We start from the raw sequence: 576716 nt of genomic DNA on the forward strand, positions 1-576716 counted from the left end.
GAGTCAGACACGACTGAGTGACTGAACTGAACTGAACTGAGTATATCAAGAGAAACCCTGGGCTGGAAGAAGCACAAGCTGGAATCAAGATTGCCAGGAGAAATATCAATAACCTCAGATATGCAGATGACACCACACTTATGGCAGAAAGTGAAGAGGAGCTAAAAAGCCTCTTGATGAAAGTGAAAGAGGAGAGTGAAAAAGTTGGCTTATAGGTCACCATTCAGAAAAGTAAGATCATGGCATCTGGTCCCATCACTTCATGGGAAATAGATGGGGAAACAATGGAAACAGTGTCAGACTTTATTTTTAGGGGGGCTCCAAAATCACTGTAGATGGTGTCTGCAGCCATGGCATTAAAAGACGCTTACTCCTGGGAAGAAAAGTTATGACCAACCTAGATAGCATATTCAAAAGCAGAGACATTTCTTTGCCAACAAAGGTCCGTCTGGTTAAGGCTATAGTTTTTCCAGTGGTCATGTATGGATGTGAGAGTTGGACTGTGAAGAAAGCTGAGCACTGAAGAACTGATGCATTTGAACTGTGGTATTGGAGAAGACTCTTGAGAGTCCCTTGGACTGCAAGGAGATCCAGCCAGTCCATTCTAAAGGAGATCAGCCCTGGGATTTCTTTGGAAGGAATGATGCTAAAGCTGAAAGTCCAATACTTTGGCCACCTCATGCGAAGAGCTGACTCATTGGAAAAGACCCTGATGCTGGGAGGTATTGAGGGAAGGAGGAGAAGGGAACGACAGAGGATGAGATGGCTGGATGGCATCACTGACTCGATGGACATGAGTCTGAGTGAACTCCGGGAGTTGATGGACAGGGAGGCCTGGTGTGCTGCGATTCATGGGGTCGCAAAGAGTCGGACACGACTGAGCGACTGAACTGAACTGAACCCATGAAGAAAGCCTATTTTTTTTCTTAACATTTAAAGTTATTTGAAACTCATCTTAGTATTATACATCATTTCATTAAAGGTGATGATAAATATTTAAATAATTTTTGAGTTTGTTGATGAAGTAATGCCATAGTAATGTATGTAATGGAGAAGGAAATGGAAACCCATTCCAGTATTCTTGCCTGGAAAATCGCATGGATGAAGGAGCCTGGTGGGCTACCACCCACTGAGTCACAAAGAGTCAATTATAATTGAAGTGACTTCATTTCATTTATATATATATATAGGTGGAGTGTAATTTCCTCAGTTCTGTCTCATTGCAACAAAAATTTGAAGCGACCGACAGACCAGTTTTACAGCTCTGTTACAGTTCAGTTTTATTTAGAAAGCAAGGGAAAATACATCTTTGAGACAGGAGGGTGGGCTGACCCAAAAGACACAAAAGAGAAGAGAATCCCCCAGCCCAATTTTGGCTCCTCCCCCTGCACCTGCCCTATGTAAATCAAGCTGGCCAGGAGCGCTGTTTGTTCTATCTGAGGTCCTCACTCCGGTACTTGGACCTTCCTTTTTTCTATTTTCATGGGTTTTTCCCTTCTTTGTCTTTTAGCCACCTCCATTGTGAACTCCTTTTTCCTATTCTAACTACCTAACATATGTATACACATAATATACATATAGTACTTTCAGTCTTTCAATTATATTTTTATTATGGTGGTGGGATTTCAAAAACATCTGGAGACTCCTGGACCAGAGAGTTCAAGCCGACAGGGAGATTTTAGGAGGCATACTAGAAAATGAGTTAGACAGCGTATTTTGCAAATGGGCTTCCCTCATAGCTCAGTTGGTAAAGAATCTGCCTACAGTGCGGCAGACCTGGGTCCAATCCCTGGGTTGGGAAGATCCACTGGAGAAGGAAAAGGCCACCCACTCCAGTATTCTGGCCTGAAGAATTCCATGGACTATAGTCTATGGGGTTGCAAAGAGTTGGACACAACTGAGTGACTTTCACTTCACTTCACTTCAAGCAACATAAATCTGAAAGGTATCTCATTCTAATTGAGATAGTGGGATACACCAGTTGATTGAAGCAATGGAGTCAGTTCAACTAGAATATATTTAAAAAGATAAAGTTTAAGTGCTACTCTTCGAACTTAATCTTTTTAAATGTATATTTGATAATGAAAATTTCCAGTCTTCAACTGAAGGATGGGTAAACAGCCGTGTAAGAAAAGAAACAAGTCAGCAGTTTCTCAAGACAGAATGTGATACATGTGTCATACAAGACAATTTTTTGGCAGTATGGACGGAATCCTTTATCTAGAATGTAGAACCGTCTAGGCAGACACCAGGGATACAGTCTGTAGTAAGAGAAGTCATTTTTTACGTACCTCCTTAAAAACATTTTTTTTTATATTGGGATATAGTTGATTTCCAGTGTCATGTTAGTTTCAGGTGTACAGCAAGGTGAATCAGTTATACATACACATGTATCCTTTTTAAATAGACCAGAAGTAAATATTAATGGAAGAGCTACCAAAGGAGAGGCAGACAAAAGGATTCAGTGCTAGGAATTGCAGGTGTCAACTTTAAAAAGCCTCAAAGATGTCACGAGCCTACTAATATTAAAGGATGACTATATGAAAAGAGAATCACAGTCTGCACGATCCCAAGGCTGTCCTGTGCCATTCAACTCCACAGCCCAGCAGCTGCTTCCACCACGCCACGCTCTGTGAGCTGGCTACAGTCCGGGTTGACACCTGGGACCTGGTGGCCTTTACACCCCACAGGTGGACCTGCCCTTGAGGACGCACCCCTCTATTTTCAGATTCAAATGTAGGGATTGGAATCTGACTGCCCAGGGGACCATCTGAGGGCCAAGCACGGCAACCTGAGGATAGAGGAGAGTTAGGATAGGTCATCCTTGACCTATAAAAAGGTGGTCTGAGGAAGTCTGGCAGATAACTTCCCTTCCTCTATCGCCTGTGTGACCCATTCACTTTGAGTGGAGGTGTAACTCTGCTGTATCTCCGTCTGGCTCCCTGTAAAGTGGCAGCCGACGCATTCCACCTGTGCCTGCTTCACATCCTCTTTCATGTCCTGTGGGCTTGTGAAAGTGAAGTCGTTCAGTCGTGTCCAACTCTCTGCAGCCCCGTGGACTGTAGCTCACCAGGCTCCTCTGTCCATGGGATTTTCCAGGCAAGAGTACTGGAAAGGGTTGCCATTTGCTTCTCTGGGCTTGTACCCTCTAAATATATTACCTCCACTTTTTCCTTGACTCAAGCTTTCATTTTTAGAGGATCTACACAAAGACAACCAGTTCCTAGCATGTTAACTCGCAATGGGATGATAATCAACATAGACAAAGACTTAGTGGTCAAGTATATTTGGGGAACTTTGCGTTAAATAAAAATAGATTCACTTACTACAAAACTTCTTTAATGAGGTGGATATTATGCAGGCCTTTTTTTTCATATTTCTTGGAAATCTCTTTCCAGAGAGCACATGTAATGTCAGCATAATATAGAAAGAATTTGGGGAGTGCTGTTTTAGTTGGCAAAGCAAGGAGCTATTTTCTAGCTCAACTTCAGGCACAGAGTTGTCTTATTGTCAAAGACAAAGAATTGTTCAAAGGTAGAATCAAGGAGCCTTGGAAGATTGTTAGTTCTGATTGTTATATTCCCTGTCTGCACAGGGAATACCGGGATGGTAAAGAGATGAAGAGGCATCAACTAGTCAGATGATCTCTGAGGTTCATTCTAGTATTCCGAGCCTACTGCTTTACTTTATTATCTGGCATTTTTAGTTTAAAGATAGGAATGTCTTTGCCATTATTTATAGTAGATCATATGGATCCATTTACAATTAGTATTTGGGTGTTTCTCTGAAAGAGTTGTTCACCTCCTCCACCTGAGCTTGCCCACCTCAGTAAACTGCATAGCAGTCACACACCAAAAGCAGCTAGAACAATTTTTCATACATAACTGGTGTCAAATAAATCAGAGTTTTCATATTTTTCATGAGAAGGAAATTTGACCATATTTGGTAAATAATTCAAAATCCTTTAGAGCTGCTGCTGTTTAGTCGCTAAGCTGTGTCTGATTTTTTGTAACCCCATGGACTGTAGCCCACCAGGTACTTCTGTCCATGGGATTGCCCAGGCAAGAATACTGGAGTGGGTTTCTATTTCTTTCTCCAGGGGATCCTCCTGACCCAGGAATCAAACCCATGTCTCCTGTTTGGCAGGCAGCTGGGGAAGCCCAAAATCCTTTAGCGAGGATCAGCTAAATAAATGTCAAAGATTTAATGCTTGGTGACCAGGGCCTTTCTCTTCACACTTGGAAATATTGAGTTGTTTATAATTCGTGTCATGTTCATTCTCTACGGTAGGTCCAGTCTCTTCTCTCTGTAATCTCTCGACCTGCCATACTGTCTAGGAATAACTTCGTATCTTTTAGGTATCAATGCAAAATACACTTCTCTAACCTCCCCAGACAGAACTAGCAGCCTTCTCTTATGCTTCCAAAACAAGGCAGGGTCTTGGCAGAAAGCCCTCCAGCTGGTTCAAATAAACTATTTACAAAGGACCAAGCCAATGCATTCCGAGACTAGAAATGAAAATTCATTACCAACTCTAGAGATGAAAGAGTAAGGGGAGAAAGGAGGGTTACTAGACCAGTGAGAGTGGAGCTCTGGAGGAGGAGCACTTCCATTCTGGAGGAGCTCTGCTATATATTGCCAAGGATGTGCACCTTAGCAGCTTCTCACTGGCCAGAATAAATTGCAAGTCAGGTGGCAAGAGAATCTGAAGGATGGATTTTCAGAGGTATGCCCATCCACTGTGGTATAGGGAGAAGGATGGATATAGGAGAAAGGGGGGGATAAGTGGAGAATAACCTTTCTGACATTTTAGCCAACTCATCAATTAGATTTACTTTGTTCATGTGTCTATCTTTCCTTTACAAAGAGACAAGTATGCTTTCTTTTGTTGTGTTGTATTGTGTACATATCCTTAGTAGGCAATAGTGCAGCGGTAAATGTAAGTTGGAAGAAAGGAAGAGAGGGAGGGAGAGAGAAAGAGAGGAAGGGAAGAGTGATTTGTGCTTATATTAAGCATGTTTAATACAAAGCAGCAGTTCAATCCCAGTGAGACATTCTAAGAGGCAGCAGGAATGGAAAGTCTAGAAGCAAGTGGCTCCAAGCAGTGACTCAGAAAACAAATGGTGCATCACTTGCGCTGTGTGCTCCCAGATTAGCAGACTTCCTTTTGGCTTTGCACCACCCTGGATTTGAACTTTGTGTGTTAGCTTTAAATCTTAAGTGGTAATGGTCCTTCACACAGGTCATTTATATTAGAGGTACCACAACTTTATCGTCATATCACAATACATTAGAGGTATTTTTGAACTGAGATTGCTTATTACTTTATACTGATTTTACTATCTCAATATCCTGATTTAGTCATTTTAAACATTTTAAAGCATTTGCTTTTCTGTTCATTATCAAATTCTCCTACTTCTTGGTGACCAGTTACTATTAAAAAGTTTTTTTTTTTTTACCAGATCTAAAGATGGAGATAAGCCTTCTGGAAATATCAATATTTGTTATTGTTCAGTTGCTCAGTCAAGTCCAACTCTTCACGACCCCATGCATGGACTGCAGCACACCAGGCCTCCCTGTCCATCACCAGCTTTCAGAGCTTGCTCAAATTCATGTCCATTGAGTCAGTGATGCCATCCAAACATTTCCTCCTCTGTTTTCCCCCTCTCCTCCTGCCTTCAGTCTTTCCCAGTATCAGGGTCTTTTCCAGTGAGTCTGCTCTTTGCATCAGATGACCAAAGTATGGAGTTTCAACTTCAGCCTCAGTCCTTTCAATGAATATTCGGGACTGATTTCCTTTAGGATGGACTGGTTGGGTCTCCTTGCAGTCCGAGAGACTCTCAAGAGTCTTCTCCAGCTCCACAGTTCAAAAGCACCAATTCTTTGGCACTCAGCCTTTTTCATTGTTCAGCTCTCACATTCATACATGACAACTGGAAAAATCATAGCTTCCACTAGACGGACTTTTGTTGGCAAAATAATTTCTTTGCTTTTTAATATGCTGTCTAGGTTGGTCATAGCTTCTCTTCCAAGGAGCAAACGTCATTTAGTTTCATGACTGCAGTCACCATCTGCAAAGATTTTGGAGCCCAAGAAAATAAAGTCTTTCACTGTTTCCAGGACCAGATGCCATGGTCTTCATTTTTTGAATGTCGAGTTTTAAGCCAGCTTTTTCACTCTCCTCTTTTACCTTCATCAAGAGGCTCTTTAATTCCTCTTTGCTTGAGGGTGTGTCATTTGCATATCTGAGGTTATTGATATTTCTCCCTGCAGTCTTGATTCCAACTTGTTCTTCATCCAGCCTGGCATTTCAAATGATGTATTCTGCATACAAGTTAAATTTCAGGGTGACAATATACAGCCTGGACATGATCCTTTCCCCATGTTGAATCAGTCCATTTTCCAATGTCCGGTTGCTTCTTGACCTGTATACAGGTTTTGCATATGACGGTGGCTAAATATTGTGTTCCTGAAAGAGTTGCAGTATTCAGTGCAAATACTGAACATTTACGTAAGTGGTTTAAAAATAGCTTTCAGTGTTTAGAAAATACCCTTAAGCTATAAGGAGGGGAAGGAGGATGGAGAAGAAGGGGAGATAGATGGATGGGGTAAGTATAGATTCTAAAGTATGTGTTTATTTTGTACTTTGCCTCAAGTGTTTCTGAAATATTGAAATTATGAGAAATTTTTAAGATAATCAAATTTGTAGCTTTTGAAAGGAAAATATGCAAACTTGTTTTATGAAATTTGATCTTCTTTATTTGGTAATATTCAATTACTAGGCATTCATTCTGATTTAAGGGTAAATGCTCTTAGTAACTTTCCATTTCTAACCTGACACTTTCCCTGGGGCTTCCCAGGTGGCACAGTTGGTAAAGAATCCACCTGCCAATGCAGGAGACACGAGAGACGCAGGTTCGATCTCTGGTCAGCAAGATCCCCTGGAGGAGGAAATGGCAACCCGCTCCAGTATTCTTGCCTGGAGGATTCCATGGGCAGAGAAGCCTGGCGAGCTATGTATGGTCCACGGGGTTGCAAAGAGTCGGACACGACTGAGCAACTAACACACACACACTCTCCCTATTACTTATTCTTGGTTCCTACCACTAATATCTTCTTACCACCATCTCTGAATGTCTTACATATATTATTTGGCCTCATAAATATTTATCAGCTTATGTAGTGGGTGGGATGTACCAATATAAATATGAACAATAAGGCCCTGCAATGTAAGAGTGCCTACTCTTTCTTACTTGTGGAAAGGACATGGCAATAAATAACTACTGTATATCCCTGTGAGCAGTAAGTGGAGCTATTTACAAAATGCTAGGTGAGCAGCAGAAGATGGTAGTATTGATATTAGTTGTGAAAAATAAAAACCAACTTGTTGCAGCTGAGTCTTGAAGAATTAAATAAATCATTGCCAAAAGTATTACCAGGAGGTGGGAACAAAAATATACCAGAGTCACTGGTACAATTAATAATCCTAAAAAGAGTTTTCCATAATGTTTTATGATGCCCAAGTTGCCACACCACTGAGGCCCACTCTACAGTAATTTCTCAGGGGAACTTTCTATGACACAAAAGGGAGAAATAGTGACTTAGACACCCAGTGACTTAGACACCCAGTGACTTAGACAACTTCTAAAGTCCCCACGTACTAGCTATAAAAGCTTGTAAAAATATTTCATAAACTTTTCCCAAATAATCACTTACTTTCTAAAGGAAATGAGTATCATCATGTAGGTATAGCCATCGCTTCAATTTTTCAGAAAGCTAGGAAAGAGTATTTTCTTCCCAGGAAGGAAAAAAAATAAATATGTTAAGGCAAAAGTCAAACAATAGACATTTAAAATTAATGTATTTAAAGTGTTAGCATTGAGATAATTTGATTTCTTTATTGGAAAGAGCAAACATTAATTTAATTTAATCTACATAATTAGTATTATGTAGTTAACACTGGGGTAACAAAGACCAGATTTGCCATACTGACTCATACAACTGAAAAACAGGCAAAATATAACAATGGTTTTAAGATACTGGATATCATAACTGGATAACCAAGGGCAGCACTCCTGATGAGAAACAGAAGTAAGCCCTATAATTGTCCTGACTGGTTGCCTTGAGAGAGCTTCCAGGCCACCGTAGTGCCTGCATGCTAAGTCGCTTCTGCTGCTGCTGCCGCTAAGTCACTTCAGTCGTGTCTGGCTCTGTGTGACCCCATAGACAGCAGCCCACCAGGCTCCCCCATCCCTGGGATTCTCCAGGCAAGAACACTAGAGTGGGTTGCCATTTCCTTCTCCAATGCATGAAAGTGAAAAGTCAAAGGGAAGTCGCTCAGTCGTGTCCGACCCTCAGCGTCCCCGACCCTCAGCGTCCCCATGGACCGCAGCCCACCAGACTCCTCTGTCCATGGGATTTTCCAGGCAAGAGTACTGGAGTGGGGTGCCATCGCCTTCTCCGTAAGTCGCTTCAGTCATGTCCAACTCTGTGACCCTATGGGCTGTAGCCTGCCATGCTTCTCTGACCATGGGATTCTCCAGGCAAGAATGTTGGAGTGGGTTGGTGTGCACTCCTTAAGGGGATCTTCTTGACCCAGGGGTCGAATCCAAGTCTCTTACATCTCCTGCATTGGTAGGCGAGTTCTTTACCACTAGGGACACTTGGGAAGCCCAGTACAGGGAAAGGAAATCCAAGCAAAATGTACAGGTTCTTTGAATTGAGGAGACAGAATTGAGATTCTGAAGAGACCAACACAGCCAGCATTTTCAAGATAGAGAACCACGGCGGAAGGAAGGAACTGCACACAGAGAGAGCTCCAGGGACCTGCAGAAACTCCCTCTCAAGTACTCAGCTGAGTACTGATCAGCACATCCCTGTGAGAAAACTCACTACTCAGAGTGGGGAAAAAACCACTCGAATGCCTGAGAGGCAACAGTGCAAGGAGCTCACACAGGCTGAGGAACAGAGCTTATTCCCGAGTCGGAGTAGAAAAACTTCTAATTCACAGGTCAGAGACTAGGATTCCAATAACCCTAGACTAAAAGCTGCCTTGGTTCCAATCTAATAAATCTTAAAAACAAGACCCAGCATAATCATACTGTTTCCAAGTAGCTCCACCTGTTCCAGAATGCAACTCGAGTATATTTGTAGCAATATATAAATATCCAACAAGACATCCAATAAAAAAATTACCAGACATGCAAAGTAGCAGGAAAATACAATCCATAATGAGGAAAAAATCAGTCAAAATTGACTGACACAGATGTTAGAATTGGCAGACAAATTATAACAGCATTCCATATTTTCAAAATTTAGAGGTACGATCAGACATGTTAAGCCAAGACATGGAAGATATAAAAAGGACCCAAATCCTTCTTCTACCAATTAAAACTATAATGTGTGAGATGATAAAATAAATTTCAAAGCAAATATAAAAGACTGGATCAGATACTTGTTGAAGAAAAGATTAATGAACTTGAAGACAACAGTGGAAATTACTCAAAACACAGAGAAAAAAAGAAGCTAAAATAAATGAATATAGCATCAGGAAGCTTTGGAAAATTTCAAACAGCCTAACAATAAGCCTATTGTTTATTAAGGAATGTCTAAGGGAGGGGCAGAGTAAAGAGCTCAAGAAATAAGAGTCAAATTATTGCAAACTGGATGACATTGTAAACCTACAGATCTAAGAAGCTCAACAACTTGAGCTCAAGAAGTGAAGAAAGCTATACTACAGACCATCATAATCAAATTGCTTCAAACCACTAAAGAAAAGTCTTAAAAAGAGTCAGGGGGAAAATTGGATAATAGCAGAGCTCTCTTTGGAAAGAAGGCAGGTGAGGAGACAATGGCTGCCATCTTTAGCAAAGAAAAAGAAAAAAATTTAACCTGTCAACTTAAATTTTCTAGCCAGTGAAAATGTCTTCCTCAGTGAAGACAAAATAAAGACTTTCAGACATGCAAATACTAAACGGATCCATCCCCAGCATACCTATTCTGTGAATAGTGTTAAAGGAAAGCATTTAGGCAGATTGAAAATGGTACCGGAAGCAAACGTGGCCATACACAAGGAGGGGAAAGTATGGGAAACGGCGGCTATACTGGGTTAATACACAAGATTATTTTCTTTGTTTCAAACCTCTTAAAAAAAAAAGTTGGCTGAATAAAAATAAAAAGTGTAGGAAGAGGCTTATAGTACATGGACAGCTAAAATCTGTGATAACAATAACACAAAGACCAGAAAGGAAGAAATAGAAGCACACTGTTGCAAGGCTATTATGCTGTAAGTGAAGCATTATTTACTTGCAGATGGAGTGATATGGTAAAGATGTAGGCTGAAACCCTAAAACCACCACTCAAGCAGCAAAAGAGAGTTAGAGCTATATATTAAACCAACAAAAGAGTTAAAGTGGAATCATAAAAATACCCAATCTAAAATTAATGTATTTTATAAGACAATAACATTTTTATTACCCCATATGAAAGCAAAAGGCTTCATATACATTGCAGAAATATTTTCACCAAGGGAAATTAATGTCATTTATGTTGTTTCCCTCTGGTGTCTTAACTCGATAAAGGTATAGATATAGACTGAGAGAATAACACAGTAAATATATTTTCTATGCCAGAAATCCTTTACCACTTTTTGCCACAATGCACAGAAAGGATGTTTTTAACAAGGGTGATGCATTTCCATTGCCAGAGAAATGCATGTATTCAGTTCAGTTCAGTTCAGTTGCTCAGTCATGTCTGACTCTTTGCGACCCCATGAATCGCAGCATGCCAGGACTCCCTGTCCATCACCAACTCCTAGAGTTCACTCAGATTCATGTCTATCGAGTCAGTGATGCTATCCAGCCATCTCATCCTCTGTCGTCCCCTTCTCCTCCTGCCCCCAATCCCTCCCAGCATCCGAGTCTTTTCCAATGAGTCAACTCTTCGCGTGAGGTGGCCAAAGTACTGGAGTTTCAGCTTTAGCATCATTCCTTCCAAAGAAATCCCAGAGTTGATCTCCTTCAGAATGGACTGGTTGGATCTCCTTGCAGTCCAAGGGACTCTCAAGAGTCTTCTCCAACACCACAGTTCAAAAGCATTAATTCTTCGGCACTCAGCCTTCTTCACAGTCCAACTCTCACATCCATACATGACTACTGGAAAAACCATAGCCTTGACTAGACGGACCTTAGTTGGCAAAGTAATGTCTCTGCTTTTGAGTATGCTATCTAGGTTGGTCATAACTTTTCTTCCAAGGAGTAAGCGTCTTTTAATTTCATGGCTGCAGTCACCATCTGCAGTGATTTTGGAGCCCCAAAAAATAAAGTTTGACACTGTTTCCAGTTTCCCCATCTATTTCCCATAGATGTGTTGCTAAAACACCTGTCCTTTCTCTACCATATAAGAAAGAATTTAAAAACATGTGTGAGTGAGAACTACAATATTGACCTCCAGTCTTCTTTAGTTCATATCAAAATTATATTCACATATTCCAGTTATTTCTTACTAGTAGTAAATGACCAATGATACATCTCACAGCCTACGTAGAACCCAGTCTGTCTATCTATAGTTAAGAATAGCTGTCTTGAACCTAATTCCCAAACTGAAACCCAACTCTGGCAAGCACACTCTTACTACAAAATGGTTGCTTCCCCTCAGCCCCATCCTCAGTAACTTGATTACTTCTCTCCTGTTCCCTCTTTTGCCTAAATCATTGTGTCCATGTAAAAATTTGCAAAGTTGGCAAGTTTATAGAATAATTCAAGTTAGAAAACATTGCCTTAGGCACTGTTTTTCAAATATAATTTTTTAGCTATCTTTTCAATGGGAATGGATGGCAGCCAGGACAAGATGTAATTTACTAATGAGATTAAATTTCAGGTCAGTTCAGTTCAGTCTCTCAGTTGTGTCTGACTCTTTGCGACCCCACGGACTGCAGCATGCCAGGCCTCCATGTCCATCACCAACTCCTGGAGCTTACTCAAACTCATCTCCATTGAGTTGGTGATGCCATCCAACCATCTCATCCTCTGTCATCCCTTTCTCCTCCTGCCTTTAATCTTTCCCAGTATCAGGGTATTTTCAAATGAGTCCTCTCTTCACATCAGGTGGCCAAAGTATTGGAGCTTCTGCTTCAGCATCAGTCCCTCCAGTGAATATACAGGACTGATCTCCTTCAGAATGGACTGGTTGGATCTCCTTGCAGTCCAAAGGACTCTCAAGAGTCTTCTCCAACACCACAGTTCAAAAGCACCAATTCTTCAGCACTCAGCTTTCTTTACAGTCCAACTCTCACATCCACACATGACCACTGGGAAAAACAGCGAAGTACAGGCATGTCGTGTTCTTGATTGAGAAGAGATCAACCTTTCAGGTTCTCAACAGTCCAGTACCAGTGAAAGACTGACTTTATGTGAAGGGGTGTAAATTCCATGAAGATATTGAATGACTGCTCTTACCACACACTGGGCTCAACCCTGGTGAGCTAGACAAACAGCAGACTCTTACACAGCACTGTCTGTCACACAAGTGCTCTATGTACTGCGCTCAGTTGTTCAGTCATGTCTGACTTTGCAGCCCCATGCACTCCAGGCTCCTCTGTCCATGGGATTCTCCAGGCGAGAATGCTGGAGTGGCAAGAATGCCTCCAGGCAAGAATGCCATTTCCTCCTCTAGGGGATCTTCTTGACTCAGGGATTGCATCTGCAGCTCCTGCAGCGCCTGCATTGGCAGGTGGATTCTTTATCACTGAGCCACCCAGGGAACCCCCCAGCAAGCGCTGGTTGAGGTGAAATCCTAGCAGGGAAAGACACCACTGAGCAAATGTGTGTGTTAAAAAGTCATGTTGTGGGAATCTCTGGAAGTAGCTGGGGAAGAGAATACACGAAAGTGAAAGAAAGTGAAGTCGCTCAGTTGTGTCCGACTCTTTGGGACCCCGTGGACTGTAGCCCACCAGGCTCCTCCATCCATGAGATTCTCCAGGCAAGAAAACTGGAGTGGGTTGCCATTTCCTTCTCCAAGGGATCTTCGTGACCCAGGGATCGAACCCAGATCTCCTGCACTGCAGGCAGAAGCTTTAACCTCTGAGCCACCAGGGAATCCCTAAACGTTGACTTCCCGTAGTCGGCAGGATTCGAAACTGCGCAGGGAGACCCCAGTGGATTTCTAGTCCATCTCCTTAACCACTTGGCCATGACTACTGCTGGTGCATAAACATTCCATTTCACACTATTCTAAGTTTTGAATTTTAAGTCCGTGAATTACTGTTGTAACAAAAACTGTGTATTTTGAAATTACTATTTTTGTCTCTCTTCTTTTTGTTGCACTGCTTGTGTTACTCTGATATTTGGTAATTGCTACTTTATTTCTAATTTTAGGAAGTTGGTATTTGAAAGAGCTTTTCTGAAAGGGTAAATTTTTTTCCCCCCCAAAATAAGAAATACTTTGGGAATATGGAAATGGCAACCCACTCCAGTAATTTTCTTGCCTGGAAAATTATGTAGACAGAGGTGCCTGGTGTGTTGAATGAGGACCCAGCAGTCCATGGGGTTGCAAAGAGTTAGATGTGCCTGAGGGACTAACACACACAATTGTTTTTTTACTCAAAATAAGAAAGACTTCGGGGATATACTCAATAACTGTGTCATATCTTTGTATTGTGACATAATGTAACTAAACTTATCCTGATCATTTAAAAATGTCTAGAAGTATAAAATCATTATGTTTTGTAACAGGAACTAACATAGTGGTATAGATCAATTATACTTCAGAAAGTGAAAAAAAAAACAGATAAACTCATGGAGAAAAAAACTAGACTTGTATATAAGAGCAGTGGGAGACAAAGAACAGAGAAAGTGATGAAGGAGGTCAAATAGTAAAAACTGCCAGATATAAGACAGGTCAGTCCATGGGGTGTAGTGGACAACATGATAAATGTGATTACTACTGCTGGATGCTTTCTCTGACAGTGTTAGTAAATCCTGTTCCTGGAAAAGAAAAAAAAAGTTGAGTTCTTTAATTTTGTATTAATATCTCTATGAGATAATAGACATTTACTAAACGTATTGTGATAATCATTGAATGTTGTATGAAACTCAAACCACTGTACTGTATACCTTAAACTTATACAGCGTGTATGTCAAATATATCTCAATAAAACTGGAAGAAAAATCCTGTGTATGTGTTGTGTGCGTGTGTGCACATAATGGTGTGTGCGCATGTCTGTGTGTGTGTGTGTTAGTGTATGTTGATAGCAGAAGAGATGAAATTGTCATACTGTGTATACTCTGTAGCCTCAATAGAATTAAACTGGTGCTTACATCTAAGGGGCAGTGATAGGGGTGGTTCTTTAATATCATTTACTGTTTGTTTGTTTGTTTTTTCCAAAGCTGCTGCCCTTCAGTTGGATGCTTAGGGCAAACCGCTGATTTTATGCAGCTCACTGTTTCATGTTTAGAACTAGGCCTCCAAACTCAGAAAGACTGGCTGAAGGCCAGCTGACAGGTGGAGCCCACCATGTACTCGTGGCAGCCAGACCCTGAGCCTGGCCTGTCACCTGCCAGGTGGAATCTGCTGATGAATTTGGGGTCTTTTTACCAGCACACCCCACTTTGTCAGCCAGCCAGCCAGCCTCACAACCTTCTGTGTGACTCCAAAGTGCTGTGGAATAAGCCATTTCTAAAGGTTCCCCCTGAAAGCAATGCAGTTCTCAGAAACACCACCCACAAGCTAGTAAAAGAACAGCCATAACTTCATTTGTACTTCCTAACTCCAGACTTCCTCTCCTGAATGACAGATCACCTTTCCTGGAGTGGAGCAGTGTAAAGAGAGTGACAGTGACAGCTGACAGGTGAGGTGGGTCCTTTTGCAAGGCAAGCAAGCATTCTGATCTTGGGCCAGTGGGGCTCACCTGTCAGCAACTGCTGACAGTTCAGGGCTCCCTGCCAAGAGCAGGAGCCCTGTGATTTTGACATGGCAGATGGGAGTCAAATATAATAGCTGACAAGTGAGATGGGCAACCCAGGGATTGTTCTCCTGCATGTTCCAGGGTCAGAGTCTATGCAAAAGATCTGTGGTGTTGCCCAGCTTGCTCAGTGGCTAGACCACCTTCTGTAGCCCACCGAAAGGGCAGGAACAGAACCTCTCAAGTAATAATAAGAAGGTAGTGCCTATTGTGTTGCTGCTGCTGCTGCTGCTAAGTCGCTTCAGTCGTGTCCAACTCTGTGCAATGCCATAGACAGCAGCCCACCAGGCTCCCTTGTCCCTGGGATTCTCCAGGCAAGAACACTGGAGTGGGTTGCCATTTCCTTCTCCAATGCATGAAAGTGAAAAGTGAAAGTGAAGTCGCTCAGTCGTGTCCGACCCTCAGCATCCCCATGGACTGCAGCCCACCAGGCTCCTCTGTCCATGGGACTTTCCAGGCAAGAGTACTGGAGTGGGGTACCATCTATTTACAAATATTTTCTGTCTCCAGAACAACCGTCCAAGGGGATGGTCACTGTGTTACAGATGAGAAACCAAAAATCAGTTGAATGAGCATCTCATGGCCACACAACTTGGTGTGAGAAGAGCTGGGATCAGAGAGAGATGAGCCTAGTTTCCACGCTGGGCCATTTCCAAAATTCTGTTGCTGGTTTCCCAGCAATTTCCTGTTTCTGTAGCCCAGTCAGACATTTCTATTTCACTTTTGTACTGAAAAGGAGGAATGAATATTAATAGGAAGAAAGTATAAGTGAAAAAACATTAGCAAGAATACAATACATTCATTTTACTGTGGACAACGATTGGCTTATTACAAAGTTAAATGTTTTTTCTAAACCTAACACATCCCAGGAAACTGGCACAGTGCTTGCAAATACCAGACCTGAACATGAACAGGAATAAGTTTAGGAATCCCCTTAGAAGTATATGTACTTCATAAGCAATAGGAATATAGTTATAACAAAGGACAGTGCAGAATTTTTTACATTCACAGGACTGGCAGAATTTATTCTGGGATGAAAATCTGCTCTTTTGTTTAGTAAAGCATCTTATTAGAACTTTTGAATATACCATGATACTGTATGGAATGAGGAAGTAAATTTTGTGATTTAAAAAGATAGGCTCCTCGAGGCTGTGGAAGGTATGAGGTGAAGGGCTGGGCAGGGAGCAGAGAGGACTGAGGAATGGAGATAAGGTTTTGGAGCAACTGGTAGAGAGCAGTATCTGTTACCCTTGCTCAGGAGGGAGGAAAGTTCCAGAAGACTCAGATGATGTCCTTTGGAAGTGATGATAGTGGACATTGATTTTTGTTTCCTTTTTCTGTAACATAATTTCCTAACGATGAGTGCTGGTGTTTGACAATCCTCTTAACATGCAACCACAGTGTGTTACCAGGGCCTTTGACTCAAATTAGGAAGGAAGGAGGTTGTATTCATGCTCAGAAAAAGCCAGTAAATGGAGGGCCAACACAATTCACACTCTGAGACTAACATGATGCCAGTGGCTTCTGTGCAAGAAAATCCTGGAATCCTTTGTGAGTTTCAGGAAGTGACCGGTTGTGAGGATCACCACCCTCCAGAGTGGAGCTGAGATCGAAGTTACTGCCGTGAAGCAAGACATCCTGTGATTACATCATCTCTTCTGTACATAAATTACTCCCCTGGTGATCTCATCCTGTCTCATGACTTTAAATGTCATCCTCATACTGATGATACTTAAAGCTAATGTTTATCTCCAACCTCTCCCCCACCCACCTAACCTCCAACATCTCAAACTTGATGTGTCCAGTGCTCACCTCTGATTTACTACTTCTGCCCCAGCCCATCTCTCTCTCAATGTCCCTCATCCCAGTGAATGATACCACCACTCATCCTCAAGCCAACCGAAACACCCTATTTTCATCCTCAACTCCTTGTTAGAATATGGACCCCACTTCTGTCTCAAATGTGACTACTTCTCATAATCTTACAAATAATGCTCTAGCCAAGTGACTGACCTAACCCCTGGCACAGTGGACGCTGAGAGAGTCTCTGACCTCATTCTTGCCCCCTGTCCTGGCCATCTGTCCTCTGAGTCTATTCTTCACACAGCAGAGAATGAGCCCGTTACAGTGTGACTCAGAGCACTTCTCCTGTACTCGTTGCCCTTTGATAACCTTCTTGAGCGGATACATTCAGCTCTTGTCTTGTGTCTCAGTGGCTAATACAGTGCCTGGCACAGAGTGCTTAAGAACGCCAGTTTCTTCACAGACTAGAGAAATACAGAGTGCTTCTACCCAAATAGGAAAGCAGTGGGGATTGGGGAGGTGTGTACTACTGAAAAAGGTGCTATGTACTCTTCAGCAGCTTTCTTTTCAAGGCTAATTTCACAGCAAACATGGGATTATGTTTTAACAGTTTCTGAGAAATGATAGCAAATGGCAGGAAATCTGTACATTAGCAACATAGACAACTTCATGGCTCAGAAAATGAGAAAATGCAAAATTGTGATAGCATAAATAGGGGGTTTTCTGTATATATAGCTTCCTCTTAGCCCAATCTTGTGTTTATTGAATATTCATTGGGGTATGTTAGAACAGTGAACAATATTTTATGAGCTTGGCAAAAGGATAAATTGCTGAATGGCTTACATTTTTTTTGCTACCAAGAAAGCCCCACAGAATCTGCCCAAAGTGGATTTTTACCAGTCAAAGGTAACTGAAAAGTAAATTTATTTAATTGCTCCCATCAGTTCAGCCTTCTGTATTTGCTGAATCCTCTTATTTTATACTCCTCAATGACTATCAACATCACTTTTATAAAAAGGTTTGTCCCTTTATATATGTCTTCAATCTCTTTCTTTACATAGGCACCCTGATCTCTTCTAATAATCGCATTTCCCTCCACAGCCTATGTTTTCAACGATTTCAATAGTCTCATTTATTTCAGAACACTATGGAAAAAGTCTAAATCTCTTTATTGTTGTACAAAATCTTGAGCGGTGTTCTCCTGATGTTCTTATGCTTCATTCTGAATTAAGACCTAAGGGACTTTTCTTGATATCCTTAATCTAGTGGAATTTATTTGTTGTACTAAAAGAAAAGTGAATGGTTACTATTTCTATCTGTTAACAATTTGTTGAAGGATTTTTAAAGATATGATAACAGCCCCTGTGAGAACAGTGAAGCAAAGTTTCTAGCACATAGTAGGCACATAAAAATTTTCTTTAGAATGAACAAAATGACTGTGAGTGAAGAAGTGATTAAGTATGTTATTTAGTAGCATTTAGACTTCATATACTAGTTCATAGGCAGATGTGAAATTTGAATGCAATTTGAATATGATGTTTAAAGTAGCCAATAATTTTAATATTGTAATACATTTTAGAATGGTTTATGATGCAGGCTATAATACTGTTATAAAACATATGATCATCACCTAATATAGTGTTTGAAATCTTGCCAGCCAAAATTATCAATAAATAATTTTTATCCTAATTAAAAGCTAACTTTATTTTTATAACCATTGTATCATAATTGCTTAAAGAGATGTTAATAGATTTAGTCATTTATCTAAAAATATTATCCTACATTTCTGAATGGAATAAAATTCAGGAGAGAAATCTTTTAAATTTGCAAACATGTATTTTTTTCTCAGTTAATTGAATAGCTGAATGTCATGATCAAACCAGAGACATTACTTTGCTGACAAAAGTCCATCTAGTCAAAGCTATGGTTTTTCCAGTAGTATGGACATGAGAGTTGTATGTATGGATGTGAGAGTCGGACCATAAAGAAAGCTAAGCACCGAAGAACTGATGCTTTTGAACTGTGCTGTTGGAGAAGGCTCTTGAGAGTCCCTTGGACTGCAAGGAGATCCAACCAGTCCATCCTAGAGGAGATCAGTCCTTACTATTCATTGGAAGGACTGATGCTGAAGCTGAAATTCCAATACTTTGGCCACCTGATGTGAAGAACTGACTCATTGGAAAAGACCCTGATGCTGGGAAAGATTGAAGGTGGGAGGAGAAGGGAATGACAGACGATGAGATGGTTGGGTGGCATCACTGACTCAATGGAAATGAGTTTGAGTAAACTCCTGGAGTTGGTGATGGACAGGGAGGCCTGGTGTGCTGTGGTCCATGGGATCGCAAAGAGTCAGACACGACTGAGAAACTGAACTGCACTCAATTGATGTCATGATCAACGTATGCTCAAATTAGTTCGGGAAGAATTTTCTTGTTTTCTCTTTCTCCTCTCTCAGTCCTCACCCCTGGCTGTTAAAACTTCTTTCCCAAAGACTTTCACTTTTGTTTCCTCATCTATTACTTTATTTCATATCTTTCATTTTCCTTTAATAAAGTCTGCTGTTTAGTCAGTATATCACTCCTGTTACCATGTTTTTCTTCTTTTTAATAATAACTGTGGGCCACATGGTGCCTTAAAAGACATGATATAAATGTGCATAGCTCCCTGTGGCAGATTTCGTTACTGGTCCAGATGCTTCACTCCTCCCTGTACCCACCTCCGGGACCTCAGGCAAATTGAAGTGTGTAGCTCCTTGTTAAAAAGTGATTTAAATTTTCAAGATAGCAACAGCAAAGCATTAAACTAACCATGGATCCTTAGAAGCTTGTGGCTCTGTCTGTACAAATAACATGAAGGCAGTCCTGTTCCAGCCTTTGCCAGGTGACCTTGCAGTTTCTTCCCCTAAAGTCACTGTGTCTCCATCCTATGATTATTGGGTGCAGTGGTCTGAAGTCTGTGTCCCCCCAAAAAGTTCATATGCTGATATCTTAGCCTCCAAGATAGTGGTATTAGGAGGCGAGGGCTTCGGAAAGTGAGGGATCATGAGGATGTATCCCACATGGATGGGATTAGTGCCCTTATAAAGTGAAAGTCACTCAGTTGTGTCTGACTCTGCAACCCCATGGACTGGGGCCCTCCAGGCTCCTCTGTCCATAGAGTTCTCCAGGCAAAAATGCTGGAGTAGGTAGCTGTCCCCTTTAGCAGAGAATCTTGTCTTTACTGCCTGAGCTACCAGGGAAACCCTTCTAAAAGAGGTTCGCAAAACATCTCTGTGCCTTCTTCCATGTGAGGTCATAGTGGGAAAATGGTTTTCAACGAGGAAGCAGACTCTCATCAAATCTGAAATCTGGCGGTGCCATCACCTTGCACTTCTCAACCTTTAGAACTCTGAGGAATACTCTTTTGTTGCTTATAAGCCACCTGGCTCGTTGTATTTTTGTGACAGCAGCCCGAGTGGGCTAAGACGCTGGGCTTGGCCAGGCGCTCTGCTTCGGCCAGTAGAATGTGGGCAGGAAAAACGCGCACCAGGTCTGCCTTGGCCCTTGGAAGGCATCAGGCGTCTCTGCTTGCCCCTCTGTTTTTTGGTGATAGCCACACGAGGGGTATGTCTCAACCAACCCATCAGGATATGAGAGACTCAACCCACCTCACAAAGTTAAGCCCATCTGAGCCCAGCCTCTTTCAGTTAACTTCAGCCAACTTTCAGGCCCATCAGTGAGAATAAATGATAAGCAGTTTGATTTCGTGAATCTTGGAGTAATTTGTTACACAGCAGAAACCAACTAATGCACTAAACAAAACCAGTTCATCTAAGAGGCCCTAGCGGGCAAACTGGGTTTAGTTGTTGATCCTGACTCCTCTCTAACACCTCACTGGCCCAGCTCAGACTGTGACCCAGTTGGTTGCCATATCAAGACCCTGATTGTGCTTTTCCCTCCAAACCAACCCCTTTAACTGCACTCAAAACTCTACACAAACTGCCTCCCCAGCTCCACACTTGGCTCTGACAGGGCTTAGCACCCCCTCCTGCTAGGGATGCCACATCACACATACAAAAAGCACCGTTAACTCAAGGAATTTGTTGTGATTGTGCCTTTTATCTGATCTCCCTACTTTCCCTTTCAGTGGTTTTTGAACTATTTTCCATCCTGCGGTCACAGTGACCTTTGGAAAGCAAAAATCAGTGCACACCATCCCATGCTGACACCTTCTCTGGCAACATTTGATATTGGAGTAAAATCTAAACTTTTTATACTGCCTACATACTTGATTTCACTTCCCGCCATTCCTCCAACCACAATAGCTTTCCTGAAAACCGCCATACCTGTTTCCATCTCAGAACCTTTAGTCATTCTAATAAAACCCCTCTTGCTACCTCATCTTAAAGTCCTCCCTAAGTGCAGATTGCTCCTACCAGTGGAGTATCATTACTGTCCTATAACATTCTGGAAGATGTTTGTCTGGGAGGATACTGAAAATCAGGTGAAAAGGGAATAGAATGATGCACAACTTACAAAAAATAATAATATCAGAGAAAAGAGATCCATGACCAGATTAGGGGTCATTATATGCTCTGAGCTTTGAACCAAGGAAACAAGGTTCCTTCCTACACACTCTCAAATAGAAGAATCCTAAGAAGGACTTCCATTGTTTCCTGCACTTTTTAATGAGATCAAACATGAGATGTCTATTAACAAGTTTTTTTATATTCCTGCCACCTTATATTTGTATTTGATGAAATATTCCTGAACTCCACATATCTTGATTTGGGATAATAGTACTAATTATAAAAAAAAATTCTATCTCCACATATTTTAAAGGCAATTTTAGGAAGACTTTATCAAAAGCTATTAAGTAGATACTTTTAAACTGGAATTTAACTGCATTCTTTGTCATTTCATTGACTTTATCTTTCCAAAATTGACCTCATGTCTCCATTTTTCATTCACAAGTCAGCATGCATGAAGATAAATTCTTATAAAAATTTCTGTTAGATTTTTTTATATTCTTCACCAAGGAAGAATAATTATGAACCTTAATTGTCATTTGAAAGGGAACAACCAATAATACCATTGCTTATAGCATTTCCCTGGTCGCTCAGATAGCAAAGACTCTGCCTTCAGTGGGCGAGACCTGGGTTTGATCCTTGGGTCAGGAAGATCTCCTAGGGAAGGGAATGGCTCACTCCAGTATTCTTGCCTGGAGAATTCCATGGACAGAGGAACCTGGCAGGCTTACAATTCATGGGGTCACAAAGAGTCAGACACAACTGAGCAACTAATACTTTCAGTGTTAATATGAAAAATGTAAGAATATGTAAAGGATAAAGAAATATTATCCAAAACAATGATCATGAGAGACTTATGTGCAAAGCATATGAGCCACAACAAGGTCAACAGGAATAATGATTAGAGCTGTGAGTTTGACCAAAGCAAGGGACTGCTATGTGAAAATGCAATAAAGCTTTGTTAAGCTTAGGGAAGATTATAATAGAGAAGGTAAACAGAGTGAAGTGGAAATGGGTCCCATCCATTGATGGCCGAGGATGAGACTGAAAGATTCCACGTACAATTATAAGCAGTTGGGAAGAATTGAACTGCACATTCATCATATGATATATTAGGAAAGAATGATGTCCTCCAATGAGTGGGGAAGTAGAAGCTTGACAGAAGCTGTGTCTGAGTAGGATTAGAGCACTGAAAATATTCCCAGTAAAAAAAGAACAAGTCAGAAAACACAGGAGAGGAAATGAACATTGTATTAATAACTTGAGAGTATATTGTTACCCAGAAGATGCTGGGATATAGCTGGGGAGCAATGCTACTTTCACGGATAAATGTGGAATACATTGTTTGCTGTGGCTTATATACATTTAGAGAGTACACTTTATTAACCCTAATAAAAGATATTAACATTCAATACAAAAACATATAAATTAATAATAAATTTTTCCATTTATAATTTTATTAATTTGGCTCTCTGACATGAAGAGTTGACTCACTGGAAAACACCCTGATACTGGTAAAGACTGAAGGTAAAAAGAGAAGGGAGTGGCAGAAGACGAGATAGTTAGATAGGTGGTTAGATAGCATCCATCACGTGGCTGGATAGTCCATCCATGACTGAATGGACATGAATTTGAGCAAACTTCAGGAGGTAGTGCAGGACAAGGAAGCCTCAGGTGCTGTAGTGCATGGGGTGGTGAAGACTCAGACAGGACTTAGTGACTGAACAACGTAAAATTATTATGCTATGCATGACAACCCACTCCAGTATCCTTGCTTGGAGAACCTCATGGACAGAGGAGCCTGGCAGGCTACAGTCCATAATGTTGCAAAACGTTGGACTCAACTACAGCAACTGAGCACACCTGCATTAATGCCTGCACGTGCATTTTGTCTAAATGGGTGAAATATTCTTCTTGGAAAAAATTTGGGAAATGGAAGGAAAGAAGAGAAAAAAAAGATGATGCTTGTGCTTCCCCCAAACTGAGTTTGTATGTATAACTCTTGTTTGTGTACTCTGAAATTTTGAGTTGGTCATTGGTTAATTTTCAGTTCAGCCGCTCAGTCGTGTCTGACTCTGAGACCCCATGGACTGCAGCACACCAGGTTTCCCTGTCCATCACCAACTCATGGAGCTTGCTCAAACTGAAGTCCATCGAGTTGGATGAAGTCCATCCAACTATCTCATCCTCCATTGTTCTCTTCTTCTCCTACCTTAAATCTTTCCCAGCATCAGGGTCTTTTCCAATGAGTCCTCTCTTCACATCAGGTGGCCAAAGTATCAGAGCTTCAGCTTCAGCATCGGTCCCTCCAGTGAATATACAGGACTGATTTCCTTTAGGATGGACTGGTTTGATCTCCTTGCCGTCCAAGGGACTCTCAAGAGTCTTCTCCAACATCACAGTTCAAAAGAATTTTACTATAAATTGTATCTTATCTAACAAGATTTTCTCATTAATGACTCTGCCTTGTGTTTTATAATCACATTAATCATAAATTTTATGTATAAAATAGCATATTTTAAAACTTATCACTTTTCTTCTTAAGTAAATCAACCTTATTTTTGAATTCTATACTTCTGTTCATTTTTTGATTACATCAATAACATATTTGAGAATTTTTTTTCAGGGAACTATTTTTAGTAATAAACTTTGTAAATCATTAATTATTTGAGATTATCTCTCATGACAACTTGGATGGATATAAAATTCTTCATTACATCTTTTGCCTTTAAGTACTCTAAAAGGATTGTTTCAAACTTTAAAAATCATGGAGAAATTGGAAATTTGTCTGATGTCTTCCTTTTGCTTGTGACCTATTTTTTTCATGGATACTTGCAGAAGTATTTATTCTTAAAAATTATTTCTCATCAGGAAATAACTTGATCTTATCTCTTCACATTAACCTATCTGTATACATGCTAACTGTCCTTGGGGTTCTCCAGGCAAGCATACTGGAGTGAACTGGCATTTCCTTTTTCAGTTACCACTCTGGTGGCAGAAAATAAAGAGGAACTAAAGAGCCTCTTGATGAAGGCCAAAGAGGAGAGTGAAAAAGCTGAAATTAAAAGACTCTTTCTCCTTGGGAGGAAAGCTATGACAAACCTAGACAACATATTGAAAAGCAGACACATCACTATGATGACAAAGGTCCATACAGTCACAGCTATAGTTTTTCCTGTAGGCATGTATGGATGTAAGAGTTGGACCATAAAGAAGGCCGAGCGCTGAAAAAACTGATGCTTTCAAATTGTGGTGCTGGGGAAAACTCTGTGAGTCCCTTGGACTGCAAGGAGATCAAACCATTCCATCCTAAAGGAAGTCAACTCTGAATATTCATTGGAAGGACTGAAGTTGAAGCTGAAGCTCCATTCTTTGGCCACTTGATGTGAAGAGCTGACTTATTGGAAAAGAACTTGATGCTGAGAAAGACTGAAGGCAAAAGAAAAGGGTGGCAGAGGATGAAAAGGTTAGATAGCATCACTGACTCAGTGGGCATGAATTTGAGCAAACTCCAGGAGGTGGTGGAGAACAGAGGAACCTGGCATGCTACAGACCTTGGGGGCACAAAGAGGGAGACGCAGCTTAGTGACTGAACAATAACAATACATGTGAACCTAGTTAATTAAAGCCTGCTTTTAAATCTGTTGCTTTTAAGACTAAGTTGCCATATGTTTAACTCTATGGAATATTTCTTTCTCAGGAAAATTAGTATATTTGACATATTAAGCCATTTTATCTGTCATAAGAATATGAGAGACTCAAACTAGTCCCGATATCCTCTGCTTGTTGTTGCTAATGTTGATTGCCAACCCCATGGACTGCAGCATGCCAGGCTTCCCTGTCCTTTACTATCTCCTGGAATTTGCTCAAACTCAAACGCATTGAGTTGATGATAGCATCCAACAATCTCATCCTCTGTCATCCCCTGTTCCTCATGCCCTGTATCGTTCCCAGTACCAGGGTCTTTTCTAATGAGCCAACTCTTCACATCAAGTGGCCAATGAATTGGAGCTTCAGCTTCACCATCAGTTCTTCCAGTGAATATTTAAGGTTGATTTCCTTTCAGTTCAGCTCAGTTCAGTTGCTCAGTCATGTCCAACTCTTTGTGACTCCATGAATCACAGCACGCCAGGCCTCCCTGTCCATCACCAACTCCCGGAGTTCACTCAGACTCATGTCCATCGAGTCAGTGATGCCATCCAGCCATCTCATCCTTGGTCGTCCCCTTCTCCTCCTGCCCCCAATCCCTCCCAGCATCAGAGTCTTTTCCAATGAGTCAACTCTTCGCATGAGGTGGCCGAAGTCCTGGAGTTTCAGCTTTAGCATCATTCCTTCCAAAGAACACCCAGGACTGATCACCTTAGTAATCATAAATTATGATTCTGTAATAGAGATCAATTTTCTGTACTTTTCATTTTTAACTACAATCTTAAACTTAATTAGACATAAAATGCACATGAAATACTGATAAAAATGACTCAGGGATGAAAGCCCAAATTTGAACTCCCTTAAGATTTTGATACCAAGTAACCAATAATACAATTAATAGAAGCTAGAGGAAAGCTTTAAATCACAATTAGATCTGTAAATTTATATTTAAATATAAAAGCTATTAATGGGCTTTAAAAATATATTTTGGAAGGGTATCCTGTATTTGGATTGATGCAATTGCTCTTAATTTATACATGGAAAGACATGACAGCAAAAGAAAATTAGCCATCTAAGTTGCCTCTATACACAATGAATCAGACACTGTGACAGGGACAGCATTCAGTGCAAAAAAAGCTTCTTATGAAACTGGTTTACGTAAAGTAATTATTTTTCAATTTCAAAATGTGATCAGCTGTATGTACTTTTGCTGCTTCAGTCGTGTCCAACTCTGTGCGACCCCATAGACCGCAGCCCACCAGGCTCCCCCATTCCTGGGGTTCTCCAGGCAAGAACGCTGGAGTGGGTTGCCATTTCCTTTAAATTTATCTAAATAATATAAGTATATAATACTTTACCTCATAAATTTACTTAATACATGCACAATATAAGTAATGTATTATTTCTGCTAACAAAATAACAACTTCTTGTGGAAAGTTTCAACACAGAAAATACAAGAAGAAATCAATGTGACTCATTATCCCATTTCCCCTTAGATAACAACTGTTGACATTTTTTATGATGTCTTCATTCATTAAACACCTAGCATTCAGTGGCGGATGCGAGCACAAGTCATTAGTAATGTAGCTGGACAGTTTGATTACTACACTGACTACTATCCATGAATAAAAGAAAAGTTTAATTTACACAATTTTTTTTCAGTCCGTTTCTTCTGAGTGTTCTCTGTATTTGAAATATAGTAAGTAGTATTATGGATATAATTTACAAAGATTCTACAAAGTATAAGGAGTAAAGAAAAAAATAAATTAGAAGAAAAAAAAAAGCCAGTAAAGAATCCATATTATTTTTGAAAGCTTCTGAATAACAGTAGGAAAAAAAATGAATATGCTACACATTTGGGCCAATACAGGAATTCCCACATTTCTTACTTGAGACAATTCATTATATGGGCCTCTAAGGAGCCTTAGTATAAAAACAAAGATCTAATTGTTTGCCTTAAAAACTGGTTACATAGTTTACCTAGCTTAATAATCTTGAACAACAAAGGAAGAATTTTTCAGGGTGAATGAGGCCTGGGGTTTGGTTGACCATCCATGGCTTGAGGCATGGGAAAGAAGGGTTCAGTTAGGAAGGACTGCGCTTATGGTGGGAGTAGGTTACTAAGTGGGTAATTGATGGAGGCACAGACGGGAGATAGTCCTTTCCTCCTTGAGCTCAGGCTCACACCGAGGCTATAGCCCTGAGCAAGGTTGTTGGCTTTCAAGATCATTCTTTCTGAAACTTTTGGTCTTTCCGGGGTTTATTGAGCTGCTCTCTAAGGTTCAACAGGGGTCAAAACAGAAGACATCTTCTCCAAGGCATTAAACCGACATTAAAAGAACAAAGTCTGAAGAGTTTTCACAGGATCTTCTTCAAAGGTTTAATGTACAAAGGAGCTTTTTCTCCCGGACATAAGACATTTACTTAATGACCTTAGGAGTCTTAATTTATATCTTTATCCCTTTCAGTAAAAGTTTAAAACTGATCAAATTTAAGCACATAAATTAACAGTGTAGATAACTCTAAAGACTAAATCAAAAGTTTGAAGCTAGGAGATTGAGATAGATTTCTGTCTTGATTCCCCTCACATATTGGAATATTTTGGATGTATTAATATTATTAAACACTGTATAAACATACATAAGGGTATATATATATATATATATATATAATATGATTTTCCAAATTTGAATGACCTATGCATTACATACATACACAAACTTGTAAATGTTATTTTTAGATTATTTAAAATATCATAATTTTAGTACATCATTTTGTGTGTACAGGCAGCAAAAAACAAAAGACACATGAATTATCAAAGCTTTTTTATTGATGTCATTGCCATAAATAAATAAAGCCAATAAAGAGCAGGTAACATTAACAATAAGTGTATATTGATAAATATCTATCAATCATCATGGTACGGTCTTATAGCTACACATATCACAGGAATAAAAACAGCCTTGAAACCATTTGAGCGCCACCAGGTCTTGTGTTTTTGAATTATAATGTAAATAATGACAGAAGAATACCTTTTTGAGTGTCCTATTTTTACTGCACGTGTGTGTATGTTCACCCATGCACATAGATCATGTGTCTTCATTTAAAAGATGTGGCGTCTATAAAATTTAATTACATTTCCCTGCAGCTTTAAATTGTGAGTGGCTTTAAATCAAATGTGTCTTCAAACCAGAGGTAACTTCTATTAAATTTAATTATGTTTCCCTGCATACTGTACAGTGGAGGTGCTGCAGCTAAATGAGGGCACCGTCTATTAAAACGGCACAGGGAAGATGTAGGAGCAAGTGGGATGGCCCTAATATCTTTTTGAAATGAATACAAATCCTGTTGTCTTGCCATAGTCAAAACTCTCTGGGACCAGCTTTGGTAATATAAAACAAAGCCAAGAAGATTGAATTTTTCATGCTATTTTCACGTGTGAAAATATACATTTTTGGAAATGTTCCATTTATGCTAATTTTTCAATACGTTAACTTTGAATTTAAATGATTGAAATGTAAAAAGTCTTTTGCATTATATTTGAATTTCAAAACCATATGCATCACTAATTTCCAGTCATAGAAAGGGACTAAAGAAGCAAAGCAACCTTGAAGGCAAAGAAATTATGCTTTCTTTTGTTAAAAAATAAACCAAAAGGAATACTAGGGATGCTCTTCTGTTATCTCCAAAGATGAAAACATTTTTCTTTTCAAAATTAAAAAAAAATCATGATCTGATAGCTCTTAATAGTTGCTCAAGTATATGACTAATTCATATGAGGGTCAGTATTTGATTATACATATATTAAATATTAAAAAACTAGTAAAAACAGAGAACTCATGAATAGTTCATCTGCAAAATGATATTGACTCAGAGTACCTGCTTTATTAGGTACTTATTGGTTGATACTATAAATCAGGGTTATATACATTGTAAACATAAAGTCTCCACAGGTGCAAGCAAAGTAAAATGGGTAACTACTTCTATATGTCTCACAATATTTAATAATATATTTTTATATAATTTATTATGCTACTATTATTATTGTAAAATTGCTTCTGGGAGGGTGGCAAGAAGTCGATTGTCTCAATATTCCTCTCCATCAAGGACGTAGGTTTTTAAAATGGGTTTCCATTTCAGGGGTGTGATACTTAGAGAAGGAGATCTAATTAAACCAAGTATTATAGTAGGTCATATTCCGAAACTCAATATAACGCTCTTCCTTTTTTTTTTTTTTTTGCTTTTCCTTCTTCCATAAACCAGGATCTTTTCCTAGAATGGAAGCAGAAATAGCCTTTTATTCTTAAGCAAAGGAAAATCATGGCAAAACGTTTTCCTAACTTGTCTAGAAATAAAATTAACACACCCAGCTGGCATTTCTTTTGACTTGTAGACCTCTGTGCTGTTATGATCTGGTCCTGAGGATAGCTATAGACTGGAGCAGTTATTTTTACATATGAAAAAGCACAACCTGTGATAATAGAGGAAGTACTATTGTAACCCGCTTATTGTCTAAACTGCCTGGAGATGTATTGGAGCCAAACACTACAGGTGCTGCTGCTCCTGATAAGTCGCTTCAGTCGTGTCTGACTCTGTGCGACCCCATAGACGGCAGCCCACCAGGCTATGCCGTCCCTGGGATTCTCCAGGCAAGAACACTGGAGTGGGTTGCCATTTCCTTCTCCAATGCATGAAAGTGAAAAGTGAAAGTGAAGTCGCTCAGTCGTGTCGGACTCTTCGCGACCCCATGGACTGCAGCCCACCAGGCTCCTCCGTCCATGGGATTTTCCTGGCAAGAGTACTGGGGTGGGATGCCATTACCGTAAAGTTGTGCATGTAACGTTCTAACTCAGTTTAAAAGAATAAATGTAGAAATCTTCCCAGGTATTGAAGGTATGCCTGTGCTGTGCTGCGCTTAGTCGCATAGTTGTGTCCGACTCTTTGCAACTCCAGGCACCTCTGTCCATGGGATTCTCCAGGCAAGAATACTGGCGTGGGCTGCCATGCCCTCCTCAGGGGATTGTCCCAACCCAGGGATCAAACCCACGTCTCCCATACCACCCGCAAATTGTTTACCATTCAAGCCACCAGGGAAGTCCCTCTAACCATATAGAAGTGAAATTTGAAATGCTCATCTTCTAATTTAGGTGGAAATGTCAAAAAGTAAGGGAGAATTTCTATAAAGGCCAAATTTTTATTTTAGCCCATCTCCAGATGCTGAAAAGAAGAATGTTTCCAACACTAGAGATTCTATTTCCCACTTTAGCTCAGGTTGAGAATTCTCTGAAAATTATTTAATCAGTTGATTTTGTATTATTCAGGATGCATTGTTTATTAGGGCCCCTCACATGCCTTTATATTTTCTGTTAAATTTATCTATACACCACAACCTAATAGGCATAGCCTGTAAAAATGATTTGTAGATTATTTGTTTAAATGATGGTCATTGAGCTGATTGCCTGGCTGTTCTAGAATAAATGTGCCCCAATAAATTACAAACTGAGATGTTCATTAGTAGATTGGGGGCGTGAGCATAGAAGAAGTAAAATCAGCTGGGTGCAAAGAGCTTAGCTGAGTTTGACTGTACTCAGGCACCAACATCTGTTACCTACTCACCAGTGTTTACTGAGCATCCCTTTTCACGATATCTCAGTAGAAAAAGTTCTATTTTTATGGCATGTAAGTGTATGCTATGTACATAATGCTATATATGTGCATTAAATTGCAAAGCTTTTCCCATTCCATTTCCACTATTTCTAAATACTGTATAAAATAAAATGATTAAAATGTCACTGGATCCACAGGCATTCCATTTTTGCAATAAGCATTCTGTGCTACAAAAGAGAAATGCTGTTTAATTTCAATATGATTGTGAATTTTGTAAAATGAGGATGTAATAGCATTTTACTTAAACTTATAGCATCTTCTACTCATATTGTGTTTCAGAATAGTTCCTTCATAATTAAAGTGTCAAAAAACACATTTGTAACAAGAATGATGAAATTCATTCTGAATAATCTGTCAGCAAATAATAACCTGCATTTCCTGCTCTCAAACAGAATCATTTAATACCTTTCAATCATTGGGTTCTTCCCTGTTTTTCTTTCTTTTTTCTTGTTACTCTTAGAAAATAACTTCCTATAACAGCTTAAAAACTATTTTATGGGCTTAATGGAGGTTTTTCTTTAGCGGGAATGTTATATGGTTAGCAAATGTTTCCATAAATATGTAAAATGCTTCCCCCCTTCCCCAGTTCCCACTGGATGCCACCCAACTAGAGCATTTCCAAAACAATAAACAAGGCAAACAACGAATGCTTTAAAATAACCGTAACTTATTTCCTCCCAAACATTGTCCATTTATTTTTCACTTTATTGATAAAAACAGAAATCATACTAGGTGGAGAATTCCCTCTTATCCAAAGATGAAGTCAGATTGATATTTAGGTGCTTCAGCGTATTATGTTTCTGGAATATTGAAGGGTCAGTTCAGATTATTCAAGCAGACTTTCTCCATCCAAATCTTTAAAAATGGTGCTGTCTTTAAAAAAGTGGCATTCATTTTACAGCTACAACTTTTAAAAGTTTAAATTAAAAAATGTATTATTTACATATGTGTACTTACCAGGGATTGTAATCAAATGCAACTATAAATAAGCAACTAACATCTATGTAAATAAATTAGCTTATATCATGAGGATCAACATTTTGTTTGGCGTAATATTTTAATGCTTAAGATCCCATACCTAATATTTTCATGGTCTTCCTTACTGTTTCCTTACTATCCATGGTTAAAACTTAGCTTTGGGAGAACTGTTGGATTAGACAGGATGGTACACATATTTATATAGTCCAACATGCTGAGTTTTCCCATTTCTCTCTTTTGTGTGAAGTTTAGGACAATATTCAGACTGTGGAGAGCATGGAACTGGAACTATAAATTATTTTAAAGCATATCTTATGATTTGAGCCCAACACAGGTCAAGCATAATTGTAAGAGGGAAAAAGAAAATCTCTTTAAATAATTTATTCTTTTAAAAATGCTTGTACTGTCCACTGCAGCTGCAGAACCATAATGCTTTCATTAAGGATCACATCTGGGCTGAATTAAAACAGGAGCCTTTCCCAGCCCTGGAGTGCTTGTCAGGTTGAAAGTTTTTCTCATAGCTCCTGAAGCTTTTCCAAAAATCTAGGGCTAAGACAGAGAACAGACCTTGTCACGAGCTGGTACCAGGCTTTAAGTACATTCCTGTTCTGTTATTCACCGTCTGGCTCTCATTTGGAGGTACATCTCCCTTGTGTTCACTTTATTAACTTACATATGACTAGCTCTTTTGTTTAATATGGAAATAAAGAAAACAGGGTTTGTTGAAGAATAGTGCTATACATTGAGGCTTATTTTTCCACAAGCTGGTTTTTTCCCCCCATATTTGCTCTTTAAGGCAATTTCCCCATATGTTTAAATATACTTGCATAATAAAAAAAAAGGTAGACAATATAGGGAATTCATAATAGACTTTGTTTTCTCCTTCACTTTATGAAAAAGGAAGGGGGAAATATTACATAGGCTTAAATACGCTGTTTTTTTTCCATGCTAACCATAAATTTTATGTTAGAACTACAAGGAAAACAAATTCTATCAGTGTTACCCACAGATGCAATGATATTGATCTCCAGTGGCCTCGATCTGCAATAGCTTGGAACATGGCTTGGGTTCCTAGCCAGAGACTGGGCTGGGTCATGGAGATGAAAGCCCCAGATCCGAGCCACCAGGTCAGTGGTCAGTGACAAGGGTCCTGGCTGGCCCTTCGGCTTTGCAGAAAGGAATTCCCGTAAAGACAAGAAGTAGTGAAACAAGTCAAGCAATAATTAGGAGGAAAGAGTACAGTCCTTGTGGATAGACACATAGGTGGACTCAGGGAGAGAGAGAGTTGATGAGTCGCAGCCTCGTGGCAGTTTGGATTCCTTTTTCAGAGTATTTCTTTCTGGTTTCCTTTGGCCAATCATTTTGACTTACCTGGTTCACAGTTCAAATTTGGTGTATCTCAGGATCCTCCTATGTGTGCGCATGCATCTCTTGGCCAAGATAGATTTTACCAAAAAGGCATCTGGGTAAAGCATCTCTTGACATTGCTCCCCTTTGGCCTGAAAAGAGCCTTTTCGGTGCATGTGTGGTCAGGGAGGTCTCCTGGTTTCAAGCACGAGAAATATGTGGTTTGGACAGGGCCCAGCTTCCTTGCCTTAGTTGTCCTGCTATTCTCCTCTTGGAGTTTCGATCAGCAGGGAATAAATCTCTAATTGCTTTACCCTAGGGGGAACCATATGCCTCCTGTCTCAATCTGAAAGTAAAATTATGTAAATTTTGGAGAAATTATTTCAATAATAGATTGCAAAGTCGAATAGAATGTCAGCTAAATGTTGAGATGTCATGACATTAAATAAAGATTAGAAATATTTTCAAAACTTTCAAAAAGTCCTAAGCCATATTAGGATGAAATAAACCACCAACCAAAGAGAAAGGGAGCTTTTAAAAATTATTGGAAATGTTTTTCTGATGACTGGAATATGTTATCAACTTTACAGCATATACATGCTTACTAAAATTCCAAATCTTGGGGCAAAAGAAAACACAAACTCTGGAAAGTTTAATATATCAAAAAGGAGATAGGTGAAGAAATAATTATAATACGATATGACATATATTGGTATACAGGTAAATGCATAGCAGTGGAAGTGATTAACTATGCCTGAGGAGGCAGCTTTGAGCTGGTCTTTGAAGGATGAATAGAAGTCTACCAGACCTTCGAATACAGATTTTAGCAAATTTTTAACATTCAATCTTTACCTCAAATTGTCAACTGATATTCTTTCTGAGATAAAAAAAAATGCACCTATCACATAAATATATTTCTATATTTATTATTATTCCAAAACTAACATTATCATGACAGATCTTTTTTTCAAAGTGCTTTAATAGTACTACAAGTTTTAAATGTGCTTTTTGTCTCCCTGTTTAAGTAGAGCTTACTTTTAGCACATACAACAGGAAAATAAACTACAAGAGTGAAGTTGATCCAGAAGATATATGAAAATGACTATTTAACTTATTTGAACCTTACCTTTCTCATTACAAAAAGATGTGACTAATACCTGTCTTATGAAATTGTAAGGATATAATGAGATGATGCATTTTGTGAACTTTGACAGCAGCTAGGTCATGTAAACTAACAATAAGTAAATGGTAATTCTCTTCCCTAGCTTTTATCTCTAAATAAGATAAACATGCCTTGGCTCAAACTTGGTCTTTATTCTAGTTTGCTAATGCCATATGATGAACATTAATGTTCACATTCTTGTACAAATGAATGAAAATTGTTTGACAATTAGCTTGGTATAAAGTAGATTAATGGAAGAACACAAAATATAAAGCCTTCTCTAATTTCACTACCTATGTATTTAGAGCTAATTTCTTGATGGGCAAAACAATTTGTACATTTTTATGATATAGTCCATTTAGTGAAAAATCTTTCCCAAGAACAAATACGAAGGTTATCTCTTCCATTGTTTCCACAGACCCTCTCTTACTGCCTATTAAAATATTTCATCCAAGCCTCCAAATTCAATAGGCGTTTGCTGTTTTACTGCCTCTTGTTCTTAAAACTTAGACTCATGATTTCCCAGAGAGCTAATTAGTAGTTTAGTCCAGTATGAAAGATGAGACCAGAGATTCTAAGTCAGGCCAAGTCACCTATGTCTACATGTAAAAACAATATGGCTTATAAAATGTTCAACCAATAAACAAAAATTTTCAAACTGAAAGAAAATTAAAGGCTATAGTACCACTGAGTACTATACGAAATGATATGGTTGATCTCCTAGCCATACGAAATATAAACATTTAAGAGGACGTAGGGCTTCCCTGGTGGCTCAGATGGTAAAGAATCTGCCTGCAATGCAGACTCAAGTTCAGTCCCTGGGCTGGGATGAGCCCCTGGAGAAGGGAATGTTAATCCACTCCAGTATTCTTACCTGGAGAATTCTATGGACAGAGGAGCCTGGTGGGCTACAGTCCATAGGGTTGCAAAGAGTCAGACACGAATGAGCAACTAACGCACGCAGGTTGGAAAACAGATTCCTTCCTATTCACTGATTTTTACTTGTAGCATTAGACTGTGAAGGTAAATGAACCTATTTTACTTAACAAAACTGGCTAGCTATTTTTATGGGAATTCTTTTTCAGTTTGTAACTCATGTTAATGTCAATGTCAAAGTAACAACAGCACCACTGGGATGAAATGGATAAAAGACTACTTGGTCAGATGAAGTTCTCTTTCCATTAAGATTTAACCTTCACATTTTCCATTAAGCCATGTTGTCAGCTCAGCTTCTTTCTTCTTTGAGAATGGGCTGCTGATGGATGTTTATGTATAGTGTAGCTCTAGACAGAAACATGCTTTTATTTCTATTTTTAAAAAAATGCTTTAAAAATCTTTGTATGAAAAACAAAATTTGGCTATTTCTAAGTGAAATTGTTTTACATGTAAATTGTGAAATATTTAGAGCTAATTTACATTATTTACATTAGTTGTAACTTTTGATGCTATATGTGTGTGTATGCACACCCACAAGAACATTTTAATCTTTCTAATATTTTACCTTGTTCTTTTTAAATTTGATATTTCATTCAAGTTTATCTTGTGTGAAGTGTTTGGTATATACAACTGGACACATTTCATCAACTTATAAAACCAGGTTTAGAAAGTACACTTTTAAGGTGGAATTTGGAAACTAAAGCTACAAGCCCAGAATTTAGCACAATTTATTCACATGTATACTTCAAAGTTGTTTCCAGCCTGTGATTGTTACTTAAAATGAACTACTAAAAATGATTAAATGTCGTGTTCTTGAAAATTAATTTACCTTTGGTGTGAGGGCAGTGGCCCTGCAGTTCCTCTCATCCTCATTACTAATAATCAAGTTTAGAACTCGGCTTCTAGAAATAAAATTTTAGTATAATTGAAATTATAAGAAAAATTTTATTTCATTTCATAGCCAAGCATTAGATTTTTCCTTTTAAAAAGGAAAATCTTAAATACTCTCTCTGGTTGTGCTTGATAGGTTTTTGGCCTCAAAAATTTGTCAAATGTTGTTTAAATGATTTTCTGTGGACAGGTTTGAGATATATATCATCAGGAGTTCCTATATTTAAGAATTAAGAAATATCGTAATCACATACTGGTTTTTTTGCTATATGTGTGCTATATGGTAGATTCACAAGTGTTAAATCCACCTGTGAAATCATCTCCACGCACTTAAAGTCAAGGAGGCATGTTTCCTACCTTCAATATTTTAGAAGAAGTTACCAAGAAAATATTATTTTGTCCTTTCTTTCTTTCTCTCTTTTTTCCTTTCTTCTACCCTCTCTCCCTCCCTCTCTTCCTTCTTTCTTTCTTCTTTAAATTATCTCTAGGATAAATGACATCCTTAGAATGAAGCATGTGTGTGTGTGTGCTCAGCCACTTAAGTTGGGTCTGACTCTTTGCGACCCCATGGACTGTAGCCCGCCAGGCTCCTCTATGGGATTCTCCAGGCAAGAATACTGGAGTGGGTCGCCATGCCCTCCTCCAGGGGGTCTTCCTGACTCAGGCATTGAACCCATGACGCTTGCATCTTCTGCACTGGCAGGCGGGTTCTTTATGACCAGTGCCAACTGGGAAGCCCTAGAATGAAGTATGCCGTTGCTGCTAAGTCGCTTCAGTCGTGTCCGACTCTGTGCGACCCCATGGACAGCAGCCCACCAGGCTCCTCCATCCCTGGGATTCTCCAGGCAAGAGTACTGGAGTGGGTTGCCATTTCCTTCTCCCAGAATGAAGTATACTTAACCCTAAAAAGAAGACAATTAAAGAAAGGAGCGCATCGAATTAAGGAATATGCGGGCAGGTCAAGGAGAATGTTGTAGCAAATTTGTCGTGACAAAGTGGCAGTTGGAAAAAGAGAGAGGCCTATCTAAGAAATATATTGAAGTAAAGAAATCAGTGAATTTTGTGATGGACTGGATTTGAGGAGCCAAAGGATCAGTGTAAAGCAATACATGAAGCACGGGGTGCTTGGGAAACACTATTACTGAGGGCGTATTCACTGCATGGGTATTAGGCAGCAATAATGTAATTTCTCCACGTTTAGTCAGCCACCAAGCCAGGCTAATTTAAATACCAGCATAGTTCTCAAATCTGTCCCTAACTTCCTACACTTACAAGCACCACCGGAAATGGCCTTTGAAACAATCTCCCCACTTCTAGACTGGCCCAAGGTTAAATAACCACACTATTGGAGATATTCCAATTTAGAAAATACAGACATATCAAGTAATTTCAATAGCTTCCCATGACTATCGGGACAGAATCAATCTCTTTTCCCTGACCAATATATAGATTTTAATACATGTGTATCTCCTCCAGGGTCTCTACTTCTGATTTCATTCCTCTTTCCCTTTTCACATGCTGCTACCCCTTAACACTCCCACTTGCATTCAAGCCTCACCTTTTCTGGGAGTCCTTCCTAGGGCTGATTTAGATACACTCCTCTCTGCTTCTGTGTATATTACCACTGACACTGCATTGAATGCAGACAAAGAGTCTAAGGATTTTTAAGACAATGAGTTTCTTGGAAGGAAGAAACTATCTTTTGCATTTTGTAAACTCATGCAGGACCAGTCCCAAGATTTTGCCAATAATGAGTGTTCAAAATACTTATTTAATTAATGAATGAGTGAATTCATAATTAATTATAAAAAGTATAAATCAGGGTTTATGCTTTTGATTTTCTTCATGAGGCCTGTAGGCAGTATTAAAAAAACAACAGTGTTCAGTATTCAATTCCATTGATAGGATGTGTATTTTGGAGGCACGAGTTAGGTCTACCTATGTGGCATTTTCATTTTGAAAGTTTAGATTCGTCTAAGAAAAAAGACATTGTCCATTTGTGCTGTGACTAGCTCTTTCATTTATTATGTTACTATGAGAAGGCTACTTAATCTGACTTTTTATTTTCCTTCTTGAAAAAGTGTATTATTAATTCCAGATCTCTACTTCCTTAAAAAAGAGGTCAACAAATTATGCAGTCTGGATTTCTGGGAAAAAAAGAAAGAAAGCATGTATATATGTGTGGTCTGTATATATCTGGGGGCTTCCCAAATGGCTCAGTGGTAAAGAATCCGCCTGCAAGCAAGAGATGTGGGTTTGATCCTGGGGTTGAGATGATCTCTTGGAGAAGGGAACAGCAATCCACTCCAGTATTCTTGCCTGGAGAATCCCATGGACAGAGGAGCTTGATGGGTTACAGTCCATAGAGTCACAAAAAACTGGACGTGACTGAAGCGACTTAGCATGCATGTATATCCACATATATCTAAATATATACATATATACATTTGTTGTTTTAGTCACTAAGTCATGTGCAATTCTGTGACCCCATGGACTATAGCCCACCAGGCTCCTCTGTCCATGGGATTCTCCAGACGAGAATATTGGAGTGGGTTGCCATTTCCTTCTCCAGGGGATCTTCCCAACCCAAGGATCGAACCTGCATCTCTTATGTCTCCTGCACTGGCAGGTGGGTTCTTTACCAGTAGCACCACCTGGGAAGCCATATGTATATATGCTACAGAATTTCAATCAATCTTTATTTCTTTCCAATTACTTTTTCTTTTGGCCATGCTGCATGGGGTGTGTCTGACCAGAGATTGAACTTCTGCCCCCTGAGTTGGAAGTGCAGAGACTTAACCATTGAACTGCCAGGGAAGTCCCTCTAGCCCAGTAAAAAGCACCCCACCAAGTTGGGGAAAAAAAAAAAAAACAGGATTCTTATTCCTCTTTCTTCATCATGTTATATTTATTTGCTGTTTCATATCCTAAACCATGCCTATTCCTAACTTGCTAGCCCAGGCCACCACTGGTTCTCAGCTGGACTGTTGCAGTAGCTTTCTCTCATGCACCCAAGTCTTGCTTTTTCTAAAATATTCTTGAAACTGTAGTCAGAATGATATCCCAATGCTCGCATCTTATGTTACTCTTCTACAAAGTTTCAATGAGATCAGCGGCTTCTGATTTCTATGTAGATAACTCTCTAGCTTTCCAGGGTTTGGGCAGCTTTTGATTCTTTATCCTAATGCTGTCTTCCCCGGTCTCTCTATTAAGCTAAATTTCATTCATCCCTTAGTTAGGAATTTTAATTTTAATTCTTCCATGAGGTCTACCTGATTCCTGGACTTTTAGACACCCAATCTCAGGAAACATCATACTCTCGTTTTTAACAGCATAGCACACTTTGTCATTATTTCTTGCTTGATGTCTCTTTCTAGACAGACAAAATGGTCCGTGAGAACAATACTCTTTGCCTTTTTCCTGGCAAAATGCCTGACACACAGGTTGTACCCAGTAACTATTTGTAGAATATAGTAAATTAACTACATATATACATGACATTCTTTCCTTGTATTTAATGTCACTCTAAGCAAATTTTTAGATATTACTTGAAGTATAAGGAAAATAAAACAATTAAATCTCTGAAAAAGTTGTTGCTGCTTAGGATTTTTTTCCAAAAAATGGTATTTAAGGAAACTAAAAATCAAGCTACAAATACTGCTTCATTTGAAAGTAACCCAGCCCTCCTTAAATTTAGCAGATCAACATGTCATATATAAAATCATTTATCCCTTTCATCTTAAGAGTAGCCTGTATTTTCTTACTGACTTTTACATCTCAGTACAGTGAGCTTGTTTAATTTCTCTAACTTAAGGCTGCTTAGGTGAACTAAAATATCAGATTATGGTATGATGCTTGACTACTTTCCAGTAGTCTCCTTAAAATCCCTTCTTACTTGGTTTCAATCTTGTTGCCATCCCTTTGACTGGAGTGACTGCAAATTACAGTTTGAAAATGACCGACCACTTCCTCTTTGCTAATATTGTTAGAATGAAGCTACAATGGCACCTATCAGGATAACCAAATTAGAGCAGTTCACATAAGGCAGACACGCATACAAATGTACTTATGTACCAGATATACCCCTCAACAGGAAAATGACAGCCATTCAGATAAAATGCTCTTATTATTTACTTTCAACAAGTATCTATAGCTGTGGCATGACTATTGTCAAATCATTTCAATAATCTTGTTATAGGGTTGGTAATAAAAGAAAAAAGCACTTCAGCAGAGAGAAATGACCTGCCTCCTGACATCTTCAGAGGTACCGGATGACAGTGATAGGTAGATTACTTTTCTGTTCAAACACACAAGAGCATTGCCAGACCTTTTTTAGCCTAGTTTATTTCCTCAAAGCACTGATGGAGGTTTGACAGGAAAGATGCGTGGCGACCCCTGCAATTTCACCATTGCCAGTAGGTGTAGCAGTTGGTGTAGTTTGGCAAGTGAAGCAGAAGATGGAGGCATCCTTGGAAAAAGTTGTATCGTTACCAGAAGATGTAATGACTTCTGCAAAAACTGTAACTTTGACACATAAGCAAGCACTGAATGAATAGCGATACTGGGAAACATTAAGGAATTTTGACCTTATTAAGCAGGGGCAGATATCTCACAATTTTTATGTATGCTTTGCCTTTCAAAGCCATATATGTAGGTAATAAATACATAAGTATTTTGTCCTAAAGAAGTAGTACCTAGAACACAGATATTTCTTTGAAATTAATATATATTCATACACAGCTAGGAAGTTTGAAGAAAATTAGCGAAATTTGACCTTTACAAATTGTACTGTGTTCCTTCCTTTCCATTGGATTCGTACTTTATCCAATAATTTTGATATCATGAAAAGGAGAGAAGCATTTCATCACCTTTTTGTCTCATCTTTTTCCAGTAATATCACACTTTCCTACTTGACACATGAAATATTATCACATTGAAAAAATTAGAGTCAAGAACCAGCAAAAATAAAAGCAGTATATCAGGGGAAAAAAAAATCAGTGATTTTAAGCTTGTATGAAAATGTGGTTTATCTGTTCATCTTTAAAACATTATGATTACCAACTTAACACCAATATCTCAAATCTAAAATTTCCAATTGAATTGGCCCTTTGATCATGTATACTGCACAACAGGCTCTATTCCCCTTTCAGTGCCCAAGAAGAAAGAAATGAATAGTTGGCAAATTAACGGAAGTCTTCCAAGGCCCTTTGCCACTGAATGTATGTCTGACTGCATTCAGGCATACATTCAGTCTATGTCTGTTATTATAATGCATTAGGATTTTGGGATGAATATAATTTAATTCTATCTAGTAAATCAATAACTCCTAAGACGATCTATTTCTCCAGATATGAAAATTTGAGAAATGTTATTAGGCCTTAAGAGACTAGATTACAGGATCACCATACTTTGTCAGAAGACTTGGGTTCAGTTCCAAAACATGCTGTTAACTGACTACATGATTTTAGGCAGGTTCTTCAGGTTCTCTGGGCCTCATTATTTTTCAATGGTAAGATGAAGAAAACAGTATTTTATGAGGATTAAGTGCTATTATTAAGTCAGTCGTAGCCTAAGTTTATGCAGAAGGTGCTTTTTATTGTTCTTACCAAAGTAACGGTGGGAATTTTAATACTAACTATTGATAAGGCTTCCCTGGTAGCTCAGCTGGTAAAGAATCTGCCTGCAATGTAGGAGACCCTGATTCGACTCCTGGGTCGGGAAGATCTGGTGGAGAAGGGGTAGGCTACCCACTCTAGTATTCTTGGGCTTCCCTGGTGGCTCAGCTGGTGAAGAATCTGTCTGCAATGTGGGAGACCTGGGTTGGATCCCTGGGTTGGGAATATCCCTGGAGGAGGGCATGGCAACCCACTCCAGTATTCTGGCCTGGAGAATTCCATGGACTGTATAGCCCATGGGGTCACAAAGAGTTGGACACACTTGAGTGACTTTCACTGTCATTGATAAAGCTGCTGCTAACCATCTCCCTCAATGATACTTGCTTTTTAAATTTATTTATTTACTTTAAATGAAGCAAAGATGAATATTTTTTAATAATAAAAAATACAATTCACAAAGAAGATAGACACCATAAACCATTAGACACCTTAACAACAAAGAAACAAAGATACATAAAGCAAAAATCAGAAGAAATATAAAGGGAAAGAAAAAATATATAATCATAGTGAGACATACTAACATTTTTCTGAGACTATTTTATCAAGTGAAGAAAAAATAAGAATAGGAGCATCTTGAATGATGTCATTAATAATTTAAATAATTTGATTTATATTTAATTAATTTATATTAATCATATCCTACACAAATATTTTTAAAATTTTGTATCTCATACATTGTTATTAGATGTCCATAGGACATTTAGAAAAACTGGCAAAAAGAGAAACATTACTAAATTTCAAAAAATGTGATTCTTTATTTTTGGTGTGTGATTCAGTTACACATGTACAAATATTTTATTTTTGAAATTACTTTCCATTATAGGTTATTACGAGATAGTGACTATAATTCCATGTGCAATCCAGTAAACCTTTGTTGCAAATCTATTTTTTAAAATTAGAAATCTGGCATTCTATCCATACTAGTCAAACAAGTGGAATCAAAATGTCATAAATTTTTTAGTTAAGCAAAAATTCATTAGTTTTCTAAAATATATATATTATATATTGTTTATATACATGTACACAAAACTCTTCTACTACGCTTGATAAAGGCTTGAGAGAGAACATCGAAAAAACAAACAGAAGAGATGGAAAATTGGAAAACATAAACTAAATGAAACTGGAGCACTGAATATGAGATGGAAAGAATGAAACAAACTAGACAAAAATAAAAGATCCTCATATAATCTAGTTGTTATAAACATGGCTACTCATTAGAAACATATCTAGAGCTCTGGCAAAAAAAAAAAAAAAGGAATACCTATGCATTTATAGTTTTCAAAAAATTCCAAGATAATTATGATGCATCTGGATTTTAAAGAGTGATTACAGGATTTTCTATTAATGGTAGTTTTGGTGATATATAATTTTTTTTTCTGTTGCTCAATCATGATACAATGGTATTAAGTAAGTAATAGGTACAGAATCATAATAGTAAAAGATATTTATCAGTTTTCACAAGCAACAGCCGCAAAAAATGAAAGATAATCACTATTGCAAGCCATAATGCGGACATGATTAACCTAACAATATAAAATAATTACACACAATCTGGGGGTGGTGGGGTCAAGCAGAGTGACATGTTAAGTGGAAATGCACACACTCACATGTTTTCATCTGCTCAGCTAGACTATGTCTTTTGGTTGGTGCATTTAATCCATTTACATTTAAGGAAACTGTTGATATGTATGATCCTAGCTTCCCTCATAGCTCAGCTGGTAAAGAATCTGCCTGCAATGCAGGAGACCTGGGTTCGATTCCTGGGTCAGGAAGATCCCCTGGAGAAGAAACTGGCAACCCACTCCAGCATTCTTGCCTAGAGAATCCCCATGGACAGAGGAGGCTGGCAGGCTACAGCCCATGGGGTTGCAAGAGTCAGACACGACTTAGCAACTAAACCAGCACCACCTACATCAAGGTGACATCAAGATGAACTGAATTGCCTATCTGAATTTCAAAACCCTGGCATAACTGGTGTCTGGGAGTGAACATGATGATCCTATAACAGTTTTCTTGATTGTTTTGGGTTTATTTTCTGTAGGTAGGTCTTTTCCTCCTCTTTTTCTGCCTAGAGAAGTTCCTTTAGCATTTGTTGTAAAGCTGGTTTGATGGTGCTGAATTCTCTTAACTTATGCTTGTCTGGAAAGCTTTCAATTTCTCCATCAAATCTGAAGGCGAGTCTTGCTGGGTAGAGTATTCTTGGTTGTAGTTTCTTCCCTTTCATCACTTTAAGTATGTGTCCGACTTTTTGCGACCCCCATGGACACCAGGCTCCTCCACCCATGGGATTTTCTAGGCAAGAGTACTGGAGTGGGTTGCCATTTCCTTCTCCAGGGAATCTTCCCAACCCAGGGATCGAACCCAGGTCTCCTGCATTGCAGACAGACGCTTTACTGTCTGAGCCACCAGGGAAGTCCTTTTAAGTATGTCACATTATTCCATTCTGGCTTGTAGAGTTTCTGCTGAGAAACCAGCTGCTAGTCTAATGGGAATTCCCTTGTATGTTATTTGTCATTTTTCCCTTGTTGCTTTTAATATTTTATCTCTGTCTAGTTTTTGCCAGCTTGATTACTATGTGTCTTGGTGTGTTTCTCCTTGGGTTTATCCTGCTTGGGACTCTCTGTGCATCCTGAACCTGGTTGATTATTTTCTTTCCTACTTAGGGAAATTTTCAGCTATTATCTCTTCAAATATTTTCTCAGGTTCTTTCTCTCTCTAATCTGTTTCTGGGATCCTATAATGTGATTTTTGATGCATTTAGTGTTATCCCAGATGTCTCTTACGCTGTCTTCATTTCTTTTCATCCTTTTTTCTATTTTCTGTTGTGTGGCAGTGATTTCCACCATTCTGTCCTGCAGGTCATTGATCTGTTGATGGGTGGGGATGCCCTCCCTCCGTGGAAGCTTTCTACCCTGATCCAACCCAATCCTGGGGCCTAAGGGTGCTATGGTTGGGATAATGGCAGCCTCCAAGACGGTTTACACCAAGAGGGACCTTCCCAAACAGCTGCTGCCAGTCCCCTGTCCCTGTGGTGAGTCTCTGCCAATGCATGACTCCACCAGAGAGCCCCCAACACTAGCAGGCAGCTTTGGCTCAGTCTCCTGTGGGGTCCCTGCTCCTTCCTCTGAGTCTTGCTGCATGCATGGTTTTATTTGTGCCCTCAGAGACTGGAGTCTCTGTTTTCCCCAGTCCTGTGGGAGTCTTGGTAATCAAACCCCACTGGCCTTCAAAGTCAGATTCCCTGGGGAGTCCCAGTGCCTTTGTCGGGTCCCCAGGCTTGGAAGCCTAACCTTCACAACCTTGGGAGAATTTCTTTGGTATTATTCTCCCATTTGTTGGCCACACACCCAGCAGATATGGGATTTGATTTCATCATGAGTGTGCCTCTCCTACCATCTCACGGTGGCTTCTTATTTGTTTCTGGACATGGGATATCTTTCTTTGATAGGTTCCAGAGACCTCCTCTCCATGGTTGTTCAACAGCTGGTTGCGATTATGATGCTCTCACGGGAGGAGATGAGCCTCCTTCTACCCTGCCTTCTTGAACCCGAAGTACTCCCTCTGTAGTGCTCGTGATTCCAGGAACAAGGAGAAGAGATTAAGGGTTTCTGAGTGTCTCCTTGTTACACAGAACTGCTGCTTTAGTTCCCCCGTCTTTCTCACAATGCCTGCCTGAGGTATATTTCTTTATCTTGTATTTATAGGAGAGACCAAGACCTGGAGTGTTCAGTTGCTTTCCAGTCATTGAGTGTCTGGCAGAGTCAAATTTAGGCCTCTTCCAAGCTAGCTATCTTTATTGTACTAATCTACTTAGTTAGTTAGTTCAGTCACTCAGTCGTGTCCGACTCTTTGTGACCCCGTGAATTGCAGCACGCCAGGCCTCCCTGTCCATCACCAACATCACCCGGAGTTCACTCAGACTCACGTCCATCGAGTCCGTGATGCCATCCAGCCATCTCATCTTCTGTCGTCCCCTTCTCCTCCTGCCCCCAATCCCTCCCAGCAACAGAGTCTTTTCCAATGACTCAACTCTTCGCATGAGGTGGCCAAAGTACTGGAGTTCAGCTCTAGCATCATTCCTTCCAAAGAAATCCCAGGGTTGAGCTCCTTCAGAATGGACTGGTTGGATATCCTTGCAGTCCAAGGGACTCTCAAGAGTCTTTTCCAACAGCACAGTTCAAAAGCATCAATTCTTCGGAGCTCAGCCTTCTTCACAGTCCCACTCTCACATCCATACATGACTACTGGAAAAACCATAGCCTTGACTAGACGGACCTTAGTTGGCAAAGTAATGTCTCTGCTTTTGAATATGCTATCTAGGTTGGTCACAACTTGTCTTCCAAGGAGTAAGCGTCTTTTAATTTCATGGCTGCAGTCACCATCTGCAGTGATTTGGGGGCCCAAAAAAATCTACATAAGAGCTATTCAAATCGTTGGTATAAAGTAACATGAACTAACATGGGCTTAAGTAGAAGAGGCATGTGGATGGTCTTTATTGTGGTAGCAACAAACCCACCAAAAGATGTACCAGATCTTTGACAAATCTAATACACAGTGGAGAGTTCATAGCCTAACACTATGTTCTAAAATATGGTATTACATAAAATTGGCTAGCTTATATATAAGCTATTTTGTAGTATGAAATAGAACATTTTGCCTCAATTATATTAACATATATTTATATATCCAAAGGGCTTTCCCAGTGGCTCAGTGGTGAAGAATCTGCCTGCCAATGCAGGAGACACAAGTTTGATCCCTGGGTTAGAAGATCCCCTGGAGAAGGAAATGGCAACCCACTCCAGTATTCTTGCCTGGGAAATCCCATGGACAGAGGAGCCTGGCAGGCTACGCAGTCCATGGGGTCACAAGATTCAGACACAACTGAGTGACTAACCAACAACATAAAACCAAAATGTTCAACACGTCTAAGATAGTTTATTATTTATACATGCTCCTGATAGGTGTTAGCACAGTTTATTGCCGTTGAGTTATATTAAAATTAAGACGAGATGTTTGACATTTCTTTCAGTTATCTTTCAAGCCTTGAAATGACCTCATGGTGAAGCTGAACAATATGCATGGAGAACAAACAATCTTATTTGATTTGAAACTTACTGAAGAATGATCTGTGAAGGAACTGGAGCTCTAAGAATATTGTGAGACTCATGGCAATTTTCTTAGAAGGTGTTGTGGTCTTTCAATTGAACAGCAAGAAAATTGATCAAATTCATATCCTGACCTCATTAGTCTTTCCCTAGGGAGATGACATCTCATAGGAACTGTAGCAGACAGCACTCTCATCTCCACAGAGTAAACAGAATTACAGCATTAAGGCTTATAATTATCCAGGCAGCTTCCAGGAGTTGGAGGATCAAAAGGCAAAAGGCCTTTCCCCAGTGGCCAGTCGTTATGGCTTGAGGCACTGTGTGTTGAGTCAAAACTCTCTAAACCTAGGGCTGGAGCTCTATCAGTGATGTTGCCATTTGAAAGTTGTCCATGCCATCCCATGTTGAGGTTTCGGAGTCTTTCTTAACTCACTCTCCTCTATGACCATGACTAAACCCTGACTTTTTAGATATACCTGGATTTAATATTTGAATTGTCCAACTTTGGCTTAGTGGCCAGATTCTGGAACAAAATAATGACCTCCCAGACTCAACCCCTGGCACCCACACTCACTGCATGCTTATACTTGACCTTGTTTCTGAACTGTTTTTTCTTGAATCAGGCATCCACTCCAGACTTATAGAACAGGTAGTTCTGTCTCTACTAGGGTTACTGCTTAGTAATTTCTCACCTGGTCCCATCAGGTAAAAAATGAGATGATATAGAAAGAGCATTAGAATGCCAATTACCACACTATACGTCTTCCTTCACAAGAGCCAAGCCTTGATAATTATATTTTATATTAGCACTTATGTGCATGTAATTAACATGTTTCGGCCACTGTGTTGAGTGGCTTATCTACATCAATTTATTTAATCCTTCTTATAGTCCTATGATATGAGTTTTATTATTAGAAAAAATATTAAATAGCTGATGTTTGATATTTTATTTTAAAAATTGACATTTTCCATATGTTTCATGCAAATGATATTAACCCCATTTGACAGATGAGAAATCTGAGGCATGAAGACATTAACTTTCTGTAGGTCACAGTTGGAACTGTGAGAAATAAAATGAAGTATAAATGGCTGTAGCCTCTTCTTTCCTGTCCAGTCCACGGTTTTGCCATACGTTGGTCTCTCAGTCTTATGAAGGATTCCATACATCCTTACCCAATTTGAAATTACTGTTTTGATCAACTGCCTAGAGCCAACAGCCAGCTGTCAAACACATAATTCCAAACTTTCACATTGATTAGAATAACTTATGTGAGAAAGAACCATGTAGGATGTCGAGTGGGGCAGTTTAATCAGCTCCACTATAAACAAGCCAGAGTGCTGTATATGTCAATTTAAACTATTTCAAATATTCAACACATGGGCCATAAATATAGCACTTATCCAAAAATAAGGAAAAGGATCTATATAAACACACTATAGATTAGCTAAGTTAGACCATCCCTAATGAGCGGAATGAAAGAACTCTCAGCTATTCTTACATGTTTACAGCAGACTGGAAGGTAATTTCCTCTTTGTTGAGAAGTTTGAGCACACATTTTCCTGTCAGACTTCCTGACTGTACAGGTTGGAAGCGGAGTCCGACTGAGAATTCTGCAGGTGATGTAATTAGTGTGGGGGCACTGTGGAATCCTTGCAGAACCACCAATCAGCATTTTAAAAAACACGATTCACTTCAATACAAAGAAAAAGGGATAGATAATAAATTTGGCAAATCTGTTTTTACATTTGAGAATCTCACAGTTTCAGGACAAATGATATTTTCAGTTTCTCAGTGCTGGTCCTGCTAAGTTGTTAATTCAGTCAAGTCTAGATGTACCTTTGGATGGAACTCATTTGATGCAAGGTGTGCTTTTGTTTGAGGATTATTTTCAAATTTACCTGGGCTATCATTTTTACCCTTTATACACTTATGAAGTAGAGCCTGTAATCACTTAGGAAAGTCACAGCTATATCTTTTGATATAAAAATAAACAATTCTAGTCCCTTTATTACACTTTATCTTTCAGCTGCAAAATACTTTACTTCTTCCCAAGAAAGCCCGAGCCATTCATGCTCTTAAAAATCTGATCTCCATGATAAACCTAAATATAAAAACAAGGCTATCATCATTCTTCACTCACCTGGAAATCCAGTGACTGAAGTATAGATCTAAAAGTCAGATTATGTGGACTGGATCATCATTTGCTGTCATTTCATTCTTTAGAAAGGATTCGGAATCTTTCATGTAAGAATCGGGCTCTGACCTCTCCTCTTCTTCAGTCGCTCAGTTGTGTCCAGCTCTTTGCGACCCCAGGACTTGGACCGCAGCGTGGACTGCTGCGTGCCAGGCTTCCCTGTCTTTCACTGTCTCCTGGAGCTTGCTCAGACTCATGTCCATTGAGTCAGTGATGCCATCCAATCATCTTGTCCTCTGTGGTCCCCTTCTCTCCTGCCTATAGTCTTTCCCAGCCTCAGGATCTTTTGCAGTGAGTCACTTCTTTGCATCATGTGGCCAAAGTATTGGTGCTTCAGCTTCCACATCAGTCCAATTCAGGGTTGATTTCTTTTACGATCGACTGGTTTGATCTCCTTGTTGTCCAAGGGACTCTCCAGCACTATAGTTTGAAACCATCAATTCTTCGGTGCTCAGCCTTATTGTCCAGCTCTCACATCTATACATGTCTACCAGAACAAAGCATAGTTTTGACTAAATGTACCTTTGTTGGCAAAGTGTAGTCCCTGCAATTTAATATGCTGATTACGTTTGTCATATCTTTTCTTTCAAGGAGCAAGTGTCTTTTAATGTCACGGCTGCAGTCAATGTCCACAGTCACTTTCTGCCATTAGGGTGGTGTCATCTGCATATCTGAGATTATTGATATTTCTCCTGGCAATCTTAATTCCTGCTTATGCTTCGTCTAGCCCAGTATTTTGCATGATGTACTCTGCATATGAGTTAAATAAGCAGGGTGACAATATACAGCCTTGACATACTCCTTTCCCAAGTTGAAACCAGTTCATTGTTTCATGTCTGGTTCTAACTTTTGCTTCTTGATCTGCAACAGATTTCTCAGGAGGCAGGTCAGGTCGTCTGGTGTTTTCCATCTCTGTAAGAATTTTCCACAGTTTGTTGTGATCCAGACAATCAAAGGCTTTAGCATAGTCAGTGAAGCAGAAGTAGATGTTTTTCTGGGATTTACTTGCTTTTTCTATGATCCAGCGGATGGCACAGAGAAGGCAATGGCAACCCACTCCAGTACTCTTGTCTGGAAAATCCCATGGATGGAAGAGCCTCATGGGCTGCAGCCTATGGGGTTGCTACAAGTCGGGCACGACTAAGCGACTTCACTTTCACTTTTGACTTTCCTGCATTGGAGAAGGAAATGGCAACCCACTCCAGTGTTCTTGCCTGGAGAATCCCAGGGACCGGGACCATCATCACTCATTATCAGAGCACTGTTTATAATAGCCAGGACATGGAAGCAACCTAGATGTCTATCAGCAGATGAATGGATAAGAAAGCTGTGGTACATATACACAATGGAGTATTACTCAGCCATTAAAAAGAATACATTTGAATCAGTTCTAATGAGGTGTATGAAACTGGAGCCTATTATACAGAGTGAAGTAAGCCAGAAAGAAAAACACCAATACAGTATACTAACACATATATATGGAATTTAGAAAGATGGTAATGATATGCAAGAAGCAAAAGAGACAGCAAAAGAGACACAGATGTATAGAACAGTCTTTTGGACTCTGTGGGAGAGGGAGAGGGTGGGATGATTGGGGACAATGGCATTGAAACATGTATCATATCATATAAGAAACAAATCGCCAGTCTAGGTTCGATGCAGGATACAGGATGCTTGGGGCTGGTGCCCTGGGATGACCCAGAGAGATGGTATGGGGAGGGAGGTGGGTTCAGGATTGGAAACAGGTGTACACCCGTGGCGGATTCATGTTGATGTATGGCAAAACCAATAAAGTATTGCAAAGTAAAATAAATAAATAAATAAATAATAATTTTAAAAATCACAAAAAAAAGAAAAAGAATAAAGTTATGTATTTTAAAAAAATACCAAAGAATTGCCTTGAAATGTGAATACTACTAATATATTCTTGGAAGTGAGAAGCTCTGCCTGAAAGACTGATACATCCCAAGATGCTGATTCAAAATTTGCATCCCAAAAGTTTGACAAAGAAAGCCAATTAGAATTATATCAAATGAAGCCTAATATATGTTAAATGTCAGGGTACAGGCCAGCCCTTTAGGATAGTTATCTGTATTTCTGATAGATAACATATCTTTCTTTGGATGAAGCCAAGTGTTTCTGAAATCTATTGTAGTTCATTGTGTAGACAAGAAACCTAAGGAATCTAGAGAACTGGACTTCTAATCAAGTGACTACTTTAACAAACCAAACTGCTACGGTCTGAACATTTGTGCTTCCACAAAATCCATATGTTGAAACCTAACCTCTAAGGTGATTAGGAGGTGAGATGTTTGAGAGGTGACTATGTCATGAGCAGAAAGCCCTCATAAGTGGAATTAGTGCTTCTGTAAATGGGACCTGAGAAAATTCCCTTCCCCTTCTGCCAGGTGAAGACATGGCAAAAAAGACAGGCATGAACCAGCAAGCTCTCATTGGGCACTGAATTTGCCACCGTCATGAACTTGGACTTGCAGCCTTCAGAATGAAATACGTTTTCACTATTTATAAGCCACCTTTTCTGTGGTATTTTTTCTATTGCAGCTCAAAAGAACTAAGACACAAACCACTCTTTTTTTTTTTTCAATCCTTTAAATTTGACTCAATATCTACTTCAAAAATGTAGCATGTAATTTATACTAGCCAATAGCAATGCCTGTTACCGTATAGTCCAATTTTCTTCAAACCCTACCAAGCAATGAGAAATATTTTTCCTGCTAGATATTGAAGCAAGCATTTTATTTACATATGTCCTCTTATGTTGGAGAGATATCACATTAGTCACATTGTAAAGATGAGGAAGTGAGTGAAAAAACACACAGGTGACCAGTGGTCAAGCTTCAGGCTGAAAGTGCCTTCCCCAGCCCCACACTCATCTCTTCTACTGCACTGCCCTCCCTCCTCGATTGCTCTGGAAGTTTGTCCAGAACTAAGCAAAGCCTTGGCACCGTCCAGTTCCTATCAACACGCTGCTCGTTGGGCCTGGATCCTACCACCTTTTTCCACAGTCCTGGACTACGAGTGGTAAAGCAGAGGAAAACTTATGACACAGACGGGAAAATCCTCAACTAGGAGTCAGAAATATTTGAGTTTGAATCTTGTGTTTGCCACTTTTTATCTGTTTGATCTCAGACAATCTACATAATCTCTATTATTTCAGATTTTTCACGTGTAAAATGGAAAAAAATAAAGCCTGTTTGGTAGATTGGTGGTAGTTCAAAACCTTGCAAACTGAGTTTCCAGTTATTACTCTCTTCTATTAATATCTGTAATTAGCAAATCACAAGTAAGGGACATGACCTTGGGCAAACTCCGGGAGATGGTGAGGGACAGCGAAGCCTGGTGTGCTGCAGTCGGACATGACTTGGCGATTGAACAGTAACAATCACAATCAATACTCGTGACCACTGACACTAGTTTTTTTTTCCTCTTTCTGCCGCCTGAATTACTGCTACCATTTCCTCCTCATTATTTTTAGCTACCTCAAATATTGGTGCTTGCCTGGGTCACACTCGGTTTGCTGTTTCTCTCTGTACAGAATACCTACTCTCCTGTAGCTGCTGTAACAAATTACCACAATCTGGGTGGCTTAACAAAACAGAAGCATACTCTGTCATAGTCCTGGAGGCCATAAGGCTCAAATCGAGGTATTGGCAGGGCTGCAGCGTCCCCAGAGACTCTGAAGGAGAGTGGGCTCCTTGCCTTTTCTCATTTCCGACAGTTGCCTGGCATTTTAGTTGGTTTGTGGTTATATCATTCCAGACTCTGCCTCTGTGGTCATATTGCCTCCTTCTCCTTTGTGAGAGTCTCAGTACCCCCTCTGCCTCACTCTAAAGACACAGATGATTGTATTTAGGGTATATGGGATAATCCAGAATAAGCCCCTTCTGATCTTAATCACATATTTTGCCATATAAGGTAATATTCACTCTTGCTGTATAGGGTAATATTCACAGGTTCTGGTGATTAGGAAACTGATATATTTCAGGGAAGCCACTGTTGAACCCACTACGGTCAGGCTTAGAAAGTTAAAAAAAAAAAAAATCCAAATACCCACAATTCAGTTGGATAAATAGTTACGGACCAGCTCCTAAGCACTATCACACACAGCACATAAATTCCCTCATGTACCCAAATAAGAGAATTCAAAACACACACATTCACATTTGTATTCATTTCTCACAACCACATGGGACAGTGTATTAGAAGTAAAGGGGAGTCTGTCACAGATTGAGAGAGACACACAGAGAGAGGGGGAGAGACAAAGGGAGAGAAGCAAAACCTGTTCTGTGCCCTTAGACTGACGCTCATTTATTACCAGCACTGGGCACATATCATCTCAGTTATCAGAGTGATGCATACTTGAGAACCGTTTTGGTTTAAAAAATGGACACTCTATTAATCCATGTGGACAGCATATGTACACATGGGAAGCCCGTGGATTTGGGAATAGAACCCCCTTAACACATTGAATAGTGTAGCCCTGATCATTCATTAAGTACGCTTTTGACAACTGATTGTAAATCAAAGCAAGGACCATGAATTATAAATGTGGAAGTTGATGCTGTATCAGAAGGCTCTGGCAAGTGAAAAAAAAAAAAAGGTTTATTCATTCTGCCTATGAGAATTATGTAAAGAAAAAAACAAAGCTCCCCCCCACCCCCACCCCGCATCCCCAGAAGAGAGAGCAGAGAGAACTGGCAAAGAAACAGCAGTGTGATGGAGGCGATTTCCAGGCCGCCCAGCTGCCTAATCACTGGCAGCCTCTCTGGATTTTACAGCTTGCCTCTTGCACCACCACCCTTTGAAAAGCGATAATCCACCATTGTCACAAAAACAAATAAAAAATATATACGCCGACGCAAAAAAAGCAGCCCTAAACCTTCTAAGGAGAATAATTCAGCAAAGGATTTCATGTCATGAAAGGCAAAGCAAAAGAATAAATAATTACTTTGCAAGTTTCCCCTCTAGTGTTTTGAAAAGCCTATCCCATGTGTTGAGTTGAAACATCACTTTTAAAATTTTAAACTTATTACAATTTAACCCAGCAAAATGAAACATCAAATTTCTTTGGACATTTTATCTAGAAGGACAACAGTGGTGATATTGACACTGTTTCATGCAAAGCGGGAAAGAGCGCACAGTGAGAAGCCAGCCGTCTCACACAGCCTGGCACATAGGATGTTTATGCAGAACTACTATGAAATTATCTAGCAATTCCCTTAAGTGTTTTCAATAATCTCTTATAACGGATTCTTTAGCAATATTATTCAAATTTGAGAGGAAGTATATGGGCTTAGCTGTGTCCCGGTGGGAGCGTCTCTGAAAAGACGAAACAATGGCATATGCAGCTTAGGGATAGGTAGGGTGCTTTAGGCTGACTTCTTCCAATTTGCAGAGCCTGCTGTTTATTGGAGAGTGATGCTCTTCAATGGGGCTTATACACTAGTGAATATGCAACTAGTGAAACAGATGTGTTCCATTAAGAAAGCATCTTTCAAAAATGTTTTTAGAATTGCTGGATGCGGTCTTATCTCTTCTTTGGAGGTTAACAATCCTTGGTCTGTTGATTGGAGGAAATACTGATTCATGAGTTCATTTAAGCACTCATCAGGTATTTGTGTTCCTTCCGCAGCAGACCCTGTGAAGATGCTGGAGACAAAGGTAAGTCTCCTTTATGCTTCCTGTCCCCGAGGAGCCCACAGCCCAGAGAAAATGACAAATATAAAAGCAAGTTATTACTACCCAGTGTGCCCAATGTGATCAGTGCTCTAAGAGCAGTAGGAAAAAGGTGCTCAGGAGGCACTGAAAAGAAACTGATCTATTTCCAGGAGAGTGAGAAGAAAGTTTGAAAGAGTTTGGGAAAATCTACAGGTAAGTTTGTCTTAGTCTGTTTAGGCTTCTATAACAAATTACCACAGATTGGGTGGCTTAAACAACAAAAATTTATTTCTTCCCATTCTGGAGTCTAGGAAGTTCAAGTACATGATGCTAACAAGTTCAGTGCCTGATAAGAACTCACTTCCTGGTTCATAGATAGCCATCTTCTCCTGCGTCCTCACATGGCAGAAGGGGTTAGAAAGCTTTCTTTTATAATTGCATTAATCCTGTTCATGAGGGCTCCATCCTCATCACTTAATCACCTCTCAAAGATTTGCGTCCTAATACCATGACGCTGGGGGCTGGGATTTCTACATGTAAATTTGGAGAGCACAAGAATATTCAGTCCACATCAAAGTTGTTCTAGACAAAAGGAAAATGTCTTTTCTTTGGTAACATATCATATTTAGTTACAACTAGGCAAGCATAAGGGACTTCCCTGATGGCTCAGATGGTAAAGAATCTGCCTGCAATTCAGGACACCCAGGTTTGATCCCTGGGTTGGGAAGATCCCCTGAAGAAGGAAATGGCAACCCACTCCAGTACTCTTGCCTGGAAAATCTCATGGACAAAGGATCCTGGAGTGCTACAGTCCATGGGGTTGCAAAGAGTGGGACATGACAGAGTAACTAACGTATCTTCTCTTCTGTGCAAACATAGCAAGAAGTTATCTTTTGTATTGCTTTGTAGCATCAAATCTTTTACTTATCGTCATTGAAAAGATAAACAACTCAAAGACTAATTTTAGATCCCACATACAGTATGATACTGAATATGCAATCTGAGAAAAAGAGGCATAAATGATGTTGTTTCCTTAGGATAAGCATGTTGTTTAAAGACAAGGACTCAAAGAAGACTGCCTGGGTTTGAATACTTACTAGTTTTGTGCTTTTGTGGAAGCTACTTTACTTCTCTGTGTCTTTGTTTTCTTTAATCTATAAAATAGTGTGATAATTATATTTACCCTGATAGAGGTATTATGACTAATTTCTTGCCAGACACATAACATGTTTTTAATTAGTGGTAGCTCTTAAATGACAAACCTAGACAGAGTGTTAAAAAGCAGAGACATTACTCTGCCAACAAAGATCCATAGAGCCGAGGCTATGGTCTTCCCAGTGGTCACAGACAGTTGTGAGAGTTGGACTGTAAAGAAGGCAGGACACTGAAGAATTAATGCCTTTGAACTATGGGGCTTCAGAAAACTCCTGAGAGTCCCTTGGACAGCAAGGAGATCAAAGCAGTCAATTTTAAGGGAAATCAACCCTAAATAAACTCAGAATGACTGATGCTGAAGCTGAAACTCCAGTATTTTGGTCATTGATGTGAACAGTTGACTTGTTGGAAAAGTCCCTGAGGCTGGGAAAGATTGAGGGCAGAAGGAGAAGAGGGTGTCAGAGGATGAGATGGCTGGGATCACCAACGCAATGGACATGAGCTTGGACAAACTTCAGTAGATAACAAGGGACAGAAAGGCCTGCTGTGCTGCAGTCCATGGGGTCACAAAGATTCGGACACAACGGGCCACTGAACAACAACAAGCTCTTAAATATTATGAAATCTTTTTCTATCTTCCCAATTATTCACTGGGACTATGACCAGCACACAGCTAGTAAGTATCAAACCAAGGCAGTCTTCTTTGAGTCCTTGTCTTTAAACAACATGCTTATCCTAAGGAAACTACATCATTTATGCCTCTTTTTCTCAGACTGCATATTCAGTGTCATACTGTATGTGGGATCTAAAATTAGTCTTTGATAGGACTGGATACCATGATCTTAGTTTTTTGAAGCTAAGAGAAAATTCTGAAGTGAGAAGTCAAATAGGCCTTAGAAAGCATTACTATGAACAAAGCTAGTGGAGGTGATGGAATTCCAGCTGAGCTATTTCAAATTCTAAAATACGATGCTGTTAAAGTGCTGCACTCAATATGCCAGCAAATTTGGAAAACTCAGCAGTGGCCACAGGACTGGAGAAAGTCAATTTCATTCCAATACCAAAGAAGAGCAATGCCAATGAATGTTCAAACTCCTGCACAATTGCATTCATTTCACATGCTAGCAAGGTAATGCTCAAAATCCTTCTGGCTAGGATTCAATAATAGATGAACTGAGAAATTCCAGATATACAAGCTGGGTTTAGAAAAGGCAGAGGAACCAGAGATCAAATTGCCAACATTCTTTGGATCAGGGAAAAAGCAAGAGAATTCCAGAAAAAGATCTACTTCTGCTTCATTGACTACACTAAAGCCTTTGACTATCTGGATCATAACAAACTGGAAAATTCTTTAAAAAATGAAAATATCAGACCACCTTACCTGCCTCCTGAGAAACCATATGCAGGTCAAGAAGCAACAATTAGAAGCAGCCATTGAACAATAGACTGTTTCAAAGTTGGGAAAGGCAAAAAAAAAAAAAAAAGAAAAAGAAAAATTGGGAAAGAACTATGTCAGGGCTGTATATTGTCACCCTACTTATTTAACTTCTATGCAGAGTACGCCAAGTGAAATTCCAGGCTGGATGAAGCTCAAGCTGGATTCAAGATTGCCAGGAGAAATATCAATAACCTCAGGTATGCAGATAACACCACCCTAATGGCAGAAAGTGAAGAGGAACTAAAGAGCCTGTTGATAAAGGTGAAACAGGAGAGAGAAAAAGCTGGCTTAAAACTCAACCTTCAAAAAACTAAGATCATGGCATCCAGTCCTATCATTTCATGCCATGTAGATGGGGAAACAATGGAAACAGTGACAGACTTTATTTTCTTGGGCTCCAAAATCGCTGCAGATGGTGACCACAGCCATGAAATTAAAGACATTTGCTCCTTTGAAGAAAAGCTATGGGAAATCTAGACAGCATATTAAAAAGCAGAAACATCACTTTGCCGACAAATGTCCGTGTAGTCAAAGCTATGGCTTTTCCATGTATGGATGTGACAGTTGGGCCATAAAGAAGGCTGAGCACCAAAAAATGGATGCTTTTGAACTGTGGTGCTGGAGAAGACTCTCATTGAGAGTCTTTTGGACAACAGGGAGATCAAAGCAGTCAATCCTACAAGAAATAAAGCCTGAATATTTATTGGAAGGACTGTTTCTGAATTGAAGCTCTAATTCTTTGGCCACTTAATGCAAAGAGCCAACTCATCAAGGTCCGTTGGAAAAGATCCTGATGCTGGTAAAGCCTGAGGGCAGGAGAAGAAGAGGGCAACAGAGGATCACATGGTTGGATGGGCTCACTGACTCAATGGACACGAGTCTGAGCAAACTCCAAGAGATAGTGAAGGACCGCAAATCATGTCGTGCTGCAGTCCATGGGATCACAAACAGACAGACATGACTGAGCAACTAAACCGCCACCACCACCTCCACCACCATAAGATAATTGATACTAACTTACACTAATAGATTTTCTATAGATTATTTAACTCTGAAAAAGTTTCATGCCTTAGTTCACTGGTCTACAAACTATAGCCTTTGGACACAATCAGATCTACAGCCTGTCCTTGTAAATAAAGTTTGATTGAAACACAGTCTCACTCATTTTTTTATATATTGCCTGTGGCTGCTTTTACACTACAAAGGCAGAGTCAAGTAGTTGAGAAAGAAATCTTATGGCCCACAAAGCTTACCATTTTTTATTAACTGGACTTTTACTAAAAGTTTCCTTATCTCGTCAAAAGTTCTAGAGCTGATCTTTGAAAGGAAACAAATGATGAATTGGACATTGACTTTCCTATCTATCCTTAAAAGATTTCTCTTTCCTTATACTTGTATGTGCGCAAACACACACACACCTGTTTTACCTGATCATAAACTATAAATCTTGGGCTTAACTAAAGAGTTGTTATCAACCAACTAGCCAACTGAATATCCTTGATAATCACCTCATTTATTGTTATAAAATATACTACAAATGCACTGATCCCATTTTGACTTTCTATTTTAGCACAAAATTAGTCTTATCTTTTATATTTTACATTAATTCTGTATTCTTTAGTCTGTGATCCCTCTAGGATGTGTAGGGACCATTTTGTCTTCATCTTTCAATGTAGAGCTCCCAAAAGGTAGTAACAGAAGAGATGTAATAAGAAAATGTATGAAATAAAAACTAAGCATAATCTTTATCATATTATCCAACTTCTTCAAAAATTTCTGAAAGTGGGAAAACACTAAATGCAGATAAAGATGTGAACCAAATGTGACCCTCTTTCACTATTGCTGTGAAAGTCGCTTCAGTCGTGTCCGACTCTTTGTGACCCTATGAACTGTAGCCCACCAAGTTCCTCTGCCCATGGGATTCTCCGGGCAAGAATACTGGAGTGGGTTGCCATGCTCTTCTCCAGGGGATCTTCCCGACCTGGGATTGAACCCGGGTCTCTTGCACCTCCTGCATTGGCAGGTGGCTCCTTTACCACCAGTGCCACCTGGGAATGGTGTTGGAGTATATTCTGTGATGCAGACTTCAGGCATAATCTAGTATATTGAAGTTACATATACCACATGCCTCAGGAATTGTAGTCCTAAATATGTGCCATAAAAGGAAGAATATGTGTCCATGTGCACCAGGAACCACAAACAGAAATATTCATCATTTTAGAAATTAATAGCCAAAAAAATTAGAAAAAAATGTTCATAAAGGGTAGAACAGGTATACAAATTATGTCATATTCCCAAGTGTTTGTGATATGACTTGTTTTGCTTTTATTATTTCTTCACTTATCTACTATAAGTAGATAAATCTATAGAATTTTACCACTTTATGATGACATTAATGGCTGAGTATAACGGTTTAAAAGCTTGGATTTTTGTGATAACTACAGACGTTCTCTCCGGTCTGAATAGAGTCAGTTTTCATATGATCTGGAAAGATTCAGCTTCCCTTGAAAATTTGAAAAGTATAATTTTATAATGTCTGCTTTTTGAAGGAAACTATTAAAACAATTAAAGGACAACTAACAGATTGGTACAAAATGTTTATAAACCACATATTTGACAAAAGACTGATATCTAACATATATAAAGAGCTCTACAATTCAATAGTAAGAAAATACCCAGTTTTTTAAAAATGGGCAAAATATATGAACATATAATTTACCAAAGATGCTATGTTTATGGCAAATAAACACATAAAATAGTGTTCAACATTATTAGTCACTAGAAAAAAGAAAGAAAGAAAGTGAAGTTACTCAGTCATGTCCAATTCTTTGCAACCCTGTGAACTGTAGCCTGCCAGGCTCCTTCATCTGTGGGATTTTCCAGGCAAGGATACTGGAGTGGGTTGCCATTTCCTTCTCCAGGGGATCTTCCTGACCCAGGGATGGAACTCCTGCACTGCAGGCAGACTCTTTACCATCTGAGCCACCAGGGAAGTGCAAACTAAGACAAAAATGATATGCCAGTACATTACCTATTAGAATCACTAAAATGAAAAAGAGTGAACATACCAAGAGCTGGCAAGGATAGTAACTGGGATTCTCATACGTTGCTAGTGGGAATGTAAAATAGAACAAATTCTTTAGAAGAAAAATAGAGAGTTTCTCAAAAATTAGCATACATCCAGTCATTTGTTCCTGTGCAATGACCCAAGTCAAATGAAAACATATGTTCACATAAAGGCTGGACATGAAGTTCACAGTCATTTAGTCGTCTGTAATAGTTCCAAACTGGAGGCAGCACAAATGTCCATCAACAAGTGAATGAGAGGTTAAAGCCTCTGCCTGCAATGCAGGAGACCTGGGTTCAATCCCTGGGTCAGGAAGATCCCCTGGAGAATAAAATGGCACCCCACTCCAGTATTCTTGCCTGGAGAATCCTATGGACGTAGGAGCCTGGCGGGCTACAGTCCACGGGGTCACAAAGAGTCGGACACGACTGAGCGACTTCACCTTCACTCAGCAACAAAACAGAAAGAACAACTGATACAAACTAAAACATGGACGAATTTCAAAACAACTATGCTGAGCAACAGAAGCTGAAGAACGAATAGAACGTATTGTATGATTTCATCTACTGAAGTTTCTAGAAAATGTAAACTAATTATTAACAGAAAGCAGACCAGCAGTAGCCTGGCAATGGACGGGGGTGACTGGAGAAGGGAAGAGAACGAGAAATTATAAAATGCCCACTGCCTTGATGTGATGGATTCACAGTGTGTTCATATGTCAAATTTACCAAATTTAATACTTTGAATATATGTTGTTTATTATATGATAATTGTATGTCAATTAAGTTACTACATAAATATAAAAAATAAAAGTGCTTACTTGAAATGGGTTGAACTTTAATATTAATAGCCTGAAAATCAATACATAACATACACATAGATATACTTACTTTAGCACATTTTCTGCCAAAAATGGACTCTTGCTGGCATCGCTGGAAACAGAGTAGATTGAGGGAATAAATTTACCTTGCGATCCTGACACATTTCCTTAAAATATTTATCTGCAACTTAAAAATAGCTGTAGGATCAGATGATATGGTAGTTGCTATGGAAACTGCGCATTTGTGGTAAAATCACAGCATGTGGAAGTTGTAAGCTATAAACACCTTACGGTACCTGCTGCCCTGTAGTTCTTGTCACCCATCCTCCTGCTTTGGAGAGAAAAAATAATTGAACTTAATGAAATTTATAATCTTTTAGAATTTTTTTTTCCAAAACATTCTCGTCTACTGTGTCCATTACTTAACACCCCTGTGGTTCATAAATAAAAGTTGACATTTCAAGTGACAGAGAATGAAGAGTTTGCCATCAAGAATCACTGACAAGGAACTAGTGTGGAAAACTGCAGGCAACCTGACCAACAAGTAAAAGATGATTTATATGAGAGATCAGTTTACACTAGTGAATAAGAAGGCAATGGGAAAGAGTTTGAGGGCTTCCATAGTTTTCCTGTTAAATTTAATACTGGACTCAATTATTTTCAACACATGTTTAAGAACTAGTTTTCCTCTGGACAAATGTAGGAGAGTACATAGGTTTGAAGAAAAGTTATGACCAACCTAGACAGCATATTAAAAAGCAGAGACATTACTTTGCCAACAAGTCATGTATGGATGTGAGAGTTGGACTATAAAGAAAGCTGAGTGGCGAAGAATTGATGCTTTTGAACTGTGGTGTTAGAGAAGACTCGTGAGAGTCCCTTGGACTGCAAGGAGATCCAACCAATCTATCCTAAAGGAAATCAGTCCTGAATATTCATTTGAAGGACTAATGCTGAAGCTGAAACTCCAGTACTTTGACCACTTGATGCGAAGAGCTATCTCATTTGAAAAGACCCTGATGCTGGGAAAGATTGAAGATGGGAGGAGAAGGGGATGACAGAGGATGGGATGGTTGGATGGCATCACCGACTCAATGGACATGGGTTTGAGTGGACTTCGGGAGTTGGTGATGGACAGGGAGGCCTGGTGTGCTGCAGTCCATGGGGACACAAAGAGTCAGACACAACTGAGTGACTGAACTGACTGGCTGACATAGGTTTGAACTACCTAAGGAGCCAGTGAAAAACCTGCTTGTATTCTTAGCCCTTTATAGGTGATGACTTTCTGGCCCACAAGAAGCAGTCATTATATTTCTGCTCTATCCACAATGCAACTGATATATTTCTTTCAGACTCTAGAATCGCAGAATCTGTAGTCTTTCTGGCTGAACATCAAACGTAGCCTCCATCAAAGATATTTTTACCACTTGGTTTACTTGCTTTAATTATACCAGGTGTCTGGGATATTTTATTTTATTGAATCAACTAGATTTTCTGAAACCCACATAAAAAGACTATAAAATTGAGCTTAAACGTGAGCTCATTTCTAATTTTAACGGTTTGAAATTGTCTCTGTTTTGCTAGTTAGTTTTGTTTCATTTTTAGGGGGCAATTAAACTAGAATTGTGTTTAGAGTACTCTGTCTTTAAGTTATTGCTCATGGTTAAGGCAACACGAATTAATATCTTTATCTTTCCTCTAAGGAAATTTCATCCTTATACTTTCAGTGTTCAAGTCACCCTTTGGGAAAAAAAATTCAGGCTAGGAAGAGTGTATATTCTTTCTCAGACCACACCCTGTCTAAAAGACTATAATTTAGCAGAGCTACTTCAAACTCCCTTCTGGCTTCCCCATCCCTGATAGGATAAAGTCCAAACAGATGCAGCCTTCCGTGACCCCTGTAACCACTGTCTACTTTTCCAGGGTCACCAATAGCCAGATCCTTCACGGCCCTCTTTCCCAAAGAAAAATAGATTGCTTCTATTTCTCAAAACCCATCTTGCTGTTTAAACTTTCTGTGATTTGCCCATGATTTCTCTAACACTTGACCCCCCTTTTTTTTTAGATCTAAACAACTCCTGTTTCTTCCTCTAAAGCTTCTTCTGACTTCATCAAGGAGAGCTGACCATTCCTTCTTACCTCTCTGTCTATGCAAGTGTCTCTATAAAATCATTCTCTATAGTGTGTTGCATACAACCACCCACCTTATGAGATTGCTCACCCTCTTAAGAGCAGGGTTGTCCGACTTACTTTTGTATTCTTTCTATTTATTTATTTAAATTGGATGATGATTGCTTATCATCACTTTTGCATTCTTTACATATAAAATAACACCCAACCCGAGGTCATCTGCAAGTCTGAGTCGGGAGCCCCTGGTGGACATTGTTGTGTATTCAAAATATAATTGTTATTTTTCTACTTTATGACAGAGTTTCAGTCAAAATCGTGGGAATGCTAGACTCTTGTCATATTGATTTCCCAAGTCATTCTGGATGATGCAGAAAAAGGTGCAGAACATGAATCAGAGAACCTCAATTGTTATGCATGTACCTTATTCTCAAAACAGGAATTCTGGTTCTCAGCTACTTGGAATGCATGGTTTATATTCAAAGTCTGAGTGAGATCTTCTTTCATTCCGTCTATTCAGTTGGAGGAAGACAATTTCAGAGAGTGGATGCTGAAAATTCAGAGCATGTCTCCTCATCTAATTTTATGAAATGACTGAGAGCCCTACAGAGTAAATGTGGTTTAGTCATACACAGAGTTTGACCAATCAGGTCTTTCCTTGCAAAATATAGAAGGGTCTAAGCAGGTAAAGCACTAAAGAGGCTTGTAAAACTGATTCCCCTAACTCTTTGTGCCTTATAAGGTGGCTGATGTCAGCAATAACTTCTAGCTACCAGTAGTCATGTATGGATGTGAGAGTTGGACTAAAAAGAAAGCTGAGTGCTGAAGAATTGATGCTTTCGAACTGTGGTGTTGGAGAAGACTCTTGAGAGTCCCTTGGACCGCAAGGAGATCCAACTAGTCCATCCCAAAAGAGATCAGTCCTGGGTGTTCATTGGAAGAACTGATGTTGAAGCTGAAACTCCAATACTTTGGCCACCCGATGTGAAGAGCTGACTCATTTGAAAAGACCCTGATGCTGGGAGGGGTTGGGGACAGGAGGAGAAGGGGGCGACAGAGGATGAGATGGTTGGATGGCATCACCAACTCAATAGACATGAGTTTGACTAAACTCCCTGAGTTGGTGATGGACAGGGAGGCCTGGTGTGCTATGGTTCATGGGGTTGCAGAGTCGGACACGACTGAGCGACTGAACTTAACTGAGAGCACACTGTCTTCCCCGGCCACGTGATTCCAATGCTCTGCATTAAAGTTGTTTATGATGAATTTGTTGCTTAATAGGGACAGCAAAAACACTATGCAAGTAATTTTCAGCTGGAAATAATAGCTAATATTTGTTCAGCCCTTCTTACATGTCAGACACTAATTTTGTACACTTCATAAAGATTAGCTCATTTAATTCTCTCAATAATTTCATAAACACAGTTATACATAATCTTGATACCAAGATGTTCAATAGTTTGTGCAAAGTTGCATAGAACTAGGACTTTAATCCAGGCAATTTGCTTTGGCATCTTAGCCTCTAACCACTGTACTACCTTATGCCTATTAGAACAGCTTCTATGTACCAGCTACTGCGTCAGGTTGAGGAGACAGAATGGGAAGCAGTATTGATATAGCACTTCCTTTCATAAATCCCACGGTCTAATGAAAGGCAGGCATTGTGATACAGTGTGATGGCAGTACCTGGGAGGATTCCAAAACCGTACATGGTGGCCATTGATTGCAAAAACTGATAAACCCCTTTTATGATTGTGGTTATGTAACTAGTGCTCACTTAATACCATTATATCATGATTGGACAACAGAAAAATTGTAGAATTCTATGTCACCAACACTGTCATTTAATAGACAAACCTGTAATCACTTTTTATGGATGTGAATCCATATGCATATCAGAATTATCTTGGATTTTTTTGAAAAATATAAATGCCCAGGTGATTGAGTGTTTTTTTTTTCTTTCTTTCTTTCTTTTTTTTTTTTTGCAGGGCTCTAGTTATGTTTCTAATGAGCAGCCATATTTAAAAAAATCTGGGCTATATGAGGATCTTTTACTTTTATCTGGCTTGTTTTACTTTTTTTATTTCATATTCAGGGCTCCGGTTTCATTTAGTTTCTGCTTTCCAATTTCTCCTTCTCTTCTTTTTTTTTTGTTTTTTGGATGTTCTTTCTCAAGCATAGTAGAAAAGCTTTTGTATGCATAGATATAATATGCATAATATATATATTTTTGAAAACATGAATTTTTGCCTAACTAAAAGATTTATGACATTTTGATTCTACTAGTTGGACTTAGTATGAATTGAATGCTAGATTTGTAATTTTAAAAAATAGATACACTACATGCAACAAGGGTTTATTGTATAGCACAGGGAACTATAATCAATAGCTTGTAATAACATATACTGGAAAATAATTTCAAAAATAACATATATGTACATGTATAGCTGAGTCATATGAAAAAAAAGAATTCTATTTTTTGAAGTTTAGTTGCATTTATCTTTTTGTCAAGTTTTCTGAATGTCCTATGGACATCTAATAACAAGGTATGGGATATAAGATTTTAAGCATGTTTGTGTAGGATATCAGAGAAGGCAATGGCACCCCACTCCAGTACTCCTGCCTGGAAAATCTTATGGATAGAGGAGGCTGGTAGGCTGCAGTCCATGGGGTTGCTAAGAGTCGGACACGACTGAGTGACTTCACTTTCACTTTTCTCTTTCCTGCATTGAAGAAGGAAATGGCAACCTACTCCAGTGTTCTTTCCTGGAGAATCCCAGGGACAGGGTCACACAGAGTCGGACACAACTGAAGTGACTTAGCAGCAGCAGCAGTGTAGGATATGGTTAATATAAATTAAATATAAATATATTTAAATTATTAATTACATCATTCCATTCAAGATGTTTCTATTCTTATCTTTTCTACACTCCATAAAATATTCTGAGAAATGTTAATATGTGTCAATATGATTATATATTTTTTCTTTTCCCTTTTATTTTTTCTGAGTTTTGCTTTATATATCTTTTTCTTTGTTGTTAACGTGACTGATGGCTTATGATGTCTATCTTCTTTGTGAATTGTAGATTTTATCATTAAAATATTCATCTTTGTTTCATTTAAAATAAATAAATAAATAGGACAAGCTCAAAAAAAAAAGAGAAATATCTGTCATATATGGTCAGCATTTGTACCGCAGATTCATACCAATCTTCTATATATTCTAGTGGACATAACCATACAATAGTAGTTAATGTTGATGATATCCCTATGTCAAGAAAAGAAGCAAAGACTTTAAAAAGAACAAAAGTAAAATATACCCATTAGTGGAGTTAAGAATTATATTTCAGTCTATTTTTCAGATGATAATTTTGTATGTAATAGTTGAGTCAATTAACTGACGTCGCATAAAACAGAATATTTAATTTCCTATCCTTTCTTAAGGAATGAGAATTTATTCATACATAAGATTTCATATTTTGAGAAATTGCCAATAGTAAATTTTAGTCAACATAATATAGTTTTGATATATATGTGACTTGAGAAATTTCAATGTGTAAGAAGAATCCAACTTATATACATCTCAAATTTAAATTGGGAGATTTTAACATTTTATTTACACAGTGTGGTTTTTATTAGAAACTTTTGATGATCTTTATAAATATAATGGAATCATATTTATTTATAATGATGGTCAATTGCTATTGTTGCTGATGTTTAGTCTCTAAGTATGTCTGACTCTTTGAGACCCCCTGGATTGCAGCTTGCTAAACCTCCCTGTCCCTCACTATCTCCCTGAGTTTGCCCAAGTTCATGTCCATTGAGTTGGTGATGTCATCCAACCATCTCATCCTCTGCCACCATATCCTCCTTTTACTGTCAATCGTTTCCAGCATTAGGGTGTTTTCCAGTGAATTGGCTCAGGTGGCTCAAGTTTTAGAGCTTCAGTGTCATCCTTCCAGTGAGTATTAAGGGTTCGTTTGCTTTATGACTGATTGGTTTGATCTTCTCTCTGTCCAAGGGACTCTCAAGAGTCTTCTCTAGTACCACAATTCACAAGCATCAATTCTTCAGTTCTCAGCCTTCTCTATGGTCCAACTCTCGCATGAGTACATGACTGCTGGAAAGACCATAGCTTTGACTATATGGACCTTTGTTGGGAAAGTGCTGTCTCTGCTTTTTAATATGCTGTCTAGGTTTGTCATAGCTTTTCTTCCAAGGAAACAAGTGTCTTCTATTTCATGGCTGCAATCACCACCCACAGTGATTTAAGCTCCCAAGAAGAGAAAATGTCTCACTGCTTCCACTTTTTCCCCTTCTATCTGCCACGATAGTAGTGATGGGACCAGATGCCATGATCTTCATTTTTTTGAAAGTTGACTTTTAAGCCAGCTTTTTCACTCTCCTCCTTCACCTTAATAAAGAGGCTCTTTAGTTCCCCTTTATGTTTTGCCATTCAGTTCAGTTCAGTTCAGTCACTCAGTCATGTCCAACTCTTTGCGACCCCATGAGTTGCAGCACTCCAGGTCTCCCTGTCCAACTCCCAGAGTTCACTCAGACTCACGTCCATCTAGTCAGTGATGCCATCCAGCCATCTCATCCTCTGTCATCCCCTTCTCCTCCTGCCCCCAATCCCTCCCAGCAGCAGAGTCTTTTCCAATGAGTCAACTCTTCATGTGAGGTGGCCAAAGTACTGGAGTTTCAGCTTTAGCATCAGTCCTTCCAAAGAACGCCCAGGATTGATCTCCTTTAGAATGGACTGATGGGATCTCCTTGCAGTCCAAGGGACTCTCAAGAGTCTTCTCCAACACCACAGTTCAAAGGCATCAATTTTTCAGTGCTCAGCCTTCTTCACAGTTCAACTCTCACATCCATACATGACAGGTGGAAAAACCATAGCCTTGACTAGATGGACTGCCATTAGAATGATATTACATGCATAATGTGAGGTTGTTGATATATCTTCTGGCAATCTTGATTCCAGTTTGTAACTCAACCTGCTCAGCATTTTGCATGATGTATGCTGCATATAAGTTAAATAAATAAGGTTATAGTATATAGTCTTGTCATACTTCTTTCCCTATTTTTAACCAGTCAGTTGTTCCATGTATGATTCTAACTGTTGCTTCTTGACTTGCATACAGGTTTCTCAAGAGACAGTTAAGATGGTCTGGTATTCCCATTTCTTTGAGAATCCTCCACAGTTCATTGTGATCCACACAGTCAAAGTATTCTTGCTTGGAGAATCCCATGGAGAGAGGAGCGTGGGGGGCTACAGTCCATGGGGTCTCAAAGAGTTGTACACGACTGAGTAGCTGACACTTTCACATAGTCAAAAGCTTTCGTATAGTCAATAAAACAGAAGTAGATGTTTTTTTCTGGAATCCTGTTCCTTTCTCTATGATCCAACAAATGTTGGCAACTTGATCTCTGGTTCCTCTGCTTTTTCAAAACCCCAAAAATGCTTGTACATCTGGAAGTTCTCAATTCAAGTACTGCTAAAGCCTAGCTTGAAGGGTTTTGAGCATACATTACTATCATGGGAAGTGAGCGCAATTGTCTGGAAGTTTGAACATTCTTTAGCAGTGCCCTTCTTTAGAATTGGTGTGAAAGCTGATCTTTTCCAGTCCTCTGGCCACTGCTGGGTTTTCCAAATTTGCTGATATATTGAGTGTAGCACTTTAACAGAATCATCTTTTAGTATTTTAAATGATGGTCAAGTGGGTAATTTACTTAATAGAGTTTCTATGACTTCAAAATGAGCTTTATTTTTTTGTCATTTTACCCACATATTGCAATTTCATTCATTTATGTTTTACTCTATCTCTTTTAAAATTAAAAAGAATTAAAAATCAAAGATATGGTTCTACAATTTTTGAGGATATTATTTTATCACTTATGAAACTAGGAAATTGCATTTCAGGCAACTATCTGTTTATTGGAAATTATCCAATAGAAACAATAGCTCTGATTTGAATGCTCACACATTGTGTTGTCTAGTATGATGATATGCTTGTAATTACACTGAGTCAGTTTATGATTTTCTGGATCACAGAATAACTTGTAAAATTTTACCAACTAATTAGCTATATTTTTTAATAGAATATTTTGATCATATATAGGGAATGTTGATTTTTAGAGAACAAAAGTAGCTAAAGCAAAAAGAGAAATTTATTGGAACATTACAGGGGTTCTAAGGAAGTATTATAGCAAATATTCACTGAGTACATGCTGTGTGCCAAGAGCTATTCTAAACATTCCCCTAATTAAAGTATTTCCATAATAGCCAGTTTTTGCCAAGTTCTGCTCTGGTAACAAATAACTCCAAATCTAAGTAGCTTACAACACCAAAGATTTACTTTTTGCTCCATTACATGTTGGATATGTCTTTTTATTTAGGGGCCCAACTCTGTTTTAGATTCAAGGCAGAGAAATAAAGAGAAACGCCAAACCATGCAAGAGCTCCTACAACTTCCATGAGGCCACAGTAGTGAACAGGACAGATACCATGGCCAAGTTTAGCAGTCAGTGGGGTGGGGAAATAAGCTCTTCCCATAGATGGCACTGTAATCAGATGTCAACAAATGAGGATGCATGAGAGGGCAGAAACTATGTGAAAACAATTACAATCATCCTCTGCCCTTTATCATAACGTCCACTTCTCTGCATTCTGGTATTCTTCTCACATCATTTCATACAATATTGCATGCCTTGAATCAGAAATATTTTTTCTCTTAATCACACACAATCTGAGTATGTCAGGCTTTTGTAGTAAGTCGCAGCTTTAGTTAGACTTTTATCCTGAGGTTTTTTTTTTTTTTTTTTTAATTTACTGAGTTTCACCTTGGAAAATTCAGAAATTCCAACCAAAGGTTGGTTAACCGGGACAATATTTTATTTCTTGCCAAGGATTGTCTTAAACTCTGTCATTGAGAATGTTATATAGTGTTATCTTTTATCTAAGTATTTCCATTTGCAAGGCCACAAATTCTGGAATTTCTGAACTTTCTGTATTCTTCAATTCCACTTTGAAAACTGATATTATATTTTGGAGCCTTTGCAGTTGCAATACTTTTTGAGCTTAAGCATTTCTATTCTTATATTGTCCAAAGCATCCCAAAATATCTGATTGACACTATCAACATTCTAATGTTTCATGTTTTTATCTAAAGGCAAAGTTCCTGTTATATTATCTGTCTTTCAAATTATACAGGCAATATTTCTACCAAATATATTAAATGTTTACCAGTGGTCACAGGGCTGGAAAAGGTCAGTTTTCATTCCTATCTCAAAGAAGGGCAATGCCAATGTTCAAACTACCATACCATTGCACTCATTTCACAGGCTAGTGAGACAATGCTCAAAACCCTTCAATCTAGGCTTCAACAGTATGTGAACCATAATGTTCAGATATACAAGTTGGGTTTAGAAAAGGCAGAAGAACCAGAGATCAAATTGCTAACATTCCTTGGGTCATAGGGACTTCCCTGGTGACTCAGATGGTAAAGAGTCTGCCCACAATGCAGGAGATCTGGGTTCTACCCTTGAGCTGGGAAGATCCCCTAGAGAAGGAAATGGCAAAATCCCATGGATGGAGAAGTCTGGAGGGATACAGTTCATGGGGTCACAAAGAGTTGGTCATGACTGAGTGACTAACACTTTCACTTTTCACTTCGATCATAGAGAAAGCAAGAGAATTTAAGAAAAACATCTACTTCAGTTTCATTGAGTATGATAAGGCCTTCGACTGTGTGGATCACACCAAACTGCGGAAAATTCTTAGAGATGGGAGTATCAGACCACCTGACCTGTCTTCTGAGAAACATGTATACAGGTCAAGAATCAAGAATTAGAACAGGGAACTCAACAACTGACTGGTCAAAAATTGGGAAAGGAGTAGCAAAAGGCTGTGAATTGTCACCCTGGTTATTTGGCATAGAAGTTGGCCATAGAAGTTAAATAACCAGGGTGACAACATGCAGCCTTGACCTACTCCGTTCCCAATTTTTGACCATCAGTTGTTCCATTTCCAGTTCTAACTCTTGCTTCGTGACCTGCATGCAGGTTTCTCAGAAGACAGGTAAGGCTGTCTGGTACTCCCATCTCTTTAAGAATTTTCCAGTTTTTTGTGACCCACACAGTTCAAGGTTTACCATAGTCAATAAGGCAGAAGTAGATATTTTTCTGGAATTCCCTTGCTTTCTCTATGAACCAAAAAAGAGTACATCATGTGAAATATCAGTCTGATGAATCACAAGTTGAAATCAAGACTGCCAGAAGAAATATCAACAACAGATATACAGATGATATCACTCTAATGGAGGAAAGTGAAGAGGAACTAAAGAACCTCTTGATGAGGGTGAAGGAGAAGAGTGAGGCAGCTGGCTTGAAACTCAGCATTCAAAAGATGAAGATCATGGCATCCGGGCCCATCAGTTCAGTTCAGTCGCTCACTTGTGTCTGACTCTTTGTGACCCCCATGAACTGCAGCATACCAGGCCTCCCTGTCCATCACCAACTCCCGGAGTAACTCATGTCCATTGAGTAGGTGATACCATCCAACCATCTCATCCTCAGTCATCTCCTTCTCCTCCCACCTTCAATCTTTCCCAGCATCAAGGTCTTTTCTAATAAGTCAGTTCTTCATATCAGGTGGCCAAAGTATTGGAATTTCAGCTTCAGTATGAGTCCCTCCAGTGAATATTCAGGACTAATTTCCTTTAGGATGGACTGGTTGGATCTCCTTGCAGTCCAAGGGACTCTCAAGAGTCTTCTCCAACACCACAGTTCAAAAGCATCGATTCTTCAGTGCTTAGCTTTCTTCATAGTCCAGTTCTCACATCCATACATGACTACTGGAAAAACCATAGCCTTGACTAGATGTACCTTTGTTGGCAAAGTCATATCTCTGTTTTCTAATATGCTGTCTAGGTTGGTCATAACTTTTCTTCCAAGGAGTAAGCATCTTTTAATTTCATGGCTGCAGTCACCATCTGCGGTCATTTTGGAGCCCAGAAAAATAAAGTCTGACACTGTTTCTGGTCCCATCACTTCATGGCAAACAGAAGGGGAAAAAGTGGAAAGAGTGACAGATTTTCCCTTCTTGGGCTCCAAAATCACTGTGGTTGTTGACTGCAGCCACGAAATTAGAAGACACTCGCTTCTTGGAAGGAAGGCTATGACAAACCTAGACAGTGTATTAAAAAGCAGAGACATCACTTTGCTGACAAAAGTCCATATAGTCAAACCTAGAGTTTTTCCAGCAGTCACGTATGGATGTTAGATTCGGACCATAAAGAAGGCTGAGTGCTGAAGAACTGATGCTTCAAATTGTGATGTTAGTCAAGTCCTTTGGACTGAAAGGAGATCAAATCAGTCAACCCTAAAGGAAGTCAACCCTGAATATTCACTAAGAAAACATGCTGAAGTTGAAGCTCCAATACTTTGGCCATCTGTTGGAAAGACCTGACTTGTAGGGAAAGACCCTGATGCTGGGAAAGATTGAGGCAGGAGGAGAAGGGGATGACAGAGGATGAGATGGGGGGATGACATCACTGACTCAATGACCATGAATTTGAGGAAGCTCCTGGAAGCAGTTGAGGACAGAGGAGCTTAAAGTCCTGCGATCCATGGGGTTGCAAAGAGTCAGCCACCACTTAGGCACTGAACAGCAGCAACCACTGCATACAAGAGTCATTATTTTTCTAGCCATTACCATTTCCAGCCAATATCCATTTCCTTTCCCCTTACTAGCTAGCCCTGAAGCTAACACCACATTGTTTAGAGTTTGTTTATAGTATGTTCCTACCACCAGTTTCTATATGCTTCACCCTTGCTAAACTTTTCTGTGGTACCAAACAATTACTAATTTTTAGTAATCGATGTGATTTATCACATCAATTTTTTTTTTCTGTTTTTCTTGCTTATGTTACATGTCAACTGAGGTCAGCACAGATTCTGCTCTGTTCTTTGATCAAAATGTCCTGTTTATTTGAGGATTCAGGTTTCCAGGGCAGGGAGATTAAAGGCAATGATTAAGCAATATTTCTTAGACCTGCTCAGCTGTGTCATTTGTTCATCTTGCTCATATTCCACTGGTCAGAGCAAGTCAGGAGACTAGGTTTGACTGTCAGTGCAAGAGTGCACTACTGGCCACCCATCAGTGAGCAACAATGTGTCATTCTCTTGCTGGGAAGGCAGCAAAAAACTGGAAACAAACAAACAGTCTAGTACACTCACAATAGCCTCATTTTACACATGAGAAAACTGGAGCAAGTTAGCTTAAATAGCCTGGGAGATCACATTGCTGGTGAGATGAAGATTTTAAGTCTGATTTAAGGGCTAACTATTTTAACCACAAAAAATGATGTAAATACAGCTGGGCCTCGGAGAGACTTTGTAAGTCATCAGGCACTACTTCTTTCAGTGAGCAAATAGTCTCTTATCACTAAAGTACGCTCACGTCTTCTGTAGACATAGAGGAAAATGAATTCGTGAATATCTACCCTTACCCTTCATAAACCCACGATCTCAGCACTCAACTTTAACTTTTGCAGGGTCTTTCTTTTCTAGTTTCAAATTTCCAAGGGGGGAAAAAAATGATGTCAGTATTTTAGTTATGGGGATATGTTTAATGAGTTCCAGCTGTGGATTCAGTTTTTTGTTTGTTTGTTTGCTTTTTCTGGCCTTGAGAAAGTGTCTTTAACTTTGCTACAGAATGAAACTCGCAGAACTCAAGCTAAGCTACAGAAGCCTGAGAGGATGGGCCCTTGGCATTTTGAGTGTGTAGACCACCTTCATGACTATGACCCTTTCGGGCTTGGCAGCTCAGTGTAGGTGGTGGTGTCCCTCCCAGATCATATCCTCCCAGAACGCTTTCAGCACCCTGGGGATCTCCTTGTAGATGAGACCAAGTTTTATTTTTATAATGAGTTACAGGTAAAAGAGACTCATCTGCTTTACTTGGAAATATGAATTGTGTGAATTATGAACTGATCTAGTCATATTCATATTTTCTCTTTCAGAAATGACTTTTGGCAAGAATGAAAAGCTCAGTTTCTAGTTAGGTTTATAAAATGAAGTAATAAATAAATAATCAGTAATAAATCTTCAATTATTAATACATGTACTTGCAGTTAAATAAGCAAATGGTGGTGAAAGGATGGAATAAAAAAGATCAGTACCTATTACATTCATAAGAATGGCAAATTGGAGACCCTGGTGACTGAAAATGACTCATTCATTTCTGAAAGGGAATCCACAATCTTGTTGGAAGGTAAAGAGCTTTCAGGACTTCCCTGACAGCTCAGGTGGTAAAGAATCTGCCTGCAATTCAGGAGACCCCCAGTTTAATCCCTGGGTCAGGAAGATGCCCTGGAGAAGGGATAGGCTACCAACTCCAATATTCTTGGACTTCTCAGGGGGCTCAGATGGTAAAGAATTCACCTGCAATGCGGGAGGTGTGGGTTCAGTCCCTGGGTTGGGAAGTTCTCCTGGAGGAGGCCATGGCAACCCACTCCAGCATTCTTGCCTGGAGAATCCCCATGGACAGAGGAGCCTGGTGGGCTACAGTCCATGGTGTCGTGAAGAGTTGGACACAACTGAGTGAATAAGCACAGCACAGCAAAGACCTTTCAGAGGCCACACCAAAAGGTAAATTAAAATGGCAACCTGACTTGATAAGTAGCCCCATATCCTGAAGGTGCTGCCAAATGAAATCCAGTTTTCACAGCTTCTTAGCGGCTGTTCTGGGGAGGGGCAGAAGAAAGAGCCCAGCCTCACCTGGAGTGTGGGGGCCATAGGAGAGCTCAGCACATGGAGTTACACTTTCAAAGCTGAGATGAACTAAGCTAAACTGCCCTTCTCTCTGCACCTGCACAGTGAAGAGGAGAGCTGCATGTTTTGAAATTTCTCTCAGTGGAGAACAAATATTCCCTGAGATCTGGTGCCACAAACCAACTTTCATTGTTTGTAGTTAGAATCGGCAGCGACCAGGCTGACTGAAGACTTCTTGGTTTTCATGTTCCAATCCACTCTGTTTTGTTCTGGGACTTGTTTTCAGTACTCTCCCCACAGCTCCTGGGTCTTAGGTCTCACAGCTTCATCTTTCTTGGATGACTTCTTTTTCATGTGTCCTAATAATTTTCTACAAGAGTGGGTAGTTTAAGTATATTTTGGAGACTGTATATTTGGATATACATATGCTGTATATTTTTATATTATACATACATATATAGGTATATATTACATATATACACACACGTGTTAGCATTCTATCTTATTTTAGCAAGTTATATTACCCCAACAGATTACCTAATGGAGTACATTTTGTGTGTTTACAATTACCTTTATTTCACCTTCATACTTAAGTAATACTGTATATAGAATTTTAGGTTAACAACAATTTTTTTTTTTTTCCCATAGAATGAAAACAATTGTCTTCTATGATCCATGTTGCTGTTGAGGATCTGATGTTCCTCTAGGAAAGTTCTTTATTTTCCTTGGAAGTTTTTCTTTTTAGTCCCTGCATTCTGAAATTTCAAGATTGTTTTTGGGTCCATAAGCTCAATCTGGGCACTAAATGAACATGTTCAACCTGAGCATTTATGTCTTTTACTTTTAAAATTATTATTTTTATTTTCTATGTGATAATTCTCTCCTCTTTATTTTTTCTGATCTTCCTTCTAAACGTATTATTAGAAACATGCTGGAAAATTATTATTACCTTTTCTTTTATATTTTTCATATATTTTATCTTTTTGATCTATGTGCTGGAGATTTCTTTGATTTTTATTCAAATATTATTTTAACCATCTCAAAATTCTGTAATTTTTAAAAAGTCACTAGTTTTCCCTATTCCTGTTTCAAAGCATCCTTTTCTGTTGTGTCTCCTCTTATTGTCCTTAAAGGTTAATTCCATTTTAAATACATGTACTGTTCTTTCAGTTCAATTTTTATAGAGAGAAGAATTAAATGCATAATCAATATGAAATTTTGGATAATGGAGTCTTTATAAGCAAAGTTTAAGGTAAAATACAACTAGAAATGATTTGTAGCTGAAGCTTAGTGACAGGTAATGTTTACATCTAGGTAATTTCAGTATTTATATTGCTTAGTGCCATTCAGCCATACAGCTCTGTGGGTATGGGAAGAGCTGCAGGAAAGATTGGAAAATTTCTCTTTGTGTGAGGTAGGACATCTGGTCTCACACTCTAGCATATTAGACATTTTCAAATAACATATATCAAGTCAAGAGAAGTAAGTTTCAGTGTACTCTAGCATTTCAAAATACAGGCTTCAAAGTTGTGAGGAGTTTAATTCAAACCCTGTTCCACTTTGATTATGTTTCTTGATTTCTCTAAGCTACTCAATTCTCATCTGTAAAATGGGGATTAATTATTATCCCTCCTTCATAGGCCTGTTGTGAGGATTAATTGAGATAATGTAGGCAATTTGTTTAGCACAGCATCAGGTATAGGAGGTACTGAATGAGTGACAGCTGTTATTATTTTAATGGCACATAATTACATGTTAACAAAAGCTGTAACACTCCACATATGGGGATTGCTAGAATGAATGAAGGCAGACACATACTCCTGAAATGAAGAAACATAATAAGTATATAAAATATTACTAGCTTACAATGAGTATTTAATTTGTAGAGAAAGAATTCATCAGGAAAAAAAAAAAACATTGAAAGATTTATTCAAATTTATAGTTGTGCCAAAGGTCCTGGAGAGAAGTCGAAAGGCCCTTTATTGATATATATAATTTATATCCTATAAAGGCTTAAACCTATTGTAAATAAATAACAAGTTTTGGTAAATCATTTTCCTTTGATTTCTTCTTATTTTAATTTCTCTTAAGCCTAGTTTCTTTGTTTATTCACAAAAGGAAATATTTTCCTCTAATTTAGATTCTTTAAAAACAAAGGTTACATACGAATGTAGCTTTAATCTATTATAAAATAAAAGGTAATTTATCATATTAACTTTCTCAGTATACAAAAATAGAAAATTTAATAAATTATAATTATGCTTTAATAACTTTCTTCCTCACTTTAATGTCACATTAAAATAAATGAAACATGTTCAAACCACTGTCTTAACCATTAAGAAGAGAAAATGTAGAATTTATTTTATTATACCAAGTCTGCTGCTGCTGCTGCTAAGTCGCTTCAGTCGTGTCCGACTCTGTGTGACCCCATAGACGGCAGCGCATCAGACTCCCCCGTCCCTGGGATTCTCTAGGCAAGAACACTGGAGTGGGTTGCCATTTCCTTCTCCAATGCATGAAAGTGAAAAGTGAAAAGTGAAAGTGAAGTTGCTCAGTCATGTCTGACTCTTCGTGACCCCATGGACTGCAGGCTACCAGGCTCCTCCATCCATGGGATTTTCCAGGCAAGAGTACTGGAGTGGGGTGCCATTGCCTTCTCCAATACCAAGTCTATGTTCCCACTATTGAGACCATCACAGGGGTGAATCTTTTTAAATATTTTTTCTAGAATGTGGATAAACTATTTAGGAAACTTGAGAGCTGTGTTGATATCCAGACAATATAAAAAAATACAGCAGGTTAAACCATGTTTATATATGTGTAAGAATGTATTATACATAGGATATTTATCCTTGTAACTCCTGAGTAATAACTCATTGTCAGAATCGAACATATCTTGTTATCTTTTCACCGATTGACAGACATTTGTATTGTTTTCAGTCTTAATGTATTATGAATGTTGACTGTAGACATTCACATGTAATTCTTCATGTAGAAGTATGTTTTTCACTTCCGTAGGGTAAATGAATAGAAGTGTAACTGCTGTATCTTACAATTGGTGTGTATTTAACTTGATAAGAAACCATCAAACTGTTTGCCTACATTGCTCTTCTAGTTACACTCCTACAGGAATGTATGGGAATTACAGGTCTGCCACATCCTCCTTAGCACTGGGTGTTGTCAGTATTTTTTATTTTAGGCATTCTGGTGAACGAGAAATAGAAACTTATTTTGGTTATAGTTGAGGAATTTCCACCATAACTGATTATACTGAGCACCTTTTCATTTGTTCATTAACCATTTATATATATTCAACTTTATACCAATTCTTCTTGCCATTTTATAGTGGTCATTTGCATTTTTCTTATTGATTTAAGAATTCTTATATTTAAAGTATGAGTAAACATGATAAATATAAAATGTAAGTAAAAATACAATACAATATGTATATGATTTGAAAATATTTTATCCTTGTCTATATATGGTTTGCTACTTTTTTTACTCATTGGGTGACATAGCTGAAATTTTAATTATGTTAATGTATAATTTATATATTTTTATTTTAAGTTATTACTTTATGTGTCTTAAGAAATCTTTAGCAAATTCAAGATTATTAAATTATTCTCACATTTTCTTCTAGAAGTTTAAAATTTTCACTCTTGTTTTTAGGTCTCTGGTCCATTTCAAGGTAGTATTTGTTTACGATGCCATATAAGGGACTGAGGTTCATTTCTGTGTATGTGTGATATGGCTTCACTAGCGGCTCAATTAAGGAAATCGCCTGCAATGCAGGAGAGCTGTTTTCCATCCCTGGGTTGGGAAGATCCCATAGAGAAGGAAATGGCAATCCCCTCCAGTGTTCCTGCCTGGGGAACTCCATGGAGAGAGGAGCCTGGCTGGTTACAGTCCATAGAGTCACAAAGAGTTGGACACAACTGAGCAACTAACAATATGACTATCCAGTTATTTTAGTAACATTTATTGAAACAGCTCTCCTTTCCCCATTGAATTTAACTTACACCTCTGTCAAAATTTAGTTGACCATGTATATTCAGGCCTATTCCATTTATTTGTCTATACTTATGTCATTACCATATTATTTTCATTACAATAAGTATAAAAGTAACTGGAAAATCAGGAATTGTATGTCTTCTGAGTTGTTCATTTTCAAGATTGTTATGATTATTTGCTTTATAATGGAAATTTTATAATTACTTGGTCAATAATCTACCAAAGAATATTTCCATTGCTATTTTGATTGAGATCATATTGAATGTATAGAACAATTTAGGAAAAACTGATGTGTTAACTCCATTGAATCTTTCAATTCTTGAACATAATCTGATTTTATTATTTAGGTCTCCTTTAATTTCTCTCAGCAAGGAGAGAAATTCTACATCTTTCTCAGCATTTTATGGGTTTTGATGCTATTGTAAGTAAATTTTTTCAATAAATTTTTTTGCATCTTTTCTATTTATGTATAAAAGTTACTTTTTATCCTGATGTATTATTAAATTTATTTATTAGCTCTTCTCAGTAGGTGAGTTGAGAATTCTTCAGGATAGTCCATAGTCTGTGAATAGAAGCAATTTACTTCTTTCTTATAATTCTTTACACCTTATTTTGCTTTTTCTTGCCTTAATTTCACTGTCTAGGACATCAGTGGTAAGAGCAGACCGTGTCATTCTCATGCTCAAAGAATGTATTTAATGAGAATGAGATTAATGTTTGATTATGGAAAAAAATAAAAAAAATATACTGAAGCAGACAAAAAGCAAACTGAACTTCCACTTACTCTCGTGAAAATGATCAACTAATTACAAACTAATGACCAGTCTTGCTTCATCTGTTTCTACTCATTCTTCCCTATTTGAAGAAAATTCTAAATATCATTGTCATTTTATTCAAAAACATTTCAGTACCTTTTTCTGTAATATGCAAACTGTTTTTTTAAAAATACACACTATTATCATCACATCTGAACAAAAACATTAATAAGTCATATATCCAATTAGTGTTCAAAATTTTAACTGTCTTCCAAATGCTCCAAATGTTCTTTGTTTTTGTTTATTTTCACCTTGCGTTTATTTGAAATGGGAATCAACTAAGTTTAAACATTACATCGGTGGTAAATGTCTCTTACTTTCTTTGAATCTACTATCTTTCCCTTCATCTCTTTTTTCCAGTCTGGATTTTGCTGACATGATGTTATGGCATTCTCATAATGTAGTTTAACAGAGAGGTCTCCAATCCTCCAGCCACAGACCAGTGGTGGTCTGTGGCCTGTTAGGAATGAGACCACACAGCAGGAGGTGAGCCGACAAGCAAGCAAAGCTTCATCTGTATTTATAGCCATAGCTGTTCCCCATCACTCACGTTACTACCTGAGCTCTGCCTCCTGTTAAATCAGTGGTGGCATTAGATTCTCATAGGAGTACAAACCCCACTGTATGCCTACTGGGCATGCAAGGGATCTACATTGCTTACTCCTTATGAAGATCATCCCTAAATCATCCCCCTATCCCCACCTCAATCCATGGAAAATTTGTCTTCCATGAAACCAGTCCCTGCTGCTAAGAAAAAGGTTGGGAACCACTGTTCTAACACATTTCTCTATAGCAGAATCCTTTCTGAGAATAGTCCAGGAATATGTGTATTCTTCTAAGGTACTCAGGTGAGTCTGAGCACAGTCAGGCATGGAAAGCCTGGAAAATATCCATGTAATGTATCCAGATTTCTTTCAATTTCTTTTTCTTAAAGTTTTTGTTGGAGTATAGTTGACTTAGCAGTTTTTGTTAGCTTCAGCTGTACAGCAAACTGTGTAAGTTATAGATATTCACACATCCAAACTTTAGATTATTTTCCCATAGAGGTTATTACAGAGTATGATGTACTTGTCTATCTACCCTGAGTAGACTTACCTGTGCTATTCAGTAGGGTATGGTGGTTGGTGTCAAGTTCATGGTCTCCGAAGGAGAAAATTTCACTCTGGGACCACAGACGTGGTCTCTGTCACTCAAAGTTTTGTGCAGCAAAGCTTTTATTAAAGTGAAAGGATAGGGAAAGCTTCTGACACAGACATCGTAAGCAGGTAGAAAGAGCACCCCCTTTGCTAATTTGGGTAGGGCATTATATACTCTTATGCTGCTGCTGCTGCTGCTGCTAAGTTGCTTCAGTCGTGTCCGACTCTGTTCGACCCCATAGACGGAAGCCCACCAGGCTACCCCGTCCCTGGGATTCTCCAGGCAAGAACACTGCAGTGGGTTGCCATTTCCTTCTCCAATGCATGAAAGTGAAAAGTGAAAGTGAGGTCGCTCCGTTGTGTCCAACTCTTAGCAACCTCGTGGACTGCAGCCTACCAGGCTCCTCCGTCCATGGGATTTTCCAGGCAAGAGTAATACTCTTATGCTAGCTGCTGAAAATACATAAAAAGAATGCCTCAAGGTTGTGAAAGTTTTACCCAGACTCTCTCACACAACATACATTCTGAGATAATATTGGCCCAAGATAGGGAGAATGGGTTCTGGCAGCATGTCCCTGGACAAGCTCTATTGTTTTGTTGCATAATCAGGGGTATAAGTCTTGAAGAAGAATAGGTTCCCAAGCAAGATATATTGTTACAATTATAATTGTTGACATAGGGCCTAAAGAAAAGCATTTCCATGAGCAAGATATATTGTTTTGCTGTGTAATCATTAGCTCCAGGCTTAAAGAAATCTAGTTTTCAGGTGAACCAGATTGTTATAGCAACACAGGGTTTAAGAGAAACATGTCCTATGTGACCAAGGCAAAATAATTAAAAAAGAGATGTTTGCCTCTTCCTCCCCTATGGTGCTTGGACTCCCTATCAACCTGCCTAAGCTTCAACTCTCAGTCCTTATTAGTTATCTATTTTATATACAGCAGTGTGTATATGCAAAGAGATCCAACCAGTCCATTCTAAAGGAGACCAGTCCTGGGATTTCTTTGGAAGGAATGATGCTAAAGCTGAAACTCCAGTACTTTGGCCACCTCATGCGAAGAGTTGACTCATTGGAAAAGACCCTGATGCTGGGAGGGATTGGGGACAGGAGGAGAAGGGGACGACCCAGGATGAGATGGCTGGATGGCATCACCGACTCAATGGACATGAGTCTGAGTGAGCTCCGGGAGTTGGTGATGGACAAGGAGGCCTGGCATGCTGCGATTCATGGGGTCGCAAAGAGTCAGACACGACTGAGCGACTGAACTGCACTGAAGTGTGTATATATCAGTCCTCATCTCCCAGTTTATCCTTCCCCCTGCCCTGTCTCCCCCTTTGGTAACAGTAAGTTTGTTTTCTACACCAGTGACTTTATTTCTGCTTTGTAAATAAATTCATTTGTACCATGTAAAAGAGATTCAACATGTAAATGGTATTACGCTACATTTGTCTTTTTCTGTCGGAATTGCTTCACTCAGTATGACAATCGCTAGGTCTATCCATGTTGCTGCACATGTATCATTTTGTTCTTTTTGATTACTGAGTAATATCTCCTTGTATATATGTACCAAATCTTCTTTATCTATTCCTATGTTGATGGGCATTTTTATTGCTTCCCCATGTTCTAACCATTGGAAATAGTGCTGTAATCAACATGGGGGTGTATGTATCTGATCAAATTATCCTTTTCTCCAGATATATACCCAGGAGTGGGACTGCTGTATCATACGGTAGCTTTATTTGCAGTTTTTTAAGGAACCTCCATACTGTTCTCCATAGTGACTGCACCAATCCACACGCCCACTAACAGTGTAGGCGTGTTCCCTTTATTCCGTACTCTCTCCAGGATTTACCATTTGTAGATTTTTTTGATGATGGCCATCCTGTCCAGTGCGAAGGGATATTTCGTTGTATCTTTATATTGCATTTCTCTAATAATCAGTGATATTTAGCATCCTCTCATGTGCTTTATGGACATCTGTATGTCTTCTTCAGAAAAAAGTATGTTTAGATATTCTGCTCATTTTTTGATTCGGTTGTTTGTTGTTTTTATATTAAGCTGCAAGGGCTGTTTGTGTATTTTGGAGATTAATCCCTTGTCGGTTGCTTCATTTGCAAATATTTCCTCCCATTGTGAATATTGCCTTTTTGTTTTGTTTATGGTTTCCTTTGCTGTCCAAAAGCTTTTAAGTTTAATTAGATCTCATTTGTTTATTTTGTTTTAATTTCCATCACTCTAGGAGGTGGGTCAAAAGAGATCTTGTGGCAATTTATGTCAGAGAGTGTTCTGCCTATATTTTCCTCTAAAAGTTTAATAGTACCAGGCCTTACATTTAGGTCTTGATCCGTTTTGAGCTTGTTTTGGGGTATGGTGTTAGAATGTGCTCTAATATTATTCTTCTACATGTAACTGAACATTCTTCACAGCACTACTTATTATATAATCTTGCCTCCTTTGTCATAGATTAAGTGACCATAGGTAACATGATTTTAGAAAGTCTCTGGACTTAGCATCCTGTTCCATTCATCTCTACATATTGCTTTGATAACTGTAACTTTGTGGTATAGTATGAAGTCAGAAAGGTTGATTCCTCAAGGTCCATTTTTCTTTCTCAAGATTGCTTTGGCTACTTGGGGATCTTTTGTGTTTCCACACAAATTGTAAGACTTTTGTTCTAATTCTGCGAAAAATGCTACTGGTAATTTGATAGGGATTGCATAGAATATGTTTTGGTTCTATAGACATCTTCACAGTATTGATTCGTCCAATCCAAGAATGTGGTATCTGTTTGCGTCATTTTTTACTTCTTTCATCAGCATCTTATAGTTTTCTTAGCACAAGTCTTTTCTTCCCTATGTGGGTTTATTCCCAGGTATTTTATTCTTTTTGATGCAATGGGAAATTGGAATTTTTTAAAAATTTCTCTTTATGATACTTCATTGCTAGTGTATCAGTTCAGTTCAGTTGCTCAGATGTGTCCAACTCTTTGAGACGCCATGAATCGCAGCACGCCAGGCCTCCTTGTTCATCACCATCTCCCGGAGTTCACTCAGACTCACGTCCATCGAGTTGGTGATGCCATCCAGCCATCTTATCCTGGGTCGTCCCCTCCTCCTCCTGCCCCCAATCCCTCCCAGCATCAGAGTCTTTTCCAATGAGTCAACTCTTCGCACGAGGTGGCCAAAGTACTGGAGTTTCAGCTTTAGCATCATTTCCTGCAAAGAAATCCCAGGGCTGATCTCCTTCAGAATGGACTGGTTGGATCTCCTTGCAGTCCAAGGGACTCTCAAGAGTCTTCTCCAACACCACAGTTCAAAAGCATCAATTCTTCGGCACTCAGCCTTCTTTACTGTCCAACTCTCACATTCATACATGACTACTGGAAAAACCATAGCCTTGACTAGACGGACCTTAGTCAGCAAAGTAATGTCTCTGCTTTTGAATATGCTATCTAGGTTGGTCATAACTTTTCTTCCAAGGAGTAAGCGTCTTTTAATTTCATGGCTGCAGTCACCATCTGCAGTCATTTTGGAGCCCAAAAAACAAAGTCTGACACTGTTTCTACTGTTCCCCTTCTATTTCCCATGAAGTGATGGGACTGGATGCCATGATCGTCTTCTGAATGTTGAGCTTTAAGCCAACTTTTTCACTCTCCTCTTTCACTTTCATGCAAGAGATTTCTTTGTATTAATTTTGTATCCTGCAATTTTACCAAATTCACTGATGAGCTGCTCTGTTGGTTTCCTGGTAACAGTGTTGGTATTTCCTATATGGAGTATCATATCATCTGCCAACATTGGCAGCTTTACTTCTTTTACAATTTGAATTCATCTTTTTTTCTTCTCTGATTACTGTGGCTAGGGCTTCTGAAACTATGTTGAATAAAAGTGGAACGAGTGGATATTCTCATCTTATTCCTGACCTTAGAAGAAATGCTTTCAGTTTTTCACTGTTTAGAGTGATGTTTGGCATGGATTTGTCATACATGGCCTTGATTGTGTGGAGGTAGGTTCCCTTTATGCCCACACTCTGGAAAGTTTTCCTCATAAATGTGTGTTGAACTTTGTGAAAAGCTTTTTCTGCCTCTACTGAGATGATCATACGGCTTTTATTCTTCAGTTTACTAACATGGTGTATGTATCACATTGATTGATTTGTGTGTATTGAAGATTCCTTGCATCCCTGGGGTAAATCACACTTGATCATGGTTTATGATCCTCTTCATGTGTTGTTGGACTCAATTTGCTAGTATTTTGTTGAGGATTTTTACCTCTATGTTCATCAGTGACATTGGCCTATAATTTTTGTGTGTGTGTGATAGCTCTGGTTTTGGTGTCAGAGTGAATGTGGGCTTGTAGAATGAGCTTATGAGTGTTTCTGAGCAATTTTTTGGAAGACTTTCAGAAGGACAGGTGTTAATACTTCTCTAAATTTTTGGTAGAATTCATCCATGAAACCATCTGGTCCTAGACTTCTGTTTTTTTGGAAATTTTTAAATCACAGTTTCAATTTCATTGCTTCTGATTGGTCTCTATATTTTCTGTTTCTCCCTGGTTCAGTCTTGGAAGGTTGTGCCTTTCTAAGAGTTTGTCCACTTTTTAGGCTGTCCATTTTATAGGCATATAGTTTCTGGAGTTGTCTCTTATGATCCTTTGTATTTCTGTGGTGTCTGTCGAAGTGTCTTTTTTCACTTCCAATTTTATTGATTTGAGTCCTCTGCCTTTTTTTCTTGATGACTCTGGTTAAGGTATATTAAATATTTTTTTTTATCTTCTCAAAGAACCATTGGTTTAGTTTCATTGATATTTGCCATTGTTCCCTTCATCTCTACTTCATTTATTTCTCCTCTGACCTTTATGATTTCTTTCATTCTTCTTTTCTATCATTCAGCTTTGGGTTTTGCTTGTTTTTCCTTCTCTGGTTGTTTAGGTGTAGGTTAGGTTGGTTGGTTGAGATTTTTCTTGTTTGCAGAAAAGTTGGTGAAGAATGTGAGTAAGAGACAGTTTATAAAATAGGAAACCTGAATGTCAGGGTGATCTGACTGCAGTTTCTGGGGAGCAGGGAGGCCACATCTCAGCACTGAAGCAGGACATCAGAGGTGCTGGCAGTCAGCAGAGGCCACCCCTTTGGGGCAGCAATGCTCAGATTTCAGAGTAGTTGAATCGAGGAGAAGCAGAGGCAGAAAGAGAGGGACTCAAGCAAAGTGACAGTGGGGTGGTCCTGTGGCCACGTGACTGGGCACTCTTTGGGCTCTACCACCTTCCTCAGAGTAAAGCTGGTAGCAGTGTTTGATCTGTTGCTTAACAGTCACTCAGACAAGCTTCACACATGGGATTTCACATTATCCTCAAAGCCTATTTTGTCCCAAGTCAACAAGACACTAGCCGCTGATGTCCAGACATACTGTTACTCCTAAACTGGGCTCACCCAATGGTGGGTGTGGAGACAGAAGACACAGCGGGTCAGAGCTCTGGAGCAGGAAGGATGTGCTGCTCACAGGAAGATGGAGAACACAGGGGTCTTTTGTGGAGCAATTACTCCCCAACAGCAAATGGGAAGTTTTAAGCTAAGGGTTCAAGGGTCCTCCTGCAAAGGCTGGAACAGAGGAGGATCAGCATAGGCCTGGGGCCAAGGTCCAGAGCCCAGGCTTGGGTTAATTGAAGTCCGAGGGTCAGAAAAGGTCAACACTATCATCCCTTGCTGCTGCTGCTGCTGCTAAGTCGCTTCAGTCATGTCCGACTCTGTGCGACCCCATAGATGGCAGCCCAGCAGGCTCCCTTGTCCCTGGGATTCTCTAGGCAAGAACACTGGAGTGGGTTGCCATTTCCTTCTCCAATGCATGAAAGTGAAAAGTTAAAGTGAAGTCACTCAGTCATGTCTGACTCTTCGGGACCCCATGGACTGCAGCCTGCCAGGCTCCTCCATCCACAGGGGTTTCCAGGCAAGAGTACTGGAGTGGGGTGCTGTTGCCTTCTCTGCTATCATCCCTTAGGTTCCCTGTAACCTGTTGGGAGGATTAAAGACCCCCTCAGTTCAGTTCAGTTCAGTCGCTCAGTCGTGTCCGACTCTTTGCGACCCCATGAATCGCAGCACACCAGGCCTCCCTGTCCATCACCATCTCCCGGAGTTCACTCAGACTCACGTCCATTGAGTCCATGATGCCATCCAGCCATCTCATCCTGGGTCGTTCCCTTCTCCTCCTGCCCCCAATCCCTCCCAGCATCAGAATCTTTTCCAATGAGTCAACTCTTCGCATGAGGTGGCCAAAGTACTGGAGCTTCAGCTTTAACATCATTCCTTCCAAAGTAATCCCAGGGTTGAGCTCCTTCGGAATGGACTGGTTGGATCTCCTTGCAGTCCAAGGGACTCTCAAGAGTCTTCTCCAACACTACAGTTCAAAGGCATCAATTCTTTGGCACTCAGGAGTCTGAATTCTGAAACACTTCAAGAAGGTGCTTCAGGCTGACCTTTGACTTTTGGACTCTGTGAGAGAGGGAGAGGGTGGGATGATTTAGGAGAACGGCATTGAAACATGTATACTATCATGTAAGAAACGAATCACCAGTCTAGCTTCAATAGAAGATACAGGATGCTTGGGGCTGGTGCACTGGGATGACCCAGAGAGATGATATGGGGAGGGTGGTGGGAGGGGGGTTCAGGGGTAAAAAAAAAAAAAAAGGAAAAAAAAGACCTTTGCTTCTGAAACAGAAGTGGGAGTCTTCACTCACTTATTTCTGTATAGTTCAGTTATAGCCCTGGCCTGGTCACAGCTGTGTGTTTTGACATTCTTTTGTTCCCTTAAAATCTGTAACTGGGCTTTGCTGGTGGCTCAGTAGTAAAGAATCTACCTGCCAATTCAAAGTCTTGGGTTCAATCCCTGGGGTTGGAAAAATCCCCTGGAGAAGGAAATGGCAATCTACTCCAGTATTTTTGCCTGGAAAATTCCATGGACATAGAAGCCTGGTGGACATCACTTAGTGACTAAACCACTACAACTTATTTCTTGAGGTAAGACTGTATTGTAATAAACTTCTCTCTTAGAACAGCTTTTACTGTGTCCCATAGGTTTTGGATAATTGTGTTTCCATTGCCATTTGCCTCTAGGTGTTTTTTGATTCCTCTTTGATTTCTTCAAGGATCCGTTGATCATTTAGTAACATATAGTTTAGCACAAAAGCCTGATTGTGCTTTTTGCAATGTTTTCCTATAATTAATTTCTAATCTCATAGCATTGTGATCGGAAAGGATGATTAATATGATTTCAATTTTCTTAGACTCATCAAGGCTTGATTTGTGGTCTCTGATGTGATCGATCCTGAAGAATGTTCCATGTGCCCTAGAGAAGTGTATTCTGCTGGTTTCAGCCGAAATGTCCTATGAATATCAGTTGCATCTATCTGGTCTAATGGGTCATTTAAGGCTTGCGTTGCCTTATTTACGTTCTGTTTGGATGATCTATCCATTGGTGTAAGTGTGGTGTTAAAGTCCCCCAGCATGGTCGTGTTACGGCTGACCTCCCCTTTCGTGGCCACTAGGATTGCCTTATATATTGAGGTGTTCCTATATTGGGTGCATATATCTTTACAATTGTTTATATTTCTTTGATTTATCTCTTGATTATTATGTAGCATCTTTCTTTGTCTCTTGTAATAGTCTTTATTTTAAAGACTTCTGTCTTATATGAGTGTTGATACTCCCTCTTTCGATTTTCATTTGTATGGAATATCTTATTTTCCATCTCCTAACTTTCAGTCTGTATCTATCCCTAGATCTGAAGTGGGACTATTGTAGGCAGCCTATGTGTCGGTCTTGCTTTTGTATCCAATCTATGTCTTTGAAGTTTTTTTTTTTTTTCCATTTTCTTTTTTTTATTTTTTTTTATTTTTTTTAAATTTTAAAATCATTTATATTTAAGGTAATTATTGATGTATATGTTCCTATTGCTATTTTCTCAATTGTTGTTTTTTTTTCTAGGTCTTTTTTTATCCCCTTCTTTTGTTCTCTTTTGTTGTAGTTTAATGATCATTTTTAGTGTTTTGTTTGAATTTCTCTCTCTTTTTTGCATGTTTCTACTGTAGCTTTTTGGTTTGCATTTCCCATCAGGTTTTGATGTAGCAGTCTGTATGTATGCAAGGTTGCCTTAAGTTGCTGCTACTGCTGCTGCTAAGTCACTTCAGTCGTGTCTGACTCTGTGCGACCCCATAGATGGCAGCCCACCAGGCTCCCCCGTCCCTGGGATTCTCCAGGCAAGAATACTGGAGTGGGTTGCCATTTCCTTCTCCAATGCATGAAAGTGAAAAGTGAAAGTGAAGTCGCTCAGTCGTGTCTGACTCTTAGCAACCCCATGGACTGCAGCCCACCAGGCTCCTCCGTCCGTGGGATTTTCCAGGCAAGAGTACTGGGGTGGGGAGCCATTGTTTTAAGTTGCTGGTCTCTTAGTTTCAAGCGCAGTTCCCATTCCCTGACTTTCTATTCTTCTCTTCTCATGGTTGCTGGTTTTAATATCGTATTTGTGCTTGGATAGTTTCCTAAAATTATGGATTAATTCCTAAAATTTTGTTGACCTTTTCCAGTAACCTTTTCCATTTGTGATTTTCTTATTTCTAGTTGTGGCTTCTTTTATTTATTTTTTCTGCCTGTAAAAGTTCATTTAGCATTTCATTCAAAGTTGTTTGGGTGGTGCTGAATTCTGTTATCTTTTGCTTGTCTGTAAAGCTTTAAATTTCTCCACTGTAGCTAAAAGAGAGCATTGCTGTATAGACTATTCTTGGTTGTATATATATATATATGTGTGTGTGTGTGTGTGTGTGTGTGTGTGTGTGTGTGTGTGTCCTTCATCACTTTAAATACATCAATGCACTCCCTTCTGGCCTGCTGAGTTTCTGTTGAAAAATCAACTGCTAACCTTATGGTGATTCCCTTGTATGTTATTTCTGGTTTTTACTTTGTTGTTTTAAATATTTTTATTTAATTTTTTTTCATTTCTTTACTATTTGTCTTGACATGTTTCTTCTTGGGTTTGTCCTGTTTGGGACACTCCACGTTTTCTGCACTTGGGTGACCATTTCTTTTCACATGTTAGTGAAATTTTTTTTACTATAATCTCTTCAAATGTTTTCTCAGACCCTTTCTCTTTCTCTTATTTTTCTGGGGTCCTTGTAATTCTAATCTTGGCACCGTTAATGTTGTTATAGAGGTTTCTGAGACTGTCCTCATTTCTTTTTCTTTTTTTTCTTTTTTCTGTTCTTTGGCAGTAATTTCCACTACACTGTCTTCCAACTCACATATTCGTATTTCTCCTTAATTATTCTGCTCTTGATTCCTTCTAGTGCATTCTTCATTTCCATTATTGTATTGTCCATCTCTGTGTGTTTGTTCTTTAAATCTTCTATCTCTGTTAAACATTTATTGTGTCTTCTTGGTCTGTGCCTCCATTCTTTTCCCAAGGTTTTGGATTATCTTTACTATCATTACTCTGAAACCATTTTTCAGGTAGGTTGTCTATCTCCTCTTTATTAGTTGCTCTTATGGGTTTTACCTGGTTCCCTCATCTGCAACCTACTTCTCTATCATCTCATTTTTTTTTTTTTTTTGATTCACTGTGCTCACGTTCTCCTTTCTGCAGGACAGGATCCACTCCCTAGCTGTTGGAGTAGAAGCCCAGTGTCTGTTTCTTAGCTGTGTTTCTGATCTTTGGGGTTCCTCATACTCTCTCAGCTCCTCAGAGATACTCAGATATGCTTTATCTGGTCAGCCCATGTCACGTAATACTCACTGCTTTTTTTTTTTACCAAACCTAGTACCTGGCTTGTTTTCAACAGAACATGTGTCTGAATTTGTGATTATAAATATATTTACTTTTGCATGTAATTGTTACACTAAACAAATAGAAATCATTTTTTGTCTCACGCTGTCCCTTTGGGTTCCTCATTTTGTTAGTTATTTCCTTATCACTGGGAGAAAAATTTGAGGGCAACCATAGCCATCTCATGGAGAAGGCAATGGCACCCCACTCCAGCACTCTTGCCTGGAAAATCCCATGAATGGAGGAGCCTGGTGGGCGGCAGTCCATGGGGTCACTAAGGGTCGGACATGACTGAGTGACTTCACTTTCACTTTTCACTTTTCACTTTCATGCATTGGAGAAGGAAATGGCAACCCACTCCAGTGTTCTTGCCTGGAGAATCCCAGGGAAGGGGGAGCCTCATGGGCTGCCGTCTATGGGGTCACACAGAGTCGGACATGACTGAAGCGACTTAGCAGCAGCAGCATAACCATCTCAAACATCAAAAGGACCTAGGATTACACTAAGACATAAAAATACAGCACTCACTCATCTCCACGTACCAGCTGTAGTTTCTGACCCCAACAGCAAAGGGTGATGACGGTTGTATTGGGAAAGGAAGGGGGATGAAACAAGGGAGCGGCCCAGTCTTAGCTTCTGGTACTAGAGTATGAGAGTATCAGTCTTTCTGGTCTGGCTGATGTTTAAAGTGGATTCTTTCATGAGTATCTTTCTGAGTCTTCAGAAGCTCTCCGTGAGAATATTTCTGCAAAGTCAGGTTTAGATTGAGGCCAAAGAGTCAGGGAATATATAAGCGCAGGGTTGAATGTTTTCCACTTTAAACAATGTTTGACTTTTTTTTTTTTCTATCATGGATTCTTTTGCATTAATTCTGGCATTTTAAAAATATTGCATTAAATATTTGTTTAGATTACTGCCTTTTTGCTTTTTTGGCACTCCCTTAAATTATACGCCTAAGATAGCTACTTTATTTGTATTACCTTGTCTTAACCCTGATTCTCTCCGTCTTGTGACATAGGAAATGCATTTTTTCCTTTCTGGTTGTGTACTCTTTATCACCTTTCTTTTTTCCTTTTTGGTTTATGTCACATAAAATTCATCTTTGGGGTCCTGTCACCCTCCAATATTTCCCTCCAAGGTGGAATTTAGTACAGTTTCAGGCCAGCTTTTCTCCTCTGGCCCATATCTGAAGAACAGAAAAGTCTTTTATTTCCTTTACAGAACAAATTCTGGGCAAGGATGCCAGTCCCAATAGAGTACCAATTCTTTGTTCTGTTACAGAACCAGCTGGCCAGCATGTTTCTACAATGTGACTTTCTAGGTTGCAGTTAGACATCAGTCCATTGCGCCTGAAGGCTTGAAGTAAGGGGCAGGGACACTGAACATGCCCCCCTTCTGTGCCTGGGAGACTAATAGCACAATCTATTTCATAGAAACCTTTACAGAAAATCTTTCCTCAGTCTCAAACTCTGTGGCTTCCATTGTAAAGGAAGGGTTTTAAGAGTGAGAGAGCTTTAGCTAAATCATGTATTAATTCAGCCTGTAGTTGAATACATGGGTATTATGGTTGAAACCCCCAGTCAGCTACCCAGTCCTTCTCTTTCTCCCATGTGAACTGTAAACTTCATGAAGGCAGGAATCATTTCTGCTTTGATCACTCTTAATATCCTTGGCATCCAGCAGAGTGTCTGGGAAATTCCCAATGCTCCATAAAATTATGCTGATGTATATAATGAATGAATTCTTTTTCCGGTGTCATTGTAAACCACAGGTAAAAGTAACAAGCTTCTTGGTATATTTTATTACTTGTCAGTAACAATGTGCATTCTTACTTTGCAACACTGATGAAGAGCTACAGATGCAGAGTTGAGGGTGAAAGATGTAAAAAAGTGAGATGAAATGAGATTCAGCAAAGCTTAGTAAGAAAGTTTAATAAGTAAGTTAAGGTTTGCTTATATTTTCAGAATCAGAATAAGAGATTCTTTAGAAAACAGCATGAACGTGGCTAGTGGCAGATTTTCACTGTGCCCTGTAATAGCCTCTACACCTCTCTATCCTGAAACGATAAACCTTATTCTTTGTGGATTTACCTGGATGAAAACCAATCAGGCAACTGTACAAATACTACAAACACCTGCACACTGGAAAAATTTAACAGTACCAGCACCAAAGAGTTCTTTTAGTTTATCTCAAAGAATGTTCCTGGCTAATCCTCTCTTGGGGACATAGATAAACACTCTGAAGCTAATACAGTCTTAACATAAATTAAAAATAAAGCAGAAAAGACATTTTAGAGCTTATAATATTTTGTTACCTTTGGATTTCTATTCCCATTTTGTAAGTCTCATTGTTGAAAAGAAAACATGCTCATGTTATTGTTCTGAAGAGACCAGTAACCTCAGCACTGCACACTGGTAGAATTTTTCCTTTTCCTCCCTTGGTAACAACTTAGAAAACCCAGATGCTAAGCTATGGAAGAGGTTCCCACAAAGCACCTGGCTTCTTGGCACATATCTTAGGTAGCTGGGCTGGTAGCTGCTTTTCCATCTGAAATTTTCAAAGTTGGTTTTAGATCCAAGATTTACTTCTAAATTTAAACAACCTAGATTCTTGTCATATTGTCATTTTAAAACATTGAAATTATAAATGAAAATATAATAAAACTTTATCCAAGTAAAAGTTTTATATTATAAATTATGTGATTTTATAATATATCATGTAAATTATAAGGTATAATATAGATAGTTATTGGATTTTAATATTTTATTTCTTAATATAATTAAATATAATTAAATATAATTTATTTTTATGTATTTTAATGATAAATATTCCATAATTATACTTCCAGTAGATCTTTTTCCTCCTAATATATGTATGCACCCTTATCTAACAGTTATCCTTTGTTTCTAAAACTGATCTAATCCATAAAGCATCATTGTAGGAGACCACTTGTTTCAAAATATATCTTAATTAGCTCTTTGTTATATACTACCTTGTCTAGAAATGATTTGAGATAAGATACAGTTTACAAATTTCTTTTGTGTGGATATATATCTCCCAATGTGAGAACAATTTTGTTTATCTTTTCCATGTTTTCTAAAATCCTTTTTCATTTCTAAAATTCTGTACCAAAGCTACTTGAAAGGCTTGTTATTAATAATTCCATTTATCTCTAGAACATCAATATCTTGACATTTTCATCATTTTTACAATAACTCTGCCAATGTTCCCTTTATATCTCAGCTATCTAAATTTTGATTTTATTTTTTGCTCTATGATTTCATATGAACTATATTCTTCTATTTCTTGGTTCATATCTATTCAGTAAAACTATGCTCCAAAACCAACCTTAATTTTCTGTGTTTAGGTCTATGCTATATATTAGTAAAGCAATATATATATAGCAAATAAAAATTGCTATAAGCTTTTCATAGCCTAAATGGTGTATTCCTAACATGTTTCTGTAGTTTCGCATTTCAGATGGGGTAATTCAAGAGGGCCTCAGTAATATAAACAAATTTGGTTAGAGGCAATAAAGATATGCTGTCTAAGCGCAACAAACTGAAATCTTACAATCTATAAAGTAAGAAAGAATTAAGTTGTATGGCTATATAACTTCAATATTATGTTTCTTCTGCTGTTTGTTATTTGTTATCTAAATATTCGTCACATCTGGGAGCAGTGAATCCCAAGAGTAAAAAAAAAAGCAAGCAAACAAACAAAAAACAGTGTAAGACCAAAAGACTGTGTTCATTCTACATGTGAAAACTTCCCCAAATGAAGCTCTTGGGTCATGTAACCACTATCCCCATCAACATCAGCATATGGAACACTCAAGACGTTTCAAATTAGGACAAACCATTTTTGGCTGATTTGTTACTGTTATTAAATGCTCGTTTAATTGTACTTTAAATACTCAGTCTCTTTTATTTTCTTGCCTAAACTGCATCCTGAAGCTGCAAAGACTGAAGAGTGACTACAATTTTAAAGTTTCACCTTGGGCAACAGAAACTCTGAGCTGCCATTTGGTGTCTTTGATTCAGATTGAATTGGGTGGACTTCTCTGTGTGCTTTCTCTGAATGCACTTCAGCTTTTATTGGTCACATAAAAACTTTGTGTAGTTTATAAACTATCAAGTCAACCCAAAGGTTAAGCTTTTGTTTGACAGATATGGAAGTTGTGTGTGATATGAGCGTGCAAATTCAACAAAAGTGACGGGGAATACATAATATAGATCGATTCTTATTCCAGAATTTATGGGCATTCTAAGGCTACCTGAAGCTGATCATACGAGTGGACTGTCTGTAACGCCACTTTTTGCTTTTAGACATTAGTATGTATACTTGTGATATGACATGTTGTAATCAGGTATATATAGAGCATCTGCATTGATTCTTAAAGGACCTCATTTGTTCTAGAGAATTTCCACAGACAAACATGAGAATCTTGAATAAAAGTTTAAAAAAGTAAATCAATTCAGCTCAGTTCAGTTGCTCAGTCTTGTCTGACTCTTTGCTACCCCATGAACCACAGTACACCAGGCCTCCCTGTCCATCATCAACTCCCCGAGTTTCCCCAAACCCATGTCCATTGAGTCGGTCTTGCCATCCAACCATCTCATTCTCTGTCATCCCCCAACACGAATAAACAAATCTAAACTTTGGGAATATATGTAAATTAGCTACCTTTTCTCAAGAAGTCTGAGCTAGGTTGTGTGGGTTCTGTGAATCTATATACACATAATATGACTGGGTGATTGAAGATGTAATTTACATTTGTTTCAAAAATATTTTGTGAATATGAACATGAATGATTCTTTCAGAGAAAAAGATATATCAATAAAAGAAACTGAGAAGCCATACCACCATACTTCAGCTTGGAAGGCAGTGTTGTCTTACCCGGCCATCTAACTATAACAAGGACAGAAGCTTGAGTCCTAAGGTAGAACTCATTATTTCCCTTCTAAACCTTTTTCCAATTTTATTTCATTTCTTCCTTCTTTTCGGCTTCCCTGGTGGCTCAGATGGTAAAGCGTCTGCCTGCACGTCGGGAGACCTGGGTTCTATCCCTGGGTCAGGAAGATGCCTTGGAGAAGGAAATGGCAACCCACTCCAGTACTCTTGCCTGGAAAATTTCATGGATGGAGGAGTCTGGTGGGCTACAGTCCATGGGGCCACAAAGAGTCGGACACTATATATATATTGCTATATATATATATATATATATAAAACTATAACTATGTATCTAACTATAACAACGACAGAAGCTTGAGTCCTAAGGTAGGACTCATTATTTTCCTTCTAGACCTTGTTCCAATTTTATTTCATTTTTTCCTTCCTTTCAAATTCCTTCATTTCCTTGCTGGTACTTAACTGCTGTCCCTTCATTATATCTCTATGATCTTCTGTTTTCTCTTTGCCTTCCTTAGACTCAAAGGGAGCTCATATCTTTCCATGAATCTTATTTCCATTGCACTAATGATAAAAATGACTCAGTTCAGTTTACTTAAATCTAAATGCTATTATAATTCATTTTAAATTATTCATATAATTTCAGTTAAAAATTCCAATTGATTAACACTGTTTAATGATGAATAGATATTCTCTTTGCCTCCAATATCCTTCATAATGTTTGCCTCTTTCTTAAGCATCGCTGCCAGATTTTCAACTTTACAATTTTTTTACAATTTTATTACGATACATTCCATAAAATTCACCAACTTAGAGTATACAGTTCAATGACTTTTTTTATTATATTCAGACTTGTGTAAATAGCACCATAATCTAATTTTAGAATAGGTCTAAATCCCAAAGAAAGACAATATCCATTTGCCATCATTCCTCATAGCTGCTCACTGCCCTACCCTTAGGCCAAGGCAGCTCCTAATCTTTCTGTCTCTTTAGGTTTGCCTATTTTAAACATATTTCATGAATGAAATCATTCTACATGTGATGTTTTATGACTGCCTTCTTTCACTTAGCATAATATTTTCAGTTTTCATCATGTTATAATATATATCAGTACTTCAAACCTTTCATAGCAATAGTAATAAATTAACACTTTAAAAATGTATGGTTTCTTTTATAACAATGCTATTCTACATCAATTTTGTCTCAAGCACATAAAAAAATTCAACATGATTTAAGTAATGTCTTCAGTTTTAATAATGAAACAAAGTACATTAGTGTGTTTTTCCTAATTCTAAATGTTGTCTTACTATCTCAATGGACAACTGTAAGAGAATAGTGTTTCTTTCCACCAACTAACAGTTTTCTGATTTTCATCTGCTAAGTTTCCTTAACTAACATTGTCTTCAATCTCATCATATTAGTGAGCCTTCTCAGATAAGATAGATTTTTCTGAAAATAATATATGATATACTTTTTTTCCCCACTGTTTTTGTCCATAACAAAAATTAGTCTGTTGGTAGGGAGAAACAGAAATGCATACATAATCTATTCCTGTTGGGATAATTTAGAAGGCAGAAAGATTTCTGCTATTAATTTGTTGTAGCACATAATTGAAATATCAATTGATTAAACCCAGCATTCAGTTACTCAATGAGCATTTATCCATCCTGATGCTCTCATGGAATTAGTTTTATATGAAATTAACTTTGTGTTGGATGATAAAATGCAAGCTTAAAAATAAACTGTAACAAAGACTTGTTATAAAATACCAGATGCTCTTTTCAATTTTGGTTCTGAAATGAATACATGTCAGTCAAGGCCAAGAGAAAAATTTTCTCCAGCTATATCAGATCTGTTCAGCTGTATCCCAATAAATGCTTCTTCCATAATATTATTTTCCCATTTGTATACAATATTTTTCTAGCTTGTCTCTACAAGTGGAATTGTAAAGAGGTATCAGACGTGTTATCTTTCCCAGGTTTAATAGGTTTCCCAAGTGTGCTTGCCAATCAGTGTGTTAACAACAGTACCAGCTCTGAAACCTAGATAACACTCTAAACATAGGAAAAAATGTATAAATGTTTTCTATAGAGTAGAAGGCTGCATTAATGACCAAATTTAGCACATCTTTCTGGAGCCACATCCATTGCCATTAACTGTTGTGTCTCCTCACTCTGCCTTTGGACTTGACCATGTGACTTGGCTTGGCCAATGGGATGTGACCCAAGAAGAGTCTAGAAAAAGCACCAAAGCACCTCTGCTCATTCTTCCCTGTGCCATCACCATGGGAAACGGCTATGTGACCAGGCAGATTTCTGGGTGTGAGAGACAGCTGGGAAATCCAAGTAACTACAATTCACCCAGCTAAGACTGCACATAACTGCTCACCACTACTTATGAGTGAACTGATTTAATATTAGAAGTTCCCAGTCAAACTCAAGCTAAATTTCTGACCCACAGACCCAAAATAAATATTTAATCTTATTTGATATTTGATGTGATCATTTTTAATGTAGCATGGTTGTGGCAATGATAATTGATATCATAAATGGGTTCTCAAAAAATGATCGGTTCAATTCAGTCATATCTGACTCTTTGTGACGCCATGGACTGCAGCATGCCGGGATTCCCTGTCCTTCACCAACTGCTGGAGCTTGCTCAAACTCATGTCCATCAAATCGGTGATGCCATCCAACAATCTCATCCTCTGTTGTCCCCTTCTCCTTCCCACTTTCAATCTTTCCCGGAATTGGGATCTTTTCCAAGGAGTCAGTTCTTCGCATCAGGTGGCCAAAGTATTGGAGTTTCAGCTTCAACATCAGTGCTTTGAATGAATATTCAGGACTTATTTCCTTTAGGATGGACTGGTTGGATCTCCTTGCAGTCCAAGGGACTTTCAAGAGTCTTCTCCAACACCACAGTTCAAAAGCATCAATTCTTCGGCGCTCAGCCTTCTTCACAGTCCAACTCTCACATCCATACATGACTACTGGAAAAACCATAGCCTTGACTAGATGGAGCTTATGGCAGAAAGTGGAGAGGAATTAAAAAGCCTCTTGGTGAAAGTGAAAGAGGAGAGTGAAAAAGTTGGCTTAAACCTCAACATTCAGAAAATGAAGATCATGGTATCTGGTCCCATCATTTCATGGGAAATAGATGGGGAAACAGTGGAAACAGTCAGGCTTTGTTTTCTTGGGCTCCAAAATCACTGCAGATGGTGACTGCAGCCATCAAATTAAAAGACGCTTACTCCTTGGAAGAAAAGTTATGACCAACCTAGATAGCATATTCAAAAGCAGAGACATTACTTTGCTGACTAAGGTCCATCTAGTCAGTTCAGTTCAGTTCAGTTCAGTCACTCAGTCTTGTCCGACTCTTTGCAACCCCATGGTTTATAGTTTCTCATCTTACATTTAGATCTTTAATCCATTTTGAGTTTATTTTTCTGTATGGTGTTAGAAAGTGTTCTAGTTTCATTCTTTTACAGGTGGGTAACCAGTTTTCCCAGCACCACTTGTTAAAGAGATTGCATTTTCTCCACTGTGTATTCTTGCCTACTTTTTCAAAGAAAAGGTGTCCATAGGTGCATGGATATATCTCTGGACTTTCTATTTTGTTCCATTCATCTATGATCTTGAGTTTCAAGCCAACTTTTTCATTCTCCTGTTACACTTTCATTAAGAGGCTCTTTAATTCTTCTTTGTTTTCTGCTGTAAAGGTGGTGTCATCTGTGTATCTGAAGTTATTGATATTTCTCCCACCAATCTTGATTCCAACTTGTGCTTTATTCAGCCTGGCATTTCACATGATGTACTCTGCATATAAGTTAAATATGCAAGGCGACAATATACAGCCTTGATGTACTCCTTTCCCGATTTGGAACCAGTCTTTTATTCCATGTCCAGTTCTAACTGTTGCTTTTTGACCTGTATACAGATTTCTCAGGAGGCAGGATAGGTGGCGTGGTATTCCCATATCTTTCAGAATTTTCCACAGTTTACTGTGATCCACACAGTCAAAGTCTTTGGCATAGTCAATAAAGCAGAAGTAGATGTTTTTCTGGAACTCTCTTGCTTTTTCAATGATCCAACAGATGTTGGCAACTTGATCTCTGGTTCCTCTGCCTTTTCTAAAACCAGCTTGAACACCTGGAAGTTCACGGTGCACATATTGCTAAAGCCTGGCTTGGAGAATTTTGAGCATTACTTTACTAGCATGTGAGATGAGTGCAGTTATGTGGTACTTTGACATTCTTTGGCATTGCCTTTCTTTGGGATTGGAATGAAAACTGACCTTTTCCAGTCCTGTGGTCACTGCTGAGTTTTCCAAATTTGCTGAAATATTGAGTGCAGCACTTGAACAGCATCACCTTTTAGGATTTGAAGTAGCTGAACTGTAAATCCATCACTTCCACTAGCTTTGTTCATAGTGATGCTTCCTAAGGCCCACTTACTTTGCATTCCAAGACATCTGGCTCTAGGTAGGTGATCTCACCATTTTGGTTATCTGGGTCATGAAGGTCTTTTTTGTGAAGTTCTTCCATGTATTCTTTCCACTTCTTCTTAATAGCTTCTACTTCTGTTAGGTCCCTACCATTTCTGTCTTTATTGTGCCCATCTTTACGTGAAATGTTTCCTTGGTATCTCTAATTTTCTTGAAGAGATCTCTAGTCTTTCCCATTCTACTGTTTTCTTCTATTTCTTTGCATTGATCCTTGAGGAAGTCTTTAATATCTATTCTTGCTATTCTTTCAAATGGATATATTTTCCTTTTCTCCTTTGTTTTTCACTTCTCTTCTTTTCTCAGTTATTTGTAAGGCCTCCTCAGACAACCGTAGTACCTTTTTGCATTTCTTTTTCTTCGGAATAGTCTTAATCATTGCCTCCTGTACAAAGTCACGAAGGTCCATTCTTTGTTCTTCAGGCACTCTGTCTATCAGATCTAATCCCTTTGTCACTTCCACTGTATAATCATAAGGGATTTGATTTAGGTCATACCTGAATGGTCTAGTGGTTTTTCCTACTTTCTTCAATTTAAGTCTGATTTTGGCAGTAAGGAGTTCATGATCTGAGCCACAGTCAGCTCCTGGTCTTGTTTTTGCTGACTGTATAGAGCTTCTCCATCTTTGGCTGCAAAGAATATAATCAATCAGATTTCGGTGTTGACCATCTGGTGATATCCATATGTAGAGTCTTCTCTTGTGTTGTAAGAGCGTGTTTGCTATGACCTGTGTGTTCTCTTGGAAAAACCCTATTAACCTTTGCCCTGCTTCATTCTGTATTCCAAGGGCAAATTTGCCTGGTACTCCAGGTATTTCTTGACTTCCTACTTTTGCATTCCAGTCCCGTATAATGAAATGGACATCTTTTTGGGTGTCAGTTCTAGAAGGTCTTGTAGGTCTTCATAGAACCATTCAACTTCAGCTTCTTCAGCATTATTGGTCAGGGCATAGACTTGGATTGCTGTGATATTGAATGGTTTGCCTTGGAAACGATCAGAGATCATTCTGTCATTTTTGAGATTTCACTCAAGAATTGCATTTTGGACTCTTTTGTTGACTATGAGGGCTACTCCATTGCTTCTAAGGGATTTTTGCCCACAGTAGTAGATATAATGGTCATCTGAGTTTAATTCACCCATTTCAACCCATTTTAGTTCACTGATTCCTAAAATGTCGATGTTCACTCTTGCCATCTCCTGTGTGATCACTTCCAATTTACCTTGATTCATGGACCTAACATTCCAGCTTCCTATGCAATATTGTTCTTTACAGCATTGGACTTTACTTCCATCACCAGTCGCATCAACAACTGGGCATTGTTTTGCTTTGGGTCTGTCTCTTCATTCTTTTTGGTGTTATTTCTCCACTATTCTCCAGTATCATATTGGACACCTACCGACCTGGAGAGTGAATCTTTTAGTGTCCTAACTTTTTGCCTTTTCATACTATTCATGGGGTTCTCACGGCAAGAATACTGAAGTGGTTTGCCATTCCCTTGCTTAGAGCACCACTTTTTGTCAGAACTCTGATGATCAGTCATACTTATTTATAATACTGTCACTAGAATATCAACTAATCTATTAAAATTTTGTGTTGTTTAGTCGCTTTGCAGCCCCATAGACTATAGACTGCTAGGCTCCTCTGTCCATGGGATTTTCCAGTTAAAACTACTGGAGTGGGTTGCCATTTCCTTCTCCAGGGGCTCTTCATGACTCAGGGATGGAACCAGCATCTCCTGCTTGGCAGGCAAATTCTTTACCACTGAGTTACCTGGGAAGCCCAGTTGAAACTTATCACTTAAAAAAGAAAAATGTGTTTATTAGCTTAACTACTTAATAAACTTTTATGCAATATCTGGGATCCAAAATTCATATGATGAAACCTAATCCCCAGTGTGATGGTATTTGAAATAGGACACTCGAGATGATTAGGTCATGAGGGTGAGTCCTCGTGGATGGGATTAGAGAGCTGGGCTGTGAAGAAAGCTGAGCACCGAAGAACTGATGCTTTTGAACTCTTGTGTTGGAGAAGACTCTTGAGAGTCCCTTGGACTGCAAGGAGATCCAACAAGTCCATCCTAAAGAGATCAGTCCTGGGTGTTCATTGGAAGGACTGATGCTAAAGCTGAAACTCCATACTTTGGCCACCTCATGCGAAGAGTTGACTCATTGGAAAAGACCCTGATGCTGGGAGGGATTAGGGGCGGGAGGAGAAAGGGATGACAGAGGATGAGATGTCTGGATGGCATCACCGACTTGATGGACATGTGTTTTAATGAACTCTGGGAGTTGATGATGGACAGGGAGGCCTGGTGTGCTGTGATTCATGGAGTTGCCAAGAGTCGGACACGACTGAACGACTGAAATGAACTGAACTGAACTGAAGTGACATCTATTGAGAGCCCCTTGCCCCTTCTGTTATGTGAGGATACAGTGCAAAGATGGCCGTCTATGAACCAGGAAGCAATCTCAGCAGATACCAAACCCACTGATACCAAAGTCTTGGGCTTTCCAGCCTCCAGTACTATAACTGTTAATACAAGTCATGTAGTTTATTAAAGCAGCCCGGACTGAGATAGAAGTCTTTCCAAAATAAGCAGGCAAAGTCTTAAAGATGTGCTTATCACTTGAGCCAGCATTGCTCTCTTCTAGTGCTTTATACTAAGTGTTTATTTTCATACAGTATACTGAGAAAATAATCATGAATATAAAGTGAAAGTTTCATTTTCAAGGGTATTTATTAAATAATGTTAATAATAATAATAACTGAAAAAGTTAGGCTAAATAAATCATGGTGAGCCTATTTAGTGAAATACCATAGTTATTAATATTAAAAATACAGAAAAAAAGTTGCAAGGGAAAATTAGGAGTGCATTAATTGAAAAAATGTGTTAAAAGATGATGTATAATGTATATATAGAGATATACTACATATATAGCATGATACCAATATTATTTTTATAAATTTGCATTCAGTTGCCTAAAAAGAGTGAGAGACTTATAGTATACTATAAACAGTATTCTGTATGATGGGATTATGGTTATTTATAAAGTCTTTGTTGCCCTTTCTAAGCTTTCTACTTACATGACTTAAGAGCAAATGGGTGTTGAATGAGGGTTTAGGGTACTCACCTAAGAATAAAGTGCATGAGTTCTATTGCATGAATTTTATGCCATATATTTAGGTATGTATTGAGGTTGACAGATAAATTACTACTGAATAGCTCTACTATTACTCTTGGGTGATTGTACACTGAGAAGCTCTTTTGATATTTTCCATTGCTCCTCTGTATTTCAATAGATATGTCAGTTAAAATATGAGCTTCATTACTATTCATCATTTTATAAGCTGAATATTTGAGATATGAAATTTATTAAGAGTCTCAAATTTAACATCCTCAGGGGCCAAGGAGGTTATGCAAAATAAGTAAAGCAGATTAACCAACAGACAGGTGCAAAGGGAACAGGTACTTACCATCCACTGATTACTGGCAAAAAGCAATGTGTGCCTTGTGGTGCCAGCTCTGATTTTCAAGAAAAACTAGATATCCAATTTTTAAAGCTATCTCTCTAATTTTATATTATCCTGGCTATTAATTCAAACATTTAAAAAGTTTACAGGCTACAGAAGCATGGCTGAAAGTTGCTTTTGTTCTATAAACAGTCAGTTTGTGATTTCAGAAATGTCAACATGCTAAATACGAGGTACCTACAAGTAAAATATTCTAATATAAAGACCAATAATTTTGCCCTGAATAACCAATTCATTTATTAAATGTGGAAATCTAGTCATGTGACTGCAAATGGTCAAGGTAAATGAGCTGACAAATAAGAAAGCCAACACTTTTCAGTTTTAATCCCAGGATCTTTAAGTGTATCATTTTAGTTTGTATAAGATCAAGGTCAAAATTTATAAACCTCAATGTGTATCATTTTCTACTTCCAAAATAAATGAGCATTCTAAAGGACTCTGCAAAAGGAAACGTCACAAAAATAAGAGAAAAGTACAGCCTGATAAGATCGCTAGGTGTGAGGCTGTGAAATGTGAATTTGTGTTCCCAAACAGGGATATTTGTCCCCCATGACCTCTAAGGTAGAGAGGATGTGTGACAGGGATGTACAAAGTACGTGAATGGCAGAAAGTCGAAGTTACTGGTTATTTATGGACATTGTCTAATAATAGAAAATAACCAATACTTCAGATATTTGAAGCTTCTGAGAAATTACAGCTCCTTGCGTAAGGAGAAAGAACCCGCAGAACCTGCGGAAAGCTGAATTTGGATGCTACCTCTGCATTGGAGTGGACGAGGTTGGGGACCAATCTCATTATATTCCCCTGCAAGAGGGGGCTTGATTTGAATAGTCAAGCAGCTCAGTCAGAGATTCCAGGGTCACTTAGGAACGGTTCTCAGTACATCACATTCAGACACCTCTTTGCAGCTGCAGTAGGACTAGAAGCTATTACAACTTGAGGAAAATGAAATGCGAACCGTCACTGAGCGTGGATAGCGTTTCTGTCACGCAATTTCAGCCCGCGCTCAGATGATTCAACTACTGGAAGGGGTCCACAGGCCATGCTTTGAGAAACCCTATTGTATGTGTGTATATATGTGTGAGTGTAACATATATAGGTACTGACATACGTGCGTGGGCTTCCCAGGTAGCGCTAGTGGTAAAGAACCCTCCTGTCAATGCAGGAGACGTGAGACTGGGGCCTGATTCCTGGAAAAGATCCCCTGGAGGAGGGAGGAGCCTGGTGGGCTACAGTCCATAGAGTCACAAAGAGTCGGGCACAGCTGAAGCGACTAAGCACGCAGGCACACGTTGACATATATATATATATATATATATATATATATATATATATACACACACACACACATTCAACAGACTGGCATTCAGTGGAGTCAAGCATCTCTATCTACATACTCATCTCTGCCTACCTGTGATTGTATTTTCCCAAGAAGCCATAATAATGCCACATACTGTCCTAGAACCTTGCCATTTTCTTAGAAAATTGTAGAGCCTAATTCCCCTCTTGATTCTGAGTGGGATTTTAACTTGCTAATAACCAATAGAATGTGGTGGAAGTGTCTATGACTTCTGATGCTTGGTAATAAAAAGTGATATGGCTTTGGCCTTGGAGCCTGAACCCCGGGGCTCGTGCACAAATCTTCAGGTAGACAGTGGAACCTCCCTAAGGCTGTTGCCCTGTGAAAGTTCAAATGCGTTCGTGTGGAAAGACCACATGGAGAATCTCTGGGACTAAATGAAGAGAGAAGCTTTGCCAGCCCCTAGCTGCTCCAGCTCCAGCTCCCATCTGACCACACCTGCGTGAGCCCCTCTTCTAGGAAGAATGAGCCAAACAAGTCCTTTCCAAATTTCTGACCCAGAGAAACTCAGAGAAAATAAACTTCTTACTGTTTGAGCAAGTCACTACATTGTGGAATGATTTGCTGTGCAATGATAAAACAGAAATCATTTTATCTTTTCTTCAAAGAGAATCTTTAAAATGAGAGAAGCTCTAATTTAAATGAGATGGTGGTTTCAGGACCATCTGCTCATCCCCTCTGTTGTACCCAAGGTATTTCATAAACCGTGAAGACTATGTGGAGTGGTCAGAATGACCACTCGCTTGTTTTTGAAGGCAAGCGAGGAAAAATCTTGACTCTCTACCATCCATAAACAGGTCCCCAAAAGAGAAGAAGCAGGAAATATGAAAACGTGGGCTTGACTATGTGCTCATTTGGCAGGGTGAAAAGCAATTGATTTTACTCCTTGAATAACACAGAGTGACTACATCTGCCAGAAGTGCTGATATGAAAACCTAACAAATATAGACTAATCCACCATGGTTCGGATAGTAAGAGTTAGGAGCAAGCTCTCGTCCTTGCTGGCTATGGCCTTCCCAGTACTTGAAAGGCATTTCAGTTCATGGGGAAACTAAATCACACAGATAAATTAAAAAGATGTTTGGGGGGAAATAAAATTTTGGAGAGCTTACTGCCATGAGTCACAAAAATTTATATTATCACATGCACTGCCTTAACATTTAGAAGTATATTTCTAGAGTTCAGATGAAAAAGTTGAAGCACCACCAGATTAAATATTTGTAGCGCCACCCTGATAATTAGGAGCAGATGTTTGAACTCAGGTTCGCCTCCTACCAGAGTCTGGGTGTCCTTCACATTATTGTTCTCCATAACATGCCCCAGGGCCTGCAAGGAACTTAGGAAAGAACCAAGAGAGATTCCTCTGGTTCTGCCATTCATTACAATGAATAATGTGTGATTGTTAAGTAACAGTTTTCTCCAGTCCATGAGACAGGGCACATTTATTTCTGCACCTTAAATCTCAATGACAAATCTTTCCTTTCAGACTCCCTGGGCCTGAAAGCTAAGTGCAGCTCAGCTGAGAGAACAGCACTGCCCTACGCTCCCAGCAGCTGAGATGAATATCCTGCCAGTGATGCCATGATCTTTTTGTTACCGCACTCCCCAAATCCATCACAGTTCCATTTCATTAGAGACAAAACGTGGTCCGCATCCCAGTCCCCTTCCTCCCAAGGAGTTCTCAGTTTGGAAAGTGGGAACGAGATAATCAACAAGAGAGACACTCTGAAATCCCTCTGTTTGGATTGAAAGGTCTCCTTACATTCTGGTCACGTGATCTTGGATGTTTTTTAATGAAGTTCCCCGTTGAGTATGGTTAGCCAAAATGTGTCAGTTCCAGAACTCTGAGAAGCAGATGCAAGACAGATTTAGATGTGCAAGAATTAGAGAGACGCATCTATAAAAGCAGAAAAGGGAAAGAGAACAAGAACAGTCATGGAGAACCTCCCTACCATAGGGCAGGAATCACATCCATGAAAGGAGAGTGGGAGAAAGACTCCTGCAGGAAGAGTCTCACACTGCAGAGCAGTTCTGAGAAAGTCTTGGTCAGGCTGATAGGGAGCCCCAAGTAAACATCTTCCATTAAAAGAATACGACATTGAACACAGGTGCCTCGGCGTTAGTACCCGTACTGTGCTTGGTCATTGGCTGGGGGCAGACCGGAAACAGAGTGGTCGTGGAGTGAAAGCTGGGACAGACTCCCTAATACAGGCAGCTGGAGACTCTTTGCTAATGATAACTATGGCTCCCCGCAGCCCATTCTCTCTCGAAGGGAGAGCTGGGAAGGGAGATCAAGAGCAGGGAACTCTGCTCTACCAAGTACTGAAGTACCGTGTAACAGGGCTATTGTGATGCTGAAACGGTTTAATCAATGGAAGTGCTTAAAACTCTGTTCCACACATAAAGGTGCTCAAAATAGTATAATAGTTACAGTGTGATAGGAGGAACAAGGATGCATTTAAATGCCTGGCTTACGTGTGTTATTCAACTGAATGGTGTCACTTCAAATCCAGATTTCCAAACAGACACCTGGAAGGCGGATTGGGTCCTGAATTCATGAGTTAAAATTCTGCGAAGTGTCTGTGTTTCATGCTGGGTATTGGAATTACACAGTTTTCAAATCAGTAAAATTATGAATGAAATTATATTCTATGAGCACTATTTCAAAGCACAACTTCCTAAAATGACAACATCTATGATTCCTTTGCTGGAGTCTTTATTTCCTCTGTCCATCTCTCTCCTTCTTTCTCAGTCTTTCTCTGTCTCTCTCTCCCTCCCTTTCTCTCACCGTCTCCTTCAGTCTTGGGTGTCACTGTTGCAATAACTCGTTTGGTGGAAACGTTTATATGCTTAAAATCAGCATCTTTCATTTTAACGTGGCTTAGCAATCTTTCAACATCTGATCTGGAGGAATTCAAAATTCAGTCAGGTATATTCTCAGCAAGTGACCCATATTCCTTTCTGTCATATTTTTACTCTTTTCCCTGTCTTTACTTCACCTTCATCTAGAACTGGTCCTCTAAGAACTTTGCCTCTTGGCAACATTATGGTGAAACTATCCGTTTCTTTCGTCTATCATTTTATTTGCCACCAGCTAAACAAAGAGTTTACTCAAACTGCTCTTGATAGTAATCTACCTGAGGGCAGATGTGAGATGATGGAAACTTAGGAAGCAGTCTAATTAATTTACAGTCTTTCAGGCTTGAAGGCAATATATTTCAGACCTGAATTACTATATTTGATATAAGTATCATTGTGCCCAGCAAAGTGGCCTGCTCAGGATGGCGTACAATAAGTGTGTATTTAAATGAATGAAAAGAAACATTTTAAATCATGTTTACCTAAATGACAGTGTTACATGTGCTTTTTGTTTGAGAAGTCACTGTCAACCCTAGGGAGCTTTTAGAGCACATTCCATATCAGTTAAATCAAAATTTTTGTTGGTATAGCCTATACATGGGTACTTTAAAAAAGCATTCTGATAATACTAATATGTGGGCAGATTTGGGAACCACTGGTTGCTAGAGGAAGTTATTAGAGGTATGTAAAAATGGGAAAGGAGTATGTCAAGACTGTATATTGTCACCCTGCTTATTTAACTTATATGCAGAGTCAGTCAGTTCAGTTCAGTCGCTCAGTTGTGTCCGACTCTTTGCAACCCCATGAATCGCAGCTCGCCAGGCCTCCCTGTCCATCACCAACTCCCAGAGTTCACTCAGACTGATGTCCATCTAGTCCGTGATGCCATCCAGCCATCTCATCCTCTGTTGTCCCCTTCTCCTCCTGCCCCCAATCCCTCCCAGCATCAGAGTCTTTTCTAATGAGTCAACTCTTCGCATGAGGCGGCCAAAGTACTGGAGTTTCAGCTTTAGCATCATTCCTTCCAAAGAAATCCCAGGGCTGATCTCCTTCAGAATGGACTGGTTGGATCTCCTTGCAGTCCAAGGGACTCTCAAGAGTCTTCTCCAACACCACAGTTCAAAAGCATCAATTTTTCGGCACTCAGCCTTCTTCTATGCAGAGTACATCACGCGAAATGCCTTGCTGGATGAATCCCAAACTGGAATCAAGATTGCTTGGAGAAATAACAACCTCAGATATGCAGATAATACCACAGTAATGGCAGAAAAAGAAGGGGAACTAAAGAGCCTCTTGATGAAGGTGAAAGAGGAGAATGAAAAAGCTGGCTTAAAATTCAACACTCAAAAAACTAAGATCATGGCATCTCGTCCCATCACTTCATGGCAAATAGTTGGGGGAAACAATGGAAATAGTGAGAGATTTTATTTTCTTGGGCTCCAAAATCACTGCAGATGGTGATTGCAACAACAAAATTAAAAGATGCTTGCTCCTTGGAAGAAAAGTTGTGACAAACCTAGACAGCGTGTTAAAAAGCAGAGACATTACTTTGCTGACAAAGGTCCATATAGTCAAAGCTATGATTTTTCCAGTCGTTACATATGGATGTGAGTGTTGGACCATAAAGAAGGCAGAGCACTGAGGAACTTATGCTTTCAAACTGTGGTGCTGGAGATGATTCTTGAGAGTCCTTGGACTGCAAGGAAATCAAACCAGTCAATCTTAAAGGAAATCAACCCTGAATATTCATTGGAAGGACTGATGCTGAAGCTGAAGCTCTAATACTTTGGCCACCTGATGTGAAGAGCCAACTCATTGGAAAAGATCCTGATGCTGGGAAAGATTGAAGGTGGGAGGAGACGAGGGCAACAGAGAATAATATGGTTGGACGGCATAACTGACTCAATGGACTTGAGTCTGACCAAACTCAGGGGGATAGTGAAAGACAGGGAAACCTTGTGTGCTGTAGTTCATGGGGTCGCAAAGAGCCGGACACGACTTAGCAACTGAAAATCAACAGAGCCCCGTGTGGTATTCACAGTTTGCTTTCCCTCACTGGGCTACTCCTATGACAAGTCACAACACACTGGCAATTACTTGAATTCTTACATTTTTAAAATTTAAAATGAATGTCCTCATAGCTTTCTACTACATAAGAGATCCTGACTGGTTTAATATAAATTTTTTTTTTTTCGCACAAAGCAGTCTTTAAGTAAGGGAGCCATGATAACTCCAAGGCTTCTTGCCACCCCCAACCCCCGCCCAGAACACCACCAGTGCCCCTGTCTGCACAGCTCTAGTCCTGGGTTCAAGAAGTCAGATATGGATGTCATATACACTCTGGTTTGGAGTCTGTCTCTTACACTTATATTTGCATAACCTAAGCAAACCTCTTCACCTCCTCAAGCCTTAGTCTTCTCATCTATCAAAAGGGGTTTTTGTGGAGATTAAAATGAAGGGCTTAGACAACAGATCTTTGTAAACAAGGTTTCCACTGTGTTTGTGTTACTAGGTTTTGATGTACAAGCAAGTCCTTTTATGCTGTGTTGTTGCTGGGCAGAACTGGTGTCACAACACACTTAGTTTCATGAAGAGACAAAAGAATGGAAAAGAGTAGTCCCTGGAGGCTCAAGGAAGGTACAGAGAATGCAGCCACGCCTGGAGGAAAGAGGAAAGCAAGCTCTTGTTCGTTTCTTCCATACTCTTGAGTGCAAAGCTGCACGGTCTATCCTGGGAGGCAGGGCTGGAGTGAGAAAGGATTTGATCATGTCTTCAGTCCTGCCATCTCAGGAAGCTTCCCTGAGGTGAGGCTTAACTTCCTCCAACGACTCTCAGCCAAGGGGATTTTTCACTGAGGTTTAAACTCTGAACAGATTCCAAGATGCTAGACCTACCTGAATGCAAATGAGGCCAGTGGTCACTTAGAATCAAAATGTGCTGATTTAGGATTATGAAGCTCCAGTCAGTTGACCTGGCAGCTTCAGTGTGAGATGAGGTGAAACCTAAATGTGCAAAGTGGTCATTTTCCCGGCATCTGCCGTTTGGAGTCAGACTTTCCTGATGAGGAGTCTTGCTCACCCATTTTCTGTTGACAAAAGTGTTTGGGCCATGACTGCAGTATGGAAGGATGATAACGCTTGTGAAAAGTCACCTTACATTTGTGTCTCATGCCACACTGAACAACACAGTGCCATGTCCATTATCACATTTGATCCTTGAAGCAATTCAGTGAACTAGAAAAATTACTGCAGCCTGGGATTAGGCATATTCTTAAAGGACTCACGGTTGCTAGCATTGAGTGTATTCCTAAGCTTGCATATACAATGATTGCCCTTCTGTTTGCATAGTATATGCATTTTTGCTTTTTTATAATCCATTTCCCTTTAAAATCTCCATCTCTTCTGACCCTTTACATCTTGTTCTAATGTCTCTCTAGCATTAGTAAAAATAATTACTGAGAAGAAATGCATATTTGAGATGAACTTGGCTGAATTTCTGCTAGAAATGCTCCCTGTGAGAGGAGTCAAATGTGTTTGCTTGTTCTTCATCCTTCCTCCTACCTTCCTTCCTTCCTCACTCCATCCTTTTTATGTTGTTGTTGTTGCTGCTTAAAAAATAAAAGTGTGTGTGTGTGCGTGTGTGTGTGTGTGTGTGTGTGTGTGGCCTGGAGAAAGCCAGAAGATGATAAGTTGAATTGATCAAAGTGAAGAGCATCATAAAGTTTCAAAAGAGATCCTTTGGAGGTTAAAGGCAGTTATCTACATAGATATGAATTTATAGTAAGTCTGATTTTGTGGGATGTATTTCTTTTGATGGGAAAATGTTCTTAGGCTCAGCTTGTGCTACTTACACTATTTCATGGTATAGAGTGACACCTAAAATCAGAGATAAATAATTTTTTCAGTAATTTTATACTTTTATGTTTAGGAAATGTATTCTATCCCTAGTTTTATTTGTTTATCAGTTGAGTTAATGTTCTTAAACATATGCATAATAAATATTGCAGTGCAATTTCATAATCTTTTTCCTAAATGGCCCTGCATTGTATTTCAAGATCTTTATTATGCAGATGGTATTGAGGTCACTAATACAGCAATCAGGACTTCCCATATATGCAGAAATGTAACCATCAGACACAGGTATTAACAGAGAATTATATGTTTTATACTTGAGAATTTTAGGATTCTTATTGAGACATATATGTTTTATATATTATAGGATATGAATGTCTTTTAAACAACTAAACATCTACATACATGCCTATTCCAAATTATTAACATAATAATAATAATAATAATAATGATAGTTTAATAGACATGAAATTTTTGGAGTAATACCTAACATAAGGCAGAAACATAAACCTATTTTTCTGACACTTTTTAAATTTGATCTACTGAATTCACCAAATATTTTGATAGAGAAGAGGCTGTTTAATATTGTGCTTAGAATGGAGTTGATAGAGCTAGATTTGACTCTTGATTCTGGTGCTTACTAGCTAAATTTTCCAGACTCAGTTTTCTCATCTGTACAATGGGAACCAAATTAGTAACTAAAAGGGTTTCTAAAATTATAAAATAAGATGAAGAATGTGAACTGCTTAGCACAGGGCTTATTATAAAGTCAATGCTCAGTAAATAGTGCTACTTGTATGTGGTTACTTACTAACAGTTATTAATTCAGTTGTGTAAGTGAATATTTGGCATATCTTATATCAATTCTGGAGAAGGAAATGGCAACCACTCCAGTGTTCTTGCCTGAAAAACCCCATGCACAGAGGAGCTTGGCAAGCTACAGTCCATGGGGTTGTAAAGAGTCGGACGTGACTGAGACTTCACTTTTTATCAGTTCGGTTCAGTTGCTCAGTCGTGTCTGACTCTTTGCAACCCCATGGACTGCAGCATGCCAGGCTTCCCTGTCCATCACCAACTCCCGGAGTTTATTCAAACTTGTGTCCATTGAGTCAGTGATGCCATCCAACTATCTCATCCTCCGTTGTCCCCTTCTCCTCCCACCTTCAATCTTTCCCAGCATCAGGGTCTTTTCCAATGAGGCAGTTCTTTGCAGCAGGTGGCCAAAGTATTGGTGTTTCAGCTTCAGCATCAATCCTTCCAATGAATATTCAGGACTGATTTCCTTGAGGATGGACTGGTTGGATCTCCTTGCAGTCCAAGGGACTCTCAAGAGTCTTCTCCAACATCACAGATTAAAAGCATCAATTCTTTTGCACTAAGCTTTCTTTATAGTCCAACTCTCACATCCATACATGACTACTGGAAAAACCATAGCTTTGACTAGATGGACCTTTGTTGGCAAAGTCATGTCTCTGCTTTTTAATATGCTGTCTAGGTTGGTCATAGCTTTTCTTATATATTATAGATCATATATTCTGTATTATAGATCATATATTCTGTATTATATATTATATATCTTATGTATTCTGTTATATATTCTGTATTATATAGTCTTATATTTCTGTCATATATGATTTTTTTCTCTCATACTATCCAAAAGCAGACTTCAGTGTTTATAAATATATTTATAAATTAGCTACTTATTTAATGACTGCTATGTGCTGTATACCTTGCTAGAAGCCAGGTTTAGAACAGTAAGCTAAACAAGATCTCCTTCTTACATAGATATTTTAGTCAGTATGAGAAATAATCAGTAAATAAGCAAACTGAAAAATCCACATTTATTTGTTTATTTAGCAGCACAGTGCTAATCAGGGATTCCTGCTTAAGTCCACTGGGAGCCAGGCTCAGAGCAATTGTCCTGGGCCATTATCAGTGGGGAATTATCAGTAGGCATGATTCTAGAAATTTCCCTGTTTCACTTGGGAACCCTGGATTCTAAGGTAATTCACTGGACGCGTGCAACTTCTGTCTTTTCCACCATTCCACAAAGCAGAATGGATGTGTGCATTTCCTTCAAATCATCTCATCAGTGCCCAGCAAATAACATAAAATGAAATAAATAGGTTAAGGGCCTTTCTTTATAAAGTCCCATCGGTCAAGATGCTCAGCATCTCCAAGGCATGCTGAATGCAGACGGGGCTAATGAAAGTCTGTTTCCCCACCTTTATTTATTCCCTGATAAACAAGATACACTGCCCACCTTCCTTAGTGTTCAAAGTCTTAATGAAAACAAGACAGAATTCTTAAAAGATAGACTGCTGGAGTATTGGTGCATGAATGGTAGAGGACTCTGGGTTCTGATGATGCAGGCTTCTGTAGTAGACACACAAGGGCCATGAATCTGGGTATGATATCCATGGAGGCTTCTTCCCAGAGTTCTTGGCTCCTGAGCTACAGTCAAGCCTCTTCCATGCCTTGGGTGGTCACTTCAAAAGACCCCCAATGAAAGCATTCAGAAGGAAGGAAAAAGTTTCCTCCTGGCTCTCCATCGTGAATTACAAACTGGCATTATCTCTTCCCATTCTTAAAACTCGAAGGGTGGTATAGGCAGCGATGCTGACAGTGTGCATTCACAGATGCCACCATATGGGTCTCGAAAAACTAGTTGCACTGATGATTCCCTGCACATGTAGGAGACAGTTTGCATTGTTGGCACCGTCCCTGCACAGAAACAAGCACAGCTTAGCAAGGCTGAGCAGATGGCACTGGATCTGGTGCCAGGGAAGCAGTGAATTAAAGGTTATACCCACCAGGTTTGATGCGGTGCCAGTTTGAATTGGTACAGAAGCTTCAGCCCACCTGCTTATTGGCCTCATGACATCTGGCATCTTTTTATTTTATTTTTTTTCTAAAATTTGGACTGAATTGAAGGCAGCAAGGAAAAATGTCATTTTAAAAGCCAGTTACAAGTCAATAGATTTAAACTCTTAACCAAAAAAAAGGCCTACAGGCCCTCTACATTAATGTTTTATATTAATGATTTTTAGAAAACCTTTGGGGAAGTCACACACGGATGTGCTGAATTGTGCTGCAATTTATAGCGTCATATAATGGAAGGGGGTGGATTGCTAAAACCTGGCCCAAAGTTGCTAAATAGTGACAACAGGAAAAGGCTACTATCTGTAGCCTGTATATGGTAAGGAGGAATCGGAGAGGAAAATAAGCTTGCTTCTATTTATTCTAACTATTTTCACTTTGTAATGAAAAGAAAACATGGTGGCCTTTCGTACAGAAGCACAGTCTAGAAGGTGCTTCTCACCTTTGGTTTGTCTCATACGGTTTTTCTATGGCTGCGTGTTTAGTGATGCTGTACTTCAGCTGTAATCCCCACTTGCTCTGCACACATTCACACACTGTGTACACAAATACGCAACACACCCAGCCCCAGGGTAGCAGAGTGTGCATACTGAGACCTGTTTGTATATCTCCTCCATTTGGGATTCTCATGTCTGCTCCCTGGGTGTGAAATGAAAGCCTGCCGTGGAGCTGCACTCGGAGGTGATTAGCTTGGTAACCAAGCCTTTTGATTCAAAGTGTATATAAGGCCTGGCTTAGAGTATCACCATTTATTGATTTTGAATTAACTTTTAATGATACTGTATCAAGCCCAGTGTCAGCATTCTAGAAGTGAAAGAAATCATTGTTAAGACGGTGGATTAAATGTCTAAAGTGGCGTCAACTTTTCATCCCACAAATCTGGCTTGTATCGTGGTCATACTGACTTTTTTCCCCATTGAAATTGGCTGTTTTTTTTTTTTTTTTTTTAATAGACTGTAACAACTTAGAAGTCTTGTGGCAGTATAGTCTTTTCTTTTCAGAAAAATACCCAGAGAAGAGACATTGATAAGGAAAAAAAAGTAGGGAGTGCTTTCAAATTCTGCTCAAAAGAACTTGGAGGGAGAACGAAGAAAAACTAGCGGCATACCTCTAGTTATGAACAGAAACAATAGCCTGGAAATGCAATAGTTTACTCTTGTTTTGAACTCTGTAGACAGTCAACAGACAGAGACTGTCTGTTGCAGCCAGCCATACCAGTACCATCCTCAGAATATGCAAGAGAAAGGTTTGTTGTTTGATTGGGAAGGCAATCCAAATTCCATTAGTTCTGGGTATACTCTGGAAGTCAGCTGTCTGTTTTGAAGCCTTTAATTAAATATCATAATGACTTCTTAATATTAAAGGTATTATTAAGTATTAATCTTAAAGTCTTAAACACATTAAAATAATTTTACATTATTAAAATGTTATTAATTATTGATATTAAATATTAATTAACTTCCAATTCTGAATTGCATGAGCCACAGCTATATTTTTCTCAGCGGTAAATCCAGGTTAAAAAAAAAGAGAAAAAGTGTATCCCAAAATCATGAAACTACTAAGGGAAAAATAAAGTTCAAAAAAATGTAAGCAGCAACACTAGAAATGATGGAGTTTATGGACCTATTTGTTGTTATCAAAATCCTTAGATTCATCTAAGTTTATGGATGGAAAAAATAATCAAACTTTACTAATGTAAAGTGCAAAAGAAATACTAATTTCCTTTCAGCATTTCAATAACAGAGTGAAGATGGGAAAGAATAAAACACCCACAAAACAGGGCCTCTCTAACATTGGAGCCACTTAGAACTTCCTTCTATTCAGGTAACTAACTCATGATACTGTTAGAATGACATTTCTTTCACAAGCTTCTAAGGTGTTCTATAATAATGCGCCATCATCTTTGCTATCCAAAGACATCTTACTGTTTTCACAGTCAAAACTTATACATTATTCAATGTTGTTATAAATAATTCTTGTTATAGACCACGTACTAAATTGCTACTTCATATTCATTGTGGCAAGATAATCTGTTTCAAATTTCTCCAGATAAACAGGTAACTCAATATATTCCAAGGAAATAAAATGAGTATGTTCTGCTCCTTCAACTGAGCAGTTTTAGCGAGGCAATGGTTAAAAAAAAAATCCCCAATGAGAGATAGCACTGAAAGTTGTAATCACAAGGAGAGGGTATCCAAGCATAATTTTATTTACAATGCATATGATAACATTGCCTTCTGGGCTATCTACAATATATTGCTGAGTACTCTCTTCTCAATACACTTAAAATCTACTATTTATTGTTAATAGACACAAGAGTTGGTAAAAATGGGTCTGAAAAGTAAGTGAAGAGCTCTATGGATTGACTGGAAGGCAAGAGCCTAGCAACTTTTCTTACAGCAAAACAGATTGTGGATTTTATATTTATCTTTTTTCAGTACTAATTTTGAATATTTATGACCAAAAATTCAAAATGGGTGCTTTAAAAATACATCCAGACACAAGGAACTCAAACCGGAGCTCTGCAACAACCTAGAGGGGTGGAATGGGAGGGAGACAGGAGGGAGGCTTCTGAGGGTGGGGACACACCGATGGCTGATTCATGCTGATGCTTGGTAGAAACCAGCAAAATTCCGTAAAGCAATTATCCTTCAATTAAAAAAGTTTTAAAAATATATCCAAAAAAAGCAGTAATTTGCCCTCAAGTTAATGAAATATAAGATAGTTCCTCAAGATTGCATTTCCATGGATTCTGAAACTGAAAAAAATGGTCTCATGGATTTAGCTCAGCCAAATCCTGTTCTCCAGCTAGTATCATCATTAATGTGCATTTTTGCTTTGCTTAAGATATGATCATTTTGCAGACTAAGATAGAACATGGTTCTTGGCACAAAGTAGGAGCTCAAAATATTTGTTTAATAGGACTGATGCACCAGGTAAACCTTCCCTGATAGCTCAACGGGAAGAATTTGTCTGCAATGCAGGAGACATGGGTTTGAAGCCTGAGTCGGGAAGATCCCCTGGAGAAGGGAATGGAAAGCCACTCCAGTGATCCTTGCCTGGGAAATCCCATGGAAGGAGGAGCCTGAGGGATATAGTATGCGAGGCAGCAAAAGAGTTGGACACGACCTATCGACTAAACAACAGCAACAATGAACCAGGTAGTGAATCATCCAATCACGCTTTCTTTCATTCTGTATTATTGATGGAGCATGAGTTATGGAAGTGGCTAAGAACTCAGATTCTGGAGGGAGATTTCCTGGGTTCAGACTGGTTCTGCCTCTTGACAGCTGTGTGATATGAGACACATTTAACATTTCAGTGTCTCAGTGTCCTCCTCGATAAAATGAAGCAGCAATAAATACTAATAAAGTTTTATGAGGAATGTACTATATTTATGACAGATTTAGAGCAATGTTGGGTACTTTGTGTCTTGTAAATATCTGATCAATAGGTAGATACATAAAGATATGTAGATGATAAATTTCCCAGCGCAAAGAACAGAATGAAGCAATATCTCAGTTCCCAATGTGCTCAAAACACTCAGATATTCTTCTAGCCGAGCAATGCCTAACATTCAGAAAATAAGCTTTTAATTTAAATGAGACTTTAGGTTACAGGCTCAGAAACATGAAATTTACCACAAGGTCATGTGATGATCAAGATCCCTTTAAGTAAATATGCCTTCTCTTTATTCTTACAGACAAAATGATGAAGTCATTAAGATTCATGTTCATCATTCCCATAATCTTCCTCCTTTGTAATGGCCCTTCTCATTTAAAGAAGAAATAATCTAATATCAGCTTACTACACTTTTTGGTTCATACTTTAAATAACTTTGTATGTTTGTAAATACTTTCTACTGTGTCTCTTCAATCATACATGTAAAGATTTTTAAGACTTTTTCCATAATGATAAAATGAAAGCATTCTTCCCTTTAAAAAATGTTTAGTTAGGGCTTGACCAATAGAAGATTTAAGGGAGGGACAAAGGGACCCCAGAAGAGTTACTATACTATAAACTACGTGCTCCTCATTTTATCAGTCTCAAACATCTATTGACTCCACATCATTTTTTTGTCTATCCCCAGGACCACTGCTATAGTTCAGGTTTTCATCCTTTACCACCAAAACTACTGAAGTCTCCTTCTTTGCTTCCCAGCTTGTCCCTTCTTCCCCTGTATCCCATTATCTGCATTGCAACTTTCCAGATGAGAGCTCTGATAATGGTACTCTCAGGCTCAAAAATCTAACAGGATAGCATGCCTCAGTGGAGGTTCCAAACTTCGTTGCCTGTAAGACTCATCCAGCTGAGCTCCTTGTCTCCGAGGTTGTTGGCTCAGTTTGCTTTTGATGGCCCCAAGGTTTAGCCCCAGGGATTTTGAGGAAGCCTCTCCATAGCCAGTGTTTGAGAGCCACCAGCTAAGAGTCAGACACGACTGAGCGACTTCACTTTCACTTTTCACTTTTATGCATTGGAGAAGGAAATGGCAACCCACTCCAGTGTTCTTGCCTGGAGAATCCCAGGGATGGAGGAGGCTGGTGGGCTGCCGTCTATGGGGTCACACAGAGTCGGACATGACTAAAGCGACTTAGCAGCGGAAGGAAAAGTCAAGGTACACCAGCCCTTCCAGGATTAGTCCTTGCCTGTCTCTCTCCACTCCCACATACCCATGCCCCTCTAGTTGGAGTTCCTACGTCCACACCTTGTAGCTGCTTCACTCTTGGCCCAGTAGTCATCTCCCCTTTGTGATTCGTAGTAGCTGCTCTGCAAAAGTTGGTAGCTCTGTTTCTAGCATTTTCCAAAACACTCTGCCTAAACTACATTAAACCTTTCCTTACTTTTATGAGAATTTATGCTGCATGTAGTGCTGGAATAATGGCATTAAAAATGCATAGTACATTTGGACAAAAAAAGAAAGTTCATTTTTTCATTTATATCTGTTGGTAACATTAAAGACAGCTGCAATACATAGCACCCCTCCTCCCAATTCTTTCTCTCCCATTTTCTCACACCCACCTACCATAGTTCCTTTCTCTTCCAAACTCCCTGGAGATTCTCCCACACATCCAGCCTCACTTGATCTTTATCCTTCTCATCCATCTTCTTTCCTCCTGATTTTGCAATTTGAAAATCCCAAAGGAAAAAATAACACTTGTTTAGAAGACTGGAAATGTCAAGGAGACACAGCTCCTTTAGTGCCTAGAAGTTGCTCCTAGTCATAAGGGAGAATCATGCAGAATCCTGCCTCTCCCATTTCGGCTTGAGCTCCTTCAGAGCAATGATGTCTTACTGATTTTGATTTCTCTGTACAAACCCAGATCTCAAAATATATGAATATTAGAATCTGAGGTGACAGGTGTGTCTTTTGCCATGTATTGTATCTATCTACTGATCGGAATTGCCTTAAGGAAAATCTAACTTATTTGCTTTAGAGTAATATACAATCAATAATGTTGGAGGATAATTTCATCGTAATTTCCTCTTTTGCTGCCACCATGTGAAGAAACAGTCTCCTGATTCTGTGCATTCCAATCACCATACTTATGTAACAAATTGTTCCAAACTTAGTGATATAAAAAACTTCTTTTTGCATGCAGATTTCTTAGGATGGTTATTCAGGGAGGACTTGACAGGGTAGTCCTCCCTGGGGTTATGTGGGCAAAGTCAGAGGGCTGCTGTCACCTGCAGGCTTGACTGGGGCTGAGGATCCACGTTCCTGGGGCTCTTGGGTGAATGTGTGATGCATATTCATAGTGTTGCTAGGGTGGCTTCGCAAAATGGCATTTGGCTTCCTCCAAAGCATGTGTCCAGGAAGCTGAAGTGTGCACTGCAGTGCCTTTTTCAGCCTTAGAATCACAGCCTGTCCACTCTGCTTTGTCCTATCGGTCTCTTAGAGCCAGTGCTGATTAGCTTTGAGAGAGGACTACACAGGTAATGGCAGTGGAGGTGTGCATCATTGGGTAGCATCCTGGAGGCTGGTTACCCTCCGAACGTCCACACTTTCCTAAAAGATAAATTGTGGACTACTTCAGTTGCTGTAACTGCTGTAAGGAACAGAGAGCACGAGGTCTTACAAACGTAACATTTTATAGCTGGAAAGATCAAGTGTGTGTGTGTGTGAAAGTCACTCAGCTGTGTCCGACTGTTTGTGACCCCATCAACAGTAGCCTGCCAGTCTCCTTCATGAAACTCTCCAGGGCAGAGTACTGGACTGGGTAGCCGTTTTCTTCTTCAGGGGATCTTCACAACCCTGCAGTCAAACCCAGGTCTCCCACATTGCAGGCAGATTCTTTACAGTGTAAGCCATCAGGGAAGCTTGGAAAGATCAAGAGATCATATCTAATTTAAGTGATCTTAAGTCATAGATCTAAAAGTAGCTTTGTGCGTGCTAAGTCACTTCAGTCATGTCTGACTCTTTTCAACCCCATGTACTATAGCCCACGAGGCTCTTCTGCCCATGGGTTTCTCCAAGCAAGAGGTGGCTTTAGGGATTAGCTAATTCAACCACTTAATTCACAGATAAGAAAAGAGAGGATCACTGATACCATTTTTCTAGAATCCATATATGTGCATTAATATAAGACATTTGTTTTTCTCTTTCTGAATTACTTCACTCTGTATAATGGGTAGAAGTTTCATCCACTTCACTAGAACTGACTTGAATTCATTCTTTTTTATGGCTGAGTAATATCTCATCCTGTATTTGTACCACATCTGTATCCATTCATCTGTCGACATCTACACGGCTTCCGTGTCCTAGCTAGGGAAGGAATGGAAATGCAAATAGAGACTGGACTTCTGGACACAGTGGGGGAAGGAAAGAGAAGAAGGGAGACAGTAGCATTGACATATTTACACTAACGTGTGTAAAATAGGTAACTGGTGAGAAAGGAAGGTGCTCTACAACACGGGGAGCCCCGCTCCCTGTTCTGTGATGACCTAGAGGGGAGGGATAGGAGGAGGGGAAGAAGCTCAAGAGGGACGTGAAATATGTATAATTTTGGCTGGTTTGTGTTGTTGTGCAGCAGACATTATCAAAAGATTGTAAAGCAATTTTTATCCAATTAAAAAATAAAAAAAGAAAAGAGAAGCTGAGAAAGAACATTTGTGGCAGAGCTGAGTCAAGAGGTCAGAACTACTGTATCCCAGGCCAATAAACAATCAAAGGAAGCAAACACAAACAAAACTCTCTGGGGAAATCTGAGAAGAAAAAGTGCAAATGTGCTCTGTGATATGTAAAATAATTGGAATTTGAGAAAACATTATAAATTGCATACTATTTATGACTAAGTATCATGCAGTATAGCTGTGGTTTTCTTTGTTGGTTAAATGTGCTGCACACTAATTCGCGTGGGTTTTATTTGCTCACAACACTGTATTCTATTGACACGTTCCTAATTGTGTTAATTTACTTATTATACAGTGTAGTCAGTTGCTCAGATATTAAAATTAAATGGAGCATTTTCCACTCATTTATCTCTTAACAATTATAGAAATATTAAAAGAGAACTTTAAAATAAGATATTGAGTAATGAAGATTTTTAAAATTAATTGCATGAGTTAATCTTTGACTTTAAAATCTTAGAAAACACTTAATTAGAAGGCAATTTGTGCAAAATAGAATGTCTTGAATTCTGCTTTTCACTGCTTAGAAATTAAGGCCAGATAAATTTCACGAATAATTTCTTTCAATGTTGTTGTTCGGTTATAAGTTGTGTCTGACTCTTTGTGACGCCATGGACTGCAGCACACCAGACTGCTCTGGCCTCTAGTAACTCCCGGAGTTTTCTCAAATTCATGTCCATTGAGTTGGCAATACTATTTAACCACCTCATCTTCTGCCATCCCTTTCTCTTTTCCCTTCTGTTCTTACCAACATCAAGGTCTTTTCCAATGAGTTACCTCTTCCCATCAACTGGCCCAAAGTACTGAAGCTTCAGCTTTAGCATCAGAACTTCCAATGAATATTCAAGGTTGATTTCCTTTAGAACGGAGTAGTTTGATCTCCTTGAAGTCCAAGGAACTCTCAAGAGTCTTCTCTGGCACCAAAATTTAACAGCATCAAATCTTCAGTTTTCAGCCTTCTTCCTTTTTTTTTTTTTTTTCATGGGCCAACTCTCACATTCTACATGACTACTGGGAAAAAACATAGCCTTGAGTATACAGGCCATGGTCAGCAAAGTGATGTCTTTATTTTTTAATATGCTGTCTAGGTTTGTTATAGCTTGCCTTCAAAGGAATAATTGCCTTTTAATTTCAAGGCTGCAGTCTCTGTTGCAGTGATTTTGGAGTCCAAGGAAAAAAAAATCTGTCATTACTCTACTTTTTCCCCTTAATTTTCCATGAAGTGATGGGACAAGATGCCATGACCTTAGTTTTTTGAATGTTGAGTTTCAAGTCAGTTTTTTCACTCCTCTTTCACCTTTATCAAGAGTAATATCATCTGCATATCTGAAGCAACTGATATTTATCCTGGCAATCTTGATTCCAAGCCTGTAATTTATTCAGCTTGGCATTTTGCATGATGTACTCTGTGTATGCTATGACAAACCTAGACAAGCATATTAAAAAGCAGAGACATTACTTTGCTGACAAAGGTCTGTCTAGTCAAAGCTATGGTTTTCCCAGTAGTCATGTATGGATGTGAGAGTTGGATCATAAGGAAAGCTGACCCCTGAAGAACTGATGCTTTTGAACAGTTGTGTTGTAGAAGACTCTTGAGAGTCCCCTGGATTGCAAGGAGATCCAACCAGTTCATCCTAAAGGAAATCAGTCCTGATATTCACTGGAAGAACTGGTGCTGAAGCTGAAACTCCAATACCTGGGCCACCTGATGTGAAGAACTGACTCATTGGAAAAGACCCTGATGCTGGTAAAGATTGAAGGCAGGAAGACAAAGGGAAAATAGAGGATGAGATGGTTGGATGGCGTCACTTTCTCAATGGACATGAGTTTGAGTAAGCTCTGGGAGTTGGTGATGGACAGTGAAGCCTGGTGTGCTGCGTGCAAGGGGTCACAAAGATTCAGACATGACTGAGCAACTGAACTGAACTTTGCATATAAGTTAAATAGGCAGGGTGATGGTATACAGCCTTGTTATACTTCTTACCCAATTTGAACCAGTCTGTTGTTCCATGTCCGTTCTAACTATTGCTTCTTGACCTGCATACAGGTTTCTCAGGAGCCAGATAAGGTTATCTGGTATTTCCATCTCTTTAAGAACTTTGCAATTTCTTGTGATCTACAGTCAAAGGCTGTAGCGTAGTCAATGGAACAGCGTAGATTTTTCCTGGAATTTTCTTGCTTTTTCTATGATCCAACAGATGTTGATAATTTGATCTCTGGTTCCTCTGCCTTTTCTAAATCCAGCTTGAAAATCTGGAAGTTCTCAGTTCATGTACTATTGAAGACTAGCTTGAAGGATTTTGAACATAACCTGGTAGCATGTGAAATAAGCACAGCTGTATGGTAGTTTGACCTTTTCTAAGTTTTCCAAATTTGCTGACACATTGAATGCATTTGACAGCATTATCTTTTAGTATTTTAAGTAGCTCAGCTGAAATTCTGTCTCCTCCACTACATTTGTTAGTAATGATGATTCCTAAGGCCCATATGACCTCACACCCCAGAATGTCTGGCTCTAGGTGAGTGACCACACCATCATGGTTATCCAGGTCATTAAGACCTTTTCTTGTTTAGTTCTTCTGAGTCTTCTTGCCACTTCTTCTTAGTCTCTTCTGCTTCTGTTAAGTCTTTATCATTTCTGTCCTTTATTGTGTCCATCTTTTCATGAAATGTTCCCTTGGTATCTCCAATTTTCTTGAAAAGATCTCTAGTCTTTCTCATTCTATTGTTTTCCTCTATTTCTTTGCACCGTTCTTTTAAGAATTCTTCTTCGAACACTGTTCTTATCTGTCCTTGCTGTTCTCTGAAACTCTACACTCAGTTGGCTGTATCTTTCCCTTTCTCTTTTGCCTTTCACTTTGTTTCTTTCCTCAGCTATTGTAAAGCCTCCTCAGACAACCACTTTGCTTTCTTGCATTTCTCTTTCTTTGGGATGATTATGCTCAGTGCCTCCAGTAAAGTTATGTAGTTCCATCCATAGTTTTCTGGCACTCTATCCACCAGATCTAATCCCTCGGAACTATTTGTCACCTCCACTATATAATCATAAGAGATTTGCTTTAGGTCATACCTGAATGGCCTAGCAGTTTTCCCTACTTTCTTCAACTGAAGCCTGAATTTTGCAATAAAGAGCTCATGATCTGAGACAGTCATCTCTAGGTTTTGTTTTTACTGACTGTATTGAGCTTCTCCATCTTTGACTGCAAATATCACAATCAATCTGATTTCAGTATTGAAAATCTGGTGATGTCCTTGTGTAGAGTCATCTCAAGTTTTTGCAGAAGGGTCTTTGTTATGACCAGTCTCTTATCAAAATCCTGTTAACTTTGCTCTGCTTCATTTTCTGCTCCAAGAACAAACTTGCCTGTTATTCTGGGTATGTCTATTTTAAATAAATTTATTTATTTGTAATTGAAGGATAATTGCTTTACAGAATTGTGTCGATTTCTGCCAAACATCTCCTATGATGAAAAGGACACGTTTTTTGGTGTTAATTCTAGAAGGTGTTGTAGGTCTTCACAGAACACGTCAACTTCAACTTCTTCGGCATTAATGTTAGGGACATAGACTTGGATTACTGTGATGTTGAATAGTTTACCTTAGAAATGAACTGAGATGATTCTTTTTTTTTTTTTTTTTTGAGATTGCACTGAAGTATTGTGTTTCAGACTTTTGTGAATTATGAGGGCCACTCCATTTCTGCTAAGGGATTCTTGTGCATAGTAGTAAAAATAGTGGTCATTTGAATTAAATTTGCCCATTCCCGTCCATTTTAGTTCACTGATTCCTAAGATGTCAGTGTTCAGTCTTGCCATCTCCTGCTTGACCACTGTGAGTCATGGACCTAACATTCCAGTTTCCTATGTAATATTGTTCTTTAGGTATCAGAGTTTTCTTTCACCATCAGACACATCCACAACTGAGCATCATTTCCACTTTGGCCCAGCCGCTTCATTCTTTCTGGAGCTGTGAGTAATTGCCCTCCACTGCTTTTCCCCAGTAGCATGTTGGACACTTTCTGACCGGGTGGGCTCATCTTCCGGTGTCATACCTTTTTGCTTTTTCACACTGTCCATGGAGTTGCCAGGGGCTTCCCTAGTGGGTCAGTGGTAAAGGACTCGCCTGCAGTGGAAGAGCCAGAGGAGAGGTGGGTTCGATTCCTGGGCTGGAAAGATCATCTGGAGAAGGAAGTGACAACCCACTCCAGTGTTCTTGCTTGGAGGATCCCATGGACAGAGGAGCCTGGCAGGTTACAGTCCATGGGGTCACAGAGCCGGACATGACTTAGTGACTAAACCACCACCTCCTCCACCACCACCATGGGGTTCTCATGGCAAGAATCCTGAAGTGGGCTGCCATTTCCTCCTCCAGTGGGCCCCGTTTGGTCTGAACTCTTCAGTGTGACCCATCCGTCTTGGGTAGCCCTGCATGGCATGGCCCATAGCTTTACTGAATTCCCCAAGCCCCTTTGCAACGACAAAGTTGTGATCCATGAATATGTAATCCATATTTCTTTCAATATGAAGTTCTTTTACCTACTCTAATTAAGGTCACAGACTATCTATTTTTAAGCTACAGCTGTTATTTCATTATTTTGACAACTTGAATTGAATATCCAAGTTACAGAGTGCAACTATTTTATAGACTTTCTTTGTAATTGGAATATAAGGCAAATAAACGTAAAATGTTCATTTGATTTTGAAAGTTTTACTGTTGTGGTTACAGATTGACATACATAGGGATAAAAATACTGGCCTTGCATTAGTTCTTCCATATATTTTGCTTTGGTTTCTTAAGGGAACAGGATATGACAGGGGAGAAATACACATTCTCTTTTCTTTCTTTTTTTTTGGGGGGGGGGGCGGAAATACACCTTATTTCTATGACCTAGGATAACACTACACTGGGTAAGGGTGATGTGTTAATGTGAACATGTTGGGATTAACCCAGGTCAGAGGAGTCTAATAGTTTATTTACATTTTATCTACATTACCAAGTATTTCTTCACGAGGTCTTCATTTTTAATTTTTGAAACTAAAATAGTTTTAATTTGCTAATTATGTAATCTACTTCCCCTCCATTTAACATATACAAAGGTGATTTTAAATATTATTTTCCTGTAGTTGCAGCCCTAATAATTAGCTATTGTTACTAGGTATTCAGCTAAATGTTAAATGCAGCAGGAACTACGCAGAGTCCAAATGCAAATCATCACTTAATTCTAGATTATTTACTATCCTTGTATTTTAAAATCATCTTACATAAACTGTTAAAATTATACTTTACATATCTATTATTTAGTGACCCACACTGCTATAGCCTAGTCTCCTGTTATTATATAAGCAAACCACCCACCGAGTTTTCTTTGAGTAGCTGAAGGCCCACAGCAGGCTCCTGAGACATAACTATTGACAAATATGAATCTTTTCAGGGCAAAGGAAATGACAGTGAGGAGAGCTAGCAGTTTTAACTTAAACTGCATTTTTGTTGAGGTCTGTACTTAAGGTTTTAGAATTGATACTGTGTGATGGTCATAATGAACAAGGATTGAAACAATCATTAATAGACTGGTAACATTATAGGTAAAATAGCTAATGAAAAAATATATCTCTAACAGAAAACCCCAAATTGTATTATATTTGTAATTTAAATGTAGAGTTTATTTCTTACCTCTAATTTATTGGCCTTTATTTATTCTTGCTTTATTATTTTGCTATTGTGAACTGCTTTGCATCAATTCGATACCAGTTTGAAAAACTGTTGTAGTAAATTATGTATTAGTGGTACCAATTTTGTAAAATCTACAAACGCCCTCTCTACCACTCTTGATTGTGCTTTCTTTCTTTTCTTCCATGTTTGCTTGGGCTTACAAACCAGTGCTTGCCCAACGAGTTAGCTGAAATGGCAACATTAATTTTCATGCATGGAAGCACATCAACTGTACCAAGAGAGAAGAGGGTGGCAAGCAGGGAAGAGTCAGGTAGCATGTATATTGCACCAAGCTGTACTGTTACAGGAAAATGCTCTGCAGTCATAAAGAAACACAAGCTTTTCGCCAAAAATGATGCCAGTGAATGAAGGGTCATAATAACCTCCATGAAAACCTTTCTTTCGGCTTGAAACCTTCTTACCATTTGACTATTTCGGATATTTACCTATGTGTTCCTCATTTTAAAAGTTCCATTATCAAGATATGATGGAGGGGCATTTAATAAACAGACAACAAAAATAAAACAGACAAAATTAAAGTTGCAAGACTACCCTATAGCACCTTTAAGATCTTTACAGTTTCTGGGAGACAAAGGAAACTTGGCCCTTTCCACAGCTATCCATGGGACATGCTCTTTGAGAAGCGTTGTGGGTCCCATCTTCTGCTGGCTGGCATTCCATTATGGTGAGACACCCAGAGAGCTTGATGGGTAAATAAAATTGGATCCTGGAGAGTACATTCTTTGGAGCTAGATCTTGGGTGTAAGCCTGGACTTCAAAAGTTACTGGATGTGAGAATATGAACAAATCTCTTAATCAGTTTGACTGTAATTTTTGGCGTATAAGTCACACTTTTAATCATAAAGTTACCTTTCCAACTTCCTAATTTATAGGATTTTAAAGGCTATCAGTAATAATAATAATAATAGTGTGTTCGCCAAGGCATTTTTATAATCTGAATGCGCTGGCGAGAACAAGCATGATTCTTTGAATTTGTTGTTGTTCAGTCTCTCAATGCGTCCAACTCAGTGTGACCCCAGGGACTGCAGCACGCCAGGCTCCCTGTCCTTCACCATCTCCCAGAGCTCGCTCAAACTCATGTCCATTCAGTCGGTAATGCCATCCAACCATCTCATCTGCTGTCCCCTTCTCCTGCCTTCAATCTTTCCCAGCATCAGGCTTTTCTAATGTGTCAGTTCATCACATCAGGTGGCCGAGATATTGGCACTTCAGCTCCAACATCAGTCCTTCCAGTGAACACCCAGGACTGATCTCCTTTAGGATGGACTGGTTGGATCTCCTTGCAGTCCAAGGGACCCTCAAGGGTCTTCTTTAGCACCACAGGTAAAAGCATCAATTCTTTGGCTCTCAGCCTTCTTTGTGGTCCAACTCTCACATCCATACATGACTACTGAAAAACCATAGCTTTAACTATACAGATCTTTGTTGGCAAAGTTTATGTCTCTGCTTTTAAATATGCTTTCTAGGTTTGTCATAGCTCTTCTTCCAAGGAGCAAGCATCTTTTAATTTCATGGCTGCAGTTACCATTAGTTTGTTGGAGCCCCAAAAACAGTCTGTTACTGTTTCCATGGTTTCCCCATTTATTTGCCATGAAGTGATGGAACTAGATGCCATGATCTTAGTTTTTTGAATGTTGAGTTTTAAGCTAGCTTTTTCACTCTCCTCTTTCACTTTCATCAACAGGCTTTTAGTTCCTCTTCACTTTCTACCATAAGGGTGGTATCATCTGCCTATCTGAGGTTACTGATATTTCTCCCTTCAATCTTGATTCCAGCTTGTGCTTCATCCAGCCCAGCATTTCCCATGATGTACTCTGCATGTAAGTTAAATAAGCAGGGTGATAACATACAGCCTTGATTTACTCCTTTCCAAATCTGGAACCAGTCTGCTGTTCCAGGTCCAGTTCTAACTGTTACGTCTAGACCTGCATACAGGTTTCTCAGGAGGCAGGTAAGGCAGTCTGGTATTCTCATCTCTTTAAGAATTTTCCAGTTTGTTGTGATCCACACAGTCAAAGGCATTAGCATAGTCAATGAAGCAGAAGTAGATGTTTTCTTTGGAATTTCTTGCTCGTTCTATGATCCAACAGATGCTGGCAATTTGATCTCTGGTTTCTCTGCCTTTTCTAAATCCAGCCTGAACATCTGGAAGTTCTCATTTCATGTAGTGATGAAGTCTAGCTTGGAAATTTTTGAGCCTTATTTTGCTAGCATATGAAATGAGTGAAATGTGCTGATGGACAGAAAGGCCTGGAGTGCTGTGATTCATGGGGTCATAAAGAGTTGGACACAACTGAGCGACTGAACTGAACTGTGCAATAATTTGCACATTCTTTGGCATTGCCTTTCTTTGGGATTGAAATGAAAAGTGACCTTTTCCAGTCCTGTGGCCACTGCTGAGTTTTCCAAATTTGCTGGCATATTGAGTGCAGCACTTTCACAGCGTCATCTTTTAGGATTTGAAATAGCTCAGCTGGAATTCTATCACCTCTACTAGCTTTGTTTTTAGTGATGCTTCCTAAGGCCCACTTGACTTCTCATTGCAGGATGTCTGGCTCTGGGTGAGACAATAGACATCTTTGCGTTACTGTAGCCAATAGTGCCCACTGTCTCCATGGTTTCACATATAGAATTAGGAATACGTCTACTAGAATAACAGCTCCTCTAAAGAGGGTAACGTATTTTATGAATCCTTGGTTCTAATTAGTGCCTGATCGTCTAATTATCAGGCACTAATAAATGATCAGTAATGTCTGCTTAATAGACAGCTAAACAAATATGGTAGGCAAGCTTCTGAAAGGCAAAATAGTTTTGCATTTTATAATCTCCAGAGGTAAAATTAGTTTATTGATGGGTTGCTATAGGAAGACTGATCTAAGAAGGGTAAAAATTAAACCCCAAAATAGAATAGGATTTCTTAATATTTTTCTTAGCAGAAGTTATTGCATTTATCAGGAAAAATGAGCTAATGCTGCAATAACAATACCAAAGTTCACAGGCTCTGAACAATGCCATTCATGCTCTATATCCATTAAGGATTAGCACAGTTACTTTGACCGTTTGAATCACCCTGGCTGATGGAACAGCCACCATCCTGAATGTTGCTAATCCTCCTAGTTGAGGGAGAAGGAATGTCCTGTGGAGGTTTCTGGATGGATAATTAAATGCTGCAGCCTTTGAGCTTTTCCACTCACATCTCATTGGCCAGCACTAGATATTTGGCCCTAAACGAAAGGAGACCAGGAAACTAAACTGGACCCAGAAGATAATATCAGTGACCACTACACCTGATCACATACTAGAATGTTATAAACAGAATTAAATAGAAGTACCACAAGGGAGATTGGATTCTGAGAGGTCAATCTGTAATTGGACAATTCTGCAAACGCATTTATTTTCCCAACCTGTATGCAGTGCCTACAAACTTTATTTTCATTTTGCAAATTTAGCATTCATTGCTCTTATACTATGACTTCTTCTAGGCTGCTAAATACACTTATGTTTAATGTTTTTTTTTAAATAATTGTTAGCTCTGTTTTAATTGACTTGTATTCGTGTCTGTCACTCTTTTCTGGGCGTGTCTGTTTAGTTGCTCGGTTACGTCTGACTCTTTGTGGCACTACCAGCAAAGAACCCACCTGTCAATGCAGGAGGCCTAAGAGGTGTGGGCTTAATCCGTGGGTTGGGAAGATCCCCTGAAGGAGGGCATGGCAACCCACTCCAGGATTCTTGCCTGGAGAATTCCACGGACAGAGGAGCCTGGCCGGCTATAGTCCATGATGTCCCAAAGAGTCAGATACAGCTGAAGCAACTTAGCACTCGCAAACATCTGACTCCTTGTGATCCTTTGAACTGTATCCTGCCAGGCTCCTCTGACCATGAGATTTCTCAGGAAAGAATACTGGAGTTGGTTGCCATTTCCTTCTCCAGGGGATCTTTCCAACCCAGGAACTGGACCTGCGTCTCCTGCATTGCAGGCGGATTCCTTACATACTGAGCTATCAGGGAAGCACCTCTTTCTCCGTGGCTTGCTGTAATTGTTATATTCTGCCATGTTTGGCTCAGATGGTAAAGCGTCTGTCTACAGTGCGAGAGACCCGGGTTCAATCGCTGGGTTCGGAAGATCCCCTGGAGAAGGAAATGGCAATCCACTCCAGTATATTGCCTGGAAAATCCCATGGACAGAGGAGCCTGGAAGGCTACAGCCCATGGGGTCGCAAAGAGTCGGACACGACTGAGCGACTTCACTTCACTTCACTTCACCATGTTTGCACAGCTTTCAGTATATAAATGTGCACCATTTCCTCCAAAATTAATTTTCTCTTTCAGGTCATAACGAGGTTTTTTTTTTTTTTTTTTTTTTTTTTAAACTAAAGCATACTTTGAAGAAGGGTTCACATTACAGGTATACTGACTGAATGAAAACTGAAATTCCAGGCAGCATGATGGGAAAGTGCAGGCTTATTCTAAGATGGTAACCTAGGGGGCCATTCTCCTGACAGATTGCTGTTTGTGTGCATTCTGACTTTCTATCATACCTTGCATGAGAATGGGTCTGTCTTTACATGCTGAACGGACACAGATTTCTGTGGATTGAAAGTTGTTTTACAAAGGCTGCAAAGCTAAAGGGAAGCAAAGTACTGCCTCACATAGAGTAGAAACCCCGTGATGAATGCTTAGAATCCAGTATTCTTGTAAATGCTTAGTTCTTCCTCTGCATGGTTTTGCTTGATGTGTGTGTGTGTTTTGGCAGTGAATTGATTATGAAAAACCCATAACTAAATCAACTTTCAAATTCTTCTTTCTCCAATACTGTTAGACATTATAGTGTTTTAAGGAAAAAACAGTGGCAAATGCGTTTTATAAGAATCTTTACAAACAACAAATTTGGTCACAGTAGCAGTTAAATAGCTCCTCCAAAGTGTATCTCAGCATGTGGTGACTCTCCCCTTGGGTTCCTTTGTCTCTAATGCTGCCTGGCCTGCTACAGTCTATAGGATGTCAAAGAATTGAACGCGACTGAGCGACTGAATTGAACTGAAAGTTGTGGTTATCTGGGCTTATGACACTGGAGTAGTTACATGACCTATCCCATTTTTTGTCCACTGGCCTTTAGTGAGAAAGCTTCACAGCCATTTGTCTAGGCCACTCTAAATGAGAAGCAATTCCTCTCCTCTGCTTTGCTGAATGTTAATGAGGTGATGAGTGTGCTCCCCTTGGAAAGAGGTGTGGACCTGATGTTGGAAGTTTGATGTGCTTAACAGTCACCATCATGAGACTGTGGAGGAACTAGGGTAAGGCAAAATCTATGGGTGACTAGAAATACACAAATCTAAGGATGTACGGTGGAATGTGGATGGTTCTCTCAAGTGACTGTCATGCGAGGAGGGGATGTGATAGAAGTGCCAGCTCATCCTCCGCGAGGTATGTCACAGCTGAGAGGTAAGAGCATCACTGTTTAACGACTCTGGTTTAAAAAGAGAAGCATATTTTGAATTTTCAAAATGGGAAAAAAATGGCTTAGTTTGAAACTAGTCCCTCTCAGGGGTCATACCCATCAGCCCGAGAAAATAGAATTCTTATTTGAAGTTTATCTTTGATGCAAATGAGACTCAAAAGAAACAAATGTGAAGTCCTTAATAGCTCAATTTGTTCATTGTGAATTCTTACCCTTGATGTGTGACTTCATTTTGCCAAATTGTGTGGTTTGGGAATTAGAATATAATTGATAAATTCAGGCCAATAGTAGCTGAGGAGAGAGCAGGATTGGCGGTAAAACTAGTCACAAATACTCAATTCAGAATGTGGAGAGCCAGATAGAAATGCCTAGCTGTGCAGTTTGACATACTTTATAGTCCCACACAAATAACTTTGAAGGCTATGCTTTCATTTCATTTTATTTTTTTAAAGTCCCACACATCCATTAAAACTGTTACTATAAAGATCATGTAAGTTATATAGTGTAAGTATATCCATGTGCACTTAGCTCATGATATAAAATGTGAGGATTCTGAGTAACTAAAAAGTGCCATGCTTACTTTTTCACATTTTATTTGATATTTTTACCTTCTGCCTTATTTGTTGGTTTCCCCACCAAAGCCCCAAAGGTCCTAAAACATATTTGGAATTGTCTTGGGTTTATGTACTGAATTAATCCTTTGATAACTGTGAAGATATAAAATTAACACAAGAGACTATGTTTTCACAGTGAACTTTCAGAAAGTAGACTTTGAACCTGGAAGACAGTACTACTGGCAGAGGAATAGGTCTTCTTAGAATTCAAATCCCTCTTAGCCCAAGAATTATTGACCCACAAGATGCAGAATGGTTCCCTAGCTTATTATATCCAGTCCATGGCAGCTCAGGCATGCTTAGCCTTTGTGTGTTGCAGAGTTCAATAAAGAACACTGATGAAAGCCCGCTACAAAGCGAAATGCAATCTTTAGGTCACAACTCTTGTTTCTCTATCTCCCCAGCACTTTTCAGAGTATCTTATAAGAATCCACACTGCACATACACATAAGTGAATTCAGCTCACAATTCAAGTCAACTTCTTTGGAATGCTAACTCACAGGCATCACTCAGCAGGAGAGTATCCTGTACAGAGGATAGAGCGATTCCACAGTTCAGCCCAAGTGACATACAGTGTTTCTGAATACCAATAGTATTTGCTAGTGAAAGACCTTCTTCAGATGGAAGCCCAACTTTTCAGATATAAGAATCATTACAATAAAACCAGAGGCTCGGAACTACAAATATGCTAATATACAATTAGTTCTAGTGTCATATAGTTAATAAATAAGATTTCTTTATGGTTCAGCAACATAGTCACATGTGGGGCATTGCCTGTAAATCACAGGCACTTCTTGTTCTTGCTAATTGATGAACTGATCTATTACCAAGTCTCTTAAATGTTATATGATCTAGATTTGTTAGCAGAGGTATCAGTTATATTTAGGAGCTCCTGAAATTTGTACCACTTGCATTAAAAGAACAGAGCAAAATATCTGCCTGGATGTTGCTGTGCTGTATCATGTTTCAAAGGAGAAGGAGGCATTTGCTTCAGTAATCTCTAGTTCCCACCCATAACTGTAAAAGCCTTGAATTGTATAGGCTACAGGGTGTCATACTAAAATGTCATCAACATTAAACAAAAATCTTTAGCATAATAATTTAGAGCAACTGATACAGCAATAAATAGAGTTTAAACAACAGCTCTTGAGTTGAGCAGGGCCTTCTGAAATACATATTTTGAAATAAAAAAGGTTCAACTTTGTGAAATTTGAATACAAGGTCTTTAAATGAATGTTATATGAATTTGAGAGACAAAGAAATAGAACATTTGAGAAGACTGATTAATTAAACTGCTTTACGTCATGTGGGCAACCAGTTTTGGAAATATGTATCAATATGCTTTTTAGTCACACAAAATGGACACCATCTAATCCAAAGAAGAGAATCAGGAATGCACAAAGGCACCACTGAATGTCTTCTGACGATGGTTTGGTGAGTGAAATGTAAAGCCAGGATTTACAAATATTACACAAGAGAACACTGTTATTGCACTCAGGCTGAAAAATCCTGTTCAAATCCAATAAGTGGTTTAAGATGTGCAAATAGAGGCTTCTGCAGGGAGTCAGGCATTAGAAGCCACCTGGAGCATGTGCTAGAGATTGTATCCATCAATACGGCAGCTGGGCTGAAATTATAAAGAGAGCCGCTTTTCATCACGCTTGTTTTAATGCATACATTTCTCCTGTCACTGGCACCCCAGGAAAACTACTAAGCACAAAAATGAATGGTGCCCATTACCTGATATTCATACTTGTGACAACAGAGGAAAGAATCACAACACAACAGTAAGCAAAAAAAATTGATATCCAAATTATTTTTAAGTTGCTGCAGGAGGGAAAAATCTTGAAAACCAATTGGCAATATTTTAATATGAGAAGTGGGGAGGGAGGTAGGGTCATTTCGTATCTGATTACAAATTTCCTTTTCCTGATATGATATGGACAGAATCTATGATTATTTCAAAAGTAGGATCACATTTTAAAATACATTTTGTAACTAAAAGATAAAAAGCTATCTTCTCTAATAGGAGACCATGTAAAATGCTGGTTAGGGGAAAATGAAGATCCTGTTATTGGAGCCAACTCATTCCCATGTTAGAGACAGAGGCCACATTCCCTGTGACAACTCTGTAACTGGGCTGACTAACTGACGTTCAGACACTTTTGGCATTTTATGTGGCTCATCCCTGAATGGCAAATGCCCCTATTGCCTAATTGTGATTTCATGATGATGGTATAGTCCATGTAACATACTATTATACTGGTGCCTTTAGAACAACATAAAAGCAGTCTCAATAAGAACTAAGTATTAAAAAGGTTAAAAAAAAGAGAGAGAGAGAAAATTTTTGGTAACAAAAAGGAGGTCAGTGTTTGCTTAAGATCTGGGATGAGGATGAATTTACCTGAAAAGAGGCATGGAGGTAATGGAAATGGGCTCTATCTTCATTGTGAGAGTGGTTACACAAGTGTACACTTTTACCAAATCTCACTGGATTGTGCAATTAAAATGGATGTGTTTCATAGTATGCAAATTATACCTCAATAAAGGTGATTAAAAAAAAACAAACCTAAGCATAAGAAATATCATGTATATTGATATTTCATGATGATAGTATTTTGTTGTTTGAAAATAGAAGTGATATTTTACATAAGTAACCTGAGTTTTCTCCCTTCACTTTAATTTGTTGAATATTTGCAAAATCACATTTCGCTATATAAGAGGAGTTCTCAAATTTGTTAAGGTTGTTGGGTTGTACTCAGGAGTGAATTTTCTCTTTGGAGGGAAACTTTCCATATGTTAAATGTGTTGAGGTGAGTTAATCAAGAAAACAGGTCTTGACTTGATACTTAAGACTCTAGGCTAAATTGATATAGTCTTTTTTTCCCAGCACAAAGTAATATATGGTTCACATAGAAGGCTGGTATGGTATTTCATAGAGAAGCATGTCTTTAAATGCAATGGAAAGAATACTGTGGTCTAAATGCAATGGAAACAATTAAGAGGCCTAAAAATTTTCCTAAACCACTTCTATTAATCTTCAACCCTGGATCACTTAGCCTTTCAAAGCCTCAATGTCTTCGCCTATAACTTAAAAAAAAAACTGTGGCCAACCTGTGGTTCTCATACTAGTTTCATTTTAACAACAATATTTTAAACAATATATTTTACAGAAATATATAAATAAGTAAACCATAGATTAAAAAATAGATGAGTAGAGTTATTTTAGGTGAATTGGGAGTGTGGGAGCCTGCAACTTTGCACATTACCGTAACACTACACTGAAAACCGTATCCATAGAGCTTTCTACCTATGCATCCATGCGTGCTGAGTCAAGTCACTTCAGTCATGTCTGACTCTTTGCAGTTCTGTGGACTGTAGCCCACCAGGCTCCACTGTCCGTGGGATTCTCCGGGCAAGAATGCTGGAGTGAGTTGCCATGCCCTCCTCCAGGGAATCTTCCTTACCCAGGGACTGAACCCATGTCTCTTACATCTGCTGCATTGGCGGGCAGGTTCTTTACCACTAGTGCCACCTGGGAAGCCAAAAAATTATATTTTACCAAGTTGCTTTCCAAAAAGCCCTACCCATTCGTTCTCACCACCAATAGGTAACGTTCTTTAGGTCGCTAAGTAGTGAACAGGTATGCTACATATTTTGGTCATGCCTAGCTTTAGGTCTGGAGAAGGCAATGGCACCCCACTCCAGCACTCTTGCCTGGAAAATCCCATGGACGGAAAAGCCTGGTAGGCTACAGTCCATGGGGTCACGAAGAGTCGGACACGACTGAGCGACTTCACTTTCACTTTTCATTTTCATGCATTGGAGAAGGAAATGGCAACCCACTCCAGTGTTCTTGCCTGGAGAATTCCAGGGATGGCAGAGCCTGGTGGCCTGCCATATGGGGTCGCACAGAGTCAGACACGACTGAAGCAACTTAGCAGCAGCAGCAGCAGCAGCAGCCTTAGGTCATCTTTGAATCTTATATTTTTGAAATTGGATTTCATTTTAGAAATATCTGAGATGATTCATTCTTCCTACATGAAGATCAAATACTTCCAAGGCAAAAAGATCTTGGGATACACCTTCAATGAAAACAATGTACCCTGGAAATTTTCCCATTCATTCATATATTTATTTAGAATCAACTATGTGCCATGCAGTTGCATTAGGTTGAAAAAGTGAAAGTGTTAGTCACTCAGTTGTATCCAACTCTTTGCAATCCCGTGGACTGTAGCCCATCGGGATCCTCTGGCCAGGGGATTCTTCAGGCAACAATACCGGAGTGGGTCATCATTTCCTTCTTCAGGGGATAATCCTGGCCCAGGGATCAAACCCAGGTCTCTTGCATTGCAGGTGGATTCTTTACCATCTGAACCACCAGGATTATGAATATACAAATTTAGGTTCAACTTGGTTCACTGACATTAAAAATTTCATAGTTTAATGGTAGGGTCAAAAAGACACATTCTTTTAAGATTTGTCTTGGTAGCTCAGATGAGAATCCAGCAAACAGTCCTAACCTAAGGCAGCCTGGAGTCACCTTTGTGCAGAAAGTAACAGTTGGTTTGTGGTTTAACATTTAACCAGATGGAGTCTGGAGAGACGAATTGTGTATGGTGAGCATAGTATTCCGTTAGAAGCGCTAGCATGTATGGAAAGGTCAGAAGTCATGAAAGTTCACAGTGTGGGTGAATATGGGTGCTAACCTTCTGAGGTTCAAGTATGTGGCCTCTCTGTCCTAGTAATGAATCAGGGATTTTTTCCTGGGATTTGCCCTAAAAATTTTGAAACTCCTTTCACATCAAAAATGAAAAAAAGAATATATAAATCTTATATCTTTTAGTCTTCCTAAACTATACTTTAAGTCTTTTGAAACACTTTCAGAAAATATATAACATTTTATGCTCTATTTAATCCTATGTATAGATCATTTTAAGAATCACTTTAATCAAATTTTTATGAAAATTCAAAATGTTAATATAAATTAAATATGTTAAAAGTGTTAAATATTTAGAGACAGACTATTTGAGAAGCCTTTGTCTGATCCTTATGGTTTGAATTGATATTTGACTTTAAATAATATGATTGGATGTTCAGCTTCTATAAATCAAAGACCCTAGAGTGTTTGTAGATTTGTCTCGTCAACACCAAGCTAGACATAGACAGAGGTACAACCCAGGCTTAGAGAGAGCAAAGCTAAAATTTGGGACTTACCTTGGGACTGAGTGAATTTTAAAAATCTGTTTCCTTGAAACTTAACCATTCCATAATGAAAATCTTTCATATATGATTGGCCTTTAAGGTTTATTTAAGCCTTCTAATACGAGTGATAGAGAAAGTAAATTCTACTATGCCCACAACACACAAATTAAAAAATCACAAATTCCTTCAAATCATGGATTTCCTAACTCCTTGCCCACCTCTGCAAGGCTAGCTATGAATTAAATTCACAGTGAGCAAATTCCAGCATGTGAATTTCAGCTGCCATATTTCAGAAAGTGGACTGCAGAAGCAGGAATTAAGCGTAAAGTTCCAGGGACTCACCCTTTTGATTTAACAGTGGAGGAGTCTGAGCACAGCTTAAGCGAAAGGAACAGTTGATCCCCCTTAAGTCTTTCCCCATTGTTAGGTGAAGGAGAGCAATTCCAATCATTTATTCAAAGGAAGCCCTGCAAAAGGCTTAATGTTTGCTGACTAAAAATCATCAGATTTAAGAGAGGAAAAGTATTGTACCCCCACCTATAGTGACTGTTCACTGCAAAATTCTATTACTCTTAAAGAGAAAAACTGAAGAGAATTGTCATCTTTCTTGCTTCCGTTTTGTCTTGACTTGTCCCCTGTGAGCTTCTTATTCTGTGTTATTTTTAGTTAGCAGTTAATAATGCAGTTTCCCCAACTAGAAAAATTCAGCTTTTTTTTTTTTTTCCCTTAGAAGGACAGACTTTAAAATAAACAAATTATCTAAATACCTACTTGGTTAAAAAAAAAAAAAAAAGGCTTCTCTGTGGAACAGTTTCTGTACACTTTGGTTCAGAATTTAATTTATATTTTTAAACAATCATGCTGAACTTCTGTAGTGGAAATTTGCCATTTGGTTTCTTAAATCAGTTACAGTTTAAGCCATTGATTCATGAATCATTCAAAAAAGTAAGCCTGAGTTACCAGCATATGACAGCAAGAGCTGAATTCTCAGAGGAAATGGAACCATGGCTTGTTTATCTTGGAGAGCATTCTTGTCATAATTTTTACTGTGCACATATATTTTGTTGGCAATTTTGTCTGTTTTTCCTATTCTCAAGCAGAATAAACTAAAAAAAAAACAAAAAAAAAACCTAAAGAGCAAAAGAGAAAAGTACTACTCACCGGTTCTGGGAAAGTTATTAAAGGATTGAAAACCTCTCCAGTGAAGGAGCAGACTCTTTCCTTCAGTGCAAGGGAGGGGGTGGTATATGATGAATTCCTGGGCAGGAAGCAGGGAAAAGCACTCACAGTCACGTTATACCACCACCCACCGAGTGCCCTAAACCCGCAAGGGCTTTTCCGATCGAATGTGTGAGTGGCTGGCGGAGCCTGCTTGCAGAAGACGCTGAGGAGAGTAACCACACCAGCCTGGGCAACTGGACATCGCATGGGAGCCCGAGAAGACACGTATACACACAGGCCCGTCTCTCTTAGGTCCAGCTTCAAAGACGGAAGCCGCTGGAGCGGGGCGAGTCAGAGCAAGTGGCACCTCAATCCACCACTCGAGTGCAAGGGATCAGAGAAAGCCTACACGCTCAGAAAGTGGTAAAAGATAGCTATCCATGGATGCAATCAGGAATCTGAAAGTCTGGTTTCCGAGATCATTAAAGCTAGGATTGCTGATAGAATGGTTTAGGGGGATTGGAAGGGGACTACGAACAGTCATTCGAATCCCTTTGCTTTCATGACTGTGGGCTGCTTCCCATACGTGAGAGGGAGACGCTCAAGCGAAGGTAAAGTGGCTGCTGTCTCACTTGAGAGAGGGTGAAATAGATCCCAGGCAGGGGAAAGACAGAGGTTAGGCTTAAAAACTGAGAGGTGGAAAAATATTCTAGCTTACTGTGTGAGGAGCAAGGTTCAGACCTCATTTTGGTATTAGGAGGGTGATTGAATCTTTCCGAGTTGGTGAAATGGGGGCATATAACACCGTCTTCTTCAGAACACTAGAGCTGTGTGATAAATAGTGTGAGTGAATATGCTTTACGAAGTTAATTGAAACATCATTACAAAGGGCACGCTCCAAGTCTGCACACACGAGTTTGAGTTATTTCTGGAGACACTGGCCTCTCACGTCTGTCGTTTAATGTTTAGGCAAATTAATCAAAGAACTTATACATTTCTTGAGTTCTTATTCATCCTTCTCAGACTTATTCTATTTATGTTTAATTAGACCTTACCTGTTAATTCCTTAAAATTTTTGGAAAACTTTCTAAAAACTTCAACATTCAACAAACTCCTATTGTGTGCAAGAACCTATGTCAGGTGCAGTGAATTTTTAAAATTATTTTGAAATTGTCCATCTTCTGTCAAAATACTTCAGTGTTTTCTGTATTTTGGCGGGGGCGGGAGGCAAACAATACATATTTAAAGGCTGCTACAAATTTCTTTCTTTTTTGGAAACAAACCATTGAAGCACAATTTGATAAACAAAAACAGAAGACAAAATTCTATTACAATCTAATTAATTTGACCAAAAAATTTTTTTAAATGTTTTTCATGATTACTGCTGCCAAGAGTTTTATACATCAGGGACCTCATTTATAAATGCATTATTTACTTTGTCTTTCTACTCACTTATACAGATAGAATCAATACAGAATTTACTTACTGCAAGCTGTGTAAGGTTCCAACAAGACTTAATTCCTATATGGATTTTTCTTCATCACTAGATGTATTCTCATTTTCAAAAGGTTTACCACAACAAAACAAAGAAGCTACAAAATACTTTCATGGGTCGATGCTATTTTCTAATTTTAAATCAATTGCTCCTGTTTTTCTTTATTTCAAGCTTACACACAGGTAAGTATTTTCCTATTCAATTGAAATAAAGAGTAGCTGTCACCTCGATTTAAGACCAGTTGAAATCACCCACCCATTCTTGATCAGTGTCCACAATCTGGGGGAGAATGACAAACCCTCAATCTCAGTTTTACTTGCCGAATATGAAGTTTCAACAAGTACTACTAAGAAAACACTGTGACTCCATTGCATGTCTGCATCTCACATTTCTAGGAAAGGTCAGACATTTTTTGTCTAAGTGGAAAACAGGGTGACATTACAATAATTAGAGTGAGTAATCCAAAAGGCAGCAAAGCAGTGAGTCCACGCCTGGCTCCAAAGTCAGTTTCATAGATGTGAGTACTGGTTCCAGTGATTCCAAGACTCACTAGTCATGGGACTTTGCCAAGTCAATGACCTCCCCGTCCCATAACTGTGCTTTGGTTTCCCTCTCTGTGAAATGCCGATAATTATTCTTTCTTCCTCATACAGATGGATGTGTAAGGATTACGTGAGACAAAGAATATAAACTCGTCAAAGGACATATGACTAGTAGGCACTCAATAAACATGAGCTGTTATCATCATCAGTTGAGACTAACCTCTGATAGTCCAGTCTGTTTTTGATCCTCTCTCTGGTAATTGCATCATACCTTTCATACACAAGTTCAGGAAGCTGGATATGTGAGTCTATCAAGTATGTAACACATTTCTGCTTTTCTCCCTCAAAGTGATTAGAAAATTCCTGCATTGTATCATGACCAACAGCAACACGTGTGCATTTTGCAAACAAATTAATGTCAACCAAACTGTGTCCAACAAATATCTTCTTTAACTGTGGGTTTTTTTTTTTTTTTTGAAGGCATAGAAAGGAAAAGCAGAGATGAAGGAACAGCCTAGTCACTTGACAAACCCAAACAGATGTTGTGGAACCAGAGCTAAAGCCCTTTTATATCTTGAGCAAGGCTTTTTCTCTTAGACAGCAACCTCAATGCAGTGGTTTCTGCTCCTTGGGCTTTATACTGAATAGGCTTAGCTACACCTGCCAAGATTATTCTCCTGGACCATCGTTTATCAGACTTGGCACTACTAACATTTTGGTCTGGATAATTCTTTGTTACCTGTGACGTTCTATGCATTGTAGAATGCTCAGCAGCATCCCTGACCCCTACCCATGAGATTCCAGTAGCATCTCTCTGTGCCTCTAGATTGAGAAAACCAAAATTGTCTCTACAAATTGCCAAAAGTTTCCTAAAGGGTGCAGTCACTCCTAGTTGAAAACTGCTACTATGGAACACACGGACTGGGAATTGGGCGATGTTCACTCACTAATACTTCAGCTCACGAGTTCACTAGGATAGTAATCCATCATTAAGTTTACTCATCAGCAAGCCATTTTCACTCCCAATTCACTCTCGTTATCTGTCCTTCCTTAATTTAGGCATTCGGTCATTATTTTTCACCTAAAAAATTTATTGTGGACCTACACTGAGCCACTATCTTAGTTCGGGCCCTGTAATTCTTGCCTGTACTTCCTAAATCATTTCCTCACTGACACCATTTGTTTTTTCTGCTGCAATGTAAGTTACTAGCAAAATCTGCTCATCTTTATAGTTTTATTAGCAAACAGAACCTGGTTCAAAATTAGTATATAAAATAAAGAATGATTAAATCAAATTAAAAAGAACAATTGGGAAACCCACTCAAATTAGTGTCCCCCTATTGTATTGTCTCGCTTGTTGATTTCATATCACTTACCATTATGTTAAACTACATTCTGTTTTTGTTTATTCATTCATCTATTATCTACCTTCCCCCTCCACCATCACTTGTTTTTTGTTGCTTTTTAGTCGCTAAGTGTCAGACTTTATTTTTGAGGGGCTCCAAAATCGCTGCAGATGGTGATTGCAGCCATGAAATTAAAAGACGCTTACTCCTTGGAAGAAAAGTTATGATCAACCTAGATAACATATTCAAAAGCAGAGACATTACTTTGCCAACAAAGATCCGTCTTGTCAAGGCTATGGTTTTTCCAGTAGTCATATATGGATGTGAGAGTTGGACTGTGAAGAAAGCTGAACGCCGAAGAATTGATGCTTTTGATCTGTGGTGTTGGAGAAAGCTCTTGAGAGTCCCTGGGACTGCAAGGAGATCCAACCAGTCTATTCTGAAGGAGATCAGCCCTGGGATTTCTTTGGAAGGAATGATGCTAAAGCTGAAACTCCAGTATTTTGGCCACCTCATGCAAAGAGTTGACTCATTGGAAAAGACTCTGTTGCTGGGAGGGATTGGGGGCAGGAGGAGAAGGGGACGACAGAGGATGAGATGGCTGGATGGCATCACTGACTCGATGGACGTGAGTCTGAGTGAACTCTGGGAGTTGGTGATAGACAGGGAGGCCTGGCGTGCTGCGATTCATGGGGTCATAAAGAGTCGGACACGACTGAGTGACTGAACTGAACTGAGTCGCTAAGTTATATCTGAGTTTTTTGTGACCTCATCGTTTAGCCCCCTAGGTTGCTCTGTCCATGGGATTTCCTAGGCAAGAATACTAGAGTGGGTTGTCGTTTCTTTCTCCGGGGGATCTTCCTGACCTGGGGATCGAATCTGAGTCTCCTGCATTGGCAGGCAGATTCTTTACCACTGAGCCCCTGGGGAAGCCCCACCACCAACAACAGACTATAAATTATACGAGGGTAATGAGCATTTTCTATGTTGTTGATGCTGTTTACCAGCATGTACAACGTGTGCTGGGAACATAGTAAAAGCTAAAAAAAAAAAAAAAAAAAAAACAATAAATAAATAAATAAGGTGGGCTGAAAAGCAGAAGCTAGTTAATAGAACCAAGAATGACTGGCCACAGATGTAGGAAGGGAAGTGAGAGAATATATCCAAATAAATAAAATATTTAATTAATGTGTCACACTTTATTTGAAAAATAAATACACATATTTTGAGAAAGCACGCAGCAACAATAAACTCAACCCTAGATGGAAGAAGCAGAAATGGCTTTCAGTTTTTTCTGCTACCTATAGGAAACAGATTTGGCAGCTGCTGTTACAAATGAAAGGAAAAATTTTCATGCACAAGGTTCGTATTCTCGTGATTGATGGAGATTTCCTTTGGAAAGTATGCCTATTTATAATCACAAATAAAATTCCTGTTGTCTCATGAACAACAGACCATGAGTCTTATGGATTTGCTTCCCAGAGTTAAATAACCTCCTAATTCCACTTGACAGTAAGGATAAAGCTACTGTTCTGTTGTGATAGATAATCCCCTGCATGGGGTGGTGGGACTGAAGGAGCAACAAGGAGGCAGGGGAGAGGGGACATCCATCTTGCTAAGCAATTTATGAATTGAACCCTAAGTCCTTAATGTACTAGACGGTGAGTCAGTGTGCTAATGCATACTTGATTGAATCTGGTTTAAAATGCTAAGTTAAAGTGTGCAGGTGTCTTGAGCAGGTGCGCGATATTCTGCTAATAAACAGAAGACGTTCAACCTGAGGCAAGGCTTATTTTGCTGCATTATAGAAATTTCACAGATCTACAGAAAATACATGAAATATTGCTTTAGGGAGGGCTATTCATTCAGTATCTCTTCAAATGCTGGAAATCAAGAAAACAACGTGCTGGTTCAAATTTGTTCCATGAGATTTTTTTTAAAAAAATACATTTAAAATGAAATATAATGATAATTTCGCTCTATTAGAGTATCATTGTATTTACATAAGTGAGTCTCAGAAATGCTGTATTTGAAGCATATATATGTATGAAAATCATATCATGCTGTATTTTCTCTGAAACACTTATGAACACAGTCAGAGTCCCAGTGTCATACTGAAAAATTGCTGTTAATTTTCAGCTTATGGATGTGAAGAGCTGGGAACTCGGGCTGCACGGGGAATTCATTTGTTCAAGCTACAGAGATCCACTATTTAGGGTCTGATAAGATGTGAAGTAGCCTTGCCATTCCAGAAACAGGACCAACTGGCAAGGGAGTGTTTTACTCGGGGAGTGGCAGTTTCCTATGGGAAATGATCCCATATGAGAGACGCGTGTGAAGAAATCTGGCATATTTTCCATCTTGCCCCAAACAGGTTTAAATAAAATGTCATTCAATAACTTTTTCACACAAAATTCTTTAGTTTGGACGTCTGCCCTTATGGTGTTTATTAAACTATCACTACAGGAGCAACAGCAAGTTTCATTATTTACTGTCCAACAGGGAGCTAATTCATTGCCTTGAGTTAGCTATAATTTAAATAGTGATACTGTTTATTATTATAGGCTGATTTCTTTGGTTCCTGTAGTTCATGTCATAATCTTTTGCATGTAGATTAGAACATGCAATAACCTACTATGTGTTCTATGTTAAATATTAATATTTTACATTTATCTAATACATTTCTCTGAAGACTGATCACATGAAGTGGAAAATTTCCCATTCACCATATAGAGGTGATTTTCCTGTTTATAGATTAAATAAAAATCTCCTCTTTTAACCTTGGATGTGCCGATGTGCCACAGCTACGTTGGAAAACAATTTAGCTGCAACCTAAGCAAGGTTGATGAGCAAGATTTATAAAGCCACCTACGCTGTGCTTTCAAGACTGAAACAAAATTTTACTCTATTCTTTTCTTATCCCTCTGACATAGCCCTAGATGAAAAAACCCAGGGTTGGTCCCACACTTTGCAAAAAATGCAAAATGAATGCCAAGTTCTAAGGTATTGTTAATGATAATTACCTTCCTCTACATTAGATCCAGAGATTTAATCATCTTACAGCTGGAAATTTGTACCCTTTGACCAACATCTTTCCATTTCCCTACCCTACCTCCGGCCATCACCATTCTCCTCTCTGCTTCTGCGAGCTCTGTCTTTATGTTGTTCAGTCGTTCAGTTGCTCAGTCATGACCGACTCTTTGTGACCCCATGGACTGCAGCACACCAGCCTTCCCTGTCCTTCACCATCTCCCAGAGCTTGCTCAAACTCATGTCCATTGAGTGGGGGATGCCATCCAACCTTCTCATCCTCTGTCATCCCCTTCTCCTCCTCCTGGCTTCAATCTTTCCCAGCATCAATGTCTTTTCCAGTGAGTCAGCTCTTTGCATCAGGTGGCCAAAGTATTGAAGCTTCAACTTCAGCATCAGTCCTTCCAATGAATATTCAGGGTTGATTTCTTTTATGATTGACTTGTTTGATCTCCTTGCAGTCCAAGGGACTCTCAAGAGTCTTCTCCAGCACCACATTTCAAAAGTGTCAATTGTTTGGCACTCAACCTTTTTCACGGCCCAACTCACATCCATACGAAACTACTGGAAAAACCATAGCTTCCATCATACCGATAGACCTTGGTCAGCAAAGTAATGTCTCTGCTTTTAATACTCTGTCTAGGTTTGTCATAGCTTTTCCTCGAAGGAGCAAGTGTCTTTTAATTTCATGGCTGCAGTCACTGTCCTTAGTGATTTTGGAGCCCCAAATTAAGGCTGTCACTGTTTCCATTGTTTCCCCACCTATTTGCCATGAAGTGTCGGGACCGGATGCCATGATCTTAGGTTTTTGTCTTTATATTTTCAGTATATTGGTGAAAATATGCAGTATTTCTCTTTCTCTTTCTGACTTATTTCACTTAGTATAATGACCTTATTCTCTACCGTATTGATATCCAGTTCTTCCAACATTATCTTTCATAGAAACTATCCAGTGAGTACCCAATGAATATTCTTGACTCTTTGATAAATATTAGCTGATTGCATACTTCTGGGCTGCTGATTCTGTTCCATTCATCTTGTGTATCTGTTTTGATGCCAGTACAAAATATTTTGATAATTAAAGCTTTGTAATAAAGTTTGAAATCAGGAATTGTGATGCCTCCAACTTGGTTGTTCTCTCAGGGTTTTTTGTGGTTCCATACAAATTGTAAACTGTTTTTTATATTTTTGTGGGAGATATTATTGAAAGTTTTCTAGGGCTTATATTGAATCTATAGATGTCTTGGGTTGTGTGGATTTTCTAAGAATATTAATTCTTCTAATTTGTGAGTTCAGAATATGTTTCAATTTATTTCTGCCTTCTTCAATTTCTTTTCTTAATGTGTTTTCAGTGTATTGATCTTTTATCTCTTTGTAAATACATTCCTATTATTTTTTATGTTCTTGGATTGGGATTATGTACTCTTTATCTTTTTGATACTTTATTGCTAGTGTATAGAAATGTAACCGATTTTTATATGCTAATTTTGTATCCTGCAATTTCACTGAATTGGTTGATTAATTCTAATAGCATTTGATGGAGTTCCTCACCTAGTGAATACAGAGTTAAGTAGGAATAGTTGATTGCCAAATTTCTAGCTTATCTTTCTGGCTGGGGCATTATTTAGGAGGATTCCTTGGGGCTTTAAGTGACAATCTTGGATCTATTTGAGGGGAGGAGGCAGGTTATTTCTTTCATCTAACCTGATCTCTCATGCTACATCTTGGAGCTCTTGTTCATCTTGTTTTTGAGAATGGAGGAAGGGACAGAGAACACTCTATATCAAAGATCCTGATGGACTTGGAATTTGTTAAAAATGTTAGAAGATGCTCAGGGCCAGAATTTTGTGTTTTGCTTTCTTTTTAATTCCTTTGGTGCTTTAATTCATGTAGTGCATTTTAGTGATTTAAAATAGGATTAGCCTAGAGTGACTTTTTACCTGGGAAATCCCATGGACAGAGGAGCCTGGTAGGCTGCAGTCCATGGGATCACAAAGAGTCGGACATGACTTCACTTTCACTTTTCACTTTCATGCATTGGAGAAGGAAATGGCAACCCACTCCAGTGTTCTTGCCTGGAGAATCCCAGGGATGGGGGAGCCTGGTGGGCTGCCATCTATGGGGTCTCATAGAGTCGGACACGACTGAAGCGACTTAGCAGCAGCAGAGTGATTTCGCACTAAAAGAGTTACCAACCTGTCAGAAGCCTACTCATTTTACCTGCATTTATTTTTCTCCAACGGAAAATCATCTAGTAAACTGTAGGATTTTTTTGTTGTTATTTACTTTTCACTCTTTGCTTTTAGTAACTAAACTCACTATAATGTGCATAACTCAAAGGTCTTTGTTCGTTACTTTTTCAACATTTACTGATTGTCCTGCAGCAAATCATGTAGAGCATGCAGGCTCAGAATCACTTAAAGACATTTAAATGCAATATTTGATCAGTTGAGGTCTGGTGCCATTTTTTTTTTCCCCCAAACATTAGTTCATAGCGGAGGTCAGTATGCAAAAACAGAATTAGTTATGTTTATCAAGGAATCAGCAATCTATAAAACTCTTCAAAATTTACAGGTGATATTTTTCAAATGCATATAATTTTGAGATAATCCTTACCTAGTTCAGTTTTATTCTATTGCGTGTTTCTTAAACTTCAACAAGCATCAGAATCACTTAAGGCATTTACTAATACAGATTACAGTGTCTCACACAAGAGTTTCTGTTTTAGTAGGTCTGACATGATGTGTTGGTATTTTTAAGTTTTAACAAGTTTCCAGAAGATGTTAATGCAATCCCAGCCCAGGATTGCCCTCTGAAAACCAAGGTACAGCATTACTCTAATAAAGTGATGTGAAGGGTTAATGCAACAATCAAAAGTGTTTCCTCAAGAAAGAATTCTTTGATTATTCCAAGAAAACCCTGCCGCCTCTCCCATTAGTTCTGGAGTCAGCACTTACACAGAGCTTTGCAAATTTTTATTTGCTTGTCTGTTTTCCTAACTTGACTTATATTCCTTAAGGACAAGAACTGTGTTTTATTCATGATAATATTTTTAGGATACATTGAATTTCAACACAACATAATGTATAACACATTTATTGATCTATAAAGGAACACAAAATAAGGGCAGATTTTTTTCTAACACTTTGTTTCAGTTCAGTCAGTTCAGTTCAGTGGCTTAGTCGTGTCCGACTCTTTGCGATCCCAAGAATTGCAGGATGCCAGGCCTCCCTGTCTATCATCAACTCCTGGAGTTCACTCAGACTCATGTCCATCGAGTCAGTGATGCCATCCAGCCATCTCATCCTCTGTCATCCCCTTCTCCTCCTGCCCCCAGTCCCTCCCAGCATCAGAGTCTTTTCCAATGAGTCAACTCTTCGCATGAGGTGGCCAAAGTACTGGAGTTTCAGCTTTAGCATCATTCCTTCCAAAAAAATCCCAGGGCTGATCTCCTTCAGAATGGACTTGTTGGATCTCCTTGCAGGCCAAGGGACTCTCAAGAGTCTTCTCCAACACCACAGTTCAAAAGCATCAATTCTTCGGCGGTCAGCTTTCTTCACAGTCCAACTCTCACATCCATACATGACCACTGGAAAAACCATAGCTTTGACTAGACGGACCTTAGTCAGCAAAGTAATGTCTCTGCTGTTGAATATACTATCTAGGTTGATCATAACTTTTCTTCCAAGGAGTAAGCGTTTTTTAATTTCATGGCTGCAATCACCATCTGCAGTGATTTTGGAGCCTCCAAAAATAAAGTCTGACACTGTTTCTACTGTTTCCCAATCTATTTTCCATGAAGTAATGGGACCGGATGCCATGATCTTAGTTTTCTGAATGTTGAGCTCTAAGCCAAATTTTTCACTCTCCTCTTTCACTTTCATCAAGAGGCTTTTTAGTTCCTCTTCACTTTCTGCCATAAGGGTGGTATCTGCATATCTGAAATTATTGATATTTCTCCTAGCAGTCTTGATTCCAGCTTGTGCTTCTTCCAGTCCAGCGTTTCTCATGATGTACTCTGCATAGAAGTTAAATAAGCAGGATGACAATATACAGCCTTGACATACTCCTTTTCCTATTTGGAACCAGTCTGTTGTTCCATGTCCAGTTCTAACTGTTGCTTCCTGACCTGCATATAGGTTTCTCAAGAGGCAGGTCAGGTGGTCTGGTATTCCCATCTCCTTCAGAATTTTCCACAGTTTATTGTTATCCACACAGTCAAAGGTTTTGGCATAGTCAGTAAAGCAGAAATAGATATTTTTCTGGAACTCTCTTGCTTTTTCCATGATCCAGTGGATGTTGGCAATTTGATCTCTGGTTCCTCTGCCTTTTCTAAACCAACTTGGACATCTGGAGGTTTATGGTTCATGTATTGCTGAAGTCTGGCTTGGAGAAATTTGAGCATTACTTTACTAGTGTGTGAGATGAGTGTAACTGTGCGGTAGTTTGAGTGTTCTTTGGCATTGCCTTTCTTTGGGATTGCAAAGAAAACGGACCTTTTCCAGTCCTGTGGCCACTGCTGAGTTTTTCAAATTTGCTGGCATATTGAGTGCAGCACTTTCACAGCATCATCTTTCAGGATTTGAAAGAGCTCAACTGGAATTCCATCACCTCCACTAGCTTTGTTCATAGTGATGCTTTCTAAGGCCCACTTGACTTCACATTCTAGGATGTCTGGCTCTAGATGAGTGATCACACCATCGTGATTATCTGGGTCATGAAGATCTTTTTTGTACAGTTCTTCTGTATATTCTTGCCACCTCTTCTTAATATCTTCTGTTTCTGTTAGGTCCATACCATTTCTGTCCTTTATTGAACCCATCTTTGCATGAAATGTTCCCTTGGTATCTCTAATTTTCTTGAAGAGATCTCTAGCCTTCCCCATTCTGATGTTTTCCTCTATTTCTTTGCATTGATCGCTGAGGAAGGTTTTCTTATCTCTTCTTGCTACTCTTTGGAACTCTGCTTTGAGATGCTTATTATCTTTCCTTTTCTCCTTTGCTTTTCGCCTCTCTTCTTTTCACAGCTATTTGTAAGGCTTCCCCACACAGCCATTTTGCTTTTTTGCATTTCTTTTCCATGGGGATGGTCTTGATCCCTGTCTCCTGTACAATGTCACAAACCTCCGTCCATAGTTCATCAGGCACTCTATCTATCAAATCTAGCCCTTAAATCTATTTCACACTTCCACTGTATAATCATAAGGGATTTGATTTAGGTCATACCTGAATAGTCTAGTGGTTTTCCCTACTTTCTTCAATTTCAGTCTGAATTTGGCAATAAGTTCATGATCTGAGCCACAGTTAGCTCCTGGTCTTGTTTTTGTTGACTGTATAGAGCTTCTCCATCTTTGGCTGCAAAAGATATAATCAGTCTAATTTCGGTGTTGACCATCTGGTGATGTCCATGTGTAGAGTCTTCTCTTGTGTTGTTGGAAGAGGGTGTTTGCTGTGACCAGTGCATTCTCTTGGCAAAACTCTATTAGTCTTTGCCCTGCTTCATTCCGTATTCCAAGGCCAAATTTGCCTGTTACTCCAGGTGTTTCTTGACTTCCTACTTTTGCATTCCAGTCCCTTATAATGAAAAGGACATCTTTTTTAGGTGTTAGTTGTCAAAGGTCTTGTAGGTCTTCATAGAACCATTCAACTTCAGCTTCTTCAGCATTACTGGTTGGGGCATAGACTTGGATTACTGTGATATTGAATGATTTGCCTTGGAAGCAAACAGATAATTCTGTCGTTTTTGAGATTGCATCCAAGTATTTTTGTTGACCATGATGGATACTCTATTTCTTCTGAGGGATTCCTGCCCGCAGTAGTAGATATAATGGTCATCTGAGTTAAATTTACCCATTCCAGTCTATTTTAGTTCTCTGATTCCTAGAATGTCTAAGCCACTAGCGAAGCCCCAAACAATATGTACTCGTTCTTTTAAAAAGAGCTACTATTATATTGCATCCCTTTCAGATGCATCCTTATTTTCCACCTCATAAAATACAGAACAAAATGCCTCATTTTCAGGATCTTTCATAATCCATCCCAACCACACATACGCCTCCTCCCACATTCCATAAAATGTCACAGGAGACTTGTGTGAACTTTCTCACTTTTCCAAGGGCACACGTTTATTTCCTCATCTGTGTCTATGCTTCTTTTGCTCTCCCAGCTCAGAATCCCCTTACCTACTATCTTGGTTTATTTTAATCTCATGGTATTCTGATGTTCTTTTTTGAAAATTTCCCTAATTCCCTGGCTCTCACTGAATTCCTCCTTGTCTGTTGCAGTTTAGAATATTTATCTCTATGCCACATGTTTAGAGATAAATATTCTATAATGTGGAGCTTCCCAGGTGGCACTTATGGTAAAGAACCTGCCTGTCAATGCTGGAGACATAAGTGATGAGGTTCTATCCTTGTCGGGAAGATCCTCTGGAGAAGGAAATGGCAACCCACTCCAGTATTCTTGCCTGGAAAATCCCATGACGGAGGAGCCTGGTGGACTATAATCCATGGGGTTGCAAAGAGTCAGATATGACTGAAGCGACTTACCACACGACACATGTTTAAGCACTGAAGTGTATTTTTAAAATATTGTACCACTACACATAAATTACAGTGATATAATATTTACCAAAAATATTTATTAATCCCTCTAACACCTTTGTTTGCCTCCATTCCAAACAGACATACAAATGGACACACACACTCTCGAAAATTAGACCTTGGACTTTAGAGTCATAGAGAAGTGAGGTGCAGCCAAATACAAGTGAAAACAAATAAAGTACATTTTTATCTTTCTAAGAGAGAAAGTCTACCTTGCCTGGTAAAGCGTAGATTTGGGGAAAAGCCTTTTATAATTTATTTTTCCTATGGCACAGAGCAGAAAAGAAGCAAAACTAAATGCTATTCCCACTGGACTTGGAGAGGAGAGAGAGTCAGAGAGCAGAAGGAGAGAAGCACAGCTTAGAAGGCAAAGCTGAAAGACAGTGTCTGGGGCCTGAGAACCATGGCTCAAAGGACAGAGTGTGGGTGTCACCGAGAGGACAGGCTTGTAGAGGGCAGCCCTAGCACCAGAATCCAGCTCTAGGGGAAGGCTATACCCAAGGATCTCAGTGGACCCAAGTCTATGATCCCCCTGCTCTAAACTCCACAATGTTGTGTAAAGAGTTGCTAAGTATTATATTCATGTCAATGTATGGCAAAAATCACCATTATATTATAAAATAATTATCCTCCAATTAAAATAAATAAATTTTTGAAAGTTGGAAAGTATTTTAAGGTTATCTTAAGGAAAATATTATAAAATATCATAAAGTAAAAATAGCATAAATAAATTCTAACAGCTACTGATGAAGGGTTTATATGAGGGGAAATCCTTATGTAACTTAAAATAATAAGGAAACTTGAAATTAGCTACATTAAGCTTTCAGGAGTAAGATGCAAGGCAGAGTTATAGGAAGTACAGAGTACACATCATTGCACCCCTGAGACAGTACGTTGAAAATCCACCTTGTCTCTGTAGTGATATCTTGAGTAGCCTGATACATGATGGCAAGTCCCCACTACCTTTGTTGCCAAATGTTCTCCAGCTATTTCTGAGAGTGCCCCAGGGTTCTTCTACTTGTATGATGGGTGAAGTCTGCTTCTTTCTGCCTGCTGCCTCCCCAGCTAGTTCTCTCTACAGCTAATGACCTTCCCGATGAGTGTAATTATTCTTTGCTGATGATAGCAGCTGTTGGGGAAGGGACACATCCTCCTCCATCACAGACTCAATGAGGTCTACCTCTGATTCTCTCACAGCGCTGCTGACTTAAGAGGACTTTATTGATATTTAAAGATGGCAGAAAAGAAATAGAGTTCACAATATTGCTGGTCTAACACTCGGTTTCCTTGTTACTCTCCACCCTCTACCCTCCTCCACATGATGCCCACTATCCAAAAATGACTTCTCTCAAGTCGCAGGTGGTTTCTGGCAGATCCTGGAGATGTGTGCTTTCTGATTCATACCTAATAAAAACAGATACCTTCTCTTTCTCAAAACACCACAGTCCTTTGCATTTCTATGATTAGATTTACTCAGATTGTATGTCCTTCTCTGAGCCAAACTCTACAACCCGGAGATTATCATTGATTGATTTAGGCCAGACTTAGAAGCCCATTCCTAAATCAAGAACTTTGACAAAGGGAGGCCACCTTCAGCGTTAAGTCCAATCAGGTCTCATGCCGAGAGGTAGGGAATGATCAAATCCCTTTCATCTACAAGGATGGAGAGAGAATAAAATGGAAGGCAATTTCCCTTACCCCCGCACTTGTCCTGGTGTCTCATTACTGCAAGCCAGCCGATGTCTGGCTCCCTGCCAGCCCCAGACCAGCCTCCGCATTGCCAAAGAGTCACTTCACACTGTCACCACCAAGGCCCAAGCAGTTCATTCTATTTATGGAGTTTAGGCTAATCTGTACTGCTAGCTCCCTGTCTCAGAGAAAAGGAAGATTGTTTAAATGTCAATATAAGGTACTATAAAGTTTTCCAAAGCTTCATGTGAACTTCATGTGTTATTGGAGATATCTCATGTTTTTGGAAGACACTTTATGCACTCTGACAGACTGGTCTCACGATATATCAGAGGTCAATTTATAAAATATGGAGAAGTCACACTATATATCTAGTTGTTTCATTTACATTCAGCTCTATTTTTAGGCTTCTTAGGAGCAAAGTCTCCATCTTACTTTTTTTGTCATGATTAGAGTTTCATGCGGTGGGCTGCCCATCTATGGGGTCGCACAGGGTCGGACACAACTGAAGCAACTTAGCAGCAGCAGCAGCAGAGTTTCATGAAGTTCAACCTAATGTATTTCTTTGTACTAAGCAATAAATATTTGCAAAACATCATGAGCTCTTTGAGGGTAGAAACTATGGGAAACATATATTGGTATTTACAAGGCCAAGAGCAATCCTAGTGAGGTTCCTGGTAGCTGAGATGGTAAAGAATCTGCCTGCAATGCAGGAGACATAGGTTCGATCCCTGACTCAGAAAGATCCCCTGGAGAAGGGAATGGCTACCCAATCCAGTACTCTTGCTTGGAGAATTCCATGGACAGAGGAGCCTGGCAGGCTACAGTCCAATGTGGCTGACTGGAGAAGGGAATGGCAAACCACTTCAGCATTCTAGCCTTGAGAACCCCATGGACAGTATGAAAAGGCAAAACGTATGACACTGAAAGATGAACTTCCGGTCGGTAAGTGCCCAAGATGCTGCTGGAGAAGAGTGGAGAAATAGCTCCAGAAGGAATGAAGAGGCAAGCCAAAGCAGAAAGGACACCCAACTGTGTACATGTCTGGTGGTGAAAGTTAAGTCTGATGCTAATAAAGAACGATATTGCATAGGAACCTGGAATGTTAGATCCATGAATCAAGGCAAATTGGAAGTGGTCAAACAGGAGATGGCAAGAGTGAACATCAACATTCTAAGAATCAGTGAACTAACATGTACCAGAATGGGTGAATTTAATTCAGATAGCCATTATATCTACTACTGTGGGCAAGAATCCCTTAGAAGAACTGAAGTAGCCCTCATAGTCAACAAAAGAGCCCGAAATGCAGCACTTGGGTGCAATCTCAAAAACAACAGAATGATCTCTGTTCCTTTCCAAGGCAAATCATTCAGTATTACAGTAATCCAAATCTATACCCCAACCATTAATGCTGAAGAAGCTGAAGTTGAGTGGTTCTATGAAGACCCACATACCTTCTAGAACTAACACCAAAAACACCCATAAGGGACTGAAACGCAAAAGTAAGAAGTCAAGAGATACCTGGAGTAACAGACAAGTTTGGCCTTGGAGTACAAAAGGAAGCAGGGAAAAGGCTAACAGAGTTTTGCCAAGAGAACACACTGGTCATAGCAAACACCCTCTTCCAACAACACAAGAGAAGAGTCTACGCATGGACATTACCAGATGGTCAATACCAAAATCAGATTATATTCTTTGCAGCCAAAGATGAAGAAGCTCTCTATAGTCAGCAAAAAAAAAAAAAAAAAAAGACTGGAAGCTGACTGTGGCTCAGATTATGAACTCCTTTTGCCAAATTCAAACTTAAATCAAAGAAAGCAGGGGAAACCACTAGGCCATTCTGGTATGACCTAAATCAAATCCCTTATGATTATACAGTGGAAATGACAAATAAATTAAAAGGATTAGATCTGATAAAGTGCCTGAAGAACTATGGGTGGAGGTTCATAACATTTATAGAAGGCAGTGATCAAAAGCACATCTAAGGAAAAAAAAGGCAAAATGGTTGTCAAAGGAGGCCTTAAAAACAGCTGAGAAAGAAGAGAAGCAAAGGCAAAGGGGGAAAGGAAAGATATACCATCTGAATATAGAGTTCCAAAGAATAGCAAGGAGATATAAGAAAGCCTTTTTAAGTGAACAGTGCAAAGAAATAGAGAAAAACAATATAATGGGAAAGACTTGAGGTCTCAAGAAAATTAGACAGTGTATTAAAAAAGCAGAGGCATTCTTCGGCCAACAAAGGTCCATATAATCAAAGCTATGGTTTTTCCAGTAGTCATGTATGGAAGTGAGAGTTGGACCATAAAGAAGGCTGAGCACTGAAGAATTGATGCTTCTGAACTGTGGTGTTGGAGAGACTCTTGAGAGTCTCTTGGACTGCAAGGAGATCCAACCAGTCAGTCCTAAAGGAAATCAAGCCTGAATATTTATTGGAAGGACACGCTGAAGATGAAGCTAAAACTCCAATATTTTGGCCACATGAGCCAATTCATGTGAAAAGACCCTGATGCTGGGAAAGATCGAAGGCAGGAAGACAGGGAATGACAGAGAGGGAAATGGTTGGATGGCATCACTGACTCAAGGGGCAGTAGTTTGAGCTAGTTTGGGGAGATGTTGGATAGGAATGCCTGATGTGCTGCAGTCCATCGGTCACAAAGATTCAGACACGACCGAGTGCTTGAACAAAAGCAACAAGGAAGAGAATATCTGGAAGAGAACCCGCAGTCACACAATGACTGAGTGAGTAAGTGGATGGAAGCCAAGGATAATCACAGATGCCGTATCTTAAATCATTCTAAATAAATGGATATGTTTGATGTATCAAAGTGATTGTGTACAGTTTTCTAGGAGCATATGAAGAGGCCTCATTCCTGCCATTGAGATATTATGAAATAAACCACTGTTTAGGGAATAATACTTCATTAAATCTGCTGCCTGGAAAACTTTAGATGGTTTGGGGGCAGTGTTTATATACATTAGCTATATACATTAGCTCATTCAGTATAGATTTATCTTTGAATATATATTGACTCTTTGAATATATATTTATTCTCTATACTCAGTGTCTCTTCTTTGAAAGAATCATTCCCATTTGGATCAATCATCTTCTGACTGATAGGTATTTCAATAATGTGTCTCTGACAGGCACAATCATTGCCTTTTCTCTTCTCTACTAGATTTATTATATTTCAAGGAAAAGTTGTTTTTTTTTTAACTTAAAATCTTTAATTCTTACATGCGTTCCCAAACATGACCCCCCTCCCACCTCCCTCCCAACAACATCTCTCTGGGTCATCCCCATGCACCAGCCCCAAGCATGCTGCACCCTACGTCAGACATGGACTGGCGATTCAATTCTTACATGATAGTATACATGTTAGAATTCCCATTCTCCCAAATCATCCCACCCTCTCCTCTCCCTCTGAGTCCAAAAGTCCGTTATACACATCTGTGTCTTTTCCTGTCTTGCATACAGGGTTGTCATTGCCATCTTCCTAAATTCCATATATATGTGTTAGTATACTGTATTGGTGTTTTTCTTTCTGGCTTACTTCACTCTGTATAATTGGCTCCAGTTTCATCCATCTCATCAGAACTGATTCAAATGAATTCTTTTAACGGCTGAGTAATACTCCATTGTGTATATGTACCACAGCTTTCTTATCCATTCATCTGCTGATGGACATCTAGGTTGTTTCCATGTCCTGGCTATTATACTCTCAGAAATAAATCACAGCAGGATCCTCTATGATCCACCTCCCAGAATTCTGGAAATAAATGCTATTGTTTTTTAACACACACATCCTCCTCCAAACTGAAAGATTGATCTAAAATTTTATAATGATTGCTAAATAGCTTAAAAGTTATTTCTTTGTGAACGCCAATTAGTCACATGAAATGAATATGCTATTCAAAAAATTTTTTTTAATTTTTATTTTTACTTTATTTTACTTTACAATAGCAAAAATGTCTTATATGTTTATTTATAAAATACTTTGAAATTTATAGAACTCTCACACATATGTTATTTCTTTTAAATATTTTAAAGATTTGCTTATAACAAATCTATTAAAGATTTAAAATATGTTAAAGGTTTCCTTGCAAAAGGTCTCATTTGTCAGAGGATGAAGATCTAACTCATGTGATTCATTTGTCCTACCAGAACACTTATAATTCAGTATTCTCAAAGTCTAGAATATTTTCTAGCATAGACTAAATGGACAATCAGTAAATATTTTAAAAAACGAATTACCAAATTTTACTCACCTAGAATCAGAAGTTATACCCAAACCTGTAAATCTGATATGCATGGTACTGTATCAAACTCACTTCATCGCTCTTGCTTTTTTTAACTTTAGGAGAGGTACATATTCAAAAACGTCTGCTTATGATTAATCATCATTCTAGCTCATTCACTATCTGAACACAGAGTGGAAACATTGATGTGAGGTAAAATAAATTCAGTTCGCTTCAACAGTGTTGAGTGTCTACTATATAAAGGTAATATATTAAGGGCTGAAAAGATAATCATGAGTGGAATGTCTCTGTCCTCAGGAAAATTATAGACTAATAGGGGAGAGAGAAAATGTAAATATAGCTTAGGTAGTAAGTATTATGATCAAAGTGTGTTGAGGGAGCTAAGTTAACAAGTATAGTGAATGGAACCATGTTAATAATGTGACGTGAACAATGATAGGGTGGACTAGATTTCCAATAACAAACAGCACCAAAATCTCAGTGTTTTGCAACAGCAAGCTTTATTTCTTGCTCATGCTGCATGATCAACACAGAAATTGTGAATTCTTCACATCGCTTTCCCTTCAAACTGATGCATCATCCACCACCTTGAACATTATTGGTTGCCTAGGCAGGGAGGGAGTTCTGGAAGCTCTCACACCAGATGTAAATGTAATTTCTGCTCATGAATCTTTGGTCCTGGTCACATGGGCACATCTAAGCACAAGAGGCCAGAACATACAATCCTCTCTTTTGCATGGAAAGCAGAGAACTCTAACCAACCATGCTAATGACTACTTCAAATGCCAAACTAGGGATCAGTGCATTCTAAGTAGTGTTTAATGCCATGAGACGCATGTTCTAATCTTGCATATGACTCAAATAGTTAAATTAGATATACTTTTAAAATATGCTCCTTACTTTTAGCCCCTTAAATTATACCCTCTCTCCCATGTTATATTGACAATAAGAGAAATTTGCAAGCTCTGAGTGATGATAGAGGCCTGAATACGGGAACTGAAGAAACTAGAGATCCCTAATCAGGTACTTCCCCTGACAGGACCGCTGAGTTTACGGTGCCAGCTTCTTGTAGTTGAAAATCCTTTCTACCCACTGCACTAAAGCACTCCAGTTGGTTTTCTGTTCCAAAGCAGCAATAAACAAACAGTGGAGTCCAGTTGTTATTTAGAGCTGCCAGTTTTTATAGCCTGAAAGTTATAGTCAGTAATCAGATAATCTCCAAGGAAATAAGTAGCCAAAGTTTGGAGAATAGTGAATGAGAAAGGGCTATCATGATAGTACAGAGCAGAGAGAATGTGATCTCCTGTGATACTGTTGGAGAGTAACACTGGATGATTTTTTTGCAGATAATTATCAGAAGGAGAGGAGCTTGTAGAGTTTGCATATGACTCAGACTCTCCAAGCTATAGGATCTGTATTCTGAGAAAAATAAATCTCAGATACTTCTTTTGAATGGTATTGTAGTCCAATACACCATAGATCTAATTGTGGTTGAATTATCATCTTTATTTTTCAAAAGCTGGTAACTTTTTTGGTTGGTGAAAATATTCTGGACCGCTAAAGAAATAAAACTGTAAAAAGAGAAATTCATACATGATGGCTTTATTTATTATAAAGTTCATTAGATGTCTATAAATCAAGAAAGACTTTTTTCCTTTCACCTAAAAATCTCCTTTTCTCAACTAAGGGAATAACATCAGTCTGATTCTTACACCAATAATTTTTCTAGACTTTAAATTTCTCCATGTGTTCCCAGCAGAAGAAGGAAGACAAGACCACTGGACTCAGCAATGTATATGGGCCCTGATTGCTCATTTTAGTTCAATATGATACAGAAGGGTACAAGACTCTGACAGCTCTAAAATTCTGCAGTCTCCAGCATGTTGATTTTGCTGCTCTATATATTTAATTTTCTTTTAAAAACATATCGTGTTTCTCTGAGCACTCATTTGCTTTTCAAATTATGGCTGCCTAGCTAAGGCTTGTGTACCAGGTGCCATGTAAAAGCATGTTAAAAGTAGATAAAAGCAATTTACCCTGCCCTCTAATTAGAGATGTCTCATCTTTAGCACTGACAATAGCAGTATGCAGCTGTGGCAGTGGAGAGATAATGGGAGCTGGAGCAGAGAGAAATTAAAGAGATGCTGGCTGGTGCAGAGTGTCACCCTTCCATTGCTCAGCTTGGGTGGGCTTCAAAATGAATGCAAATTTTTCATATTTCCTCTACCTTGACTCTGTTAATTTATCTCACATTAATAATTAAGCTTTAAAAAGTGGCGATATGTTGCAGGGAAGGCAGAAGTTATAGGCAGAAAGGCTGTGTCTTTCTTAATGACTTACCATGTGAAATATATTATTGCCTAGTTCTGTAATGGACCAATTGTCTAACACCTATTGGGTACACTTCACTGTAGTAGATATAATGAAGTTTGGAAAGCATGAAAAAGACATACTCCTTGTCCCTTGAAGTTTGGAATCTAGAAGGATTATTCTTTGTAAAGATCCTATCTGATACGTTGTAATCATTTGACATGCTAAAGACAGGGGATGGTCATCTTAAAACATAATTTTCCAGAATAGGGTGCTTGGGATAAATAAATGTTGAGAAAATCTTTAGTGAAGTGGTCACTGTGAGTAAGAAACATGGAAGGAGGAAGGATCACCGCGGGGAATATACCATGACTAGAGGCAGTAGGCAGTGGATGTGTGCAAGAACTCTGGAGAATAGTTCTCCTGCTGAGAAAGAGGAGTTGTGGACAAAAGATCTGAACGTGTTTACAGGAGGCCAACACAGCAACATGGCAACGGAAATTTAACACCGGGTCCCAGAGAGTAGTGTGACTAAAACTGCACTGGAGAAAATACATACAGGTAAGCGTATGCCACTTAGAGAGGAGTGGGAAGACGCTGGAGGTAAGTATGTATTAAATCAAAGTTGAACAGCAATGTTTGAATACAGGTTAGTGTGAGGAATGATGCTCCAGATGAAGAAGATACAAAGACTGAAGTGTAAGTGATTAAGGACCAGATTTGGTGAAACGGAGAGGGAGGAAACTTAAGTGGTGTGTTAAATCGTTAAAGGAACAGTCCATAGATTTGATCAATTAGATATAACAAGGACATTGTGAATAAACTTATCAGACAAGAACAGTGACAAGAAATAAGTAAGAAAATATAGATTTGTGTGAGGGAAGAAGGAGTTCCGTGTTTTGATACATGGAGTGGCAGAATCTAATAAGTTGAGATGTGGCGTTGAAATCATGGTGCGTTGTTGTGACTGGGGTTACAGACGGGAATTGCCTTCCTGGAGGTGGTGGTTGGACCAAAACACATGGGTGAGTTATTTATGAGCAAGAATAGAAGTAGGAGAATGTGAGCGAATGCGAGCACAGGAAGTGGGAGGAGAAAACGTGGGATGGTCAAACATTCAGCACCGGAAATCAAGGAAGGGGTAACCCCCACTGCCAACTGCTAGAGAAACTGCAGTTCCAAAAAGAAAGGGATTGTCCTACAGACAAAAAAGCAAAAACAATTTTTGTAGAATAGAACTCGTAAATCCCTTCTGCAGAGTGATAGCAATAGAAGCCAAGTCAAGAGGATTAGAAGGACAGACTGGTGAGGAAAAGTGGCAGCTAAGTGAGCAGTCATTAAATGCAAGGAGAAAACAGACTGGTTGTAGTAGTGAGTGTTAGCATCACCAAGTTAGTAATTTAAATTAAGCTTAGAGAAATCGGAACATTTTTACATTTTTTAGCAGGAATTATATACAGAGTACATCATGGGAAATGCCAGGCTGGAAGACTCACAGGCTGGAATCAAGATTACTGGGAAAAATAACAACCTCAGATATGCAGATAATACCACTCTGATGGCAGAAAGCAAAGAGGAACTAAAGAGCCTCTTGATGAGGGTGAAAGAGGAGAGTGAAAAATCTGGCTTAAAACTCAACATTCAAAAAGCTAAGATCATGGCATCTGGTCCCATCACTCCATGGCAAGTAGACAGGAAAAAATGGAAACGGTGACAGATTGTTATTTTCTTGGGCTCCAAAATCACTGCAGATAGTGACTGCACCTCTGAAGTTAAAAGACACTTGCTCCTTGGAAGGAAACCTATGACAAACATAGCCAGTGTATTAAAAAGCAGAGACATGACGTTGCCAACAAAAGTCCATATGGTAAAAGCTATGGTTTTTCCAGTAGTTATGTATGGATATGAGAGCTGGACCACACAGCAGGCTGAGTGCCAAAGAATTGATGCTTTTAAATTGTGGTATTGAACAACACTCTTGAGAGTCCCTTGGACAGCAACGAGATCCAACCAGTCCATCCCAAAGGAGATCGGTCCTGAATATTCATTGGCAGGACTGATGTTGAAGGTGAAACTCCAATACTTTGGCCACCTGATGCAAAAAACTGACTTATTAGAAAAGACTCTGATGCTGGGAAAGATTAAAAGTGGGAGGAAAAGGGAGCAAGAGGAAATAAGTTGGTTGGATGGCATCACTGATTCAATGGCCATGAATTTGAGCAAACTCCAGGATATAGTGAAGGACAGGGAAACCTGGGTGCTGCAGTCCTTGGAGTCACAAAGAGTTGGAGATGACAACTCAGTGGCTGAACAACAAGTATAAAGGGATAACATGCTGAAGAGTGGAGCGAGAATTTGATGAAAAGTGAAATATATATGTGTAGATATCTTGTTTATATGCACGCGCAACCTTGGATAATGCACTTCTAATGTGAAGATAAAAACCAGTTAGTTTAAAGATGGCATCAGAATTATTTTAGAAAAATATCATTTTATTTTGTTTCTCAAAATAACATATGGGTCTACACTCTTTCTGCAGTGATATTCCTCAGAACATTGATAGAATTCAGTAAGAGTTATACAAATGAGGCAAAATCTCTTGGCAGCAGTGATTTTCCATTTACAGCGCTAGCCAAGAGAAAGTGGAGAAGGGACCCAGAAATGAAGAAAGGCTGGCCTTTGGGGATGGATTCAGGGATGCTTCATAATGTGGAGTTCTCAAGGATGCCAAAGAACGGGCCGATGGGAGAGTCCCATCGTGAGAATGGAAGTTGGGATGTCTAATATTCACCAGGAAAATGCTCAAAATGCACGCATCACTTAGATGAAAGCTTCAGACTTTCTCTGCATGTAGATTCACAATTCTCTCTGTGGTATATGAAAGTAATCAAGTGAAGGGATTTTGTTTTATAACTGGGTTACCCAGGGGAAAAAGACCAGAGTAGCTGAAAGCTGTAAGACATGAAAGCAATTAAAGATTTAGGAGAAATGCAGTATAGCAGTGTCTAGGTAAAATGCAGTATGATCAACCCCCACACTATGAATCTCAGCAGATATTAGGAGCAGGATTTTGAGACAAAATTTTACTTAAGTCTCAATGGGTGAGGCAACTCAAAATATTGAATGCCTTATGTCAGCCAGAAGCTAATATTTCAGATTATATATGGCAGAGATTATTGTTGTTTATTTGCCAAGTCCTGCCCTTGTACACCCCCATGGACTGTAGCCTTTCAGGCTCCTCTATCCATGGGTTTTCCAGCTAAGAATACTGGAGTGGGTTGCCACATCCTTCTCCAGGGGATGGTCCTGACCCAGAAATTAAAACCGGGTCTCCTACATTGCTGGCAAATTCTTTACCTCTGAGCCACCAGGGAAATCCATGGCAAAGATACATAGAAAATAACTTATCAATGAAAATAATGAAATATTCTATGGGTTGAATATTTGCTGCTGTGTTTATATTACAATCCTAGGAGTTTGACATTCAGAGTTAACTTCTGATCTTACACATTTTAAATCATTTGCTACATTTTCTTTCCTGCATAAATACATATCTGAAACAAAATACTGATTTTTCCAGAATCTCATGACCATGTGTAAAATGTCAGAAATTATTGATTGAAAATATGCTCCTGAATTTATTACCTATTTCAATTAGATTAATTTTGCATTAACAGTCAGTGAGAAGTTACAACTGTTTCTTGCAATAAAACATAAAGATGAATCATTCTTTGACAGAAAATAAGTCAAAATCCAAATGATTAAAAGTGCATATATATAAAGTATATACATGTCTATGCAGATTTAACTAATAGATCTATCCCGATTGGGCATTGCCCAGAACAGGTAGAAGGAGCTATGTGGAACTTCTTTCAGCTGAAAGTCATTTTTGGCTACTTTTCTCTAAGGATAGGACTAGCTCTGTTTCAGCTTTCCTTTAGAATTCTACTTGCTTTTAGGAACAAGGACCTTCTTGGAAACGGTCATTTATAACCTCACTGGATTTCCTAGGGCTTGACTGCACCTAGGTGGCATCGGTGTTAAAAAAACCCGCCTGGCCATTCAGATTAAGAGATGCGGGTTCCATCCCTGGATTGCGAAGATCCCTGGAGAAGGGAATGGCAACCCACTCCAGTATTCTTGCCTGGAGAATCCAAGGACAGAGGAGCCTGGTGGGTTGCCGACCATATTGTTGCACGAAGTTGGACACAACTGAAGTGACTTAGAACACAGCACAGCACACATTTTATGGTAACTTATCAAAGTGAGAAAACTTACATTTTGGTTTTCTTTCTTCCACCTTCAGATCTTCACTGGGACTAATTCATGTGACAAAAGCAGCTTTTTCTTCTTTCGTTTCACCTGGACCACCTGTTTTTAAAAGCCCACTTCATATCATGCAAGAAACAAATGTTCCTTGAACGATTTACTCCAAGACACCCGAGAATACCACAGGGCAGATTTTTCTTCCTGGAGCTTAATGTGGGAATGGTTTTAAATGTACCTTTTCTCAGTTAACCATAATACATAACAGAAGGGAAATTAACAACCAATTGAACTCAGTCTGGTCAACCTGACACCCCTACATGTTCATAAGTGCATTGAATTATATGATTCCTTCTTTATGTTCAGTTCAGTTCAGTTCAGTCGCTCAGTTGTGTCCGACTCTTTGCGACCCCATGAATCACAGCACGCCAGGCCTCCCTGTCCATCACCATCTCCCGGAGTTCACTCAGACTCACGTCCATCGAGTCAGTGATGCCATCCAGCCATCTCATCCTTGGTTGTCCCCTTCTCCTCCTGCCCCCAATCCCTCCCAGCATCAGAGTCTTTTCCAATGAGTCAACTCTTCGCATGAGGTGGCCAAAGTACTGGAGTTTCAGCTTTAGCATCATTCCTTCCAAAAATATCCCAGGGCTAATCTCTTTCAGAATGGACTGGTTGGATCTCCTTGTAGTCCAAGGGACTCTCAAGAGTCTTCTCCAACACCACATTCAAAAGCATCAATTCTTCATTGCTCAGCTTTCTTCACTCAAAGTATTATTATGTAATCATTGAAAGTAAATTTTAATTTTAACTGTTAATGGGCATATATAGAGGTGATTTAAGTTAGTCACATTTATTTGTTTATACCAAATATCCCTTCTTTCCACCAGTGAACTGCAATCCAAAGATTATGGCCTATTAAATTGAAAGGGAAAAAATAATGACTACCAATTTTCAGATAGAAAACAAATTAATTCACTGCTCTAGGTGACAGGACAGAATGAGAGGCAACATCAAAACCAAGAGTTTTGAAACACAACTTTTTCTGTGTTCTACATTATGTCATGAATAAAAAAGAAAATAATAATAGCTAAAAGAGAGCTAGAAAGAAAAAAATACAATGCAAATGTAAGTTGAGGAAAGTGGAGGTGATTTCAAAACACTAGGTGAAACTAGGGCCATGGACAACAATTGCAGAACTCACGGAGCCCTTGCATCTCCAAAGCAGATGCAGCAATCACATTAACAATACGCGTAGTGAAAGTCAAAGTGAGAGTCGCTCAGTTGTGTCCGACTCTTTGTGACCCCATGAACTATACAGTCCATGGAATTCTCCAGGCCAGAATACTGGACTGGGTAGCCTTTCCCTTCTCCAGGGGATCTTCCCAAGCTAGGGTTCGAACCCAGGTCTCCTGCATTGCAGGTGGATTCTTTACCAGCTGAGCCACAAGGGAAGCCCAACAATACGCATAGTCAAATAGAAAATGTATAGATTAAAGCCATCCTTCCAGAAACAAGCAGACACACTGGTGGATATTGTGTTAAGAGTAAGCGTAGGAAAAACAGTTTTCCATAATGTTGAGGAATAGAGTTTGATCTTAGATTTTTATTACAAGATTCAAAAAATGACCTGTTTCCATCATTGGGAAGGTATTGTGAATGAAATGAATAAGTTTAAATAATCCTATCCTTGATCAAACTGGAGTTGTGTTCTCTGATGGATTCACATACAAAATGGTTTGCAACTCACCCACCTAGCCTGGTGCCTGAGATTCCCACCAGTCACTCTGCCTTAAGCAGTATGCCTCAGAATGCCTTGGAGGAGTAATATATGAATACCAATTTGCGTGTCAGCGTGGGTTTTTGAAATTCAAATCAGCTGTCACCTTGTTGTAGTGAAAGGAACTCAGCCTCCATAACTGGACAGAACTGGATTTAAAACTTTTCTACTTCTTAACTGTTAGTATCCTCCGGAGTAAGGTATTCAACATCTCCCAGCTAATATATGTGCAAAAAATATATGCAAAATGCCTGGTGAACATCTCATGTATGCAGGTTCCCAAGAGATGGTCATTTTATTTTACTTCCTTGGAAGTTCAAAAGATAGTTCTGAAGTAAACTTCAATTTGAGTAGAGTAAGCAGGCAGATACTACCTAGCAAGGCAAAAATACTACCTTTCATTTAAAAAAATATCTAAAGATCTGAATAAGAACCACATCCTCCTTCTGTTGAAGCTGAATAGACAAATTATTGAATTGCTATTGCTATTTTTTCCCTATCTCCATACTGCTCAAGTACATCTGAATATCTTACTGGCCCCACAGATTCAGTGTGTTCAGTATGAAATGTAGTCTTTTCCAACACGACTTTTTTTTTTCATAAATTCTCCATGACCCTTCATGACACCAATAGTCCGAGTTCTCTAAATATTCAAATATTACTCCAAATATTCCTTAAAATAGACTCACAATGGTTATTATGTGTGGACTGGTGAATGGGGGTGTCCCAGAGATCCTAATCCTCTAAATTTGGAAAAGGAGAGGCTTTAGGATTGTCACAATGACTGGAAGATGTTCTCAAATTTAGTGGGTGGGAGACAGATGCAGAAATATCTCGATGCTGGGAGATTGCTAATCTTTCACACTGAAAAACTATGGAGCCCAAATGTCAGTGGAGGCCCCATAATACTGCATGCTATATTTTTTCTGTATTTCTATTTCTGTTGTACTTGTCCAGGCTCTATACTGCCTTGAATTGTAGAATGTTTGTTTCTTGGAAGAAACTTGAAGGTCATGTAGGTCAGGAAACTAAGGCCAACAAGGTTAATTTTCTGGCCCAAGTTACATAACTACTTGCTTGCAAAGCCCAAGTTGACCTGAGATCTGATTGTTGCCCCATTAGACCTGATTGAGGTTGCAATACTATCTTACTGATTTCCACATTTAAATTAAATCCTCCATTGAACAGAGATGAACTAAATCTTCAAGAACCCCGCTTTCCAATCCCAAATGATCCTCAGTGTTTTCCCCTTTGCCTATTATGTACATCCCTCATCCTGGTCTCTGGACTGTCCATGATCTGGCCAACCAGGCCAGGTGATATTATTTCACCCTGCTTTCCTGCTATTTTCAAGGGACAAACTGAGCTCTTGATGACTCTCAACCACATATTGGGCATTTATATCTCCCCTCAAACTGTTCCCTTTACCTAAAACATTCTCCGCCTGCTCTCTCTGTCGAATCTCCACTGACATTGAAGTTTCTCCTTCATGAAGCTTTATAAAGTAAAGCTTTCCCCATCAAGATATGCGCTTTCTTTATCACACCTGATAGGTGTTATTGGAATTACTGTGATTTGGCAGGTGTTATAGCTATCTGTCTTTTTTTCTAAGAACAGAGGCTAATGTGTAAAACTTTATTTCTATAATATTTTACACATGGAAGTTAGTAAAAATTTTGGAGGTAGATACACAAAAGACCTAGCAGCAAATCTAAGGGGAAAAAAATCAAAAGAGAAAAATCTTTCCATTCTTAACTATTCACCTTAAAAAAAGCTTTAAAGGACTACTCACCCCTACTTCAGAACTCCTGTTAACATTATAATTGGAATTCACAGGAAATGTGTGTCAGTTTCAAAGGAAACAGAAGGGAATGACATCATTCCTATTCTTTCTGCTGCCTTCAGTGAAAGTTTCATTTATCTTTGTCATCTCATCTTTGTTGTCAGCGGTAAGGATGGAAGACTCATTAATAAAAATCAGAGACGATCTTCCACCTTGTACATGAAAACTCCTAAGGTATCCTCAAGACAATTGTACTGCGTATTACAACTTAGAGAACTGATAATTCTGAACTGGCATCAGCAGTTGATTTAGAACTTGGTTATCACCATAATTGTGGAAGGACAAATCTTTGTAAAATTTCTCTAACTATTCATCACTGTATAACCTGATGCTTAGTTAAAAGTAACCTATAAGGCAGAGCTGGGATTTAGAGTCTAACTGACTACTCACTTCCAAATTAAAGTCTTGGTATATGAAAGTCTGTGTGTGTGTATGTGTGTGTGTGTGTGTGTGTAATAAATCTGAACATATCCTACATGTAATTATGCTTTCTTAATGTGTCTTACATGAAAACAAAATTATCACATGATCAATTAGTATCAATGGACCAGTATAAATGAGCTGAAAATATATGGTTGTAATATTCAGGTATGAGAAGAGAATTCCTCCCCCCAAAATATTTAGAGTATATAATCCAATTTAGAGGAACAGAATTTTAATCACAATCATGAGCTATTTAGTCCAGAATTTTATGTTAACCTTTTAAGGGTGGAAATCAAGCTTCGGTATCATATCTAAGTTTATATATAGTTATTAGAGTCTTTGTACAATGATGAAACCTTTGATAGTACTGGGCATTATCTCATTTTTATGCACTTGGTTAGATTTTATTTTTTTACATTAAATAACTCTTTTCCCTAAATTTAGAACAGAATAATTGTTGTAAGGATTGGATAAAAGGTAATCATTATGTATGCTATACTTTAATCTCTTCTACAAAAATGTATATATCTTCTTTTAAAAGGTTATTTCACAAAACTTAAGAGCTGTGTTCTTTCAATGTGCAATTAATATTAATTTACCTTCCAAGGCTTGCTCTTTGAACTTGATCAATATAAATGATTATTCATATTCATGCCATTTTACATGTTATATCATAAACTATTAGATTGCCTCATCGCATTATATTTAAAGAGTTCTACAGTAAATAGGTGATTTGAAAAATTGTTCAGTACTTCACTAATAGCCTATATTATTTCCTGAAAATTTTCTTTTTGTAGAAAAGAGCATGCCACTTCTCTGCTGGATGCTCCATCAAGTTCTTGTTTATTGTAACCAGGAGATGAAATTTCCAAACAAACACTGGTGTTTAGAGCACTTGGAGAGGCGTGTGGCCTGCCATTCCAGTCTCTGTCAAGCATGTGCCCCACCTGCTTTTTGGCTTTGGCTTGGACAAGTTGCTTGGGCCATAACACAAGTGTGAGAACACGAGAATGTGAGATGCCACAGGCCAGGTGACATGCCAGTGCTGAAAAGCTGGTACATGGCAGGGCACCACTGTGTACATAAAAAGGCCACATGCCACACCAAAACGTGGCAGCACGGCTCCCAAATTAGATGAATAATTTCCTTTCCATTATGTTCTCACAAACATGTTGTAAAACAATAAACCTTGAGCTATACCAAGTCCAAAAGTTCAGGGTTTCAGAAGACTGACAAGTGAATATTTATATTTATTTCTGAGTTGATTGACACATAGAACTTTTTTTAAACCATGCTTTTTTATGACTTGAGAAATACTTTTTTTAAGGCAACAGAAATCATTCTCATAGGTATGGGCTTCTGACACAGCCAAATTCTGCAGATCAGCAAATTATATATATATATATATTTGTCTAATAAAGCAGGAGAGGATTTAATAGAAGAAACGTTGTAGAATATCATACAATTCCTCTGCTTTTCTTGAATTTCATACTTCTGAATGCTCTCCCCAGGTCCACACTGCTAATGGAATTGCAGTTGAATTCATTTCAAGTGTTGGCAGAAAAGGATAAGGAAAAAATAATTACACTTTAAAAATTCTGTTGAGTCTAGTGTAAGTTACAGAATTAAAAAATGTGCCATGTCAGGTAAACCAAGGTGTTTTCTTAGCTCTGACTGTACTGCTGAATAAGTGTGTGAACATAAAAGATGAACAAAATTTCTATATTTTTTATTCATCTTAACAATGGAAGGCTCAATCCAAGGCTAAACTACTTTTGAGAGTTTTAAAGACTTAGTATTGAGGATTTCTTTCTCTTTCTTGGCCACTTTATAACTTTTTAAATTGAAGGATAATTGCTGTACAGAATTTTGTGCTTTTTGTCATGCATCAACAAGAATCAGCCATAGGTACAACCAGGTCCTTTCCGTCCCAAACCTCCCTTCCATCTCCCTCCCCATCTCACCCTTCTAGATTGCTACAGAGCCCCTGTTTGTGTTCCCTGAGTCATATAGCAAATCCCCATTGACTATCTCTTTTACATGTGATAGGTAAATTCCCATGTTACTCTCTCCATACATCTCACCCTCTCCTTCCTCCCCTGCCCCCATGTACATAGGTCTGTTCTTTATGTCTGTTTCTCCATTGCTGCCCTGGAAATAAATTCATCAGCACTATCTTTCTAGATTCCATATATATGCATCCATATACAATGTATTTCTCTTTCTAACTTACTTCACTCTATATAATAGGCTCTCATTAAAACTGACTCAAATGCATTCCTCTTTATGGCTGAGCAATATTCCATTGTGTATATCTACCACAGCTTCTTTATCCTTTCATCTGTTGATGGACATCTAGGTTGCTTCCATGTTCTGTCTATTGTAAATAGTGCTGCAGTGAACATTGGTATATATGTGTCTTTTTCAATTTTGGTTTCTTCAGGGTATATGCCTAAGAGTGGGATTGCTGGGTTATGTGGTGGTTTTATTCCTAGTTTTGTAAGGAATCTCCATACCATCTTACATAGTGGCTGTATCAATATACCTTCCTACCAGCAATGCAAGAGGCTTCCCTTTTCTTGACACCCTCTCCAGCATTTATTGTTTGTAGACTTTTTGTTGATGGCCATTCTGACTGGTGTGAGGTAGTTTTGATTTGCATTTCTCTAATAATGAGTGATGTTGAACTTTGCATGTGTTTGTTAGCCATAAAGATGTCTTCTTTGGAGAAATGTTTGCTTAGGTCTTATTCCCACTTTTTTATTGGATTGTATGTTTTTCTGGTTTTGAGTTGTATGAGCTGCTTGTGTATCTTGGAAATTAAATCTTTGTCAGTTGTTTCCTTTGCTATATTTTCTCACATTCTGAGGGTTGGCTTTTCATCCTGTTTGTAGCTTCATTTGCTGTGCAAAAGCTTTTAAGTTTAATCAGGTCCCACTTGTTTATTTTGTTTTTATTTCCGTTACTCTAGTAGGTGAGTCATAGAAGATCCTACGTTGATTTATGTCATCAAGTGTTCTGCTTATGTTTTACTCTAAGAGTCTTATAGTTTCTGGTCTTACATTTAGGCCTTTAATCCATTTTGAATTTATCTTTTTGTATGTTCTAATTTCATTCTTTTGCATGTAGATGTCTGGTTTTCTCAGCACCACTTATTGAAGAGGCTATCTTTGCCTCTTTGTATAGTCTTCCCTCCTTTGTAAAAAATAAGGTACCCAAAAGTTTGTGGGCTTATTTCTGGGCTCTCTATCTTCTTCCAGTGGTCTATACTTCTGTTTTTGCGCCAGTACCATAATGTTTGATGACTGCAGCTTTGTAGTGCAGTCTGAAGTCAGGAAGATTGATTCCTCCAGCTCCGTTCTCCTTTCTCAACACTGCTTTGTATATTCAGGGTGTTTTGTGTTTCCATATGAATTGTGACTTTTTGTTCTAGTTCTGTAAAAAAAAAAAATGCCATTTGTGATTTGATAGAGATCACATTGAATCTGTAGATTGCATTTGGTAGTATAGTCATTTCAAAATATTGATTCTTCCTACCAGGGAACATAGGATATCTCTCCATCTGTTTATATCATCTTTGATTTATTTCATCAGTATCTTATAATTTTCCATATACAGTTCTTTTGTCTCCCTAGGTAGGTTTGTTCCTAGTTTATTCTTTTTGTTGCAATAGCGAATGGGATTAATTCCTTACTTTCTCTTTCTGACTTTTTATTGTTAGTATGTAAGAATGCAAGTGATTTCTGTCTATTGACCTTGTATCCCGTGACTTTGCTGAATTCACTGATTAGCTCTATCAATTTTCTGATAGTTTCTTTTGGGCTTTCTATGTAGAGTATAATGTCATCTGCAAACAGTGAGAATATTGCTTCTTCTTTTCTAATCTGGATTGCTTTTATTTCTTTTTCTTCTCTAATATCCACAACTAGGACTTCCAAAACTGTGTTGAATGATAGTGGTGAGAGCAGACACCCTTGTTTTGTTCCTAATCTTAGAAGTAATGCTTTTAATTTTTCACCATTGAGCATAATGTTTGCTATGGGTGCATCCTCTATGGCCTTTAATATGTTGAGGTAGGTTCCTTCTATGCCCATTTTTTAATGTGTTTTTATTATATATTGGTGCTGAACTTTGTCAAAGGCTTTTTCTGCATCTATTGAGATGATCATATAGCTTTTACCTTTCATTTTGTTAATATGGTGTATCACATTAATTGATTTGTATACTTTGAAGAATCCTCACATCTCTGGAATAAACCCGACATGGTCATGGTGTATAAGTTTTTAAATGTGTTTCTTAATTCTGTTTGCTAGAATTTTGTTGAGGACTTTTGCATCTATATTCATCAGTGATATTAGCCTGTAATTTTCTTCTTTTGTATGTGTCGTCTTTGCTGGTTTTGGTATCAGGGTAATTGAGGCCTCATAAAATGAGTTTGGAAGTGTTCCTCTGCAGGTTTTTGGAAGAGTTTCATAAAACTAGGCATTAACTTGGCTCTAAATGTTTGATAGAATTCCCCTGTGACATCTGGCCCTAGGCGTTGGGTTTTGGGGAGATTTTTGATCAGAGTTTCAATTTCAGTGTTTATAATTGGCTCGCTCATAATTTCTATTTCTTCTTGGTTCAGTCTTGGGAGGTTGAACTTTTCTAAGAATCTGTCCATTTCCTTTAGGTTGTCCATTTTATTAGCATATAGTTGCTCATACTATCCTCTTATGATCCTTTGTATTTCTGTGTTGTCTGTTGTAACCTCTCCTTTATCATTTATAATTTTGTTGATTTGATTTTTCCCTTTTTTTCTTGATGAGTCTGGCTAGCAATTTGTCCATTTTGTTTATCTTCTCAAAGAATCAGCTTTAAATTTTATTAATCTTTGCTATCATTTCTTTCATTTCTTTTTCATTTATTTCTTCTCTAATCTCTATGACTTCTTTCCTTCTGCTGACTTTGGGGTTTTTTTGTTCTTTTTCCAGCTGTTCTAGATGTAGAATTAAGTTGTCTATTTGATGCTTTTCCTGTTCCTTGATGTACAATTGTTTAGTCAATCAAGACCTAGAAGGACAGAGTCCCTTAAAGAGTAAACCCAAAGAGAAACACCTTGAGACACATATTAATTAGGGTAACAGAGATTAAGCACAAAGAAAGAATATTAAAAGCAACAAGGGAAAAGCAACAAGTAACATAACAAGGAAAAATCCATATGATTAACAGCAAGTTTTTCAGTAAAAACTCTGCAGGCCAGAGGGAATGGCAGGATATATTTAAAGTACTGAAAGAGCAAAATCTACAACCAAGATTACTAGATCTGGCAACAATATCATTTAAAATTGATGGAGAAATAAAAAGCTTCATAGACAAGCAAAAGTTGAAAGAATTTAGCACCACTAAACCAGCCTTACAACAAATACCTAAGGGACTTACATAGCCAATAAACACAAGAGAAAGGAAACACCTACAAAAACAAACCCAAAACCATCAAGAAAATGCCAATAGGAACACATGTATCAATAATTGCCTTAAATGTTGATGGATTAAATGCACCAACCAAAAGATACAGACTGACTGAATGGATATAAAAATAAGACCCATATATATGCCACCTACAAGAGACCCACTTCAGACCTAGAGACACATACAAACTGAAAGTAAAAGGATGGAAAAAGATACTCCATGAAAATGGAAACCAAAAGAAAGCCAGAGTGGCAATCTTTATTTCAGAAAAAAACAGACTTTAAAAATAAAAAATATTATAAGAGAGGATATTACAAGAAGAAGAATATTGCAAGATGTTACAAGAATATTATAAGAAGGATACTACATAATGATCAATAGATCAATCCAAGAAGAAGATATAACAATTGTAAATATTTATGCACTCAACATAGGAGCACCTCAGTACATAAGGCAAACTCTAACAGACATATGAGGGGAATGACAGTAACACAATAATAGTAGGGCAGTTTAACACCTAACTTATTCCCATGGTCAGGTCATCAAAACAAAGAATCAATAAGGAAACACAAACCTTAAATGAAGCATTAAACTAAATGGGCTAATTGATATCTTCAGGACTTTCCATCCAAATGCAGAAGAATACACTTTCTTCTCAAGAGCACATGGAACATTTTCCAGGATAGTCCCCACCCTGGGCCACAAATCAAGCCTCAGTAAACTTAAGAAAATTTAAATCATATTAGGTACCTTCTCTAACTGCAATGCTATGAGACAGATATCAACTACAGGGGGAAAAAAAAAACTGCAGAAAACACAAACTTATGGAGATTAAACAATACATTACTAAACAATGAAGAGGTTACTGAAGAAATAGGAAGGGAAACCAAAAGATTCCTAGAAACAAATTACAATGAAAACACAATGACCCAAAACCTAAGGAATTCAGCAAAAGCAGTTCTAAGAGGATTTCTTTCTTGATGAGAAGACATCAGCAGAAGTCTTGAAATACTCTAAGGAGCTTTAGTCTCTGCCGTCCAAATTATAAACAAAGAAATAATTGTGGAATTGGGACTATTGGAATTTTTTCCACCATAGTTGTTATTTTTGTTCAGCTGCCTAGTGCCATCCAACTCTTTTGCGACCCCATGGACTGCAGTACCCCAGGCCTCTCTGTCCCTCGCCATCTCCCAAGTTTGCCCAAGTTCACATGCATTGTATCAGTGATGCCATCCAGACATCTCATCCTCTGATGCCCTCTTCTTCTGCCTCAATCTCTCCCTGGGTCAGAGACTTTTCCAGTGAGTCAACTGTTTACATCAGATGACTAAAATACTGGAGTTTCAACTTCAGCATCAGTCCTTCCAAAGAGCATTCTTCTAGCATAATAAAACTTATTTCTAGCATAAAAATGTACAGTTTTTTTAAAGTATCCTTACTTTTCCATCTGTTTAACCACAAACCATGAACTTTCAAGAAGCAGAATATGTCTAGCTGTATCTTTTGTCATAGATTTCACATGATGTTAGAAGTGAATCAGTCTTCCCTGGTGGCTCATATAGTAAAGAATAAGCCTGCAATTCAGGAGACCCAGGCTTGATCCCTGGGTTGGGAATATCCTCTAGAGAAGTGAATGGCAACCCACTCCACTATTCCTGCCTGTAAATTTCCGTGGACAGAGGAGCCTGGCCAGCTAGTCCACAGGGTTGCAAAGAATCAGACACGACTGAATGACTAACACTAGAAGTAAATCAGGGAGGATTTAAAACACCAGAAATTGTATTAATATGTGGAGAGCTGTACAATGTCAGTAATTTCGATTTACATGCTTTAGTTCTTGACTTTTACAACTCTCCCCTAAATTTCCTAAAATAATTACCATCCTTCAGTGTGGGATTAAGAGCATCATGCCAGATCCAGTCTGATTTTAGACGAATGAACTCATTGTATTACTTCCTGAAAAATAGAGCTATTGATGCTGTGCTATGCTTATAATCTCATGTTGCCCAGTAAAGATATTTGGGGGAGTTTATTTACTCCCTTTCTGTGTGCTGACTAAATTATTGCCTGTAAAAGAGTATGCTTCTCCAGAGAGCATTAGAAATAAAGTATTGGTTCTTTTTACTTGATGTCTGGTTGATTTTCAGCATCTTTTAAGCCCAGACTCTGAATGAGAATGTCATCTATTTGAAATAGTATGCTGAAATACAGATTTAAAACTTTGATACTGCCTCTTGGTAGATACACAAACTGAGAAGAAAGTGAGGGGAATCTTGAGACCATGTGGAAACTGTGCCATATTAGAGCACAAGTATTAGTATTCAATGAATGGGGGCGGGGGGGGGGGGGGCTTTGAAGACCAAGCATGACTTTGAATACTAAATTTCCAAGCAGAATATTCAGATATGGCTTCTGTATTCCATGTTTTAAAAATAAGTCCAACACTGGCAAAGCTGTTACATGTTGTACTATGAATCTACAGAAAGAAGTACCTTATTCTTACTTTAAAGTTTGAAGCACACTGACTCCATAAGAATTACTTATCACCCTGACTCTCTATGTGAATTCTATAATTTCCAGAATTACAACTCTAAAATATTTTACTACTGTTATGAAAATAAAAATTGTAAATCAGATAAAAATACACAGATAAATCAAATATTTTCCTGACATTTTCTTTCTCCTCTCCTTTTGATCTCCAGTCTCTTATTTCTCATTTACATTTTTATATCCTTGCATGCAACAATAATCCCCTTCTCCCACAGACCATACACACTTTCAGCATATTATAAAGATGTCTTTCCATTGTCTATCAAATTTCTTTTTTTTTTTTTTTCCTTTGACTTTGTTCACTGAGACACAGAGAGATAAACTGGAGAAAATACTTGGGAAACGTTTGTGATTGAAAAGTAAAGTGAGATTAAATGATTGTTCTCTGTTTCACAACTACTTAAAGTGAAAGCAATGTTGATCCCATTCACTTAAATCTGAATTGGTGATTTAGTGCCAAACATATCATTTTAACAATGGTACCTAAATTAGAGTAGGATAGCAGAGTAGCCTACCATCAATGTCTATATCACATACATGCATTCATGACAAATTGCTTCAGTCATGTCTGACTTTTTGTGACCCTATGGATTGTGGCTTGCCAGGCTCTTCTGTCCATGGGATTCTCCAGGCAAGAATACTGTAGTAGGTTCCCATGCCCTCCTCCAGGAGATGACACATAGTAGGTTGCTAATAAGTATTTATTCAAGTTGAATAGGAGAAATGTCACATGTAATGTCAACTTGGAATTATTGGCCTAGGAGTATGGCAAGATGAAATAAGCAGAATGAGAATCAGTTCTGTCCTGGGAGCTGAAAATTATGACCAAAAAAAGAGTTTAGGAAAATAGATAGGCAAAAAAAGAAGATCTAATATTTTGAGTTAGTAAGGATATTCCCTGGTAACCGACAGTAAAGAATCTGTCTGCAATGCAGAAGACCCATGTTCAATCCCTGGGTTGAAAAGCCCCCTTGGAGAAGGGAATGGCAATTCCCTCCAGTATTCTTGCCTGGAGAATTCCATGGACAGAGGAGCTTGGCAGGCTACAGTCCATGGGGTCATAAAGAGTAAGACACAACTGAGCGACTAACACTTTCTTTTATTTTCAAGGATATACTGTTCAACATAAAGGACAAACCTTCAGTCAGTTCAGTTCAGTCGCTCAGTCGTTTCCGACTCTCTGCGACCCCATGAATCGCAGCATGCCAGGCCTCCCTGTCCATCACCAACTCCCGGAGTTCACTCAGACTCACGTCCATCGAGTCAGTGATGCCATCCAGCCATCTTATCCTCTGTCGTCCCCTTCTCCTCCTGCCCCCAAATCCCTCCCAGCATGAGTCTTTTCCAATGAGTCAATTCTTCACATGAGGTGGCCAAAGTACTGGAGTTTCAGCTTTAGCATCATTCCTTCCAAAGAAATCCCAGGGCTGATCTGTTTCAGAACAAACTGGTTGGATCTCCTTGCAGTCCAAGGGACTCTCAAGAGTCTTTTCCAACACCACAGTTCAAAAGCATCAATTCTTCGACGCTCAGCCTTCTGTCTTTTCAAATTAATGTTTTAATTTTCTGAAGATGAATATCCAAGAGTGGAAATGCTGAATCATTTTGCAGTTCTATTTTTAATTTTTTGAGGCTTCTCCATACTGTTTTCCATAGTGATTGCATAAATCTACATTCCCACCAACAGTACACGAGGGTTCTCTTTTCTCCATATCCTCACCAAAACTTGTTGTTTTTTGTCCTTTTGATAATAGCCATTTGGATGGGTGTGAGGTGATATCTTACTGTGGTTTGATTTGCATTTCCCTGAAGATGAGTGATGTTGAACATCTTTTTATGTGCTTATTACCATCTGTATTGGAGCTCCATCCATATCTGAGCTGAAGCTCCAATACTTTGACTACCTGATGTGAAGAGCTGATTCACTGGAAAGGACCCTGATGCTGGGAAAGACTGAGGACAAGAGGAGAAGGTAGCAGCAGGGGATGAGATAGTTGGATGGCATCACTGACTCAACGAACATGAGTTTGAGCAAACTACTTGAGATAGTGAAGGACAGGGAAGCCTGGCATGGTACAGTCCATGGTCTCAGAGTCAGACACAACTTAGCGACTGAACAATTACCACCTGTATGTTTTCTTTGGAATCAGGCCTATTTAGGCCATTATTTCCAATAATCAAGATAGAGAAGCAATCTGTGTCCAAGGACAGATGAATAATTAAAGAAGATGTAAGATATGTAGGTATATATATCTACACATATTTCAAGGGGCTCCAACTGTCATTCTCTATAGAAGCTACAAGGCTAGCGTTTTATGTTTGCTTTATAAATTAAGATATACACACACACACACACGCACACACATTCAGCATTCAGCCATTGGGCTTCCCATGTGGTGCTGGTGGTAAAGAACCCGCCTGTCAATACAGGAGACATAAGAGAAGTGGGTTCTATTCCTGGGTCAGGAAGATCCCCTGGAGGAGGAAATGGCAACCTACTCAGTATTCTTGCCTGGAGAATCCCATGGACAGAAGAGCCTGGAGGGCTACAGACCATAGGATTTCAGGGAGTCAGACTTGACTGAAGTGCCTTAGCACACAAGCACGCACATCAGCCAGTAAAGAACACATTTCTGCCATTTACAACAACATGAATGGATCTGGAGGGTATTATGCTAAGTGACATATGTCAGACAGAGAAAGGCGAATACTGGGCCTTTTCACTAATATGCGGAATCTAAAAAAATAAGTAAGTGAACAAGTACAACAAAATAGAAAACAGATTCATAGATAAAACAAACTAGTGGTTGACAGAGGATACAGGGTTGGGGGATGGGCAAAATAGGTGAAGAGGATTAAGAGGTACAAACTACTGAATATAAATTAAGTAAGTTACAGGGATATTATGTTCAACACAGGGAATATAAGCAACAGTATTATAATAACTTTGATGTATGTATTAAATTCCTATGTTGTATGCCTAAAACCAATACAATATTATAAGTCAACTATATTTTAATTTAAAAAGCAAGCATAAAATGCCAGCCTTGTAGCACCTAGAGAGAATGAGAGTTGGAGCCACTTGAAAAATTGAGAAGGGTTATGTTCATATTATAACCTTGTAAAATAATTATTTGTTGGACCTTAAATTCAATTTTATATATTTAAAAAAATGCAAAGGAATGTATAGAGGAAAACATAAATTTGTCATTTTGAAATTTTCCTCACTATAATTTTTCAGTTTCATGATAAATCTAAAACAAAGAATGAAACCTATAAGAAAATGAAAATGTTTTTAGATTTTCTTAAGTCTGCCAAAATAGACAAGCATAGTCACCACCCAGTGCCGTGTTTGGGTTTTCAGGAGAAAATGTTTTTGTAATGTCCTAAGATACTCTTTAAAATGTATTGAACTTGACAAAGTGTGGATGAAGATGAATCAAAAGGGCATTTTGTTTGAGAAATAAAGTTTGATAATATTTTGCTAAGGAAAAATCAAGAGTGATATATGATTAGAAAGGAAAGTGATACCAACATGAAACACACAAATTTCTGAATTGAATCATTCCATCAAAAATTCTGACTTTAGTATATGCTTAACAGTTACTTTAATTTCTGATTCTCGAAGTTTAAAAAAATATGGTTGCATAATGTTCAAAATACATGTAAATAACTCTTGGAAGACATTGATAAAGCATCAAATACATCAGTAAATTTCATCAGAAGATTCTTTTTATCCATTTCACTGGGCAGCAAGATTGGTAATATATATATATATATATCATTTTGCATGAATATATTCTTGCATTAACTATAAAATTTGCCAAACCACACATGGAAATTCAAAAAGAGAAAGATATTTCTTCTTGACCTGAAAGGAGGACCACACATATACTTCAGTGAATTGAAACAGCTGTGCACAATCTTTGGCACAGGCAATGTTTTTGAAAGATTACATCTGCATGGTCAGTTTAGGTTTTGATAAAATCGCTGTTAATGTATAAATATAAAAATATGTCGAAATGCTTAAAAACATTTTTAAAAGTTGAGCAATTCACTCCTTGAATTCAGTGTCCTCTTTTTTCTCCTTTTTTTCTTGCAACTCTTCAGGGTAAACAATATGAATAAGACCATTCAAATGCAGACATTAAACTTGAAGCAGTAATAAAATTATTGTAAACATTCAGCTCAGTTTAGTCATGTCCAACTCTGTGTGACCCCATGAACCACAGCACACCAGGCCTCCCTGTCCATCACCAACTTCTGGAGTCCACCCAAACCCATGTCCATCGAGTTGGTGATGCCATCCAACCATCTCATCCTCTGTCGTCCCCTTCTCCTCCTGCCCTCAATCTTTCCCAGCATCAGGGTCTTTTCAAATGAGTCAGCTTTTCACATCAGGTGGCCAAAGTATTTGAGTTTCAGCTTCAACATCAGTCCCTCCAATGAACACCCAGGACTGATCTTCTTTAGGATGGACTGGTTGGATCTCCTTGTAGTCCAAGGGACCCTCAAGAGTCTTCTCCAACACCACAATTCAAAAGCATCAATTCTTTGGTGCTCAGCTTTCAATTAGGAAATCTTTATTCTATCCTTGGCTGTTGAATTTACTAAATAATACATTGTAAATTATTTAATCCTTATATAACTCAGTTTCCTTGTATAGCAAGATTAATAAATTTTTATCTACTGGAACTTTTAAAGACGATATAAAACCAACTGAAATCTTCAGACTATTTTTTTTTCCTTAAGTTACTAAGTTATGTATGACTCCTGTGACCCCATGAACTGTAGCCCGCCAGGCTTCTCTGTCCATGGGATTTCCCAGGCAAGAATGCTGGAGTGGATTGTCATTTCCTTCTCCAGGGGATCTTCCCAACCCAGGGATTGAACCCAAGTCTCCCGCATTGCAGGCCAATTCTTTACCAGCTGAGCCAGCAAGGAAGCCCTGCTGTTTATATATTACCTATAATTAGAGTCAGTATTTTCTCTTTCGCCAATTTTCAGAACATGCAGTTTTCTTGCTTTTTTTATAATACAAATAACTATCAAAATAATTTATTTTATTTTTGTAGCATGAACTATAGTTAAGTAGGCACTGAAATGAACAGGTATAAAAGAGATGAATTCATCATATCAGAGGATTTCATTTGTTACTCTTATTTGCATAGTGCCCTGTCAAGCAGCAACTCAAGTCAGCATGTGGTGATTCTGATTTCAATGTGATAGTCATAAAAAATGTATTTGTGAGACTCATTTCAGACATATTCTGTGAATCTAACCCTAAACTGCAAAGCAGTAACCTGGGAATAGTTATGAATATCTAAAGATGCAGGAGTAACTTTCAAGTGATTTCCTGCTCTGCCTTTTTCCCTTAGAAAGAACTAAAAAGGACTAAAGATATCAATTCAATACATGTATTTTTCACAAGCATCCATTTTCTTGATAAAGCTGAGAAGTTAGAAAAATAATTTACTTGCCCATAGATATTTGCTATAAGAACTTGCACCATGTTGCAAAGTGAATGGAAAGGTTAAATAGAAGGTGTGCATCATCGCTGTAATTTGTACACTGATGTGATAACCTCGTGTTTAATATTTTATGGAGTAGAAGGTGAATGCTAGAGGGAGAAATGTCACATGGAGATAAGGGAAATCATATGCTAAGAATATGTACAAATGTGACTGAGAATTAACTTGAGTGTTTCTTTATTAATTGATAGGCTGGTGTAACATGGCAATGAAATAATGATGGTATCCTAGCAACCATATTTTCCTAACAACTATGGCCTGTAAGACTGTGATGACTGTCAGCCATATTTTATTAATTCAGGAGGGTGAGCAAGAATAACTTTAATTAATAAAACTTCTCTGCAAACAACATATATTGTAGATTTGATCACACCCAAGACCAAATTTTTTAATTTATAAAACAACAATATACCAAGATGAATAACTTATTTTAGGTGGTTGATAATATTCCAATTCTGGGTGGCAGTTAAGCGTTCTCTCATTTGTTTCGTTGGTATACAATTTGGAAAAAATCTTTGAAAAATTCCACCAAGACATGTCAACATTAGCAAATCTACATTTAATATAAAATATCAAGACATGAAAAGGAGTTTAACTGTAAGCCGATGGCATTTCTCTTTTTATCAACTTTTATTATTTCAACAATAATCAAAATGAATATATGTCCTTGTTTTGATAGTCTTAAAAACAGCTTTGTGGGCCCTTTCTTTCCCACATTTGAGTTTATTCAAAAAATATTTGTTTAGTGAGTTGAAATTGATTCAAGGAGTGCTTAGTGTGTACTACTTCTTGCCTAAATGAAAGATCAGCATAACATCAATATAACACGGTCCGAAAAATACTTCTAAAAAAATTTAGGGCTATTACAGTTTTCAATTTCCATTTCCTCTGATAGGGATAATTTCTGTCCAGACTCTGTCAGGAAAACAGAAACTTCTCTGTCTACTTGACTTAAATAGAAAAGGATTTGATACTGCACATTAATATTTATCAAACTATTGCAAAGGGTGAGAAACAGATAAGGAACAGCTACCACTAAGTCTCAGTACCACCCCAAGAATGCAAGACGGTACCAGACACTGCCAGAAACTTACAGCAGTGATCCCCATCCCCTTCAGCAATGAAGCTTTGATTCTAAAGAAAATACATGGAAGCTGCAGCAAATATGCCACCTGCCCAAACCCGCATAGAGTCCCATGGTAGCCAGAATGATAACATGGCGTCTACCTCTTTTTCGCCTTTCTAGCTTCATCCACTGCCTCTCCCCACTCATTAGAACAATCATACCTAGAACTCTTTGACAACAAATCTGAGAAAGCTAGTTTTCAAGCTTCCACGCTGTGAAACACAAGGAAGAGCTAAGATGAAGAGAAAAAGCATTGACTTCTCAACGGACAATATGGCACTAATATTAAGTTAGAGAATTTTCCTCTGGAGAGTGTATGGCAATTCCAAATACAACAGAGAAACTGTGGGAGAGATCTCTAGCTTGAAATGGTCTCTGATAGTTTAGTAACTATAATTAAAAAAACAAATATAAGATGTTGGATGTGATATTTGGAAATCTGGAATCACTGGATTGGATTTAACTGTCTAACTGGATTTGTTATTAACATATAAGCAGAATAGGTTATGAATACTGGAGATTTTTAAAATGCAGTCACAAAAGGGAAGACAGCACCAGCTAACTGGCAGAATTAATGTTTAGCAATTACAGCTCTCATAATACAGTCTTAGGTGTCGATGTCAGGGGATCTTACTGTTTTCCATGTTTCCCCTCAACAACTATGGAACAATTGATGAGTTGCATAAATGAAAGAATTACAGCTTTTGGAGGCACATTTGGTTGTGATGATGCAAATAGATCTCTCTAGACAGAGAGGTGTCTGTCTTTTTTACCATTTCATGCCAACACTTAGCATGATGCCTGGTACATCTAAGAAATCCAGTAAATAACTGCTGAATAATACATGACTAGTATTTAATTTGTTATATTTAACTCCCATATCATTTTAGAAATTGTGAGTATTTTTTCCTTGGAGAAATACATTGTCATAGAGGAAGAGATATCAAAGCACGCCATATTGAAATCTTTAATAATTGTTGACTCTGGATGGTAGTGTAAAGAGGTTCATTGTATTTTTCTATTTTTGAGTATGTTTAAAATCTTTCTATGTAAGTTTTGTTTTAAAACATTATCCTAGGGGATATGATGCTAACAATCACAGCAACCATTCTATTGAGTCAGTGGATTGCTTCCATGTGTACAGTTCTCAATCATAGAGTCTAATACTGACCTGATACCCAAGTTCTACTCAATGGCCATGTAACTGCCTTGGAGGCATATTTTTTGACTTATCTTTACTTTCCTGTCATATATGATATGTCAATAATAATATCTCTGAATAGGGCTCTCTTTGTATTATTCAGAATAATACAATAATATATCAGCTAACATTTATTTATTTTATGTGGCAGAAATCATGCTTTAAATATTTTACTTCACTTAGTATTCAAAATAATCTTATGAGGTAGGTTCAAATGCTATCCACAGTTTACAGAGAGGAACTAGAGGCTTGGAGATATGGAATCAATTGCCCAACATCACACAGTTATTATATTACAGAGCTATGATTTAAACCCAGGGCCAAATTTTTCCAATCAACAAAAACAATAGTTGCAATGAAAAAAGCTTGGTGAATTGCACTACACTAAACCCCAAGAAGAGGCTTCCCTGGTGGTTCAGAAGTAAAGAATCTGCCTGTAATGCAGGAGACAATTGCCTATAAAGCAGGAGATGTGGGTTCGATCCCTGGGTAGGGAAGAGTCCCTGGAGAAGGAAATGGCAACCCACTCCAGTATTCCTGCCTGAAATGCCATGGGCAGAAGAGCCTGGCAGACTACAGTCCATGAGGTTGAAAAGAGTTGGACACAACTGGCCATCTAAATGACAACAACAAAAAAGCAAGAAAGCGTTGTTAAGAAGGAACTGAATGATTAAATGGTAGATCATTTAATACCAGTAAAAGTAGCAGATATATAGTCAAGCTTTAAAATATATAGATTGGCATAAAACTCTTGAATATTAGAGTGTTGCCATAGTTCTTTGATTCCATGTGCATGGCTAGGAATATGATACAAGAAGAGTTTTGAACAAAAAGTTAAGAATGTTTGTGTCTGTGTTTGATATTAAGAAAATGAGAAAAACATTTCTCCAACCAGATTTTTTTTAACTAACTTTTCCTCTTTATTTTTTTTCTCATTTTTAAATTATTTTTGATTTTCAAATCTAGAGTTTTTGACAGCAGAACTTGGGAATATTCTGAATTTTTTTTGTTGTTTCCTCTGACCGGAATCTTCAAGTTACTTTTTAGATTTCTGAAAATGTCTGACAAATTTGAGACAATGTATGGCAGTAGTTCAAGTGTAATTTTCTTTTGAATGCTCATGAGAAATGATTTTAAATTCTAGCCTTGCTACTTATTGTTTAGATACTTATATCCTGATTCAAAACAAGGTCAGTATGTGTAAACTATATCCACACACAATTTTTATAAATCATTTTAGGCCACAATTCATCTTCCCCTCCCAATACTTCTAGAATTAAAGTTAATACCATGTGATACATGGTTTGTGTTGTCTTCTCCTACCTATTCAACATAATTTGGAAAAGGTAGTGAACAGAATCAATACCCAGAAGAGAAGTCACAGAACAGAGCAGAGAAAAGAACAGTCTGAGTGGTCTATAACCTGTGTTAACAGTCCCATTTATTTAGAAGCTCTTTGTTGCCTCATTAAAAAATGAGTAGGGCAAAAATATTTTCAATATTAAATTTAAAAAATTAAACTTTTCTGAGTTAATGTTACAGCTTCTGAGAGCAACTTCTGAAATGCTTCTTATCTAATAATAGCAAAATAGCTATTTAGAAAGTAGACACAGAATATTTCCCAAATGAAAACAAATGCCCAGCAATTAAGTTATCTGTTCCTTCCACCTGATTTGGGCTAACACTATCACTCCAGTCACCCTTCAGATCCATCAGGAACTTTGACCTGATGGCCCACAGCTGTCCAATGACCCTCCCGTCAAGCTTAGATCACAAGGTCTGAGCACCATGACCTCTTATCTGCAAACGAAGCTAAGCTTGCTCTTCCCTTGTTCTTTAGTAACCTGCTGGTAAAACCACAATACTCATCTTTCTATCATTGTATGCTTGGTGGCTGAAAGTTTCTGAAGAAAACCTCACAGCCACAGGATCAATCATCCTTTAGTAGAATGAATGACAAAGTATCAAACAAGCCCTGAAGGTTATCCCAAATTCCACAGTAGATATTTTCCCTTACTTTTTTTACAGCACCTTCACATTTTTGTCTTTTTTCAAACTTTTTTGATAAAACTCAGCTGATGACTTCACATTTGCTTAGTAAAAGATGAGACTCAGCTCAGTGTGTACCCACCAACTGGTTTGTTGGGTACTATCTTGTCCTGTTGCTCACCTTCATAAGGACTTAATTCTCGCAGTTATGCCTTCTCTTTCCTGCATCATTAGTCTTCCCCTTGGAAATGGGTCATTCTTAGAAGCAAAACAGAGTATCTCTCATTCTAAAGAGAGGTCCATGAAATTCCCCCTTGGTCTCTTTCAGCCACTGTCCCTTCTCTCTGCTCACTTTCACAGCAAAACTCTTTAAAAGACTTGGCTATGTTCTCTATGTTCCCACCCCCATTCTCCCTTCAGCTGACTCAGAATTAGCTTCTATTCCCTTCTGAAAAAAGTACCAGTTTGTGTCTACCACAACTTCCACTCAGTCTGGTCATGCTAGATACTTGAAATAAATTCTACCATAGGCACTGTTAATATGTGTTCTGCAGATAAGGAAACAGGCTTAGAGAATTCGCCCAAAGTGGCACACCTTGTGAGTGATAGATTCAGAACTCCAACCCAGGGAGTCTGACTTCAAGCTCTGCAGTTTCAGCTACAGCAGTACAGATGCTTCCTGACATCTTCATCCTCCCTGGCCAGCCTACCGCTACCCTGCTGCTACTCCTGTGCAGTAGATTGAGATTCCTTGTTACAGGCTATTGTATAACTCAGTATGTCTTTTTCATGCATATATATCACAGTTTGTGATTATTATACACACTTATTTTTTCTGTATTTTAACATCTGCTTTTCCTACAACTTTGGAAGACTGTGAAGGCAAAAAGAAGATATTACCTCTCCTTGGGTTATTGTTATCCCTAGTATAAGACAAAACAGATTTTGAATGAATGAATGAATGTGCTAAAATGAATTTAATTGATCTTTGTAGGACAAATTCTAACACAAATAATGTATATGCCATATGTCCCAATATTATAGATCAGTTAGAGTTTAGACAAGCATATAGACACCCATGTGTGGATCATCCTCTGCATGAGTGCATGCTAAGTCACTTCAGTCATGTCCAACTCTTTGCAACCCTACAGACAGTCACCCGTCAGGCTCCTCTGTCCATGGGGATCTCCAGGCAAGAATACTGGAACGGGTTGCCATTTCCTCCTCCAGCAGATCTTCCCGACCCAGGGATCTGAACCCACCTTTCTTGTCTCTTCTGCATTAGCAGGTGGGTTCTTCGCCACTAGGACCACTTGGGAAGCCTACTCATCATCCCATTTGAGGTAAAAATAGTCCTTTTACCCTAGTAAGTCCCTTCACACTCATTCTGCAGTCACTGATCTGAACTGCTTTACTATCACTTAGTTTTGCCATTTAGAAATTCATGCAAATGAAATCATATCCTTTGTCTTAGACATTTTCTATGTAACACTGAAGATACATATGACACTTACGTGTAAGATACTTCATGCTTTTAAAAATATCGATAGCTTGTTTGTTCTATTTCTAGGTGGTATACCATTGTATAAATACATGACAATTTGTGTATGTGTTCATCAGCTGATGGATTTTTGAGTTGTTTCCAGTTTGTGAAATATAACTGGTATATTGTGAGTATAGTATGAATATAACTGATATGAATGTATCAGTACTTTTGTGTGCATGCACCTTCATTTCTCTTGGGAAGACGGTTGGTAGTGGAATTACTGAGATATATCATCTGTGTATATAACGTCATAAGATACTGCCAAACTCTTTACCCGGGATGTGTGAGAGTTACAACTAATCCATATTATTTTTATGAACAATTTTTGTGTTGCCAGTCTTTGATTTTAGCCTTCTAGTTGGGTATGGAGTGGTATCTCATTGTGGTTTTTAATGTGCATTTCCTGATAGTTAATGCTATTAAATAACTTTTCCTGTGCTTACTGGGATTTGGGATGTATTTTCTCAGTACTCCATAAGATTTCATGAAATCATCTATGCTTTAAATGAGAACAGAGAAGAGGTCTCAGGATGGAACCTTGGAACATTCCAACTTAAGAGTAAAATGTGAGTCTATGTGTTTGGTTTAAGATAATTTAATAATAGGAAAAGTCTGTGAAAGTTTTTTTTAAATTTCTTTACTGTTTTATATAAATCCTGTGTGACTTTAATAAAAGTGACCTCAGATGCTTGCAGTATTTTCTTGTGTTCCTCTATGCTCAGTAGAACATTTATGGATTTCTATGATTAGCTTGCTATGCCTTGCTTCATTGCTGATACACTGTGCCTCTCCTCAGATATATTACCCCATGGTTAAATATGGAAAGCAAGATTTTCTACAAGTATAACCCCAGGAAAATGCTTAATCAAACATAAAATATATAACTGTAAAGAAAAGAATATTTTCCTTCTTTCTCCCCTTCACCTAAGCTGATAATATTTAACAATCAGAAGCATTGGTTTATAAAATAATGCATAAAAATAAAATCACACTACTTAAAGCAATTGAAAGTGGAAAGTGAAGTCACTCAGTCATGTCCAACTCTTTGTGACCCCATGGACTGTAGCCTACCAGGTTCCTTCGTCCAAGGGATTTTCCAGGCAAGAGTACTGGAGTGGGTTGCCATTTCCTTCTCCAGGAGATCTTCCCGACCGAGGGATAGAACCTGGGTCTCCCACATTGTAGGCAGACGCTTTACTGTTTGAGCCACTAGGGAAGTCTGGTGGCTTAAAGCAATTGGTCATTAATAATTTGTACAATATTAGTGAATTAAAGCTATAACTATCCAGAGATTAGCTTTCCAGAACTCTCAAGATCCAAGAACAATTCTCTTTCTAATAGTAGCTAGATAAACCACAACAAAGCAAAAAGCCTCTGTGGTGATAAAGAAATAAATAGGATCAATGAACAAAGAGCCAGAAAAAGCCCAACCCTTCTTTTACCAGTTCAAATGGTTATGTAAAAAATATTGCAATATCTTGCAGTGGCTGAGCAGTGCCTCAGCTTTTTTCACATGGTTCACATCGGCAATAATACATAAGATACCTGAAGGCCCATTGGGGTGCTTAGCACCTCATTAAGTGTCAAGCATCATACTAAGAGTTGTCTGGAAATTAACTCACTTGATCTTCTTGACATCCTAAGATTTTTATGAACTTTGTTCATAGGGAACAAGGGAAGTTATATTATTTTCCCAAGGCTACAAAAGTAGTTAATGATGGAGTTAGGTCTCAAAACCATGTCTAGATCATTCCAAAGATCAACCACAAGGTTGAAACAATTTGGTGAGGTAATAATAATTATTTATTAGCTTTGTCATAGCAGAGAAAGTACCTTGGCTGACCTAATCAACTATCTGCCTGAATCTCACAGCTTTAGTCTCTTAGAATAAAAAAATGTAGTTTTCACTGTGTGGAGTGAAACAGGAGAAGAAAATGATTAGAAAATAGTACCAATATTATGCTTATTTTGTCTGTGAACATTGGACGGCTACTGTAGATTAGAGCCACAGTGACTCTTCTGTATAAAGTTGAATACATGGCCCCCAATCCCAATGAATATTTGTAAACTATGATGCCATTGAAGATACCACAAACCACTATTGTCTGACTATTTGAGCTTTGATTCATTTTACCAGTCTCGTGTAATTACAAAATAAGACAGAAGAAAGGAAAATAGAGAAACCTATGCAATGTCAAGTACAAATACAGTGCATCAGAAGACATTCCAGAATTCACTATTACACAAATATTTTTGTGCTTATTATATATCAACATTCCATTAAGCTGTAGACATAATTCTCTCAAATAATAAAGGAAAGAAGCCTTGCAAATTATGATAACCTTAAAAGAAGAAACAGGCGTTCACATACAGGAAGACTTGTATAACATGTTGATGGATCAATGCAATAATGTCTAATTTTCCCTGTATTATATCAGAGTCACTGAGTACTGTTGCCTAATTCTTTGGTAGATGTCAAGTTATACAAAGCTATAGTCTAACACCATGTATTCTGTTCTAGTCTGCTTGAGTTGCTGTAGCAAAAGACCATATTCTGGAGAGCTTAATAAATCAATCATTTCTCATAGTTCAGGAGGCAGTGAAGTCCAGACTTGAGATGACACAGATTCAGTGTCTGGTGAAAGTCTGCTTCCTGGTTTATAGCTGACCATCTTTTCACTGTGTTCTCACAAGGCAGAAGAGGTGAAGAATCCCTCCGGGGTCTCTTTTTATAAGGGGATTAATCTCATTCAAGAGATGTCTGCCCTCATGATGTAATCATTTCCCATAAGCCCGCCCTCAATGGGGATTAGGCTTCAACATAGGAATTTTGGGGGAACATAAAATTCTGTCACATATTCTATGCACCAAATTAGACTATGTAATTCTCTTTTTGTTTTAAGTAGTCTTTGGTCAAATGATCCAAGAATTGTCTATCTCTGCTACAATCTTCACCCAAAAGATTAATAATTGTGGAATAGTCATTGTAGTCAAAGAAGCAGTAGTGACAATTACTATTATTTTTTGAAGTATTCCCTCTGTTCAGAGAACAGTATCAAATACTTTGCACCTATGTACACTTACAGAATAAACTTTGTAAATTTTAACCGATCTCTAAGCATGGTCTATATTCTGAAAAATGCTAGATGGATAAAACCTGGTCTGTTTTGGAGATGAGTGCTACATTCTGGCTGGAACTTAGTGAGTTAACCCCAAGCCATCTGGAACATTCAGCTGTTCAGAATAACTCATTTCCAGGGAGTTCTGTATAGCCGATGACTTATTGGATGAGTTTTCACATAATGTGAATAGAAATGTGAATATCTGTAACATTTAAACACTCAAAATTTCCATAAATGAAAGAAAGTTCAGTGTAAGATTTATCATGACTCAGTTTTTTCTCCCTTCTCAGAATGGTACTTGAATATTTTGGGGAGCTTTTGAATAGGTACCGCTGTGAAATGCAGTAGGTGACAGTTAAACATACGCTTCAGCATTTGCAGAGGATGAATCATGCTCTTTCTCAGTCATTTGGCTTTTCAAGATCTCTATTAAAGAAGAGATGCAAAAACCCTCTCATGACTGTTTTATCTGTCATCAAACTTGTGGCTTTTAGAACACATTGGTTTTGAGTAGCTTTTCATGAAGCACCTTGAAACAGCTTGCCATGGAAATGGAAAAAGGAAGGCAGATGCCTGGAAAAGAAAATTTTTCTTTTAGTTAACATATCACAGAATAGGCCCTGTGCCCAAACTTGAGAATTCAGAATTCTCATTACATCAAAAGAAGTTTTCTTTTCTTTTTTTTTCATAAAGCTGTGGATTAGTCCTTAGATTTTAATAAAAATTTCACTCTTGTTCTTGGTATTTCTCATTTTTTGCAGCTTTGTTTTGTAGGCATTTTTTTTTTTTTGGGGTAAAATCTTATATCTCTTTTCACAGTGAATAATGTCTCTCTGGATGTTTCCAGAAAGGTTAGACCTAATGGGTTCCTAAGAAAACACATGCAATGGTAACTTTCTTATCAGAGGTAAAGTGGTAGAAGACAGAGTTAGGCCTGTCTTTCATCAAGGTAATATTTATAGCTAAGCAAATCAACATTTCAGCTCTGCAAATCCTAAATTTGTTGCCAGACAGTATCTGGAGATTGTTTTGTATGTTTTGATTAAATACAGATTCCTTGAACTTTTTTAGAACAAAACCAGAACCCTGTGTTAGTTCTTATTCTTTGTTTTTCCTAGTTAAATCTTGTGATAAATGAGATGTTTAATTAATGACTCATTGCACAGAGTCTGAAGAGTCTCTTTCTTCATAATAATAGTCACCTAAATTAACTTTTTCTGCAATTTGTAGTTGGACACACAGTAATGATATTTGAAATTCTAAATTATTAGAAAATAGATTTGAATGCATATAACTTTTATAATCAATTGATAAAATTCATAAAAAATTTCTTGATAGAAACAAAGATAGGAAAATAAGCAGTCTTTTTTAAGTCTTTAAATTGTTTCCAAAATCATGCTTTTCTGCATGTACACTGAAAAGGATATTCTTTGTATGATGAACTAACATTGAGTTCAACCTATATTCCAAGCACTATGATAGATGCTAGCAAGAGCAAACACAGATTGTTAAAGTCACTCATCACTGAAAATGTGAGCCCACTCATACTTATAAGTCATCATGACCTGAAGGAATACACAATCTAAAAATCACACACAAAGTGAAAACAAGAGGTCTTGGGAGTGGACAGTTAATTGGAGACAGGATTATAGTTGACCATGAAGAAAATTCTTAATTTTATCTATCATTTTGGAAAATTTTGTCTGAAAAAATTTGAATTTTTAAAAGATAATCATGACAGCAGTATAGGGAATGAGTAGAGTGGAGAAGAAAGCCAAATTTGACATTAGCTTCTTAAGAGATGGAAGACTAGAAGGTATAGTGTGTGGGGGCAATGACAAGCCTCAAAATAGGGCAGTGGATATGAAAATGAAATAAGGGCTGATTAGGGATATGAATTAAAAGGATGTAGATTGACTGAAGGTGCTTAGAAGGAGATAGCAGAGGAAAAGTATTTTTAAAATGTACATAATTTCCAGGTTATAGCTTGGGTACTAAGTGGGTGGCAATGCCAGTTATTAAACATTGATTATAAGTAAAGGAAACACTTGGATGAATGGGATAAGATTGCTCAGGACTTGAGTTTTAGAGATAAACGGGTATATAAATGCTGACCTAGATTTTAGGCTGTAAGTTGAAATGGAAAATATACAATTGTTGCTCCTGTACTCTTGCATTTTGCATAAAGTTATTCCAGTTAAGCTACAATACTATTAATTATGCCATATTTGGATCCCTGGTCAAATAACTTAGTACTTAGGAGAGAATGTTCATAGGGAGACAAATCATGGAAGAATCTATTTGGACTACTTATTTTTTTGATCACTGTGGATTTAAATATGTGAAAGATTTAGAAGCACATAGTTTAAAGGGAAATGACTTCTAATGTGGTCTTGGTTGTTTGAAACAAAAATATTTGTATCTTATCTTACTTGACATTATATTACCACAAGCCAAGACACATTTATTCCAAGAATTGTGGAATTGGTATGCCTGGTACAGTCTGTTACAAAACTCTGGAGTTAGGTTTTACAAATTTAACCATACTTGGCTTTAAAATGAAATGTTTATCAGGAAATTATGATGGTTAAGAGCAATTTTTATCCCAGATCTCATTCTTAGTTGCTATATAACCTTTGTAAATTTAATGGAATTTTTGGATTTTAATCTCATTATATGCAAAATCAAGTTGGTAATAGTATCTAACTCATGATGGTGTGTAAGAGATGGATTATGAAACAGGCTAAGCATAGTCCCTCCCATATTAATAGACATCAAAAATGTTATCTATAATTAATATAGAACTTCAATAATAAAGTAAAAATAGTAAGAAATACTGTGAGAGGAAAGGTTAAGATGAAAACATGTAAGGAACAACTGAAATATGGTTACTAATGGAGAGTAAATGTCTTGAAGTCAGAAACTGACTTATTTTTGTTTGTTTGTTTATTATCTGAGCACATAGTAACATTCTAAGAAAAGATTAAAAACTGTATCTAAAACATAGGAAGCTTAAAATTTACTTAAAGTAAATTTTAAAATAATACAAAAGTATACAAGAGTATGTTTGAGTGTTAATGAAAGCAGAAGAAATTCAAGAAGAAAAGAAGACAAGTATAAGAAAATAAAATTAAGTAAGCTTAATCAATAGGGTCACAGAGAATTGGACATAAAGGAAGCAACTTAGCACAGCACAGCACTCATGCACACACAATCTTCAGAAAAATTGTGATGCTAAAGATACTAGACTAAGAAAATCAAATTTAAAACATGAGTTAAAAATAAATAACAGACATATTTCAATAAATTGTACAAAATTTCAAAATACAAGTAAAATAAACATGCTAATTATGGAGATTTTCAACAAAATCTAACAAATGTTCATAATAAAAATATCAACAAATGAAGAATAAAAATGAGTTTCCTCATTTCAATAAAGGGCATCTACTCAAAACCCATAGCTGGTTTTATGTTTAATGGTAAAGACTGAATGTTTTCTCGCAAAGATAAGGAATAAGACCCATTTGCTTTTACCACTTCTGTTCAACATTATATCAGTAGTCTTAAAGTTAGGTAAGAAAAAAGAAATGAAAGACCTCTAGATGGGAAAAAAAGATGGAAATTGTTTCTACTTGCAGAATAGACATGATTTTTTAGACAGAAAATCCCAAGGAATTCATATACAAATACATACATGTATATATGCAAGCATCACAAAATTATTAAAACTAATAAAATAGTTGTGCAAGGCTAAAGGGATGTAACCAATAAATTAAAATCAATTTCTATGCACTAGAAATGGACAGTTGGAAAATAAAATGTAAAAAAATAATTTATAATTGCTTGAAAAGGAATATATTTAACAAAGAAGTACAAGACTTGTATATCTCAAGAAAGTAAGAAAATAGTCCAAACATGGGAGATAGTATTTGAAAGTCATAAATCTGACATAAGTATCAAAACAATAAACACATTAAAAGAAGCTTAATATCATTAGTCAAAAAGGAACTGCATATCAAAACCACAATGCAATGCCACTTCATAGTTAATACAATGGCTGTAATCAAAATAACAGAAAACAGGAAGTGTTAGTGAGGATGTAGAGAAATGGGAATCCTCACACGCTGTTGATGGGAGTATAAAATGCTGCATCTGCTTAAGAAAAGAGTTTGGCAGTTTCTTGAAAAGTTAAACATAGACTTACTGTATGGTCTAGAAATTCTACTCCTAGTATACACTCAAGAAAATTGAAAACATATGTTCATAGAAAAATTTGTACACAAGTATTCATAACAGTGTAATACATTATAGGCAAAGAGTAGAAAACAGCAGAAATGTCTATGAACTGATAAACAAATAAACAAAACGTTGCCTATCTACATGGTAGAATATTATTCAGTCATAAGAAAGAATGAAGTACTGATAATGCATCAACATGATTGACCCTTGAAAACACTGTGCAAAGTCAAAGAAGCCAGACACAAAAGGCCCCATATGTATGATACGTAGAATTGATAAATACAATTGTAGAATCGATAAATACATAGAGACAGAAAGCAGGTTAGAAGCTGTGATGGTTAATTATAAGTGTCAACTTGACTGGGCCAAAGGTTGCCCAGATACTTGTTAGCAGCTATCTCTGAAAGTGTCTTTGAGCATTTAAATGATTAAATTTAAATGAGTACATTGAGCTCATCAATGCTAGTGGGTATCATCCAATCTGTCGAAGGCCTGAATAGAACAAAAATTTCTATTTTTTGGAGGAAAGGTAGATTTTCTCTCTGCTTGACCTGAAACATCTATATTCTCCTACCATCATACATCAGCATTCCTTGTTCTTGGCTCGTCACATTCAGAATAGGACTTATACCATGAGCCTTCCAGTTCTCAGCCATCAGATTTGAACCAGAACAATACCACCAGCTTTCTCCTGGACCCTCACCTTGTAGATGGCAAATTTGGGACTTACTGGTCTCCATGATCACTTGAGCTAACTTATCATAATAAATTTCTTTCTATATATCTATCTGTATCGAGAAGACTCTTGAGAGCCTCTTGGACTGTGAGGAGATCCAACCAGTCCATCCTAAAGGAAATCAGTCTTGGGTGTTCATTGGAAGGACTGATGTTGAAGCTGAAACTCCAATACTTTGGCCACCTGATGCCAAGAGCTGACTCATTTGAAAAGACCCTGATGTTGGGAAAGATTGAAGGCAGGAGGAGAAGGGGACAACAAAGGATGAGATGGTTGGATGGCATCACTGACTCAATGGACATGAGTTTGGGTAAACTCCAGGAGTTGGCGATGGACAAGGAGGCCTGGCATGCTGTGGTTCATTGGGTCACAAAGAGTTGGACGTGACTGAGCTGAACTGAACTGAACTGATCTATATCTTGTTGGTTCTGTTCATCTGGAGAACATGACTAACGCAGTAATTGATAGGAATTGGTGGGAAGGCGAGTGCTAATAGGTATAAGGCTTCTTTTAGGGGTGATAAAAATGTTCTGGAATTAGATAGTCAGGCTGCACAGCCTTGTAAAATCCACTGAACATTATACTTAAAATGTGGGATTTTATGGCATATGAATTTATCTCAATATTTTTTTAAAAAATATGTATTAAGTAAAGATCTTAAAGTAGGACATGTGGCCAAGATGGAGGAGTAGAAAGACCCTGGGCTCTCTTCCTTCAATGGGTATACCAAAACTACAATAATTTACAGAGCATCTATTTATGAGACTGACCTGCAGACAAACTGAAAATACTTTCCACAATTAAAGATCTAATGAAGAAACCACGGGGAGATGAGAAGGAGGGCAGAGATGTAATACAGTCAGGACTTGCATTCCCGGGTAGGTGATCCAGAAACTAGGGGGATAAACATAATTTCAGAGTTTCTCTCCAAAGAGTGATGGGTACAGGTCTCATATCAGGCTCCCCAAGCCAGGAGTCCTGCACCAAGGAGACAAGAAGTCCCCAGAACATCTGGTTCTGAAGGCCAACAGAGCTTGCATACAGGAGAGCGATAGGAGCACAGGAAACAGATACTTCGCTCTTAAAGGGCACATGCAAAATCTCACAAGTTCCAAGTCTCAGCACAAAGACCGTGATTTGAAAGAAGTCTAGGTCAGACACAATTGCTGATCTCTTCAAGAGAGGCAGAAGGCACTTGGAACTCTGACTGGGCACATAGATACTAGGGGCAGCCAACTGAGGGAGCTCTTTCTACCATAAGGACAATTATGTCAGCAAGCACAATTTTGGAGTCTCCCCTTTAGACCCCACACCCACCAGCAAGTCAGCACTAGTCCTGGAACCCCAAGAGCTGAGCAGCCAGTTGCACCAGAATCAGGCCTAGCAACCATTAGCATGGCACCAGCCCTGGGATCTCGAAGGCTGCAGCCAGCCCTACCAGAGCCTGACCCAATGCACCAGCAGACCCGCAGCAACCCCACGAAGCAGGGCCTGGCAGCAGACTGGTCCAGCTGCCAGTCTGGCATGCCAGCACTCTCACAGCAGTCAGTCCAAACACAGCAGCAGAGTCCACTTGGCCCACATACGGTTCTGATGACCAGATTATTTAAGAAAAATAATAAAGAAACACAGCTGAAGAATATGATAACTGAAGTAACAAATACAGTAGGAGAAATCAATAGTAGAGTAGATGATACAGAGCAATGGATCAGTGATCTGAGTAGTGGTAATATGCCAAGCCTAAGAGAAAAAATAATAATTTTTAAAACTGAGAATAGTTTAGGACATCTCTAGGACAACATCAAGTGAATGAATATTCACACTTATAGATGAAGAGAGAAAGGGGAGAAGAGAGAAGAAGAAAAGAGAAAGTGGGAGAAAATTTATTCAAAGAAATAGTACCTGAAAATGTCCCTAAAATGTGAAAGTATAGATGCTAGGAGTATAAAGAGTCAAAAACAAAATGAACCCTAAGAGAAGTCAACACCAAGATACCTTAATATTAAATATGAAAATTAACTAGAGAACCTTAAAAGCAATAAGACGAAAGCAAGTAGTCATGTAAGAGGGAACCCCCATAAGACCATCAACTGACTTTTCAGCAGAAACACTGCAGGTCAAAAGGGAATGGCACAAAGTATTCAAAATAATAAAAGAAAACAGCAGCAAAAACAACTACATCCATAAACACTCTACTCAGTACCGTCTTACATTAGGTCTTTAATCCATTCTGAGCTTAGTTTTGTGTATGTCAGAAATCATTCTTTAACAGACATGTCCAGTTTTCAGGGTACCATTTATTGAAGAGACTGTCTTTTCTCCATAGTACAGTCTTTCTTCCTTTATTGTAGATTAGTTGAACATAGTTGTATGAGTTTATTTCTGAGCTTTATATCCTGTTCCATTGATCAATATTTCTGTTTTTTCGGTCAGTACCATACTGTTTTGAAGACTATAGCTTTGTAGGATAGTCTGAAGTCAGGGCGCTTGATTCCTTCAGCTGCATTTTTCCTTTTCAAGATCACTTTGTCTATTTGGGGTCCTTTGTGTCTCTATACAAATTTAATTTTTTTTTGGTCTAGTTCTGTGCAAAATCCCTTTGGTAACTTGACTAGGACTGCACTGAATCTGTAGATTGTTTTGCATAGTATAGTCTTTTTGATTATACTGATACTTCCAATCCAATAAAAGAATATGGTATATCTATCTGTTGTTTTCTCTTTGATTTCTTTCATGAGCATCATACTTTTCAGGGTATAGGTATTTTGCCTCCTTAGGTAAGTCCCTTCTTAGGCATTTTTTTCTTTTCAATGTGATGGTAAGTAGCATTTTAAAAAAATTTTTCTGTTTTATCTTTTATTGTCAGTGTATAGAAATGCAACATATTTCTATGAATTAATTTGGATCCTTCAAAATTTCCAAATTCATTGATAAGCCCTAGTAGTTTTCTGGTAGCCTCTTTAGGATTTTTTTTATATATAAATACTATCATTTCATCTTCAAACAATGACAGTTTTACTTCTTCATTTAAACCTGGAATCTTTTTATTACTGTTTATTCTCTGATTGCTGTGGCTAGGGCTTCCAAAACTACATTGAATACAAGTGGCAACAGTAGACATCCTTGTCTTGTTCCTAATCTGGAAGAAGACCTTTCATTTTTCACTGTTGAATATGATGTTGGCTGTAGGATGGTCATTCTATTCGGTTCAGTTGTTCAGTCATGTCTGACTTTCTGCAACCCCATGGACTGCAGCAGGCCAGGCTTTCCTGAGCTTCACCAACTCCCAGAGCTTGATCAAACTCATGTTCATTGAGTCGGTGATGCCATCCAACCATCTCATCCTCTGTCTTCCCTTCTCCTCCTGCCTTCAACCTTTTCCATCATCAGGGTCTTTATAATTAGTTGGTTCTTCACAACAGGTGGCCATTGGAGCTTTAGCTTCAGCATCAGTCTTTCCAATGAATGTTCAGGATTGATTTTCTTTAGGACTGATTGGTTTGATCTCCTTGCTGTCCAAGGGACTCTCAAGAGTCTCTTCCAACACCAGTTTGAGGGCATCAATATTTTGGTGCTCACCTATCTTTATGGTCCAACTCTTACATCCATATATAACTATTGGGAAAAAAACATAGCTTTGACTATATGGATCGTTGTCTGCAAAGTAATGTCTCTGCTTTTTAATATGCTATCTAGGATTTTCATAGTTTTCTTTCCCAAGGAGCAAGCATCCTTTAATTTCATGGCTGCAGTCACCATCCACAGTGATTTTGGAGCCCCAGAAAATAAACTCTTCCAATGTTTCTATTGTTTCCCCACATGCCATGAAGTGATAGGACCAGATGCCATGACTTTTTAAAAGTTGAGTTTTAAGCCAGCTTCAACACTCTCCTCTTACCTTCATCAAGAGGCTCTTTAGTTCCTTTTTGCTTTCTGCCATAAGGGTGATGTCATCTGTATATATGAGGTCAATGATATTTCTCTCAGCAATCTTGATTCCAGCTGTGCTTCATCCATTTCTCATGATGTACTCTGCATATAAGTTAAATAAACAGGGTGACAAAATACAGCCTTGACGTAATCCTTTTCCTGTTTGGAACCAGTCTGTTGTTCCATGTCCAGTTCTAACTGTTGCTTCCTGACCTGCATACAGATTTCTCAAGAGGCAGGTCAGGTGGTCTGGTATTCCCATCTCTAGAAGAATTTTCCAGTTTGTTTTGATCCAGATAGCCAAAGGCTTTTGCATAGTCAATAAAGCAGAAGTAGATGTTTATCTGGAGTTCTCTTGCTTTTCCAATGATCCAGTTTATGTTGACAATTTGCTGTGATTCCTCTGCCTTTTCTAAATCCAGCTTGAACATCTGGAAGTTCTTGGTTCATGTACTGTTGAAGCCTGGCTTAGAAAATTTTGAGCATTACTTTGCTAGTGTGTGAGATGAGTGCAAGTGTGTGGTAGTTTGAACACTCTTTGGCATTGCCTTTCTTTGGGATTAAAATAAAAACTGACCTTTTTAAGTCCTGTGGCCACTGCTGAGTTTTCCAAATTTGCTGGCATATTGAGTACAGCATTTGCACAGCCTCATCATTCAGGATTTGAAATAGCTCAACTGGAATGCCATCACCTCCAGTAGCTTTGTTTGTAGTGATGCTTCCTAAGGCCCACTTGACTTCCCATTCCAGGATGTCTAGCTCTAGGTGATCACACCACTGAGGTTATCTGGGTTGTGAAGATCTTTTTTTATATAGTTCTTCTGTGTATTCTTGCCGCCTCTTCTTAATATCTTCTGCTTGTCATATTTGGCCTTTATTATGTTGAGGTATAGTCTCTCTATGCCCACTTTCTGGAGAATTTTCATTATAAATTTGCATTCAATTCTGAGAGTAGCTTTTTCTGCATCTATTGAGAAGATCAGATGGTTTACACTCTCCAATTTTTTAATGTGGTATATCACACTGATTTATTTGTGGATATTAAAAAATCTTTGAATCCCTGAGATGAATCCCGCTTGATCATGGTGTATAATCCTTTTAATATATAATTGGGTTTGGTTTGCTAGTATTTTGTTGAGATGTTTTAAGTCTATATTCACCAATGATATTTTTGTGCTATTTTTTTTCTGTTTCTGATAAGGTGATGGTGGACTCATAGAATGAGTTTTGGAATGTTCCTTCCTCCTTCTTCTGAAACATTTTGGAAGAGTTTCAGAAAGATAAGTATGATACACACACACACACACACACATATACATATATATAACATAATAAGTAATATTTCATTATATATACTGTAATATTACACAGCCATGAAAAGAATGAAATAATGCCATTTGCAGCAACATGGTTTATCACACTAAGTGAAGTAAGTCAGAAAGAGAAAGATGAACATCATGTGATATCTTTCATATGAGAGCTCTAAAAAAAGACAAATGATCTTATTTATAAAGCAGAAACAGAAGCACAGATTTACAAAACTATCTTCTGGTGACCAAAAGGGAAAGGAAGGGTGGGAGGGACAAATTGGGGGTTTGGGATTGACATATACACACTACTTTATTCAAAATAGATAACTAACTTGTACATACTTGATAACACAGGAAACTCTGTCCAATTTTCTGTAATAACCTAACTGGGAAAATAATTTGAAAAAAATAAATATATAATATATATATAATATTTTATATATTTTATAAAATATAATATATATATATAACTGAATCACTTTGCTATACATCCGAAACTAGCACTACATTGTAAATTAACTATAGTCCAATATAAAATAAAAATTAGTAAACAATTTAAAGTAACAATAAAATCATTTTCCTATAATCAACAATTTTTTCCAGCCATCATCACCAACAACACAAATACTCTACTTCAGAATGCTATCACTCATCTTTGAAGGAAAGACCAAGAGTTTTGGGGACACGCAAAAGCTAGAAATGTTCAGCACCACTATAGACTTTATCAGAAATGTTAAAGGAACTTCTCTAAGTGAAAAATTAAAGACCACTGTCAGAAATATAAAAATTACACAGGAAAAAGCATCTTTGGTTTCAACAAATGCACAGTAAATATAATAGGTCAACCACCTTTAACAACAGTAAGAAGGTTAAAAGAAAAGCAGTGAAGTCATTTATATTTATAATAAGTAATCCAGGGATACACAAATCAAAAAAGTTATTATAATGTCAAAACCATTAAATCTTACATGGAGTGAAAGTGCAGGGTCTTTAGAACCCATTCAAACTAAAAAACATCATTGATTAAAATAATCACATATACGTTTATTATATTTATGTACAGTTATATGAGTCACATTGTAATCACAAACCAAAAACCTAAAATAGATACACAAATACAAAAAGAGAAAGGAATCCAAACACAGTCTCAAATATAGTCATCAAATCTGAAAGAAAAGGAATGGAAAGCAGAAAGAGACACAAAAACTGTAAAACAATCCCTAACAGTTAACAAAGTGGCAATAAGCACATACTTATCAATAATTACTTTAAATTTAAAAGGACTAAATGCTTCAACCAAAAGATATAGAGTAGCTGAATGGATACAAAAACATGAAGACTTTATATATATATATGCTGCCTACAAGAGATGCATTTCAGATCTGAATACATACACAGACTGAAAGTAAGGGGATGGAAAATGTATTCCATGCAAAAGGCAATTTAAAAAAAACTGGGGATAGCAATACTTACATCAGACATAATAGGCTTTAAAACGAAGACTGCAACAAGTTGTAAGTAAGGATATTGCGTAATCATAGATGACTCCAGCAAGAAGATATAGACATTATATTCATTTATGCATCTGAGGTAAGAGCATCTGAATACACAAAGCAAAATTAACAAATGCAAAGGAAAAAACAGAAAATAATAGTCACAGTACGGGAACTTAACACCCCACTTACATCAATAAACTGGTCATTCAAATGTAGAATGTCAGTAGGGAAATATAGCTTGAAGGACACATTAGATCATATAAACTTAATAGAACATTTCTTCCAAAAGCAGAAGAATACACATTCTTTTCAAGTGCACATGAAGCATTCTCCAGTATAGATCACTTGTCCAGCCATAAAAAAGACTCAGTAAACGGAAGAAGACTGAAATGCACAAAGCATCTTTTCTGACCACAACACTGACTGTGTGTGCTCAGTTGCTTCAGTTGTATCTGACTCTTTGTGACGCTATGGACTATAGCCCTCCAGGCTTTGGGGGCTTCTTTAGGCAAGAAAGCTGGAGTGTGTTGCCCTGCCCTCCCTTGGGGGATCTTCCAAACTCAGGGAGCAAACCCACATATCCTTCATCTCCTGCATTTCAGGTAGATTCTTCACCCACGTAGCTGCCTTGGGAGCCTGAGCATAACACTATGAGACTGTAAATCAACTACAAGTAAAATTGCAAAAAAGATAAACAGGTGAGGATAAACAGTCAATGGTTCACTCACTAAAAAATCATAGAGAAATTTTTACAAATGCTTACAGACAAATGAATATGGAAACACAATGATAAAAAGTCCATGGGATGCAGCGAAAGCAGTTTTCAGAGGAAATTAAATAGTAATAAAAGTCAACCTCAGGAAAGAAGAAAAATCTCAAATGAACAACCTAACTTTATACCTAAGGGAAGTAGAAAAGCAAGAACAAAAAAATCCAAATTTAGCAGAGAAAAGAAATTATGAAGATCAGAGCAGAAATAAGTAAAATAGAAAATAGAAAAACAGAAAAAAGTCAATGATGTTAAAAGTTGGTTTATGAAAAGATTTTAAAAAATGATAAACTTTTAGCCAGACTCATCAAGAAAGAGGGCCAAATAAATAAAAATCAGAAATAAAAGAGAAGTTACAAGTGACACCACAAAAATATAAAGAATCATGAGAGATTACTATGAATGATAAAATGAACAAAGTAAAAGAAATGGATAAAGTTCTAGAAATGTACTATCTCCCGAGATTCAATCAACAAGAAGTAGAAACGATGAACAGACAAATTACCAGTAATAAAATTGGATCAATAATTTAAAAAAAAAAAAAAACCTTCCATCCAAAATCCGAGACTGATGGTTTCACAGGTTTATTCTACCAAACATTTAAAGAAGAATTTACACCTATCAGACTATTACCCCTATTCAGACTTTTCCAAAAAAATGAGGATAACTCTTCTGAACTCATTCCATGAAGCCAGCATCACCCTAACACCAAAACTAGACCAAGACACCTCATACACACAAACAAAAATTGCAGGCCAATGTCACTGGTGAACATATTTTAAACAAAATATTAGCAAATTGAATTTAAGGGTTGAAAGGATTATATACCATGATCAAGTAGAATTTATCCCAGGGATGCAAAGGTGGTTCAATTTTTGTGACTCAATCCATGTGAAACATAACACCATAACACATAACACCAAAACACAATAACAAATTGAAGAATAAAAATCACATGATCATCTCAATAGATGCAGAGAAGCTTTTGATAAAATTTAATATTCATTTATGATTTAAAAAAAAAACTATCCAGAAAGTGGGTATAGAGGGAACATATCAAAACATAATGAAAGTCATATATGACAAACCTACAGTGAAAATCATATTCAACTATGAAAAGTTGGAAGCATTTCTACTCTAAGAACAGGAATAAGACAAGGATGCCCCCCTCACTACTTTTATTAAACATAGTATTTGAAGTCCTAGCCGTACCTATTACACAAGAAAAATAACTCAAATTGGAAAGAAGGGAACATATTCTTTGTTTGCAGATTACATGATATTGTTTACAAAAAATCCTAGAGATGCCACCAAGAAACTCTTAGAATTCATTAAGTAAAAGTTGCAGGATATGAATTAATATACACAATTCTATTACACTAACAACAAACTAAGAAAACAATCTCATTTACAGTGGCATCAAAAAGAATAATATGCCTAGGAATAAATCTAACCAAGGATGAAAAGAACTATATTCAGAAAGCTGTAAGACATTGATGGTAGAAACTGAAAATGCCACACAGAGTGGAAATGAATACTCCACTCAGAGAGCAGAAGAATTAGCATTGTTACAGGGATTCCTTGAGACAATCTACAGATTCAATGGTATCAAAACATCAGTGCCACTTTTCACAGAGCTAGAACAAATAATTCTAAAATCTGTAAGGACCATCAATAGCCAAAATAATCTAGAGCAAGAACAAAGCTGAAGGTACCATGCTTCCTGATTTCAAACTAAACTGTGAAACTACTGTAATCAAAGCAGCATAGTACTGGCACAAAAATGACATACAGACCAATGGAACAGAATAAAGAGCCCAGAAATGAATCCACCCCCATACGGACAATTCATATTCAACAGAGGAGACAAAAATATAAAATGCGGAAAAAAGAGTCTTTTCAATAAATTATCCTGGGAAAACTATGGCCTCATGCAAAAGGATCACACCGGACAACTTCCTCATACCATACACAGAAATAAATTGAAAATGGAGTTAAGCCCTAAATATAAGACTTGAAACCATAAATCTCCTATTAGAAAACAGTCAGTATGCTCTTTGACATGGGTTTTAGCAATGCTTTTTTTGCTATTATATTTTCAGGCTTGGGAAAGAAAAGCAAAAACAAACAAATGAGACTCAGTCAGTTCAGTTCAGTTCAGTCGCTCAGTAGTGTCCGACTCTGCGACGCCATGAATCGCAGCACACCAGGCCTCCTTGTCCATCATCAGCTCCCGGAGTTCACTCAGACTCATGTCCATCGAGTCAGTGATGCCATCCAGCCTTCTCATCCTCTGTCGTCCCCTTCTCCTCCTGCCCCCAATCCCTCCCAGCATCAGGGTCTTTTCCAGTGAGCCAACTCTTCGCATGAGGTGAACAAAGTAAATGAGACTACACTAAACTAAAAAACTGCTGGACAATGAAGGAAACTGTCCGTAAAACAATAAAGCAACCTACTGAATGGGGAAAAATATTTGCAAATAATTTATGAAACAATGGGTTAATATCCAGAATACACAAAGAACTCATACCACTCAACATAAAAAAAAAAAAAAATTTAAAAAAACCAACTGAAAATTGGCAGAAGACCTGAATGGACATTTTCTTCTCAAGAAGACATGCAGATGGCCAACAGACACATGGAAAGATGCTCAGCATCACTAACTTTCAGTGAAATACAAATCAAAATCACCATGAATATTCCCTCACGTGTATGAGAATGGCTATTATCAAAAGATATCAAGTAAGTGTTGCTGAGGATGTGGAGAATGGGAATGCCCATACACCGTTGGTGGGAATGTAAACTCGTACAGTCACTCAGAAACAGTACAAAAGTTCCTTAGAAAATTAAAAGCAGAACTACCCTATGATCTAGTGATTACACTTTTTTTGAATATTTAAGGGAAATAAAAACACTAACTTGAAAAAATATGTGCACCTCAATGGTTATTGCAGCATTATTCATGATAGCCCAGATATGGAAGCAACCTACATGAGTGGATAAAGAAGCTGTGTAGTGTGCATATATATATACACAATGGAATATTACCCAGACAGGAAAAGAATGAAATCTTGCCATTTGCAACAAAACAGATAGACCTTATAAGGTATTATACTAAGTAAAAAACATCAGAGAAAGGCAAATACAGTATGATTTCTGAAATGAATGCAAACGAAAGAAATGAAACAAAGCAGAAACAGACTCACAGACATAGAAAAGAAACTGGCAGTTGCTAGAGGGGAAAGGTCTAGAAGTCTGAGTGAAACAGGTATTGAATAGGCAGGTTGTACACCTGGAACTAAAGCAATATTGTAAGTCAATTATACTTCAACTAAAAAAAAAAAAACGTAAAATGTCATTTGCCCCCAGATCTGGATTTTGCATCAAAGTAATTAGACATCAGCACACCTCACTTTCATGGGCCCTCTCAGGCCCTATGACCTATGAAGGGATGCTGTTCAAGGAGTTATCAATTTTTGCAAAGTTTATAAATGTAAGAAATTTAATTGTGATTGGTTAGGAATGGCTCCTTTCTGCTACAGTGCCCTCTTCAACTCCTTTCCTTTGTGTTGGGTGGCATTAGCACAGCTGTAGGGATCTGGGAGAGGAGGCTAAAAGGAAGCTTATTTTATAAATGTTACTGCCTTATGTAGAGGCTACAATCAGCCAGAGCCGACTCATTGGAAAAGACCCTGATGCTGGGAAAGATTGAAGGCAGGAAGAGAAGGGGACAACAGAAGATGAGATGGTTGGATAGCATCACAGACTCAATTCACTTGAGTTTGAGCAAACTCCGGGAGATGGCGAAAGACAGGGAAGTCTGCAGTCCAGGGGGTCGCAAAGAGTCAGACACGACTGAGCAGCTGAACAACAATGAGCCAGAGATTCAGAGAAGAATCTTACTGTCACGTAAGTTCTAAGTTAGATACTCCATGACTTCCTGGTGTGTGAGCGGCTTCCCAGAATACTCCTGTTGCGAATGCCTAATTTCCTCTGGGTCGTGACCCAGAGTCAAAGATGAGTTGCAAAATGGGCGAGTCCTGTGATAGCAGCACCGAGGAGGAAGAGGGTAACAGAGGAAGAACAACTTGTACAGAGCAGAAAGGTCACATATAGAACATCCTTACAAATCTCACGGCTCCTATGTGAACGAAAATGGATAGGGCTTTTCCGTTGGCCTTACATCATCTTCTTATAATGATATGAGAAAAAGATAAAAGAAAATGTTCTAAACTATCAGCAACACGAAGACAGTAAAAAGAAAAATTCAATCAACTTGCTGGAAGAAAACCAGAATTCTATTTCTATTCTCTCTACAGAAAATGATTGCACATTTGTCCTATGAAGAGATACTTCAAAATTTGTACTTCCGTGTGATTTCTTTTCCCTATGGAAATTAAAAATTAACTTTACTTAGTAATTTTGTAATCTTTTTATTAAGGAAGTAAACCCCCAATAGTGTAGCTTTAAATCCCACACAACCTGGGTCTGTTCCTACCTGACTCTTAGCAAATATTAAGGATTGTATTAAAAAAAAAAAAAAAGGTTTTAGCTTTTTCTTGCTCTGTCTTTTCCTGTGAGAAAAGTGTCTGACAGGACAGTGAATATCATGGCTCAGGTCACGGGGTCTGAATGACTGATATCCTGCACAGGTACCGTGTTTGCCTCTCAAAACCTGACTTAGTTAAGTAAGTACTTTCAAAATATCAGCAGACTAGAATATCCTCTTATTTTTTTTTCTGAGAGTTGAAGACCAGATTACTGTATCATCTTTACCCAAACCTAAAGAATTCCTCCTGGGCTGTTCTTATTCTTACCTTGCATAGATTCTGGACATTTCATTAAGAATTTTGAATTTCCAATCTCTCTCTTAAAGTATACATTTAGTGCCTAAAATAATCTTGTCATCACAAATATTTTCAGCACTATCCAAAATAACCTTTTCAATGCATCACTGTCTTTATTATACTTGTCAAAAGCTTTGAGGTTGTCACATATTTAATAACCTGAATTAAGAAAGTACAGATGAATGTAGGAGGTAAACACCCCCAGGTTTACCTTGGATATGGATGCCCAAACTGTCAGAGGAAAGGAAAAGGGGATCAACATATGATCCTACATGAACATTTTCAGATTATTACAGATGGTTCCCCAAAAAAAGTTTTGCTGCCGAAGTTATATTTACATATGAGAGAACTATTTAAGTGATGTTTGACAAGGTAGGAAAAGCAACATTTTTATATTGTTCATTGCTTTGGGTCTTTAGGTTAGTGAGAAATCCTTTAGAATATATAATTCTCAGAGCAGGAACTCAATGCAGATAACAGTGTGTGAGAAGCAAGTCCAAATGTTGAGAATATAAAGGACTGAAGCTTTCAAACAGCCAGCGGTGTTTCATCCAGCAGGTAAGGGCTAGATGACAGATCTTCTAAGGCCAACAGTAGTCAGGGATACCTACTATCAGCTCAAGCTGAGAAACTACAAAAGTCAAAAGGGAATCGTCTGTGCTTATTTCCCTGAGTATTCAAGCTGCACTTAAAAGCTTCAACCTTCCTAACGAAAAAGTTAGGGTGGGTTACAGTGGAGAAGGCAGGGAATGGAGGCAAATGTTGTTGTAATGATATTCATAAAGAGAAGATTCTTTCTCTCCTGCTTGCTCGCATTTGTACAAGAAAAGTTCAAAAGGAAGAATATTGGGGGTTTTGAATTTTGGATGTCTCAGTGACATGTTACACTATTTGCTGGCTTATGACACAACATTAAACCTCCAAGTATCTACTTCCATGCTTATAACTTTAGAATGTGAATTTCTTCTGCCTCTCCTAGGTGTCATATTCAGAACTGGAGTTGAAAAGAAAAGGGGAACTTTTCACATAAAGATATAGGCAAGGAAACAGCCATTACCCCTAGAGGATGGGGGAACGTATCTTCATATGTGTCAGTTAATAAGAGAAGGACACGTGGAGAGAATACTTTCAATTTCAAGTTTTTCAAAACCCTTTGTACTTTCTCTGAATATTAAAAACAAGCAAGGCTTTTGGCACATGGATGTCACTCAGGACTTCTTAAACCAAATCTTTGCAGCAAAATCTAAGGATTTGAGTTATTCTTACACAGACAGGAAAGAAATCTGATAGCTTTATTCTGTGAATCTAAGCCTTTAAAAGTCAGTAATATTCTTGGTTTCATGTTGAATGCAAAATAAACCACTTTTCTTATTGTAAAATATGCAAAATCCTCTCCCTTTTTGTTACATTAAACGCAATGATGTCATTTCACTTCAGAAACAGCTATCATGATGGTGGTCAAAAGGTATAAACTTCCAGACATGAGATAAAAAAAGTACTAGGGATGAAATGTACAACAGGGCTACTGTAGTTAGCGCTGCTGTACATTATATTTGAATGTTGTTAAAAGAGTAAATTAAGAATTCTCATTGTAAGGAAAAAAACAAACATTTTTTAGTCCTATGTGGTGATGGGTGTTAAGTCATGTATTATACGACTTAAACACATATAGCATTATATGTTGATTGTATCCATAGAACTGGGGAAAAAATGACTAGCGTATACCAAGAGATTCTTAGGCAAGCCAGAGGTAGGGATGGGAAAGTAGACTTTGTAATGCCCTTTGTTACTTCTCTCTTTGGAATAATCACTGTGACCTCATTTTCCCAATTTAGAAAAAAATGAACTGTACTTTGACTTGCTTCTATTTTTAAAGCTACACATCCCATCATTTGAAACATGTTTTAATCAAATCAAGCAAAGATGTCTGGGGTGATTAGCCTAGGATTTTCATTCCTTGAATTCTCTTGGCTTTGGATACCCAACTCCTCCTCTTTTACATTCCCCAGATACTGTTGATTTTTTCCAGTTGTAAGCCTTACCTCGTTCATGTTTATTTTAGCTTGTTTGTGTGAAAGTTGACACCATACAGTGATGAGAATCACGTTCTCAGCTTAAAGGCTCAACATTTAACAGAGATTTTTAACTGAGACCCAGTGCCAACTGTAGTTACCTGCCATTCCTAGATGATCTGCTTTGTTTTATTAAAGGTCAAAAAAGCCAAAATTAAGTTTTTTAAAAGATGTCTTCCCAGAGCACAGTTGTCAGAGAAGACAACAGAAAATTTTTAAGAATCTGATTTTAGTAGAAAAAGAAGAAGCATTGTTAAATTACTGTACATCTCATATCTGTCATTATTTATTAACTTGCTATTCTGCCCTCATTCTAGGTGGACAGGAAAGATGTGAAACCGTTAATGACAGCTTATAGACAGATATGGAAGGGAGCATTTCTGATGTAAAATTGTTAATACAGAAAATGTGGGCTTAGAACATTAAAGATTGTCTTTTCTTAGGTGAATTTAATGTTTTTCTACCAGAGGTGATTGATTTAATTGTGGAAGCAAGGTTAAACATAAAACACAAGGTGAATAATCAGTGAGTCCAATACATTCTGGAACATAGAGAGCAAATGTGTAATGTTTGTTTATCAAATAATTCCCTTTGCATAATGATTCCAAAACTATCCAGGCAGCTCAGTTCTCGAACCAGACTTGCACTGCGGGACTACTGGAGTCAAAGAAGCTTTTATTGGATTTCTCTCTAAAATCTGAGGAAGGTAATAATCTCCTCCCCATGCATATTTTTATTCAGTGTCCTATACCCCAAGTACATGTTTCACAGTAACCTCATAATACAAACCAAGCCTCCTGATGGTCTTCAAGTACACACTAATTCACATGGAAACAAACACTACAGCTTACTACTGCTAGGTTTCTTTGCAATGAACAGCATATTTTGCTCACTGGGGGAAAAGGCAGGAGGAAGCCTATTGTATTGTTAACAGTTATCTCTGAGTGAATAGAAGGAATTGCTTCCAAATGCAATAACAGAATTACGGTAGATTAGTGTACTGTTTGAGCTTGAGTGCTGAGGTAAAATTGTTTTCTCTATTGCATGACCATGATCTTGAAAGTTTTCATTTTATTCCCATAATGGAGATGCTTGATCACATACTGAGTCAGGTAAATCAAAAAGCCTACCCTTGAGCAGTCCTGGGCAGGCCATAACTAATGCCGTAGCTGAGGACTATGTTAACCACCACTTGGAGGAATAAAATCCAACAGAAGCTCATTTGATCTGGCTTCAGTGCAAGTAGAGACTTTATGCAGAAATACAGTAACGCAGCAACAACAAATGCTCCACATTGTGAAAAAGAAGCCCAGGAACGAGTCATTGCAGCTTGCAGTCTTTCATTACTAGGGACAGCACGCCCAGCTCATAAACACTGGGCATCAGTGAAAGAAATAGAAACTTGGGAGCCCAGGGGAATGTTTATATACATTTGAGGATGAAAGAGCCGAGAGAGAGCAGCGCTATAGGATCAATTACAATGGCGAACATGTGGTCGCTCACAGTTTTAACTTGGAGCATGAAAAGGGACTGTGGCTTGGTACAGTACACGGATAGCCTATAGCTGCAGCTTTGAAGTGAATGGCCCACTTTTCTCTCGAGTAGCCGCTAAAATTAGGTAGCACCTTGCTTGAAACATGACCAATTTGAAATCAGTTCAAGCATTATATATAAGGATGAACAGAGACTATAATTTTGCCCTTTGAACACAGATTGGGAAAGAATGATCACCTTAGGTTAGGCGCACCTACTTAGAGAGAGCTAGCTGTATCCTCATGAGTTAACAGGAGATAGACATGAAATGCTGCTAAGAAACAACCTCTATAGACATGAGCAGAAAACAAACGAGAAACAAATATGAGCATGGGATTTCTTTAAAACTACCGCAAAAATTCCAGGAAACTTAAGAAAAGGTTTTAAATTATTATTATTATCAGGCTTCCCTGGTGGCTCAGCTGGTAAAGAATCCGCCTGCAATGTCGGAGACCTGGGTTTGATCCCTGGGTTGGGAAGATCCCCTGGAGAAGGGAAAGGCTACCCACTCCAGTATTCTGGCCTGGAGCATTCCATGGACCGTATAGTCCATGGGGTCGCAAAGAGTCAGACAGGACTGAGTGACTTTCACTTCACTTTGTTATTATCAACCCCATCCCAATCTCTATCCCATCTACTCATTCCACACTGAAAAGTTCTGTGGTAAGGGGGCTTACAGGTTAAAGCAACTTAACGCCCAAGGTAAGTCAGAGAACAGAGGATTTTTTTCTGAACTTTATTCATCTACTTACTTTTGGTTGTGCTAGGTCTTCATTGTTGCACTCAGTGAGCAAGGACTTGCTTCTCTTGTTGCGGTGTGCAGAGACTCCAAGATGTTGGCTTCAGGAGTTTCCCTGCGGCATGTGGGATCTTCCTGGACCAGGGATTGAACCCCTGTCCCCTGCATTGGCAGGTGGATTCTTATCCACTGGAACACCAGGAAAGTCTTAAGGTGCTAATCTCAATATGTAAAATATGGTTTCCCTATTCTGCTGTTAGGGCTCAGGGTTCATTTTGATGGTATTTGAAGATACTAGAATCAACCGACTTAGACTTTCCAGCTTCTATTTCAGGCTCCCACCTCTTTTTCCATGTGAGGTTCCCAAGAAACCATGTACCCAGAGGTGACAACAAATGCTAAATTTAACCATGCCTTAGTCCCTGTCAGTTGGCCCCCAGGGTCCTATCACAAAGCTCTCTGAACATCTGGGTTGAGCGCTTGGGTGCATCTGAAGACCCAAGAGGAGTCTCTGGGTCCATGTGTCTCCATCTTAGCAGCAGCGGCCTGCCAGGACCAGAACTGGTTCTTACAGTGAAGGAGGGGTTGGTGGACATGGCTGGCAAGTGTCCCCATTAACAAGGGAGTGATGCATTTAGTTCTATCAGTGCTTCCCTCTGACCAACTGAATTAACTCCACCTTCTCTCTGAACCGAGAATGGGGGCTGGGGAAAACAAGAAAGGGGGTGAAAGGAAAGAGCCTTCACTGGAAATGGAGTGGTGCTTAGCTCACTCCTTTCTGGAGACTGACAGCATCCCAGAGAATACATGCTTAATTCAGTTTCATAAGCAGCTATGTTCTGGGAGAATTGGAATAGGGGTAGGGTAGAAGTAAGGCACCAGTTCTTATTCTCGAAAGAACTCTGGTCTAACAGGAAAATAAGCTCTCATGTTGCTGTTCAGTCCCTCGGTCGTGTCTAACTCTTTGAGACCCCATGGACTGCAGCATTCCAGGCTTCCCTGTCCTTCACTATCTCCCGGGGTTTACTAAAACTCATGTCCATTGAGTGGGGGATGTTATCCAACCATCTCATCCTCCGTCGTCCCCTTCGCCTCCTTCCCTCAATCTTCCCCAGCATCAGGGTCTTTTCCAATGAGTCAGCACTTTACCAAAGTATGGATGCTTCAGCTTCAGCATCAGTACTGCCAATGAATATTCAGGATTTATTTCCTTCAGGGTTGACTAATTTGATCTCCTTGCTGTCCAAGGGACTCTCAAGAGTCTTCTCCAGCACCAGAGTTCAAAAGTATTAATTCTTTGATGGTCAGCTGTAGGCAACCCACTCCAGTACTCTTGCCTGGAAAATCCCATAGATGGAGGAGCCTGGTAAGCTACAGTCCATAGGGTTGCAATGAGTCAGACATGACCGAGCGACTTCACATCTGTGCATGACTACTTGAAAATAATACTATGTAGAAAGTGATTTCTGTGTTTTTAAACCAACTTACATATGAAATTCAAGGAGAGAGTCATTGTTTCTGCTATGAATGTGAGGATACTCAGAAATGGCTAAAGCAGAAATATCTGAGCAAAAGTACTGAAGGACCAAAAGTGACTGTCGCAGATTAGTAGATGGACAAAACATGTCAGTGAAAGAGAACAGAGAGAAGGCAGAGATTGCAACAAGAGTTAGGGTAAGGTGATGTAAACCTACACGGCAAGTGTGATGAGTCCTCTAGCAAGAGCTCTGAAGGGCTGGGAGAGACAGGAGTGAAATATCTAGAAATTATTTAAGAAAGTATGTTTTTGCCAAATTTAGGAAGGACTTGGAGTTATTTTGTTAAAAAAAAAAAAAACAAGAATTTTATCTTTTATATTGATGGTAACCTTGGAAGGGAAATGACATATTATTAGATCTGTGTTTACCAGAGATTATTCTGGCAACACTGTGAAGATGCATTTAAAGTGATAAAGGTAGAAAAACCAGCTAGGAGACTAGTGCAGGTCTTGAGGATGCAAACTGGGAAAATGGGAGGGATATTGGGTCTAACAGTTCTAATTTACTCAGTAGACGGTGAGGCCGAAAAATAGGGCCACCAAAACTATTTTTGGATTAGTTTAGGTTGGGAAGATGTAGGGTTTTACAGACTGTTGGGGATCAGTCAGTTGTTCAGAATAGTGCTGGTCACAGTTTCCTAGTCATTTTTTATTATGAGAAGCATGTGTTTTTTGTAAATTTTCTAGCTATGATTCACTATATAGTTTGAGCCATAGAAAAGAGCTTGACCAATTAACCATAAAAGGGCTCAAATCACATGTACCAGGCATGTAGCAGTTATTCAGCAGATATTTGTTGAACCGAAATTTGTGAGATGAGGACGATGCTTGTCTCACATACCACTCTCTTGAACTGAGTTCAAGCTGTGAAGTAAGCTTGGTTTTTCTCTCTTCTAAGCTTCAGCTCTCCTTTTCAAATTCTCACTAGGATGCTATGAAAATAAATGGGGCAACAAGTGTATTTTTTCCACCACAATAAGTATTGCAATATGCTTGTCATTTTAGTTTTCTTGTAGAACCTGAAGATTCATTAGCAGAATGTTCAAACATACCTCCAGCTGATTTGATTGATTTTTAAAATGTATGCAAACATCATTGACATTCATTCAGTTTCATTGATCCTGATGAAATTCTATGTATGTATTTAAAAATAGGACACTTTAATGAGTTATACAAATGATAGTAATAATACATGCATATATGTTTTGACAACTTCTGTGATAAGCACTTTACATACTGATAATTCTCCATTTTACTCTGAAATGGGCATTTTTACTAGACTTAGACATGTAAAACTTGGGCACGGAAAAGGTAAATAGCATACCCAATGTCATACAGCAGGTCATTGGAGAAGCTGATAGTTGAACCAGCCAGTAGGATTCCCAATCCCATGCTTTTAACCCATGAAAATGCCCTGTACAATTTCATACCTTTTTTTTTTTTTTTTTTTTGCCATAGGTAGGATTCCTTTTACTAGCAAGAACAGATTAAATGAAAGTCCAACAACATTTGGATTTTTCCCATAAGGAAAACATTCATGATATTTTTTTGAACTCTATGATGTCAAATTGTTCCAAAAGTGTTTTTGGTTCCCCTAGTTTTCAGTCTCTCTGTCTAGTGAGTAATCAACATTTTTCAATCCAGCACCCCTCTCACTCCCTCAGCTGATATCCCCAACAGCTGCACGAGCCCCCTAACTGGGTTTTCTGTCTTTGTCACTGCTGTTCCATTCTTCACAGTGTTGCCAGGATAACCCTGGTAAGCACTGACCTGGCATGTCGTTTCTTGCAAAACCTTCCGCGGTTTCCATTATCATCAAAACTTCTTGTCCTTTTCTTTGGCCACAAGGGAAATTCTCAGAAAGTAACCTTTTTGGAGTCCTTTCATCAATTGAAATGTCCATAAAACAATAAAATGACCATAAAACAACAAAATCACATACATAAACAAAAAATAATTTATCTTCTGTAAATTTTAAGATGTCTTAAGATTTCAGTTTTACTAGGAATTAAAGAGTTTTACCCGTCATGGCACCCACATTTGGCCATGCAAGAGAGAAGTGTTGTTTCTGACGAAGAACAGAAACTATTGAGAATGACCATTTGTAAAATATTTTGATAATATATTAATAATAAAAAGCTTATTATTATCAGAGCTTATCAGAGCTAGCATATATGCTATAAAGGAAAATAATAAAAAGATCTCTTAGAAACTGAGACTCTCCTAACTGAAAAAAAATTTTTTTAAGCACTTCTGTATTATTAAAACAGACACCAAACAGAAGGAAACAATTCAGATGATACCATATTCTCTGTTTACAGTACAGTTAAATTTTAAATAAAAAGAAATAATTTAAAAAGACTCACATTTGAGAAGTCTAAAACTTCTAAATACCTCATAGATCAAATAAGAAATTATAATGGAACTTAGAAAATATGTAGAATTAATGATAAAGAAAATATTGCATATCAAAATTCGGAAGACAAAATCAAACTGGGTCTTAGAAGTAAATAGTGAGCATTTTTTTGCAATTGCTTAAAGCAAATTTGGAAACAAATAAATTAAACAGTTAATGAAGCTATAAAAATAATGTAAGATAAAGATGATATAAGTAGATATATAATAAAAAATAAAAATTGATGATATAGACTGTAAAGGAACAAAGATGTGAAATAGAAAAAATATATGATATTACAGATAAAATGATAACCTGTATTATTTATTACGGGTTAATAAAATTCACAAACCTCTAACAAGGCTAATCATGTAAAAACAGAGATAACACTAATTAATCATATCAACAAAAAATAAGAAAACTACAAATAAGGTAATTTTTTTAAAATCATAATTTCTTATACAATTTTGTGCCAATAAATTTGAACATTTCAATGAGGGACAATTTTCTTGAAAAATAAAACCCTAAAAAGAAATGATTATCTGAGTAAACCCATCTTTTTCTTTAAAATAGTTAGATAGATAAATATTCCTATAAAAATAAATTTGCAGAAGTTTTAGAAGTGCATTTAGCACACGTATTTGAAAAACATATAATTCTAATCTTACATTGATTGTTCCTTGTGGAAGAGTCTGCTAATTATCCCCAATGTCCATCATCCGCCTCAAATTTCACCTGACTGTGGACACCCAACTAGAGATCACATTTTCCAGTGACCTTTGCAGCCTGTGTGGCTCTATGAGTAAATTATGGATAATGAGATCTGAACAGAAGTGATGTGTGCGATTTCCAGGTCACATCCTTTCAGGATGATATAATCTGCCATCAGTTTCCTCTATTTTCCCATCCCTATGAGCTGAAATATCCACTCCAGTTGTGGGTGAAATCAGCTTTCATCTTTTAGATGGTGACAAAAACTTAGAAGATGGGCATGCCACAAAAGAGAAGAAAGAACCTCGGTCCTTGGATAATCTTGTGAAGCCCAGAAGCTTGCTAACTGCCACACTGATTTTGTGCCACTGGGGTTTTTAATCTTATTTTTAGAACATCTTGTTCTGCATTCTTATTAGTACACCTAGTAACTTATTTATCCCACTTGGACTTCCCTGGTGGCTCAGACGGTAAAGCGTCTGTCTACAATGGGGGAGACCTGGGTTCGATCCCTGGGTCAGGAAGATCCGCTGGAGAAGGAAATGGCAATCCACTCCAGTGCTATTGCCTGGAAAATCCCATGGACAGAGGAGCCTGATAGGTTACAGTCCATGGGGTCGCAAAGAGTCAGACACGACTGACCGACTTCACTTTCACTTTCAGTAACTCATTTAATGAAGCTGGAATAACCTTCATTCCAAAATCAAAAGAATAAAAGAAAGAAAACTTCTAGACTTTTCTGACTTACTATAGGGCTTCCCTGATAGCTTACTTACTATAGCTTACTATAGGGCTTCCCTGATGGCTGACTTACTATTTGCCTGCAATGCAGGGGACCCCAGTTCGATTCCTGGGTTGGGAAGATTCCCTGGAGAAAGGATAAGCTACTCACTCCAGTATTCTTGGGCTTCCCTTGTGGCTCAGCTGGTAAAGAATCAGGCTGCAGTGTGGGAGACCTGGGTTCGATCATCCCTGAGTTGGGAAGATCCCCTGGAAAAGGGAAAGGCTACCCATTCCAGTATTTTGGCCTAGAGAATTCCACAGACTGTGTAGTCCAAGGGATTGTGAACAGTAGGACACTACTGAGCGACTTTCATTGAAAGACTCTAAAGTCCTGGATTAAACATGCACTATCTGGGCCCAGTAATATTTTTTTAAATATTGATCTATTCATTCATAAGGACTCTGTGATGTCTGCTTTGAGAATACAGGGATAATTTAAAATTAGAAAATGTATTGAAAGAATTCATTACATGACAGATTAAAGGGGGAAAATGTGTAAAATCATCTCAATAGATATAGAAATGCTATCATTTAACAATATTTAGCATCACTATTAAGAAAATTATAATCAAACTGGAATAAATGGGAAAGTTTTAACCTGATAAAGGATATAGATCAAAATTGTACAGTAAATGACATATTTTTCTGTAAAATATTATAAACCATTTCCTCTAACATAAGAAACAAGATAAAGATGCCCACTATTTATTTTTCTACCCAACAGTGAATAAATAAGCCTTCAATGCATGCTCAAGAAAAAGAAACGCATGCTATAAGAAACACAAATAAATTTAAAACTGTTATTATTTACATTTAATATGAATACTTATTACATACATCAATTTTTGTGGATTGAGAGGCATATACAAACTGAAATATACTCACTGAAACGAGACATATACAAACATCAATATCTATATATCTACAATCTAAATCTTAATAATATATACATGTAAAACTGTTAAGATTTAACATAGTTCAGGAAAAATGCATTGATTATCAATATTTTTATTTTTTAAAACTTATGGTTGGTTAAAATATATCACTGTAAATGTATAGAAAAAACAACCAAAGACTGACGTCCTGATTGTGCTTCTCAGAACACACTGTCAAGAAGGCAATGCTACCTTGGGGCACCCATCAACACCCAGCCAACCTGCGAGACACTAGCTTCCTCCTGCCCTGTGCTTGATCTGTTTTTCAGATTTAAGATATGGGGCTTCCACATTGAACCCTGAAATTTTCCTCTATGCCTGAAGCATTAGAATGTAGTGCTTAAATGTTTAAAAGTGGCCAGATGTTGGGATTTAAATAGCAGCTCCATCACTTCCTAGCTACATAATTTATTTGAAACTGCATTAAATTAAACTCTCTGGGCTTCGGCGTTTTTTCTCTGAAAGTGTGGATAAATGTAACACCTGTGTCACAGGGTTTCTAACGTTTATTGAGTGCTTTCTCTATGCTTGGTACTACAGAATGCTTTTTCTTTTAAAATTTAGTTGTGCCATGTCTTCATTGCAGCACACAGGACCTTTGTTGCTACATGTGGGACCTTTGCTGTGACAGGTAAGATCTAGCTTCCGGCCATGGATGGAACCCAGGCCCCCTGCATTTGGAGCAAACTCTTAACCACTGGACCACCAAGGAATTCCCTGTAATGCATTTTTATTATTAATATAGGTTAGGACTGTGCCTGGTACATAGTAACTGCTCTATGGTGGTTGGCTATGATCTTTAAATGATGAATAGCATGGTAGTTAAGGCTATAACAGTTAGGTTGAGATCTTGACTTTGTCTCTCCCTAACTTTGTGAACTAAGAGAAAGCAATGGCACCCCACTCCAGTACTCTTGCCTGGAAAATCCCATGGGCGGAGGAGCCTGGTAGGCTGCAGTCCATGGGGTCGCAAAGAGTTGGAGTTGGATATGACTGAGAGACTTCACTTTCACTTTTCACTTTCATGCATTGGAGAAGGAAATGGCAACCCACTCCAGTGTTCTTGCCTGGAGAATCCCAGGGATGGGGGAGCCTGGTGGGCTGCCGTCTCTGGGGTCGCACAGAGTCAGACACGACTGAAGCAACTTAGCAGCAGCAGCAGCAGCAACTTTGTGAACTAGGGCAAGCTATTATACTTACCTCTCTGGGTTCCCAATTTTCTCATCTATAATTGGGAGATTGTAACTGCTTCCTTAAGGTTGTTCTTTGACTAAATGTACTAGTGTATGTAAAGCTATACAGTGAGGGTATAGGGTTACATAGGGTTAATTTCATTTATTATTATTTTTACACACACTCATATCTCATGTATATACATGCACACATACTTTCTAAGTAACTCATATTAGCAACTTAGCAGGAAGCTAGAATTTCACTTCATGATGGTCTGTGTCCACCACCAGTATACTCATTATCGCCTTTCTGAGTTAATTTATTCCAAAGGTTAATGTTCTTGCTTTCCACTCTATGGGCCCTCTGGTTAAACTGACTAGTCTGCTAGCCCTTAGGGCTTCCCTGGTGGCTCAGAGGTTAAAGCGTCTGCCTCCAATGTGGGAGATGCGGGTTTGATCCCTGGGTTGGAAAGATCCCCTGGAGAAGAATGGCAACCCACTCCAGTATTCTTGCCTGGAGAATCCCATGGATGGAGGAGCCTGGTAGGCCACAGTCCATGGGGTCACAAAGAGTCGGACACGACTCTGGTTAAATTCACTAGTCTGCTAGCCCTTGGCCAGGGCTGAGAAAATTTAATACCTAGCATTGAATTGCTTGTCATGAACTGGTACATCAGTTTGTGACCACAGCTTTCCGTCACGTGACAAGATTTCTAGGACCTGAGAGAGGTTTATTTGTCAAAATCCCATGAAACTATCTGAGTAATTGGACTCATCTGTGTTTAGTGCAGGCCCCATCACTCATGATGTCTGCCACATTCAGCCAGTCAGTCAGTTCAGCCGCTCAGTTGTGTCTGACTCTGCGACCCCATGGACTGCAGCATGCCAGGCCTCCCTGTCCATTGCCAACTCCCAGAGTTTACTCAGACTCCTGTCCATTGAGTCAGTGATGCCACATGGTTCATTGAGTCATTCTGCCATATTGCCTGCATCCAATCTTGTCTCTCCACGATGACAGTGAAACTCAGATGAGTTTCTGGTCCTCTTGGTACCTCAGTTTGTTCATTGATAAGTGGCAAAATTGTGGCACATTGGTGTGTTGCGAAGATTAAGTAGAGTCTACCATAAAGAAAACAAGAGTTACTACTATATCTCCTATTAATACTACTATTAATCTACTCATATAATAAATTCATTCATCTTGTCCTTGGCACTAGGGTAGTTGCAAGAATGCAACATTAAGAAGATACATCCATGCTTATATGGAGCCAAATTGTAGCTGTATGCAGTGGGATAGAAGAGATGCAGCATTGGGATAAACATCCATCTTTGGCAATTCACAGCCAGAGGGAGCGGTATACTTTTCTCTCTGGGAGAGAAGTATGACCACTGAAGATTTCACAGAGAGGTTGACCTTTGTGTCAGTATCTGGCATAAACCTTCAAGAGGAGAATCTCTAGGTACAGGCTTGAAGGTGGAGAATGAAGTTGCCTCCTAAATTTCCAAGGTGCTACCTAAGATTTGCAGTCTGGCCCACCCTAGGAACTTCCAAACACCCCAGACTTCCCCATGATCCAGGAGCTAAAGTGTTGGAACTTCATGACTAATACCTGTGCCTCTTCTGATTGACCAGTATTATCCTATGGTTAATAGCTTGTTGTATCCTACAGATTGCTGACTAGTTAAATATTATCCCCGAGTACAGGTTGCAAAAATGTGCTATTTTACTTTATCACTTCTAATATTTGACATGTGAATTAGCATCATATATAAACTCAAATTTACCCTTTAATTCTTCATTTGAATGACTACTTTTTAAAAATTGAAATATACTTGATTTACAATGCTGTGTTAGATTCTGCTGTATAGCAAAATGATTGTTATACATATATCCATATATCACTGACTTGATAGACGTGAGTTTGAGTGAACTCTGGGAGTTAGTGATGGACAGGGAGGCCTGGCGAGCTGCAATTCATGGGGTCGCAAAGAGTCGGACATGACTGAGTGACTGAACTGAACTGAACTGAATACTATTTTTCATATTCATTTCCATTATAGTTTATTATACAATACTGAGTATAGTTCCCTGTGCTATGCAGAAGGATCTTTTTGTTTATCTCTTATATTTTTTAAGCATTTTGTTCTGTATTGGAATACAGCCAATTAACAATGTTGTTATAGTTTTGGGTGAACAACAAAGGGATTCCAGCATACATACACATATATCCATTCTCTTTCAAACTCCCTTCCCATCCAGGTTACCATATAGCACTGGACAGAGTTTCCTGTTCTTATATAGTATATCTTTGTTGATTATCCATTTTAAACATAGCAGGGTGTGCGTGTCCATTCCAAATGCCCAAATGCCCAAATGCCAACTATCCTGTCCCCTCATCCATCTCCTTGGCAACCACCAAGGCAGCCAACAAATCATGTTTGTTCTCTCAGTCTGTGAGTCTGTTGCTATTTTGTAAATAAGTTCACTTGTATCATTTCCTTTTGGATTCCACATATAAGGGATGCCATACAATATTTTGCCTTCTCTGCATGACTTACTTCACTCAGCACGATAATTGCTAGATCCATCCATATTGCTGGAGATGCCATTATTTCATACTTTTGAATGGTTGAGTAATATTCCATTATATCAGTGTACCACATCTTCTTCATCCATTCCCCTGTCGATGAATATTTAGGCTGGTTCCCTGTCTTGGCTATTGTAAACAGTGCTGCAATAAAGATTGGGGTGCATGTATCCTTTCCAACCATATTTTTCTGTCGATATATGCCCAGGAGTGGGATTGTAGGGTCATATGGAAGCTCTATTTTTTGTTTTTTAAGGAACCTCCATACTGTTCTTCATGGTGATTGTACCAGTTTACTTTCCCATCTGTTGTTTCTGGATAGTTTGATGATGGCCATTCTGACTGGTGTGAGGTGGTATCTCATTATAGTTTTGATTTGCGTTTCTCTAATAATTAGGGATATTGAGCATATGATCTTCTGCCTTTTGGTCCTCTATGTGTCTTCTTTGGGGAAATGTCTATTTAGGAACTCTGCCCATTTTTTAAAAAAACTTTCTATTTTATATTGGGGTAGAGCCAATTAACAGTGTTGTGATAGTTTCAGTTGAATAGCAATATGACCTAGTCATACATATACTTGTTTCCTTTCTCCCCTGAACTTATGTTCTATCCAGGCTGCCAAGTTAAAATTGAGCAGAGTTCCATGTACTATATAGTTGTTCCTTGTTCGTTATCCGTTTCACATATAGCAGTGTGTATATGTCCATACCGAACTCTAACTATCGATTCACCCCATCCTTCCCCACCCCCGACAACCATCAGTTTGTTTTCTAAGTCTGTGAGTCTGTGCAAAACCTTTTGAGTTTAAATAGGCCTCATTTGTTCATGTTTTCTTTTATTTCCATTATTCTGGGAGACAGATCAAAAAATACATTGCTGTGAATTTTGTCAGAATGTTCTGCTTATGTTTTCTTCTAGGATACTCACATTTAGCTGTGAATTTTTCAGAATGTTCTGAGTCTCTCTTCATTTTATCAGCATAGACTGGTTCAATTCATGATCGTATTTAGAATGTCATTCTCCCAAATCATCCATTTTGAGTCTTTATACATCTGTGAATATAGTCGTCATTGCCATCTTCCTAAATATATATGGCTGTAATTTAATTTCATTTTTCTACATGTAATGTCCAGCTTTCCCAGCACAATTTACAAAGAGAGTGTCTTTCCAATATTGTGTAGTCTTGCCTCCTTTGTCACTGATTAGTTGACCATAGGTGCATGGGTTTATTTCTTGGTTTTCTATCCTGTTTCTCTGACCTATATTTCTATTTTTGTGTAGTTCCATACTTTTTGTGACTGTAGCTTTGTGGTATAGTCTGAAGTCAGGGAGTTTGATTTCTCCAGCTGTTTTTCTTTCTCAAGATTGTTTTAGCTATTCAGGGTCTTTTGTGTCACCATACAAATTTTAAGATTTTGGGGCCCTAATTCTGAGAAAAATGTCACTGGTAACTTAGAAGGAATTCCATTGAATCTATAGGTTGCCTTGGATAGTACAGTCATTTTGACAATATTGATTCTTCTATCCATGAACATGGCATATTTTTCCATCCGCTTGTGTCTACTTCATTGTCTTTCATTGATTTCTTATAGTTACTGGAATATAGGTCTTTTGCCTCCTTAGGTACATTTATTCCTAAGTATTTCATTCTTTTTGATGTGATGATAAATGGAATTGTGTCTTGAAATCCTCTTTCTGATCTTTTGTTGTGAGTGTATAGAAATGCAACAGATTTCTGTGTATTAATTTTGTAAGCTACAATTTTACCAAATTCATGGATGAGCTCTAGCAGTTTTCTGGCAGTGTCTTTAGGACTCCCTATGTGTAGTATCATGTCATCTGCAAACACGGACAGTTTAACTACTTCTTTTCCAGTTTGGATTCCCTTTATTGCATTTTCTTCCCTGATTGCTGTAGCTAAGACTTCTAAATCTATGTTGAGCAACAGTGCTGAGAGTTGACATCCTTGTCTTTTTCCCCATCTTAGATGTTGAAGTGTGTTCTCTATGACCACTTTATGGAGAATTTTTATCAAAAATAAGTGCAAAATTTTGTGAATAGCTTTTTCTTCCTCTATTGAGATGATGGGATGGTTTTCATTCTTCAGTTTTTGATGTCCTGTATCATATTTATTGATTTGCAGATGCTGGGAAATCCTTGCATCCCTCAGATGGATCCCACTTGATCATGGTACATGACCTTTTTTAGTGTACTGTTGCATTCGGATTGCTGGCATTTTGCTGATGATTTTTGAATTTATATCCATTAGTCATACTGGCCCATACTGTTCCTTTTTGTGCTATCTTTGTCTGATTTTGGTATCAGGGTGATTAGTGACCTCACGGAATGAGATAGGAAGATTTCCTTTCTCTACAGTTTGTTGAACCAGTTTCAACAAGATTGTTGTTCAGTTGCTCAGTCATGTCCGACTCTTTGCAACCCCATGGACTGCAGCATGCCAGGCTTCCCTGTGCTTCACCATCTCCTGCAGTTTGAACAAACTCATGTCCATTGAGTCAGTGATGCCATCCAACCATCTCATCCTCTGTTGTCCCCTTCTCCTCCTGCCTTCAAACATTCCCAGCATCAGGGTTTTTGCAATGACTTGACTCTTCACATCAGGGGGCCAAAGTATTGGAGCTTCAGCTTCAGCATCAGTCCTTCCAATGAATATTCAGGGTTGAGTTCCTTCAGGATTGACTGGTCCAATCTCTTTGCAGTCCATGGGACTCTCAAGAGTCTTCTCCAGCACCACAGTTAGAAGGCATCAATTCTTCGGCACTCAGCCTTCTGTGTGGTCCAGCTCTCACATCTGTACACGACTATTGGGAAAACCATAGTTTTGGATATATGGACCGCCGGAAGCAAAGTAATGACTCTGCTTTTTAATATGCTGCCTATGTTGGTCATAACTTTTCTTCCAAAGAGCAAGTGTCTTAATCTCATGGCTGCAGTCACCTTCCCCAGTGATTCTGGAATGCAAGAAAATAAAGGAACTTGTTTTGTTGTGTTCTTTTAATACTTATCTTTCTGTATTTCTAAGTCTAAGACCTGATGGCTTCACAGGAAATTCTGTCAAACATTTAAGGAAGAGCTGGTACATATCCTTTGAAAGTGTTCCAAAGTTCATTTTTCATATATACTGTTATTTTGTATCTGCTAATCCCAAACTCCTTTATCATCTCTCCTGCCCTATGGTAACCTTCATCAAGATGCTCAGTAGTTCCCCTTCACTTTCTACCGTAAGAGTGTTGTCATCTGCATATCTGAGATTATTGATATTTCACCTGGAACTTGTTTGTTGTGTTCTTTTAATACTTATCTTTCTGTATTTAAAAAAAAGCAAAAGAAAATAAGTCTAAGACCTGATGGCTTCACAGGAAAATTCTGTCAAACATTTAAGGAAGAGCTGGTACATATCCTTCTGAAAGTGTTCCAAAAAAGTTCAGAGGAAGGAAAACTATCTCTTTCATATATACTGTTATTTGTATCTGCTAATCCCAAACTCCTAAATTATCCCATCTCTCCCCTGCTCTATGGTAACCATAAGCTTATTTTCATGTCTGTAAGTCTGTTTTGTAAATAAGTTTACTTATATCATCATTTAGATTTCATGTGTTAAGTAACATCAGATGTTTTTCTTTCTGTTTCTGACTTTAACTTCACCTAGTATGATCATCTTTAAGTCCGTTCATGTTGCTGCAAATGGAATATTTCATTGTTTTATGGTTGAGGTAGAATTCCTTTGTATATATGCACTGCAGTTTCTTTATCCATTTATCTGTCGATGGACATTTAGGTTGCTTCTATGCCTTGCCTATTGTAAGTAATGCTGCTATGAACATTGAGGTCCTTTTCAAATTTCAAATATATACCCTAGAGTGGGATTGTAGGATCATATGGCCACTCTATTTTTAGCTTTGGAAGGGACTTCCATACTCTTCTCTATAATGGCTGTACCAATTTACATTCCCACCAACAATGTAAAAGTGTTCTTTTTCTCTACACCTTTTCCAGCATTGTTGTTTGTAACCTTTTTAATGATGTCCTTTTTGACCAGTGTGAAGTCATACTTCATTGTAGCTTTGATTTGTGTCTCTCTAATAATTCACGAAGTTGAATATCTTTTCATGTGTTTTTTGATCATCTTTATGTTTTTGGAGAAATGTGAATGACTACTTTTTAGTTTTAATAAACAGGTGATTCTTTTAGTTTACTTTTAATATTAATTTCTAGAATTTAAAATGCAAGGAGAAGCCACAGCAGAACTTGGAAAACACAGAAGTAACTTTTCTATTATTTTAGTCAATAAATACATGATCATTGTAAAAATACTATAAAATACTTAAAATAATTCCAGAATTAACCACTGCTAACATTGTTAAGGAATCCTTCCAGGTAATTTTGAATATCACTAGTGGTATATTGTATGTGTGCATGTGTGTGTGTGTGTATGTGTGTACATAAATATTTACATGATCTATATTTATTGTACACATGAATTATTTTCCTTATTCTGCTCCATAAATCTGCAATTTTTCCAGTTAATATATCTGGGACATTTTATACATATATATATACTCTATTTAAAAGAAAAAACCACTGTTTAGGATTCTGCCTAGAATGTGTAACATAACTTATAATGGATATTTAAGCAACCTCCAGACTTTCATTATTGTTAACTGTGTTACAGTTAATATCCCTGAACATATATCTTCACACCATTATAAAGGTTTTTCTATGAAATTGATTCTTTGAACATACAAGTAACTCGTGCTAATTGTTTTCAAATATAAATTGTCTTTAATGTGTAAAAAATGCAACTTTAATTATCTGAATCATTAAAATCCTTCTCTGAAAGCTTTATATATCCTCAAGCAGAAATAATAAGTAGATGATATAATTGTCCTCTGTCTAGGCTGAGGCAATGATGGTGACATTTGTTCTCAATTATTAATTAAATACATATGACCCCTTTAGATGAACAGGTGACACGGTTATTATTAGATGTGTTGCTTGTTTACAACAAGGGCATATTTAGAGGCTGAGATCAAAGTTCTAAAGCTGATTTCAAAATAGTAGCATTAATTGTGCTAAAGCCTAGGACTCATGAAGCAACTTGGGGAGAATTAAAGTGACCTAAATTACAAGAAAGTCACATGATTCCACCATTTCTATAAATCTACCACTTCAGACCATTGCCTTGATATTGGAGGGAGTTAAAAAAAATTAAACAACAAAAATTCTATGCTATTCTATGCATGGGAATGGCTTAAACATCATTTATCCATCAATTCTGCTATTCAAACAAACAAACATTCACCACCTACTATGTGCCAACCTGAGTGTTAAGCATGAGCGTATAGCATTGAACAAAATGAATATAATCGCACAGTGCTCTTCTTGGACCTGCCATTTAGTTACCATAGTAATTTTTTGGAATGATTTTGTATATACTCATTCCCAACTATCTGCCCCAAATTAATATTTCACTCCTAAGCTATTATATTTTTATAATTGTTCATGCTGCTCCCAGTCCTAATTGCTGAAAGTATCTCCTAACACATCATTCTCATCAATTGTGCCAATTAAAAAAACAGTCTCTGTGTTGTTTATAATGTCCAAAATGTATACATTACAGCACTTCCATATTTTCCAAATCCATCCATCCAACCTGCTAGCAGATGCCTCTTGAGCCTCACACCCCAACATCACACACACACACACCCCAAAGCTTCTAACTCTAGGAAATACTGGGACTTTCTTTGTATAAATCTTGATTCAGTCTTATTTCCACTAGATTCCTTCCTTTCTTGCAATTGTTCATACACAGCTCATTATTTAAGACTCAAGTTAAGCCCTAACCTAACAAAATTAGTTGTCCTTGTGCTTTTGTGTGACAAACAGTGAGCTAAGTACTGGAGATAAAAAATAAAAATATGATGTATAGTGCTTTTCACTAATTGAGAGATATAACAGATAATTACAACATATAATGACGTTATCTAGTGAATACAAATAGAGGATACTGTGAAAGTAGAGACAAGATTACCCAATGCAACAAGGAGTATGAGTCGAGTTCAACAAAGGCTTCTTGAAAGAGGTTATACTCTAGAAGAGTCTTAAAGGAAGAGTTAAACAAGGTGAAGGAAACGGGGACATTCTAAAAGGAGGGGTGAGACTGAAGAGACACTGGCAGCATAGACAGTACAGCATATTGATTAAAATTGCAAAAAAAGTCAGTATCGTGGGAGAGTAAGCTTGAAGCAGGAGGTCATATAAGATTACAACAAAGAAATAAATCAAGTAATAAAAAAGTTTTGTTCAGTACAGTTCAGTTCAGTCTCTCAGTCATGTCTGACTAATTGAGACCCCATGGACTACAGCACACCAGGCCTCCCTGTCCATCACCAACTCCTGGAGTTTACCCAAACTCATGTCCATTGAGTCGGTAATGCCATCCAACCATCTCATCCTCTGTCGTCCCCTTCTCCTCTTGCCTTCAGTCTTTCCCAGCATCAGGGGCTTTTAAAATGAGTCAGCTCTTCATATCTGGTGGCCAAAGTATTGGAGTTTCAGCTTCAGCATTAGACCTTCCAATGAACATCCAGGACTGATTTCATTTAGGATGGACTGGTTGGATCTCCTTGCAGTCCAAGGGACTCTCAGGAGTCTTCTCCAACACCGCAGTTCAAAAGCATCAATTCTTCAGCACTCAGCTTTCTTTGTAGTCCAACTCTCACATCCATACACGACTACTGGAAAAACCAAAGCCTTGACTAGACAGACCTTTGTTGGCAAAGTAATATAAGTGTCTTTTAATTTCATGGCTGCAGTCACCATCTGCAGTGATTTTGAAGCCCCCTAAAATAAAGTCTGTCACTGTTTCCATTGTTTCCCATCTATCTGCCATGAAGTGATGGGACCAGATGCCATGATCTTAGTTTTCTGAATGCTGAGCTTTAAGCCAACATTTTCACTCATATAAGGCCTTTACATACTCCTTTTCCTATTTGAACAAGTCTGTTTTTCCATGTCCAGTTCTAATTGTTGCTTCTTGACCTGCATACAGATTTCTCAAGAGGCAGATTAGGTATTCTGATATATCCATCTTTTTAAGAATTTTCCATAGTTTATTGTGATTCACACAGTCAAATGCTTTGGAGTAGTCAATAAAGCAAAAATAGATGTTTTTTTTTCTGGAACTCTCTTGCTTTTTCAATGATCCATTGGATGTTGGGAATTTGATTTCTGGTTCCTCTGCCTTTTCTAAAACCAGCTTGAACATCTGGAAGTTCACGGTTCATCTATTGTTGAAGACTGGCTTGAAGAATTTTGAGCATTACTTTACTAGCATCTGAGATGAGTGCAATTGTACAGTAGTTAGAGCATTCTTTGACATTGCCTTTCTTTGGGACTGGAATGAAAACTGACCTTTTCCAGCCTTGTGGCCACTGCTGAGTTTTCCAAATTTGCTGGCATATTGAGTGCACCATTTTCAAGCATCATCTTTTAGGATTTGAAGTAGCTCAACTGGAATTCCATCACCTCCACTAGCTTTGTTCGTACTGATGCTTCCTAAGGCCCACTTGACTTTGCATTTCAGGATATCTGGCTCTAGGTGAGTGATCACACCATCGTGGTTATCTGGGTCATGAAGATCTTTTTTGTATAGTTCTTCTGTTTTCTTTACACCTCTTCTTAATATCTTCTCCTGTTATGTCCATATCATTTCTGTCCTTTATTGAGCCCATCTTTGCATGAAATGTTCCCTTGGCATCTCTAATTCTCTTAAAGAGATGTCTAGTCTTTCCCATTCTGTTGTTATCCTCTATTTCTTTGCACTGATCACTGAGGAAGGCCTTCTTATCGCTGCTTGCTATTCTTTGGAACTCTGCATGCAAATAAGTATATCTTTCCTTTTCTCCTTTGCTTTGCTATTGTTAGTAACCAACTGAAAAACTATATAAGGCCTTGATAAGAGCATTGCGTGGGTCCCTCTCTGCCCTCTTTTGATGTTGACATCAGAAGCTTTCTCTGTCCCTTTTTCACTGTAATAAATCTTTGCCACAGGAAGCTCTGAGTGACTGAAGCTGTGTCTTTGGTCCCAAAATGGAATTCTTTCCTTCAGAGATCACAAATCCGACACCATTCATCATAAGCTAGCAGGTCTTTAACTCACTTTGGGTTTATTTTTGTGCATGGCATTAAAAAATGATCTGATTCCATTTTGCTACATGTAGCTGCCCAGTTTTCCAGCACCGATTGTTAAAGAGATCATCCTTTCAGCATTGAGTAGCCTTGTCTCCTTTGCTGTAGATTAATTGACCATAGGTGCATGGGGTTATTTCTGGGGCTTCTAGCCTCTTCCACTGATCTATATTTCTATTCTTGTGCTAGTACCAAACTGTTTTGGTGACTGTAGCTTTATAGCATAGTCTGAATTCAAAGAGTCTGATTCCTCTAGCTCCAATTTTCCTTCTCAAGATTGTTTTGTCTATTTTGGGTCTTTTTTGTCACCAAACAAATTTTAGGATTTTTTTTTCTAATTCCGAGAAAAATGCCATTGGTAACTTAGATGGATTGCATTGAATCTATAGTTTTCTTTGGACAGTACAGTCATTTTGACAATGTTGATTACGCTAATGATCATGGTGTATCTTTCTTTCTGTTTATATCATTTTTTATTTCCTTCATCAGCATCTTATAGTTTTCTAGGTACAGATATTTTGTGGCCTTCAGTTCAGTTCAGTTCGGTTCAGTTGCTCAGTCATGTCTGACTCTAGGTATGTTAATTCCTAGGTATTTTATTCTTATTGATGTGGGGATAAATGGAATAATTTATTGAATTTCTCTTTCTGATATTTCATTGTTGGTGTATATAAATGCACCAGATTTCTGTGTATTAATTTTTTAATAAAATTAATTGATGTAATCAAATTGATCTGGTAATTTTCTGGTAACATCTTTAGGATCTTCTATGTATAGTATTATGTAATATGAAAACAGTGACAGTTTAACTTCTTTTCTGACTTGGATTCCCTTTATTTCTTTTTCTCCTCTGATTGTGTTAGCTAGGACTTTTAAAACTGTGTTGAGTAGCACTGGCAAGAGTGGACCCCTTGTCTTGTTCCTCAGCTGAAAGGAAATGCTTTCTTCAGCTTTTTATCCTTGAGTATGATGTTACCTGTGGGTTTCTTGTATATGGCATTAGTTATGTTGACCTATGTTCCCTCTATGCCTACTTTCTGGAGAATTTTTATCATAAGTAGGTACTGAATTATGTCAAATACTTTTTCTGCATCTCTTGAGATGATCAGTTTTTTATGTGATATATCACATTGACTGATTTGCAGATATTGAAATATCCTTGCATTCCTAGGATAAATCCCAATGGTTCATAGTGAATGACCCTATTAATATATTGTTGGACTTAAATTGCTAGTATTTCCTGAGGATTTTTTGCGTGTATATTCATCAGTAGTTTTCTTTTTTTGTGATATATTCGTTTGGTTTTGTTATCAAGGTGATGGCAGCCTGGTAGAATGAGTTTGGGAATATTTCATCCTCTGCAATTTTTGAAAGAATTTTAGAAGGATAGATGTTAGCTCTTCTATAAATGTTAGATAGAATTCACCTGTGAATCCATCAGGTTCTAGACTTTTGTTTGTTGGGAGTTTCTTAATCATAGTTTCAATTTCAGTGCTTGTAGTTGGTTTGTTCATAAATTTTATTTCTTCCTGATTCAGTTCAGTTCATTTCAGTAACTCAGTGGTGTTAAATTCTTTGTGACCCCAAGAACAACAGCACACTAGGCCTGCCTGTCCATCACCAACTCCCGGAGTCCACCCAAACTCATGTCCATCGAGTTGATGATGCCATCCAACCATCTCATTCTCTGTTGTCCCCTTCTCCTCCTGCCCTCAATCTTTCCCAGCATCAGGGTCTTTTCCAATGAGTCACCTGTTTGCATCAGGTGGCCAAAGTATTGGAGTTTCAGCTTCAGTATCAGTCCTTCCAATGAACACTCAGACTGATCTCCTTTAGGATGGACTGGCTGGATCTCCTTGCAGTCCAAGGGACTCTCAGGAGTCTTCTCCAATACCACAGTTCAAAAGCATTCATTCTTCAGTGCTCAGCTTTCTTTATAGTCCAACTCTCACATCCATACATGACCACTGGAAAAACCATAGCCTTGACTAGACAGACCTTTTTTGGCAAAGTAATGTCTCTGCTTTTTAATATGCTGTCTAGGTTGGTCATAACTTTCCTTCCAAAGAGTAAGCGTTTTTTAATTTCATTGCTGCAATCACCATCTGCAGTGATTTTGGAGACCAGTAAAATAGTCAGCCACTGTTTCCCCATCTATCTGTCATGAAGTGATGGGACCGGATACCATGATCTTAGTTTTCTGAATGTTGAGCTTTAAACCAACTTTTCCACTCTCCTCTTTCACTTTCATCAAGAAGCTCTTTAGTTCTTATTCACTTTCTGCCATAAGGGAGTTGTCATCTGCATATCTGAGGTTATTGATATTTCTCCCAGCAATCTTAATTCCAGCTTGTGCTTCCTCCAGCCCAGAATTTCTCATGATGTACTCTGCATATGAGTTAAATAAGCAGGGTGACAATATACAGCCTTGACGTACTCCTTTCAGTCTTGGTAAATTATAACTTTCTACTAATTTGTCCATTTCTTCCATGTTGTACATTTTACTGGCATATAGTTGCTCAGAGTAGTCCTTAATGATCCTTTGTATGTCTATGGTGTCTTTTGTAACATCTTTTTTCATTCTTAATTTTATTAGCTTGAGTCCTCTCCTTTTTTTCTTGATGAATCTGGCTGAAAGTTTATCAGTTTTGTTTATCTTTTCAAATAATCAGCTTTTAATTTCATTGATCTTTGCAATTATTTTCTTTGTCTCTATTTCATTTATTGCTGCTCTGCTGTTTATGATTTCCTTCCATCTACTAACTGTAGGTTTTTTAAATCATTTTTCTCTAGTTATATTAGGTACAATGTTAGGTTGTTTATTTGAATTTTTTTTTTTGTTTTATGAGGCAAGATTGTATTGCTATAAACTTCCCTCTTAGAACTGCTTTTCCTGCATTCCATAGATTTTGGATCATTGTGCTTTTTCCCCATTGGTCTTGGTATTTTTTATTCCCACTTTGATTTCTTCAGTGATCCATTGGTTGTTTAGTAGCATACTGTTTAGCTGCCACGTGTTTGGTATTTTTTATTTTTTTGTAGTTTATTTCTCATCTCATAGCGCTGTGATCGGGAAGTACACTTGATATGATTTTTATTTTCTTAAGTTTCCAAAGGCTCACCTTGTGGCCTAGCATGTGATCAATCCTGGAGAATGTTCTGTGTGCTCTTGAAAAGAATGTGAGGTCTACTGCTTTTGGATGGAATGCTCTATAAATATGAATCAGTTCCATCTGATCTACTTTGTCATTTAAAGCCTTTGCTTTCTTCTTAATTTTCTGTCATCATCGGTCCATTGATGAAAGTTGGGTGTTAAATTCCCCCACAATGATTGTGTTACTGTTGATTTCTCCCTTTGTGGTTGTTAGTATTCACCTTACACATTGAGTTGCTTCTATGATAGGTGCATATATATTTATAATTGCTATATGTTCTTCTTGGATTGAAAGTTGATAATTATGTGGTGTCCTTCTTTGTCTTGTATAACAGTTTTTGTTTTAAAGTCTATTTTGTCTGATATGAGTATTGGTACTCCAGCTTTCTTTTGATTTCCATTTACATGGAATACATTTTCCTATCCTTTTACTTTCAGACTGTAAATGTCCATAGATCTGAAGTTGGTCTCTTTCAGACAGCATATTTATGAGTCTTGTATTTCTTCCACCCAACCAGTCTACATCTCTTGGTTGATGCATTTGATCCATACCCATTTAAGATAATTATTGATATATATGATTCTAATATCATTTTCTTCATTGCTTTGGGTGGGTTTGGTTTTTGTAGGTATTTCTCTTCTCTATTTTTCTGCTGGAGAAGTTACTTTAGCATTTGTTGTAATGCTGATTTGGTGGTGCTGAACTCTCTTAAATTTTGTTTGTGTGTAAAACTTTTGATTTCTTCATTGTATTTGAATGAGAGCCTCACTGGGTAGAGTATTCTTGGTTAGAAGTCCTTCCCTTTCATTACTAAATATGTTGTGCCATTCCCTTCTGGCTTGCAGAGTTTCCACTGAGAAATCATGTTAACCTTACAGAGGCTCCCTGGTATGCTATGTGTCATTTTCCCTTTGTTCAATATTTTATTTATGTCTTTAATGATTGCTATGTGTCTCAGTATATTCCTCCTTGAGTTTATCCTGCCTGGGACTCTGTACTTCCTGGACTTTGTTGACTGTTTCTTTTCCCATGCTTGGGAAATTTTCAACTACTAGCTCCTCAAATATTTTCTTAAGTCCTCTCTCTCTTCTCTTCTGGACCCTTATAATGCAAATATTGGTGCATTTCGTGTTGCCGCAGAGATCTGTTAGACTGTCTTCATTTCTTTTTATCCTTTTCTTTTTTTTCTTTTTTCTGTTTTGTGGCAGTGGTTTCCATCATTCTGTCTTCTCAGTTACTTACCCATTTTCTGCTTCAGTTATTCTGCTATTGATTCTTTCCAGTGTATTTTTCAATTCAGTTACTGTATTGTTCTCTCCATTTGCTTGTTCTTTAAGCCTTCTAGGTCTTTATTAACCATTTCTTGCATCTTTTCAATCTTTGCCTCTGTTCTTTTTCCAAGATCCTAAGTCTCCTTCACTGTCATTATTATTATTATTATTATTATTATTTTTCTTGAACGTTGCCTGTCTATACTTCATGGCCTTGTTTTTCCTTGGTCTTAACATGTTCCTTTTTCTGGAACATAATCTTTCACCTTTTCATATTGTTTAGCTTTCTGCAATTGTGGTTTTAGTTTTGGGGGCTGCATGATTGTTCTTGCTTCTGCTTTCTACCCTCTGGTGGATGAGGCTATCTAAAAGGTCTGTGAAAGCTTCCTGATGGGAGGGACTAGTGGTGGGTAGAACTGGGTTTTGCTCTAGTGGGCAAGGCCATGTTCAGTAAAACTTTAATCCACTAGCTTGCTGGTGGGTAGGGTTGTGCTCCCTCCTGTTAATTTTTTTACCTTAGGTAACCTAGTCCTAGAGCCTATAGGCTCTATGGTAGGACTAAAGGTGACCTCCAGGAGGGTTTACACCAAGAGACAACTCGCAGTACTGCTGTTCCCAGTGCGATTGTCCCTGCAGCGAGTCACAGCTGCCCCACATGTCTGCAGGAGACTCTCCAACACTATCAGGCAGGATTTGATGCAGTGTCCTGTGAGGTCATTGCTCCTTTCTCCTAGGTCCTGAGGCATGTAAGATTTTGTGTGTGTCCTCCAAGAGTGGAGGTTCTGTTCACCCAGGTCTTGTGGAAGTCCTACAGTCAAATCCTGCTGACCTTCAAAGTCAGATCCCCTGGGAATACCTGATCTCTCTCTCCCTCTCTCTGCTGGATCCCCAGGCTGAAAAGCCTGACATGGGGCTCAGAACTTTCACAAGAGTGGGAGCACTTCTGTGCTATAATTGTTCTCCAGTTTGTTGGCTGCCCACCCATTGGGTATGAGATTTGATTTTATCGTGATTGCACTCCTCCTCCCATCTTGTTGTGACTTCTTCTTTGTCCCTGGACGTGGAGTATCTTTTTTGATGGGTTCAGATATCTATGGTACTTCAATAGTTAGTTGTGATTTCAGTGCTTTCACAGGAGGAGGTGAGTGCGCATACTTCCCCTCTACCATCTTGAACCAATCTTCTTCGGCAATGCTTTTCAATGACTTCTTTAAAATGCTCTAGACTGCCTCTTATTTCTACATACGCAAACACATACACATGAGTTTAATCAAAATGTTAACTTCCTTGAAAAATTAATTTGAGTGCACATTGGCCAGCGCATACATATAAAGTGGGCTCATGCTATGACTGAAAAATAAAAACAGACTCAAAAGTAAACTCAAGCACTCTACAATATTGCATAACAATATACAAGGTTACAAGAAAAATTAAAGTAAATTAAAAGAATAAATAATGGAAAGAAACAAAGAATCACTCCTGTTTTCAGGAATAGACCTAAGTGATTGTAGAGGCTTTTAATTCTTTGATATTTTCCAGTATTAACTAAAAGAAAAAAGAAGGAGAAAAGAGGGAAAAGAAAGATGCCAATTTTGAAAAGTAAATATACTTTTTGAATCCTCTATGACATCCACCAGGGTTCTTGGGATATGACAGGCATCAGTAAATATATATTAATGGGTGGATGTAAACACTGATTCAGTTCAGTTCAGTTGCTCAGTAAGGAGTCATATATGTGATACACAGAGAAACATGCAGTTCCATCACAATAGCATCATAATAAGAAAGAACCTCTGAGAATTAGAAATGATTAAAATAAGAACAGGAGCAGCACTCTAGGAACATTGCGTACCCATGTGAAAGGCCACAGCTCTTTCCTGACCCTGAGGTCGCTAGGCATTTTGACAGACTTTGCAACTGTGTCCGCAAGTGCTTTTCTGTGAATACAAGCCTCTGCCTGCTCTCAGAGCCCACTCAGTGATTCAGAGACCCATGGGGAACACAGCCAGGCCAGTTTGGGTTCATTCAGTTTCCACTGCTATAGATAGCCATAAAACTCAAATAGAATCAAGGAAGTGAGCTAGTTTGTAAACAGGAAGCCAGCATTACCATTTGTCCTGGTTTTTCCCCAACAATACTCTTGAGAGTCCCTTGGACTGCAGGGAGATCCAACCAGTCCATTCTAAAGGAGATCAGTCCTGGGTGTTCTTTGGAAGGACTGATGTTGAAGCTGAAACTGCAATACTTTGGCCACTTGATATGAAGAGCTGACTCATTTGAAAAGATCCCAATGCTGGGAAAGATTGAGGGCAGGAGGAGAAGGGGGTGACAGAGGATGAGATGGTTGAATGGCATCACCGACTCGATGGACATGGATTTGGGTGGACTCTGGGAGTTGGTGATGAACAGGCAGGCCTGGTGTGCTGCAGTTCACGGGGTCTCAAAGAGTCGAATACGACTGAATGACTGACCTGAACTGAACTGAAGGAACAGATAGAGCGAACATTTTGCATTGAAACAAAATCTTCCCCTAAAAGCTCCATTCCTCCTCTTCAAAGGTCTGTCTGGAGTCTGGCTGGGAAGGTGCAACTTGGCTAAAGCAGTCTTTGCTTTCTCTTTCCCTCGGCATTCTGTTTAAGGGACTGAGAAATATTAACTTAAAAGCTCAGGCAAAAGCTTGCTCCTCATTCCATTCTGCTCACTAAAGCTGTAATAAGATATTCTACAATTCAGTTCTGTATCATATAATTCAATGTTGCTAAAAGACTAGATTGTAAATGTTCTTGCCATAAAAAAAAATTATATGACATGATAGAGATGTTGGCGGCTTCCCAGATGACTCAGTTGTAAAGAATATGCCTGCCAATGCAGGAGACAAAAGAGACATGGGTTTGATCCTTGAGTCGAGAAGATCCCTGAACCAGGAAATTGCTGCCCACTCCAGCAATCTTACCTGTAAAATCCCCTGGACAGAGGATCCTTGCAGGTTACAATCTATGGGATCACAAAGAGTCAGACATGACTGAGTGACTGAGCATGATAGAGATATCAGCGGGCACTACGATGGTGAACATATTATAATATGTAAATGTATCAAAGCAAGACCTTAAACTTACATTGCACACCTTAAGCCTTACATCATGTTATGTGTCAAATATATCTCAATAAAATACACAAACAACCCCCAAAAGTGGTTTGCCAGAATTGCAGTTACATGAAGTCAGTTCAAAGAGCTTCAGACACCTCTCAGTCCATCAAACTATGGTGGGTTCCTGGTTAAGTCCTTTTCTGTAGCTGCCAAGTCCACAGGCATGGCTTTCGCCCAGATGACTGATTCGTTCTCCATTTCTCTGCTGGGACTGTTCTTTGTGCTCTGATTACTGACTCACTATTAGCTTCCTTTGTCCTTCCCAACCTCTCCTCTCCACAGCTCCACCCCTGCCAGTACTTGTTCAAACACTGTTATAGGGGGAAGGACTACTGAAGACATTTCCACTTAGACATCTTCATACTAGGAAGAAGGAATGTTAGAAAATGTATTTAACAATTGTTTCGCACCTGCTGAAACTGTAAGAAATGTTTGATGGGTTAAAAAAAAATAGAAATTCTGTTTGTAAAAGAACAATTCTCCCTTTGCATATAAACATAATTAAATTAACATGTAAAGAAAGTGGTCAAGGGAAAAAAAAGTACAAGAGGGTGAAGCACAGTGTCATAGTTGTCCTCATCAGAAAAACTCAAAACAACATTTTGCAATTCTAGAAGCTTGCACTTCTAGAAGTTGAGTCTACTGGAATAAAAACATAATGATATAAGAATATTTATCACAGCAGAATTTGTCACAGCGAACCACTGAAAATAATCTTGGTACCAATCAATGGAAAGTGGTTGAATAAAATACATATCCATCCATATCATGGAATATTACATAGATATTTACAAAGCCTGGAAAGCTATTCAAGATATGATCTTTAAAAAAAAAGGCAGCTGAGTAATAGCAACTGTAATGTAATTCTATTTTTCCTCAAAAAAAGGTGATTTTTGTATATATTGCTGTTGGTGCGTCTATGGTTTTGCTTGCACTGGATAAATTATAGAACAGTTACCAAATTATTCACATTGGTTATGTCAGGAAGTTAACACATCTGAATTGTTGATGTTTTTTAAACTTGCATTGCATTTATAACTTTAAAAGTAAAGCACCTAAAGTTTTCAAGATACTTTAACTCATCTAGACTTTTGATATCCCAGTAAATTATATGAGGAAGCTGAAAAATAAATAAAATACATGATTTTGTGGCAGGAAATAGTTATAAACCCATTTAACCACTTCAAGCTCTTGGAAACAAGATATGTAATTTTGTTCTCTTTACAAAGATACTTGTTCACTTTATCTCTTATTATCACATTAGGAGATCTTAGCAGTCTTGATCCATTTTGAAGAGTCACACAAATTTTAAAAAAGAAATAGGATGTCTACTTTCATCCCTTCTGATCACTGTCCTTAGCTAAATTGTAAATCAAGTGGGTTGTTTTTTTTTTTTCCCCCCCTAGGAGGATCTGCAGGCTCATTTTTAAGGTGGAATAGGGGTTCAGTTCAGTTCAGTCGCTCAGTTGTGTCCAACTCTTTGTGAACCCACGGACTGCAGCACAGCATGCTTCCCTCTTCATTACCAGCTCCTGGAGCTTGCTCAAATTCATGTCCATCGAGTTGGCAATGCCATCCAACCATCTCATCCTCTGTCTTGAACACGGAAAATATAGGAATGTTCTTGCCTACTGGCCACCTGGCATGTGCTAAATTCAAGCATGCTATCCTGACATGCACAAAAATAAGGCCATTCTTCTGCCCACTGATGATTTGTGAAATCTGAATCTTCTCTGTGTATCAACTATTTCATTTCAAAATTTTTAACTGGGACAAAGACACGGAGACATTGAAAATGATAGACTGCTTTTAGGCATTAAAATAATTCTTCATGATTTTCACTCTGTTATTTTCATGGTTGACCTGTCATTCTCATGAAAGGGCAGGGCTGTTCACAGATTGACTGACACGGTTGGCATCTCACAGGATGATTTAAACTAGCTTAATATAAACTGCTGTGCTGTGCTTAGTCCTGTCCGACTCTGCAACTCCACAGAGAGTAGCCCTCCAGGCTCCTCTGTCCCTGGGGATTCTCCAGGCAAGAATACTGGAGTGGGTAGCCATACCCTCCTCCAGAGAATCTTCCCAACCCAGGTATCGAACACAGGTCTCCCGGATTGCAGGCAGATTCTTTACCAGCTGAGTTACCTGGGAAGCCCCAAGAGATATTTACTAAGATACTGGGATCTAGAGCTGTAGAGGTTGAAGAGTTTTAAAAATCTTAATTTCTATATATACAGTTCAGCGCTACTTCCAAGTAGGTTACATACATACACATGTATGTACTTTATTGTGGTTAAATATTGTGATCTGGCAGCTTATTATCATTGTAACATCATTTTCTAAAATTGTATTCTGTTAAACACACACTCAGGAACCTACTTTGTGCTCCAGTAAGTTAATTCTTCATCACAATATTGTGTACATAAAAAGTGTTCAATAAATATGTATTGAATGGATAACAGAATTTAGCTATACAGTTCTATAAAACTTGTTATGACTTGGGCATGGTATTTTTCTATTCAACTCAATGCAAGTGCAAGGCTAATGAATGATAGAACCACGTTCTGAAACTAGGTAAATGATCTTGATCCTTAAAAATCTGATGTACGTGTGCACACACACACACCCCATCTGTATAAAACTTTGTACATAAAACAATCCTCTAGGAACAAAAAGGAAATTATACACAATTTAACATTTTCAGAAATATCTTTCTATTTTTGTCCTCTCTTTGTTTTTCTCTTTTACCCATTCATTTTTTTTCTTTTCTGTCACTGTATATCTAATCATAAATAACCCTTTTCTCCACTGCTAGAAACATCTCTTTTTGGCTCTTCTCTCTGGCCCTGATGTGAGGAGCTACCTATTTTTCTCAGAGACCAGAGCATGGAATGATAAGTAAATCCAAGTTCTGCAAGCACCTACTCATGTCTGTGATTCTGAATTCATAATGTCTTTCATCCTTAGCTGTGAAATTGAGAAAAAGTAGTTTCTATGTTTTTGAATCAGGTTGCATTGCTTACATGAATCTAGAACCTCTTTCAATTTTTCCTATTTGACACTCGCTTGCCTTCTCTAGCAGAATAGAATTTTCCTACTTTTTTCAAGAAATTTGTCAAAGTCTCTGAAAATATACCTTCACCAAAAAATGACAATAAAAAACAGCCTGATCAGTTAATGGTAAATGACTCAGAAACATACGGATTAAATTCCCCTTAAAAACACAAGGATTTAAAAATTAAGCACAAAATTACTGAATAAAATATCTTTTTGCCAAATCCCAAATGTTTGAAAAATAGTTCAAGATGTTTGTTGAACCTGAAGTGGGCATGAGTTACCCATCCATATTTAATTTGGGTGAGATTAATTCTTACCAGCTGAATGCGCTACTTAGTAGACTTGGTAAGCAAAAGAAAACAACAACATAAAAGTAACTTTTTACTTAAAATTTTAATATAAAATTCATTCAGCTTTATAGAGGTATAATTTACACGTCAGTTCAGTTCAGTTCAGTCACTCAGTCATGTCCGACTCTTCACAACCCCATGGATCACAGCACGCCAGGCCTCCCTGTCCATCACCATCTCCCTGAGTTTACCCAAACTCATGTCTACTGAGTCAGTGATGCCATCCAACCGTCTCATCCTCTGTCATTCCCTTCTCCTCCTGCCCTCAGGGTCTTTTTAAATGAGTCAGTTCTTCCTATCAGGTGGCTAAAGTATTGAAGTTTCAGCTTCAACATCAGTCCTTCCAAAGAACACTCAGGACTGATCTCCTTTAGGATGGACTGGTTGGATCTCCTTGCAGTCCAAGGGACTTTCAAGAGTCTTCTCCAACACCACAGTTCAAAGGCATCAATTCTTCAGCATTCAGCTTTCTTTGTAGTCCAACTCTCACACCCGTACATGACCACTGGAAAACCATAGCCTTGATTAGACGGACTTTGATAGGCAAAGCAATGTCTCTGCTTTTACTGTGCTGTCTAGGTTGGTCATAACTTTCCTTCCAAGGAGTGCCTTTTAATTTACATACAGTATTGTATAAATTTAAGTTATACAATGTGTTGATTTCACACACTTATGTATTGAAAACTGATTGTCACAATAGCATTTGTTAGCACCCACACACATCACAAAACTGCCATTTCATTTGTGTGTGTGTGTGAATATCTGTACTTTGTAGAATATAATCACTCACATCAAAAGTAAATTACTTTTGCTGACAACTTTCTAGACACATGTGATGTTGTCATTACAGCTTTTCCATGCCATCCAAGTCATCAGTTCAGTTGATCAGTCCTGTTCACTCTTTGTGACCCCAAAGACTGCAGTATGCCAGGCCTCCCTGTCCATCACCAACCCCTGGGGTTTACTCAAACTCATGTCCATTGAGTCGGTGATGCCATCCAAGTATTTCATCCTCTGCCGTCCCCTTCTCCTCCTGCCCTCAATCTTTCCCAGCATCAGGGTCTTTTCCAATGAGTCAGCTCTTCGCATCAGGTAGCCGAAGTACTGGAGTCTCAGCTTCAGCATCAGTCCTTCCAATGAATATTCAGGGCTGATTTCCTTTAGGATGGACTGATTTGGTCTCCTTGCACTTTGCTATCTAAGTCATACCACAAACTATATTTTGATAAACTATTCATAAAACCTACTGTCTACTGTCTAATGCCTATGTCTTCCAATGATTTCAGTTTAGATATTTTCTTTGGTAATATGGCCAACAAATATTGTGGGATGATGAGAACGGCTGTGCTGAAAGGAAGCGTGTTACTGAAAGAAAAACTTCTTCCCAGGGTAATTTTGGCCTTTACTGATAATAAAGATTTCTATTTAGTTGCTTCATCACTTGGCCTTGTAAGTATTGCTCCCATCAGTCTTGATGAAAGATTCATCCCATCCTAACAGATGGGTCTAAGACTAGGTAACCAATAAATAAGTGTGGTTATTGAAAATTTAAAATTGATAGTAAAGAATTGATGTATACAATATAATTTTATCCAAAGAAATACTGTTTCTAAGTACAGAAGTCTGATAAAGTCCAGTGGATAGAGATGATAAAAAAAGAGAAATTGTTGAAGAGGGAAATAAAAGAGAGAGGGGTCTCTTAAACACCCTCTGTCAAAGTTCTGATTTGGGGCCAGTTCAGTTGCAGCAGCATCCATTTTAATGGGAAGAAAGTTGACTTTTTAGGCTAGAGTAGATTCCTCATTTTCCAGCTTGCAGATATTTCAGTCAATAGAGTTAGTTGAGGAAAGTATATGACAATAAAGGCAGTTTGTTGATTTTCTACTACTGCCATACCAAATTATTTAAGCCAAATAGTGGCTTAAAACAATACATATTTATTATTTTACCGTTAGGCAGGTAAGAAGTTGGGCACCTGTTTTGTTAGGCTCAAAATAAGGTGTCAGCATATCTCTATTTCCTTTGGAGGCTTTAAGGGACAAACCATTTCTTTGCTTTTTCTAGTTTTTAAGGTTACTCACGTTCTTTGGCTCATGGCCTTATTCCCCCTTCTTCAAAGCCAGCAGTGCTCCATTGTTTTGACCTAATGTTTTATCTCTTCCTTTCTCCTCCCTCCCTCTATCCATTTATAAGGATTCTTGTGAATAATTGGACCCACCCAGCTAATCCAAGATAATCTTTCTATTACAAGGTTATAATAAAAATTCCATCTGTTTTCTTAATATCCTTTTACCATGAAACATAACATATTCATAGCTTCCAGGGGTTATTACATAGACATTTTAGGACATAGAATGTGGGCATTGTTTTATCTATTGCACATTATAATCTTATTTCTAGATGGAAGTCCTAAGGGAGTGAGGGATGGGCTACTGCCTTTATGGCAAACTTTTTTTTTCTCTCCAGGGAGTGGAATAATACAATAATAATCTGCCACCTGTAATACTTTTGCTCAATGATTTCCAAAACTAGAGACATGCGTTATTTTCTGCTTCAGTCCAAACGTTGATTTACTATGATCAGGTCAATGCATGGGTTAAAAGAATCAATGAATCCTAAACTATCGAGTTGCTACTGTGTGCTTAGAAGTGGACTCCTGACTAACATTTGTGCTATATTTGGACGATTTGAAAACCAAGATCCTGAGCATTCAAAAGTGGATCTACATTATAACTGAGTTAAAGGCATTATCTCTAAATGGTTCTGAACATAAACTTAGAACTTTTTTGGCAATGAGAATAAAGAAATACACCAGAAAATAAACTTTTAAATAAAAATGGCAAAAGCATTGGCCTTTATGTGAGAGTTATAAAAACTAAGCATTTCGGTAAATTCTAATCTCCTGAATTCAGAAATATAAACTTAGGAAAGAAAACAAAATATTTAATGAGGTTTTGGAGACACAGATAGAACTTAAAAAAGGCATATGGCAGAATTTTCCCATTAAATGCACAACAAGAATGATAAAATTTTCAATTAATTGTCAGAAGTCAACCAAAACATGTATGTGTTTGATTTTCTCATATTTATTAATATAATCTTATTTTATTTCCCTTGTCTTATTTTTTGTACTGTTCCCTATATTAAGAAGTGCCTTTTCTCCAAAGAAGACCTTACAAGGCCAATAAACACATGAAAAAATGCTCTACATAGTTCATTATAAGAGAAATGCACATTAAAACTACAATGAGGTATCACCTCATATCAATTAGAATGACCCTCATCAAAAAAGTCTACAAACCATAAGTGCTGGAGAGGATGTGGAGAGAAAGGAACCATCTTACAATGTTGGTGGGAATGTAAATTAATAGAGCTACTATGAAGAATAGTATGGAGATTCCTTAAAAAAAAATTAGGAACAAAAATACCATGTGAACTATCTGACTACTGGGCATATACCAAAACCACAATTCGAAAAGACACATGTACTCCAGTGTTTACTACAACAATATGTACAATAGCCAGGATATGGAAGCAACCAGGATGTCCATCAGCAGGTGAATGGATAAAGATGAGGTACATGTATGCGATGGAATATTACTCAGCCATAAAAGAGAATGAGTCAGCTGTAGTGAGGTGGATGGACCTAGAGCTTGTTATACCAAGTGAAGTCAGTCAGAAAGAGAAAAACAAATATTGTGTATTAATGCATATATATGGAATCTGGAAAAATAGTACTGATGAACTGACTTGTGGACACAGAGGGGCACGGAGAGGGTAGGACAAATTGAAAAAGTTACACTATGTGTGTAAAAGAGATAGGTAGTGGGAAGCTGCTATATAATGCAGGGAGCCCAGCCTGGCCCTCTGATGACCTACAGTGGGGGAATGGGAGGTGAAAGGAGGTCCAGAAAGAGGGGATATATGAGTAATTACGGCTGATTCACATTGCTGTTGGACAAACAGAAACCAATACAACATTGTAAAGCAAATATACTACAATAAAAAAATAAAATAAAAAAAAAAATAAGTGCTTAACACAAAGAGTACCAGCTCATTAGTCATTTATTCTTCCTTTACTGGAAGAAAAAATAACATATAAAAATTAAATGTATTTATAGCTTATGAAGGATGGCATATATAATACACAAAAATTAAAAAGAAATTAATAAATGAATATTTGTAAGAAAACACTAGCTTTGAGTAGATATTTACTTCAATGCTCACTAAACCATACTTCAAAAGTCCTAAAAAAGAATGCCAAACTAAAATCAATACCTAGCTATCCAAAGATTTTTTAAAATCCTGTTTGGCCATAGATGGTAACACATTGTGATTTCCAGTTTTCTCTAAGTCCTGGGTGGGAACGTCTAGTTGGTCAGAGGGAGGGGAGACAGTGTATTAATGTAAGCTTTCATAGCAGGAAGAACAGCCACTAAGTATGGCCCAGTATCTCAATTATTTTAGGACTCTCCTCAAGCTATAAAGAATTTATATGCTAGGCAATCAAAATATCACTGAATTATGAGGGTAGATTACACTGAAGCAGCTATTTATTAATATTAGTTATAGGAATGTCTATTAGTTTATTGAGAACAAATGTCCAGCTGATATTTTAAGCCCATTATTTATACATTATTTAATTTTTTTTCTTAAAAGTACAAGGATATAGGTGTCATGATGTGAACTTCACAGCTGAGGTTTAAAGAAATGGGTAACTAGCCTGCCGAGGCTCTTACAACTGACTACAAACAACGTGCCCTTCTGCTAGCCTCTAACTCTAATCCTAACTACATTAAAACCAATAAGCTGTCTTCCTTTTAAAATACTAAACACATAAAATCCTTTTGATAGGTTTCAACAAAGCCCAAGGGAGTGTTGCATCTTCCCCTGTTTTGTTATAAAAATAGAAACCCTTCACACACTGAGTGCAGTTCAAAAGATTCATTCCCCTAGCCCACCTCCCTCACATGATGCAGAATCCTACCAAAATTCTGATTTCAGTACTGAACACCAACTTTACAATTATACTTGGAAAGTGACAAAGATGGCATTTAGATCCCTTACTATGCAAAAGAGAAGATGGGGTAAAAACTGAATACTGAAGTGCATAATAAAGAAAATGAACTTAAACAGCTACCTTCTCCTTTGATCTACCAAAGGGCGGTAATTAGTTTCAAAAATCACTGGGCTTAGTTTCTAAAATACTGTGAGCTTTCGGTTCCCTCTCTAGTATTTTAAATCCAGTGATAGTGTTCCAGACACTATCTGAGTTCCAGACACTCAGTTGTGTCTGACTCTTTGCAACCCCGTGGACTATAGTTCGCCATGCTCCTCGTGGAATTCTCCAGGCAAGAATACTGGAGTGTGTTGGCATTTCCTCCTCCAGGGGATATTCCTGACCCAGGAATCGAACTTGAGTCTCCTGCACCGGAGGCAGATTCTTTACTGTCTGAGCCATGAAGAGAGCCCTTAAATCCAATAGTATTCTAAAATTATTAAGGATCAATTTCACCTGAGGCATGGCCTGAAACTTTACCCTCAGAGATTATTTTTCCTAATTTGATTTGTTCCTGAGTGCACAAACAGGAGAACATAAGGAAGAAATTAACCCTAAATTTGAGAAATCAGAATTTTGTTGTTCACTCAGGCATGTTCAACTCTCTTCAACCCCATGGACTGCAGTACGCCAGGCTTCCCTGTCCTTCACCATCCCTGGAACTTGCTCAAATTCATGTCCACTGAGTATGTGATGCCATCCAACTATCTCGTCTTCTGTCATCCCCTTCTCCTCCAGCCTTCTCTCTTTCCCAGCATCAGGGTCTTTTCCAATGACTTGGCTCTTGCATCAAAGTATTGGAGCTTCAGCTTCAGCATCATTCCTTCCAATTAATGTTCAAGACTGATTTCCTTTAGAATGGACTGGTTGGATCTCCTTGCAGTCCAAGGGACTCTCAAGAGTCTCCTCCAACATCACAGTTCAAAAGCATCAATTCTTTTGTGCTCAGCCTTCTTCATGGTCCAACACGCACATCTGAACATGACTACTGGGAAAACCACAGGTTAGACTATATGGACTTTTGTTGGCAAAGTAATGTCTCTGTTTTTAATACACTGCCTAGACTTGTCATAACTTTTCTTCCAAAGAGTAAGTATCTTTTAATAGCTGCAGCCATCGTCCGCAGTGATTTTGGAGCTCAAGAAAATAAAGTCTGTCACTATTTAATTGTTTCCCCATCTATTTGCCATGAAGTGATGGGCCTGGATTCCATGACTTTAGTTTTTTGAACTTTGAGTTTTAAGCCAGCTTTAATACTTTCCTCTTTCATCTTCATCAAGAGGCTCTTTAGTTCCCCTGCCGTGAGTGTGGTGTCATCTGCATATCTGAGGTTACTGATATTTCTCCCAGCAATCTTGATTCCAACCTATGCTTCATCCAGCTCAGCATTTCACATGATGTGCTCTGCATATAAGTTAAATAAACAGGGTGACAATATACAGCCTTGGCATACTCCTTTCCCAATTCGGAACCAGTCCATTGTTCCATGTCTGGTTCTGACTGTTGCTTCTTGACCTGCTTAGGTGTTTCTCAGGAGGCAGTTGAAATATTCTGGTATTATCATCTTTTTAAGAATTTTCCATAGCTTGTTGTAATCTACAGAGTCAAATGCTTTAGCACAATCAATGAAGCAATCCAGCAATTTTCTGGAATTTTCTTGCTTTTTCCATGATCCAATAGATGTTGACAGTTTGATCTCTGGTTCCTCTGCCTTTTCTAAATCCAGCTGGTACATCTGGAAGTTCTTGGTTCACTTACTATTGAAGCCTAGCTTGGAGGATTTTGAGCATCACCTTACTGGCATGGGAAATGAGTTCAATTGTGTGGTAGTTTGAATATTCTTTGACATCGCCTTTCTTTGGGACTGGGCTTCCCTTGTGGCTCAGCTGGTAGAGAATCCACCCGCAATGCAGGAAACCTGGGTTGGATCCCTGGGTTGAGAAGATCCCTGAAGAAGGGAAAGGCTACCCACTCCAGTGTTCTGGCCTGGAGAATTCCATGGACTCTATAGTCCATGGGGTCGCAAAGAGCCAGGCACAACTGAGCGACTTTCACTTCTTTGGGATTTGAATGAAAACTGAACTTTTCCAGTCCTGCGGCTACTACTGAGTTTTCCAGATTTGCTGGCATATTGGTGTGCAGCACTTCCACAGCACCATCTTTTAGAATTTGAAGTAGTTCAGTTGGAATTCCGTCACCTCCACTATCTTTGTTCGTAGTGATGCTTCCCAAGGCCCACTTGGCTTTGCACTCCAGAATGTCTGGCTCTAGGTAACTGACCACACCATAGTGGTTATTCAGGTTATTAAGAATTTTTTTGATAGTTCTTCTGTGTATTCTTGCAACCTCTTCTTAATATCTTATGTTTCTGTTAGGTCCATACCGTTTCTGTCCTTTACTGAGCCCATCTTTGCATGAAATGTTCCCTTGGTATCTCTGATTTTCTTGAAGAGATCTCTAGTCTTTCCCATTCTATTGTTTTTCTCTATTTCTTTGCACTGATCGCTGAAGAAGTCTTTCTTATCTCTCTTTGCTATTCTTTGGAACTCTGCATTCAAATGGGTATGTTTTTCCTTCTCTCCGTTGCCTTTCACTTCTCTTCTTTTCTCAGTTATTTGTAAGGCCTCCTCAGGCAGCCATTTTTCCTTTTTTTCATTTCTTTTTCTTGGGGATGGTTTTGATCACCACCTCTTGTACAATGTTATGAACCTCTGTCCATAGTTCTTCAGCACCCTGTCTATCATATCTAATCCCTTGAATCTATTTGTCACTCCCACTATATAATCATAAAGGATTTGATTTAGGTCATAAGTGAATAGCATAGTGGTTTTCCCTACTTTCTTCAATTTAAGTCTGGATTTTGCAATAAGGAGTTCTTGATCTGAGCCTCAGTCAGCTCCCGGTCTTGTTTTTCCTGACTGTATGGAACTTCTCCATCTTTGAAGCAAAGAATATAATCAATCTGAATACAATTAGTCAGATATAAGGTATCATTTTTTCAGCAAGGCTTTATTGGAGCTCCTGCTGCAGCAAAGGGGAGTCAGAATGAATAACAGCGTCCTTTCTAGCTTGCTCCCCAAGGAATGGGTGAGCTTTTTTCCTTATCCATTGAATGAGGGTAGGGGCATATCCAGAAGTCGGGCTGGAAGGATAGCTCAGGTTCTTTGTCCACGCCTCTCATCATGCTGACCTCAGGGGGCGTGCTCTGTACCCTACTTTTGCTTTCCACACCCATTCCTGGCTCTTTAGAAGTGGCATTAGGGGTTTCTTGGTCTTTTTGTTCATAATTTTCTCCAACTGCACATGCGCCCAGTTACTTTTAATCCTATATCGTTTCTTTGCATTTTTTTGTTTGGAGAGAGGTCTGTCCAGGTGCAAGCATAGAAGCATGGCAGTAAAGGGTCCCAGGTGTTAGCCTGCCTCATTCTGAGAGACTTTGCATCCTTATTCTTGAGGGATAAGGGGGCCAAGTTCTCTTCTTCTGAAACATTTCTGCTGGACAGGGGCTGCAGACCCTAGCTTACCCTAGAGGTATAGAAGTCCCCCACTTATTGTCCCAAGGACCTGTAGGGACCTAGGCCTCTTTCCTCTGGAATGGACATTTTGGTCCAATAAGGAGATCTGGGACCAACAGGTCCAGACCTTCCATTCCAAAGGTAGAGAAACATGTTAAAATTTAACCCCGAGATTAACAAAAATATAGACTGGCTTTTTGGCGGAGGTGACAGCCCCTCCCCTGTCTGGTCAACAGCTAAGAAAACCCTCCAAAATTAACCTGGTTCCCTCCCTTTCTAGACTCTTTAATAATTTATTGTTGTTCTGCTTTTTAGCCCTTGTTTGTTTAACCTTTTAGTTAAGTTTGTGTCTTTTAGGATCCAACAGTTTGAAGTAAGGCTCATTGGTGGCTCAGGAATTCAGCTTGTATAAGGTATTATTTTTGTCATCAACTTTTTCCCCAATAATTTCACCAGGAAAGATTTTTCAATGGAATTATATAATCTTAGCAATATTTTTGCTCTTCCTAATATCTAGCTCACTATCTCACAACCGCAAAAGCATTTTGGTGAGTGTTTATGTTATTACAGTTATAATTGTATAGACTTTTATTGTGTATAGTTTAAGGGTTTGGTCCAAATTCCCTAATAATCATATCGTGCTTCTCTTTTACACTCTTTTTCTAATTCTTTCATTTGATCTTCAAGGAGTCCCCCGGTATAGGCAGGACCTTCTGCTCCTCCAGTGCAACAAGCTCTCCCCAAAGGGCATATTAACAGTCAAGATTCTAACAGCCTAATGCCCTCCTTCCTTTTGCATGCTGCTTGCTGATGGCATCTTAATCTCTCTCTTCGGCCCAGAAACCTCCTCTGAGTTTCTGATGCATACATCCGGTTTTTGGTTGGCATCTCTGCCTGGATAGCCTACATGAACCTAAAGCTCAACACACCAGAACACTGGTCCCCTTCCTCCTCACACCAGCTTTGCTGCCGTCCTTCTTGAATCAGCTTTCAGTGAGTCCTCCACCTTGTATTCTTGACTCTTCTGTATTTTTGCAGATTTCACTTCCCAAGTATGTCTTGACTATTCTCAAAACTCTTTCCTCCCAATTCATCAAGAGACTTTGAACAGCATCCTTTAAGCATCCTTCATAGAGTCACCCAAGTGAATTACTTCAAACCCAAAGAGGACCATAGTATCTTCCACAAGATTCTCCACTGTCTGCAGAATTAAGTCCAAGTTCACTAGTAAGTGGTATAAGACCCCTCGTGAGCCACCTTCTACCTTCTTCGCATTTTGTTTCCCGCTCAGGTTATCCAGGGTTGAAGCTGGTCTGCATTGTTTTGTCTCATCGCTTGACAGATTTTGTGCTCTGGATACATGGCATCGCTTGAGCCCTTTAAGAAAGCTCGATTTCCTTATGTTCCTTTTCCCCTTGAACTGCCTCAACTCTCTTACAAAAAGATTCTCAGTCCTAGTTAACGTGTCAGCTCTTCCCAGAAACTTTCCCTAAGCCCCTTCCTATATTCACATCCACATACGATGAGTCCTTTTCTGTACCCACAAACTTGTACGTTCTTCATTACAAATGGGTACAAGGTCATATTGAGCTTGAACATTTCTTAAGGATAATACTTGTAAATACCTGGGATCCTCTCATTTCAGTGTCTGCAATTTTTTATACAGGAATACAGGTATTTAAACTGGTTTTTTTTGTGTGTGTGTACATGTGTAGTTATACCATGACGTCTCTAACACCAATTTTATCTACTTCAAAACCCAAATAAGTACTAGCATTTTGGTAAGACAGAAAAATCACTAGTTTGAAATGTTACATTTTCATAGTTTGATACCATACACAATAAGTAGAATTTTAAATGAAAATTGATTGATCTGATAAAATGTTCATATTCTGCCCACTATTTTCACAGTTCTGGGTCCAAAATCATTATAATAAAGTTTCTACTTTAGCATTCATCAAAACTGTGAAAGAAATGTTGCCATTCATAGATGTATTAGTGCAAAAGGGCCCAATGCTGCTTTCAAAGACTATTTTCTTATACAGAGACATTTCATAGTCTGGCAATCATCTTGTTAAACATTTCCTGTAAAATTTTAAAAAATCATTACCTGGGAGTCTATCACTGTGGCACTAATCACACCTCTACAATTAAGCTTATTTCAACCCTTTCACTGTAATCCTTTTTCTTTAATCAGGGGTTTATTATTGGGCTGCTAATGTGAAAGTTGAAATAAAAATCTCAGCCCAGGAATGAATTCAAATAGCAGTTATAGAAAACCCTGAGAAATTCTAATATTTTTCTGTGAGATTTATATTGGGATCTAGGTGTAATTCGCTCCCTCCTCTACACCCCCAGCCTTTTTTTCTGTAGAATGATTTGCCTTACTTAAGGGAGATGGAAGTTCTCCTCATGCCTTTAAGGGTATCCTTTATGTATTGCGTTTGGGTTTCCCTGGTATGAACACAGAAGCATAATTTTTTTTTTTTATTAAGCTGAAGGGAGCAGATACAATGGTCCAAGGATGTTTTCTGTCTTTTCTATATCACTAAATAGAAGTTCAGTTTCAACTTAGGTAATTCTAGAATGCCAAATGAGTCACCCAGGTTTTATGTCTCCCAAGAGGTTTACTAATGGAGAGGAGTTTTAAGTTCAAGGACAACATGTATCTTAATAACAAATTGTAAAATTCTGACTTTAAAATGAGTTAATTTGGTATAAAACTTTATAGTTTCACAGTGAATTCACACATGTGTTTGCATTAGCAACACAAAAATTCTGTGAATAACCAAAGCCATCCTAAAGTTCCTGACTACATCCTGAGTCCCCCTTCTCCCCACCCCCATCTCAGTTCAGTTCAGAGCTCAACCGTCTCTCACCTTGATATCGTCTCCTGTCCCATCTAGTCATTTTTTCCCATGACAGCTGCAGACATGTTTTTAAATGATGCTGCATTTAAAATTAGAACCCTTACTGGCTTCCCTCATTTTTTTTTAAGATAAAAAAGAAAACCTTTGCATGGATGGCAGGTATTATTGTTTACCACCCTTATATCAGTCCCCATGTCAGTTTTCCCTAACCTATCTCTTCCAGAAAGCTGAAAGAACTAAATATTCACCTTAGCCTTCCATGTGCTTACAGTTAGAGGCTGGCATGTGACAGTTTTCTGACCAGTGACGTATAACTGGAAATCTGATGACCACTGAGAAGAGTTGCTTTTGCTTTTTGAGACAGATGTAACTGGTGTTGCTACCTTTCCTTCATGTCTTCCTGTTTTGAATATGGTTGTGATAACCGGTACTTCAGCAGCCATCTTATGACCATGAGACATCACGTGTGAGGATGAAGGACAATACACTAATCATGGATGCTGGAAAAACAACTATTCTGGGTCTTCAGTGATATCAGTGGAAGGCTAAACTGATGCTAACAATTGCCTACCCTTAAAACTTTTGTTACTGAACCCACATGTTTTGACTACCTGTAGGATCTGCTATTACTTGAAACTGAGTACCCCTAATAGAAATACATGGCTTACAAAGCCTTCCATAATTCTCCCACCTTTCAGAGATACTGGTTTTCTCTGAGTTCCTAAAATGTTCCCCTCTGCCTCGATAATTTTCCTATCACATGATCAAATTGCCCACACTGTAGATTTCATCTAATTAACTCCTACTCAGTCTTCATATCTCAATTAAAATGTACCTTTCTCCCAAAGACTTTCTCTGATCCCTAAATTAGGTCATCTCCAGTTATATATTCATATAGCTTTCAGTGATCATCTTTCTTGGCACATATTATATATTGTGAGTGCATATATATTCATATGAGTATTTAATAATGTTATGTTTTCCGTGAGATTACAAGATCTATTAGAGTAGAAACTGTGTTGCTCACTACTGTCTGTTCAATTGTTAGCAAATGCATACTACTGAACAAACATTCAATCACTTCAAGGAAGGAAAGAATAAGAGAAGGAAGGAAGGAAAATAGCAATGTTGGGAGGGAGGAAAGAAAAGTAAAAAAGCTTATGAGAACTGAAATCTCAAATTTAAACTTAAATTTTCAACTTTCCTTTGACTCTGTAGCTTTCTATTTCATACGTAAAAAAGAAGAAGCCTAGAGCAAGTGGTCCGTGTTTTTTGAAACCCAATATAAAAGCATGGTACTGCACTTGTTGCAAAAAAAAAAAAAAATAGTTGAGAAACCTATTTATTTAGTTATTTATTTTTAAAGTTCAGCCTGAATTTTCAAAAATTGTACTGCAGTATAATAGACAAAATTATATTAGTTTCAGGTGTATAACACAATGATTTGACATTTGTATACATTGCCAAAATAATCGGCACCATCAGTCTAGTTACCATCTGTCACCGCACAGAGTTACAATTTTCTGTGTGTATGTGATGAGAACTTTTAAGATTCACCCTCTTTGCAGCTTTCAACTATGTAGTTCAATGTTACTGACTATAGTCACCATACTGTAAACTAATCATATCCTCATGGCTTATTTATTTTATATCTGGAAATTTGTACCTCTTGATTCCCTTCATGCATTTCACTTATCCAACCCCTCTGAAAAGCATTTAGTATTTTTTTCATTATTTTGGTGTCCTCTTAGCTAATTTAGTCTTCTTTGGAAAAAAAAACAAAGTAGATTTGTGTTTTATTCTCAACACAGCATTGTTAAGAGCGAGGAATGGAAAGAGTGATCAGTCTTGACAATGGATTTCATAACTTGCTTAGGCTCAGTAGACTCCCAGTAATTCATGCATGGTCATAAGGGACCATGGAATTCTCTGTAATTTTATACCAAATTTTGTACACACATGTATTTTTGTGGATAGGGAATTAAGAGCTTTAATCAAATTTTCAGTAAGATTTCAATTCTAAAGTAGGTTAAGAAGCATTGGGTTAAGAAACTAAATATAATGGCGATATTAGATATCAGAAATTATTACCTCTTAAGAAAAGATTAACTTATAGGTATTTACTAGATGTACGTTTTGGAGAGGTATGGAAGTGAAAGTCACTCAGTTGTGACTGACTCTTTGCAACCCGGTGGACTATACAGTCCATGGAATTCTCCAGGCCAGAATATTGGAGTGGGTAGCCTTTCCCTTCTCCAGGGGATCTTCCCAGCCCAGGGATTGAACCCAGGTCTCCGACATTGCAGATGGATTCTTTACCAGCTGAGCCACAAGGGAAGCCCAAGAATGCAGGAGTGGGTAACCTATCCCTTCTCCAAAGGATCTTCCTGACCCAGGAATCAAACTGCGGTGTCCTGCGTTGCAGGCAGATTCTTTGCCAACTGAGCTATCAGGGAAGCCCTTGGAGAGGTATACTTGTAGTATAAATAAATCTATGTCATGATCAGCGCTGTTTTATGTGGTTTCTAAAACTTTGACTAAATATTTGCTAACCTGCCTTTTGCAATAGGCTGAGTAACACTATATATGCCAGGCACTGTGTTAAAGTCATTAATTGTACTATCTCATTTAATTTTTCTAGAAAATCTATGAAACTACTATTATTATTTCCCTTTTCCAGATGAGGAAACCCTGTTTCTAAGATTTCTAATAACATATTCACTGTGAAAACTGAATGCAGGTGCAGTGAGAAAGTAAAGAAAAATATATTTTCAAATATCAAGAAAATCAAGACTTGTGTAAATGAGAAAAAGTGATCATTTAAAAGCAATGTGTGATAATGGCCAAAGATATAGTAATAATAATAATAATGAGCATATTAGAATGTAAAAGAGATCCTTTGAGATTCTATTTAATCATGATCACTGGTTAAAAGCTGAGTCAAAGAGAAAGAAAAGATTCTAATCAGCAGGAATTATATTAGCAAGATCAGGAGGGAACAAGGTGAGTTTAAGGAGCTAAGAACTGTGTCTGGACTAGGAGATATATTCCCCTTGGGAACAATGAGAGATAAGACTGGGAAGGATGCTTGCATGCAGTTCGATGGTCTCATGTGTTAAACTAAAATGCTTGACCTTTACCCTTAGATAATGAGAACCACTTGAAGAGTGTTTTGAACTGGGAGATGACATCATGCAAACGGTTTTTAGTTAGATTAATTTGGCACCAGTGCCCTGACTGGAACAGAACAAGGTGGTCTAGCCAGGAAAGCGTAGAAATTTGAGGGGAAGTGCGATGTGGATAGAGGCAGAAATGTGAAGAAGGGGAGAGTCTAAAAAGGCATGCCCATGAACTTATTACGTTTAGTGTAAACTTGCCTATCTAAAAACAAACTCTCCATGTAGAGGAGAGGCCACTGAGGAAGTCCTACGTTTGTGAGGTTCCACTCTGAAGGAAGCTTCAGCTGTGTGTACCTCATTTTCAACCATTTCATTTCTATTTTTTGTGTGCTCTGACTTACTATCTCTTTTCCCTTTTCATTCCTTCATTTATATATACATACATATATGTATATGTATATGTATATGTATATGTATATATATATATATATATATATATAGTGTCCTGCATATAGCACATAGCTAGTGCAGTGGCCCCAAGACAGAAATGAACTTGGCTTGTTCCAGGAACAAAAAAAGAGCCAGTTAGGCTTGAATGTGGCAAGCCACAGAGGGAGTGGAAGGAAGGTAGGTAGAAATGGATGAATGAAGGTTGTTTAGGTCATTATAATAAGTTAGGGTGTTGCCATTGTTATGAATTAGGGTGCATATTTGGGAAAGGAGACAATTGGAAAGTTTTTAAGATGAATGTGAGATGAGACTTCATTTCCATTTTGAAAAGATAACTCTGCCTGCTTACTGGACAATTAATCATAAGGGCAGGAGGAGAGGCAGGGAGATCTTGGAGTTTACTGCTGTTATCCAAGTAAGAGATACTCTGGTGGCTCAGACAGTATAGACTCTACCTGCCATGAAGGAGATGAGGCTCAGTCCCTGGGTCGGGAAGATCCCTGGAGAAGGGCATGGCCACCCACTGCAGTATTCTTGCCTGGAGACTCCCTTGGACAGAGGAGCCTGGCGGGCTTCAGTCCATGGGATCACCAAGAGTCTGACATGACGGAGTGACTGACACTTTCCCTCTCAAGTAAGAGATTGTGATGGGGGACTTGGCTAGGAGTGCAACAGTGAGCAGTAAGACATATTGGGACCTGGGCTATGTTTTGAAGGCAGAGTCGGTAGCATTTACTGATGGATTGGATATGGAGAAAGAAGAGTCGAATCCTGAATAATTTCTAGATTTTTTTTTTTTACTTCAGCATGAATGATGGAGCTAAGAATATCTAAAACACTTAGACCAAAGGGAGGGAGGGTGAAAGCATCCTCTTGGTGTGGTAAGTTCATCTGTTCTGCTCCGTCTCTTAGATTTTAGCCGAACTTGGCCCTCTTTGCATAGAAAACTGATAACCTAATAATACCACCACACCTTTGGCATATTTCCCCAGGTGGCCAGCTCCTCTGTATTAGACTCTGGGAAGCCTTGCCTGTGTGAGTTGACTTCGCAGACAGTGCTTGGAGTCCAGAGGGCATTAGTGAGGCAAGGTAGCATGGGCATTAGTGACATTAAGAGCTCCAAGATGTTATAATTTGGGGATCTTTAGATTTAGATTTGGAGAATGAAGGTGTAACCTAGAATGAAGACTAAACTAGACAGCATATTAAAAAGCAGAGACATTACTTGGCCAACAAAGGTCCATCTAGTCAAAGATATGGTTTTTCCAATAGTCATGTATGGATGTGAGGGTTGGGCTATAAAGAAAGCTGAGTGCCAAAGAATTGAACTGTGGTATTGGAGAAGACTCTTGAGAGTCCCTTGGACTGCAAGGAGATCCAACCAGTCCATCCTAAAGGAGGTCAGTCCTGAATATTCATTGGAAGGACTGATGTTGAAGCTGAAACTCCAATACTTCGGCCACCTGATGCGAAGAACTGACTTATTTGAAAAGACGCTGATTCTGGGAAAGATTGAAGGCAGGAGGCGAAGGGGACCACAGAGGATGAAATGGTTGGATGGTGTCATTGACTCACTGGACATGAGTTTGAGTATACTTCAGGAGTTGGTGATGGACAGAGAGGCCTGGTGTGCTGCAGCCCATGAGGCCACAGAGTCAGACACGACTGAGTGACTGAACTGAACTGAACTCAATGAAGATGTAATTGACAGACCTGTAGACACTGAGAAAAGTGGCTAGTTTTCACAAAAAATGTGAAAGATCAAGGCAGAAAATTTCCATGATAATACTCCACATGAGTTAGAGACATATCAATATGTAGAATACTTTATTCCTGGCTTTACGAAAAAACCATATTGTGGAGGGTCAGCCTGGCTACTAAAGTCACTGATAATGAAATTCACACAAGAATTTGAACTTTTTAAAACTAAATAACTTTCAACAGTTTATAAAAAGTCCATTTTAAAATTCAAAATTACTTTCTTCATTGCATAAAGGAAAGTCAAGAAGTTGAGAAAATTTATCATTGTTGAAATTTACTTCATTTTCTTTACAGATTATTTTTGAATCTGGTTTAAGAAATTCATGTGTCCTCTCTAAACATATTATGGAAATGGTTCATTGAGTGTTGAGAAAAGTTTAGTCTCATTTTCTAGGCAGACTTTTTAACCTGACAATGCTAAATGGGGAGGAATTCTTCAGGATTATGTGTGTTTTGATAAAGATCCTGAAACAGCTGGTTATTTTCAGTCATTTCCTCATTGGGGAAAGACACTGCTGCTGTTTGGGTAAGGGAAATAGAATCTTGTTATCCATGCAAGATTAGGAAAAAAAAAACAAAACACCAAAAATTTCAGGAGAAGGATTCCATTTTATTTTTTAAACACACACATTTTACTACTCTGTTCATAAAATATATATTTCAAAATGTGTGTTCATGTGACAAAAATAATGAACCTACCAGTACTGTCAGATCCTGAAGATCAAGGGAAAATCACTTTAAGGTCTGTGAATAGGTGATTTGTAGCCTTCCAATCTTTCTCATGACAGAGAAGCTAGGTATTTAAAAGAACTTGAACCCACCTTTTCTAAATAAATTGGGCCTTGGACTACTTGATGACTCTGATTCAAAACTCTCATCATTTCACGGGGAGGTTCCTGTGAATTCATTGTGTGGTTTGCTCTGAGGCCTTGGGGATCCCATCTCTCAGGTACTGTCTGACTGCACACAGGTAGCCGGCTGATAGACCGTTAGTCCACAGTTCTGGTTTAGATTTGAGGAATTACTCTACAAGAACAAGGCAGGTTCTATTTTTGACATTTCAGCAATGAGACCACTTGTATATTATGGCCTGATTTGATTTACTGTACGAAAATAAAGAGTTCTGTAATTTGTAAAAGACATTTATTACATGAGTCCAAAAATTAGAAAGAAAAAAAAAAAAACATGCTTAGTGTCTCTGTCCATCCCATCTGGTTTTATTTTAATCTCCCTCTAGTCACATATGAAATTTTGCTTAGCTGTCTTCATTTTCTTAGTCAATCTTGATTAATGGCCTTCAAAGTAAAAATAATTGGCCTGCATCAGTGTTGTTTTATAACTCTTGTTCACAAAGAATGTGAAAGGCTGGAAAATGAGCCTAAACAGGAGGAATGCATTACGCTCGTCTTTGAGAAAGTGCAGTCCTTCACTTGTGTTTCACTGTGTATTTTTATAACAGGCGCCTCCTTGACCGTCCACGATATTGCAGATCCGTGGTGCCAAAAGCTTATGTATACTTCGTCAAACTGACCACAGCAGCTCGACATCTCCAAGCAGCCAACACATGTGAAGGCGGGACCCAGCCAGGCCCGCAGAACAGGCCTGAGAATTTCACAAGTAAATTATCAGCAAAGCCGAGGCAATGAAACTCAGAAGTTAAAAATGGGCAGGGGGGCTAATTGTCTCTGAAGTTTAAATGGCTTTATTTATAAAAGGCTTCACCAGCATTTGTATTTTTTTCCCCCCTTTCTTGAAAAGCATGTTCAACTTGAAAGGAATCGGGGGAAATGCAGGCGCCGGGGGACCACTGTGGATTTGGAATTGAGCTCTGTTTCCCTTCAAGGCCCCCATTTCTGGGTGAGCTCGTCAGTTCAAGGGGGTCAGAAACACATTTGAGTTCAAAAAAAAGAAAACAACACCCTTAGAAGATAATTTCTTTCTTAACGTAGACTTTTTTGTAAATGGATATATGATGTCTCCCCCCAAAAGCTAGCCATTTTATGATTGTGCTGATTAGAAAATTAACATCAGGAATTTTCCAGCTTTTCTGTAATCTCAATGCTAGACTCAATTACTCCGTAATGTTTTTAGGAATTTCAGATGTCTTTATATTTGCTATCTTAGAAACAATTAAAATCCCCTCTAACATTCATTTTGAATGTAACTCCAGACACCAATAGACCAATGGTCCCACATTAAGCGCGTTCAGCCAGTACCCCTAGAGGGACCCATATTTTCTATTTTACACAATCCCAGGAGATGGGCTGTGACCTCATGGAGATAAACCAAAAGGTGGAAGGTGTATGGGACAGTTCCCTGAAGTGAAGAAAAATTCTTGCAGAGATTACTGTAACCACAGTAGAGCCTTGAGTGAAGACCTATTGTATCCCAAGTATTTTCATAAAAGGAAAATGAGTTCTTTTTCAGTTGGAAAGATGAGATCCTTCTGACATCAAGGTTGTAGCCAGAGATAAAATTGGTTTGAGAATTCCAACCCAGCCCCCTCCCCGTTTCCCCATGTGTGTGATTCCTCGCAGGCTCACTCAGATTCCTCAGTCCCCGTCCCTTTCACTTTGGGTCCCCAGAGCCTTCTATATCCTTGTCCTCAGAGCTCAAGGCTCACTCAAGAGATGTGACTGGGATTTGGCTGGTGAATCCACCTCCCTTTTTCTACTCATCATAGCTTCATCTTCAGAACAACGGGGCAATCACAGATAATTTCCCAGTCTAATTAACCACCCATCCACCCACCGCAACACACACACACACACACACACACACACACACACACACACACACACACACTAGTCTGAATGCTATATATTTGCAGCAGTTTGGTTACTTATTTAGAAATGTTTCACAATAGTTCAGACATTTCTCTGTTATTTTCTGAGGGTGAGTCATTGAACCAAGCACTTTATAGAATACCTCTACCACCTGACTTATGCTAAAGTAAAAACAAATATTTGAATATATTACCTCATTTAATCCTTATAACAGAACTAAGAAATGCATATTTTTATCCTCATTTTACAGGTGCGTGAACTTACCTTTGGTTAGGTAAACTCTTCTTGTAACCATTTTAAGCCAGTTCAGTTCAAGTTCAGTTGCTCAGTCATGTCTGACTCTTTGTGACCCCATGGACTGCAGCATGCCAGGTTTCCCTGTCCATCACCAACTCCTGGAGTCCACCTAAACTCATGTCCATTCATTCGGTGATCCATCCAACCATCTCATCCTCTCTCGTCCCTTTCTCCTGCCTTCAGTCGTTCCCAGCATCAGGGTCTTTTCAAATGAGTCAGTTCTTCCCATCAGGTGGCCAAAGTATTGGAGTTTCAGCTTCAACATGAGTCCTTCCAATGAATATTCAGGACTGATTTCCTTTAGGATGGACTGGTTGGATCTCCTTGCAGTCCAAGGGACTCTCAAGAGTCTTCTCCAACACCATAGTTCAAAAGCATTCTTTTGAATGCTTCGGTGCTCAGCTTTCTTTATAGTCCAACTCTCACATCCATACATGACTACTGGAAAAACCATAGCCTTGACTAGATGGACCTTTGTTGGCAGAGTAATGTCTCTGCTTTTTAATATGCTGTGTAGGTTGGTCATAACTTTTCTTCCAAGGAGCAAGCGTCTTTTAATTTCATGGCTGCAGTCACCATCTGCAGTGATTTTGGAGCTCTTCTTTATTAACCTCTGAGCTTCCCTGGTGGCTCAGGCAGTAAAGAATCTGCCTGCAATGCGGGAGACCTGTGTTTGATTCCTGGGTCAGGAAGATCCCCTGGAGAAGGAAATGGCAACCCACTCCAGTACTCCTGCCTGGAAAATTCCAGGGACTGAGGAGCCTGGTAGGCTACAGTCCATGGGGTTGCAAAGAGTAGGACATGACTGAGCACTTTCACTCATTTTCTTTAACCTCTACATCTGGGTTTTTAAGTTTAGCACTACTGACATTTGAGCCTGGATAACCATTTGCTCTGGGCGCCTGTCCTGTGCACTGTAGAATGTTCAGCAGAATCTTCAACTGCTCCCTACTATATACCAGTGTCACTCTCCCTGCCCCATTCCCAAGATGAGTATCCACCAAAAAGTTCTCCATACATTGCCAGATGCCCCTTAATTGAGAAAACCACTGCTCTTTTGCTGCCCAGAGATTTTCTCAGCTTTTGATGTAATTTAATCGATCCAAGCAAAGGTCTATTGGGTCACCAAGGCTCGCTGGGGATTGATACAATCTTAATCATGATCTAGGAAGAGGCAGCAAAGCCTTCTCAGAGAGGTTCTGTGGAGAAGTCCAGAAATGTGAGTGATTAATACCCTCCCCAGGAGGCTTGTCAGAAGCCAGATAAGATTACCGAAAATGAAACTAATGGTGACGATATGTTATGACATATTCAAGTTTATGAACCCAGGGAAGAGATGAAACATGTAACTTAACTTTTGGATCTCGGATAGAGTGTAGATAAGACACTGTTCTCAACTGCTCCAAGTCTGAGGCATTAACCCTTAAGATTTCTAAGTCTTTCTTTATCAACCCAGAAGAATGAGACACCAAACTAACATTTTTGCCAACCTTTGAAACCCTGCTTTTGTGGATTATTTTTCGCCTCAATCTACATGATTCGGAATCATGGAACATCTTTTCCATGATACTCTCAAAGGCACGTATCCCAGCCCATTAACTAAATCCCATAGTCACAGGGTAGAAAGAATATCACACTTGCTACTGTGACATACGAAATGGTGCTGGAACTCGGGCTTGATCTGAATCTGCCACTTGACCCCGAGTTTAAAGCTGGGGAGAGTTCCAGGAAGAACGTAGATCTTGGCAGTGGCCTGATGGATGACTTGTTGTATGGACTGACTCGCATCCCCTCAAACTCACATGTTGAAGCCATAACCCCTCAATGCAATTGTATTTGGACACAGGGTCTTCATGGAGGTCCAACGTTAAAAATGGCCCTAAGGCAGAGCCCTGATCTGATAGAACTAGTGTTCTTCTAAGAAGAGAAGGAGACACCAGAGAGACCTCCATGACCACATGTGCACAGAGGAAAACCAACAACAAGATGCCCGTCTGTAAGCCAGGAAGAGCGGCCTTGCCCGAAGCAGACCCTGATGGCACCTTGATCTTAAATTTCCAGCCTTCAGAATCGTGAGAAAATACATTTCTGTCTAAGCTCCCCAGTGTGTGGTATTTTGGTACGGTAGCCCTGGCAGGCTAATATAACTGGAAATGAGCCAAAGTGGAAGACGGAAGTTTCAGGGTGGCGGTGGCAGGGAGGGACATGGGCAGAACAAGCACCAAGGAGTGAGGAAGAAGACATGTCCTCTCTCAGCGAAGACGGCAAACGCTGTCTGGCATGCCACGTTAGTGCCACACCATACTGACTTCTCAGGTCTTACCACCTTTAACCTGACGTCTGAATAGAAATGGTCTTCTCTTAGATCAAAGCAGAAAGTTTGATGTATGTGGTGAACATCTGAAACTCTTCAGGGCAATCATAGTGTAGCCTCCAGCCCCAGCAGTACACTGCGCATGATAACTAAGGTTGAATAACACATTTAAAAACGAAAAAGGCTTCACCAAGTCCTTAGTACAGGGTGAGGTGAGCAAATGAAAAACACTGCCTAATTTATTTATTCTGAAGTCTTGTAAATCAGATTCTAATGCTAATGAATTTTAAATGTACAGAAATCAAATCTTCAAGCTGTTTGAGCTCTTATCAGTTTAACTTTGTGTCAAATGGCATATTCCCTTACAAGACTTAAAAAAAAAAAATTGACAGCATTAGTTTAAACAAAGAATAACTACTATAACTGTCTTCTTGTTTCAGAGTTAGCAGCCTACCTGCTCCAGAAAAGAGAAAATAATAGAAGTAAAAGAAGACCACCATCCTTGTTTTAAATATTTGCAGTCCTGTATCTTCATAGGTAAAATAAAATAAATGGTTGATAGTTCCAATAATGTTTGCAGTTACAGAATATGAAAAAGAATAACAGGACTGAAAATTTACTTCTTCAGGTGAGTTTTGCTTGCTCTTAGGGTTGTCAGTAAATTAGACATTGTAATAGGCCCTTTCTTTCCTTGTGCCCATTCTCCCTATACCATTTTCCAAACCAGGGTGAAGAAATCTGCCTTGGTCTTTTCATACAATATGCAGCTATATGCACTTTCTTTCATAAACATTTGCAATTCACCAAGGAGAATGTGAGATGCATCTTGCATGCTTATCAAGCGCCACAAGAACTTTACAGATTACTGCCTGCCTCAGGATTCCAGTTCCCTGGTGCTTATGCATAAGCAATGGATTTATGCAAACACTGTAACATTTTCAGACTGTGACATGAGTGGTTCCTAGTTCATATAAGGTTCAGATATGCAGCCTATTTTCTGCTAGTACTAGATCATTCATCTCATTGAGTTTAAAATATATCATCTCAGCTTATGATGTTGTCAATATAAAATGTCATAATGTGGTACTCAGTTTGAACAGCAAGATGGATATTAATCTCGAAGGTTCTGTGCATTGCTGGGTGGAATTGCAGACGTGCAGCAGCATTAGTCTGTTTGTTTGGTAGTCTTTGTATCACGCACCATATGCATAGGTGGTAAACATTTTGTTACATTATATACAGTCTACTAATTCTCCTTGATCTAGAGTGTTTGTATAGCCCCAGTGGTGTAATATGCATTATAACTTAAATTGGATAATATATTTAGAAAGAAAAAAAAGCCTTTACAAAGAACAGCCTCATTGAAGTATAATGATAACATGCCTATTTACATAATGATAATGCATATATTTACTGCCAAGCATGTTTGTTTTGCATTAGTGTTTGTGGCAAGGCATTGAGAATTAAAGAATTACAAAAGGGAGTTTTTCTAGTCTCCATTACTGTAGTAGGGTGGCTCCTGGCAGTGAGCAAAGAAATGGAAACACTCATATTTGAAGTAGTGAAAAAAAATGAACAAGGCTAGTTGTTAAGTTCACATTGTTTATGAGCACAAACAGGCATGTGTCCAAACTCCACTTTTTTCCTAATTCTGAGACATGGCTTCTAAAGCAACTAAAAACTCTAGCATGGGTTTTTGATTTTTTTTTTTTTTTGGCAGCATGCATCAAAAATTAAATACATAAAAAACATCTCTGTTGGTTGTATGCATTCTTAACAAGCACGTGTTTAAGGAAAACCACCGTTGGACTCATCTACTCCAAGATGTGAAAATCTGCATTTTTGCTCTTGCATCCAAAACTGTGAAATTTATTTATATGTCGATGAAAGCCTGGACCTTGCACTTCAGAAAGAAAAAAAAAAAAAAGTTGGGAGATGTTGTTTTGTGAGCTGTCATATGTTTTCTGAACTTTTTATAATAGAAAGGAGTCTCCGAAGAGCCCTTTTCTTCACTCCTTTAACAAAGGCATGTCCCAGTTTATTAAAAAATCATACACAACAATACAGCTTGCCAGGTTTTACAGTCCTAATGAAAATTTGGTCCAGAGCACAAAAATTATCTGGAAAAGTGCCTGAAATTTCCCTGTCGCAGATGTTTCAACAGAAGGTGCTTGCATGCCATTCGTTAATACGGCGCCATACGGGACTCAGTGTGACCACCGCAATATAACCAGTAAGTAACACACGCAGCGTGCGCCGGGCGCGCCAAATCCTCCGTCTGTTGTGTGGGACTCGTATCCCGTGGATTGAGACGTACCTTGATGAAACTGCATTGTCATGGAATGATAATATTTGTGGATCACCATGCGCAGAAAACATCCTATTCTGAATGTGGGAGGTCCGCTGAGAAATGCGGAGTGTTTCTCGGCATTGCGGTTGGTTAGAATGGATGTGAATGTCAGCGTGGAAAAAGTTCTTGTTCCCATCATGCGCCAACTTATAGGAGTAACTTAATGGAGGGAAAATTGCTTTTTCAAAGAATGTTAGTTTGGGATAACAACATTAAAAGCCTATGTGGAAGTTGTTTCATCTGTGTAGATATGGAAACGAATGTACAGGCTGCCTTAGTTTATTCGTTGCTTTAAAATACGTATGAGGGAGGTGACTCAGTGCACACTCTCCTTTGAAATTAAAGGACTATAGGCATCCTTGCAGAGGCTGATAAAAATAGAGACATGTCTATAAGCGACTCACATATATTGAATTTTTATACTGAACCCAGATCCTTCTCGCTTGTAAAGACTATCTGGAGCAACACTGTTATCCATTCTAAAGATCAGATTTGCAGCTGCCCAGTACATACTCCACACTCAAAAACAGCTGCTATGTCTTGAGAATAATGCGCTTGACTCTGGGTTACTACAGGCTGGGGAGACAGTTGGAAAAGGGCAGAAAAATAATTTACCCTGTACCTCTTGTTCATCAAGGGTGCTGAAGAGATGTAAACTCTCAGTCACTGTCCTTTTTGTGGTTCTTAAAGTATTACTTGGCTAAATATAAAGAGCTAAAATATATTGCAATTTTTGTAACCCTGTTATGATCCTCATATTCTCTTAATATATCAGAAAGCCTCATCATCAGAGTGACTCAGGCTCTCAAACACTGAGAAGCTCTATGCTTAAGTTGCATTGTCTTTCAAAACAATTGTTAATGTATTTGATTATGCCACTTCATTCACATCTTAGGATTCTTTTGTGGGAAAGATGTTTACCTCCTCTTTTTGAAAATACTGTTTATCTCTTTTGTGGCAATAAAAAGAATAAATTTTGTGTATTTTACCACCTGAACCAATGTAATATCTCAAAGGGAAAAAATGTTTATAGTCTGAAAAAAGTTTTCAAAATTTTTCTTAGACTCTTTCTTCTCTGTACAAAGATTTGACATCAGTACTAAGCATTTTTGCAATAGAGTAGAAGGTGGAGAGATTCTTTTGACCACTTTCCTTAAATAAAGTAAGTTATTGTTTGTTGTTAGAAACTAAAATAGTTATTTTATGTGTGTTCCCATGTTATATACATACTTTTAATGCATGTTTTCTGTTTTGATCTTTGCATTAACCTATTGAATATCCCTGGTTATTGATAAGGAAACTGAGGCAGTATTATTAAGAGGCTTGTCTGCAACTATACATTCTATTATTGGTGTTTCTAGGTCATGGACATAGAGCTTCTAACTCCAAATTCTGGGCTTTTTTTTATCAGATTATAAAATCATTCAACATATTAATTCATTCTTTAAGCCATGATGTCAGTTCCTATCAATAGTTCATGACTATTCCACACAGTCAATGGACAACTCAGCCACAAAACCAAGATTTTCTGCAAGTCCATTCAGAATGGTATTATTATAACTGAAAGCTGTTGTCTACATTGATAAGTTAGAATATAATTGTCTAAACTTCTATTTCTTACATTTTATTTATAAATCGTTGATAATACGTTGAGAAACACTATTCTTCAAAAACTTCACCAAGTGTATATATATATATATTTTTAGGTATGCACATAATTTACTGAACTGTTTTTAAGAGAAAGTGATACATGTGATCTACAAATCATTTTACTTCACAGAGGATGCCCACAACCCAGGGTAGTTTTGAGGGCTGCTTGGCCAAACAAAAGTCAGTACAGACCCAACTAAGACATTAATTTGTAGCTACAAAATTCTGCCTGAATATAAGCTCATATCACCTGGTTGTCTTTTTCATAAGGAGGAAAACTTTCTTTAATCCCATATAGATTAATTTTTATTTGAAAGTGCTTATCTTCAAATCATCAATTCTGCATTCCAATACAGAAAAGAACAAAGTTTCTCTGTAATGACTTTTCAATTAGAAATACTATGTATTGTGCCCCAATAAGACATTCCTCTGTTATAACATTGCTAGAAACTACTGGTTGGGAATAACCGATTATTCACCGATGATCCTTATTAAAACCAACTAGAAAATCCTTCTCCCTACATAGTGCTTCACTGGGAGGAAGGGGGAAGTTTCTCTGTTTGCAAGTGAAACTCAACCAAGTGATAATACGCTGTTGGATAATATGCCCTTCCAGACACTGATAAATTAACTTTTTTCTCAATGCAAAATGGTGTGTTCTTTGAAGCTATGCTGCTATCACTCGATATTAATTTTAATGTGTATTTACTAATCTCCAAAATTCAGCTCAATCTCTGTTGGTTTTCTTTACCTTCAGGTAGATTAAAATATTCCTGAATGTTGCCTCCTCTGAAGATTCCTAAAGTATTCTAAGCCTTCCCAGAAGCCACTGATCAGTGTTAAACAATCCTGAGAATTCTAAAGTAATTCCACACAGTGAGGCCCACTGGCTAAGCCCCGCAGTGAGAGAGGCTACCAGCTGTGTTGTTGATGGATGAGAGCTGTTTCATGATTTTATTCCTAAATGGAGGTGTTTTTTTTTTTTTTTTTGACATTTTAACAGCATTCATGGTGATGTCATTTATTTTATTTTCTCTCTTCAATCTGCTGCTTCGTTCTTCCCCTCACCCTCCCCTGTCACTGGCAGTCATCATGGTCAGTCTCTACGCATTCATCTGGGTTGGTTTGCCTAATCAGTCAACTTCAGAATATCAGGCAGCTCTCAAAACACTTCTTTTGCTACCAGAGAGTGGCTCAGTCATCATCCTCTCAATTTGAAACAAGGTGAGATTTGAGTCCCTGGTGTTGATAAATAGCATATCAGTGCCCAGGAGAAAAGAGAAATTGAGTAAGAAATACAAAGGTAACCTAGGAAAGGAAATGTGACTCAAGTTGTTGGCCCAAACCAGAGATAAAAATAGTTACTGAGCCTTCTCATAATTTGACTCCTTGGTGATATGGCATGCCCTGCACTTAGAGAGCATTTTGGCTATCCCCCCTCTCTTTCTCCACCTTTTAGTGCCTGTCCTTCTCCTGCGTCCACAACCCCAGATCTTTATTCTTATTCCATTGCTGCAAACTACCGAGGCAGAGACGAGGATGGACTTGCTAATGGTACCACATCAATGAATGGCCATCAAATATGGTATTCTGTCTCGAAATGCATTTGTGCCGTGCTGTGCTTATTCACTCAGTCATGTCCAACTCTTGCGACCCCATGGACTGTAGCCCACCAGGCTCCTCTGTCCATGGGGATTTTCCAGGCAAGAATACTGGAGAGGATTGCCATGCCCTTCTCCAGGGGACCTTCCCAACTCAGGGATCGAACCCAGGCCTCCCACATTGCAGGCAGACTCTTGACCATCTGAGCCACCAGGGAAGAGAAATACACCTGGTCCTATAAAATAAGGACCCCACTCTCTTGTACAAAGCACATGTCATATTCAAGTGCCTTCAGATACTTCATCTCATGCCAGTAGAGTCCTTTCTCAGGACTACAAGGCCTTTCAAATGTTCTGTGGCCTCTCTAGCACATACCAGAGAGTGCATGTGCTTACTGAAGATTCTAGAACACTTTGAGCAGATCAGGCGATGTGGACTAGGAAAGTGAAAACAGAGAGGACGCTGGAGGATTCTAAGAGAAAGAAAGAACAATGAACTCATGAAATGTTGGTTAAGGCATTAAATGGATATCGAAGAGGATAGAAAGAGAGGCCCTTGGAAGAATAATCGGCAGGGTTGAGAATGGACGTTTGTTCCTGGAAGGAGCAAAGTGAAGGGGAAAGAACTGTAGGTTGTATTTTGAGCTCCTAGGATCCTGTTATAATGTGAGAATTTCTTCATTGACACAAATGTTCTCTTGGTAATGACCTTGTTCCTAACAGTGGCAAATGAATGGCTTTCCTTTCTTGCTTGTGTTTTGTTGAGTGTGTCAATGATATTTTGGTTCAGGTACTGGACACCATAAAAGACATTTATGATGATAAGCCTCAGCATCTAATGTGAAGAGCTAACTCATTGAAAAAGACCCTGATGCTAGAAAAGATTGATGGAAACAGGAAAAGAGGGTGGCAGAGGATGAGATGGCTAGGTAGCATCACCAACTCAATGGACATGAACTTGAGCAAACTATGGGAGATAGTGGAGGACAGAGGAGCCTGGTGTGCCACAGTCCATGGAGTTGCAAATAGTCAGATTCAACTTAGAGACTGAACACCAGCAACGACAAAGTATAATGTGAACATGTAGATCTCCCATTTCTTTGTGTGTGTGTGTCCAAATAATATTTAAAGAAATATATTGACTGCACAATCCTCTAAGTATGTCATTAGCCATATGTCTTTACAAATGCTGCCCCCAGCAAGGAAGGACTGACTGATCAGCAGATTCAGGCTGTGACTGACATGAACACAGATTTCTCCCTGAGCTAAAAAGGTTTCTTTTTTCCAGTGGAATCTCATGTGCTCCTTTTTTTTCTCATTGGAGCACGGCATGTTGTCTTTCCCCATTAGGCTACACAGTATCTGATTATAATTATGAAAAGCAGTACATAAAATACTTTAGTATTTCAAAACAGGAGATATTGAGAAATTCCCATGTTAACAAGCAGGGAAAATAATACCTTATATTTGAAAGCTTTGGAAACAAGTGGGAAGGCAAAATTTTTGACTTTAATAATTGATTTAAAGTCACATTTTGAAGATTAGAGACATTTCTAGTCCTTTGACGGCAGTTTCCCTTTAGGAAAGTTTAAGTCTAATTGCTCTGCAGATGTTTAAGAACGACTATCTATTGATAAGTTGCTATCTTCGGTGAAAAAAATAGTGTAGGATTAGTAGTGTGATGGCCCTGGATTAGCTTTCTTAATACTGATTTTTAATATGATTTTTAGAACCATATTTTTGGTTTCCTTCACGCTCTTCAAAATACACAGCTCATTAGAATCACCACATGTTGTCTTTCCAGAGATTGCTTTAGCAAGGGTGACTTAGTTCATTAACCCTTTGATTCCGATCACATCAGTAATAAGAGGGACTAGTCACATAAATGTTAATGAATGCATACTCATGGCAGAGAACTAGGGACCTGATACCAATGGCACTTGAATGTAAGAATCAGCTTTCAGTTACCAGACTGATGCAAGATAAGGTCATTTTTTAGGGACTACAGAAATGACGAAAGGTTTGCCCTTTTCGTTTTGTGTTTTTGCGTTTGTCTTTGTTTTCCCCCATAAGTAAGGATGGTGATTCACCTACTTAGAGGCCCTCAGCATTTTCTCCTGATTGTACATATAATAAAGGGAATGCATTTCACAGTCATGCAGACTTTGGCACAAACCCCAGCTCTGCCATCCATAACTTAAACATGCTAGTGGAACTCTATGTGCTCGGTTTTCTCATCTATAACAAAGCAATAAGAAACTATGTATATGGATGTTGTACATACAATATTAAACAATATAAAATGAAGAGTACAGCTAGGACCACAAGGAACATTATTTCCTGCTATCATTACTTTGCTGTCTTACATATTCTTCTGCCTCTTGGTGAGAGAGTAGCTTATCTGGTTGAAAGGATGTAGAAAAGTGCCAGGGACAGAGCATCAGCCTGAAACACCTAGAACAGTGTCACACAGCATTCAATAAAACTTTGGTAAATTAAGCAGTTGACAAGCAAACCAACAGAAACATCTTATTCTCCTTACCTGTATACCTTATCATTAATATCAATAATAAAAACTTCGTTTATTTTGTGACAAGTACTTTATTCTTTTTGTTACAGTAGTTCCTTCAAAAAAAAACCCTGAGAGCATGTGTAGTCCCATTTTAAAGATGAGGAAACTGAGAGTTAGCAAAAGTTTCCCAGGGCACAGAGTTAGTAAGGAGAAGAACTAATAATTATTTCAGCTGTGCGTGCTTCAGGGCACAAGTTCATAAACACTATACTCTGAATCTGCTTTTTGATTAAATAGCTGCTTTCCAGTCAGCTATTCTGGCCACATTCCCCCTTGGGATGCTTCCCTAATCCTCAGCAGGAATCTGGCCAGTTTGAGATACAATGCCTCAGGGGTTCCAATTTAAATGTCACAAACGTCAGAGCCTTCCACCCTGGCCCACAGGTAATTGCGCTTTGGAGGTGTTTAAAGATAATCAAAAGATCCATACCACTCCAAACTTTATTATCTAATTTCCTCACCTTTTACCATTTCTAGTGTAGCCAACAGAACATACTCTGCTTTCTTAAAAGCTTGCCTGATTCACCTAATCATGCAAAAAAGCATTACTTTTCTTCTAACAGGTGGCTGATCACAAACCCTGCTTTAGCCAATCAAAACATTAGATGATTGTTATTCTTGGCAAACCATGCTAACGTCCAGACCTGTAATTGCCTGCCAGGTAGCATGGCATAGTAAAAATAACAGAACAGTGTGCTTGCCTTGTTAAAGCATCCCTTGTATGCTGGATCAGAATCCACTGGTCTTGGTGCTGGTGAAGTATATAGCAGCAATAAAACGCAAGCAATACCAATTATTGTGAAATGGAGTCAGCAGGCTGAACACCAAGAGAACTTTCTAATTGGGTATTAATGATGTCATCATGAGTGCAAGCCCAAGATATTAGACACGTGAATATGACCCTTTTCCTTTTTTTGGCTTAGGCATTTTCCATTCCATCTGAGCAGCAAAGGTCTTAATTATATTTACAGCTTTTTCCTGGGCTTCACATCATTCCCTAAAATCAGATTCACTGGGTATTTTATCTTTAAAAGCATAGTCAAGGAGATACTCAATTCCTTGTCAGAAATGGGCTAATACGGCTTAAATTCAAATCAATCCTAAAAGAACATGTATTCATGTGTTGCTTTTTTATTACGTGATTTTACAGAACAAACTGAAAGTAATTTCAAACATAAATGCAATGTAGACAAATATGTTGTTCAGGTGTAAACAAAGAAAATAAATGCATTCGAAATATTCTCAATATCATGAGCCTTAGCTCAGTGAAGGTGTAGAAGCTCTTAGAAGATTTGAGGCCAGGTAATGCCTTTGAGCTAGGGTTTGGGGGTAAAATACCAGATTCTGTATTTTATCAGATGAACAAAAAATATTTTTAGTAAAAGTATGACCCACATGTTGCACAGGATATACTTATCCCAAAAATTATTCATTGTCTATCTGGTATTGTAGTCAAACTGGGCACCCCATATTTTTATTATCTAAGCTTGACACACCTACTCTGAGTTTAAGTGTATTTTCATTGGCAAAATAAAGTAATAATACCCAGCTATCTCATCTGACTGTTAAGATACTCAAACGGGGAATAGTGATAGCATGTAATAAATCTTTTTTGACTCACACTTATTCAGCTCTATGCCTGTCCCCTGAAATCCCCAAAAAAGAGAGAGTCAAGAGTCAGAGAGAGAGAAATAAACAGAGGCTGAGACATGCAGCAGGAGACGTGAAATAGCGGGGGCTGTTCGCCCGACCCTCCAGTGCCTGCGAGCGTGCCCTGGGCTGAAGGTGGCAGGGGAGGTGGTTTCTGCTCTGGCCTCTCTCTCCCTGAGGCCACTTCCCATAATGTGAGCACTTGATGGTGCAGAAGTATGATTCCAGTGTTTAAAGATACTTATTTTTTGTGCAACATGGTCCCTAAATGCAAGCCAACTGCTTCATCTGGAGCTCAACCAAAAAAACTGCTATCTGTTCCAATGACAGAAGAAAAATAAATCTTTGGACTTACTGAGAAACGGTGTATTGATATCAAATGTGGCACTTCCCAAGAAATTTTTAAAGGTAATTTAACTATAGACGATTTTCATCTCACATGTTGGTTTGAAATCTCAGTCTCTGTGAAAGATGAAATTTCACTGCAATTGACGTGAAAAGTGTTTTGCACTTGATAATGTAGTAAACTGATATAAGGCATCAATATTTTTATATTGTTCTTTAACTTATTTTTTTCCTTTTTCATTATCACCAAAGAAAGTGATATTTAAGGTTTTGAGAGTTTGCCACAGAATTTGAAATAAATGGGAGGCAATTTGAAGACTAAAAAAAAAATAGATTCAAAAATAGCTATGATTCGGCTACTTAGGACTATGTCTTAGAACAATAAAGGAATAAATGCATGTGGTATAACATCTTAAAGGAAGAAACTCAGAAGCAATGAGACAACTAACTATAAGTACTAGATGTAATTACTGCACAATGAGGATGCTTCTTTATAATGAAATTATGGGGTATGAGGGTTTGTTGAAATGATTGGAGAAAAAGTAAATCTCAGAGAAAAAGACTTTCCTGGAACTTCTATCCTGTACATTGTAGAACAATCTTTTATGAGATGTGATAAGAATCAAAGAGCTTCAGTCGTTTAAAAAGAAACTAATTAAGCCATTAAGAATATGCTGTAGAGAATCACCCTGCCCTTGAAGGATGAAAGGTCAGCAAATCTAAATAATCTTGTTTTGCCTAATTTTTTATGAGTTTTTACTACGTATCTGCTAATGTATATCAACTGAATAATTCATTCAGATTGGAACAGTGCTGGACAGGATGGTAACCACTTGTGATATGACAGTGATGAGGATGATGATACTTCCACAGCTTATTATAGTTATTTGAATAATTTTGAATATACAATATATGCAGTTAACTATAAGCTCCTTGATTGCGGGATCATTCACCTCTTTATATGCTTCCCAGTATCCAGCTGAGTGTTTTCATCCTCTCTCCTATGGGGCAGTATTATTTTTATCTCCATTTCTAGAACTGGGGAAACTGAGGCATTAAAAGGTTAAGTCACTCATCATGGTCTCACAGCCGGGATGTGATGCAGACAGTACAGCTTCAGAAACCAAGGGGTTCGCCTCTTGTGCTATCCACCTTCTCCGTGCTCACAAAGAACGTGCTCAGGTTCTTGGACAGGGGGATGATAAACGTACAACAGGGAGGATTGAGCAAGACAGCTAAGATAAAGAGTCGAAGTATGAGTCACACGGTAGAGATAGAATTCCTTGGACAGGGTAGGAAGGTTATTCAAAGAAAAAGAAATATAGGTAAAGAGGAATAAGGCAAATGGGCTCACAGAGCTGAAGGCTGTGAGAACAAAGTACTGTTGGAACAAAGGGCCTGGGATGATTTTCTGGGATTATTTGATCAGGAGCTGTGAGAGCATCAGGTACACAGGGTACGTTGAAGAGATAAGAGGATCCAGTGGTGAACAGGGGAACAAGAATGACTGGGATGGTGGGGATGTGGGCTGGTGGAGACGAAGAGGTCAGAGAAGGAACAGTAGAGAGGAGGGTGGAGGTTAAGGCTCTAGAAGCATCCTTTCTCCTTCTACCACATTTTAGAACATACCAAGTTGAATTTTCCGAGATGTCTTCTTAGGGGAGTGTGTGTGTGTGTGTGTGTGTGTGTGTGTGTGTGTGTGAAAAGTGAAAGTGTTAGTCATTCAGTCATATCTCAGTTGTTAGGACCTTTTCTGAAAGGCACGCTGCCCATCAGCATCAGGGAGAATGGAAAACAACGCCAGGTACCTCTGTTTAGAGCCCCTCTATTTAGATATCCCACTTACTGTGTTGTTTGTTGTTCAGTCATTACGTTGTGTCTGACTCTTTTGTAACCCCATGGACTGCAGCGCCCCAGACTCCTCTGTCCATGGAATTCTCCAGGCAAGAATACAGGAGTGGGTAGCCATTCCCTTCTCCAGGAGATCTTCCCCACCCAGGGATCAAACCCAGGTCTCCCAAATTGCAGGCAGACTCTTTACCAATGAGCCACTGTTGTTTTTCAGCTGCCAAGTCCTGTCCAGTTGTTTGCAACCCCATGGACTGCAGCATGCCAGGCTTCTCTGTCCTTCTCTGTCCTTCTCTATTTTCTGAGGTTTGCTCAAATTCATGTCCTTTGAGTCGAACATGCTATCTAACCATCTCAACCTCTGCCACCCTCTTCTCCTTTACCTTCAATCTTTCCCAGCATCAGGGTCTTTTCCAAGGTGTCAGCTCTACCCATCAGGTGGCCAAAGTATTGGAGCTTCAGCTTCAGCAGCAGTCCTTCCAATGAGTATTCAGGGTTGATTTCCTTTAGGATTCACTGGTTTAATACTCTTACAGTCCAACGGACTCTCAAGAGTTTTCTCCGATTTGAAAGTATCAATTCTTTGGCACCGAGTCGTCTTTATGGTCCAACTCTCACATCCATATATGACTACTGGAAAAACTATAGTTTTGACTATGTGAACTTTTGTGGGCAAAATGATGTCTCTGGTTTTTAACACACTGTCTAGGTTTGTCATAGCTTCCCTTCCAAGGAGCAAGTGTCTTTTAATCTCATGGTTGCAATCACCGTCCACAGTGATTTTGGAGTCCAAGAAAATAAAATCTGTCACTGCTTCCACTTTTTCCCCATCTATTTTCCATGAAATGATGAGACTGGATGCCATGATCTTAGTTTTTTGAATGCTGAATTTTAAGTCAGCTTTTTCACTCTCCTCTTTCACCCTCTTCAGGAGGCTCTTTTGTTCCTCTTTACTTTCCTCCATTAGAATGGTATCATCTGCATATCTGAGGTTGTTGATATTTCTCCTGACAATCTTGATTCCAACTTGTGATTCATTCAGCCTGGTATTTTTCACAATGTACTCTGCATATAAGTTAGATTAACAGGGTGATCATATACAGCCTTGATATGCTCCTTTCCCAATTTTGAACCAGTCAGTTGTTCCACGTAAGATTCTAATTGTTGCTTCTTGACCCACTTACAAATTTCTCAGTAGGCAAGTAAGGTGGTCTGGTATTCCCATATCTTTAAGAATTTTCCATAGTTTGTTATGATCCACACAGTTAAAGGCTTTCATGTAGTCAATGAAGCAAAAGTAGATAATATTATATATGTGTGTGTGTGTATATATATAGGAATGCAGGTCTCATACCCAGAGAAATACTCTTGACTGTGGAAGCATATTTTCCAGTCGTCCAAAAGTAGAAGGCTCAGGAGAATGTATGTATAGTTGCCTTAGAAGAGAAAGACTGTGAGAGGGAGAAAGAACTGAAAGACACTGGATTAGGCCTACATTTGAAGTGTGGGAATAGTAAAGACAGTGAGTGGTTAGGAAAGTGGCAAGTATCTAGAAGGTTCAAGAAAATTCTTCTATTTTACATAAGTAAAAATGACTGGTTAGGAAATGGTCACTTAAAAAAAAATGATGTTCCCTTCTCTCCCATTCCTCTACCTAAAGACATGGGTACACACACACACACACACACACACACACACACACACACACACACCACCTTTGTTAAAGGCATTCTATTCTTCCTTCTATTTGGGAAATAAATACTTCGAAGAGCTATATAGAAAGACTCTTAGGAATGAAAAACCAAGATTGATTTCAAGAGCACATTTGGTCCACCTCCTTGCCAGTAGGGGCATTTCCTAAATCATCCAAAGAAGAAAATTCTCAATTCTATTTTTAAAATATCTCCACAGATGGCAATTCCATAAGCTTTCCTGCTAATTTGCTCCAGTGTTTAATCAGCCTAACACACAAAGTTCTTCTTTACATCTAACTCAATGCTTTCTTGCTATAATGTAGAAGCTATTTCCTCCTCCTAGGTGGGATTGTGAAAGAATCTAATAAATCAGAGAATCCACAAGTCAAATGTTCTCAAACTTAATAGCTATTAAGATGCGTGTGATTGTTTGTATCTCTTGTCAAATAGCATGTGATTTAGTCCCAACTGCAAATGAAGACATCTACTGTTAAATTTACTACTAGTAAGAACTGATAGGGGCTTCCCAGCTGGCGCTAGTGATAAAGAACCTGCCTGTTGATGCAGGAGACATAAGATTTGCAGGTTTGATCCCTGAGTCGGGAAGATCCCCTGGAGGAGGGCATGGCAACTCATTCCAGTATTCTTGCCTGGAGAATCCCATGGACAGGGGGAGCCTGGTGGGCTACACTCCATAGTGTTGTAAAGAGTCAAACAGGACTGAAGCAGCTGAGCACCCACGCACACAGGTACTGATTAAATAAATATTTAAAAGTCCTTTTGCTCTGAGTAGAAATAATATGTGGAGAAAACCTCTTTAGAGTTAACTGAACCAAAGTTTTTCCTAAGAAAAATCTCCTTCTGAGAATTTTAATGAGTCTTTTAGGGGAACCTCTGTAAGCCTTTTATCTATGATGTGTGTGATAAAGTGCAAAATCCTCAAATGCCTATAGGTTGTTTATAATATTATGAACATTATTCTTCAATTATTCGCCTTCCTACATAATGTCATTGAATCACTTGCTTATTCTTCAAGCCAGAAATCTACATAAGAGTGAATGTAAACTTTCTAGAATGATACCCTCAGGCAGTGAGGAAAGAGATCTGATGATAAAGCCAAAAAAGAGCAACAAGAGAAAACCTTATTATTTTATTTTATTTTTGGTTTTGAGCCAACCATGTGTGTCCAATACTATTAATGCTATATAAACCACAGAGATATGGCTAAGAAGGGAACAAACATTCTCATTACAGATGGAGATACAACAAAGTTAGACAGCAGAGTTTTAAAAGCCTTCCCAGCCCTTTCCGTTGCTCTGGTAAACACCCTCAGCGATTTCCTGGGACTTGCACCACGCTGGGCCCCCAGGATCACAGGTGCCAAAGGCGAGATGGCCACATCAAAAATTAGAGACACATGGTCAAGGAATAGTGCCAAGATCTTCTCTCATAGATGGACGTCAACCAAAGAGGATAAATACAAGGAAGTACAACATTAGCTCAAAGGTATTTGGAGATCAGCTCCCCAGTATTTTGTAAAAGAGCCATGAAAAGCAATACTTCAGTGAATATTGAGAAATATTCTCAGTTCTCATGAAACTAGAAAAAAAAAATCTGTCCTTTCACTTTCACGAAGGATGCACAGCTAGCTGTGCTACAGTCTTCTTCATGCACAGGTGTCACCTCCAGAAAACATGCTCTTGCATCTGCCTGGAAGTTTTTCTCCCCATTCTCAGTTTTCTGTTCCCTTTCTTAATGCTTTAGTTTTTCAAGACTTGCCTTAGAAGACATCAGGCTTCCCTGGTCGCTCAAACGGTAAAGAATCCACCTGCAATGCGGGAGACCTTAGTTTGATCCCTGGGTTGGGAAGATCTCCTGGAGAAGGGAATGACTACCCACTCCAGTATTCTTGCCTGGAGAATTCCATGGACAGAGGAGCCTGGCAGGCTACAGTCTGTGGGGTTGCAAAGAGTCAGATACAACTGAGCAACTTTCATTTCTACACTTCTAGAAGACATAAACTCAGAGGATGCTGTCCATCTATGAGAGAAGATCTTGGCACTATTCCTTGACCATGTATCTCTGATTTTGATGTGGCCATCTCGCCTTTGGCACCTGTGATCCTGGGGGCCCAGCATGGTGCAAGTCCCAGGAAATTGCTGAGGGTGCTTACCAGAGCAACGGAAAGGGCTAGGAAGGCTTTTAAAACTCTGCTGTCTAACTTTGTTGTATCTCCATCTGTAATGAGAATGTTTGTTGCTTTCTTAGCCATATCTCTGTGGTTTATATAGCATTAATAGTATTGGACACACATGGTTGGCTCAAAACCAAAAATAAAATAATAAGGTTTTTAACAGAGTGAGATGATTGTGCTCTTTATTCTCCAGCAACTCCCCATGATTAACCCATCCTGAGATAAATTATATTTTAATTGTTCCATTCCCTGTTCATCTCTCCTACCTTATTATGTTAAGGGCAGAAGCGAACCGTCCTCTTAATCAAACATACTTATCCAATGGCTAGGACAATGCATTGATAACGGCATGTCAAATATGTGAAAATCAAATAAATGCATATCTTGCTGCCAGTATGTCCCCACTACTCTGTTAATATCTTTCAACCAGGTCCGTGCTCTGAACTGGCGCCCCCCCCCCCAAAATTTTTTTATGTATTGAAGCTTCAACCCTCAGTACCTTAGAATGTGACTGGATTTGAAGTCATAATCTTTAAACAGGCACCTAAGTTACAATGAGACCATTAGGGTGGGTTCTAATTCAATCTGACTGATACCCTCATGAGGAGAACCAGGGAGACGTGCACCGAGACATAAGCAAGTGAGGACACTGCAAGAAAGCAGCCAACTGCAAGCCAAGGAGAGGGGCCTCAGAGCAAACACCTTGGTCTTGAACGTCTAGCTTCCAGAATTATGCTAAAATAAAGTTCTGCTGTTTAGGCCACCCCATCTGTGCCACTTTGTTATGGCAGCTGTGCGAACTCATATCCAACCAGCATATCCTCCTGCTTCATCCAGAGTAGCCCACACTTTCCCATTTGTTCTGCTAAGGGGAGAGAGTTGGATCCTAACTCCCTTCTCCACTTGGGTCCCCGTGAGGGAAACAGAAGCCATTTTAGGTCTTTCAAAGAGACAAAATTTAATACACAGCTTTGGTCACACAGATTATGAAAGGGCGGAGAAGTTAAAAGGGAGGTTGTGAACCGAGAATTAGAAGCCACTCCCACTCGGGGGCGGAGGGAGGTAGGAAGAAGTAGTTTCACCAGCACCCGGAAACAAGGCGTGTGTGGCAGGGCGTAGGGCTGTGACTAACTAGGGGGGCAGTCCACAGGAAAGGACGTCCTCAAACAAGGAGAATAAAAAGAAGCAAGGCTGCCAGCATCATCCTTCGAAATTTAGCCAGCGCCTTCTCTCGGAAGAAGCGGTCAAAAGTTGTCTGATGCTCACTCAAAGGGTACAATCCGAAGAGTCTAACCCCGCCCCCGCTTTGCCTTCCAGCCTCCTGAGAAGCAGAGAAAGGGTATGGAATGAACGTGGAAGTAAAGAATTAAATGATAGCCACAGTCCACAAGAAGATATGTCATGTGAGGGCTGGAAATAGGTCTGTCTGGTTCCTGCTTTATCTCCAGTCCAGCACCTGGCAAACTCTGTAACAACATACATCAGGTATTTTACAAGGACGTGTTAAATCGGTCTTACCTGGATGAATGTCGTGTTTCTCATTTCTCTAGTATAATTAGTATAATGCATATCTGTAAATCCCTACTACAGTTTAAAATTCAAGGCAGAAATCTCATTAGGTGTTTTGTTCACTGATGAATCGCTGGCACTTAGAACACACCTGACCAGTAGTAGGTACTCTGTATATATGATGTGTGCTAAGTCCCTTCAGTCGCCTCTGACTCTTTGTGACCCCGTGGACTGTAGCCCGCCAGGCTCCTCTGTCCATGGGATTCTCTAAGCAAGAGCGCTGGAGCGGGTTGTCGTGTCCTCCTCCAGGAGATCTTCCTGATCCAGGGATCAAGCCTGCATCTCTTCTGTCTCCTGCACTGGCAGGCTGGTTTTTACCGCTGAGCCATGAGGGAAGCCTCCTTACACATTAGTTGGACCAATAAGTAAAAGTTGCATACAGTGGAAAACACAGCTTACCGTCTTCTTAATTAGAGTGTGATGCATCAGATCCTGGACCAGGTGCCTCTCAAAGCTAAGGAAGAATTGGGCCTGACTGCCAACCAGGTAGGTTTCAGAGACCTTCCTGTTTGCTGTGATCTTAACAAATGAAATGTAGGGGTTTATCTTAATAGACCAGAAACATGAAATTTTATAACAGCTACAAAGAATTATGAAGAATGCAGATTAGATACATGATTCTTCTAATATATATGTTATATATATGTAATATATACCCTATATATGTAATATACCCTTTATTTGTAATATATATATATATGCACCAATGTGATATAGGGTATATACTATGTAACATATATGTACTATATACCCTATATATGTAATATACCCTATATTTGTAATATATATATGTTATATATATATGCACCAATGTGATATAGGATATATACTATGTAACATATACAAGCTGACTTACATTTAAACCTAAAAGGACACACATGAGAAGTTTTGTACGATTTGAGGGGGCAGGAATCTAATTAGCAAGATGCAAACCCAGAGAAGAGACATCAGAATGAAGTCATAGGAGGTGAAAGGCTTAGAGACAGGAAGATTATTTAGACAACAGAGAAGCCTGGGAAGAGAAAGGGAGAAAGTGCCTATATTTAAAAAGTATTTCAAAGCATGAATATACAAAAAGAAGATGCTGTAAACCTCTGCCCTATCATTCATCTGTCATACGGCCTCAACTGTATTCTTTGTACCTATTCAATTTTTTTTTTGTAGCCGTATTCAATTTTCCCATCTGGAAATGGAAACGGGAATGACATCCACCCCATAGTGCATTTATGAGGCTCAGACCTCAAAGGTCCATGTGAGAGGTCTAGGACCACATTGCTCGCGGTAAGCAACATTCAGGGAGGTTTGCAGTGCGTGCAGGCCGTATCTCTGACTGAAGCTGGCAGGGAGAGAAATAAACACATCATGAAAGTGTTAGACCAGGTGTCGGAATCCCTCAAGGCCAGGTTTGCATAAAAGATTTACGTAGAGTACATGTGACATACCCTTGCAAGCTGGGGTTGTTCCAGTGCGTTTTACTTGAAGGCAAGAAGGTAGACTAATTCTCCCCACACCACTCCCCCGCCAAATGACCTTTCAAGTTCTCCTCCTGCCTTTAGTTCCATAAAACATATAATTGCCCTTTCTGGCAGTTCCTCGAAAAGTGCTTTTCCCAACCCTTCTGGGCTGCCTTGGATGGAAAGTGCCCCGGGTTCTCAGAGACTTAACACCCCGCCTTGTGAACATGAGCGAGATTATTGTCTCCCAGCAGCTCTTTTCACATGTGATAAGCTTGGCAAGCTGCCCTGCTAAGTGTCAAGCCCTGAATGTTTTTGTTTTTGCCCTGGTGGTCCTGAGGAGTTACTGGAATCCTTCTGGGGATCTGTTTTGTATCAAACTGTTGGCCGATGGTGACGTTGAGAAGAAGCAGGTAGAGACAGAGGGAGCTCTGGACTGCGTCGCGTTTCTTTCTGATAGCAGACTCCCTGTCTGCCCTCGCTGCCTCCAGGCTGCCTGCAGTCTCTGCTTCCTTCACTCTGTGCCTCTCAGTGTTACAGGGCAATCTTTTGTGTGCATGTCTCCCCCCTGTTGCCCTTTCCCTCCTCAGAGAGGCTTGTCAGAATGCCTTATCTGCTGACGAACGAAAGGAATTTCTCCTGCGCGGGCGGGACCCCACTAATGCAGCTCTGGCCAGCACGCCGGGTCACCAAGTGAAGGGAGCCCCAAAAGACAAAGTGCACGGAAAATATCAGGACGGCTGTGGTGCCAGGAAGTGCCGTCAGCTGGCATTTTCCTGTAAGCAGAGCAGGAGGCGAGGCTGAGAGAATCAGTCGTGGGTGAGTTTACTCTGATGGGAGATGCCACACCAGCTAACATTGACTTTGGCAGTCTCAGCATTCATTCCACATGGAGCTTTGAAAGCATGTGTTTAGGAGCCTGGCGGCATTTTAGAGCCAAATGAGAATCACTGCTGCTGCTTCTTCATGTAGGATTTTTTTTTCATTATTTGAACTGAGATTCATTTTCTTAATCTCCTCCAAACCTCAACCATCTGAAAAAGAAAAAAAAAAAAAGTGAAAGTCCCTCAGTCATGTCCACCTGTTTGCGACCCCATCGACTAAACAGACCTTGAAATTCTCCAGGCTAGAACACTGGAGTGGGTAGCCATTCCCATCTCCAGGGGATCTTCCCAACCCAGGGATCGAACCCAGGTCTCCTACACGGCAGGTGGATTCCTTACCAGCTGAGCCACCAGGGAAGCCCCAACCATCTGAAACTTTTTCCAATTACAAAAAACAAAGGAGATGAGGCTGTTATATCCATTAACATAAACACTTCCATGATGCCCAGTTACGAACCTCTCATAAGGGCCTGTAAGGAGTGAGGACTCATTTAATACACAGCGAGTGACTGGATCCTCCTTCTTCTGGGGCGCTCTGGTGTAAATGGCACCATCGCTAACACGAATCTTGCAAAGCAGACTCTGGAGGGAGGGAGGAAAGAAGGAAAGAGTCACATAATGTTTATGCTGAATGTGAAGTCGGGGTTGGAGAGGGGAGATGTAAGCACCGAGGTCTGGGATGGGTGGTCATCTAGTAATTCTGCTGAGATGTCCATTATGTCTGTGACCTTCCAGTGACTACTGAAACCACACAAGTTAAGGATGTGCAAGAACAGATCCTTCTAAACACACTGCAGTCTTGGAGAAGGCTGCTAGATGTATAGTATTAGGGCATAGGGCCTAAAGTCAAGAGATTTAGGTTTAAGTTACAGCTCAGTTTCTTGCTGTGTGACCAGCTTCACTTAATCATTTGAACCTCCATATCCGCATCTGCAAAATGTATCTAGGAATAATAGCTAATTTACTTTGTAAAGAGGGGCTATACAACTTTTTTTTTTTTTAAACTTTAAAGCTGTTCAATCCAATCTCTCATTTTACGGAAGGACTTTAGCACACACATTCTTGACTCAAAAAAGTTTATTAATTTCTTTGAAAAGGGCCATTTAATAAATCAAACTTCTGGAAGACATAATCCTTACCAATTTTCATTTTAGGAAATAGAAAATTCTTTGCAAAAATGTTACTTGTTTAGAAAGAGTTGCTGTTCTAAAGCCAGTCATTTTTAGTCTCTTGATATGTTGTCAGCCAAACAGAGTGGAGGAAATATAATTATATTTGAATGGCATAATAGTCTCATTGTGTGCTTAGGAATTTAGTAAGTGAGAGGCAGTCTAACAGGTATCTTAGCCTAAATTAAAGTCCATCTATCTCTGCTCATTACACTCAGAATAGTACCCTTTTGGGGAGTGGGGTGAGGGGGAGTGACAAAAAGACAGGATTCTAGGCATGTGGTCCCTTCCATGTCCCATAGGTTTAAATCTGACTCTGCATTCATTAGCAGACTTTGGAGTCACCGGTTTCTTTGTCTCCCTAATTCTAAACTCACAGTCGCAGGATACATCTTACTTAAGAAAGAAAGCATCTTTCTGATGACCAAGTTTTAAATTTCTTCTTGCTCCTTTCTGTCAGCTCTCTCCCTGAAGTCCTGATGCTGGCCCCGGCCCTTTGATTATTATCTTCTGAGATGCCATAAAGACGTTTCATCTTGGATCTTTGCCTGTAACGATCTATTTCAATTTAACTTTTAGCAGCTTTGGGGGCTTTTTCTGCTTCTTAGTCTCCTAACCATGCCTGCTTCACTGAGACAAATGCAGCTGTGATGCCGGAACTGGCCAGCTCTGCTTTCTCATGGTTCACTCTTACAATTAATGTGCTGATAGCCAAAATGCTCCAGACATTACACGTGACAATGGTAGTCTACTCAATGGTAAATAATCCATAGTCAGTGGAGGTATACCGAAGAAGACAGATTTTCTCAGAATTATAGAGTCGCATAATGTTTATGCTGAAGCCGATCTTACAGATCTCTTCCAAACATCTCATTTTACAGACAAGGAAACTGAACTCTAAAGAGAGGAAGAGTCTGGCAGAGGTTGTAGATAAGAGTTATTTATGCCCTTTGAAAGTAAATTTGGTGCTTAAGCCACTAATTTGAGAAAAAACAGATTTTTTACAGGGAAATGAACAGAGGGGAATAAAAAATTGGAACCCATATGGCTGAGAAGGAAGTGGAAAATCTTTGTGTGTGTGGTGGGAGGAAAGCACAGGAATGTTTAAAAAGGAAATTCATCAGAAAACTGTTAAGAAGGTAAGAATGAAAGCTAAGGGGTTTTTTAGATTAACTGGGGCAGGAACAATTTTAGAAATTGTGTTGGCTGAACACCTTGTAAAGCCAACGATGAAAAGGATATTTTTAGGGATAAGGAAAAGAATGATCTAGAGAAAAGCTCAGGGTGTTAAGGATGGCTTAAAAGAATAATTTGGGTGAAATCTTGGAAATGGCTGCTCTTTCCTTAAGGGAATTAGAGGTATCAGAGACACAGCTTAGCTTGGTGCAGAAACAGTGTGGGAATAGGCTGTAATCAGACTTCTTTAAACAAGACAGAGATAACCAGGCGTGGTTTGCAGACCTGTAACAATGTGAAACCCAAGCTTCCACATTCTCAGATTAAGGCAAATCTGACATCCTAAATGACTGGCTGAGTGTGAGATTTTGATGACCACACTTTTTTGTGTGTGTAGACTGTGTTTTTTCACTCTTTGAAGTTGTTGGAGTTTGTTGTTCAGTCACTTGTTAAGTCTTGTCCGACTCTTTACCACTCATGGCCTGTTAGCATGCCAGGCTCCCCTGTCTTCCAGTGTCTCCTGGAGTTTGCTCAAATTCATGTCCATTAAGTCAGTGATGCTAGCAGACCATCTCATCCTCTGCTGCCCTCTTCTCCTTTTGCTTTGAATCTTTCCCAGCATTAGGGTCTCTTCCGGTGAGTCAGCTCTTTGCCTCAGATGGCCAAAGTATTGGAGCTTAGACTTCAACATCAGTCCTTCCAATGATTAATCAGACATGACTTCCTTTAGGGTTGGCTGATTTGATGATTGGATCTCCTTGCAGTCCAAGGGACTCTCAAGAGTCTTCTCCAACAACACAGTTCAAAAGCATCAATTCTTCGGCCCTTAGCCTTCCTTATGGTCCAATTCTCACATCCATACATGACTTTTGGAAAAACCATAGCTTTGACTATAGGCACCTTTTTTGGCAAAGTGATGTCTCTGCTTTTTAATATGCTGCCTAGGTTGGTCATAGTTTTCCTTCCAAGGAGCAAGCATCTTTTAACATTATGGCTACAGTCACCAAACACAGTGATTTTGGAGCCCAAGAAAATAAAATCTGTCACGCTTCTACTTTTTCCCCTTCTATTTGCCGTGAAGTGATGGGACCAGATGCCATGGTCTTAGTTTTTTGAATGTTTATTTTTAAGGCAGCTTTTTCAGTCTCCTCTTTTACCCTCATTAAGAGGCACTTAGTTTCTCTCCACTTTCTGCCATTAGAGTTGTATCATCTGCATATCTGACATTGTTGATGTTTCTCCTGGTAATCTTGATTTCAGCTTGTGATTTACCCAGCCCAGTACTTCACATGATGTGATCTGCATGTAAGTTAAATAAGCAAGGTTGTTGGAGTTTACTCAGTAGCAAATATGACAACAATAAAGAATCATTTGAGTGTTTAAGTGAAAACAACATCAACAATTGGGGGTCTAAATTTGCCTTTAATAATGCCAGAACCAAGGAACCATGGTAGGCAACTTCAAGGTTATGTTGACAAAGCTGATGCCTCACCTGCTTCAGAGGATGTATGTACTTTGGGGGAAAGAATGTACAGGAATCACCTATGCTCCTTAGTAAACATAGGAGACCACAGAGTGTCCAAATATTAGTAAGTAAAATTGGGTGAGTTTACTGCTGCCTCTAAGTACCAAATAGCAGCTGAGAATGCAGAGCTGCCCTCTACCTCAACATGGCAACTCTGGGGACTTTGGATAAAGCAAGATCATCATGCAGGTGAGGCTGCTAATTTAGTCCTTAGGCATCATTTGTTTAAAAAAAATTTAAAAATCTAATAGGTAAGATCATATCACAACAAATTATAGACATAAGGAGCAATTTTTAGAAAGAGGAATTTCATCCATAATAACTATGTTAAAATCTCCACAAAACAGTCGACAAAACAAGGGAAAAGATAGGCTAGAGATATGAAGATGAATTATTCAGATTTACCAAGTGTCACTCAAGCTGTTTTGAAGATTCTCTCATTAATTTATTCACTTAGTTAATCATTAAATATCTACAAGCTCTTTGACAGGACAAAATAGCAGGACAATGTGTTTAACCTCAAGAAAACTAAAACTCTGGCAGCAAAAACTGTTTCCACTTAAATATCTATGGTGTAATACATGTTGTGGTGAGGTTGTAATTGACATAGAGAAGAGGAAGTAAAGTGAGGGCCATCCCTCAAGGAGGTGACTTTTAAAGTAGGACTTAATGGAGAGAGGAATATTTGCAAGTCAAGTGAGGAAAGACATCCCAAATAGGTGATAGCACATACAAACTCCTAAAGATACGAGTGTATAGCCAACTCACATATACATGAGAACATAAGACAGCAGAGATGCCAAGAGAAATTGATGGGGATAGTGTTAATACATGCTGTTAAGAAATGGAATATCCCTATGGAAAAAAATAAAACTTAACCCCTACGCACTATACACAAGAAAGTAAATTTCTGATGGATAAAAGTTGAAAAGTTTAGAAGAAAGTACTTTAAAATATATGTACAACTTGAGGTAGAGTAAAATATTAATGGACACATGATTGAAGAAAGCATAAAGCTGATTACATTCAAATTTTAAACCAGTGTTACACAAAAAGCACCGTAAACACTGTGTCTCCACAGGTACTCCATGGTGGGAGAAAGCTTTTGCAAATGATGTAACAAAACAAATTGCTATCACAAAATTTTAAAGATACTTACAAATGAGAAAACCACACACACACACACACACACACACACACACACACACACACATACAAACACACACACACACCCCTCAGTGGAAAAATAAGTAGCAGGTATAAGTAAGTAATTCACAGAAAAGGGAAAACAAAATGTCCTATAAACATATGACAGTCTGCCTAGCCTCCCTCATAATCTGGGAAAACCATAATTAGATATAGTTTCGGACTTGTTTGGAAAAGCATGAAAGGTTTGATAGCAGATGTGAGCACAAGCACAGAACAGTGGAATTCTCACACACTGGGACGGAGTTAAAAATTATTTGGGGAACAACCTGGCAACTTATACCAAAACTGAAGATATGCATCTCCTTTGCCTCATTGGCTTCACCCCGCACAGCAAGTGCTAGTGGCTATGCCCGAGGAGATGTGCAAAGATGCAGACCACAGCCTTTTTGGTTCAAGTGAAAAGCTAAGACAAACAAACAAAAAGTAAAACATAAGTGTTCATTAACAGCAAGAGTAGGCCATCCTCAATTATTCATATGAAACTCGAATCATCCAAATGGAAAGTTTCTCAAAAACCATGATGTTTGCAACAGTTCCATAATCGGTAGAGAGCATTACCCTGCCTACCACAGTGACTGGGTTCCAAAGAAGAGCTCCTTGAGAGAGTCAGGTAGATTCTGCAGTACCTTTTACAACAGCCTCAAAAAGCATGGAGCATAGCTTCCCCCACACCGCTGTTTTATCTGTGCAGTCAAAATGCCCATGTAGCTTTAAGAGGAGGGAAAATAGACTCCGTATCTTGATGAGGGCATGCAAGATTCTGGAATCAGATTTGGGAACAGAAATACTGCTTTGAACACTTGCGTAAAATGCAGCCTTCCACAAATGGTGTCGTAGATGGAAACGCTGCCTCTAGTGTCTGAATGCCTGTGGCAAAATCCTGGCTTCTGGTCAGGAGGAACGTAGTGTGTCCTTAAAAAACATCTACTTTGCCAATACCAAGTTTTTTCCACTAGTAAAAAGAGAGCAGCAGTTGTACACTCCCAGAGGGTAGTTTTTGGGGAATTAAACAACCTATGATAGATAGCCTGTGCAGAATACTTAGCATGCTGCCTAGCTCATATAAGACCTCAAAAAATGTTCCTGCCAACCAGCTGTATGAATTTAGATAAGTTTCTCAACCACTTAGAAACTCAGTTTCTTCCTATGCAAAACAGTGATGAGAGTACTTACTTCTCAGGATTGTTCTGAAGATTAAGTAAGTTTAAGTATGGTTAATAGATAGTAAGAAATATTACACATATATCATAATTATATACACTTAGAATTACATATATAACTATGTGTTAGTCACTCAGTCATGTCTGTCCCTTTGTGACCCTGTGGACTGTAGCCCACCAGGCTCCTCTGTCCATGGAATTATCCAGGCAAGAATACTGGAGTAAGTAGCCATTCCCTTCTCCAGGGGAACTTCCTGACCCTGGGATCCAACCTGGGTCTCCTGCATTGGAGGTGGATACTTTACCATCTGAGTCACCAGGGAAGTCATATAACCGTACAAATAATTATAATTGAATAGAATAGATTATAACTAATCAGTCCCCTGAGAAAGCAACCTCACACTACAAAAAAAAAAAAAAGGGGGGGGGGGAATTGAGACTAATAGACCGTGTGTGTGGAGCAATGAAGAACTTCAAAATGATTAAATTTAAGTGTTTAGTTAGGTTTTTCCAATATGCACCGCAATGGAAGTGATCAACTAAAATAATATTGCAATGTAGCAGAATAAACAAATGTGTGCTATGATTCCTTATAAAGGACACTGGGCGCAGCTGGATGTGGTCTGAGCAGCAATACTGGTAAAGCAACGGAGCCACAAAAAAAAGAAGAAAAATGGTCACTCTGAGGCTTTGATGATCTTTAATCCAGTCCAGGCTGTAAAGAACTCCGAGAAAGGTATCTGTCCAAACTCGCTGAACCCAGCCAAGACTGCTTGGAGCAATGCCTTAATTACATTTTGATTGGAATGACACTGCCTAGAAACAGACTCCAAATTAAGTGATTTTTGTTCTTCTGCAAGGCCTTCTAATACAGCTATCTATGATGCATATAAGCACATGAAATCAAAGAGGCACTGCCTTTAAAATTTCTAAAATGCCATGTCAGGGCACGGTGATGGCACCGGCAAATCTGCTTCCCATCAGGTCAGCTTCACGGGCGTGTAACTGTGGTTACAGAAGGACGGGGCTGGGGACCTATGTTCAACAGTCACTGCCTTGGAATTATTGAGAGTTTCATCTTTGAGTTTGTAGGTGGAGTCTGATGGGACTGTGACACCTGGGGTGCGGCCATGTGCTGAGCGCCTCAGCTATCATGTGGTGCAGCCTCCTGGAGCCTCTCCATCTCCCAGGTAGATTGGCAGCCCAATCCCCACTCTCTGGGCCCTGAGTCCACCACACATCACCCTCCTGCCCTGCTACCTTCACCACCTTCAACCAGTGGCAGGGTCGAGTACGTGGAGGAAAGCCTAAGCTCGATCAGTGCCCTCCACCCCTGGCAGGGCCCGGGTCGTGACCATGGGGAAGTCTGGGATTAGGCGTGCCTGCAGCTCGTTAGCCTGAGTGCGGGGTGTCATGGCGGCTGTCCTCATTCAGGCGTATCAGCACCACAAGGGCATTTGACAAGTGACCGCTCGCAGGGGTTGGGGCTCTCTTATCCACTCCTGGTCAATGTACCCACCGTGTCCTGTGGAGGTTGGAGTCCCTCAGGGTCACCTGTCTCTCGTGGCTGGGGAGCTATCAGGAAAGAGGGAGACTGATAAACTGGTCAGGTGGCTCAGACTGAGACCTCAGCTGCCTGGGAAGGTCTGCACTGACCCTGTTTCGTTCAACTGCCTGAGGGAATTTAACTCAACATTAAAATTTAGTGAAAACACCGTCAAGACAGTGATCTTGGTAGAAAAGAAAGAAAAAAAAAATACTTCTAGCAGCACTTTTTTTCCTAAATTTTGAACAAGAAGCCCCAAACTTCTGTCTTGCATTGGGCCCTGCAAACTCTTTAGCCATTTCTACTTCCGGTAGATGACAGACTTTCCTGAGCAATGGTGGGAGTGAAGAACGCCACGCGGGAGGCTTGCTCTCCCTGCCTTAGAGGACGCGTTTCACTGGTCTGAATGGTAACAATTTCTGAGGTAAATCAAATATGACTTCAGTACTGATCTCCATCAGCTTTCTCAAAAGAGTCCTTTCGATGGCTGTTGGTCAGCGGTTTTCAATTAAATTTCCATTCTGATTCATTTCTGTGATTGGTTCTTTGAAAGCACTTTGAAAGTTAAAGCAGACTTGTAATTAGTTATAACTCTATTGTGATTTTTTGGATTTTTAAGAGTAGTGCTTACTTTTGACTGTTTCTCTTTACCTTTTTCCTCTTTGGTACCTCTTGTTTATCTTGTTGCAGCAGTGATAATGAGTCCATCTCATAGGTAGGTGAAGCAGTTAAATTTGTAGAATTCCACAAAGTAACCCAACATCTGCCCTCCCAAATATTCTACTATTCCTCCATTAACGGCCTGATTCTTTGATTACAGAGTAGTCCCTGGTTATCATAAATGGTCTCCTCCTCTATGACTTCGAAGGATAGAGTGTCACATGAGTTGCTTTCTACAGAATTTTCATCTCAAAAACCTATGACTCAGCTGAGTTATAATGAAATTCCCCTAAAAGGAATTTTCTCCCAAATGTATTTTTTTCCCCTCAGATTGAATTTCTGCCGTTAATAAATATCATGAGATTTGAAATACCCATGATATTAAATACCTTCCACTTGTATTTCTGGTTCTTAAAAAATCCTAGCAAGGTTTGCTTATTAAAGTACATTTGTTTTTGTCTTCTCCCTTTCTTCACCATATTAGCCATAGGCTTTAATGAAGGGGTTCCCGGGGAATCATATATTTGAACTAAACATGCTGGAAAACTTTATTATTAAACTGCAGATTTTATTTTCTTTAACCAGTCAGTGGTTGCAATGGAAAAGTTAGTAGCCTGCTGAAATAGAAGAGGAAGAGCAAGCTGACGGGATTTGCTGATAGATTAAACATGAGGGATAAGAGAAACACAGGGATATAAGGAAGATTCATAGGTATTAGGCCTGAGTAGCTTGAGCTGATAATGGTCCCATTCATATGGGTGGAGAAAACTGGTAGGAGCTGGTTTGGTGTAGGGCTCTGCTTCAGACTTGATGAGCTTGAGATGTCCTTTAATACTAAGTGGAGAAGTCAAAGATGCAAGTCTGAATCAAAGTGAAGATCACATATAATACATAAATATGGAGCTAATAGCATTTAGGTTTTATGTAAAGTCCTGAATGCTGATGGGATTACCCGAAGTCCTTGCTCTTGAAGAAAACAGAAGGTCTGGGCTTGTGTTCTAAGGCATCTTAAAATCTCATAGGAGAATGAGCAAAGGTGACTACAAAGAGTTCTCTGAGAAGCTGGATGAAAACAAAGAGTCTGTTGGGTCACCTGAGCCAACAGAAGAGGGTGTATCAATTTGTCAAATCTGAAGAGGAGCCAAGAAAGCTGAGGGAAGAAATGGCACCATGGGATGAACTGTATGGCAGTCAGGTGGCTCAGATGGTAAAGTACTGGCCTGCAATGCGGGCGACCTGGGTTCGATCCCTGGGTCAGGAAGACCCTCTGGAGAAGGGCATGGCCACCCACTGCAGTATTCTTTCCTGGAGAATCCCATGGACAGAGGAGCCTGGTGGGCTACCATCCATGGGATCACAAAGAATCGGACACAACTGAGTGACTAACAATTTACTTTTTTCAGAAAAGAAACTTAAGTTGGGAAGAAAATATACATAACTCTTTCAAAATAGTTTTTCTGTTAAGGGAACAAGAAAGGTAATGCTAACTGGCATTGAGTTCAGTTGCGTTAGCTATTACACACACACACACACACACAAATAAACGTAGGCTTTACGGACTGGATTGTGTTCCCCCAGATTCATATGTTGAAGTCCTAAGCCCCAGTATGACTGTATTTGGAAAGAGGGTATTCTAAGGAGGTAATTCAGATTAAATGAGGTCATGAGAGCAAAATTCTTGTTCTATAAGAATGGTGTCCTTGTCCTTGAGAGTTCTTGCCCTACGTGTACACTAGCAAGACAGGCTGTGAGCACACAGTGGGAGAAGGAAAGAATTCTGCAAGGCAAGAAGAGGGAGTTCATCAGAACTCAACCCTGATGGCACTTTGGACTTGCACTTCTAGCTTCCAGAACTGTAAGAAAAAGAATGTCTGTTGTTTACTCCCCGCAGTCTGCGGTATCTTACTATGGCAGCGCAAACTGACTGATATAGTAGCTTACACAATATACTTTTAAAACCTTGTTCAAAATTACTGGTTTCAGAGCTGAAAGAGGCCATTTAGTCAGGGCAATGTCAGAATCTTGGTGTAGTTCTACCTTCTAAATGTATTCTAAATCTGCTTTTCTACTGCTTTTAATTAGTGCATAGTCTGTTCTCCTGTAGGAACCCAAAAATATGGTCTAACATTTAAGCACAAAAATCTCTCATAGAGTAAGGGCTAATATCAGCAATACCACAACCTAGTACAAGATATGCATATGAGGAGGAATAAGGATTGTGTTAGGTAACGCCGTCTACCACACACTCCGATCCATTTTCCTGGCTTGCTTTCTTTCGCTCACTTGACTTCAAGACTCACATCTGCCAATCAAGCTACCATCTCAAGGCCTTTGAACTTGTGCTTCCTTCCGCTTGGGATACTCTTTGTGTAGATTATTATATGACTTTTGCAGTTTTAGCTTCCCAGGTGGCGCTAGTGGTAAAGAATCCACCTGCCATTGCAGGAGATGCAAGAGACACAGGCTCAATCCCTAGGTTTGGAAGATCCCCTGGAGAAGAGAATGGCAACCCACTCCAGTATTCTTTCCTGGGAAATTCCATAGACAGAGGAGTCTGGTGGGCTATAGTCCATGGGGCCGCAAAGAGTCAGTCATGACTCAGTGAGATCTTAAGTTTATTCTTATAATTCACATCTCTGCTAAAATATAATACTCTCAAAGTTTCCCATGGCTGGGAGTTAGCAAATTATGACCCAATTGTTGCCCACTGTTTCTTTTTATAATTAAGTTTTACTAGAACACAGTCATGCCCAATCATTGATTTATTATCAATGACTGGTTACACACCAGAATAGCACAGTTCAGTAGTTAGTTGTTTCAGAAACTATGCTAGAAATCTTAAAAATACTTACTATCTGGCTTTTTCTAGAAAAAGCTTGCCAAATCCTTGCTCTATCCCATTGGCTTGCTTTATTTTTCTTCTTGTTGATTATTATATATGTATGTACTATATATGTATGTATAAATATATGTATTTATTTACCTGTTTTTGATTGAGCTCCGTCACTAGCCTATAAGCTTTGCTGGGAAGAATTTTGTCATATTTACCGCTGTATTGATAGTTCTAGAATTATACCACATACTAAGACCCATATTCTCATCTCCCTTAAGTCTTTGTGTTAATGCACTTCCCAGAAAGGTCTCTCCTGAGAATCACAGCACCCCAGGCCCTCTTCCTCTGCCCTATACAATGTCTTTATTTTATAGAACTCATTACTTTCTTATATATTGCCTAACTTTACTGCTAATGTCTGACTCCTCAGGAAATTGTAAACTTCCTAGGGGTAGAAATCTGTATCTGAAATACTTCCTTGATTCAAAGCCAGGCATATAAGAACTGCTCAACCCATATCTGTTGAATAATTGAGCAAATGAAGATAACTTCCTAGGGATCAACTTAAAATTTTTAAATTTTAGGGAATAAAATGGTAGGAGAATAAAACAGTAATTTTCTTCAGAGTGTAGGAGGATTCTTGAGCAAAACCTCTAAATGAGATTCAAAGAAGTCCTCCAGCCCTCCCGTGTAATGAGGCTTCTTTCTCAGAGAACATATGAGCCTAACGGCATGTGGATCTGGCTTATTTAAGTTGTTAGGGCCTTTTCTGAAAGGCATACTGCCCATCACCATCAGGGAGAATGGAAAACGACACCAAATAGCTATGTTTCAAGCCCTGTTGAGAAACCTATATGCAGGTCAGGAAGCAACAGTTAGAACTGGACATGGAACAACAGACTGGTTCCAAATAGGAAAAGAACTACATCAAGGCTGTATATTGTCACCCTGCTTATTTAACTTCTATGCAGAGTACACCATGAGAAACGCTGGGCTGGAAGAAGCACAAGCTGGAATCAAGATTTCCGGGAGAAATATCAATCAAATGCAGATGACACCACCCTTATGGCAGAAAGTGAGGAGGAGCTAAAAAGCCTCTTGATGAAAGTGAAAGAGGAGAGTGAAAAAGTTGGCTTAAAGCTCAGCATTCAGAAACTAAGATCATGGCATCTGGCCCCATCACTTCATGGGAAATAGATGGGAAACAGTGGAAACAGTGTCAGACTTTATTTTTTTGGGCTCCAAAATCACTGCAGATGGTGATTGCAGCCATGAAATTAAAAGAAACTTATTCCTTGGAAGGAAAGTTATGACCAACCTAGATAGCATATTCAAAAGCAGAGACATTACTTTGCCAACAAAGGTCCGTCTAGTCAAGGCTATGGTTTTCTCAGTAGCCATAGTCATGTTATGGATGTGAGAGTTGGACTGTGAAGAAAGCTGAGTGCCGAAGAGTTGATACTTTTGAACTGTGGTGTTGGAGAAGACTCTTGAGAGTCCCTTGGACTGCAAGGAGATCCAACCAGCCCATTCTAAAGAAGATCAGCCCTGGGATTTCTTTGGAAGGAATGATGCTAGAGCTGAAACTCCAGTACTTTGGCCACCTCATGCAAATAGTTGACTCATTGGAAAAGACTCTGATGCTGGGAGGGGTTGGGGGCAGGAGGAGAAGGGGACGACAGAGGATGAGATGGCTGGATGGCATCACCGACTCGATGGACGTGAGTTTAGGTAAACTCAAGGAGTTGGTGATGAACAGGGAGGCCTGGCGTGCTGTGGTTCCTGGGGTCACAAAGAGTCAGACATGACTGAGAGACTGAACTGAAAGCCCCTCTATTTAGATAACCTGCTTACTTTGCTGTTTAGTCAGTAAGTTGTGTCCAACTCTTTTGTGACCCCATGGATTGTACCCTGCCAGGCTCTCAGTCCCTGGGATTTCCCAGGCAAGAATACTGGAGTGGATTGCCATTTCCTTCTCCAGGGGATCTTCCCGACCCAGGGGTCAAACCCATGTCTCCTGCATTGGCAGGTGTATTCTTTATCACTGAGCCAGGAGGGGAGCCCATCCTGCTTACTAGCTCTCCTTAGTGGGCGTATTTCAGAGAAGAAGAAGAAACTTCCTTTTGTACTTCAAGGCAGAGGAAAACTGTAACAGAATTTCACCCAAGATTTATGTCTTCAGGGAAATAACAAAAACTGGGGGAGGTCAGAACACTCCTCTGCCCTGGTTAAAATGTTAGACAGTCATGAGAACAACTTTTCTGCATTTTCTGTGGTCTCATTCCTCATTCCTAGAGTGAGCAAAGCCAGCTGTGGAGTGAGAATCATTCAGAAAATAAAGAAAAAAATTTTTGCCTTCAGGAGAATGGAAGCAATTCAGGTAATACCTCCGTGTACAGAAATGAGTTGGAGTGAAAGGAGGGTTGTCATTCATTTGCAGAGGCTTCAGTGGGGGGAGTATCCAGGAGTAGCTGCCTTGTGTCTGGATGCCCAGTAGATTCGGCCCATTTCCCAAAGGTGAGAGAAAGAGGAGGAGGTGGAAAGGCTTAGGTCACTCAGTCTGGTGGAGTAAATAGCCACTTGGTGGGGATATTTTGACAGTATTTTTATGATTCCTGCTTTAGCGGATGCGTCCCATACTCTGCCGTATCCACTTGCCCTTAATGCTTAGAGGTGCAGCAACACAATTTCCGATTGCAGGACCTGATCTTCTTTGCCTGACATGTTTCTCCTGCTATAAGAATCTGCTTGGCCACTGGCACAGACCAGAAGTGCATGGGAATTAAATCCGCAGGAGCAGCCCTTAACCAATGACTGACAAGAGCTGGTTCCGAAATACCCTAACTCCCTCACCTCCCCACCCCCATCCCAGTAGGTTAACACCAGGGCTGTGTATTTAGCAAGGACCTCCAGAGTTTTCCCAGTGAAATCAAGCCACAGTCCCTGCTTTGGTGACATTTATTGGCTGTCTTTACTTCCCTGTCTTACCTCATCAGCACCCACCCACTCAGGGCCCAGATAAACTGCTTGTTCTCAAGTTATGGTGTCAAGGTCTGCTTCTGGGAAAAACCTCAACTCAGAAACACACGTTTCCAATTCATGCTTAATTCCCTAGCCAGACTTAAATGTGATCATCTTTTATTTCAGATATGGGGGGAACGTGTTCACCTTAAAAGCCACATGTTATCCTTCAGTAGTAAACCTTTAGGAAAATTCAGTATTAATCTTTTAGTAGCTTTCTTATTATTGTTACCAGTGAACATGCTATGGCAACCTGAAAGAACTAACAAAATATTTATAAGTACATTGATATTTAGATTTTTATATAATAAAATATTTTGAGATCTGATAGTCCTTTTATAAAACCCAAGGCCTTTGTTTCATACATGGAAACATCTTAGGTGGCACAAAGTTTGCGAAGAGACTTACCAAAGGTCTCACTGCTACTTGGCTTTACAGGTGAAACCACAGGTTAAATTCAGATCTTCCTATAGAATTAATTACTTAATGCCTAGCCAAGTGCTCCGTGTTCATCCTTCTCTTCTAGGTTTTTCCACTTGTGCCTGTTTTGACTCTCTTGTAAAGTATGTATTTTTGCTCAGTTTGGGAGAAGGAAGTCTGTCTTGATTTCTGTCCTCCTTACAAACAGTCGAGTAGGCTTGTATTTTACAATTTCTGTTTACCTGAATACCCAGGGTTATTCCTTTCAGGAAAGAGGAGATGTCCTTACTTTCTCTCTCTGCCAATTTCTGCAGCCACCAGCTGCAGAAGCAGTCATCCTCGTGTTGTAGCAGAATTAATAATTTGCCTCTTGGGACTTGTGAGAGACTCTTGCCACCTAGATCAGTGCATTTGGCTGATGCGCTTGTATAGGTTTGCTCCATCCTTGCATTAGGCTCAGTTTTTAGACCTCCCCAGAGAAAATAAAGCCCACCTGTCCTATGGGCCTGGACCCTGTGGCCACTCTCATCCACAAGTATGGGTGTAGATGGGTGTAGATGTGTCCATGTGCTGCAAACGGAAGGCCCAGGCAGCTGGGCCTCATCTAGTAGAACCCCAGGCTGCCCTGGCCTCCTGTATTGGCCGGGGTCAGACTTCATCCAGCTAGGCCTGGCCAACATCATGCCTGCCTCAATGGGAGACTCAGGGACTTTCACATGACAGTCTGCCCTACTGAGTTCACAGGGATTCTGGCTTCCCAGAGGGCTGGTTAACCCAAAAAGTACTACTCCCATGAGTTTTGAGTAAAAAGAGTTTTTTGGGGGGCAGTCCTTTGAATGAGGCATTGAGCACAAGCATTCTGCTCATTCTAGAGACAGGGCATCAAAGCAGAGAAAGTTTAATGATGGTCCTAGAATTGATCATGTTACCGTGAGTAGATTTGAAAACTATAAAATCTAACCTCTTAATTTCATTTTACCTGGAAGGTTTTTTTTTGTTTGTTTGTTTTTACTACTATGTCCTTTTTTTTTTTTTTTTTAACCTGAGGTTATTTGTAGGGAGATGTATAATGGTTAATTTCTTCCTAAAGAATAATTCATTCAGGGCAGTAGATGCTGCATACATCTGCGAAGCTTTTAAGTATCTCATGCATTATGTGGCCCAAATGGCTACATTAGAAAAAAAATCCCAATTAGTGAAATTTAAATATGGAATTTCTTTGAATTGCATTTCTCCTTTCATATGTTACAACATTCTGATCAATGGCACCAAAAAAGCAAGAGGTTTCTCTTATTGCTATATATTTTTATTTTCCTCCAAATATCAATGCCACATCAACTGTTAATCTGAAAAACCTCATTTAATGTCAGCTTGCTCACAGTTATGAAAATTCAGGTAATGTATTCCTGTTACTAATTGTATTTGAGAAAGTGTTATTAATTTCATATATCAAGTTCGTAGTGGCCATCTGTTCCCTCCGAACTGCTGCGTCTCCCTCCATCTGCCCTGTTTTTCTTCTGCTAATCGGGTGGCAAGGGCTCAGATGATCGGGAAGTTTCTCTCTGACTTTTGATTTGTCACTCATCACCAAGCCAGCTGTGCATTTGTAACAGACTCCTCCGACGGGTGGTGGTGAATTTAAATCTGTCTGGTTTTCTTTCTTTTTTTTTTTTTTAATAAAACTTTTTTTGTCAAAAAATGTTTAAAGGAAGCCAGATTGTATTTTCTACACTGTAAAATGTGCTTTGCTGCCACTAATTTGGCTGCATCTGCACCCTCATGAATATAGATGAAGGTACATGGCCAGGATATTATTAGGGACTGCAGCAAGCAGGGAAGAATTTTAAATGCAGCAAGATACCATAGTTTAGATTTCTGAGAACATTAGGACAAACTAACACGAAACTGCTGACATTTGCTAGCTTTAAGTTCAAGATGAGTTTTTGAATCTTAAACACAAAGATTCTTCTTTGAATATGTTTGCTGGTCTATGACTGGCCCAGGGAAAGAAAGAGGTTATGAGGAAGATTCTAGGAGGATATTTAAAACTAGAAAGTTTTCATTTCAAATTTCTTCACCTTCTCTCCCATAAGTCATGTACTAGAGTCAGTGTGCAAATGACTTTGTTTGAGGTGTCTCATAGCTGAGCAGGACATTAGCTAACATCATGACTTTTAAGTACCTTGGACATTCTGTGGGAAAGATATTAAGCTTCTAGACTTGGGGATGTGAAGATTAACTTAAAATACCAATTATTTATTGTTTGTGATTATTTATTGTATTTTTAGTGCTCATGACAGGTTATTTATAATAAATGTTTATGAAAATCTCTTTCAACTCTTCTGATAACCACTTTTACCAAAGTCCAATAGATAACGGCATTACTCAGATGTTAATGGCGACTGAAGTGTTATTTTGCCTTCAAAATGATTGAGGATAACTTGATATAAAAAATATTCAACTTGTATTCAATAAACATGTACCAAGAATGCATATTTAGGAACAGAAAGGGAATCAAACTATGGGACAGTAACTGTCCTCAAGAAACCTATATGGTATATAAAGCACTCTATTATATTTCCAGGTATAGTTAGTAGTAAATAGTAAAGGACCAACTGCCAAATAAAAACACATACAAATCTTAAGAATAAATACTTTTAATTTCATTAGCTCTAAAACAAAGCAAAGGCTTCTAATATCGATTGCATGTTTAGTTAATATTTCTACATTAAAAACAAAACTTCTTCAATTATTTTCCCTCTTCAAAGCACTTCAGTTTCAAAAAGGATTGTCACCCTTCAGTTCAGTCACTCAGTCTTGTCTGATTCTTTGTGACCCCATGGACTGCAGCATGCCAGGCTTCCCTGTCCATCACCAACTCTTGGAGCCTGCTCAAACTCATGTCCATTGAGTCAGTGATGCCATCCAACCATCATATCCTCTGTCGTCCCCTTCTCCTCCTGCCTTCAATCTTTCCCAGCATCAGGGTCTTTTCCAATGAGTCAATTTTTCCCATCAAGTGGCCGAAGTATTGAAGCTTCAGCTTCAGCATCAGTCCTTCCAATGAACACCCAGGACTAGTCTCCTTTAGGATGGACTGGTTGGATCTCCTTCCAGTCCAAGGGACTCTCAAGAGTCTTCTCCAACACCACAGTTCAAAAGCATCAGTTCTTTGACACTCAGCTTTCTTTATAGTCCAACTCTCATATCCATACTTGACTACTGGAAGAACCATGGCTTTGACTAGATGAACCTTTGTCAGCAAAGTAATGTCTCTGCTTTTTAATATGCTATCTAGGTTGGTCATAGCTTTTCTTCCAAGAAGCAAGAGTCTTTTAATTTCATGGCTTCAGTCAGCATCTGCGACAATTTTGGAACCCAAGAAAATAAAGTCTGTCACTGTTTCCATTGTTTCCCCATCTATTTGCCATGAAGTGATGGGACTGGATGCCATGATCTTAGTTTTTTGAATGTTGAGTTTTAAGCCAACTTTTTCACTCTCTTTTACTTTCATAAAGAGGCTCTTGCTTTTATTTTTTTTTAAGGAAACTGCTCAAAATATTACAGTTAAGAGAAAACTAGGAATTTACATTGTAAAGGGCAAGGAGTCTATACCATAAAGCTTCTTATGGGAATTTTGTCCCTGAAAAAGATATGTTGAGTCCTAATCCCCATATCTTCGAATGTGGTCTTATTTGGAAATAGGGTCTTTTGCATATGTAATCAAGTTAAAGCCGAGTTAGGCTGGGCGCTAATCCAGTGTACCTGGGGTCTTTACAAGAAGAGAAGAGACACAGAGAGAGAACACAGCGTGACAATGAAGTCAGAGACTGGATGGCGTATCTGAGCCGAGGACACCCAGGACGGCCAGCAGCCGCCAGAAGCTAGGGAGGCAGAGGAGGCTGCTCTGGACCCTGGCAGTCTTCTAGTTCCCCAGACTCTGAAAGGGTCCATTTCTGTTGTTGCAAGCCACCAAGTTTAGGGCAATTTGTTACCACAGTTTGAGGAAACAAATGCAATATCATATTCAAATTTAAAAAAGCAAAACCAAACACGACCGGTTTCTTTTTTTTTTTTAATTTTCAAAACTCATGTTTAATTTTAACATAGAGAGTCGAAATCTTTATGTTTCTCAGCATTGTGAAGCAGCGCACCCACAGACATTGTAAAATTTTCAAAATCATTCTCCTCTGAAAATATTATTATCACAATAAAATAATTGTAAAATTGTCAAGAAATTTCAATTTCATGTCACTTCATGAGAGAGTAAATTACTTCAAGAGGCAACAAGAAACTAATTTTTTTGCATTACCATAACTTATTTAACCTCTTCTGTTGGACAAATGATTTTTTTTTTCTTTTCTCCCACATATTTTACTAGGGATGCTGCTACCAATCCAGAATCTAGTTCTAATTTTTTTTTCACACATCTTTTGATATCCTTTATGAAAAACCACTTTGCATCTCTGTTTCTCTACTTTAAAAAGAAATGAGATGTCAATATACACCTCCTCAAAAGAACTGATTGTTTCCAGACCTGCCCAAATCTTTAAGAACAACAACAACAACAACAAAAAAAAAAAAAAACACAAAGAAAAAACTTAATCTAAACATCTTCCTTGCCTCTTGTTAGATCTGTTCCCAGATCTTTCTCTTTATGCCCATCAGAAAGTCCCCAGAGACCCTGTGATAGCCTCTCCACTTATTATCACCTAGGTCTGGATGTTTTCCAATTTATTCAGATCAGTTTTTTAAACTATTTTTTAATTGAAGTACAGTTAATTTACAATTACAATTTATAATTACAATTACAATTAACTGTATTAGTTTCAAGTGAAGAGCAAAGTGATGGTTTTATATTCAGGTTTAGAACATAATTATATATTCTTTTTCAGACTCTTTCCTAACATAGGTTATTACATGGTATTTAATATAGTTCCCTGTGCTACACAATAGGTCCTTGTTGTTTATCTGTTTTATGTATAGTAGTGTCTGTATGTTAATCTCAAACTGTTGACATCAGTCCTTAGGAGTTCTATAGAGATGTGCTCCTCAACACTGTCTAAATGTTGCTCTTTCTTTACCACGTTGCTAATTAAAGTGTGGTCATGGGACCGGAAGCATCAACATCACACAGAAACCTGTTAGAAATGACTAGCAGGCCAGGGTCTCAGACCCCAGAATCAGAACAGCGTTTCTGACAGGTTCTCCACGTGAGTCCAACATACCTTACAGTTTGCGAAACAGTGCTACTCAACACTTATTGCTTTTCCCTGTAAATCTCCAAAGCAGTATCTTACACAACCTCTTCCTAGTTTGGTAACAGTTTTCTTCCCTTTTAATTACGTAAACCAAAATCTTGCAATATTTGGAGAATCAGTGTGTGAACAAAAAGTATGGAAAAAGACCCCAAATCATAGGTACATGCTACAGCATTTTACCATTGATGTTTTCCTAGCATACCGTGTTGATACAAGACCTTGGAATATCCTTCATGATAATAATAGAATATGTATTTACACAGAAGGGAAGACCAGATCCCTTTAAATGATACTTCTGTTTCCTTTCCCTGGGTAGATAATGAAGTAGATTCACTTTTCCCATGACACTGGGCTGCCTGATATTTTGCTGTGTTACATGACGTGCTTCAGGATGACGAATACATCCCAGCTGGTCTCAACAGCAGGAAAATGTGTCGTGGGGGGCGGTGGGGGGGGTGGTGGAGGTGGCATGGTTAGGAAGCTACACATGTGCAGGCAGAAGACGCGCTGTTGTGTCTGTGATTAGAGTTGGGGGTGGGATGGGAAGAAAGAATGAATGAAAAGGGGGAAAATGAGGAAATCCCAGGAGTTCTGTAGACTTGGAATATTTCAAGCTGTCATTTACCTTTGCAAAGTTGTGGTGGGTGACTGTTTACAGGCTGTGGGTCTGTAAACAGCACATGTGCAAACCGTTAGCTATTGTTTTGAAAATGACAGTATGGCCAATAATTTCAATTTCAGTGTTTGAGCGTGAACCAGATGACGCTATGTTTTATTTAAAACTGGGCCTGTATCATGGAGGGTGGAAACACGTACCTCTTAAACACTTTTATATTGTGTAGTGTGCCATATGGTGCCTGCTTTCAAGTTTTTAAAGTGATGCCTACTGCCTAAAGGTAGCTTGTTTCAGGATTATAATCCGCATCTTGCTTGAGGGCAGAAATGAACCCATTAGTTTAACAGCACACTAATGGGATTGGTATAAAGGTGTTAATTCTATGCAGTCTTCCTTAAGGCTTAGGTTGAATGGTAGTTTGGCAAGAGAGAAAGAAAAGGAGAGAATCACCATGAGAGGTATGAGGCCATAAAAAATATGTGGTCAATATATATTTTAAGTGGTTTCCTTCCCACCAAAAAAAAAAAAAAAAAAAAAAAGCCAATCTTGATAGCTAGATGAAGTCTAGCTTTTTTTTAAAAAAAATCATACATTATAAAATAAACCTCCCTTATTATGCAATTTCAGATAGAAACAATTTTCTTGCTACCGATGTATCTTCAGCAAAGGCAAGTATGCATGATAATATTCATACTTTTCTTTACTGAAGATATAGCAGTAGCAAGAAAATTGGGTGTATGGGCTTCCCCTGTGGTTCAGTGGTAAATAATCCACCTGCAGTGCAGGAACCAGAAGAAACACAGGTTCGATCCATGGTTGGAAAGATTCCCCTGGAGGAGGGCATGGCAACCCACTCCAGTATTCTTGCCTGGAGAATCCCCATGGACAGAGGAAACCTAGAGGGCTACAGTCCATTGGGTCACAAAGAGTCGGACACAACTGAAGCAAGTTAGCACGCAGGCACATCCAGGGTGTATATTCAAGAAAGAGGTTGGACGCATATTCTAGCTGTGTATTTAACTCTTGGTGAGATCTGGGCTAGCCGTAAAAGATCCTTGCCATCTCAGAACACTTTTAGAAATGCTTATCCGATGTCAGCTGAGCAAGAACGGCACCAACTCTGAAATGACATCCCCTGACTGAAGGCTGTTCCAATGTGTGGCCCTTGACCCTTTAGGAATCTGAGGCCACGTTCGTGCAGTGAAGATCTGGGCAGCGGGACAGAAGCCTGAGTGGGTGAAGCCTGCCCCGTGACTTGATAAAGGTCATACAACGTTCTGGTTTTTACTTAGAGAAATGTTTCTCTAATTTTCAAGACTCCAAGGCCTGAAGTCCTAGATAATTGTTGATCCTGGTCTGATTTCCCAAGTACTTCACCCCTGAGGTCCTGTTCTGTCTCCCTCAGAGGAGGCAGACGTTAAGCCCCTTATGATCGTTCCACCTTGCTAAACAATCATCCAAGTACTATTAGCACTTAATTCACTTAATATTAGTGTCCATGTTAAACGGATATCTTCCTTTTTTCAAAAAAAAAAAAAAAGAATGGACAGTTTGTAACAGGATTTCTTATCTGGTAATAACTATCTAGGTTTATTTGAAAAGCCCTTTCTTGTTAGCTTAAGAAATAAAACCCAGCAGTGAGAGATGATTAGGCATCCCCCTAGGCGGGGTTCAGGCAGTTTCTTTTTTGTGTTTGCCTGTCTTCTTTTGTAAGATGTGACCAGCAGCCTGTCTTGGGAGGCCTGTAGGGGGGAGAGATTAAGTTCTCCTCAGCTGGCGGTCCGAGGGTGTGGCTTTTCACCATTTTGGCTAACAGATGGTGACAAGCCAACAGGTGCGCCCAGATCAGTGCACCAAGCTTTTTACGTCTGCCTGGTACACAAACAGTGTGCTCACTGCCACGCCCCCCACGCCAGCTGGGGCCTTGGCTGCCACCAAGCCCGGCCCAGGCAAGGTGCAGAGAGATGGAGGCCCATGACCTTCAACCGTTAACCTACAGATATTCTGTGCTTTAGAGGGTAAGCAGGGCGATAATGCTTTGATCTGAATGGTATGCAGTGAAAACAGAAACCAAGGGTGTGGATCCTGAGGTGACGCGAGGTAGCAGGCAGGTTTGCTCACGAAACCCTCTTTTCAGGATATGACAGCTTCTCTCATCAGGGCCAGAGGTCTCACTTGTCACAAGGACACTGGCCGGTGTTTATTGCCACTCTGGGAAATTGTTGTTAGAGGGCTAAAAATTCTTGAATAGGAACAACCCAGGGAATCGCTGAATTATCTCAGATAATTCTGTTTGCAGAAACTACACTTAAGTGCACTTGCTGTGTGCAGTGTTCTGCCTGCATTATCTCACGGCATCCTTCTAACAGCCCTGAAGGGTGGGCACTGTTTCTAGTCCCATTTTACAGTGCAGAAACCAAAGCACAGAGAGGCCAAGTGATTTACAACTGGAGAACAGAGTCAGGACTTCCAGACTCAATATTATTTAAATATCTGTTCATTCACTCTAGTATGTGGCAGCAAGGCCTGTGAGCAGCTCTCCAACCCAAGCTGGCCTGACCCCAAAGCCCTTGCATTTAACATTTGTGTGGGGCACTCAAGGATCAATTGGCTTTAGAGCGCTATCTACTTGAAGGTAGATAGAAAGGAAAAAAAAAAAAAAAATACTTGGGGTAAATACAAGTCCCCATGTCGCACGTTAAATCCATCTTGAAAGGACTGGTTTTTGTTTCGTTTAGCTTTGGTTTTGGTCTGATTACCGAGGTCCTTATGTCAAATAAAAAAAGGTCATGTCCCCATGATGTTTTACTAATCCTCATCATTAACCTTATTTAAAGCCAAGGAACTCTCTCTTCTCACCTTTTTTTTTTTTAAACAGAGGCGGGAAATTACTCACACAACTATCTCCTGGGTCACACCATTCTTTACTATCAAACAGGAACTGAAACTCCAATTTCTTGATTTCTTACCTTGATTCAAAATTATTTTTCCACACTGGATTGTTTCATTTCCATTTATTTGCTCGCTTTGCTAAAGGATTTGTGGCAGTGATTGTAGCAGGCTAGCTGCCACCTCTAGCTTCAGCTGTCAGTGCAAACTCGAGCCTCCTGAGTGAGGAGAAAACACAGTAGGGCCACATTTAATCATCCTGGTTTCTACCCGTCATCATGTAATGAAACACACACAAAGAGCAGATTGCCTGATTTAAAAGTCTGGAAGAGCAAATGAACTGAAGAACACCATCTTTCACACAAGGCTTCATGAGAGTCCCCAGCACGCCTCTGGACACGTGACACATGACGTTACAAGGTTTAGAAAGGGAAAATCTGTCCCATATTTTATTGTCAATTAGTGGTCACATGCAGAATGCTATAGTGAGTGTTGAAAACAAGAAGTTTTCATTACCTACATGTCAGTCACTGAAGTGCTTTATATGCATGTTATCATTTCATCTCCCTAAAAACACTATAATGTTGGCACTAAAACTGACTCATTTTACAGATGAGGAAATAAAGCTTTACTCTGCTTGAGTAACTGGTATAAGGTCTCACAACTGGTAATTATATCTTTGTATGATTTTGGTTATTGGGCAATCATCCCTTTGGACTGTAAGTTGTATAAAGACAGAGATTGTGTCTTTTGATGTTTCTATTCAACAAATCTAGACGGCATGTTAAAAAGCAAAGACTTCACTTGGCCGACAAAAGTCCGCATAGTCAAAGCTATAGTTTTTCCAGTAGTCATGTACAGTTGTGAGAATTGGACCATAAAGAAGGCTGAGCACCGAAGAATTGATGCTTTCAAATGGTGGTGCTGGAGAAGACTCTCAAGAGTCCCTTGGACTGCAAGGGAATCAAACCAGTCAATCCTAATGGAAGTCGACTCTGAATATTCATAAGAAGGACTGATGCTGAAGCTGAAGCTCCACCTGATGTAAAGAGCCGACTCATTGGAAAAGAGCCTGATGCTGGAAAAGATTGAAGGCCAGAGGAGAAGGGGACAACAGAGGATGAGATGGTTGGATGGCATCACTGACTCGATGGACATGAGTTTGAGTATACTCCAGGAGTGGGTGATGGACAGGGAAGCCTGGCGTGCTGTAGTCCATGGGGTGGCAAAGAGTCAGATACGATTTAGCAACTGAACAACAACAAATTCACCCCAGACTGCTTAAACTATTTAACAGGGTCTTTATACATATATGTTTAATAAATATTTGTTCAACCACTGAATAAAAGAATGAATGAATGAAGTTGGAGAGCTGGAATTCAAACCCATTCCTGTCTGCCTCCAGAGTCTGTCTTTTTAACTACTGTGTGCATGACCCCACGTTGCTCAGCTAGGTTCTGTTTATTTGTTAGGTACTGTTATAGACTGAATTGTATCTCCCCAAAATTCAAATGTTACAGCACCAACCCCGAATTTGACTATATTTGGAGATAGGGTTTTAAGAAGGTTAAATGAGGTCGTATGGTTCAGGCCCTAATCCAGCAGCACTACGGTCATTATTAAAAGAGGAAAACTCACCAGAGCTTTCTGGTGCTTGGTTAGAGAAGCTGTGTGAGGAAATAGCACGAAGGTAGCCATCTGCAACCAGGGAGGGAGGCCTCGCCGGAAACCAATGCTGACAGAACTTTAATGCTGAAATTCTGGCCTCCAAAGCGAAGAGAAAATACATTTCTGTCCTTTTAACTCATCTAGTCTGATTTTTTGTTATAGCAGCCTGAGAAAATGAATACAGACCATGACTTTCCTCTGCTTTCATTCCGTATTTCTCTTACCCTTTAGCTTTCTTCCACCTCATCTCCCACCAGGTCTGGATGGCAGAAATAGTGTATCATGGCTGGCATAGATCAGCGCCCAAGAAAGAAAAGAAAGAAGTTGAGAGCTGACAATCAGACCAAAGCTTAGGACAGAACTGTGGGCTGGGGAGTCTGTCCCAGTTTTCAAGTCTGACTTTTTAGTGGTCACGCAACCAGAGTCTGGAACAACTTAAGTCATTATTCACCTTGTAGTTCATACCAGGGTTTGAAATTTGGAGGCTCCTAATCAACAGATATTCCAGTTGTTGGGATGGTGGCAAGGATCTATGCCTTTAAAGGGATAGAGTTACTAACCTGAGTAGCCTAGCAGATCTGAACTAAGGAGGAAGGCCAATGAAACAACAGTTAGGGTTGACATGAGAAGAGGAAGAGGGGTCTGAAGGGTTAACTCAGGAGTTGGTGATGGACAGGGAGGCCTGGCATGCTGCAGTCCATGGGGTCGCAAAGCGTCAGACACAACTGAGCGACTGAACTGAACTGAACTCAGGAACCTAGGAGTTACTTGTAAAAATGTCTATACTCTGGGTCTCACTGGCAACAATAAGCCAGAAAGGACCAAGGTCAAAGTCTATGAAAATAAAGGAAGTACCACAATCTCCAAAAACAATTCCATCCATAGCAAGAAGAATACTGAAAACAGTGTTGTACACTAGCCTCAGACGTAATCACGTACTCCTGACATGATCATCACCGCTGAGGAATTGCGAAAGGTGTGAGTCAGGGGGCCGGAATGGGAGCTGTGATGCTCGGAGGACTTGGGCAGCAGGAAGCCAGGGAAAGCTGAAGCCTGTAGCCTGCATGGTCCCAGCCCCTCTACAGTCACACCCTGGAGCAAACACCTGAAGATACGAATTAGAAGCCTGAGTTTGGAGTCCTTGTCGATAGTGTTCTGTACTTATTCCTATAAAACTATCCGAGTTCTCCACACAAAATGAAGGCACCATATAGGCACTAAATAAATAAAGGAATAATATAATGCAGCAAGGAATGCAAATCTTTCAGCTCCAAACATCTAAGTGCTATAGTGTTTTCAACAGTGACCATGGTTACAAGCTGATTAAAGTTTACAGCATCAATATCTGCTGCTCAGGAATCACCAAAAGTGTGACTCTTCTTGAATACGCAAGTGTATTCAAGAAACCAGTGCTGGTAAAAACCATGGCCCCTTCAGTAAGAAAATGTTTCTAGAATAAAATCTGATTGCTTTTAATTTTGATGCTTTCATTTGCAAGGATCAAGTAATTAGAATCATTCAAGTGATTTATAAAATGAAGTTTGAGGCTAAGAAAGAAAAGCTAGATTGAACCACATATGCTGAATTTCTTGATTATTCCTTTATCATTGGCTAGATATTAGGAAGAATATCCTTGTACTTTCTTTTTTTGAATTTTTAATAAAATTTTAAAGGCTAATTTCTATTTATAGTTATTACAAAATATGAGCTGTATTCCTGGTAGTGTACAGTATACCCTTGAGCCTATCTTGGTGGTTTAGTTGCTAAGTAGGGTCACTGCAGCCATGAAATTAAAAGACGCTTACTCCTTGGAAGGAAAGTTATGACCAACCTAGATAGCATATTCAAAAGCAGAGATATTACTTTGCCAACAAAGGTCCGTCTAGTCAAGGCTATGGTTTTTCCAGTGGTCATGTATGGATGTGAGAGCTGGACTGTGAAGAAAGCTGAGCGCCAAAGAATTGATGATTTTGAACTGTGGTGTTGGAGAAGACTCTTGAGACTCCCTTGGACTGCAAGGAAATCCAACCAGTCTATCCTAAAGGAGACCAGTCCTGGTTGCTCATTGGAAGGACTGATACTGAGGCTGAAACTCCAACACTTTGGTTACCTCATGCAAAGAGTTGACTCGCTGGAAAAGATTGTGATGCTGGGAGGGATTGGGGGCAGGAGAAGGGGATGACAGAGGGTGAGATGGCTGGATGGCATCACCAGCTCGATGGACATGAGTTTAGGTGAACTCCGGGAGTTGGTGATGGACAGGGAGGCCTGGTGTGCTGCGACTCACGGGATCGCAAAGAGTCGGCCATAACTGAGGGACTGAACTGAACTGAGGGTCCAACTCTTGTGACCCCATGGACTATAGCTCACCAGGCTCCTCTGTCCATGGGATTCTCCAGGCAAGAATATTGGAGTGGGTGGCCATTTCCTTGCACCCTTGTGTCTCTCTCACCCATCTGTATATTTTCCTGCCCCCCTGATAACCACTAGTTAACGTTTGTGATCACAATTTCCTTTTCTATGAACACACACACACATACACACACACACACACACACACACACACACACACACGGTGATGCAAGTGATTGCTCCCATCAGAGACCACACTGGTATCTGGCATCCCCCCCCCATTCCTGGGGTCCTTGAGCTGAGACGACTGCACGGGGCACACCGCTGTCCCCCACAAGCTCGGCGATGCAATGGGGTTTGCGCTCACTCACGGCTGCTGCTCTTGCAACCTGGTGGGTTTTTGAAGCATAGCGAAATGGAAAACTCGGTTCCTCTTAACGCACACTGAATAGTTATCTATCACACTGCCAGTCCCTCTCCGCTCTGCGGGCGGATTTAAAATTAGGACGAGCACAGCCGTGGCTGTCTCGGTGAAGGCAGCCACTCGCCTTGGGCCATGCGGAGCAGCCAGGCTCGCTGCCGGCTGCTCCAGGCCGCGGGCTCCAGGCACCTCCTTGTGAGTTAGATGGATCTCTGAGCCGCGCTCGTCTGCAGAAACTGCAGCAAGATGCCCCGCTAGAGTGTAAACCCCATGGCTAAGATTAGCTGAGAATGTCTTTCCATCATCGCCGTCATAATCTGCTCCCGAGGTGAACGCCGTGCAGCGAATGCCAGGTCACTGGGAGAACAGGTGTACTAGCCTCCACCTGGGACCTGGAGAAGGGAAGCAATGAGCTAAGGACGGTGGAATCAGAAGTTCCTAAGTAAGCGAGCTCTTAAACAAGTGTGCCCGGACTTACGGAGCTTGAAAATGCCCTCTCTGGCACGCTGCCTATGGTGCAGCTTCACATAAATAAGCGCTTCATAAAGTTGTTTCCTGGAACACCGTGCTGCAAGATGCCGGAGGCAGAAGTCTCATCCCTTATCCCATTCCAGCGCGAGAGCCTGTGAAAGGCGCAGAAGCATCCTGTAGTAAAACACTCCGTTTAGCACAAACTCTCACTTATTTGACCATAACACCCTTTTTATGCAATTACCTTTTAACATCTTTCGAAGTAGTTTTCACTTGTACGTCCTTTACAAAACACTGATCTGAAAGACTATTCAAATATATCCGGTATGTGTCAGACATTAAAAGCGGCATTTCTGAGACTTCCAAAGGTTTATTTAAACAGAGGTTCTGGCCTCCCCTGGGGCAGTGAGTAGAATTTGATATCCCTCCTTCCCCTCTTATTGTCCTTCATATCCGAGGCATTGCTTTTGTTGATATTACGTAAATCAATTGTGGTTCTTACCCATTTTACTGAGATCACTGTAATAAAAATATCTTTATTGAAGCGCTTGAATTTCTACTTCCTTAAACCTCAAGAGAATGCACAGATCTACCCAGTAAAATGCTATAGCCAAGTTGTGTAAGAACTTGGAATAAGGCATTAAAGAGTATTCTGGCTTAAGAAAGTTATCACTGGACCCAGCTTCTCATGAAGATGCTGACCTGAGCAGGAGATGTTCCCTGCCAAGGGAACATCCTTTCACTTGCTGCTTTGCAACCCAGGTGTTCTGCTTCATGTGGCCCAACTGCAGGGCTGGCTTTGTGGATGTGCCGCCTGACCAGGCCCTAAGGACCCAGCACCTAGAAAAACTCTTGTGCTTAACGATCTGCTGTTACCCTACTGAAATTCTTAATAATTTTTTAACAAGTATCTTACATTTATTTTTGCAAATTAAATAGCTGGTTCCACCCACCGGGGGCAGATGAGTCTATCTTTCTGTTCCGCTCTTCAGAAGGGCTACTTCCTTGGCCTGTCCTAGTATATGAACTATCATTGTCACTTCCACTGACCATGTCGATACCTTTTTGTAGTAAAATCTGAAGCTATCTGAAGATGTTGTAGTCACACATTCTGGGAAACAGACTCACTCAGAAGGACGATGAAGATAGTGGAGTGCAGTTTATTACACCGGCGGACCCAAGGCATAGTCTCTTCTTAGCCAAGGACCCCAACCAGTTTTTGTGAAAACCTTATATATCCTAAGTGTACCTGCACAAACCCACCTCCCCAGATTCCCTGAAACTAATCTGAACAAAGGAGAAAGAAAGATACAATCAAAGTTAACCCATAATTCATATGCCTTAAGCCTAGGTAGTTAACGGTGGACGATTATCAATAGGCCTGTGGTCATACCCCAAGCATAATAGAATGTCTGATTCTATTCGGTTACACAGATAATTAGGGTATTCTTTTAGGCAATGGAGAGCCTTGGGGCTCTTCCTTCCAGGCCAGTTTTCCAGTTGGTGTGTAGTTTCCATAGATACTGGGCATATAGCTCAAAGTCCACAGTCCAGTCCAAGATGGAGTCCTGCTTTCAAAACAGAGCCTGTTCTGTTTCCTCCTTCAATGTCATCATGCAGTAGTGAAAATACAGAATTCAGATTCAGGGAAAAGTGTGTTCAGACCACAGCATTCACATTTCCGAAGGTTTGGACCTGAACCTGGTTGCTTTGGGGCCGGCATGGGCATCTGTGCGGCCCCTGCTGTGCATGAGGTCCAAATGTAGATGCAGCTAGGGGACAAAGAGGGGCTGCTCTTGCTAAGCCATCTGTCCTGGCACACACACCTCATTTGCACAGAGGCACTGCATAGGCTAGTGATGGCCTGCCCAGCTTTCTCCTTTTGGAACATGGGAACCACGCTTGGGGGCTACAAAGACTGAGATAACCCATGAAGTACCTGGTACAGAAGTTGCTCTATACCTGTTAAATCCCTTTCCTAAAAATAAGTGTTTGCACTCAGAACTTTGAAAAGACAACCACAAGGTTAGACAACCATGAAGTGACTTCACATCACAGTATGTTCAGTGTTAATCAACTAGTTAAGCATACGTGTGTCTGTTTATACTTATTTACTCAGGAAACACACACACACATTAGAAATAATAATGCAGCTGAAGTGCTTTCTGGTGCTAAATTGCAATTTCTCTTGACTAACAAACTTGTGGAAACCTTGCGGTCATTACATTTTTTTGTTTGTTTGTTTTATGATTCTTGCTCTGCATTAAAGTCTCCTCCACAGGTCTCGCTGGGACCAGCATGCATCAGAAGGATTATTTCCTTTGTAGAGCTTCTGTGATAATTTCACTGAATACTCAGATCTCTTATCTGTATTCATCTATAGTCCAGGTTTTAAGCAGTTTTCGTTCGATGTAGTATTTCAGTCAAAGTGTGATCTCCTAAGAGCCAGGTTTGAGTTTCGACTTTTATTAGTTTCCCAGAGCTGCCATAACAAATTGCCACAAACCAGGTGGCTTTAAACAACAGAAACTTGTTCTCTCCCAGTTTTGCAGGCCAGCGTGTCAGCAGGGTTGGTTCCTTCTGGAGGCTCTGAGGGTAAGTTCTTTCCATTCCTCTCTCCTAGTTTCTGGCAGCTGCCAGCAAACCTTGGCATTGCTTGGCTTGCGTGAGATGCATTGCTCCAATTTCTTACTCCATCTTCCCATCACCTCTTCCTCTGTGTCTGTAACTCAAATCTTCCTCTCCCTTTCTGTTATAAGGATACCTGCCAGGGACATTAGAGATGCTAACTGCACGATTGATCTCATCTTTAGATGTGGAACTTAATTAAATAGGCAAAAGCCCTTTTTCCAAATAAAGTCGTGCTCACAGGTTTTAGGACTTAGAACATGGACACATCTTTTTGGGGCTACCACTCAATTCACTACTGCCCGTGTGGTCTTAAGAAATCACTTCACATTGGTCAACCTCAGTTTGTTTTCACTGACTGCAGAAAGGAGATTAAAGTACCTATTGTTGAGCTGTTATGAGGATTAGAAAACCTCAGGTAAAACCCACAATGCCTGCCACGCCATAGATCTGAAGTGCATGATAGTGGGTACTATTATGATGTAGGTTTTTAGTCTTTTTTCTTTTAGTGACTATTGCACAGATTCATACTTACATTAATGAAGTAATTAAACATAGTCTTTTCTGATATATATTCACTGTTGGCAGCTTCAGCTAAGGAGGATATCATCCCTTCCCAGATGGATGGGGCAGAGTTTTATAGACCATTTTGACTCCAGAAAGGAAAAGAAAAAACGATTTTGAGGCTGAGAACTACTTCAAAATGTGTATCCCCAATACTGTAAAATCACTGTTGACAGCCACTTTCCATGCTACTTTCACAACATAAAGGAACCGTGTAACACGTGTGTGTGTGTGTGTGCGTGCGTGTTATGTCACTTCTAGTCTGTAGCCCTCCAAGCTCCTCTGTCCATGGGTTTCTCCAGGCAAGTGTACTGGAGTGGGTGGCCATGCCGTCCTCCAGGGGACCTTCCCGACCCACGGATGAAACCCCATCTCTCGTGTCTCTTGCATTAGCAGGCGAGGACTTTACCACCACTGCTAGCCCCTCCTGGGAAGCCCTGTAATGACATGCAGTGAATGCTAATTCAACAACGCTTTATCTGCCTGTTTGAACAAAGAACCAACTGTAAAATCATGACTTTTTGGAGAGCAGGAAAGCAATCACAGCAAGGAAGTCTATCAGCTTGGGATTTGTAGCCTGTAAGTGAAGTGAAAGTCACTCAGTCATGTCTGACTCTTTGCGACCCCATGGACTGCAGCCTGCCATGCTCTCTGTCTGTGGGATTTCTTAGGCAAGAACACTGGAGTGGGCTGCCATTTCCTTCTTTAGGGAATCTTCCCGACCCAGGAGTTGAACCCAGGTCTCCTGCCTCAGAGGCAGATTCTTTACCTTCTGATCCACCAGGGAAGCCCCCAACACATTAGCGTGTGTGCATGCTAAGTCACTTCAGTCGTGTCTGACTCTATGTGGCTCTATGGACGGCAGCCCACCAGGCTTCTCCACCCATGGAATTTCCCAGGCAAGAACACTGGAGTGGTTGCCATGCCCTCCTCCAGGGGATCTCCCCAACCCAGGAATCAAACACATGCCTCTTAGTCTCTCCTGCCTTGGCAGGCAGGTTCTTTACCACTAGCATCACCCGAACAAAACTCAATTCCTATCAGCTTAAACAGTAGAGTATTTATACACTAATGTAACTGGAAAATATGGAGATAAGGTGAACCTCAGCCCTGAATGATTCAGCAAGTCAAAGATATCATAAGGGATCTGGGTGTTTTCATTCTATCTGCTCAGTCTTCCATGGTGAGGTAGTCATGCTCTTTTGATGGCAGGAAAGTGGCTAAAGCAATTTAGACTTTACCCCTGCCATTCATATCATCCACATGGAGAGGGAGAAGATGAGAGTGAGGTCCTAGTTGCTCTATGAAATGAGTGAGAAATCACATCTATCTCTCCTGATATCTAATCCACTTTCATTGGATTTCAGGCCCATCTCTGAACCAGCCTTATTAGGTGATTTCCACATTGTGTGACTTTGGCCTGATTTACCTAAACTGGTCCAACTTAGAAAGAGAAAGCTGAAGCCTCTGCAACTGGTGTGAGTCAGCACTGCCGGATACTAGTTCGACTTTTTTTTTTTTTTTTTCTGAAATTAAAGTCAGCATAGTGGCATGTTAGTCTTCAGCAATAGTCAGCAAGTGTTACCAAGGTTGATACTTGGCCTGATGGAAAAAGAAGAGAAAAGGAGTTAGCAGTGTTGGCAAGGAGAGGAGTACAAGACAGACCTTGGACTCTTAGTTGAATAAGGAGAAAGGGACAATATGACATACGGAAGATGGTGATGAGATAGCCATCTTTATGAGTTGAAAGTCTCAGTGACGCAAAGAACTGTTTAAGACCGAGCGGGCATGAAGATGGAGCTCAAAGACTAGGATGCATACAGATGAGATTTCAGTGTCAGCGTGGCTATTAGTGATGACCAGATCTAGTGGCTGAGGTTCAGGAAAGATCCCTGGATTTGAGTGGGTCACATGGTGGATGATCTAGGTTTGATTGCTCAGCTCCATATGGTTCTCAGTGAGGGGAAGGGGCAGTCTCACCTGAAGCTCAAGAAATTGAGATGGTCTCTTCTCTCCCCTCCTTCCCCACGGTGTAGTACGCGGGAGCAGAGAAGCTTGAGATTATCTATTTGTGTCTACTTCCCCAGGAGTGTGACCTACAAAACGTGGTGGCTTTTCCCGAGTTCATGCCAAGTGTGTTCAGTCAGAACACGGCATAGCTTAAATGGTTAGGTGGTTAGGTCATGATGTTTCAGCAATTCCAGAGTGTATGTGCATATATATATATATATATATATATATATATTCTTTGTTTCCTAGATGCTTATGTCTGGTGGATGACTGATTAGAGAGTTAAATATAAAGAGGTACTATGATTGACAACTCATAAATACCAGGGATTGTTGGAAGCACTGAAATCTTCTTGGTGGATTCTGCATATTTTATTTCTGGTAGAGAAAGGAGTGGGGGAGAGCAGGCAAGGAGAGAGACAGAGGGGGAGGGAGACATTCAGAGAAAATGAAGACAACATTTCCATCTGGGGTTTGTGCTTTTCCGAGTGCCTACTCATTTTGATAGATTATTAGAAAACTCATATTTGCTCATAAATGTGAAAAAATAGCAAATGTAAAATTTGCAAATTTATTCCTAAATGTAGTTAAATTCATAAATATTTAGACATTTTCTGTAAAGCTTCTAATTTATAACCTTTACATGAATCTATAATTTGGTATAAAAGCTTCTAAATGCAGTAGTAATGTCACAAATGTCTATAAATATTCACATCTCATTTACAAGTGTTCTACACACCATGAGATGAAGAAATTGTGGATGCAAACCATTTTTCAGGTGGATTTTTGCCGAGGTAAGTCAGAAGGATGAACAATGAAAACCTTCAAGAGAGCATTTGACGACCGTGGTTTTAGTCTATTGCTCATATAATCTAGAAATTCTTCATTACGAATAATTAGAAAAGGTTACAGAAGCAACTAAGAATGAATGAGCAGGTTCAAATATTATAACTGAAAAACAAGATCTGAGAAGTTGGAATAAGCCTTCTAGAGACCAGACAGTGCCATGTAGAATAGTGAGACCTTGAATAAATCTTTCTAAGGCTCAGTTTTTTCATCCGTAAAATGGTAATAATGCATTCTTTACAATGTTTATTTATTTCTTTTAGTGGTAAGGACTATGAAAGTAGCGTGTGTTCAGTCACCCAGTCATAGCTGATTCTGTGCAACTCCATGAGCTATAGCCCACCAGGCTCCTCTGTCCTTGGAATTTTCAAGGCAAGAATACTGGAGCAGGTTGTCATTTCCTTCTCCAGGGGAGCTTCCCAACATAGGGGGCAAACCCAGTCTCCTGAGTTTCCTGCATTGGCACTCAGATTCTTTACCCGTAGCACCACTTGGGAAGCCCTATGCAAGTAACAGTCAACTGAAAAGTGGTTAAGAAAGCTGAAACAAAAATTCGACATTCCAGGCCTGTCTGGATGCAAGGGTGGCAATCGGGACTCAGTCTTTTTCCCTGTCTCACCGTCTGTCTCTCTGTTACACACACACACACAGCTCTCACTTTGATCTCTTCCATCGTGTTTTCTTGACCAGCCTGCAGCTCTGCTTTTCCAGGCTCGTATCACCTCTACACATGCTGACCACAACAGAATGAGAGCCTCTGTTACCCAATTCTTCTACCAAAGCTCCCCTGACAAATTATCGTGAGATTGCCCTGGGACATTTGCCTGCCCTTGAACCTGTTGCTGTGCTCAGAAGATTGAGATCGCACCTAGCTGTCTCTAGGACTCATTCTCACTCTTGAAGCCAGGGGCACTTGTGGTCCTGTGAATAGAGTGGTCGGTCATCAAAGAAGAGGGGGCTGCATGCTGAACAAACAAGGCCAAAAAGTCTCTTTACATGTAGACAGTGGATAAAAAGAAGCAATGTATGAAAGGTCTTAGCCTAGTGTTTGGCACATAATAGACCATCAGTTATTTCCTCCATTAGCCGCTCCTTACCGCTGTTACAGTACAGAAAAGAAGGAAAGGATTAGAGTAAGAAATAGAGAAATTCTGTCTAGGACAAATGTTCCTGCTCAAAACTATGTTCAGAGAGTCTCAGGAAGCCAGATTCTTCCTGCTAATAGTATCCACTGTGATTACTCAAGACCTTTCCTATCAACACAGATCCACGGGGTCCCCAGCCATATCCGTGGTGCAGGGAGTCCAGGGAAGTCATCCTCAGCGTGGTGAACACTGTCAGTATTATCAACATACAACCACAGAGCAAAGTCTTCATCTCTGTAGTGTGTCTGTATTATAAATCCCCCTTTATGGGATCAAGTTCCGTATTTCTTGGGTTTGGTGATGCTGTCACAGCTAGGTGGCAGGAAATTTTGATGGTTTATGAGGTCAACTGAAGCAAATTATAGAAATATTCCTATACATTCTTCAAAATGTGCTCAGCTGGATGCTAGATCATTCTGCCAAACCCTGTGGAACTCATTTGCTTTTTCTTTGATGTGCTCCAATAATGGCTTCCCAGGTCGCGCAGTAGTAGAGAATCCTCCTGCCAACGCAGGAAACGCAGGAGATGTGGATTTGATCCCTGGGTCGAGAAGATCCCCTGAAGTAGGAAATGGCAACCCACTCCAGTATTCTTGCTTGGAAAATTCCACGGACAGAGGAGCCTGGTGGGATGCATTAGTCCAGGGGGTCGCAAAGAGTCAGACACGGCTGAGCACAATAATGGCATCTTATGTTTATTTATTGGATATATTAGCACCACAAGTGCTTCCAGATTTTTATACATATACTATTTTTTTTTTTTTAACAAACATCAAAAAGGGTCTTCTACAGCCAATACTTCAGAATTTGGTAAATTTGCTACCCATTGATTCCATATTCTCCATTTCTATCATTTTTTCAAACATCCCTGCTTTGCCTTTAGCTTGCCACACTGAAAGTCTATAATCTCTTTAGTCTATTTCCATAAGAAAGCTTCCAGTCCTTTAATCATTTTAGCCGTCCTTCCCTGAACTCTTTGCTGCTGGTGGTCCGTTTTTATTAAGTGTGGTGAATAGCCTACATGCAAGTACTAGTATTGCTTTTATCACTGGAATTATTCACCCGAAGTCATGCTGGAGGTTTACCTGTTCACCCCAAAACCAAAAGTGCCTTCAATACTCTAAGCTCAACTGCTATTTCTAGTATATCTCTTTCTTTTTTGTTCTCGATGCTCCCACTATTTCTTTGGAAAATAGCGCTATATTTAGTACCTACCATACAGGGTCATGCGGAGAAAGTCTCACACAACATGTAGAGAATGTTGAACATTTTTGGCACATAGGAAGCCCTCAATAAACGTTCACTAACATTATAATTTTGACTATTCTTATCATAATACTTCAGCTGAAGTTTGAGAACCCTCTAATGAAATCAGTGTCTGACTTGGACACTGGCCCTTTACTTGAGCGGTTCTTTCTTAGATTATAACCTTAAAATATGGAAGATTTTGATGTACGAAGCATCTGCCTATAAAACTAGTAAGGAGTTTTTAGCAGCCTTTGGTTTGGCTAAAAAAAGTGGCACGCTTTTATAATAAGAATAAAGAATTGCATTTACTGATGCCTAAGGAGGAGGTAATTCAAAGAAAATAAATATGGAAGCAACAAGTTAAAGGTCAGTCAAATAGTCGGCATAGACTACGAAGTGTTGGTCTTGCCTTCAGGTTTTCCGTTTCTTTCATAACATAAAAGTTGTCGTTTAGTCACGGTGTAATCTTTCTTGGAATCCTTATTCTAACTCTGTTAACATTTATATTCCAGGAGTAACAGCAAATCTGCTGATTACTTATGAAAGCAAGGGGAAAAACATTTGCAATTACAGTCAAAATTAAAGTTATTTTCTAATCTTCTCGTCCTTTTTAAGGAATGAGAAACTTTAAATATGGTCAACGTAGCACATTTTAAGTGTCAAACTTGGTGAATTTTGCTATGCCAATTGAATAATAATCTTCTGTGAAAACAGTGAGCATTCCATGGAATTTTTATCATTTGACCCGTTTAATATAAGTTGAAAAATTCCCCTTGTGTAACTGCGATTGCATAATGCTGTATGCTGAGCTATTAAGATATATTTAGTAATTCCATTAGAACTGCACCATCGAGCAGGGCAGAGCATATGGAAAGAAGTTGGTGAAAACCTGATTAAACATTTATATCAAGTACATTTTGATTTAACTCACATAAATAATTCATTTTTATGTTTTCTTTCTTTCAAAATAAACCTTTTTGACACCTGCTGTGCTAAAAATAATGCTAGCATGGCTGTAATAAAGAAACTCTTAAAGCTCACAGCAATGACATCATCTGGTGCTCATGCAGATACTAAATTGTCAGCACACAAGTGTAGTAAAGTCAGGCTTGGCATTATTTATTATTTATTTAGTGCCTCAAAAATACACCGTGCTTAGTGGCAAGTAAAACACCTGGCTGAATTTGAAGCTAGAGTTTGGCTCAAGAAATCTAAAAATTAAAAGGCTTACAGAGACACACAAAAAAAGGTGTGAGACAGTCATTAAGGAACTGAATCCCATTCCTTTCCTTGAGCATGAGAACAAAGCTGAGAGATAACAGTGAATGAGCTCAAGCAAAAACCCTGAGACATGTTAGAGTCTCTTTACACTGGGAAGGCAGAGATACAGACAAGGTGACAGTGACTACATACGGTCACAGCAGCATCATTCTAGAATAGTAATTCCTAAAGTAGGAGACTAATACCATTGGAAGCACAAAGGATACCGTTGGGTTGTCCACAGGCATCGTACTGAAGAACATTGAATCATATCATCAAAAATGATTCCCTTTTAATCCTCTTTCAATATTTTAGGGTAAGTTTAGGAAATACTCTTAGAGCTATTCTGCCCCTAACATTCCTATACACTATTCAATCTCTCTTTTTTTTTTTTTTTTTCTTTAAAAGACAAAGAGACAAGGGCTAACACTTGGAGCATTTCTGGGCAGTGTTGTAGTGAATAAAATCACCTAACCAAACTCTGGTACGATGCCTTTATTCTAATTCTATCTACACCTAGAAAATGGCATGGTTTCCATATACAACATGGTATTAAGATAGCATTGAAACATTTTGGCAAAAACACAAATCGGTTTAACAAAAATTGTCATGTAAGCAAGAGTAAATCACAGAAGCAGTCCAGAAAGATATTTTTAGGCAAAATTATAACAGCAGTTGCAAATACAGCCTGAACAACTGGCTGATACTGGCAGGTTCTACCAAAATGAGAGTTTAAGAGCAAGCATGAGAGGCACTTCTCTGCTTTTGCCTCAGTGTAGACTAAGACAGTAAGAGGATGCAATGGGTAGCCTGGCAGACTCCCCTTAAGCCAATCCATCTCATACATGCCCCCCAAATGCATAACTTATTGCCTATTAGTGAGACTCTACTAAAGGAATGCATGTATTCTGGGAGAAAGCACATCAAAACACCATAATTGATGTTGGAGAACATCCATTTGACACTTGCAAGTTTAGATAGTATCTGCATAGTCAAATATTTGTAGGAATTAATTTTGTCATGTGAGTTTCACTTAGAGAATGATTTTTCTTCAGAATGCACTCTTTCAAAACTTGAAAAATAAAATTCTGTGTAATTATTATCACGTCTATTATAATATGCTATTGGCACGCATTTCGATGGACTACAAAAATTCAGTTGGAAAGAAGACTCCCAGGCTTAGGGCCACAGAAGAATTGCTGATATTTTCCTTTGGTGTGTGAGAGCACCTAGCAGACATGACCATCAGGAAAAGTATGGGAATATCATATTTTAAGCACTGCAGGACTTTGAAAATAAAAATGTTGCTACATTTATTAAAATAAATGTCCATGATTAAAAAGTTAATGTAATTTTGTTTTTAAAAACTTGTGAACTATAAAATAGCCGAGAAAGTAAATGAAATATAATCTTACTATTCAGAAATAAACACTGATAATGTTCTGTTATATATATATTTTTTTCCCCAAATTTTAAACCTTTTATTTTGTATTGGGGTGTAACCGATTAACAATGTTGTGGTTGTTTTAGGTGAACTGTGAAGGGACTCTGTCATACATATACATATACCCATTTTCCTTCAACTCTGCCCTTCCATCCAGGCTGGCACATAACACTGAGCTGAGTTCCATGTGCTGTACGGTAGATTCTTATTGATTATCCATTTTAAATGTAGCATTGTGTTCATGGCATTCCCAAAGTCTCTAACTATCCATTTCCACCCCCGCTACCCCCACGCTCTGGTAACTATAAGGGTTCCCTTCTCTCCACACCGTCTTTGGTTTCTTTACTGATCCAACGGTGGTTTAGCTGCCATGTGTTTGTGTTTTTTAGAGGGTTTTTTTTGTGTGTGTGTGTGTTTTTTTTTTTTTTTTAGTTTATTTCTAATTTCATGGAGTTGTGATCAGAAAAGAGGTTTGAGATTATTTTAATTTTCTTATATTGACCAAGGCGTATCTTATGGCCCAGCATGTGGTCAATCTCAGAGAATATCCCATGTGCACTTGAAGTCTTCAGCTCTTGAATGCAATGCTCTGTAAATATCAATTAAGTCCAACTTGTCTAAAGTGTCATTTAAGGCCTGTGTTACTAATTTTCTGTCCAGGCAATTTGTCCATTAACGAAAGCAGGGTATTAAAGTCCCCCACTATTACTGTGTTGCTAGTGATTTCTCCCTTTATGTTTATATTTGTCTTACATATTGAGATGCTCCTGTGTTGGGTGCATATATATTTATAACTGTTATATCTTCTTGGATCGAACCCTTGATCATTACATAATACCCTTCTTTGTTGTAAAGTCTATTTTGTCTGATATGCTACTACAGCTTTGTTATGATTTCCCTTTGCTTGAAATACCTTCTTCCATCCCCTTACTTTCCATCTTTGTTTCCCTAGGTCTGAAGTGGGTCTCTTGTAGAAACCTTATATATGAATCTTAGGTTCATACAGATTCATACATATGAACCTAAGACATACACCTAAGACAGTGTATGTCTTAGGTTGGTGTATTTAATCCATTTACATTCAAGGTAATTATTGAGATGTTGACTCTGTTACTATTTTGCCAGTTTTTTAGAGTTTTTGTACATCTTTTCCTTCTCTTGTGTCTCTTGTCTGCCTAGAGAAGTTCCTTTAACATTTGTTGTAAAACTTGTTTAGTGGTGCTGAATTCTCTTAACTGTTGGCTGTCTGGAAAGTTTTTGATTTCTGTGTAATCCAATCAAGAGTCTTGCTGGGTAGAGTATTTTTGATTGCAAATTCTTCCTTTTCATCACTTACATCATGCCATTCCCTTCTGGCTTGTAGAGTTTTTGTTGATAAATCAGCTAATAATCTTATGGGATTTCCCTTTTGTGTTGTCCTTTTTCCCTTGTTGTTTTTAATATTTGATCTTTGTCCTTAATTTTTGTCAGTTTGATTACTATGTGTTTGGGTTTATCCTGCCTAGAACTCTCTGTGCTTCCTGGACTTGATTGACTCCAGTAGTCATGTATGGATGTGAGAGTTGGACTGTGAAGAAGGCTGAGCGCCGAAGAATTGATGCTTTTGAACTGTGGTGTTGGAGAAGACTCCTGAGAGTCCTTTGGACTGCAAGGAGATCCAACCAGTCCATTCTAAAGGAGATCAGCCCTGGGTGTTCTTTGGAAGGAATGATGCTAAGGCTGAAACTCTGGTACTTTGGCCACCTCATGCGAAGAGTTGACTCATTGGAAAAGACCCTGATGCTGGGAGGGATTGAGAGCAGGAGGAAAAGGGGACGACAGAGGATGAGATGGCTGGATGGCATCACCAACTCGATGGACGTGAGTCTGAGTGAACTCCGGGAGTTGGTGATGGACAGGGAGGCCTGGCATGCTGCGATTCATGGGGTCGCAAAGAGTCGGACACGACTGAGCGACTAAACTGAACTGAACTGATGTTACAGAAGTTTGTGGCCATTATATTTTCAAATATTTTCTTGAGTCCTTTCTACCTTCTTCTTATGGGACCCATATAATGTGAATGTTAGTGCATTTATTGTTGTCCCAGAGGTCTCTTAGGTTGTCCTCATTTCTTTTTATCCTTTTTTCTGTATTCTGTTTTGTGGCAATGATTTCCGTCATTCTGTCTTGCCAGTCATTATCCATTCTTCTTGCTCAGTTATTCTGCTGTTGATTCTTTCTAGGGTGTTGTTCATCTCTGTTTGCTCTTTAGTTCCTCTAGGGCTTTAGTAAACATTTTTTTCATCTTCTCCATTCTTTCCTTGAGCTCTTGGATGATCTTCACTATCGTTATTTTGAACTATTTTTCTGAAAGGTTGCCCACCTCTGCTTCGTTTAGCTGTTTTCTGGGGTTTTATTTTGTCCCTTCATCCGGTACATAATCCTATTTGTTTTCATTTTGGTTAGCTCTCTGTGATAGTGGTTTTCATTCTGGGAGATGCAGAATTGTAGTTCTTGTTTCTTAGGTATGCCCTCTGGTGGATGAGGATAAGAGGCTTGTGCAAGCTTCCTGATGGAGGTACTGCCTGTGGGGAAAACTGAATCTTGCTCTGCTGGGCAGGGCCATGCTCAGATTAAATTTTAATCCAATTGTCCGCTGATGTGTGGGGCTCTGCTCCTTCCCTGTTAGTTGTTTGGCCTGAGGTAACTCCCAGTCCTGGAGTCTACAGGATTTATGGTAGGGCTAATGGCACCCTCCCTGCCACCAGGGAATGGGACTACCCTGGTGGCTCAGATGGTTACCCAGTCTGTCTACAATGTGGGAGACCAGGGTCAGGAAGGTCCCTGAAGAAGGAAATGGCAATCCACTCCAGTACTATTGCCTGGAAAATCCCATGGACAGAGGAGCCTTATAGGCTATAGTCCATGGGGTTGCAAAGAGTCAGACTGAGCGATCTTCTTCAGTGGCACCCTCCAAGAGGACTTATGCCAAGATGCATCTCCCAGAACTGCCTTCAATCTTCTCCAGCATCAGGGTGCTTTCCTGCCAGTTTCCCCATCCCCATGGTAGGCTACTGCCCACCCACACCTCCGCAGGAAACCTTCAAATACTCACAGGTAGGTCTGACTCGGTCTCCTGTGAGTCCACTGCTCCTTTCTCCCGGATCCTGGTGTGCATAAGGTTTTCTTTGTGTTCTCCAAGAGTGGAGTGGAGTGTTTCCTCCAGTCCAATGGAAGTCCTGTAATCAAATCCTGCTGGTCTTCAAAGTCAGATTCCCTGGAGATTCCCGGTCCCTTTGCAGGATCACCAGTCTGGGAAGATTTTGGTCCTCTCGCAGGAGAAGATGAACACATGTCTTTCTACTCTGCCATCTGGAACCAATCTCTTCTTATTATATATTTTTAAGATGAGATTGTCTTCCCATAATTCCTTAGGATTTTATAACAGTTTATTTATTTATTTTTAAATTTCACATCAATTAATCTTCTTCATAAGCAGTAGTTAGTGAACTGTCAGCTGTGTTTAGGCTGTGGATGTTGATGACACCAAGTTCCCTGGGTCATTGTAATCAAGGAAGTTTAGCTCCCATTTTCTCTAAATATTAGGATTTCACATAAAATTTCATTTGTTTTAAAGCAAGAGAAAATGTTTCCTTTGATCATGGGTTTCATGACTTCATAATTTCCATAATTTAATCAATTTTAAATTTTTCAAATTGTGTTTGTCCCCAAATTTTTACAATTTTACAACTTTGATAAACATTTTATCTACAAATATTTAGGAATATAAACACTATATTAAAGCAAAATTTCTTGGTTAAAAGTATGAACATATTAAGATACATTTTCTTAGAAGTGAAATATCAATTTTCTTTTCTACCAGTGGTATTTGAGCGCATGTTTACTACAGCTTTATCCCTATTAAGTACTATTTCTCTGTTAAATTTTCATTTACATGTTAAATAAGTGTTCTATTTATTTAAAGTGTTCACATGTGAATAACATTATTCAGCAAATACCTTTAAAGGAGCTTGATATTATTCACTAATTAATGCTTAAATTTGAATGAGATTTGGAGGGCAAAGTTACAATGATGGAGAAATTGTGATTTGCTATTTATTACTTCTATCACCCTATGCATGGTTGTTTATATAATGCTATCCTCTTCTAGAATATAAAGTAGAAGTCCAGGTTGGCTTTCCATTCTCTGATGTATACATAAAAAGTAAAAACTAGGTATCCTGCATCAGCCATCAGTAAGTTAGTGGACTACTCACTATCTACAGATCTCTACTCTAGGTAATGAGTGTTTATGTAATAGAATCATTCTGTCTTCATTAGTAGCCAGAATTAATTTCGTACTCCACATAAAATATGGAATTGCTTAATTGCTTGTATCTCCATTATAATATCGATGACATTCTGCTTTGCGGTATAGTTCTTTTGGTACATGCTTTGTCTCCTTTTAAATTCCATCTGTGATTCCTTCACAATGGTTAACAAAAAACTTGCATTATATTTCAATAATCATTTACTTATTCAATAAATATTTATTGAGCACCTACTATATCAGAATTATAATAGTCACATTAAAGTCCCAGCAACAAGTAAGAGAAATATCATTCCTGCCATTGTGACCTTTCAGTACTACAGAGTAAGCAAAGGTTAGTTTTCTGCATAAATATTTATAGAATTCCAATGGACTTAAGTGCTGGGAAAGTACTGAGTGCAAGGAGAACGTTGAGGAGAGCAGGCATAGCAACTAATTGTGGACCCAGAGAGAGGAATGAGCATGTGTAGAAGTTGTGCTGAATTAAAATGAACACAGTGATACTGACACAAGAAAAGTAATCAGTTGTGCAACCGTGTCTCTAAAAAGAGCAATCACATACATACATTGAAACAGAATTATTGGTAAGATAATGTCACTGGGTTTGCTTTTCATAACAGCATTTTACTAACATGTAGATTTTAATTGTGAAGTGTGTGTTATGCATCAGTTATTTCGGCACGCATGCACACCGTCCTACCCAATTTATTATTCTATTCAACTAGTAGAGTGGCTCGTTTCACCCGATTCTAACCTGCATTCTCCTGATGAAAGGATGAGAGTGATGGTTGATCAAATGTCCCATTTTGTTGAGATTACTAAAAACCATTCTCAAGCAGGGCAGAATATTTGAGTAGGGAAGGGACTGGAAGCTGTGGGCCATCCCCAGAATTCCTCCTAGGCTTTGTTCTTACTTCTTGGTAGCTTCTGACTGAAAGAGAGATCTAAACTGTGCTGGAATAGACTGGAATCTCCCCAGCTACTTTCCACTCAGTTGATGCAATGATTACCATGGACCAGAAAGCAACATAAATTTGTTTTTACAAGTTTTATCATACTGTGCTGTTCCAAACAACTTCTCCCTGAATGCTCTACTAGAACCATTTGAATGTATCAGCATCATTCTGTGGTATGTGCTGGGTCTTAGCTTTAGATATAAACATTTCCTTGAATTAACTGATGGAAGAAAATGGGGACAATTTGAGATAGCGTCATAATTATGATATTTCGACCAGATGTCCTTTCTTCACATGTTTCTGTGTTATGCACTTGGGCTTTTGCTAGCCTGGCAGGCTACAGTCCATCGGGTCACAAAAAGTCAGACACGACTGAGCAACTAAGCACAGCACAGCACAGGTGTATTTTATTCTTCATAAAGTAAAATATGTGTTTGTTAACACTGTATACAGAACATACTTTTGCCCTAAGTCCTTGGCATGTTTATTTTATCACACAATATGTTTTGTAAGGAAACACAAAGAGAGGAATTGTGAAATTAGGATATTGGATTTTATAAGGTTCATTAAATGGGTATGGGGAGAGAATCAGGAAAGAAAATAGTTATCAGACTTCTTACTATAGTGATTAAAATTGATGTCTAGTTCCATAGAGAAAGTCTTGCTGGTAGTTAATTTTATCTTGAGCAATATATTGGCCACTGACAATCTTATTTTTACCTCATTATTCATACATGTAAAAGTGTATTTACACTTACCTTATTATTCATACATGTAAAAGTGTATTTACACATCAATGCATCAGCAAATATTTTGTAGAGGAAAATTTTATCAGGTCACTTTATATAACCACAGATAAAATTTAATGCTAGCAGATAGCAGACATTTATAGGTTAATCTCTAGTCTCTGTCCAAGAATTGTATCCATATTGATATATCACACCAAATCAAAGAATTTTTTCCTAAATAACAAACTTTCATGAAAGATGTTTTAGTTCAAGCTATTTTTCTTTTTTGCTTGTGTAGTATATCAATTTTGAGAAGGAAATGGCAACCCACTCCAGTATTCTTGCCTGGAGAATCCTGTGGACAGAGGAGCCTGGTGGGCTGCTGTCCACAGGGTCACACAGAGTCGGACACAACTGAAGCGACTTAGCATGCATGTATGCATTGGAGAAGGAAATGGCAACCCACTCCAGTATTCTTGCCTGGAGAATCCCAGGGACAGGGCAGCCTGGTGGGCTGCCATCTATGGGGTCTCACAGAGTCAGACACGACTGAAGCGACTTAGCAGCAGCAGCAGCAGCATTATATCAATTAGAATCAGTTTCAATAATTAGTAGCAGATAAATTCAAGACATCAGTGCCTTAAACAGTAATGACATTTATTTTTCTGTTTCAGTGATTTTAAATTATAATTAAGTATTATTCAGATTACTTTCATATTCATTTTTCCCTTGATTTCTATGACAATTCTGGAATGGAAGCAAAATAGACATTAGAATGTGAATAAGTTGAAGCTTAGAGGACTTCAGTATTGTCTCCTCTATGGAAGACTTCACCAGCCCCAAAGAAGAGTCTAGACCTAAATGCAGGCCTTGGGAGTATGGTGTCCTTCTGTCTACTGGCCTACTGGACCATTAGGAGACACCTGAGTCATCAATATGTAGGTCTTGGATGAACCTGATAAAGCCCGCGTGCAGGAGGAAGTGGAATGAACATGAATTCACAACCCCTCAAGGTCATCCAATGAATAAAGATATTTTCACTGAGTATTTAGTCCAATCTCATTCTCCCATTATTGACCAACAGTGACTTCCAAAGAAGATTTGCCCGCTGGAGATGATTGATACTGATATTGACATGCATGAAAGAGTTTATAAACTGCACTGAGTTCCTTGCTATTAGTCCAATCTCTAGAGGAAGTGATGTAGAAAAAAAGAGCATAGAATGGACACCGCAGAATTATATCTGGACTGTGGCTTACTTCCTCGTTGTGTGACCTTGGACAAACTACTTAACCACCTTGGCCTTTTGCTCATAGAGTCAGTATGCTCATCTGATGAAATAATGTCTGTGAATGCCTGCTGGGCAGTGGTTGGCAGTGTGAAGGCACTCTCCAAGTGGTAACTATTATTATTCAAAGAGGGTAAGGAAGAGTCTAACCTCCATATCTCCTTTGCTGAACTCAAGTCAAGAAACAGACAAAAAGGGGTTGAATAAGTTAAGGGGTTCCAGATGTGGCCCAAGCCACAGCATGGCAGAGGTTTTCTGAGAGCCTAGATGCCAGAAGGAAAGTGGGAACCAGGAAAAGGAAAACTACCACTTCCCGCCCTGCTACTATTTGGTCCTCTTTTTCAATCTTTGAACTACTTAATAAACACTAATTAACCTTGTGCCCTGTGAGACAGACTTGCCTAAAGCGCCATGCTCTTAAGAACTACGCACGTCTCGTGTAATTGACTCGATTATTCTCATTCCCTGGGACGTCAGGAAAGCTTTTTTCCATTGGTATCTCATTACCAGAGAGAAAAACTTGCATGTGTACTCAATTCTGACCTCATGAAATTAAGGGTTTAGTCCTAGTGCAGCAGGAAATAGATGGCATCCTTCTAGAACAAAATATTCCTGACTTAAATATATAGAAAAAGATTCAAGACAAAGTTGTTCATTAGGTGTTATAAAATTGCTTTAAACAAGCAAAAACTATCATTTAAAAAACATCATATGCATGAACTCATTAGTCACTCAGTCGTGTTTGATGCTGTGAGACCGCATGGACTGTATCCCGCCTGGCTGATCTCTCCAAGGACTCCTCCAGGCAAGAATACTGGAGTGGGTAGCCATGCCCTTCTCCAGGAGATCTTCTCAACCCAGGGATCAAGCCTGGGTCTCCTGCATTGCAGGCGGATCCTCTACCATCTGAGCCACGAGGGTAGTACACTCACGAGTCATTACATATGTATCCCAGGCTCAAAGCATGCAGATTATTAAAAAGTCCCTTCCCTTCCGCTCATGGGAAATAGATGGGGAAACGGTGGAAACAGTGTCAGACTTTATTTTGGGGGGCTCCAAAATCACTGCAGATGGTGACTGCAGCCATGAAATTAAAAGACGCTTACTCCTTGAAAGAAAAGTTATGACCAACCTAGATAGTATATTCAAAAGCAGAGACATTACTTTGCCGACTAAGGTCCATCTAGTCAAGGCTATGGTTTTTTGTGTGGTCATGTATGGATGTGAGAGTTGGACTGTGAAGAAGGCTGAGCACCGAAGAATTCATGCTTTTGAACTGTGGAGTTGGGGAAGACTCTTGAGAGTCCCTGGGACTGCAAGGAGATCCAACCAGTCCATTCTGAAGGAGATCAACCCTGGGATTTCTTTGGAAGGAATGATGCTAAAGCTGAAGCTCCAGTACTTTGGCCACCTCATGCGAAGAGTTGACTTATTGGAAAAGACTCTGATGCTGGGAAGGATTGCGGGCAGGAGGAGAAGGGGATGACCGAGAATGAGATGGCTGGATGGCATCACGGACTTGATGGCCATGAGTCTGAGTGAACTCCGGGAGATGGTGATGGACAGGGAGGCTTGGCGTGCTGCGATTCATGGGGTCGCAAAGAGTTGGACACGACTGAGCGACTGAACTAAACTAAACTCCCTTCCGCTGTGGCCAAAGCAACAACAAATAATCTTTTCAAGCTCAAACTGTGCAGTGTTAAAATTTTACTTTCAGGGCCAAGTCCCTTCTGCCAGGCACCTGCTGTCTCTCAAGTCTTCTTGTATATGCCTGATTTGTAAGATTCCCTGTTTATTTTTTGTCTATTTATGCATCTTAGTAGATTGTCGTCTCCTTGAAAGCAGGAGCCTGGTGATCTAAAGTCTGATTCCTCCTAATTGGGTGGCCTGGGAAAAGCACAGAAGAGCTTGGTCAGCCCTCAGAATCCTGATTGGCCCTTGTCCTCTTTGGCACACAGCCTCTCCATATATCTGGTCATTTCCCTGACTTTCTCTGTCCTGTTTGTGGCTTCTGCTCACACGTTCTCCATAAACTTAGCTTCTCTTTCTCATCTATTTCCACCGTCCAGCAGTTCCTGAAGGCCCAATTCTAGCATCGACTCCTGCATCACCTATGGCCTCAGGGTACTGTCCACTGAATCATTCCTTTTCCTAGATTCTGACTGCATAACATTCAATTATCCCCAGTTGCTCCATGGTTTCTAGCTTTATCTCTACAACTAAATGCCTTAAGGAGAAAGGCCCCTGTCTGAAATTTCTTTCATTGATCGATTTCAGCAAATATATTCTTTTGTTAGCCATCCCCAGTTGTACCTGACAAAAATATAGTAGACATTCAGTAAGGGCTGGCTATTTGTTCAGTCCAGCTACAATGTCCAACATGGGTCTAGTCTCTAGAAAAAGACTTTCCTTGGATTTTACTAGGGGAGTGATTCTAGCTTTAGGTTTCACTTACTATATTTATCTGTCCAGAAATTTTACCACCTATTTCTTGTTAAAATAGAATAGACAATCCAATCACAAAGTAGGCAAAATACCTAAACAGACATTTCTCCAAAGAAGACATATAGATGGCTAATAAACAATGAAAAGATGCTCAACATTGTTCATTATTAGAGAAATGCAAATCAAAACTGGGGAAGGGGTTTCAGGATGGGGAACATGTGTACACCCGTGGCAGATTCATGTTGATGTATGGCAAAACCAATACAATATTGTAGAGTAATTAGCCTCCAATTAAAATAAATAAATTTATATTAAAAAAATAAAATTCCATATATCCTTGAAAAAAAAAAACTGTGATATTACCTCACGCTGGTCAGAATGGCCATGATCAAAAAATCTACAAATAATAAATGCTGGAGAGGTTGTGGATGAAAGGGAACCCTTTTGTGCTGCTGGTGGGAATGCAAATTGATCCAGCCGCTATGGAAGACAGTATGTGAGTCACTCCGTCGTGTCTGACTCTTTGCAGCTCCATGGACCGTAGCCTACTAGGCTCCTCTGTCTATGGAATTCTCTAAGCAAGACTACTGCAGTGGGTTGTCATTTCCTACTTCAGGGTATTTTTCTGACCCAGGGATTGAACCCAGGTCTCCTGCATTGCAGGCAGATTCTTTACCATCTGAGCCACCAGCAAAGCCCATGGAGAGAAGATTCCTTAAAAATACACCATATGACCCAGAAAAATACACATGTACCCCAATGTTCATTACAGCACTATTTACAATAGCTAGGACATGGAAGCAACCCAGATGTCCGGCAACAAATGAATGGACACGGAAGTGGTACATATATACAATGGAATACTACTTAGTCATAAAGAAGAACATATTTGAGGCAGTCCTAATGAGCTGGATGAACCTAGAGTCTATTATATAGAGTGAAGTAAGTCAAAAAGAGAAAAACAAATATAGTATATTAATGCATATATATGGCACCCAGAATGATGGTGCTGATGAACCTGTTCGGAGGGAACAATGGAGACACAGATGTAAAGATTGGACTTGTGGATATGGTAGAGGGGAGAAAGGAGAAGGTGGGATGTATGGAGAGAGTGACATGCAAACATGTATGTTACCATGTGGAAAACAGATACTCAGGGAACTCAAACCAGGCTCTGTAACAACCTAGAGGAGTGAGGTGGGGAGAGAGGTTTGAGGGATGTTCAAGAGGGAGGGACATAGGTGTATCTATGGCTGATTCATGTTGATGTTTGGCGGATACCAACAATATTATACAGCAATTATCCTTCAATTAAAAATAGATGAATTAGAAAAATAGATAACATCAACTTTAGATCAGTTGTCAAAATGGGGTGTAGACATACATTGAAATCATTCACATTTAGAGATGAGGAAAAAGCAAGAAATAAATGTGTCTTATTAAAAAAAAAAGACATTTTTTGGCCAATAAAGAGGGGAGAAGGTGTATATTCTGTTATTGTAGCTGTTGTTGCAATTTCTTGCCGTTACCCACGTTCTGTGTTTCTGTCCCATTGTTTAACATTCCTTCTCTGAAAAGACTCACTGCCCGTCTCTGCAGCCCCTTCTCCCACCTCTTTGGCCCTTGCCCACTACTTTCCAGTCATTCTGACTTCTTTAAATTCTTATAACTTGCCACGAAGGCAAGAGGCAATAGAAGGCTATTATTTTTATGTCATTGTGCACAAGCTGTAGAATCTGTAAGAATTTTATCCCAACGTCAGCCCTTCCCATCTCCTTTCTCCCTCTAGCTCTGACTGATCTTTCAGGATGCAGCTTTAATGTCAATTTTTTTTCTTACAAGTCTTCCTGTTGCTGAAGTGTAAGGAGACGTAAAGTCCTGGAACATGCCATACTTGAGTGGTGAGATGTTGTCACCCATTGTCAACACCTGGATTCCAAGTCTGATGAATCAAAGCCTGTGTCTGTTTTATCCATCCTTAATATCATCTGTATTCACCCCAGCACCAGACCCAGATGGGGTGCTTTTCACCTTATGGTGAACGAAAACTTTCCCACTATACGGGACCTATAGGAGCAGATATGGAGCATCATCTCTCCCAGCTGATCCAAGTATCTTGATACCCAAGTATTAGGGAACTGTTCTTTTTTGTATTCCCTAATTTATCTATATTATCCACTTTGCTTATTTTAATTTCATTTTTTGAAAGTTTTGAAACTTCCCAGTATACAAAATTAAATTAATCATAATCCTTGTTTCATTTTGAATTGCTTAATTGAAGAAATCCTGGCAAGCTTTCCTCTAGACAACATAGTTCTTGTAGGATGGCAAGTTCTCCCAGAACGTTTTTCCAAGTGTGTGCCCATTTAAATATTTACTTGCAACTGTTTTTTGTTTTCAGGAAACTTATTTGGAAATTCTGAGTGCAAATTAAGGCTATGTAATCCATTTGGACAAAAGCAAGCTGGTTGCCAGGTTACCATTTTAAATGGGCTCATAAAATTCTGCTTGGGAATATCACTTTAATCCAGTGTTTACTGTACCTGGCAACTGTCCTTGTGGAACACTTCAAAAGTATTTAGATAGGATGTGGTTTCTGATGGCCGAGGAGTCACCATCACTTGGTACATAGGATTAGAGGCAAGACTGAGATATTTCACTACTCATCACATGCATTTAAGTATACGAGAGTTAAATTTGACAAGCTGGGTGGCGTTTCTTTCATGTAAATGAATGCTTTTCTTGCCTGGAATACTTTATTTATCAGAATCCTGGAAGGGCTATTTAACACGTTAGGGAAAACGCTGTCATATTTTGTTCTGCTTCTTATAACTCTCAGCTAAGAGGACCAGAAACACGAGACGCAGGGCTGCACACGGCTGAGTGTGCAGGTGGGTGGACAGCCTGCACCCTCCTGCAGCTGCGTCTCCCTGGCAGGCGTCTAGGGCTCCTCAGCTGCACGCAGAACCCAAAAACAAATGCTTTTCCCTTCATTTCTTTCTCTGACTCACCTCAAATAGAAGGAGACTTTCCACTTACAAGAAGGCACAGATTTCTCTATTTTATGCTCACAAAAATCACCTGAGAACATTAGGATGCAAAGGACTGAATGCAGACAGCGTGATTCTTTCTCCTCTGGGCCCGACAAGCCGGGCCTCTGTAGTTTATTCCGTGCCATGTTCTTGCAGGCTCAGAATTCTCTGCATCTTCTTTTTAAGAAATAGCTGCCCCTCCTGAGTCTTTTTCAAATGTCAAAGAGGGCCTGTGCAAAAGTTCTTGTAAATTGCTGTGCTGGGTAAAGAAGAACCCATCCCTGTTTTCGCGTATAGCAGCATATGCCATAGTAATCACCAGCTATTTGCCTTTTCCTTCTGGAAACGCAGCTAGGCCACACACTGCAGCCTCTCTCAGAGTTGGGGGTGGCACTGGCATTGAATTTGGCTGATTGCATCAGGTAGAAGTGACTTGCATATCTCCAGGTCTGACCAGAAAAACCTTCCTGCTTAACCCTGCTCACTCTGCCTGCTGCCTGCAGGAATGGTCTTTGGGATCTCCAAGGCTTTGAATACAAAGAGTCAGAGGAGAGTGTCCTGTTGACTACCACCAGACCGTGACATGAGCAAGAAATCAACTTGTATTGTGTGAAGCCATTGAGGGTTGGGGTGGTTGTTGGAGCAGTTAACCCAACCTGACAATCGCAATGCTCTTTCACCCTTGTCACCTTCACGCATTCATGAGAACACATGAAAATGGCCACCATGAAAGAAAAGTAACATCAACCGTCAAGTTAACAAGCATCCTGAATGGGGTGGGTGGTGCTTAGCCAGTCAGTCTCGCCCCTCTGTCACCAGACCCTGTCCTTTTGAAATGGCTGTGGAAGAACACTAAATCCTTGTCATTTGCTTGCTGCTTTATTTTGACCACACAGCCTGGATCTCTTGAAAAAGCTCCTACAAACTGCTGTACTGATCATTTTGACTTACACCATAGAGGCAGCACTACTCCTATCCTTTTCTTCCTCCCTTCGTACAAGAATATTTTCTTTAGCGCCAAGTGTAGCTATGCTTGGCCTTAGGACCTCAAGATCATCACAGGCTTTTGGAGTTCAAAAATGTGTTTGCAAAAATTTTATCTTCTAGGTTGTATTCATTGAGCGTGCTTAGAAGTCTTCATTTAAGCTTATAAATATGTCTGAAATGCAAACATAGTCAAGCATAGATTTGGCAACGATTCAGTTAATCTGATCTCCTTAGGCAGGGAAACCCAGGTAATTCAAGTTGAAAAAGAAAATTCACTTAGATAAGGCATTTTCAGTTAGGGCCACACAGGAACATCTGCCAGCTTGTAGGCTGTCAAGTTTTTGAAGAAGTGTTTTATTTTCTTGGGAAGTAGAAGCCTAGAAGAAATATTCAAGTACTTGAAATAACCTTTTCTCTCCCTGGATAGCCTTGGGCAATCAGGTCCCAGAAAGGAAGCAGGCATTTCCCCTCTGAAAAAGGATGGCTTTAACTTCTAGCAGTTAAGCTTTCTCTCAGGAAGGGGAAAATCCTTTTTTTTTTTTTTTTCTTCCCAGCTATACTACAGCCCTAAAAATATCTCAGCCACAGTTGAGCTGGTTATCTTTTAGCACCTGCATTGGTGAATCTCCCATGGCCTCTAAAATCAATTTTAAAAAACTGACTCTCAAATTTTCAAAGGGCTAGGGGGATGGGGAAAATTGGAGATTAGAATCCAAAAGGGCCTGTGGAGGAAACAGTGGAAATTTAAACTGCCTTCTGTGTGCACAGCTGCCCTGCTAATAATGCTTTTGCCCAGGAACATCTGCCTGGGGCCTCAACACACACCCAGGGTGCAGGCTGAGGGTTCAGTAATGCATCTCGTGATGGGGGATTATCCCTGTGCCTCTTCTCTTCTGCAACTGTGGCTGGTTCCAAATGGAACTGCTGGTGATCCAGAAACAAAGTGGACTCCCTTCCAGGAAGCTGAAATAAGAAGATTAAGCAACTATGGAGCCATACTAACACTTTCCATGTTACTTAGAACTTGACCAGACTTAGCTTTAATCAAAGTTAATCAACCCATCCAAGGCAGATCAGAGAGGAGATCCAAATGGGGATGAATGCTAATGCAGCGGGACACCAAGGGCCTTGCTGGTAATAGGCGAGAAAGCCTGTTTCTCCAAATGAGAGAGATGCTCCACTGTGCACGGCCATATGTCTGCTGCAATCTGTGGCCTTATGGATGAAGAACTCTCTTGACCCCCAAGGCACTATGTTGAACACGGGGCAACCCTGACAGTGCCAAAGGGTGAAAGGAATTTGCTGTCTTTCAAAGGCAACTGAAATGTTGGTAAAAAGAATATGCCCCTGGTGTTGATTGTTTTCTATAAGTTCAAAGGTGAAGGAAGAGAGGATTTTTGAAATTTTCTGAAATTAACAACTATAATATTAAAAGTTCCATTTAAAATTTAAAAAACACAAGAACGTTGACATATCTAAATATTTAGCATTCTTTACAAAGTTGACAATTGGAGAGGCTCTAAACATACTCTGTTAAAATTACCATTTTTCAGATAAAATTTGGAATTTTTCCTCAGCAGTGCCTTTAGAAACTGTGGGATGTTTTATTAAATACTCAGCAGTGTTCATTCTGTATATACTGTGATTTTTACTTTTTTTTCTAAATAGTTGAAAGTTATAAAGCTTATCTGTAATAATTCAGACACATGATCAGGGTGTTACATTTGGGAGAAATGAGCCTATTTAAAAGCAACACAATTAAACTTTGTAAGTAAAAAGTAATCAAAATTAGTTTGGGGCTAATTTACAAAGTGACTCTAAAACAGTGACCTAAGAGAGGAGTTCTTGAAATGCTTTTCACAATGACAAAAGTCTACAATACATGGCTAGCTCCCAAGGATGATTTGACAGGCAAGTGTTTATTTGGGTGTTTACATCCTGGCACAATTGTTTAAAAGGTCAGCATGGCAGAGTTTAGAGGGACTTTATGACATCCACTTTCATTGATGAACAATTAGGTAATCTGGACAGCTTCCTACCGAGGACAACAAGGGAAGCAAAAAAAATACACATTTTTTTAATGGCACAGAGGCATTGGAAAGTCAGTAAGGCATGGAAGGATTATAAGGTCAAAATTTTGAAGAAGAGAGACATTGAAAGAGAAGAACGCTGTATCAGAGGCCACTCTTCTCCTGGCAGCTTCTGCCCATCCCATAACAGTTGGCTAAGCAGCCAAGAAGCTGCATTGTTCACAGAGAGTTTTGTGGAGGTAGGAGGACAAAAGCTGGAATAGAAATGTTGCCAGTAGTGCTGGCAAAACATCAATATTTTGCATTAAATTCCCAAAGATCTCTAGGAGTAAGGATTCTACAAGTGTGAACCAGAGTACGCAATATCTCAAAGGAATTGAAGTCCAGATATAAATTCCCTAAATCCTTGAAAACAGATCAAAGAATATCTGTACTGCTAGTGTGCATGCTGCTGCTGCTGCTAAGTCACTTCAGTCGTGTCCAACTCTGTGCGACCCCATAGACGGCAGCCTACCAGGCTCCCTCATCTCTGGGATTCTCCAGGCAAGAACACTGGAGTGGGTTGCCATTTCCTTCTCCAGTGCATGAAAGTGAAAAGTGAAAGTGAAGTCACTCAGTTGTGTCCAACTTTTCGCGACCCCATGGACTGCAGCCTACCAGGCTCCTCTGCCCATGGGATTTTCCAGGCAAGAGTACTATGTACATGGCTGCCTACAAAAGTCACAATAAATCATCTCTAGTGGATGATTTATTAGTTTAGGGCTAATCTGATTGCTACAATTTTTATATACAATATTCAGCAAGTCATCAAAATAATCAGGCACATAAAAAGAAAACATAAGGGAAAAAACATAGAAACAAACATTTCTAAACTGCAGATAAAGACTTTAGCTACATTTGCTATATTTTAGGAAATAATGAATAGTATTAAAAAGTTAATAAGATATCTGGAAATTATTTTAAAAACTATATAGAAATTAAGAACTCCCTAGGAGAAATAGCATAATAGAAACAATTGATTAATCAGTAAGAAAATCAAGATAAATCAGAAGAAAATGTCCAAAGTGAATAATGGAGAATAAAAAGAATCTAAAGTTAAAAGAGCAGTTAAGACACACAGAGGATAGTTTGAGAAGGTGCAATGGACAACAGTCCTAGAAGAAAAAATGAGAAAAAAAAGGAGTATTAGTGATCAGTGACAATGTGACATCAATAAGGATTTTCCCAAAATGAAGAAAGCATCAAGCCACATATTCAAGAAGTATCATAAACAAGAAGGATTATTTTAAAATCATATCTAGATGCATCAGAGTAAAACTGAAAAAAGAAAAAAGAAAAAACTCAACCAGGAAAATTTTTTAAAGAACACCTTATAAACAAAAAGGTTAGGAGGAAAATATCAAAAGAAGAAATAATTAGCCTGACAATTATCTTTAAAAAAAAAAAGATATGGAAGACAGGTAAAAATACAGTGACAACTTTCAAAGAAAGAAAGCGAATAACTATCAACCTAGCATTCTATACCCAGTGAAACTATCTTTCAAAAATAAAGGTAAAATGCATAGACTTTAAATTTTTGTTAATTGAAAAAATTCATCATCTACTGACTTAAAATACTAAAGGATGTTTTTCAGGTAGAAGGATAATGATCCTAGATAGAACGTTGTAAATTCAGAACAATTTAAGTACAAAAATGCCACTCACAACAATGAAAATCACGTATGTGGGCAAATCTAAATTGATGCAAACTTTAATGAAGAATGCTGATAATGTCATTTAGATGCACAGAATCAACGGTTAGTGGTGTCCACATATTCAGAGGTCCTCACTTTGTTAGAGGTATAATTAGTAACTTATACAACAGTTTGGATTAAATCTAGGATGACTGTGGCACTCTCTGGGATAAACAGTGAGTCATGCAGAGTTTGCCTTTTGTTGCCTGACTTATTCCATTTAGGATATGGCTTCAAGTTTCATTTATGTTGTTACATATTGCCAATTTTTCTTCTTTATCAAGGCTGAATAGTATTCCATTGTGTGTGTGCGTGTGTGTACACAGAAGGATGTATTATTTATATATAATATGTTATTTTTCCAATTCATATGTTGAGAGCCATCTAGCTTGTTTTCCTATTTTGGCTTTTGTGATGATCGTGGGAGTATAGACATCTCCTGAAGATGATGATTTTACTTCCCCTGGATACATACCCAGAAGTGGGTTTGCTGGGTCAAATAGTTCTATTTTGAATTTTTGAGGAAATTCCACACTGGTTTTCAAGGACCTACACCATTTTGTATTCTCACCTACTAAAATAGTGACATGTATGGAACCAAAAAGTAGAGTGGAAATTGCCCAGAATGAGAGGAGGGGAGAAGGAAACGGGGAGTTATTAATCATCAGGCATGGAACTTCATTAAAAGAGATTGACAGGCTCTAGAGTCATACCTACAGTCAAAAGTAATGTATTATACCCTGAAAATTTTATTGTACAGGTAGATTTAATGTTAAGGTTCTTACCACAATAAAAAACATAAAATAAAATAGGTTGAAATGAAATAATTTTTAAATATACCAGATAATTTCAAAAGGAAGCAAAGGAGGAAAAATAAGATACAGAGAGCAGACCAGACAAATAAAAAGAAAATATTTAGATGACTGATTTAACCCCAAATATATTAATAATTAAATTAGTGTAAACAAAATAAACAGTATGGAACAGGAGTTTATAGAAAGTTAAGTAGGAATAGAAAACAAATAATAATAGGCGTGGAAAGGAAGAGATCAAGCTATTATTATCACCAATAGTGAGTGTAATAAGGTGTGTGTCAAAAATCCAAAGAAGATCCAGATAAATTATTGGAATAATAGATGAATTTGGCAAGATGACTGACTACACAAAGCAGTTTTAAAATCAGCTTTCTTTTTTTTCCTTTTGGATTTCACTTTTCAAGCAAAGGACTGTCCTTTATCTTAGAAACTTCTCCTTAGGCACATAGTCTCTACCTCTTTTTTCTCTGTGGGTGTCCACTTCTGGAGGAATCAGAAGCCGTGTTATGAGGTGGCCCTGTGGACAGGCTCATGTAACAATGGTCTGTCAACATGATTCAGCTTGGAAGTGAGGCAGTATACATTACCATTACCCCCAAAAAAGCAGTACACATTTACACATTACCAAAAAAAATTGGAATATGGAATTTAAAAAAATACTACTTAAAATATCATATTTAAAAAGCCATTAACTAAGGTTTTCCCATGTTGTGCAGTGGTAAAGAATCTGCCTGCCTCTGTTATTCTACTATTTGTTGCCTCCAGAGTGTTTCTGATCTCATGACCCAGCAATCCCATTGCTGGGCATACACACCGAGGAAACCAGAATTGAAAGAGACACATGTACCCCAATGTTCATCACAGCACTGTTTTAATAGCCAGAACATGGAGACAACCTAGATGTCCATCAGCAGATGAATGGATAAGAAAGCTGTGGTACATATACACAATGGAGTATTACTCAGCCATTAAAGAGAATACATTTTAATCAGTTTTAATGAGGTGGTTGAAACTGGAGCCTATTATACAGAGTGAAGTAAGCCAGAAAGAAAAATACCAATACAGTATACTAACACATATATATGGAATTTAGAAAGATGGTAATGATAACACTGTATGAGAGACAGCAAAATAGACTCAGATGTATAGACGGACTTTTGGACTCTGAGGGAGAGGGAGAGGGTAGGATGACTTGGGAGAATGGCATTGAAACATGTATACTATCATGTAAGAAATGAATCGCCAGCCTATGTTTGATACAGGATACAGGATGCTTGGGGCTGGTGCACTGGGAAGATCCAGAGAGATGATATGGGGTGGAAGGTGGGAGGGGGGTTCAGGATTGGGAACCCATATACACCCGTGGTGGATTCATGTCATTGTATGGCAAAACCAATACAGTATTGTAAAGCAAAATAAAATAAAAATAAAAATAAAGAATCTGCCTGCCAATCAGTGAGACACAGGAGATGTGGGTTTAATCTCTGGGTCAAGAAGATCCTCTGGAGTAGGAAATGGCAACCTGCTCTAGTATTCTTGCCTGGAAAATTGCACAGAGGAGCCTGGCAGGCTACAGTCCATAGGGTCACAGAGTTGGGCACAACTGAGCTACTGAGCACACACAGAAATAAATAAGAAAAGTGTAGGACTCCAACTCCAAACAACACAAGTACTTATAAACAGTAGAATTGAAATTCACGAGTGCACATATATACATACATATACACACATATGTATATATATGCATATTCATATACAGCAGAATTTTACACAGCAATAAAAGGAATGAATCACAACTACACACAGTAAAAGAGATTAATGTTACAAATGCAGTATTGAAAATCACAAGACTCACAGATTCTATTTATATAAGTTCCATAAACAGATATTAATACTAAGCAATCACCAGATGGTCAACACCGAAATCAGATTGATTATATTCTTTGCAGCCAAAGATGGAGAAGCTCTATACAGTCAACAAAAACAAGACCAGGAGCTGACTGTGGCTCAGATCATGAACTCCTTATTGTCAAATTCAGACTTAAATTGAAGAAAGTAGGGAAAACCGCTAGACCATTCAGGTATGACCTAAATCAAATCCCTTATGATTATACAGTGGAAGTGAGAAATAGATTTAAGGGGCTAGATCTGATAGATAGGGTGCCTGATGAACTGTGGATTGAGGTTCGTGACATTGTACAGGAGACGGATCAAGACCATCCCTATGGAAAAGAAATGCAAAAAAGCAATATGGCTGTCTGCGGAGGCCTTACAAATAGCTGTGAAAAGAAGAGAGGTGAAAAGCAAAGGAGAAAAGGAAAGATATAAGCTTCTGAATGCAGAGTTCCAAAGAATAGCAAGAAGAGATAAGAAAGCCTTCTTCAGTGATCAATGCAAAGAAATAGAGGAAAACAACAGAACGGAAAAGACTAGAGATCTCTTCAAGAAAATCAGGGATACCAAGGGAACATTTCATGCAAAGATGGGCTTGATAAAGGACAGAAATGGTCTAGACCTAACAGAAGTAGAAGATATTAAAAAGAGGTGGCAAGAATACATGGAAGAACTGTACAAAAAAGATCTTCACGACCCAGATAATCATGATGGTGTGATCACTAATCTAGAGCCAGACATCTTGGAATGTGAAGTCAAGTGGGCCTTAGAAAGCATCACTATGAACAAAGCTAGTGGAGGTGATGGAATTCCAGTTGAGCTCTTTCAAATCCTGAAAGATGATGCTGTGAAAGTGCTGCACTCAATATGCCAGGAAGTTTGGAAAACTCAGCAGTGGCCACAGGACTGGAAAAGGTCAGTTTTCATTCCAATTCCAAAGAAAGGCAATGCCAAAGAATGCTCAAACTACCGCACAATTACTCATCTCACATGCTAGTAAAGTAATGCTCAAAATTCTTCAAGCCAGGCTTCAGCAATATGTGAACCGTGAACTCCCTGATGTTCAAGCTGGTTTTAGAAAAGGCAGAGGAACCAGAGATCAAATTGCCAACATCCGCTGGATCATGGAAAAAGCAAGAGAGTTCCAGAAAAACATCTATTTCTGCTTTATTGACTATCCCCAAGCCGTTGACTGTGTGGATCCCAAGAAACTGTGGAAAATACTTAAAGAGATGGGAACACCAGACCACCTAACCTGCCTCTTGAGAAATTTGTATGCAGGTCAGGAAGCATCAGTTAGAACTGGACATGGAACAACAGACTGGCTCCAAATAGGAAAAGGAGTACGTCAAGGCTGTATATTGTCACCCTGCTTATTTAACTTCTATGCAGCGTACATCATGAGAAACGCTGGACTGGAAGAAACACAAGCTGGAATCAAGATTGCCAGGAGAAATATCAATAACCTCAGATATGCAGATGACACCACCCTTATGGCAGAAAGTGAAGAGGAGCTAAAAAGCCTCTTGATGAAAGTGAAAGAGGAGAGTGAAAAAGTTGGTTTAAATCTCAACATTCAGAAAACGAAGATCATGGCATCTGGTCCCATCACTTCATGGGAAATAGAGGAGGAAACAGTAGAAACAGTGTCAGACTTTATTTTTTTGGGCTCCAAAATCACTACAGATGGTGATTGCAGCCATGAAATGAAAAGACACGTACTCCTTGGAAGAAAAGTTATGACCAACCTAGATAGTATATTCAAAAGCAGAGACATTACTTTGCCAACTAAGCCATAGTCAAGGCTATGGTTAAGCCGACTAGTCAAGGCTACGGTTTTTCCTGTGGTTATGTATGGATGTGAGAGTTGGACTGTGAAGAAGCCTGAGCACCGAAGAATTGATACTTTTGAACTGTGGTGTTGGAGAAGACTCTTGAGAGTCCCTTGGACTGGACTGCAAGGAGATCCAACCAGTCCATTCTGGAGGAGATCAACCCTGGGATTTCTTTGGAAGGAATGATGCTAAAGCTGAAGCTCTAGTACTTTGGCCATCTCATGCGAAGAGTTGACTCATTGGAAAAGACTCTGATGCTGGGAGGGATTGGGGGCAGGAGGAGAAGGGGACGACCCGGGATGAGATGGCTGGATGGCATCACAGACTCGATGGATGTGAGTCTGAGTGAACTCCAGGAGATGGTGATGGACAGGGAGGCCTGGCGTGCTGCGATTCATGGGGTCGCAAAGAGTCGGACACGACTGAGCGACTGAACTGAACTGAACATTAGAATGAAGATGAGTAGTTATTTTTGTGGTTATAGACTGGGAAGGTGCATATCGGAACTCTGTGATTCTGGCTAAGCTCTATTTCTTGACTTCCTGACCAGGTTTGAAGCACCTGGTCAGAAAGTGGGCAGGCTTGGTGGCTTGGATCCATCGTGGCTGGCATGGATCCTCAGTCTTCAGGGGCAAAAAGATCAGGGGGCAGTGACTTGGGTCTGGTGTCTGTGTCCAAGGCAGATGACCTCATTTTGGGGAGGGCCAGGAATCTGAGTTCATGAGAGCCTTCTGGTGACAGTGTGGACCTTGCGCTAGAGTCCATGGTAAAGTCGGGCCCTGACTTCAACCTCTTCCTCACACGGAGAAGAGGTCTCTCTGCATGCTGCACTGTCTGGGCCTGGGAGAGGGGTGATGAGGGTACTGTGAACCTGTCTCTAATACCCTCTTCAGTGCATATCTCCTATTTCTCTGCTCTGCTTTAACCCCTATCTGGGAACGCTTAGCCCTTGTGAGGTTGTTTTTGTGTGGAGGTTGTTGATCAAATTGGCGTTTCTGGGAGGGGATGTTTGCTAGGAATTCCTATTCTCCATCTTGCTGATGTCACTTCTGTAACTCACTACATTTATCTTCTGTGAAGGAAGTGATTCAAATCATTGTCAGTTTGGGGACAAAAATTCTAAAAACGTTACCCTGTAAGCATAGAGCTTTAAAAATAGTTAACATCTTTTCAAATAAACTGCACGATTAATCTTACTAAAATATAAGAAACGTTAAAATGATGAAAAATCTTTTGGCCCCGAGGATCAACATCATGACCAGCTATTACACTATAGATTTAGTCAGTCAGGATTTAGGTTTCTGTTGTTTAGTCACTAAGTCATGTCCAGCTCTTTTGGAACCCCATGGATTGTAGCCCATCAGCCTCCTCTGTCCATGGGATTTCCCAGGCCAGAATACTGGAGTGGGTTGCCACTTCCTTCTCCAGGAGTTCTTTCTGACCCAGGGATCAGACCTGGGTCTCCTGCATTGCAGGTGGATTCTTTACCGCTGAGCCACCAAGGAAGCCCCTCAATCTTCATATAGGCAATTTTTTATTTTTTCACTCAACAATCAATATGGAGCAAATATTGCTCCCTCCTAGAAGCCACACTTTGAACACAGAGATAATAAGATACAGTCCATGATTGAGCAATTAACAAAGTAAGAAAAATAGTCAAGATATTCATAAAGCCCTCCACTTGAAATTTATTAAGCACTCCTAGATGATGGATAGTCAAAGATGAACGGTATTTATGGCCTCTGCTCTTGAAGAGCACTCTAGAGAGCATGAAAGATTCCAACAACATGTTCTAAGATTTATGATAAAGAACAGAGGAGGAAATAGCTGAGTCCCCCTGGGCAAAGCAGTGGTCAAGAGGAAGTGATAGTTGAGCTGTGTCCTGAAGAATGAGTAGAAACAAAACCATGGGCAAAGACAGAGTCACATCACCTCGTTTGGAGAACTGGAAATAAGTTCACAGACACTCGAAATTAAGTGGATGGAGGCAATAAAAGGAGCAGGGGCTGAAAAGTAAAGTGGGGGCTGGATAGCAAATGACCTTTTGCCATCATACTTAACATGTTCGATTTTTGGCAGTGCATGGTAATTAAATGGTTTTAAGTAGAAGAGTAATGTGTTCATATTGCATTTTAGAAATATGGCTGTGTGGAGAATATTCACAAAAACGAGGCAGCCTAGAGACCATGAATGTAACAGTGGGATGGTGTTGCGGGCACCAACAGTTCAGATGTGGAGCTAAAGATATTGCCAATGGCTTGGAAGAGCACTGGATGTTTAGTGGTGCCCTTCCAGGTATGGGACACACAAGAGGACTAGGGAAAGACCTTGAGTTCAGTTTCCACTTGCTGAGTTTAAGTGCCTACGGAATAAACATGAAGGATTATGACCTTGAGGGCAAGGATCACATTTAAATCTCTTTTGACCTTTCCACACGTATAAATCCATAATCTTTCTTTCCTATATGATAAATGATGATGTCTTTAGAGTTGTAAATAAATAATAATTATACTTTTCTGGTGGAAGCATGATAAACCCTTTAGGGCAGGAGTAAATTCCATAGTCCTCTATAAATAGCTCTGTGAGTATCAAAAGTTCCTTACTCCTCCCTAGAGTCATAACTCAGAGATAGCAGAGGCCAGACATGACTTGGCATGCTGCAGTTCATGGGGTCACGAAGAGTAGATGTGACTTAGCAACTGAACAACAACAACAATTTTGATGTTTTGAAGTGCTGGGAGAGCTGAATCAATCTCCTTCTTTGGCTTCTTCCTCCCAGAGTGATGTCCTTAGTAAAAGATAGTCTTATTTTAAATTTTGAGTTCATGACCTTATTTTCTGAAACAAATTCACTCATTATCCTGGAGTGCTGTTATTTTTTTTCTTGAATAGTCACTCAATTTTTCCCCCTATGTATACATTATTTCCCTAATTATATCATCAGCTCTCTGAGGGCATGAGCTGATGATATAAGCTGGTATAAGCTGATGATACAAGCTGATCTTGTCTCTGGATCTTCTGAGGCCCACTGCAGATCACCAGGCACACAGTCTGTGCTCAGAAAACTCTGCTGATGGTTGGTATGCTTTTGAACTAATCAAATGATGTCATCAACTATTTTTAATAAGTCAAAGTTTAAACTTAAGCTGCATGTCTTCTGGATTTTCAAACCGTGGCTAACTTTTTCTTGGAAACCCTCGTGTCCTCACACAATCAACTTCCCTAATTCCTTGATGCATTCTCCGAACTGTAAAAGAAAAATGTTTGATTCATTAAAGAGGGTTAACTCGTGTTGTAATACTCAGAGTGATTTTGTTTTCCCTATTATTGAACTTGATTTGCTAAAGAAAAAGAAAAAGGCACAAATCCCACAATGACTTCACTCATGTCCTGTTAACCAACCACTTGCCACAGTCATCAGATAGACAACTGGAGTATTTATAAAGGCCATAAGGCCTTTGCAGTGCACTGGAAATAGTTCTGTTTTCATGAGCCTTAGGACAGACATACCCCTACAGTCACATTGCTGTTGTCAAGGGACATTCCACAATCTCTTCCTGTTTTTACAAATTTTAATTAGACTGTGCAACCAAATTAAGGCAGGACAAAAGTGAATTTTTGGAATCAACCAGGTCTCTTCCCTGAATATGATTTCCCTTGTGAAATGTATTGCAGTTTCTGAACACGTGTTTCTCTAGAGGAGATCTGACTTTCTTAATCTCCTTGTCAATGACCAGTTTGCTTATGGACAGGCTACTTATCAAACAATGATGGTGCCTTACATTGAGATCGTCTATGGCCTGTGATGTGTCTACCCTTTGGAACGTGATGTACAAAGTTGACAAAACTAATAGATTTTAAGGTAGCTCTCCAGGCAAAATAACACAAAAGCAACACTAACTTCATTCAAACTGAGTATTAAAATAGAATGGTTTCTCACTCAGAGAGCTCCCTCAGTAGAAACTGAGCATTAGTTAGTGCAGAAAATGCTATGAATCACCAAGCCTCAGAAGACTGTCTGTGTAGACAGATGGTTTGATTCTTTCATTGTATGTTGGCCATAGTAACATTTTAAGTCCTGGGATATTCAGGACAGTTAATTTAAATGCTTCATGCTTTATTTACTCCATGGTTAAAAGATTTCTTTTTAAAGTACCAGTCACCCATTAAATCCATAAAGCTGATGTGTCAATTGGTCCAATTCTTTGGTTGCTGTTAAGTGTTTATGGAATAAGCCACAATGTATCAAACATGAATATAGACAAGTCCACTCTAAGCTTACAAGTTAAATTAGCTTAAGCATTACTCATAAAAAAACACAGATCCCAAACAAGCATGTATTGGTCAAATTTTAAAATTAGTTTGTGAACAATGGTCTTGAGTGAATACCATGGTGGAACCAGCTGCTAAAAATGAATTCTGGAGAACTAAGCCTTAGTTGACTCAACTTTTCTGAGAAGATTTCATGTGTAAGCTGTAAATTGAAGAAGAGTCAAATGTTGGATGTCAGGAAGCTTTGCAGGTAGAAAGCAAAGTAATCCAGGTTAGGAAAAAAGTCCAAAACAAATGCTCTCAAACCTAAATTTGAAGCAGATTTCTTAATTAAAATAGAAAACTAATTTCAAAATTGGGCAAGATTGGCAATTATTTATTTGGTCACTTTGATCAGCATTAATTACGTGTACAAATCTGGAATTGAGCCAAGCCGTTTCTTCTTTTGATCAGTTACATGCTGGGTAATTGAATTAAGCAAATACTGGCACTCACATTTCTGAAAGCGTGGCTGTTAGTTCAACCAAGTCTCAAATTCAAACTTCATACAAATGGTGCAATGCCACAGTCTTCTGCTTTGAGGACCTGGAAGGAAGTTTATAAGGTTTGATTACTCAGGGAAATAGAAAATGATATATGAGGTCATTCAGTCTTCTTCGATAAATGTGGAACTTTCTACAGATCTCAGACTTGGGGGTTCTACTATTGCTTCCTAGAAATCATCAGTATATACCATCTCTTTTCTGAAACAGAGCAAAAATAAACAAATCATTAGTTATGGCTCAAAAGAAGCTACTGGTTTTACTGTTTAATAAGCTTATTTTACAAATAATATTACTACGTAGTCATTACATTTTCATTGGCTAATGTTAGAGCTGAGACCTTGTTCCTATGGCCTTTGACTGTTTACAAAACCCTGTTGTATTTATCATTTCTTTAGACCTGCCTATTTACCTTCCCAGGTGACTCTTATTATCTGTATTTAATAGATGAGGAAAACGAAGCTCAGAAGAGTGACTGCTCTAGCCTCATAAGTTCATAAGAGGCAGAACTTAAATCCAAGAGTCCTGACATCTAGAGGTTTTTTTTTTTTTTCCTCTCTTTTTAATTATATTTCAATACCTGTTAGAACCCAGAGAAATATTATGCTATGGAATATTTCCAGAATTTCAGAGATCAATTCATGAAATACTAAACAGCAATCTTAAGAACAGGATTAAGCAGTGATGGTTCTAATGGGCTTTGTAACAGATCATATCTATCATGGGATTCAGAAAGATTCTGGTCTTTTCCTCATTTATCTAGTCCTCTTCTCTAACTGCTTTGGGTATTGGCCTTGAAGTGGATAAAGTAACCAGAGCACTGTAGAGACAACTGTAGTCTGACCTTTGGGTAAGTATTGAACCTAGAATTTTTCTCAGTGGAAATGGTGGAAAAATAAAAGAATACAACTTATAAGGGAAAAAAAAATAAGCTTTTCCACTGTAATGACAGTAGTTTTATCAAGATTGGTTCAGAGTCATCTTTATTCCAAAAGGTCATGCCAGTGGCTGGACTGAAAATGCAAACCCTTCTCAGGTTAGTGCCATTTGGCTGAAATATTCCAGTCTTTTTTTTGTTGTTGTTGCCTCCGGATGATAAAGTCTGATTGCTTTGTAGGATTGGGGGCTGAGGGAGAAGGAACAAAAGGAATTTGTTTACACAAATTTACTCCCAGATGTCCTAAATTATGCCTCAAAAAATAATCATTTAAACTGTTCCACACAAAGACTTTGTAAACAAACACATTTGCAGTATTGCTCCTTAAATGGGAGAGTTAGAGGGGAAGAAGACAGACATTAAATGTTTGGCAGTGAATAGTGGCTTTTACAGCTCTGCTCGCAAAGTATTAGTTATTTTTGCAAAGAGAAGCTTCAAAGTAGGGAGGATGGACCAATGATTCCCTAATATAGTCCAGCCTCAGCATCTATGTATGTAATCCTTCCAAGTTAATCTTCATTATTGGCAGATTCCATATTTCAAAATGTGCCTACTTGCTAAAATTTATCTGTGATTCCAAAGTCAATACTCGTGGTGCTTTTGGGGTCTTTCCCAGAAAAGTGCAGAGGCGGGAAAGCCTGAGTTGTCCATTGTGGACATTCCCAGCTGACGTGGAGCTCGGTCTTCTTGATTCAGCTCCCTACTATATAGAAGTGTCCTTCTCTTGGTCTATTTAGTGATATGTTTTTCACATTTTTTGTAGTTTTTCTTGGTAACTTTGCTGTTTAAAAAGGGACCCAGGCTTAATGCAAAAGTGTTGTCTAGTTTATTAATACCTGAGCCCAACAAGGTTGTGTTATGCCTTACAAAGAAAATATACATTAAGATAAGCTTCTTTCAAGCATGAGTTAATAAATCAACTATGTATTAAGATGTCTTTAAACAGAAACACACATAAAACAAGGTTATGCATTAATCAGTTGATAAAAATATTGTGACCAGAGGCTTGTAGGAACTCCCTCCTGTATTTCCTCTAGTAGCAATGATTCAGTATTTGCTAGGTGTTTGCAATGACTTTCTTGAACATATAACTACACCAAATAATTAGATTCCACTATCGTATTTGGTTCTTGTACCCAGAATTATCGATCAGATATAACGTAAGAAAAATAATTTATATTACTGCTTAGAACTACAAAATTTATAGCTACAAATCCCAAATTTTGAATGTAATTGTTGGTTTATTATTTTTAAAAAAGCATGTCTCAAGTGTACGTAACCTTGAGTGAAATATACATACCTATTTTCAGGCATACTTTGTTCCCTCTTAAGAGATATACAACATTTTAGAAAGTAATTCAAGAGGATTAAATATTTCACAATATTATGAAAAGGTAAGGTTATCAACTGAAAGCTTCAATAGACATACCCAATTCATGCCTTTTGAAAGAACCTGTATTAGAATAGAGCTGGCATTAACTGAAATATAAACCCCACATGAGTCTTCTTTTAGGTGCATTGAGTTTCTATTGCTAAAGAATAATACTTGTATTTGTAGAGCTTTCTGTAGTCTTAAGCCTGCTCCTGTACATTCAATTACTTTGATCTTTAAGAAAGCAACAGACATTCAGGCACTGCTACTACAGATTAGCCGATGGGAACTGTGAGTCTACTGGCTAAGTGACTTGCCCATAGCAACAAGTATGGGCAAGATAACATAGTATCACAGCAACTTGTTAACATAGTAACAAGTCACTTGCATGTCACTGTTGGGATTAAAATTCAGAAGACTTCAGGTACTGTCCTTGATTTTGCCCTGTATTGCCATGCCAAAGGTCATTATTAGCCTTGAGAAATTTTTAGCACACTTTATCAGTAAATCCAAACCCCCAAATGAGTTGAAAATATTCTAAATGTATGGTTGTTATATGTTTTCCATTTATAATTCCACTTACCTATATTTGAAGCAAGGCTTTTTCAATAACATATTTCATTTTACAGTTCTTCAGACCTAGAAATGCATCATATTACGTCTATGATAGAAGAAGCATTTACTGAGGGACAAGCTGAATTTGTAACCTGTATCTTATGACTTAGTGCTGAAATTACATTCCTTACTTTTATAGTGAATATTTAAGTTTGGGAAGCATGTAGGTCTCGTTTATCTCAAGCTAAAGAACATTCAGTATTATGCTGAACAGAAAGAAGCTTCAAGATTAGGCAAATGTAGCTATCAAAATAAATGATCTTTTTGAAAAAATTATATCATGTCAACCTTGAACTGATTAAAAAGAATAATTGTAGCTGTTAGTTTGGTAGCCAAAATGTTGCAAAAACTGGGGGAGAAGCATTTTAATTTTTGCAGGGGGTGTGTGGAGGCACATATTTACTTGCACTTGGAAGATTATCTTACTTTAAATGGATTCAACAGTCTGTGAGGGGGCAGATGTTCATGACAACAAAAGGAGGAGAAATTAGACTGAGTTAAAAAGGGAGCATACGGGAATAAATACAACACATGATTATTAGCCTACAGAAGTGCTATAAAGAAATAAAAACTTGACTTGAATGGGAAAGCAGGGTAAAGCAGTATAACAGGAAAATAGGGAAGGAAGACCAAGTGACAAGATTTTTGTCAAGTTAAAAAAAAAAACCAATTGTCAAAATTTCAACATTTCATAAAAGACATTTAGAATTCCACTCTCATCCACCATCTTCACCCTGCGCCACATAAAAGAAGCCTCTAGACTGTAGAAAGTCAAAAGTTCGATGCTCAGACTTCAAAATTTTAACATTTTCTAGGGGACAATGCAAATTTAGCTCAGTAAATAAAGCTTGTTTTGCTCCACTGATATTGACTTCGCAGTTATAGACCTTTCTATCAGGAGGCTGAAGAGACAGATGGGTGTCTAACTTGCTGTGTGTTTGCTAGGACAGGAAAGAACTTTGCTTCAGGAGTATTTTTAACGGTACAGTCAGGGCAAAAGATGGCCCTGCTCAAAAAATCAGTGTGGTACCAAAAGTATAACCCAGTAAAGTATACAGCTAGGATGCTTTTAGAGACACACCATGCACAGCTCGGCTGTAACAGCCATTGTATTGTGATCACTGCTGATTTGTTCAGTGTTGTTTTGAGCCTATAAATCCCTTGAAGTATCCTGCCCAAAATTAAAATGTTAAAAGTGTGACTCAAACACACTTAAGATTATTAACCGCCTAGATTAAATCTACATGAAATTGATATTGTTAAGTAATATTGAGTCATTTGAACCAAAAAGAAGGTATAAAAGAAAGGACTTTTCTCCAGCCTTTGAAATAAATACAGAAGTGAAAGATCTTCAGTAACGGGATTTAGGTTTTCTGCGTTAGGATGAAATAGGCTTCATCCATGAGGCAGGTAACACTTTGCTCCAAACCTTCTACTGACAATTGATAATCAATCTCCTGATGCCTCATCTGTCAATGTATATTAACCTCATGGATTAAAACTAGTATGAGTGCCATTTGGGAAACATAGCTGTTTCCCCAATCCTTCTAAGATACTTGAAGATATTCTTCATTTTAGAAATATGTACGTTTACCCAGTACACAAAGCCCCAAAGAATCATTTGCAAAAACAATTTTTACGCATTAAAGTATTTCTGTCAACATTAAAAAAGATTCTGCTGAATGTAAAACTACAGTAAATTCTAACTGCCTTTCCGACAGAGCCAGATTTTCAGATACTGTGTTTACCTGAAGTGGAGTAGGCCTCTGCAGAACTCTTAGGGAAAGACAATCCTGTTTTCTCAAGTGTCTAATTTATCACAGAGTTACCTTAGGCACTGGGAGCATCTGGTTCAACCTGTACATATTTTTCAAGTACAAATTACAGACTGAGAATAAGGCCAGAAGTGTGACGTTATGTTCGGCAATAGGATGGACTCACCGAGAGGGAGAGGGAAAAATATTGCTTCAGATTTTCATAAGGGTGAATCTCGATACATCATCGATTCTTCCTTCGATGTCTTGAAAGCCTTCAGTCATTATTCTAGAGCCCTGCTTAATATTCTGCATGTGTGAACCAATTTGGGTTAAGGTTGCATTAAGCAGGTGGGGCATTAATAATGAGACTCCTCTTTTATTCTTAAGCTGTTTTTAAAGAAAGCCTGTTTTGTGTGTCATAGCCTGCAATTTGTGCCAAGGTATGTGTCTGCATACCCTCTTCTGTTTACCCCACGTAATCTTAGACAGATGACTAAGCAGTTGTTTTGCAAACAATTACCTAATCATAATCATTATCCATCTCTATTATTTTATTTATCATTTTTAAATTTTTAAACATTAGGCTTAGTTATGGTCAGTTTGGGGAAAAAAAAACTGAACACATCTTGTTTAATTGCTTTGTTTCTTCATAAATTTTCTAAAGTCCAAGCTAAGTTGGTGTCATGGGAGGGAGGTGTGATATTACACTTGAACCTTTGATAGGTGAGAAAACAATGGTAGTGTGTATTTTCTTAAATTTGAAATAATTCGCTCAGTGGATTGAAAGGCTCTGTCCGCTCCAAGCACATACCTGTGCATCAATGACCAGATGCAGAGAGTGTTAAAGTCCACAAAACTTGGATGAAGATGGACCCACGTGGAGGGGGGCAATGCCACCACCCTGAATTAGCTGATGTTGACATTCGACGGGAAGTCAAAGCCAAATCTCTATTGAATCGCTGACAGAGAATCTCACTTTGGGAAAGGAAATTCCAATATCTCACTAAATGTATTTGTCCTTGTTCTAGACTCATAATGCAAGGACCTCATGGACCTCGAGACAAACTGTTTTTTAGGGTAGAGAAAGAAAAGAAGACGATCCTCCCTCTTCCTCTGCATCACAAAGGCATCCAGCCTCCAAGGTGACCAGTTTGACCTTTCTCTTAGAGAGCTGTTTAAATTTTTTTTAAGCCTTTAAAAATGCCAACATGCAAATTGTACATAAAATATTTAAAACATGAGTCCTCACTTTGAAAAGGTGAACTAATGAATTTATCAATCAAAACCTTGAAGTTCTGAAAACCTCTAATTTACCCTTGTTGTAATTTAGTGGAAGAAAAGTAGCCTTCTGCTAGATAGCTCCACAGAACCGTAATTAACCTTTGCTTTTGTTGGAACAGGTGGGACAGTTGGTAGAGAAAGATGATAAATAAGATATGCATACACACACATCAGAGTGTAATCTTACTGGTCTCTTCCTCCTCGAGTTTTTGTGAAGATCAAAATTTGAAAGAGTCTTTGAAGTATAATTTATTCCATATATATAAAGTGTTACAATAGTTGGTTTTTTTTAGGTAGATAATAGAGGCAGAGACATCAAAATGTTAACAAAAAATTACATAATTATTTCTACTGTAGAAACTATGTATTTTCTCTCTTCCTAAATTTTCTAACGGTGTTTTAAATTAATGCATATTACTATGAAATTAAACAAAATGAAGTACCAATGCCGTATTATTTTATTAGCAGGACAATGGCTGGCCCACAGATACCATGCAATAGTAGTATATATTCAAACATGAAAACTGTAGCGTGCAATCCAGTAAGTTAAAGTGCTTTCATAGGGACAAGTCAGGACACTTGGAACTGAAGCTGCCCATAACATAGGTCTGATTCAGTTCAAGCAAGCAGGGAAGGTAATCCCCTTCTTTTAAGACTGACATGTGCAGGTTGAAATAGGACACTACCAGCTCCCCCCACCGCTCATCATCTGATTCAGAACAGAGTGAGCCTGTCTCCCTCAATATTTTTCACTAAACCTGATTCTTCTCCTTTGCTTAATCAACTCAAGAGTTCAGTTAAATCTGATTCTAGCCTGTGTTAAGGCTTGACAAGTGCTTACGAGGAGGACAGATACATTTTGTATCACATGGAGCCTCTGATAGTACACAGAGAAGAAAGACGAATGCTTCCACTTTTTACAGGTTTTTGCTCATTTAATTAATTTTACTTCCACGGGTAAAAATGGATGTACCATATGAAAAGAGTTCAATTAAAAGTGGGGTGTGTCATTACCCTGAGAAGAAATGAACATGCTTCTTTAATATAAAGAATCCCTATATTCCAGTGACTCTGATGTATTCCATGGTTTCTTGTTTCACACATTAAGGAATTTTCTAGGTCACTAGCATTTGTGTGTGCATATGTGTGTGCATACACAAGTGTGTCCCAGAAGAGAAATATGAAGGATTTAATACCCTTTTTTCAGGATAATATAAACTACTAGTATAGTTTATGTTTTATATAAAACCTAATATAACTAAATAGCCAGGATTTATACATTATCTAAATTCTTTCACCTTAGTAGGAATAATGAAATTCAGTTTTGAGTTTTAACATGTTCCTTTTTCTATGAATATTTCCTCAAATGATTATGTGTTTAGGAAAAATATATGTGTACTGTGAGGTATGGATATATTTTAATAAATCACAGCATCAAAAGTTCCCTTAAAACAACCCAGAAGAAGCCGAGGATTTGGCTGTAATAAAGAAAATGAAAAAAGATTCTATAAATATGTATTTACATATATATATATAAAGATAAAATATTCTATGTATGCATATATGTGTACATATAATACATATGTATAGAAATAATCATGGATGGTTGTATGTGTGTGAGTGAGTGTATACCTGTATGAAAAGTTACACATTGGGAAGGTCCTAGAACCATCCTTGTTTCTCTCCCATTCCACATATTTTTTTTATTCTCTAAGTTTTTGTTTTGGGAAGAGGTATTGTATGGGAGACCTCATCATATCTATCTTGTGTTGATTAAAACTTTTGTCTTTTTTTAAAATTGATTCCTATGTAAAAACTATGAAACTCAAAATGTGATTCAACTGTTTTTCTTGAAGCAGTGAGACTGTGTAGGTCATGGTTTCCTTCTTACCAAAAAAGGTAAATCTTTAGTTTTTATACCACATAATTGCTTAAACAAAAATGACCCGAATGTCATGAGTGGTGTGTTTGACTAGTAAGATGGTTTCATCCTATAATGAGATTTCCCCCTGTAGGAGGGCTATGAATTTCTAATCAGCATCTATGACCTAATATTCTCTAGCAACCAAGAGTAATAGCAGTAATTTCTGATTTTATGCAGAATACAATCTCCAATATTGCCAGCACTTCTCTTTCACTTGTAATTAACTGCAAGCAATTATTACAGTCAAGAAAGTATATCCTAATGCTCATAGGTAATAAAATAAAAATAAATTATGTTTGTAAAACTTATGTATGTGTCATGCTGACTGACTGGTGTTCTTTGAAATCCCCGAGGTTATACAGGTATCAATTGAATTTTTCTTTTCGTCTACAATGGTATCACTCTTAATTTTAATTTTTAACTTTTAGTTCACTACTTAATTATTTACTCTTTGCTTGAAAATGAATGTTTATTAGATTTTGTTTTGAGTTCATGGATAAAAGAAAGCATTTAAAAGTTAGTAATTAAGGAGAGATGTCACATTATCTGACCATATGTTTTAAGAGACTAGTAATGCATTCTTCTTAAGTGGGGATACAGTATGCACAGGAAGAATGCCTTATGACATGAAAATGAAAGAATTTGATTTGAGATTTTTCCACGAGAGTTGCCTGTGAATGTAAATAAGATTGTTCCATAAAAAATTTAAAATGACATTTAAGATGACTTCTTACCCTGAAAGAAAGAATAAAGTATTAGTTATCTAGAACTGTGAAGGACTGCAGTTTTCAGCATGATTGATTTTCTTCCCAGATAATTTACCCCTTAATGCACCAATACTGTATTTTAAATACTTTTGACGTGTATTTTCTGGAAAAAATTATTCCCATGGTTTACTTTGCATCGTTTTCCACGGGCCCTCCTGAAGTTCTGGAGGATGCCTTCCTGTGCAACAAGGATGTTAGGTTATTTAGGTGAAATTGGGGTCTTAATCTTCGCTTCCCCCAATAAGAGCAGCTCAGCTCGTACGCTTCTGCACTGTCCTGGCTTCCATCCTTTATTCCACTCCAAGAACATGTTTTGTTGCTCAGCCTTAGAAATGTCCGACCTTTTAAATGTCCAACCTTAGAAAACAGACTATACACATGATTTAATCCTTTACTGATTAAGCAGGGTCATCATCAGGCACATTAATTATTATACGGTGCAGAAATAATAGTATAACTAACATTTGAAGGTTTGTGCATTTCCCCTACCCTGAAAGGTTTTAGATGTCTGCGCTTTTCTTATTATTTTTTATTCCTTCCTTTACCGACAGCTGCAGCTTAAACCTGCTGTCACTGCTTTAAGCCGTCCCTGTCTCTGATTCTCAGCTTGTAAAGCCAGAGAAGGGAAGGTGGTCAAGGGAGACCATACAGCTAAGTTCAGTAAATCCCAATGTGATGATGTAAAAGCATATTGTGAAACTGTCAAGCACTCTAAAACCACAAAGCACTGCTATTAAACAGAACTAGAATAATGGAGGGCATAGAGTAGGGCAAATTTAAGCTCAAACTATAAAAGAAACTATTCAAGCTTTAGAGCTAGTGATGATGATGACGACAATTGTTGTTGTTCAGTCGTGTCTGAGTCCTTGCCACCCCATGGACTGCAGCATGCCATGCTTCCCTGTCCTTCACTATCTTCTAAAGTTTACTCAAAATTGTGTCCATTGTGTCAGTGATGCCATCCAACCATCTCATCCTCTGTTGCCCCCTTCTCTCTCTCCTGCCTTCAATCTTTCCCAGCATCAGAGTCTTTTCAAATGAGTCAGCTCTTCCAATCAGGTGACCAAGTATTGGAGCTTCAGCTTCAGCATCAGTCCTTCCAATGAATATTCAGACTGGTTTGATCTCCTTGCAGCCCAAGGGACTCTCAAGCGCTTTCTCCAACACCACAGAATCGAAAGCATCAGTTCTTCGGTACTCAGCCTTCTTTATGGCCCAACTCTCACATTTGTACAAGACTACTGGAAAAACCATAGCTTTGATTGGACAGATTTTGGTCAGAAAAGTGATGTCTCTGCTTTCTAAAATGTTTTCTATGTTTGTCATAGCTTTTCTTCCAAGGAGCAAGTGTCTTTTAATTTCATGGCTGCAGTCACCATCTGCAGTGATTTTGGAGCCCAAGAAAATAAAGTCTGTCCCTGTTTCCATTTTCCCCCCATTTGCCAGGAAGTGATGGGACTGGCTTGCATGATCTTAGGCATTCTTTTTGAATGCTGAGTTTTAAGCCAGCTTTTTCACTCTCTTCTTTCACCTTCATCCAGAGGCTTTTTAGTTCCTTTTTGCTTTCTGCCATTAGAGTGCTGTCATCTGGATATCTGAGATTATTGATATTTCTCCCAGCTGTCTTGTTTCCAGCTTGTGCTTCACCCAGCCCAGCATTTCTCATGATGTACTCTATGTGTAAGTTAAATAAGCAGGGTAACAGTATATATTCTTGGAATACTCCTTTCCCACCTTTGAACAGTCTGTTGCTCCATGTCCAGTTTTAACCATATGCTTCTTGACCTGCATACGTGTTTCTCAGGAGGCAGGTAAGATGGTATGGTACTCCCATCACTTTAAGAATTTTCCACAGGTTGTTGTGATCCACACAGTCAAAGGTTTTAGTGTAGTCAACGGAACAAAGTAGATGTGCTTTCGGAATTCCCTCACTTTTTCTATAATCCAACAAATGTTGATAATTTGATCTCCAGTTCCTCTGACATTTCTAAATCCTGCTTGTACATCTGGAAGTTCTTGGTTTACATACTGTTGAAGCTTGGCTTGAAGAATTTTGAGCATTACATTGCTAGCATGTGAAATGAGCGCAATGGTGTGGTAGTCTGAACATTCATTGGCATTGCCCTTCTTTGGGATTGGAATGATAACTGACCATTTCCAGTCCTGAGGCCACTGCTGACTTTTCCAAATTTGCTGGCATATTGAGTGCAGCACTTTCACAGCATCACCTTTTAGGATTTGAATAGCTCAGCAGTAATTCCATCACTTCCACTAGCTTGTTTGAGTAACGCTTCCTAAAGCCCACCTGACTTTAGTAGCAAAAAACTATTTACCACTTGTTCTGTGCCAGGCAACATGCCAGTCAATTTTATACAGCATCTAATTAAATGACCTCTATAACCCTAATTGTTAATGATTATTATTATTAACAATATTATGATTTTTCATGCTAGAAAATTCAGACTTTGTTTACATAATCTTGGAATGAACATACAGATATTATAGAAAGGCATTTGGATCACCCCATGTCTGTTTGATGGAGAAGGCAATGGCAACCCACTCCAGTATTCTTGCCTAGAAAATCCCATGGGCAGAGGAGCCTGGTAGGCTGCAGTCCATGGGGTTGCTAAGAGTTGGAAATGACTGGCGACTTCACTTTCACTTTTCACTTTCATGCCTTGGAGAAGGAAATGCCAACCCACTCCAGTATTCTTGCCTGGAGAATCCCAGGGACGGGGGAGCCTGGTGGGCTGCCATCTATGGGGTTGCACAGAGTCGGACATGACTGAAGCGACTTAGCAGCAGCAGCAGCATGCCTGTTTGATTTCAAAACATGTGAGTATAATTACCAAGTTTTTCTGCCTCCCAAGTATGGTAGAAGATAAGAAAAGAAAACATTTTCTGCAGTTATCAAGTCCAGCCCCATGATTTTACAGTTGAAGATGCTGAAGATCATTGTACTGAAAACTATCACTTTCCTGCATTCAATCTCCTCCTCCAGGACAGAAACTTGATTTTAATTACTTTGAGTCTGTAGATTTCTCTCTGTGTCTCCATTTCTTTTGCCATCTGTCTTCCCCTCACTCCTCATTACTTGAAACTGGTCTGACATGGGCTACAGTAACAGAGGGGAGCAAAGGGAGAATTGTGGACATTTTTACAATATAAAACAATCTCCTTCATAAGTTCCTCTTCTCGTGCCTGTTTAAATATCAGTTCAACTCTGATGTTCACCATTGGCCTCTTTCCTTAGTCTTTTACCTTCTCCCCTTGTATCTATTCCTATAAATTCACCCATTATGTTTTCATGGATGATTCACAGATCTCTCTGTCAACCCTTAACCATGTTCATGAGCTCCAGAGTGGAATTCTCAACTACTTATGGAAATGTACCTGACTTCCCACATGTGCTCAAATGCAACAAGTTCCAAACGAAACTCTATATTCTTCCTCAGAAGTGTTTCTTTTTGAAACGTTGACTCTGTAATTTGTGTTATTTTCCATCTCCTCTCCTAGTCTAGAGATCTCAGAATAGGTTTTGATGCTTTTCTCTCCTACAAACCCTATTGAATCGGTCAGTGAGTTCTGATCATTCAACCTAAATGTTCCTTAGGCTCCTCTTTGTTTATTCCTCATCTCACCTTGATTAAGATTCCCTGGCAGCTCAGACGGTAAAGTGTCAGCCCACAGTGTGGGAGACCAGGGTTTGATCCCTAGGTTGGGAAGATCCCCTGGAGAAGGAAATGGCAACCCACTCCAGTACACTTGCCTAGAAAATTCCATGGATGGAGGAGCCTGGTGGGCTACAGTCCATGGGGTCGCAAAGAGTCAGACACAACTGAGAGACTTCACTTTCACTTTCTTTCACCTTGATTAGATACAGAAATGATCTTACTAGATCATTTATTGATTTTTCTTTACTCCTGTATGTATAAAATTGAGTATATACTCTTCACTGTGATGAGAAGTGTATCTCTAAAATATGGGACTATACATACACACGTATGCATGCTGAACTGCTTCAGTTCTGTCCAACTCTTTGCGACTCTATGGACTGTACCCTCAGGCTCCTCTGCCCATGAGACTTTCCAGGCAAGAATACTGGTTGCCACGCTCTCCTCAAGAGGATCTTCCTGGCCCAGGGATTGAATCTACGGTTCTTACGTCTCTTGCACTGGCAGGCAGGTTCTTTGCCACTAGCACCACCTGTGAAGCCCATGTACACACATCCCTATCTTATTTAGATATCCTTTTATAGCTTCCCATTATCTGGAATTGTTAAAAAGCCTGCTGACTCTTGTTCTTGGAGATTTGAAGTGTTCTTGGATGTCTCTAAGGTCAAGGCATAACTATTTTGTGTACCAATGTTGTATCTCCCAGTGTTTAGCATCCTGACTAACTTGTAATAGTGGTTCATTAGATATTTGCTGGGTGGACAAAGGGAAGAATGTTAAGTCTACCCACAAGGCAGAGGAACAACAAGCAGAGAGTTCTTGTGTGCTATGTTAGAAACAATACGGAAACTTATAGATTAGCAGTCCTTGTTTTGAATCTAGCACTGCCACCTCCTAGCCATGGACCTTGGACAATTTACTTAATCTTTCTGACCCTACATTTCTTTGTTGATAAGATGGAGATAGTGATAGTTTGTGTTCTATGTCAGAGATGATGTATGTGAAATGCATACACAAAACTCCTTTTAATACATTCAGTTCAGTTCAGTTCAGTAGCTTAGTCGTGTCTGGCTCTTTGCGACCCCATGAATCGCAGCACGCCAAGCCTCCCTGTCCATCACCATCTCCCGGAGTTCACTCAGACTCACGTCCATTGAGTCAGTGATGCCATCAAGCCATCTCATCCTCTGTCGTCCCCTTCTCCTCCTGCCCCCAATCCCTCCCAGCATCAGAGTCTTTTCCAATGAGTCAACTCTTTGCATGAGGTGGCCAAAGTACTGGAGTTTCAGCTTCAGCATCATTCCTTCCAAAGAAATCCCAGGGTTGATCTCCTTCAGAATGGACTGGTTGGATCTCCTTGCAGTCCAAGGGACTCTCAAGAGTCTTCTCCAACACCACAGTTCAAAATCATCAATTCTTCGGTGCTCAGCCTTCTTCACAGTCCAACTCTCACATCCATACATGACCACAGGAAAAACCATAGCCTTAACTAGACGGACCTTAGTTGGCAAAGTAATGTCTCTGCTTTTGAATATACTATCTAGGTTGGTCATAACTTTTCTTCCAAGGAGTAAGCATCTTTTAATTTCATGGCTGCAGTCACCATCTGCAGTGATTTTGGAGCCCAAAATAATAAATTCTGACACTGTTTCTACTGTTTCCCCATCTATTTCCCATGAAGTGATAGGACCGGATAGGGATATTATTTATTATCACCATCATCATCAGCCCAGGTGAAAGAGCTATCAATTTCTGGTATAATAATATGTAACAAAGACCCAACCTTATGGACTAAGAGTTAAACTCAGGTGGGACTCAAATTGTGAGATATGAGCCAAGTCCCAAACGATCAAAACCAAACAAAGGTCATGCTCAGGATAGAGAACCCCAGCAGGAATTCATACACAGGGAAAGAAAAATTGAAACTTAGAAGATAAAGGTATAAGAAATGTTTATTACTATAGGAAGCTTCCCTGGTGGCTCAGATGGTGAAGTATCTGCCTGCAATGCAGAAGACCTGGGTTTGATCCCTGGTTTGGGAAGATCCCCTGGAGAAGGAAATGGCAACCCACTCCAGTCTTCTTGCCTGGAAAATCCCATGGACAGAGGAGCCTGGTGGACTGCAGTCCATGGGGTCACAAAGCGCTGGGAACAACTGAGTGACTAACACTTTCAACACTTTGCAAACTGAAGAGACATGTATTCTGTAAAAAGGCCATTTTGATTACAGTCTGTTCATGCAGTAAAAACATTGGCCTAATTTTTGACATAAAGGTGATATTCTTGGGCCATGTCATTATAGCTATTCCTTTTTTCAGGGTCTTCATACAAGGCTCCTATTTCATTAGACCAAGATTTCTAAACTTCTCTCTGAAGATCTTCAAAGAAGATCACTGTGTATGTTTAAGGGATTTTATGATCCATACTCTGCAAGTACACACAAAAAATCAGCCATTTTATAGGAAATATTCTAATTTTGATATCTTTTTCTCAAAGGTTATCTTCATTTCCATATTTTTTAAAGTTTAATTGTCTCCTTTTTTCAGCCACTAATAGTGATGTCACTCTCTTTATAAGTAGGCACACCACTGAACACACATGTGTTTTTCCTTTTCTGTACATCTAATGCCAAATTATATGAACACTTTAAAGAAATACAGAAAAAAAAATGGCATGTCAAATAACCTAAAGGGTTAATGTATTTTTAGATAATATATAGTAACTGACAATATTATCCATGATATTTCATTTACCTTATGAAAAGTGAAAGTGAAGTCGCTCAGTCATGTTCAGCTCTTTGCGATCCCATGGACTGTAGCCCACCAGGCTCCTGTATCCATGGGATTCTCCAGGCAAGAGTACTGGAGTGGGTTGTCATATCCTTCTCCAGGAGATCTTCCCAACCCAGGGATAGAACCCGGGTCTCCCGCACTGTAGGCAGATGGTTTACTACCTGAGCCACCAGGGAAGTCCTAATTTACCTTATACTCTCACATATATTTGTTTCTAGTTACAGCCTTTGACGTAGGGAAATCAGGGATTTCTTCATCTATCTTTTCAATCACTTTAAATATGTCTGATATCTGGATGGCAGTTCGGTTTCATCTCCTAGTCTTAATTTTGATTGATTGATAATGTCTGCCTAGAGCAGAGTATTCAGGGGAATTGGAAGACGTTGTCCAGAAACAGGAGCAGACAAAGAGTGCTGTGATTGGTTAGCATTGTTTACTATGGGTAAGTGAAGGGGAAAGCGCAGAACCATTGTAGTGTATATGACAAACCTATTCTATATAATGATATAGTCGTTTTCTACTACTTATGTCAGTGGCTTTCAAATGGCTTATAGCCGTATTGGTTTTCTCATATGAATCACAGACCATGGAAAATGAATTGAGCAACTAATTTCTCAGTTCTCTCAAGGATGGTACATAATTCGTACTATACTAGATTCATAAAAGAGAAGATAATTCTATATAAACAATGGATAACTTAGGGCATCGAGTCTTAATTGTCCCAGGTTGAGAAAGACTGTGTTGGTCAATAAGGACTTCAAAGTCTACTACAGGTGTAAGGAAGAACCGAGAGCGAAGGATTCCAGTCTTCCATTTGTATGCCAGCCATATTAGTCTCACTTTTACTGGGAGGTATGTATGCATGCTAATTCATGTATTATATATTTACACACAACAGACATGCATAATTCAGAATTCATTTCAAAAAAAAATTCTACAGTTTAAAAATCTTCAAATTAAAAAAGTTTGAAAACAGCTGATACAGATTTTTTTCTTTCTGACTGTTGAAGCTATTCTTTTTCATTTTCTATAAATTTGCCTTCATTATCCAAGATAAATGAAAATGTTGCTATATTTTGCTATTAATTTCTCTTCATGTGGATACAAAAATTTCCTTTGATTGTCTAAGAAAATAATGTGGAAGATAGAAAAAAATACCATCAAGTCAAGATTGTATAGTCAGTAAGAAAATCAAGCCCATTAGATCATGATTAACAGGAGTTTTGAATTAAGGGATTTGATGTAAATTTCCATATTCACCTTTGCACCTGGATTCTGAAACAGCTGCCCCTTTAATCATTTACAAATTTCTTCAAATAGTGTTTCCTTTTTCCTTGTTGTTTGATAGCTAATGTAATTAACATCATTTCAGCAAACCTGTAAAAATCTGGTGTAGATTTTGCGATTTGTGTGTAACAGGACATTCAGAGGGCTTCCCTGGTGGCTCAGTGGTAAAGAATCCACGTGCAATGCAGGAGACATAGGAGACGCAAGTTCGGTCCCTGAGTCAGGAAGATCCTCTGGAGGAGGGCATGGCAACCCACTCTGATATTGCCTGGAGAATCCCCAGACAGAGGAGCCTGGTGGGCTACAGTCCATAAGGTCACAAAGAGTCTGAAGCAACTGAGCATGCATGCATACAGGGCCTTCAGATAGATGAAAGCTATTCCAAGTAGAATCTTGCTTTTTGACACAGATTATTTCAATGCCCTATAAATAATTAACCACACAAAAAAACACCCTCCATTAATGTAGCCCTCGGGTCATAAATTGGGACCTAGAAGCTAAATGAATACAAAGTTCACAATCTCCAAGAAATATTCATTTGTTTTACATGGCTTATGTTACACAATTTATTTGATTTATATTTAGAAGCCCAATCTAATGCATATGTGCAATATGGAAAACTTGTTCTTTTGAGCACCATGCTTTAATTATTAACTGAGCATCGAGTTTTGCCAGGCATGGGGCAAAGAAGATGTTAGAATATATGAGATGGCCTTGGCTATGGGGACACACAGCCCAGTGAAAGAGGCAAATTATTAAGTGAGTGAAAATGAAAGTCACTCAGTCTTATTCGACTCTTTGTGACCTCATGGGCTATACAGTCCATGGAATTTTTCAGGCCAGAATACTGGAGTGGGTAGCCTTTCCTTCCTCCAGGTGATCTTCCCAACCCAGGGATCGAACCCAGTTCTCCCTCATTGCAGGAGGATTCTTTACCAGCTGAGCCACCAGGGAAGCCCAAGAATACTGGAGTGGGTAGCCTACCCTTTCTCCAGGGGATCTTCTGCCCAGGAATCAAACCAAAGTCTCCTGCGTTGCAGGCAGACTCTACCAACTGAGCTATGAGGGAGTAAATTTAAAACTAGCCATCCAAAATTGTGATCAATGCTGTGAAATATGTAAACAGTGGGCTGAGCTAAAGACAAATGGGTCAGGCTCCTTTGGGCATGGTTGGGAAGTATTCCCTGATGAAGTGACATTTACTCTGGGTCTTGCAGAGTCAAGTATGTTCAAGGCACTGAAGGAAAACCTGTGAGTCTGAGTTCCAGGTGGAGAAAGGGAGAGCATAAGATAATGTTGCCGAAATGTGCTGAGACCTGATCATAGAGCTGGGGGAGGCCACTGATGGGATACTTGAAATGAACTGATCCTTAGTTTTAAAAGATGACTGCAACACTAGCATTGTGGGGGAGCAAGAGGGGGAAAAAGCAGATGTTCTAAGCAGCAATTGTAATAATTAATTAATAGCTAAAATACACTTAATTAATTAATTTTGGCCAGCAATGACTGAAACCTGGGCATAAGAAGGCATAGAATGGACAGCTGCGATGTTCATTTGAAAGGCAGAATTGATAGGACTTGCTGACAGATTGCGTGCTGATGGGTGGGGTGGCATGGAGAGCATAATGAAGGAAAGGAAGGAATTAGGAGTAACTGAGAGACTGAACTGGAGAAGGCAATGGCACCCCACTCCAGTACTCTTGCCTGGAAAATCCATGGTTGGAAGAGTCTGGTGGGCTGCAGTCCATGGGGTCGCTAGGAGTCAGACATGACTGAGTGACTTCACTTTCACTTTTCACTTTCATGCATTGGAGATGGAAATGGCAACCCACTCCAGTGTTCTTGCCTGGAGACTCCCAGGGACAGGGGAGCCTGGTGGGCTGCCGTCTCTGGGGTCACACAGAGTCGGACATGATTGAAGCGACTTAGCAGCAGCAGCAGCAGAGAGACTGAACAATGGCAACAGCAACTTGGGTTTCTGGCTTGAGGAGGTAAGTGGCTGATGGTACTATTTATTAACATAGGAAAAATTGAGCTAAAGGGGCCTTACTGGGAAAGTTGAGACATCTACATAGAGATTTAGAAGAGGTAGTCAGATAGATGGGCCATGTTGGAGGCTTGAAATACAAATTTGTGTCATCATGAGAGGAGTTATTTAAAGCAGTAGAACTGAATAAGGTCACCTCAGTTCAGTTCAGTTCAGTCGCTCAGTCGTGTCTAACTCCTTGTGACCCCATGGACTGCAGCATGCCAGGCTTCCCTGTCCATCACCAACTCCCAGAGCTTGCTGGAACTCATGTCTATCATGTTGATGATTCCATCCAACCATCTCATCCTCTGTCACCCCTCTTCTCCTCCTGCCTTCAATCTTCAGCATCAGGGTCCTTTTCAATGAGTCAGCTCTTCGCATCAGGTGGCCAAAGTATTGGAGTTTCAGCTTCAGCATCAGTCCTTTCAATGAACATTCAGGACTGATTTCAAGACGGACTGGTTTGATCTCCTTGCAGTCTAAGGGACTCTCAAGAATCTTCTCCGACACCACAGTTCAAAAGCATCAATTCTTCGTAGGGTAGGAATATAGAGAAAGATAAGAGAGGTAGGTTCAGAACCTCACCCAAAGAACACCGATTTTTAGAGATTTGTTTGAAAGAACCATTTGCAAAGAAAATAGAGTGAGGAACTAGTGAATTGGATAGGTCCCAGAAAGGTGTGCTGTGCTGAGAATTTTTTGCACGTCCTGAAGTCAGTGCTGTGCTATGATTAGTCGCTCAGTCATGCCTGACTCTTTGCAAACCCAAAGGTATACTACTATGGAATACAGGCAAAATTTAAAAACTGGGAAGGTTGAGCTATGAAGAATGGTCCTAAGAAGCAGATGGAGCTGATGATAGTGGACCGCTTGTTGGGTCAGGCAGCGTAAAAGTTTTCATGATACTGAAATGGGTTTGAACAATGTCTGGTGGACTAGTATCATGTGAGAGAAATGATTTAGTGAAGATGGAAGATCAGTGCACCAATGGGATATGGACAAGAGCAGCACGAACCAATGATCTGAGAAAGTGTGATCCAGAAGACAGGTTGGTGATTTGGCCTACAATGGAAAATTAGGAAAGTACTCATCTCCTTTCTCGTTTACTCTCTTTTCTCAATAAAGCAGGACATTTCAGTTGAGAAGAAAAAATAGTGTTGATGTCTGTGGCATGAGTAAAGGACTTCTCTGAAATGCTATGTTTTCGTATGGATACCTATAGAGATATGAGCATTGTCAGAGAAAGCCTGCCAGGCTACCTAGACAGCCAGAGAACCACTCAGTCAGGAGGCAAAGCAGAGAGGGTCTCATTCCTCTGATTCTCTGACAGGCACCTTACATTTTCAATTGACATGAGAAAGATTTAGAAAATAATGCAATTAATGTATTTGCCAAGTGAAAAACTTCTCACTACCAAATATCAGGTTAAGAAACTAGAGTCTGAAAGAGGTTTGCTTCCTGACTGGGCTCTAAAGAAAGAAATAGTCCCTTCTATTTAAACAGGGAGTATTATTAGGCTTAAAGTCAATTTCTAAGCCCTCTGGAAAAGTTACACAGATTGTTTAAGAAAGAAATGGTTTTTTTTTTTTTTTTCCAAAAGAACTGAAATTCTGCTGGAATAGTTGAAAGTGATCTTAACCATTTCAATGAAAATTAACTTCTAGACCAGCTCTAGGCTTTGAAGGAAATGGGGGCCGAGGGAAAAGAAGAGAGAAAGGAAAGAAAATTACTGTCTCCTGACTAGAATAGATCATTATTAGACCTTTGTGTGGGTTACACACCCCTGGGGCAGAGCCCCAGCTCCTGCCTATGAAAACGTGCAAGGAGCTGACAACATTTCCATCTTATTACTTAAACCAAGCCATGTGGAGCAGAAAGACACATGGAACCAAAACAGTGATTTTTCTTCTGTGCAGTCAGAAACCCACAAACTGCATGTCATTGTGTGATTCAGAACTGGACTTGAGAGAAGTATGACTGAGGAAGAGAAAACTTGAAGGTTTGTACCACTTTGCTCAGAAGCATAATTGGGAAAGCAAGGATAGATCACTCAATAATAAATCACTGATATGTGGTGCAGAAGAACCACATTTTACCTTTGCTTTGAAACTTAATATTATATAAACGTGTAAAATAGTGTTATGAGTCATCAAATCAACCTGGTTAACTTCATTAATAATTTTACATTTTTAAAAAAAACATTATAAGACACAATTAGGTGAACTATTTGCTCTGTTTCTTTTATGCCCTATGAAAAATGTGACTACTTATGCTAGAAACATTGCAAAGCCCACTTATGATATTCCTTGATATCAGCTGATATTTGAGAATCAATAAATAGAACAAAATGCTCTTGTTAAAAGATGTGATGCTTTTCATGCGGAGCTTTCTGAAGAAGTATTTTATTTGTATCATGAATGTAATAGTAGGTATAGACTTAGCTTTAACACTTCACCTTCTATTCTCTAATACTATCAGGTTATAACTCTTATAAGATTTTAAGACAGCAGTAAAAGCAGATCCTTCCAGGATATTCTGTATAAAGACCCATGCCCAAACTTCCACAACATAATTGCCATAACTTTGAAAAATTAGCACCTGTACACAGGATCTGATGCTCCTATGAATGAATGTAAACAACACCTGCACGATTCTAAATGTACGTCTGTCATCTTTTTTCAAAGAATTTAATCCAGTGGCTTCATGCTTATGTATCGACACATATCTATACATATGCATATGTGCACACTCAGTCGCTCAGTCATGTCCAACTCTTTGCCACTCCATGGACTGTAGCTCACTTGGTTTCACTGTCCATGGAATTTTCCAGGCAAGAACCCTGGAGCAAGTGCCATTTCCTTCTCCAAAGGATCTTCCTGACCCAGGGGTCAAGCCTGCATCTCTTGTGCTTCCTGCACTGGCAGACAGATTCTTTATCAGTGAGCCATCTGGGAAGATCCTTCCATACATATAACTTGGAACCAAAAAAAAAAAAAAAAAAGACAGACTTCCATTTCAACTCCCCTTTGTAAAAAGCCTGATGTATACAAAGCCCCAAAATTAGGGTTATAGGAAGCCCTTGACAACAAAGAATTGTCAGTTTTCTTATATGCAAGTTGACCTTGCAGCTTCTTTCTTCTGCTAAGATTTTAAGGACCAAGGACAGTTACAGACATCGATCTGGATCCAGACTATAAATAGGCATTATTGCCCATAATAAAAGCAGAAATGGAATTGAAAAGTGATCACTGCTTCTTGGGAAAAATAATTATACATTTACTGTATTATCTAGAAAACAAAGCCTAAAATTAATTTTTTTTTCTCAGAATTATTTGATTCAGGAAAGAATTAGAACATGAGGTTATGAGCACTGTATTTAACCCATTGGCACACTGTGGAAATGAAGTAGTATGAGACTGAAAACAGAGAGTTGGAAATTGCATTGCCTTGGAAAGGCTGAGACTGAGGCTTGATTTCTTAGGACAGAAAGGCTTCTTAGGACAGAAATCTCAAAGGCTGAGATTGAGGCTTAATTTCTTAGCATAGCATCTGAACTCATGTCTGTTTCTGGTTATGCACCGGTAACCTGGGCTGGAGAAGGGAAGGCTGGCCCCCACCCTGGGTAGCAATGTATGGTGTGGCCCCAAAGATATCTGTGCATATCACTCAAATGCTCAAGGTCAGAGGAGTGCTGCTTTGGGTATGGACTGGGGAAGGAAGCAAATTAAATTGTTCTCTCTAGATTTTATTTCATGGTGAGCTAAGGAATATCAAAATCAGGGATATATCCCTGGAAAATTACTTTCAGACTTTCAGGCTGCTGCTAAGTATACTAGATTTCAGCCAGGCGATTGGACCACATTGGTTTTGAAGACCCTGAGGTGTAGAAGTGAGGAGCACAGAGGGTTTGGCCAGAGGGAGGACACACAGGCACATTTCTCACTGAAGAAGAACATAGTGCTGGGTCTCCATTAGAACTAACCTACGTGAGCCTCATGTTTTTGTTCTGTATAATGAGGAGAGTGTTATCTACCTTATCAACTATGATGCTGTTTTTGTTTTTTCATTGAAAAAACATAGTTTTTACAATAAACCATAGTTGGTTTACAATGTTGTGTTAGTTTAAGGTATACAGCAAAGTGATTCATACCTATACTTTTTCAAATTCTTTTCCATTATAGTTTATTATAAGATACTAAATATAGTTCCCTGTGCTATGCAGGAGATCCTTGTTATTTATCTACCTACTATACAGTAAGGTGTATCTGTTAATTCCAAACTCTTTATTACTCCTCCCCCTCTTTCAGACCTCCCTTTCCCCTTTGGTAACCATAAGTTTGTTTTACGTATCTGTCAATCTATTTCTGTTTTGTAAATAAGGTCATTTGTATCATAGTTGAGATTAGCATATAAGTGGTATGTGCATGCTCAGTCGCTAAGCCATGCCTGACTCTTTGCGACCCCATGGACTGTGGCCCCACAGGCTCCTCTGTCCCTGGGATTTTTCAGGCAAGAATATTCAAGGGGGTTGCCATTTCCTCCTCCAGAAAATCTTCCCAACCCAGGGATTGAACTCACATCTCTTGCATCTCCTGCTTTGGCAGGTGGATTCTTTAGCACTGAGCAACCTGGGAAGCTCTACATATAAGTGATGTCATGTTTGTTTTCCTCTGATGTGTTGATACTTCACTTAGTATGATAATCTCTAGGTTCATCCTTGTTCATCCATGTTGCAGCAAATGGCAATATTTCATTCTTTTTAATATATACCATATCTTCCTTATCTATTCATCTGTCGATGGACAGTTTGCTTCCAAGTCTTGGCTATTGTAAATAGTGCTACTATAAAAATTGAGGTGCATGTACCTTTCTAAATCAGTTTCCATCTTTTCTAGATATATGCCCAGGAATGGGATTGCTGGAGCATATCACAGCTCTGTTTTTAGTATTTTAAAGAATGTCTATGCTGTTCTCTGTAGGGCCTGCACCCATTTAAATTGCAGTGTAGGAGTGTTCCATTTTTCTATATTATCTCCAAAATTTCTTTTTTGATGATGGCCATTCTGCCCAGTGTGAAGTAACACTTCATTGTAGTTTTGCTTTGCATTCCACCAGTAATTAGAGATGTTGAGTATCTTTTCATCTTATCTTCTTTGGAAAAATGTCTGCATCATTTGCAAATAACTTCTCTCATTCTATAGGTTATCTTTCTAAAAGAGTGTAAAGAATTTTAAAAGTGATTACCTCCACAAGCCTCATATTCTAGAATAGATCAGTTAAAAAGGCCCTCAGAGCATCTCTCAATTCAAGAAAAGTCTTACTGAATTTAGGAAAAGAAGGTAATTTGCAGATGTTGCAAACAATGCTGCTTGCTGTAAAGAATGGATGGATGAAGGACTAAAACTTTCATCGTTTATAGGAAACAGTACGTCTCCATGCTAAATTTGAACCATCTTGACCATGTTAGAATCAAAGTGAAGTGAATACTCTGGAAACTTCAACACATTTTAGCACAGCTACATTAAGTACCTGGAAAGTAAACCTAATTTTCTAAAAAAAAAAACTAACCTGACCTAATAGCCCCATTTGCAACTGATATTGTTGATGTACATGAATGGGAAAATAATGACTTGAATCTAAGAACCCAAAAGACAATGATTACTTTTCTAAAGTTAAAGTGATTATCAAAAATCTTTTCAAAATGTCTCCTGATCTTCTTGGTCAATTAATTGTAGAATTTTTTTTAACTAGCAGTTATATTTGAAATTTCAGCATTGCTAAGTTGTTGGCATATATGATGTCTTGTCTTTGTACACAGGCCTTTTTCTATGTACAAAATAAGAGGTCATGTCAGGTCTCACATCTTTTGTCACCGCGCTTATTTTGAGTTTTTTAGTTTACTGGAAGAGCAAATGCAGGAAGATCTGCTACACAGAGCTTTACTACTAATGTTTATGAATTAAGCATTTAAAATTAATAGAAGTTATTCTCTGTCATAAAAAAATAGATTTATCAAAAAGTAAAACAATTAGGTATTGAAAAATCTGGCCATGTTTGAGGTTTAAAAAATGATTAAATACTAGTTTTTAAATGTTTTGGCTTTGGAATGTTGCCAAATGGGTTTTGCCAAACACATTTTTCTGTCATTTCACAACCCATGTGTGTGTTTTAATGAATGTATAATCCGTATGTTCTGATTCACTTAAACTTAACTTGACAAAATCTGTTTTAAGAATAATATGATTTCCAAGAAGACTTTATAGCTGTCCTAAGAAGTCACATCTTTAATTTTAAAAAGGAAGTCATAGTTTATGATGAATAAATGGAACTGATTTGTAAATTTGGAATACACATCTAAATCTGAAAACCACATTTTAACAGCTTTACTAACTCATGTTTAGTGAAATAAGATTCAACTCTAAGTTATCACTATGCTATGTAAATGGAAGGTAAAGAGAAACATGGCCCATCTTCCTACATCTATTGAATGTACCAGGAAAAAAGAGGGCAATGGTGAGATGACAGAAAGAAAACTCAAATGTATGTTTCTTTTGTATGGCATACTCAACCCTGAAAATACCTCCCAAGAAAATTTACAACAAACATTTAAAAACTAATGTGAACTGAAAAGGAATAGATAGTAAGGTAAAAGCAATGTGTACCTGGGGAAAAATTCAGATCCTAGCTGGAATCAGAAATGATTCTGGGCCCCACAAGGAAGGAAAGCTGAACCTGAGGTTGAGAATGGAACTAAAATGGTTTCATTTTACACCATAAGGTTGGGAGCAGCCCTTATATCATAAGTGATAAAAACACAAATTCTCTGTAGATGAAAATATTTTCTGGTTAGGACCTCAATTTTTACAGAATAAATTATGTGCTATGAGATTTAACTTATCTAGAAGATGAAACAAACCTAAAGTTATATGCAGTATATGGTCATAACACAAAAAACAGCACACACACAATGGCATAAGAAAGCAAGTTACCATAAGTGAAAGTCAGCAGAAAAAAATAACAACATCAGGGCCCCAAGAGTGTAAGATATTGGAAATATCAGATATAGACTGTGTGTAAAGAGTTTATAGAAAAATATAATTTTAAAAGTAAGCAATTAATAGATATCATCAAAAATAACATAGCTTATTTGAAAAAGAACCAAATAGAACTTTTAGAAATGAAAATTAAAGCAATGAATAAAAGTACAACAATAAAATAGAAGTACAATGGTTATATAAAACAAATACAGTTAAGAAAATTTAACAGAATGGTGCATAAAGACATGAAAAGATGGAAATTAAAAATGAAACAAATTTTAAAGGACATGGAGAATAGAATGAGAAACCAATAAAAATCTGTGTCAAAATAAAAACCATGTTTTTAATGGAGAAACAGTAGTCAAAGAGATAATTGAGATAATTTTCTAGAACAATAGGAGACATGCATTCAGAGAAATCAAAATGTATGACAAGCAGTATAAAAAAAAATCACATTGTCATGAAGCTTCAGAACATCAAATACAAAAGGAAGTTCTTTAAAGCATTCAAAAAGAAATGACTTATAAAAGAAACATCAATAGACACCTTCTCAAAATCAATGCCAAGAAAATAGAATGATATTTTAAGGTAGGATGAGAAAATAATTTAATTCAGAACACTGTATGCAGCATAACTGCTTTTAATGATGAGAGTAAATAAAAACATTTTCAGGAAAAGAAAAAAGCTCAGCGTTTGCTCCCACAAGAAATTTACTAAAGAAACTTCTGTGAAACATACCTCATAGAAGAGGAAAAAAAAAAAAAAAAGACTCCAAAAATAAGGTCTAAGAAGAAAGAAGTTGAGATGATCAAATAAATGTAACCTAAAAATAGTCTATCTAATTAAAAATAAGTATGCCATCTTTATAAAAATTAAAACCTAAGAGATTAGCCTGTTTCTAATCAATATTTTCTTGGAAGTCTGTTGTGGGTTGAATGTTTTCTCCTCAAAAGAAATGCCAGAGTCCTAACTCATAGAGTTTGACCTTATTTGAAAGTAAGGTCTTCACAGATGCAGCTAAGGATCTGAAGACAAGGACATCCTAAATTTTAGATGGGTTCTATATCCATGGAGTCTGTCCTTATAAAAGAAAGGAGACAGAGATGAGAGAACAACACAAAGAGGGAAAGTCATGTGAAACAGGAGGAGAGATTGGAGTTGTGCAGCTGTAAACCAAGGGATGCCAAGGATTGCTGACAGTCATCAAATGCTAGCAGAGAAGCATGGAGCAGATTCTCGCTCAAGAGCCTCAAGAAGGCACCGATGCTGAAGACATCTTGATTTCAGACTTCAGCTGTTTTGAGGAGCCACTCAAGATTTTCTAAAATGTGAAAGAAAAAGTAAGGTCATTGAAACAAACGAAAAAGAAAAATAAGGATGGAGGATCTGCCCTACTATCTGTTGTAAATCCATACACAATGGTTTTCAATTGATCATGTTATCAGTAGTAGAGTGTTTAAAATAGTGAGGGTGGGAATGATTTTCTTACAATGATTAGGAAAATGCTTTTTAACAAAAACTAGTATCTTGCAATGTGTGAGGCAGTCTTGCAGTATGTGAGGCAATATAAAGCCTTACATAGTATTACCCCAAATGCCAAGAGTTTTCTGATTAAGATATACTGAGCTCTTATCTGGCAATACATTGTCTAATAATTAAAACAATAAAAGACCCTTACGTATGTGGAAACTAGACATTAAATAAATAACATTGCAGATCATTGAGTAAAGGATGGCCTATGCAATCAGTGATATTAGGACAATTTAGTATCTTTATGGAATAAAATGTCCTTTGATCCCTACTTCATATTACATTTTAAGTGAAATCTTTTAAACTGTTAGAAGAAAATTTATGAATATATTTTATGTCTTTGGAGTTGAAAAGGTTTACTAAAATTACCCCAAAGCACTAGCCATAATATAAAAAACATATGACTACATTAAAACTAAATACTTCTACTTATCAAGAGATAATAGAGAAAATGTAAACAAATCACAAAATGGGAGAAGATATTTTCCAAAAAATAAATAAAATAGTACTGTGCATGCTTGGTTGTGTCCGACTCTTTGCGATCCCATCAACTGTAGCCCGCCAGGCTCCTCTGTCCATGGGATTCTCCAGGCAAGATTGCTGGAGTGGGTACCATTTCCTCCTCCAAGGGACCTTCCCGACCCAGGGATTGAGCTGCATCTTTTAGGTCTCCTGCATTGTCAGGCAGGTTCTTTACTACTAGTGCCACCTGGAAAGCCCAAAATAGTTCTGTGTCTATACCATCTAAAGTTCTTGCATCAAGGCAATAAGGTAGAAGACAGCCTAATGGTGAATGGGCAAAACATTTAAGAAATGTTTAACATAAGATGTATAGAAGACAAACATCTGAAAAAATACTCAGTCTCGCCAGTAATCAAGGAAATAAAAGTTAAGAACTAAATTAAATTTCATACTAAATGGCAAAAAATAAGAAATCTGGCAATACTAAGCATTAGCCAGAATCTAGAAACAAAGAAAACAGTACTATCACTATCGGAGTTGTTAATTGGTACAATCATTTGGAAATCAGTTTGCCTTTATCTTCAGTTTTTCTACCCAATATATTCAAAACATACAAATATGAAACTGAAAGCTTTAGGAATACCCTTAATCTGATGATTTTTCATTCAGTTATTTCATTTATAAAAATTTCTGATTAAGGCTTAATTTATTTTATGATATGATAATGACTTCTAGCACATAGTTTTAAAAGTATGATTCTAGAGAAACTCATATGTTATCATAGAAACAAGATAATTCAAAAATTTCAGTGACATTTTTATAACTGCAAAATTGGAAATAATTGAAATGTCCATCAACAGAAAAATATAATTATATTGTGATATATTCTGACAAAGTAATATTAAATAACAATGAAAATAAGTGAGTTTTTGCAAAACATCAGTGAACTGTTTTCTTTAACTTTTAATTTTGTATTGGGGTATAGCTGATTAACGAACAGTGTTCTGACAGTTTCAGGTGAATAACAAAGGGACTCAGTGATACATAAACATGTACCCATTCTCTCCCAAACTCCCCTCCTATGAGGTCGCCATGTAACATTGAACAGTCTCCACGTGCTATAGAGCAGGTCTTTGTTATCTCTCCATTTTAGATATAGCAGGGTGTACATGTCCTTCCAGACTCCCTAACTCTCCTTCCCCCATCCTTCTCCCTGGCAACCGTAAGTTCATTCCCTAAGTCTGTGAGTCTCTTACTAAGTTAGTTCACTGTATCTTTTTTTTTTTTTTTTAGATTCCACATATAAAGGATGTCATATGATATTTCTCCGTCTGACATATGACACTCTCTAGGTCCATCCGTGTTGCTGCAAACAGCATTATTTCATCCTCTTTAAAGGCTGGGTAATATAACTTTTGTACCATGTTTGCACATATGCACCACATCTTTATCCGTTCCACTGTTGGTGGGCACTTAGGTTGTTTCCATGTCTTGGCTATGACAATCAGTGCTACAATGAACAGAGAAATTCAAGAAACAACTCCATTTATCAGCACATCCAAAAAATAAAAAAAAAAAAAAGACCTCAGAGTAAACCTATTTAAAGAGACAAAATAAACCTACCTAAGTGCTTCCCTCATGGCTCAGTGGTAAAGAATCCACCTGCCAAAGCAGGGGATGCAGGTTTTATCCCTGGGTCAGGAAGATCCCCTGAAGAAGGAAATGGCAACCTACTCCAGTATTTTGCCTGGGAAATGCCATGAACAGAGGAGACTTGTGAGCTACAGTCTATGGGGCCACAAAAGTGTTGGACGCTATTTAACGATGAAACAGCAATAAGGAGACAAAAGACCTCTACTCCAAAAACTATAAGATAATGATAAAAAAAAAAAAAATCAAAGAAGACACAAACAGATGGAACAATATACCATTGTCGTGAACTGGAAGAATCAACGTGTTCAAAATGACTATACTGCCCAAGGCAATCTACACGTCCAATGCAATCTCTATCAAATTATCAACATTTTTTGTTGATAATATTTTATCAGCATTTTTCACAGAACTAGAACAAAAAATTTCAAAATTTTCATGAAGACACAGAAGAACCCAAATAGCCAAAGCAATCTTGAGGAAAAAAAAAAAAAAATGGAGCTGGAGGAATCAGTTCCCTAACTTCAGACTATATTACAAAGCTACAGTCATCAAAACAATGATACTGGCACAAAAATAGAAATATAGATCAATGGAACAAGATAGAAAACCCAGAAATAAACCTATGCACCTATGGTCAATTAATCTATGACAAAGGAGGCAAAACTATACAATGTTAGAAAGACAGTCTCTTCAACAGATGGTGTTAGGAAAACTGAACAACTACATGTAGAAAAATGAAATTGGATCATTTGTTAACATCATATGCAAAAAATAAGCTCAAAATGGATTAAAAACCAAAATGAGAGACTAGACCCTATAAAACTCCCAGAGGAAAACATAGGCAGAACACTCTCTGGCATATATCACAGCAATGTGTTTTTGATCCTTCTTCTCAAATAATAGAAATAAAACCAAAAATAAACAAATGAGGCCTACTTAAACTCAAAGACTTTTGCACAGCAAAGAAGACAGTAAAGAAAATGAAAAGACAACCCACAGAATGGGATAAAATATTTGTAAATTATGTGACTGACAAATGTGCTCTTATTTTATCAGATCTCAAAATAATCTCCAAAATTTACAAACAGCACATGATACATAACAGCATCAAAACAAACAACCCAGTCAAAAAATGGGCAGAAGACATAAGTAGACATATCTCCAAAGAAGACATGCAGATGTCCAATAGGCACATGAAAAGATGTTCAACATCACTAATTATGAGAGAAATGCAAATCAAAACTAGAATGAGATATCATCTCACACCACCTAGAACGTGTGTGTGTGTTCAGGTGCTCAGTCATGTTTGATGCTCTGTGACTCCGTGGAAAATGTAGCCTACAAGGCTCCTCTGCCCATGGGATTTCCTGGCAAGAATACTGGAATGGGTTGCCATTTCCCGCTTCAGAGGATCTTCCTGACCCAGGGATGGAATCCTCATCTCCTGCACTGGCAGGCAGGTTCTTTACCACCGAGCCACCTGGGAGGCCCCCAGACAGAATGGCTATAGAAAAAATCACAAACAAAAAATGCTGGAGAGGATGTGGAGAAGAGGGAACTCTCCTACACTGTTGGTTGGAATGTAAATTGATATAGCCACTTTGGAAAGCAGTTTAGAGGTTCCTTAAAAAACTAAAAATAGAGCTACTGTATGACCCTGAAATCCCATTCCTGGGCATATATCTAGTGAAATGGAAAGCAGTTTAGAGGTTCCTTAAAAAACTAAAAATAGAGCTACTGTATGACCCTGAAATCCCATTCCTGGGCATATATCTAGTGAAAAATATCAACAAATCTTAGAAATATTACTTTATGGGTTAATACTTACAATGTAATTTTTATAAAGCTAAAACAGTTAAAAATAAATCATCTAAATTTTAGATTATACATACAAATCTAAGGAGAAAAGAAATATCAAAGAAATGCTACATTCAAAATTCAGAACAATTGTTACTCCTGGGTACAAAGCAACGGACTCAGAAAAGAGTTTGCAGACGGACAGCTACGATGGAAATAGGTCTTGTCAGGTAATGGGTTTATGTTCATTTATTTTATTAATTTCCTGCCTCACACTTTCCCCAAATATGTTATGAATATATTAAATCTTAAATTGGTTTGGCCAGAAATTTTCTTGGTTTTTAAGTAAAAGAAACCATTTTGACCAAGAACTTTATAGAACAACTTCTTTATTGTTTCAGGCAACGTCATAATTCCATCTTCCCAAAACTTTTTCTCATTTTTGAGCAAAGAATTGTTCCAGGTATCTTTTGGAAGATGCCTGTTCCAGTATTCCAAGGAATTGAATGTTTTTTTCTATTAAGAGAGTTTTGTAAAGGCCACAATAGGTGGAAATCTGAAGGTGCAATGTGTGGTGAATATGGCAGAAGAGTTAGAACTTCCCAGCCAAACTGTGAAAGTTTTTGCCTGGTCATCAAAGAAACATGTAGTTTTATGTTATCCTGATGGAAGATTGTGAGTTTTCTGTTGACTAATTCTGGATGCTTTTCATCGAGTGCTTTCAGTTTGTCTACCTGGGAGCAGTACTTGTTGGAATTAATCACTGATTTTCCAGAAGGAGTTCATCATAGAGGACTACCTCAAAAGCATCTTGGGTTTCAAAACCTTGAACTACTAAAGGGTTCTTTTTCAGATTTTTTGTTTGTTTTAGATCCTATTATATTGGGTTGGCCAAAACATTCATTTGTTTTTTTTGTTTTTTTTTTTCCATAAGATGGCCCTAGTAGTGCTTTAGTTCAGTTCAGTCGCTCAGTCCTGTCCAACTCTTTTTTTTTTATTTTTTTTTTATTTTTTTTTTTAGTTTTTTATTTTTAAAATTTTAAAATCTTTAATTCTTACATGCATTCCCAAACATGAACCCCCCTCCCACCTCCCCTCCCCATAACATCTTTCTGGGTCATCCCCATGCACCAGCCCCAAGCATGCTGCATCCTGCGTCAGACATAGACTGGCGATTCAATTCACATGATAGTATACATGTTAGAATGTCATTCTCCCAAATCATCCCACCCTCTCCCTCTCCCTCTGAGTCTAAAAGTCCATTATACACATCTGTGTCTCTTTCCCTGTCTTGCATACAGGGTCGTCATTGCCATCTTCCTTATGTCCAACTCTTTAAAGTGAAAGTGAAAGTGAAGTCACTCAGTCGTGTCTGACTCTTTGCGACCCCATGGACTGTAGCCTACCAGGCTCCTCCCTCCATGGGATTCTCCAGGCAAGAGTACTGGAGTGGGTTGCCATTTCCTTCTCCAGGGGATCTTCCTGACCCAGGAATCAAACACAGGTCTCCTGAATTTCAGGCAGATGCTTTAACCTCTGAGTCCCCAGACGCTTTGCAACCCCATGAATTGAAGCACGCCAGGCTTCCCTGTCCATCACCAACTCCCAGAGTTCACTCAAACTCACGTCCATCGAGTCAGTGATGCCATCCAGCCATCTCATCCTCTATCATCCCCTTTTCCTCTTGCCCCCAGTTCCTCCAGCATCAGAGTCTTTTCCAATGAGACAACTCTTCACATGAGGTGGCCAAAGTGCTGGAGTTTCAGCTTTAGCATCATTCTTTCCAAAGAACATCCAGGACTGATCTCCTTTACAATGGACTGGTTGGATCTCCTTGCAGTCCAAGGGACTCTCAAGAGTCTTCTCCAACACCACAGTTCAAAAGCATCAATTTTTTCGGCACTCAGCTTTCTTAACAGTCCAACACTCACATCCATACATGACCCCCGGAAAAATCATACCCTTGACTAGACGGACCTTTGTTGGCAAAGTAATGTCTCTGCTTTTTAATTTCCATGAAACAAGTAATAGATCGCCAGGGAGAGTCATGCAAGAACTTTCTGGGAGCTTTATTGGATTCTGAATGAATTACATAGGGAGGTGTGTTTCCTGAGACACTTTAGTGTTGCTTGACAGTCACATGTCTTCTATGGTTTAGGAGTGGTCTTGTCTAAGGCTGGCATTGACGTTCAGAGGATGGATTAGATGACCTCTTTGATCTTCAGCATACGGTCCTTGATTTTCCTGTCTTATCCTCTGGGCCTTGATGACAGCACAGCTTCTCTCTCTCTGCCATACCTTACCTGTCTACATTAAACAGTCTACCAGGGGACACAGAAGTTCTACTTTTAAGTAAATAGTATCTCTTGGACAAAACATTCATCAGAAGTGATATATAAATCTAACGACCTAAACTATCAACCCCAGTACTTTGAACTTTTTACCTTCCTCAAGGAATGTTAGTGTCCATAGGGACTAAAGTGAATACACATAAACATATCTGTACTATGCAATATTGCATTTAAAAGTCTGTGTATTTACCAACAACAAAAAAATAGAAAATGTATCTCAAGAAATATATATAATTAAATGTGTATACATATTATATATATATGTGTATATATACACTATGATTTCAGAGACTAAATAAAGTGATAATATCCATATTGCTGATCTCTTGGTGGCACCCTCGGCAGGTTCTTGATCAAGGGAGCCAACAACTCAACAACCCCAGTTCCTGGGGAAGTTCCTGGATGCAGTCCAGGTTCATTTCACTCCAGTCACATGAGAAAACTTCAGAAGCCAAAATCAGGCAACTAATTCTCACTTAGGTTATATCTACAGGAATATATGTTGCACTATCACAGTTAATAAGTTTATATTTCAAAATAATTTGAGGTTCATGTATACAAGGATCTTCATACTGAACTTGTTAGACTAATCAAAACATTGCAGTAATCCCCATACCCCTGCCCCTGCCTGGTGCCACGCACAGTGACATACAGTTTCACTTTTCATAGAATATCTGCATTTTGTGAACTAGGGTAACTTAATAAAGTTATTTTCCTTTGATTTTTTTTTTCATTTGGGGAATGTTTCAGGGGTCTTTGACTGTCTGTTCACAGATGGAATATAAAACAATTTTGTTTCTTAGGGAGAGGAAATTCCAACTCCCTAGAAAACGTCTCATTTATTATTTGCGGTAGAGGGAAGAGGGTGGGCTCAAGGAGAAGTTTCTGTTTTCCTATTAGACTAGAAGACTTACACAATAATAATATATTTGTATATTATTTGTGTCCTTTAAAACAAATAAAATGGATTGAAAAGGAAATCACTGGAAGGAGATGAGACATGAGCGGGGCGTATGATGTAACACACATGACCGCAATTTGAAGTTTTCAAGGCAAAAATCTGTGTTCAATTTGCCACTCGAGTCTTACAGCAAGCATTGTATTTCCCCTCGCATCCCCACCCTCAAAGCAGCAGCCAGCTGCAACACAGACTCCCACCCAGACGGAATGCAGGTGAAACACCAGTACAGCAACAGCCCAGGCAAAAGGGGGCATGTGGAGTTTGGAGAGTTTTAGAAAATTTTATTGCAGGAACACATGTGTTAGTGGAGCAGATGGAAGCAATTATGGCAGGAAAACTTCGCCCTATTCTTAAAGCCACATTCCAATAGTGTGAGCTCAGGCTAATGACTATCCTTGAGGACAAGTAAATTCAGACCACAGTGAGTTTTGAAGATCGACTTCACTTTGCATCAGGTCGTGATCTGCCTGCTAAAAATTCATCAGAACTTGATATTATCTCTTCTCACCAGAAAGAGAGGTGACCTCAAATTCCCTCATCTAAAATTAATGTGCTTTCCTCTAGTCTCTCTTATAAACCTCATCTGACACTGGCATTTTATACTCCGACTGGTAGGAAGTATCAGTACAACTGTAAATAGTTTGATTATTCCAGATAGGAGAAATTCACATTTGGATATTTCTGTGCATGTAGTCCTTTCTGAAATGTTCTTCTCTATGATGGAGACAGGCAGACACCTGCTATCTCCTTTAATAAATAGTATCACAGGAGTTAGGATGAAGAAAATAAAGCAGAATGAGTTTTAGTGCTAAATCTTTGACCTATAAAACAGTCAGAAGGATTAGATATAAATCCAGCTCCATGAACTCTCTTGTCTAAGGGTTGGTTTTTTTTTTTTTTTTTTTTTGCAGACTTGGACACTAAAGTAATTTTTCTCCCTCTTTGGCATTGTCATATAATTGTTTCTCCTTACAAGAGATTCTCAGAAAACCTGGCTGGTAATGATTATGGATGTGCAGACAGTGTTTTTCTTATAGTAGCAGAGTATCGCTCACCAGAAGAGTTCAACTTCTTTACTCTCATGAAACCACTTACTGAATAATTTATAGAAAAGGGAACAAAAGGACTAGAAAGGTATGAACATTCAGGGTCCAAAAGAAATAAATAGATTTCTCAGTTTCTAAATTAGGCTTCTGGCAATATGCATAATCTTCCTTCCTATCAAAAGATGAAATAATTTAGATATTTAAGATTTGACTTTTTAAATATTTTGTTACTGAAAGTAGAGGAATAAATGATAGTGTATCACTTTGGTTTTGAGCTCTTTCATCTAAGACAAAAGGCAAAATTTCAAAGGTAGTTCAAACAGTTGTGCCGGCTCATTATATAAACACAAAAAGTGAAAGTGAAGTCACTCAGTCGTGTCTGACTCTTTGCGACCCCACAGACTGTAACTTACCAGGCTCCTCTGTCCACGGGATTTTCCCGGCACAAATACTGGAGTGGGTTGCCATTTCCTTCTCCAAACACAAAAGCACAGACCAAAAGTTAGAAACTGCAGCTTGCATTCCTTGTTTTTCCAGAGACCATGCTTGTTATTTTGGACAAGTGACTTAACTTTCCAGTTCTCAGTGAACTCATGCAAAATAAAAAGAATAATGCCTTCCCTATTTCCTAGGTTAATTAAGTATGGAAATAAAAACATGTTTGAAAGTGTAACTGGAAGTGTGTTTGCCTAGATGACCCAAGAGAATGTAGTCTCCTTTTAAGTAACTAAATATGTAACTCTTGTTTTCTAATCTACTTTATCAAGACCTCTAGATAATAATGTCTGTTTCTAATTCAGTGCTTTAGAATTCTGTGGAAATATATAAATTCAGCAAATGTGATTGTTGGGAATAACCAAATCCTCACTGTGAAATTAACTACTACATTGAGTTTATTGGCGATTGACTTACCCATACATGCATTAGTATAGCAAATAATCCAGAGCACCTGTGATTTGCAGTACTTTGCATTAGATGTTAAGGATACCGTGATGAGGAAAGTAGGGTAACCATAGCTGAAGTAAGAACAGATGCTAGGCAGAAGCTGGGGGACTAGGAGGAGGAGGAGATGAATGGCCTAAGGGAACTCCTGGACTTGGTCATCCAAGGCTGCTAGTGTATCAAAGACGCTCAGATTAAAACCACGTGGTCCAAATAAAAAGGCAGAAAGTGATGTTCTTGATTAGCCAAATTTGAAGCACTGTCAGAATAGCAACGGAGAAGGCAATGGCACCCCACTCCAGTACTCTTGCCTGGAAAATCCCATGGATGGAGGAGCCTGATGGGCTGCAGTCCATGGGGTCGCTGAGTCAGACACGACTGAATGACTTCACTTTCACTTTTCACTTTCATGCATTCAGAAGGAAATGGCAACTCACTCCAGTATTCTTGCCTGGAGAATCCCAGGGACGGGGGAGCCTGGTGGGCTGCCGTCTATGGGGTTGCACAGAGTGGGACACGACTGAAGCGACTTAGCAGCAGCAGCAGCAGCAGCAGCAGCAGCAGCAGAATAGCAATCCCATCATCCCTTTCACGACTAACAGTCCTATTGGCCAGCATCGGAGGCACAAGGCTAGAAGGCTTATCCCTTATTATTTGCCAGTTGATTTTGTCTCTCCTGTTTCAGGAAATATTTCAAATCCATTTCAGTCTCCCCAAATCCCCAATGAGAGCACCCTCATGCGTGGTGCCATTTTGTCTCCACAGGGATACTGAAGGTCTTTCCATTTCATTTACTATGCTTGTGGGGGAGATCGGGGCACTCTTACAGAGCTGAGTCCTTAACCTACCTTCTCCAATGTTATCTCCAGGTAGATAGTGTCAGAATTGAATCGAATTGTAGGATACCCAGCTGGTGTTCTGAAAACTGCTGACTTTTGGTGAAGGAAACCTCCCCTTTTACATGCTGGAAATCTGATCTCAAAACACCAAAGATTAGTATATGTCATAACTGTATTGGCTTATCTTTCTTCCCCATGTCCCCCGTATTTTATCTCCACGATGGCAGAGCCTTTGTCTACCTTCCACATTGTTTGATTCTCACGGCCTTGCACAGTGCTCATCGTAATGTAAGCACTCAAAGACTGAAAGAACAACATGATCAAATTTTGTTCATAGTATGTTATAAACAAGGCTGTAAAAATACACAAAACAGTGCAAGTAACCATGACTTAAAAACAGGAGGGACATGGACAGGCAAGAAAAGAAAGCTTCTTAAAGCAGGAAAATTAACAGCTGGGTGCAAAAGAGTAAAATAGCTGTTGCCAGGTCAGAAAGAGAAGTAAGGGACTATTCTATGCAGTAACAAAACTGTGAGTAATGGCAAGGCCTTATTCCAAGGAATCATATGTTTTAGGGCTCAATATAAATAGAACATAGAGTAGACTGATGGAATGCAATTTGTGAGGCTGAAATTGTACCAGCCTCGTGGCTCCAATGGTAAAGAATCTGCCTGCAATGCTGGAGACTAAGATTCAATCCCTGGGTTGGGAAGATTACCCGGAGAAGGGAATGGCATCCCACTCTAGTGTTCTTGCCTGGAAATTCCATGGACTGACGAGCCTGGTGGGCTATAGTCCACGGGGTTGCAAAGAGTTGGACATGACTGAGCAGCTTTCAGATGTCACGAAAAATTTAATGCAACATGTTAAGAGTTTGTGCTTTGAATAACGCCCAACAGGGGCCAGAAAAATTTATTAGAAAGAGAATAGATGTATAAAGTGAGGACTTCCCTGGTGGCTCAGATGGTAAAGCATCTGTCTACAATGTGGGAGACCTGGGTTCGATCCCTGGGTTGGGAAGATCCCCTGGAGCAGGAAACGGCAATCCACTCCAGGACTATTGCCTGGAAAATCCCATGGACAGAGGAGCCTGGTAGGCTACAGTCCACGGGGTCGCAAAAAGTTGGACACGACTGAGCAATTTCACTCACTCATATGAAGTGAAGTGAAGTGAAGTGAATTCTCTCAGTCATGTCCGACTCTTTGCAACCCCATGGACTGTAGCCTACCAGGCTCCTCCTTCCGTGGGATTTTCCAGGCAAGAGTACTGGAGTAGGTTTCCATTTCCTTCTCCAGAGGATCTTCCCGACCCACGAACCCGGGTCTCCCACATTGTAGGCAGACACTTTACCATCTGAGCCACCAGGGAAGCCTGTGTATATATGTATGTATAATTTAACTTTTAGGAAAATAGATGTGACAGAGTATGCAATGGGTTGAGCAGAGACTGGAAAGAGGGAGATACTGGAGAAGTTATCAGTGGACCATGTAAAAAAGTGATGAGGACTTAAAGAAGGCAGTGGTGGCAGGAATCAAGAAGAAAGGCCAGAGAGCGGAAGAGAGAAGGGCGGGGGGAGGGGGGAGAGATACAGAAGATCAAGCAAATGGGGCAAAGTGTTAACATTAGGTGACCTCGAGCATAGTATGAACACTTTAATAACACTCTCGCTTCTTTCTATAAATTCTAAACTATCATCACATAAAATGCTTTTAAAAATTAAAAAGAAGAGGCTTCTGGTTCAAGATGGTGGAGTAAAGATGGCGTGCTCATCTCCTCCTGTGAGAGCACCTAAATTGCGACTAGCTACTGAACAACCAGTACTCTTGCCTGGAAAATCCCATGGATGGAGGAGCCTGGTAGGCTGCAGTCCGTGGGGTCGCTAAGAGTCAGGCGCGACTGAGCGACTTCATTTTCACTTTTACTTTCATGCATTGGAGAAGGAAATGACAACCCACTCCAGTATTCTTGGCTGGAGAATCCCAGGGACAGAGGAGCCTAGTGGGCTGCTGTCTATGGGGTCGCACAGAGTCGGACTCAACTGAAGTGACGCAGCAGCAGCAGCAGCAGCATTGAACCATTGACAGTAGAATGCTGGAACCCTCACAAAATAAGATACCCCACATCCAAAGATAAAGAAGAAGCTGCAATGAAATGGTAGGAGGGGCACAATCATGATAACATCAACTCCCATATCCGCCAGATGGGTGACCCACAAATTGGAGAACAATAATACCAAAGAAGATCACCCACTGTTGTGAAGGTTCTGAGCTCCATGTTGCTCTGCGGTATGTGGGATCTTCCTGCACCAGAGATGGAGTCCTTGTCTCCTGCACTGGCAGGAGATTCTTTACTGCTGAGCCATAGGGGAAGCCCTCCAGATACGTTTCTAATGATTCAGTTCACTTGCTCAGTCATGTCCAACTCTTTGCGACACCATGCCAGGCCTCCCTGTCCATCGCCAACTCCTGGAGCTTGCTCAAATTCATGTCCATTGAATCGGTGATGCCATCCAGCCATCGCATCCTCTGTCATCCCCTTCTCCTCCTGCCTTCCATCTTTCCCAGCATCAGGGTCTTTACCAAGGAGTCAGTTCTTCCCAACAGGTGGCCAAGGATTGGAGTTTCAGCTTTGGCATCAGTCCTTCCAATGAACATTCTAATGATTAGCCATGTTTAAAATCAACTGGACTATATGATGATCTTATACTTTTATCTAGTTAGCTTCACTTTTTTCGATTTCATATTCAGGGCTTCCAATTTCTCCATCTCTTCTTTTTTTTTTTTGATGTTCTTTCTCAAGCCTTTATCAAGGATAGTATAAAAGCTCTTGTATACATATATAGAAATAGTATGTATAATATATATATATTAGAAAACTTATGAACTTTTGCCTAACTAAAAAAATTGTGACATTTTGATTCTACTTGTTTGACTTTATATGAATAAATGCTAGATTTCTAATTAAAAAATAATATGCAACAAGCAAAAAAGGTTTACTTAGTAGCACAAGGAACTACAATCAATATCTTGTAATACCCTATAATGGAAAATAATCTGAAAAATAATATATGTGTATACATATAATTGAATCACTTTGTTATATACCTGAAATACTGAAAATCAACTATACTTTAATAAAATATGTATATCAAGAAAAAAAGAGCAAAGAAAGTGGTCAGAAAAGAGACAAGCGATGGAAGTGATGGCCTGTAGGGAGTGAACTGAGAAGGAACATCAGAAGTGAATTCTGATTTCTAATGTAGAAGACCAAGTGAATGGTGATTCAATCACCTCAACTCAAACACTTTGGACTTCCCTGGTAGCTAAGACGGTAAACATTCTTCTGGCAATGCAGGAGACTTGGGTTCAATCCCTGGGTCAGGAAAACCCCCTGGAAAAGGTAATGGCAACTCACTCTAGCATACTTGCCTGGAGGATTACATGGAAAGAAGAGGCTAGTGGGCTACAGTCCATAGAATCACACAGAGTCAGACATGACTAAGCAACTAACGCTTTCATTTTCAAACTCAGAAACAAAGATAAGAAGCAAGTTTCTGAAAAAAAGAATATCAATTCTTTTTTCCAATTTAAAAAACTTTTTTTCCCCCCAAATAGGCAGAAAACTTGAAATGCACAGAAGAAATGCAAAGGGAAAAAAAGCCAACTGTATTTCCACCTCCTAATTGCTCTCATTAGTAAAAGTTTGCTATGTGGCAGTATGTACATGCAGAGACATAGAGATTTTTGTTTGTTTTTGTTTTATGTATTGGAAGCATAGCTTTCTTTTTAATATCACAATATATTATACCATTTTACAAAATAAAACAAATGTTAACAAAGTAAATAAATGTTTTTCTACACCATAATTTGTTAACAGCTTCTTAACGTAGTATATTGTCATATGGTACAACAAATTTTACTTGACCAATTCCCCATTACAGAACACTTAGTATTTTTCAAATTTTATTGTTGAAAATTATGTTACAGTGAACATGTTTTACAAATTCACTTTAAAAATACTAAAGTTAAGGAACATAAAAGTCAGCTGTAATAAATAAATTCTATATTCTAAATACTGTACTAAGTGCTTATGAACATTATTTTTATTCAGTTCTCACTAATTTTGGCAACTCTGTTTCACAGGTAAGAAAACAAAGGCTTAAAAGGGATACATAATTTGTACATGTTCACAGAGTTAAGTCCCCAAACAAGGATTCCATTACAGTATAAACAACACACAGTCTCACTCACCACCCTAGGCAGCCTCTCAGATGACTTTACGAAATGTGGATTTGCCATTCAATGAAAGGTAGAAATGAAATGTTAGGCTTTGTGAGGCATTAGCATCCGAGTGAATGGATCACACTTCAACTGTTGATTATCACATGGGGAGATTTCTGATCACACAGCTGACCCCAGAAGAATTTAATCAGAGTATCAGGTTGAGAGAGAGTAGACCCCAGGTTTTAGCAGGTTTTAAAAGCACCTCGGGTATTGCTAATATGCAGCCAGTGCTGAGAATCATTGATCTAAAGCAACTGAAGCCTAAAGCTAAGGACTAGATAAGATTGCCACGAGGCTACACGCAGAATGGAAAGCAAAGACACTCAGTCGATCAGTTGTGTCCAACATTTTGGAACCTTACAGACTGTAGCCCACCAGGGTCCACTGTTCGTGGGATTTTCCAGGCAAGAATACAGAGTGTGGGTTGCCATTTCCTTCTCTAAAAGACAATACAGAGAGGCAAACAAAGTTCCAAAACAAGGTTCAAGTCAGCTGTAGCAGGCAGAAGTAAGAGTCTATCCAGAAACGATATTCTAGGGATTATGGAAGAGAGAATTTTACCAACAATATGTATATGAAATCAAACACATACCTGCAGATGTCATTCAACAATTTCAAATAATTTTGTCGTATGAACTCAAGGTGATATTGCTATAAACTGCCAATCTTTCTTGACTTGCCGAAAACCTGCACCAGAACAGCTCAGGTGTGAATCTTCTGTCATCCTGCTTTTGCATTGCTCTGTGGTCACTCTGGTTAGTTCCTTTCATATCCCAGAATGGTCCACTCTGACAAAGTTGCTTATAGGCTGGTAGAAAATGCTAAATCTGCATAAATAATTACTTTCAGTTCAGTGCAGTATTTCTGCTGCTTGCTTCAAACATGCAAACTTTGATAACCATACATTTTGATATATTAAATCATTTATCACATTTTGTAAAGAATATATATATATATATATATATATATATATATATATATATATGTTGCTGTTTATTTGTTAAGTCATGTCCAACTGTTTTGTGAACCAATGGACTGTAGCCCATCAGGCTCCTCTTGTCCATGGAATTTTCCAGGCAAGAACACTGGAGTGGGTTGCCATTCCCTTCTCCAGGGGCTCTTCCAAACCCAAGGATTGGCAAGAGGATTCTTTACCACTGAGTCACCAGGAAAACTGAATATATATATATTTAGAATAGTATATATGTAGAAGGAAATGGCAACCCACTCCTAGAATAGTATATATACTTTATTAATGTAGTTATATGTTACATTTTATATTAAATAACATTTTAATTAAGCAATTATAAAACAATGTTAATCTAACATTTCATGAAACAGTTTTATTTCAACTTTTCACCAGCATATTCTCCATCAGTTTCCATTATCATTAGGGAACTTCTCTGTTCAGTTCAGTTCAGTTGCTCATTCATGTTCGACTCTTTGTGACTCCATGAATCACAGCACGCCAGGCCTCCCTGTCCATCACCAACTCCCGGAGTTCACTCAAACTCATGTTCATCGAGTCGATGATGCTATCCAGCCATCTCATCCTCTGTCGTCCCCTTTTCTTCCTGCCCCCAATCCCTCTCAGCATCAGGGTCTTCTCCAATGAGTCAACTCTTCGCATCAGGCAGCCAAAGTATTGGAGTTTCAGCTTCAGCATCAGTTCTTCCAATGACCACCCAGGACTGATCTCCTTAAGGATGGACTGGTTGAATCTCCTTGCAGTCCGAGGGACTCTCAAAAATCTTCTCCAACACCACAGTTTAAAAGCATCAATTCTTTGGCGCTCAGCTTTCTTCACAGTCCAACTCTCACATCCATACATGGCCACTGGGGAAACCATAGCCTCGACTAGACGGACCTTTGTTGGCAAAGTAATGTCTCTGCTTTTCAACATGCTCTCTAGGTTGGTCATAACTTTCCTTCCAAGGAGTAAGCGGCTTTTAATTTCATGGCTGCAGTCACCATCTGCAGTGATTTTGGAGCCCCCCAAAAATAGTCTGACACTATTTCCCCATCTATTTGCCATGGAGTGATGGGACCAGATGCCATGATCTTATTTTTCTGAACATTGAGCTTTAAGCCAACTTTTTCACTTCTCCACTTTCACTTTCATCAAGAGGCTTTTTAGTTCCCCTTCACTTTCTACCATAAGGATGGTGTCATCTGCATATCTGAGGTTATTGATATTTTCCCCAGCAATCTTGATTCCAGCTTGTGCTTCTTCCAGCTCAGCATTTCTCATGATGTACTCTGCATATAAGCTACATAAGCAGGGTGACAATATACAGCCTTGAGCTACTCCTTTTCCTATTTGGAACCAGTCTGTTGTTCCATGTCCAGTTCTAACTGTTGCTTCCTGACCTGCATATAGGTTTCTCAAGAGGCAGGTCAGGTGGTCTGGTATTCCCATCTCTTGAAGAATTTTCCACAGTTGATTGTGATCCACACAGTCAAAGGCTTTGGCATAGTCAATAAAGCAGAAATAGATGTTTTTCTGGAACTCTCTTGTTTTTTCGATGATCCAGCAGATGTTGGCAATTTGATCTCTGGTTCCTCTGCCTTTTCTAAAACCAGCTTGAACATCTGGAAGTTCACAGTTCACATACTGCTGAAGCCTGGCTTGGAGAATTTTGAACATTACTTTACTAGCATGTGAGATGAGTGCAATTGTGCGGTAGTTTGAGCATTCTTTGGCATTGCCTTTCTTTGAGATTGGAATGAAAACTGACATTTTCCAGTCCTGTGGCCGCTGCTGAGTTTTCCAAATTTGTTGGCATATTGAGTGCAGCACTTTCACAGCATCATCTTTCAGGATTTGAAATAGCTCAACTGGAATTCTATCACCTCCACTAGCTTATGCTTTCTAAGGCCCACTTGACTTCAAATTCCAGGATGTCTGGCTCTAGGTGAGTGATCATACCATTGAGGTTATCTGGGTTGTGAAGATCTTTTTTGTACAGTTCTTCTAGCCATCTGAAATATTCTACAAAGCTCATTTCTGTTTTTAAGTTAAAACACTTTGGACACTCTGTACAGGGCTGTGACTAGGAATTCCAAGCCATACAATCTCTTTTCCATGATATCAATACAGGTGTTTTATTTAACCTAAGTACTATTCTAATTTTTTAAACTTATATAATTTTTATATATGCTTTCTATTTCATTTGGATCCTCCTACAATCAAGGCTGAAACAAGGACTAGCGTGTAGTAAGTTTACTAAGAAGGTGATTCCAGGAAGCAGAAGTGGGAGGACAGGGAGAGTGACCCAGCTTGGAGAAGAGACCTGGTGTTGCCGTGGTGGCCAGCAAGAGGGGGACAGTCCCAGTAGGACCTCCTGGGCAGTATCTCTAGTCTCTTAAGGATTGTCTGCGGAAGGCTGACTCCTAACCTCCATCCATAACTCCCATCTTGTCAGTTAAGGGTAAGCCTGGAGGGCTTTTTTTCCCATCCCTGGCTCTTCATAGGTAACCTTGCGCAGTGATTCTAGTGGGCCTCCATAACTTCTGAGAAGCCACTGAGCCAGAAAGCCTATGCTTGAGATATGACCCTGTTGGCATCAGGTTTGTTTGTCCTCCCAATGAATGGCCAAAATTAGAGTTGAGCAGATGTGGTGCAGACCACTGGAGACCTTCATCCTGGTTCTAACAAGTATTCAAACAGTATTGCATGGTTTCTCTGAAAACCAATGAGTTTCCTGCCTCATACTTTCTGATCCCTCATTTCCTGAAACCCAGAAAGTTATTTTCAACTCATCTGTCTATTTATAATTTTATTTCCAATAATATGCTTATTCTACTATCTACTGATTTGTCATCACTTTATATGTATTTATATATTTATAATAAACATATATTATTCACAGAATACCATACATAGTGCTATAATTATATTTCCTTTCTGCCCAACTTCTGTTTTCCTGGAGTTACAGGACATTATTACTATTATTGCCATAAAATATTTAGCCTCATTATTTCCATAGAACTAAAATTCTCAGCTGCAAGTTCTTCCAGATATACTTTTCTTAAGTAGAAGCATTCCTCCTGGCATCCTGCATTCCTTCTTCCATCTTCCAGAATGGTGAAGCTGTCCTCAATCACCCTCCACTTTTCTGTACAGTCATGCTGAGTTTCTCTTTTCTTCTCATCTGGGTTCTTTTTGCTTCGTCTCTTGTTCCTTTGAACCCACATCTTCCTCTTATCTGCTGTCTCTCTGAGAAAGAGCATAACAAGAGTTTTGATTTTTTTGAGTATTGGTCTGTAAAAATATCTTTATTTTACCTCACTCATGCATAGTTTGGCTGGGTATATGACTTTAAGTTGAAAATTCTTTTTGCTCAGCATTTGAAAGTCATTGCTTTCTAGCTTTCAGTTTTGCTGTGACACTCTATAGTCATTGGATTTCTAATCCTTTGAATATATTCTGCTGAATTTTTCTTCATTTTTTTTTAGCCACAATAATTTAGATGCAGATTGTCAATGTGCTAAACATTACATGAGTCATTTCAATCCGAAAATCCATGGTCTTCAATTCTCAGAAATTTTCTTCTGTTATTGTTTAATAATATACCTTTATTTTTTCTAATTGATAATTGGTTTGTTTTCCTGATCTCTTTCCAGGATGCTTTCCTTTTTCATTATTTAAAATTTTATTTCAACTGAGACAGAAAGTGCTTTTTCTCAGGCTTGGAGTCTTCCCTTGTGCATTTTTGTTACTCTTTACTGACTTTGTTTTAGTATTCTACCCTTGTTGAATTTGCTTTGCCCAGAGGCTAATAGTGTGTCTTTTGTTGTTAGCTCTCTAATGCCTCCTGAATTGCTATGCTGCTAAGTCGCTTCAGTCGTGTCTGACTCTGTGCGACCCCATAGATGGCAGCCCGCCAGGCTCCCCCGTCCCCTGGGATTCTCCAGGCAAGAACACTGGAGTGGGTTGCCATTTCCTTCTCCAATGCATGAAAGTGAAAAGTGAAAGGGAAGTTGCTCAGTCGTGTCTGACTCTTAGCAGGCTCCTCCATCCATGGGATTTTCCAGGCAAGAGGACTGGAGTGGGGTGCCATTGCCTTCTCTGCCTGAATGGCTATACAAAAATAAATTCTCTAAGGATAAACTTTGGGATATTTTGGAAGTTCCCTTGTACTCCCTGCACTTTCTCTGTTTCTTACAGGTTTTCCTTGCTTGTTTATTTAAGATTGGATCTTTCTTGTTAGAAGCATTCCATGAATATATGACAATCTTTGGCAAGTCACTAATTCATTATACCAAGTCACTAAAGAGTTGATTGAAAGGGTGTGTAGGAGCAGCATTTATCACCTGATGAGTTTCACTGTAGGATGTTTAGAAGGAATTCTGGACATTTTTATAGGGATTTTAATTATTGAAATCTCAGACTCTTATTTTTCTAATGGTTTCTTCAGAGATGATTTCTCTAATCTCTGCCCTTCTGCTTTGAGATTTGACAGTCCATTTTCTAGGAGCAAAAAGAGGGGAGAAAGCTAGAGGGTTTTGTGTAATGTTTATTTTCTCTTGCTATTCCTTTTTCACTCTGGCACCTCAACTCCACTCTCCATTGCGCCTGGGATTCAGAGATGGGTAATTCTGTGGTTCAGTTTCTTCTGAGAATAAGGCTCTGCCTTCAGAGCAGGATGAAGTCAGAGTCTCACCTTGCTGGGGATGAGGAAGGGGTGGGGAAGTGACAGGATATGAGGGTCTGACTACTTCTTACAGATACATTTAGCCTTTCAGGTAACCTTCCTATCTTCACTTCACCTCTTACTCTCATCTTCTAGGGAAGAAAGCCAGTGCCCCAATTCTGGGCCTTTCTGATTTTCTTCGACTTGAATAAACCTGCTTTGCATTGCTATCCCTTTCTGTGATAGAGTTTGGGGTCAACATTTTTTGATCTCCTAAGCTAGATACTTTTCATCCATTCACTTCCTAACTCCATATACATGCCAGCATCTCTCATCCACTTTCACTTCTTCACCTGTTGCCTTTGCATTTGTGAGGTGATACTTTTAAAATTTCTTTACAGTAATTTTAAAGGGGGCTTCACAGGTGACTCAGTGGTGAAGAATTTGCCTGCCAATGCAGGAGATGCAGAAGATGTGGGTTCAATCCCTGGATCGGGAGGATCCCCTGGAGGAGAAAATGGGAACCCACTCCAGTACTCTAAAGTATTTTAAAGGGCTTTCAGAAATACAAATATATATGCTCGTGCCATAACATTTAGCTGAAAGTCCCAACTTCTGTTGCTTTAGCTGCTCACACTTTGCTGCTAATTTGATTAAACAAATTCATAAAACAAAGGAACTGTAGGGTGAGCAGTGAAAAAGAAACGACATTCATCAAGTGATGTCTTTCTGACAAGCACAATGCTAGTTGCTTCCCACACAAAATCCTATCAGAACCTTACAATCTCCGTGATGTTCTATAATGGCCATTTTACAGATGGGGACTGAAGCTCGTAAAAATTTAGGAATTTGGCAAAAATCACAAAGCTAGCCAGTGGAAGAACTAAGACTCTATTTTTTTTGTTTGTTTGTTTTTTAAACTAATTTATTTATTTTAATTGGAGGCTAATTACTTTACAATACTGTAGTGGTTTTTGCCATGCATTGACGTAAGACTTCAATTTGAAGCCTATATTCTCAGTGCATCAGCGATTGTCCTGCAGGTAATTTCTCTAAGAGGCAAGGGAATGTCTCAGAATGTCAACTTATACCACCATTGTTGAACAGATTTGGAAGCATCGGATGTTTCATGACGATTCAGAAATATTTTCATGTTAAGTACTGTCTCAAAGATTTTGTTTTAAAAGACTTGCCTCTCTTTAGAAATTACTTTTGCTTGACTGATTGGTGGGGGAAGGGAAAGCTATCTATCTGGGTGCTTTGCCTTGAGGTGGATAGTTTGGTTTTGTTGTTTAACTCTTTGATATCCACTGAGTTGCTATAAAATCATAAGGCATTCTTAGGGAAGCAGGAAAGCAAGATGCTACCATGCTTAGAGATCTGGGTGAAAAATAAGAGCCTTCCTTAGATGAAATTCCAAGAAAGCAAAGCTTCAGCTGTTAATCCTCGAATCAGAGAGCCATAGTCTCAAGATGAAAATGAAGGGAGGGGTAAAAACATCTAGTCCAGAGCCTGGGGTGATGATAAGACAGAGCTCAGAATGGAAATGTGAGGGAGACTCTCTTATCTTCTTCTTCATTAGCTGTTTTTTGCCTGAGGCCATGAGGGGTGCAATGTGCTGGGTTTTATGTGTGTTCACTTGTTCACCTCTGTTTATCCCACTGGCTCAGTGACTTGCCACATATACTTACTGAAAATTAGAGCCTTTTTCTCTTGGTCCCCTCCAAGTATCCTCGGGTGCCTTAGGAATACAGAGTTAGTGCCGGCATCCATTTTTTAGCTGTCTATGTAGAATCTTCTCCTTTAATCTAGTAACTCATTGCCCTTCTGAGAAGCCTTATATAACTTTATAAAGGTGACACATTCCTTACTTTTCCATTTCTTTTTCTGTGTTTTGCGATATCATCTCCTTACCTTATCCCTATCCTGAACAGACTCACATACACAACAGAATATGGGTGTAAATCAAACACTTCATTCCCAAATGCCCTAAATTATGCACACGAAACAAGTTCCTCTCCCCAGTGGTAAACCTTCCATTTTCTTCCAGCGAATTCTCTTCTAAGCAAGCCTGTATGTCCTCATTTCCCTTCTATTTAAGGGAGACTTCGTTCAGAATAGCCTTTTTTATCTTCGGGAAGTATGCTGTTGGATTCCAGAATGCATTTGGTCTTTCATTATGATTTATAAAGACACATATGCACAAATATAGCTAATATATTAAATAAAGACTATAATGCACTTCTATAGACATTGTTATGGCATAGAGTTGAGAGGGCTAATTTTATTTGACACTGTCTTTTAGCAGGGCAGAAATAATGTTACACTTAGCACACCATGTGTCAAGGATAAAGAGTGGAGAAGATAAAAATACACAAGGATAAGAATCTGTGACAACACAGTCTCATGACATACAGCTTTATTACTACTCTCAATAAGAATATTGATAGGGTAGAAAATATTTTTGCATTGGGATATCCATGTAATTATTTCTCAGCTGCATTATACGATAAAAACCAAGTATTTATTATGTTTCATACTGAAAATAAGAGGGAAAAAAACCCAAAAGTAACCGAATAAATTGAGATAAATGCCCTGACTGAAGGCACTGTTTCACCAAGTGTTATAAAGCTGATGACAAAGGCTGATGCAAAATCCCCAGTGTTAGAGGACGGGGAATGCTCTGGGGACAGAAAGTCAATTATGGTCTTTTCACCTTTGTCATGTTAATGCTAAATGCAGAGTGGGTTTATAAGTTAGAAACTGCTGAGGCTGTGTGAGGCCAGTTGAGCAATCTCTGTGAAATGATTTATGGTGATCTCAGGCCAGTTTGTAGGCAAGAGCCACATTTCACTTGTGATTGGTGTAAATAGTTCTCATGACAGTACCTCTATTGGTTTTCCCCATTTTTGCATCATTATTCAACATTTTCTGAGAATGATTCTTTTACTTCCTGGGCAATAAAAGACGCTGTTATTATTGATTATGTATAATGTTCCAAGTTCTGTTTTTGACACTTGACTCCTGTTATTTCTAATCCTTAAAACAATCCTGCAAAATGCACATTATTCCCATTTTACCCAAAAAGGAACTGAGGTTAAAAAGGATTAAACAACATAACTAATAAGTGATAGAAGCATATTGCAAACACCTTCACTAGGCTCAGAATCCTGCGCAGTTTCTACTAAGTTAATATATACTTGCATTTTAAATGTAACCTGGAAAATTTTCTAACTTTTTATAATGATGTCTATAAAATACCATGATTTTGATCCTAGGGACCAGGTGCCAAGTACATCCAGATACCTCTCTCCATAGTGTAAGGGAAGACATTTGTAGAAATTTAACATAACTGATGTATGCAGAGTACGTCATAAGAAACGCTGGGCTGGAAGAAGCACAAGCTGGAATCAAGATTGCTGGGAGAAATATCAATAACCTCAGATATGCAGATGAAACCACCCTTATGGCAGAAAGTGAAGAACTAAAGAGCCTCTTGATGAAAGTGAAAGAAGAGAGTGAAAAAGTTGGCTTAAAGTTCAACATTCAGAAAACTAAGATCATGGCATCCAGTCCCATCACTTCATGGCAAACAGATGGGGAAACAGTGGCTGACTTTATTTTTTTGGGCTCCAAAATCACTACAGATGGTGATTGCAGCCATGAAATTAAAAGACGCTTACTCCTTGGAAGGAAAGTCATGACCAACCTAGACAGCATATTAAAAAGCAGAGACATTACTTTGCCAACAAAATTCCATCTAGTCAAGGCTATGGTTTTTCTAGTAGTGATGTATGGATGTGAGAGTTGGACTATAAAGAAAGCTGAGTACAGAAGAAATGATGCTTTTGAACTATGGTGTTGGAAAAGACTCTTGAGAGTCCTTTGGACTGCAAGGAGATCCAGCCAGTCCATCCTAAAGGAAATCAGTCATGAGTGTTCATTGGAAGGACTAATTTTGAAGCTGAAACTCCAATACTTTGGCCACCTGATGCTAAGAGCTGACTCATTTGAAAAGACCCTGATGCTGGGAAATACTGAAGGCAGGAGAAGAAGGGGATGACAGAGGATGAGATGGTTGGATGGCATCACCGACTCAATGGACATGGGTTTGGGTAGACTCATGCAGTTGGTGGATGGATAGCGAGGCCTGGAGTGCTGCTGTTCGTAGGGTCACAGAGAGTCAGAAACAACTGAGCGACTGAACTGAACTGAACTGAACTGACCTTCCAAAGAAATTGGTCTTCCCAGGTGGTGCTAGTGGTAAAGAACCCACCTGCCAATCCAAGAGACATAAGAAACATGGATTCTATCCCTGAGTCAGGAAGATCCCCTAGAGGAGGGCATGGCAACTCACTCCAGTATTCTTGCCTGGACAATCCCATAGATGGAGGAACCTGGTGGGCTATAGTCCATACAGTCACAGAGTCAGACATGACTGAAGTGACTTAGCATGTACACCCAAAGAAAATTAACTTAAAAAATAAGTAAGAGACACATGCAAAATTACGGACAAATGGAAGCAAACCTAGAGAAGGATAATCAAAACAGTGAGGGGCCTAAAACCACATAACAAGTGTAGTTAGTGAATAAATTAGGAGGGTTTAGTTTGGAAAAGAATCAATTCAGATGGCGTTTTGTCATTTTTATCAATGTTTGAAAGGCAGACACAAGGGAAAAAAAACTTGACCTGTGCGTATATGTCCAAATGGGTAAAAAAAAAAAAAAAAAAAAAAAAAAGAACTTTGAAAGGTCCAGGTCAGCAATAAACAGGAACTTTTTAAGAATCAATTTTTAGATGGAACAGGCAGCCTAAAGAAGTAGCAAATTCTTGACTTTTAAAGGTGGGTAGGAAAAAGCCTGCCTGTCAGCTAAAGGAATTAAATACAATGAATTGCAGGATCAAAACAGTAATTCAAACAGATTTCCTTTAAAGTTTTCTTTCAGTCCCGACTGGAAATTGGCAATCCTGATGCTTCTTGCCAAATGTGTGCCACAAACACTTTGAGATAGAATTAACCTGGCACAATAGTTTCACAATAGTTTCACAATAGCTCACAATAGTTTCTTGATAATAAAATTGAGTGACTTTATCGAAGTGCTCAGTACTTCTTCCATTTTCCTTTTTCATTCATTCTCAGGTCCCTGTGTCCTGCCACAGGCTTTTAGGCCCAAACGGTTAATTAATGCTCAGTCAACACAGCCCCTGCGTTGATTGCTGACTTCTATATTTGTGTCAGTGATGAAGAAAGTGATAGACTGAAGAGAAAAATCTGGACAGGGTGTGAGAAATAAGGCAGGATGTGAGCCCTACCCCTGGTCTGCTCGCCGGTCAGGACACACCCTTCCGCCTTCTGTCCAGAGCTTCCATTTTACAGGCTTTCTGTGCGCTTGCGTTTTGCTGCACACAGCCTTGAGCCAGGGACAGCAGTGCATGCTAAAATGCTTGTCTGCTACAGGCATTGACTGATTTCCTTCATGTGTGACTGCCAGTTCTCATTTAAAAAAAAAAAAGGCAAAGTCAGAGCATATCATGGCGTTCAAACCACAGAAGACTGTTAGGTTCCTTTTGCATCCTTGAGGAAGAGGCTTAAGAACAGTTAAAACAAGGCAAACTAAAACTGGTCTACTTTTTAATGAGTCAGGTTAATTATGGTCATAAGCTGCATAGCTCCAATTTTATGAAAGAAGAAGGAAGTTCTGCAGGTACATTTTTTTCCTCAATGCTGGAAACTGATAGAGTTGTTGGGTCTACCTAAGTACCTTCTGGTTTAGCACCACAAAGATACTGCGACAATATATTTTTAAAAGAAATTCACTGCTAGACATCAACACCTGTATTTAAATCCTTCTTAGGCAGGGTATTTCTTTACTGTGACTAGAAACTTTTCTAAAGCTGCTTCTGCCAGGGTGACTCCATTTGTTTGTGATAATTCTGGATAATCCAGTAACTGTGTGTGCATAAACACATATCCAAGTCTATTTTTATGGAGAACACTATGCACTTCACCCTCATCAACTCTCACATGCGCTCCATATATTTCTGAACATGTAAATACTGTCACGGGACCTATAAACTGTTGTTCTTCTAGGTGAACAGACATCAATTATTTTCTTCTATTGTGTTTTTCTTGGAGAGAGAAAGAACTAGAGCTTATCCAGAATGCGTTTTTTTTTTTTCTCTTGACAGTAAACGAATTTAATGAAAAATCCCAAAATACTTTGGCTTAATTTCTGTATTTGTTTAATTGCTTTAGGATACATGCTGATTAAATGCTGAATAAAACCTTTAGCCAAAGAACAATAAAATGTCTTGTCTATAAGAATTGTTAAGAACCAATACAGCCTTCCTTTGTGTTTAAGAACCAGGTGATGAGACCTAGTATTTGCTTAGACTGTGATCTCTGGGATGATTCTTCAGATACAGAGAGGAAAAAAAATATATATATATGTATGTATTGGAAAGCATTACTGAAAAAGTAAAATTGCGGAGACTATATTTTTTGCCAGGAGGAGTCCTTTCTGGAGAAATACCTCCTAGTTTCGCCCCCCTCTCCCTTTCCCAAGATTTGCAGCGCACTTTCAGCTACGCTGTCTTTTTGCTTCTGAGAAAGCACCTTCGTGTCTCTGTGTGTGCCTGTGCATGGGAGACACATATGTGTATATAAACCTGTGTCTTAAAAAACGATCTATGAGATCAAACCAAATACAGAATTTTCATCGTAAATTAGACCCAGAATTCCCGCTTCAATTGGTTTTTTGAGTATGTGGTGAGATTCAATGGGACAAAGTAAGCATTTATATGTGCATATGTGTTTGAACTGCTTTGCTGAAAGACAATCAATATTTTAAACTGTTCCTATCAGGACACCTGAATCTCAAATGCACAGCAAACACTCAGAAGATCTTGAAAACTACCTCCAAGATATCCTGCCCATTGGGAGTTAAGAAACAACAAGGCTATTTCTGGGGAAAAAAAAAAAAATTGTGCTGCTTTGGCAACGTTTTGACAGTGAGAATTCTCCAGGTTCTTAATCCCTACAACCTGCTTCTACCCAGCCTCAACATAATCAAACTGCTGTTAAAATTACATAATGGCCATTTTAATTACTATTTTGTTTAAGTCAAAACGCATATGAGCTTCCACAAAGCTAATTTTGATCAGGAAGGTAGAACGGGGGTAGCTCCAAAAGGCGGCTTTCCCTGCAACGCCACGTGAGTCTGGGTTTTAGGTGGCCCTCTGTTTCTCCCTGCTCATTTAGGGTTTTAGGTGGCCCTCTATTTCTCCCTGCTCATTTAGCAGGTCTCTGGCCATTTTATTTCAATTATTACCAAAAGCTACCCAGGCAGGAATAGTTCCATAAAACTGAAAATTGCAGTTAAGTTCACATCTTAACAGCATTTCAAGTGCATATTGTAACAGAGACTCCCAGTAATCAAGTTGCAGGAAGGCTGTTATAATAGTCTTTCTCTCTCTCTCAGTTGCAGCAGGAAAGGCAGATGTGGAAATTATGAGTAATGTAATTGATGATCTTTAAAGCTTTTAAATACCCAAGCTCTCAACAATCAAGATCTATTTGAGTTCAGAATCTAATAAGAAGTAAATACAATGGATTTCAATAAGACATTTTATCAAGAGCTCCCTCCTTCTGCTTTTATGGGCAACATTATCATCTCATCAGCAGACAAGTTGGAGAATTTTATTGTGACACATAATCATTTTTAGTTCATCATATTTCTCCTTTCCTTGTGCAGCTTTAAAAAAAAATAAAGTTTGCTCATTAAATACACCATTTCAGAGGATTTTGTCCCTATTAGATTTAATAGGAAAGGAAGCAGTGTTGTTAAAACAAGCTGTTTATTGACAACTAATTTATTGTGTTCCACGGTAGGAGGCTCTATAAAACACATCAATGTGTTAAAAATAATACCAGGAAGATATCCTCTAGATACCTAGGTTCACAAAGCCTAGCTAGTGACAATTATTTCCAAATTCACCCTGCAATACATTCACTAGCTTGGCTCCAAATAACTTGCATGCCATTAAGAGTTAATTCAAATGCCACATTAAATACACCTCAATATTATTTTCGTTAATATGCAAATCATTCATAATATCAGGGTGATCTTACATTCAGTGGGAATAGCAATAATGCCTGCTTAATGATGTATTCATCAGTGCCGTAGGTGTCTTCATACTATTACTATTATATATTGTTTTCAGAAACAGACTTGACTACAAAGAAAATTGTATTGTCTCAGCAATAATGGTTTCAAATATTTTTTTTTCCCTCTTTTGGTGGAAAAATACCTTTGTTAAGCACACAGAAATACTGGTAATCTTTCCAGCGCTATCTTTTCACATCCAGATGTATCGCTACCACTAACCTGGCTTCTGAGATCTGGAATTATTATCATTACATTTTTACCACATAGGAAACACACACACACACAATGGCTTGTTATTTTGTTTACTTAGGAGGAAAAATCATTTCGCATTTCTGTCACTTTTTTTTCTCCTGCATTTCCTAATAAGACAATAGGGAAATCATTTATAGATGGTGGTTTTCCTAGCCTGAAACAAAACAAAAAAAGATGTGTGCGAATGAATAAATAATTCCTTGTGAAATAATGCAAAGTTTTTGTAGCAACAATAACTTAAACTATAAATTAGCACTTACTTTTCTGAACATGTTTTTTCACTTTCCAGTGAAGCAAAAAAGATAAAAATAGCTTATGGAGAGGGAAATGTGAAATTTGATCATGGCTGCTCTATCTAGTCTAAAAACTTGCACTCTGGTAATCAAATAAATCAGCAAAAGCCTCCAAAGGGTTTTTACATAGCTCTCCCTCTTGTATTTATAGCTTTATTTTATGCAAAATGTAATCATTACATATTCCAAAATTCCAAATTATTCTAAAGATATGTTTAAAAAAAAATCTTCTTGTGATTGTAAGCCCTAGGTTAAACCATGAACCATGTCAAACCATAATGCCTTTCATCACAAGGCTGACTTTCTATCAGAAACCTTCCTGACTTGGTTGTGCACTCAGCCCCAGATGACAGGAAGAGCACATCGATTGATTATAAATAACATTCAAATTACATGTATAGATATGAAAGAGAAGGATAAAAGAAGTGGAAGTCTCCCCTCTTCCAAAGCTCACCGCCCCAGGATTTTCCAGAGATAAGAATTAAAGCTAACCAAAGGATCTTTTGGAAACAGGATTGTTTTGCCATGGATGAGGGATTACTGATTGGCTTTTTAACTTCAGCTTTTCCAAATAGTTTTTCAGTTATTTAATTTACTCTACATGGAGTCTATTGATTATTCAAGTTGGCAGTCAATTTTATAGGGCACCCCGCTGTTTCTTTGCTTAATGTAGTCAATGATTGTAATTGCTTGATCAGTGCAGCCCATGAAATAGGTTTTGTGTCTTTTTTTACAATGCACTGATGGCTTTATCTGATGCAGCCTTGGCAGGGCCGGGTTTTACAGCACTACCCGGAACTCCCAGAGGTCTCTAGATTAATGGCTATGGCGAGCTGCTGATGCTGCTCTCCAGAACGTGTTCACACATCTGGCATGCCGCACTTGGCGCCGGCGCCAGCTTTGTGTTGTGCAGTTACTGAATCTCTCACCAGTGCCTAGTTAACTGTTTTCACTAAGGGAATGAGATAAAAAGCCATCCAGAGAGCTGTTGGCACCCACTCTCTGTCACTGTAGTCACACATTAAAAATTTTTTTCAGTCTTTTTTTTTTTTTAAGAGGCAAATGATGTATGGAAACAACAAATTACGTGGAATGTTTATGTTTTGAACTCTGTTTGGATTCTGAAAAGCATCCCATGGGTGTTCGGATTTCCTGTAAACCAACAAACAGCCCTCCTCCTTCCCTCCGCCGCCGCCTACCCTTGGATGAGAAAACGATAGCATGAAACGCATCCAAGTTTTCCGTACAAGCTGACAGGGGCTTTAGATTTTGAGAGAAAGGTGGATAGCAGAGCCACACGTGTGAACAAGCAGCCTGAGCCACCCTCCACAGCTCATTACAATAAAGGTAATTCTCCTGTCCTTCAGTGAATCAGGTGAAATTGCCCAGGCATCATTTCCCTGCGCCTGCACGTCAGTGTTTCATATTTGGTACAATTTGGATCGCATTATTAGACATGTAAAAATGTAGTTTTAATAAGTAGAGCAAGAAAAAGTAATGAAATATGCAACAGAGTTGCGTAAATCCATGGACAATATAATTATATAGTACACACGCACAATTTACAATACCCAGGACGACATCCACCAAAAAAGGAAAAGTGTGATAGATTTTTTTTAGACCAACTAGACTCTGAGTTGATTTTCTCAGCAGAGTTTGACATTGAAACTGGACAGGTATAGTTTCTTTATTAATACTTTTCCCTCCGAGTAATAAACTAAAAATGAATAATGCATCTCTGAGAAGGAAAAGTCTACTTAGAAGATAGAAAATAATACTTTAAATTCCTTGGTCTATGTGAATCGAAATTTCCATTAAAGTAAGAAACAGTATAAGAATACCATATATGTATGCAGTACTAACTGCAGCCTGTCTGCAAGAAAAATATTTAACTTTACTGAAAGTAACCATTCTCATGTTTAGATTTTATCATCATTGTGTGTGATGTCATCGCTAGGATAATTTTGCTAGCATAATTTCACTATTAATTCAGATTTTAATAGCTTTGTAAGAGAAGACTCTCCAGCAAATTCCCTCACTCCCTCTTTATGTTCCTGGCCTTTAGACACAGTCTAAATATATTTTACCCATTGCATGCATAGCCCTATATATTATCCAACTCTCTTTCCTTATACAGAACGTTATTTAATCAGCCGAACAGAAAGAAGCCAAGTCAGCAATTTAAACTAGTTTACTGCCAGTCCAGGCTTAGAAATATGAAGAAATGCCTTTTTCTTAAGGACTGTGGAAAGCATTTTACCACTCCTCCACTCCTAATTTCATTTTACTCTGAAATGCTATAAAAATGACAGTCGTTTTTAAATGGATGTCTAAGGCTCTTTTCCATTGCTGTGTGCATCCAGGGGGGTCTGCATGACTGTGAGCGTGGCTCCTGCCCTGTCCCCAAAACACACCTATAGCACAGCAAAGAACAACATAACAGCTAAACAAAATACTCAGAGGAACTGAAGGACTCACTAAGACGACAGCTGATGAAAAGCCTTGTTTCAAACTGATTGAAGATAACTCGTGATGGTGGATGAGGAAGGGAGCTGGGCAAACCTCAAGTCTGGCAAGACCATCACTGTCCAGGTGAGGATGGCCATACCCCACCCTCCACCCTGACTCTGTCACGGTGATGGAAACTCAGCTAGCCAGTCCCTGAGGGAGACCCTGTGTATTCATCGGGGATTGTCCTGTGCTGGGACTACCTTGATTCTGTCTCCCCAGTCATCTCTCAGCTTGCCAGAGGGCTGATTTGAAGGCTGGGTCCCCTTGCCAAACCGCTCACCCACCTGTTATTGATTGTAAAGTTCCAGAGGGCAGGGCCTTTGTCATTTTCACTTGCATTTTATTGTTCCTTTTGGTAGCAAGGTGTTACGCAGATGTGGACACTTAATAAATACTACAGCGCAGAGCTTTCCTGTCCTAAACGAAAGGAAACACATGGCCCAAGAGCAATGCAAATTGCAAGTACACTTATCCTCCACCCGAAAAGACAGGGGAAGCATTTGAAAAGCAGCAGATGTTAATGAGAAAGACAGGGATCCCTCTGTGATTGTCTTCTTCCCAAGGTACAAACTGTAGAAGCAGCGGCCGCGATAGGAACAGATTTATTCAAGACAAGTAGATTTGAATCCCTGCTCTGGCACTTGGGGCCTATTTGACATTGGACAGTTTCCTTTGAGGTAAAGCATTCAGATTGCCCAACATTCCTGGGAGGACGAAACGGGCTGGGAGGCTCAGAATCAGCCACATAAAGGTGCTCCGTAAAAGGTAGTTCCACCTAAACTATACTTAGCAGAGAATGAATCCACTTCCTTGTTCTTCTACTCCTGAGCACCCGTGGTGTGCCTCTATCCGTGATCTCCTCTATTTCCTTTCTGCCTCTGGTTCTTTATTTCAATCCAACAAGGCAAATATGGGGAACAGTGGCTGACTTTATTTGGGGAGGCTCCAAAATCACTGCTAACAGTGACTGCAGCCATGAAATTAAAAGACGCTTGCTCCTTGGAAGAAAAGCTATGACCAACCTAGATGGCATATTAAAAAGCAGAGATATTACTTTGCCAACAAAGGTCAATCTAGTCAAAGCTATGGTTTTTCCAGTAGTCATGTATGGAGGTGAGAGTTGAATTATAAAGAACCGAAGAATTGACAGGTTTTAACTGTGGTGTGGGAGAAGACTCTTGAGAGTCCCTTGGACTTCAAGGAGATCCAACCCTTGGAGATCCTAAAGGAGACCAGTCCTGGGTTTTATTAGAGGGACTGATGTTGAAGCTGAAACTCCAATACTTTGGCCACCTGATGCAAAGAGCCGACTCATTTGAAAAGACCCTGATGCTGGGAAAGATTGAAGGTGGAAGGAGAAGGGGATGACAGAGGATGAGATGGTTGGATGGTACCACCAACTCAATGGACATGAGTTTGAGTAAAACTCTGGGAGCTGGTGATGGACAGGGAGGCCTGGCATGCTGCAGTCCATGGGGTCTCAAAGAGTCAGACACGACTGAGTGACTGAACTGTACTAAACTTTCATGCCTTGCTTATACCAATTGCTACCTGAAGATATAAGCTAAATGTAATTCAGAACAACCAATCTAATGCAAAATGTGACAGACAAATATCATCAGATTTGGGGGAAAATTACTGTTTCCCCTTTACTACCTATATTTTGGATTTTTTTTTTTAGTTTATTGTAAATATTATCGTATTTTTATTCGTCTCATTTATGGATGTTCCTTTGTTGCCATGGCAGCAGGAGGAAAGAGAAAAAATAAAAAGAGAGAGACACTTTCTTCAAGCATGCGCAACGGTGGTGATGCTGACTGAAGACAAAGGTGAAAATTTTCCCACGTGCTCATGCGGACGGAGGGGCCCTGCGCTGAACCTTGGATACAAATGAGTTCCAGTGCCTGAACCCGCCCAGCATGCGGAGTGAGGAATCCTTCCTCCTTGCGCTGGGACCTCGGAAAAAATTTGGCCGGTCCAGGTCCGGGGTCCGCTGTCCTGCCTGAGCAGAGAAAACCACCCCAGGAACATCGGTGGAGTCCTCACCTACCCAGCGACCCCGATACATTTCACTCACTGGACCGCCGATTGTCCTAGAAAATATTAAAGTTTAGTTGATTGTTTGTTGCCTGAATTTCTTTGGTTGGGACCCTCCTTAGGCAGCAGAGAGAGCTAAGAATTGAGAGCCAGGAGTCCGCCGAAGCAAAGCCTACTGGCCGAAAGACCCTAACCTGAGGTGAAAAGAGCCGAAGAGGCGTATCTCAACTACAGTTTACAAAACAAAAAAATTATTAAAAAAATTAAAAGCAAAGGAAGGCAAACGCAAAGTCTATGGTATGAGAGATGGGTGCTCATGTCTGGTGAATGCAGTAATGGCAAAGTCACGAGGCAGAGAGTCCTGGATGCTGAGCTCTGAGCCAGACTGCAGGTGACTCTGCCTTGAAAAAGGCAACTTGGAGATGGTCCTAGACGAGGAGAAACCCTGTTTCCTATGCTGGTCAAAGAGGTCCTTCAGTGAAGGGAAGAGCTTGACCATCTCACCCCTCTTGACAATCCCAGGTTCTAGCCCTGATGCTGCGTAGACAGACAAGTAGTCAGTGGCATCTTCTATCAAGTCTTCTGGCTTGGTATATGCTATTTCCAATTGACTACCCATGACAGAAATTTCCTAAGTAAGTCTGTATCTCCCAATATTTCTTGGGAGAGGGTACATCTGTCCACAGAGAATGTAGGTGGAAAAATCTAGATACTCTAACATCAAAACCCTGCCCCATTCTCCTAGATTTTCGGTAAACATTTGTGAATATCATACCATGAGTGTCAAAATGAGAACATATTTCGATAGTTAATAGTAAACTGAAGTCTTACCCATTTTCTATAAGCCACATTGGCGGTATTTCCATCATAGACTCAAGGGCATTCCAGTTGCATCAGGAAAGGACAGACATCAACAAGGTTATGGAAGACAGGGCTGTGATAGGGCCACATCCCCAGTCCTGATAAATTACAAAAACTCTGATTATAACTAGAAGCCATTCTTCAAATGGGGAAGGAGAGGTCACTAAGAGAAAAAAAACACCTTAGTGGGGAATAAATTTTAAATTATTTGACTAAAAATTTACCAAAAGTGGTTGTCGTTTTAACTGCCCACTTCGTCAGTATCCCACATGAAACACCAACCATTCCTCACACTTGGCACCCATTTCCACTGCAACCAACAAGAACAGGGACTGAAAAACAGGAGAGGCGGCTTCGAAAGTGAGAAAGTCACCTTTCCCAAAACGCTGAGTCATGGTGAATACACTTCATTTCTACAATAAAGGCCATTCAGCGAGCAATCCACAGAAACTGTGATCCTCTCTCTCTTACATTAAGTCTGGCGCTGGTAGGATACTCTAGCTCATATTCCAACAGAAAGAAAGGGAAAGGATCTAAACCAGCATTGATTGATCACTTAGCATGTCCAACTTTCCCTGGTGGCTCAGAGGCTGCACGCAGTGCAGGAAACCCGGGTTTGATCCCTGGGTTGGGAAAATCCCCTGGAGAAGGAAATGGTAACCGTCTCCAGTATCCTTGCCTGGAAAATTCCATGGACAGAGGAGTCTGGCAGGCTACAGTCCATGGGGTCACAAAGAGTTGGGCACGATTGAGTGACTTCACTTTCACCTTTCACTTAGCAGGTCCAAGAGACAGCTAAATATGTGTATATGCTTTTACTTGTACGTATGCATGGAGGTATATGTGTACATTCTCTGACTTAAGTTTATTTCAAAACTATGGGGAGCTGAAGCTCAGAGAGAGGTTAAGCGAGTCCCCTGAGGTTACACAGCTGGTAAGGGGTCGTTGCATGATTTACACCAAGGGCGGTGTGTCTTTCACTCTTCATCTTGCTGTCAGGTAAGTGCTGAAAGCATGATTCAAAATGGGTGCTTGAGCTCTAGGTCACTTGAGAACTTCCCTGTGGGTCCAATTCCTGAGTGTTATAAGCATATCTGCTACGTAACACTAAAGAGGGTCCTGCTTGCTTCATTTTGGACGTGCTGGTTGTGGAGTTATGCTGAAAGGGTGTGCCTCAGTTGTTTGTTGTGATCTGCTCTCTGTATTGTCATGTCGAACTCCTACCTTGGCAAGAATCAAATTTAGTTTGGACACTCTGGACTTTGAATATTTAGGGGAAAATTGTCTATTTAAAAGTCGTTTGTTTTTTTAAAAAATATACTCTACACAAATACAGAAGACTTAGTGTTCAGATACTACTCAGAGAATAATTTCTTTCCAAACATATTCATCTCAATTTTTTAATTTAAAAAAAGTTTATTATATATGTACATAAAACCTCTGATATAAAGCACATATATTTAATGTGAATTAAATATTTAAAATTCTTTTCACAATAATTCAAACATTGTCCTCAGTCCTTGAAAAATTTCCTCTCCTCTCAAATCCAAGAATTCAAAAATTTTTTTAAAATTAAAATGGTATATTTCTTATTGGGGTTGAATGCCTTGAAGGTGGTTTCAGCCTTTTGCAACCTGTGGGCCAACAGAGCTATGCTGTCTTCATGTTGGCGATGAGAGTGTTTGCTCATACTTTGGTTTCTGAAGCATGCCATGAGTCAGTTATCTCCCTGGCACTTTCATCCCAAACGTTCATCATTCCCATGATGGAAATTTAACCTGACTCAAACCCAGTCTTCATAAAGGGCTATGAAAAATATGTGGTCTATGGAAATCTTAACCCAAGCTTGCATAAACTTCTTTGTTCATAAAGCTATGACCATTTTAATACAAGAGAATTTTTAAACAAAAAAATTATCTGTGATTGGGGAAATTTGTTGGATACCTTACAAACTAAAAAAGAAAAGTTTGATTTATTTGCTTTTGCCTCCTTCAAATAACTATTAGTATGTTAACTGTATATTACACTTACTATATTTTATCAAAGTCTAAAACACGATACTTACACGTTTACCCTCACTTATTAATGAGCAGCTCTTTGAAAAATACTGCCATTATAGAAATATTCTATTTTTTAATACCAATAGCATCTCTTTAAAAAAATCATAGTTAAAAAAAATTACTATTCTTTCTATATACCAGTCAGTCTCATTTGGGGTAATTAAGCTGTCTTTAATTATAAGGAGCATTTTAAAATGCTTTTCCCCCACAGATGGGACTGAATGAGAAGTTGCTAGCTGTAAATCTATGTCCACATCCCATGGATTTTACCTTAAAGACTTGTGTTGAAAATGAATCATGGGGGTGTTGGCTGGACATCAACTATGTCATTAGGGAAGCAGTGCTGGTTTAGTCAGTGTTCTCATGGATGCTAGCGTTAGATGTGCCCCCCCCCAACGTTGTTTGTGGCCCTGATTTGAGACTTTTCAATTAGTTTCAATTTTCATATCCCTCTGCACGTCCAGGTTCTGGCTGTGCCTTGCAGAGGAAGTGCCAAAATTCCATGAGAAAAACAATCCCTATGGAATTTTTGGCCTAACCAGAAGCAGGAAGAACAGGAAACATTATTTTTAAAAATCCCGTTCTTCACACTGTTGATGTCTGGAGAGTCAAGATAAGCTCTGAGCCTACTTCCAAATCTTTGGGTGCCCCTCCAAGCATACTCTAAATGGGGTGTGAAACATAGCTTGCTGGGGGTGGAGGCGGGGCAGGGAGGGAATTGAACCGCAATCAAGATGCGATAGAATTGGCAGTAGGGCTTTTCTCCGTTTAGTTTCCAGAATGATGGAGGTGAAGCTGGAGGTTTCCCATCCTTAATGCCTTATCTAGGAGACAGTTCTGTGAATACTAGCCCAAAATGTTACTTTTCTCTTTTGTAAATATTATACTCTGAGTTGTTGAGTTTTAGTGAGCCAGAGAGCACAAAAATAATCTTTATTCTTGAAATATTTATACATAGAAGCATTACTGAAATAAGAATGCATGAGTCCTTGGATTGGATTACAAAGTTGTGACATAATTACTTTATTTTTAGCTCTTAGAGCTTAATGGAAACATGACATGGAAAGGGCTGTTGAGGCAGAAACCAAGTTGTGTAAAGTACTGTGAATGGTTATTAATGAAACTGTTACTGACTTTCCTAAAGTTCTACATCCTTTTGCTTCATCCAGTTATCAACTAGATCCTTAATTTTACCTGTGAATTTAGAAAAGATGTAAATCATTGCATATTTGGAAAGCAACTGTGATAAAGCACTATAGTAAGACCTCCAAAGATCTTTATTTAATACAAGAGTATCTCCAAACCTGAAACTATATTGCAAATATCTTAGAGCTGTTAAAGATCTACCATGTATATATGTGTGTGTGTATCTATCTATCTATGCATATATTTATTTATTTATATATGAGGAGTATAAATGCTCTTCCAAGTTTGGTAAAGAAAAGCATCACATACATAGCTCAGTTTTAAATTTGAATGTCATCCTTTATAACAAACCACATGTGTTTACCTATTTCATAACAAATGTTCTTGAAGCAAAAGGGAGAAAAGTACATTTTGCAAAATATACAATTCTGCAAATAATGCTGGAAGTGATATTTTACTTTTTCTCAAAATGTACAGGATTTATAAACATTTATTTTCAGTTGTGTAGGAATTCATGAGAACAGAGAAGGCTCAAGACAGGTTTTAGACATTGAACTTCGTTGCATGGCAATAGATGAGAACAGCAATTCACCTGCCTCTGCTAATATTTAGTGGTGTTCACAACTGAATTAGCAACTGGAATGACTGAGTAATTTAATGATACATTTACTAAGTGGAATCCTTGCAGATGCCCATGCTTAGGGCTAAAATAAAGGACACTTTCTTACCATGAGCAATGTGAAATTGAATAGTACTATTCATTTTCTTCTTGTTCTTTTACTCTTCAATCAAAAAGATAGATTTTTTTTTAGTATCACTTAGTATGTCTAGTCTCTGAGCTTTAACTTGGTCATCTGTAATACTCATATTTTCTCTGAATTCTCGAGTTATATTATGATAGATAGATAGTAGACAGATCGCCATATGAGTGTGTGTGTATGAAAGAGAGAGACAAGGAGTGAATGATATTGCATCTTAATAAATCAGGAAACAGTAAAACCCATAAGATCAGTTTTCCTATGGATTTATTATCATAGCTGAAGAAGATAGTTTCTGTAAGTAGAGGCTCAAGTTTTATCTACTTAATGCCTTTACAATGAAGTCATTTAGGAATAGTCTGTATTGAGGTCACCTTGTCCATTACTTGAAAAGGAAAGTTCTTAGAGTCCAAGAAAAACTACAAAATTTGTGTAAATATTTGATGGCAAAGTCCTAATTTTCAGAAGTAAGAAGATGCTATAGGGACAGGTTATTGGGGAGATTTCTTTCCCTTCAATGCAATCACTCCAGCACCATTAGCCTGGTTTGCTCAATGACTTAAATAGCATTTCCTCTCTTTCTGAATATTAAATGTACCAATGCTATTTAATAAACAAGTTTGTGTTCATGCAGCATGCAAGATAGAGAAAAATGAACACAATTAATTTCTTCTAGGACAAAATGACTGCATGAGAGAGAGGTCTTCTGCTGGAAGTAACACCTAATGATGGTATATTTGGGAGGAAATCTTTTCAATGAACTGTAAGTTGAAATAACATGGGATTTGAGACAGGGCATAAATACATAGATGCATAAACAAGATGGTCTTGTAATTTTCAGGGTGTTTTATAATCTTTAACATGTTTTCACATAGATATGCCTCACATGTATGAAAGGGGAAGAGTGAAGCTTACAGAATACTGTCAGAGAGGTAATTAACAGAGCTAGATCTGGAGTCAATTTTTTTAACTCTCTCTTTTTTTTTTAGTTCCCATTTTACCATACACCTTCTCATTTGAGAATGACTAGGATAAAATCTTGATTCAGAATTTCTCAAGGCAACAGAAATAGTATTAGCACAAGAACTTTTTTAGCACAAGTATTTTTTAAAAAGAAATAATTGATTCCTTTTGATTTCATCACACTACCATTTTTAGGTAAAGACACACTCTTAGGTAAAGAATGCACCCTTTAAGAGTTAAAAATGAGTTACTGCATTTATTCGCTTACCTTGGCATCAGTTACAACATGACTTAAAGGCAGTGACATGTGGCAGAGAAAATCAATAGCTAGAAATAGTTAGCTATGCCATGACTCTACTTTGAAAGGTCAATCATTTCATTTTTCTCTGGCATTTCATGGACTTTGTCACCCTAAATTAAAAGAAAGAAGAAATCAAAGTGAATCTTAAAGTTTAATATCTGCTTGAGAACTCCTTATTAGAATAGCTATCAGCCTTCAGTGTCTCTTGCTTTTAGGCTATTGTGTCCAATAGCGAGTATCATGTACATTTCACAAGAACTAATTTGTGTTATTTAGGAAGAACAGTTAGATTTATTTGCTCAGCCTTGATTAGATTAGACCTGGCCATATTGGCTGGGTCATTGTGTTTAACTCCTTATACTTAAGTTTTATAACATTAGAATAAAAGGATGGGCACTGCCCATCAGTGCCTGCTCACAATCAGTTATCCTTAATGTGCCTGAAAGAAACAGAGAGAAATGAAAGGAGACACTTTCTCATTCATGATTCTTTTAAAAACGGTTCTCTCCGCCTTCCCCCTCCCATCCTGATACGGCAGGCATGGCTTGTTCTCGGCCTGCTCTGAGACAAGCTGGGGCAGGCCCTGTAATATGATTCAAATTGCAATCTCATGCCTTGCATCCCCCAAACACCTCATCTCCAACGCAACCTGGAACCTTCATTTCAGTCCCCAATTAGGCTAATATATCTGCCCAGCTCCGATTGGGGGTGATGGATCGGCTGGGCAGGTTGGGGGAAGACAAGGAGATTTTCTCAGCTCCTCTGCATTCCCATAGGCACGCAGCATTTGACAGATTGGGCAGAGCTGCCACGGAAGAGTCTGACACAGATGGTGTAATTAGAAAACGCGAAGTGCGAGTGTGAAATTTATCTTTGATCAGCACCTCCTTGCCAGATTGTCATCTATGTTAATATGATGATGGCTTCTTGGAGATGGATAGAAGGAAACAGCAGCCTGGAAGAGGAGAGGGAGACTGTTCACTCCATAGAGAAGATTTTCTGTTTACTTCTTTCTGAAACCCAATCAATTTCAATGGGCCAGAATGAAATTGTTCTTATTTAATTCATATGGAAAATGAGCCTAACCTGATTCGAACACTTTATTAAATGTGATCAATATGGTAAAATTTGAGCTTGAGTTAGAAAGGAGACATGTTAATTTTTATGGAGTAATAAATAGCAAAATACAATCTCTAACTGCAGGAGCTGTTAAAGACCATGTTCATCTCTGTTTATCAAGACTCTATGAAAAACATATAGAAGAAAATCATTGCATTCCATAGCATGAAAACTTCACACATTGCCACCAAAGCTTTACTTCCTACCTTTCCTCCACTCATTCTGCTTCAAAGTAACGCATATGATTATTATTCAGTGCAAAGTACACAAGCCTATCTCCTCTCATGTTTTAGATTTTATACTTATTTTCCTATATTTAGCAATTTGCAAAGATTAATAAAATGCATTAGTAGTCAGGACTTGAGGAAACTGCTTCCATTTGATGTATTTTTTCTGAGAAATCAGGATATTTACCATGAGGGGGATCAAGGGTATCCGTAACCCATTTCTTAAGTTCACTATATCTAAGAATAGTTAATCTTTTCTTTGGTTGGCTCAAAAGGTTCAGGTTTACAAGCAAACTATGATAGACTACATTTTGCCATAATCTGCTCAAATGTTCACGTTGATGGTGCTAATTTTCAGTAAGGTAAATTAGCATAATTAATGACCAGCCAAATTTGGGGGTAATACAGTATGTAATTAACATTAGAGAGTTCTGTTGTACCACCTGCCCCCACATTTCATTGTTGCAGGGATCGAACTGTACAGGAGGAAATTTTCCCCTTTGCTGCACTGAGCAGAAAGCAGCTTTCTTCATCAGAATAAGCCATTAGCTGTAATGGCATGTAGGTGTAATGGAATGTGCTCGAAACATCTGTGCTGAGAGCAGGGGAGAAATTGCTGCATGCAGTCGTAGGCCTTTGGGGAGCTTGATTAAGGGTTGCTTCAGAGAACTTGAGATCTGGCTTGGGATGCAAAAACACACACACAGACGAAAAAAAAAAAAGAGAGAGAGAGAGAGACGGGGAGAGAGAGGAAGGAAAATAATGCTAATAGATTTACGGACGTACTGCAGGGAGAACAAAGGATTTTTAATTTTTTTCTTCCTTTATTGCTCTTATATTGCATCTGTTCTCTGTTGGGCTTTCACTTATTGAAGTGATCTGGAAAAATGAAGCTCTAAATGCAGTTTAAAGGGAAAGATCATAGCTGTAGAAATAAAATAGCTTGATTTTTTTGTACCTTTTGGTTAGCTAATGGAAAGTTTCTCACAACATGTAAAGAAAAATTCTAAATATTATTTATGCTAAGTATTATCTTAAAATTCATCTCAGAAAATGAAATGAAAGTCCAGGTTTATAGCTAGAAATAAATTTTTTGTTTTTCCTCAGTCAACACACAGTAGTTCTGGTACTGTATCTGCTAACTGACTGATTCATTTTGAACTGCTTAATTCAGTGCATAAAAGGAACGCCCTGGACTCATTTTTAAACTCATCTTTTCCACAAAATTTTCATAAATAGGTATATGATAGATAATAACATTGTAGCTTCTGAGGACAGTGGGGAATTTTTTTAACTTTTTTTTTTTTTTTTTTTAGCAAATCCTTATTGAGCACTTGCTATATGAAAAACACAGTTTCTTTACCCAGTGTTTGGTCACTATTGCTGGAAATATAATAAATTACATTTGGCAATAAGCGTGGTCAATTGAAACACCTCAGCCATCTCCTGATTCCATGCTGACTGCTGAAACTGAATCCTGCATGCTCTGATACACATTGATTGATAAACAACTCAACTAAGCGCATCAATTCTGATGAGCTCTGACCATTTTAGAAGTGTTAAAAAAAAAAAAAAAAAACTGCCTTTTAACCAGAGCCTTCATGGTAAAAATTAGCCAAAAGAGAGTTATATTTAAGTAATGAGCAAGAAAAGGGTTAAACATCTGTGAAACTAATGCATCTGAAATGGAATTAGTATTCTGCATGGGACAGATGTGAATGCATTGCCTAGAAAATTAGACACAAACCTGAAAATATTGGGTGATTTTATGATTAGGTAAATCTTATACTTTCTAATTATAAATGACAATGAAGCACTCTATTGGCTGGAATCTATCTTCCTTATGAAATAAGAAGCTTGCTGAGCTGGTGCCAAAAATTCCTTACACTGAAGTTTAAAATATGTAGGGAGGCAAGAATGTAATAAAAATTCAAAAGCTAATAATATTATGGTGACTGGCATTGTTTACAATGTACAGCACCTGCTGTTTGGGAAAAAAAAGGAAGAAGAAAAAAAGTGAAATCATCAAACTGTTCCTAAATGGAAAATCTGGGCTCTCTGCCAATTACACGATGTGTTTCAGGTGCACTGTAAATAGGAACAATAAAAGGTGCAGAGGAAAGAATATGAAATGTTAAATCTCAAATACACGAGAATATTAATATGATGTTTCTTGAAAGAAAATCTTGGGACTCTTCCAGGGTTCTCCTGTGGAAGGAGAGGGTTTAAAATTTTACACAGCATATGTAAAGTTCTAAAACTTTTAATTGCCTGTATCTTAAAAAGAATATATATGAATGCAAAACCATTTGCTTTAGCAGCAATGCCTTTAGTTGTTTCAGGCAGAAAGGTCCATCTAGACCTCAAACATGAATTGCATTTCTTCCAACCTCTCTTTATTACTTTGTGGGTGTGTGTATGTGTGCATGTTTTGAGGTTGGCGGTGTGAAGGATTAAATCTTAAGAGTGAGAAGAGAGGGAAAAGTAGCTTCTGTGGCTTATTGTTGAATGCTAACTTTCTGCATCAAAATTAGCATTATGAGCCACTGAAAAATATCAGACACAAGTGGGGGTGAGATGTTGCATTTCTATCTTCTCACTATGAAACACCTAATAATGGATTCCTCCAGAATTAGACACCTATTTTTACCAGCTAACAACTCACACGTGCCAAATTTCCCTTTGTAGTTCAAATATTTTTCCTTTCTCAATCAGGTATTTTAAAATTAAGTCACCTTTGGAATATCTATTACATTTTCAAATGCCAATCTTTCATGAATCAAACTGAAACAACATCTTAATGTATGTATTTTAAAATAATGTCTAAGGTGACACAGTTGTTTTACAGTGATAACTGGAAACTAACCTTCAAGAATAGAACACTTTTCAAATATTCAATATTTTAGGGAGTAAAAGTAAAACGAGTTTAGTTGTGTTTCTTAGACACTGAAAATTGTGGAAAACTAAGTGGTTGCAGAATATCTGAAATAAGTTTTGTTCCTTTCAAGTGGGGAAATAAATGAAACTATGGGAGACCTCCTAAATGTCCCTAGCAAAGGTAACATTAAATCAAAGAGATGGGTCCTCCAATGAGTCAAAATATGTAGGAACAATCTCTGCCTTTGTACACCAATTCTACATGGAAACATATTTATTCTTCACCATTTACTGGGTCATCCTAAGGAATTTACTTAAGCTCAGTTTCTCATTTTAAAAAGTCAGTTAAAAGAGTAGCTAACTTGTATAATTTTTATGAAGATTAAATGAGATAAGTAAAGCACCTAGTCTAGTAACTAACACATAGTAAGGATTTTGTTAGGTTAGCTAATGTTATTACTATTATTATTTTTCTTAAGTTTTCTGAGTTTTCTGTGTCAACAGTTATCAAGAGGTAAGATAGAGCATTTGCGGTTGGCACTGTTTCAAAGATCTCCAGCAATGGACTATTATGAAGAAATAGAGCTCAACTCCACTGACAGTTCCTTGCAGTATATGAATCAGAATTGTTAAGAAGGTGAAGGCGCTACCAAAATAGGAAGTTCACATGCCGATCATGAAAATCGGAAGTGCACAGTGTAATACAGCAGAAAGATTAGAAAAATTAGAAGATCAGAAACATTGTAAACTGAGTTTTGCTTTAGACAGACTCACTTTTGATTGCTGATTCTATTTCTTACTATCTACTGACCTTTGGGTAAGTGATTTATCTTCTTTAACCTCAATATTTCAACGTAAGATGGGGCTGTTGACACTTACCTCACTGTGAGAGCTAAATAGCAAAATGGCTGGTAAGTTGCTTGAAAAAATATGCATATAAATATTCATTCCTATACCATAAATTGTCTGTGACCTCACCTCCTTTACTAAATCTATTTTCCCAAATTTACATGCATATATTATATGTACAGATATGTATATGAAAGCACTTTTAATAAGGGATCTTGAGCTCTTTTGATGAAAAACGACCATGAAATTTATTTCTAAATAGTTTCATGATCAAGTTTCAAATATCAGGCTTTCCCCATGCTCTTTGATTCTACAATATGCAAAAAGTACAATAACGCCACATAAGTCATCATGTGACTATGTTAATATGAGTTGCCAATTTAATTCTTCCAAATTTGGAATCAGTAAAACAGCAAAAACATATTTTCAAGATAGCAATATTTTATAAAATATACAGGAATGACCATGGTATTAAACTCATCACTCTAAACTTCCAAGGGGGTGCATATTTTGAGTCAAGCTTTTAGTGCTGTCAAATCATTTAAACAAGTTGTGGGCTTTAAATACCACCTAAATATTTGGTAGAGAGACTGACTGAGCACCTGGCATCTTGTGCCTCAATTGTTAAAACTATATTCTTATCAGCTTCCATTCCCTTCTCCAAATACCTTCAAAATCATCCTTGGAGGACAGTGATGCTTTAATTGTCCTTCCTTTTAAATTATCGTCTCACTTAAATTTTGAAAATCACCTCATAAATCATAATCATGGAGAATGCACACAGTGAAATATTTCTTTCTTAATACAATGAATATTTTGACTAGACTGTTCTACAGATATTAGCCCATTTACATTAGGGGAACTTACTGAAATTATCCTCAATGTATGATATTGCTTTCTGAGCACAAAGCATAAGTTCTAAAGAGGCAGTAATAGCATTCGACACTTTGAGTGAATATCCTCTCATATTGATGGTAATGATGATGATTACTTAGATGATGGCACTGAACACGTGCCATGTGCAAAGTAGAAACAAACATCCAGTGAGTGAGCGATGAATTCTGCCTGTGGTCAAAAGAAAGGAGCACTCTCAACCCTGCAGCCTGAACCTATCCCTAAGGGTTGATATCGTTTCTGTTGGCTGCTGCTGCTGCTGCTAAGTCGCTCCAGTCATGTCCGACTCTGTGCGACCCCATAGACGGTAGCCCACCAGGCTCCCCTATCCCTGGGATTCTCCAGGCAAGAACACTGGAGTGGGTTAACATTTCCTTCTCCAATGCATGAAAGCGAAAAGTGAAAGGGAAGTCACTCAGTCGTGTCCGACTTCGCGACCCCATGGACTGCAGCCCACAAGGCTCCTCCGTCCATGGGATTTTCCAGGCAAGAGTACTGGAGTGAGTTGCCATTGCCTTCTCCAGTTTCTGTTGGACCACTTTACTAATGACATCAGAATAAAGATTTTCAGAATTATGAACAATCATTAACTATTTACACCAATAATTATTGTAGTCACAATAAGAACCAAGGGATGTTTCCTTGGATAATAAAGGCATATTTGAGCCCATTTCCACTGAAAGACATTTGACACATTTTCTACATATGAGAAATAATACATATTTGCATTCATTTTTTAAAATGATTTTCAATTAAGAGTTAAACTCTTTCAAGATTCTCTTCATTATTTATGGCAGTTTCCCCAGGATTTTATTAATATAGAAATTTGAAAAAATTATAGTTGTTGTTCAGTAGCCCAGGTATGTCCAACTCTTCCCGACCCCATGGACAGCAGCAAGCCAGTCTTCCCCATCCCTCACCATCTCCAGGAGTTTGCCCAAGTTCGTGTCCATTGTATCACTAACGTCATCCAGACATCTCTTCCTCTGATGCCTTCTTATCCGTCTTCCCTCTATCTTTTCCAGCATCAGGGTCTTTTCCAAAGAGTTGGTTGTGCGCATCAGGTGACCAAAACATTGGAGCCTCAGCTTCAGTGTCAGTCCTTCAAGTGAGTATTCAGGGTTGATTTCCTTTAAGATTGACTGGTTTGATCTCCTTGCTCTCCAAAGGATGCTCAAGAGTCTTCTCCAGCACCGCAATTCAAAGGCATCAATTCTTCAACTCTCTGCCTTCTTTGAGGTCCAACTCTCACAACCATACATGACTGCCAGAAAGACCATAGCCTTGACTATATGGATCTTTGCCGGCAAATGATGTCTTTGCTTTTTAACACACTGTCTAGGTTTGTCAAATGATAGCTAATTTTAATTTCTTGCCAGATGCTTAAAGAAACAGCACAATCTACTACTTTTAAAAATCTCTTGTGCAGGATGGGAAACACATGTACACCCGTGGCTGATTCATGTCAATGTATGGCAGGAACCACTGCAATATTGTAAAGTAATTAGCCTCCAATTAAAGTAAATAAATAAATTTTTTTTAAAAAAACTCTCTTGTGAAGTGTTAGAACTTTGGGGCTCAAATCACATACTTACAAAAATAGCAAATCTGCTTAAGCAAATAAGGAAATTTTCTGGATCATTGGTGGAAAATCCCTGAGACATTGTTGACTTCAGGTTTGACTTGGTCCAAGGTCCAATACAATAAGAAGGGTGCCGGTTCTCTTTCTCACCATTTTTCTCTCCATGTTGCCTTAATGCTCAAATTTCACGTAGAGTCCCACTGACAACTCCAGGATTAAATCTCCCCAATTCAAATCCAATGGAAAAGCAGAGTCTTCCTGTGTATCCATTATAAATCCTGGATTTAGCCCTGACTGATTTTCTTGTTTTTTGGCCCCATAGTTTGGTTGCTTTAGTCACTAAGTTTTGTCTAACCTTTTGTGAACCCAAGGTCTATAGCCCACAAATCTCCTCTGTCCTTGGGACTTCCCAGGCAAGAATATGAGAATGGGTTGCCATTTCAATGAGCCACCTCATAGGAAAAGATCCTGATGCTTGGAAAGATCAGAGTCAAAAGAAGAGGGTGGCAGAGGATGAGATGGTTAGATAGTATCATCGGCTCAATGGACAAGAATTTGAGCAACTAAATGGACATGAATTTGAGCAAAATCCAGGAGATAGTGGAGGACAAAGGAGCCTGGTGTATTACAGCGCATGGGGTGGCAGAGTTGGACATGACTTAGCCACTGAACAACAACAGATATTAATGAGGTATTTATCTTTCAATAATAGTGTATCATCTGGGCTATAATAAGGGAATAAACAAGGAAGAGTGATGTGGACAACAATTTCATATAAAGCTTATAGTGTGAGAAATGCTTTGTGTGAGGAGGCTGTGAAACTCGATCAGACTCCATCATAGGTTGTGAGGAGTTTTACCAAATTACAGCAATGATGAAGGTATATGTGTTGATCACATAGCTGGATATGCATTGATTGTATAGTTATCAAAATACCTACAAAAATTGTGTCAGTCACCGATATTTATTCATTACTTCTCGGAAATCTTTTCCTTGCTCGTCATGTATCCCTTAATCAGATCATCTAGAGTATGGGTGGTCTTGAATGCCTTATTAAGGACCTTGGCTCTTCTCAGTAAGCAAAAAGGGACTTGAAAGAATTTAAAGAGGATCAAAATATAATCTGACTCTGAATTGCTGCAGAAAAACAGCAAAGTAAACCATAAATAAGAGAGAGTGAAGGGGAGGGATGTAGGGAAGGAGGAAGAAACAATTTTTCAAAAGAAGTGGTAAGAAGGGGGGAAAGTAAGAACTAGAATAATCATTGAACAAACGGTGATTTCACATGTTTATCTTATTTTTCCTTTTCCACTCTGTGATCAATTCTATCACCAGAGAATTACATGTTCTTTTAAATATATAAATATAAATATATATATATATGATTGTATATAATAAATGTTTAAATTGCCCCTCCATCACTCTGCAAGGTTATTGGTAGTATTATGGCATGTAATCCAGACTATACACGCAAATTCCTTCTTTCCTTTCCTTCATTTCTTTCTTTCTTCTTTTCTTTTCTCTTCTACTATCATCTATATATTATTTCATAACTAGCTTTTTGCTTTCAATGATATATCCTGAACAAGCTTCTAAGCCAGTCCATCTGTATAAGATATAACTAAGTTTTTTTCCTTGAAGGCTATAAAGAATGTATCTTGGTTTTACTTTAATATATTTAATCATTTTCTTGTGATGGTTGTTAGATGGATGTCTAAATGGTCTCTCTTTTTTTTTTTTTACTTTAAAGAAAATGCTGCAATATGTACATGCTGTACATGTTCTTTCCCTAATCATGTGAGGATTTCTATGGAATAGATTCCAAGAAGCAAAATGTTGGATTGAAGGAGGTACAGATTGGAAAGACACTGCCAAAATGCCTTTCAAATTTTATACCAATTTATAGCCCCAGCAATGGTGTTTAAGACTGCCTGTTTCTATACAATGTTGAGAATCTCATATTTGTCTAGTCTCTTAAATTTTTGCCAATATTATAAAATTAACTTTTGATTTACATTTCCCTGATCGTCTCATTTAATCTTCACCATAGTCATTTGAAGTATGTATTATCATTTCCCTCAACTTGCAAATTTGGAGACAAGATTCAAAGAAGCTTTTTTTTTTTTTTTTAACTGTGCTGGGTCTTCATTGCCTGCGGACTTTTCTTTAGTTGTGACAACCAGGGGCTATTCTCCAAAGGTGGTGCATGGGCTTCTGACTGCCGGTGGCCTCTCTTGTTGCAGAGCGCGGTCTCCAGGGCATGCAGGCTTCGGTAGCTGGGGCACATGGACTCAGTAGATGCAGCGCCCAGTCTCTAGACTGGGCTCAAGAGTTGGGGGCATAGGCTTAGTTGCTCTGGGGCAAGGCAAGATCTTTCTGGATCAGGGATCCAACCCGTGTCTCCTGCATTGGCAGGCAGTCAAAGAAGCTTTCATTTTGGTTCAGGTCATTTGTTTTTATGACTTCTAGTGCTTAAAGGTTGTGGAAACTACCACCCCAAATACATCTGCAATTGACATATTATTCTAAATATTATATTTGGGTCTTGTTCACAAGTATGGATAACTTGTGAGGCAAACCAAGACAATTCTCTTATGAGCCTAGGTGGAGAAAAGCCAGCTGTTGACTTTTACCTCCCTCACGGGAGGCTTCTGAATATTGATGAGAGGTCATCACCAATATTTTCATATTTTTAGCAATTTGCAAAGTAATACCAGTTAGAATAGATGTGTCAAGTGAACAGATTAGATTAAAACACAACTAAAGTGCTCAGGATCTCGTAAGGAAATTGACATACACCTTGTGTAATTCCTGGGGTCCAGATTAAAAGAACAAGTGGGTTTCTCAGGCATTGCACCTGCCCGTGTTCCCAGATGTCATACTCAGGCCCCACAGGTATGCCTTAATTGCCAATTAAAACACATGCCACCTTTAGATAAGTGTGATAATAAGCCTTTTAAAATTTCTATTGCAGAGATTCCATTTTGACTACAGTTAGTAGTTACTAAAAACTGTTTTTAGATTTTGAGTTAATTTCTTCTTCTTGAGTAGCAGGTATTGCCCATTTCCTAAGTGTGACCACATTCTAGCCATTAAATGATTAATCACATCAGATATCTAACACTATACCTATCACATATGAGACAGTTGATATACATCAGTTCATCTTCCATTTGCCTTGCCTTTTCTCTTTCTAGAAAGTGAGCACAAAAACCAAATGGAACTTGATTTTTTCCTATTTTCACTAACTATGTTTCCAATGATCCATCCTGTCCACATCTGTTTTAGGGCATTTTGGTAGAACACCATTCTAAATTTTTAAATTCCACTTTCCAACATTACAACAAAAATAATATCTGCATTCCAAGACACACATCAAGTTTATTTTTTCTGATAAAGACATTTATTATACATTCTAAAAATAATTCCTATTCATTGGACTAAATAAGGAAAATGTAGTTTGGAGAAGAATGTAGGGATGTATATGTGTGGCTATATCCCTCCACTGTTCACCTAAACCTATCACAACATTGTTAATGGGCTATAATCCAATACAAAATAAGAACTTCAAAAGAAAGGAAAAGAAAATGTAGACTTTAATAGAACACAATAAAACCTTTACATAGCACCACTATGCAAAGGAAACTGCTGGGTGCATTACACAGTGTATCATAGCTATTCGTTGCTAAACAAGAACCCAACACCACTATTTGCTTCTTTCATTATATTTTTCCATGCTTATAAAATTATTATATTGTTTAATTTAAACATTTTTCTAATCTTTTATTGAAGTACATTTATACCTGTTTTTTATATTAAAAGCTAAGATTAAGTTAAAAGACACTAACCGCTATGTGTAAAATAAATTAAGCAACAAGGATATATTGAGCAGCATAGAGAAATAGAGCGATTGTTTTGTAACAACTTTGAACGAGTATAACCTATAAAAACACTGAATCCCTGTGTTGTACACCTGAAACTACTATAGTATTGCAAGTCAACTATACTTCAATGAAAAAAAAGCTAGGTTTTATATTCTTGTGCACGGATTTTTGCTTGTTTCATCAGTTATTCTTCGGTGAATTTCTATAAACCAAATTGCATGATCGAGGATTGGTATGTCTTTAAAGAACAGATTTGGGGACAGAGTGGAGGAAGGAGAGGATGGGATAAATTGAGAGAGTAGCCTTGAAACATATGTCAAGTAGATAGCCAGGGGGGATTTGCTGTGTGATAAACCCTGTGCTCTGTGACAACCTAGAGGGGTGGGACAGGGGAGGAGGTGGGAGGGGACATATGTATACCTATGGCTGATTCATGGTGATGTGTGGCAGAAACCAACATAAGATCATAAGTCAATTATCCTCCATAGAAAGATATTAATTTTTTTAAAAGATTGGTATGTCTTAAATTTTGATGCATCATCTCTAATTGTCCTTAACAGAAAGTGAAATTGAAGTCGCTCAGTCATGTCCAACTCTTTGCAACACCATGGACTAGCCCACCAGGTTCCTCTGTCCATGGGATTTCTGGTTTCCAGCATTGTGGGCGGACGCTTTACCGTCTGAGCCACCAGGGAATCCCAATTGATGTTAGCTTGTACAGAGGGCTATGATCCCATTTTTTAATCTTTGTCAATTTGATAAATAAATATTATATCATTTAAATATTTTACTGATCTGATTAGTTTTGTATACTTTGCATATTCTATTCCTCACATGTTTCTATTGTGATATAAATGTTTTTCATACATAAGCTCTTTTTAATTTAAAAAGCATGGTTATGTACGTTGTGTTTAACAGTTTATTGCTGTTTTATTGCTGAATGATTTTCATCAAACAAATGTATTTGTTTTAACTCTTATGTGATCAAATTTATCAGTTCTTCACCTTAAGTTTCTTGGATTCAGTATCATTCTTTAAAGAATTTTCCCAGTTCAGAATTTTTAGAATCTTTGTCTAGTTTGTATATTTAATTAATCTGAAATATATTTACAATACAGAGTACAAGAGAGGAACAGGATTGAAAATTTTCGCCAAATTCTTGAGCATTTATCCCCAAACCAGTTATTTAAAAATCTATCACTTCCAAATAAATTTTAGTGGCTCATTTATCATATTTAAAAGTTTATACATATTTGGCCTTGGAATTTGGCATTTTCAAAAGCAATGAACTGACTGACTTACTTTAGAAAGAAGGCAAAGAAACACTTTAATTCTCAATTTTAAAAATATGTACAGCATTGTGAAGAAAGCATAAAACAGATGAGATTTTAGGTGGACTTTTTCCCCCATAAAAGTTACAAACGAGATTATTTTTACTTATGAATCATATTTCATTCTGAGTAGCATTCAAGTCTAAATTGTTAACTTACTGGATGGGTTATAGTGCTATTTGTTGACTCTGAGAATATAGAAAAAAAGAGAAGATTAGATGGAGGGGAGATAGCATGTTACATGTGAACATTTTTTGAGTATCTAAGGCCGCTGTGCATGTGAAAATGGGATTCAGCAGAAAGATCAGAGAAAACCAATGCTGTAAATGTGACTTGGGTCTCTGCTGTTGCTGGAAGAAAACAGTTGAGAACACCCAGAGAAACCATGTCCCAGAGAAATTCTGTAGAGCACAGTAGATAGTTTCATGTCATTCAGACATGAATGGAAAATTTTTTTGTAAAAACTAAATATCCAAATGCTCTAAATCAGAATTTCTAGGTAGAACCCTGACACTCATATGGATAAAAAAAACTCCACAGAGAGCCTAATTATAGCTAAGACTGAGAACCATCAACATAGAGACTAGTGTAGAGAAAGGGACCCTGGTTGACATAAAATTTGAGGGTCAAGTTGAAGCAATAAAAAAATTTTCCATTAAAATTGTATACATATCAGTTCAGTTCAGTCGCTCAGTCATGTCCGACTCTTTGCAACCCCATGAATTGAAGCACTCCAGGCCTCCCTGTCCATCACCAACTCCCGGAGTTCACTCAGACTCATGTCCATCGAGTCCGTGATGCCATCCAGCCATCTCATCCTCTGTCGTCCCCTTCTCCTCCTGCCCCCAATCCCTCCCAGCATCAGAGTCTTTTCCAATGAGTCAACTCTTCGCATGAAGTGGCCAAAGTACTGGAGTTTCAGTTTCAGCATCATTCCTTCCAAAGAAATCCTAAGGCTGATCTCCTTCAGAATGGATTGGTTGTATCTCCTTGCAGCCCAAGGGACTCTCAAGAGTCTTCTCCAACAACACAGTTCAAAAGCATCAACTCTCTGGCAGCTTTCTTCACAGTCCAACTCTCACATCCATACATGATTGCTGGAAAAACCATAGCCTTGACTAGATGGACCTTAGTCAGCAAAATAATGTCTCTGCTTTACAATATGCTATCTAGGTTGGTCATAACTTTCCTTCCAAGGAGTAAGTGTCTTTTAATTTCATGGCTGCAGTCACACATACTTATACACATCTTGGGGATAAAACAGCTTGTTGGTCTAGAAATTGAGTGAAATTGAGGGATTTAGGTGGGGCTTCCCCAGTAGCTCAACAGTAAAAAAGTCACCTGTAATGCAAGAGCCGCAGTAGACACAGGTTTGATCCCTGGGTGGGGAAGATTCCCTGGAGGAGGGCATGGCGACCCACTCCAGTATTCTTCCTTGGAGAATATGGACATGAACAAAGGAGCTTGGCAGCCTACAGTCCATAGGGTCTCAAAGAGTCGAACATGACTGAGGTGACTTAGTATGCATGAGTACACAGGGATTTAAATAGGAATAATAAAAGACTAAAAACTCCTATTTATTTACTAATTGCTTGTTTTTTTATGCCAAATACTACACATCTATATTTATCTTTCTAAATGTATATGTAGCTAGATGTAATTGTAACCATTACAAAAGAGTAAACTGAAGCTCAAAACGTTTAAACAACCTGATCAGAGCTGTACAATTAATTAGTGATGAAGACAAAATTTTAAATCAATATTCCCAAGTACTGTTGCTTTAAAATTCTTACTCTCACATCGTAATGGATAGAAGTAGGAACCAACCCGACAGCAGAGAGACCCGGCAATTAAGGTGAAAAATGTTAGCCCATTATATTTCCTCTCTTCCAGTGACTTCCATCTGTATTACATATACTCTATGCCTCTTGCTTTTGTCCTTGTGTTTTCCACCCATTTTTCTCTCCATTGTCTTTGGCCACGTATTCCAGTCTACTAGTTCTCCCTCTAGCTGAATTTGCTGTTAAATCTACTGATTCAGTCCCTTACACAGCAAGGAGGTCAAAGTCAATCTTACAAGAAATCAACTCTGAATATTCATTAGAAGAACTGAGGCTGAAACTCCAATACTCCGACCACTTGATGTGTAATGTTGACTCACTGGAAAAAAAGACCCTGATGCTGGCAAGGATTGAGGGCAGGAGGAAAAGAGGGTGACAGAGGATGAAAGTTGGATGGCATTACCAACTCAAAGAACATGAGTGTGAGCAAACTCCAGGAGACAGTGAAGGTCAGGGAAGCCTGAGATGCTCTATGGGGTCACAAAGTGTTGGACACGACTGAGTGCCTGAACAGCAACAACAAAACTACCAATTCAATACTTGATTTTAAGTACTTTATTTTTCAGGTTTTTTTTTTTTCTTTTCTTAGTAGTTTATTCATTCTCTATTGAAGTTCTTAGTCTTATATCTTTGAACATATTAAAAGATATTTTAAAGTGTGTCTCATACCCAAGTGTCTGGAACTCTTGCAAATCTTTTTGTATTGTCTGTTTTCCCTTACTGATTTTCATTCTTTTATCATGTCTCTTTATGTGCCTGGTTACTTTTTATTGATGATTGAAATTGTATTCACAAAATTGTTCATAGAAATTATTCGAGGCCTAGGATAATATCATTTTTCTCTAGAGTAGATTTATGTTTGAGTCTACAGAGCACTTAGGGGCATTAACAATGACCTCAATTCAATTTCAGTTAAAAATATGACTTAACTATGAATTGCTGTCTTTTCCATTTCACACTTTTTCCTGTTGCGCAGTCTTCAGAACTCCAACACAAAATCAAGGTGATTCTCTCTGTTTTTTGGATTCATAGATTTGCTGAGTTTTTGTTCTACCTCTAAACTTTCAACTGGCTTCTTGGATATGAGCAAATGTACCAGAAAACTGGCCCCAAACATGAGCTCATTCTCTATACCTTTGTCTTAGTTAATTCTTCACTACCTTGTGACCTCTTCAAAAATGTAGTTTAGAAGAAAGAATCCAAAAGTAAATAAGACAAATTCAAGTATTAAAATATACAGAAGTAAAATAATATAGAGAATTATTGAATTAGGGCATGAAAATATTTTCTCTGGGTTGATCAGGAAATTATCTTCATGGAGCTGGCATTTGATTCGAGATCAGAATGATGATACAGAAACAGTCATTTGAAAATCTAAGGGAAGAACATTTTTTTTTAAAATGGGACAAAAATAGAAATATAGACCAATGGAATAAGATGAAAAGCCCAGAGATAAACCCACAGACCCATGGGAACCTTATTTTTGATAAGAGAGGCAAGAATATACAATGGGGCAAAGATAGCCTCTTCAATAAGTGGTGCTGGGAAAACAGCTACACACAAAAGAATGAAATTAGTACACTTCCTAATGTAAGGATACAAAGATAAACTCAAAACTGATTGAAGACTTAAATGTAAGATCAGACACTATAAAACATTTAGGGGAAAACATAGGCAGAACACTTGGAGAGATAAATCAAAGCAAGATCCTCTACGACCCACCTCCTAGAGTACTGGAAATAAAAACAAAAATAAGATAGTGAAACCTAATTAAACTTAAAAGCTTTTGCACAGCAAAGGAAACTACAAACAAGGTGAAAAGACAGCCCTCCAAATGGGAGAAAATAATAGAAAAAGGAAAAACTAACAAAGAATTAATTTCCAAAATATACAAGGAACTCATACAACTCAATACCAGCAAAATGAACAACCCAATCAAAAAGTGGGGAAAAGACCTAAACAGACATTTCTCCAAAGAAGACATACTGATGGCTAACACATGAAAAGATGCTCAATGTCGCTCATTATGAGAGCAATGCAAATCAAAACTACAATGAGTTAGCACCTCTCACCAGTCAGAATGGCCATCATCAAAATGTCTACAAACAATTAATGCTGGAGAGCGTGTGAAGAAAAGGGAACCCTCTTGCATTGCTGGTGGGAATGTAAATTGATATAGCCACTATGGAAGATGGTATGGAGATTCCTTAAAAAACTAGGAGAAAGCCAAAATCTGACCCAGCAATCCACTACTAGGCATATACCCTGAGGAAACCAAAATTGAAAATGACACGTATACCCGAATTTTCTTTGCAGCACTGTTTACAATAGCTAGAACATAGAAGCAACCTAGATGTCCATTGACAGATGAATGGACAAAGAAGCTGTTGTACATATATACAATGGAATACTAATCAGCCATAAAAAGGAACACATTTGAGTCAGTTCTAATGAGGTGGACAAACCTAGAGCCTATTATACAGAGTGAAGTAAGTCAGAAAGAAAAGGATAAATATCATATACTAATGCATATATATGGAATCTAGAAGGATGGCACTGATAAATTTATATGCAGGGCAGCGATGGAGAAACAGACATAGAGAACAGACTTATGGACCCTAGGGGAAGGGAGGTGTGACAGGGTGAGTTGTATGGAGAGAGTAACATGGAAACTTACAATACCATATGTAAAATAGATTAAAGAGAGAGAGATGAGGATGAGCTTGGCTTGTGTGAGATACAGACAGAGGCTGCAAAGTGAAGGACCATGGGGAGAGCAAAGGGAAGAGGCATTGTAGAGGCAGAAACGATCCAGGCCAAGCAAATTAGGAATTGAGGTTCATGTACTCTGGTTTCTGTTGAGGAAACCACTGGTCGATACTCAGCTAGATATATATGCCTTAGAAATATTACTTGGTCTGTGGTGTAGGCATTGGACTGTGAGGAGTCACAAGCAGGCCAAGAGATCAGAGAAGAGGATGCTTCAGAAATCCACTGACTGGTGATGTGGGTTGAAAAGGGGGTCAGCAAAAGACACGGTGATAAGTAGTGGGAATCAGGGTATATTTCATCTCCTTTTTGAAATGTCTGTTTGCTCTCTAGTTCTATGTCCACGGATATGAATTCCAATATCTTTCTGGCTCAGATCTGTTCAACAAAATAACTCGACTTCTGTCTATATAAAACTCAGCAGGTACAAGGCTCCCATTATAAGTAAATAGAAGTGAAGTGAAGTTGCTCAGTCGTGTCCGACTCTCTGCGACCCCATGGACTGTAGCCTACCAGGCTCCTTGGTCCATGGGATTTTCCAGGCAACCATACTGGAGCGGGTTGCCATTTCCTTCTGCAGAGGATCTTCCCGACCCAGGGATCGAACCCCGGTCTCCTGCATTGTAAGTAGCCGTTTTTTACAGTTTGAGCCACCAGGGAAGTCCTTTTATAAGTAAATAAGTGAATAACAAAGCTAATGCAGATGAGGCCAAGCAACGTCCTATGTGCTTCACATGTATTTATATATCTAATCCTTTCAATCATTCTGCAAAGCTGGTGCACATATCATTTTGCCCACTTTACAGAAGAAGAAACAGAAGCAAGATCTGGACAGTTTGCCCAAGGTCACCCAGCTAGTGAACTGACGTCTGCCTGCTGCTATTGTTGTTCTTTTGCTTCATCGTGTTCATTCCCTCATTTTGTTAATACCACCCCAGTCTTCTCCTGAGAAATCACTCCTTCCCATCTCTTAGTCTGTGTGGTTCCTATGCGGCCAACTTTGCTCACGGCTCCAGGGGAGGCTGTGGGACTCAAGCCCAGCCAATCAGCCAATCAGACTAGAAGTAGTGGTGCAGGATGAGCCAATCAGAAGCAAGGACACTGCTGAGGAGGTGGAGGTCTGCTGTCCCGGCTGTCTCCATGATGTGAGATGTGTCCAAGTATGATGTCAGCAAACAGAGAGTGAAACTAATGAAGCTTCATTCCAGACCCCATGCTCTAGACCCCAGACCCCCAAGACCCCTACTACCTGGGACCTTGTACTGCTTCAGCTCTGCAAGTATTAATACCTTACCCACTGAATTTCTTATTTCTCTAGGCCAATTTGAGTTACATTTTTCTATTACTTGCAAATGAAAAGGACTTAAAAGTGCTTATTATTTGAGGACTCCTCTGCACCATGTAACGAATCTGAAAATAGGGAAATTTATAATTTCAGAAAAAGTCCATATTTCCTCAGAGGACTCAGACTCTTGCTGCACCACAAATGCTGCTCTTTCTCTCCCACTAATTAGACAGCCTAACTGACAAAGAGTCACTCTCAATAGTCCTACCCTAAGACTTTTCACTTTAGGCTTCCGAAGGAAAATATTTCAGACACTGCTGTATGGTATATTTGAAAGTTGTTAAGGGAGTAAATTCTAAGAGTTCTCATCACACACTTTTTCTCTTTCATTTCTTTTACTATTTATTTCAGATGATGGATGCTAACTAAACTTATTGTGGTAACCATCCGGACACGACTGAGTGACTGAACTGAACTGAACTGAACTGAACTGAACTGATTCCATGATATATGTAAGTCAAATCACTATTCCGTACACCTGAAACTTGTACAGTGCTGTATGTCAATTGTATCTCAATTAAATTGGGGGGGGGGGGAACCCTTAACTGTTAAAATGTAGTGCAAAAAAAAAAAATTATCTTTTTGTTCGTGGGTTAGGTAAAATTCTTAAATGTTACCAAAAAATAGAGCTAGCATAAAAGGAAGATTGACAAATTAGACTATATTTAAATATTTGTTGTTGTCATTCAGTCATGTCTGACTCTGCGACCCCATGGACTGCAGCACACCAGCCTTCTCTACACTTTACCATCTCCTGGAGCTTGCACAAACTCATGTCCTTTGAGTCAGTGATGCCATCCAACTATCTCATTCTCTGTCTTCCCCTTCTCCTCCTGGCTTCAATCTTTCCCAGCATCAGGGTCTTTTTCAATGAGTCAGCTCTTTCCATCAGGTGGCCAAAGTATTGGAGCTTGCGTGATTGCCTCAGTATCAGTCCCTCAAATGAATATTCAGGATGGATTTCCTTTAGAATTTACTGGTTTGATCTTGCAGTCCAAGAGACTCTTAAGAATCTTCTCCAACACTGCAGTTAAAAAGCATGGATTCTTCGGTGCTAGCCTTCTTCATGGTCCAACTCTCACATCCACACATGACCACTGGAAAACCATAGCTTTGACTATGCAGCCCCTTATTGGCAAAGAAATGTCTCTGCTGTTTAATATGCTGTGTAGGTTTGTCATTTCTTCTCTTCCAAGGAGCAAGTGTCTTTTAATTTAATGCTGCAGTCACCATCTGCAGTGATTTTGGAGCCCCCCAAAATGAAGTCTGTCACTATTTCCATTGTTTTCCCATTATTTGCCATGAAGTAATGGGACTGGGTGCCATGATCTTAGTTTTGTGAATGCTGAGTTTTAAACCAGCTTTTTCACTCTCCTCTTTCACCTTCATCAATATGCTCGTTAGTTCCTCTTCACTTGCAGCCATAAGGGTAATGTCATCTGCATATCTGAAGTGTTTGATATTTCTCCCAGCAACCTTGATTCCAGCTTGTGCTTCATCCAGCCCGGCATTTTGCATGATGTACTCCGCATATAAGTTAAATATGTGAGGTGACAATATACAATCTTGACGGACTCCTTTCCCAATTTTGAGCCAGTCAGTTGTTCCATGTAAGATTCTAACTGTTGGTTATTGACCTGCATATAGGTTTCTCAGGTGGCAGGTAAGGTGGTCTGGTATTCAAATCTCTTTAAGAATTTTCCATAGTTTGTTGTAATCTACACAGTCAAAGACTTTAGCATAGTCAATGAAGCGTAAGTAGATGTTTTTCTGGAATTCCCTTGCTTTCTCTATGATCCAACATAGAAAACATAGATCAGTTGGCAATTGATCTCTGATTACTCTGCCTTTTATAAATCCAACTTGTACGTCTGGAAGTTTTCAGTTCATGTATTGTTGAAATCTAACTTGAAGCATTTTGAGAATTACCTTGCTAGCATGTGAGATGAGTGCAATTTTGCGATAGTTTGAACATTCTTTGGCATTGTCCTTCTTTGGAATTGGAATGAAAACTGAACTTTTCCAGTCCTGTAGCTACTGCTGACTTTTCCAAATTTGCTGGCATATTGAGTGCAGCACTTTAACAGCATCGTCTTTTACGATTTGAAGTGACTCTGCTGGAATTGTGGGCATTCCAATTGGCACTAGCGGTAAAGCACCCACCTCCATTAGGTTTGTTTGCAATGATGCTTCCTAAGGCTCACTTAACATCATAATCCAAGAAGTCTGTCTCTAGGTTAGTGATCACACCATTGTGGTTATCTGTGTCATTAAGATTTTTTCTATACAGTTCTTCTGTTTATTCTTGCCACCTCTTCCTGATATCTTCTGCTTCTGGTTCATAATATTTCTGTCCTTTATTGTGCCAATCTTTGCATAAATATGCCCTTGATATCTCTAATTTTCTTAAAGAGATCTCTAGTCTTTCCCGTTATATTGTTTTCCTCTATTTCTTTGTACTGTTCACTTAGGAAGGCTTTCTTATCTCTCTCCTTGCTATTTTTTGTAACTCTGCATTCAGATGGGTGTATCTTTCCTTTTCTCCTTTGCCTTTCAGTTCTCTTCTTTTCTTAGCTATTTGTAAGGCCTCTTCAGACAAACATTTTGCTTTGTTCCATTTCTTTTTCTTGGGGATGATTTTGATCACCTCCTTCTATATAATGTTATCAAGTTCCATCCATAGTTCTTCAGGCACTCTGTTTATAAGGTCTAATCCCTTGAATCTATTTGTCACTTCTACTATTTGACACTTCTACTGTCAAACAGGAGATGGCAAGAGTGAACATTAACATTTTAAGAATCAGTGAATAAAATGGACCAGAATGGGTGAATTTAATTCAGATGACCATTATATCCATTACTGTGGGCAATAATCCCTTAGAAGAAATGGAGTAGCCCTCATAGTCAACAAAAGGGTCTGAAATGCAGTACTTGGCTGCAGTCTCAAAAATGACGGGATGATCTCAGTTCATTTCCAAGGCAAACCATTCGGTATCACAGTAATCCAAGTCTCTGCCCCAACCACTAACGCTGAAGAAATGAAGTTGAACTGTTCTATGAAAACCTACAAGACCTAGAACTAACACCAAAAAAAGATGTCCTTTTCATCACATGGGATTGGAATGCAAAAGTAGGAAGTCCAGAGTTACCTGGAGTAACAGGCAAGTTTGGTTTTGGAGTACAAAATGAAGTAGGGCAAAGACTGACAGAGTTTTTCCAAGAGAACTCACTGATCATAGTAAACACCCTCTTCTGACAGCACAAGAGACGACCTTACAGATGGACATCACCAGTTGGTCAATACCAAAATCACATTGGTTATATTCGTTGCAGCCAAAGATAAAGAAGCTCTACACAGTCAGCAAAAACAAGATTGGGAGCTGACTGGGGCTCAGATCATGAATTCCTATTGCCAAATTCAGACTTAAATTGAAGAAAATAGGGAAAACCACTAGGCCATGCGGGTATGACCTAAATCAAATCCTTTATTATTATACAGTGGAAGTGACAAATAGAATCAAGGTACTAGATTTGGTAGACAGAGTGCCTGAAGCACTATGGATGGAGGTTTGTAACATTGTATAGAAAGCGATGACCAAAATCATCCCCCAGTAAAAGAAATGCAAAAAAGGCAAAATGGTTGCCTAAGGAGACCTTACAAATAGCTGAGAAAAGAAGGAAGTGAGAAGCAAAGGATAACGGGAAAGATACACCCAACTGAATACAGAGTTCCAAAGAATAGCAAAGAGAGATAAGGAAGTCTCCTAAGTGAACAGGGCAAAGAAATAGAGGGAAACAATAGAATGGGAAAGATTAGAGATCTCTTCAAGAATATTAGAGATACCAAGGGAACATTTCATGCAAAGACGGGTGCATAAAGGACAGAAATGGTAAGGACTTAATGGAAGCAGAAGAGATTGAGAAGTGGAACGCATATGCAGAAGAACTTTACAAAAAATGGCCTTAATGACCTGAATAACCATGAAGCTGTGGGCACTCACCTAGAGCCAGACATCCTGGAGTGTGAAGTCAAGTGTGCCTGAGGAAGCATCACTATGCACAAAACCAGTGAAGATGATGGAATTCCAACTGAGCTATTTCAAATCCTAAAAGACAATACTGCAAAAGTGCTGCACTCGATATGCCAGCAAATTTGGAAAAGTCAGCAGTGGCCACATGACTGGAAAAGGTCAGTTTTCATTCCAATCCCAAAGAAGGGCAATGCCAAAGAATGTTCAAACTACTGTCCAGTTGCACTTATCACATGCTAACAAGGTAATGCTCAAAAATCTTTCAAGGTGTGGATTTTAAGTACATGTACCAAGAACTACCAGATGTACAAGTTGGATCTGGAAAAAGCAGAGGAACCAGAGATCAAATTGTCAACATCCATTGAACTTTAGAGAAAGCAAGAGAATTCCACCAGAACTTTGATCAGAGGCACAGGACAGAGCCTCCAGAAGGAATCAATCCTACCAATACCTTGATATCAGTCTTCTGGCCTCCAGAGCAGTGAGAGAATGGATTGCTGTTGTTTTAAGTCATCTAGTTTAATGTAAGTTATAGATAGCCACTTACAAGGTTAGGAGACCCTATATCATGGGCTCTTGCCTGCCACTCAGATTAAACTTTTCACACTTCCCAACCTCACTGTTAGTCTCTGCTCACATTTACCCTTCTGTTTATGTAACGCACGGGTATTTCCTCCCTTAGGGACTTTGTCTATTGCTTTCACGTGCTTGAAAATCCCCCCTCGATCCTCACAATCTGCTCACAGAAGGCTTCTCCTTGTCACGTGTCTCTCAGCCGAAATGCAGCTTTCTGAGAGGTCATCCTGAATCTCTTAACCACCTCCTCTCCCAGTTCAGTCTCTATCACATAACATTTCTTTCCTTCACAGAAGTCATCACAAATGATAAGTACCTTGTTCATACGCTTACTAGACTGTGAGCTCAATGAAGGCAGAGTTATTGACCACCCATTTATTTGAAAATTATTAATTGATGGTCAATCATACATGAGGCAGCACTCTAGGCATTTGGAGAATGCAGTGAAGCAAACAAAATCCATCTCGGCTCCTATGATTGACATTCTAGTCCATTTTCCAAGGCTGTCTCCTCATATCTGAAGCAGTCTTTGCTACTTATTGGTCATTCATTCAATATTAATTGAATGTTAACTGAATTCTAGTTGAAAACACGAAGTTCTTGTCACAAATTCTCTCCCCTTTTTCCAGCAAAAGCTTGGTTCTACACTTACTAAAAGATTCAGTAAGCCCAGGCAATTTTGAGAAAATTTCAAACTTGCCATTTCCAAGATTTTTTATGTTACAAAGATCTCGGAACTTCTTCAGCCATCTTGTCTTATGCCCAGTTTTTTTTTGCGACTTCTGATAGTGTGACTGGATGAAAGATTTCCCCTTGGAAGATGTACTGGGAAACCAAACAAAAGATCAAGTCACATTGGCCTCGCAAGGCTTCGCCAAAGATGGCAGACCCCAGGGCCGTTGGCTCAATTAACCACTGCCACGTCTAAAGGTCAGCCTCTGGGACTGTTTAAGTGTGGCCATTAAAGGGCTTGAGCAGCTGCTTTGTGGCAGTAATTTGGAGCCCAGGAGAAACCAGAGGCGGCAGCAGCAGACCAGGTCATTTGAAAAAAAGCCAGCTGGGCTCCCCATACACAGCCTGATAACAGTTGGGAATTTCCACAAGTACTTAACCTGGCTTAGAAGTCAAGACCTCACTAAAAGTAGACCTCTCCTCCTTCCCAGATGAAATTGCAAAGCGGTTCTTTGCTACTCTCCTCCTCTGACCATCATTCATGGCTCCACGTTTTTTATCCTTGACCCTGAATTCCAGATACCTTGCTATTCAATTTATCAGTTAATGAATTAACATGTAGTTACTTAGCAACTGTTAGATACAAAGCAAAGGCAAGGATGCTACCACATTTCCACCCCCTTCAGCCCAGACTGCATCTCAAAGACGTGGCTGTGTATTGAAGATATAGCTAGCTCATCACAGGCACACTTTCCTGCTGAGCACAGATATGGACTCACAATTTTTCTCAGCACCACTCTCCAGCCAGTCAAGACCCATTGCTCAAGCCTGGCACTGAACCAAAATGTTTTTGCTATCTCTGAATTTATCTCCAAACTCCACCTTTAACCAATGAATTGCAGTGACTCACTGAAGCTATGCAGCTGGTTTGTGGTAGGCTTGGGAATCAGGTACCCTGTCTTCTTGTCTAGGGCTCTTCATGGAGTTCCATATAAACAAGCTAAATAACAGGTCAAAGTCAACTAGATTCATTAGCTAAAACAAAAATAAGAAGTACAAGATAAAGAAATATTTACCATTATATTATAAATTTTTTGTGCTGTGCTCAGACACTCCAGTCGTGTATTACTCTTTGCGACCCTATGGACTGTAGCCTGCCAGGCTTCTCTGTCCTTGGGATTCTCCAGGCAAGAACACTGGAGTGGGGTGCCATGCCCTCCTCCAGGGGATCTTTCTGACCCAGGAATCAAACCTGCATCTGCTGTGTCTCCTACAGGCAGATTCTTTACTCACTGAGCTGCCTGGAAACTTTGGGGAATAGTATTATACATTACATATAATATGGTAACTATGTAATCATAGTTACTATTCACTTTGCAGACCATCTTATTTAATTCTTGTAGTATCTTTATGTCATAGCGAACATCCTCTCTATTTCATATAGATGAGAAAACTGAAATCCTGAGAGTTTAAGTAGTTTCCCTGAAAGCTGCTAAACGTTAATGGTGGGAGCTGGATTTGGCTCGAGATAGATTCAACTCTTCACATGCCTTATTTCTACACATTGCTACCCTTGTTAGGAAATAATTCTCCATGGATCTCTTGAATTTCTGCACATTTGATAGGCAGAGATAATGACCATCTTTTGTTCTAGACTTTCTTTTCAGGGATGCCAGTAAACAGCCTTGAAGGATACAGCTAGTGTCTATCTCCAAAGAGAACACACTTGTCTGCAGTCCAGGGTAATAAGCATAAGATCTCCTCTGGGGCAAAATTTAGAAAAGCTTGTTTACAACTTACTACAAAAGATTGGAATTTCTTAACTTCAGGGTTGTGACTTGATATGACCAAAGCCCACTTGGATGTACACTGTCCCCAAGATACCTGGGTGCCAAAAAGAAAAAATGTAACCCCAGCAGCTCCTGCTGTTCCCTGAGCCAAAAAGTCTTTCATCTCTCATTCAGGTATCATGTGTCTCTTGATGGCTTACAAAAAGAGAGAAAACCTCAGACCCTTCACAATTCTTAATGACCATGAGTTCTGTAGTATGAAAGATCTCAGAAGGTGGTTGCCTCTGGCTACCTACTCCACCAGGAGCTCAAGTTGTTAGTTTATCCTATTTTCAACTGAGGTTAGTCACTCAGGGTCATAGTCCCTCAATGACTGAATAAGCACTGCTGAAAATTAGTCTGAAGTAATATCAGTCACTATTCTATTTGCCTGTCATAGATAAGATGGCATTTTCACAGCATTTATCCGTATGTATTAGAAACGTAGCTATTTCAGGTACCACAGGAAGCCAAAAGTAAGGGCTGCTGTTAGTGAGAGAGGCTTCTCCCTGCCCACACTGGACTGCTCTATTCCTCCCCACCCGGCGGGCACTGCCCACCCCTCAGAGGGGTCAATGGCTGGCACTGGCCACTTGGCCTCCCAGGCCAGTTTCATTGGTCATTCTTTCTCCTGTAATGAATCCTCAGCTTGGCTTTGACTGTGGAGACCAGTTCATTCTGCTTCTTGTCAGAATGAAGATTTGAATATTCCTTATTGTGACTTTTCGCTTCTCCAACCACAGAAGTCATTATTAGATCAAATCACAGAACGAGGTGGAGAACTTTATTCACTGAAAATGTTCTATGAGGACATTACCAGAGAAGCTGGTGGGGGAAATTAGAGCCATATTTGCGGGAGGCGGGCACCTTCCTTCCTGAAGTAAGAAACAGAGCCTGATGCTCATGTCAGCAGCAGGCAGGGGGAGAAATTTCAGCACGTCTCTCCAGCAAGGAGATAGCAATGAGCAGGCGGGAGACTGGGGGCAATGATGACTCTGATGAAACCAAGTAGATGAGCGACGGGAGAAGTTTTTAAGAGTTTTCATGGGTGCGAACCTGGAGGCGAGAGTCTGATGTCTAGAAAGTGCTTCAACGATTCTTTGTACAACATGCTTATGTAAAATCCCCTGGCAGCCCCTTTGAGAAAATTAGTAGTGATCAATATCAACCTTCAGAGCTTCTGAACTCCTTTTTAATGTGTTTCCGCTTAATGTGACTCCGCTTAGAGACTGACCCCAAAGGATGCCAGCATCTATCTTACCCTGAATTAAGAATGCACAGCAGTGTGTCCTGCCTTCCTACGAATGGCTTATTTAAAATCTTGGTTCTATTCCTACAATTTTTCTCTGACTAGCAAGCAGAATTGGAGTAAGAGAGCTAGAACATTTTCTTTTTATTGTAACAAGGAAAAATATAAGTGCCTCAAAGAGGAGGAAAGTAACTGGAAGACAAGTAAAAGGAACCACTCAAGGGTCCTCATATGAACCCTAAAAGACAGGTGTGTTAGCCCCCCTCTACAAGTGAAACTAGAGCTGAAGTTAGTCATCTTATTCAAATGTGGAGGAGCAGACTAGCTGCTCCATCAACCCCAAAGCTTCATTTTTATCTTATTTGCATTCCAAGGGAGTTAGGCCATGAGGCAGAGTAAAGGTCATCACTGGGAGGACCTCAGTCCTGTGACCCCCCACCTGAGTGCAAAGGAGGCTGGAAAATGAGGTCTGGCTGTGTGTCCAGGAAGAGAAAAGTGTTGAGGATCTGTGACAGGCTGTGCTACCAAGCTAAAATAATTAGTAGGTAGCAGGGGCAGCCTTCAGATCTAGGTCTCATGGTCTCCTGAACTAATACACTCAGCTAAAATACTGGATCATTTCCTCTTCTGAAGGTTTATTTATTTTTTGATTAGCACAGGTTTGAATAAACAGTAAAATCTGCTTTTCTCACTACACTTTTTTAGCGTCCTTTTAACAGATTCCCCCATCCCCTATTAAAAAAAAAATCAACCTCAGAGCTTTTTAGTTATGAAATGAATCTTATCTGAATTTAATTTCCCATTCCCCTTTTTTGAAGGAAGATTTGGCATTCAGTAAAAAGAAAATACACTGCATACTCTTATTGACTCTCTGCAATAGAGAGTGGAAGGGGATGCTCAGCTTGAACAAACCCCATTCGTGACAGAGGGCCAGAGAAGCAAAGGAAATCCAAGACGATGGTCTTCAGAAGCTCCTCCGGAAGCTTGTGTCCAAAGATAGGCCCCAAAGTATCATAATATCATATGATCGCTTAAGTGGCTCATGTTAAGCATCATATCAAAAAAACAAAAACACCCTCCCATTTTAAAATGCAAATACTTGTCCTTTTCCACATCTGAAAGCCACATGTGATTTCCAATCCGCCAGCACAAACAGACTGACAGACAGCATCCCTCAGGAAATTCTTGCTATGCCATCAGGTTTCAGCACTCTCCCCCTTCCCCCTCTGGAGCAAGCCTGTAACTCTGCATTTGTGTAAATACACATGTGTGGCATATGTGTTCACAGGCCGCTGGGCAGAGCAGACATCCCTGCATCCCTTCCTGGTTATGCACTCGCGAAGTGACTGCGTGGTCCCTGCTTTGTGTCTGTGCCCACAGTGGGGCATCCACAGGCGCCCATAAAACATCAAGCAGCCCAAAGCTAGAGCCTGCCTTGCAAGGGTAACAGATATTTCCTGGCCACCCACCCCCACCCCCAAGGAGACAGGGTAGCGCTTCTTTCTCCATGCTCCCTCCTCGGTGCTCCCTGGTGCTGGATTCGTAGCTTTTGACGTTTATTGTAGTGTAAATGCTGTGTACATCTGTTCTCAAGTTTATGGCCAATCTATCCATTTTAGAACCTAGCACAGCCTACTACAAACACTAATCCTGTAAAATTTTCTCCGATAAATGAGTGAATTAATGAAGAAAATTTCAGAATCCTGAACAATAGCTTGTGTCAACAATTCAGGGACCTAAAACTTTAATAGAATGATCACTAAGTTTCCTGGTTCCACCTAAAAACAAGCACTTGATAAACCTATATAGTTACTGATGTGCTTTTCAGCTTGACTCTTGGTTAAAAATTTAAATGTAATTCTTTAAATTGTGAGCTGGCTTTTCGGAGCACATGTGATGTCAACATATGTATTCTTCCTCTTTGTTGCATGCCTGAACTAATTTAAAGTTGATAACTCAATAAAGTAGGTGCTATTACCATCCCCTGCAGATGAGGAAACTGAGTCATAAAAAGGATAAGTGACTTGTTCACACATACATAGATGCCAAGCGTCAGAGCCGAGACTCACTAAGAAGACTGGCTCGAGATAGTGTCTTAGCCACTAAGCTAAGTTCATTCATTTAACAGCAATTTATTGGCATCTACTGATGTGCTCAATTAAAATAAATTAATTTCAAAGGTTCAGTTCAGTTCAGTTGCTCAGTCATGTCTGACTCTGCAACTCCATGAATTGCAGCACGCCAGGCCTCCCTGTTCATCACCATCTCCTGAAGTTCACTCAGACTCACATCCATTGAGTCCGTGATGCCATCCAGCCATCTCATCCTCTGTCATCCCCTTCTCCTCCTGCCCCCAATCCCTCCCAGCATCAGAGTCTTTTCCAATGAGTCAATTCTTCACATGAGGTGGCCAAAGTACTGGAGTCTCAGCTTTAGCATCATTCTTTCCAAAGAAATCCCAGGCCTGATCTCCTTCAGAATGGACTGGTTGGATCTCCTTGCAGTCCAAGGGACTCTCAAGAGTCCTCTCCAACACCACAGTTCAAAAGCATCAATTCTTCGGCACTCAGCCTTCTTCACAGTCCAACTCTCACATCCATACATGACCACAGGAAAAACCATAGCCTTGACTAGATGGACCTTAGTCGGCAAAGTAATGTTTCTGCTTTTGAATATACTATCTAGGTTGGTCATAACTTTTCTTCCAAGGAGTAAGCGTCTTTTAATTTCATGGCTGCAGTCACCATCTGCAGTGATTTTGGAGCCCAGAAAAATAAAGTCTGACACTGTTTCCATTGTTTCCCCATCTATTTCCCATGAAGTGATGGGACCGGATGCCATGATCTTCGTTTTCTGAATGTTGAACTTTAAGCCAACTTTTTCACTCTCCTCTTTCACTTTCATCAAGAGGCTTTTTAGCTCCTCTTCACTTTCTGCCCTAAGGTTAAATGCTCTGAAGACAATGGCCTGAAACAGTGAGACAGAGGGGCATTGGTTAGCAAGCTGAGGGAAGTTCTCTGAGGGCTGGCTTTTGAGTTGAGACTTGTTTGCCAAGAAGTGACCAGCCAGGCAAAGCTGAAAGAGAAACAAGTTCCCCAAAGAAGATACTGCAAATGCAAAGGTCACAAAACACAGAGAGCTTGACATGCTGAGGAACAGGGCAGCGTGGCAGGAGGATAGCGAGCAGAGAGAGGGAAGCACATGATGAAACCAGAGACACTGGCAGAGGCATGAGTTGTTGTAAGGTTCATCAGTGCAACAGGAAGCCATTTGCTGTTGTTCAGTAGCTAAGTCATGTCTGACTCTGCAATCCCCTGCATTGCAGCATGCTTGTCCTTCACTGTATTCACTGTCCTTCACTGTCTCCCGGAGCTTGCTCAAACCAGTCCATTGATTCAGTGATGCCATCCAACCATCTCATCCTCTGCCATCCCCTTCTCCTCCTGCCCTCAATCTTTCCCAGCATCATAGTTTTTCCAAAGCGTTGACTTTTTGCATCATGTGGCCAACATACTGCAGCTTCAGCCTCAGTCCTTCCAATGAATATTCCGGGTTGATTTCTTTTAGGATTGACTGATTTGATCTCTTTGCAGCTCAAGGGACTCGTGCAAGTCTTCTTCAGCACCACAGTTTGAAAACATCAATTCTATGGTGTTGAGCCTTCTTTATGGTCCAACTCTCACATCCGTACATGACTACTGGGAAAACCATATCTTTGACTATATGAACCTTTGTTGACAAAGTAATGTCTTTGTTTTATGATATGCTGTCTAGGTTTGTCATATCTTTTCTTCCAAGGAGCAAGTGTCTCTTAATTTCATGACTTCAGTCACTGTCTGCAGTGATTTTGGAACCCAAGAAAATAAAATCCGTCACTGTTCCACTTCTTACCGTCTATTTGCCATTAAGTGATGAGGCTGGATGTCATGATCTTAGTTTCTTGAATGTTGAATTTTAAGCCAGCTTTCCCACTCTCCTCTTTCTTTCACTTTTATCAAGAGGCTCTTTAGTTCCTCTTCACTTTCTGGCATTGTGGTGGCATCATCTGCATATCTCATATTATTGATATTTCTCCCAGAAATTTTGATTCCAACTCGAGCTTCCTTGAGCAGGATGTAATTTGCGTATAAATTCAATAAGCAGGGTGACAATATAAAGCCGTGATGTACTCCTTTCCAAATTTTGAACCAGTCCATTGTTCCATGTCAAGTTTTTATTGGTTCTTCTTGAACTGCGTACAGGTTTCTCAGATGATAGATAAGGTGGTCTATTACTCCCATCTAGGAATTTTCCACAGTTTGTTTGGAAAAAAACACAGTCAAAGGCTTTAGTGTAATCAATGAAGCAGAAGCACATGTTTTTCTGGAATTCTCTTGCTTTTTTGATGATCAAACGGACATTGCCAATTTGATCTCTGGTTCCTCTGCCCTTTCTAAATCCAGCTTGTACATTTGGAATTTCTCGGTTCATGTACTATTGAAGCCTAGCTTGAAGCATTTTGAGCATTACCTTGCTAGCATGTGAAACGAGTGCAATTGTGTGGTAGTTTGAAAGTTCTTTGGCATTGCCCTTCTTTGAGATTGGAATGAAAACTGACCTTTTCCAGTCCTCTGGCCACTATTGACTCTTCCAAATTTGTTGGCATATTGAGTACAGCACTTTAACAGCATCATCTTTTAGGATTTGAAATAGCTCAGTTGGAATTCCATCACCTCCACTAGCTTTGTTCATAGTATTTCTTTCTAAGGCCCACTTGATTTCATACTCCAGGATGTCTGACTCTAGGTGAGTGATCCCAACATCATGGTTATTCAGGTCATTAAGACCTTTTTTGTATAGTTCTTCAGTGTATTCCTGCCGCCTCTTCTTAATATCTTCTTATATTATGTCCATACTGTTTCTGTCCTTCATTTTGCCCATCTTTGCTTGAAATGTTCCCTTAATATCTCTAGTTTTCTTGAAGAGATCTCTAGTCATTTCCATTACATTGTTTTTCTCTATTTCTTTGCAGTATTTTCTTAAGAAGGCTTTCTTATCTCTCCTTGCTGTTCTCTGGAACTCTGCGTTCAGTTAGGTACCTCTTTCCTTTTCTCCTTTGCTTTTCACTTCTTTTCTTTTCTCATCTATTTGTAAGGCCTTCTTAGACAACCCCTTTGCCATTTTGCATTTCTTTTTCTTTGGGATGGTTTTGATCAATACCCCCTGTACAATGTTACAAACTTCCATCCATAGTTCTCTGTAACTCTGTCTACCAGATCTAATCCCTTGCACCTCTATGTCACTTCCACTGCATAATCATCAGGGATTTGATTTAGGTCATACCTGATAGCCTAGTTTTCATTATTTTATTCAATTTAAGTCTGAATTTTGCAATAAAGAACTAATGATCTGACCATAGTCAGCTCCAGGTCTTGCTTTTGCTGACTATATATAGCTTCTCCATCTTTGGCTGCAAAAAACAAAATCAGTCTGATTTTGGGATTGACCATCTGGTGATATCCATGTGTAGAGTCATCCCTTGTGTTGTTGGAAGAGGGTGTTTGCTATGACCAGTGTGTTCTTTTGGCAAACCTTTGTTAACCTTTGCTTCATTTTTTACTACAAGGCCAAACTTGCCTGTTAGTTCAAGTATCTCTTGACTTCCTACCTTTGCATTCAAGTCCACTATGATGAAAAGAACATCTTTTTGGTGTTAATTTTATAAGGTCTTGTAGGTCTTCATAGAACCATTCAACTTCAGCATTTTCAGCATTAGTGGTTGGAGCATAGACTTGGATTACTGTGATATTGAATGGTTTGCCTTAGAAACAAGCTGAGATCATTCTTTTGAGTAGATATTATGATCATCTGAATTAAATTCTCCCATTCCCTTCCATTTTAGTTCACTCATTCCTAAAGTATCAACATTCATTCTTGCTGTCTCCTGTTTGACCATTTCTAATTCATCTTGGTTCATAGACCTAACATTCCAGGTTCCGATGCAATGTTGCTCTTAACAGCGTCAGATTTTACTTTCACCACCAGGCACATCCACCACTGGGAGCTGTTTCTGCTTTGGCTCAGCCTGTTCATTCCTTCACGTGCTACTTCTCTGCTCTTCTCCAGTGGCATAGTGGACATCTACTGACGCCGGGGGGAGTTCATCTTTCAGTGTCGTATCTTTTTGCCTCTTCATACTATTCATGGGGTTCTCAAGGTAAGAATGCTGAAGTGGTTTGCCGTTCCCTTCTCCAGTGGACCACGTGTTGGCTGGGGCTCTCCACCATAATCTGTCCAACTTCAGTGTTCCTACATGGCATGGCTCATAGTTTCCTTATGTTGCACAAAGCTGTGATCCATGTGATCATTTGTGTTATTTTTCTTGATTGTGGTTTTCATTCTGTATGCCCTCTGAGGTTATAATTATTCTGATTATTTTGTGTGGAGTTAACTAGTTAATGATTAACTAGTTATTCACCTAGTTAATCATTAGCTAGTTATTCACCTAGTTAATCATTAACTAGTTATTCACCTAGTTAATAATTAGGCGAATTATGAAGAAGAGGGACTAATAGTGAGGCTCCTAAAGTAGTTCGGATAAGTTCAGGTAGGAGCTGATGGTGGCTCGACTAAGACCACAGTGGTTGAAGAGGCATAGGTGGTATCTAGATGCAGTGGAGATGAAGAGAGGAAGCATTCAGAAAGTATTTTGGTGATAGCACACCCATAAGACATCATAAACGGAAGCAGCCATCAAGAAAGGGCTACACCTGGAAATTGGCTCTGATTTTAATCCACCTGAAATAGGCATCAGGGGCCCAGAACTGGGGAGAACTCTTTCTTGATCAGTAGGCATCGTCAGTTCTCTAGTTTCTGCCTTGGAGTTGTGCCGTGTGGACTCTCTTTAGTGAGAGATCATCATTCAGAATCCATTAGGGTGATGTCTAGGAGCTGTCAAGACTGTTTACCTCCCCTGCCATCAGGGAATCTGTGTATTCACAGAACACTGAAGGGCATTCACTCATGTTGAGTGGATGGGAATTTGATAGGTAGATATGTCCCCAAGCAGAGGGAACAGGTGGAACAGAATGTAAGGTCAGGAACGTAGAGGGAGGATGCAGTGCAAGTATAGAAAGAGATAAAGGCTAGAAACAGTGCTTTTATGAGGGCTGTTGAATCCTTGTGTGCTTTATTCTTAATAGAGAATCTGCAAAGGATTTCAGAAAGGCAGAAAGGACCATGAATTGTTAAAGCTGAAAGGAACCCGGCAATTACAGATCCCACCTGCCTAACGTTGCAAACTCTCCTATATCCCTTATAAAGAAATCACCCCAGCATCACTGTGCATTACTGATGGCTGAGCCTACAGATTTCAACATATCAGCCCCCAGTCTTTGCTGGAGTCTTTTGCTGAGGATAAATCAACAGATAGTTTGGAATGCTTACTATGTGCCAAGTTCTCTGGAGGAATCATATATGATGAAGACCAGTTACATGGTCTCAATTCATTCACACCTCTAATCTCAAACTTATCTAGCATAAAAATGTAATTCCTTGCCATACCAAATTAGATTCTCTATTCTATCTTCTCCAAGCTTTGATATGGGAGTGCCCCCGACCAAATCTTCAGGCTCTTCAAATTGAACACCATATTGCACAGATGAGCAGAGAGACCCAGATCTTAAACTCTACAAAGTGAACATGTCCAGAAAAGAAGCAACCTTAGAAATTGAGACATTTAAAAGCTCTTTGCCTGAACTTTCTGAACATTGAGTGCCTTTTTTGGCAAGTGTATTGGTTAAAATACTGGTTTAGTTATTTAGCAGAGAATAGCAAAAAAAAAAAAAATTAAAATTTATTTCTCTAATGTAAGAACCTGAGCTGGTAATTAGTCAGGTTCCCATACCTGAAGTTCTATACAGTTGCTTTGTCATTCACTAGTGCTGGCCTTATTTACATGGGCAGGGATGGCTCACCACGGCCGTGTCCCCAGTCCAACTAGTGAGAAGGAGGAAGAGAGAAATGAAAAGCAACCAGAAATACCACACCTCACTTCCATTCATATCTCATTGGCCAGAAATTAATCCAAGACCACTCTCAGTGTGAAGGTGGCTGGGCAACTATGTGTTGGCTAATATTCTGAGGAGATGGTACTAAAAGGCACCAGAGGAGAATGGACCTTGGAGGCCAACAGGAACCTCTGTGTCATGAGAATCTGTGACCTGCCTCTGGAATGCTTAAGTATTATTAATATCATGTTGACCACAAACTAGGCAACCTATCAAAGAACTATTTCACTCAAGTTTGGTTCTCAAAATTTAAGATATAGATGGATCATCCTCAGAATTATTAAAAGTAAACATTTTAAGCTCAAGTTCTAGAAGGATGGGGATCTAAATTTTTAAGGCCACCACATGTGATGCTTATGCAGTTTTTACAGTATGAAACGGGGGACCACTACTATGAGCTGCCTCGTATACAATTTTGGAATGGTTTATAAGTCTTGCATAATTAAATCTTACCACTTGTATCACCTACATTTGAACTTGGGTTTAGACCAACTTTATAATCAGGTGTGGATGACCTAAACTGAAAGAACTTAGATTTCCTTATCACTGTTGAGATTATATTAATCAAACTTTCTTACCCAAGATTCAGAATTCCTTGAATATAGCAAGATAATTCCATCTTAAAACCATGAGTAATTTACAGTCATGATGTTGCAATAAACACAGTGATAAGAAACTATCATTTTATATGATTTTACAACACTGACATGGGTCTTATCCCATTCGATCTTCTCAACAAACAAAATTTTACAGAGAAAGTATTTGAGAGGCAGAATTACCTTGGTCTTAGGCCCCAAACCCGGATCCTCTTCCGCTCAGTCCGGGTGTTCTTCCTTTATGCTGCAGTGCATCTCTTTGCTTTCCATCCTAAATTGAGATCAAAATAGAAACAGTTCAAAATAGAACAGGAGCAGCGAGCAGAATAAAAAGTAGACAAGCGCATTATAGAAAGCATAAGGTAGCAATATAGATGGACCTCAAAAACTTTATGCTAAATGAAAGAAGCCAGGCATGAAAGACTTCATATTGCATGATTCCATTTATATGAAATGTCTAGAAAAGGCAAACCTATAGAGACAGAAATAGATTAGTGGTTGCCTAGGGCAGAGACTAGGAAGAGAAATTAACTATAAACAGGCATGAGGGCTCTTACTGGTGAGAATACATTCTAAAACTGGATTATGGTGCTGGTTACACAATTCAGTAAATTTACTAATAATCGCTGAATTATAAACATAAAATGCATGAATTTTGTGGCATGTGAATTATAACTAAAGTCTGTTTTTAAAGAACATGAAGTGGTAACGTTAGCTATCAGTTTCATTTTTGACTCTGCAACTTAAAACTTGGATTAAGTTTAGAAAGTAATGCCACATCCCTAAGACCTTGGATTCTCATCTCTTACGTGGGGATGAAAATAATGTATGTTTCATATGGCATCTAACTTCTTAGCATATTGGAAGAGCAAATAATGCTGAACTTCATCAGAATTCAGGCTAAAAGCTTAAAATCACACACAAGTTATAATGATTCACAATTAATGCTTCTGACTAGGAATAAAATTGTCAATAAAAGATCATTAAATGACACTTAAAATCACTAAAGACCATATGTGAGGGTTCATGATGTGATTCAGTGACTTCAAGTTTCGTGCTCTACCCTCTGTCTCATATCTACGTACTAATATATGAGTTTGTACATTCCGTATACAGACATATTTATCTCCCAGGTTATATTCCATGTCTGTTCCACACACGAACACACACACATGCACACACAGACATTCCCTTCAAATTCAACACGAATTTGATCCCAGAGACTTTGATCATTTGAGTGTGACATTGAAGCAGCCGATGAAATATATGCGGTCTCGTGAGACCTTCTGGTTCTTAAATTCTGCAAAACAAGAATAAGTTTGGAGGGCGTCTGTCCAGTTGTACTGGCATTAGATTTGTGAGTACCACCTAACATTCCCCTTTACTTCAGTCCTGAAATATACAAACTGATCTCCTGTGAAAATATACATTTGAAGAATTAGCTTCTGTTTTGCCTTAAGATTAAGGTTTAATCATGACGTAATGGCTCATGCTAGACTGCGTGTCTGAGTGACACCCTTTGGAGTTCACTTCAGAGCATTATAGCAACAACAATCACCAAGATGACAGCTCTGATTACTAAACACTATTTCCATTAGGCCAATGTGCCAGGCCTCCCCTTTCCCTAGAATTGCTTTCTGACAAAAGACAATTTAAATTATTTTAAGGTATTCATTTTATCATCTTCTTCCTTCCTCATATGATTCTTCAGCATTTAGCTTTAACACATTAAGTTCCTCTGATAAAGCCTTTTAATGTCAACTTGTCAAAAACTAATTACATTTTCTTTTAGGTAGAAAACATGCGATGGCAGATTTTTCCGAAAATTATTATTTAAGTCAACATCACTTTTCTACCCAGCATTCTGGAAAGTCTGCTGTGTACATGCTCAACCTTGTTCAGTTCTGGGATGTAACTGCAGAGCAGATAATGCAGGACTCTAATGGGGAAACACTGCACTTCCCTCCTGTGTTGTGGGCATTTGCTGCACTGTTTAAGTATAATTTAATGTTAAGTAACAATCCTATGACCATAACAGGAAATAAGATACATGTAAAATGTCACCTTTGGAAAAAAAAAACAATTATAGTTATGACGTGCAATTTGCATCAACCTCTTCTGAGATAATCAAAGAAAGATAACAGAACACACTAGCAATAAATGGGCTAGCAAGGAGGGAAAAAAGCAGAGTCTTTGTATTTCCATGGTTCCATATTTCCTTGGCACATCACAGCCAGTCTTTTTCTGAGTCCACTGAACAAGCATTTGTCATAAGCTTTATTGTACCATGAAGTTATGATTAATATTATAGCTCAAGTACAGCGGGTTGAAAGACCACATTCATTTTCAAAGTCACGTCGCATTGATTAGAATTCACTGCAGGTTATTCAAATAACGATCCTCTCTTTCCCCAGGAGAATCTCTGTCTGATTTTTCTTTATCCTCATTAAAGATCCCAGGTGCAGACAAAGCTTTACGTATTTCTAATTTGCATTATCCTTGGGAAGGAGGTAATTCACATGCCTTCAGTATATAGCACTTGTTTTTGTAGTTTGCTCTTTCCTATCATCTATTTAAATAAATCAAGAAATTTAGCCTTTATAAACCCTCAGACAATAGAAAATGCCAAATTTTATTATCTTTAGTAATGAATCCATGGATCCCAAGCCCTCCATGATAATTCAGATAAAGTGAGGCATTTTTATTCTGTTCTTGGCTGTACTTGGTTTTAAAAGACAAAGGTATTTTTCTTTCCTAAGGAAAAAGATTTATTTTAGGAGTAAAGAGCAACGCAGAGCATTTTCCACCTCACCAGAACTGAAAATTAAAGGTTCGTCATACAATAAATGTAGTACTCATAATCGTCAACAAAAATGTTATTTGGCTAATTAGATAAATTTCCATGCCAGGACTGATCAATTATTGCTTGTGTTGAGATAATTTATTAGCTACTCTTCCCAATTTAGCGTTTTCATAGAATCACATATGGATTTCATTGGCATAAGGTGTGGGCCTCAAAATTATGACAAAGAATTCTGCCTTGGACTATTTTTACCTTTAGATTTTGTGTAATGAGTTTAGCCTGAAGCAGACTGACAGCATTGTTGACATTTCATGGAGTTTGCATTTCTCCAGAGAGGAGAAATTTCACCTAATTAAATAATGTTAGAAGGTCTTAGAAACTACAAAGGCAACACGATACCACACAACAGTCACAACTTATTTGTTAGGACCACTGGTATATTTCTGAGATCTTTAGAAAAATTGAAGTCTGTATAACAAATCTTTAAACTGACTCAGAGGCTTAAGCTGATGTGACTGACATAATTGGAAAGGTAGGAGAAGAAAACCTGGGAAAGAATTTTCATAAAAACTATCATTTTTTTCAGAGTGGAGGTGAGGAGTGAATATGATTGTTTCCATGGTGGGACAGCAGCTTAATAGTGCTGAAAGGAGTGTATGGGTATGTGTGTGTATTTCACAGTGAAATGTGTGTTATTTTCAGAATGGAATTCCAACTTTTAAGGCAATAAATCTACATTAACCATATATTTAGGTATTAATTAAAATTCATCGCTGGCTTCTTCATTCATTTCTCAGGGACAATATGATTTTCCACGATCTGTGAACCTGCTCTTGGTAAGCTTTTGCATGTATAGCTAATACAGAAGAAAAGTAAACATTTTATTGGCATTCATTTTCATTTGTTTCTGCTAGAAGGATATGTAATGAGGCCCAGAATCTCAATAACTCTGACTAAAATGAAATGGAGTATGCACTTGAAAAAAAAAAACAAAACCACTTTCAGTTCAGTAAGGTACTATTTAACATAGAGTGAAATTTTAATGAAAAATAACTGGAAGTTTTCAGTTGAACTTGACAGAGCAATACTGTAGGTTCAATATAAATAGGAGTCAATGACAGAAAAGTAAGACAGAAATGTTACCATGTCCACTTTGAGAAATATGCAAAGTCATTCTGATTGGTGCTAAAGAACCCACTTGCCAAAGCAGGAGATGTGAGAGACACTGGATCAATCTCTGGGTTGGGAAGATCCCCTGGAGGAGGGCACAGCAACACACTCCAGTATTCTTGCCTGGAGAATCCCATGGGCTGAGGAGCCCGGTAGACTATACTCCATAGGATCGCAAAGAGTCTGACATGACTGAAGCTACTTAGCATGCACATAAGGTTATAATATCGCTATAGACATTCTGGAGCCATGTTAAAAATGATGATAAAGCAATGTGTGGACCTACTCTCCAATAAGTAAAATCTTTAAAAGAGCATTTCATAATTAAGTAAACACCTACTGTGTGTGTACATGTGTGATATGTATACATGTGCCCACACGTTCACATCTGGGGTTTGTGTTTGTGTGTGCATGTATGTGTTCAATCTGAATATCTCAGAGAGGAAGGCATGGAGAACCCATTGAGATTTATTTCTCTTTAAGCCTCAGGGAACCTTTGAAATTTCATTGACATTAATTAAGCCCACCCCAGGATCATGGGCTTGGTGGGCTTGGTGGACATTTGTTTTAAAAAGCAAGCTTTCTTGCCAGAGGAGTTTTTTTTCCCAAGCTCTCATTTTATTGTGGTTTGCAGCAGGGGATCTTGTTTCAAGGGATATGATCAAAGTAAAGGATATTTCTTCTGGGACATATTTTACATAGATTAAATCTCATTATGCAATTTACTCTTTAGTCGATATTCTTTTTTATAAGCTCCTATTGTAAGAACAAATTTAACATAGAAAAGTGTGCATTTATTACATCAGATATATTAAACTCCAATGCATGTAAGGTGCAGTAGAGTCAAACACTTTTTGTTTTTCTTATCAACAGTGAATTTCAGCTTACAGAATTCTAGTGTAGTCTTAAACGAGGTGGCAGTATGTATATGACTGTGAACTTAAGTTTTCTACAGCTTTTGCATAACTTCATTTTTAAATATTAAACAATTCCTTTAAGGGACATATTGCTATCTTTTGGGTTTACTTCCTTGTTTTTAAACTATTTCCTCCATACCTTTTCATTTTAAAGGTAGGTAAGTTACTTTGGTTACAGTAAGAAGTACACCATATTAGTGATCATAAGAAGTTATGTTTTCTCACTGAACACTAGAATGTGGAAATATGAAATAGTGCCCAAAATATCTTACACTAGAGAATAAACATTGAAAATAGGCATTGGTTAAATCCTTAGAGCTAATTCAAGCTTGCACCAAAATTTACAGTTCAAAAGAATGATCACCCAATAGCAAACTCTTTCATGTCAAATATTATTGCCCTAAATTTAATATCTTAAGAAACTAAAAAGGACAATGAGAATACCAAATCTACTTTTCTACAGTCTCAAAATTGGGAAAAACTTCACAAAATACAATATGAGATTGAGCAGCCCCTGCCCAGAATGCCGATATTTAGACAAAATAAAAAATTAGTTTTTCCATTACCTCCTGTGAAAACTACAATATGTTTACTTTAGACAGCACACACACATTTCAGAATATGTTAAAAATGCATGCTGGGTATACAAGTGAAAAGAATGATGTATTTTCAGTAGTTTTGTTGTTATTTGATTGCCAAAGTAAATTATATATTTTCAAATCCAATCCCATGTCTATGTTTCTGTGATTTCATCAGCCTTGCAATTAAAACAGCAAGAGTAAGCTGAGGAACTGATTTTTCAGTTGGACAAAAGGATATGATGCCCAGTCAGGTTTCAGGTTAAACTGTCCTGCTTGTTCTGGTAATTTTCATCACCATTCGATCTCTGTAGGAACGGTTTGCTTCAGTGAATGAGAGTCCTTTCCTGTTTTAGTTCTCAGGCTCTCTACTGTGCATTTAGTGAAGAACAATTTATAAGGCTATTTTCAGCTGTTCTGCAGTATCTAAGGAGGTCTTCTCACATCCTGTATGTGCGCTGGGAGCTTAACTCTCACGCCTATGAGAGAGCCGTCTAAGGAACCAAGATGGCGGCCAGTTGATGGACCTATTTTTTCCCTGATCAGTGAAAGTCAAATTCCTTTTATAAGTGGTTGACTCCTCTTTAGAACTAGAAACATAATTAAACCAGAAGCAGTCTGTTATGATTAGAGATGAGAAGCTTGGCCCAGTTAAGCCATCACAAAGAAACTGAGTTCATATCAGGTTTTTGCACAAAATGAAGTTTTCCTTTTCTGATCATATTATGTAAAATGTATTTCCTGTTACTTTTGAAAAATGAGACTATTTGTATAACCATTCAAAAAGTATTTTTATGCAATATGTCTTCATAAATAGATACTCTGTGTTTTGGGGATTTCTGACACTGAGCATTCCACTGAGTCTGTTTTCAGAATCTTTCTCATCCCTCTCAGTGGTTTAACGTCTTTCAGTTCAGTTCAGTTCAGTCACTCAGTCGTGTCCGACTCTTTGCGACCCCATGAATTGCAGCACGCCAGGCCTCCCTGTCCATCACCAACTCCTGGAGTTCACTCAAACTCATGTCCATCAAGTCAGTGATGCCATCCAGCCATCTCATCGTCTGTTGTCCCTTCTCCTCCTGCCCCCAGTCCCTCCCAGCATCAGAGCCTTTCCAATGAGTCAACTCTTCGCATCAGGTGGCCAAAGTACTGGAGTTTCAGCTTCAGCATCATTCCTTCCAAAGAACACCCAGGGCTGATCTCCTTTAGGATGGACTGGTTGGATCTCCCTGCAGTCCAAGGGACTCTCAAGAGTCTTCTCCAACACCACATTTCAAAAGCATCAATTCTTTGGTGCTCAGCTTTCTTCACAGTCCAACTCTCAAATCAATACATGACCACAGGAAAAACCATAGCCTTGACTAGACAGACCATTTTTGGCAAAGAAGTGTCTCTGCTTTTGAATATGCTTTCTAGGTTGGTCATAACTTTCCTTCCAAGGAGTAAGCATCTTTTAATTTCATGACTGCAATCACCATCTGCAGTGATTTAGGAGCCCAAAAAAATAAAGTCTGACACTGTTTCCACTGTTTCCCCATCTATTTATGATGGCCTTAATAGTCTTTGGATCCTTATTTAGTTTACTTGTGAATAAATATTGCTCTAAACAACTTCCCCATAGCTTGACAATATGTGCACTACCTACCTTAGATAATAAAATTTTTAAAAATCTATAGCATTTATTAGGTTCTAATTCTTTATGGCTATAATAATTCCAGTTGAATTTCCACTATTTAATTAGATTTTACAGCTTTTATAGGCTAGCATAGGAGAGTTTTTTTCTCTTGATGTAAGTTAATCTTAGCTAACCTTAAATAAAATGAATATAATTATCAAATTTGTGAAAATGTTTAGAAGAATGTGCCTTTGTCTATTTCTTTGTAAAACACCCTTTTTCAAAGCCACTCATTTAGCTATTCTCCCCTAGATAGCTATGTTGAATAGCTATTTCAATATTTATGTCTTGCTATCTCCTTGTGCGTTAATCAAAGTAATGGTGCAAGCAAAGATAATCTGAGCAAAAACAAAATTAGCATCACGTGAATTTTGGCCAAATATAAAGAGTGCCATATTTGCTGTTAACCTGTCGAAGGTACTGTTGGTGACATCAGCCTGAACTGCAGAGTAGTATAACGTTCTCTCTACTGACAACAATGTTCCCTTCTGTAGCTCTGAGAGCTTAGTATCTCTATATGTTATTTCCAAAATGAATGAATGAGACATGCTCTAATCAAGTGCTCCCTTTTTACTGTAGCAGACAATGAGATCTACCATCAGTGCTTTCTAGGACCCAGAGACAACATAGCTACCCAGAGACAACGTCAGCCTGGCAGGCTTGGTTAGCATTCCAGGGATTCCTCTGCAAAACACTAGTGAGAAAGTAGTTACACATGGGAATCTCGAATTTTTCTATGAAAATGCGTTTGTAAGCCCCACATCTAGCAGCATTTGTTTAATAATCAGGAGGGGAAGGAGAGCTTATATGTGTGTATGTGTGTATAGCCTACTATCTAAGGTAGTTTGTAAAATACGATACTGCAAGAAATGTGTCTCTTTCAATGCATCCAGATTTAAGAGTACAACAGTTTTCTCTGTTTATGTGAGGGGTTCTATTTTAACTTAAAGATAATCTTGTCTAGGCCATTAGGAGAAAAACAAATAGGAGAGAGTCTGGTCAAGCAGCATGAGAACTAGGTTTAACCTGACATCCAGCTGGGCAACATCGAGCAATCTCTGATGGAAAAATAAACTAAGGTCACCATACCAGATACCCCATAAGGTTTATTTCAGCTGTAAAGCTGTGCCTTCTTCATACCTGCAACCATACTTAAGGAACTTTTAGTCAAATATCTTCCTGACTTTAACAAGTTGAACCATTTTCTTATTTTACCATTTAGGTTGTAGAGACTCTCATTTGCTAGATCTTACTTTAGATGAGGCCTCTTGAAACTTGACTCCAATCTCCAGATGTGGGACCATTGAAGGCATCATAAGGGAACTAGTCTTTGAGAGAATCCTTTAGGTCTTTACTCTTTGAAGTGTTGTTCTCCATATTTAGCTCATTCACCTTCATAACTACCCTGTGATTTATATGTTGTGAATAGTCCCATTTTGAAGATGAGCAAACTGAGGTACTGAGAGCCCAAGTTTTCCTCTCTTGCAAACATGTCAAACTGGAAACTGGCATGAACTCAAACCAGCTTTAAGAAGTGTGTTCACCTTTAGAATATACCTTCGCTGATGGTAGTTACTTGGTAGTCTGGACACTGTAAGATTCTGTTAAAATGAATATATGTATCCTTATGGTTGATTCACATTATTATGTGGCAGAAACCAATACAACATTGTAAAACAATTATCATCCCATTAAAAATAAATTAGAAAAAAAAATAATTTTTTTAACCTCATTGCCCCATTACCCGAGAAAGAGAGTTATGTACATATCCCAGAGCCCTGGGTTTAACCCTCTTTACCAGTCAGTAACACACCCACAGGCACAGGGACGGCCTGAGGGGCACAAGCCAGGAGCCAGCTTCAGGCCGTGCAACTTTGACTTGGGGGTGCTATCTAGGGCCTCTGGCAGGGCTTCCCAGGTGGCACTAGTGGTTAAGAATCCACCTGCCAATGCAGGAGACTGAAGAGACACGGGTTTGATCCCTGGGTTGGAAAGATCCTCTGGAGAAAGGCATGACAACCTGTTCCAGGATTTTTGCCTGGAGAATCCCATGTACAGAGGAGCCTGGCGGGCTACAGTCAGACACAACTGACGCAGCTTAGCATGGCACGACAGGGCCTCTGACAAGAAGCGACTGATTCCTGGGTACTGATTGTGATGAGCCCAGCATCTGAGAGCCGCAGCTATTCTGTTCAAGTACTGCACAGCTTTTATTTAGCAGCTCAATAACTATCTTTGTTGCATGATCATTTGTTTAGTTTATTAGTTTCAATTTTGCAGTAATAAAGGTGAATAAGTATTCAGTAAAAAAAAAATGCCATGCTCAAATTCCAAAACCCTCATTTCAGTGTAGTGTATGTTTTCTTTAGACAATATGAACCTACTACACGCAGACACGTAGCAGGCAGTAGTGGACAAAATACCACACAGACCCTGTACTCCAGGAGCTCACACAAAACCACAGTAATAAGGATGATGCTTTACTATCAGGGGCCGAGATGTTATGAACATTGCTGTATTACTTATTGCTCTTTTCTCTTCTGAAAAGTTGTATTTCATTTTAATGACAGAAAATCCTTTGGAGCAAATGTCACAACGTGAAAGTCATATTGGTTTTTAAATATGCACGACTCTGCTGAGGGAATGAAGCAATGAACTGGAACAGGACTCAGGGATCAGTGATCGTTTGCAGCCCTCTCAGAAGTCACTCCATCTCAACATTCAGATGCAGCTAGGCAGGCATTTTCTTTTCTCATTTAACTGTTGCTGCTTTGGAGGATACAAGATACTTAGAGGAAAGTGAGGCTCAGAGAAGTTGAGTTGCCCAGGGTCCCCCAGCTGGTAACTCAGAGAGCTAGGATTCTAATCCAGGCTTTTTGACAGACAATTTCGTATTTTTTTTTTCTATATCACAGTTGTTTTTGATTATTCCATCTTCCTTTCCATAAACGTTACAAGTGCTTCTTTCCACCTGGTTTCTGGGTAGGAAAACCAAAAGAAACTTCTCAACCTTATTTTTTAACTGTTAAAAATGTCATCCGTGTTATTGTAGAAATATTTTAAAATACAAGTTAAAATGAAAGAAACCACTCATGACATAGCTAAAAAATGACTGTTAACATTTTGTTATATATCTTTCCAGTCCACCCTTTATTTTATACAACTACATGTGGATGTACCGATGTTAAGTGTTTTTTTGTTTTGTTTCATTTAAAGGCATTTTAAATTATTCTACTGTGAACACGTTACTTTTTTACAAGAAAAACTATTCTAAACAATAATTCTAAACCTTTGAAATATCTTCAAAATTAATGAAGAAACTGTATCTCACATAACCATTTAAACACCAAATGCATTATACACAGTTTGGTCACTTGTGAGTGTTTGTGTGCATGTGTGTGTGATATGTGATGTGTAATGTGTTTTAATCAATCAACAATATATTGTAAATTTCTTTCCACTTACAAGATGTCTTTCCATCTACAAAGTGTCTTTCCATCATTAAATGATATTATATATTATTTTAAATTGTTGAAGGACATTCAGCTGTACTAATACATCATAATATATTTGCTAATTCCTCACTTCAGACATTTAAGATGCTTCCAACATTTTTACTGTCTTTAAGGCTTATAGGGTCTAGATGGACAGTGTATATAACTCTTTGCATGCATTCATAATTATTTCCTGAGGTTAAACTCCCAAAAGTAGAATTTCAGAGTGAAAACAGACGTAAAACTCTCAAAATTGAAAAGTGCATAGGCTCTAAAAGTGATTACCTTTAGAAAAATTGGATTATTGTACATCTCACCAGTGGTATATGTATACACATGATTCATTTCCCTCCTACATATTAAATATTATTCTTTATTTGAATCTTTGCCAATGACAGGCAAAAGAGCTGTTTTAAATCAGCATTCATTGATTGATAAGGAAGTTACAATCTTTATTGCATTTATTGATTATTTGTATTCATCTTTTGTTAATTTTCCTGTCTTAAAACTTTTCCAAAATTCTTAAATTTGGAATTTAAGAATTCTCCTTTCTTAAAACTTTTCCAAAATAATTTTTATTTTAAAATGTTCTGTATTGTACATTTTATATCAGTTCAATAGTCATATTAGTTAGCAGCTCAGATATGAAACGTAATGACTGAAGATGGGGTTTGTAAGGAGGGTGTAGACAATTGAAGATGACTCCTTTTGAAATGGACATACCTCTGTAGATACTTGATTCTTCTTTGGGTCTAATGCAGAGTAGGGACAAATTCAAACATGCGATGAGATGAAGTCTTAGTTGCCATCCTCATGGAGACAGTTTGAGCAAAATAAACTACAATGAGTTGGAGTTTATTATATAATTACCTAGATAGTCCTAGGTAGAAGATACAGATTATTACTTTTACCTACATTTTTCATGAAAAGTTAAATTTACAGTACATACCAACCACTTCCCAGGTTAGGAATCTAATGTGAATGATTATAACATATCTAAGACTTCTTTGGACACCAAGTACTATGACGCTGAAGTTTGTGACATTATGGAGTAAAGCAAACCTTTAAAGCAAATTTCAACATACAACTTTAGTCTTCAACAGAACCAAGTCTGGGTAGTTCATGAAAAGATCTGTGTAGATTCAATGGTAATACGTGTGACAAGGTTTTTGAATAAAATGTGCACTTCATAAATACAAGAAATTACATTTATATTGCATAAATTGGATAATGGGGTTAGAACTATTTGTTATTTTTTAGCTTTCATAGTTTAACAAACAGGAGTGTCATTTACTCCTTGAAATTAAAACATACATACAGTAACTCCCCACACTGCCTTTGATGGGAATCTGGCCTTCTAGTTCATTTAGCATGAAATAACAGATTTGTGTTGATGGTGCTTTTGTTCTTGATAGTGAGAGAACTTGTTACTGAAAAATTAGCTACTCACCCTCAAGCAATCGCTAACATTCCAGTTCCTGAATAGAAAAGGGGAGAAGCGAGCAGATGGAAGCAAACAAAAATTGTATTAATAATACATAACAAAGTACTGCTACAAATGATATTTCAGCAGAAGAAAACAATAGGAAAACTGCAGTTTTCATTGGATCTTAATGTATTTATCAGTCTCTAATGCTTCCATCTTCAAGCAGTTCTCTTTTATTGACACGGCAACACAAATTGCAGAAGTAAATTGAATCACAGACTCAGAATGTAAAAATCGATGAGAAATAATTTTGTAGCACTAAAGTGAATAGTGTAATGCTAGGTATTCATTTAATTAACCATGAGCTTTTCCACATAATGCACAATCATTGCCAGCTTTTCAGCTCATAGTTGTTCCAGGAATAATGGGTTTGGGATTCATCTTTAGAAAAACTGCATTAATATTTGAAAGCGTTTAAATCCATTAGTGGGTCATCTGAACACTGCAGGTCACTTTTACATTGCTAATTGAAACAATAGTAATGGGTTATAATCTACTATCTAATAATGCCTGGAGTGTTTTACCGCTTTTATATCTGCAGATTCCAGGAAATATGTAAATTTGTTGCTGAACTGTTATAAAAATATGGAAATTTAAGCTGCAGACATCAAAGTATTTTTTCTAAAAAAAAAAAAAAGCAACACACACACACAGTATTAATAAACTGAAGAGTTACACTACATTCTGGTGTCAGGATAAATTCCTTACTCTAGACCTTCCCTTCATCTCTCTTCTCCGCTCTGGGCGCAGCATCTGGCACTTACATTTTCCACGTTGTCATTAGGAGAAAGTGAATATCATTAAACCAGTGAGTAAACAATCATGTCATTGTTTCCATATGCAAGCTATACATTGACTCAGACTGCCGGATTCTGGCTGCCTTTTTATTTGCCCTATGTGAATTTATGCAAGCATTTTATTTTTCATGGGGATTTTCATTATATATTAACATTTTCTTGGATGGGGGCAGGACATGTGGCAGCAACTCTAGCATATGAAATGAGAATATGATTTCAGTGTGAAAATATACACGCATGTAAATATATACATATGTATAAAAGGAAATACGTGAGGGAAAAAGTTATTTTTTGAATCTTCCTTGTAAATTGAATGCCATAAAAATTGAAACTTACCCAGCATTTTCTCTTTTGATTAAACATACATCTCATGCACTTACCTATATCTTTCTATGCTTAATTGCAGACTGTGCAGAAAATCCGGAAAGATAAATTTCTTTATAATAAAGAAAATGCTTTGGCATAGGTAGAAATTTTGTATGTGTGCAGACAACTTATATAAATGAAATTTGTTTTTTAGAATTTTTATACCAAGACTTAAAGGAAAACAAGAACCTACATCCATTCACTCTCTCTCATTGTCAACATGATCACATTAGGAATATCAGGGAAAGGAGAAGATATAAGAAGCATCATGGATGGCACTGAATTTGATGCTATATCAAGAAAAGCAATGTTTTAGTTTCTGGCTTTCATTATCTTAGTAAATATATTTACATCTGAAGAAGTTGCTATGATTTAGTATCAAAATTCTAATTTCATCTACAGAGCCCTGGTGAGAGAGCTTCCAAACAAGCTAATATGAATTGCATACACAGACTAGTAGAGCCCAAGTATTAATTGTAGTGTATGCAGAAGTAAAAAAAAAAAAAAAAAAAGCAAAACAAAACGTTTTAATGACTTTAGTGAGAGTTGTAGATAAGAAAGGGACCAAACATCCCTTGCTTCCTGAAATAGAAAGACAAAGTTGTTTGAGATATGCATAAGGAAATTTCAGAAAGGAATCTTGACCTTGTAGAGTCTTCTCTTAAATATTCCCACCATGTTTCCTGTCTTTCTACATGCACTATTAAGCTCCTTTTGAAGTCAGTAAGTATCACTCTATTTGAGTCAGCGGCATAGGACATGGAGAAAGATGAAACAATGACCCCAGAAACCAAACTGTTTATCAAAGAATAACAAACACTGTTAGCCTATAGAGCAATAAATAGCATTTTCCAAAATATTTTTCACTTTCTATCAGCTAAGGGAATTGACAAAAGGATCATGACTTGATGTGCCAAGTGAGAACTCTGTTATGATTTAATGGGATGACAAATTGGGCTTTGTGTACCCACTTACAATGCTCATGAGTTTTATTGTGCCTATAATATGGACAGGTACTTAAGGGTTAAGAGAAAATCCCACAATAATGTCATATTTAGTCAACCAGGAAATCCTATGTGAAGATCAGAAATCCCTCTCCATCCCCTGGGAGTTTCTACTGTTTTGCTTTTCTTATTTAGCTGTGTTCTGATGATATTAAGTATGTAGAAACCCAAGAAACCAAATTCTTGCCTTTCTCTTTTAGACAAGTCTTGGTAAATTTTCAGCCACAGCTGTAAGTGCTTATGTAACTCAACTTAACACAAGTGAATCCCATCGCTTCTCACTTGCCATATCCTATCTTACTGTAATAACAATTCTGTTTTAATTTGGGGATGGTGGGGGCTTTGGAATTCTATTTGCTTCCAGAGTCAGGCACATACCAGTCATGAGTGATGATTTGCTCCAACTTGTCCTCAAGAACATGCCACTTTTCCTTTAATTTAGTCACCTTTCCTTTTTAACTAAACCATTGGTGCCCATCTGAAGATGTAAAGGAAGCTCTTTAATGTAAGGGCTCTTCCAGTTCTAAGTTGCTGATCATTTCCTTTTAGTGCATTGAAGGAACATTCATTTGGGAAACCTGATTCCCATAACTTAAGACATCTATTAATGACATGCTGTTCATTGGTTCACTGGCTGTTAGCAAAGGAAATGCCTGACCTTACTGCCATCGGTCAGGGAAGCAAATCTCTCCATCTCAGTGTGTTTTCTTTGCTTTGTCATTCAATGTCTTAGTTGAATACCCTTTTTCTGAGCTAATCAGTTAGACAATATGTTTTCCTGTCCAAAAATATTCTGATGCTGATTCTGTTTGATATGTCAAGGCCAGCACTTTGGCTGAAATGTGAAGTCCCTTCTTTGGCCATTACATTTGAGTTTACTGCTTCATTTATTTATTTTTTATTTGCTCACTTCATTTGCTGTTTCATTTCTTCATTCAGTTGTTCAGTAAAGAGTATTTATTATTTCCTGGTGGCTCAGACAGTAAAGCATTTGCCTGCAATGCGGGAGACCCAGGTTCGATTCCTGGGTCAAGAAGATCCCCTGGAGAAGGAAATGGCAATCCACTCCAGCACTCTTGCTTGGAAAATCCCATGGACGGAGGAGCCTGATAGGCTGGAGTCCATGGGGTCGCAAAGAGTCGGACACGACTGAGTGACTACACTTTCACTTTCACTTTAAAAAAAAGGCTTAGGAACTTACTGTATTCAGGTGCTTATTTATTCTTTATTAAAGCCATCCAAGTTTTTAGTATGAGAATGAATATAGAGCTGAAGACATAAATGTATATATATTCATAGCCCATAAAAATCTCAATTTTGTGAATAAGAGAGTAAGCTGTGTGCATCAGTAAGCTGATCTTATTTTCTGTGTTTTGAGTTTCTAAACTGTTATAAAGATTCTAATGTATCATTCATTTTTTACACAGAAGCTCAGAGAGTTCTTTGGAGTTTCTAGTAGGAACAATGGGGCCTACTTGACTGAGGGACAGTTCCTTCACCCACCAGACAAGGCTCTGTCTTCATCAGCAGTTTGTGGCTTTGGGAGATAGGTCCTTTCCAAGCACTATTCCCCTTGTGGTGGTTTTAGTTGCTAAGTTGTGTCTGACTCTTGCCACCCCATGGACTGTAGCCAGCCAGGCCCCTCTGTCCATGGAATTCCCCAGACAAGAGCACTGGAGTGGATTGCCATTTCCTTCTCCAAGGCATCTTCCCGCCCCAGGGATCAAACCTGGGTCTCCTGCATTGCAGGCAGATTCTTTACCAACTGAGCTACCAGGATCTATTCCCCTTGGGCCACCTATAAATAGTAAAATGCCAACTAATATTATCAGATGAAATATTTGTTTTGTGGAAGGACACAATTATCCCTCTCCTGAAGAAGAAAAATGGAAACAACACAAATACATCTTATAATCATTTTTAGTATGATTATTAGTTGATCATTATAAATAATAATTACTAACATTCAATACACATAATATAATTTGCCAGACACTGTTCCAGATACTCATGTGGACCATATTTTTATCAACTCATTTACAATTAACATCTCTAAAATTGGGATATGTCTGACAACCTCTAGGAAGTCAAAGCTTATTTGGTTATTATAAGTCATATTTTATGAAATAAAGTATTATCTCACTCAAAAATCACAACAATTCTGTGAGTTAAGCACTATATCTATTTTATAAATGCAATTGAGATACAAATGCAATTAAGTAGCTTGCTCAAGTTTACCAGTTATTAGGTTATAAAGCTAGGCAGTGGATTTGAGGTCCTGTGCCCTTAACCTCAGTATTTTATTACTTCTCAAAGGACGACATTTTTTAGCTGGCTCTTTTATTTTTCTTGAATAGTGTTGGGTGCATTTTGTCATCCAGATTTTAAAAATACACCCTTATATTTCTTACTCTATTCCAGGTTAAGATAAAAGCTAATGGAAGCCACAAAATTTCTGACTTTGATATCTCCAATAGAAACACTATATGCTGTTTTCTTAGTGTGTTTATTTCTTGTCTTTAAGATCTGAAATTCTGAAGTCTAGCATCAGTGTTGATTTAGTGATATGATACAATCTACTGTTAATACATACTGATTTCACAAATTAGACTCATGTGAGTTTGAATCACAGAACTGAGAGACAACAGGGATAAAGATAGATACAACTGTGGAAGTAACTGAAGTCTTAAGGTTTATCTCTCTAGAACCTTTAGTAACTTATTTAACCTCAAAATATTTCCATGTCAGTTTTCTTTTCTGGATTTAAATCAGAGAAGATATCAGATGTGATATCTTTATGGGTGGGGAAAGAGAGATTTAAAATAAATAAATAAAATTTGCTTCAAAACATAATAATAAAAAATAAATAAACATGTTTCATATTGTCACTTTCACTATCAAAAATCAAAATATCCATGTAAATGGTATCAACAGATGTAATTCTACTAACTCAGCCTCATGTACAATGATATCATTATTTCTCTTTACTAAAATCACAAGTTTACCATAATTGCTTAGAACACTAACATGACAGTCTCCAGTATACAAGATAGCTTTGTCTAATAATGTAGCTAAAGTTACTGAGTTGGGGTGAATGTTCTCACTAATTTGACTGTTTATATAGAGACCACTTAAGATGTATACACTAAGAAGTACTCTCTGAGCAGAGAGAGACTCAGGTTGCATAATGAGGGCAAAAACAAGTTCAATATGTCATATTTGTTGATTATGAATGATAAGTTACATCATGTTCATATACGTCTGTATATAGAGTTCAAATGGTATGGATGGATGGATAAAATCTCATTTCAAGAAAAAAGAATGACCATCTTATTTGAACACAATTAGAAGATATAGAGGGAATAATTTAGGCCCTCCTTTGAACTACTGAATTTCCTAAAGAATCACTGTTGCTAAACTTACACGTTATTTTATTAATAACAATTGCAAACAGGAGAAATCATGCCTAAGCTGAAAAATATCATTGATGTCAAATAACTCATTTAAAATTGCACTTGCTATTTTTAATTCATGGCACAGAAATACAACTCCATCATCAAGAAAGCACTGGGCATTTTTTTTTTCCCATGCACTTACCTCTTTGCCCAATGTAATCATTCATAAGTGTTTGTGGAAGTATGCAGGGAGAAGAGAACAAGAAATAAGTGAATCATTCTATATCCTTCAGGTGAATAATTTACTTGTTCTGTTTAAATAAACCACACTGAGGAATATCAATTATTTAAGGTTAGTTGTGTACATCTCAGTATGTTATAACCTTGTGTAGCAAATTCTTGGCCCTGTTGCCTCAGTGGTTTCAAAGAGTTTAATGCCCTATTTAGAGTCAGAAGAAGTTTTTTCACTTTTGGATCTAGATTCATAGGCCATTTGGTCTCAACCACAACCTAACAATTAGTTTAAACCTAGATCAAGCTCCTCTTTATCAACCGGTAAGAGTTTAATCACTTGTTTTTATTTTATGTATATTTTGTAGTGCCTTTCCTATTAGATAGTACATTTTCATGACAGATTCAAAATCACATTTTGAATTTCATTCAAGTGAAATAAAATTTTATGCATAGGAAAAGACATTATTTCCTATGTGCCTAACATTGTATTGGGGCTGTGAATAAACAGCAATACATAAACAACTCTTACCTTCAAGAAATTTGCCATTTTACTGAGAGGTAGATGAGAAATTCATGTAAAAGTATGATTAACTTTCAGCATCTGAGGTTCTTGCTCAACAAAAATACAGTTAAAATCATAGCAAGTTACGATTTGATGGACTAATTGGCATTCTAAGTCACTGCAGTCATGTCTGACTCTGTGACCCCATGGACTATACCCTGCCAGAGTCCTATGTCCATAGGATTTTCCAGGCAAGAATACTGGAGTGGTTTGCCATGCCTTCCTCCAGGACCAACTGGCAATGAATTATAATAAATAAATAGGAAGTTTGTAGAAGGATACAGTTATAAGAGCCTCAGAATGAGCTCCATGTTGAAGAATTTCAGTGTTTCCTGACTTTTGCTTTGGACCCACACAGGGGTGTTGCCGGCAGGGTAGGGAAAGACATGAGCATTCCTCATTTATGGATATAGCTTCCCAGGTGGCACTAGTGGTAAAGAACCCACCTACTAATACAGGAGACATAAGTTTGATTTCTGAGTCAGTAAGATCCTCTGGAAGAGGGCATGACTGTCCACTCCAGAATTCTTGAATGGAGAATCTCAGGGACGGAGGAGCCTGGTAGGCTAGAGTCTATAGGTTTGCAAAGAGTCTGACACGCCTGAAGCAACTTAGCAGAAGCACAGAACTCCTAGAGGCAAGAAGAAGCAAGAAGTAACTGGAGAATAGGAAGGGACTATGGCTCATGTTGGAGAAGGCAATGGGACCGCACTCCAACACTCTTGCCTGGAAAACCCCATGGACAGAGGAGCCTGGTGGGCTGCAGTCCATGGGGTTGCGAAGAGTCAGACTGACTAAGCGACTTCACTTTGACTTTTCACTTTCATGCATTGGAGAAGGAAATGGCAACCCACTCCAGTATTCTTGCCTAGAGAATCCCAGGGATGGGGGAGCCTGGTGGGCTGCCGTCTATGGGGTCACACAGAGTCGGACACGACTGAAACGACTTAGCAGCAGTAGCAGTAGCAGCATGGCTCATGTTAAGAAGTGTGGCTGAATGAAGATAGAGCTTTAATGGCTTAGAATTTATTCATTTAAAAAGTATTCACTTGAGTGCCTACTATATGAGATACCGAGCTAAGAATGACAGATGTAACTCTTAAATAAATCAAACACTGTCCTCTAATTGCACGGAACTTGCCATCTTTCCAGGACAGACGAGACAAAAAAAAAAAAAAAAAAGTATAATATTTGGCTAACATGAGGTTAAAAATGTAACATGAACAGCACTGGAGAGGTACCTACCTGTAGTTTGTTGGATCAGGAAAGGCTTTTGGTTAAAAACCTAAAACCAGAAGGACACAGGGGAATTCACCAAGCAGAAAGATGGTGAGAGAGGGGAGGTCAGGTCTCCAGCTTAATGCAAAGGTTCAGAAACAGTGAGATGAGAGCTGGTTGAGTCACAAACTCTGCAATTGTTTTCAACACGGTGGAGTAATTGGTGATGAAGCTAGAGCAATAAACAGCAATCAGATCACAATAGGCCTCAAAGGCTGTGCTGAGAAATTTGAATTTATACCCTGAGGGCAGAAGGGAGTCATTAAAAATTTTTACACTAAGTGGTCATGTAATCAGTTGAGAGGAGCAAAAGTGGACACAGTGACACAGGAAATGACGGGCCCTGAACCGCAGTTAAATCAGCAAAATGTGACATGGTGAGCACTTGGATGTGGGGACTACAGGAAAAAGAGCCTGAATGCTTGTGTAAAGAAAATGGGGCTTTTTCTGCAGGCGATGGGGAAGGCTCGAAGTCAGTTAAGGGCTTTTGATGGAATAATCAACTAAATAGAACCAGTATTGCAAGAGTATCAGACTTGAGGCGATTGAAGGATGGTTTTGGGGGTAAAGGTAAGAAAACCAGGTAGGAGAGACAAGTAATAGGTCAGTTTTGGAGGAAGAGCAGAGCTAAAAATGAAGATTTTGGAATAGCCCACATTTAGGAAACATAAGGAAGAAGATAATATGCTAAATTAAACTGAAACATATCTGACTGATGAAAGGTGTATCAGGAAAGTGCAGAATCCAGTATGTCTAGGGAGGGAAGACTACTCTGTAGTGGCAGATGTCTCAGAGAAGCCAGCATCTCTGCTGTCACCCAACGCAGAGTGTTTACCATGTGGCAGCCACTAGGGCTCGTGTTGTAAGGGAGAGGCTGACAGGTTCAATCAACCATCCCCAACATCCCCATCATGTTACATTCCCACCTGCAAGAGAGCATACAGTTAACCCTGTAGATAAAACTATGCACTAGGTAAGAGCAATTTAAATTTGTTGAGCACTTTGGCCTACGGAGTTTACATGTCTTGTCTCATTTTAATCCCCATAGCTCTTCCTAACTTTTAAAGAAAAGAAAACTTGGAGAGCTGCAAACATTCTAGATGGGTCAAATGTAGGTGTAGCGGGAATGAGTATGATCCATTGGTTTGTTAAAGAAGGAACATTTGGTTGGCAAAAGGGCAATCCAGATAGATGAAATAATATGTGAGAAGGTGTGAGGGTAAAGATCAATTACAGGTGGGTCCTCCTGGGGTTTTTAGGCTGGGTCATATACAAAGGTGGAATATGTATAAAACTGAGATTGGAGAGATGAGCTAGGATGTATACGCTTTACTAAGTAGGAATTTTGCGTTTCACACTATAGGTAATAGGGAACAATGGCTAAGAGATTTTAGATTCTTGCCTATGGAAAATTAATTTAGCAGCCCTATGGGTAACAGATAGAAGAAAAGGGAGCCAAAGACAAGCGATTCAGTGGCGTCTTCCTCGGAGAGATGGTAAAACCTGAAATAAGGCCAAAGAAATAGGAAGAAAAACGAAGGAGCAGATTCAAATGATGCCACGAAGTGCAATGTTCAGAACCTTGTGACAATACGACATCAGAGCTGAGGGGGCGGACGAGTTCTAGCTTCCTGATTTGGGCTGGGGAGCGCCTGGCAGGGCCACTGTCTGAGAGAGGTCTTCAGACGATCTTTCCTACCCTACCCACACCCCCACAAAACTGCCTTCTGAGCAGCACTACAAGAGAAATAAATCCAAAAAATCACCATAATAGATAGAATGTTACGGTATTCCAGATGGGGGGAGGAAAAATTCTATAGAACTGTAGGAAAGCAATTTGTAATTCAGAATTTTTCACCATTGGTGAAAGAAAAGAAAAGTAGAAAATTTAACCACTCCAAATCATCAAGATGGTTTGTAGAAAGAGTAGAGAATTAAAACCATTGAAAACCATGAAGAAACGTTTTGAATATTTTTTTAACTCCTTAGGTCACTTAGATATCAAGAAGTCTCCAAGTTGAAATATACTTAGATTTCACTAAGCTAGATTGCCTCTGGGGGGGCCTTATGTGGTGGACGTAAAAAGGCCATGCCCAGGGCTCATCCCCAGTCATTGCGGTGCCACTGATGATAGGATGTTAATGTCGCCCTCTCCGAGGGACCAGGCTGTGACAGGGAGGGTCAGGTGCTCTTCTTGGCCTTTATGACACCATGATGCTATGAGAAGGAAGCATAGCCCTTGTCTACTTGAAGTTTCAGTACTATTTTCTAAGGTGTCCAGCAATATATCTTCTGCTCCCCCCCACCACCCACCCAGGAAGAAAAGACCTGTCAGTTTCCAGGCCCCGCAGCATCGCCTCACTTCAGGAGACTCAGCACATGACCAATGGCACGGTGGATACACACATCTAAAGTGTGAGACTTTCTCCATGTTGGAAGAATTACCTTGACAGACTGTGTCTGTCAGACTGTCTGACAAACTGCAGGGACAGAAACAGAGACACATTAGGTTCAGAGATTTGATTTGAACCATCACCCTTTGAAACACAAAGCAATGGATGTTTGGAGCAAACTGGACCACACGAACTGCCAACCCTGTGATCTCTAGGGAAATGTATCCCTGTAGAGCAGTGCCCTCCCCCACCGCCCCCCCCACCCCCATCCCGTTTGGTAACAGTTCTGAACAAGGATCAACTGCAGCTGTGCAACATGCTGGCCAAGATTTCAGAAACTCTGGAACCAATTTATTCCATCTGGAAATTAGTTTCAGCTTTTATTGCTGCAGAGCTGAGTCCAAACCAGACCCAATTTCCAAAAGGAGGTCTCTGCTCCTTTACTGTCAGAATTTTCTCTTTTCTAAAATGCACTCACTTAAAAGATTTAAAATGATAATCAACATCAAAGATCTGTGCCTTTTGTATAGCAATGGCATTTTCCCACATACTGTCTCTCCCAGGTCATTTTTTCAAGAACATGAGGAAATTTTATTGTTGGTTACTATAAAAGGGAGGACTTGAAGAATTTAAACTGTTCCCTGGTAAATGTGTATTTTAGCTAGCTTTTCTCTTATGCCAGGTAGTGACTTAGTTGCTTTCCTAAAACAGCAGCTAAATGGACTGCTTAATCCTTTTGAAAAAAAGAAGGAACAAAATTCTAACAGTGAAGTTTAAATAAAAACATAGGCCCTAAAATCCTTTTTTACAAACATTAAAACTATGCAACATTGAACATTTCAAATAATCTTATACATAAGATTTCTTTGTTCCAGTCCATCTGCTACTGATTAAACATTTTATATTTCCATTGTGATTAATTGTGCTATTTATATACTTGAAAATGATTTGTTGGGAAAGGTATGGTCTAGTGTAAGGCTTTCATTTCTGAGAATGACAGCCCTTCAGAAAGTAGACCAACACTGCGCACTCAGGAAATCCACCATCTGCTTTCTCAGGCTCACATTAAAAGCTACAAACCTATAGCAAAACAGAATTGAGAGAAAACAGAGTATGAATAATGCTAATGGCATTCATTTGCGATGTTCAAAAATGTATCCATTTTTAATTAAGCCAAAATACTCTTAGTCCCCGAAGAAAATTGTCATGACTTTTTCACCATCCACAATCAGCCTTATACTGACAAATGGCCAGAAAATTTCAACCAAGTCTAGGAGGCACTCTTTAATTTATTCTAATCTAGGCTGAGTTTCTCAGGTGTTAAAACCGACCAAGATGGTTTACATGAGGCCTAGGTATAGCTTTCATCCCATAAAGAGAACTGGATTAGGGTTATAGTCAACATAATTGAGGCGAGGGGATGCTGTGGAAAGTGCGCGATAAACCATTTTCCAATGTGTTTGTTGGTGCCAACAGACAGTAAGGACCCAGTGCCAGCAATTTCCCACCATTTGAAACTTAGCTATTGTTTCATTTTTGCATGACCAAACAGGCATCTGAAACCACAGAATAAAACCATCCTTATTCTGCCTAGTCAAACCACTTTTAGTGAAATTTTGTAAACCAAAATGCAATTACTCTCAGACTAAACTAAACTTCTGTCAACTATCAGACTAGGATTTTTTATAATGACCTTTATTCACTCCCAGAAAGAGGTGTGCATTAAGCAACTGCCTCCCTTTTGTCAAAGAGGGCAGAAGCCACACTTCGTGAGGCTTGCTCCTTTCCTAGTGATTCCTCTCATAAGCACACCCACGGCCTTGGGGGATCTGTGCACAGCACAGCATTTCTTGTACTCCGTGTCTCTGATTATCTTCCTTCTCCTTTTCCTCCATCCCAACTGAAAACTCTTCTACGACTTCTGGCGTCTCTATTAAGTACTGAGCCACATGGAAATGATTAACTTTTGAACTGCAAAACTGAAAACACTCTCAGGCACACGGTGGAAATGAAACATGTCATGTAGCAAAAGGGCTCCCCTGATGGAGTCTGCAGCAAGGAAGAGAAGTCATTGGCTGAGATTGTGGTTTTGTTGTCATTGTAGATCAAAAGGATGTGATCATCCTTTCTGATAGCTCTCTTTCCCCCTTGGTAAACAGCCTCTGAGTGAGTTCATTAAATATTTAAACAGCCCTGGTATCTATTAATGTTATCAGACACATGAAATATGTCTGATGGATTTATTCTGCCGTTAAGGAGCCATACCCCAGTGTCCTCCTGGGACAGTGCTCCAGCTGTTTAAACTATAATTCCATCACTGGGAGGAATGGTGAAATCACTGACCTCTTTGAAACGGACTCGTTGCTACTCAGCCTGTAAATTGCAAATGAAACCTTTCTGTAATAATGTTAAAATATGCATGCATAGGAATTAAAGCACTTGGGGTCACTGGCAAAGCCTGGTGTATTTTCCGTACCCTCTAAATAGCAGGTTAAAAGAATCCAGTAAATCAATGCCTGGAGAAGATTAGTGATTAGGAGGTTTATGACTCTTTTTGAGTTCAATGACTCTACCACCAGGTATGGGAGAATCTTAATCAATTCTCTGAAGCTTTTAAGTTTTTCAAATTCCCTTTTTATTTCATCCTGATTCTCAAAGGAGATGAATTGTGTTGATATCGTGATCCATACTTATCCTCCATAAAATCAATCTAATATGAAATTATACGTAAAGCCCTCAAACTGTGAACTACTTTGTTGTTCTGTTTTTACCTACTTCAAGCTTGTGAGGAATAACAATTCATGACAAATAAGATAAAGGATGTCTGCCCAAATTCTTCCTGTAAAGGAAAGAAGTGTTTTCATTCACTGGTAGGTTATCCACGTCATCACAAGAATATTTGTTTGCTTTACATCAATTTAACTTGTATGAAAGTCCTTAAATGGTTTAAAAGAAATCTTGATAAAGCCAGGTGTTGATATTTCCTAGAGATTGTAGTTTCAAAGACATGGACTAATTATTTTAAGATACTTGCTCTTTCTGAAGCCGTCAGAAATGCGGCAGACTCAGAAGATAGAATATGTGCCAATTCTCTAGTACAAGCTTCTCTCAGTATCTGCAGGGAGTGGATTCCAGGATGCTTGCCTATCCCCAAATCCTAGGATGTTCAAGTCCCTTATGTAAAATGGCCTAGTACAGTCAGCCCTCTATATCCGCGGGGTTTTGCATTCACAGATTCAACCAACTGTGGATATTGTTGGTGGAATTTTCACTCCACGGTCAGCTGAACCCTCAAATGTAAAACCCAAACATACAGAGGTTATATAGCCACACATATGTACCCTATACTTATCAAAAAAAACCTGAATGTAAGTGGATCCACACAATTGAAACCTGTGTTATTCAAGCATTACCTGTCTTGATAAGTGTTGGATATGTACAAGCCTAGATACTAATTAATAATAAGCAGATCAAACTAGTAAAAAAAGAAAATCTGGGAGGTATAGTGAATATAAAATAAATAACAAAATAAAGATCCCAAAAGATCTGATAAGTAGAACAATGATCTAAATCTAAACAGATGACAGGTGGCAATAAGTGTACAATCCTACATTTGATACTATAGGAAAAATTTTATAGAAATATGGTGTTGGAAAAAGACAAATGAGGTAAATGGAAGAAGAAAATATTTCCTAATCAAATTCTGGGATCAATGAACTCACTCCAGCCTTTGCTCATTCTGGTATCTGTAAAGGAGTTCAGTGCTAAAATGTGTGTATGAGGTGGACACTGGTTGCACCAGATCTGTGTTTCTCTGCTTTGCGCTGGAATGGCTTCAGGTTTATTGTGAGACAATGTTATAAAGATCGCTCCTATAACCTATTCATACTCCAACTTAAAAAAAAAAAAAAGACTTTCCATAAAGGTAAATGTAAACTTATTTTTCATTGGTCCATATAGAAGCTGGTCTGAAACTGATGAGAACAGGCCCTATATAATGCACTGATCACATCACTCTTTGCATACCATTGCAGAGCACTATCCTTTAGGAAGGACAGGGGTGAACTAGAGCATCCGAAGAGTAAACCAGACTGTAAAAGAGCTGAAATGATCTCAAATAAGCAATGACTTCTGCACACAGAGAGTGCTCAGTATGTGAGTTAAACTGAATCAGGAGCAGGTACTGGAGATGTAGAAACGGGATCAGATCTGAGCTGTGCGGTAGCCATTACTATTAACTAGGCCAGTTGGTGGGAGAAGGCACTGGCAACCCACTCCATCACTCTTGCCTGGAAAATCCCATGGACAGAGGAGCCTGGAGGGCTGCAGTCCACGGGGTCGCAAAGAGTCAGACTTGACTGAACGATTTCAGTTTCACTTTTCACTTTCATGCATTGGAAAAGGAAATGGCAACCCACTCCAGTGTTCTTGCCTGGAGAATCCCAGGGATGGGGGAGCCTGGTGGGCTGCCGTCTATGGGGTCGCACAGAGTTGGACACGACTGAAGCGACTTAGCAGCAGCAGCAGCAGGCTAGTTGGTGAGTGTTATAAAGAAATTATCAGAACATGAAGGGCTTTCTAACAAGTATAACTCTGATAAATAGGCTGCCTTGGGATATAGGGAGTTCTCCAATAGTGGAAGTGCAAATTATAAACTATTTGGTTTGGTGTAAGATTCAAGCATGGGTGGAGAGATTGGATGAGATGATCTGCATACCCTCAGATTCAGAACTGACAGCCTTTTAGAGCTCCCAAAGAAAGACTAGAAAATGAATTTTCCAGAATGCATAAATAGAAAGTCTCTAAAAGAGCAATTGACAAGAAGATGCTTCTAGGACAACACTTCTAAAGTAGTAATGTAAATTTCTTCCATGTTAAAAGAAATTTACATGGCAAAAGAATAGTTTCACAAATTCAGTGAACCCAATTTGGTGTCCCCATTAGAGAGCGACACTTCAAGTAACTAAAATGCTATTTGAATTTCACTGGAGCCATTGGCAAAAGATATATTTAGTGGTTATTAACCCAGTACTTATCCTTCCATTGCACAAAATGCCTCTTTTCCTGAAGAATCCCCTGCAGAGAATTCCCGGGCTGGGACAGGGCAGCAACCTTGCAACTGGCATCTAAACCTCAGGGCATAGCCAATAATGATTTGCAGTTAAAGTAGCTCCTAAGAAAGATGGTAGTCATTTAAAATAATTTCTGCAGCTGGATTTTTTCCTTTTCATTTTTAATCACTTAAGGGTCAGTTCACCTAGAATTCTGGGTTTAACCCCTTTAAATAATTTTTTATATTCAAAAGGATCAAGGGTACAGAAGTGTAGGCACAAAGCAATGTGAGTACTCCTTCATGGGACATAAGCTTTAGGGAACTAAAGATAGGTTAATTCCATGCCCAATTCATTCCATGGGCCATTTAACGAGAGCCTCTGGAATTGTTCAGCCAATAATGAACTCATAGGATCTAAAGGTAATCACTGCTGCAATTATTAAAATTTACACCAGAATTCTATTACCCTTTCTACAGATAAGTGTCTTCTATTAAGTGGTCTAGAAGGGATGTGTGAACTGGTTCAGTGATACCAGAAATCTCTCTTTATTTGTTCTTGCTTACATTCCATCTCTTTAGCCCCCACAAATATGAAACCATGCTTCTAGTTAATTCAAAGGAAATATTTATTATTTTTGACATAGTGATTTATAACTTAACTGTCTACTTTTCTCATGTAATAGTTCATTTAATTTCTACAATCCAGGCCCTTTTCATTGTAAATAATATTAAAAGCTAATTTCTGTTGATTTCATAGCTACCTGCTAAGCACAATTCTAAGCATGTTTTATGTATTATGTCATTTGACACAACAACTCCCGTAAGATCAATACTATTATTCTCCCCATTTTATAGATTAAATAAACAAATCATGAAAAGGTTAGGGATCTCACTCCTGGCCACATGGCTAGTAAGTGATGAAACCAAGATTCAGTTTGGAGTTCAAATTTGACCCAGCATCCATGCTTTTAATGAATACCCTACATACCATCTTACCTTGTGGCCTCGACTGTGTATTACATTTTAGCATGTAAGTTGTACCAAGGTAATGGAAGGCTTTGAAAAGAAATATGGCTATACATGTCTTTGTTTTAGGTAAAGACAATCCAGTGGTTCTTCTAATAAGGCACGTAATGTAAATACAAAATTCCCCTTTGTTACAAAACCATCATTAACACTTCTGATTAATGTAAAGGTAAACAGTGTGACATTTTCAGTGGGTTAATGAGCTCAGTAATGTTACTGCAGGAAGACAAAAAAAAAGCTCAGTTTCTGCCCCAGTTCAGTACAGATGAGAATCCAGACAACAACTGAAGAGTGAGCAAGCTCCAAATAGTTTTAATAATCTTGCCTGGTAATTATAGTAATTAATTTAGAAATCAACAGATTCTCAGTGTGTGGGTGTGGGCTGGTGGCTCAGACGGTAAAGAAGCTGCTTGCAGTGCAGGAGACCCATGTTTGATCCCTAACTCAGGAAAATCCCCTGGAGAAGGAAATGGCAGCCCACTCCAGTATGCCTGGAAAATTCCATGGACAGAGGAGCCTGGCAGGCTACAGTCCATGGGATGGCAAAGAGTCAGACATGATTGAAGTGACTTGGCACACACACAGATTCTCAAAATGATATCAATGTGATTTTTACCTGAAAGTTTCATGTTTGATGTGAAATGCAGCATATTCCAGCATGATACCTCAAACACTTATGCAAGGAACCTCAGCACAGAATCCTTTAAAAGATGGTTGATTATCAACCCACAGAAGAGTAAGCTGTATGTATAACCATAAGGAAATTTAAATTTCTCCTTTTCTGCTAATTTCACATTGAAAACAGAAAGTACTTTTTAAAAATATGAGCTATATTCTCTAGAAATTTCAAAATAATCCTCAGTAATTATAAAAAAATACTGTCTGGACAGTTCTCAACACAATGGTTCTTATGTTGTGGGGAGATTCAGGAGGAGCTGAGTCTCCTTCAGTATTTGTTATTCATTTTAAAAATGAAATGCTATCACTGTAGGCTCAGTAAGTGAGGGTCCTCAAAACTGGGAGAAGTCAAGCACATTTGATTCCAATGATTGCCTTAAATTATTTTTCAAACATTTTAGGTTAGAGGAAACTCAAAACACATTTTTAAAGTTCTCTTTTCCTTTTAAACTCATGTGCTTGGTAAGAGAATGTTAATCCATATGTTTCTAATTCATTTTAACTCATCAAATTGTTGATTTTTAAGATCTATTTGATGTCTAAAAGCTTTTTGATGGTTGTGATTTTTCCCTCTGAAATAGCATTTTGTTTTTTATATGTAATCACACATGGGTCTCAAAGATTCATGCTCCATGTACCAAGGGTTTAAGTGGGTACTAACTCATTCAAACCTATTTCAGACATCTGGGGGAATTATGACATATATAAAGCTCAGAGTACTCAGGCCAGTTTTTATTTAAATTACTTTTTTAAGCCAACCTTAGTCATGCTATGTATACATTTTATAAAATCTAAAAATATTTTTAATTATATCTGATTTCACTGAAGCAGGAAATAAAATCATTGTAACTTGTACGAAAACATGTCATTGGTAGGAGGGCATGTAGATATTGAAGCTGTAAAAGAAAAAAGAACCTTGCCACAATAAAAGTTCATTTCTTCATCCAGACCCACAAAGGAGATAGAACTGTAACTTGTTTGGGAGATGTTTAAGTAAGTCTTCATAATTCACGTTATACAGTTGAGAACAAAGGAATCCAACAGTTTTAAAGATTGAGCTATACAAAGAAGAAATCTCCTACCTTGCTTTTGCTTTTCTTTTCTTGGAGTTGAAATGGAAGGAAATGAATGATAAATGTTGGTCTGCCCACATGATTAAAATGCTCTGGCCCAAGGCAATGTGTCCCATCATCAAATACCACTGGATTTAGCACCCCCACTGAAAGAAAAGCTATCAGATGAGGCCTCAATGAGTTATTCTCCACGAATAGAGAGGGGGAGAAGAAAAAAGGATTTCACAGATCTTGTGAAATCCTAGACTGCCCTGAAGCCTAAAGCAGTATGCACAGAAAAGCTAGCATCCATCTTCTCATGGTCAAAGAAAATAAATTCTTTTCCTTGCCGTGAAACATCACAGAGAACTGATTTTCATGCACGAATGTCTGCCCAATGTACAAATCTACAAAGTAAACATTCAGAACTATCCCAATAAATGATCTTTGGTTAATCGGTGGATGCTTGCATTACAGAGATTTTTACTGTGAATAATGTATATCCTCACATTGGAGCCCCTAAAGGGTTCCTGAAACATGTGGAACTTAACCTCAGGTGTGAAAAGTGCATTCTGGTACGCTGGTTAATACAGAAAAATAGAAATGAAGGAAATGTTTCCTCTCCTAGCTAATGGGCTTGGCAAAGCTGTCCTTGCCCTCAAAGCACATTTATGCCCATTTCTCTGTATGAGAAAACTCTGGGGAAAAGAAAGATGAGCAGTTCAGTTCAGTTCTGTCAGTCAATCATGTCTGGTTATTTATGACCCCCTGGACCACAGCATGTCAGGCTTCTCAGTCCATCACCAACTCCCGGAGCTTGCTCAAACTCTTTTCCATTGAGTCGATGCCATCCAACCATCTCATCCTCTGTTGTCCCCTTTTCCTCCCGCCTTCAATCTTTCCCAGCATCAGGGTCTTTTCAAATGAGTCAGTTCTTCATATCCGGTGGCCAAAGTATTGGAACTTCAGCCTCAGCATCAGTCCTCCCAATGAATATTCAGGGCTGATTTCCTTTAGAATTGACTGGTTTGATCTCCTTGCAGTCCAAGGGGCTCTCAAGAGTCTTCTCCAACAGCACAGTTCAAAAGCATCAATTTTTCAGTGCTCAGGTTTCTTTATGATTCAACTCTCACATCTACACATGACTACTGAAAAACCAGAGATTTGACTAGACAGATCTTTGTCGCCAAAGTAATGTCTCTACTTTGCCAGCAAAAGTAATGTTCCTGTTTAGATGTGGGGAAAAAAAAAATTGTTGTTTCCCAATCCATTGTTTTAAATGAACTCAAGTCAATTTCCACTGGATATTCATTTTTTTAAATTGGATTCTTTGTCATAGCATTATCTCAAGAATGAAAATTTAAAAAATCAGAACAGTTCGTTCTAACTAAGAAATTGTAGCCTAATGCTAACCTCTTGATATTAAATTCACTGACCAAAATCATCCTGCAGAAACAATGCAGAGAAAACTTGCACCAGTTCAGTTCAGTTCAGTCGCTCAGTCGTGTCCGACTCTCTGCGACCCCATGAATCGCAGCACGTCAGGCCTCCCTGTGGACCAACTCCCGGAGTTCACTCAGACTCACGTCCATTGAGTCAGTGATGCCATCCAGCCATCTCATCCTCTGTTGTCCCCTTCTCCTCCTGCCCCCAATCCCTCCCAGCATCAGAGTCTTTTCCAATGAGTCAACTCTTCGCATGAGGTGGCCAAAGTACTGGAGCCTCAGCTTTAGCATCATTCCTTCCAAAGAAATCCCAGGGCTGATCTCCTTCAGAATAGGAATATACAAAACACATGCACACGTGCACACACACACACACACACACGCACACAAACTATAGGATTCTATTATTGACCAACTTAAAGATTATTAACTTAAAGATGTTTGACGAATTGGCACTAGTAATAAAATGAGAGCAAAAGGGGACTTCTTGGTGGTACAGTGGTTAAGAATCCAGCTTCCAAAGCAGGGGATGTGGGTTCCATCCCTGACTGGTTGGGGAACTAAGATCCCACATGCTGTGGGGCAACTGAGCCCATGAACCACAGCTAGGGAGAAGCCTTTGCACCTAACTCTAATGCTAAGAGCTGATACGGCCCCAAATAAAGAATTATTTTGAAAGATAAAGTAGAGCAAAAGTTCATCTAGGTAGCCTACTTTTTCCTATTTTGTATCTTGAAATTGAAAGAATCTTTAAAGCTAAAGGTGCAAAGGGATGGCAGACTTCTGAAATATGTTTGCTACATCAATACAAACTGAAATTCACCTAGCAGTCTTGCTTCTATCTCCATCTGATTCATGCCAATGAGTGATAAATTTTTCCTTATAAGGAGCAGGTGCAAGAAACCTCCATCACAGGGGTCTTTAACCCTACTTCTTATTAGAATCATCTAGAGAGCTTTCAAAAAAGTTCAATGCCCAAGTCTTACTAGAGATAAAACGGTATCAGAATTTGTAGGATTGGGGCCCAGATAGCAACATTTTTAAAAATGTTGTGTTTTGTGTGTTGTGTTTTGGGGCCCAGTGTTTTGTAATATTCAGCCAGGCTGTGTTTTGGTGGTGGTTGTTGTTGTTGTTGTTGTTGTTGTTTTGAGAACATCCTATCACTTTGGCCTGTAAGCTCCAGAGAGTGAATGCTAGGAACTGGTGATGAGAGAACATAGGAGGGGGCCCAGAAGAGCTATAGCTGCCATGTGTAAATAATTATGCCCATACATACATATACACACTCTGTAAAAGAAGACATAACACCCAGTAAGCATGACTTTAAAACTGAGGTTCCCGTTTGCAATCTTTGAGACACACTTCAAGGGGATGAAACCATTGACTTCTCAAGATCTTTAATTAATACCATGATAATATGAAACAAAGTGATATTTATAATTGTCTTTAATCATAAGTCTTATATTTAATACTTTTCTAATTTTTATTTTATGTCTTTTGTTATATTTTAAATAATGCTTCATTTAGGTCTCAGTGTCCTGGATAAATCTCTTTTACCTTGAAAGTAACTTTCTAAACTTTAATATTATTCTCTATGTCCATCTGGAGCTTAAAAGAAGATCCAATTTTTGGTGTTCAAAACATGAAATTTATTGATCAAATCTGCCTTCCTTTGTTTAACCTCCGTCAAACTCATCTGAAGTGCTGATTTTTAAAAAGTGTCAGTCGTTCCGTCGTGCCCAACTCTGCAACCCATGGACTGCAGCCCACCAGGCTCTTCTGTCCATGGGATTTTCCAGGCAAGGATACTATAGTGATTTGCCATTTCCTTCTCCAGGGAATCTTCCTGACCCAGGGATCGAACCTGGGTCTCCTACATTGCAGGCAGGGTCTTTACCGACTGAACTACCAGAGAATCCCTTATTAAAAAAAAAAAATAGACATTTCATAACTCATTTACCACATAATTTAGGTTCTTGTATTTCTTAATTGAAAATTCTGATTATACAACTTGTAAAAAATATTTCCCATAACAATGTAATAAAAACACAGAGGAAAACTTTTAAAAATCACTTTGTCTGTCTCTAAAGGTTGTAAGTGTGTTTAAAAATGTATAATCTTTTCCCAAAGACTAGTGTCTAAATATCTGATGGTTAAAATCATATGGATATTATAATGACTAAAATAAAATAGTGGAACTCTAGGAATAATAATGAGAATACATTGCTTCGAGAAATGTCAAAGATCTAAAATTTCCCAGAGGAATATACTGGTGTAAAAGCATTTACTGTGTGTCAGATGTTGCTCCTGTCGTGTGTCGTATTCTTTCCATTGATCCTCTATGCCTTGAAAGCTGTCAAAATATTTTTCTCCTCATTTACGATTACCAATGGTCTCTCTCTTTTGAAAATGGGTGAACACCATTAGTCCGAAGATCTGTGAAGCCTTTGTTTTATTGACCACACTCTCATTTTTGAAACTTCTCCTTTGTCTACTATGAAACTTGGCATTGCTTTTATATCCCTGGCTTTAAGGCCCTGGTGGGTTTTCCCTTCTTCGATCACATAAATGAAGCCAATCCCTAAGTTTCTTTCTTTGATCCTCTTCTCTCCTCATAACTCTTTCGTTTGCATACCACTTTAGCCCCTCTTGTGGCTTCCATTTCCACCTATTTATGAACGTCTCCTAATTTTCTCAGTTTAGTCTATGTCTTGCTCTGGACCCTCCAGATGTCTGTATACATATCACTACTTAGAATTCTCATGGGCACCTTAAATTCATTCTCTCCCCTACCATCCCATCCCCAATCTATTGCTCCTCTTCCATTTTCTGATTTCAGTGAGCCCATTTTGCTTCCAACCAAGTCTTAAACTCTAGTCCTTCTAAACTTTTACAACTCTCTGAGTCCACAGCCAAAAAATCTGATCTGAATTGCTGGGTTCACCCTTTTTAACCTGTCTAGAATTCGTTCCCTTCGCTCTGGCCTCATTCCCACAGCCTTAGTTCCAATCTTCATCCTCCTTCTCTTGGATCACTTGTAATTCCCCCAAGCTTGTTGCCTCACTCCTCATTTTGCTTGTTTCTATCTATATTTCACAAAGATGCTATGGTATTTTTTAATGCACACTTAAGTTGCTTCCTGCTTGAAATCTTCCTTGGTGCATTCTCAAACCTTTCAGATAGCCAAGAATTCTTGGCATGTCAAACAGTCCCTTAATAATCTGTCTGCCACTAGTTTCTCCAGCCTAGTCTCACTCTTCTGCCCCCCAACACCCTTAGCAATATAACCTCAACCTTGCACTCTGTATATATGCCACTCTTTCCCTGGAATGTCCTTCTTTACTTCACCCTAACTTTCCCCTGACCTTTCTGGCCATCTTCTGTTTACCCATTAAAAATATGGATGGACTAACACAGGTTAGCCTCTCTAGAAGCCTTTCCTAACTTGTCAGAGCACTTATACTCAACTTTTTCTCTGCTGCAGCACTCTTGATTCACTAAGACATTATCTTCTTTCTTCATCACTACACTGTAAATTCCTGGAAGATGAGTCCATGTCTCAGCATGGACTAACCATTTTAAGCATTCAGTATTTCCAGTACAAAAAAGGTTGTAATAAACATTGATTGAATGAATGAGTGAACATGGAAATGAATGAATGAATGAATAAAAGAAGTCCTTCTCAAGGAGCAGGCTGTGCTAGGTTTACTCTCTTCAGTCATGTCTGACTCTTTGTGACCCTATGAACCTTAACCCACCAGGCTCCTCTGTCCATGGGATTCTCCAGGCGAGAATGGTGGAGTGAGTTGCCATGCCCTCCTTCAGGGGATATTCCTGATCCAGGGATTCAAACCCACGTCTCTTATGTCTCCTGCATTGACAGGCAGGTTCTTTACCATTAGTGCTACCTGGGAAGCCCTCTCAAGGAGTATAGTTACCTTTTAATGTATGTATTCTGAACTTGGATTCCCTGGAGAAACTTCAGGTGGGATTTAAACTTGAGCCTCCTGAAACGTCCACATACATTTCCTGGGAAGAGTGCTCATAGCTTTCTCCAGTTTTCCCTCTCTACCCCCTTAATAGTTAAATTCATTGTGAAAGAAACCTTAAGGGATTCACAATCCACCTCAATTTTAGATATGGGAAACCTGAACTGTGTTCCAAAAGTTAATACTAGCCAGTTACTATGTTGGGAAAAGTATTGACACCACAAACCTGCTCCCAATTAAACCAAGCTGGTGCTTGTAAAGAAATCAATTACCAAACATGTATAAAGTTTATGAACTATCTCGTAGATGCATTTATATTTGTTCAATCAAACAAATTTATAAAAATTACTTTATCTCCTGCTCCCAGCAATGTTGAGATATCATCATCTTTAATTTAAAAAAATAGAGAAACTCAGGCTCACGATGAAGAGCCTCACTCTGTGAGAAATCACCCCAGCTGGCACTGCTCTTTTCCAATTAAAAAATACATGAGGCAATGATATACCCAGTTTCTAATTCAGATGTTGGATAATCACAGATTTGACCACCCAGCATCAATTTAACCAATAACTTCTAAGGACCACTTGATGCAAAGGGCTGGCATCTGAGAGCCCATGGCATTAGTCAGCACCTAATGTGGTATTTCTGTTAGGTCCATACCATTTCTGTCCTTTATCGAGCCTGTCTTTGCGTAAAATGTTCCCTTGGTATCCCTAATTTTCTTGAAGAGATCTCTAGTCTTTCCCATTCTGTTCTTTTCCTCTATTTCTTTGCATTGATCACTGAGGAAGGCTTTCTTATCTCTCCTTGCTATTCTTTGGAACTCTGCATTCAGATGCTTATATCTTTCCTTTTCTCCTTTGCTTTTCGCTTCTCTTCTTTTCACAGCTATTTGTAAGGCCTCCCCAGACAGCCATTTTGCTTTTTTGCATGTCTATTCCACTGGGATGGTCTTGATCCCTGTCTCCTGTACAATGTCAGGAACCTCAGTCCATAGTTCATCAGGCACTCTATCTATCAGATCTAGTCCCATAAATCTATTTCTCACTTCCACTGTGTAATCATAAGGGATTTGATTTAGGTCATACCTGAATGGGCTAGTAGTATTCCCTACTTTCTTCATTTTAAGTCTCAATTTGGAAATAAGGAATTCGTGATCTGAGCCACAGTCAGCTCCTGGTCTTGTTTTTGTTGACTGTATAGAGCTTCTCCATCTTTGGCTGCAAAGAATATAATCAATCTGATTTCAGTGTTGACCATCTGATGATGTCCAGAATGAACAGAGATCATTCTGTCGTTTTTGAGATTGCATCCAAGTACTACATTTTGAACTCTTTTGTTGACCATGATGGTTACTCCATTTCTTCTAAGGGATTCCTGCCCGCAGTGATAGACATAATGGTCATCTGAGTTAAATTCACCCATTTCAGTCCATTTTAATTCGCTGAATGCTAGAATGTCGACGTTCACTCTTGCCATCTCCTGTTTGACCATTTCCAATTTGCCTTGATTCATGGACCTGACATTCCAGGTTCCTATGCAATATTGCTCTTTATAGCGTCGGACCTTGCTTCTGCCACCGTCACATCCACAACTGGGTATTGTTTTTGCTTTTGCTCCATCCCTTCAGTCTTTCTGGAGTTATTTCTCCGCTGATCTCCAGTAGCATATTGGGCACCTACCGACCTGGGGAGTTCCTCTTTCAGTATCCTATCATTTTGCCTTTTCTTGCTGTTCATGGGGTTCTCGAGGCAAGAATACTAAAGTGGTTTGCCATCCCCATCTCCAGTGGACCACATTCTGTCACACAAAGATGGGCACTATAAAGGACAGAAATGGTATGGACCTAACAGAAGCAGAAGATATTAAGAAGAGGTGGCAAGAATACACAGAAGAACTGCACAAAAAAGATCTTAGAGGCCAAGATAATCATGATGGTGTGATCACTCACCTACAGCCAGACATCCTGGAATGTGAAGTCAAGTGGGCCTTAGAAAGCATCACTATGAACAAAGCTAGTGGAGGTGATGGAATTCCAGGTGAGCTATTTCAAATCCTGAAAGATGTTGCTGTGAAATTGCTGCATTCAATATGCCAGCAAATTTGGAAAACTCAGCAGTGGCCACAGGACTGGAAAAGGTCAGTTTTCATTCCAATCCCAAAGAAAGGCAATGCCAAAGAATGCTCAAACTACCACACAATTGCACTCATCTCACACACTAGTAAAGTAATGCTCAAAATTCTCCAAGACAGACTTCAGCAATATGTGAACCATGAACTTCCAGATGTTCAAGCTAGTTTTAGAAAAGGCAGAGGAAGTGAAGTGAAGTGAAGTCGCTCAGTTGTGTCCAACTCTTTGCGACCCCATTGACTGTCACCTACTTAGTTCCACCATCCATGGGATTTTCCAGGCAAGAATACTGGAGTGAGTTGCCATTTCCTTCTCCAGGAGATCTTCCTGACCCAGGGATTGAACCCAGGTCTCCCACATGGTAGGCATTGTAGGCAGACGCTTTACCATCTGAGCCACCAGGAAAGATCAAAGGCAGAGGAACCAGAAATCAAATTGCCAACATCCGCTGGATCATCGAAAAAGCAAGAGAGTTCCAGAAGAACATCTATTTCTGCTTTATTGACTATGCCAAAGCCTTTGACTACATGGATCACAATCAACTGCGGAAAATTCTGAAAGAGATGGGAACACCAGACCACCTGACGTGCCTCTTGAGAAATTTGTATGCAGGTCAGGAAGCAACAGTTAGAACTGGATGTGGAACAACAGACTGGTTCCAAATAGGAAAAGGAGTATGTCAAGGCTGCATATTGTCACCCTGCTTATTTAACTTCTGTGCAGAATACATCATGAGAAACGCTGGGCTGGAGGAAGCATAAGCTGGAATCAAGATTGCCGGGAGAAATATCAATAACCTCAGATATGCAGATGACACCACCCTTATGGCAGAAATTGAAGAGGAACAAAAAAGCCTCTTGATGAAAGTGAAAGAGGAGAGTGAAAAAGTTGGCCTAAAGCTCAACATTCAGAAAAGGAAGATCATGGCATCTGGTCCCATCAGTTCATGGGAAATAGATGGGGAAACAGTGGAAACAGTGTCAGGCTTTATTTTTCTGGGCTCCAAAATCACTGCAGATGGTGACTGCAGCCATGAAATTAAAAGACGCTTACTCCTTGGAAGAAAAGTTATGACCAACCTAGATAGCATAATGAAAAGCAGAGACATTACTTTGTCAACAAATGTCCGTCTAGTCAAGGCTATGGTTTTTCCTGTGGTCATGTATGGATGTGAGAGTTGGACTGTGAAGAAAGCTGAGCACTGAAGAATTGATGATTTGAACTGTGGTGTTGGAGAAGACTCTTGACAGTCCCTTGGACTGCAAGGAGATCCAGCCAGTCCATTCTGAAGTCCATTCTGATCAGCCCTGGCATTTCTTTGGAAGGAATGATGCTAAACCTGAAACTCCAGTACTTTGGCCACCTCATGCAAAGAGTTGACTCATTGGAAAAGACTCTGATGCTGGGAGGGATTGGGGGCAGGAGGAGAAGGGGACGACAGAGGATGAGATGGCTGGATGGCATCACGGACTCGATGGACGTGAGTCTGAGTGAACTCTGGGAGATGGTGATGAACATGGAGGCCTGGCATGCTGCAATTCATGGGGTTGCAAAGAGTCGGACATGACTGAGCAACTGAACTGAACTGAACTGAATGTGGTATTTCAAGCACCAATGACTCAATAATTTTTTCTGAGCTGCTCAGTGATTTTTTTTTCAGTGATTTTTTAAAAAAATGCGTTCACTTATTTTAAAAATTTATAACAGTTTTAAGCTCACAGCAAAATTCATCAGAAAGTAAAAAGATTTCCTATATACCCTCCATCACATACAGGCATATCCTTCCCCATTATGAACATCCAACACTAGAGTGACATATTTGTTACAGCTGATGAGCCTACTTGACACATCATTCCCATCCAAAGTCCACAGTTTACATTAGGGTTCACGCTTCATGTTGTACATTCTGTGGATTTGGACCAACACATCTTAACATATACCCACTGCTGCAGTGGTCTCACACAGAGTAGTCTCATTGCCCTAAAAATCCTATGTGCTTCATCTATTTGTCTCTCTCCCTCCCAACTCCTGGAAGCCACTCACCCTTCTATTATCCCCCTAGTTGAGCTTTTTCCATGCTATCATGTAGTTGGAATCATACAGTATGTAATCTTTCCTCATCAATTTCTGTAACTTAGTGATATGAATTCAAGACTCCTCCATATTGTTTCATGGCTTCATATCATATTTTTTTTAGATTTGAATGATATTCCATTGTCTGCTGGGTGTACCTCAGTTTATTAATCCATTCACCTGCTGAAGGACATCTTGGCTACTTTCAAGGTATGACAGTTATGAATAAAACTGTTACAAATGTCCATGTTCAGGTTTTTATGTGGACATAAGTTTTCAACTCCTTTGGGTAAATCCGAAAGACTGTGATAGCTGGATGATATGGTAAGAGTATGATTGGTTTTGTTAAGAACCGCCAGAATTCCTAAGCGATTGTTTCATTTTGTGTTCCCATGAACAATGAACAAGAGTTCCTGTGGCTCCACAACTTCAAGAGCATTTAATATTGTCAGTTCAATGATTTTTATCCAGACTAGTGGTTACTGTAGGAGTCACACAAACAAGGTGAGTTAAGGAGAGTTTAAAATTTGGAATTGTAAGTTTTTATACTAAAAAATTCCCTTTAAAATAAAACCTAACATTTCTATAATTCAATTCATAAATTGAATTCCTTCCATTCTTTTAGTGTAAATCTTAATGAATCTCATCTTCTTACCCTAAGCAGTATCCTCAAACTTTAGTGAGAATAAAAATCACTGGAAATTTATGGTCCAGTCTTCTCCCTTGCTCCCCTCAGGTTATGGTTTGGGCAGTGAATGGTGAGCCTATAAATCTGCTTTTTAACTGTGTGCATTACAAGTGATTCCAATGCAAGTGCAGGAATCACACTAAGAATCATCCTTGGAAACTCAGATCCTGGCCATAAATTTCAGGTACAACAGCCTACAGTAAAAAACCTTTTCAATGACTTCTCCTATGTGACAATATGTCCTAGCATCCAATCATAGCCCTGATTATCACCTACGTTTGTGTCCAGCCCCCTTGGTAGACAGGATCAAGAGAATGATGCAACTTGGATCCTAGATGACCCCTGACAGAGGAAGTCTCAGGACTGTTTTCCCTTATCTTACTACTATGTGCTGAAAAGTTAATTAAATTCTTCTTTAAAGAGTTGGTCTTGGCTTATGACCAAATATAAATTGACGATTTTGGGATGTTCATATACTTTAAAACATTACATAATGCTGCTTATTTATTTAATCCTAAATTAATTACTTCATGTGAATGACTTTGGTCTGTCTTAAAATATACTTTTTTCTGTTTATAAGTCCACAGGAAATAACCTCACCTGGTGCCCCAAACCACCAACTCTCAGAGGGAGATGTACCGGGTTCTTAACAGTAGTGTACCATGGTCTTTCCCTTGCAGAGCATGTATTAGCCTCTGATTATTTCCAAACTGGGTAACTGGAAGCCAGTGTCCTTAACTGAGATATGCGAGGAAGCGTTTCCCACATCCACTTACAACTAGTTAGGTCAAGCTTGCTCCAAAGATTCAGGTTCTAATGTGAGTGCTAGCCTGTGATTTGGGGTTGAGGGTAGGGAATGTTCTATTTTCGACACCCCAGAGTTCACTAGGTTTGATTGGCAAATTTTCTTCTGTTTCTTTTGTTTGAGCTCTGATGTGATCTTTATTTCAATGAAACCTTACCATACAAACTTTTTTTTTTTTTTTTCACTGTAGGTGCCATTAAGACAAATGGACTTAGGGCTTGATGAAGAAGAAAAAAATAATTCACAACCCACTAAATCAGATCACAGTTATTTTTCTCAGTGCACACTTTTAGAGGATTCTGTTGTTTCTCATCTTAAGACCAATAATTCTAATAGAATTTATGATGATCATTGAATTGTGACATTGGTTTCTCTAAAGGATATTTAAAAGCATTATTTATGCTTAGTCTCTGAACCATTTAGGTTTTTATTCTGATTTATCCAGTGTTGGTGGAGAAGGCAATGGCACCCCACTCCAGTACTCTTGCCTGGAAAATCCCATGGACAGAGGAGCCTGGTAGGCTGCAGTCCATGGGGTCGCTACTAGCCGGACACGACTGAGCGACCTCCCTTTCACTTTTCACTTCCATGCATTGGAGAAGGAAATAGGAAATGGCAACCCACTCCAGTGTTCTTGCCTGGAGAATCCCAGAGACAGTGGGCCCCCATTTATGGGGTCGCACAGAGTCGGACATGACTGAAGCGACTTAGCAGCAGCAGCATCCAGTGTAGGATCCTTTGCCACACTGGCCTGTGTTTAGTTCCTGGAACACAAAAGCATGTCCTGCCTCTAAGTATTTGCACGAGTAATTCACTGCCAAGAAAACACCTGTTACTCTCTTCATGATCAGCATCTCTGCTTCGCATCTGCTTCAGTGAAAGGCTTCCTAGTGATGCTCATAGTAGTTTCATTCATCTCAGACCTGGATATTGTTCATGGAGGAAAACAGAGTCAACCATGTGTTCTGAGTACAGTACCCCACACTGCCTAATGCAATAACCTTGTTTCAGCATAAGCATGTTTACATTTCTTAAGGCTCAGTGAAAAGTGATGTATCTACAATATATCTGGGCTGTGGGCACATGTTCTCAGCGTAGCAGCAGACATAGCTCCCTGTGCTAAGGGAATGTGGGCAGAAGACCAGCAAAATCCATTCCAGCCAGCAGGGAGGCTGTGTCCTAACTTGGCCTCTGAAAAGAAAATATAGCTAACTATCTGAGCAAACTAATACCGAGCTTGTCTTAGAAGTTGCCGTAATGTGGGTGGGCAACGCTGAGAGTGGGACACTCAACCACACACCCTTGTCAAGTCAATCAATGTCAAGTAAGTTGGCTTGACTTCAGGGTGACAGAATGACAAGCAGAAATCTGGCTTCCGTGAGGCAGGGACTTACCCGTAGCCTGAATAATCTCTTTCTTTCTAAGTGACTAGAGTTCAGAGGAGTTGGATGGGGGAAGAGAGGAGTGGAAGATGAGTGAAAGGAACCCAGGGGATAGAAGAGAAACAGGGTTCTGAATAACTACCAGTCTGAAGAATGTTCTCTGTAGTTGGGGAGATGATGCTTTCAGGGGGCGCCAATCTTGCTTCTGTTTGCAGAGTAGACATTGGCGGGTGCATGCCTGCAGGAACATGAATTATACGTCTCTGTGCCTGATTTGTACCTACACCTGTACACTCTTAGAAATGCTAATAGAAAAATATAAATTTAGGTACAAAGGAAAATCTAATAAGAAGCTTTTGAATGAGTAAGAAATGTCTAATTTTTTGCAGTCATTAGGACTGGAGGAACATGCTCAGAGTAATTAGGTAAGATTGATTTCGAGGCCGAACACCACCCACAATTTGTGTAGTCTGGGGGTCAGGCGGGCAGCTGCAGAAACCGCTCAGCTAATTATGAGAATTCACTGTTCGTTAATAGAATCTCTCTCCACAAACAGCAGCTGTGTGTTTGCTCACGCAAATTATTAATTCTGGCCTCGCCTCAGCTGCAAGTTTCTGCTACTCGGAAAGGAATCCTCAGATAGAAGTGTCAGTTATCACCCAAGCGATACTGAGGAAGGAAGAAAAATATGAAATGAAAGTAAATATCCTCTAATCACAGGTGTATAAAGATTTTGCATCTCCCTCCCTTTTCTGCCTTTCACTCCCAAACAATTGAATGCCAATTTGGGAACTCATTAATCTGTAGGCAACCTAGCGAGATCTAATTTATACCTGTCAGGGGCAATGGGCAGCAGCTAATAGGAAAGTAATTGCAATATAAGGCTGCTTTCCCACTTGATACTATGCAAGATTCTAATGACAGCCCTTCTTTATTGGAGTATCAGACTGGTCAACAGATACGTCTTCTCTTTTCCAGACTCACACTGTGAACAACAGAGATTATCCTTGGGTTTTATTATATACTACAAAGAAATTGGTAACGGCATAGTAGATGGCCCACGGACGTGCACCTGCTTATTCTCTGGAAGAAATGAAAAGCAGCATTTTTCCTGCCACACAAACTGTGAAGTAGTATTCTCACATTTTTATTTTGCTACAAAAAAATATCTGGCTGGTATCTAATATCTACATAAAGTATTTTCCTCTGTTTCAAATTCAGATTGAATATCTGTATTTACTAATAACATGGTTTGAGATGTCAAGGCACTTAAAAGGACTTAGAATTTCTCATCCTGTATCAGAATGTTTAGAAAACAGAGGGTAGTATTTACTACATAAAAGGGAGGGAGGTATCTGTTTATCCCACACCTTTCTTATTCCTCCTGGGATTGTCTTACATGGACTTTTTCCATGAACAAATAGGAAACATTAAAGGTTGCCTAAGTTTACAGATTTTGTTTGGTAAAACTATCTTTCAGACCTGACCTCGTATTTCTTTAGCCATGGTCCTCACTGAGTGATCTTCTGGCTGGTCCTTTGGTTCAGGACAGGGCCTGAAAAGAGCATAAGTTCTGGAACATGAAGCCTAAATCCAGATCCCCTGATTTACACGTGTTCTTCGTGTACCTTTGAACAAATTCATTATACTCTCTATAGTATGCTCCCTCCCCATACAAACCTTCACGTGGTTGTGACAGAGTCAAATAAAAGCGTGTATGGGAAATAATTTTGAAAGGAGACATACAGACATTAGTTGCTACTGTTTCGTGACAACTGAAAGTGCTCGTAGAGAGAGCATACATTAAAATGCAAATTTCTTGAATGAAGAAGAGAGAAAATGGCCTACCATTGAACACCCACACATCTGACGCTGACATCCTCATTTCTGAATCAAATTCAGCCAGTTGGGTATTTGATTTGAGCTTAAAATTTGTCATTAGACATTGTAGGAAATGCAAAGTCAATAAGCCATAATCCCTGCCTTCATGTAGCTTATCGTAGAAACAAACAGAGTTAGTTCTGATACTGTTTATTTATTTGATAAACATTAAAGACCCCACATTATGACAGGCACACTTGTACACAGCAGTTCAGAAGACAGCATATGTATGCACTGTCTTGAGCGGAACAGTCAAAAAGTATGGTCCTGGATCTCAATCTGCACAAACTAACCAAACCTTAGAAAAGTCACTTCACTTCTCAGAGCCTTAATTGTTTCATTATTTGTAAAAAAAGGGAAAGTGAAGTTCCTCAGTCATGTCCGACTCTTTGCAACCCCATGGGCAGTAGCCTGCGCCAGACTCCTCCGTCCATGGGATTTTCTAGGCAAGAGTTCTGAAGTGGGTTGCCATTTCCTTCTTCAGGGAATCTTCCCGACCCAGGGATTGAACCCAGGTCTCCTGCATGGTAGACAGATGCTTTACCATCTGAGCCACCAGGGAAGTCCTATTTGTAAAAAGGGACATTTTAAAAGATTTTCTTAGAGAGATTTTTCAAGTCTTGATGTTCTATGATTCCATGACTTTATTTTTAGTTAAAAATGAAGAGTTTAAAGTTACAATTACTAAATTTAGCTCTGTATTTCTGTGATTAAAGATAGTGGAATTTAGAAGTTTCAAAGAAAAAGGTTATTAAAACATAAAACAATGAATTGTTAATTAAAAAGTACTAAAATAACCTATCTGTTATGCCATTATGGTGGAAAATTAGAAATAACTCAAGAAATTCTCTCCATGTTCACAACCAAAACAGATGACTCTGGTCAAGCATTGATTTGGACGAATCACTAATACATTCTGCCTTACTTATAAAGTTTTTGTAAAGACCAAATAAAACATTGTGTGAATGACTTAAAATAATATAACTATAATTTACTTTAGTTATTATAGTCTTGAATTATCTAATTTGCATGATTTCACTGAGATCTACAGTTTCAATAAGAATGGCCAAGTTTCTGCTTCACTATGTTCCATTTGATTGAATATTGCATAGGATTCAGAGAGACCAGGGCCCGGTGCCCAGTCATGTCATTCACTCTTTAAATATGTGATGCTGTGAGTATTAGCTAATATTTCTGAACTTCTGTTGTTTCATCTGGAAAAGAGAAAAGTTATGTCTTCTTGAAAATATATACAGAGAAAATCGTACATTCTCTCTAGTACACAGGTGCCTCTAAGGCAGAAAACATTCTGCTTTCACATAACTGGACTTAGAGAAAATATTAGAACTATCTCTGTCATGTGATATAAGAGCTATGGACAGATCTCTTGTCTTCAAAATCCCCTCTGATCTTGTTTGTAATATCATGCCCCAACCACCTCATATCTGGGTCTGTTTGAGGGGAACCCAAACTATGAAAACACTCTCTGGCCTAGATTAGACATCCTGGTACTAATTCTACAAATATTCTGGTTTAGAGTGTGTTCCAGATAGCTATTGCTGCATAGCATACCATGAGAAAACCTGGCGACTTAAAACAACAGCAGAGTCTTCTGATGTCTTTATCTAATTAAGAAGGATCAGTGTCCACATTTAATCAGTTTCACCTTATTTAAGAGCAATGTTCATAATAAAGCCCTGGAATTGGGGGGGGGGTGTGCTAAGTCGCTTCAGTCATGTCCAATTCTTTGCAACCCTATGGATGTAGCCCCCCAGTTTTCCTGTCCATGAGATTCTCCAGGCAAGAATACTGGAGTGAGGAATTAGGGATAGTAGAAAGGCAAATCAAAGAACATCAGACTGGCAAAATGATAATTACTATAAACTTTGTAGTAACATTTAAAAAGCCCTTTTAAAACTTTTTCTAACTTTATAATCTTTTTTTTATTTCCCCCAAGCTCCTGAGTCATCCATTTGGGCAGAGTTCACCAGGGAGGGTTCATCTTTGTTCCATGTGCCATCAGCTGGGCCTGTTTTCCTGGGGCTGGAAAATCCTCATCCAACATTTCTCATTTAAAGAAAGGAAAGGAAAGGAAAGTGAAGTCACTCAGTCGTGTCCAACTCTTTGCGTCCCCAAGGACTGTAGCCTACCAGGCTCCTCCCTCCATGGGATTCTCCAGGCAGGAGGACTGGAGTGGGTTGTCATTTCCTTCTCCAGGGGATCTTCCTGACCCAGGGATTGAACCCGGGTCTCCCGCATTCCAGGCAGCCGCTTTTAGCGTCTGAGCCACCAGGGAAGCCCTTTTCTCATTTATATTGTTGGTAATTCAGTGCTGACTATTGTGTGACTTCCTTACAAGTTAGCATCTGCATTACAGGAGTCTGTGTCCCAGTAGACAAGGAGTGGAAGCTGCCAATTTCTTAAAACCTTAGAATTGTGTCACTTCTGTGTGCTACTGGTCAAGCAGTCACAAACTCTGAATCCAAAGGGAGGTTCCACCTCTCCACGAAAAATATGTGCAAAGTATTTGGGGGTCCATGTTTCAGAACTGCTTCAGTAAATGGTGGGACCATGGTTCAGTGAAGGAAACAGCTCTCACTCTAGGTATTTTAAGTAGAATGTATGTAATAGAAATAGATGCTCATGATAGGTTAGGATAGATAGAAGAAGCAAATTTTAGGGTGGTCCGCCTCAGACTTCCAGAACAATACAGGTGATCCACTAGGTCAGCTCCTGTCTTGGAGGCTGCCTTTGGAACCACGCTAAACACAAGACACCAATGTGAGGGATATAACTGCATCTCGTTTCAGAGAAACGGGAGAATGCACACAAGTCAGATCAGGAAGATGCATCTGCTTGACTGCATCTCAACATTCAGGAAAGTAGAAATGGACCATTGTGCAAGGCAGCCTTGTGTCCACTGTGGTCTTAATCAGCTACCAATAGCCTAACAGTGGTTTCAAACTTCAGTGTACATCAAAATCAAATGGAAAGCTTAAATGAAGACATCGATTGCTGGAGCTACCTCAACAATTCCTCAGTAGGTTGGGGGTGGGGACAAGAATTTACACTTCTAACAAGTTCCCAAGTCATGTTACTGTTGCTGGTTCAGGGACCAAACTTGGGGAACCACTGGCCTCAGAAGGTGACCCTTCCTTCAAGTCTACCCACCAAGTCTCTTACTGAATATAATGGGTAGAAACAGGTTTGTAATCAGAACCATGCTTGTGAGATACCGTAAGAAATGCAATTTTTAACTTTCCAACACTTTCAAAAAGGAAAAGGTTATAATGGATAAGGGAGCTAATCCAGACACTTAATACTCAGAAATCTAAACCACTTATCACATAAAACCATCGATGTACTATTCTGAGTTGTTTTCAGAAATTCAGAATGTGTTAACATTCACCACTATCAGATTCTGCTGTGTGTCTTTTTGCAATTATTGCAAAAGCACTAAAGCCATCATTGTGAACATCAGAAAACTCTATTTTCTATGTGTGCGCATGTGAAAATTAAGTTTACCATGGAGTTTTCCATGTCTTGGTTTCCAAAAGAATCCCAGTATGCACATGCATTCTGTATGTGGAACATTTTTGTGAAACCTAAAGGAAACTTTTTATATCACACTATATTAAACTAAATTGGCACTTCCTCAATAAGAAAAATAATTTTATTTTTTTATTGGTTCTTTTTCCAAATAGTAAATTTTGATACATGTACCTTCCCATCAGCTTTTTATTTCCCTTTCTCTTTAGCAGAGCAGCTTTGGTAACCATAAATATGCCTGTCTTATATTAATTCCATACTTCAAACATAAAATAGGAGATGAGAAATCTATATTCACTGATGATCTGAAGAAGGAGCAGATGAATTTTATGCTGTTTGCCAAGTTAGTTTTCGTTTGATTAAATAACGTGTTTGCACTAAAGAGAAGAAGCAGGACAGGTATAAGAAGGAGACAGACAATGAGTTGGCACATATGATGATCTGAACATCCCATGGGTGATGGTGGCTTGTGTGATAATTATTTCACAGGTGCGGCAACCTCATTATTCAGGTACATCAGGAAGTGCTAAGACAATTCCCAGCAGAAGTAAAGGTGGAGTTCAAACAGTAGAAACTCAGCTGGGTACATCAAATGACATGGGGTGTTTCTGAGTCTGAGGCTTTCCAATAGCTACAGGCTTGTAATAGTTTTGCCTTTCCTCTTCATAAGTAAATTTTTTGCTCTATCTTCTTGTTTGATATGCAAAGCTGAAGGGCTCACTTAAAAGTATGCGTAGTATATGTATACGTAGTATATGTAGTACATATACTTGTTTAGCTGGTAAGTCATGTTCTACTCTTTGTGACCCCTAATGGACTGTAGCCCACCAGGCTCTTCTCTTCGTGGGATTTTCCAGGCAAGAATTATGGAGTGACTCATTTCCTTCTCCAGGTTTCATCCTGATTCAGGGATTGAACCCATGCTTCCTGCATTGGCAGGCAGATTCTTTACCACTGAGCCTTCTGTTTAATTAGGCAGATATGTGTCCAGAGCATAAATTTTCAACTATCTAATCCATAACTCACTCCTGATTTCAGCATCCATATCTCCGTGCCACTAGGCAATAATCAATATTTTTAAATGGCCACATAAATTAGGGCACCTTTAAGAGCCTTTCTTGAAAAAATAAATATCCTTTGGCTACCTCCTAAATAATGATTGCTAAATCATTTTTTAGCGAAAATGGCCAATGGTAGCCCTCTCTTTGTTGAAAGAAATTCCCCAAACAGATCTGCTAAGTTGTTGCAGCAATTTTTTGTATTAACCTCTGTAAAAAATAGCATTTCATTAAACACGAATATAAAATTTTGCAATGAGTCAAATGCTATGGGAAAGTGAGGAATAAGAAAGAGAGCTAAATAAGGAATTCTTTTGAAATGTGATTAAAATGTAAGTAAATTAAGATTTGTAAAAGCAGAAGTGTCTCCTTTAGGGTAACACAGGTCCAGATTTCCTTTCCTCTGAATGTTATAGTATCAATTCAGATCCAGCCATTTGGAAATCAGTCGTTATAGTACTACTGAACTGTTCATTGTCAGGACCACTACTTTGGCACTTAGCATATGCTGTCTAGTGTGTTTCTTTGTCCGTAATCTTCAAGCTTGCTAAAAATAAACATATATTTTATCATTCAGAAAAAAAGTTTTAAAATAAAACAGGTTACTCTGTGACTTTACAATGGTTCTCTGTCAATGCACTACAATTAGCACAAGTATTTTGGATAGTTTATGTCTGAATAAGACCCACTTTTTATCTGGGAAAGTATCAGAGTCTCAGATGGATAGCATAGAACGCAAGGACTGAGAGGAGAAACGGAAAATGAAAACACAGGGTAATGGAGTCAGAAACTCCTTCCTGCAGCCTTGATTAACACAGCAAATGAGAAACAGCAGGGTTTACATACTTTGAGTTTTAATCTACATTCTTTAATTTGCTTTCATCTAGGTGCAGAAGAAAATGAGTTTTTGATAGGTTGTTCTAATGGACTAAGGCTAAAGTTTCTTTTTAATGTCAAAGCTATAAATTTTTAAAAGAGAATTTTGTTTTAGCAACAATGTTGTGGTAATATCAAAGAAGAAAAATCATGGTCAGGCAAAATTATAATTTTTAGTGATGTGAAGAACTGTTTCTTCAAGAGTTCTAAGAACTGTGAGAAGTAATGACTGGTGAGATGATATGCTGAAACTGTGAGAATCCAGAGTTGGGCAAAAGACAAACAGTTAAAGTTGTGTAGGGATTCAGGCAATTGTATCTGAGGGGTTGGGAAGAAGGTGGTAAATCATTTATTCTTTCACTCATTTGTTCATTCATTCACCACATATTTACTGACCATCCCACTATATGCCAAGTTTTTTGCTCATGTCGCTAATAGTCAGGGTAGATCAGGAGGGGAAAGAGAATGAGACACATAATATTTCTTACATAATGAGGCTCACATAAGAAAATACAGGAGCAAGTTAATTTCCAAAAGGAATAGGATATAGAAAACAGAACATAGAGATAGAACAGGTCTTGGAGAATAAACAAAATACAGACATTGTGTTGAAAAAAGTTAAGAATCGAGAATACATAAGGTAGGAGCAAAATCAAAGGGCCTAGAAGAAGGGGCTTCCCTAGAGGCTTCTCTAGTGGCTCAGACAGTAAAGAGTCTGCCTGCAATGTGGGAGACCATGTTCAACCCCTGGGTTGGGAAGATCCCCTGACGAAGGGAATGGCAACCCACTCCAGTATTCTTGATTGGGAAATCCCATAGACGGAGGAGCCTGGTGAGCCCCAATCCATGGGTTCGCAAAGACTCAGACACAGAAGGGGCCAAGGCAGGAATTAGTGAGGTTTGAACTGGCATGGGCCTTGAAAGGAGTGCAGTGGCTCAGACAGTAAAGAATCCACCTGCAATGCAGGAGACATGGGTTTGATCCTTGGGTTGGGAAGATCCCCTGGTGGAGGGCATGGCAACTGGACTCCACTATTCTTGCCTGGAGAATCCCCATGGACAGAGGAGCCTGGAGGGCTGCAGTCCATGGGGTCGCAAAGAATCAGATACGACTGAGCAGCTAAGCACATGGAAAAGAATGAAGGGAAACTGGACAGAGAAATGTCAACAGGATTGGCTAAGGGCTAGATATAGGACCTGAATGAGAGAAAAGATCCAGTGACGACTTCACAGTTTTAGGCCTGACAATAAAGACATCAGAAACAGCATCCTTATGAAATACAAGGTAGAGAAACTTATTTGGCTAGAAAGTTGTAAATTTGGTTTGGGATGTTATTTTGTTTGAAATAACTGCAGTTAGCCGAAAATGTCCAGCAGACAGCTAAAAATGCAGGACTAAACATCAAACTTAAGGCATAAGACTTGGATGTGAGTGAAACCCAAAATCAAGTGATAATTGAATAAAGCTCAATATTAATAATCCCTCATACATATATATTATATTATTAATTTATATGTTTATTTATCTCATTAGTCTTTGATTCTTTCATTAAAATTATGTTTTTCTATCTCTATATTCCCAGTACCAATAGAACAAGTGGAGCCTAGTATATGTGCAATAAAAATATAATAAATAGATGCATAAATGAAAAAAATTATATGCCTCCCCAGAACTTTGTAAGCAAGGTAGGACTGATAATCAGTGACTGGTCTGGTCATATTTGTTGTTTATAACTAATCTATTCTGATTAGCCAATGTACCCATTCTGCTTGATCAGGATCCATGCTATACTAATTGTGAAATATTTTTAGTACCACTCCTGGAAATAGTTGTTACTGTTCCTAATTTGAGCTTCCCTGATAGCTCAGTTGGTAAAGAATTCACCTGCGACGCAGGAGACCCCGGTGTGATTCCTGGGTCGGGAAGATCCCTTGGAGAAGGGATAAGCTACCCACTCCAATATTCTCGGGCTTCCCTTAGGGCTCAACTGTTAAAGAATCCACTTCTGATGCAGGAGACCTGGGTTCGGTCCCTGGGTTGGGAAGACCCCCTGGAGAAGGGAACGGCTACCCACTCCAGTATCCTGGCCTGGAGAATCCCATGGGCTGTATAGTCCATGGGGTCGCAAAGAGTCAGTCAGGACTGAGTGACTTTCACTTTCACTTTCATTCCCAGTTTACCAAACAGGAAAATGATGTTTGAAAAGTTTGGAAATGTTCACGCAACGTAAGCCAGCAAGAGCTAGAGGTGGGCTTCACGGCCTCTTCTCAGGTTGTCGGATCCTAAACTGTCTGTCTTCTCTCATAGTTTCAACTAGATGGCCAAGAAGCAAGGGAGTTTAGCTGAGACTGTTGTGATATAGTGATTTAAGAAATGCATAGTCTTTGTCCCCATTTCTGGCACAGGGCTCCTAACACTCTCGAAATTTCCACAGTGATGAGAGTCTTTTGTTGTGATAATCGTGACTTTTGGAAAGCATCATAGGATGGGAACTGATAGTTGGGACCAGCCAGCCCTGTGACTTCTGACCTCCAAGGAGGGGAGAGGACCTAACAATCAATAGTTCAGTCAATCACTCCCATGTAAGAAGCTTCTCTTAAAAATGCCCAGAAGAAGGTACTCAGAGAGCCTGTGGGTGGGTAACTGCCTAGAGGGCCTGAGGGAGTGGTACCTGAAGAGCCCACCCGTTTTCCACACCTTGTCTCTGTTCTTGGTCATCCGGCTGCTCCCAAGTTATATCCTTTTATGATAAACTGATGATCTAGTAGGTGAGATGTTTTCGCAGTTCTGTGAGCCACCCTAGCATATTAACTGGAGAAGGAAATGGCAACCCACTCCAGTGTTCTTGCCTGGAGAATCCCAGGGACGGAGGAGCCTGGTGGGCTACCATCTATGGGGTCGCACAGAGTCGGACACGACTGAAGCGACTTAGCAGCAGCAGCAGCAGCAGCAGCAGCAAATTAACCAAACCCAAGGAAGAAATCTGGGGACTGCCCAGTTTTACAGACAGTCTGTCAGAAACACAGGTAACAACAGGGCCCTTGACTGGCATGTGAAATGGCCTTGGTCTGGGCGGGGAGAGGGGTGGGGACATGCAGCCTTGTAGAACTGAGTCCTTAACCTAGGAATCTAACGCTCTGTCAGGTAGGGTCAAAACTGAGCTGAGAATTCCCAGACACCCTACTGCTGTCTGAGAATCGCTTGTTGTTGTGAGCAAGCCCTGCTCCCCCAACCCCCAGAACACACAAACACACACACGTTAGCTTCAGAATTGGTTCCAGGAACCCCAGAGAGCTATACATTGTTGAGAAGCTTTATTTTCAACCAACTGGATCTGCCATGTTTCACACACATGCGCACACACACACACACACACACACATGATTTTATTGAAACGTTAATTTTAAATTCCTAGTTCTATTGGAAATTCCAGCTCTGCCTTAAATTTCACAAAGCATTAGCTTATTCTATAACACTTCATTTTTTTTAAATGACTGGACAAGGTAAAATATATTCCTCTAATTGATTATGATATATAGTATATGAAGATTTCAGAACAAGGAAGATGAACTCCCGTGGCAAGAACGCTCTGTGTTGAGTTTAAACTCCTCTCTGGTTGGTTTTCCATGTTTACATTCATTGTTAAGCTAGCTGCTCTTTTTCTTCTCCCTACTTCCCATACACTGGGCACTTGCAATGTTGCATCTTGCATAAAAGAATATTTCCTGGCCTCTTTCTTCCTCTACGCACTTCTCAGATGGATCCATCTATTAACAATAGTATTTCCTGTTTCTGAATTTCTCTAGGACTTTGTCAAATGTCTTCAGTCTCAGGATGGTGTACTTTTCTGATGCGCAATCATTCATATCATCTTTATCTTTACTTCTGAACCAACTTTAGAGTTTTGTGTTTTTTTTTCATCTGCTTTGTGCTCTAGGATTCTCATTGATTTTGCATCTAAACAATTCTCTTTTACTCCTTTACTATTTCCACCTAGGATTTGTTTTCTCTTAAAGACTATTTTGCTTTATCTTCTTGCCCTGTTTGTTTGCTTTCTGGTTTTCTCCTACTTTAATTTCCATTGCTTTACAGAGCCATTATCATACTTTCCAATAACACTAAAGATCCATCTATAAAGAATTTTATTTCAAAAGTTGTTTATCTCTATTTCATTTCTTTTTTTAAACTCATGTTTATAAACCAGGATTTCTTGATAATGATACTTGTATTTTGAACCAAATAATTCTGAGCTGTGGAGATTGTCCTGTGCATTATATTATCAGATGCTGTTGAATATCCGTGATACCCTCCAACACATACATACAAGTTGTGACCACAAAAAAATGACCTCAGATATTGTGGAATGTTCTCTGGAAGACTATATTGTTCCCAGTGGACTACCACTGGTGCAAAGGCTGATAAGTCTAGCTTATTTGAATGATTTTGGCAGGCGTTTAGGAAGGGCCACAGAATCTTAGGTTGAGCCCTGGTTCCTTAATTTATTAGCCTAAAATCTCGAACACATAATTTCATTCATATGGGATTTCAGTTTCCTTATCTGTAAAGCTAGGTGTGAACAATTACACTAACTGGCTCAAAGAATAATCTTTGTTTATTAGTTTCCATGAGATAATATGTGTAAAACTCACTGCACAGTCTGCAGCATCAAAATAATAGCTCTTCCTCTTTCTTTTTTCTTTTAGCTTATGAGAGAGAAAAGGGAGAAAAGTCTTTAAAATTAGATTGGATCAGACAATGAAGCCTTCTATTTAAGAGGGAAAATTGCCCCAGTTGGCAGGTTAACTAGATTGCCAACCCACTCCTTCCTTTTCTAATTTCCCAGACCATGAAGAAAACACTCAAAGGGCTTTGTTTCCATTGGAAAATTTCAAGCCCACAAAGTTCTCTTGGGCTTTCTAACCCCACTTGTCCAAAGCAATTAGTATGCCAAAAACCAGAATTATGGCTCCAAGTTGAACTGACATCCTTTAGGCACTGATATTATTTTTAGATGGAGCAAATAAGTTGACAGTAAATGCAATGTGTTACCCACAGTACTTTAGGTCTAAAACATTTTGCATATAAACATTTTAACACAGAAGTTTCATCACATTAACATAATACGCAAAGAAAAGAGAAAAAGGGCGTGGGATGAAGAAGATATACTTAACTTTTCTCAGAATGAGATTCGAAAAACAACGTCCTCTGGAAATTTGCTTTTCTCATGAGGTGCTCTTGAGTACAAAGAGGAAGACAGGCGCCACTTAGTAAGAGAAGAGATTCACATCCTTGAATTTCATTTTTCCATGTTCACATTACATTGCAATTCAGTTGCCACTTTAGCTTAGTGACCCCCTTAAATAACCTCATTTATACCTACACAGATTTTTTTTTTTAACTTGGTCTGGTTTTCTTATACCAACGTGTGTGTTGCTTATACGTTTAAGCTGCTGAGCTTTTCATTCAATTGGGATAATTTCAAGACCATAATGATACCCCCTGAAATAAATTATTTAATATATTTTTTGAAAAAATAAAGCAACTCTTCTGGGTAATTGATGTGAGGTAAGGTACAGCATTGGTTGTACGTTCATTTTTCTTCAGTGTATGCAATTATCCACTCAGCCTGTACCCGTTAATATTATTTTTCTTCCTAAGCTGGAAGTCTTTAAAGCCATTAGAAAATAATCCAAAGAATTCTATTTGCTGAATAAATTTTAATTTACATGGCACCAGGAATTTTTTATTAATGGGAAATAAATTATTGCAATCTTTGGGAAGGAGACAAGTTAATAGCTTTGTGAAAAGCAATGGAGAGAAAATGATCTTGAAAAGGTCAGGTCTCCTGTCAGAGTGTCTTTATGCACAATTAAAACAAGTCAAGAAAGTGGCTATATAATCAGGACCATGAATATGCATTATATCCTAATGAGAGTGTGAAGATGTAGCAGGCTTAGCGCTAAAGTCATGGTGGGGTGGTGACATAAAAATGGTAATTTGTGATGTAGTATTTAACTGTGTTTCTCTTCTTATGCAAAACTTAACTCTTTGGTAACTAGTCCATCCTATCTCGGGTAATTAAGCTTTCTACTTTCCATGGAACGACGCAACAACAAAAATAAAATTAAAAGGACAATCTTGTTCATTCTATAAGAGAAAGAAATATTCAAACATTATATACTGCCACGTTTGAATGAATTTAAGGACTAAATTTTCCATTGTGCCATCAATTGCTTTCATCTTTCAGATAGCTAAATACATCTGTGTGTGTCTGAGCACATGTGTAAGGACATTTCAATTCAGAATAAATTTTACTAGCCCTATCCTTTAGTAGTCATACCTGAGCTATCCATATTGCCTCTATTTTTCTATCACCTTTCTTCACTCAGTTCCCCTAGGATGTTGCGTGAATCTCTAACAAAAGACAAGGAAATAAAAATAGCATCATGCTTTGATGGAATTTTTCAAAATCATGATCAGTTTTCATCCCAAACACCCTATTACAGGGTATATTGTTTATGAGTGCTCTTTCTGTAGGAAAAATCCTTTAGAAACGACATTAGCAGAAATAACTGGCTACATTGAGAAGTTAACTTAAGTTCTTAAGTGGTCAATTACCTCTGGGTAATGGCAGCTTCCCTGGGTCATACTGCTGCTGCTCTGTATGCTATTGAGTCAGTTCTGTCTATTCTACATTTTAATTGAAAAGCAGTATGAACATTCTGATTCAGTGGTCATTTAATAAAAGATAATGATCACTGAACAATGATTCTGATTAGCTAATGGCAATTTAAAGGTGTATAAAACCTTTCACAATTCTGCCTGCTTATTCTGGAATATTAATAGAAGACCTTGAACTAAGATTTCTGTTTTTATCTTGATTGGAAGGGAAAAAAATTGTATCAAAGCAGGAGTTTCTTTTCACTCATTTTTGATGGCAACTGTAAACAGATAACTCTGAGTGTTTTGACAATCAGAACCGACACCGTCTTTGTCTCCAACTCTGCTAGAAGTGAACCCCTGTCATCCTGTTAGCTTGATTTCATTTTTCAAAGAATTGTTTCAGTGTTTCTACCTAGGGACTCAGTTTATACTCTCTAGTCTTCGATATTGTGAGACCTTACCTCTAGGGCTCTGTAAAGCTAAAGAGTGACCCTTTGTTACAAATAATACACAACGCTACCTTTATGCTAGGATTTCAGAACAAATCAACAAGCCCCTGCATATCTCCTTCTATTTGATGCATTTCAACAATTAGAGACTCATTTATTTGACTGTTTACTTCTGTAGCATTAAGAATAATACTACATGTTACAAAATGCTACAAAGAATTCAGAAACTAGGAGCTAAAGATGTTGAAAACAAATTTCATCCATTTATAATTTTCCCAAGGGTCAGCCCTAATCATATTCTAAATTGTATAACACTACATATTGCATAGTTTCCTTTGTGTAAGACTAAAAATATACATATAGGATTAAATATTCTCTTTCTTTCCATCAGTGCTATTCTTGCCTTGTAATAATCACTAAGTACACATTGCTAACTATATAGACCTGACAAGCACATGAATCAGAAGACAGGGAACAAAAGTATCTACACTGGAACAAGTTGTAAAACTGAATTCATCACCAGCAATACAGTGATGGTATATAATGTTTTTAAGGGAGATAAGTAAACATACTCTGAGATATTCTTCTGCTGTTGCTCTAATCAAAAACAAGCTTGATAATACTCAGCTAAGTATCAATCAAAAGTGTTATCTGGACTTATTATCATGAATACTCTGAAATAGCAAACAATCACCCAAAGACCACTCAGCTTGAAAGCTCTGGGCTTTGTTTGTTTCATCTTGAGTGTGACCTTTATTCAAAGGATAAGCCCCATGGACCCTGGTCAGTAACCTATTGATATGCAATATAAGCACAATTCTAACAGTTGGCTTGCTTGGGTCATATTAGGGAATGTGTGTATCTATGTGGATTTAAACTCATTTAACGCAGAGTTTGGTTCCAGTTCTCACATTTAGTTTAGTTGCAGTTCTATTTCTTAGTAGCCGTTTGACTTAAGCAAGCTAATTAAATTTTTAGCTTAATTATCTTTTGACCAATAAAGACAGTAACAATAGCCACTTCACAAGGCTGTAGCAAAAGTTTGTCAGTGTCTTAGCAGAGGATCTGCTTAATAGCAGGGCACTGAGTCAGGTTGGTTTCCTTTTATTTTCTCTCAGTCTGAAGTAGGACAGCTACTCCATGGCCCATGGCACCTCCTTGTTGATAAATTCACCCTCGGTGATGAGACTAAAGGTGGGTTTTAAGGCCCTGGAGTGCACTGCTTCCAATGGTTCCCAGGGAGAGGCAGAAGAGACATCCCTGGCAACATCCCCCTCCCCATCAGGGCAGACGGGGCAGAGAGCCGAGTTATTCAGTCAGCAAGAAGAACCGAGCTGTGGAAGCCGCATCGTGTTTCTCTCCCTTCTGGCCACTCCTTCCCCTCCCTTCCGTCTCCCGTTTACACACCCTGGGAATGTGAAGGGGCTAGGAAACGTCCAGACTACAAGCAGGTCAAATGCACTCCTCATCAAACAGCAGGCTGACATCAGAGCCTCTCAGCCTTGTCTAGGAAAGTGTGCGGAGCAGAAGGAACCGAAAGGACAACTAGAAATATTCAAAGAAAATAAACAGCAAGATAAAAATGGGAATTTTAAGAACTACAGTATGGTTCAGTTCAGTTCAGTCGCTCAGTCATGTCCAACTCTTTGTGATCCCATGAATTACAGCATTCCAGGCCTCCCTGTCCATCACCAACTCCTGGAGTTCACTCAAACTCACGTACATCGAGTTGGTAATGCCATCCAGCCATCTCATCCTCTGTCACCCCCTTCTCCTCCTGCCCCCAATCCCAGCATCTGAGTCTTTTCCAATGAGTCAACTCTTCGCATGAGGTGGCCAAAGTATTGGAGTTTCAGCTTTAGCATCATTTTTTCCAAAGAAATCCAGGGCTGATTTCCTTCAGAATGGACTGGTTGGATCTCCTTGCAGTCCAAGGGACTCTCAAGAGTCTTCTCCAACATCACAGTTCAAAAGTATCAATTCTTCGGCACTCAGCTTTCTTCACAGTCCAACTCTCACATCCATACATGACCACTGGAAAAACCATTGATATACAATGGTATACAATTATTAGTACAGGACCATAAATTTAATACTGAATCCTTACAGAGGTGAATGGTATTTTTTTCAAATGTCACCACTGTCATAATAAATTATCAACATACTGATAAACTAAAAGTATTTTTTCTAAAACTATACAGTAATTGAATAACAATATAAAATAATTCTCAAATTATTGGTTTAAGAAGGCTTGGGTGCCATGGAAATAGTTGCATATTTTTCAGGAAATGGGTCTAACGTCACATATTCACTCATTAAGCAGATAGTTATTAAGAGGCCTAAATAAGGAAAAAGATTTTAAATGAGCAACCATTTAATGCCAAACTACTCAATAAAAGTTTAAAAGATACTTTGGTGTTGATTTTATTGTAAAATATATTTGAAGAAAAGCTGTGTTTTTCCATATCATGCCTTCTTTAATATGTTTAGCATGTCTAAAATGGGAATTTCCATACATAGCTAGGCTTCCCATTTGAAAGATGAAAACCTTGAGGCAAGGAAATGCTATAAAATCGACCAGGCCACCCAGGCAATTAATCTCAGAGCAAGAAATTGATGGAATTTCTTTGCTCCTTAAACATGATGGAATTTCTCTGTTCTTAGACAACATTAATTGATTATAGGATTTGCCTTTAGGACCAGAACACAGTCTAATGTCTAAATAGCAAGTGCCCCACCCGAGTTTCTTCACTTTTCAGAGTTACTGACTCAAAATACAATTAATTTAATGTCTATTTTCTGGGTTCCTATAATGTTGAGCTCAGATGAGACTAAGTTTTTCATTATTCTTATAAGAAACTTGCGATCTAATAAAATTCACTAACCTACAGGTTTATAAAGCACCTTCATGATGCTCATTGTTTTCCACATTCTGCTTAACAAGAAGGCATGTTAAATTTATATTATATTTTAAAAATATATCACCATGCACACATCCTCAAATTTCTGTCTGCTTAAGAATTTCGTGGCTGGTTGGTCAATTAAGACTCTGACTTAGTAGAGTCCAAGCCTCTGAAAGGTCGACAGTCACCCCTACGTGATTCCAAAGGCTGGAGTGCAGATCCCACTTTCAGAAGCTCTGCCTCAACCTCCTTTGTTGTCCTGCGCTCATGCTGCCCCTGTTATTCTGGATTTAAGGTGGGTAGCCAGAGCTGCAGGTTGCAGCATTCACACAAATGCTAAAGAAACACCGATCATAGTGTACAGGGAGGTCTGTGTGTTAGGCAGGATTTTTGTTTTAAAATAAGATGAAAGATGAAGACACTAGTAGGAAGGAGTCAGGAGCACATCTAACATCGAAGAAATGCATTGTTGGAAATGAGGATATAGGGCTGATCAGAGTAAGGCTACCCCAGGGTGGAAACAGATCAGAGTCTGTTAAATGTGAGAGAAGTCACCAAGAGGGAAGGCTGGCCAAGACCTAGTTCATCGCGTCAGGTGATTACAGAATTCACTCCCCTTAGCTCCTTTCTCAGCCTTAGAAAAAAAGAAAATAGTCATGGCGAAAAGAAAATAGGAATGGCGAAATGTTTTCCAGCTGCACTGATTACAAAGACTTTTGTATTAAATATTAACATCATGAAGGGGGATGCTTGAGTAGGGCTTCAGCATTCAAGTGATAACAGCTTCTTCTAAAACAAATTATGGAAGATTGTGACTTAGAAGGATTGTATATACTCAAACTCAAATGACAGAGTTCATTAATGATTTAATATGCAGGAACCAGAATATCTTTTCATTGAACAAAAATTTTTTGTTATCAGTGGTTCATCTGTCTGCCTTTTTTCACATTCAAATTCATTCATTCATTCAGGAAGTGTGTATTGTTTGTTACTGTGTATGAAATAATGTACAGGGAAAGAGGAATTTAAAAATTTAAAGTATGATTTTTCCTAAAGGAACCTAACTCTAGATTATAGAGAGTGAACAGATCAGAGAGGAATTTAAAAATTAAAAGTATGATTTTTCCTTAAGGAGTCTAAATCTAGATAATAGAGAGTGGACAGATTTTAAAATAAACCAATATAAGATAAAAGGTAGTCTCTTTATTAGAGAGCTAGACAAAAATGTAGAAGAAAAAAATCATACCTGGTATAAGCCAAAGAGCTCAAGGAAGATGAAATTATAATGAAGTAATTAGCCAGGTAGACAAAAGTTGAAGGTGTGCTGGGTAGCACTCATAGTGTGTATGGGTCAAGGTAGCCTGAGAGAACAGGACATGTTTGGAGGCTTGGAGAAAGATGAGCCTGGATGAATTAGTAGGGACCAGCTCATGTTGGTTCTTGCATACTGTGCAAAGAAGTTTAAATGTTTTTTCTATGGGAGAGGCTTCCCTGGTGGCTCAGTTGGTAAAGAATCCACCTGCAATGTGGGAGACCTGAGTTCGATCTCTGGATAGGGAAGATCCCCCAGAGAAGGGAAAGGCTACCGACTCCCTATTCTGGCCTGGAGAATTCCACAGACAGAGGAGCCTGGTGGGCTACAGTCCATGGGGTCACAAACAGTCAGATACCATTGAGAGACCTTCATGTTCACTTTTCACTTTTCTACGGAAGGAGGGAGATACTGAGAAAATTTCAAGCGCAGTTTGACACTGCATTTGGGGCTAGAAAGGTCATTCTAACGAGTTTGTGAAGAAAAGTCGGAATGAAAATGAGTCACAAAGATCCATCATGAAAGACTTAGTACATCATTATAAAGACTTCCAGACAGCACAGAGTGCTATTGAGAGGTTTGAAGAAGGTAAGTTATCTTGCTAGATTTGCACTTTAAGAAGTAAATTTTCCTTTTCTGGAAACAATGTGAAGGCTGTGTTGAGACGACAAGACTGGCTTGAGGAATGAGCAGGAGGTCTGGAGTGGGGGCAGTGAGGGGAGAGGACAGATACCTGAGCTCATGATGAAATAAAAGCCACCAAGCTCGGCTTTGGTGGGATGTGGTGTATTAAAGAGATCCAAGTAGAGAATGACTCAGTTTTTCTAGATTTCAAAAATCCAGGTTCTGCTATATGCCAAATAGAGGCAGATTTTGAAGGGAAAAAGTATGAGTTCATTGTTCAGATCTGTAGAATTTAATGTAACTTGGAAAATCTAATTGCAATTAGAGGCAGATTTGCCACAAAGTAGATGAAACAGGTCTCAGGATCACTTCCTCATACAGATCTCTTGCTAGGTCTCAAAAGCTAACTTAGAAAATTTGTACTTATAGTTTTCTATAAAACTTCTATAGAAAAGAAGCTTATCTTCTATAAAAGGGGGTTCCCTAATGGCTCAGTGGTAAACAATCTGCCTGCAATGCTGGAGACCCAGGTTTGATCCCTGGGTTGGGAAGATTCCCCTGGAGAAGGGAACGGCTACCCACTCCAGTATTCTGGCCTGGAGAATTCCATGGACTGTACATGGTCACAAAGAGTTGGACACAACTGAGCGACTTTCAGATTAGTGTAGATGACATTTCTGGGTTTCTGGGAAAAAAATAGCTGTAAGTGTGATCAAGAAATCCACTAGATTGTCATTTTAGAAAGTCTTTTATTAATGGTCATAGACCCTCTTTTTAAATTCTCTTTCTCTTCTTTTATTCTCTTAATGATAAACAGGTTGAAGTCAACTTATAGCATATGTTTGTATATATTCCTATGAATGTCCAATGGAAAGGAGAAAAACAGAGATAGAGAGACAGGCAGAAAATGAGAAAGGTTGAAGACATTCTACTCATTTCACGTGTTTTGACCTCTTCCTTGTTTTGTTTACATTCTTCTTGCTTTCTGGAGACCATCATGCTTAACTCAGTTATTCAATTTTGAGCCTCCAAAATCTTCAAAAACCTCCAATTCAGGGGGCTTCCATTGTCTTTTCTGGAAACACCCCTGATTATTTTTAAACATATTGGAAAATTGTGCGTTGATATGTAACTATCCAACATGATGAGAAGGATGATGGAGATAAAATTGTCTTAATATTTACTGAGTACCTCCTTTATTCCAGGAACTTGCTAAGTATTAAGGATACAGAAAAGAATATATCATGTTAATTTCTCTCAAATAATTCTTCATGTGATGAGTTGGAAAACTTTTTTCTGTAAAAGACCAGGTAGTAAATATTTTAAACTTTGTTGGCCATAAGGACACTGTCACGACTACTCATGTCTGTCCTATATATAGCACAAAAATACCCCTAGAAATACATAAATGTATTGATGTGACTGTCCTCCAATAAAACTATATTTACAGAAACAGATGGTAAGCTGAATTTTGCCTCTGAGATACAGTTGATGGTCCCTGTTCTACGTAATTGGAGACATGAAATTTAAGGGCAGTAAAGTGTTATAAGTAATAAGAGAGTACAAAGGCATGAAAGAGAAAGTGCCTGTTCTGTGCAGGCAGTTCTCTGCAGGTCACAAGAAACTTGGTACAAAAGATGAATAGGTTTTTTTGTGACGTGTACTGGGAAAAGAACGGACAAACTAACATTTCCCAGGAACTACAAAAGATTTGGAAAAACTGGGCCACAGAACATAACCATGTTATGCCAAACATAAAATTTTTAGCTCAAGGGATTTTAAAGTTTCTCTTGCCTGATTACTCATCAATTCAGTGCTTCTTTTATAACATTCCAGAAATAATTTGTGAAATGATATGTAGGGATCAGCAGCACAGCCTTAAGCCTTATGTATATCAAATAAAAGAAACACCTTGGGACGTCCAGTGGCTAAGACTCTGCACTCCCAATGCAGGGGACCGAGGTTCAATGCCCTGGTCAGGGAACTAGACCTCACAGGCCACAGCTAGGATTCAGAGCAGCCAAATATAGAGATATATATTAAAAACCCAAGCAAACATCTTTACATCAAACAGATAGTTAAAGCACAGATGACAGCTCATTAATTTCAAGCAACAATCAACACAGTAACGTCATCACTAATCTCTCATTTCCTCCATAGATGCTGCTCTCTTACACCTTTCTTTCCTTATGGGTTCAGACTCACAGCATCATTTGCCTCTTAGGAGGGACAGATCTAAATTTGTGGATCCTGAATATTATACTTTTGAGGCTCTCTTTACATCAGCTGCTGTCATTGCTTAGTTGCTCAGCCATGTCCGACTCTTTGGGACAGTGAGGACTATAGCCCACAGGTTCTTCTGTCCATGGAATTCCCCAGGCCAGAATACTAGAGTGAGTTGCCATTTCCTTCTCCAGGGGATCTTTCCAAGCCAGGGATCAAACCTGGGTCTCCAGCATTGCAGGCACTTTCTTCACCACTGAGCCACTAGGAAGCCCTATTAATAGAAGGTAAGCTTCTTTTCTATAGAAGTTTTTTAGAAAACTATAAATACATATTTTCTAAGTTAGCTTTCAAGACCTAGCAAGGGATCTGTATGAGGAAGTGGTCCTGAGAGCTGTTTCATCTGCTTTGTGGCAAATCTGCCTCTAATAGCAATCAGATTTTCCAAGTTACCCTAAATCCTATAGATCTAAACAATGAACTCATACTGCCCCCCCCCACCAAAATCTGCCTCTATTTGGCATATGGCAGAAATTAGATTTTTGGAATCTAGAAACACTGAGTCATTCTCTACTTGGACATCATCCTAAAGGAGATCAGTCCTCGTGTTCATTGGTAGGACTGATGTTGAAGCTGAAACTCCAATACTTTGGCCACCTGATGTGAAGAGCTGACTCATTTGAAAAGACTCTGATGCTGGGAGGGATTGGGGGCAGGAGGAGAAGGGGACGACAGAGGATGAGACTGTTGGATGGCATCACCGACTCAATGGACATGGGTTTGGGTGGACTCTGGGAGCTGATGATGGACAGGGAGGCCTGACGTGCTGCAGTCCATGGGCTCACAAAGAGTCAGACACGATTGATTGACTGAACTGAACTGAACTGAATATACCACATCCCACCAAAGCCAAGCTTGGTGGCTTTTATTCCATCATGAGCTCAGGTATCTGTCCTCTCCCCTCACTGCCCCCTCTCCAGACCTCCTGCTCATTCCTCAAGCCAGTCTTGTTGTCTCAACACAGCCTTCACATTGTTTCCAGAAAAGGAAAATTTACTTCTTAAAGTGCAAATCTAGCAAGATAACTTACCTTCTTCAAACCTCTCAATAGCACTCTGTGCTGTCTGGAAGTCTTTATAATGATGTACTAAGTCTTTCATGATGGATCTTTGTGACTCATTTTCATTCCGACTTTTTTCCACAAACTCATTAGAAAGACCTTTCTAGCCCCAAATGCAATGTCAAACTGCGCTTGAAATTTTCTCAGTATCTCCCTCCTTCCATAGAAAAGTGAAAAGTGAACATGAAGGTCTCTCAATGGTATCTGACTGTTTGTGACCCCATGGACTGTAGCCCACCAGGCTCCTCTGTCCATGGAATTCTCCAGGCCAGAATACTGGAGTGGGTTGCCATTTCCTTTTCCAGGGGATCTTCCCAACTCAGTGATCAAACCCAGGTCTCCCACATTGCAGGCGGATTCTTTACCAGCTGAGCTATCAAGGAAGCCCCAACCACACTAAATGCCTTATTTATCTACACTAATAAAGCCTTATTGATCTACAGTACTAAAGCATTATTTATCACTAAATTATTCTATTTGGTATCCTGGCTTTTGAAGAAATATAAACACAGGCACAAGAAACTTGTCAGTCTTTCCAGCCTGTTTGGCTATTTGGAACACAAAGAACAAAAGGAATTAAAATATAAACATCAACTGTATTTTACTTTATTGAATTAACAATTCAAAATCTCATAATGTCAACAATGTTGACATAATTGAATAACATAATTAAAACAATTTTAGAATTAAAATATGCTGGATTCTTTGATGATTAGAAAGATTATATCTTGGAAAGAGGGCAAAATAAATGTAGACTATTCTTTTCAAGCTTATAAATTACAAAGTTGAAAGTCAATTTATGAATAAAAAACCAGCATGATCTTTGAAGAAATTCATCTGTTTCCCGAATACAGCTATATGGTGCATCTGTATTTACCATGGTTTTACCATTTACTATAAAAACCATAGTTTTTCCTTTTATACATCAATATAAACATTACAGTCAACATTATCAATCAGATGGAAACCAAAGGTCTAAAGTTTCAACTTTCAAGTGTGAAAAGAGGCAAAATAATTCCTTAGAAAAAGCCTTCTGTCTGTCCATCCCTCTCTTGTTGTCTCCTTCTTATTGCTCAGTAATGACTAAGAGGCTGTGATAGATTATTTGTAAAAATGACCACAAATCTCTTCCTTAGATATGAGCCTCCTTACCATGTGACTTTGCTATGCTTCTAGTCAGGAGATAGAATCTGTTTCTCTTTCCTTGGAATCCGGACTGGCCTTGTGATTAACTTTGATTAGTGGGATGTGGTGGAAGGAAAGCTGTGTGACTTCCAAGGGGCTGAAAAGACCCTGCAGTTTCTGCCCTTGCAGAACCAGAGACCCCCATGCTCTGAAGACTCCAAAGATAAAAGGACATGGAGAGAGAGACCCTGCTATCGCCACCATTCCAGCCACTTAACGTGATTCTCCAGCTGAAGGAAGCCTCGTGAATAAGCTAGGCAAGAACAGCAGAAGAATCACCCAGTGCACACAGGTAATAACTTGATGATGTTTTTAGCCATGATGGGTCCTGAGTAGACCTCTTCTCAAGGACAGTAGTAACTTAGATGTCAGAGTAGAAACTGATGGAGATTGTATCCAATATTTTTTCCTATTTCAACAATGAATAAATAAATAAATTTTGGAATGCTTACTTTGCCCCAACATCAAAATCAGTTAGAAAAGCTTGTTGACTGCTGCCAAGAGATGAATTCAATTGGATTTAAGGTTTCCACTTCCATAAGGCTTTGGTTCACCTCTAGTTACAGCCTCTAGCTTGTTTGCACATCAGCCAGCTCCGTCCACCCCATACTACCCCGAACCACCATTCCACGTTTGGCTCTTTAAGTGATCCAGGCCCACCACTTAGTCTCACTTGTGGGAGGGGCTAAGGCATGAGCCAGTCCTCCAGGCCCTATGAGAACACTCCACTTTTTTTTTTTTTTTTTTTTTTTTTGCTTTCTGACACTGAGATTTGTACAGAATCCTTGCTTCTGCTTGGCCAACAATGTCTCCATATGTCTTCTATCTGCCACAGTCCATCAAGTCCCCAAACAATATAATAACTATCACTTCTAAGAATTTACTATGTGCAAGGCACTGCTTTAAGAGTTTCATAAGTAGTCGCTTATTATTTACGTCATCTTTATCATCATGTTGTCACCCTTAAGTCCTGTGAAGATGTGTCTAGAAGTTACTCTTTATAATATGAACCTACTTTTATTATAGCTACTTCCTCTGCCTGGGGGGGCTACCTAAAATACCAAATAGTTATTAAAAGCATAAGAAATACTTTGTCATTCCTACACAGGTTTTCAGAGAATCACAGGACACATTAGCATGAAAGTCTTGAGAAGTCATATTTTTTCAGTTTATTTAATCTTATTGAACTCAGGATTTCCTAAACTTATTTACCATGGTGGCTTTCTCCCTAGCCACTTACCAGTTTTTCAGACATATTTTGAAAATGGTAGGTTATACTTTGGCCACCTCATGCAAAGAGTTGACTCATTGGAAAAGACCCTGATGCTGGGAGGGATTGGGGACAGGAGGAGAAGGGGACGACAGAGGATGAGATGGCTGGATGGCATCATTCACTCGATGCACATGAGTTTGGGTGAACTCCGGGAGTTGGTGATGGACAGGGAGGCCTGGCATGCTGCGATTCATGGGGTCGCAAAGAGTTAGACACGACTAAGCGACTGAACTGAAATGAACTGAACTGAACTGAATCAGCAAAACAATGGGATTCTGATCATTTCTAGTTTCCCTTTATGCAGAGCTGGTGAAAACTCAGTGGTATAGCAAAAAGAATAACGCATGTTCTGGTTTCATGTGGATTTTTTTCTTTTCTTTTTTTTTTTTTTAATATATCACACTTTTCTAGACCTTTGCTAGTCTATGATGGAAAGTCACTGTTTCATATGGAGGTCCTTAATCCTAGTCATGGTGTATAATTTATTAAAGGCTCCTTTTAAGAACATCAGCAAGTGAACTCTTAAAGGTTCACTCTTTTTACTGCCCAGAGGTGGTTGGGCTCTGTTTATTGAATATGACGTCTATTCCTAATTAGAGCAATATATTTATTATCTGCTGTCTGGGTTCTGGGTGACCTTTTTTCTCTTCGGGATGCAGGGAGGGTGCAGTGTTTAAATCTCCTTTTGGCAGGAAGCATAACTTTCTGATACAAATCTGAACTTAAAAATGTATCTCTCAGGCAGTGACATGCAGATACCAGAACACTTCCCTTTTCACATTTGCTTGTGGCAGCTAAAAGAAGTGTGGTAAGATATGAGGTATCTGCCTTCAACATTCCCAGCGATATTTCTCTCTTTTTGAGGACAGATATCCAGAAAATATGCTCTATGTATAACATTCTCCATTGTCCATTCTCTTAAAGAAACAGGCCAAGCCAATCTATAAAGACATTGGTGCATGATTGAAACTGTTAGGAAAGAAGCAAGAGAGCCACTACAAGTCCTCTAACAGATATAACATCTGGCATTTTAATCTTACACTGTGGTTTTGGTGGCAGTCAATTTAATGCCATTTTTATCCACTTAGTGCCAGGAATAGTTGGGTCTCTACTGGAGATTTGAACTAACGGACATTTCCCAAAGCAATACGAAGTCATAAAGGAAGGAATTTTTATCATTCTGCAATAATCAACTTTGGGTTTCTTCTAAGAGAGCATTCTAAGGCAAGGTTTTCCAAAAGAAGTTTCTACAACATGGAAAAACTTTTGTAATCTGCATTTTTTAGTACAGTAGCTAATAGCCACACGAGTCTATTGAGCATATGAAATGTGGCAAGTATATTGAGGAAAAAAATGAAACAAATTTCATTTACTTTTAATTAAATTTAACTTTGCATAGCCACTTTTGGCTAGTGCCAACTGTACTGAATAGTGCAACTCTAAAAAGCTTACAGTACAAGTAGCCAGTAAAACTGTCAAATCAAAGTGAAAATGTTAGTCGCTCAGTCGTGTCTGACTCTTTACAAGCCCATGGACTGTAGCACGCCAGACCTCCATGTCCATCACCAACTCCTGCTTACCCAAACTCATGTCCATTGAGTCAGTGATGCCATCCAACCATCTCATCCTCTGTCGTCCTCTTCTCTTCCCACCTTCAATCTTTCCCAGCATCAGGCTCTTTTCCAATGATTCAGTTCTTCACGGCACAGCAGGTGGCCAAAGTATTGGAGTTTCAGCTTCAGCATTAGTCCTTCCAATGAATATTCAGGACTGATTTCCTTTAGGATGGATTGGTTGGATCTCCTTGCAGTTCAAGGGACTCTCAACGGTCTTCTCCAAGACCACAGTTCAAAACCATCAACTCTTCAGCACTCAATCTTCTTTATGGTCCAACTCTCACATACATACATGACCACTGGAAAAAAACATATCTTTGACTAGACAGACCTTTGTTGGCAAAGCAATGTCTCTGCTTTTTAATTTGCTGTCTAGGTTGGTCATAACTTTTCTTCCAAGGAGCAAGCGTCTTTTAATTTCATGGCTGCAATCACCATCTTCTGATTTTGTAGCCCAAGAAAATAAGGTCTGTCACTATTTCCACTGTTTCCCTATCTATTTGCCATGAAGTGATGGGACCAGATGCCATGATCTTAGTTTTCTGAATGTTGAGTTTTAATCCAACTTTTTCACTCTCATCAAGAGGCTCTTTAGTTCTTCTTCACTTTCTGCCATAAGGGTGGTGTTATCTGCATAGCTGTGGTTATTGATATTTCTTCTGGCAATCTTGATTCCAACTTGTGCTTCATCCAGCGTTTCTCATTAAACGTCTTTGATGAGGTTTCCTTCACTGAACACAAAACGAGAAATGAAAGCATACAGTTAGTAAAATATACATACATATATATATATATATATATATATATATATATATATATATATATATATATATAAAATTCTGGACTGGTATTGTGAGGATCCCTGTCCCTGTTCTTATGCCTAGTAAGTGAAGTTCAACATCTGGATCTTCATTGAATAGTTCTGGGTCCTAGTGAGTTCAGAAGTCAACCCATTCAACAAAAATAAGGTCTTCCCAAAGATTCCTAAACTTAATTTTAGCCTGGGTTGACTCAGGTTTAACATCTAGTCATTTATTTTCTTGTAAATTTAGCATGCTGTAAAACAAAATTGAAGTATCAGTTAAATATATATATATAGCTGAATACACTGAAACATTTAAAAGGCCACAGGGGAGAATTTGACAACTAGTGATAAAGTTAACTTTGAAGTGACATAAGTACATACAACTGGCTGAAGTACTGAAGTAAGTAATTTACTTGTCAATATAACAGCGCTTAAAGAGATCACAAAATCAGAAGACTATAAACTATTACACTAAGGCTGAGTTATAAAGTCTTTCCTACCATCAGCAGAGTAAACTGAACTGGGTGAAGCAAAGAAATGCAGAGATGGGGAGGAGAGAGAGGGAAGGACTGGGAATTTGGACTCGGTAGATGCTAACTATCATTATATCTAATCTCCTGGGATAAACCATCATGGAAAAGAGTATTTTAAAAAGGGATGTATACGTGTGTAAAACTGAACAGCATTTGCTGTACAGCAGAGATTTGTGCAACACTGTAAATCAACTAAACTTCAATTTTAAAAGTGAACAGATGTAAAAAGAAAACAAAAAGTAAGATGTAGGACAGGAACAATAAGCTAATTGAAAATATCAGTGCAAAATAACCAAATTCCAGTGAGAAATGAATTCTTAAATGTGATAGATCTATTATCTGATTTTGGTTTTAAATTCAAAGTAAAAATATGAGAAAAGCTTTGACATCACAATGTAATATGTTTGTATACATGATATTAGAAATATGTGTGAATCAAAAACAAACAAACAAACAAACTCACATGGGCAATCTGGATGGGAGGTAATTTTAGGGGAGAATAGATGTATGTATCTGTATGGCTGAGTCCCTTCACTGTTCACCTGAAACTATCACATTGGTAATTATCTATATTCCAATACAAAATAAAAAGCTAAAAAAAAGTGCAAAATTAAATTAAGAAACCAAAAAACCCATGACTTCTAGTTTTTATCTCCTCAGTTAGTTACCAATGAATCATTATTAAAGTCCAACATTAAATGGATAGCAAAAAACATAGCTGCACTTATTTTACTCTGAATGATACATAATAATTTAAAATTTTTCTAACACAAAGAATTTTTCTTATACTTGTGTTAAAATGTTATTTGGGTTTCAGTCCAGTTCAGTCGCTCAGTCATGTCCAACTCTGTGACCTCATGAACTGCAGAATGCCAGGCCTGCCTGTCCATCACCAATTCCCAGAGTCCACCCAAACCCATGTCCAATGACTTGGTGATGCCATCCAATCATCTCAACCTCTGTCGCCACCTTCTCTTCCTGCCTTTAATCCTTCCCAACCTCAAGGTCTTTTCAAATGAGTCAGCTCTCAGGCATCAGGTGGCCAAAGTATTAGAGTTTCAGCTTCAGCGTCAGTCCTTCCAAAGAACACCCAGGACTGATCTCCTTTAGAATGGACTGGTTGGATCTCCTTGCAGTCCAAGGGACTCTCAAGAGTCTTCTCCAACACCACAATTCACCATCAGTTCTTCGGCATTCAGCTTTCTTTATAGTCCAACTCTCACATCCATACATGACCACTGGAAAAACCATAGCCTTGACTAGACGGACCTTTGTGGAGAAAGTAATGTCTCTGCTTTTCAATATGCTGTCTAGGTTGGTCATAACTTTCCTTCCAAGGAGTAAGCAGCTTTTAATTTCATGGCTGCAATCACCATCTGCAGTGATTTTGGAGCCCAGAAAAGTAAAGTCAGGCACTGTTTCCACATCTATTTGCCATGAAGGGATGGGACCAGATGCCATGATCTTCGTTTTCTAAATGTTGAGCTTTAGGCCAACTTTTTCACTCTCCTCTTTCACTTTCATCAAGAGGCTCTTTAGTTCTTCTTCACTTTCTGCCATAAGGGTGGTGTCATCTGCATATCTGAGGTTATTGATATTTCTCCCAGCAATCTTGATTCCAGCTTGTGCTTCCTCCAGCCCAGCATTTCTCATGATATACTCTGCATATGTTAAATAAGCAGGGTGACAATATACAGTCTTGACGTACTCATTTTCCTATTTGGAACCAGTCTGTTGTCCCATGTCCAGTTCTGACTGTTGCTTCCTGACCTGCATACAAATTTATCAAGAGGCAGGTCAGGTGGTCTGGTATTCCCATCTATCTCAGAATTTTCCACTGTTTATTGTGATCCACACAGTCAAAGGTTTTGGCATAGTCAATAAAGCAGAAATAGATGTTTTTCTGGAACTCTCTTGCTTTTTCGATGATCCAGCAGATGCTGGCAATTTGATCTCTGGTTCCTTTGCCTTTTCTAAAGCCAGCTTGAACATCTGGAAGTTCACAGTTCACATATTGCTGAAGCCTGGCTTGGAGAATTTTGAGCATTACTTTACAAGCGTGTGAGATGAGTGCAATTGTGTGGTAGTTTGAGCAATGTTTGGCATTGCCTTTCTTTGGGATTGAAATGAAAACTGACCTGTTTCAGTCCTGCGACCACTGCTGAGTTTTCCAAATTTGCTGGCATATTGAGTATAGCACTGTCACAGCATCATCTTTCAGGATTTGAAAGAGCTCACCTGGAATTCCATCACCTCCACTAGCTTTGTAGGTACTGATGCTTCCTAAGGCCCACTTGACTATCTTATTATTAAATACCCTTGGGACACCCCTTTTTAAGTGATGTCTTGAATTGATTTGCTTGTCTATTTTTTTAAAGTCGAATTAAATTTCAATGCTGTATTACTTTGGGGTGTACAAAATGGTGATTTCTCAGTCTTATGCATTATGCAAAATTCCAAGAGTTATAACCTGATTATTGACTATATTCACTGTGCATTGTATTCTTATGATTTATTTTTTATATAACTGGTAGGTTGTACTTCTTAGGTCCTTCACCTATTTCACACATCCCCTCACCTGTTATTCTCTGGCAACCGCTAGATAGTTCTCTGTATCTGTGAATCTATTTCTGTTTTATTGTACGTCTCTGTTCTATTTTCCAAGTTCTACATATAATTGAAAACATACAGTGTTTGTCTTTCTCTGACTTACTTCACATAAAGTAAGGCCCTTTCTGAATGCTGAGTATTACACCAGCTTTTTCACTCTCCTCTTTCCCCTTCATCAAGAGGTTCTTTAGTTCCTCGTCTCTTCCTCCCATAAGGGTGGTGTCATCTGCATATCTGAAGTTGCTGATATTTCCCTCGGGGAATCTTGATTCCAGCTTGTGCTTCATCCAGCCCAGCATTTTGCATGAAATAGCAGGGTGACAATATACAGCCTTGACGTACTCCTTTCCCAATTTGGAACAAGTCTGTTGTTCCTTGTAAGATTCTAACTGTTGCTTCTTGTCCTGAATACAGGTTTCTCGGGAGGTAGATAAGGTAGTCTGCAACTTTCATCTCTTTTGAGAATTTTCCACAGTTTGTTGTGATCCACACAGTCAAAGACTTTAATGTCTTCAATAAAGAAGAAATAGATGTTTTTCTAGAATTCTCTTACTTTTACTAAAGATCCAACAAATGTTGGCAATTTGATCTCTGGCTCCTCTGCATTTTCTAAAGCCAGCTTGAACATCTGGAAGTTCTCAGTTCACATACTGTTGAAGCCTGGCTTGGAGAATTTTGAGCATTACTTTGCTAGCATGTGAAATGAATGCAATTGTGTGGTAGTTTGAACATTTTTTGGCATTGCCCTTCTTTGGGATTGGAATAAAAACTAACCTTCTTTCAGTCCTGTGGCCACTGCTGAGTTTTGCAAATTTTCTGTCATATTGAGTGCAGCACTAGCTCAGTTGGAATTCCATCACCTCCACTAGCTTTGTTCATAGTGGTGCTTCCTAAAGCCCACTTGACCTCACACTGCAAGATGTCTGGCTCTAGGTAAGAGATCACACCATTGTGGCTGTCTGGGTCATTAAGATATCTTTTGTATAGTTCTTCTGTGTAGTTTTTCCACCTCTTAATATCTTCTGCTTCTGTTAGGTCCATACCATTTCTGTCCATTATTGTGCCCATCTTTGCATGGTATGTTCCCTTGGTATCTCTAATTTTCTTGAAGAGACCTTTAGTCTTTCCCATTCTTTTGTTTTCCTCTATTTATTTGCATTGTTCATTTGGGAAGGCTTTCTTATCTCTTGCTATTCTTTGGAACTCTGCATTCAAATGGGTATATCTTAAAACTCAACATTAAAAAACTAAGATCATGGCAATCGGTCCCATCACTTCATGGCAAATAAATAGGGAAACAATGGAAACAGTGATAGACTTTATTTCTTTGGGCTCCAAAATCACTGCAGATGGTGACTGCAGCCATGAAATTAAAAGACACTTGCTCCTTGCAAGAAAAGCTATGACAAACCTAGACAGTATATTAAAAAGCATAAACATCACTTTGATGACAAAACTCCTTATTGTCAAAGCTATGGTATATCCAGTAGTCATGTATAGATGTGAGATTTGAGCCATAAAAAAAGCTGAGCACCCAAGAATGTGATTTTGAACTGTGGTGCTGGAGAAGATTCCTGAGAGTCCCTTGGACTGCAAGGAGATCAAACCAGTCAATCCTAAAGTAATCAATACTGAATATCCATTGGAAGGACTGATTTTGAAACCAAATCTTCAATACTTTGTCCACCTGATACAAAGAGTCAACTTATAAGAAAAGACCCTGATGCTGGGAAAGATTGAAGGCAGGAGGAGAAGGGGCTGACAGAGGATGAGATGGTTGGATGGCATCACCACGTCACTGAACATGAGTTTGAGTAAGCTCCGGGAGAATCGAAGGACAAGGAAGCCTGGCATGCTGCCATCCATGGGATTGCAAAGAGTCCGATATGACTGAGCAGCTGAACAACAACAACGACGAAGGCGCAAAGGTCCTTTAGGTAATACATGTTGTCACAAATGGTAAAATTATATTCCTTTTTAAAAAAATATGTATTTATTATTGAAGGATAATTGCTTTATAGAATTCTGCTGTTTTCTGTCAAACCTTAACATGAATCAGCCATCAGTGTACATATATCCCCTCCCTGTTGAACCTCCCTCCCATCTCCTGCCCCATCCCACCCCTCTAGGTTGATCTAGAGCCCCTGTTTGAGTTTCCTGAGCCTTACAGCAAATTCCCGTAGGCTATCTGTTTTACATATGGTAATGTAAGTTTCCACGTTACTCTTTTCCTACATCTCACCCTCTCTTCCCCTTTCTCCATGTCTAGAAGTCTATTCTCTAGGTCTGTTTCTCCATTGTTGCCCTACAGTCATCAAGACAGTATAGTAGTGGCACAAAAGCAGAAATATAGACCAATGCAACAAGATAGAAAGCCCAGAAATAAACCCATGCACCTATGGGTACCTTATTTTTGACACAGGAAGCAAGCATATACAATGGGGCAAAGACAGCCTCTTCAATAAATGGTGGTGGGAAAACTCAACAGCTACATGTAAAAGGATGAAATTAGAACACTTCCTAACACCATACACAAAGATATATTCCTTTTTATAACTAATACTATCTACATCAGCTTTATTTATTCATCTGTCAATGGACACTTAGGTTGCTTCTATATCATGGTTATTGTAAATAATGATGAAATGAATATAGGAGAGCATTATCTTTCCAAATTGGTGTTTTTCATTTTTAAAAAATAAATACTCAGGAGTGGAATTCTTGGATTGTGTAAAAGTTCTATTTTTAATTTCTTTCAACTATCACTTTATTGCAAATGGTTGAATTAATTACAGACTTAAACTATAATTTCATAATCTTTAGTTCAGTACCAAATTATTCAAAGTGAACTGCTTATTCAAAAGTGATCATGGAACAACTCAATGGTAGAGCGAGAAGGATGAGAGAAACATCTTACTAATCAATAAATTGTTTTATTTCTCATATATGAAACTCAAACTTTTCATTTTTAGGAAAGGTCAACTTTAACTTCAGTTGACACAAATAGATTAGTCTCCATTTAGTCAGTCAAGTATGTCTAGCTGTCTCAGTTGGGATAGATGCATTTACAGAACTGGCTGTGTTCGAGCCTTCTTTATGAGCAGCTTTACATTGCAATGCACTTGGCATTTCTCTCCTTCTCCTGTTGTGCAGAGATGCTCCGCAGCATGTGCTTCTCCACGTGGTTTATCACGTGCTCTTGTTCTCCTGATGCATTATATTCTTCCCAGAGATATGACAGTCCAAGCAATTCTACACCTCCTTGTATACTCTATGCTGCTGCTGCTGCTAAATCACTTCAAACTGGTCCCATTAAGTAACCTCCAAGGCCATAACAATGCTATTCTTCTGGACATCAAAAAGGTAATAGAGCTTTTGAACCAGTGCATGCTGTGACCATATAATTTTGTTGCACATAAAAATTAGTCATTTGTAGAGTTCTATAAAAATATTTTATGTTTTATAACCTATAAATGCATTGTTGGTTAGTACAAATATTTTGTTTTGAATTTGTTTGTGTTTTATGTTCATCTTTTACATCCTGGAATCACTAAAGCATAAACTATTATATAAACTCAGCTATATGTATCAACCATTCTTACACAACTATTTGAAAACATCTAACATAGTGATGGTTTTTATTTTGCGCTTTTCTCAAAAAATATTCAAATGTTATTTTCTGCCTTTCTACATGAAGACTCTTGAGAGTCCCTTGCACTGCAAGGAGATCCTACCAGTCCATTCTAAAGGAGATCAGCCCTGGGATTTCTTTGGAAGGAATGATGCTGAAGCTGAAACTCCAGTACTTTGGCCACCTCATGCGAAGAGTTGACTCATTGGAAAAGACTCTGATGCTGGGAGGGATTGGGAGCAGGAGGAGAAGGGGATGACAGAGGATGAGATGGTTGGATGGCATCACCAACACGATGGACGTGGCTTTGAATGAACTCCAGGAGACGGTGATGGACAGGGAGGCCTGGCGTGCTGCAATTCATGGGGTCGCAAAGAGTCAGACACGACTGAGCGACTGAACGGAACTGAACTGAACTGAATATTACACTAACATTTTAGCGTTACTGGTTTAGAAGAATCCCTTTCATCTTAAATAGCTATAAATTTTTAGCCCATTAATTGGACATGATAAAGAAGTTCTATCAGTTAAAAATATGAGTCTTATTGACACAAGGACAGAAGAATCCTTCATTTGAATATTGTCAACTATTACCCTTCTCACATACATCAGAAAACTGTGTTCTCACTCTCTAATTTAAATGCAATTGATAATTAAAATGTAGTCTTAAAGTTCAACCAGAATTTGTATTTCTGTAAATTATTTAAGTCACCAACATCAAAGGACTATATAAGTAGAATGGCATACATTTCACACATTATAAGGAAAATCTGTATTTCCAGGTGTCAGCAGAAAAAAAAAGCAAATGTGTACTTCATACAGATGTAAATTAAAATCTAGCAATCCTTTCACCAAAGGACATGTCCGCAGGATATTTCAAATCATGAAGTGTGTGGGTACACTCATTAACCCATGGGAATTAACCATCTGGCACATGATATTCTTACTGATCTGAAAGAAAAATAGGTCTCTTTAAGCAAAACATTCTCCATTCAATATGCAGAACAGTCATTAATAAAATACTCATTGTTGGGTTGAAACACAAGGAAATAAGATTGGGGGCATAGAACCAAGTCATCCTTAAAAGTTATTAGGGTCCCAGTGACACTGATAAAAGACTGCACAGCAACCTTCTGACTAATCAAAGATTTAACAATAAAGACTTTAGCAGCAAGAAAGAGAGCATGCGAAACAGAGGTTGCACTCACTGGCATCTATGCGAGTTTCTATTATAGGTCCATCTGTCTATCTCTATGTGTTTACTTATAGCTATAAAAATACCTATCTACCTGTGTATATGCCTATAATAAGATTCCATAGATTAACAATGGCTTGGTGGAGCTAGCTTTGGAAAACTGTGCCCTGCTGACTGAACCTAAAATGTACTTGTGTTAATAACAGTCTCATTTTATTTGAATCTCTGCTACCCTATGATCACCAAGGCAGCAACCCAACTCTTTCTTACCCCAGGTAACTCGAATAGGTAGAAATGTTGGTAAATGTAAAATAATTTACCCTAAAATTCTCACATTGAGATAAAGTACACTGTAACCTTGAGTAAAGTAAATTATGGAATCTTATATATAGCATTGATTAAGAACCACAAAAATTAAACATTTGCTGTATTACAAACCAATTCTTACTACTCTGTAATAGGGAGTCACGGTAGGGGGGATGTCATCATTTACTTTCTAAGCAGCACTCAAGTGCCTCCTATGCACTCAAGCTTCTATTTGAGGCTCAAAGAGAATACAAAAGAAGCAAAGGCTGTTGCCCAGGAATTTGCCATGCAGTTAGGGTAAAAACCTACACATGTATGAGTCAACTTGGAAATAATTCTAAGGCTACATGCCAGTTTAAGAGAGTGTATATTATGGAAAAATAAAATATCAAAGTTTAAGCAAGGTAAACTTACAAACAAATGCTTCTTGTACCCAGGGAACCTTAATGTGGGCTTTGAAAGAAATGGAGATGTTGGGTTGAAGGATAGAAAAGGAGCTTAAGAGACTAGGTAGGGATTGGAGGAGAGAAAAGTACAGCCCTTACCGGAATAGAAAGCCCTGTAGGAAGCCGTGGAAGGAGAGTCGGGAAAGACATTGGGGTTAATGGAGATCCTGGATGTCTGCACGTGGGATTTGCAGGAACAGGGAGCCACCGGAAGTTCATGAGCCAAGCGGCACTATGACAGAGAGCTCCTGGCAGCAAGATGCAAACTGGAATCCAACAGAAAGAGACTGAATGTAGAAGGCATGAGGACAAGGCAGCCCATATTTGATTTTATATAAATGGGCTAGGTCCCATGGTTTCCAACTATTGACAGACCAGTCCATGGAACAAACGACATAGCAAGTGATCAGAATGGGACAATAGGGAACAGGCCCCTTCCTAACCCCGAGTATCTTCACAGTGTTTGCTTATTAATATATGAAAAGTCTGCTTCCCACTCTCCTTTGAATGCTTAAATGATCCCAGTATTTTACTTAAGTCCTGAACCTCTAAAATTTCTCTGAGCTCATATCACATACCATCCTGGTTACACTACTCCTTCTTTCTTGTTTCCCTCAAACCCTCTCTCCATTTAGTATGACTCTCCCATACCCTACTTTAATTCTGAGTTTTTATATTGGTCCTCACTGCCTTACTGGCTCTTTGGATTAATACTCTAATTTTGATCTTACCATCCCAACTCTTACCTTAAAGCCTTTCCCCTAGTTGGAAGCTTCAACTTCTGAGAAGCATACATCCTTGAATCTGGGGTCTATTTTGTGCCCATTTATGTCTTATATCTAGTTGGCTTTACACAAATAATTAAAAATTGAAAATTATAGCAAAAAGGGAATTTGGACTCTGTACTACCAAATTCACTTTTTAAAATACAACTATTTTATTAATCATTCTAGCCTCGTATGTCCTCAAACCAGAGAATTTTTATACTATATCTAGGGCCACATTTATTAAGCACAGAGCTTCAGACAAAGCCCTCTGCTTTTGGGATTCAGAGCAGTGCCTATGACAATTCCTTAACAAGCTAAGATGTGAAAAGTTTGGTAACCACACAGAGGATTGAGATTATTTTTACCCTTACCTACTTGACACTACAGTGGGTGTCAATCTGAAAGTTTCATAAAGAGCATTTCATGACTCACTGTTCAAATTCCTAAAGAAAATTTCTTTAAGCCAGACTTCCTCTCCTTGCATTTTGTGCTTTTCCTTGGAGAATTTTCCCCCAAACACTTACAGAATGAGATGCATTTTAGATACTGAAATCTGTGAAGTCTTAACCCCAGGTGGTATGACTATAAACATTCCACAAATTTGAGAAGAATCATGAATTTTTGACAGTTTTGCTGATGGCAGTGGACTTTTCTTATTGTTGTTAGCATACTCTTTTTCTCGCCCACTCACATTCCTATACCGTTAATTCCAGTTTTAAAATAAAACACTGCAACTTTTGAAAACAGAGCTGGGGACATTTGACCACTCGGTGCACAGAACTGGCTATCAGTAGCTGCTCCCCACCCCCTTGCTAAATGCCCTAGATTGGGCATGAAGTTTAAAATCTCAGATACAGAGAAGAATTCCACCAGGTGTTGGCAGTTCTAGAAAGGATATAAAAAGCAGTGCTCTGAATCCCACATTAGAGGCAGGAATTTTGAAGCCTGAAAATCTACCCCCCTTTATTAAATAATTCGTTTGTTCAACCACCACTTCTTCCCATTCCAACATACAGAATATAAAAATAAACAAGATTTTGTTCCTCCCAGATATGTTTCTTCATGGTTTAAAGAACAGTATATGGCAGTCATGCATCATCTTTTCCATTTAACGATTTTCCGACATCTTTTACTTATCTTTAGGTCCTTTCAGTTCATATCCTGAAGCTTCACTTATGATACTACTACTTTAGTTATGATACTCTAGTACCTTCCTTATGGTACTCTAGTACTTTCCTTATGGTACTCGCAATACTGTGGTACACAGGCCTATACTGCTGCTGCTAAGTCGCTTCAGTCGTGTCCAACTCTGTGTGACCCTATGGACAGCAGCCCAGCAGGCTCCTCCATCCACAGGATTCTCTAGGCAAGAATACTGGAGTGAGTTGCCATTTCCTTCTCCAAGGCCTATAGTAGATGCCCACTAAATGTCAGTCAAATGATTGAAAAATCAAGGACCAAATATGCATACTATGTTCCAATCACTGTAGGTAAACAAGAAAGATATGATACTGATCACCTTGTACAGTTTGGAGAGATTCTAGCCAAACAAACACTGGTTTTTCTGTACAGGGGATATGAAGGGGAAAGTACACGGTACCCAAATTTGGGGTCAGGAGACCCTAAATTGAAAGTATCAACACAATGAAATGCCAGCTGAACTGAAAGGACTCCTAGCTTACTCTAGGAGAACAAGACGCTCTGCAGGTGTGGAGCAAGGAGACCCTTGCTCCTTGAGAGGTGAAAAAGTGAAGCAGAGATAAACAGTGAAGTATGTTCTTCCCTGGATACTTACTCAAGCTATCCGTCCGTTAAGGCACTTGAAAGCTAGTTCTGTCTCTTCTGCAAAACTGTTTTGTCTGCTCTAATCTTCATGAAAGCCCCTACAACTCAAGATTTCCTCCACCTCTTTTTTGAAGTCAACCTTACATGTTTTCTTTGGATCTAGCTCCTTTTCATTTTTTGCAAATAGATCATTAACTTATTGAAGACAGCTATTATGATGTAACTCTTAGTACTTGATAATAAGGAAAAAAACAGAAAATACACAAATTTTTATCTAGCCAGGTTTTGCCCAATTCTAAAAATGTGAATCTGAACACCGTAGACATGTGTGATCAGTTCCATGCTAGAGTGAAAGCGATTTTCGATGCCCAAGTGATGGCAAGCACTGTGCTAAATGTTCCTGACGCTAAACTAAGTGAGACAAGATTCATGCAAACAGACAACACAAACACAGATAAGTAACAATAGAGTGCTGTAGATGCCACGGTCAGTGTGGGCACTCAGCCCCATAGAAGTCCAGAAAACAAAGGGATGCTAGAGAAAGCGCCCAGGGAACAGATGCACAGCTTCGGGTGAGAAATGGCAGCTGAGCTGACTTTTAAGAAAGAAAATGGATTTTGGAGGTGAAGGTTCAAGAGCTGGGTGGAGAAATCTCTATCTCTCTAGAAGGGAGGTCATCTTTGGTAATGTGGCTGGCATGTGCAAAAGCTGAATATATCCACTGAAGTAGGATCTCAGTGAATATGTGGTAGAGAGACCTGGCATGCTGCAGTGCACGGGGCCACAAAGAGGCAGACACGACTGGGCGAGTGAACACCACCACTGGATCACAGCGGTGGAAACAGCTAAGGGCAAGCCCAGCAGACGTGTTGCGGCTTATTGTGAAGGCCCTTATGCCATTTTGGCTTTTTTCCTGTGACAAAAAGTATGCTCTTACCTTTGGAAAAGGTAAGAAACAAGCTTGTTAGTGTTTTAGGAACTCTGGTGTAGGAAGCAGAATGTAGCAAGAAAAGATGCAGGCAGAAAAAAATGTAGAGAGCTTTTTTTTTTTTTTAAGAGCTATTTTAATAGCTGAAGCAAAAGATGAAGTCTACAGATAAATGGTCTGAAATGTTTCTGTAAAGAGTCAGAGAATAAATGTTTTAGGCTTTGCCACCACATGAGTTCTGTCTCGGCTACTCCACTCCGCTGTTGTAGCAGGGAAGTGGCCGTAGACAGTACTTCAGCAAACGGAGGTAGCTGTGTTCTAATAAAGCCTTATTCACAGAAGCCAATGCTGAACCAGATCTGGCTGGGTTATAGTCTGTGAAACTCTAGTCCAGATCAAGGTAAAAGGAGAGACTAGTTTTCAGGTTTATTTCTAAGGTGGAATCGACCTGGTTCGTGAAAGTAAGGAGACAGAGCCTAGTGTGAGTGTGGTAATGCTGTATCTGAAGTGCTAAGGAATGAGAATGTTAGTGATACATTCACTAAAACAGGAGTTGAACTACTTTTTAGGGGAAAGATTTTTTTTTTTGGTTTGTTTCAGATAAGCTCGTGTTGACTGTGAAGACCCACAGAAGTAGATTACAGTAGAAAGACTCCTCTCCTGTTTCCATGGAGGATCTCCTTGGAAGGCAGAGGGATTCCCACCAAGTCATTCTAAATGCCAGTTTTTGCATGCAGGCATCTAGAGAGACACTTCTCTAGTAAAGGAAATATTTATAGAATGTCTTAGCTGGAGCATCAGACTGAGAACTTTTTACTCCCACGTGAAATGGAAATTTCATATGCAAAATTTTTTCCTCAACCATCTAGATAGTCTTGGCAAACATATATTTTGACATTCATTACCCGAAAAGTTGCCTGGGGCTTCTTTTTCACTTTTAAGAACCAAAAATAATGTTTTCTTGCAAGGTATTTTTACTAGAGTTTATATTTTAGAACAGTTTAAGGTTCATAGCATTGAGTAGAAGGTATAAAGATTTCCTGTGTATACCATCTACCCCCATTCATACATGGTGTCCCATGATCAATATCCCTCACCGGAGTGGTACGGTTGCTACACTGATAAACCTACACTGTCACATCATTATTACCCAGAGTCCATAGTTTACATTAGAGTTTACCCTTGATGTGGTATGCCTATGGGTTTAGACACATATGTGGAGGCATGAATCCACCATCATAGTATCATGAAGGATAGTTTCACTGCTCCAAAAATCCTCTGTGCTCTGCCTGTTTATCTGCCCTTCTTCCCAGCCCCTGACAACAATTGATCTTTTTACTGTCTCCAAAGTTTTGCCTTTTCCAGAATATCATATAGCTGGAATCACACTGCAAGATTTTTTTTTAATTTATTGTTTTTTATTTGAAGGATAATTGCTTTACAGAATTTTGTTGGTTTCTGCCAAACATGTTTTTTTAATGTATCCCTTCCACATCTGTGTGTGAGAGCATGTGTGTGTGTGTGTGTGTGTGTGTGTGTGTGTGTGTGTGTGTGTATAGCAATATAGCAATAGGCTAATAGTATAATGTAACACCAGCCTTCCCACATCAGTCCTGAGGACACTGAGATATAGCAAAACAGAGATTATCCTACTCATTTTGAGAATGAACAAAAGAAATTATTAAAAAATGGAAGATCTTAAATTGCTGACCCTATGATACATCCCTGATACACACTGCTCTGTCAAAAAATAAAAACTATCTTTTAGTTTTAAAAAAAAAAAAGGGGGTTGCTAGTGCCCTGTGATTCTGACAGAACAACTGGTATCCAGGTTAAAAAAAATTATTTTATGCAAAGAATGAACCATCCTCAAACAACCACCTAATTACTGTGCCCCAGATTTTAAATAATGAGAACTGTCAGGATCCTTTCCAAGAGCTGATATCCACTTTAATCAGGGGGTTCAACCTAGATGTGGTACAGTTTTCTGTATCTTTATCCCTTTTAGCAATTAAGATAATCTGGATGTAAGGGCTGGCAAGGATGAATCCACTTGAGTCCTTCAAGTGATTGAGCTTGTCAAGCAAATGTACAGAGAGGGCTAAGCCAAAGGTTTTAGAGAAATCTCCTGTAGCTCCACCAGGGCCAAGAACTTTCTCTTGGGGAAGATTTTTAATTACCTCATCTATTTCTGAAAGTAAAAGGGAATCAAGTAATTCCCCAGTCTTCTGCAAATCACCTAGACAACTTGGAAGGAGTGAGAACTGTTTATCTGTTCACGATATTGAGTTCTAATTTCTGTATCACTCTTCATCCTATTTTTGAAATAACTTACTAAGGAGCCCTGGGCCTGTGTTTGTCTTTTTTCTCCTTTGGGCACCTAACTCCCATTATAGTTACAAGTTTATTGTCAAAGCTCAGCAGTCAGCATAGCAATTGCTGGCTCACACCCTCCCACTGGTGTAGGTACTGCCTAGCTGAGTGATGGATATCTTCACTTTATGGGTTATGAGTGAGCTCAGAGCTGCTGGAGTGAAGGAAAAGTTTGCTTATGACTTTTGGCAGAGGTTATCCTCCAAGTCTGGATTCTACCTTTACTTCCTAGAAAGGTTGTTTTCTCAGTCACCCTTTCCCATGTATATTTTTTGTTGAACAGAAGAACTGAAGTTACAAAAAGGAAACATCAGAGTAGACACCAGTGTTCAAGAAAACAAAAAACACTATCATAAATCCTTTTGAAAAATAGCTGGATCAAGTAAATCTGATAAATGAAACAAAGATGATTAATTTTCAAATGAGTAGAAACATTTTAACATTGGTTAATTTGCGTCATCCAACGTGTTTTATGAAAATTTTGGAAACTAGATCAGGTCATCTATTTTACCAAATCAACTTTTAATTGTCTAAAGACTCTGAAACCTTCATATAACAAACATTTTATTTTGCTAAGAAGACACTCAGTTTGATAAGTTAGGAGTTTCTCAAGTGGCAATGTTTTAAAAGATTTTTAAAAACGCTTTCAAATAGATCATAACTAGATCTAAATCCAATTGAGCTATAACTATACAAGTAGCTAAGTAAGATTCATGTTTATAGATTTTTCTTTCTAAATAAATTAGTGGCAAGCTTTGTAACCCCTTGATTTGATAAGAGAATTTATTTTGCAAAATACGGTATTGCAAAGATTGGCTAGCTATTGATTCTTCGTGTGCTATTTATTTAAAATTTGAAACCCGGGTGGTGGCACCCACGGCCAGATTGCTTACATAGTTCAGGGACCTATTGATTGGTGGTTTACACTTGTTTTAAGTGGCCATACAATCAGGGGAGCACAGAAGACCCAACTATAAACCATCACCTAAATTCTTCTAAAACCGGATTCTTCTTCGTGGCTGCTAATCCAGAGACAAAGTACATTTTACACTACTTAAAAAGGATCCTGTATTTGAAGCTGCACCTGGAAATCGCTTGGGACTCTCGTAATTGCCTGTGCTTTCTTTCTGCTACCACACCGTGGTCTCTCAACTTTGTTCATTCTATAGAAAATATGTTCTGTGGAAAAAAATACAGCGCTATCTATTTCAAAATTTAAGTCATCATTCAAGTATTTCATAACACATCCTACAGTTTTATTTATTGCCAAACATTGTTATTCTCATTTTTTAAATCTTCACCTTTTATAGTCAATCCTACCTTCTTCAAGCCACACATTTTATGTTTTAAGTTTTGTATTATTATATAGACTCTGAAGCTTAAATGCCTTCTATTTAGTTGTTATATATCTTATGACCTTTATTAATAAAATTAATTGAATTGTGTAACATTTAAGCAAATTTTAATGAGTTTCTTCAGATACTTGGCATTGGGCCTCCAAAATTTGTTCTGTATTTTCCAAGTTGTTTAGACAGCAACTTGATCAATATGCTAATTTTCTGGAAACTCTCTTCTTATTATAGTTGATTATTTTTAATTAACTCAAATTTAGTTGCTAATCTGTTATAATCCTTAGTGATGCATGGCACAAATATGTCTTTTCCTAGTAAGCTCACATTGATAGTCAAATTTCTGGCCTCTGTTCTCCTATTTAGACCTGCGAAAGCACTAATTATCTGTCCCCCTGGGTGAAGACGGGGAAACTAAAAGCCTTATAGTGCATCCATTTATAAACTTGGAATTTTGCCCTTCATCAAAGACCTTGAAAAAAGGGTTGGAGAGTCTTTGCTAGAAACGCTAGTCTATAGTCCTAGCGACCAATGAACTTTGATTTTTCTAGAAATACCCTGTTTCAAATACTCTGTTCTGTTGTCTGATCCTGTTTTTAGTTTTGATTTAGAAAATATGATTACTGCTTTCTGGCTTATCATCAGAACATACACTTAAAGTACAGTTCTCCAAAATTCCTGACTCTCCAAGCCTCATTCTAGGACAGAGTCATGTAACAATGACTAATTTATAGAAAGCCGCTGAGTAACAAGAAAGAAAAATTCAAATGTGCCTTTAAGTAAGGTGGTCTTTGCTCATCATAGAATCGCTTGGGAACTAACAAATCTGAGTACTGCATGATAATTATAACTTACATTCACGAAGCTTTTATAGTTTGTAATACGCTATCACCTCACCTAAATCACTTCATGGCAAATGGATGGGAAAAATGGAAACAGTGACAGCTTTTATCTTCTTGGGCTCCAATATCGCTGCAGATGGTAACTGCAGCCATGAAATTAAAAGACACTTTCTCCTTGGAAGAAAAGCTATGACAAATCTAGGCAGCGTATTAAAAAGCAGATATTTCCCTTTGTCAACAAAGGTCCGTATAATCAAAACTTTGTTTTTTCCGGTAGTCATGTACAGATGTGAGAGTTGGACCATAAAGATGGCTGAGCACAAAAGAACTGATGCTTTCAAATTGTGGTGTTGGAGAAAATGTTTAAGAGTCCCTTAGACAGCAAGGAGATCAAACTAATCAATCCTAAAGAAAATCAACCCTGAATATTCACTAGGAGGACTGATGCCAAAGCTGAAGCTCCAATATTTTGCCCACCTGATTCAAAGAACCAACTCACTGGAAAAGACCCTGATGCTGGGAAAGATTGAAGGCAAGAGGAGAAGATGGTGACAGAGGATGGAATGGTTGGATGACATCACTGATTCAGCTGACATGAATTTGAGCAAGCTCCTAAAGATAGTGAAGGACAGGGAAGCCTGGTGTGCTGCAGTGCCTGGGGTCGCAAACAGTCAGACACAAGTGAGTCTCACATCCGTCTCACACTCCTTTGAGACAGACATTATGATCCCCAGTATACAAAGGAGTATGTTACTCAGCTCTAGCAATTCAGGCCAGGACTTGAGCTGTGCCCTTCTCGCCGCTCTCCCGTGACCTGCAGTTCTTTGCAGACTACACTTCGTTAGATATTGTAGACAACGGTGATGACGATGCAGTGACCCTTACCTGAAGCAGCAAGACTGCATAAATGGTCTGGCCCAGTGCCTGCACAACATCTCACTTAAAAAGCAAAAACAGAAAAACAGCAACTGAGATCCATACTCTTTGACAATAGTTTCCTTAAAGAGCATTGCAGTGGTTTCACACAGTTCTTCAGATAGAAACATTTCTTAGATTTTTCTCCTCAGACACTACTTTCTTACCCCAGAATTTCAAACTCAAAGCTCTTGCTAACACCTTTCACTACCCCTGACCATCCTCCTCTGCCCCCATAATCTTCACGTTGTCCACTGCCCGTCTCTTCACCACTCCCTTCCTCCATCTCTCCTGTCACCCCTTTCCATTGCTAAAGATTTTTTCATCTACTGACTAGTGGGCCACTGAAAGTATTGAAAGACTCCTGAAAGTATTATTATTTTTTCCTTACCTTCACAGACTTTGCCCACAGAAAGTTTTGTTGAGAGTTCCATCTCAATAACAATACTACTTTGTAGGATGAAACAAAGAGGAGATTCAACATTTGGGGAGTGTGTGTGTGTTTTATTTTTTATGCCGAGTCCTGATGGGCAGTATGAAGTACCAGGAGACTACAAGATTTAGATTAAGATTGCTTTATCTATCAGCTATGTGGTCTTGGGCAAGTTTTTTTTTTTTTTTTTCTATTTTGCCTCATTTTCGCTCATAGTACTGTTATGAGAATGAAATGAGATGATATGTGTTATTTGCCATATGATAGCTCCTTGCTAAAGAATCTGCCTGCAATGCAGGGGACCCCGGTTCAATTCCTGAGTTGGCAGATCTGCTGGAGAAGAGCTAGACTACCCACTCCAGTATTCTTGGGCTTCTCTTGTGGCTCAGCTGGTAAAGAATCCACCTGCAATGTGGGAGACCTGGGTTTGATCCCTGGGTTGGGAAGATCCCCTGGAGAAGGGAAAGGTTACCCACTCCAGTATTCTGGCCTGGAGAATTCCATGGACTGTATAGTCCATGGTGTCCCAAAAGTTGGACACAACTGAGCGACTTTCACTTTCAAGCATTCAATACAGTGTATTTTTGTAATGGCATGAAGCAAATTTTGCAAAAGAGGAAACTGAATTTTTCAGAAATTTATATACTGAACCTAGGTCACAAAGTTCATAAATAACAGGGCCCAAAAACAGAGCTCAGTGGACACCAAGTGACCAGGAGCAGCATGTTGACACTATATCTATTTAGTGCAGGAGTAGTCAGTGGTGTACTTCCCATATGGAGAGTTAATTTTTGCCAAAGATCTACCTTTCTGTGACCTTAACCAAGTTTTAATAGGGGTTTGGATCAGCAATTCACAAGTTTGATCATCAATATTATTTCTGCTCTCACTTCTGCCCCAAGACAACAAACGCACACGTGGTCACATACAATAGAAAAGCTGAACTCATTACTGCTTTCCTTGTCACCCTTCTGCTTTCTCTGATAGCTTGAAATTTATGATTGTCTGGACAATTTTTAAAATAATTAAAATAAATGTTCATTTCAACTAAAAAGAAATCAACCACTTCATTTGAACTCATGGGAATAGTAGGGTTCCTGGAGTTTCCCTGATGCCTAGAACAAGGTCAAAATATAGTATGTTCTTGTTTGACTTAATTTCCTTCAAATATACTTCATAGTACCTATAAAGATTATTTATTTGTTGCTAAATCCATTGACATTTACATTTTTTAAAACTATAAATCAACACAAAATTAATCAAGAACAAGTTTCTTTAAGAATACGTTTCTTTAAGAATACGTTTCTTTAAAGCAATTTAAAATTCATTGATAATAAGTCCATTTATTGAACATGCTCCTTCAATACCACTATTTTTTGATCAAGAAAATGGATATCATTCTTAGGCAAACTTTAAAACATGTAAAATTTGACTCCATCATTTCTCTCCTCAACTTTTGAACTCAATGTGCTATGACACTTTTCTTCTCGGATAGCAAGACTATATTATTATATATGTACGTTCTCCTCTCAGAGCTATTTGACTTTCAAAAGAGAACAACAAAAATGTCTATGTTTAACTCAAGTAATAGATGGCACCAAAAGAGACTAAATATTTTGAAACTGTGGTTTTAAATGGATTTTTACATAAAGTATCACATTTATCCCTCTGGGTAGCCATATGCAGATGGTATTCTGGTATCCTTTTGTTTTCCAAGTGAGACCCCAGAGATAAAATGAGTGGTCTGTGTGGCCAAATAGCTCAAACACAGACCTTCTTACTCCAAAGACCACATTCTCCTCACTATAGACTGACCAGCCTTCCCTCACATAAAATGTCACTTTCGGACACAGCAGAATGGAAAACAAGATAATGCATAAAATGATTCATAAACAGTGGGAAATTCTACACTGATATCACCCATGGTGCATCCATCCAATAGCCATTTTGTTACACTGAAATCAGAAAATAATAGGACTGTGGTTCTGCCAGGGAGAGGTAGCTGCTGTTGCTACTAAGTCACTTCAGAGAGAGGTAGAAGATGGCATGAGTGTTGGGGGCTTCTTTTGCTCTACAAGGAAAATATTGACTGAGCCAGTTCTTCTAGGGCTACCTAGAAGAAATAAGAAGCTGACATAATAAATCAATACCTATAGCTGGATATCTTTATTTGACAGATTAGGGAGCTAGGATGTGATCAGTATACAGGTTGACCTCTGAGATTATTGTGACAAATAAACTCAATTCCTCTCTTTCCTTCCTCTTTATTCCCTCATCTTCACTCTTCATGATAAAACAAAGATTATTTTTTAGAATTTTGAAATAGCATTTTATTACAAAATGAATATTATAACAAACTCAATGCAGAAAAATTTTAAATGTATAAAAATAAAATGTTCAAACCAGCCTACATCCCACTACCCAGAGATAATCACAGTTAACGTATTAATACACTATATAGTTGACCCTAGAACAACACAGCTTTGACCTGCACAGATTGATTTACACGTAAATTTCTTTCACTAAATAACTTCTAAAGTATTACAGGATCGATGGTGGACGAATCTGAGAATGCACAAATATGGATACCAAGGGCTGATAATGTTACTGCATGGGTTTTCAACTTCAAGGAAAGTCAGAGCTCCTAAACCCCTGTGTTATTCAATCATCTTGTTCAGTGATCAACTGCATACCTTTCAAGTAGCTTTTTTTCTTTAAAATATAATGCATATATAAAATGGAATATTACTCGGTCATAAAAAGGAACAAATATGGGTCATTTGTCATGACACAGATAGACTTAGAGTCTGTCATGCAGAGTGAAATAAGTCAGAAAAACAAATATCATATATTAACATATATATTAGAATCTAGAAAAATGGTACAGATGAACCTCTTTGCAGGGCAAGGATACAGAAGCAGACACACAGAATAGACACGTAAACATGTGGCTGGAGGAAGGGGTGAGATGAATCGGGAGATTGGGATTGACATGTATACACTACTATGCGGTAAACAGATAGCTAGCGAGAACCTTCTGGATGGCACAGGGAACTCAGCTTGGTGCTCTGAGGTTGCCTAGATGAGTGGGATGGGGGGGTAGATTCAAGTGGAAGAAAACATATGCATACATATAGATGATTCACTTTGCTATACAGCAGGAACTACCACAACACTGGAAAGTAACTATACCCCCAACTACAAAACATTACACTACACGTAATAGTTTTATATATAATTTTATCATTTAGTATAGTGTACTTTTCACTTACAGAAATTTCTGCTAAACTGATTGAATATGGGCCCAAATTTTTCACTGAATCCTGTACTTGTGCTTATTTTTGTACTTTCGCACACCAACCCCAGACTTGGCCATGTGATTTGCTTAGGCCAGTGGGTTGCTCTACACTTGAAGCAAACAGACTCAAGTCAACAGATTTGCCTTTCAGACCTCCTTATAGCCTTTGCTAGATGATTGTTTTAAGCCAGTAGCTTTAGGGGTAGCTTAGTACACAGAAATAGCTAGCTGGCACACATTCTACAACAGATAAACACACATGAAACATTCATTCTTCACCGTTGTATCATTCTATACAAGGTCAACCAGAGTGATCACTTTAAGATGGAAATAAAATCGTGTTATTTCCTATATAAAGCATTTCAATCACTTCCTCACTGTTCTGGAATAATATTCAATCAACTCCTGGCCTATAAGCCCTGGATAACTGTCTCTTACCATTCATCCAATCTTATCCCTTGGCTCCTCCCTCTCAGGCATCACACTGCAGTTACAGGGGTCTTTTTAAAATATCTCCATAGAGTCATTGTACAAGGTGTTCTCTCGACCTGGAATGCATGTATGCCACTGCTCACCCAACAGCTCTGACTTTAAATATCATCAGCCCAAAGAAGCTTCCTTGATGATACTATCCAAAGAAGTATCCTTCAACATCCAGTTATTTGCATTCTCACTTATTTCTCCCTTAGCTCTTGTCACAATAATAACCACTTTATTTATTTGTTTCATTGCTTCTGTCTGTCTACCTTTCTTGGTCATAAAATCAGTGATAACCAGAGCCATGCCTATTTTGTTCCTGTGCTATCCCCAACATCTATCTCAACATCTGGAAACCTGTGGATTCAACAAATTGTGACTATATAAAAATTTATACCAAAATTAAAATTTTAAATGTCCTATTATTGGACATATAGGAAATTTCCATACGTATATATTTTCATATATGCTATGCTACATATTTATCAAGACTAAAAATTGTAAGAAAAAATGTTTAACATGATATCTACAAAGTTAATTACAATACAGTAATTAACACTGCTATATGTTATATATGTTTTTGAACTGTGGTGTTGGGAAAAACTCTTGAGAGTCCCTTGGACTGTAAGGAGATGAAACCAGTCAATCCTAAAGGAAATCAGTCCTGAATATTCATTGGAAGGACTGATGCTAAAGCTCCAATACTTTGGCCACCTGATTCAAAGAATAGACTCATTGGAAAAGACCCTGATGCTGGGAAAGATTGAAGGAAGGAGAAGGGGATGGCAGAAGATGAGATGGTTGCATGGCATCACCGACTAGATGGACTCGAGTTTGAGCAAGTTCCGGGAGTTGATGATGAACAGGAAAGCCTGGCGTGCTGCAGTCCACGGGGTCGCAAAGGGTCAGACATGACTGAGTAACTGAACTGAACTGATATTATATATGAAATTTGTTGAGGGTAAATCCTAAGAGGTCTTATCAAAAGGCAAAAATATTTCTTTTCTATATCTTTAATGTTGCATCCATAAACAATGATGCTGCTGCTACTGCTGCTAAGTCGCTTCAGTCGTGTCCAACTCTGTGCGACCCCATAGACGGCAGCCCACCATGCTCCACTGTCCCTGGGTTTCTCCAGGCAAGAATACTGGCGTGGGTTGCCATTTCCTTCTCCAATGCATGAAAGTGAAAAGTGAAAGTGAGTTCGCTCAGTCGTGTCCGACTCTTCACGACCCCATGGCCTGTAGCCTACCAGGCTTTTTCATCCATGGGATTTTGCAGGCAAGAGTACTGGAGTGGGATGCCATTGCCTTCTCTGATATACAATGATAGAGACTCCCTAAACTTGTGGTAATTATTTCATGATGTATGTATGTAATGTAATGTAAAACATTATACTGTATATCTAAACTTTTATAGTACTGTATGTCAATTATATCTCAATAAAACTGGAAGGAAAACAATCAATGAGAAGAAAGATGGAAACCCAAAAGAAAATCAGAGAAGAATATAACAGGGAAATAATTTAACAAAAATAGAAATACAGATGAATATATATAAATATATCTCACTGGAAATGAAAAGTAAAATATATAAAACATTATCTGCTATTATTTATAGTTTGTAAATTGTTTAAAAAATTGCATCACAGAAACACAAAATTAGCACCCCTATATCCAGCTGACACAAGCAAAGATGGATGCAATTTTTCAGGAAGCTTCATTGACATGAGATCTCATGAGTATTAAAAACAGGCTAAAATAAACAATCTGACCTTAAAGTTCCACTTCTGGTAAGGCATTTTAAGGAAATAGTAATGACAATTTACCACCTTGTGGAACCTACTCATATACCAATAAAGTGATAGCCAAAAGTTTGCCCTGCACTGCTCATTTTCTTGTGCATATTTCTTAATTTAGTGGGTTTTTTTACTTAGGACAGGAGCTTTACAATGTATTTTTACCTTTGCTAAGCCTCTGTTTTATATTTTTTAGGAAGAAAAAAAAGCTCATTGCTCTACTAATGATTACCCACTTTCTACAGTTTCCTAAAGAATAAGTCACTTAGATAATATTGGAAGGCATAATAAGTTCAATTCCATAGAACAAAACTTAATTGCTCAGCCTCCTAGAGTCTCAAAATACTTAATGGGGATTTTAAAGTGATACTGCATGTGAAATTGCTTTGTCAATTCGACTTGATTTGTAGTGGATTCTTCACCCAGATCACTGATGGCTTTTTTCAGTCACCTTTATACAAATTCTTGTACTTAAATGTTGGCTTACCCTCAGGATTCTGTTCTTGGCTTTCTTTTATTTTCAAAATATATGCAATCCCTGAGCTAATTTTATCTCCTCTAATATCTTCAAACAGCACTTATTATCAATGGTTCACAATTTATGTTACTGTCCATTTGTCTTCTGGTTCTGCTCTTTTCTTTTAGGCATTTATATGGATAGAGTTGTGCTTTCCAATTCCTTTGAAGTTACACATGCCTGTGTGACTTTCTTTGGCAAGTATAACATTAACCAGAAGAGACACATATGACTTCCAGGCAGAAATTTCTAAAAGATGGTGTGCAATTTTACAAAGTTCTCTCCTGTGCAAGGGTCAGTCACTTTCCCATTGGTAAAGTCTCCTTCATCTGATATCTTTGAGTAAGACCTAGATGGATACGTAACCTCAGCAGAAAATAAAATATGTTTTTAAGTCACTAAGATGCTGTGGCTGTTCATTACTGCAGCAGAACTTTGACTGAATGACACTGCCCCAATTCTAATTTTCTTTTCAACCTGGACATCTACACTGTGATGTTCCACAGGCAAAGTGTAACATAATCTTCTTCCCACACTGATTATTCTCTGGAGTCCTCCAAATTTCTTAATGGAACTTCTGTACAATTAGTTGTCCTGTGGTTCATTTTAGTCCCTCTCTATTACACCCGCATCTGATCAGTTATGGCGCCCATTCGTTCTAGCTCCTAGGTACCTTCATAGGAAGCGCCACACTCTTGTTTTAACTGGTGCTTCCTTGATTCCTGCCACAGTTATTACAAACCGTTCCCAGTTAAATTTCCAGTTCATCTGCTTGGCACCCCTCCAAACAGCAAGAGCATAATTATGCTTCCTAAAATGTAAAAGTGACCATATCACTTCTCAGCCTGATGATTCAATATTTTCCTTTATAAGTCAAGATTAAGTCCAAAGGTTTAAATGTCATACAAGGCTTTTCAAGTTATTATCTCTGGCTACTTTTCAAGTTTTATTTCTCTCTCACACACACAGCCTTTATGTTCCAATAGTATTAAACTCCTTGGCTGACTATATCCTACTATTTCCTAGTTTCATGCCTTTGTCTTAGCTTTTCTCAAATATCTGTATGTCAAGTCCCTAGCACTGGAGTATCCTGAACATGAATGTAAAACAGTTTTAGTTACTTCTTGGAAGTTGCACGTGGGCTCTTTGCATGCTGTGCAATGGAAAAACCAAATAGCAAGCTATTTTGCAGACAGAAAATGCTTTAATGCAGGGTTGCCAAACAAGGAGACAGAAGCCAAGGCTCTTATCTGTCTCCCCAGTCAGCTTTTGAGTGAGATACTTATTGTGGGAGGAAGAAAAAGGAGGGTGTTGGGGCTAAGAGACAATTGGTGGGAGGGTAAAGTCAATTTTTAGTCTTCTGAGCAGATGCAACTATCTTTCACGTCTCTTCATGGGCTGTATGTGTTAATTCAGGGGGGATTCATGTGTTCATATGGTAAATTATCAGTGCATGACATCTAAAGTTCCCTGATCATTCTAGTCCCTAAATACATCTCAGTGATGTTCAGTCAAAGGAGACTGTCAACAAGCTGTTTCCTCATCTATGTTCCTATTGTTCTGTAAACTAACCTCAAAGGTCTTAATTAATCATCTTTTACCTTATTTTAACCTGGTGGAAATGGGGGTGCAATTTCAAAAGTAGATTGATTTGTCTTGAAAAATTATCTAGGGATGGGAAAAAAATACAACTTATGTTTTATTAAGAAAATACTGTTTGTGTCTCTGTGTTGCTGTTATTCAGTCACCAAGTCATGTCTGAATCTCTGTGACTCCATGAACTATAGCACACCAGGCTTCCTTGTCCTAATCATCTCCCAAAGTTTGCACAAATTTGTGTCCATTGAATCGGTGATGTCATCTAACCATCTCATCCTCTGTTGACCTCTTCTCCTTCTGCCTTCAATCTTTCCCAGCATCAGGTTCTTTTCCAGCGAGTCAGCTGTTCTCATCAGCTGACCAAAGCATAGTAACTTCAGCTTGAGCATCTCCTTGCTGTGTGTCTGTAGACTCTCTCTATATATATATTTGTTAATAACTATTCATCTTAGAATTCTCAATGTGACAGTAAAATTGTTAAGCCATTTTAAAGCTTCAATTAATAGAATTTTTAAGACTAGAATAAAATCCATTTAGAATGATTAAGGTCCCAAATATCATCCTGTACCAGTGCAATGTCTTCTGGGTAAAAATAATGAGTGCTATTTAGAATCAAAGCCAAAATGAATATCAAAACAAAACAACTCTGAGCCCATAAATTGATGAAACTCTTCATATCATTACTTACTTCAACATGACATCCCTCCAATAAAATAGAGGTGACAAAATTGGCAGATGCTGTCAGTAAGCTCCAAGTAGAATAGCCTCTGCTTTTAATAAGTGATCAAAATGGTGTCTAGAAAGACACTGAGCTCTCCTTCACCCACAGGCAAACCAAGATCGTAACTATTTACAGAGCAACTATTTATGAGAACAACCTGAACACCAGGAGAAAAGATCATCTGCAGCTGAAGATATAAAGAGGAGGCCACAATAAAATAGGTAGGGGGGCAGAGACACATATGGTCAAGACCCATAGCTCTGGGGAGGCAACCCACAAAAGGGAGGATAGCTACAATTGCAGTGGCTCTCCCCAAGGAGCACAGGATCCAAGCTCCACAAGAGGGCTCCCCAGAATGCGGGTCCTGCACCAGGAAGAGGAACCCCCAGAATATTGGGCAATGCAGTGGGACATATTCAGGAGAACCACAGGTCTATGGGTAATAGAAACACCACTTTTAAAGGGAATTAATAAAATATTGCAGGATGTGAGACCTAGGGTAGTGATCTGAAAGGAATCTGGGACATATCCACCTGCTGATCTTTGCAGAGGCTGTCAGTGAGGAAGGAGGCAGTTAAAACTCAGCCTGGGCACATGCATGCTGGCAGCAGCCATGTTGGGAAGCTCATTCTACTACAAGGACACTAATGCTGATAAGTGCCATTTGAAACCCTTCCTCAAGGTGTTCGGTTCAGGTCAGTCACTCAGTCATGTCCAACTCTTTACAACTCCATGAACTGCAGCAAGCCAGGCCTCCCTGTTCATCACCAACTCCTGGAGTCCACCCAAACTCATGTCCATTGAGTTGGTGATGCCATCCAACCATCTCATCCTCTGTCGTCCCCTTCTCCTCCTGTCCTCAAATCTTTCCCAGCATCAGGGTCTTTTCCAATGAGTCAGCTTTTCACATCAGGTGGCCAAAATATTGGAGTTTCAGCTTCAACATCAATCCTTCCAATGAACATCCATGACTGTTTTCTCTTAGGATGGACTGGTTGGATCTCCTTGCAGTCCAAGGGACTCTCAAGAGTCTTCTCCAACATCACACTTCAAAAGCATCAATTCTCCTGCACTCAGCTTTCTTTATAGTCCAACTCTCACATCCATACATGACTACTGGAAAAACCATAGCCTTGACTAGATGGACCTTTGTTGACAAGGTAACATCTCTGCTTTTTAATACACTGTCTAGGTTGGTCATAACTTTCCTTCCAAGGAGTAAGCATCTTTTAATTTCATGGCTGCAACCATCATCTTTAGTGATTTTGGAGCCCCCAAAATAAAGTCAGCCACTCTTTCCACTGTTTCCCCATCTATTTCCTCAAGGTGTGGCAGGACCCAGTTCCATCCACCAGCATCATGAAACCTCCATGGAAGGCAGGACCTGACAATTAACAGGACTGAGACCCAGCCACTCCTAGCAGCATGCCCACAGAAGTTGAGCTGGCCACAATAGAAGGACACATGCAGCCCACAGAAAGAGCACCACCAGAACATACAGCTCTCATAACCAGAGGTGAGAGTGCTGGAGGGCTTCATAGTACGTTTTTATAGAAGGCCAATTCTCCAAGACCAAGAAATGTAACTAAACTACATAGGAATACAAGTACATAGAAATAAAAACAGTGAAAAAGAAAAACTGAGGCAACAGAGAAATTCATTCCAGGTGAAAGAACAAGATAAAACTCCAGAAGGAGAGCTAAGTGAAGTAGAGAAGCAATCTATCCAGTAAACAGTTTAAGGTAATGACCATAAAGATGCTCAAAGGACTTGGGAAAAGAATAGATGAAGAGAGTAAGAAATGGGAAGTTTTTTTTTAACAAAGTTAGAAAATAGAAGAACCAATCAAGCCTGAAGAATTAATAGCTGACATAAAAACTACGCTAGAAGGAATATGCAGTAGATTAGATGATACAGAGGAACAGATCAGCAAATAAGAAAAAGGAATAGTAGAAATCACCCAAGCTGAACAGAAGGAAAAGAGAGTCTAAAAAATGAGAGCAGTTTACGATGTTCTGGGACAACACCGAGTGGACTAACCTTCGTATTATAGTAATCTCAGAAGAAGACAAAGAGAGAGAAAAGAGCAGAAAACATCTCAAGGCATGAGAGCCGAACATTTTCCTAACCTAGAGAGGAAAACAGACATTCAGGTCCAGGAAGCACAGAGAGTCCAAACAGGACTGATCCAAAGAAAACACACCCCAAGACACATCATAACTAAAATGGCAAAAATTAAAAGTAAAGAAAGAATATTTCTAAAATCAAAGAAAAGACAACATAGTATACAAGGAAAATCACAGAGGGCTATCAGTTGACTTGAAGTAGAGATTCTGCAGGACAGAATGGAGGAGCATAACATGCTAAGGTGACAAGAGGGAAAAAAAAATAAAACTTCAGTCAAGAACACTCAGTTTGGCAAAGCTTTATTCATATTTGATGGAGAGACTGAAAGTTTTACACACAAGCAAAAGCTAAAAGCACCACCAAGCCAGTAATGAAAGACATGTTAAAGGAACTTCTCTAACCTAAAAAAAGGATGAAAATAGAAATATTAAATTATAAAAGGAAAACTTTCATTGCTAAAGGAAAATATATGGCAAAGATAACAGATAAATCAATCAACTTATAAAACTAGTAAGAAAGTTAAAAGACAAAACTAGTAAAATCTTGTACACCCACAATAAACAGTTAAGGGATACACAAAACAAAAAGGTGCAAAATTTAATGTTAAAAACAATAAACTAGCTGTTGTTGTCAGTTGCTCAGTTGGGTCTGACTCTTTGTGACCCCATGGACTGAAGCACACCAGGCTTCCCTGTCTTTCACTATCTCCCGGAGTTTGCTCAAACTCATGTCCACTGAGTCGGTGACGCCATCCAAACATCTCATCCTCTGTCACCCTCTCCTCCTCCTGCCCTCAATCTTTCCCAGAATCAGCATCTTTTCCAATGAGTCAGCTCTTTGCATCAGATGGCCATAGTATTGGAACTTCAGCTTTAGTATCAGTCTTTACAATGAATATTCAGGGTTGATTTCCTTTAAGATTGACTGGTTTGATCTCCTTGCTGTCCAAGGGACTCTTAGGAAGGGAGGTGTCATTTGCCTGTCTGAGTTATTGACATTTCTCCCAGCCAGCCCAGCATGATGCACTCTGCATATAAGTTAAATAAGCAGGGTGACAGTATAGTCTTGATGTATTCCTTTCCCAATTTTGAACCAGTCCATTGCTTCACGAAACTAGTGAGAGATGGTAGAAAAGCAGGATTGTTAAAATGTGTTTGAACTGAGATTAGCAACTTAAAATAACCATATAGATATAAATATAGATATCTAGAGATATTATTTGCTATATATAAACCTCATAGAATCCACAAGCCAAAAATCTATATTAGGTATCTATACACACACACACACACACACACACACACACACACACACACACACACAGGAAAAAAACCCAAACATAGTAGTCATCAAAGCACAAGGGAAGGTGATAAAAGAAGAAGAAAGTGGGAAAAAAGAAACAGAAACAGAGCTAAAACAAGCAACAAAATGACAATAAATATATACTTATCAATAATTATTTTAAATATAAATGGACCACATGCTCCAACCAAAAGACATAGAGTAGTTGAACCGATGCAAAAACAGAACTCAAATATATGTTGCTTACAAGAGACTCATTAAAGATCTAAAGAAAAACACAGATTGGAAGTGAAGCTATGGAAAAAGATATTTCATGCAAAAGATGCTTCATTTCATGAAAATAAAAAGAAATATGAGATATCAACACTTACATCAGACAAAATAGACTGTAAAACAAAGGTTGTAACAAGAGACAAAGAAGAATGTTACATAATTATCAATGAATAAATCCAAGAAGAAAATATAATTATTGCAAATATATATGCACTTAACACAGGACAACCTCAATACATAAAGCAAATATTAAAGGACATAAAGGGAAAAACTAAAAGTAACACAAAAATAGAAGAATATTTTATCATCCATTTACAGCAATGGGCAAATCACCCAAATGTAAAATAAGCAAGGAACACTGATCTTAAAAGACACATTAGACAAAATGGACTTTAGCAGATGCATATAGAACATTTCACCCCAAAACAGCAGATTATACATTCTTTTCAGTTATACAGGAACACTCTCTGGGATGAATCACATGGTATGCCAAATAACAAGCCTCAGTAAACTTAAGAATACTGAAATTCTATCAGCATCTTTCCTAACAAAAATGCCATGAAACTGTAAATCAACCACAAGAAAAAAATGGCAAAAAACACAAACACTTGAAGACTAAACAATATGATAGTAAACATGCAATGCATTTCTGAAGAAAGCAAAGAAGAAATCCAAAAATGTCTGGAAACAAATGAAAGCCAAACAAAATGATTCAAAATGTATGGGCTGCATTAAAAGCAGTTCTAAGAGTGCATTTATAGCAATGCAAGCTTATCTAACTAAACAAGAAAAATCTCAGATAAACAACCTAACCTTCCACCTAAAAGAACTAGGAAAAGAACAAACAAAATCCAAAGTTAATAGAAGGAAAGAAATTATAAAGATCAAAGCAGAAGTAAATGAAATAGAGACTAAAAAAGAAATGGAAAATATCAATGAAACTAAGAGCTGGTTCTTTAAAAAGACAAAATAATAAAACCTTACCCAGACTCACCAAGAAAAAAGGAGAAGACCTACATCAATAAAATCAGAAATGAAAGAAAAGTTACAATCAATACCAAAGAAATAAAAAGGATAATAGAGACCACTACAATCATACACAGTAATCTAGATGAAATGGGCAAATCCTAGACACGTACAATCTCCTGGGAATAAGGAAGACATAGAAAATATGAAGAGAACAACTACCAGTGATGAAGCTGAATCAGTAATTTAAAATTCACAAAAAAAGAAAATGTAGGATCAGATGGCTTCATGTGAATTCTACCAAATATTCAGACAAGAGTTAACATCTATCCTTCTCAAACTATTCTTAAAAAATGCAGTGAGAGGAAGATCTCCCAACTCATTCTATGAGGTCTCTGCTGCCTTCGTACGAAAACCATACAATGACAGCACCCCCTGCAAAAAATAATTACAGACCAATCCCACGTTGGTGCTAGTGGTAAAGAACCCACCTGCCAATGCCAGAGATGTAAGAGATAAAGATTCAATCCCTGGATCCATAAGATTCACTGAAGGAGGAAATGGCAACCCACTCCAGTGTTCTTGCCTGGAGAATCCCATGGATTGAGGAGCCTGGTGGGCCCGTAGAGTCTCAAAGAGTCAGACACAACTGAAGTGATTTAGCACAGAGCATAGCACCACTTGTGAACATAAATGCAAAAATCTTCAACAAAATATTAGCAAATTGGACCCAACAATATATTAAAAAGATTACATACCATGTTCAAATGGAATTTAATCTAGGAATGAATGTATTTTTCAATATCTGCAAATCAATCAATGTGATACACCCCGCTAACAAATTGAAGCATGAAGCCATGTGATCATCTCAATAGATGAAGAAAAAGGTTCTGACAAAATTCAATATCCATTTTTTATTAAAAAAAAAAAAACTCTCAACAAAGTGGGTGTAGAGGAAACATACCTCAACATAATAAAGGCTATGTATGGAAAACTCACTGCTAACATCATACCCAATGGTAAAAAGCTAAAAGTATTTCCACTCAGATCAGGAAAAAGACAAGGATGCCCACATTCACCATTTTTGCTCAAAGTAGTATTGGCAGTCTTAGTCATATCAATCAGATAAGAAAAAAATAAATGAATTCAGATTGGAAAGGAAAAAAGGAAAATAAATCATTATTTGCAGATGTGTTACTATACACAAAAACTTCTAAAGATGCCACTCCCCACCCCAACAAAAACAACAAAAAGTACCAAAACCCATCAGTAAATTCAGCAAATTTGAAAGATAGAAAATTAACAACAAAATCTGTTGCATTTCCATACACTAACAATGAACTAACAGAAACAGAAGACAAAAAAAAAAAAAAAAAGCATTCACAATCTTCTCAAAAAGAATAAAATACCTGGGAACAAATCTAACTAAGGAAGTGAAAGACCTGTTCACAGAAAACTATAAGAAATTGAGGAAAGCAGTTAAAGATGACACAGATAAAAAGATAAACTATGCTCATGGATTGGGATAATAAATGTTAAAATGACCATACCACCCAAGGCAATCTACAGATTCAATGCATCCCTATCAAAATGCCAAAGGCATTTTTTCACAGAACTAGACAAATAATTCTAAAATTTTTGTGGAAACACAAAATATCTCAACTAGCCAAAAAAAAAACACTTGAAAAGAAGAACAAAGCTGAAGGTATCATGTGCCCTGATTTCAAAATATACCACAAAACTATAATAAGCAAAATAGTGTGGTACTGGCATAAAAACAGACATATAGATCAATGGGTTAGAATAGAGAGCTCAGAAATGAATCCACTTACATAGGTAATTAAACATAGGTAGTTAATCTATGACAAAAGAGGCAAGAATATACAATGGGAAACTATAATCCCTTCAATAAACAGTGTTTGGAAAACTAGACAGCTACATAGAAAATAACCAAATTGGACAATTCTTGTACCACAAAAATAAACTCAGAATGGATTAAAGTCTTTAAAGCAAGACTTGAAACCACAAAAATCCTAGAATAAAGCATGCAGTACACTCTTTCACAGTGTTCTTAGTAATAATTTTTTTGGATTTGTTCCTCAGGCAAGGGAAACAAAAGCAAAATAATAGGACTATTTCAAACTAAAAACTTTTGCATAACAAAAGAAATTATCAACAGATTGAAAATCTAATCTACCTAATGGAAGATGATATTTGTAAATGATATATCTGACAAGGGGTTAATATTCAAAATATACAGAGAACTCATACAACTCAACATCAAAAAAAAAAAAAAAAGTGCCATACAATCCAACAATTCTACTTCTAGACATTTAAGAAAAATTGAAAATATATATGCACTCTTCTGTAGCCAAGATATGGAAGCAATGTAAGTGCCCACCAATCAATAAATGAATAAAGAAGGATATTAGATAGAGAGACAAAGGCTACAGTGAAATACTACTTAGCTACAAAAAAAAGAATGAAATCTTGCCATTTGCAATAATATGGATGGACTTGAATGGTGATATGCTAAGTGAAATAAGGCAAATACTGTATAAGAAAAATAATGTATATTTTCACTTAGATGTGGAATATAATAAACAAAACAAATGAACAAAGACAAACAGCCATATATACCAAGAACAAATATGTGGTAATTAAAGGGGAGAAGGTTTGGTGGAGGAGAGAAATAGGTGGGGAAGATTAAAAGACACAAACTTCCAGTTGCTACTTAAATAAGTATGTAGGAAATGTACAAGTAGGGGGAAATAGTCAATAACTATGTAATATTCTTCTATGGTGACAGATGACAACTTGACTTATCATGGTGATCATTTAAAAATAATGTACAATGAGTTCTCAGAGTGTTTGAAGTCACTTATACTTCAAAAACAAACTCATAAAAAAAGAGATCAGATTTGTGATTTCTGGAGGAAAGGGTGGAAGAACAGGGTAATTTAAATGGTACAAAGTTCCAGTTATAAGATAAATAAGTGCTAGGAAGGTAATGTTCAATATGGGTCTTCCCTGAGGGCTCAGGTGATAAAGAATTTGCCTGCAATGCAGGAGAACTGCGTTCGATCCCAGGCTTGGAAAGATCCCCTGGAGAAAGGAATACCTACCCACTCCAGTATTCTTGCCTGCACAAGTCCATTGACAGAAGAGCCTGGTGGGCTACAGACCATAGGGTTGCAAATGGATAGACATGATAAATATAATTAACACTATTGAAAGTCGAGAGTAAATCCTGTGAGTTCTCATCGCAAAGAAAAAAATTTATATTTCTTTAATTTTACACCTACATGAAATGATGAATGTTCACTAAACTTATTTTGCTAATCATTTCATGATATATTTAAGTCAGATCATTATTCTGTACCTTATACCTTAAATTTATACAGTCCTATGTGTCAATTATATCTTAATAAATCTGAAAGAAAAAAAAAAAAGAATAGCCTGTACCATATAGAAGGTGAAATGCATGAAGCTATAGTCATCCAACTCTGCTATCTGTCAGGAGCAGGATTTCTGGGAGTTGGAGGAGGTCAATGTATTTAACTGGAAAATACCAACACAAATTCTCATTACAACAAAATACAAAATGTTATGTATAAACGGCATTCCTCAACTTCAAGATTAAAAAATATACTCAAATAGATTGTATGGTGTCCCAAACTTCTCATTTTCACCCCTTACCTGTCAATTTTCAAAAAAACTAGTCAGAAGCTATTTTTACCGCTAAATTTCAGAAGGGATGCACGCTTAGTTGTGTCCAACTTTTTGCAACCCCAAGGACTATAGCTCACCAGGCTCTTCAGCCCGTGGGATTTTTCAGGCAAGAATAGTAGCATGGGTTGCCATTTCCTACTCCAGGGAATCTTCCTGACCCGGGGATCAAACTCTTATCTCTTGACTCTCCTGCATTGGGAGGTTGAGTTTTACCATTGGTACCACCTGGGAAATTTGGTGAGGACTGATGATATAAAACTTTCAGAGCACTGTCACCAAGATGATCCAAAAGTTTAATCCAGCATGTCTTGAATGCTTTGTGATTTAAAGCGTCTCAAATTTTGCATTCAATCAGTAACAGTAATAAGAAAAAAAGTATTTGCATCACCAATTAGCTGACTTTAGGCAGTTTCAGTTTGTAACATTCTTATTTTCACTCTCAGTAAAAACTAAAGTAAAACAACCATTTTAAAAGGACATTTTGGTAGTATGTAATTTGTGATTGAGACTAATTTGTTTAAAAAATATATATTTTATTTACTTCTGGTAATAATTAACCAGAAAAGAAAATGCTGGCCAAAAAAAGAAAAAAATATTTATATATATATAAATAAAAGAGTTTGGCGTTATACCCTGTTGATGTCTACTCAAGAAAAGCAAATCCCATAGCAGTCAATCTTTTAGAGTCTTGGGACAGCCCAGAGATTAAGAGTACAAAGCCTATTGTCCAACAGTGTCATTCAGGAAAGACTAATCCTTAGACAAGAAGAAGATAACATGTTTAGCGATAACATGTTACATTCTATATTTTAAATTAGTAAATTATTTTTCAACATGTTTAGGAAATAATATTTACTTTATTTACATGGACTTGTATTGCTAGAGATGACGTCTCAAACACTTAATATTGTTTACCTCTCTGGGTTCAAGACCGCTTACCCTTGAAGACAGAAATTGGTGGAAGGAAGCATGTGTTTGTGCAGGGGTGCATTTGTACTTCTGAAAGGTGTTTCTTCTCTAATTTCATGATTCTGAGTCAGCCTCCTTGCCAGTCTGACTTCCCTGTTCAAGGATTCCAGTCTAAAGCTATAGCTTACAGCCCTTGTAGACTGCTGGTGAACAGTGAGCCAGCAATGAATTTCTGCTTTAGAGATAAAGGGAATGATACATTTCCATGAAAATTCTAATAACCATGGAGAAAGACAACAGTATGAGTAATCTTTAAAATCACAATTTTGGACAAATGCTAAGTTCTATCAAATAGTAAAATTCCATTTTGAAAATCAAACCACAGAGAAGAGGTAAACAGTTCTACTATAATGCAAATAGCAATGCTTACTACATATTTGCAAGAGTGAGAAATTTGATTTTGAAATATACATGCCAGAATGTGTGTTCCCAAATTGTACCAATAAAAACATCCATTTCCCATTTTGTGTTACCTATCTAAATGACTTTTAACAATGATAGATAAAAATTAAAATTATTTGCATTGCTGACATTTTTCAAGAACAGTTTTGATTTTTCAGTTATTTTCCTAAATAGTTTTACAATATGTATTTGGTCTCATAACTGAAGGTAACAAAAATAATCAATGTTGGAAATGATTCAGAGTAGCTCTCTTGTATTTCTCCATGTCTTGCAAGTGAAGCACTGACTTACCATTGTTCCTTTGTTTTCAGTGATGATTGTTGTATAAAAGGCCTTGGAAGGTACATATAGCATTCTTTGCTGGAGCAAAACACAGAAATGCCTATATAGGTCTTTAACCTCAGGGTTCTTTTCCTGCAGTTCAACCCACCCATAGTAATATTGCCTGGAAAATTTCATGAACAGACGAGCCTGGCCAGCTACAGTCCATGGGGTCACAAAGAGCTGGACACAGCTGAGCACACTGAACTGAACTCTGAATGCAGTCATTATCTGACCCTTTAGGACTTGGAAAACCAGCTCACAAATGCTGATACTCTGGCTAACTGCTATTGCTGTGAGTAGCAAACTGTCTTTTGGCCCTGACCCAGGAATTTCATGCCCTCAACTTGTACTATTAAATGTCAGGCAAACTTTCAAGCTTATGAGTAAAATATCAAACTCTTCACAGTCCTTGACAATCAGGTGTATTGAAGTGAAGATAAATCGCAAACAACTAGTTGGACATAATGCAAGTTAGTAATGGGCCTATTATTTTATTGGGTTACAACAGAGGTAGCCAACTTTTTCTTAATGGTCTTATTAATAAATATTTTAGGGTTTTAGGGCCTTACATTCCCTTTTATAGCTACTCAACTCTGCTGTTATAGCACACAATCATCATAGCTAGTACGCAAATGATAAGCATGGCCATATTCCTATAAAGCTTTATTTGCAGATACTAAACTTTGAATTCTCTATAAATTCACATGTAATTAAAATTTTTAAATAGTTTTTCCAACCGTTTAAAAAATTTAAAACCACAATTAGCTCACAGGTTATATAAAAGCAAGTGTCAGACTGAATTTGGTTCATGAAACAACCACTGGAATAAAAAATGATTGCCCCAAAAAAATTAAACATATTAGTTTATTTTTTGTTCTTTCTGTTGTAAGAGATTTGGAAGAACTACAGACACACGGAGGATTTAGGATAGGAAGTGGTTTTATAAGGAGAGTATAAAAATTGTCTCTTAACACTTCACTTTCCAATTACAGATTCTAATAATGTTTATTTGTTTGCTTTATTGTCTAGAGTACTTACATGAACTTTCACTGTCACTTTCAAAAAGACAATTAGATTAAATTAACCTTTCAATTTCCTTTGAACAATAATGATTTTAATAATTTTTGCAGTATTTTGCATATATATTTTTAGGTATCTTTTAATTTAGTCTTCCATGAAACCCTCTAACTGATAGACATCATACATATAATTAGTTTGTAAGGCCTCAAAAGCCTCATGCCCATAAAGAACAGAATAAACAAAGAGATATTCCTGCCATGTTATATTATATTAAATTTTATGATTCTTTCTTGCCATCTTCTGTTTAACCACATCCAATTTACCTTGGACTTCCCAAGTGGCACTAGTAGTAAAAAACCAGCCTGCCAATGCGGGAGTGTAAGAGATGTGGGTTCAATCCCTAGGTCAGGGAGATCTCCTGGAGAAGGGCATGGAAACCCTCTCTGTATTCTTACCTGGAAGATCCCGTAGACAGAGAAGCCTGGCAGGCTATGGTCCATAGTGTTGTAGAGTCAGACATGACTGAAGCAACTTAGCATGCACACATGAATTTACCTTGGTCAAGCAGGAGGTGCCTAGAGTGAACATCAATATTTTAGGAATCAGGGAACTCAAATAGATGGGAATGGGTGAATTTAATTCAGATTACCATTATATCTACTACCCCTTAGAGTAGCCCTCATAGTTAACAAAAGAGTCAGAAATTCAGTACTCAGGTGCAATCTCAAAAGTGACAGAATGATCTCAGTTCATTTCCAAGGCAAACCATTCAACATCACAGTAATCCATGTCTATGCCCCAACCACTATTGCTAAAGAAGCTGAAGCAGAATGGTTCTATGAAGACATACACCAAAAGAAAGAAAGAAAAAAAAAAGACTTGTTCTTTTCATTATAGGGGGAGGAAATACAAAAGAAGGAAGTCAAAAGATACCTGGAATAACAGGCAAGTTTGGCCTAGGAGTATAAAATAAAGCAGGAAAAAGACTAACAGAGTTTTGCCAAGAGAACACATTGGTCATTGAAAACACCTTCTTCCAACAACAAAAGAGATGACTCTACACATGGACATCACCAGATAATCAATACCAAAATCACGCTGATTATGTTCTTTGCAGCTGAACATGAAGAGGCTCTATACAGTCAGCAAAAACAAGGCCTGGAGCTGACTGTGGATCAGATCATGAGCTCCTTAATGCAAAATTCATACTTAAATTGAAGAAAGTAGGGAAATCCACTAAGCCATTCAGATATGCCTAAATCAAATTCCTTATGCTTATAAGGTAAAAGTGACAAATAGACTCAAGGGATTAAATCTGACAAATTGCCTGAAGAACTATGGATGGAGGTTCATAACACTGTACAGGAAGAGGTGACCAAAATGATCCCAAAGGGAAAAAAAAATAAAAGAAGGCAAATTGGTTGTCTGAGGAGCTCTTACAAATAGCTGAGAAAAGACTTGAAGGGCGAAGCAGAAAAGGGAAGGAGATACTCAACCAAATGCAGAGTTTCAAGAAATAGAAAGGTGAGATAAGACAGCCTTCTTGGTGAACAATACAAAGAAATAGAGGAAAATAATGGAATGGGAAGACTAGAGATCTCTTCAAGAAAATTAGAGATACCAAGGGAACTTTTCATGCAAAGATGGGCTCAATAAAGGACAGAAATAGTAAGGACCTAACAGAAGCAAAAGAGATCAAAAGAGGTGGCTAGGATACACAGAAGAACTGTACAAAACAATCTTAATAACCTATATAGCCACTCTAGTTTGGTCTCACCTAGAACCAGACATCGTGGAGTGTGAAGTCAAGTGGGTCTGAAGAAATATGACTATAAACAAAGCTGGTGGAGGTGATGGAATTCCAGCTGAGCTATTTAAAATCACAAAAGATGGTACTGTTAAGATGCTATACTCAATATGTCAGCAAATTTGGAAAACTCAGCAACGACCACAGGACTGGAAAAACTCAGTTTTCATTCCAATCCCAAAGGAGGTCAGAGCCAAAGAATGTTCAAACTACTGTATAATTGTGCTCATTTTACATGCTAGCAAGGTAGTGCTGACAAGCCTTCAAGCTATGGATTTTAAATACATGTACCGAGAACTTCCAGATGTACAGGCTGGATTTAGAAAAGGCAGAGGAACCAGAGATCAAATTAACAACTTCTATTTGACCATAGAAAAAGCAAGAGAATTGCAGAAAAAAAATCTACTTCTGCTTCATTGATTATGCTATAGCCTTTGACTGTGTGGATCACAACAAATGGTAGAAAATTCTTTAAAAAATGAGAATACTAGACCAGCTTACTTGCCTCCTTAGAAACCTGTATGAAGATCAAGATGCAATAGTTAGCACCATACATGGAAAAATGGACTGGTTCCAAATCAGGAAAGAGGACATTAAGGCTACATGTTGTCACCTGCTTATTTAACTTATATGCAGAGTACATCATGAGAAATGCTGGACTGGATGAAGCACAAGCTGGAATCAAGATTTCTGGGGGAAATATCAATAACTTCAGATATGCAGATGACACCACACTTATGGCAGAAAGTGAGGGAGAATTAAAGAGCCTTTTGATGAGAGTGAAAGAGGAGAGTGAAAAAGTTGGCTTAAAGCTCAACATTCAAAAAACTAAGATTATGGCATGCAGTCCCATAACTTCATGGCAAACAGATGGGGAATAATGGAAACAGTGACAGACTTTATTTTTGGGGCCTCCAAAATCACTACAGATGGTGACTATAGTCATGAAATTAAAAGACGCTTGCTCGTTGAAAGAAAAGTTATGACCAACCTAGATAGAATATTAAAAAGCAAAGACATTACTTTGCCAACTAAGGTCCATCTATTCAAAGATATGGTTTTTTCAGTAGTCATGTATGGATGTGAGAGTTGGACCATAAAGAAAGCTGAGAGCCAAAGAATTAGCGCTTTTGAGCTGTGGTGTTGGAGAAGACTCTTGAGAGTCCCTTGGACTGCATGAAAATCCAACCAGTCCATCCTAAAGGAAATTAGTCCGAATATTCATTGGAAGGACTGATGCTGAAGCTGAAACTCCAATACTTTGGCCACCTGATGCAAAGAACTGACTCATTTGAAAAGACCCTGATGCTGGGAAAGATTAAGGCAGGAGAAGAAGGGGACAACAGAGATCGAATGGCATCACCAACTCAATGGACATGAGTTTGAGTAAACTCCGGGAGTCGGTGACGGACAGGGAGGCCTGGTGTGCTGCAGTCCATGGGATCCCAAAGAGTCAGACATGACTGAAGGACCAAACTGAACTGATTGTCACCCTGCTTATTTAACTTATATGCAGAGTACATCATGTGAAATGCTGGGCTGGATGAATCACAGGCTGGAGTCAAGATTGATGAGAGAAATATCAACAACCTCAGATATGCAGATGATACCACTCTAACGGCAGAAAGTGAATAGGAACTAAAGAACCTCTTGATGAAGGTGAAAAAGGAGAGTGCAAAAGTTGGCTTAAAACTCAATATTCAAAAACTCTAGTCAAAGCATCCAATCCTATCACTTCACGGCATAGATGGGGAAAAAATGGAAACAATGGCAGATTTTCATTTGGGGGCCTCCAAAATCACTGTCGATGGTGACTGTAGCCAGGAAATTAACAGAAGCTTGTTTTTTGGAAGAAAAGCCCTGACAAACCTTGACACTGTTTTAAAAAGCAGAGACGTCACTTTGCCAACAAAGGTCCATATAGTCAAGGTTATGGTTTTTCCAGTAGTTGTGTAAGGATGTGAGAATTGGACCATAAAGAAGACTGGGCATTGAAGAATTGATGCCTTCAAACTGTGGTGGTGGAGAAGATGCCTGAGAGTCTCTTGGACTACAAGGAGACCAGTCAATCCTAACAGAAATCAATCCTGAATATTCATTGGAAGGACTGATGCTGAAGCTCTAATACTTTGGCCACCTGATACAAAGAGCTGACTCATTAGAAAAGACCCTGATGCTAGGAAAGATTGAAGGCAGGAGGAGAAGGGGACGACAGGATGAGATGGTTGGATAGCATCACCAACTCAGTGGACATGAGTCTGAGCAAACTCCAGGACATAGTGAAGAACAGGGAAGCCTGGTGTACTGCAGTCCATGAGGTTACAAGTAGTGGGACACGACTTGGTGACTGACCAACAAAATGATTCACTCAAAGTCAAAAATTATTTAAACCATTTTGATAACTTAAAGGGAGCATCTAGAACAGTGCCTGGTGGTTAGTACAGGTCCAATATATAATATCTTGTTCACTATGAACAAATGTTGGCTTTATTATTAATATTACCTTGAAGTTTTACTTCAGCTTATCTGAACTGAGTCATGTGAGATTTTCTACATCTTCCGTTTACTTCCAAACAAGAAAGCAAAATATGTACTCATTTACATAACGCTTATGTCTGAATTTGGATTCATACCTATATGAAGTTTGCTTTGGTGAAATGTATGTCTCTGTTTCTTCTCAAGGAAGAAATTTATAAATAATCAGCAAACATTTAAAATAGTGAATGAGTGAGTGAAACTATCATAATCAACTTGACCTTAAACTCACTGACTTACTCAGAACATACACTTCAGAAGGCAAACTTCATAAAGATTCTTAAACTAGATTAGCTGTTTAAATTAGCTGTTTAAATTATCAATGATTTTTCACCATGAAATCATATTAGTGAATGACCCAGCAGAACAAGACCCCACAGTTTGACCCTAATCAGCACCAAATAATAACCCCGTGTAAATGTATTGCTTAATTTGCTGCATAATAGCCTTTGAGCAATACCCAAGTCACAAGTCAACAGTTGGCTTTGTGTTTCTCAAACACACATTCTTTCAATCTAGATAGTATTTTCAGGCAGGACTTAAAATTTTCTGTAGGCTTGAAGTAAACCTATTCTTTATAAATCAATATTAGGCTAATAATATTAGCTTTTTGCCAAGAGAAGAGTGATAACCCTATTGTAGCTTGGTTGACGACAAACACTTTGGTAATTTCTTAGGAAAAGTATTTCCTGTTGATCATTAAAAGCCAAATTTTGTGTTACTTCCCCACCTGGATTAAATAAATACTATTAGTTTCTCAACTGCCTACAATAAATATAGATTTCAAGACTTATTTGTCTGTATTTCTTAAAACATTTATGAACATTGAACAGATGAATTTGTTTTAAGCATATTTTTTTCATTTGAACACTTTTCCCAATGGTTTTTAATATGGATATTGTTCATCCCATATTGAATAAAGCAACTTTTACTTTATATAATATCTTGACCCAAATCATATTGTCTCCATAAATATTTTACAGTCTGTGGGCAACAAAATCATGATTACCACAGTCACGTCTGCACTTGCAGGTAATGCACCATAAAACATGGGTTGTTTTCTCTCCTCTAGTTTTTGAGAGAGGGAATTGCTGTCTGCATTTGCCCAAGTGGGTTTTTTTCTTTTCTCTTTTTTAACACTAACTAGCTCCTTTGGGGTAAGATGTTAGAAACATGGGTCTTTGCCAAGTTACTTTCTGTATAAGATTCATAAAAGAACAAGAAAACATGGTTCATTTTACTTCTTTCCAGCTGGTTTTCTCTGAAAGAAGAAAGTTTGAGGCTTTCATTATCCTGAATAATAGAATGAAACTACTCCATGACTGATTGGGAAGAAGTTACAGTGCTATTGAAAAAAAAAAGTGTGGAAAAAAAAAAAGGTTTAAAAAAAAGTGCTATTAAAAAAAAGTGGAGATATTTCTTTCTTTTAAGAGCTGGCAATCATCTCTCCTTTTAGTGACTGATTTGTCACATACTTTGAAATTAGAGTATTTCATATAAACATCAGTACTTTGAAAATGTGCTTAAAGAGATTCAGGAAAGATAATATGGTTTATAAGTTCCTTAGGTCACCTTTTGCTCGTATAGTACAAAAAGCACTGATACACTTGATCTCTCAGTGAAATGCAACCATCTTGGATAATTAAACAAGGTGGGCTTTTACATTAGTGCTTCTCTCTCCACAACCCCAGAGTAGTAAAATCATTTTATTCCTGTTTAATTCTTATCTACTAAGGTAAGCTAAATAAAATTTGTATATTCAATAAAGAATTTCTTTAAATATCTAAGAAGCAAGCAGTCATTTCACAGAGAAACCCCTTTAGCATTTATTTCTATTAATTAATGATCAGTCTAGCCAGAAACTACCCTGTCTAAATAATTTTTAAAATAATAAAGAAGTAGCAGAATGAATACACATTTTTGTGTTTATGCTTTTTCTGTTGGCTCACAATAAAATAGCTATGTCACTTTTGTGTGAGGTAATAACAAAGTATGCTTCTGTGAATTTACGTAAGTGTTTACAGGAAGCTTGACTTGACAATAAAATGATATTTTATACATGATATGACATAGTTCTTGGAAAGGCAAATGAAAACCATCTCCATAGTACCTCATAATCACAATTAGATTGGTATAGTGACTATTGCTTGTGGACTTTCATGTCTTCCCTCCCAGCTTCTTCCTTCCAGTAATAGACACTGCTTCGCTTGGGCAGGGGTTGGAAATACAGGCAAGGCAAAGCCTGGCTACGGTGAAAGCGGCAAGGGACAGGCACCAGTATTCAACCAGCTTAACTGCAGGATTTTTCACACTGGTGCTTACGGAGAAAAAGCCTCTTTCTTTGTATGTTCAAGACACTGTAAAGGTGCAAGTTTGGAGGTACCAATCACTGAATCCCCTACAGTGGTTTCAGCAGTCCAGGAAATTGAAGTTGGCACATAAAAGAAAAAAGATGAGAGATGAAGCAAAAGAACTCTGATGGTGTTTAAGTCTCAACTTCCATTTATCCACAAAACCAACTCTATTCCTCATTTTCACATAATCTGGTCATGTGAGGCAACAAACCCCTCATTTTAGCTAAAATATTTTTACTTGGGTTACTTTCTTTCTCAGCAAAAATAATCCTGACCAAGGAATGGATGAATACAATTAGCTTCTGTTAGATGTCAGTTTAGAAAGACTGAAAGTGCCCCTGGCGCAAATCTCTCTTCCATCAGTTTTTCAAGGTCCTAGGAAAACCTTGAGATTCTAGTTCAAGCGTATGTGCCCCCTACAATAAACAAGCGTTAAGAAATTGCTTCTGATCTCCGGTTTGAGGATGTCAGAATAAATACAATATTATCTTCTTCTCCTCTTGAAAATCCTCTAAATTACTAGAAGAATTTTTAAAGTTTATATATGCTAAGAAATTTTATTTTTGTAAGATTAAATGTCTCTAGTAGTAAGACTAGAAACACAAACTCTATCTTAAACAAAATTGAGTGTTGTCTATTCCACCCAAATATAATTTTTAAAATGACAAAAGTAAAGATCATACAGAGGTACAGAACGTCACTTGCAACTACTGATCTCAAATAAAGAGGAGCTCAGTTCTTCAAAATACCTCAGTGTACCCAGAAGACACAAATAAGGAAGCAAACATACTGATTCTGATAATGATATTGATTGCATGGATTACAATTGGTAACTTGTGTAGGACCTCACTAACATGAAAAGAAGCAGGCAATGCTGGGCAGAATGAGGAAACGTATAGTCAGGCTATTTTTGCAGGAAGCAGTCTACATATGAGACACCAGAGGGGAAAGTGAGTCTAAATTCAAGCAGCCCTAGAGCTGCATATTCTCATTGCCTGAGAATAAATAAAGATTAAGACAATCCCCTACCCCAGTAACACACACATAAGAATCTTGAGCGTGAGCCAAGAACACTAACCCAGAACACTGAATTAGTCTCTCCTCTCCATGAAGCTCCTTTTGAACAAAAGATTCAGGTAGAATTCTTAAAATTTAAATATGACTAATTATTCAAGGTTATCACAATAGTATCTATATACAAATATTACAGATAAAAGGATAAACAAATGGCAGACAAAAAATAGTCAACATTATACATATATAGGCATACATGTGTGTACATATATATATGTACAAACACATGCATGCATATATAAAAAGTGTGATTAAATATCTTGCCATAAACTCAGGAAAGATGAAATAAAGCAATATATGGTGGATATATAAGCACAAGGCAGCAACAGCTAGCATAAGAAAAGGAAGAGAAACTTAGAATCAGAGGTCACATTATAATCAACACAAAACAAACACTGCAGATTATACAGTTAGACATACAGAAGATAGGAGTGAGAAAAATGAGCAAAAGTAAGTGAAAATGAACCTAGATATTAAAAAATTTTAGAAAGATAATAATAAATACAAAGTATGATAAAGGAGATTCAATATATGCATAACTGGTATTTCTGAAATGTGAAATCTCAATAAATAGAAAAAAAATGTCAAAGGTTCTATAAAAGAAAATTTTCCAGGAAAAAAATGTTTTCAAATAGACAAAAAGCTCACTATTCTCCGGATGGGGAAAATAATGATACAAACGGTCATATCCTAGTAAAGAAGCTGAAATTCAAATATGAAGAAAGATTCCCTTAAGCTATAAAAGTGCCGCACTCATTATGCCAACAATTTGGAAAACTCAGCAGTGGCCACAGACTGGAAAAGTCAGTTTTCATTCCAATCCCAAAGAAAAGCAATGCTAAAGAATGGTCAAACTACCACACAATGGCACTCATTTCACATGCCAGCAAGATTATGCTCAAAATCCTACAAGCTAGGCTTCAGCAGTATGTGAACTGAGAACTTCTAGATGTACAAGCTGGATTTAGGAAAGACAGATGAGCCAGAGCTTAAAAAGCCAACATATGCTGGATCATAGAAAATGCAAAGGAATTAAAAAAGAAAATCTACTTCTGTTTCATTGACTTTGCTAAACCTTTGACTGTATGGATCACAACAAACAATGAAATATTCTTAAAGAGATGGGAATACAAGACTACCCTACCTGCCTCCTGAGAAACCTGCATGCAGGACAAGAAGCAACAGTTAGAACTTGACATGGAACAATGGACTGGTTCAAAATAGGGAAAGGAGTACTTCAAGGCTGTATATTGTCACCCTGCTTATTTAACTTATATTCAGAGTACATCATGTGAAATGCTGGGCTGGATAAAGCACAAGATGGAATCAAGATTACCAGGAGAAATATCAGTTCAATAACCTGAGATATGTAGATGACACCACCCTAATGGCAGAAAAAGAGGAACTAAAGGGCCTCTTGATGAAGGGGAAAGAGGAGAATGAAAAAGCTGGCTCAAAAGTCAACATTCAAGAAATGGAGATATGGCATCCAGTCCCGAAGTGAAAGTCGCTCAGTGGTGTCCGACTCTTTGCAACCCCATAGACTATACAGTCCATGGAATTCTCCAGTCCAGAATACTGAAGTGGGCAGCTTTTCCCTTCTCTAGGGGATCTTCTCAGCCCAGGGATCGAACCCAGGTCTCCCTCATTGCAGGCCGATTCTTTACCAACTGAGCTATGAGTGATGACAGGTTGGGAAATCATGGCAAATAGATGGGTAAAATGTGGAAACAGTGACAGATTTCATTTTCTTGGGCTCCCAAATCCCTACAAATGGTGATTGCAGCCACAAAATTAAAAGACACTTGCTCCTTGGAAGAAAAGCTGTGACAAACCTACACAGTGTATTACAAAGCAGAGACATCGCTTTACTGACAAAGGTCTGCATAGTCAAAGCTATAGTTTTTCCAGTAGTCATGTATGGATGTGAGAGTTGGACCATAAAGGCGGCTGAGTGCCAAAGAATTGATGCTTTTAAACTGTGGTGCTGGAAGACTCTTGAGAGTCCCTTGGACTGCAAGGAGATCAAACCAGTCCATCCTAAAGGAAATCAACCGTGAATATTCATTCATTGGAAGGACTGATGCTGAAGGTGAAGCTCCAATACTTTGGCCACCTGATGTGAAGGGTTGACTCATTGGAAAAAACAAAACAAAACAAAACTGTTTCTGGGAAAGATTGAAGGCAGGAGGAGAAGGGGATGACAGAGGATGAAATGGTTGGATGGCATCACTGACTCAATGGACATGAGTTTGAGCAAACCCAGAGAGAAAGTGAAGGACAGGGAAGCCTTGGCAATGAATTCATGGGGTCAGAAAGAGTCAAACTTGACTTAGTGACTGAACAACAACAGTAGGGAGAGAAACTCAGATTAGCCTCAGATTTCTCCACAATAAACTTCAAAATGGAAATGAGTTGTCCAACAAACTTTAAGTTTTCAGAGAAAGTGTAATCACAGCAACTAACGGTGTTTTTCCTTGCCTAGGGAAAGCTTCAGAAGGGTATAGGAAAATAGCAGAGGAGTCTGAAAGGTTAGCAAGGCACTGCGGATATCGAGTCACTTTTGTTTCCTGACTGCCTTCTTGTTTCATTATTTTTAAATTAAGGACCTGCCAGGCTTCAGCAACATGTGAACCGAGAACTCCATGATGTTCAAGCTGGTTTTAGAAAAGGCAGAGGAACCAGAGATCAAATTGCCAGCATTCGCTGGATCATGGAAAAAGCAAGAGAGTTCCAGAAAACATCTATTTCTGCTTTATTGACTATGCCAAAGCCTTTGACTACATGGATCACAATAAACTGTGGAAAATTCTGAAAGAGATGGGAATACCAGACCACCTAACCTGCCTCTTGAGAAATCTGTATGCAGGTCAGGAAGCAACAGTTAGAACTGGACATGGAACAACTGACTGGTTCCAAATAGGAAAAGGAGTACATCAAGGCTGTATATTGTCACCCTGCTTATTTAACTTCTATGCAGAGTTCATCATGAGAAGCGCTGGACTGGAAGAAACACAAGCTGGAATCAAGATTGCCGGGAGAAATATCAATAACCTCAGATATGCGGATGACACCACCCTTATGGCAGAAAGTGAAGAGGAGCTAAAAAGCCTCTTGATGAAAGTGAAGGAGGAGAGTGAAAAAGTTGCCTTAAAGCTCAACATTCAGAAAACGAAGATCATGGCATCTGGTCCCATCACTTCATGGGAAATAGACGGGGAAACAGTGGAGACAATGTCAGACTTTATTTTTCTGGGTTCCAAAATCACCGCAGATGGTGACTGCAGCCATGAAATTAAAAGATGCTTACTCCTTGGAAGAAAAGTTATGACCAACCTAGATAGCATATTCAAAAGCAGAGACATTACTTTGCTGACTAAGTTCCCTCTACTCAAGGCTACTGTTTTTCCAGTGGTCATGTATGGACGTGAGAGTTGGACTGTGAAGAAGGCTGAGCACTGAAGAATTGATGCATTTGAATTGTGGTGTTGGAGAAGATTCTTGAGAGTCCCTTGGACTGCAAGGAGATCCAACCAGTCCATTCTGAAGGAGATCAACCCTGGGATTTCTTTGGAGGGAATGATGCTGAAGCTGAAGCTCTAGTACTTTGGCCATCTCATGCGAAGAGTTGACTCATTGGAAAAGACTCTGATGCTGGGAGGGATAGGGACGACCGAGGATGAGATGGCTGGATAGCATCACGGACTCAGTGGTTGTCAGTCTGAGTGAACTCCGGGAGATGGTGATGAACAGGGAGGCCTGGCGTGCTACCATTCATGGGGTTGCAAAGAGTCAGACATGACTGAGTGACTGAACTGAAGTGAACTGAACTGAACTGAACTGTTTCTCTCTACTTTTCCATCATCTGTAATTTGGATTTTCAAGACACTGTAAAGATGAAAGTTTGGAGTTACCAATCACTGAATCCCCTACAGTGGTTTCAGTCAGTACGGGAAATTGAAGCTGACACATAAAGGGACACATAATTCCTGCAGTTCCAGACAGGATATTTCCCCTGTTAGTTGTAGAATAGTGGACAACATATATCTGCTCCCATCTAAAATAATCCTTGTATTTCTACGCTGAATTATAGTCTGGTCCTATGATAGTCAAGGTTTTTGCTCTTGCAAATATACTTTTTTTTTTTTTTTGCATTATTATCTTTCTTTTATGTTGTTTCATCACTAGAACATATTGCCTTTTTCCCCATTTGGGTTTATTTTCTCATCCCTGTTTCTCTCTTCAACTCTCTTGCTAGACTTTTCTCCCAGCAGGTCACTAAAAAGCTCTCTGTTAATGTCTTCAACCACTTTCGTCTTTCCAAATATAATCATCTGTCACTCTTCACATTCTATCCTTTGGCCTAACAAACATGGTCACAGAATCCAGAGGATGTATACCCTGTTTGGGATTTATTAGGGTTAAATAGACTTCTGTGGGAATAACCTAGAGCAAGAGCCTCTTAAAAGACCCACAGCCACCATAGAGTTTTCAAAATAATCTTTATAACCCAAAATTAGCCTTGTTACTTTAAAACACAGTTCACCAGAAATGGTGCCAATAAAATGGCAGAATAGGAAGTCCCAGCCCTCTTTTCATCCTCCTACAAAAACACAGATTTAACAATGCTCTATGGATCAAATAACCCTATGAAAACATAGTTCATTTCACAATTAAGGACTCTACTTCTATTCTTAAGTCTTCTTTATTTAGTTTCTGTGTTTAAGCCAGGTGGTTTTAACATGATGCTTATAGACCCCTTAATAATTCTCAAGTGGTCTTTAGAGAGACTGTGAACTTTCTTAATTCTTATGCAAATTTTGTATAAATTTACAAATGAGCATTGTTTTCATGGGGAGAAGGCCCACAGCTTTCAACAAGTTGAAGTACACGAATTAAAGGAAGGTTGGGGAGGTACCACAGTGCACATGCGAGACTGGTTTTAAAAGCATAATATCCTACAGCCCAATCAGACAAGAAAAACAAATGAAAGGAATTCAGTTTAGAGAGAAAGAAGCAAAACTGTCTCTGCTTGCAGATGACATGATACCATGTATAAAAATATCCTAAAGATGCCACCAAAAAACTGCTAGAACTACCAATGAATTCAGTAAAGTTGCAGGGTACAAAATTAACATACATAAATCTGTTGCATTTCTATTCACTAACAGCAAACTATCAAAAAGAGAAATTAGGAGAACAATCTCATTTACAATTGCACCAAAAGCAGCAAAATGTCAGGGAGTAAATCTAAGCAAAATGGTAACAGATCTGCACTCAGAAAGCTGTAAGACTTTGAGGAAAGAAATTAAAGATCACAAACAAATGGATTGAAAGAATTAATATTGTTAAAATGACCATACTACCCCAGGCAATCTACAGATTCAATGCAATCCCTATCAAAGTGCCAATAGCATCTTCCACAGAACTAGAACAAATAATTCTAAGAGTTTTACAGAAACACAAAAGATATATCAATTAGCCAAAAGAATCTTAAGAAGGAAGATCAAAGAGCATGGAAGTATCATGCTCTGTGATTTCAAACTAGACTGCAAAGCTAATCTAATCAAAACTACAAAGCTACTAATCAGAGCAATGTTTTATTGGCACACACACACACACACACATAGTTCAGTGAAACAGAATAAAACGCTGAGAAATGAACCCATACTTACATGCTCTAATATTCCATGACAAAGAAGGCAAGAGTATACAGTGGGGAAAAAAGATAGCCTTTTCAGTAAATAATGTTAGGAAAACTGGACGGTTACATGTAAAAGAGCCCAACTGAACTAACCTCTCATACTATGTACAAAAATAAACTCAAAATAGATGAAAGATTTAAATGCGAAACCTGAAACCATAATACTTCTAGAGGAAAACATATGTAATATGCTCTTTGACATTGGTCTTAGCAATGTTTGTTTGTTTGTTTTTTTTTTTTTGGATCTGATTTGTCAGGCAAGGACAAAATGCAAAACTAAACAAATGGGCAACATAAAACTAAAAGGTTTTACATCAACGAAGCAAAAAGGTCACTTACTGAATGTGATAAGCTATATCTGATAAGGGGTAATATCCAAAATACACAAAGAACTCATACAACTCAACATCGAAAAACAAAAATTAAAAATGAGCAGAGGGCTTGAACAGATATTTTACCAAAGAGGCCTACAGACACTTGGAAAGATGCTCAGCATCACTTCAACATCACTAATCATCTGGGAAATGCAAGTCAAACCCACAGTAAGGTATCACCTCCACCCGTTGCAAAGGCTGTTATCAGACAGACAATAAATAACAAGTGCTGGTAAGAACGATGGAAAAAAGGAAACTCTTGTGTACTGTCGGTGGGGAGGTAAGTTGCTGCAGCCACTATAGAAAACAGCACAGAGATTCCTCAAAAAAATTAAAAATGGAGCTACCATATGATCCAGCAATTCTACATCTGGGTTTTTATCTGAAGATTTAAAAAAGCACTAATTCAAAAAAATATTTGCACCTTTATGTTTGTTGCCGCATCATTCACAATAGTCAAGACATGGAAAGAACCTAACAGCACATCAGTAGAAGAATAGAGAAGTTTAGGTAGACAGACAGATGTCGATAGACGAGTGGAGAGGTTTAGATAGACAGACATAGATCAGTAGATGAGTGGAGAAGTTTAGATAGACAGACATAGATCGATAGAGGAGTGGAGAAGTTTAGATAGACAGATATAGATGGACACATGAAGGGAGAAGTTTAGATAAACAAATATAGACCGATAGATGAAGGGAGAAATTTAGATAGACAGATATAGATCGATAAATGAGTGGAGAGGTTTAGATAGACAGATATAGACCAATAGATGAAGGGAGAAGTTTAGATAAACAGATATAGACCAATAGACAAAGAGAGAAGTTTAGATAGACAGATATAGATGAAGGGAGAAGTTTGCTGCTGCTGCTAAGTCGCATCAGCCATATCCAACTCTGTGTGACCCCATAGATGGCAGCCCAACAGGCTCCTCTGTCCCTGGGAGTCTCCAGGCAAGAGTATGGAGTGAGTTACCATTTCCTTCTCCAATGCATGAAAGTGAAAAGTGAGAGTGAAGTCGCTCAGTTGTGTCTGACTCTTAGTGACCCCATGGGCTGCAGCCCACCAGGCTCCTCCATCCATGGGATTCTCCAGGCAAGAGTACTGGAGTGGGTTGCCATTGCCTTCTCTAGGGAAAAGTTTAGATAGACAGATATAGATGAAGGGAGAAGTATAGATAGACAAATATAGATCAATAGAGAAGTTTAGATACAGATATAGGTCAATAGATGAATAGAGAAGTTTAGATAGACAGATGTAGGTCAATAGATGAATAGAGAAGTTTAGATAGATGTAGGTCAATAGATGAATAGAGAAGTTTAGATAGACAGATATAGATCAATAGATGAATAAAGTTTTATACACACACACATAAAGAATGAAATCCTGCCATTTGCAGCAACATAGATGGGCCTAGAGGGTATCACGGCAAGTGAAATAAGCCAAAGAAAGACAGATAACATAAGATACCTTTATGTGTGGAATCTAGAATACAAAATGAATTATTAAATGTAACAAGCCAAAAATGGGCTTATAGATATGCCTAACAAGCAGGAGGGTGCCAGAAGTGGGATGCTATGAGTGAAATAGATGGGGGAGCTTAAGAGGTACAAACTTCCAGGTGCAAAATAAATGAGTCATAGGGATGAAATGTACAGCTTGGGAAATATAGGCAATATAATAAATTAATTATCTCTGAGTGGTTACAGAGGGAAACTTGACTAATCAGGGTGATCATTTTGTAATTTATAAACATATTGAATCACTATGCGGTACACAGAGAACTAACATGGTGTTGTAGGCCGATTATA

This window comes from Ovis aries, chromosome 9 (assembly GCF_016772045.2).
Source record: "Ovis aries strain OAR_USU_Benz2616 breed Rambouillet chromosome 9, ARS-UI_Ramb_v3.0, whole genome shotgun sequence".
Classification (NCBI taxonomy): Eukaryota; Metazoa; Chordata; class Mammalia; order Artiodactyla; family Bovidae; genus Ovis; species Ovis aries.